Source organism: Pongo pygmaeus, chromosome 10, assembly GCF_028885625.2.
Source record: "Pongo pygmaeus isolate AG05252 chromosome 10, NHGRI_mPonPyg2-v2.0_pri, whole genome shotgun sequence".
Taxonomy (NCBI): Eukaryota; Metazoa; Chordata; class Mammalia; order Primates; family Hominidae; genus Pongo; species Pongo pygmaeus.
Window position 1 is genome coordinate 109,628,777 of NC_072383.2, and position 575,561 is coordinate 110,204,337.

Below are 575,561 nucleotides of genomic sequence, written 5' to 3' on the forward strand. Positions count from 1 at the left end.
GACAAGGACAGTTTAGAGGTTAGAAGCAAGATGGAGTTGATTAGGTTTGATAGCATTCACTGTCATAATTTCCTTAGTTATAATTTTGCAAAGGCAGTTTCAGTAGTCAAGGCCTGCAGTGGGTGCCATGATGAAGACGCCATTTTCCTAGTCTAGGGGTGTCTCCAATCAGTCCTCAGGGGGGCAGGGGATATTTCTTCTGGGCCCTCAGCCTGGATCTTCTGCTCATATCCCATAGCCAGCCTGGGTAGGGAAGCTGGATGCCCCTTCACTGCCACCCTTAACTGCCGCTGAAGTCAGTGCCACTCAGAAACCCATAGGTTACCAGAATGTTCCCCTGGCTTACTCACTACCTTCCTTCAAGTGAACTGGGCCACACTAAAGCCATCGTGTGAGATATTTATTTATTCAGCAAAAGAGAATAAAACAACAACAACAATGAGAGCAACAGGGTTTGAATCCATTTCAGCCTAACTGATATTTTACACAATTGGATACGTTTGACTAAACTAATACATATGTATGGGTACTGGTGCATTTCCATTCAAACCAATGTAAATTACCTTTGACCAATATATTTTTCTGAAAATCAATGCATTTTAACAGGAGATAATATTTATGAAATTGAATTTTTTATTGAAGCTAATGCAATTCTATTCTATTTTATGCATTTTTATTAAACTAATGCATTTTAAATTAATCCATTGTATATTAAGTATAACAGACATTGGTACTTACAGTAAAATAATATATGCCCACTGAAATCAATACAGTGTCAAAACCCAGTGTTTTCCATTTAACTGAAGGGCGTCGAGAATACACAGCCATGAGTTCAGGCCATGTAAATGTAAAATCCTATCTTTCCTTTTTCTATTTTTCAAAATCATTCTCACATAAAAGATATTGTGCCTCAATGTATTGAGGATTTAGAATTTAGAATGTATTGCGGCCCAAGGATTTAGAATTAATTCATGGTTGTAACAGCCAACCCAATCACATCCGAGCTTACCGACTTTTTGACCAAGCGGACAGGTGATTCTTAATCACCAGGTGTGACACAAGTCACTTGTAGCTACTAATGAAATACCGAAGTTTGCAAATAACTTTGGGGAAACAAATAAACAAACAAAAAAAAAGCTAATGTCTTGAATCAGTCAGTGTCTTGGTAGGAAAAGGCAAAACCCTCCAACCGGTATTTACAGAGGAGTTTAATAAAAAGACATTTATGCATTTACTTTTAGAGACAGTGTCTCTCTGTGCTGCCTAGGCTAGAGTGTGGTGGCGGGATGATAGCTCACTGCAGCCTCGAAATCCTGGGCTCAAGTGATCCCCCCACCTCAGCCTCCTGAGTACCTGGGAACTACAGATGCATGCCACCAAGCCCAGCTAATTTTTAAAAAAAAAGTTTGTAGAGACAGGGTCTTGCTTTGTTGCTCAGGCTGGAAGACTGTTTATGAAGGTGAAGGCAGATTTGGAAACAGCAATTGTGCTAGGAGCCACAGGGAGCTGTTCCCATGTGGGCATCACTGAGATACAGAGCAAGCAGCTGGCAGAGAAAGAGAAGCCGTGGCCATCGGTAGAGAAGCTCAGCCTCCCTTGGCAGTCCCCCAGGGAGGGAGCCAGAAGAATCCATACCTGACCTCCCTCTCCTTCCTGCATCTGATCTCCTGTCAATATCTTCCATTGGCCGAATCCAGCAGAAGCCAGAGCCGAGGGAGGCCGTTGCAGTCCTGGGGCAGCACAGAGCAAGCTGGAGAGAGGTGGAGAAGAGTGGATCTGGACAGGCAAAGTAAAGATATCAGTGCACTTACTTATTATAGCAAGTGCTTATTACAGGCTGATAAGCTTTCTCAATTAATTCTCACAACACCTTATCAGGAAGGTGCTATGATTACTCCCATTTTCAGGATGGGGAAATTGAGGCTCAGAGAGATTAAATGGACAGAGATCCAACTTTGTGAAGGAAGGGGACAGTCTCTGAGGAAGATCATCCTTTTAAATAAAAGAAGACAATGGCCAGGCGCGGTAGCTCACGCCTGTAATCCCAGCATTTTGGGAGGCTGAGGTGGGCAGACTGCTTGAGTCCAAGAGTTCGAGACCAGTCTGGGCAAAATGGCGAAACCGTATCTATACTAAGAGTACAAAAAATTAGCGGGGCGTGGTGGTGCGCACCTGTAGCCCCAACTACTTGAGAAGCTGAGGTGGGAGAATCACCTGAGCCCAGGAAGTTGAGGCTACAGTGAGCCGTGATGGCACCATTGCACCCCAGCTTAGGCAACAAAAGTGAGACCCTGTCTCGTAAAAATAAAGTAAAAAATAAAAGAAGACAAGATTCTCTTTAGCCCCATCATACATCTTCCCTGCTGCATGGGACTCAGATGTGAGGACCTGATGTCTGGGTCTGTGGCAGCCACCTTGTGACCATGAGGGGAGACATCACCAGCACACCGAGTCTAGCAGAACAGAAAGAGCAGAGGAGTCTGGGTCCTTGTTGCCTTGGTTGAGTCCCTAAACCAAGCCCAGAACTCCCTACCTTCAGGCTTCCTGCTAATTAACAATAAATGCCCTTTTAACTCTTTTAAGGAGGCATTAGTTGAGTTTACTGTTACTTGTAGCTAGAAGTGTTCCTAACTGAAACACCATCACCTATACATTGCTTGCATTTTTAATAATGCATATGTATTACCTTTGCAAAAGACACAAAAGCAAATAAGAAATAGCTGTTAACCACATCCCTCATCCAACTTCACCAAACTGGTGGTAGGATTTTTCTCCTTCAGGATAATACCCAGGTGCACATGATGTTTTAAAGTTGAATTCACAGACCTATTTTATTACATTTTTATACAAGTTTTTTCACTATGCACATTCAGGCAGCAGAACCATTGAAGCATATGCATCTCAGCTCCCCTTTCACTGAGGACCCCATCCACAGCTCTCCCAGGGCACAACACTGCTATCATTGCATTTCTCGTGGGGTTCCCTTAAAAGCCTTCTCTCTCCCACATCCACCAGCTCCGAGTCAGTTCAGGGAAACTGCCAGGGTTTCCAGGGGCCCGTGGGGAGCTCGTGGCATTTTCCCAGAATGCTCCATGGATTTTAGCATCTTTCCTCTATGAGAGGAAAATTTTGCTCTAAATCTCCATCTTGCTCCTGTCTCTGAATATGGACTTGTAAAATTCTATACCTCAAGGGGTTTGGGAAATTTACTCCTCCCTCAGTGGTTTTCAATGGTGAGATTTCTGTGGAGCTTCAGTTTTGTCATCTGGAAAATGGGGGTGTCACTATGATCTACCTCATAGGATTGATGCGAGAGGGAAAGAGTGAAAACATGTGGAGTGGCCGGCACAGGGAACAGGCTCAGTGACTTCGGGCTCTTGTGAATAGCAAAAGTAATACCATTATTAGCACTTGGAGAGTCAATAACAGTTTGTAACGTGCCCATCCACATCACGACCAGCTTCCTCAGTGGTGTCTGCTCTTATGAAAAAATTTAGGTCATGACAATGTCTCAACTTGGGATGAGTATCTGTTTTATGAGCTTATCCATGGAACTGGTTAGCCAGTAGGAGTCAGTGGGGAGCTAAGAGCTTGGACCTTAAATCCAGAGAAACCTTGGGCTGGGCGCAGTGGCTCATGCCTATAATCCCAGCACTTTGGGAGGTTGAAGTGGGCGGATCTCTTGAGGTCAGGAGTTAGAGACCAGCCTGGCCAACATGGTGAAACCCCGTCTCTACTAAAAATACAAAAATTAGTTGGGCATGGTGGCAGCCACCTGTAATCCCAGCTACTCACTCGAGAGGCTGAGGCAGGAGAATTACTTGAACCTGGGAAGAGGAGGTTGCAGTGAGCTGCGATCATGCCACTGTACTGCAGCCTGGGCAAGAGAGTAAGACTCTGTGTCCAAAAAAAAAAAAAAAAGAAAGAAAAAAGAAAAGAAAAGAAAAAGTCCAGAGAGATCTGAGCTCAAATCTCAGCTTCACCCAGCCATGTGATCTTGGGCAAATCATTTTGACTCTCTGAGCCTCAGGTTCCTCATTTGGGAAACGGGACTAGTCATGGATGCCTCATGGGCTGGCTTGGGGATTAAATGAGGTTTGACACAGAAAGCCCTGAACACAGGGCACTTAAGAGCATCTGCCATCTCTCTTTATAGCTGCCATTTTTTTTTTCTCTTGCCATGGAGGGAAATAAGTAGGAAAAAAATGAACACAGAGTCCTGTAGTCTACGTGCTGTTCTGTCTCCAGAGACAGATGGAGAGAGGAAGAAAGTGCAGGGAGGTTATTGGTTGAGTTAGAAATTTCTTTTCTTGAATAAAAGTGATTGGAAAGTTACAGAAAAGATAAAAGAGATCCATTACTTTTTTTTTTTTTTTTTTTTTTTGAGACAGAGTCTCACTCTGTCACTCAGGCTGGAGTGCAGTGGCGTGATCTCAGCTCTCGCTGCAACCTCCACCTCCAGGGTTCAAGCGATTCTCCTGCCTCAGCCTCCTAAGTAGCTGGGATCACAGGTACACGCCACTACACCTGGCTAATTTTTGTATTTTTAGTAGAGACGGGGTGTCACCATGTTGTCCAGGCTGGTCTCGAGCTCCTGACCTCAAGTGATCTGCCCACCTCGGCCTTCCAAAGTGCTGGGATTACAGGCGTGAGCCACCGCGCCTGGCCCCATCATTGATATTTTGATACTACCTCTAGATTCCAAGCTGTTTGTGCACTGAGACCCAGCGAATGAACCTTGGCATCCTGCATGTGTCTAGCACTTAGCAGGTGTACAATAAATGCCTGTTGCTCTAAATGGAACCCTACATTCATCAGCTGGGGCTGCCATAACAAAATACCATAGACAGGGGGCTTAAACCACAGACATTTATTTCCTCGTAGTTCTAGAAGCTGGAAATCCAAAATCATGGTCAGGTTCTGGGGAGGGCTTTCTTTCTGGCTTGCAGGTGGCTTCCTTCTTGCTATGTCCTCACATGGCAGAGCGAGGGGGAGAGAGAGAGAGAGAGAGAGAATGCACACAGGCTCTCTGGTGTCTCTTCTTATAAAAGCCCTAATCCCATCATTAGAGCCCTGCTTTCTTGACCTCATCTAAATCTAATTATCTTCCAAAGGCCCCATCTCTAAATACTATCACCTCAAGGTTAGGGCTTCAACATGTGGATTTCAGAAGGATACACTTCAGTCTGTAGCAAGCCCCTAAAATGTCATGCTTCAGCTGCAAAGTAGACACAATCTCTACTTTGTGTGACAATCCTTGGATTTTCACATGACAAACATGTGTGACAATCCTTGGATAAGGAGGATGGCGGGTGAAAGGGAGTCTAGAGTGGGTGTCATAGGGAATCACAGACTCACCTGCCCTCTTCACCCTTGCTGGCGGCAGTGGAGTGGTTAAGAGTTCAGGAGCTGGAGTTCATTGCATTGATCCACTGCTGTGAGACCTTGGGCATGTGTCTTACCCTCTCTGGGCCTAAGTTCCTCTATCAGTAAAATTAAAGCCAGAGGAGACAAGCACTTCTTTTGCCTGCATACCATTTTTCTTTCTTGTAAATGTAGCTTCTTCATTTCTCTTTGGCCGGCATACTCTCGTTACTCATTAGCACCCTGCCACAGCTATAGAATTGGGCATGTGATCTGGGCCCCATCTTGCAGAGTCCTGGTGATGGGTTCAGGCATAGGCATATAATCCACTCTGGACTAGTGAAAACCTTCCTCAGGATTTCTGAGGGAACTTTTGGGAAGGGACACTCTCCTTTCCTTAGGGATGTTAGGCTGGGAGGATGGAAGTCTGGGCTCTGGTAGCCAACTTTGCCCCTCTAAGAGGAGACACCTGTCTAGATTGAAGACAACACAGAAGAAATTGGAGCCCAGAGAAGGAGAATATTGAAGTCAAAAATTCAACTGCAGAGGCTCTTGATCCAGCTATGCCTGAAGCCCATCCATACCATTCAACTTTCCAGGTAAAGCCAATACATTATTTTATGCCTAAGCCAATTTGAGTTGTATTTCTGTCACAGAAGGCTGTGACTTACACACATGCATTGGGTGGAGCTAGCTCAGGGTTTTGCATCTGTGCCTGTGGTATGTGATTTTCTCAGGTTTGGGATGGTCTCCGTCCCATATTTTCTCACAATGTTGAAGAGAATTACAACTTTTCTGAATCTTACTTCCCCCCTGAGAGGTAGCTGAGCAGCTAGTGTCATCTTGTATAGTTCACACTGTTGGTTGCCTTTCCAGCATTCTTGCCACTCTTCCACCCCCCATTTTGTTCAAGTTCCCAGCCCCTTCCCCACCACGTCACTTGCCTTAGGGGAAGGCGAGCCCACTGCGGTTGCAGAGGAATCCCATTCCTCCTCTCAGGCACTGATTCAGGAATGGGTGTGTGACCCAGCTCTGGCTGTGTTATTCTGTTCTCACGCTTATAATGAAGACATACCTGAGACTGGGTAATTATAAAGGAAAGAGGTTTAATTGACTCACACTTCCACATAGCTGAGGAGGCCTCACAATCATGGCAGAAGGCAAGGAGGAGCAAGTCACATCTTACATGGTGGCAGATAGGAGAAGAATGAGAGCCAAGTGAAAGGGGGGACCCCTCATAAAACCATCAGATCTTGTGAAACTTAATCACTACCTGGAGAACAGTATGGGGGAAACCACCCCCACGATTCAATTAGCTCCCACTGGGTCCCTCCCACAACATGTGGGAATTATGGGAGCTGCAATTCAAGATGAGATTTGGGTGAGGACCCAGCCAAACCATATCACTGGCCAAAGAGATATGAGGAAAAATTTGCTGGGTGTGGTTTCTAGAAGTCTCCCAAGATCTATGAGAAAACTTCTGTGAACTTTGTCCCAGTGGAACCATTGCCACCATCTTGCTTTGTCCTGAGGAAGAAACCCTGAAGATGGCAAAACAAAGAGATGGAACGTGCCTGCAACTGGGGTGACATGGTTGAACCACAGTCACCCACCTTGAGATCTGCTCCACTTGCAGTATCCCTGTTATGGGAGATCATAGTTGTCCCTCTCACTTAAACCAATTTTGAGTCTAGATTTCTGTTACTTACAATCAAAACTGTCTTGAGCAATACATTCTCATTTTATAGATGAAATAAATAATTTCAGAGAAGGAAAGTAGCTTTCTCCAATATCTTGTCAAGATTATTTGGTTGCAAGTAACGGAAACCTGACTCAAACAGCTTGAGAAATAAAAAAGGAATTTAGGGCAGAAGTAAATTCAGAGTACAGAAGTAGACAAATGGCCCTCCACTGGTACGTGGTGAATATACTGTGTAGCATATTCATACAGTGGGCTATTATTATCCAGTAATGAAAAAGAATAAACTACCGAATGTCAACAACATGAACCTCAAATGCATTTTGCTAAGAGGAAGAAGCCAAACTCAAAAGGCTGCATAGCGCATGATTTCATTTATACGACAATCCGGAAAAGACAGAACTTTACAAACAGGAAACAGATCGGTGGTTGCCAGGGCCTGCAGGGTGGTGGGGAGTAGGAGAGCAGATTACAAAGAACCAAGGAATGTGAGGTCAGGGGATAGAACTGTTCTGTATCTGGATTGTGGTGCTGGTTACACAACTGTATGTGTTTGTCCAAATGCACAGTAAAAAGGGAGAATTTTACTGTATGTATATGTTATACTTTAAAAAATAAAAATAGGCCAGGTGTGGTGGCTCATGCCTGTAATCCCAGCACTTTGGGAGGCAGAGGCAGGTGAATCACTTGAGGTCAGGAGTTCGAGATCAGCCTGGCCAACATGGTAAAATGCCATCTCTACTGAAAATACAAAAATTTAGCTGGGCATGGTGGTGCACGCCTGTAGTCCCAGCTACTCAGGAGACTGAGGCAGGAGAATCACTTGAACCCGGGAGGTGGAGGTTGCAGTGAGCTGAGATTGAGCCACTGCATTCTGGCCTGGGCAACAGAGCAAGACTTGTCTCAAAAAAATAAAAATAAAATTAATTAATTAATTAATTAAATTAAAAATAAAAAAAGAGTCCTGGGGTAGAAGGGGAGGTATTGCTTAATGAGTACAGAGTTTCTGTTTGGGGTGATAAAAAATTTTAGAAATAGTGATTTTTGTTGCACAACCTTGTGAATGCCATTAATGCGTTGAACATTTAAATGTATTATACAACTCTCTCTTATGTAGAAGGGTCTTATTCTGGATATTAAAAGAAATTATAAATCTGGAAAGTGAGAAAATGGAGGAAGTCTCAAGTTATAAGCTCACTTCTAAGCAAAGTTGGATTTTTTTTTACAAGACCCTAAGATTTAATGGAATAACCAAGAACAACACAGCCAACATCACCTCATGAGAAGCTGAGGATGATGCAACACGAGACTCTTCTTGAAGATGTGTCCTCATCACAGTAGACCCAGTCTAACTTTTCCCTTTCTGAATATTATGACATTTCAAAACAGTGATTGATTCCCTAAAGGCTAAGAGAATTTCTGAGTAGCATAGTAGCCACACTCCCAATCTCCTTCACACTCACATTTTAGAATCAAATGCCCACATGACATCAGATATTTGCATCAAAGGAATCAGAGTGGGATGTGGGAAGGTGGGCAGGGACCAGATCAAAGGAGACAGCCAGGAGATGACAGCATTGGGGTTTGTTCTGTTAGTTCCACGTGGCTGGGGAAGCCTCACAATCATGGTGGAAGGCAAGGAAGAGCAAGTCACATCTTACACAGATGGCAGCAGGCAAAGAGACAGCAATTTTAAAGACTTTAATACAAGGGAGAGGACACTATGGGCAAGCAGTGAGAGGGCTGGTTGGGCAAGATGGTAAGGATTCACAAAGGAGGTAGAGTTGTACATTTAAAAATGGTCGAAATGCGAATTTTATGTTATAGATACTTTACCATGATTTTAAAAGGAAAGGACGAGGAAGGAAAAGAAAAGAGAGAGGAAGGAAGGAAGGAGATTTTTGGATTTCAGGCATGGCTGGATCCAGGATTCTCTCCATCTCTCAGGCTTCCTATTCCCCCATCTTGGCTTTATTCCCAGCAGGCTCTCTCCAAATGGGGACAAAGTTGGTATTTGGCAGTTTCAGGTACCGTTTTAGGTATCAACCAGCCACTTTACAAGAGGAAAGTGCCTCCATGCCAGTAGCTCCTGAAAGTCCAGGGTTGTGTCTCATAGGCTTGCCTTGGGGCATGAGCTCCCCCCAACAACCAATTGCTGGGGCAAATGGGTTTGAATGACCTGATTGGCCAAACCTGGGTCACATGCCCACTCCTAGGGACATTGGAGGAGCCCCATTCAAACCCCAGGAACAGAGAGCAGGGAGAGACAGACCTCAGAGAAAACCGAAGCACTTGTGCCAGCCGCCCCTATATCCAAGTTACATGTTGAATGGCCAAGCCCCAATTCTCTGCCCGACATTTCTGCAGGCTGTGCATTCTGTCCTTGCATTCTCTCCAGCAAAGCCCACGTAGGTACAACATACACTCATCATTCCGTCCCTGGGTTTGCATAAAAACCCACGTCCACGAAGTAGCAACTGCAATGTTTTTCAATCACACAGCAAAGATATTTAAAAATATCACCCATATGTGTTTTAAATACAGGCAAATAGCTGGCAAGGCAGCCGGCTTCACACCCGCGTGCCATTCTGAGTTATAATCTTCTCGCTTCCAACTCTCAAAATCACACGTTGAAGGCCAGATGAGCCCAGAACGCGAAGGCTGTGCATCTCCCCGGAATCTTCCCGACCTGCGCAGTCCAGCTTTCTTTCCTGGTGGAGGAGATGTCAAGGATCCTGTGAAGAAATTGAAGGGCCCTGGGCTTGAGCTGAAATCATTTGCTTTCCACTGAGAATACAGAAATGGAACCAGGAATTTGTTAATGACTTCCAATCCAACCTCCTTCCTGAAACCCTCCTTTTCATCCAGCCCAGCCAGCTCTCTCACTGTCCCCTTCCTGCCTGCCTCTAGTGTCCCCTCTCTCATGTTAAAGTCTTTAAGATCCAACATCTCAACTAGGTTGCTAGCTGATTTATAGTTTCCTTTAATATCCAAAATAATGTCCTTTTACTATAAGAGATAATTCCAACTCAAACAGGCTAAAAACTAGAATAGATTATCTTAATCTTACACAAGAAGTGCAGAGGTAGGCGAACCCAGGTTTGGGTGATCAGTGGCTATGTGATGTCAACTCTCTCTGTGTGGCCTTTAACGTTGGCCTGCTTCCCCTCATGGCCCCAAAGTGGTTGCCCCAGCACCAGGTATCACACCTGGACACAGAAGCATCTACAGTAAACCTTCGCTAGAAGCACCTCTGCAGACCTTCCCTCACATCTCACTGGCTAAAACAGTCACATGCCCAGTCCTAGACCAATCACCAACAAGGGTAATGGAGGCATCGTAATTGGTTTAGACTTTAGATTAATCAAGATTTAGCTCTGAAATTGGGGAGAGTCATTCTCAGCTTCTTTTGAGTCAGGATTTTGGGCAGATGGACATGCCCACAAAATTGAGAATATGCCAGCAAGGAATATGGGGAGCATGGTTGTGAGGTTAATGTAACAGGCCCCATCAGTACTCTGCCCCTGTTTGCTTATCCTCTCATTTCAGGACAAGCCTTCTGACTGCCAACTGCTAGCACCTGCATATCCCTGGCAGAAGGCTTTCCCTGGCTGCGGTAGCCCACCTTGCCCACCCACACAGGAATCTGGAAGAGCCAGGGAAGGTATGCCCCTTGGTGGTACCCCTTGGCAATGACTGATGGCTCTTGGTGTGTAAATACCCCAGCTCCCTCGTTCCTCAGACAGGATAAGGCTGAGGGCATGTGTTACATTGTCTACAGCATTTCCTGGTGGATTAAACCATAGGCAACCAAGTTGATAAGTCATTTTTTAATGGGCTTCCTTCCCTTCCCTGTCTCACTTCCCCATTGCTCTGTGCCTCTGCCCTATAGTCATGCACCACATAACAACATTTCAGTCAATGTTGTACCACATATACCACAGTCGTCCCATAACATTATAATGGAAATGAAAAATTCCTATCACTCAGTGACATGGTAGCCATCATCACATTGTAGCCCAATGCATTATCTTTTCTATGTGTAGATATATTTCGATGCACAGATTCTTACTACTGTATTGCAGTTGGCTACAGTATTCCATACAGCACTATTCTGTGTAGGTTTGTAGCCTAGGAGCAATAGGCTAAACCATACAGCCTAGATGTGTATAGGCTAGACCATCTGGGTTTGTGTAAGGACACTCCCCGCGCTATGTCATTACCTAACCAGGCATTTCTCAGAATGTATCCCCATTGTTCAGTGACACATGACTGTACTTGCATTTGAGTGCTAATCTTGGGGTCTACTACTGGGGGTACTCAAAATCAAGCAGTTGGATAGGACTGCCTGCTGCAGAATGAAGATGGAAGAAGAAGAGGGGGAATAAGAGGAAAGAGGGATCTGGGCATGGTGGCTTATGCCTGTAATCCCAGCACTTTGGGAGGCCAAGGGGAGCAGATCATGAGGGGTCACGAGCTCGACCCTGGCCAACATGGTGAAACCCCATCTCTACTAAAAATACAAAAATTAGCCAGGTGTGGTGGCACCCACCAATAATCCCAGCTACTTGGGAGGCTGAGGCAGGAGAATCACTTGAGCCAGGTAGGCAGAGGTTTCAGTGAGCAGAGATTGCACCACTGCACTCCAGCCTGGGTGACAGAGTGAGACTCCATCTGAAAAAACAAAACAAAACAAAAAAAAAACAGAAGAAGAAGAAAGAGGGAAGAAGGAAGAGGAGGAGGAAGAAGAAGAAAGAGGAAGAAAGAAGAAGATGAGAGGCAGGGTCAGCTCAGAGGAGGCGCTATCTCAGAAATTTGGGAAGCTCTTATAATCCGCAATCCATGGATGGCACCCCTTGCTTTCTCTAATCTTTTCCTCTGGGCTCTGGCCTCTCCCTGCTCCCTCTGCCTTGGTGCTGCATGAGCTTGATGGAATGCATATCCTGTGCTGGGTATGCTGGATGTTTCTAGCTCATTTAGTCTTGTGCACCCCCGACCCAACCTCCTGTGAAGCTGGTCTAGGTCCATAGTCCATTGTCTGCAATTTCAAAATCCCCAAAGCTTTGGAATTCGAAAGGTTTTATTTTCAAGTTTACATGGCAAATTCGTTTGACTGAAAAGTCTGACCAGGACTTGTAGGATGTATGGACTTAAAAACAAATCAAAACAAAACAAAAAACACTTAATATGAACAGCCATCCATTTGCTGCAGAAATATCAATGTGCTTGGTCACAGGGTGCTGCCCAGACTCTGCGTGTAACTAATATTCAGTATATAGTATTCTAAAACTCTGAAGAATTCTGAACTCCAAAATACATCTGGTCCCAAAGGGTTTAGATGAAGTGAGTTATGGAAGTTTGATTAGTTTTATTATCATCTCCATTTCACAGATGAGGAGACTGAGACTCAGATAAAGTCAGTAGCTTGCCCAAGTTTATATAGTGAGTGTGGCCTGGATTTAAATTTGGCACATCTAATGTCAAAGCCAAGGTCAGTACCCAATAGAATCCTTCAATCCTTGCCATCCACATTCTCAAATTTTGCCATATCCGTGTATCATCTATGCTATTATTTTTTAAATATTTTTTCTCTAACTTGGCTCACTTTTTACTTAAATAAGTGTATTTGTAAAAGGAAACTTCCTACCACCACTCTAAGTAGAAAACTGGCATCTCTTGCCCTAAATAGAAAGGAGATACTTATAAATAAATATGTTGAGAGTAATGAATACATTTTTGCATGCCAGAGGGACCGAGCCTGTAACCTGCTCTCTCTCTATTTAAAAGAGAGATTTTTTTTTTCAAGTTACAGACGCACTAGCATCTAACTGAAGCTTGCACTTTGGGAATAATCAGAAAGATTGAGAGACATTTGAAATAGGGCCAGAGGAGGAATGTAAGAACAGCTGCTGTCAAATTGCCCATCTTCCATTTGAGGTGTGGATGGGGTTTCAAGTGGAAATTAAATTGGCTTAAAGAACATAAGGAGGTCGGGCATGGTGGCTCATGCCTGTAATCCCAGTACTCTGGGAGGCCAAGGAGGGCGGATCACTTGAGGTCAAGAGTTTGAGACCAGTCTGGTCAACATGGTGAAACCCCGTCTCTGCTAAAAATACAAAAATTAGCTGGGCATGGTGGCACACGCTAGTATCCCCAGCTACCTGGGAGGCTGAGGTGAGAGGATCGTTTGAACCCAGGAGATGGAGGTTGCAGTGAGTTGAGATCGCACCATTGCACTCCAGCCTGGGCAACAGAGCAAGACCCTGTCTCAAAAAACAAAAAACAAAAAAGAATATAAAGAGACCCACTGTTTCTTGTACACCTTGTCTGTGAACTGAGATGTGTTCCTAATACCCATGGAGCCGGAAACCAGGTGTCCCCATACATGCAAAGTCTGTCTGGCACATCTTGCCCCAAGGAGAGTCTTGGTAGCCCTGTCTTTCAGACCTGGACAGCCCCCAAGATGCTGCAACCTGCTCCTTCCCCCAGATTGTCCCTTCTCTCAGCACTCTCTTCTTCGAGGACAAGGACTTTCTCACCAATATCTGTGGGACTCCAGGATGAGTCTACAGATTTGTTGGCATCCTAACAATTTTTCTACCTAAGGCTGTCTATGCATTTTTCCTTGATTAAGAAGAGCAGAGCTTCCAGCATAGACAGAAGAGGATCTGAGAGATGCCAAGCCTGGCATCCCCTGCTTAGACCAATGGGATGTTAACCATGGAAGGCTGTACCAGACAATGCTTTACGAGGTGCTGTGTTTCCATTTGTCCCGCCATGACCCCCAGAGATAGAGGCTCCATTGTCCTGGGTGCCTGAGTGAGGGTGCTCGGGCAGAGCCCTGAGCCAACCCACAGTGGACACATAACAGGAACAAGAAACATACATTTGTTGTCTTAAGCCTCTGTGGTTTGGGGATTGTTACTGAGGAGGCCAGGAAAAGTCTGATGCACACAAATCCTACTTTCTCCAAGGAACCTTCCCTGTAACTCCAACCAGAGCTCTCCTTTTTCCTACCTTGACTGTCTACAAATACCATCTTTTCCCTCCTTCCCTCCCTCCCTCCCTCCCTCTCTCTTTTACCTCTGTCTTTCCTCCCTCCCTTCTCTTCTTCTCTCTCTCATCCTTCCTTCTTTCCTTTTTTTTTTAAACAATTTTTTTTTTCCTTTTTTTTTTTGAGACAGAGTCTCACTCTGTCACCAAGGCTGGAGTGCAGTGGCGCGATCTCGGCTCATTGCAACCTCCTACTCCCTGATTCAAGTGATTCTCCTACCTCAGGCTCCCAAGTAGCTGGGATTACAGGCATGTGCGACCATGCCCAGCTAATTTTTGTATTTTTAGTAGAGACGGGGTTTTGCCATGTTGGACAGGCTGGTCTTGAACTCCTGACCTCAGGTGATCCACCTGCCTCAGCCTCCTGAAGTGCTGGGATTACAGGTGTGAGTCACCGCATCCGGACTTAAGAGGTATTTTCTGAGTGCCTACTATATGCTGGTCATGCAGAATTCTGTGACATCAGTGCTCCATTCCAGGCTATATTGTGCCGTGTTATCCTCGAACTGTCTCTCACCTGAGGCAGTTTCATGTCTTTCGGACTGTGATAGCCAAAAGGATAGTAACTCTCGGGACGTCGTCATTGTTGTGTCTCCAACACCAAGCACAAAGTGGGTTTGATGAATTACCTGTTGGCTGATGGGGGGAACAAATCGTAAGCTCCTCTGGACCTTGCACCATGAACATATTTTTGCAGACCCACTGGCCTCTTGCAATGGGCTCATAGAAATATGTTCTAGTTGGATTGGATGTATCTGAAATTGTCTGGGAATCCACGTCTGGAGCCCACTCATTGTGTCCACTGGGTCTTCTTCTAGGAGATGCTGATGGGCAAGACCTCATCTCTTTTCAGCCCAGGCATCACCATAGAAGCAGACGCCAAGAGGATAGCTGCCTCTCCCTCACCCTCCACAATACTCATTTTCTTGGGTACCCCTAGACACCTTGCTTTAAGAAAACTGACATGAGGCTGGGCATGGTGCTCATGCCTGAAATCCCAGCGTTTTGGGAGGCTGAGGCAGGAGGAATGCTTGAGGCCAGGAGTTAGAGACCAGCCTGGGGAGGATAGCAAGACCCCACCTCTACAAAAAATATTAGCTTGGTGTGGAGACATTCACCTGTAGTCTCAGGTACTTGGGAGCCTGAGGCGGGAGGATTGATTTAGCTAAGGAGTTCAAGGTTGCAATGAGTTATGATCACACTGCTGTTCTCCAGCCTGGGTAACACAGCAAGACCCTGTCAAGAGTAGGAAGGAAGGGAGGGAGGGAGAGAGAAATAGAGGAAGGAAGGAAGGAAGGAAGGAAGGAAGGGAGGGAGGGAGGGAGGGAGGGAGGGAGGAAGGGAGGATTTGCACCAAATCCATTCACTAGATGATTTCAGACCTTCACAGTTGCCCAGCAAGGAAACTGAAGTCCAGAAAAACAAAGAGCCCCCAGGGTCACACACTAAGTGGCAGAGAGGATGTTTAGTCCTTACATGTGCCTCAAACCAAACAATACTCCACTTCCCTGTTGCAAAATTTATTTTGATCTATTACAGATATGAGAAGATGTGAAGAACAACATTACAGCATCTCTACACCTGCAACCCAGCTTAAAAAAAATACAAGATGACCAGCTAACACCCCTCTACCTATCACTCCCCAAGTTCAGTCCTTCCTCCCCTGACCAGATTATCTCTATCTTGAATTTGGGGCTTATCATCCCTATGAATTAATGTTGTTGTTGGTAGTGGTGGTGGTGGTTTTTTTTTTTTTTTTTTTTTTTTTTGAGACAGAGTCTCGCTCTGTCACCAGGCTGGAGTGCAGTGGCAAGATCTCAGCTCACTGCAACCTCCGCCCCCCAGATTCAAGCAATTCTCCTGCCTCAGCCTCCCGAGTAGCTGGGACTACAGGCGCCCACCACCATGCCCGGCTAATTTTTTTTTTTTTTTTTTAAGTAGAGACAGGTTTTCACCACGTTAGACAGGATGATCTCCATCTCCTGACCTCGTGATCTGCCTGCCTCAGCCTCTCAAAGTGCTGGGATTACAGGCGTGAGCCACCTCGCCCGGCCGGTTTTTTGTTGTTGTTGTTGGGTTTTTTGTTTGTTTGTTTGTTTTTGAGATGGAGTTTTGCTTTTTTTTGCCCAGGCTGGAGTGCAATGGCATGATCTCAGCTCACTGCAACCTCCCCCTCCCGGGTTCAAGTGATTCTCCTGCCTCAGCCTCCCAAGTAGCTGGGATTACAGGCATGCGCCACCACACCTGGCTAATTTTGTATTTTTAGTAGAGTCAGGGTTTCACCATGTTGGCCAGGCTGTTCTCAAACTCCTGACCTCAGGTGATCCGCCCATCTCAGCCTCCTAAAGTGCCAGGATTACAGACGTGAGCCACTGCGCCCAGCCTGAATTAATGTTTTATCAAGACATGCGAATGTGTCCTGAAACAATATGTAGCAGAGTGTTGCCTGTTTTAAAAGTTCATATACATAATATTCTGTGTGTTTTTCAGTCCCTCGATTTTTCACTCAGCATAACTGTGTGAGAAGTGTCCATGTTGACTTATGTAGCTCTGATTCATTTATTTTCCCCACTTATAGAATTCTATTGTGTAAATACTGTACAATTTATCCAGTCTACTGCTGATGGGCATTTGGTGACTACCTTTTTCCTTTTTTTTTAGTGACAGGATCTTGCCTTTTTCCTTTTTTTTTTTTAGTGACAGGATCTTGCCCTGTCATCCAGGCACAACTGCAGTGGCATGATCATGGCTCAAGGCAGCCTCAACCTTCCAGGCTCAAGTGACCCTCCCTCCTCAGCCTCCCAAGTAGCTGGGACTAGAGATGCACACTACCATGCCTGGCTCATTTTTGTGTATATATATTTGTTAGAGATGGGGTTTTGCCATGTTGCCAGGCTGGTCTTGAACTCCTGGGTTCATGTGATCTACCTGCCTCAACCTCCCAGAGTGCTGGGATCACAGGCATGAGCCACCATATCTAGCCCCTCTTTTTAATAACTGTTGTGAACAATCTTTTATAAACAATCTTATATAAAGATACAAATCATTTGCGTCCTATCCTGGGACAAGAGTCCCTGCTGGGAATATTCCTAGGAGTAGATTGCTGGAACATACAGCATGCATGTTATCTGCTTCACTGGATGTTGCTGGATTGTGTTCTAAGGTGGTTGTACTAGTTACACCCACCTCCTGCCCTTAGAGTGTATGAGGGCTCCAGTTGCTCCACATCCTTGCCAACACTTGTTCTTATCAGGCATTAACATTTTGGCCAATCTGGTGAGTGGGATACCTCATTTTGGTTTTATTTTGAAGCTTTCCTAATTACCAGAGAGGCTGAGCAGCTTTTCCTGTATTTATTGGCCATCTGAGTTTCCTCCTCTGTGAAATGCCCATTCATGGCTGTCACATGCAGTTCTAGTAAGGGATGTTTTGGCTGAGCATGATGGGTCATGCCTGTAATCTCAGCACTTTGGGAGACCGAGGCGGGAAGATCACCAGAGCCCAGGAGTTGGAGGCCAGCCTGGGCAACATAGTGAGACTCTATCTCTACCAAAAAAAAAAAAAAAAAAAATTAGCTGGGTGTGGTGGCAAGCTGGAACTTGTAGTTCCAGCTGCTTGAGAGGCTGAGGTGGGAGGATGGCTTGAGTCTTGGAGGTTGAGGTTGCAGTGACCTATGATTGTGCCACTGCATTCCAGCTTGGGTGACAGAGGGAGACCCTGTCTCAAAAAAAAAAAAAAAAAAAAAAAGGAATCTTTTTCCAGGGCCAGTGGGGCTATGTACGTCTTTATTTCTTTGTCATCATGAGCTTGGCAAAGAAGCTGATATTCAAGACCTTCACACAAAGGAGGAAGCAGGGAGAGGGTTAAGGAGAAGCTGGGCAAAGAGCTGGGATTCTCCTCTACTTATCTCAGTGATGCCCCTTGAAGTAAGATCGGACGGCGGCTCTCATGACCCCTTAGCATTCTGGAGGACCCATCTTTCCAAAGTGATGAGTCTTCATGCCGACAAACTTGAGTCATGCAGAGAGCAGCACTCCCCTTTTACAGATGTAAAATAAGAAAAACGAGGCCTGGGAGGTGCTAGATGGCAGTGGCTTGCCCGAGGACACATGGTATCATGACTCTGGCTAGCTGCACACAAGACCTGCTGGGACTGCAGAACACAAAGTGGTGCAGGCCACCAAGAAGACTGGCAGGAGCATCAGGGAACCTCATTCCTGGGCCAGAGTGGGTCCCCTCAAGGCAGTTGGATGGCCTAAGGGTGGACTCAATGGGAACCCACAGCTAATTGCAAGGAGCCCATAGTCTTAGGTCAGGGGGCTACAGCGGCTGAAAGCACAAAGTCCCATGGTGCCCAGGCTGTGTGACCTCGGGGGTTCATCCAGGTTGGCAAAGCCACAGGATTGGCTCAGGAAGGGGTGCTAGGTCCAGCTCCCAGGGGGATGGCAATAGATCCATCTGCTGCAGTTACAAGTAGGACCCACAGCATAGAGACTCAGTGTGTGAGATGTAGGTTTCTTAGCCACGGACCAGTCCTCAGCAGGTGTTTCTGGGTGCCAGAGGCTTCCCCCAACCTGCCATTCAGAAACCCTGCCTCCTCCCTACCCTTAGGGCTTGCAGCCTTCTCCTGGGACCACTGGGCTAGCCCAGAAATGTTCTTTCCACGGCAAAGGCAATGGCCCAACAAAACCAGTGAAGCACACAATGTTTCTTGAGACGTGGGCTCAGAACCAGCAGACCAACACTTCCACCTCGTTCTGTGTGCCAAAGCAGGTCACATGGCCAAGCTCAAGATCAAGCGGCAGGAAAATCACCCCCACCCACAGTGGGAAGATCATTCGAAGTCACCTGGCATTGGGCACACAGAGAGGGAAGGGGAAGAACTGGTGCCAGTGACACCATCTACCACATGCCGGTATTATTATTCTCATTTTCTTTCTTTTTTTTTCTTGAAGAAGGTCTCACTCTGTCACCCAGGCTGGAGTGCAGTAGCACAATCTCAGCTCACTGCAACCTCCATCTCCCAAGTTCAAGCGATTCTCCTGCTTCAGCCTCCTGAGTAGCTAGGATTATAAGCACCCACCATCACGCCTGGCTAATTTTTTATGTTTTTGGTAGAGACAGGGTTTCGCCATGTTGGTCAGGCTGGTCTCCAACTCCTGACCTCAGGTGATCCACCCGCCTTGGCCTCCCAAAATGCTGGGATTACAGACATGAGCCACTGCATCCAAATTAAGCTGATGTCCAGAGAGGTTAAGCAACCAGACTTAGATGCAGCCAGGTAGGCGCAGAATCAGGATTCAAACCCAGTAGCTCCTGCACCACCCCCTGCCACATTGAAAGTTGACCCCTCTATTGCTGGCATCATCAGGCAGTCATTTTCCATTGACTGACTTTTAACTAAAGTGTGGGGTGCACACTTTCCCTTGCAGAATCTCTCTTTTCTAATCGCTTCTTGTCTGGGCTGCCATCTGTCCCTCTGCCCCATGGCGTTGCTTCAGCAGTGGGGCGAGGCCCCACCAGCCAGGTTTCCCCCCACCTTCACGCCACTTAGCAACATCTAGCAGATGCAAGTTTTCTGACGCGGGCTCCCAGGATTAGCAGATGCTCTTTCATGAGCGTCATTTCCATCATGTTTATTACTTCCCTGAGATTATCTTAATTCCATAGTCCCCGGGAGACACATGATGCTTATGTGGCCATGTGGTCCCCTGGAGATTGGAAGGAAGTGTAGGCCTGCTGGGGCTTCTTGTGGTGGAGGACTTGCCCTCTAAAACAGACTTCAGCTCCTAGGGAAGCTTCTAGACCTGGGGGAGGCTGGGAGGTTCAAGCTGTTATGGTAGCTTGGTAGGAGTAGGAAAAGGGAGAAATCCAGAGGGCTCTGGACTTAGCCTGTCTGGATTTTAGTTCACTAGCTCCATGACCCTGGACAAGTGACTTCCTCTCTGTGCCTTCAGTGTCCTCATCTGTAAAATGGGGATAATAATAAAAGTGCTGGCTGGGTGTGGTAGCTCCTATCTGTAATCCTAGCACTTTGAGAGGCCAAGGTGGGAGGATCACTTGAGCCAGGGAGTTTGAGATCAGCCTAGGCAACATAGTAAGACTCCATCTCTAAAAAAAAAAAAAAAAAAAAACAACATTAGCTGGACATGGTGACACACACCTATAGTCTTGGCTGCTCAGGAGGCTGTGATGGGAGGATCGCTTGAGCCCAGGAGTTCGAGGCTGCAGTGAGGTATGATTGCACCAGTGCACTCTAGCCTGGGCAACAGAGTGAGACCTGTCTCAAAAATAATAATAAAAGTGCCTACCTGTGGGGTCGTTATGAAGTTATATGAATTAATTCTTAGCGCTTAGATCAGTGCCTAGCACACAGTGATTCAATTATAATTGATTTGAATGATGTAAGTATTATATTGGGCTCCTAAGGGTCAGCTCCACCCAGGCCTCCAAGTATCACTCATTTCCCCCAAACATCGATGCTGATCATGCAGCCTGCATTCAGGGGGCACCTGTGGTTGCCAGGCTCTTCGCATGCATTGTCTTATTGTCACAACACTAGGAGGTCCCCATTAACCAGACCGGGAAACTGAGGTTCATAAAGGTGGAGTGATGGCCAGGTGGAGTGGCTCATGCCTGAATCCAGCACTTTGAAAGGCTCAGCGGGGAGGATCGCTTGAGGCCAGGAGTTCGAGAAAGGTAGAGCAACTTGCCCAAGGTCACAACTACAAAGTGGCAGAGGTAGGATTCAAATCAGAGTTCAAACCTGGTTGCTGTGATTCCAGACCTGCTTCTTGCAATCCCCAAGCATTCTTGTGTTTGGTTTGGGAGGAATGAGGAGGGAGAGTAACAGACTTCGCTTCCATGATGTTGATGGTTTCTTCCAACCACCCTTTTGGGGGTTTTAACCCACTTTACAGCTGAAGAAACAGGTTCAGGCAGGTGGAGTGACTCGCCCAGGGTCACACACCAAGGAAGAGGCACAGCTGGGGTTTGCATCCTCATTTGGGCTTGGGTCTGACTTCAGACTCGTCCTAGGCTCTGTCCTGAGATACATAGCAATTGCTTTGCGTTCTGGTGTTATCTGCTTCCTCTGAATATTTGAGAACTTTACACCCATTTTACAGCTGGGTGGATGAGGCCAGGGAGAAGCCAGCGAGTGACAGAGCAGTGACTCAAACCCCTGCCTCTGGATCTGATCCTGTTTTTTCTGTCTTGGGCAAGGAAATTGCTACTTGGGGAAAGGAAAGGATAGGAGGAGAGAAGGAAGCTTTAAGTGGGTAGGGGTGCCCCCAATTCTAGCTTTGGGCTCCCTCAGGTATCACCAGCCAGGCTGGGGGCTGCCCAGAGCCCTCATTCAGGTCCCAAGGGCGCCCAGGCTTGGCGTATACACCGAGTGTCCACCAGGTGGGGCTTTTGCCAAAGGCCAGGCTCTGGGAAGCCCCAGGAGAGGCCAGGCTGCCTCTCCCAGGGAAGGGAAGGTACAACTGGACATATCCTCCTGCCTGTATCTTGGCAGGATACTCACTCGTGTGCACACTCAAGCTGTGCAAACGTGTGTGTGAGCACACAGGCATGTCTCAGAAAACCTGTTTCTGGCTTGTGTGCAAATGTGCATGAAAAGATTTGCATGGGGCATGCAGGCGTGTGTGCATGTGTGTGTTCATTTATGTGCAAACATGAATACATGTGAGCAGTGCAGAATGGGTGTGAGTGCAGGTGTGAGCAAGTGTAGACAGGAGCATGTGCAGATGTCTATCTGTGCATCTGTGTGTGCACATATGTGCAAATATGTACATGGCGAGTGTGTGCAGAAAACGGGTGGGCACATGGGTGGCAGATTAGACCCTGACACTGGGTGCTGAGGTTCATTTTAGAGTCTCTTTCTTAGGCTCCAAAAATGGAGGCAGGGGGATGGAACCGATGACCTCTTGAGTTCCCCAATGCCTGGTACATTTGCCAGAGACCCTGATGGATGCCAAGGACTTGGAGCAATAAGTCATGGCACAAGGGGCTGGATGTGCTTCCCGGGTCAGAGAGCGTGGCAGCGGGGCTGGTTGTGCTTCCTGGGTCAAGGAGTGTGGCAAGAGGGGCTGGATGTGTTTCCTAGGTCAGGCAGCGTGGCAAGAGGGGTTGGATGTGCTTCCTGGGTTAAGGAGTGACTGAATGGGGGGATTTTGCTCTCCCAGATGCTGAATTCTTTAGTCCTCAGAGGTTTCTGCAGTGTGAGGGATGGAGACTCACCCTTCAGAGAAGAGCTTTGAACCTTCCTCCTGGACGCTCAGAGCTCTGGGGAATGTGGCCCGAATCTGTGGCCGCAAGAGGGGGTTGGCTCTGACTTCCAGGCCTGACTCAGCCCCTCACCAGCTGTGTAGTAAATGTAAGTCCCCACAAAGGAGTTAGAGGTAGTCGAGAAAGGGAAGGGGTGGCATTAAAAGTCAAGAACTGGAGCCTTGGCATCAAAGAGAACAGGCTTTGACCCCTGCCTTTGTTGCTCACAGGCTGGGTGACCTCGGACAAGTCACTCACCCTCTCTGATCCCCCATTTCCTCAGCTATTAAAGGGAGGAAACAGCCACGCTTACCTCCAAGTACTGTCGGGGAAGGAAATTAGATGACGGGGAGAGCGAGCCCAGCCCCATGAGGCCAAGTGGATCAGTTTTTGGTTTGTGGAAACCAAGAGCTGAGAATCCAGAAGTTCCAAGGGGATTGAGGGAGTGGAAAGGCAGAGACTGGCTGCCAGGGCAGCAGACACATTCCTTCTCCCCTCCCACTTGTGCCCCCCCAACACCTGCCCCCGTTGGCTCCAATTTGTCTGAATGGCATCTTTATCCCTGCTTCTCTCCTGCCTTGAGCACTGGCAGCAGAAGCTTAAACAGGGCAGGAAGGGAGAGTGGGAGGAGGGAGAAGAGCAGGCTTTTGTAGCAGGGCTGCCAAAGGGTGCACCTTTTCCCGACCAGCTTCCAAATTGTGCTCAGCCATCGTCCTGCTAACTGAACTCAGGTGGGCTATTCCACCTCTCTGAGCCTCAGTTTACTTATCTGTAAAATGGACACAGGCATGCTCAATGTGAGATTTGGGGAGAATGCTGGGGATGGCCTCAGTGCATAGTAGGCACCATTATGACAACAACGATGACGATGACAATGATGATGATCGTGGAGAGGGACAGAGAAAATGTAAGCATCCACATATCCCTGGCTTACCAAAGGAATAGAAGAATTCTTTCTTTCTTTTTTTGCTTGGCTCCAGGCCCATGTTTTGCTGATGAGATTAAATGTGAGAACCTCTGATTTGAAGAAGAGGGAAGAGAAATGTGAGCCCAAGGAGGAAGAAGAACAAAGGAAGAGGGAGAAGAGGAGAAGGAGCTGGAGAATCGGAGAGTGAGTGATGAGAGAGAGAAGACGAATGAGCCGTTTGTAGGGAGAGAAATTAAAAATAGAGCCTGGAAAGGCTGCTTTAATGAAGGGGACTTAGGGGAGAGAAAGAAGCAAAAAGGATCTGAAGGCGGTAAGCCCTCCATGCCTTGCCCTTAAGAAAACCTGTAGCAATAGTCTGCACTCTTCATTGAGGCTTTGGGGGCCCCGTTTGTGGAGTTTTGTTTGGGTGGGTGAAGGGGTGTGCTGGAGGGCTCAGTTCTTCGCAGAGCACAGACAAGGCTGATGTTGCCTTTGCGAGCCCACAGTTCTGGATGCTGATGGAGGAATGGGCCACTGCCCAAGCCAGATGAATGGGATCTGGATGAGATGGAGGGTCAAATGGGTGCCCAGAATTCCACAGTGATTGTTTCTGAGGACTTCAGTCACTGTCTCATTTACACACTGGGCTGCTAAAATAGGAAGGCAGACCTGGAAGGCAGGTGCTTGCCCTGGGGCCAGCTTCTCAGAGGCTCACATGTTGTGTGCCCCAGGAAGAGCTGTACAGAGCAGGGGCCTCTAGAACCTTTGACCTTTGGCGAGCGAGTGTCTCTAAACCTCCTGGAAGCTGCCAGCTGTCAAGTGGCGTTTCATTCCGGGGATGCTCAAAGAAAATTCAGTCCTGGTTCTGGCCACAATCCAGTTTGGGAAGGAATCCTGGGCTATTACACGACCAGAGCTATTAGGATGCTTTAAAACAGACAGACGGACAGACAAACATAGTATAGTGAAGTCAGATTAATCGCAATATGATTCTTCCATTCCAATGTTCTGTGCTGTTGGAAAAAAGGAACAAGTTGAATTTCTTTCTTTAAATTCATGGTGTGCCGACATTTCCACCTGGGGTTGATCTTGGTGTATGGTGTGAGGTAGAGATCTAATTGTATTTTTCCCATATGGGTAGCCAGCTGGTCCAGCATCATATTGAAAATGAAATCTATCCTTTCCCCACTAGTTTATTATGCCAGCTCTGCCATCTACTCATGTGTTGGTTCTAAATTTGTATGAGTCTGTTTCTGGGCTTTTGATTTTGTCCCTTGGGTCAATGTGTCTTACTTGCTCTCTGTTATTACAGCTTTATAAGAAGTCTTCATCTCTTACAGGAATGATTCTCCTATCTTGTTACTCCTCAAACTTGCCTCGGCTGTTCTTGACCCTTGCATCTGTGTAAGAATTTTTGAGATGGGCTTGTCACGTTTCATGAAAACTCTTATAGAGGTTTTCATTGGAATGGCCTTAAATGTATGAATTAATTTGAGGAGAAATGACATCATCCTGTTAATTCTTCCAGCCCATGAACATGGAATCTCGCTTTTCAGTCAGCTCTTCTTTTATAGACATCTCAGGTGGATGTGCTATGTGTATGAGTCCGGGTCCCAGGAAGAAACAGACCCCCACTCCTCCCACGACCAAATGAAGATTCCTGATGAAAAAATAAATTTGTGCTCATAAAAAAGCTTAAAATGATGATGTAGAAATTATCCGGGCACGGTGGCTCATGGCTGTAATCCCAGCACTTTGGGAGGCTGAGATGGGAGGGTCATTTGAGTCCAGGAGTTTGAGACCTGCCTGGGCAACATGGCTGGGGTCACAGAGAGACCCCATCTCTACATAAAGTAAAAAATTAGCTGGACATGGTGGTGTGCACCTATAGTCCCAGCTACTTGGGGAGCTGAAGTGGGAGGATCTCTTGAGCCCAAGAGGTTGAGGCTGCAATGAACTATGTTTGCACCACTGCACTCCAGGCTGGGCAACAGAGCAAGACTCTGCCTCAAAACAAACAAACAAACAAACAAAAGCAACAATGACAAAAAAGAAATGATAAGGGCCTGTAAGCCCATTTTCCAGAACTAATATCTGTTAACCATTTGATATCTAGTTTTGTTGACTTTTCCCAAAGCACCACATTTTAAGGAAAGAGATTATTCCATAATGCTGTTCTATAATCTGCTTATGTTTACTTTACCATATATCATAGACACATATAAATATATGCCTCAACATATATAAATAGCCCTCACTTTCTTAACAATTGAATTGCATTCCGTGGTAGGGGTCAGTCAGGGCCCCAGCAGGGACACTTAGCTGGGATTTTTTTGTTTTTTGTTTTTTTTGAGATGGAGTCTTGCTCTGTCACCCAGGTTGGAGTGCAGTGGTGAGATCTCGGCTCACTGCAACCTCTACTTCCCAGGTTCAAGTGATTCTCCTGTCTTAGACTCCCAAGTAGCTGGGCTTACAGGTACCTGCCACCACGTCCAGCTAATTTTTGTATCTTTAGTAGAGACAGGATTTCACCATGTTGGCCAGGCTGGTCTTGAACTCCTGACTTCCAGTGATTCATCCCCCTTGGCCTTCCAAAGTGCTGGGATTACAGGTGTGAGCCACCGTGTCCAGCCTTGGCTGGGATTTTTAAATGAGGAGACCATCTGCAGAGGTGTGGGCAGAGGAATGTTGAGGCCACCAGGTGCCAGCAACAGGGGAAAGCCATTTCCATCCCAGACCTGAAGCAGGAGGAAGAGGGAGCAGTTGCTGGGACCCAGTGAGAGCAGGAGAGGGACAGCTTGACAAGGGCTGCTTCTGTAGAAGGACCCAGTCACAGCCAAAATGGCAGCAAAGTAGGGAGGGAGCTGGGGAATGAGCACCCCAAACTTCTCTCCTCCTGCCTTCTTATTTTCCTACCAGGGCCTCCCACTAGCCAAACCCAAGTGAAAGCCAGAGAGCAAGGAAGCCTGGGAGATGTGGTCCACAGAGGTCAGCTTCCTGGGCACTGAGCAGGTGGAGAATGGTGCAGGAGAAGAGAAAAAGGAGAATGACCAACACAGCTTGAATACAAGATTGCTTATTTAACTAGTCCCTGGCATTGGAGGGGAATCAGGTCAAGGGAGCCTGTCCTTCTTGTGTTATTTCTCTCCACGGAGCATTGGCCACCGGGCATCGGCACGTGGCTCAGGCTGCAGCCCTTGCTTTCTGGGAGTCTCCTTTTGCACCCATTCTCCCCCTCCATGAAAGGCAGAACAGCCTCAAGTGCAAAGAGCTCTGACTTGCTGTGAGTGAACCCAGGTATTATTCCTGGTTTTGCCCCTTTACAACCATGTGACCATGAGGCAACCACTTCTCTCCGGGCCTCAGTCTTTGCATCTGCAATATGGGAATACCAATCCCTGCCCAGTCCATTGTGAGGCCAATAATAATGAGATCTAGTAGATGCTGCACATTTACACAGTGCTTTACATGGATTAACAAATTTAATCCTCATCACATGTATGCAATGGCGCAATTATTAGTACCATTGCATACATGATGAAAATGAGGCACAGCGAGGTAAAATAACTTGCTCAAGGTCACAGAGCTTGTAAGTGGCAGAGTTGAAATTCACACCCAGACAATCTGGCTCCAGATGGCTGTTAACCACTATGTTCTATGCTCCTAACCACTATGCGCCTAGCCACTGTGTTATGCTAGTGGTTTATTTATAAAGCATCCAACAACCAGTAGGTGTTTACTAATGGCAGTTGTTGACAGCATCGTGCCAGGATTGGACCTTGTAGCAGGTCACTCTAGCCACAGAATCCTGGACCTAACCACGGGCCAGCCTCCAGGAACACACCCTGCAGGTGTTCACCAGACAGTCCCATATCCCTTACTCCTAGTGCTGTTTAATACTTCCAGATGAATTTGGATTCTGTAGTTGTTTTTCTCCCTGCCTGGCAGCTGCAGTGGGCAACGTGGAGCTACCGAAGGACATTTTCTTTTGTTTCAGCTTTGATCCTGGGGATTTCGCATATCATTATGTATGTGGCTAAGGACCTGCCATTATCTTCCCCGGGATTCTTGCACAGTTAGTGAATTTCCTAAAGGATCCCAGCTCTCTGCCTGCTTCTGCTGTTAGGATAGGCTGCCCCAAGCTGCCCTCTGATTCCTCTGGGGGAGGGGAGGTACTTTCTTTTCTACAGTAATTTTTTAATACTCATCTTGATGTGTGAGTCTTTGGGAATCAGGAATTAATCTGGAACCTGTTTAAGTTTTTGCCTATCTATGTAAGTGTGTGTGTGTGTTTGTGGCAGAGGGTGTGCTAAGAACATGAAAAACAGCTTTTCACAAAAATATTTAAAACGTTAGTGCTTTAGTTCTTAAATCTAAGGCCATTGTCTGCTGACAAAGTCTGAATTTCCTGGCTTATTATCCTTCATTAAGGACCACCCATAATATTTCCCCAGCTAACTCTGTTTGGGGGTAAACACTTATCTGCTTAATTCATTATTGCTAAGTCTGAAATGGTTACAGATGCCTTTGGAGTAGAAGCCCCCACATCTAATAAGCACAGGCACACGATGCACTTGGAATATGGTGGGGAGAGACGGCTGAAATTTATTTTGTGAATAAAGCAATAAGCCACTAGGCAAAGCTAATATGTTTCAGCCCAGACAGAAAGACACGATCATTCAGTATTTATGTAGCAACCCATTCCTCTGTGGGACTGCAAGTTTCTACCATTAAAATTGTTGGAATTCTTCAGAGACCCACTGCATTAAGTCATTTAAAAATATCACAGACTTAAAACAATCTGAATTATTGGATTTTCTCGCTGCTCGTCGGTAAGCATGTTTGCTGTGGCAATTTCCTACTGGGTCAAAGGTGCAGCCTACTTCAGTCAGGAAGGTAGAAAGTCCTGTGCCGAATTTTTATTTGGAAGCCAGTAGTCCCTAACAGGTGAAACGAAGTCAGACCTAGATTTATCCATCTTTTCTTTTAACATACTTTCAGATTCCTAGAAATCTTGCCAAGAAAGTAGAAGGAATTTCTGTGTACTAGTCACCTAGAATCTTCAAATGTTAACATTTTGCAACATTGCTTTATCACTGTCTCTAGGTAGACATATATAGATAAATAGATACATATTATTTTCATTTGCATTGCTTGAGAGTAGGAGACATGATGTCTGTCCCTTTATCCCTAAATATTTCAGTGTGTTCTCTAAAAACAAGGATATTTTGTTACATAGCCACAGTATAATAGTCAAAATCAGGAAATTAACATCGATACAACACTATTATCTGATCTACTGACTTTATTTTAAATTTGTCATTGGTTCTAATTCATCCACTTTATAGTAAAAGAAAATCCAGGATTGTACGTTATAATCACTTGTCAAGTCTCTTTAGTTTCCTTTAATTGGAAATAGTTCCTCCATTATTCTGTGTGTTTCATGTGCCACTGATGTTTTTGAAGCGAACAGGCTATTTATTTTGTAGAATTTTCCCCTCCATTTGGGGTTGTCTGATATTTCTTCACAATTAGATTTAGATTATACCCTTTTGGCAGGAATACCACAGAAGTGATGTGTCCTTCAAGCACAACATATCAGGAGGTACACGATGTCAATGTGTCCTGTTACTGCAAAATCAGACATAAGTTTAAAATAATTTTTTTCATCAAACCCTTGGCTTGTTAAACATTGCTTGGAAGGGTTTCACACTCACTCTAGATATTTTATCATAGGACTTTAAAAAGCAGACCCAAAGACAAGGAAGCCACAAGCTTTACAGATGCTCAGGAGAAAAATGTAGCCATTTAAAAAATTGTAATGTGATAGTTATGAAATTTCCCTAAATTCATTTTGCAGAATGAGAGCTGTAATTTAAACCTGAAGTTATCGAGAGCTGAGATAAACCACACATCACGTGCAATTTAATCTGGCAGGGAAACAGGCCACTCGGAATTGCTAACTAGGCCTAATTCATTACATCTCGGTGAATGCAGTACTTTTGGTCTTAGGCGTCTTTCAACTCCTGCATTAATATATTTACCCAGACCTCATGGAAAATGTATGGGGATGGAAAAAGAAATACTGTATCCTTGTTTAAATCACATTTCATTTTTTAAACAGCTCAAATGATTGCTCAGAAAGATCACACCTTCTTCCGAAGCATTTATGAAACAATTATTTACATTACATTAAAAATTTTAATTGCCTCAAAGCACGTGCTCTGAGACACGAATATTGGAAAATCATCAAAAATATCCATCATGATTCTCTCTTCTTTATAACTCTTCTAAACTTTATCTTTTTTATAACCCACTGTATTGATCTATTGTCCCAGACCAAGAGTGATGTCAGAAGTCCAAGCTGGGTCATAAAAAGAATATAATTTCCATTTGCTGTCCATAAAAGCAAATCTTTTGATCAGAGAAAAAGGAAAAACATGTCCCCTTTTTTTGAGTGGGGAAGAGGGTGCGGTGCTATGTGTCAGAGGAATAAGCCAGAGAGGAAGGGTGACCTCACCTTTCGGGGTGGTGGCAGGGATAGGCAAGGGGGTTGGTGATGGAGGGGGCTGGGAGTATGAGTTCCCCCGGAGGTGAGATGTCGGGAGGAAACAGATGACCTCGAGCTTGCACAGAGGCAAAAACAAACAAACAAACAAAACAAAACAAAAAAGCAGACAGAAAAATGTAAAACAAGAAACCCAGTCACCCCGGTTTTCAAGAGTCCGAAGAATTGCAAAGGACCGGAACCTCCCTCTAGCCATGCTAAAGACCCTCTCCCCAAAGACAATCACAATAAAGGAATGTCATGTTGCAAAGAACGGAGCCCCGGATAATAATGATGATAACAATAGCAGAAACCTCGGAGGTTGTTAAGGATCCGGAGCCCCCACAGCAGGGGTAGGGCACCCTCAACAGTCATAACAATAAAACAAGCCCACTGGGGGAAAAGGCCCTCCCGAGGTTTGGTTCAGAACCAAATAATAAAACCTCCAATAATAATCACCACAGTAAAAGGGTTTCACCTTGCAAAGTTGTGGGGGAGTCCCTGTAATTGGGTTAAAGACCCCCCAAATAATAACAACAGAAATCCCTATTCCAAAGGACCTGAGGCCCCGCCCTCGGCCCCCGCCCGCAAAGAACCCTGAGCTACTACTCAGACGAAGCCCCCCTCCCCGCCAATAATAATAATATAATAGCGCGGAAACTGTGGGCGGTGGTGGTGACATTTCCCACGACTCAGTGGCGCCCCCGGGCGGCTCCCACCCTCCCTCCGGCCGGCGCGTCTACGCAGCCCCAAGTGCTGGCTGCGACCCTCGGATCCCAAGCATATCTGGCGGAGAAGCGGCGGCAGCCCGAGGCACGTGTTGTGTGTGCTCCGATTGCAAAAGAAAAAAAAATGCATTTCAAACTATTAACTTTTTTTTAAGTGTGCAATGCCGGGAGCGGGGGGTAGACAGGTGCAAGCGGGGGCAGGCGCCCTGCGCGCCCGCCTCCCGCAGCGCCCCCTCCCAAACTTCCCTTTGCATTGATCAGCACGTTACGTCAGTATTGATAAGTTTGCAAAAAGCCAAAGTCAAGTGCAATCGCGCGGCACACCGACCCCGGACTTGGGGGGGAGATGCAGCGAGCGCTCCGCGGGCCCGGGAGCCGGCGGCAGGCAGGGCAGCAGCGGCGCCGGCGCCTCTCGGAGAGGCTGCCTCCCCCCCACCCCTCCCCCCCCACCCCATCCCCGGCTGCCTCCCCCGGGCGGGCGCCGAGCTCCCCGCCCGGCGCACTCCGCCCGCGCCCTCCGGGGGTCGGGGGGGCGCACGGCTCCCGGACCCGTTGGCGGCGGCGGCGGCGGCGGCGCGGCGGCGGCGAGGGGCAGCGGGTGGCAGGAGGCCGGAGGGCGCCCGAGGGGCCCCGGGCCGCGGCGCTCAGGGCCCGGGCGGCCGGCGGCGGCCCCGGGGCTGGGGGGAGTCCAGCCCGGATATTGAGTGCAGCCATTGAGAAAAGCCAAACTCTTGTGTGTGCGCGTCTCGATAGCCCCCAAGATGGCCGCCAATGTGGGATCGATGTTTCAATATTGGAAGCGATTTGATCTACGGCGACTCCAGGTTAGTGCGGGCAGCGCCGGCCGCGCGGCCGTGGGGAGCCCCCGGGCGCGCCCTGGGCGCATTGGGGAGGTCCCCGGGCGGGCAGGCGGACGCCCTGGGGCGGCGGGCGGCGGCTGCCGGGGCTCGCCGGGGCTCGGCCGCCCGCTGCCCATCGATAGGTATTAGGAATTGATCTCGCCGCTGCTCTTTGTTCGGTTCAGTCATCGATTAGCTGCCGCGACCAGGGAGAAGCGCCAGTGAGCCCTCGGTCGGCGGAGCGGCCGAGCGGCCGGGCGGCCGGGCGAGGCGCGGAGAAGGCAGGGGCTGCGGCCTCGGGCAGGGGGCTGCTGGCGGGACCCCCCGGCGGTCCCCCCTGAGCCGCACTTTGCGCGCCTCCCAACTTCGCGGCGCCCGGGGAGGCCGCGGAGCGCGCCGCTTGCCTGTCCGCACCCGGCTGGGGCTCCGGCGAGGGAGGGAGGGAGCTGGCGGGCAGGGAGGAGGAGGAGGAGAGGAGGAGGAGGAGAGAGGAGGAGGGAGCCGGGGTTGACGAGGAGGCGGCTCCGCGCCCCGCCGCCCGCCGGCACCTCAGCCGCCGCCGCCCGCCTGGCTGCGCAGCCCAGACGCGCCGCCACCCGGGGGCCGCCGCCGCCGCCAGAGCCACCGCCGCCGGACTGGCCGCCCGCGCCGGCAGACCTCTTCTCCTCGGGCCGGGGTCTTGGGGTTCGTCTTTGCTTCTTGCCTTTCCCCCCTCCTTCCATCCCCTTCCCAAGTCTAGATGCAGACGGGCGGTGGAGATGGGCCCGGGCGCTCGCAAGTTTGCGCTCCTGCCTCCAGGGCGGTGGAGAGCCGGGAGCGGCGCAGAGCAGGTGACTCCCAGCCCTCCGGCCCAAGGGAACTTTTAAATGAGAGATTTCGTCGCTTGTTCTGCCTCCTGCGTTTCTCCCCACCGCTCCCCTCCTCTCCTCTCTCCCGTCTCTGCTTTTCTTCTGTTTCTCTCCTCTCTTCCCTGCTCTTTCTCTCTGCTTCCCTAGGGCGACTCTTCCAAACCCCATCACTTTCTCCCCATCCTCCCTTTGTGGGAGTCTGTGTGCCTCCCCCAGATTTGGAGGTGTTCTCTGCGGACCCCCTAGGAGCCAGGGCTGGGAGGTGGAATCTCAGAGAACGCACCGTGGAGGCGCAGCTCCGGCCTCTGTTCTTTCCCGGGGTGCCCCGGACGCGCCTGGCAAGGCCCCCCCAGCCTTGGAGTCTCGCAAAGTCTTGGCTGGTGCGGCGGGGATCAGGGGCGGGAAAATGGTGCGGATAACGGGGCGGTTAGAGCATCCTGCCTTGACCGTGACATTCGCGGAAGACGCGAGATCATCAGTCTGGAGATAAAAAGGGATCCACTTTTTTTTTTTTTTTTTTTTTAATCCGCCGGCAAATCTCGTTAAGTTTCTTCTGATAAGTGGTTCCAGCACCCGCCCCTTCTCCCCGTCCTGGCCGCTTCCCAGTCCCCGTCCTTCCAAACGCCCCACTCCTCGCTCTCCCCCTCCCCCAAAGCCATTGAGCTGGGGAGAAAATCGGGGCACTGAGGCATGCAGTTAATAACTGCCGAGTGCCTTGCAATTCCGGGTCCGCACTCGAGTTGGGGCTACAGTTTGGTGGCCAACTGAGACGAGCAGGGCTGCGAGCTGTGCCTACCGGCTTAAATGATGCCAAAGTGGCCTTTCTGGAAGAGTGGGGGTTGTGGAGGCAGAGAGAGAGAGAGAGAATTGGGCAGCCACATTGGGCTTGGCACGAAGGCCAATGGTAATCGTATTCCCTGCTAATGTTTGTAAATGAGACCCGGGCACGGCTGGGGGACAGCGTCTTTATTTATGATTGATGTTCTGTAACATAAGGAATGACAAGAACGTGGCACACAAGAGGAGAGGAACCAGAAGGGCTGGCGAAAGCCCTTTGCAGGGTCCTATTGTTATTCTGGGTTGGAGAAAATTTCCGCGGCGAGATTTACAGCGCTGGTATTTGCTCCCGGTCGGCCGGAATGTCAGTTAACACAATTTTCATTAGATAACTCGTTTTCAATCCGGGCAGCTCGGGCTGCAGCCCGGGGAGAGGCAGGGGCTGGGTGCTGAGGGGTGGGTGCGGCTCCCGGGGGGCTAATGTCTGAGCTAGGGAGGTTGGAACCTCACTCTCTTCAATCTTCTACCCAAGGGGTCTTTTGTGGAACGGTTGAGGTCACCAAAATCTTGATTCCAGCTGGACGCCCATTGATCTGGGAACCCTTTGTTAGGGTTTTAGAAGATGCATAGATGGAAAGCAAATTTGAACTGGAAAGGATGGAGATAGGGGGTGGTGGAGGGGTTTGTTCAGGTGATAGGGAGATAGGACCCAGACCTCCCAGCCTACAGGGTGTATATGTGAAGCGGGGAGGGGGGGGGGTTGTTCGTTAAAACAATGGCTGGTGTGTCTGGCACACAGGAGAAGGCTCTCAGGGAAGGGGGGTAAACTCATTTACATCGATATTAAGTGGAGGGGGTGTCCCTGTGGGAGTTTGCAAGGCAGCACACTTCTAAAGCAGAGAAATAAACGTGGCAGCCGTGGCCGCGTGCAAACATTTTGGCCCTCCATCTGCCGCGTTCCCCACCCCCAGCCTGAAATCTTAAGTTGGTCCCCTGGCCAACAGGCCCGCAGCCCCCCACCCCCACCCCACCCCATATCCTCACTGATGGCATTTTTGTTGGAAGTGGATTAGGAGCCTAAGCACTTTGGCCTGGGATCCTCTCTTGTACATAATGCCAGTGACTCCTACGACACACTTTTATTTTCATTTTTTCCCCCTCCCCTGCTTTCCTCTTATAGGGGAGATAGCCAGAAAGGAGAACTTCTTCCGGCTTGTTCTGAGATCCAGGTAGGAGAGGCAGGTCCCCGTGCCCAGCCCCAGGCAGCCGCAGAGCCGTGGTCCCGCGTCCCGAGGCTGAGCTGCCTGTGATGTGAGGAGGTGCGTGGCTTTCATTCCTGGCTGTTCAGGTTGAATGGTTTCTCGCAGCGTGGTTGCTGAGCATTAAAGTGGCCGAGGCAGCATAGGCGGCCCCGTGTCCCCAGGCCATACCACGTCGCTGACGCCATACCGATCCTGGCAAGAAAGGTGACCTTGTACCAGCCCAGCGTCCAGCCCTCCGGAAACGTATATTTTTCAAAAATGGAAGCGTTCCAGTTATTATTCCTTCCAGCGCCGTCTCTGTACACAGCAGGGCTGTTTTCCTAGGCTGGAAGTCAGTCAACAACCTTAATGACTTTGGGCCGATGGTAAAGGTGATCTGACATGTGCCACCCTACTCCGGCACTCCTGAAACTACCTCCCCCCCGTCTTTGCTTCTTTTTTGCCTTTGCTGCTAGCAGCTCAGGAAACGAGAAGAAATAAAATTCCATCCAAAGATAATGCTAGGCATATTTCATTTGGTTATAAGATTGCTTTATGGTGAACATTACTAATGCAGTATTTTTTTTATGGCTTTTCTGTGTATAATCGTCGTAACCGGATTCATACATTTATGATTTTCTTTTTCTGCTTAACTTTCTACTTTTTTTACGATGCTCTGGGTCCAGTCTCCCATGCTGTCTTCCCCAACTCCAAAGAGGGTTAATTGAGCTAACAATGAGCTGGAGGGCACCCAGTCCAAATGAGGGTCCTCGGTCCAAATGCCCATCTGTGTTTCTGGGGAGAAAGGAGCTTGGCCGGTAGGATTACATAGTACTAATTTGGGAGGAAGGGGCAAATTCTGCTTCGGATGTCAGCAGTTGGGAGGAAGATCAACAGGATAAGCAAAGAGAGGCCGGACTTTTCCAAGGAGTTTGGAGAAACTTCTGGGAACACTCAATCTCCTGGCGCAGGAGAGCAAGATGGTGCTTGATGGAATATTTTCCCCTGCTCAAAGTTTAGAAAAGAGCAGGGATGTGATTAAAATATTATAACCTTATGATATTCTGAAGTGCATAAATTTTACATATCAGCCACAGAGAGTTTAGACATCCATTAGAGCCTCTGACAGCTTGACTTATCTAAATGTGCTATCATTTAACAATGTGTCAAAATTCCTCTTTCTATAGATGACAGCAGTAAATAAGCTATCAGCCCTGTTGGCGGAATCCTAACTTTGGAAACTTCACCATAATAGAATTGCTGCCGAGGTCCAATTGCAGCCGAGGTGGGGAGCGTGAGCCTGCAGAGCTTGGCATGGCTCAGCCCCCTGAGAGGGGTTGGCATTAGGTGAAGACAGCTCTGAGAATAAGACAAACCCTTGGACTCTCTTATAACTCCAGCCAGTGGGTGACCCCATTCCCTCTGCCTCTCCAAGTCCGTAGAACCCACACCCTGTGGCCCTTTTCTGCAGAAAGAGCTAGAACAGGTGTTGAGAATTTATTTAAAGAACCCAGCAGCCTTTTCTGGATATCCCAAAATTGTAGTTTCTCAACTTGACAGAGATTGCTTCTCAAAAACGGGCTCTCTCATTGAATGCTAGAAGAAAAAACAAGCAACATCTCATCCCTCACTGGTTTTGCTGTTGGGGGTCTTGAAATTTCTTTTATTAATACTTGAATTCACTGTAGAAAATGGAGAAACCACGGACCAGCTAAAAGAAGCAAATAAGTGTCTCGGTGGGTTATTTCAGATGAGCACGGTGCTATTTTGACCAGAGGGAACAGCTTTTCTGATGGTGGTGGTGGTTTTTCTTTCTTTTACTTTTTTCCTTATTTTTTTTTTAAACTCTCCTGTTAAAAAGAGGATTCTATCTTCGAACTTGACATTCTGTCGTGGTAACCTTTCTTCCGGCAGATGGGATTTCAAACGTGAGCACCTTGGCTGGTGCTAAATATATGGTCCTGGATGATGGTAGACAAGGCTGCCCAGAAACTGTGGTTTTCTGTGCTGCTTCTGAAAGGGCTGAATTTCCGGTGGCTTCCTGGCTATCTAATTCAAAGGCCGGGCCTGGCAGAGGTGAAGCATTGGAAGGGGACTCAGGTGGTGACCTGCCTTTGTTCCTGGCCTTGGGATTCAGGGTCCCATCTTCTGTTTGATATTTTTCCTCCGGGGGTGCTCGTTATTTATGATGGTGTCATATACTGGAGGGTGTCAGGGATGGTAGAGGTTAGCAGGGGGGAAGGACCCCAAGAACTGTATTCTGTGTGGCCTTTAGTGCTCCTGGGTGAATCATCCCATATCCCAAGTCTCCTGCTTCTTAACCCTTGAAGTCAGCTGGCTGTGCCCAGCTTTGCTGTATGAGTTATTGTAAAGGTGAAGGATGCTGACACCTTTGTGGGTCACTTAAATGCATTGTCTTCTTCTTTTTTGTTTTCTCAAGATGGAGTCTCGCTCTGCCACCCAGGCTGGAATGCAGTGGCACGATCTCGGCTCACTGCAACCTCCGCCTCCTGGGTTCACGTGATTCCCAAGTAGTTGGAACTATAGGCGCATGCCACCACGCCTGGCTAATTTTTGTATTTTTAGTAGAGACGGGGTTTTGCAGTGTTGACCAGGCTGGTCTTGAACTCCTGACCTCAAATGATCCGCCAGCCTCTGCCTCTTAAAGTGCTGGGATTACAAGTGTGATGACCTTGAGCCCCTCCCCTTCTTTCTCCATCGTGGTCATGGTGGTGGGGCTATTGACCTTTTAAGCAACATTTTTGAAACAAAAAATTATGTCTAGGGTGGAGTTACTTGGTTTCTAAGCCTCAATGAGCCCTTCACCAAAATGGCTTGTAGTGTTTTGGAGGATGTGGACATTATATTCCTATCGTGGCCCAGGCGAGGTGGCTCATGCCTATAATCCCAGCACTTTGGCAGGCTGGGGCGGGAGGATTGCTTGAGGCCAGGAGTTTGAGACCAGCCTGGGCAACATAGTGATACCCCTTCTCTACAAAAATAAAACAAATTAGCTTGACATGGTGGCACCTGCCTGCAGTCCCAGATACTCAGGAGGCTGAGGTGGGAGGATTGCTTGAGCCCAGGAGGTGGAGGCTGCACTGAGCTATGATCATACCATTGCACTCCAGCCTGAGCAACTGAGCAAGACCCTGTTTAAAAAAGAAAAGGAAAAGAATGTACTCCTATCATGTTTAGATTAAAATTCAAATTCCTTTCCCCTGACAGATCCCCCAGGATCTGCTCCATTCTCTCGATCTCTCTGGCTCCCTCTCCAACCACTGTCCCGCAGCGGCCTTCTCTTTGTCCCACAAACACATCAAGCACATCCCCACCTCAGGGCCTTTGCATGTATGCTTTCCTCTGCCTGCGACCCTTTTCCTCCCGTCTCCCTGTGGTTGGCTCCTTTATCTCTTTCATTCTGAGCACAAATGTCGTGACCACTCAGCCTAAAGAAAACTAAAGAAGCTTCCACCACTGTTTCCCCACTGTAATATGCAGATGTGCTCCCATATTGCTAAGGACACCCCAGAGGGTTTTGACCATAGAACCCTCTCAGGGTATGGTCTCTGTCTACACATGCTAGGTTTACCATCAGATGGGGCCAACCTTTTTCTGTAGAGTTGGATAATAATACACTGGACTTCGTGGGCCATAAGCCTCCACTCTGCCATTAGCATGAAACAGCCACAGACAATGAGAATGAATGGACATGGCTGTGTTCCAATAAAACTTTATTTATACAAACAGGCAGGGGGCCGGTTTTGGCCTGAGAGCTGTAGTTTGCCTGCCCTGGGTCTACTGGTCTATGTCATGGCTGTCATATATAGGCTGTGGCATGGCTCAAATTTTAACTTTTCAGTTAAGAGTATTAAAGTGGATCAAACTCAGTTCTGAAAACTTGTTCTTGACCCTTTCCCTCCAGAGAGAAGCATGAAGAGTCAGGGCAGTGAGAGGCCCCTGCCTGGCTTCAAATCCTGGCTCCATCACCTACCAGCTGTGTGACCTTGGATGAGTCACTTAACCTCTCCAAGCCTTACTTTCTTTGTCTTTAAATGGGACTAATAATAGTCTCCGCCTTCTAGGTTGTTCAGGAAGATTAAACCACTTTGAACATGAAAGTGTTTAGCACAGTGTGGGGCACACAGTTGCTGCCCTGTGAATCTGAGTGACTTCGTATTGTCATTGGTATTTTTAGAGTATGAGAGGAGAAAAACAAATAAACAGCAGCGGCTGGAACTTGCTGGCCTTGCTGGCTGTTTTAGAGATTTCTGAGCAAGTTTTCTCTTCTCTCTTACGCCATTGGGGGTTTACTATATTAGTATTGTACTAATATGTAGTATCTTATATTTTGGGAGCTCTGACCACAGAAATTGCAGACTGGGAGCTATGTCTGGCCCATGGATGTGTCTGTCTAGATTAGTGCGATATTTAAAAACACTTTTGTGTAAGTTGTCAGCATTTAAAACACAAGAGATTTACCTAAGAAATCTAGGTGACCAGTGTCCCCTGAAAATCAGGAGCTCTGGCCACAGTGGGCAGGTCCAATGGAGAAGGGGAGTGGAGACCTGGGAGGGACATTTCCAGGCAGAGGGAACACCCAGTGCCAGGGCCCTGTGCCAGGGGTCCTCAGTGGGTCAGGCCAGCTGTCGGGGTCCTGAGGAGGGTCTTCTCTGTAGCTCAAGGCCACAGGCCGCACCTTCCCAGTGCCTAGTTCCAGAAGAGGCTACATTTCCAGAACAAATGAAAGGCTCCTGACCAACGCATGAAGATACCTGGTTAGTAGGGTTCAGAGCCTGCTGTCTCTGCTTCTTCCCAGGAGCCCACACCCCCAAAAGTGGGCCTGTGGCTGTCCCCTGAAACCCCTCCCGAGCACACCCCAGCCTCTGCCAGTCTTCAGTTCAGCCCAGTGAAACAGCAGTTCCAGGATATGCATTTGTCATTAAAAAGAAAGAAAGAAAGAAATCAATCCTTCGGCCTCTTTGGCCTGAGCTGGTCGTCTGCCCAGAGACGCCGGGGGACCCAACGGTGCTTAAGACTCTGTGAACCGCCGTGGCTCAAGCTGGACGGGGTAAATGGCTCCCGGGGAACCATTATGGTCGATTGACTTGCCCAGCCGCCGGTGTGGACTGTGGGTGCTGTGGATCCGGAGACCACAGGGGTCACAGGGGCCACCAGTCCAGGGCAGATTTCCCTGAGTGGGGCCACCACTCCTAGGCCTTGCTGCTACAGACGCCTGTGAGTGTCTGTCATCTGCTACGAGTGTCTGTGGGTGCGGGTGTCCCAGGGGATGTGGTGTGAGCTGCAGAATCAAGCCCTACACCCTCCACCCCCAAAGACTACCTGGACTCTGCAGCCAGCAGGCCTGGGTTCAAATCCCAGCTCTGCCACTTACCAGCTGTGTGACCTTGGATGAGTCACTTAACCTTTCTGAGCCTCACTTTTCTCATATATACAATGGGGATAATAGTAGTAGCCACCTCCTTAAGAATTGTTGTGAAGACTTTTATTATTTTTTTTTGAGACAGGGTCTCAGTCTGTCACCCAGGCTGGAATGCAGTGGTGCCATCAGGGCTCACTACAGCCTCAACCTTCTAGGCTCAGATGATCCTCCCATCTCAGCCTCCCAAGTAGCTGGGATTATAGGTGCACCGCCACCAAGCCTGGCTTTTTTTTTTTTTTTTTTAACGTAGAAGTGGAGGTCTCACCATGCTACCCAGGCTAGTCTCGAACTCCTAAGCTCAAGTGATTCTCCCAACTCAACCTCTCAAAGTGCTGGGATTACAGGTGTGAGCCACTGTGCCCAGCCTGTTTTGAGGATTAAGTGAGTTAATGCATACAAACCCCTGAGATCCATGCCCAGCACATTGAAACATGATATAATGTTAAAATGAATAATAATTGCTATTATCTTTCACTCCAGAACTGTACATTCACCACTTATGGTATAATTAATAATTATATATAAAAACCAAATACAATAACTAATAATTACATATTAAAGATGATATAGTAAGCAAGGAAGGCAAGGTGCCAGCTCTCTCAGAGCCCACAGGCCACGGATGAGTGGATGCACATGCCATTTCACAGACAGGCAAGGGGAATAGATTCCGAGACAGCATATGGCAAAGGAATTGCCTGGGTCTGGACCTCAGGGGATGCTTCCTGGAAGAAATGACCCTCCTGCTGAGATCTCAAGGACAAGGTTAGGGAAAAGCATCTCAGAAGAGGGAACAGCATTTGCGGAGACCCCGAGAAGGGTGGAAGAATTGTGCCTCCAAGGAACTGAAGAAAGCAGTATGGCCGGGAGAAGATTCTGAGCAGGCTACTGGGCCCGTCCCATTCTCACTTTTGCCACCTGCCAATGAGGAGTAGGGATGGAGGATATAATATGACACTGCATGGTGGCCGGGTGCAGTGGCTCATGCCTGTAATCCCAGCACTTTGGGAGGATGAGGTGGGCAGATCATTTGAGGTCAGGCATTTGAGACCAGCCTGGCCAACATGGTGAAACCCCGTCCCTACTAAAAATACAAGAATTAGCCAGGCGCGGTGGCTCACGCCTGTAATCCCAGCACTCTGGGAGGTACCATTGCTACACCCATCTTCCAGATGAGAAGACTATGCCTCTGAAAGGGGAAATAACTTGCCCAAGGACACATATCTAGGAATAAAGAAGTAGAGTTGGGATTTGAATCCTAGTTGCCCTGTGCATACTCACGAGATAGAAATGGTAGAGAGAAAGGGCATTCCATGAGAATGCATCTTGCCCATCTTCGACTTCAGGCAGTGTGATAGGCCCCCGTGCTGCGCTGGAAATCCGTCCCATAGCTGGCCCAGCCAGGGGCAGAGTGCAGCAGAAATTCTGGCACAGACTTGTACCTGGGACACACGGGACCCCTCTGCTAACTCCATGGTAGTCCAGGAGCTTCCGTCAACCAAACAACCTTCCTCCTGTCCTTCTGTCCTCTCTCTCCTTCACACTGGCTCCCTCCGGCAGGTGCAGGCGTTGACCCTTACAAATCTGTTTGCCATATAACCCTGCCTTCAGGTCTGTTTCTTGTCCCACAGGAAAGAAGAAATGGGATTGGGACATCTGCATAAGGCTCTCAGGGTGTAGGAGATGCTCCGTTGAGGTCACTGTCATGTCTTGGGGGAGGCCGGGGAGCTGTCACTCCCAACACTGTCTCTTTCGTGGTTGCCTGTCCTTACTTGCCCTCAGGCTTTAGGATCCCCTCATCCTATCCCCCTCCCACCCCCTGTCGTTCTCCCCCTCTTTATTCAAGCCCCTGTGGCCTCCTTGCTGTGCTTCAAACAAGCCAAGCATGTCCCAGCCTCAGGGTTTTGGCACTTACTGTTCCCTCTCTCTGAGACAATTTCCAAACACCTCCCTTCAGTTAGTTCGGTCCTTTGCTTGAATACCACCTCCTCAGAGAAGTCCTCCTTGACTTCTCTTTCCAAATCAGTTCCCCTCTCCTCACTCTGCCTCACCTGATGTGATAATATTTATTTGTGTATTTATTTGTTCGTTTGTTTACTGTCTGCCTCCCTCTCTGGGGAGGGCAGGGACATAGTAAGTGCTCAATAAATATTTTAAGGGGTGGCTGAATCCACAGGAGGGATGACGTAGGGGGCAGTTGCCCCTCGACTTCACCTTGAGGGGCAGTCTTGGGGGACCCTTGGCTGCTTCACCCCTCACTGGCTCTTGAAAGTTGCTGGGAATTGGGCACCGGCCTCAGGTCTGTGGTGAATGAGGGTTTGTTTACCTTTAGCTCCATCAGTCTCGCCTTAGGATGACCTCAATTCCAACCTGGGAGGCAGCTCCCATCTAATTAGTATATCTATTTATTAATTGCTGGAAGGCTGCAGGCCACAAGCGATGATTTGGTGGCCTCAGCCATAGAGAGCTGAAAGCATCCCTACAGCCTGTGAGATGGCTGTCATCCGGGACACAAGACAGCCAGTTAATGTCCTCAGACCCAGATGACATTCTTCTCCTGACACTGATTCCCAGGCCCACTGGACCAGCCCACCAGGCATGAGAAAGTGGACTGCGTCTCTGGACAGTGATCCCAGGGTTGAGGGGCTTGCTTTCCCACCATGCGCAGGGACCCCTCATTTATAATCGGGGGGGAGACCCATCTTTCCTTCTGTGGCTGTGCCCCAGTTTTTCTGTCTAGAATGGAGCATCCCTGGTTTGTTGAGACAGGTCATTTATTCATTTGATGAGCATTATTCAGCCCCGGCTGTGTGTCCCAAGCTGCCTGAGGTGTTGGGAGTTTAGCACAGAACAAAACAGACCAAGCCCTGCCCTCATAAAGCTTCTACTTCATAATCATTTGGAGGTAGAACTACTTTTCTTCAAGGATCGTGAGAAGTAGAAAGTGACAGCTTCATATAGACACTTGGCCTAGGGCTGGGCATGTTGTGAGCCTTTCCTAATGGTGATTATTATTAATTGCTATTATCTTTATTAGCAATTGTTATTATTATCTTTCTTAAAATGGGAGGGCATTTCCTGTTGAATTTCAGTTGCCTTGGGAGCTGTACCTACAATGATGGGAGCTGGGCTCGGAGCAGTCAGATCTTGCTTCAGACCCCGGTCTTGCCACTTCCTCACTGGGAGGCTTTCGGCAACTCCCCAGTTTTGTAAGCCTCAGCTTCCTCATCTGTAAAATGGGACTGAAACACAGCCCCTACCTCATAGGGACATTGAGAAGATTTGATTTGATGGAGAGCCCATAACACACACTTGGGACACCATCATTCCCTAGTAAACAAGAGCGACTAGTATTACCTTTATTATTATTGCCATCATTGTTGTTTGTCATTCACCTCTGGGCCCTCACTGGTCAGCTCAGTGGTGCCCAAATCTGGGTGGAGCCTAGAGATTCGTTTGCAGTATTAGCTGCTCAGGTATCAGATGAGAGAAGCTCACCTGAACTCCAGCCAGGCGCAGGAACCCCCACCGCACCCCGTAAGGACAGGAATCTAACCTGGGTCTTCCTCCCAGCCCGGCCTACCCGGAGCCAGCAGCCAGCAGCCAGGTGCGCTGGCTCTTCGCAGAGAAGCTTGGGACAGGAGGTCAGGCCTCCCTGCATGCCGCTTGGCAGGGCTTAGCAAGGCTGGGCCTGGCTTTGTGGGTCAGAAGACAGCTTGCGGAGAGACCAGTGCAGGCCTGGGATTTCTTTAACAAATGGCGCTTGCACTCTTACTGCAATGCCAGCCAGTGTTCACAGCCCTTTATATTGTCTTATTTTTAATTCCCACAGCAACTTTATGAAGGGAAAACTATGACCGTTCCCATTTTACAGATGAGCAGAGTGAGGCACAGAAGGCTCAGTCCCTGGCTACATTGCCAGGAAGCGGCCCAGCCTGGACTTGAACCCAAGACCCAGGGCTGTTGGCCACCCATGTTCCTGCTCTGGCCTCACTAATGGCCAAAGGTGCCCCTCCCAGGACTGATGGCTGTCTCATGCCACTGCCAAGGTTCCCCCATCTACAATCACTATGTCAGTATTTTTCTCTTTATGCTTTATTTTTATTTATTTATTTATTTTTGAGACAGAGTCTGGCTCTGTCGCCCAGGCTGGAGTGCAGGGGCGCAATCTCGGCTTACTGCAACCTCCACCTCCCAGGTTCAAGCAATTCTCCCGCCTCAGCCTCCCAAGTAGCTGGGATTACAAGCGTGTGCCACCACGCCTGGCTGATTTTTGTATTTTCAATAGAGACGGGGTTTCACCATGTCGGCCAGGCTGGTCTTGAATTCGTGACCTCATGTGATCTGCCTGCCTCGGCCTCCCACAGTGCTGGGATTGCAGGCGTGAGCCACCACGCCCGGCCCCTTTCTGTTCTTTTTAAAAACCTCTGAAGATACCTTGCCACTGTCAACTCGTGGAAATGGATTTGGGCCCCAAAGCCTGAGAAGCATGGGTCGGGGGAAGGTGAGAGAAAGCTCCCCGCTCCCAGCCTGTCTCCCAGCCTGGAGAATGAGCACCACCCTGCCATCCATCCCCGGCCCCCGCTGGGTCCCAGAGCCGCGTGGCGCTCCCTGTCGTCCGGCCTGCGTTCCACAAGATGGAATTCTCGGCCGGGGCTGATAATAAGCAGGTATTGATTGCTGCCGTGGTCATTATCAAGATTTATTTAGTCAATATGGCCTCCCCGGTCAATAAATCGTGTCGTTGATAAAGAAGGAAGGAGATAGACTTGTAGCCTTTATTAAAAAAGTTTTTTAGATTTTTTTTTTTAAAGCCAAGTCCAGCCCTCCTTTCTGCGGCTGTACCAGCCACATTCTACAGTTCACGTTTTTACCTTATAAGCTCTTTCTTTCCATGGCAGACCTTATACTCATTGCTCTGGCTCCAGGAAGCAAGGACTTGGGGCTGGGGCTAGGGCTGGAGAATGGTCCCTGACCTTTGTTCTTTCATTGAATCCTCCCAGCATCCCTTGGGGCAGGCTCTGGTGTCACCCTATTTTGCAGCTGAGGCTACTGAGGCCCAGGGAGGTTCATTTACTAGCCCAAGGTCACACAAGACTCGAACCCAGACAGTCCGGCCAGAGTGTTTGCTCTGAATCTGACATTCATCAATCAAATAGCAGGTATTTCTTGAGCACGCACTATAGGCCCTGCACAATGCCAGGTGCTGGGTGTGGAAGGGCAAGCTAAACAAATAAATGTGTAATGACAGAAATAGAAAGAATGGAGGAAAGAGCGCTGAAATCACATGGAGGGGCTGCCTGTTTATTCAGGGTGATGATGGAGGCCCACACTGGGTAGGTGACAGTTAGGCTGAGACCTGAACCATGAAGAGGAGCTATGCAGGCACAGTTCAGGCAGGGGAGCTCACAGCTCCAGGAGGAGCCTGTGCAAAGGCCCTGAGGTGGGACTCAGCTTGGAAAGTCCTGGAACCAAAGGGAGGCCAGTGAGGCTAGAGAGGGGAGAAGAGGGGAGGGAGAGAAGTCACAGGGGGAGGTGGTTACTGCTCACGCAGGCCCTTTTAGACCACGGTAGTGGCTGGATTCCTTTGGATTCTATTATCATGGAAGTGGGAAGATACTGAGGGTCTAAAACGGGAGAAATGAGATCCAATTTATGTTTGGTTCCCACTGGGTTCAGCCTGATAGGAAACATTGAAGGGAGGGAGGGGACGTTTGGAAAATAGGCAAAGGAGAGCATCTGTGATGAACTGGATGTTGTCATCTCTGCCCAGAGAGGAGTTCTTCGTGGTGGGAAGCCTTTGGGCACACAGACGTTTCGAGGACTAGCACTCCACAGCATTGTGGGGGTAGAGAGATTGCCGTGGGGACATGCCTGGTACCCCCAGCAAGGTGGAAGCTGTGCTTCCTTGGTAAGGGTATGGCTGGTTTTCTGTGTGAGTGGCCAGCTGGTGTGGATTTGTAGGCTTTTAGCGGCAGGCATGCAGTGGGCAAGGGGTGCCTTCTCCTCTCCTGGACATAGAGCTGGTGCAAGGAGGGTCATGGGGGGCTTGGGTTATGTTCTGAGAAGGGCCCTTTGCCCAGTGGTCTCTGTGGGCATTATTACCAGTGTGTTTCCAGGTGCCACTTGCTAGGAAAGGCCATAAAAAGATGAGGTGACTAAGACGGCATGGCTGTAGAGCCCGGGCCACATGCAGGTGTTCTGTCCCAGGGGGTTGTGTGCTGACTGTCATATATGGGGATGCTATTAGGTGTAAGAGAGGTTGAATGTCTACCTGGAGGACTGCAGGGGATGTGGGCTGGAGTATGGAATAAAGAGAACTTTTTTCACCCTTTAGTTTTGTCTAATCTGTGAGCACCTGTGGACTGGAAGTAGCAGGGGTTGGGGGATCACCTCTTTATCATCCATCACCCACTCATCCACCACCCACCCAACATTGTCTTATCTACTCATTCATAAATCTGCTCTCTCATCCACTGTATCCATCCACCTAACACTTTATCCAGCTATACTTCCCCATTTCTTACTGATCTTAACTATCCATCTATCTGTCTACTCATCCATCCATCCATGCATCCATCCATCTATCCATCCATGAATCCTTCCATCCATCCATTCATGAATTCATCCATCCATCCATCCATTAATTCATCCATCCACGAATTCATCCATCCCTCCATCCATCCACGAATTCCTCCACCCATCCACCCACCCATTCATCTAGCCATTCATCCACTTAGCCACCCAGCAACCTTCTCATCCACCCATCCACATATTTGTGCATCCAACAAAAATCCCTTCCTCCATGCATGCATCCATCCAACATCTACTCAGCCAACACTAGGAACGTAAAGATGAAAAGAAAGCAGTCCCTGTTCTTAAGAATGCTTTAGATTGGTGGAGGAGTCAACTGTAGTGAAATAACCCCAAAATGACATAATTAGCACAGTAATCAGAGGCTGTACACAGAGCTGTGGGGACCAAGAGGGGAGACAAACACTGGCCCTGCAGGCCTGTGCGGTTGGTGAGGGCTGCTGGAGAGGGTTCTAGGCTTGGGATGTGTAGTTCTCCCCTCCTTCCCCATCCGGATTCAGTGATGTTCTCTAGCCTAGGTAGAGGGTGGGTGGTCTCAGAGGGCAGCCTGCCTTCAAGGAGACACCACAGGAACCATGGTCACCAAACCCTGGATGGGCCCAGGAAGGACCAAGCTCTGTCCTGTAGCAGATTGGAGCCCAGCAAGGTCTTTGAGAGAAACTTTTTTGGGCAAGGGGGATGGTCTGTAACCAAGGAGGTGGACAAGGCAGATCATCAGGTCTGCCACTAGGACAGGAGCTCCCTAGTTTTACTGTTCAGTGCAGATTAGCAGCCCCTAACCTCTGCATGGTGCTTGGAGCCTGTCAGAAATGGTTCCACCCATCTATGCTGTTGGACCAGCTCCCATTCTGCAGAGGAGGAAACTGAGGCAAAAGGGTATATGAAGGAAGGCAGGGCAGAGAAACCCTTCACCTACATCCTCCTCTCCTGCTCAGCCACATTTATAGAGCATCTGGGTCACACTCTATCTCCATTTCTCTATCTCCCACCCACCCCGCCGCTTCCCCCACAGAGCCCCGTCTTGGCCCTCTTGATACTACATTCTCTTCATTTTCCTCCTACCTCTTGCCGCCACTCCCCTGTTTCTTTTCAGACCCATCCTCCTCTGGCTGGCCTCTAATTATGTTGGTCCTTTCAAGGTCCATCTCTTCTCACTCTGTGCCCTGACCCTGTGTGACCTCATCTGTATCCACAACATCACTGCCTCGCAGCTCTCCAGTCCCTGTCTCTGGATGTCAGACCTCTCTGTACAACAGCCTTCTTGACATTTCTTTCTTTCTTTTTAAGCCACTTTATTCGACTTTTCTTGAATGTCTGTCTCAAAGATGTCTCCAGGTCAGGACGTTCAAAACCTAATTTTCCTCTCCATTGTAGGATCTTCATCTTAGGGATGGTTCCATCCGGGTCTACAGGACAGAAACCTGGGAGCCACCCTGATTACCTCCCTCTCCTGTATGCTCCCCATGTCCAGTTCATCACTAAATCCTGGGGATTTACCTCCTAGATACCTCCTGCATCCCATCTCCTACCTCCATCTCCACCATCGTCACTTGGACCCATGCCCCCATTGCCTCTCCCCCTGGACTTTGGTCTCCTGATTTCTTCCTTTGCTGACTCTGGCTTCTCTACTCTTTTGACCACAGCAGCAAGTGAGGTTATTAAAAACTTGTTAAGAAGTTTTTAATAGAAGTTTAAGAAGAAGAATTTCCAGGGGACGGTGAAGAGAGGTTGGTTAATGGGTACAAACATACAATTAGATAGAAGGAATACATTCTAATGTTTGACAGCAGAGCAGGGTGACTATAGTTAACAGCAGTGTATTGTGTATTTCAAAATAGCTAGAAGAGAGGACTTGGAATGTTTCCAGTACCTGGGTGATGGATATCCTACATACCCTGACTTGATCATTACACATTCTATGCATGTAACAAAATATTACATGTACCTCATAAATATATACAAATATTATGTATCAATTAAAAATGCATTTTGTTTTAAAAAGTACCATTTCCAATGGCCCTCCATTGCCTTTGAGGTGAAAGCCTCAATGTAACTAACCTTCCATGCTCAGCATGGACTGGCCACTGCCCTCCGTTCTTGGTTTATAGTGTCGTTCAAGTCTTCTATTTTCTTGTTGATCTTCTGTCTAGTTGTTCTGTGCACTGTTGAAAGTGGGGTGTTGAAGTCTCCAACTATTGTTAAATTGTCTATTTCTCCATTTCTGTCAATTTTTGCTTCATATATTTTAGTGTTCTGTTATTAGGTGCATATATACATTTATAATTGTTATCTCTTCCTGACAGATTGGCCCTTTTATTTAGCAAATGTCCTTCTTTCCCTAGTAACTTTTTTTTTTTTTTTTGCTTTAGAGTCTATTTTGTCTGATATTGGTATAGTTACTCCCAGTTTCTTATGGTGGCTGTTTGCATTATATATCTTTTTGCATCCTTTAACTTTCCATCTGTTCATGCCTTTGAATCTAAAGCGTGTCTCCTATAGACAATGTATAGTTGGATCATGTTTTTTATTCAGTCTGAAAAACTTCGCTCTTTGATTGGTTTGTTTAATCCATTCATATTTAATGTTATTATTGCTATGGTAGAATTTATGTCTGCTATTTTGCTTTTTGTTTTCTATATCTTTTTGTTCCTCTATTTCTCTTTTACTACTTTCTTTTGCATTGAGTGAATATTCTCTAATGTAGCATTTTAATTAGTGAGTTTTTTTTAACTATATTATTTGAGGATTTTCTTAGTGGTTGCGCTAGGGTTTACCATATATATTGTAACTTGTAGGAATAAAGTTCAGATTTATATTAGTGTAATTTCAGCATGCCCTTCATTCTTTTTTAATCGACACATTATAACCGTACATGCGCCCTCTGTTCTTGATCCTGAGCCACATTCCCTGTGCTCCCCATGTTCCAGTCACACATGTCTTCTTTGTTTCCCCTGCACCATAGCCCCCATGGGTGACCTGCTCTCTCTGCCTGCGACACTCTTCCCATACTTCTTCCCATCAACTCCTCCCTGATCCTTGGAGCTTACTCAATATCACTTCCTTGGGGCAGCTGCCTGCTCCACCTTGTATGGCCCTGTGAGGTCGTGCACCCCATCTTTATAGCCTTACCATAGCAGGCGTCAGACATAGCTCTGTTGGGTTACTGATGAACACCGGCCTCCCTCTGTGGATTGTCATGAGGGTATAGAGCAGCTTGTCCCCAGAACTGAGCAGCAGAGGGCAGAGCACATAGTAGGCCCTCAAAAAAAAAATCAGTCAAACAAACAAACAAACAGGGATGGATGTGAGTGTAACGTGAGTGTATTTGTATACTTACGTGTGTATGTCTGCATCTTTGTGGGTACATATCTTTGAGTGTGTTTGTGGGTCTTTTCATTTTTGTGTCTGTGTCCTTGTGTGTGTATCTTAGTGTGTTTCTGTGTGTGTGTCTTTGTGTCTGTGTTTTTCTGAGTATGTCTCTGAATGTGTGCCTGTGTATCTGCAGCCACATGTGGGGATCTGTGTGTGTGTGTCAGTGTGTATCTTTGTTTATTTGTGCACCTTAGTATGTCTGTGTGTGTGTTTGTGTGCTCATGCTCCCAGGCAGAACTTCTTTCAACATCTCCTTGCCATGAAATCATATTCTGTCTAGTTTGGTGTGGCATTTAATGACTTCCCCAAAGCTAAGCATGGCCACTGCAGAGTTGATCTCACTGTGATGGAGGTGACATGGGCATGTGGGGCCAGTGGCAGGCACTGCCTCCCCAGGATTGCCTGCTGCACGTGCTGAAGCTTCCCCACCCCCACCTTCATCCCTCTGTGGGGAAAACCCCAGATGGGTAGCTAGGTGCAGGGGCAAAGCAGGGTTCTTGCCGAACAGACTGGCTCTGCTCTTGCCAGATACATGAGGCAGCCAGAGGACTGCTCAGTGCCTCCGTTTTCTCATCTGCAAAATGGGGGTAGCAAAAATAATCCCCTCATAGCATCTCCACATGGAGGAAATGAGCGCCTCTACATGCAGGGCCCAGCACGGTGCCTGGCACATACCAGGGGCTCCGGAAATGTGATTTTGTTTCTCGTGCTTGCTCCCCAGTGGCTCTTGCACTCTTAGTGGGAGAGTGATTTCCCACTAAGTCCCACTAATGACAAGAAACGCTCTTCCCAGTGTCATCTCTGGGGCCATCCAAGGGCTCTAGTGAAAGCAGCATCCTAACCCACTAATGCTGAGATGTTCAGAGGCCTCCCATGGACACACAGCATTTCCCCAGCAGAGATGGGATTTAGCCCCCAGAGTATTCTAGGAATCTGACACGTACTTCCATAGTCTCCATCCTTAGCATTCTGTCTCACTATCTCCGCTTCTACATCCTCCATACTCCTCACACTTCCCAGCATTGCATTTTCTGTTTCCTCTGCCTGGAACACCATTCACATTGCTCTTCATGGGGGCCCCGGCCCTCTTTCCCTGACTCTGCACTGGGTTGGATGTCTTCTTTTACATCTCACTTGGATATCCCTGGCCTGGGCTGCTTTCCATGTTTCCAGATGATTCCCCAGTTCCTTGTTGGTCTCCCCTATCAGATGGTGAACTTGTTACCATACATTAAAGCTACAGTACTTGGCATGGTGATTGGTAAACACGGAATACCTGATGGCCTGATCAGAGGTCACCTTTTAAAAACTCAGAGCTGGGCGCAGTGGCTCACGCCTGTAATCCTAACACTTTGGGAGGCGACGGTAGGTGGATCACCTGAGGTCAGGAGTTCGAGACCAGCCTGGCCAACATGGCAAAACCTGTCTCTACTAAAAATACAAAAAAGTAGCCAGGCATGGTGGCACACGCCTGTAATCCCAGCTACTCAGGAGGCTGAGGCAGGAGAATTGCTTGAACCCAGGAGATGGAGGTTGCAATGAGTCGAGATCGCACCACTGCACTCCAGCCTGGGCGACAGAGCAATACTCCATCTCAAAAGAAAAAAAAAAACAAAAACAAAAAACAGATTCCTGGCTTTCTCTTCAGTGCGAGAGCTGGCGTCCCTGGGCCTGCATTTCACATGGGGCTGGGTTCTGGGGGTGTGGGTTTCCCATTTTGCAAAACCTCTGCTGAGCCCAGCCCTCCCTGTGCAGCTTTCAGTGTGGCCCTCATATAAGCATGTGAGTTATAATAGCAACCTCACCCTAGACATTAGCTGTGTCGACTTTGTGACTGGTGTGGAGGTGACTCTGCCTTCTTTGGCCTCAGTATAGCCATTCCAGATAACGGGCAGAATTTACAAGACCTTTCAGGGATGAGAGCAGCTCAGAAGAGCTTTTTAAATTTTTTTTAAATTTTATTTTTATTTATTTCTAGTTTAACAAGCACTTGCCAAGGGTGGCTATGTGACTCTAAGTACTTTCTAAATACCATCATTTAGTGGTTTAATTCCCATAACAATTCTATGGTGTAGACATTCTTTTTTGAGATGGAGTCTCACTCTGTCACCGAGGCTGGAGTGCAGTGGTTTGATCTTGGCTCACTGCAGCCTCTGCCTCCCGGGTTCAAGAGATTCTCTCATATCAGCCTCCCGAGTAGCTAGGACTACAGGTGCGCACCACCACACCCGCCTAATTTTTGTATTTTTAGTAGAGACGAAGTTTCACCATGTTGGCCAGGCTGGTCTTGAACTCCCAACCTCAGGCGATCTGCCTCTCTCAGCCTCCCAAAGTGCTGGGATTACAGGCATGAGCCACCACACCCGGCCCTAGACACTCTTAATATTCCCATTTGGCAGAGGAGGAAGCTGAGGCACAGAAAGATTAAGTGACTTGTGCAAGGCCACACAGCAGAGCCAGGCAGTCTGACTCCGCAGTCCATGTTCGTACGCTCTCCTGTCTCTTGTTATTTCTCTTTACTATGCAAAGCAGAGACTGTGTATCATTGGGACAGGGCTACTACATGTCCAGGTTCCCTCTTTTCTCCCCAGAAGTTGCTGTATGTGCAGACTGGCCTCATAAAGGCCTAATGTGATGGTGGGTGGCTGTTGGTGGACCATGTTGTCTGGCAGGAGTAGGGGCCTGGGCCCGAATTACTGGGACAAGCATCAGGGATGTCAGAGTCCCAGGGGCCACCGTCAGAGCTGGTCACCATAGCAGCAGACACTGGGGGATGAGGCCGATTTCCTGTCCTTCCTATCCTGGGGTAGCTGGACCCTGGGACCCTTGGGGCAGCAGCCTGGAAGTCGCTCTGAGGCGGCCCCGGCCCTCGGAGGACATCCTCTTCAGCCTCCGCGAGCAAGGGGGTTGGTCCCACGGCCCTTGGCCTACTTTGTGAAATTCATCTCTGGAAAAAAATTATTCTCCGAGCAGAGCAGAGCATCTTGGCATATCACAGTGGGTGAGGCCTGCTGAGGCCGTCTGCCTCCCTGGAGGGGGCGAGGAGAGAAACCAAGGCCCAGCTCCTGCCTCCCACCTGGCCCCCAAGGTGGGACACCTGAGGAAGGCGGCCTCCCTTCCCCCAGCCCCCGGAGCTTGCCCGACTGCCCCAGCGGTCCCATCGGCGCACGTTTCCTGTCCCCTGCCCAGGATGGCACCCCTAGAAGGTTAGGGCTGGCCCAGCCACCCTACAGGTAAGTAGGCTTGAGCCAGAGGATAATTTGTTTCTATGGGATGTATTGATGAGCTGCCCTAATTCGGCACCTTGCTAATGAGAATCAAACCACTTCGCTGGGAGTCAGGCTGATCGCAGCCTAGCTCTGCCGTGAAGCAGCCATGGTCCTGAGCAGGCCACTTAGCCGCGTGGCTCTCAGTGTTATCTTCTGTAACACGGGGCTTCCTGCGTTCTTTCCCCTCCACGGCTAGATCGTTTGCTGTGCCCCTGGAGACCTGGGGGGCTGTTGAGATCCGAGGCAAAAGGCGGAGGCCATTTGTGGCTTTCTTTGGGTGTTCTTGTCACTGGTGGACAGATCCATGGATGCATTTCTCATGCCGGCCTCTTGGATGGATCTGTCCGGGAGGGAGGATGCTAGAGATGAGGACTGTTCTTAACATGTGTGACTGCATGTGTCTCTGTAAACGCAGCAGTCATTTGTTGCTGGGTAGCAAGCCACCCCAAACTTAGTGGACAGAAACAACTCTTGTATACCTGATTCTGTGGGCTGGAATTAGGACGGAGCCCAGTTGGATCAGCTTGTCCCCACTCCATGATACCTGGGGCTTCATCTGGGCAGATTCAGCATTTGCGGGTAATTTGACAACTCCCACATCTGGCAATTGATGCTGGCTGTTGGCTGGAACCTCAGCTACCTGTGGGAACCCCAGTTTATGGCCTCTCTGCAGGGTCTCTCTGTGTGGGCTCCTTTGGGCTTCCTCACAGCATGGTGGCTGGGTTCCGAGAGGGAACATCTTGAGAGAGCCCGGTAGAAGTGAAGGTGTTTTCATGCTCTCGCCTTGCAAGTTGCTAGTATCACTTCCATCTACTCTGCTGGTTGGGGCAGTAACAAAGGTGGGCCCAGGTTCAAAGGTTCAAAGGGAGGAGGACGTAGATCCCACCACTGGGTGGAAGGATTGTCAAGGTCACCTTGCAGGAAGCCTGGGTGGCGAGGGATATTATGCCAGCCATCTTTAGAAAAGACAGTTGGCTACAGTGAGGGTGATGGTGGTGATGATTCAGGTGACTCAGGCTGGTTGTGACAGGCTGTAAAGGGAGTCAGTGTGGCAGGAAGTGGCTGAGCAGGAGAGTAGATGTGACAGGAGGTTGTGTGAGGTGAGTGGGTGTGACAGGAAGTAGCCAAGTAGGGAGTGGGTGTGACAGGAGGATGTGTGGGGGAGTGAGTGTAACAAGAAGTGGCCAAGCTGGAATGGTTGTGACAAGAGGTTGTGTGAGGGAATTCAGTGTGACAGGAGATTGTGTGGGGGAGTGAGTGTGACAGGAAGTGGCCAAGTAGGGAGTGAGTGTGACAGGAAGTGGCCAGGCTGGAATGGTTGTGACAGGAGGTTGTGTGAAGAGAGTAAGTATGACAGGAAATGGCCTGAGCTGCAGTAGGTGTGATAGGAAGTGGGCCAGTAGCGAGTAAGTGTGACAAGAAATTGTGTGGGGGAGTATGACAGGAAGTGACCAAGCTGGAGTGGATATTACAGGAGGCTGTGTGAGGGGAATGGGTGTGGCAGGAGATCATGTGAGGGAAGTTAGTGGGACAGAGACGGCTATGTGAGTGGAGTGGAGTGGGTGTGACAGGAAGTGGCCACTGAAGATCTGGCTTTGTCTGCCATGATGGAAGTGGGCCTGCCAGTGACAGGGCCTTAGATGCTGACAGCACCATCTTTCCTTGCTTTCCAAGCTGCCCTCTTGAGGGCCTCAGGGTGACCAGGCCGATTCCAACGTGGGGACCCAGGCCTCCTTACACGGGCCCCATCTTGCTCCCTGCCCCAGCCTCCACCATCTTCCTGTGGGCCCCTCGCTCCCCACTTCTGCCAGCAGCCTCCCCTTCTGCCAGAAAGAGTGACTCCCACCTCAACAGCCTGGAAGCACTCCAACTACCGTACTTTTCTTCAAATAAAAGCAGCTAATTAACATTATTCTTTAATTATTGCCTTTATCAACAAGGGGTCTGATTTCTGCCAGCAGGATAGTTGCTTTCCCTTAAACTACCCAAGTGAATGCTTCAGTTCCTGGTGCTTTTGAAATGAATTTGATGTCATCTGCCCAGAGTCACTTAATGGGGACGCCTGGGTAATGACTGAACGCGCTAACTCCGTTAGCAGCCCTGGAAGCATGTAATTTGGCCCCTCAGGCAACAGCACTTTTGAAATCTCTGGATAGTTTTGAACTCTCTGTTCTTAATTAAATATGCAATTTTTCACGGTAACCAGGTTAATTCTTTTGTGTTGTGTTGTAATACTGTTAGGAATTTTCATAGTTCTTATTAAACATTATTCAGGCATTGTGAATTCCATAATTTAAAAAAATGAAAAGAACAAAGCTTGATTCACTCCTTTCTTTTCCCTGGCTAATTTATCAAATGAATTTTGCAAATTTTTCTTTCTGTCCCCAGACAGTGTGGCAAGTGTTTTAAAGGGGAAGGATTTAATTGCCCTGTAGGGATTGGCTGGTTATGAAGGATTTGGCTGTTTGATTAGTAAACCCAGTTGGGAATGGTCTAATGCTCCATGATCTTAAAAATTGTCTGATTGTACCCTCTCCAAGGAGGCCTCTCTCTTCGTTATGTAGAGCATCAACTTCACACAAGTGTGATTATTAGGTAGTGAGGAAAGGGAAGAGAGAAGGATCTGACTTTACTTTAAATTGGGGATCTTGGGAGATTTTTACCCCCATTTCCCTGGCTGGGGAGGAAGGGAGAACACTGAAGAGACAGAGAGAGAGAGAGAGAGAGAGACAGAGAGGGAACAATTCTCTCATCTCAGGTACAGGAGAAGCTGGAGGGTGGCTGAAAGGGTGGGGCCCAAGGAGACGTTTTAGTGCATCCTTGCAGATAGTGGTGTTACAGGAAAGGGGTCCCGAGCGAGATCCCAAGATCTCATGCAAGAAAGAATTCAGGGAGAGACCGCAGTGCAAAGTGAAAGCAAGTTTATTAAGAAAGTAAAATGGTGAAAGAACAGCTACTCCATAGACAGAGTAGGACGTTCCTGAAAATAAGAGGAGGAACACATCCAACCTAGGTACAATACTCGTATATATGGGGAGATATGCTCTGTGACAAGGGTTTGTGATAAAGGATTAATTTTCTTAATTACTATATTTTGCAATAATCAATATTGTTATCTTTAAAGCAAAATTAGGAATCCCTTTGTTCTCCAAATATTGGGATATCTGGACACTCCCAAGTCTGGGTGTGTTTAGTAAACATTATTAATTTGTTCCCTTAACTGTAAACATGTAGAGGCTCGGAATGCTGAACTTTCTGAGGATGCAGCCCAGCAGGTCCCAGTCTCATTTTCCAGCCCTCGCTCAAAATGGAGTCGCTCTGGTTCAAATGCCTCTGACAGTGGCACCTGCCACACTGGTCAGCTGGAGGGGGCCCCTCTTTGCAGGGCTTCTAGGGGAGGTGGGAAGGGAGGAGGGTTACGTTTCCATTCTGCAATTGGGCCCAGTCTCTGAAAAAATGTGCAGACTCCACACAAAGCAAACTGGGTAGAAATAACCATATCGCCCAAATGTCCTTGATAAGGCTAGGTCCCCCCTGGCCCCAGCGAGGGGCTTCTTGGCAGAGATAGCCAGGCCAACTCCCAGTGAGGGGAGCAGGACTACTGCCTGATTTCTGGACCATTTTGTTTTCTATGAGGGCCCCATTGATGCCTCAGTTTCCCTCACCTTCCAAATGGGGCATGTGACTCTTCTGACTTTCCTGGGTCCCCCCACCCAGGGTCAGCTTTCTGTATCCTAGAGGTGGGGAGGTGGGAGATGAAGTGGGGGCAGGGTGGCAGGAGCCAGATCACCTTGAGGCCATGGTGAGGAGGTGGGATTGTTTTCTAAAGATAGCGCCCCTTAGATATTGGAGGAGGGGAGGGTGATGTAGAAGGGGTGCTACCAAGGAGAAGGTGGTCGTGGGGGGTCCTCAGTCCTGGCTGGGATGCCGAGGGTGGGGGCAGTGAGGGAGGTGTTGGGGAGAGCATGGGCCCCTTTCTCCCCAGCTTACCCCTACCAGACTTAGCCCTGACCTCTGGGGAAGCCCCCTTCCCCGCCCCCCCACCTTGGGATCCCGACTCACATGGTCTTTCCAGCAGGTCCAGGGCTCCATTTAGAAGGCACTCCTGGGAAATAGTGGCAGGGAGGTGGCAGTGACTTCTGTTAGGTCTTGTGGCAATGTCCTTTCTTGATTCTCTTGGTTAAAACCAAGAGTTTTGGACCCTGAACTCTGCTGTGAGAGATCTTTATTGAAACCGAATCATGACCCCACACCCTCTCCCCAACTGAAAAGCTTTCAGTGGCTCTCTATTGTTTATGGGACAGAGTCCAAAGTTGTACCTTATGAGGCTGGTCGTGAGCACCTCCCCTCACCCTCATCCAATCCCACCATGTCATCTCTTATAAACTTCCTCGTCCCCAAATCCCCCAGCCAGGGTTAAATTATTACCCAGCCTTCAAATGCCTTATGCTGTCTTACCTCCAGACTTGGCATATCCTGGTCTCCCTGCCTGGAACTCCCTTTTTAAAATCACTGTACAAACGGACACACGTCTCGTCTTTCATGTCTAATCTGGGAGGCTCTCCTGAACCTCCTGGCTGGATTAGGGGGCTCCCCCATAATAATGCACATCATAGTTGATTGGGGTTCCTTGGCTAGTCTTTTTAAGACCCATGAGGGCAGCATTTGTATCTGTCTTCTTGACTCTTGTCACAAGCACAGAGTTTGGCACATATTAGAGGCTCAATAAATGCCCACAGATGGGCCGGAGTTTTGGGAAGCAGGGATCTCACTCCTTAACTTGCTGGAACCCAGCAGGAAGCAGCGGTCCTATCTGGTTTGCAGATACTGAGACGAGCAAACTCCATTTCCCTCAGGCCCAGCCCGGCCCAGCCTGTAGCTCTGTAAGGTTCTGTTGGAGCTGACAGCCTCTAGGAAGTAAGGACTAAACAAAGTCCCTTCTCTAAGGGCCAAGGGAAAAGTTAGGCCATTGCGGCCACCCTCAGGAAGCAGAAAGGGAAGCCTTAGCCCCCTCTTCCTTCTACTCTGTTGTCAGCTTCATCCTCTGGAAGGCCAAGTGCCAGGGACAAAGATGAAGGGACGTGACACAGTTATCGTCCCTCCAAGAGGGGCGTGAGGCCTTCAGAAAGGAAGCAGTGACACCTGCCACCTCCCAGCCTTGGGATGCCAGGACCTCCAGCTGGCCCTGCTGCCCACCCCCTGCTTCCTTGGAGCTGTTCATGGGAGGCTTCCCCTCATGGCTGTGGGCCTGCAGAGGCCAGCCCCTGATCAGTGAGTCTCTGCAGGCCCAAGCTGTCCCCAGATGTGGGCATGCATGTGCACACGCACACACGCGCGCACACACACACACACAGAGCAAGGTGGATGCCTGGCTTCCTGAGCTACAACCCCGGACCCATGCACACCGCAGTCCGTGGCATCCTTTGCTCTCCTTTCTTCCTATTTTTATTCCTGTTTGAGTCACTATGGGACAACGAGGAGAGCCGCTGAGAAAAGCTTTTCGGGATGGGGGAGGAGGAGGGAAGCATGGGCTGTAGAAGGGTTTTCGGGGAATCCCACGACCGCAAGTGAAAGAAGGGCTTTTTAAAAGTAATTTTGTATTATGGAAGACAAAGTCGCCCCATTATCAGAGGGTTTTACAAATAGAGAAAAGAGGAAGAAGGAGACTGGAAGAACACCCTTTGGCATGGCGTGTGTTTCTGTCTGCACCCTGCTTTGCCTGCCTAAGTACATCCAACTTTACATCACCGTCTTTCCACTTATACCCACATTAGCATTCTCCGCATCATTTTGCTATCTTTCGGACAAGGGTTTTACCTGCCTGATGTTCTGTGAAGTGAGTGGGTCACTCTCCCCTCAGCCTGGCCCTGGCCCTGGGCATCTCTGGGTTTTTTGTCGTTGTTTTCTTTCTTCTGCTGTGTTGGAAACACTGTGCTTCCAGTTTTATGTACTTGGCCTTGTTCTCAGCAGGCAGGGATGTGGGGGGCGCCTCATGGCCAAACACCAGGCTTTAGAGTCAGGCACAGTCAGGTTCAAATTCTGCCCCTGCCAATAAGACTTCAGTGCGTGCACTCCATCTGTGCCTCAGCTTCCTCGCCTGTGAAGTAGGTTGCCTCGCAGCCTCACTCACAGGGAGTGTCGGCAGGGTTAGATGAGTGAATTTGTCTGAAGCATGTAACCCAGGACTGTTCTAGCACGGAGTAAGTGCCCAATCCATGTTAGCGCTTCTGCTATAGCCACCGGCGGGTCTGCCATGCTTAGTGTATACTGGGTGCTCACTTAATCCTTGCGGAATGAATGTGGGTGGCACCTTCCCATGTAGGTACTTTTCTGCCTGTGTGGCATGCACGTTTCTGTTGGGGACACCTTGTGTAGAGATAGATGTGTATGTGTGCACACGAACACACACTCACACACGCTCACTCATCTACACCAAAGGGAGTGCATAGGGCCGTCCTCCTGGTTGAGGGTCCACGAGCATTTTATTTTGATTAAATATTTATCCGGGGCTTGTACTATGAACATTGCACTTTACGGCAGATAAAATGATGTCATGTAAAAAAGGCTTGAAAAGCTGTGTGGCCCCATTCACAGAAAAGGCAGCTGTCACTGGGGAAGCAGAGCTGGGAGACGGCTCGAGCGAGGGGAGTCATCCATTCAACAAGTATTTATCTCAGCACCTACTGTGGGCCTGGGCCCAGGCCACGTGCCGGAGATGCCCTGGTGATGAAAACAGACATGCTCTCTGCTCTCGAGGTGCTGTTGGTCTCTGTGGTGTTTAGAAATCAAATCCCTGAAGAGACTCACATTAATCAAATAATCACACATTTGAAGTTGCAAGCCCAGCTAAGGGCTGCAGAGGAAATGAGCTAGGAATGATGAGACCATATTACAGGGACCAGCTTTATTCTGGAAGTCAGGGAAGGACTCCTGAGTTAGCCCAGTGAGGAAGGCCATGGTAGTCCAGTTAGAGGGTAGGAGCGGGATGTGCGAAGGCCCTGGGGTGGGAGACCGTACCTCTGGCTCCAGCAAGTGAAAGGTGCGCAGTGTGGCTGGAGTGCACGGTGAGGGGCAGATAGGCAGGATGTGGCTGAGAAACAGGGGATAGGGCAGGGTCCCATGAGCCTTGTAGGCCCTGCTGAGGTCGTTATCATGAATGGGAGGGGACGGAAGAGGAGGAGGATTGAAGGGGTTTGAGGAAGAGAAGAGCCTGGGCTGGGAGACCTGGCCAGACAAGGAGGCTTAGCTGTTCCCTCCACCATCCTCTGGCCCAAGTCTGCATGTCTGGCCTCCCTGGGCATCCAGAAAGTTCCCCAGTCTCTGGAATGAGGAGGCCAAGGTTGGCACAAGAATAAAGCAATTTCCCTGGGCAGATGAGGAGGGGGTTGAGAGTGGTCCTCACCACATTCAAATACAGGCTTCTTTTCTGCCATGTATTATTTACCTAGGGGCTTGTGAAAAAGAGAAGGATCCAAAAAAAACAACAAGCAAACACCCCCTCCCCCCCGCCACCCCGCAATCCAACATTGCTTCCAGGCGTGCAGCCTGAGGGAATGAGTATTTTTTTTTTCCTCCAGTATCTGTGTGTGTGTGAGCATGTGAGACGCTGTGCTAGAGCTCCAGGTCCCAACCAGCATAGGTGGCTCTGGGGCCTTTGGGACGTCGCGAGGCGGCACCATCGCCTCCCACAGCCCCGGCAAAGGTTGGCCTCATGGGGCCTGCACTTTGAGATACGGTGGGCTTCCGTTTTAGATCTGTCTGGTGCTCTAGTAACTCCAGCAGGGCGTGCCTTGGGGGCTGGGGGTTCTCAGGCAGGCTGGCTGCTGGAAGGGTAAAATTCCCAGAGGAAGGGAGGCAGCGAGTCCGGGGGATTTGGCGGCCGCCCCTGCATAGCATTATTCTGTGCCTCACACATTCTTATTAGCATCGTAATCGCTCCAAAATACTGATTCATTATTGCACTCCGAGCTGCAGACGGAGGCAATGGGGTTTAATAGTTCCATATGAGCCATTCTGGGCTGTTGAGTAAATATTGCTCATTGTGAAAAATTGGGTAAATGTGTGTTTATGCTGTCGAGGAGCGAGGCACCAGCCAAGTAGGTAGCTGGTGTCTGGACATGCACCCAGCAAGGTGGTGGGGACAGGGGAATGAATGTTCTGTGGGAAATATCTGCCTCCTGTCTGGCTGGCCTTGGAAATGTTCTTTGGACATGGACGTTGGGATCAAGAAAGGGGCTTCACCCCAAAATCAAGGCAGAAGGAGCCTCATGTTTCTTGTGTGTGTGCAAATGGCTTAGGAGTGGGCAGGAAAGACCCTGAGCCTTCCAAGCTTGTAGAGACAAATGATTGGATTCAGAATCAAAGAGCTGGTTACCACCGGCAGCAGGAGGCGATGTGGCAGGTGAGAAGTGTGCAGGTGAGAGGGTTTGACTCTGGGTTCCCTGTTCAACCACCTGCTAATTGTGGGATTTCAGGCAAGTTACCTGAACCCTCTGTGGCCTCAGTTTTCTCATTTGTAAAATGGGGATAAAATAACTTCCTCATAGGGCTGTCACGGGATTTAAACATATGCTTATAACATTCAAGTGGTGTCAGTTGGCATCATGCACAAGAAATGTTCACCATTAATATGATTCTGGTCTAGCATGGAGAGGAGGCCTGGATTTGAGTCTGGCTATCTCAGGGCTTTGATTTTGAGAATCTGATGAAAGCTATGGATCTTCTTTTTAGAAATATGATGGAGACTTAGCATTTTGCATGTAGTTTCAGGGAGTTGCAAGATTCCCCCAAATCTAGCCATTTACCCCAAGTTAAGAGCTCCTACTTTATCATGCACCTTGCTCTGGGGTGGAAGTGAGGCATAGAATTTGGAACTGCCTAGAAGTGGGTTTCAGCCCAAGGCCTGGATTTTATCCTGGCTCTGCCTCATATTTGCTGTGAAACTGGTCAAGTGAATGACCCATCTCTGAGCCTCAGTCTTTTTTACCTAATGTTGAGTGGCTTCATGTGGAAAGGACTTGGAGTATATAAAGCACTGGGCCCAATGCCCGGCATACAGTACTCAGTAAATATCATCCTCATAATTCCTTCTGGTTAAAGACCTAAGAGTTGCTAAATGTAGACTCTGACTCTCTGCTGTTTTTATAGTCTGTGTATAATAATTTCATTATCTGAAGTTCTTGGGTGTGATCCTGCTAATGTTGCCTGTTGATTTATTGTAGACCAGTTCCCCATGTGTTTTGTAATTTTGGATTGAGAGGTCATCTTTGGTAGGCTTGTGTCTCTGTGAATTCTGTGTGACCAGGATTGACCTTAGTGCAGAAGTCATCCAGATAGCAAATATTTTTCACTTTGCAGACTACAGTCTCTAACACAACGACTTAACTCTGCCTTTGTGCAAAAGCAGTGATAATAAATGAACTAATGAGTGTGGCTGGATTTGACCCAGGGCCGATGGGATTTGGCCTGCAGGTCACTGTTTGCTCACCCCTGTTTTTTGTTTGTTTGTTTGTTTGTTTGAGACAGAGTCTTGCTCTGTTGCCCAGGCTGGAGTGCAGTGGCGCGATCTCGGCTCACTGCAAACTCCGCCTCTCCTGAGTTCAAGCAATTCTCCTGTCTCAGCCTCCCGAGTAGCTGGGACTACAGGTGCACATAACCATGGCTGGCTAGTTTTTGTATTTTTAGTAGAGACAGGGTTTGACCACATTGGTCAGGCTGGTCTCGAACTCCTGACCTCAGGTAATCCACCAGCCTTGGCCTCCCAAAGTGCTGGGATTACAGGCATGAGCCACCGCACCCAGCCACCCCTGTGTTATTAATAGAAATATTTTGTATTTGTTTTGGCTTAATGTCCAGCAGTATTACCATGTGAGAATGATTTTTAAGTTAATTTCTTGGCAGAGAACAGTAGTTCTCAAAGTGTAGTCCCTGGACCAGCAGCATCAGCATCCCCAAATTTGTTAGACATGCAAATTCTCGAGCTCCAACCCAGATCTCCTGAGTCAGGAATCCTGGGGGTGGGACCCAGCAGTTTCTGTTTTAACAAATTGCCCAGGTATTCTGATCCATACTCAAGTCTGAGAACTCCAAAGGGACAATCAATTTGAACTCCAAACCCATGCGAGTGCAGGATTATGGTTATACATTCTCAGGGGAAGCTACCTTTTGGTTTTTCAAACTAGAGGCAAGGCAGAGACAGATCAAGGCATGTCTTCTTCCAGTGTTAGTGGACAGAGGTGTTCTGATCCACATGCTCGCTGAGTGTGAAGGCCTCTTCAGTACTAAGATGGGCACCTATCCCATGCCCCATTCCTTTATTGCAGAGGGCACTTAATTATTAGTTCACATACTTAGCAGTCTGAGTGAGTTCCCTCTTCAGTTTTGGCCCTTGGGAATTTCTTACTTTTTCCGGAACTGACCTATATATTTAAAGGGATGCTGTTATAACTTATCCAGTATTTCTGGGCATTTTATAGTGGGAGCATTTCAGGTTATATTGTCTTCCATGTTACTGGACACTGAAGTCTTCTCAATGTAATGAAAATTAGTTTCTCCTTTAGAATTCTATTTTAGAAGGTCTGGTAGCCTCCTGCTTCACTGGTGACCTGACAGTTTTCACTTACCCTAGGGTCTGGGCCCACTTTGTCACTCACAGGGCCCAAAGGCTGAACAAATCCTGGGAGTCTCTCTACCTTACCTCTGCCTGGAGCTGGAGTCCAGTTCAGCCAACGTTTGTTAAGCACCCATTGGGTGAGGGGTGAGGGGAGTTCACTTTATACAAGTGAAAAGTATCTCTGCTAGAGGACACCACCCCATGGTCAGTGTATTCCAGCATGTAAATCCCCTTGCTCTGCTCTAGGGGAACTTGACTACTCTAAGGAGGAGGGTCAGAATGGTGTCAAGGTGAAGAGCTCTGGCTTTGAAATCCATTGGAATCAAGTTCAACTCCCAGCTCTGCCTTTTACAAGCTGTGTGATCTTGAGTGAGCCTCTGCCCCTCTCTGAGCATTAGCTTCTCCAACTGCAAGGTGGGATGACAGAGGGTTGCTGTTAAGGATCCAGTGAGATCATTCATGGAAGGCACTTGGCCAAGCACCTGGTACATGGTGAGTCCTCCAGGGAGCACCTCCAATGGATGTTTGTGACTGGAATGGCCGTTATGAGTCTGCTTCTCATGATAACCAACTTGGAGAAGTCAGGCTGGGGAGGTGGACTGGCCCTTGGGTGCTCCAGAGGCCATCGTGTCACAGATACAACTTGGGGTAGCAGCCCCGCACCCTACCGCTATTCCTGTAGTGACCTTTCTTCATGCTTTCCACCTCTGCTCAGTCACGTGACTCAACCCAGGAAGACAGGGAAGCTGCCAGTCATAGTATGCCATCCCTCTGGCTACAGTGATTGGACCACCAGAGAGTCACATGACTTAAGCTGGGCCAATCAGAATTCTCTGGTACTTTTCAGCTGGAGCAGAAAGTCTGTTTCCTCTATAGCTGAGATGTGGGAAGGAAGAAAGGAAGGAAGCCTGAAGGAAGGAAGTCTAGAGCCGCCTGGAGGCGGGGTTTCAGACAATTTCATGGGGACAGAGTGAAACCAGCCTGCAGGGAGAGGCTAAGAGACAGAGTCCTGATTTGAATCATCCTGAGGGCATTCTCTGTCTTTATCGTTTAATTACAGGAGCCCAACCCGTGTTTTTATTTGTGTATTTGGTTGTTTAAGCTTGTTCAGACCGAGTTTCTGCCACCTACAATCAGAAACACCCCCCAAAACATGTCTGCCCATGGAAGGTTCCAGGAACTCTTGGCCACTCCATTCTGTGTGACCAGAATTCTCCAAAGGTGAATCAGACACAAGTCATGTCTGCCAACCTGGCCTGGTGTTGACAGGCGGGGCTGGTGCAGGATGTGCCCTGTTGTTTGAAGAACATCATGTGGAGAACAAGGGGACAGAGGGAGGCCATAGGGTGTGCCAGGACACAAGCCTGGGCAGAAATCCACCGCCCTTGGGATTTGAGTATCCCAGAAGAAGGAACATTTGGGCAGTGACATGGCCATGTTCGTGTCACTGAACCACCCTGAGAAATAAGGTCCCGCGCAGAGCTTCAGCAGATGTGGAATAGTTCCACCCCCTGCCTCAGATTCTTTTCAGAGCAGCCCATCACGACCCTCTAGCAAGAGTCACCTGCCCTCCCCACCGATCACACCCTAGCCCAGCAGGGAATGGCTTTTGCCCACTTTTAAAAAGTGGCCTGCAGAGCCTGGCGAAGTCCCTCCCGTGTCCCCAAGCCCACCACACCTGCTTCGTTCTGCATAGTTCTCCCCGCTTTATCTTTGATCTCAAAAAAAGATCATCTTGGAAAAGATTGTTTTGTGTGCAGTTTACCCAAATGCCACTTTTTCTAATTTTGCCAGAGTTGCCCTCCCCACTTTCCCTCTTCCTTTTCTTTCTTTCTTGGATTTGCTCTGGGGTTGGCTTCCTCGAACCAAAATAACTCTCACAATGCACAGGGAAAAGTGCTTCCTGAGGATGAATGACATCTGTATGAAAAGCCAGCCAGCCGGCCGATTTCTGTCCTTTGAAGACGCTTGTCAGCGAGTGCTGCGGTGAAGTGTCAGGCGTCACCCGGGGTGACTGTGGAGACGCCTGCAACAGTGAGCTTTTTTATTTTTTTCCAGAAAGCCTTCAGCCCAAACTTTGGGCTCTCCGGGGACCCAGGAGCGCATCCATTTTCTGAGGAGATGAAAAGCGATGCTGGTTTGAGCAGCTGGTGTTTTCTCCTGTGTTCCCGGCAGGGCCCTGCAGCAGTGCCTTTGTAGCTCACCTGCTCTGCCTTGTGTGGTTCAACTCCGCTCCCTTCTTCCCTGATTCGTGTGCCCATGTGAGGGGCTGTTTGCACCCTGAGAAGAGAGGAGATGGGGTGCCGGTAACGCCCCCATGGCTCTCGTGTTGGACGGGAGGGGAAAATCTCATGGTTAAGAATGTGGCCCTGGGCCGGGTTTGGTGGCTCATGCCTGTCATCCCAGCACTTTGGGAGGCCGAGGCGGGTGGATCATTTGAGGTCAGGAGTTCGAGACCAGACTGGCCAACATGGTGAAACCCCGTCTCTACTAATAATACAAATAATAGCCGGGCTTGGTGGCCTGCACCTGTAATCTCAGCTACTCGGGAGGCTGAGGCAGGAGAATTGCTTGAACCCAGGAAGCTAAGGTTGCAGTGTCCATAGATCGTGCCTCTGCATTCCAGCCTGGCGACAGAGCGAGACTCGGTCTAAAAAAAAGAAAAAAAGAATGTGGCCCTGGAGTCAGACTGGGTCTGGGTTCAAATCTCTGAGCCTCAGTTTTCCTATCTGAAGAATGGTGTTGTTAAGTTTAGTGAAGACAGTATGGGAAAATTACTTCCTTAGCACAGAGCCTGATACATAGTAAGTGCTCACCTCTCCAGGTTCACCCTGGCTGACCCTTCCTCTCAGCCCATGTGCTGCCATATTGAAGTTAGCGCAGCTCTGGAGGGCAGTATTGTCTCCCTTTTCCGTGCTCTTCCCCACGCCCACAGTAACTCTCCATACTTAGTCTGTCCAGTGGACTCCTGTTCATCCATCAGGGCCCAGCTTAAAGCATCACCTCTCTGTAAACCTCAGTCAGCAACCCCTCCATCCTAAGTCTGGCCATAAATAAAGCCTTGCTCTGTGTGTATGTGTGTGTGTGTGTGTGTGTGTGTGTGTGTGTGTGTGTGTGTGTGTGTGTTATTTTCTCATAGCTCTGGAGGTTAGAAGTTTGAGATCAAGGTTTCAGCAGGTTCTTTCTGAGGCCTCTCTTATTGGTTTATAGATGCCTGTCTTCTCACTGTGTCTTCATACGGTCATACCCTGGGCATGTCTGTGTCTTAATCTCTTATTAGAAGGACACCCATCAGATTGAATTAGGGCCCACTGTCATGATCTAATTTTTACCTTAAATACATCTTTAAAGGCCCTACTCCAAATACAGTCTCCAAACACACATTCTGAAGTCCTGGGGGTTAGGACTTCAGTTGGGGAGGCGGGAGTTCAGCTCCTAATAAAAAGGTCACCGTGCCTAGGTGTGCTTCTAGATGATACCTGTGTGGGCTTCAGTCCCTACAGGACCCTAGAGCATGGCTTTTGACAGCCCCAGGGCCCAGCTCCTGTGATGAGGATGGGAGGGTCGCTGCATGGGGGATGCCGGCCTGGGAGCTCCTGGCCGTAGAGGTTGGCTGCCTTCCCTGACTTGAGGCCTAGGCACACACCTCCATGCTCTGCCTGGTCTTACAAGGAGTTTGTAAGTCTCTGATCTGCCCACAGCAGCCATGGAGGCATAGGGAGCCAGAATCTGGGATATCCAGGGAGTGGTAGAAGGGAATGGGTGTGCCTGAAGACATCCTGCCCAGCTTCAGCAAGTGGGGGTCTCTGGACAACCTTCTAGGGCCACACAAGAAATAAAACCGTTGTTAACACTATCTATGGGTTTGTCCTCCCTCTCTCCCTTCCTTCCTTCCCTTCCTCCCTTCCCTCTCTCCCTCCCTCCCTCCCTTCTTCCTTCCTTCCTTCCTTCTTTTTCAAGATTTTCTTTACAGCAGTTTTAGGTTCACAACAAAATCAAGAGTTACCGTATCCTCTCTGCCCCAACATGTGCATAGCCTCCCCCATTATCAACATCTCCCACCAGAATCGTACATTTGTTACAAATCAATGTACATTCACACATCATTACCCAGAGTCTATAGTTTACATTAGGATTCATTCTTGGTGTGGTATGTTCTATGGGCTTGGATAAGTGTATAATGACATGTGTCTGCCATCATAGTATCATACATAGGATTTTTGCTGCCCTAAAAATCATCCATGCTCTACTACTTCATCCCTCCCCGCTCCCTCCAACCTCTGGACACCAGTGACCCTCTTACTGTCTCCATAGTTTTGCCTTTTCCAGAATTCCATATAGTTGGAATCATACAGTATGTAGCCTTTTCAGATTGGCTTTTTTCACTCAACAACCTGCATTAAGATTCTTCCATGTGTTTTCCTGGCTTTTTAGCTCATCTTTTTTTTTAGTGCCGAATAATATTCCATTGTCTGCAGGTACCACTGTTTATTTATCCATTCACCCACTGAAGGACATTTTAGTTGGTTCCAAATTTTGGCAGTTATGAGTAAGGCTGCTGTAAACATCTTTCTCTAGGTTTTTTTTTTTTTTTTTTTTTTGTGGACATAAGTTTTCACCTCCTTTGGGTAAATATGAAGGAACAAGATTGCTGGGTCATGTGGTAAGAGTATGCTTAGTTTTTCAAGAAACTGTCAAATTGTCTTTCAAAGTGGCTACACCATTTTGCCTTCCCACCAGCAATGAATGAGTGTTCCTGTTGCTCCACATCCTTGCCAGCATTTAGTGTTATCAATGTTCTGGATTTTGGCCATTCTGATAGGTGTGTAGAGGTATCTCACTATTGTTTTAATTTGCATTTTCCTGATGATATACGACTTGGGGCATCTTTTCATATGCTTATTTGCATATACTGTATATCTTCTTTGGTGAGGGTCTGTTAAGGTCCTTGGTCAATTTTTTAAACAGGCTATTTTCTTATTGTCAAGTTTTAGGAGTTCTTTTTATAAAAGTCCTATATCAGATGTGTCTTTTGCAAATATTTTCTCCCAGTCTGTGGCTTGTTTTCTCATTCTGTTAATACTCCCTTTCCAGGAGCAGAAGTTTTTAATTTTAATGAAGTCTGGCTTATCAAGAATTTATTTGCTTTTTGTGTTGTATCTAAAAAGTCAACACCAAACCCAAGGTCATCTAGATATTTTCCTATGTTATCTTCTGGGAGTTTTATAGTTTTGCATTTTACATTTAGGTCCATGATCCATTTTGAGTTAATTTTTGTGAAGAGAGTAAGGTCTGTGTCTCTATTGATTTTTATTTTTTATTTTTGGCATGTGGCTGTCCAGTTGTTCCAGCACCATTTGTTGAAAAGACAAATATCTCTTCTCCATTTTATTGCCTTTGCTCCCTTGTCAAAGATCAGTTGACTATATTTATGTGGGTCTATTTCTGGGCTCTCTATCCTGTTCTATCGATCTATTTGTCTATTCTTTCTCCAATACCACACTGTCTTCATTACTGTAGCTTTATAGTAAGTCTTGAAGTTCAGTAGTGTCAGTCCTTGACTTTGTCCTTCTCCTTCATATTATGTTGGCTATTCTGGGTCTTTTGCCTTTCCATATAAACTGTAGAATCAGTTTGTCACTACCCACAAAAATAGCTGGCTGGGATTTTAACTGGGATTGCACTGAGTCTATAGATCAAGTTGGGAAGAACTGACAACTTGACAATATTGAGTCTTCCTATCCATGAACATGGACTATCTCCCCATCTATTTAGTTCTTCTGTGATTTTATTCGTCAGAGTTTTGTAGTTTTACTCATATAGATCTTGCACATAGCTTGTTACATTTAGCCTTGCTTTATTTATATATAGTGTTTAGTCTACACGTGTTTGTGTTCCTGTCAAGAGCAGGTTCCCACACCCTGTGGGCCTCCCCGCCCCCATGCAGTTCCCTCTGTGTTTGTAACTCTTTGTCCATCTCTCCATCACAATACAGTGCTGATTGCAATATCTACCTCAAGGAATGGCAAACTCCCATGAACTTAGGGACAGACAAGTAACATGAATGGTGGATCTGGCTCTGAGTAAAGTAGGAGGAAGTTTGTTGGGGGTATGGGGTGCTAGGCAACTGGGGAGACCTGGCCCTGCCCCAGGGAAATAAAATTGATTAAAATACTGGGCTGGACAGATAAAATACCTGATTACTGGCTGACTGTGGCCCTTGGGCCTGCTTGTTTACAGTCCCTGGTTCTATTTATGTCCTCTTCCCAGCCCCATCAAGGCAGGGAGCCCTTTGAGGGCAGGGACCCCTCCCCCGACCCCAACTCCATTGTCCTGTGCTGGGGGGCACACACATTGCAGAAGTGAGCAAATTTTTGATGAATGAAGAAACACATTTGCTGTTATCCTACTCATTCTTTTGAAAAGTAAAATATATTCAATGTGGCCATTATAGAAAGAACAGATAAGCAAAAAGAAGAAAATAAAAATGGTCCACTTAAGAGATAAATTTTTATCACGGTTTCTTTAGATCTTTTGTTGACATGTCACAGACAGAAAAAGGCACAGATCCTATAGGTTCAGCTCAACTGTCACAAACTGAACATACTCATGGAATTTCCACTCAAATTAAGAACTAGAAAATCCCTGGCCCACCTAGAGGCTCCTTCATATCCCTTCCAGTCACTGCCAACCACCCACCCCCCAGGATGACCCCTGCGCCCACTTCTTACAGCACAGATTAGTCTTACTTGTTTGGAATCAACCAACCTGTGCTCTTCTGTGTCTGGTTTCTTTTACCAACATTATGTTCTCAAGATTCACCTGTGTTGTGCGGCATCACAGTTTGTTGTCATTGCTGTGTAGCATTCTATTTTGTGACTACACCACAATTTTTCATCCATTCCCCTATTAAGGTACATTTGAGTGGCTTCAGTTGGGGGCTTCTACAAACAGTGCTGTTAGGAACATTGGTTCATTAGTGTCTTTTAGTGCACAGGGGCACACAGTTTTCTGGGGTATAAATAAGGGTTTCTCGGTCTTGACACCATTGACGTTTGGGGCCAGAGAATTCTTTGTTGTGGGGGCTGCTCTGTGCATTGTAGGATGCTTAGCAGCATCTCTGGCCTCTATCTACTCAGTGCCATAGCATCCCCCAAGTTGTAACAATAAAAAATGTCTCCGGGGGCTGGTCATGGTGGCTTATGCCTATAATCCCAATGCTTTGGGACGCCAAAGCAGGAGGATCACTTGGAGCCAGGAATTTGAAACCAGCCTGGGCAACACAGGGAGACCCTGTCTCTACAAGAAAATTTAAAAATTAGCTGGGTATGGTGGCAAGCGCCTGTAGTTCTAGCTACTCCAGAGGCTGAGGCAGGAGAATATCTTGAGTTCGAGGCTGCAGTGAGTGACGATCACACCACTGCACTCCAGCCTGGGGGACAGAGGGATACCTCATCTCAAAGAAAAACAATTGAATTTTAGATAAACAGTGAATGATTTTCAGTATAAGTATATCCCATGCAATGTTTGGGATATACTTATACTAAAAAAAAAATCATACATTGTTTATCTGAAATGAAATGTGTCTGGGTGTCCTGTATTTTATCCAGCAATCGGCTTAATTCCATTTCTTCTGTCTTCTGAACACTGCAGTGATTAACATCCTGGAAGCTGAATCTTTGCATACAAACCATGTTTCCCAATCGAGGCTTCTCATTTGAATCACTTGGGGGCTTGTTAAAGCCCAGCATCTGGGCCCCACCCCAGGTCTCTCAAAACAGATTGCAGACTGGGTTGAGACTGAATCTGTAACTAAGTCTCCAGGTGATTCAGAGCCAAAGACGTAGGGTAAACACCTGAGTAGAGTAAATGGTGAGGGCCACCTGCCTATTTCGCTAAAGTGAAAGATGGGGCAGGGATACGTTCTAGCTGTTCCCTGCCTGATCAGCTGGGTCAGCTCTCTGCTGTGAATGAAGATAGAGGCTTGTCTTTGCCCAGCCTTGCCTGGGACCCGTCTGCCTGGGACCCGTCGGCCTTTAGCTTGGACAGGGGGCTGAGGGGGTGCCCCTACCTTGAGCTGCCCCTCAGCTCAGCCCAGAGCCTGCCCTGACTTCACAGGAAGCAGCAGCTGAACTTTGGCAGCAGGAGGGAAGTGGGGGGTTGTGGGCACCAGAACCAACTGCATTGATTTCTGGCTGCAGTTCTTGGAAGGCCTGTCATGAGGAAAACAGGCAGCGGGTAAACAGCAGACGGCGGCGGGGCCCAGCAGCTGGGAGGACCTGGCTGGACCTAGGAACCTGTCTTAGCTCGTGGTACCGGCCAGGTCTGGCCACCACTGTTGGGGACACCGTGCCCCTCGGGCCCAGGCCTGAGCCTCTCGAGACCCCACCATCTAGCCAGGTAAGGTTTGCCCAGACCTGGTCCCCCAGAACTGTCTCCCTTGCTCTGCCCCTGCCTGTTCAGAGCGTTAGGGATTCAGGGTTCATTCATCCAGTCCCCCATAGGCCTTCTCTGGACCAGGCCTGGCGGAGTCACACCTGAGGGCTGCAGAGGATGGAGGAGACAGCCACCACCCCCACTCCCCACCACCTAGCCCCACCCTGAGCCCCGCTCACAGGAGCAGCCGCTCTCCCTGGCTCTGGAGGGCAGATCTGATTTCTGTTCCATCCCAGCTGCTGCCGGGCATCCCTGGAGCCGTCAGACCGCAGCCAACTGGGCAGGCCGACCCCGTCTGCGCAGAGCCACCGCAAAATTACAGCTCAGACAGGATCAATAGGATCAGGTCGAGGGGCCTTTGGAGGATGATTTTGCTTTGAGGAGAGGTCAGAGGGGCTTCAGACTTATAAATTTATTATTTAAGGGAGGATTCCTGGTGGTCCATAAGAGTTTGTTGGACAGGGAGTCGGCTTCTCTCTGGTCTCCTGGATGTTCTCTGGGGTGGAGTCAAAGTGTCTAGGCTGTTTGCGATGGGATGAGCTGGGTGCCTTCCCCGGCAATGGGTAGAGGGGATGATCAGGGTTTGGGGGCAGCGTTTGGATGTGGAGAGGGAGCTGCTCACCTTCCATGTCCATTTGCTGCTGATGTTTTCTGGGGAGAGCTCATTTGACAAATATATTTGTGTATCGTGCTGTCTTTTTACTTATTTGGGTGCTTATTGTAGGCCTGGCATTATTCTAGGCTGAGGGAATCAGGTCATGACCAAGCCAGATGGAGCTTGTAAGTCTCATTATTTGTCCTTACTGGGGAGGAATCCAAGGCCCAGAGTGTCCGAGTGATTTGCCCAGAGTCACTCAGCAGGATGCCCCTGCCAGGTTCCACTCTGCCTAGGAAATGAGCAAAATAGTCTCCATCAGACCAAGTGGGAAACTGAGTCTGAATAATAATTATAATGATAATAACCAGCCTTCAGTAAGGGCTTAGCAGGTGGCCGGGAACTGTGCTAGGTGAACCCTATGAGGTTGGTACTATTGTCTTCCCATTATAAAGTTGAGAAAACTAAGGCTCAGAGAGGTGAATTCACATTCTTGAAGTCACACAGCTAGTCAGTGGCAAAGCTAGAATTTGAACCCAGGACTTTGGCTTTCAAGCTTAACCACACATCATGTGGATACTTTCTGAAGTTCCCACTAAAGCCTTGTGCACTGGAGAGGCAAGTCAGCATCATCATTTTTATAAAGATCAGGTCCTCAGGCTGGGATGTGCAGTTGAGGAGGATGCTAATCCGCCACGGACTTTATCCGGAACTGATCTAAGGAGCAAAACAAAACACCTGGCATATAATAGCAATATTAACAATGGAAACAACAGATGCCATTTTTGAGCAGTTGAATAATCCCCATGTGCCTCCTACCATGTAGAGATGACCTAGAGAACTTCAAATCCATAGCTGCATTCTTATTCCCATTTGATGGATGAGGAAACTGAGGCTGGGAGACTCACTTGTCAAAGCTCACACAGCCAGGAAGTGGCAGAGCCGGGATTTGAATTCTGTTGGCTACACAGCTCACAGAGCCTCCTTGCTGGTCCTCCCAGCAGCTGCTCCAAGGAGCCAGTGGGAGCTTCTGTGCTCTTCTGGGGTCTCTCAGTAGCTCAGAGCATAGATACGACTCACCCTTCTCTCCATCACTCAGCAGACAGTCTAGCCTCCTCCCAGGTTCCAGTCTGTTTCCAGCTCTGCTCGAGACTCTTACATTTTCCCCTCCTAAGTCCTCCTTTCTAATCAGGTCAGCTGTTGACTACGGGCCCCAAAATAATGCCAAGTGCAGCCTTTGCTGCATTGGATTTCCTGCTTGCTTAGCAGAATGGAAACTTTGGCATGGGTATATGTGTGTCCTTAAAAAAAACCTCCTTTATTTACTCTGCTCTTGTTTTTATAAGATATGACTCTTAATGAGGCTTTAATTCAAGGTCAAAGAGTCGAGAAGTTGGTGAGAAAACCCGTCGCCCCTCGGGGCCCTGCTGGACACATAAATGGCCAAAGGATGGCTCTTTTTATCTCCTCTTTTAAACAGTCCCGTTGCAACAGAGCTATTCCTTGCACGAGGAGGTAAAATATTTGAACTGATTGTATTGCTTGTTCCTAACTGTTTGCAGAATACATCTCTGCCCCCCTTGACTATTTATTTTTTCCTTTGCTGTAGTTCAAGGGAAATAATTTATTAACTTGGAAATTCCAGATAGTGCTCCCAAACCCCGCAGCCCCCTGAGGCCCGAGCCAGCCTCTGCCTGCCCTGCTTGGGGAGTTGAAAGAGGCCTTTCCTTGAAAGGCGCAGCCGTGTGGCAGGGCCCGGGCAGACGTGGGTAATGTATTCACAGACATGACTCACAGACCCCGAGTGTCTTGAACCCCAGCCTCTGGGGACTGGCGCGGCCATGCCATCGACCTGAACCCCTTGGACTTCTGCCCCCCTGGACTGATGGCCTAAATCCATCAGGCTCACCAGCCGCAGTCTTGGACCTCTGAATAATTTACGGTCCCTCGGAGCGGCGAGGAGCAGGTCACTGGAGTTCATGGGTTAATAACAGGTTTGGTTTTCGATGTCAGCAGCTCTCTTGATAACGTATGAAAAAATCCTATTCTGTTGATTAGATTTTGAAATGGATCAATTTTTAATCAGCCAAACACCTGACTCACTCAATAAGAGTTGCATTGTGGAGACAGGATGGAGGCTGGCTTTATTTACAAGAGTGTTTGTTTTTTGGGGGCCATATGCAAATTCCCACCCAGATCCCTCCTCCTGGAAGAAATTGACCAGATTATCTCCCACCTCAAATGGCAGTGTTTGATTCATCTTCTGATTAGTTGGGAAATCCATGGGTCTGTTTGAGAGATAAGAATGGCAGCTAAAGGTTTGATTTAGTCTTCCGTGGTTGTTGATGGGAAAAGCATTTATTTGCCAATGAAGAAATTTTTGCTTAATATAACAGCAAGAAAGAAGAGAGGAAACAAAGGGAGTCCAGGTGGTACCCAGGGGTGGCAAAGGCATCTCAGCTCTGGGAGTACCTGGGGTTTCTGTCCCTGTCCTTGGAGATTTTCAGAACAATGGTATAGAAATCAGCGAATGAGTACATTGAATTTGTAGGTGGCTAATTGTGGAGCAGTGGGGTGTTGCTTCTGGTCATTGTGTGTATTCATTCAACAACCAGTTGAGATCACACTGTGCCCGGCACCAGACTAGGCATCGGGGATGAGCCAACATTGAGAGAGACAAGGCTTCTGCCCTTGTAGAGCTTCCATTCTGGTGGGAGGAGCCAGGCAGGAAAGAAAGGACAAAGTGTCCAATCACTATGGCATGCTGAGCATTGGGAGGAAGCGGAGGAAGTTACCAGAGAAAGGAACAAGAGCATCTCATTTCAGGTATCGGGGGCCAGGTGCAGCAGCTTATGCCTATAATCCCAGAACTCTGGGAGGCTGAGGCAGGAGGCTCACTTGAAGTCAGGAGTTCAAGACCAGCCTGGCCAACATAGCGAGACCCCCCCCATCTCTACACAAAAATTTAATAAATTAGTTGGATGTGGTGGCATGCACTTGTGGTCCCAGCTACTCAGGAGGCTGAGGCGGCAGGATCACTTGAGCCTGGGAATTTGAGGCTGCAACGAGCTATGATTGCGCCACTGCACTCCAGCCTGAGCGACAAAGATCATGTCTCTAAAAATAAAAAGTCAGGGAAGGAGTTTGGGTTTTCTATACAGTGCGATGGGGACCCACGGACAGGTTTTGAACAGGGGGGTGGCTTGTTTGAGTTTGGTGATGGAAAAGGCCACTCGGAGGAGGGTGGGCTGGGAGACCCCTGAGGGGTCTACTGTAGCCATCTGGTGAGTGATGATGGTGGCTTAACCGGGGGAAGCGCATGGATTCGATCATTCCGGTCAGGGGCCAGGTGGCTGAGGAAAAGGAGTCATGCGTGGGAACACCTGGGGTCCCAGCCTAGCCTAATGAAGCTTATAGCCCCAAGCCTATCCTGGCCTGGTCCCTTGGGGGCTGAGGAACTACTTGCAGCAGAACATTAGCTGTCTATGGACTGGAAGAGCTGGGACCTGGTGGCCCAGAGCTTGCAAACTTGGGCTGTAAGGTCAGATAGGTGTGGGAGCTTCCCATCTCACTGCCTTTTACAAACTGGTGGCCTCAAATTGTCATTCACATGTACAAGCAGGTTAGAATAATTTTTGGTCTAAGACTTTCCAGAAGGACTCCTAAGAAACTACCAACAGTGGTTGCCCCTGGGAAGGGATTCTTGGAGTGGGTGGGGGATTTACTTTCTCCTCTGGTAGCCTCTGAGTTTATGCTACAAGTGAGTATTATCTAGTCAAAATTGTCCACACCATCTGCGACACACAGCAGCATGGACCTGTGGTGGCCTTCTGAACGAGGACTGGTTTTGCTGCCCCATTTTACAGATGAGGCTCAGGCAGGGGCAGTCTCTTGCCTGCAGTCACACAGCCTTACCTGGTTGCTCCAGCCCCTTCCCAGGCCCTGACCCCTCCCTGGCTTCCCTTCCCTGCTGTGTTTTCGGCTTGTCTTCCTCGTTGCTGTTGGTTAAGTTTGTAGACTTAGTGGGATCTAGAAGAGCAGGACTTTCCCTGGCACGAGTAGTGATTTCTCATTCCCCCATGCTGTGCTCTAAGAATCATCCATTGGGCAGCTTTATTTATTAGCTTAATCTTTGCACATCCCTCAGCAGCGCTGTTCTCCCACCTGCTTTGTCCAGGGCAGAACAGCCTGTGCGTACACCTGTGTGCGTGTGTGTCCAGGTCAGTTTGTGTGGGTGTCCACATGGGATGTTCCAAGTGTGGGTTTGGGACTGGGTGGGAGGACGCCTCACTTAACAGCTCTCCCTGGTGACAAGCAGGTGCCCACAATCATCTTAATCCAGGCGCGGCACACAGGAATTGCTCGCTGAGAGATGGCAGTGGAAAAATACCCTCTGGTCTAATGTCAGAAGTCCTGGGTTCTAGTCCTGTCATGCCCACTTGCTTGCTGTGTGACCCTGATCAAGTCACTTCTGTTCTCTGGGCCTCAATTTCTCATCTGTAAAACGGGGATGATGATAATATCTGGCCTTCTTGTTTCTTGAATGGATGAGCACTTTCTCACCTCAGGGCCTTTGCACTGGCTGTTCCCTCTGCCCACGGCAGCCTGCCCTGCTCCTTTGCTCTGTTTGGTGGTCTTTCAGAAGTTACCTTCACAGAGAGCCTTCTCTGGCCACCCTGACTAAAATCCCATAACACACACACACCTACACATGCAGCCCTCACTTCCCTTCCCTGCTGTATTTTCTTTGTTCCTTAGCACTTAACATGATTGAACATTTATATTTCACCCATTTACCTTGTTTGCTGATTTCTGCCATTAAAATGTCAGCTCTAGGGCCAGGAGTGGTGGCTCACGCCTGTAATCTCAGCACTTTGGGAAGCCGAGATGGGAGGATTGCTTGAGGCAAGGAGTTTGAGACCAGCCTGGGCAATGTAGCAAGACCCCATCTCTCTCTCTCTCTCTCTAAAAAACAAAAAAAAACAAAAAAAAGCCAGGCGTGGTGCTATGCACTCATAGTCCTAGCTACTCAAGAGACTGAGGCAGGAGGATCACTTGAGCACAGGAGTCTGGGGCTGCAGTGATTGTACCACTGCACTCCAACCTGGGTGACAGAGTGAGACCCTGGCACTCAAAAAAATAAAATGTCAGCTCTAGAAGGGCAAGGATTTTTGTGTGTTTTGCTTACTACTGTCTTCTAGCACCTAAAATGGCACTTGGCATAGAGTAGGTGCTCAGTGAGTATCTGTTGAAGGAATGAGTGAAATAAGTCAATATAATATAGGCACTTCCTGGTGTATAATAAGCACTCAGCAAATATGAGTTATTGTTATTACTGATATTACTGCTATTAAGCTTTCTTGAGCCTCAGTTTCCTCATCTATAAAGTAGAGATGCTGCTGATAATAGCTATGATAGAGTTATTGTGAAGTCAGTGCTGTAACTGTCGGCTCCTAAAATTATTCAATACATAGGAGCTCTTATAGCTGTTGGTACAATGAATAATAAGGGCCAGTAGTGGGAGTGTTTCTGGAAAGTGGAGTTTGTGTCCAGGACCCAGGCCTCAGCCCTCGCCATGCTGTCACCGTTTCTGATTGACTGCTGCAGCGGTGGGAGGATTGATCTTTTTGTTTGCCCCCTACTGTTGTCCACCCAGAGTGTCCAGCTGAGGTTTACAAACACCCCTCTCAGATTCCAGCTTTCTCAAGCGGTGTCTCAAATTCTTCTAGATAAAGTTCATTTTATTTTGTTTTTATTGTTTTTTTAAGTATGAGAAGTTTCTGTTTGAGAGGGGAAGACCAGTGGATATTTATTGTCCTAGGGAAACATTCCTAGCACATTGCTCTATGGATGAAAGCCGCTGCCAAGCAGCACGTATGGTGTAGTTTCTGTAAATTAAGAAAGCAGAGACTCCTCTGACCAGGGGAGTGAGATCTAATCTCACCCCTAGAGTCAGGGAAGAACCTCACCCAGGACTCTTAATTGCAAACAACAGAAACCGACTCAGCCCCACCAAGACTCATGTAAGGAGGGGCTTCTCCACCTATAGAAAGGAGATTCTGATTCTGACTGGCCATAAAGCATGACAGATGTTGGTGACAATTGGGAGAGGTTAGGATGGGGTGAGGAGGGGACCCCCAAATGAGAATAAGGAGTGATTTCTGGATGCGGTGGGAATTGGTGCTGTGGCAGTGACCAGCCACTGTCCACTGTGTAGCCTGAGATAGGGCAGAAGATAAGCAGGTGCGGTTCTGTTCCCCTTGGACCTTTTAGTGTCTTCCACAAGCTTCCGCCTGCTGGTGACTGCATCCCTGGTTTTATTTTCCAAAACTGTGAGACCACTTTGCCTGAGAAAGGGCAGGCCAGAAGTATTGAGGCCATAACCCCCCGGGTGCAGCCCTCCAGCCTCAGGAGTTGGCGTATAAATGCCCCGGCTCCCTCACCCTGACAGGAATGACACAGATGCCTGTTTTGCTCTTCCTTGGGGTGGTGGAGATTATAGGCAATTTTTGTGTTTGGCTTTCTTAAGGAGGATTTTAGGTTTTCAGCACAGAGAATGTATTATTTTGCCATTTTAAATCAACCTTCTACAAAAGGACAGGAATGTCCCTGGGAAGGTTGGGGATGTCTGTGTGGGGACAGCAGGTGTTTTGAGGCATCTCTGTGTTGTATCTGCTCATGTTGTGGACAGAGCAATTCGGGCTTCTTCATCTAGCAGAGATGAGTGGGAGAGAGAGAGAAGGGAGAAAGTGGAAAATCACAATATATTGGAAAGAATATGATATTTGCAAAGGAATTAGAGTCAGTCCAAATAAAAGGCTGGTGGCCTGAATTGGTTTGATTCCAGGAGTTTTCTGAATTGCAACTTTAGTGGGAAGAGGGATTTGAATTAATTTCACACCTCTTGAATGCCTACTGTGTGCCAAGGACCGTGCTGGGTAAGTGTCCGAAAATGTCTGAGAAAATCAACAAACAGCAGGGACCCGGGTCGGACTGGAGTGGCAGGTCGCCCCTGGGATGTTAAAGCCCAGGGTGTAGGGACAGAGGAAAGAGAGTGATTAGACCAGCCAGGGAGCTGGGAGAGAGGACACAGCTTTGAAACCAGCCCTGAAACCTGGAAGACTCGCCGGGAGGTGGAGGAGGCAGGTGCTCCAGAGCAGAGCATGAGCAAAAGCTCAGAGAGGGGAAGGCATGGCCAAGCCCTGGGGGCCCTGAGAAGGCCGGTTTGGCTTGTCTGGGAAGGGTGGGCAATGTGGAAGTTAGGCTGGGAGATTGCAGGAGCCTGGGTGTCGTGAAGAGGGGTTGCTGGGTAGCTTGGTGGGCCATGGGGAGCCGCGGAGGGCATTTGAGCAGGAGGAGGAGGTGTTCCGAGCTGTGCTGGAAAGAGTCTTCTATCACAAAGTTTCTCGACTCCACACTGTTGACGTTTGTGGCCATTTCGTGGTAGGGGCTGCCCTGTGCCTTGTAGGGTGCTTAGCAGCCTTTCTGGCCGCTCCCTTCTGAGTGGCAGTTGCCTCCCCTGCTAAGTTGTACCCACCAAAAATGTCTCCAGATACTGCTGAATGTCCACTGGGGGTCACGATCGACCTCAGCCAAGAACCACAGTACCACGTTAGGAGAGAGATGAGCAGGGTGACCAGCCAGAGAGCAGCTACCAAGCAGGTGACCATCGAGGTCGCCCAGAACTGGGGCAGGGCAGGGAAAGAGGGCATGGGTGTGAGAGGCCTTCCAGAGAAAGGATTAAAAGGCCTGGGATCTGCAGGCCAAGGAGACCACGAAGGAGACAGATGTTGGAGCCTGGGGCCGGGGTCCAAGGTCTAGGGCCTGATGGGTCTATGGGACCAAGGACAGTTGGGAAGGGAAGAGGAGTCCTTTGGGGTGAGTGGAGCTTGAGGACCCCAGAGTCAATGCATCTTGGGGTGCCATCCAGGGCTTAACATAAAGTGGGTCTGTGGTGATGGGGTGGATGTTGCTGAATGAATCAATGAGCCAGATATAAGTCACTTAGGCAAAAGAGGACTGAGGTTTAGGAGGGAGTTAAGAGGCTGCTTCCTGTGCTGTTTAGTGAGAACCTGCTGTGTCTCGGATTCCATGGAGAATACAGCCCAGTGGAGGGGACGCCCACCAAGCAAACTCACAGGTAATAGAAGATGACAGGTGGTGCTGAGAGCTCCGAGAGGGAAGCATGGGAGTTTGTAGTCGTGAACCTTGGGGCTGGCAGGGAGATTGGGAGAAAAGGCCAGGGAACCAGTCAGGGGCTGCCATCCCAGGGCAGCCCGCTTTTGGCCCAGAGAACGTGCTTGTTCAAGGTTACTTTGATGGGGGAAGAACAACAAGCCAGCCCTTGGCAGAAAGGGCAGTGAGAGTAGACAGCAGGGCCATCTCCTCGAGTACCAGGGTGGGAGAAGTCAGGGAGGGCTTCCCTGAGGAGGTGAATGCTGGTGCTGAGGATGGAAGGATGAGTAGAAGTGTGCATGGGGAAGTGTGAGGGAACAGCATATGCAGAGGCATCACGCTGTGCTTATCAGAGACCAGAGGCAGATAGAGCCCTGACTTGTCTTACACCTTACAAATAAATATGATTTTTCTCCTGGCCTACAGCGGTGAAGACTGAATCAGCAGGAGTGGAGTGGTTAGTGGGCATTCCCTGAGCCCTGAGACATAAAGGATTTCAGCCCCTGCCCTTTCCTCCCATTCCTGCCCAAGTACCATCTGTTTCTAGGGGAGCAGGTGAAGGGACCCCAGATGTCCCCTGTCCCCTGCTTTAGCAGTTGACAACCTGTGAATATTTAGAAAGTGTGATTTTCAGTTCCTCAGTGCACTGCTGGAGAAAGCAAACTTTAACTTTTTCCTCTTTTTTTCTTCTTTGTTTTTTCAAGGCCAATTTAAACAGAATCCTTTTTTTTCCCCCTAGAACAAGCCACCGGCTATTACGGAAATAGTAAACAGGAGTCAGGGCTGGGGCATAAGTGGCCTGTTTTAGTTAGAACATTAAAGTATTTTAACGCTTACACTTTATATTTCTGCGAACTTGATTATATAGCATTGTAAATACCTGTGAACGTTTTAAGGACTCACAGTAATGAATTATTTGCAGGTTCACAGGAAACTTCTATTTTAAAAGCAAAATGGTATGAGAGTGGCTGTGAAAGCTTTGCGGCAGCGACGGCACTGTATAATAAGGGGCCACGTGGCGGGCAGGCTGGCAGACAGCCCGCTGTACCTGCTGTCACTCGGGCTCCAGGGTGCCCACCTTCTGGAGAGGCTGCTGCGGGGTGCAGGGGATTGGAGGGACCTCGCCCCTCTTCTGCCATTCTTCCTCTTCTCACCACAGTGAAGTCACATGGACCTTCTCATCATTCTTTTATTCTCTTGGTATTTATTGAGCATCTACTATGTGCCAGACATTGTTCCATGCACTGTGACAGAGCAGGCAACACTCCCTGCCTCCGTGGAGCTGACCTTCTAGTCTGGGGAGACAGGTGGCAAAGAAAAAAAAAATAAATGAACATCATGATGATAAAAATGGTGAAGGAAAGGAAAGTAGGATAGAGGATGGGGATGGAGGTGCTGTGGTGTGCTGGAGTTGGCTCGTACCAGCTTCTGAGAGCTGACTGTGTGTGTCTCTTCCCAGCCCTTCATTCAGTGACATTCCATGGGCAGCTTAAAATCAGCCAAGGTAGAAGTATTTACCCCATGGAAATTGGCAGATGCCACAAATCAGGGCTTACTCCTCAGAGAGCCCGTTGTTAACCATTTACCAGCATGCATCTGAGCAGGTCATGTGGAGATCTGGGGGAGGGTTGGGAAGGGTGTCCCAGGCATTCCCTGATGTGGGAATGTGTTCAGAAGGGTTGAGGAACATCCTGGAAGCCAGTGGGGATGGGATGAGTGAATGAAGGGGAGAGTGGAAGGAGATAAGGCCAAAGGAATTCTGTAAATACTTTTGGTCTCTGAAATCTTCTAATCGGTTTACTTGTGCCTCCAGAACTTTGTGCATGCTGTACCTCTGCCCAGAATGCTCTTCCCCTGGCTGATTCCTTTGGTGCCTGTCTCCCCTAGAGAAGTGTTTGGGGACCATTTTTGCCACAGCACTATATTTTTATATCAGCACCTTTATTTTTATATCAGCACCTTTATTTTTATATCAGCACTACTTGGTTCTCTTCCCAGCATTTGTTTCCAGTTGTAATTGGGTATTGGGTTGTTTCTTTGAGTTTGGAATCTGTCTCCCTCATTGGACTGTAAGTTCAGAAAGATCTCATCCCCTGCCATCTCCCCACCTTCCAGCAAGGGCTTACACAGGGCAGATGCTTGAAGCATTATTGTCACATCAGTGAATGCTGGTGGAGAGACTTTTCTGCACTTATTCTTGGTTTGGAAAATGCCCTGAATGGTGTGAGATCAGGGATCAGGAGCAGATGTAGCTGATGGAGAAGCTAGAGGCTCCTACCTTGTGCCAGGCCTGATCCAGGAGCATAATTCCTAGGTCCCGTCTAGTTAACTTTGAAGCAACACAGTGGCAGTTGAGGCCTCTCTGATGATGGTCATAGTAATTACCCCCACCAGCTACCAACCTGTCAGCAAGAAAGAGCATGCTCTCTGTTCCTGCTAAAGACGTTGGCTACTTCAATGGTTAAATATTTCTGTTATATCATGGTAGTATCACAGAGCAATGGATGTGAGTTCAGAACTTAAGATGAAGATTGTGTCACTGATGGAGAAAGTACTTAGTTCACAGACAACTGGAACTGTGTAGCCTGGGGTGCATCAAAGAAGGAAACATTTTCATCAAAAGAATCAGGTTTGGCTGACCTGATTATTTCTTTTTCTAATGATGACAGCTTAGAACATATTGATTGAGGTGATCAGCATTTAGGCCTTTCATAGTTAATGAGGAACTGTCCAATTTATCTTAGAAACAATTGCTATCCAGGGCCTTTAGTGAGGTGTGCAGTGCCTGGGAGAGAAAGACACTTAACATCACAGAGCTGGGTGTAGAGCTGGGTGTAAAGCTGGGTGCAGACAGGGAGAGGAAGAAGGCTTCTCTTTTAGGACATCAAATTGACTCTGTCTCCGAGGGTTTAAATCCTGGCTCTGCCCTTCCCAGCCATATACCCTTTGGCCACTTGTTTAGCATCTTGGAACCTCAGTTTCCTCTTCTTTAAAATGAGGCTGATGGAGCAGTTATCTCAGGGAATGGTTTTTGGTTTATGAGGATTAAAAGTGATGAGGCACAGCTGGGTGCAGTGGTGCATTCCTGTAGTCCCAGCTACTTGGGAGGCTGAGGCAAGAGGATCACTTGAGCCTCGGAGTTCGAGGCTACCCTGAGCAACATAGTGAGACCCTATCACTAAAAAAAGTGATGATGTGTATAAAAATCTGAGAATGGTGCCAAACATGGCACTCAAGAAATGTTACCCATTGCTATTCAAGCTGTCCAGTGACATACTTTTTATAGCCTATGAAATGGGAATGGACATCGTAAGTTATTCTACCGTAATAAGGGACTTACTAAAGAAAATGCTGTGGGCGGGGCACAGTGGCTCATACCTGCAAGCCCAGCACTCTGGGAGGCCGAGGCGGGCGGATTGAGGTCAGGAGTTCGTGACCAGCCTGGCCAACATGGTGAAACCCCGTCTCTACCAAAAATACACACGCACACACGCAAAAACTAGCTGGGCCTGGTGGCGGGCACCGGTAATCCCAGCTACTTGGGAGGCTGAGGCAGGAGAATTGCTTGAACCTGGGAGGCAGAGGTTGCTGTGAGCCAAGATCGTGCCACTGCACTCCAGTCTGGGCAAAGAGTGGGGCTCCATCTCAAAAAAGAAAAAAAAAAAAGAAAAGAAAGAAAATGCTATGAAGAAGTCACCAGAGTTTTCTAGCCTGCCAACTGATGGCTTCATCTTGATGCAATGCATGTTTTACTAGCAGGTAATACTGTTCCTTGAGAAAACACACCCAAGTGCTTTGCACTTAACCTGGCTTGCTGGAGCAGCTACTAATTTGATCATTAATCAGAGAATGCTTTTCATTTCTGTGTGTGGCTATGGAGTCGACTTAGCCATAAGTTGTTTGTTCACTCATTTTGTTTTGTATCATCCAAGAGGACAGAGGCTTTGTCTGCCTTTGTGTGCTATCTCCTCAGTGCCTAGAACAGCCCCTGCACATAGTAGGTGTGTGATGGATATCTGTTGAATGAATGAAATTATATGCCCGTATGGGTTTCAAAATGACTATATCCTAGGGAACTGAAAACTGAAGTTTACCCCAAAAGCTGCACACAAATGTTCTCAGCAGCTTTATTCATGAGTAGCCAAAAAGTGGGAACACCCCAGATGTCCTTCACCAGGCCAGTGGTTCAACCGTGGCACCCCCACACCATGGAGCACTACTCAGCAATGAAAAGGAACAAACTATTGATAAGCTAACGATCTGGATGAAGCTTGAAGGAATCGTGCTGAGGGTAAAAAGGCCATTTCAAAAGGGATTACATACTGAAGGATTCCACTTACCTTCCCGTAAGACAAGCATCCCGAAAAGACAAGGTTGGGAACAGGGAATGGAGTGGGAATGGGGTCGGGGAGGAAAATAGGTGTGCTTATCAAAGGGCAGCACGAAGGCCTGGGGGTGATGAAATGCTCTGTAGCTTGACTGTGTCAATGTCAGTATCCTGGTCCTGCTGTCAGTGTTGTAAAATGTGACCCTTGGGGGAAATTGGATGAAGGGGGGCAAGAGATCGCCCTGTATTCTTTTTCAAACTCCTGACCTCAAGCAATCCTCCCTTCTCAGCCTCCCAAAGCACTAGGATTGCAGGCATGGGAGCTACCACGCCCAGCCTCTCTGTATTCTTTCTGCATGTGAATCGGCAATTATCTCAAAATAAAAAGTTCAATTAAAGAAAAAGTAAAGGACTGAAAGCACTTCATTAATTATTCAAAATGCAGCAGGCTGAATCCCTACAATGTGACGCATTAACTCGAGTCTTCACAGCAGCGCACTGTATCCCTACGATGTGACGCTTTAACTCTAGTCTTCATAGGAGCCCTGTGGAGTAGATGGAGATGATGTCACCATTTTTCAGAGAAGGAAAAGGCTCAGAGAGCTTAAGGGACTTGTCTGAAGACAGACAGCTCGCAAGTGGTAGAGACGGGACGCAGACCTGGGAGTGTCAGGCCCTGAGCCCTTAGTTCTTTCCTCTAGACGTGCAACTCTGAGTGCCTGTGGTGGACAGTGAGCTGAGCCATGAAGCTCACCTGCCGTGCATGGACATGAGATGTCCGACTGGGCAGCTGGGTGCCATGGTACCCCCGTCTGACGAGGCTGACAGCTCTGCAGTGGGGAGAGGCGGCAGAGAGTCATCTTGAGTTTCCCACCTGCCTGCTCCTGAGTGAGCTGCTGACCTCTCAGGAGTTATGACCCCCTCACCACTCCACTTCCTTTGCCTTATCCAGGGGCAGTCGTGTGCAGTATTGGGTGGTGTTATGACATTTTACAGGTGGGGAGACTGAGGCACGGGGCGAAGGGACCTGCAGGATATTCCAAGTGGAGATGCAGTCTTCCCTAGCTCCAGCATCCTGTGGTAATGATCACAGTCAGTTTGCTTTGTCCTGTGCAGTTGCTGTTCTCAGAGCATCTTCTGCCCTGTGACAGTGATCAAGGGCACAGGCCCTGGAGGCCAAGTCCAGCAGCGCTGGGATCGAGTCTTGGCTCTGTAGATCACCAAACTGTGGCCTTAAGCAACTCCTTTCTCTTCAAGCCTCAGTTTCCCCACCTGAGAAATGGGGGGAATAATAGGGATTAAATAGAAAACATGTTCGATAACACACTGTAGGGGACAAAAAATGCTGGCAGCATCTGAAGCCTATAATTTGGAACCCTGGTCTGTCTGCTCTGAGGCCCAGGGCTCTGAGCTGAGAGGAGCAAAGCCTCCACCTGAATTATCCTCCCTGATGTTACCCCTCCAGGCCCTGCAGTGCTCTCCTGGACCCAAGTTCTGCTAGGCTGTTGGTTTCCTGAGCAGGGCAGTATGTGTTGCAATAGGGGCCATCCAGAGGGCCTGGAAAGCCCTCTGCAGGAGGCAGCATTGAAGCTGAGAGCTGAAAGATGGCTGGGCATTCCTAGGTTAATGGGAGGAAGTAGAGGGAAAGGCATTCCAGAGAGAGGGAATAGCAGGTACAAAGGCTCAGAGGTCAGAGAGTACAGGTGCTTCTGGGGAACTGTAACCAGAGCATTCATGCTTGAGCATTAAACAGGCAAAAAGCAGAACCTAGTCACTGTGGCCCTGGGTCTCCTCTTCGGTTAAAACAGCACAAAGCAGGCTGGAGGCCTTTCAGGGGGCTCATGGGCAGATAAGGAGTTTGGACTACATTTTGAGGGTGATGGGAGCCATGGAGGGTTTGGGGCCGAGGAGTGATGCAGGTGGGCTTAATGTGAGGAAGGTGCCTCTGGCCATCACGTGGCGTGGAGGGGAGCAGAGGTGAGCTCCAAGTGGAGGCAGGGAGGCCAGGGAGGAGGCAGCTGCAGCATCTTGATGAGCGATCCCCGGTCCTGGAGCAGAGTTGTGGGAATGGGCTTGGATAGGAGTGACCAGCTAGGGACGTTTGTCAGTGCTGAATTGACAGAGCTCTCCGTGGGGCCAGATGAGGGAGCATCTCAGGTGAGCGAGGTTTCTGTCTTGGGTTCTGGGCTGGTCTGAAAGGGGCAATCCGTTTACCTCTTTTTTGTTTTTGAAATGGAGTCTCTCGCTCTGGAGTGCAGTGGCTTGATCTCGGTTCACTGCAACCTCCGCCTCCTGGGTTCAAGCGATTCTCCTGCCTCAGCCTCCTGAGTAGCTGGAATTACAGGTGTGTACCACCACACCTGGCTAATTTTTTGTATTTTTATTAGAGATGGGGTTTTACCATGTTGGACAGGCTGATCTCAACCTCCTGGCCTCAAGTGATCCACCTGTCTCAGCCTCCCAAAGTGTTGAGATTACAGGTGTGAGCCACCGCACCTGGCCTGCGATCCCTTTACTACTCTATTCTTTGGTCTCTGTAAAACAGAGGTGATTTCCACCTCCCCATCTCTTGGCATCCTTTTTCTGGGTGAGGGTCAAATGATATCCTCCCTGAGCCCACACCTTGCAGTGAACCGCAAAAAATGCCAAACCTCACCCAGAGGCCCCTCACGTTAGAGATACAAGCTCCATTATTTTGTCCGGTGGTTTTTCAAATGTGCCACCAACCCATCAGCTGAACAGAGATGCTACTTCTCACTCTCTCTCTCTCTTTTCTTTAATTGTAAAAACCAGTTTGAGGTCTCCTTCTCATCTCAGGAGAGGTGCTGAGAAACAATGCCATCACCAAACAGCAGGTTCTAAGCAAGCACAAGCCAGCATTGATGGAGCACCTACTGTGTGCCGAGGCTCCCTGTGTGTTTCTCCTTGATCTTCTGGGTTAAGGCCACGGGGGAGTGAAATCTGACAGAGTGAGTCTGTGCCCGGCTGTGCCACATCCTCACTACGTGAGACCTTGAGCCAGGAACTTCAGTCACTCTCAGCCTCAGTTTGCACACCCGTGTGCATATCCATGTAAAGGGTCACTCCTTGGACTCACCCAAAAGGTGGCTGAAGGAGTCGGTGTTCCCACTCCAGCCAGGGCCAGGCGAGCGGGTGCCACAGACTAGATAAAAGACAGTCTTGGACTTGGCCCCGGGAGGTTGGCCTCATTGTTCCTGTTTGTGGAGGGAAGTGAGATCCGCAACCCCAAAGCTGCCAGGGTGGATTTCCTGACTCAACTGTGCCCTTTTCACAAAGACCGGGAGGAGACACAGCTGGGGTTGCCGCTGGCTGAGGTCAAGTACAACCGGGCAGCCTTCACTCCTCCCTGTACAGACCCCTAAGAACAGAGATCAGGCCATCGAGGTGTGCAGGATTGGGCCACCTCATTCCAGTTGCCCAACTGATGGGGCCCACTTCAGTTTTTCACCCCACCCAGCCTGGAACCTTCCCAAAGCCCAGATAATTGTCACCTGGGGTTCTATGCACTTTTTATAGAAGAACACTGTATTCCTTTCCGAGGACCCTTGTAACAATTACCACCAACTAAAGGGACTTAAAATAGTAGAAATTTGTCCTCTCGTGGTTCTGGAGGCCAGAAGTCCAAGATCAAGGTGTCTGCAGGGCTGTGCTCCCTCTCCAGACTCCAGGGGAGGGTCCTTCCTCACCTCCCCCAGCTTCTGGTGGCTGCCGGCCCTGCCTGGCATTCCTTGGCTTGTGGCTGCATCACTCGGATCTTGCCTCCATCACCACATGACCGTCTTATCTTTGCGCCTGTCTCTTCTTATAAGGACAAGGGTCGCTAGATTTAGGGCCCACCCTAATCCGATATGCTCTCATCTTAACATAACTGATTAAATCCACCCATCTTGGCCTCCCAAAGTGCTGGGACTGCAGGCATGAGCCACTGCGCCCGGCCAAGCTCTAACAGATTTAAGTTTCTTTCTGACCTTATCTTATTTCCAAATAAGGTCACATTCTGAGGTTCAAGATGATGTGAATTTTAGGGGACCACAATTCAACCCAATACCAGCATCTTTAGAAAATGTTGAGAGCAAGGGTGTCCTTTTCACCCTGACTTTTGTTAGGAGTTTGGTGGGGAAGAAGAGAGAGGGTGTGGGAATGGCTTCCCCATCTGCAGGCGGGAAGAAGAGCTCCAGGTGTTAGTCCCAGATGTGTCTCTGAATGAAACACTGAGACTTGAAGTCTTGGCTGCAAACGGGGCTGTGTGGTCAGGCAGGAGGAGCAGAGGCTTCTGAGTAGGCTGAGCTGAGGTCTAAGCTATTGGCCTTTCCTGACAGCTTGGCTTTCCCATACCCTCAATTTTCATCTCTGTAAATTGGGCATAATAATAGTACCTTCCCCATGCGGCTGTTGGGAAGACATCACTGTGGGTTTTAATGCTAGACACTGACTAGTCCAAGGTCTCATTATTTGGACAAAGAATCTGGGACTGGGAGAGGAGCTGTGAGCAAAAGTGACAGGCCTGGAATCAGAGCTGGATCTGCTGCCTCCAAGAACAGTGTTCCTTTCTCACATCCAGCCCTGGTCCTGCCAGCGATTGGCTAGGAGGGTCTAAGACGTTTAATAATAAAGCTGGCAAATAGGAATGGCAGAGGCTAATCTTTGCAGTGACTCTCTGAGGAAGGGACAGCTGCAATCCATATTTATTTTCCAGATGAGGAAACCAAAGCTCTGGCAGATTCTTTTTTTTTTTTTTTTTTTTTTTGAGAAAGGGTCTTGCTATGTTGCCCAGGCTGGAGTGCAGTGGCCCGATCATGGCTTAATACAGCCTCTGCCTCCCAGGCTCAAATGATCCTCCCCACCTCATCCTCCCGAGTAGCTGGGACCACAGGTACCTGCCAACAAGCTCAGCTAATTTTTGTGTTTTTTGTAGAGACAAGTTTTTGCCATATTGCCCAGGCTGGTCTTGAATTCCTGGGCTCAAGAGATCCACCTGCCTTGGCCTCCCAAAGTGCTGGGACTGCAGGCGTGAGCCACTGTGCCAGGCAAGGCTCCAACAGATTTAAGTTTCCTGCCCAAGGCCACGCAGTTGGAACATAGTGGAGCTGAGATTCAAATGCAGGTACATCCACCTCCATGTCTCCCTTCCTCAGGCTCCCCTGTAGCTCGGTTTCCCCATCTGGAAAATGACACCTGTTTCAGGTTCCCAGCTTAGATGACCCCAACTCCAGCAGAACTGTGCTGTTACATAAACTCTGGCTCACCCAGGAGGGTGTCCTAGCTTTTGCATCTCCTGCCCCTCACATCACGGCGACTTGAGATTTTTACACAGACGAGAACTGTGTGTGGGGTGGTGAGCAAGTGAGTGCGTGTGCTTGCAACAAATATTTTATAATAGACAAGCCTCGTCTGCCACTTCTAAAAGTAGTGGAAAAAAAAACCCGCTTTGAGAAAGTAAAAATAACCCAACGCCTGAGTCACTGAAGTCACTGAACTCAGCCGGAACCGGCAGCTCCAAGCTGAACTGACTGCTTCAGCTCACTGGGGGCAGCAGGGCTGGGGCCAGAAATTTGAGGGGAGGCGATGAACACCTGAGCTTTTAGGGGGAAGTCCCAGTGGTTAGTTTGTGGGTGAAGCGCCTGTCGCTCTTCCTTTTATTTTAAGCTGCAGGACGAAATGGCTCCCTGAAAGCCTGTATCTTCTTTTTCTTTTAAAAGTGACTTGACAATTGATAATTTTGCCCTGGCGACGGACACCTTAGAGCTTTTATTTCTTGGAGGCCAAACATTGATGTTGTGCGAAATGGGAGCTTGGCGGAGCCTTTGTGCGGATCTCAAGCTTCCTGAAAAATTTATTTACTGTGACTGTGATCCGCAGGAGCCAATTGATGTTTATCTATAGTCGTTCGCGCCAGCAAGGAGGGGAAAAATGCATAACTGCACTTTCTTCGGAAGCCTTGCGAGGCTGTTTAAATAAGTATCTAATAGTGAACTTTCAATAGCAGACAGGCAGTTTGACGGACAGGGGACAGTGTATTATTAACCATAAGCAGGCTTAATCTTTCCCCCACGTTTTAGAGGAAGCTTTATAACTTTCTGGCAGAGGAATTCATGAGAACCAGGTATTTGAAGCTAAGCAAAAATTATCCTGGCCGTTCCCGTGGTGGAATCGATCACTCCAAGAGCTGCATGAAGGAGGGGAACAGGCTGCAGCTGGGCCCAGTGTGAGCAGCCCTGGCCACCTCATTGTGGCGGAATGGCCCGAGAAGTGGACGGGGACCGGGAGCGGGCAGAGGGAGGCAAGGGTCATGCTGGAAGCCTGGTTTTCCTGCCAGGTAAGTAACTTCTGCTGTTACCTGAGCTTGGGGACTGGGGTCAGAGACCTGTGTCTTCCCCCTGTGCCCCGGTTGCAACAGCGCCTAGCCTTTGGCAGCATCCACTTTTTTTCTTTGAGACAGGGTCTTGCTCGATTGCCCAGGCTAAGAGCAGTGATGCAGTCCCAGCTCACTGCAGCCTCAACCCCTTAGGCTCAAGGCATTCTCCCACCTCAGCCTCCCCAGCATCTGAGACTACAGGCGTGTGCCACCATGTCTGGCTAATTTTTTTGGGCTGGGGGGAGATGGAGGTCTCACTGTTTGCCCAGGCTGGTCTCCTACTCCTGGGCTCAAGTGATCTTTCCATCTCAGCCTCCCAGAGTGCTGAGATGACAGGCATGAGCCACCGCAGCTGGTGCATCCACCTTTTAAGCAATAGAAGTGATTTATGTGATACTGTTCAATGCATGTCTGTCTTCCTCATTGGGCCGGAAGTTTTGTGCAGCCTAGAGGCTGTCTTATTTAACCAGGGAGGCTCTCTTGATCTCTGGAAGAAGGTAGACTGGCCTGGTTACAGAATTGTCCCCTAGCCCCTACCTGGCTGTCATCACCCTGGGAGTAATGCAGCCTTCAGTGTCTGTCTTCCCCTGTTTAGAGGGTCAGCCGCAAGCACCCAGGGACTTCACCTCAGTCTGCCCAGCACCAGATATCCCATAGCATCTCTTATGCTGTTTATTGAATGACTAGCCATGTGTTTTCCTGGGGTGGGAACAGCTGTAGTTAAGAGCATGAGGGTGGCCAGGCGCAGTGGCTCACGCCTGTAATCCTAGAACTTTGGGAGACAGAGGCAGGTAGATTACTTGAGCTCAGGGGTTCAAGGCCAGCCTGGGCAACATGGTAAAACCCCATCTCTACAAAAAATACATAAATTAGCTAGGTGAGGTGGCGCACGCCTGTAGTCCCAGCTACTCTGGAGGCTGAGGTGGGAGGATCGCCTGAGCCCAGGAGGTTGAGGCTGCAGTGAGCTGTGATTGTACCACTGCACTCCAGCGTGGGCAACAGAGTGAGACCCTACCTCAAAAAAAAAAAAAAGGATGAAGGTTAGATACTCTTGGTATCAGATTCCTGTCTGTTACCCACTGTGTGTTCTTAGGCAAGTGGCCTGCCTTCTCTGAGTCTTTATTTCCTGGTCTAATGAGGTAAGGAGGGAAATGACTTCACCATTTTAAGTCTCAGTTTCCTCATTTGTAAAGTAAGCATAGCAGTGCTCCCCTCCTTGAGGGCTGCAGTGAGAGGTAGATGAGAGGGTGCAGGTGGAGGACTCAGTGTGTGAGTTATAGCTGTTCTTATTAAAATTGTATTGATCAATATTACCGTTACTGCCATCACTACTTTTTCTCTCCACGAAATAAGCGAAACTCACAGCCTCCATTTTGTCTGCTTCGGACATTGTCACCCCTCTCAATGTCTCAAAGCCAGAATGGAGGAACATGCTGGGTGCCATGTAGGGTCAGGAAATGCTGGGCCTGCAGTGAGTCCCTGCACATGGTGGTTGCTCTCATGCATCTGCTCCATGCAGGAGCCGTGAGTTGACCCTGGAGCCGAGGCCCCTTGGGCAAGTCTGAACCTCCTCGAGCAAGGGCTCAGAGGCTGAGAGGGTCAGCAGTGATGCTGGGACAAGAGAGAGTGCCAGGGGCTCAACAAGTGGCTCGTGGATGAGTGATGGTTCCAGGATTAAGTGTGCCACTGAGCCCCCCATCAGCAGGGAGAACCAAGAGCTGCCTGGTGCTCAGAGCAGTTATCATCACCAGAGCCTGGTCCGCATTCTTGCCAACAGCCCAGAGAGTACAAAATGGAGCCCTCTGGTGGGGGTGAGGGGGAATCAGACCTTGGAGGTCTTAAGTTCCCTGCCTGCCTGGGCTGAGGTTCTTTGTCTGCCCTGGGCTGTTCTATCCCCTACCCCTCACGTCCTTTCTTGCTCTCCCAGAAGCCAGTTGGGTTTACCCAAATTATCATCCCCATGGCCACCACGGAGCGGAGTGGGAGGCCGGGCCCTGTGCTGGGTGTTCCCCGTGTGGAATCTCAGGAGCTTTTATCACTTACGCCCATTTTCCAGAAGAGGAAACTGAGGCTCACAGAGGCAAAGTCACTTGCCCCAGGCCCCATAGCCTTCCCGTGGTCCTGTCCCTCTTCTCTGATACTTCACATCCCCGCTTCCCAGCTCAGTGGTGCCTCCAGCCTCCTCTTTCCCTCCAGAAAGCAAGGCCAGCTCAGCCACAGGGTGGGTTTGTGAGTGGAGCTGGAATTGTTCAGGAGATCTGGCTTGAAGATGTTGGTGGGCTGTAATCCCAGCACTTTGGGAGGTCGAGGCAGGTGGATCACTTGAGGTCAGGAGTTAGAGACCAGCCTGGCCAGCATGATGAAACTCCATCTCTACTAAAAATATAAAAATTAGCCAGGCATGGTGGTGGGAACCTGTAATCCCGGCTACTTGGAAGGCTGAGGCAGAGAATTGCTTGAACCCGGGAGGTGGAGGTTGCAGTGAGCCAAGATCACACCACTGCACTCCAGCCTGGGCAACAAAGCAGGGCTCCGTCAAGAAAAAAAAGAAAAAGAAAAAGAAGAAGTTGGGGGGCAGCTAAGATCTTGGCTTCAGAAGGTGAGTCCCTGTTGTCAAGATAAAAAGGATTAAATCCTAAAAGCAGAGCCTTGCCAATGCATCGGACAGAGCCCAGCACCCCCGAAAGTTCTGCACTGGGCATCTTTCCTGTTTCCTTCTCATGCCTCTTATGGGAGCTCTGGTCCAGATACACCCAGGAAGGTGACATAAGACCCTCAAATGTGTGTGTGTCACCTGAGACCGCCAGGTGTGGCCTTGGAGTGAAAACCCATGTTGTTCTGGGCTCAGGTACTCAGATGCCTGTCTTGGGGTGACAAACCCCATCTCCACTGCTTCCTGTTCAATTTTGGGAAGTGTTTTGGGAAATGACACACTGCTCACTTGCTTGTCCCCAAGCCCTCTATCTCCAGAGAGCAGGATGTGGAGTTGGGGAGGAAGCAGAGGAGCCAGGATCTTTCTTTTTGGCTTTATTTATTAGCAACAAACTAATATGAGAGCTTAGAGCAAGGCACCAGCAGCAGAGGGAGCCTAAAATGATACTAATCACAGCAGCAATAACTAATACATATTCATGTGCCTACCCTAGGCCAGATCTGGGGAGCTCCTAGATAACTAAAATGGGCTCCTGCTCTCAGGGGGGTCACCAGGATGAGAAGACCACCCGTGACTGCACAAGACAGCGTTTTCCCACAGCAGCAGGTCCTGCTCGGCAAGCGAGACGCTCAGAGTCAGGAGCCAGGGAGGATCCGCAAAGAGACTGCAGCGAGCAGGCAGGGGAATCGGGGTGGCTGTTTTGTACCTGGGGCACAGCGTTAGGCACCGGGAACAGCGTGGGCATTGGCACAGAGAACCCAGGCTCCGGGGCGTGTGAGTCGTTTTGCTGGGATAGAGGTGAGCTTGGAGTGGTTGGTGGGTGTCAGATCAGACAAGGCCCCAGTTGCCACCACATGGAGTTTGGACTTTTCCCCAAGGCTCAGAGTAAGGATTTGGGGAGTTTAGTTCAAAGAGCTACAGGAAGCCATTGAAGGGCATAAGCGTGGGACAGTAGTGACAAGATCCACTTACCTTTTGCAAAGAAGTCTCAGACCACCATGGAGAGGAGGGTTGTAGGGGTAAGAACAGAGTCGGGGGCTGGACGCAGTGGCTTTACGCCTGTAATACCAGCGCTTGGGAGGCTGAGGCAAGTGGATCACTTGAGGTCAGGAGTTCAAGACCAGGCTGGACAACATGGCAAAACCCCGTCTCTACTAAAACTATAAAAATTAACCAGGTGTGGTGGTGCCTGCCTGTAATCCCAGCTACTTGGGAGGCTGAGGCAGGAGAATCACTTGAACCCGGGAGGTAGAGGTTACAGTGAGCCAAAATCATGCCACTGCACTCCAGCCTGAGCGACAGAGTGAGACTTCGTCTCAAAAAAAAAAATAAAGAGAACTGAGTGGGAGAGACAGGGAGGAGCAGCTGCAGTCATCGGCCTTGGCACTGGGGATTCCCAGGTACAGGCCAACAAGGGACCTTTCAAAGTAGATTCACATCTCTGGAGAGAGGCCACCGAGGCTGCTGTGAGCTGCCTTGCCGGCATTTCTCCTTTCCATCCCACATCTTGACGCTTGGGGACTGCGGAGCCCCAGTTGACAATATGGTGACATGTTAACAGTGGGGAATGGCCGGAGGGGACCTATACCCCTAGCCCCAGAGCAGCTCAGACAGAAGCAGGAAGCCAACATCACCTCCCTCTCTCTAGCAAGGACTCATGTTGGTCTCCTGATTCCCTTTCTCTTCGTGAGTTCAGAGGAGGAAGACAGTGAGCCACGCTGGAGGGACTTGGCCTCGGCTGGCACAAGCTGGGTATTCATTTATTCACGCACTTAGCCGCCTGTGGGGCTCACGCCTGGTGCAGGGGAAAGGGGGAGCACCGCAGACTGCCTCCTCCCCTCAGGGAGTCCCCAGACAGGGACGGCCAGAAGTGCAGCATGTAGAACCAGCCTGAGAAGAGCTGTCCCTGAGTAGGAGCCAGGAGGCCTCTGGAGTGAGGATAGGTGCTCAATATAGCCTGGAAGGCCAAGGAAGTCTCCCGGAGGAGGCCGCCTACATCATATGCTCGGTGAAGGCAGGAACTGGGTTGCCCCATTCAATACAGGATCCCAAATGCTCAGCAGTGTGGAAGGAAGTGACTTGGAAGCTCAGACCTGAAGGGCGACAAGGTCCTGCCCCAGCAGAAGCAGGAACTTGTGTTCAAGGTGGAGGAAATGGCCTGGCCAAAGGCTCGGAGGTGGGCTTTGTGAAAATCACTGTTCAGAGTGCCTGGGACCTCTGGGTGAGCAGGGTGTGGCAAGAGCTGAGGCTGGAGGCCAGAGGCAGTGCTGCATTTTGGGGTCTAGGCCTCTGAGCTCATAAAAATAGCTCGCTGCTTTCTTAAACTGTTACGTGGTTTCTCTTCTTCCTTCATTCCTTGCCGAGCCCGGAAAGCCAGGTTGGGTCACTGCTGGGAGGTATGAGGTGAGACTCGGGTTTGCAGGCAGGGCAAGTTGTGGGGAGGTGGGGGTGGCCCCCTATTTGTTGGGGGCAGACCTGCCATTTGAAAGCCACCATCCTCATGTGTAGCCCTCACATGGGAGAACAGGATTGGACCTGCAGGGATCCTGGCTGGGGTGAGACGGAGTCTCAGGGGAAGGTGGGGGATGTCTCTGCCAGCTTTGGGGCTCCCAGTCTCTCTGATCACCTATTGGGTTTATCGGGCGCCGAAACTGGGGCCCACACGGATGGTGTAAAATCAGACCCAGGCAGCCTGGGTCAGTGCCCATCATGCGGGGTGACCCTCTGTCCCCTCCATGCCCAGCGAGGCCGATGGGCAGCTAGGAGGCGAGGTACCGTCTGGCTCAATCGAGAGCCAAAGAGGTAATGCTAATGTCTTTTAAAATTAGAATGAAAATGTTTATTGCAGAGCAGAACCTGCGTCAGCTCAGAGTCCTGTGGGAAGGGAACGGCTTTATCGCAGCCTTTCGCTTTTATTTTTGCACATTCGCTTTTTATTTGCCGGTGGTGCTGCTGACGGGCCCTCAGAGTGGGGCTGTGTCTGGACACTTCTGGGAGCCTTGGACGGCTCTGGAGAGGAGGCAGGAGCTGCCCAGGGTGAGTGCAAGGACCCGCCAAGGGTTGAGAGGACTTGGGGGATGTGAGAGCAGGAGCCTGTGACTGTGTGTGTGTGTGTGTGTATGTGTGTGTGTGCGCGCTTGTGTCTGTGTGTGTCCTTGTGCCCCTTTGTGTGTCCAGCCCGATGTATGCGTGGCCTGTGTGGCTCTCCGTGTGTCTTTCTCTGTGTGTGTGGTGGCCGTGAGAGCCGTCCATGCGTGAGATTGAGTGTGGATCTCTGCCTATCTCTGTGTGTGCACTCATGAGTTGTGTGTGTATCTGTGTGTCTTTGGAGGTGGCCATGGGTGTGGCTGGGTGTGGGTCTTGGCCCTCTGTGTCTTTCTGTTTGTGTGGATGTGTGTGTGTATCTTAAGCAGACACATGGGTGCGTGACTGGTGGGTCTGTGTGGGTGCAGACACCCATGTGTGCAAGTAAGGGGGTATGCATGTGTGTGTGTAAGCATGAGTGTGCACACACAAGTGTGTGAATTGTATACGTTTGAACATGTGAGCTTGCATGGAGGAGGGTGTCACGTGGCAGAGTGAGTTGTGTGCATGTATTTTGCATGTGTGTGCTACATATGAGAGCGCGTGGACTGAGCACACGTTGCACAGGAGGATGTGAGCAGTGCTCATGTGCTGGAGCACCTGTGTGAGTATGTATGTGAGCACATGTTGCATGTGTTGCATATGAGCACATGTGGGGCACTTCCATCTTGCATGGGGGAGCCCCCAGTAGAGCCCTCCCTGGGCAGCTCAGCTTGCTGCCAAGGAGGTCACTGTAGACTCCCAGCCTCTTGCCTCAGCCCCAGCTCCAGTCAGAGCCTGGAAAACCCTCCCCGGTCCCTCTGAGGGCTGTGGCCATTTTTAACCCACCCTATTCCAACCAAGATGGTTTTGTCAAGATTTGCCTTCTGTAGCTTGGGCTATAAAAACAATGGGTGTTTTGTTTTTGGAAGGGGTGTTGCTTTCTAAATATCAAAGGATTTTGTGACACGAATGCGCTTTTTCAAGGTGCACTCACCCCTTATAATGAGGACCCCTGGGTGACAATGGGTCAGTCCGGCCCGGGGGAGGCTGGTGCCCCAGGATTGGTTCCTGGGATGCACCTTCCAGGAAGGCTGCCCCGAGCTGTGTGGTAAAGGACTCTGGCCACAGCCCTGGAGATTGTCAGGGTCCCCCAGATGGCCACACCACAGCAGCCCTGCATCCTGCCACCTGCAGGGTGCGACCCCCTACAGCCACTTCTCCAGGCTAGAAAATCCATGCCTTGCAGGGAACCTGGTGGCTGCCGGGCTTCTCCACAGAGCCACGGAGCCAGAGGAACCTCCTTTTGATCTCTGTCCCTGTCCGGCTCACTGTCCCTTCACTGGGGTTTGTCATGTTGTGGTATCACCCTCTGCAGATCTGGGTGGGTGAGTGGGTAGGGGGAGTCACATCTTACAAAATAGAAACCAGGTACTCCGCAGAATAGAAGATGGTCGCGCCGATGCCAGATGCGTATCTGGAGTCTGGCTTCGAATGCCGTGTGGCCTTGGGCATGTTGCTGAGCTTCTCTGAGCCTTAGTCTTCCCACCTGTAAAATGAGAGTCATACAGTGCCAGGTTCAGGGCCGTCTCTTACTTGCTACCTTGGGGTCTTTCTGGAACATGGCAGACTTCTGTGGGCCAGATTGGTTCAGTGTGTCCTAGCTATGTGTGATATCAGGCAGGTCACTTTATCTGTGCCTCAGTTTCCTTACCTGCAAAATCGGGCTAAATACAGTACCAACTACATGGGGATGTTGTGAGTTAAATTTCTTACTTTACATAAAAGGTTATAGTAAGTACTATAGAGCAGGAGCTATTATTGTTATTTCTGGAACGCCTGAACTCAGATAAAAACGTCCTGTTGGCACACAATATCCTCTTTTTTTAAAATCACACAATGTGTAACCCACTCTTTCTGAAGCCTTGCCCACTGTGTGCTGCTGTCAGGCAGCTGCTGTGTGCCAGGCATCTGGCTGGGCATGCCCGAGGCATCGTGGTATGGGTTATGGGTTGGGTGTCCTGCGTGGGTGGGCCGCGCCAAATGCTGTGCCTGTCTCTCCTCCAACGCTCTGGTGAGGCGGGCAGGGACTCAGGTTAAATCACCTTGGGCAGCAGCCAGGGGTGGGAGCCAGCCGACAAGGAAGCCACCTGGCAGCTCTCCCTCCGAGGGAGGATCTAGCAAGCTCAGGCTTGTGGTGGTTGTGGGCACCCGAGACTGTTTTGTGCACTTGTCCAAAGCCGACTGACATCTGAGCATTGGTGGCAGACAGCTGAGAGGAGAGTGGCATGAGATTTTCCCTGAGCCTGGCACCACACTGTGCCCTGAGCGCACCCCACCTTAAACCATGTCACGGACATGTTGATGATGAAATACTCAGGCTCATTCAGTGAGGCCCTCTGCCTGGGCCAGGCCGTGTGCTGAAACAGCTTGCATGCATGATCTCATCTAGTCTTTGTAGAAACCCCTCAAAGTAAATCCTTATTCCTATTTTATGGGGAGAAAGCTGAGGCTTGGAGACATTTTGGAGTCTTTCAAATCTGTGTAGAAGTCCTAGTTCTTCCAGTTGCTGAGTGACTTCAGGACAGCTCCTTAACCTCTGAGCCTCTGTTTACCCACTTCGTAGCAGGTAGCAAAAGTTCAATGAGACAGCATAGCTAAAACATTTAGCTGGCAGTTTGCGTAGTAAGTGATCAAAAAACAAAAGCTGTTATTGTTATTACTACTATTGTTACTATTTTATCTTTTTGCAAGGGGATATTCCTTGCCAGTTTAATGGGGATACCAACAAGATTTGAAGTGGATGCCTTGATGTCTACAGAAAGGGGTTATTTTTTAGGAAGAAAACACTTTATTTTTATTATTATTAGCAACAGATAATTTTGTAAGTTTCCTGCCTAGAGGGGACACTCCTCTTACCTTGACGGTCTTATTGGATGGGGGTGAAGCTTCTTCTATTTCATGGATTTTTGCCTCCCTCATTTGGATGCTTTGAGCAAAAGGTCTGGTGTATAGTAGATGCTCAACCAATGCTTGTTTGATGGGTGGACAAGCGGTGCACCATGCTCACTGTGGCTAACGGGTGATTGGGTTCGGGAATGACCTGGCAGTTTCCCATAAACAGGGCGCCTGATGGAAGCATCTTGCCTTTGTACAGTTGTTCCTGGATGCTGGGAACATACCTTGGAGTCAGTCACTTAACCGTGAGTGTGATGGCCAGAGATAAAGGAGCTGGCAGGAAACCGAGTTGCTATCTCTCAACTCGAAGACCAGGGAATGGGTTAGAGGCAGTGAATATGACCTTGACAGACAGGCGTACATCAACTGTGAGGGAAACTTCATTCATTCATTCAATGAACATTTCTGTGCTCAGTGCTGGGATGCAAGAGGATGCCCCGTTGGGGCTAAGTGAAAGAGAACTGGTTGATGCATGAATCTCAAATAGACTTTTCAGGGACTTTGTCACACTTGGGGAGGATCTGGGGCCACTGTCTACTATAACAGGCAGGACTCTTGCGGTTCTATCTGAGGGAAACTTATCTGGAGTCAACTTAAAAGAAGATTTTTATTGGCTCATGTGACCTGAAACGGTCAGGTGTCTCGCTTCAGGCGTGGCTGTATCCAGCTGCTCAAATGATGTTATCTCATCCTACTCAGGTCTTGGCTCAGCTTTTCCCCTGTATGGGTGGGCTTTGTTCTGAGCCAGGATTCTCCCCTGGCAGCTGTTTCACCACCTTGGCAACTCCCAGGGAAAGAAAGCAGCTCTTTCCTAGGCTTTAGCAAATGTCCTGGGATTCCCCCTGATTGGACCAATTTGGATCCATGCATTTGCCCAAGCTGTTCCGACCACCTGGAATGTCTTTCTTTACCTAACCCTAACCTATTTGTGCTCTGAGTCCTGCCTAAGCACCACGGCTACTACTAAGAGCCTCTTCTCTTTCTGTCTTTATTGTTGTCTGCATTTTCTCTCTTGGGGCACAATCATCTTTTTTATGTCTTCTAATTCCAGCACGTCCTGGCTGCACCATGTTCATGTTAGGTAGACTAGGGTCCTTCATAGGCCAAAGCTTCCTTTTTCTGCCTTTCTCTCTTCCCCCCTTACATAGTATAAAAAACAGGATCCGTGTTGAATGCATGCATGGATTTGGGGCGTTAAGAAGGATTTAATCGAGAAGCCAAATCTCAGGATGGCTCATGGGAGGTTTGTGGGCTAACAGAGTCCAAAGAGAAGCCCAGGAATTATCTTCTGAACCCCATCATTTGCAGAGGGTTCCAAAGCCTTGGACAGTCACTGGCCAGGTGGGGAGGTGGGAAAAGGGGAAGAGCCTGATTGAGAAGCCAGGCTTTCCTGGTTCAAATTCCAGCTCTTCACCCTCTGGCTGTGTGATGCAGGGCAAGTTGCTTTACCTCTCTGTGGCCCTGGTTCCTCCTCTATAAAATGAGATAATTCACACAACATATTGAAGGAAAGGACCTGGCACGCAGTGTGGACTGCTGGCCATTATCTTTATTGCTGAGTTGTTTTCAGAGCTGCCAGGCCAGAAGAGGGGTTTTAAAGTCCGTTCCTGGTTACCAGAGGGGGAAACAGCAGCCCGTTGTGCTTCAGAGACACCTGCAAGTTCATGGAATGCCAAGAGTCAGATTGGCCCCACCTGGTGACCTTGATGCCTTTCGGGACCACCTGGGCTCACAGCCAGCTGTGGCCCTCAGAGAATGTGGATGCTTCTTTTGAAGAAAGAACAGGGATAGGGAGGGGACCCTGTGGCTCCCATATTGGATGAATGGGGCGTGAGTCTTGGTGGTTCTACCCGAAACACTCTGTTTCTCCCAGCCCGGTTTTCCCAGCCATGCCTTATAACCTGTTCTCCTCTAAGGAGCCATCCTTGGCTGATCTGTCCAGGGACCCGGGCTCATCACTATCCCCAGAATTGACTCGGGGGCCACACTGAGGGTCAGGACCCTGTGCTGGGGAGGGCCACTGCCCCGTTCCCTGGGCAGTTACCTTCACTGCTTCTGGTGCTAAGATGTATGGCCTGCCTCTCCCCGGGCAGTCTTATTTATTTCTGCCTCTTCAGAAATATATGGGGGTGATTAAAAGGACATATTCAGTTAACTGTAATGAAATGGGGTTTGGGGGTTTTGGAATGATCAGCCATGGCCTCGGGGGCCCGATGCTGGTTGATTTGATCACTGAGTTGATAGGCAATGGCTATTGATTTCTGTCCGCCTCCTCCCAGGAAGGGGCTGACGGAAGAGGTGACTCAGCAAAGGGGAGATGTTTTGAAATTCAGGAGAGGGCTAGTGTGGGAAGCTGGAAAGCTCTGTGTGTGTGTGTGTGTGTGTGTGTGTGCGCGCGCGCGCGCGCGTGTGCATGTGAGCTCTCCCTGCCTCTCCAGAGCCTATACCACACACCCCCCGGGAGGTGGGGACTGTGGATTGCTTCCTCTCCTGCTGCCTTTCCCAGGAGTATCAGGAGAAGAGCTGGGACTTTGGAGCCACACAGACCTGGGTTTGAAGCCTGCATCTGTCATTTCCCAGCTAGGTGGTAACCTTGTGCAAGTGGCTTCACCTCTCTGTGACTCAGTTTCGTCATCTGTAAAGTGGGTGAACAGTAATACCTGCTGCATGGCTGTTCAGAGACTTAATTGAGAATTTCTCTAATGGTAATTCATGGCAGCTCTGATTTCACTGATAATAACTAATAATGAGTCTTTTTTTTTTTTTTTTTGAGACAGAGTCCCTCTCTGTTGCCCAGGTTGGAGTGCAGTGCCATGGTCATAGCTCACTGCAGCCTTGACCTCCTGGGCTCAAGCGCTACTCCCATCTCAGCCTCTTGAGTAGCTGGGACTACAGGCATGTGCCACCACGCCCGGCTAACATTTTTATTTTTAGTAGACATGGGGTCTTGCTGTGTTGCCCAGGCTGGTCTCGAACTCTTGGGCTCAAGGGATCCCCCCACCTCAGCCTCTCAAGTAGCTGGAACTGTAGGCTGGTACCACCATACCTGGCTAATATTTTGTAAGGATAGGGTTTTGCCATGTTGCCCAGGCTGGTCTCAAACTCCTGGACTTAAACAATCCATCCACCTCGCCCTCACAAAGTGCTGGGATTACAGGCATGACTGCAGCTGGAACTACAGGCAGGTGTCACCATGCCCAGCCCCAGCTAATATTTTTATTTTTAGTAGAGATGGGGTCTTACTATGTTGCCCAGGCTGGTCTCAAACCCCTGGACTTAAGCAGTTCACCCACCTTGGCCTCCCAAAGTGCTGGGATTACAGGCATGAGCCACTGCTCCCAGTCCTGCCTAATATTTTTATTTTTAGAGGAGATGGGGTCTTGCTATGTTTCCCAGGCTGGTCTCAAACTCTTGGGCTCAAGTAATCCTCTCACTTCAGCCCCAAAGTGTTGGAATTACAGGTGTGCACCACCATATCTGGCCTAATAATGAGTCTTAATTCCTGATAGAAATAAGAAAAGGTACCAGGTAGGTGCCAAGGAAGGGGTGATAGATTTTGACTGAGGCAATCCTGGAAGACTTCCGAGAGAAGGGCCTTGAATGATGACACTTCCAACAACATGTGACAGAAAGGGGTGGGACAAAAAACACATTTCTGTTTCAGGAATTCATAGGCACAAAGGCAGGGAGGCATAGAATCTCTGGTGAGATGGAAGAACAGATGCTGTCCATTATGGCTGGGAGAGGAAAGAGGGACAGGGGACAACCTGGGGACAGGGAGAGGCAAGGATGTAGTGGAAGAGAAGTGTTGGGCTTTGTGCAGTCAGCAGCTCAGTTGATAGGGTTGCTGGACAGGCTGTGTGCAGGCAAGACCCACGTGGTGGCAAGATTGTTGCATTTGAAATTCAGAAGCAATGATAACACACAATGCCACCTTCCATTGGCTGGACAGTATGTGCCAGGCATTGCGTTAACTTATACCATCTCATTAAATCTGCACCTCTGTCCCCATTTTACAGGTGAGGAAACTGAGGCTCTTTGTAACATCTACAGGTGTACCCAAATATAGTTTTTGGTGACAGTGGGCCATGTCCCTTTGAATGACACCCAAGGTCTGCCAAGACCCCCCAGTGGCCTTCCTGCTCTGTGGCCAAGCCCACAGGCCCCTCACACAACCTGCCCACCTGGTGTGTACCTGGAGTCCTTGAGCCCATGTAAGTTTCTCCTTTGCAGGAACTTTTTTGACATCTGACTGGGGTGCATCCATTCTTCTTTGGGATTTCCTGCCTGATCTAATCAGGCAAAGATGTCATGTACATGTCACTTATAATTCTTTTCTCCGTGTTCCCAGCTAAGTTCTTCTGTTGCCTCAGGGAGTTCCGGGAGCTGCAGGTTTCACCTGGGGAGGACCCAGTGCTGCAGTTCCCACCGTATTTATTGTGTTCTTGCTGGCTCTGGGAAGTTGGGAGTATTGGGACATGTGCCCTGGCAGGCAGAATGCCCGTCCTCTAGGTGAGGGAGCAGAGGGTGCAGGGAATGGAAAGGTCTGGGATGGGGCTTCTAAGTTACAGCGAGAAAACAAATGCCTGAAATTAAAATTCAAGAGGATGAAAAGCAAATAAATGAGATAGGGCAGTTAGGGAAGGCTTTGGGTATAATTTATTTAAACTTTTTTTTTAACTTTTCATTTTGAGATAATTTCAAAAAGATTGACAAAAAGTTACAAAAACAGTACAAAGAATTCCCCAGATTCCCTGAATGCTAACATCCAGCCTAACCACAACACAATTACAAAGTCAGAAAAATTAACATGGCTGAAACACCATTACATAATGGACTGACCTGACTCAAATTTTGCCAAGTGTCCCACTGATGTCATTTTTCTGGTCCAGGGTCCAGTTCTGGATCATGTGACGCATGGAATTGTTATTTCCCCATAGTCTCCCTTAATCTCAAACAGTTCTTCAGTCTTCTTTTGTCTTTAATGACCTTGACACTTTTGATGAAAACTGGCCATTTATCTTGAAGAATATCCCTCCATTTGAGAATGCAGGGTGTTTACTTATGATTCGATTCAGGTTGTGCATTTTGGGCTACAGGAGTGATGTTGTGTCCTTCTCCATGCATTGGATCAGGAGGCACCACTGCTGTTAACTTTGGTCACTTGCTCAAGGTGAGGACTGGCTGGATCCTCTGCTGTAAAATTATTATTTTTCCCTTTGTAACTAATAAGTGCTTGTGTGGAAACATTTTGAGACAATGTAATACTCTCTGTCATCATTCTTTTGCCCAATAATTTTAGCATGCATCGATGCTTCTTACTTGAAACAATTATTGCTATGGTGTTTGCCAAATGGTGATTTTCTGTTTCTGTCATTACTTCTACATGTATTAATTGAAGAGCTTTTTTCCTTCTTCCCCATTTATTTATCTCTTCAGTTTTTTATTTATATCAGTGTGGACTCAGATTCATATTTTAATCTGTTTCCTCTCTCTCTCTGCTGCCTCCATACCCACTGTCTCTACCCACTATCTTTTCTGTCTCTTCCCCCACCCCATCTCCCCTCTCTGTCTCCACCCATTTTCCCTCTTCTCTTTGCCCCACTCTCCTCTCCTTCACTTTCTCTTTCTCTCTCTCTTTTTTTTTTGCAACTTTTTTTCTTGCTGAAGAAATCAGGCTGTCCTGTAGAGTTTCTGTCCATTGGCTTTGGCTGAGTGCATCTTCGTGGTGTCATTTAATGCTCTCCTCCATCCCCTGGGTCTCCTGTGAGCTGGTGGTAACCCCAAAGGCTTGATCAGATGCCAGATTGACATTTTTGCCAAGACCACGTTGCAGGTGGCCACATGCCCTTCTGGTAGAGGCACACGAGGTCTGGCTGTCTCCCTTTCAGGACATGGAGATTGATTGGTGGGTTCAGGAGCTGTCAGCCGGTCCATCCATTGTCAAGTTTCCCATCAGCTTTTCATCTGCTGGGTTTCGTGACCACTGATAATCATTGCCTGGGTCCATGAATTCATTAGGGGTTGCTAAATGTGCTTACGTTCCTTCTGTCCCTCTTTCTCTTTCTTAGCTGGGCAATTTTCTCTACAGAGAAACCGCCCCTCATCAATTATTTGTTTACCCTGAAGGAAAGTATGTTTACAAAAGGGAAGATAGATGCTTAAATGTTTCTCTTTATTTGCTGGTTTTCAAAATAATGAGCTGGTTCCCTAACATCCTCCAAAGGTGGCCTATGAGAGTTTTAAAAAATATCATTGTAAGCCCATAGTTGCAAGTGTAACAGAAGTGTCTTAATCCATTTCAGTTACTGCCCTTATTTATGCTCCGACTGTCCCATCTCTGGCATGTGGGGGCCTCTGACCCCTCTGGACTCCCCCAGCGACCTTGGATGCCCTTCTTGCTTTCTGGGAGGACAAGTTGTTCCAAGCTCATTCCATATGTTTCCCACCTCAGTCTTGGACTCAGGCTTTGTTCCAGGGATCCCTGGACCAATGGTATTTAGAGACCACAGTCTGGGTGCTGAAAGAACAAATGTACAAAACATCTGTTATCACACAGGTTGGGGCATTTTTGGTAGTCCACAGTGGATAGGATGGTGGAGAAGGGGCAAGGCAATGGCTTTGATCTTGGATCTCATCTCTTTCCTAACCCAGTTGCAGGTTAATGAGCCACTGGAAACCATTAAATTACTTCTCCAACTTCTTCATTTAGAAAGCAAGGGTGGATCTCCCCTGATCTCTAACAACTTCTTTTTGTTTGTTGGTTTGAGATAGGATCTCAGTGTGTTGCCCAGGCTGGAGTTCAGTGGCACAATCATAGCTCACTGCATCCTCCAACTCCTAGGCTGAAGCCATCTTCCTGCCTCAGCCTCCAGAGTAGCTGGAACCACAGGTGCCCACCACCACACTCAACTAATTTTTTTTTTTTTTTTTTAAGTAGAGATGAGGTCTTGCTTTGTTGTCCAGGCTGGTCTCAAACTCCTAGGCTCAAGCAGTCCTCCCACGTCGGCCTCCTGAAGTGCTTCATCGCCAGCTTCTTAATTAGTATTGACATTTTATTGGGGAAGGTCTTTGAGGTCAGAGACGCCCATAGACAACCAAGGCCACTTGTGATCCATCCATCCCCAGTTGGATGCTACATGCTTTTGTTTTGCTACTTGACATGATACAATCTAGCACAAGGAGCTTGTCACTGCTGTTTGCCTCTTAGCATCTTGGAGTTGAGGGGTGGCAGACAACAAGAGAGTTCACTGAGGGACCTCTTCTTCCCCCAGCAAATCCAGACCAGACAAATGCCATATAATATCCCATCGCCAGAGTGACTCAAACATTAATACGGGCCTCCAAGTGTTACCTCTGCCTTTATCTGAGCAGGCTGCATTCTACGTTTGAGATTAAAACTCACATTTCATTTTTATATGCTGTGCTTAATCCAATAATGATTTCATGTTACAAACAGCAATAATGTCTTTCAGCATAGTTAATCAGAATAGACTTAATGCTGTCACTATTTATTAACCTTTGTTGAAAAGCAAGAAGTTTCTCTCTAATCTGTGATTGTTGGTCTTGTCAGGCTCTATCAAGTGAAAAAACAATTTTGGCATTCATTAAAACAGTGCGAATCCTGAAATGACAATTGGAGCTGGATGGTATTTGGTGCATGAAATCTTCGTTGTGTTCACCAAGATAACTGAGAAGGCTGGGGAGGCGTGAAGGGGGAACCCACACATTCAAAGGACTGAGTGTTTCATCCCCAAGTCCCTCTTGGATAAAGAAACTGTTCTTATGAATTGGGAAAGTGGGGCAGAGGATGGGGTGCAGGGGAGGGGAAGGGTGAGGCCTACTGGTGCCTTTTGCCAGAGAAACATCATTAGTTCAAGACAATGGCTTTTGGCCAGGCATAGTGGCTGACGCGTGTAATCCCAACACTTTGGGAGGCCGAGGTGGGCGGATCACCTGAGGTCAGGAGTTTGAGACCACCGTGGCCAACATGGTGAAACCCCATCTCTACTAAAAATACAAAAATTATCTGGGCGTGGTGGTGTGCGCCTGTAATCCCAGCTGCTCCGGAGGCTGAGGCAGGAGAATCGCTTGAACCCAGGAGGTGGAGGTTCCAGTGAGCTGAGATTGCGTCACTGCACTCCAGTCTGGGTGACAGAATGAGACTGTGTCTCAAAAAAAAAAAAAAAAAAAAAAAAAAAAGACAATGGCTTTGAACTTGGATCTCAGATGCCTCATCTCTTTCCCAACCCTATCCAACGCTAATGATCTAGTGGGAGTCATTTATTCACTTTTACTCCTCCCCACAACTTCTTTTTCATTTAGTAAACAAGGCTGGGTCTCCCCAATCTCCAAGGCCCACATTCAGTTGGAGTCCAGTTGAAGATGTCCATCAAAGCAAAATGGCAGCCATCAGATGTCAAACTTCTACTTTAATAGAATCCTTTGGCAGTGATCTCAACTGATAGTCCTCAAACTTTAGCATGCATAAGAATCTCCTGGAGAGATTCCCCATTCCCGGGAATTTAATAGGCCCGGGGGGACTTGAACTTCTGCATTCCAGGTTATGCTGACGCTGCCTAAAAGCACACCACACTCTGAGTAGTAAGGCTCTGTCAAATAACAAGAAAACCCAACAGTACAGTTGGCCAATTGCTGGGCCTTTCTGGACTTGAATTACAGAGTTTGAGTCTTGCTAACGGCAGCAAGTCCCCTAAAGGCAAATTTGCCTTTAAAAAAAAAAATGAAAGCTTTCAACTTGCAGAAGCCTCTTGCAAGGGGAAACGGTTCTCCCATGGGGCTTCTCCTTTCTTTTTCCCTCAAAGAACCCACAGACATGTTTCTCAGGAAGTCCCTGTGGGGTCTTTACCTCCCAAAGGTGATTTGGAGAAAAATCTAATCCAGTAAAGAAGTCCTGATTCTGGGCGGGATATTCTGCTAAGCAAAGAAAGTGGTTGCTCAGGACTTGGGTGAGGGATCGAGGTCTGTGGCCAATTGGTCTCTCCTCTCACAAGAAGGGTGGAGTGGCTCAGTGAGTTTTGCCCATGTCAACGGGAAGGTGAGCAGGTGCTGTTAATTATTTAGGAAGAATTAAGCAGTCTGGGTGGGTGGGTTTTATGCTCTGTTTGGTAATAAAGGTTGCTGCAGAAAGGAATTTTAAAATTCAGTATTCTCATTTGCCTCATATTGCAAAGAAGCCGAACCTGGGTTTGACTGGTGGGAGCATCTGGAATTAATGAACCAGCTTCTTACAGTACAGAAATCAATGTTTGCTGCATTAATTGCGCGATGCTGAAACCCCGCTTTTTATTTCTGACTTGCAGAGCTACGGCCTAAGAAATCTCTCTTAAGCGGTGTTCTGGGGCTTTTGCTGTTTCCTTAATCTGTCTGGGCGTGGGGAAGGAATTGCTTCATCATGGAGGTGTGACACAGGGGGACGTGGGGGTAACTTTTGGACAAACCGTGTGCTTTGGGGACCTAACGGGGAGGGCCTGGGAAGCCCACAGCAGGACTTGAGGATCTGGCTTCTCTTAAGTAGCTGTACTCTGTCCTGACTTCCATCTCCTGAGAGTTTCCAGCTCATCGAGTTCTTTTAGGTTAAAATAAGGCTTATTAAGGAAGTTCATGTTTTTCAGCTGGACAAATGTCCCTTGCTTCTCCTGCGTTTTATATTATAACCCTTTTGGAATGTGGACACCTTGATCTGAGGCATAACTTGGCCAGCATTTTCCTAAGTACTGGGTCATTGGACAGCACCACTGTGTTCACCCCGGCTGGGTTCAGCATCTCTGCAGACTGAGCCTCAGTGCTTGGCACTTTGGACAGAAAGTGACGCCTATCTGAGAATAGACATATTTGGAGGATTTGAGCCATATTTGATTTGATTTGAGCCATATTTGGAGGAAAGCATAGGAGCTCGCCAGGGAGGGAGGAAAGTAAGGGCATCCCAGGCAGAGGGAACAGCATGAACAAAGACCCTGAGGCCTGGAGCCCCGAAGTTAATAAAGTAGGAGTGGTGGAGGGGAGCCGGGAGGGGTAGAGAGGACCAGCTGGGGAGGAGCCTAGGAAAGTGCATCAGGCCTTGACCATCTGACTCAGAACTTGTGATTCTCTCCAGTAGATGGTGGCAAGCCTGGCAAAGTGTCTAAGCAGGGATGAGATGACTGGTGGACTTTTAATTTTCATACTGTAATTTTTTTGTTTTTGTGTATATTCCATGAGCTTTGACCACAATCAGAATATGGAACAGTTCCATCACCCCCCGAAATTTCCTTGTTGCTGCTCCTTTACATCCAACCCTTCCCCCACCCCCTACAGAGAACAGACAACTGTTCTCTGACCACATCGCTTTGCCTTTTTCCAAATGTCATGTAAATGGGATGATGCAATATGTGATCTTTTGAATCTAACTTCTTTAATTAATTTATTTTTTATTTTTATTTTTTGAGACAGAGTCTCACTCTGTCGCCCAGGCTGGAGTGCAGTGGCATGATCTCAGCTCACTGCAACCTCCACCTCCCAGGTTTAAGTGATTCTCCTGCCTCAGCCTCCTGAGTAGCTGGGACTATGGGCATGTGCCACCACACCCAGCCAATTTTTGTATTTTTATTAGAGATGGGGTTTCAAACCATGTTGGCCAGACTGGTCTCGAACCCCTGACCTCAAGTGATCCACCTACCTCAGCTTCCCAAAGTGCTGGGATTACAGGCGTGAGCCGCCGTGCCTGGCCTCGCTTCTTTAATTTAGCATAACACATTTGAGATTCATCCACATTGTTGCATGTATCTTTAGTGTGTTCCTTTTTATTACTGAAAAGTGTTCCATTGTGTGGTCATAGCACAGTTTGTTTATTCATTCACCTGGTGAAAGATGTTCAAGTCATTTGCAGTTTCTAGCAGTTTCAAATAAAGCTGCTAAACATTTGCATATAGGTTCTTGTTTGACCATAGCTTTTATCTCTCTAGGATACATACCTAGGAATGGGATTCCTGGGTCATTTGATAAGTGTAGGTTTAACTTTTTAAGAGATTGCCAAATTTTTTCTAAAGTGGCTGTACCATTTTGCATTTCTACCAGTAACATATGAGAGTTTCGGTTGCTCTGCAAGCTCACCACCATTTGATATTATCAATTTTTTTCTTTTTCAGTTTTATACATTCTAATAGGGGCATAGCAGTATCTCATTGTGGTTTTCATTTGCATTTCCCTAATGATTAATGATGTTGAGCATCTTTTCATTGCTTATTTGCTATCCACATGTCTGTTTTAGTGATGCTTCTCTTCATATATTTTGCCCATTGTTTAGTTGGGTTGTTTTCTTCTTGTTGAATTTTGAGGATTCTTTATATTTTCTGGGGATCAGTTCTCTGTTAGATAGGTGATTTGGAAATATTTTCTCCCAATGTGTGGCTTGTGTTTTCATTCTCTGAAAGTGCAGGTAAAGATGCTGCAGCCATGAATGTCTCTAACTCTGCCACACTCCAGCCATACTGGCCTTCTTTCAGTTTCTCAAGAAAATCAACCTCTTTCCTTCTCCAGGGCCTTTTCCTAAGCTGTGCCCTCTGTCTGGAATACACCTTCTCTCATATCTGCTGTAAGAAATCTTTGCTTAGCTCCAAAGATATTCTCCTATGTTTCTTTTAGAAGTGCTGTTGTTTTAGCATTTATGTTTGGGTTTGTGATCTGTCTCAAATTAATGTTTGTGTATGATGTGAGATAAGGGTTTGAGGGTCATTTTCTTTTTTCTTTATGGATATCCATTTGTTCTAGCATCATTTGCTGGAAAAATTTTATTTATCACTTTCCATTGTTTTGATTCCTTTATTCAGAAAGCAAATGAGCATGTACGTGTGGATCTATTTCTGGGCATTTTATTCTTTTTCATTGATCAGTATGTCTATCCTTATAGCATTACCGCACTTTATTGATTACTATATCTTCACAGTAAGTTCTGAAATTGGATAGATTAAGTCTTCCAACTTCATTCTTCTGTTTCAAAGTTTCTTTGGATATTCTGTGTCCTTTTAATTTTATGTAAATTTTAGAATTGGCTTTTCAATTTCTACAAGAAACAAACAAGCAAACCTGCTGGTATTTTGATTGACATTGCATTGAATCTGTAGATCAATTTGGAGATAATAAAATTTCTTTTTTTTTTTTTTTTTTGAGATGGAGTCTCGTTCTGTCGCCCAGGCTAGAGTGCAGTGGTGCGATCTTGGCTCTCTGCAAGCTGCACCTCCCGGGTTCACGCCATTCTCCTTCCTCAGCCCCTGGAGTAGCTGGGACTATAGGTGCCTGCCACCACGCCTGGCTAATTTTTTGTGTTTTTAGTAGAGATGGGGTTTCACCATGTTAGCCAGGATGGTCTCAATCTCCTGACCTCGTCATCTGCCCACCTCAGCCTTCCAAAGTGCTGAATAAAATTTCTTAGTAATATTGAATCTTCCAATCTATGAACATGGTATATCTCCATTTTCTACCCCATGCTCTTCCCCTGCTTACTCTTACTCCTCTATCAGGTGCCAGTTTAAGTGTCATCTTCTCAAGGAGGTCTTTGTTATCTCCTGACTAGATGATCCAGCTCCTGTTATACCCTCTGGTGCCCCCTCTCTTTCTTCTTGGAACTAATCACAGTGGTATTAATAATTATTAGTGTGAGTATCTGTTTTGCGTTTGTCTCCCCCACTAGACCATAAGTTCCATACAGGCAGAGATCAGGTCTGCCTTGTTCACACACTAGCACACAGTAAGTTGTCAATGAAGATTTATAAATGAATGAATGAATCAATGAATCCCCTCCTATTCTTTGACATAGATCTGAGAACACTGGCTGTTGTCATTCACAGTTTGATGAATACCTTGGTCTCTGTTTGCTGATGGAGAACCCAAGCCCTAATCCCTCACCCTTTCTTGGCCTTCTGCCTAAGGCTTAGTTCCTGCTGACATGCATTATATGTTGAGAACTCCTATTCATTTGACAGGTAGGTGTGTGTAATTATGATTTTTAAAAATGAAATTATACATCTACAGAGAATTTTTAGGTAATGATTATAATACAGAGGTTTAATTTATCTGGGGGAAAGAAAGATGTTGCTTTCACAGCTCAGTCAGAGCATTAGAAAAACCAGTGGTGGAATCTTGATTGAATTAGGCTGTGCTTATAATTAGGAAATGCCAAGGCCTGCAGAATATTGAGAAGTGGTGAGGACAAAGTGATGCAATTAAGAGTCTCTTTTTTCCCCCCTTTCGGCAGTTTAGAAGCATTGTGTTGTTAACTAATTGGTTTGTGGATGTTACTTGGACTTATAGATTTCATTCTACATTTTGATCCCAAGTCAATATATAGGCCCCGGCATTAATTAAATCCCCAGGGTGAGCATTTCTATGGAAGACTTTAGGAAGAACTTTCTGAGAAGGAGTGTGATTGTTGGGACAAGTTCCCGAGGCATATTACAGAACGTTGGTGATTCAGAGCAAGTTGAGAGAGAGAAGAAGCCCAAGAATGGAGAGTTCTGTGGAGGACTCGACTCTTGGAAGAGACCAGAGATAGTTTACTCTGAATTGGATCTGGAGCTGGTTAATATAAACAAAACAGAAACTCAATTGGAATTCCTTCAGGGCTTTCCTGAAGAGCAATGGGGAAAAAAATCTAACTTTATCACAACCAGAGATTATAATTTCCTCCAACAATAATAGCTTATGTTTCTATGGTGCACTATCTCGTTTTAGTTGGAGAACATTCTGGTAAAGCAAGGGCACATACGTTCATCCTTATTATTTTCATACCATGGACTGTGACTGGCCTGAGGTTGCAGAGCTGGCAAGTGGGAGATTCAAATATAAATCATTAGACAGCTAATACTGTGCTCCATTCCTTACACCTTGCCAATGAATTCATATTGATGTTTTCCTCTTAGAGGCATATGATCTAGGTTGAAAAGAGGGTAAGAGTTTTTAGATGAATGTTTGTGGTTTTGGAGAATATGGTGATATTGCTAATAGTAGTCATGAATTCCACTCATTGAGCAATGTATCAGTAAGTACAGGCTACATTATGCTGCAGTAACAAAAGACCCCCAAATTTCAGTGGCTAAACTTAACAAAGCAACGTTCACACTCGCATGACCCATTCATTGGCTGCATGTCCATCATATATGGGCAGTGGACTTGGCTCATCAGTGTCTCTTTAGGGACCCAGGCTGATGGTGCAGCCACCAGCTCTGATGTGCCATTCACCATGCTAGAAGTATGGAGACCTCTAAGGGTCTTGTGCCTACGGTAAAATGCTCCACTCTGGAAGTGACACATCACTTACTCATTGGCCAAAACTAGCAACTTCTTGAACCACAAGAAGCCAAGACACACAATCTTACCTTGTGCATGGGAGAGAGAAATCCAGAAATATTTGACAAAACAGCATGAATGATGACCATAAGCACTCAGTAAACAACAAGGAGTTCCTCTGACCCTACAACAGACCTCCAAGATGACACTAAGAGCTAATGGTTATTGACTATTTACCACATGCCATGTACTGTTTACCTACAGAGCACTTTTAACCCCACAACAATCCTATCAGGTAGATACTCTGAGTATTTCCATTTCACAGATGAGAGGACTGAGATTCCAAGAGGTGAAGTTACTTGCCCAAGATCACACAGCTAAGGAAGCAGTAGAGCACTTGGCCCCAGGTATTTGAATGCAGGCCAAGCTTGGCTACAGAACCCATATTATAATAACCCCATTTTCTTGATGAGAAACCTCAGGCTCAGAGAAGCAAACCAACATGCCCAAGGTCACACAGCCAGGAAGCAGCAAGCCCTAGTTCCTTTACCTTATCATATTTCCCAGGTAAAGGCTGGGAAACCTCCCTTTGCAGTTTCTGTTGGTGATGACCAGACATCCTTCCCCAACTCTTTCCTGTGCAGTTGACTCCCAACTCTTGGCCTCTGATATGAATTCTGTGCTAGTGCTAGTTTATACCAGCTCACTAGAGCCAAATGTTTTCAAGACTTTTGCAAACAACTTGCTAAACACAGATATTCAAAAGTAAGTTATGTAAACTTACTAGAGTGTAATTATATTTCAAACCAGATACTCAAAATTCATCACTTCCTAATTATTTTACTGCATTTTACTGTTATATGCTCTTTAAGGTTATTTACATCCACCAAATGTGTATGGTGGAAATACAACATGTTAAAGCATGATAGAGTGCCCCTGTACATCTCTCCCTAGCTGTGTGCTCAGTGATGTCCAGTTGGTAGATTGAAATTGGCCATGATGGGAATATTTATACCCCAGAAATTGGCAAGCATTATCAGTCAGGGCTTTTCTTCCCCTGTAGATCCATTGTTAACCATTTACCAGCATACCACTGCACAAGGCCACCTGCCTCCACCATCAAGCTGTACCATTTGCCTCCACCATCAGCTTCAATCCAGGACCACCTGGCCCTCCCAATGGATCCAACTGGTCCCAGGGCCAGACTAGCTTCCATGAGGCTGCTGCATTGGGACAATAGTCCACATTCATCCTTGCAAACATGCTAGACTGATATTCCTCCCCCTAAGACAGTGGTTAGACCCTTGGCTGCCCATTAAAATCACCTGAGAGAGCTTTAAAAAAATACAGATATACAGATTTTTTTTACGGGACACACCACCAGAGATTCTGATTTAATTGGTCTGGGGTGTGTCTGGCTTTTGGGATTTTTTTTAAGCTTTCCAACCAACGTAGAGAAGTACAACTCCAAGCAAACTCAGTGTGCAAAAAACATGGGTTATTGAAGAAGAAAACATGTTAGGAAAATTGAGAAAGTTTGTCATGAGTTAAATCACCCATCTCCTAATCTGGGCTCCTATCAGATTGCAAGATGGGTGATTTAATTCACGGGAAACTTGCTCAGTTTTCCCAACAATAATCTGGAAGGAACTGCAGCGGAGGGCAAACCTTTTCTCTAGAGGGCCAGATGGTAAATACTTTTTACATTGTGGGCCATAGGGTCTCTGTTGCAGCTACTCAACCTCTGCCATGGCCATGTAAAAGTAGCCGTAGACAATCTGTAAAGGAAGGTGCATGTGCATGTGCAAGGTGCATGCCAGTCCCCATCTATGGTGTCCCTTACAGGGTAGCCTGCCCAGAGATTGTTCTTAAAATCTATGCACATTGGCCAGGCACGGTGGCTCATACCTGTAATCCCAACACTTTGGTAGGCTGAGGTGGGTGGATCGCTTGAGTCCAGGAATTTGAGACCAGCCTGGGCAACATAGACCCCATCTTTACAAAAAAATTTTTTTTTCTTTATTAAAAAAAAATAGAAAAATCTATGTACATAATTACCTTGAATGTTCCCACTGAGCCAACAAATTAGTTGGGTCTGTGGAGTGTCCCTCTAGCCCCCCAGATTCTTGAAGCAGTTTTAACTGTGCTTACTCATCTGATAGGCAAAAACGTTGACTCGAGCGTTGATGGACTGGAAGTTCTTTCAAGGGGAGGATCCCGTGAGTCTTGTTCTCTCGGTCTAGTGCCCGACCTTTGGGTCTCATGTAACTACAAAAAAATGGTGCATGAATACACTGAAAAAATAAATAACGTTTACTATTGTTAAAAAACATTATGGACTGGGCACAGTGGCTCGCGCCTGTAATCCCAACACTTTGGGGGCCAAGGAGTTCAAGACCAGCCTGGCCAACATGGCGAAACCCTGTCTCTATTAAAAATACAAAAATTAGCCAGTCATGGTGGCACGCTCCTGTAATCCCAGCTACTCAGGAGGCTGAGGCAGGAAAATATTTTGCACCTGGGAGGTGGAGTTTGCAGTGAGTCAAGATCGTGGCACTGCACTCCAGCCTGGGCAACAGAGGGAGACTCCATCTCAAAAAAAAAAATTTTTTTTAATATGGAGAATTGCAAAAGGGAATAGCATGGAGAATCCCCACATCCCTATGGCCTCGCTCCATCATGATATTGAAGTCACTCTTTTGGTTGTGTTTCTCTAAATTCTATGAGGACAGCAGCTCTCTTCATTATCCTCTATATCATTGCTATGCCCTGGTGTTGTGCCCAGGGTACAACACATAGTAGGTGTTCGATAAACTTGGGTTGGATAAATGGAAGAATGAATGAATGATGAGCTGGTGCACTTAGATGTGATTTATAAGACTTCTAGGGGGACCACCGGCTATTACTTAGAACTATATTGTGGGTCAAATCACGTCTCCTTCCCCTTAAAACCACAAATAGCCGGGCTTTAGCATCTGCAGTGGACATCAGAATTCCTGAGAACCTTCTGAACCGTGTTGGCTCCCAGGCCCCACTCCTGGGAGTTGTTGGGCTGTTGAGTAGACTGACATATTGGGAAGCCTGGTAGAATCTCACAGGTGTAGGAAAATCTAGCCGCCCAGGGTTATAAAGGATGCCCTTTGTCCTCAACTCCTTTGACACCTTCTCTCTGGAGACCTGCTGAATAAGGAAGGGAGTGACCACAGGAAAAAAAAAAAAAAGGCAACAAAAACCAACTGGTCTAGTTTAAACCCCTTCAAAGTTACCAGGCTGCTGGAGATTAGCTTAGAGAAAATATGTCGGGGTCCACTTTGATTTGCAATTTGAGATAAATGCAGGAAACGTGTTTGTGCTTCCTCAGAGAGGATTATGTTGCCTTGCAAGTTGGGTTGTTGTCACTTTTGATTTTAGAATACTTACTTGTGCCTCCAGTAATGAACAAAAACCAAGCCACACTGAAACCAGCCCGGCAGGGTGGGGGGTCCTGCTGTCTCAGAAGCCCAAGGTATTCCTGTTTCTACTGAATGGCTATTTCCAGATTCCTGCCTGTCGCCCGCCAGACTTCTAAGGGTTCTACGCTTGGGCTGCATCAACGCTGGTAGTTTATTTCAGACATAAGCAAATTGTGTTAAAGTTGTTACCACACAAAAAAAGAAAACAACCCACAACTAACTCGATATCTTATTTTTGAGGGGGTGAATCATTCTTTACCATATTGATTTAATATGCATTAATAATATAGTCCTCGCTCCAATAACCTTTCTATGTCACCCAATTGCCCTCAACCAGAGGAGTGGCGAACTCGGTCAAATTTTAGATGCATTAAACATGAGCATGGAACTTAAACTGGGAGGCAGATTCTGAAATAAATGTATTTTTTCTTTCTTTTTGTTTTCTTTTCTTTCTTTTTTTTTTTTTTTGAGACGGATTCTTGCTCTATCGCCCAAGCTGGAGGGCTATGGCACAATCTTGGCTCACTGCAACCTCCGCCTCATGGGTTCACGTGATTCTCATGCCTCAGCCTCCCGAGTAGCTGGGACTACAGGTGTGTGCCACCACACCCAGCTAGTAGAGGTGGGGTTTCATCATGTTGGCCAGGCTGGTCTCGAACTCCTGGCCTCAAGGGATCCGCCCACCTCTGCCTCCCAAAGTGCTGGGATTACAAGTGTGAGCCACTACGCCCGGCCAATAAACGTATTTTCTATAAATAGTACTTTACCCAGTAATTGAACTTTTAAGAAAAACAGGGTTTTAAGATAATTTTTCCCCCATTGAAAAATGACTGTATAAGTTACAGGCCCCAGATACTTTCATGGGAGGTGTCATTATAGGTATGAATCCGATAGTTCTTGAATGCAGGGGCATTTGGGGTAAGGTCTTGCCTTTCCAAATTCTTAGGTAACTGTTCAAGAGCCCCTTCCACTGAGACCTAAAATACATGTGCTATTTCCAGGTGCTATGAGTTCTCAAAAACAAATCACTTCTAGGAGGTTAAATTCCATTTCCACAGCTCATATCAAAACACCATCCTCCATCCCTCATGCAGTCCTCTGCTGGAAGTTTCTGGTTCGACTGACTGACTGCTCTGTGGTCTAAATATAGCCATTTAAAAAGAAGATTATGGCCCGTCCACCTGGGACTGCCAAAAAGCCTTTCACGAGAACTCTTGAAAGCCTGATGCCTTTAATCCTCAACTTTAATTTAAAGAAATCTTCTCAACTCATATTCCATTTTCTACATTCTCTCCCCCACCCGTCCTCCACGACAGATCTTTTAATTTCCCCCACCCCACCTTTCATTACTGAGGAATAAGACTCTTTACAAGTAGTTTCTAGAGTAAGGATGGGCTAAGCTGTTTTAATTTCTTGCAAGGATGTTTTTATAGAAGAAAATCAAGTCAACACTCAAGAGTATACACAGCCCTTTATGGAGATGGAGGAATTAATCAGGCCAGAAAGTTCGGAATATAAAACGGGACGGGGGAGGGGAAGGATGTTTCATCAAACCAAACTGCTCTGGGAGATGCAAAGATAAAAAGATTTCCCTCTCCGAGTGCCTTAAATATTGGCAGGCAGTAGGGTCAAGATTTTTTCTTTTGTTGTTATGGAAAGCCATACAGATAATTAATGCTGTTGAAAGAAGATTGTTCTGTTGGCGTCTGCGAGGCTGGCCCCCTAGTCTGGGATCTTCTGGAAAGAAACAAGTCAGGGAAAAAAGTTATGCACCAGGGGAGATCCTGCCAATTTGCATGAGCAATAAATAATGTCCAGAGAGCAAACAGCCACTGGCTAGTTCCTCGTGGCTGCAGATATTTGATATGGGGACACAAGTCAGTGCATGCAGTGAACTTCAAATGGGGCAGGGGACTGACCCACCCCGCTCTGTCACAGGCTGCTTCTTTTAAACAATAATTATTAAAGAAAGGAAGTTGCAACAGAAGCCCAGGAAGGTTATGCATCGGCTTTGATATTTACGGTTTTTATTTCTTCCTGGATGGATAACTCCTGCTGTAATTTAATGGGCAGGAAATGTTTGATCGCCTCCTTGGATGTCCGATGCAGCCACAAGGTCTGGGAGTCCTGGCCAGGCCTGCTGGGCCCCAAGAGCCTTCCGTGTCTCTGGCTGACCCAGTCCTGAAGGGACTCAGAAAACTCAATAAACCTCAAAGTGATAACAGAAATAGCTAATATTTACCCAGCATATAGTTTCTTTCTTTATTTTTTTGAGACAGGGTCTCTCTCTGTCACCCAGGCTGAAGTGCAGTGGTGCCATCTTGGCTCACTGCAACCTCCGCCTCCCAGGCTCAAGTGATTTTCTTGCCTCAGCCTCCCAAATAGCTGAGATTACAGATGCGCACCACCACACCCAGCTAATTTTTTATATTTTTAGTAGATACAGGGTTTTGCCATGTTGGCCAGGCTGGTCTCAAACTCCTGGTCTCAAGCAATCCACCAATCTCTGCCTCCCAAAGTGCTGGGATTACAGGCATGAGCCACCACGCCCAGCCATTACCAGGCACTTTGTATGTGTTGGATCACATGCACTTTCTATACATTAGCTCACTTAATATTTTTTTTTGAAACGGGGTCTCACTGTATTGCCCAGGCTGGAGTGTGGTGGCACGATCATGGATCACAGCAACTTCCACCTTTCAGGCTCAAGCGATCCTCCTACCTCCACCTCCTGAGTAACTGAGACTATAGGTACATACCCCTACACCTAGCTTATTTTAGTATTTTTGGTAGAGACGGGGTTTCACTATGTTGCCCAGGCTAATTTCAAACTCCTGAGCTCAAGCAATCCCCCTGCCTCGGCCTCCCAAAGTGCTGGGATTACAGGCGTGAGCCACCACGCCCAGACAAACTTAATCAAACCCACAGAGGGTGATGCTCCTTTTGGTCCCCTTGTATCGATAAGGAAACAGGCTCAGAGGGGTAAAACACAGCTAGCAAAAGTCAGAACTGGGATTTGAACCCGGGTCTTCTGGCTCTAGTCAACATTTTTTCCTAGTTGCAGTGAAAGTCACATAACATAAAATTAACCATTTCAGAGTGAAAAATTCAGTGGATTTAGTACATTCACAGTGTTGTGCCACCATCACCACTATCTAGGTCCCAAACATTTTTATTCCCCCAAAAGGAAACCGCATACCCCTGAGCAGTGTAGGGGGTAAGGGAAACTTCCCCTTCACCCTCTGAAGGTTCCTTGAAAATCGGTGGATGAAAGGCAAATTCATAGGAGAAAAGGCATACAAATTTATTTGATCATAGTTTTACTGACATGGGAGTAAGTCTTCAGAATGAAGACCCAAAGATACAGGGAAAACTATTCATTTTTACGCTTAAGTTCAATCAAGTGTGGACAGCCATGTAGAAATAGGATTGAACAAAAAGATATGATGAAATGCTCAGACACTGAGTTGGGAAGCCCAGTAAGGCCTATCTGTCTGGATTCTTCTTGGCCTCCGTGAGCCTGCCTGCCTTCTCTGTGTGAGGCAGGACCCTTTCTGGATTGGGGCTCTTATGACCTACAATCAAACAAGGCAGGTCAGATCATTTCTTTATGGCCAGTTTTTATATAGAAAGGTAGTGGGAAGTTCAAGTAATATTTTTAGGTTTTATGGCTGGTTTGGGGAAAAAGGAGTTCTGATTTCTTTTTTTCTTTTTCTTTTTCAACTTTTAGATTCAGGGGGTGCATGTGCAGGCTTGTTACTGCTTATCTTGCCTGATGCTGAGGTTTCAGGTACAAATCCCATCACCCAGGTAATGAGTGTAGTACCCAACAGTTGGTTTTTTGACCCTTGCTCCCCTCCTTCCCTTCCCCTTCCAGGGGTCCCCACTGTCTATTGTTGCTATTTTGATGTCCATGAGTACCTGATGTTTAGCTCCCACATACAGGTGAGAACATGCGGTATTTAGTCTTCGGTTCCTATGTTAATTTGCTTAGGAAAGGGTTCTGATTTCTAATAACTCACCTTGGGGAAGAGGATTCTAGTTTCTATGGCCAGTCTGAGAGAATGACGGACCAGAGACAGGAGGGCAGGAGAAGGCCAGAGAAGAGCCTTTGCTTCTGACGCTGCTTTTGAGGCCTTCATTTTGGGGTACCATTTTCTGAGCCCTAACAGCAGCAATTCCCCATTCTCTCAGCCCCTAGGAGCCACCAGTTTACATTCCCTCTCTATGGATTTACCTATTCTGGAAATTTCTTTTTTTTTTTTTTGGAGACAGAGTCTCCCCTCTGTCGCCCAGGCTGGAGTACGGTGGTGTTATCTTGGCTCACTGCAACCTCCGCCGCCCGGGTTCAAGCAATTCTCCTGCCTCAGCCACCTGAGTAGCTGGGACTATGGGCACGTGCCACCATACCAGGCTAATTTTGTATTTTTAGTAGAGACAAGGTTTTGCCATGTTGACCAGGCTGGTCTTGAACTCTTGGGCTCAGGTGATCTGCCCTCCTCGGCCTTCCAAAGTGCCGGGATTGCAGGCATGTGCCACCGCGCCTGGCCTGGGTATTTCATATAAACAAAATCCTCCACCACGTAGCCTTTTATGTCTGGCGTCTTTCACTCAGTATCATGTTTTCAAGGTTCATCCGTGTTGGCACATGGATCAGTACTTATTCCTTTTTATGGCTGCGTAACATTCCATTGCCTATATATATCACATTTTATGTATCCATTCATTTGTTGCTGTGAATGTGGCTTGTTTTTTCTTTTTGGCTGTTGCAAATAGTGCTGCTGCAGATTCCCCATGGATAGGATAATGAGGGAAGCAGAGCAGATGTGAGGCTTTAGGGAGTGGTGGAGACTGAGGCTAATTAGAGAATGGGCACCCAAACAAATGGCTCTGAGGATTTCCAGACAGGAATGCAAGCACAGTGTGGTCAGATCTTCCTATTTTTTTCAGAGAAAATGAAAATTTAGATCTTTATGTTAAATATCTGATATTTAAGAAAAAGCAGAAACGAAACACATCTGCAAAGGCCAAATGGGCCACCGGGTTATGAACTATATTAGGGTTCTCCAGAAAAACAGATTCAACACGATGTATTGTGTTTTTTTGTATGTGGGGTGGTGGCGTGGTGGGGGGGATTTATTATAAGGAATTGGCTCATGTGATCATGGAGGCTGAGAAGTCCCAAGATCTTTTTTTTTTTTTTTTTTTAAGATGGAGTCTCGCTCTGTTGCTCAAGCTGGAGTGCAGGGACATGATCTTGGCTCACTGCAACCTCTGCCTCTCAGGTTCAAGCGATTCTCCTGCCTCAGCCTCCCTAGTAGCTGAGATTACAGGCATGTGCTACCATGCCTGGCTAATTTTTATATTTTCAGTAGAGACAGGGTTTCACCATGTTGGCCAGGCTGGTCTCAAACTCCTGACCTCAAGTAATGATCCACCCACCTTGGCCTCCCAAAGTGCTAGGATTACAGGCAGAAGTCCCAAGATCTGAGTCAGCAAGCTGGAGACCCAGGAGAGCTGATGGCATAATTCCACTCTGAAGGCCAGCAGGCTCAAGAACCAGAAAGAGTCAGTGTTTCAGTTCCAGTCCTAAGGCAGGAAAAGACTGCTGTCCTGGCTCAAGTAGACAGGCAGGAACTTGCTCTTACCCAAGGGAGGGTCAGCTTTTTTGTTCTGTTCAGGCTATCAGCTGATTGGAAGAGGCCCACTCACATTAGGAATGGCTGCCTGCTTTACTCAGTCTTCTGACTCAAATGTTCATCTCATCTGGAGGCCCCCTCACAGACACCCCCAGAATAATGTTTGGCTAAATATCTGGCTACCCCATGACCCAGTCAAGCTGACACATAAAATTAACCGTCACAAGTCCACCCCTTGTCAACTTGGCACCCATATACATCTCCTTAAACCATGTTTAATCTCCAAGTAAAGATAATAACAAGGTCATAATCCCACCTAACGTGATACAACTATCCTGTGTACAACCAAAAATGCACTAACTCCTTCCTTGGAAGAGGAAGTAAAGGTCTTCAGTGATGTTACTCTTTTCCTTGATACCCTATAGCTTAAATACTATGACGTAAAATTAACAATATTCAAGTACCGTAATATAAAGTCAATACATCTTATGTTACCTAATAAGGGAATGAGAAGAAAGAAAACAAAGATAATTGTTTAATATATATCTTTATACACACACAAATAAGGAAGAAATACTCATGAAAATTACAGTCCTCAGTTCTGTAACTGATCATGTGGTCATAGCTGGTATTTATAACTACTTTCTTCCACTTTAGGGTTCCCATTCCATATTCCCTTGGCCTTCGGCAAACAACTCAACTGGTCATGGTTCTTTACCTGGGCAAGTGACCCAACTTTCTTCCTGAAGGGTCTGGGCCATTAGCAGTCCTGCCTGGACTGGGTTGTAGTTTTCCATTGACCTTAGTTAGTCACAGGGCATGGTAAAACTAAGGGATCTCCTATATTCCAGGCATTCTTTCTTACCCCCATTGCGGCCTAGTTGTCCAGTGTCCCTCTGATAGGGTCATCACATCATCCAGCACAGTAACTCCCTTCTTAGCCTGTTGTTCAGAGGCATGAGAATCCCAAAGTGGCCAGCTAACAGTCTTAACTTCCTTTTCAGTGGAATAATTGTATCTCCTAGTAGAAACAGTCTTTTCTCTGGAACTAAGACCTCTAGACCAGCAAAGCATAAGGCCACAGGAACAAGAAGCAAATATTTCACTAGTGGCTCTTTACAGGTGTATTAGTCTGTTCTCACGCTGCTAAGAGACATACCTGAGACTGGGTAATTTATAAAGGAAAGAAGTTTAATGGACTCACAGTTGCACATGGCGGGGGAGGCCTCACAATCATGGCAGAAGGCGAAGGGGGAGCAAATGCATGTCTTACATGGTGGCAGGAAAGAGAGCGTATGCAGGGAAACTCCCATTTATAAAACCATCAGGTCTTGTGAGACTTATTCACTATCACAGTATGGGGGAAACTACCCCCATGATTCAGTTATCTCCACCTGGCCCTGCCGTTGACACATGGGGATTATTACAGTTCAAGGTGAGATTTGGGTGGGGACACAGAGCCAAACCGTATCAGTGGGTAATAGTGAGTGGTACCACTCCCACTTCCACCTCTTGATTCCTGGATCACAGGCCTCTTCCTCAAATTTTCTTGTCACCAATTTTCCAATTATGTTCCTTCCAAGTCCCTGACCATCCAACCAAACCATTAACCCCAGCCCATCAATTGCTATAGAATTGCAGGACTGGCCATTTCTCCTTCTAAGCCAAGTAAACAACTAGGGGCACTGCTTGAGGTTCTGTCCACTGGGAAGGTTTCCCTTCACCGCAGTCCTTCAGGGATGTCCCAGGAAGGAGCTGTCTGCTTGCCAGTGGTGACTACATATCCTGGAGAACCATCTGTAAACCAGGTCCGGGTCAATTCTGTCAGTTTATCATAGGGAATTCCCCATGAGGCCATAGGTGCAGGCTGGGAGAGAGAAGGCAGTGCAGCAGGAATGGGGACCATGGGCATTTGGGCCACTTCTTCATGTAACTTATGGGTGCCTTCAGGGCCTGCTTGGGCCCAATCACATGTATACCACACCATTTGATGATGGAGTGCTGCTGTGCATACCCACCTTTATGGCTTGGAGGGTCAGATAACACCCAGTTAATGACGGGTAGCTCAGAGCACAGGGTCATTTGGGGGCCCATGGTCAAGCATTCAATCTCCACTAAGGCCCAGTAGCAAACCAAGAGCTGTTTCTCAAAAAGAGAGCAGTTATCTACAAATGATATAGGGACTTGCTCTAGAATCCTAAGGGCTTGCACTGTGATTTATCCAGACAGAGGCCTGTCGAAGACTCCAGACAGCATCCTTATCTGCCACTGACACCTCGGGCACCAAGGCATCTGCTGGGTCATATGGCCCAAGCAACAAAGCAGCTTTCACAGCAGCCTAGACCTGTTGCAGAGCCTTCTCCTGTTCTGGGTCCCACTCCAAACTGGCAACTTTTCAGGTCACTCCACACATGGGTGGAATTAACACACGCAAATGAGAAATATGTTGGCTCCCAAATCCAAAGTAGCCCACTAGGCATTTTGTCTCTTTTTTGGTTGCAGGACTAACTAGATGCAACTTCTTCCCTTTAAAGGGCTATCTCCACATGCCTCCACACTGTGGAGCCCTAGATATTTCACTGAAGTGGAAGGCTGCTGAATTTTTGTTAGATTTATTTTCCACCTTCTAGCATGCAAATGTCTTACCAATAAGTCTAGGATCATTGGGACTTCTTGCTCACAAGGTCCAATAAGCATAGTATCATCAGTGTCATGGGCTAGGGTGAAATCTTGTGGAAGGGAAAGGTGATCAAGGTCCTTGCAAACCAGATGATGATGTAGAGCCAGAGAGTTGCTGTACCTGAGCTAGGACAGTGAAGGTGTGTTGCTGGCCTTGCCAGCTGAAAGCACAGTGCTTCCAGTGGGCCTTATGGAAAGGGTTGGAGAACAAGGCCTTTGCCAGATCAATAGCTGCATACCAGGTCCCAGGAGATTCAGGCAATGAAACCACATCTGCAATTGGATGTGGTACAGCAGCTGCAATTGGAGCCACCACCTGGTTAATCTTACAGTGATCCACTGCCATTCTCTGAGGTCCATCTATCTTCTACGTAGGCCAGATCGGCAAGTTGAGTGGGGATGTGGTGGCAGTCATCACCCCTGATCTTTCTAGTCCTTTATAGTGACACTAATCTCTGCCAGCCCTCTAGGAATGCAGGATTACTTTTAGTTTACTAATTTCCTACATAGAGGCAGTTCTTGTGGCCTTCACTTGGCCTTTCCCACCATAATAGCACTCACTCCACAGGTCAGGGATCCAGTGTGGGGACTATGCCGCCTGCTGGGTATGTCTATTTCAATTATGCATTCCGGAACTGGGAAATTACCATAGAATGCATTTGGGACCCCACTCAGCCCCACTGAGATGAACCTGAGCTAAAACTCTATTGATCACCTGACTTCTGTAAGCCCCTACTCTGACTGGAGGGCTACAATGACATTTTGGGTCTCCTGGAATCAATGTCAGTTCTGAGCCACTGTCCAGTAGTGACTGAATGTTCTGATTACTTCCTTTTCCTCAGTGCACAGTCACTCTGGTAAAAGGCTGCAGGTTCCTTTGTGGGAGGCTGGGAGAAAAATTAATAGTATAAACTTTTGGCAGTATACCAAGGTCCTCCCTTAAGGGGACCTGGCCTCCCCTTCATTCAAAGGGTTCTGGGTCTATAAATTGGCTCCAGTCTGTGAATTGATTGAGGGGCTGTGACACTCTGTTTTTATGATTCAGGTTAAACTTTTGATCGCTTGATCTAGAACTTTACTGCTCATACAGATCAAGTAAGAATTTAGTAGGTTTCCCCTCCACTTCTAGGAACACCATTACCAATTAATTAATGTCATAGGTCTGTGTGATTACACTATTCTGACTGCTGCTTTGATGCTGCTGTCTGTTACAGTGAGTGTCCCCACTTGGCCCCTCCCACTCGGATCCAGTTATACCCTTTGTATTTAGGTTTCCAAATTCAGTGACCTCAGTTCACATGGTAAGGATTGGCTTACAGAGAAAAATAGTCTCAGAGCTCTTCAAGGATGATGGGCCTCCCCCAACAAATTTATTTCTCACAGTATTGGTTGATAATCATGTCTTCTGGTCCTTCCCAGTGTGGGTGCATAGGTCTTAAATAACAAATCCACTCTACTGTCCCAGTCTTGAATCTCTTCCTTTTAGGTCCTTGAATCTCTTCCTTTTAGATTAAACCAAGGCAGTTTTGGCATCTCCATCTCCCTCACTGTGAGCCACCTTTTGGTCCATGTTTCAGCCAACCAACCCAACAAATGGTTAGAACCCTTTCTAACTCCCAGGCTGCAACACTAAATGCAGAATCTGCTTAGTGTGCCTATATCCATAAATTTAGCCTGATTCAATTTTATGTTCCTTCCACCATTATCCCACACCCATTGCCGTGCATGTTCCCCAGATTTCTATCTTGTGAATTAGAAAACTCAAGTTGTTCTTTTGGAGTGTAGCACACCTCATGGGTCACTTTTTTTGTGCCTCGTGTATTAGTTCGTTTTCACACTGCTGATAAAGACATATTTGAGACTGGGAAGAAAAAGAAGTTTAATTGGACTTACAGTTCCACATGGCTGGGGTGGCCTCAGAATCATGGCAGGAGGCAAAAGGCACTTCTTACATGGTGGTGGCAGGAGAAAAAAATGAGGAAGAAGCAAAAGTAGAAACCCCTGAGAAACCCATCGGATCTCATGAGACGTATTCACAATCACCAGAATAGCATGGGAAAGACCAGCCCCCGTGATTCAATTATCTCCCCCTGGGTCCCTCCCACAACACTTGGGAATTCTGGGAGATACATTCAAGTTGAGATTTGGGTTGGGGCACAGCCAAACCATATCATTCCACCCCTGGCCCTTCCAAATCTCATGTCCTCTCATTTCAAAACCAATCATGCCTTCCCAACAGTCCCCCAAAGTCTTAACTCTTTGAGAATTAACCCAAAAGTCCACAGTCCAAAGTCTGATCTGAGACAAGGCAAGTCCCTTCCACCTACGAGCCTATAAAATAAAAAGCAAGCTAGTTACTTCCTAGATACAATGGGGGCACAGGTATTAGGTAAATATAGCTGTTCCAAATGAGAGAAATTGGCCAAAACAAAGGGGTTACAGGGCCCATGCAAGTCCGAAATCCAGTGGGGCAGTCAAATTTTAAAGCTCCAGAATGATCTCCTTTGACTCCAGGTCTCATATCCAGGTCATGTTGATGCAAAAGCTGGCTTCCCGTGGTCTTGGGCAGCTCCACCCCTGTGGCTTTGCAGGGTACAGCCTCCCTCTCAGACACTCCCACGGGCTGGCGTTGAGTGTCTGCAGCTTTTCCAGGCTCACAGCGCAAGCTGTCAGTGGATCTACCATTCTAGGGTCTGGAGGACAGTGGCCCTCTTCTCACAGCTCCACTAGGCTGTGCCCCAATAGGGACTCTGTCAGGGGGCTCCCACCCCACATTTCCCTTTTGTGCTGCCCTAGCAGATGTTCTCCATGAGGGCCCCGCCCCTGCAGCAGACTTTCGCCTGGGCATCCAGGCATTTCCATACATCTTCTGAAATCTCGATGGAAGTTCCTAAACCTCAATTCTTGACTTCTGTGTGCCCGCAGGCTCAACACCATGTGGAAGCTGCCAAAGCTTGGGGCTTCTGCCCTCTGAAGCCATGGCCTGAGCTGTACACTGGCCCCTTTCAGCCATGGCTGGAGCAGCTGGGACACAGGGCACCAAGTCCTTAGGCTGCACACAGCATGCGGACCCTGGACTCAGCCCATGAAACCACTTTTTCCTCCTGGACCTCTGGGTCTGTGATGGGAGGGGCTGCTGTGAAGGTCTCTGACATGGCCTGAAGACGTTTTCCCCATGGTCTTGGGGATTAACATTAGGCTCCTTGCTACTTATGCAAATATCTGCAGCTGGCTTGAATTTCTCCCCAGAAAATGGGCTTTTCTTTTCTACTACATCATCAGGCTGCAAATTTTCTGAATTTTTATGCTCTGTTTCCTTATTTTTTTTGAGACAGAGTCTCACTCTGTTGCCCAGGCTGGAGTGCAATGGTGCAATCTCAACTAACCGCAACCTCCACCTCCGAGCTTCAAGCAGTTCTCCTGTCTCAGCCTCCCAAGTAGCTGGGATTACAGGCATCCAACAGCACGCCCAGCTAATTTTTCTATTTTTTTGGTAGAGATGGGGTTTCACCACATTGGCTAGGCTGGTCTCAAACTTCTGACCTCAGGTGATCCACCTGCCTCGGCCTCCCAAAGTGCTGGGATTACAGGCATGAGCCACTATGCCTGGCCTGTTTCCCTTTTAAGATGGAATGATTTTAACAGCACCCAAAGCACGTTTTGAATGCTTTGCTGCTTAGAAATTTCTTCTGCCAGATACCCTAAATCATCTCTCTCAAGTTCAAAGTTCCAAAAATCTCTAGGGCAGGGGCAAAATGCTGCCAGTCTCTTTACTAAAACATAACACGCCTTTGCTTCAGGTCCCCACAGGATCCTCATCTCCATCTGAGACCACCTCAGCCTCGACCTTATTGTTCATATCACTGTCAGCATTTTTGTCAAAGCCATCCAACAAGTCTCTAGGAGGTTCCAAACATTTCCACATTTTCCTGTCTTCTTAGCCCTCTAAACTGTTCCAACCTCTGCCTGTTACCCAGTTCTAAAGTTGCTTCCACATTTTCAGGTGTCTTTTCAGCAACACCCCACTCTACCGGTACCAATTTACTGTATTAGTTCATCTTCACGCTGCTGATAAAGACATACCTAAAACTGGGAACAAAAATAGGTTTTATTGGACTTACAGTTCCACATGGCTGAGGGTGGCCTCAGATTCATGGCAGGAGGCAAAAGGCACTTCTTACATGGCAGTAGCAAGAGAAAAAATGAGGAAGAAGCAAAAACGGAAACCCCTGATAAACCCGTCAGATCTCATGAGACTTACTGACTATCATGAGAATAGCACAGGAAAGACTGGCCCCCATGATTCAGTTACCTCCCTTTGGGTCCCTCCCACAACACGTGGGAATTCTGAGAGATAAAATTCAAGTTGAGATTTGGGTGGGGGCACAGCCAAACCGTATCACCTCCCCTTTAGGGGCCTGCTGGGAATTCAGTCTAGTTACAAGTCTAGAAGCAAAGACATGGTTGGGGGCGGGGGTCTTCAGGAGACTTAGGATTGTCTTGCATGGCAGCTACCTCAGGGGAGGCTGTAACAGTTTCCCCAGGCAATGTGGGGTTAATTCCCTCAGTAGGAGGTGGAGAGGCCACTCCAGCTGGTGGTGGGGAGACTTCTTCCACTGGCAAGGAAGACTCAGAGTTTAGGGGCTCAGTGTGCCCAGCTTCACCAGGGTCTTCCCACCTGTCCCCATCCTAACTTTCAGGGTTCCATTCCATCACAATCAATGCCCTCACTTTAGCAGTAGACACCCTACAAGGCTAGGAGTTCAACTTGCATTGTAATTCAGCCAGTCACAGAAAGAGATTCTGGGCCTGATTTTCAGCAATCTCAGCCCTGCAGCTACAGGAGATTAGAGTCTCCCTCAGGGCATGCATGGAAGCTTTCAGGCCATTTATGTGGCACTTGAGCTGGTAACTTAGATCTCTAAACTCATCCTTTTCTTTCCCCATTGTGTCCAGAGACATTAGGAGCAACCAGCCAATGTCATTGTATTCCTAGTTTGCCAAAAATGTTTCAAAGTATCTGGCATATCAAGTGGACCTTAAAAAAGAAAGTATTATAGACATTGTCACCCATGTGCGTGCTCCTTATCAGTGGTTGATTTGGAATATCTATTGGAGATAGTTTGCATATCTCTATTAGGGAATAAACACCATGGACTATCAGTGTTCTCTTTACTACTGGAAATAGAGTCATTAGCATCTTTATATCTAATTGAATTAGAGAGCCAACCCCAGAAATCCCAAAACCATGTCTGAAAACTCATCCTTAAAATTCTGTTCCTCTCTAACCACTCCTGGTGCCAAAATCTGTATTAGTCAGGGTTTTCCAGAGAAACAGAACCAATAAGATCTCTCTCTCAATATCTCTCTCTCTCTCTCTCTGTGTGTGTGTGTGTGTGTGTGTGTGTGTGTGTGTGTGTGTGTGTTTCTGCTGCTGGTGTAGTCAAACCAAATATGTACCTAGAGCAATGTAAGCTGATATAGGTGGGAAGGAGATGCCCAGGGAGACCAACTGAATTTTGCCTGGAGAGGTCAAGGAAGACTCCCTGGAGGAGGTGACACTTGAGCTGTGTTGTGAAGGATAAAAGAGGGTTTACCAGAAAAACTGGGTGGGAAAGGGAACTCCAGGCAGAAGGACCATGTGTGCTTGGGTTCCTACAGCTAGTTCAGTGTGATCTAAACACACGGTACATGTGGGGACATGACAGGGACATGTCTGGAGAGTAGGGCAAGGGATTTTCCCTTGAGGGCCACAGAAGCCATTCAGGGCTTTGAGCAGAGCAGTGGCTGGGGTTCAATTGTATACTAGAAAGACTGCTCTGGGGACTGTTGATTGAGCACCTGCTGTGTGCCAGGCCCTGGAGTTTCAATGGCGAGACAGAAAAGGTCCATTTGGAGCTCTATTTTAGAGAGAAAGACTGTAAATAGTAGAAAGGTATGTGTGTGGTCCGTCCACAGTGATAAGTGCTATGGAGAAAAAAAAAGAGAAGAAAGAATGAGGTGCAGGGGAGGTGGGGTGTGGGATAGGTAGAGCTCATGCAGTTTTAAATAAGAGTTCCACTGAGACAGTGACATTCGCACCTTTGAGGATTTGAATAAGGCAGCCATGAGGATATCAGGGGAACGGGCATTCCTAGCTGAGTGAACCACCAATGCAAAATGCAAAATGGTGCAGCTGCTGTGGGAAGCAGTTTGATGGTTTCTCAGTAAGTTAAACATAGACTTAACCATGTGACCCAGCAATTCTGCTCCCAGGAATATACCCAAAAAAATTGAAAACAGGTGCTCCAACCAAAACATATACACAGATGTTCACAGCAGCACTATTCACACTAGCCAAAAGGTAGAACCAACACGCATGTCCATCAGCTCATGAATGGATAAACACAATGTGGTCTGTCCATACAATGGAAAATTATTCAGCCATGAAAAAGAATGCATCTCTGACACAGGCTGCAACAAGGATGAGCCCCAAACACAATGCTGATTAAAAGAGGCCAGACACAAAAGACCGTGTAGTGTAGGATTCCATTTATACAAAATGTCCAGAACAGGCAAATCCATAGAGACAGAAAGCAGATTAGTGCTTTCCAGGGGCTGGGGAAAGGGGAATGAGAAACGGATGCTTGCTGGGTCTTGGGGTGATGAAATGTTCTGAAACTAGATAGAGGCAATGGTTGTACAATATTGTGAATGTACTAATAAGTGCCACTGAATTGTGTGCATCCAGATATTAATATGCACTCCTACAATTAGTGTCTGGTTGACTGAAGGAGGAGTGAGGGGGCAGTGGGTGTGGGGCCTGGGTGAGGACTTCAGCCTTTGCTCTGAGTGGGCTGGGAGCCTCGAAGGTTTGGAGTAGAGTGGTGAGGTCATTGACTCCGGCGGCCACGTGGGGAATAGGCCTAAGAGGTGTGGATTGGAGCCGGGACCCCATGAGGAGGCTGCAGGAACATCACGTGTTCCTGCACACGATGAGGATGGAGGGAATGGAGGGGTGAGAAGTGACGCAATTCTCATTAGAACTTAAAGATGGAGCCAACAAGACTTGCATGTGGGAAGTGAGAGAGAGAGCGGAGTCCACAATTTGGCCTGAGCTATGGGAGGATGGAGCTGCCCTTTCCTGAGATGGCGGTGCCTGGGAGAGAAGAGGGAGGATAAAGCCAGGTGGGGGCTCTGCTTTGGGGCCAGAGGGGGCTGCGGCATTGACCTCGCCGGACCCGATAGGGGCAAGGCCTCTTGATAGGGAGACCCCAGCTGCATATGAGCAGCCTCTGGAAAAATTGCAGGTGCAGCAGAGCCAGGAGGTTTTGTGTCAAGAAATAAAATGACAGGCACATCCATGAAGCCCTCAGCTCTTGGTTGGGCACTGTGCTGAGAGCCCTTTGCCCTTCATCTCTTTTAATTGGTATAGCGTCCCCTGGTGGTTGCTACAGTTATTAACCCATTATACAGGTAGATGTGGAAGGCTCAGAGAGATTTGCCCGAGGTCACCCAGCAAGTAAGTGGCCAGCCAAGGTTTTGATCTCTGGGAGCCTGGCTCTAAGACCCAGCCATTTGTTTGTCAGGAGTTCTTGCCTTCCAGGACTGGAAAGGTCAATGCCTTTGAAATCAGTGCAGGAACTTACAGGGTCTCACTAAACAGTCTCAGGTGGCTGAGGCAGGGGAGGGTGTATGTGCCAAGATTTGGTCTAAGAATCCGCTGTTCATATTTTATGGCTTTTTTTTTTTTTTTGAGACAGGGTCTCGCTCTGTTGCCCAGGCTGGAGTGCAGTGGCATGATCTTGGTTCATTGCAACCTCTGCTTCCCAGGCTCAAACAATCCTCCAGCCTCAGCCTCCTGAGTAGGTGGGCCCACAGGCACGAGCCACCACACCTGGCTAATTTTTTTTTTTTTTTTTTTTTGTAGAGATGGCCATCTTGGCTAAGCTGGTCTCAAACTACTGAGCTCAAAGTGATCCCCCTGCCTGGGCCTCCCAAAGTGCTGGGATTACAGGCATGAGCCACCACTCCCATCCAAAATCCACTGTAAAGGGACACTTTAAAGTCCACTGTAAAGGGACAGAGGCCAGAGAAGTATTGACCAAGTTGGTCTTAGTGCTGTCACCTCTCTTCTGCTGATGTTGTTGTTGTTGTTGTTGTTAAATAGAATTGAAATCAGACACTTTGGGGAAAGGTAAATTCTGAAGGGGAAAATGGTAGAGCATTACTAGAGGTTATTTCTGAATGATGGGATTTTTATAAACTTTATTTATTTACTTAATTTGTTTTTGAGACAGGGTCTTGCTCTGTCACCCAGGCACAAGTGCAGTGGCCCAATCACAGTTCACTACAGTCTCGACCTCCCCAGGCTCAGGTGGTTCTCCCACCTCAGCCTCCAGAGTAGTTGCAACTCCAGGTGCATGCCACCATACCCAGCTAATTTTTAAATTTTTTCATAGAGATTGGGTCTCACTATGTTGCCCAAGCTGGCCTCGAACTTCTGGCCCCAAGTGATCCTCTTACCTTGGCCTCCCAAAGCATTGGGATTATAGACGTGAACCAGCCACCATGCACAGCCCACCCAGAATTTGCTTAGGGGTGAGCATGGGGCAGGAATGAAGCACTGGACCACCACTTCCCTGCCCTGACATTGATGGCAGAACAGTGGAACAAGCTCTGGTCATGACAGAATCAGGTCATCTGAGTCCAGCCCTGCTGTCTGGCTTTGGGCAAGTGTCTTAACCTCTCTGGGCATCTGGAAAGAGACCATATGGGTAGGCCATGTGACGGCTCTAGCCTGAACTGCTGAAAAGGTGGGGGCTCCAGCTGTAGGAACCCCTACTGCCATCCCCTTTACCCCTCCCACAGAGGATCCGCCACTGCCAGGCTGGCTGAGGGGAGGGGCTTGGCATGAGGACCAGCAGATGCCAGTCTCGCTCCACGCACAGATGTATCTGCCAGTTTCTGATGGGGAGAAGCGATCTGGGAGTCGCTCACTTCATTGATAATTAAATTCAAATTAAGAGAGATTTGCATTTATCAAAAGCCTGTTTGACAAGGTGTCACTGTTCTCATCCAGCACCCGGGCGCTGGGGAGCCAGCAGGGGGAGGTGCAGCCACGTGGGGGTGGGGAGAGAGGAGAGGGGTAGGGGTGGAGGAGAGGGGAGAACAGCAGAGAGGCTGCCTGTCAGTCCTTCATTATTCCAGAGGGTCGCGGCTCCATGGTAAGTGGCAGGAAATGCTGTGTGGCCTCCATCAGGCTGCTTGACCTTTCTGAGCCTCAGTTTCCTCATGACAGCCCCCAGGGTTCCCTCCTCCATGGACTGCTACCATTTGGCTTCTGCTTAGGCAAGGAATCCCCCATCCCTGCCACCCTTCTTGATTGAATGCTAGGAAGGAGAGCCATAGAATCTCCAGGGGACATTGTTGGTGGCCCACCCAGACGCCTTTGCCAGGCAGCACCCATCCCCACTGTGACTTGACTGTTCTGTTCTCCAGGATATTGCAAGATGTTCCATCCCATCCCACCCTAGGGGCAGCCCACAGCCCCTGAGTGACTTGATTCAGGGGAAGAGTAAAAGCCTGGCCCTCTTCCTTCAAGTTGGGACTGCACTATGGTACCATTCACCCCACACAGCTCCCAGGGGCGACACTGGACTCTCGCTGAGCCCACATTTCCACCCAGCTCCTCTCCTGCCCCCACCTGCTTCCCTTACTCCTGCCAGCTTCCTCTTGAGGGCATATCCCCCTCCCCCAGTAAGTCACTAGCCCCCAGATCCCCATCTCAGCCCCCAGAGAACCCGACCCAAGACAGAATCCCATCTGGACTACAGGCCCGTCTTTGATGGCCACATGACCTCCAGCAGGTTGTTAAACTCCCTGAGCCTCAGGGACTTCGTGGGGGACAGGAGGATAAGATAGCCCTCACTCTTTGGGATGGTCTACGAGGACCAAGGGACATGATGGATTTGACATTCCTTCTTGTAAACCAGAAGATTTCATGTAACTGGAGGCTCTCTTTGGAGATGAGAGAAAGATCCTGCTGGCCCGAGTGGTCCACAGGTGCTCAGTAGGAGGAGAATGGATAGGGTTTGGGAGAGAAAGGAGAGGGGTATGTGATGGGGACATTTTCTGCCTCCCTGGCCTGGGATGAGCTGCAGAGAGTGGACGAACCACAGATGGCATTTGTGGCAAAGGTTTGAGCAACGGGCCTATGTTCAGAAACAATGGTGGTCGACGTTATGGTCACTGAGATCGTTATTTTTCCAGCACTGCGTTGGGACAAATACTTTCCAACCCCTCAGAGGAGGCTCTTCTAAGGCAGCGGGCATTTCTGGCTTTATCTGATCGAGCATCATCTCAGCCACAGCCAGCTGCCGTTCTTCCTTGGAAGGCCTTTGTATCGTGAACACCTGATTGACAAAAATCTGCTATACAAAGTGGATGAACAAAGGAATAGTTGTATGCACTGCATACAGTTCATCCATTCCTTCCATGGGGCTGAGCTTCCCAAGGTCATGATAAATAAGATAAGTGTTCAGAACAATTTTCCCCAAAGAACTGCCTACTGTGTCAAAGGTGGTGGACCCACCTTCACTCTGCCCGAGAGCCACTTGGACTTACAGGTCCAGATGTTAAAATCGGACAAACCCAGGTGCTAATCCAAACTCAGCCCTGAACTAGCCGTGTGACCTTGGGTAAGTCACTTCCCCTCTCTGAGCCCCCATCGCCTGGTCTGTGAAATGGGGATATAAATGGGGGTAGTTAGGAGGAGCAGTGAGGCAGTCGTGGGACCTGCCCTACAGTGTAAATGTCAGTATTTGGCATTTCCAGTAACTTCTCTGTTCTTTTTCTTCCCTCTGCTGGCTCCACTCCCTGTCCCTCACTGTGTTCCTTAAAGACATTTTTTCAGTGTTGAAACCTTCCAGGTCAGTGCTGCTTGCAAAAATAGCAAAAGACTTGGGGTGAGCTGGAAACCCATTTAACAACTTTCTGAGGACCCCTGCAAGGCCATACAGGGACTTAATTTCCCAGGCAGAGGAGCGAGAACAGCAGGTCCTGGGGCCATTGATGGGGGACAATTGACAATTGAAGGCAACTCTCACTTTTTCATCAATATCATAGATTGAGCTAGCAGCGAAGAGATTTTCAGAGTTTTATTCTTTTTGTGAGTCACAGCACCACCTATCAAATTGAGCACCCCCTCTTGATCTAGGAATATTAGTACAGAAGATAATATTATTTTCCCGGCCATGGTGAAGGCAGGTCTTCCAAAGCACTCAGCTTCCAGCTTCGTGGCTGGGTGCGTCCTCCTCTTTTGTATTAATAGGTTTCATCCACTAGATGTTCTCCATTTACACGCGAAACTGGAAAAAAGCAGCAGCTAAATATAGCCCCTGCACAGGCAGGCTGCCGTGGTCCGAAGCTAGGGGAACAGGCAAAATCAGAATGGGGGTGGAGGAATGCACAGCCCTTGTCACACTCCAGTTGTGACTCCAGGGTGGTAGAGGTCCCTAACATGACCTCGAAAGCTGTGTTACCTTTGGCAGGTTACACTACCTCTCTGAGCTTCAGTTTTCCCCTCTCTAAAGTGGCATCATTTCTCTTGATGATATTTCAGTTTTATTTCCTTGGCTCAGTGTTCCCACCTGGGGACGATGCCTGAGAAGTGAGCAGAGAGCCTCAGGTGACGCCTGCAGGATAGGTTTCTCTGGTCTCATTTTTTAGTGTCGCTCTGAAGATTGAGAGGAGATGGGACGTGGAGGGAGATGTTCTATGTGGACCACCAAACTTTGAGATGAAGATGAATCAGATAAAGCCAGAAATGCCCACTGCCTTAGAAGAGCCTCCTCTGAGGGACTGGAAAGCATTTATCTCAATGCAGTGCCGGAAAAATAACAATCTCAGTGATTTCTCAGGCCCTTTGAATTAAGACTGTAGTTTAAATCCTCATCTTAGGTACAAATTAGGGACTCAGGGGCTTAGGTCAACACACACACACACACACACACACACACACACACACACACATTCTTCTTGGTAGAGGTGTTCTTCCTTTTGCTCTTCAAAGGAGACAATCTTTCGTGGCGGTTAAGAGACCTGTGCCTGTACTTGTTTGGTAACCTGGATAAAGTATTTCCTGTCTCCAAACCTCAGTTTCCCCACCTGTAAAATGGGCACAGTGCTAACTCCTCGGACTAAACAAGATGAAAATAAAAATGATTGACATTTATTGAGCACCCACTCTTTATCTGGCCCCATGCTAAGCCTCATCTAAGTATCTAAGCATCTAAGAACAGCCCCATTAGATAAGTACTAATATTATCCCTGTGTTACAGGAGGGGAAAATGGAGACTCAGAGAGGCAGTGACTTTTCCCCCAGGTCACACAGCAAGTAAGTAGAGCCAGGACATAAACCCAACTCTGGGCAGTTTCAAAGCCTAGATGCTCTTGAGCTCCCAAGTCATGTGACCCCCAGTGAATGTCAAGGTCTTCGTTCCATGCATGGTACCTAATAGGCACCCAGTAAATATTTGCTATGGTGACCATGACATTGATGGTGATGTTTGGAAAACTAGGCTGGGCAGTGGCTCACGCCTATAATCCCAGCAATTTGGGAGGCTGAGGCAGGCGGATCACTTGAGGCCAGGAGTTCGAGACCAGCCTGGCCAACATGCGAAACCCTGTCTGTACTAAAAATACAAAAATTAGCAGGGTGTGGTGGTGTGTGCCTGTAACCCCAGCTACTCAGGAGGCTGAGGCAGGAGAATCGCCTGAACCCTGGACGTGGAGGTTGCAGTGAGCCAAGACCACGCCACTGCACTCCAGCCTGGGTGACAGAGTGAGACTCCATCTCAAAAAAAAAGGAAAACTATTGCCTGGGGGCAGGTGAATGGAATATAGGATGCCTTTCCTAGCAAGATTTATCATGGAAATTTGTAAATTTCCATTAGATTTCCAAATGGGAAGGATCATGCTGACATGAGCCACATGCAAAGTATGGCCCCTCCAATTCAAAATAAAAGGGATGTATTTATATATCCACATCCTCACATTTTGGTATCTCAGAAACCAGGCAGAATATTGTGAGGCAACGTACAGTGGCATAAAAGATCGTCCCAATTTAATCCATCTATCTAGTGTTCCATCTAATTACTATATTAGAAAAGTCTTCAGACCATGTATTGAACATTATAAATGGGAATAAAATGATTCTGGTAATGGCTTAATAAAACAGGTGAGGTAGCTCCGTCTGTCTGCCTGTATCCTTGGACCATGGCCAGATTGATTTGTCAGGGAAGGAAAAAAAAAAAACAAAACAGAAATGGGCTTGTGTTGTTGCACTTTGGAGATTGTCTCCATTAGGGGCCTTTGATTTTATTCTTGTTTTTCCTTATGAGAAGTGCTTATCGGTTCCTTTTGTTAACAGCAAAATATGTAGAACTGATGGAAAAACTGACAGCAGCCGTTTCATATTTTATAAAGCCGCTCTCGGCTTGTAATTTGCTGGTTGGGATGAATCGAGGAACCCTGAAACTCCTGGTGAATTTCTAGCCAATGACTGCAGTCTCATTGGAGGGCATGTGTAACCGCTGGGATTTTGCTGCTGTGGGGAGCTGCAGTTGGGGGAGGCAGGGAGACCCCAGGGTCAAGAAATGATGTGCCAGTCACGGGGGGCTGGCATTGCCCAATCAGAAGAGATCTGAGATCCTTGTGTATTAGATCGCCTTTTCTCCGAGTGCCTAGAAGGTGTTCGCTTTTTTTGGAATCTCTGAGGCCTTCTGTATCTATCAAAAAAGGACTTCTCCCTTCTGTCTCTACAAATGCCCACTGTCTTTGCACTTTGTGCCATGAAGTCTCCTGTCCCCTTTCCTCAAGAGCTGCTATTGCTACTGAGACTTGACATATCCTGTCTGAATTTGCTCCTGGCTTCGGGGCTGGTATCCAGCAACCAGCAACAGGAGGGCCACATGACTCCTTGGTGCAAATCCCTTCCAGCTTCCAAGGAGCTGCACTGGATGAAGGAGCAAAAAATGCCCTTCTCCCACAAGTGCCTTGGGTGTTTCCAGCTCCAAACTCTAATTTCTGCCTCCGAGTAGACTAATATGCGGGTGTCGGAGGTTAAATTCCAGCGCATCAAGGAGGTGCCCATTTTTCACAGAGCCCTGGCATTCGCACCAGGCGTCGTCCATGTTGTCATGGCTACACAGGCCCAGGACCCCAGAGACGGGAGTGCAGAATTAATGGCAGTCCCGAGTAAAGGATTCCTGTCTTGGCAAGGTTGATGGATTACATTGATGTACCATTTGTCATACTGTAATTGTTCTGGCAAATGTAATACCCACTAGTATAAACATTGTACTGCTTTGCTAATAAAACCCAAAATAGAGAGAGAAAGGATGATACAGTGCTATGTTCACTTAAAGAGACAATGCCGACTTTCCAAGTTGGAGCTCACTTCTTTTTCTGGAGGCCTCGCCGCCTGATGCCTTCTCCATCAATGTGCATCCTGTGCTAAGCACCTGTCCACCACCCGGCTTCCCTGCATGCCTGGCATGGGCCACCTGGGGTGTGTGTGGGGGTTTTTTCTTGGAAGCTCTGGGGACTCAGTTTCCCTCTCTGTCAGCACCTCCCAGGATTCCTCTTGGGAGTTGTTGCCCAAAACCTCTTTGTGTTTCCTTGGTGCCTGCTTGACATCACTAGCAAAGTCTCTTTATCCAAACTGACTCGGCATTCAAGCCTCTGCTCTGAAGTGGCTGATGCCTCCAAGAAGCCCTCCCTGACCAGCCGGGCCTTCTCCAAATTCTGACATTGCTCAGACCTGCGTGACAGGCAGTGGACCCACCACTGCCTGGTGTCTGTACTGCTGTATGATCCCCCCTATTAGATCATGAGGTCTTTAAAGGCCAGGCCTGGGCCTTTAATATCTCCATCTCCTCCTGTCTCACTAGTGATGCCCAGAACTGTGTTTGGGACACAGAAGGTGCTTAAGTAGTACTCAATTACTGACTCACTGGTTTCCCATTGGGCATGAGAGGCTTAACTGAGCAGCTTCATTGGCCCATCTCAACCTTTCAGGACCCCCAGACACCCACCCTGCCTTTTCCAGAGCCATCAGTAAAACCCTGCTTTTCCTCCTGTTCGGAACGTCTCTTTTGGCCTCTGCCTGGCCTTTATCCATGATCTTCCCTGTCACTAGGCTGCCTTTTCCCAGCTTTTTAGCTGATTAACTCGCAACTCAAATGTCACCTCTTCTGGAGAGCCTCCCCCCCTGACCCCAGATCCCCACACTGGGTTTGTGGGGGGCTTCTCCTTGGGCTCCACTCTGCAGAAGCACATATCACAGGGGGGACATGCATATTTCCTCTCCTGTGCATCACTGAGGGCACCTCTGTGTCACATCTCCCTCGTGCTCAGCTCTGGAGCCCAAGCATCCAGCTTGAAATTCCTGAATGCTTAAAGATGAATGAATGAATGCCTTTAACTTACCACTGCTGTTGGTGGGTTGAGCTATGCTTAAATCCCCTTTGTTGAAGGCAGCAGTTGAGGGTGAAATTGGGGGCCAGGGTGGGGGTGCCTATCCAAGGATCTTTACCCGGAGGCCTGAGGATGGAAGACTGTGGGCCGGGCAATAGCTCTTTCTCTTGTCACTGGGTCAGGCTGTGAGTGAGCTGGGGGTGGGCTCTCTGGTCATACCTTTTTCCTGTCCCACTGTCTTCCACCTGGGATAGGCAGGGCAGAGGCTTCTGCTGGGAACTTGGGGAGCACCCTGGAGGCAGCTTGGCCTCCATCTTCTTTCATCTCACCTCCTAGCCTCCAGGCTGAGTTTCTGCTTTCCCAAGAAGTCTTCTGAGCCATAAGCATTGATCTTTCTGATCCCTGCAACCCTGTTTCCTCGAGCTGTCAGGGCACAAGGACAGAAGGGCCTGCATAGAATCTGTGATCTCATATAATGCTTGTCCAGACATGGCTTGGCTTTCATGTGTTAACATGCAGGATTTCTTTACTCTGTCCAAGCCCCCTCTATCCACGCCGGGTGAACCCATGGCCCCAGCACCTTCTGAGGTTCACTCCTATAAGGAATGTATTCAGCTGCAAGTAACTGGAAACCCAGCTAACCAGTGCCTTAAGCGTCATTCATTCATTCATTGAAACAGGGTCTCACTCTGCCATCCAGGCGAATGACTGGAGTACAGTGGCATGATCATAGCTCACTGTAGCCTCAAACTCATGGGCTCAAGCAATCCTCCCACCTCAGCCTCCCAAGCAGCTGGGAATACAGGTATACGCCACCGTGCCCAGCTAATTTTTTTACTATAGAGATGGGAGTCTCCCTATCTGTTGCCCAGGCTGGTCTTGAATTCCTAGCCTCAAGTCTTCCTCCTGCCTCAGCCTCCCAAAGTGCCAGGATTACAGGCTAGAGCCACCATGCTCGGCTATTTATTTATTTATTTTGAGACTCCATCTCACTCTGTCACCCAGGCTGGAGTGCAGTGGCGTGATCTCGGCTCACTGCAGTCTCTGCCTCCCAGGTTCAAGCAGTTCTCCTGCCTCAGCCTCCTGAGTAGCTGGGATTACAGCCATGCAACACCACACCCAGCTTTTTTTTTTTTTTTTTTTTTTTGTATTTTTAGTAGACACGGAGTTTCACCATATTGGCCAGGCTGGTCTGGAACTCCTGACCTTGTGATCCACCCACCTCGGCCTCCCAAAGTGCTGGGATTACAGGCGTGAGCCACCACGCCCGGCCCCGGCTATTTATTTTTAAACAAACTTTGTATTTAGAGAAGTTTTAAGTTCACAGCAAAATTGAGCAGAGCATATAGAGAATTTCCATATATGCCTCGCCCCTACACAGCACATTCTCTACCACCAGCAACACACCCACCCAAGTGGGACATTTGTTATAACTGATGAACACACACTGACACCTCATTATCACCCAGAGTCCACAGTTGACATTAGGCTTCACTCTTGGTGGTGTACATCCTATGGGTTTGGACAAATGTATGATGATGTGGCTCCACCATTGTAGTATCATGCAGAAGAGTTTTCCTGCCCTAAAAATCCTCTTGTATTCCACCTACTTATCCCTCTTTCCCCCAGTGTTCCTGGTACCCACTGATCATTTTACTGCCTCCATAGTTTTGACTTTTTCAGTATGTTGTATAGTTGGTGTTATACCGTGTGTGATATGGTTTGGCTGTGTCCCCACCCAGTCTGTGATACTTCTGCATGGCAGCCCCAGGAAATGAGAACAGATGACAGTGGGGAAAGGGGTTGGGATAGCTTGTGGGTGGCCAATCTGTAGCGCTTGCCACAGGTAGATTCTGTTATTATCACATTTTACAGAAGAGCAAGCAAAGCGAGAGAGGGTTAGTAACATGTGCATTTGATCCAAGGAGACTAACGTGTGGGTGTCAGAAGTTAAATTCCAGCGTGGTCTAGCATGATCATTAGAGTTTTGGCCCCAGAGTCAGACCCCGTAGGTTTAAATCTCAGCTTCCCCACTAATAATTCTGTGTGACCTTGATAGAGTTGCTTTAGCTCCTGGGGCTCAGTTTCTCCTTCTGTAAAACGGGCATAATAATAGCTCTGGGGCCAGGTGCGGTGGCTGACACCTGTAATCCAAGCACCTTGGGAGGCTAAGGTGGGCAGATCACTTAAGGTCAGGAGTTCGAGACCAACCTGGCCAACATGGTGAAACCCTGTCTCTACTAAAAATACAAAAAATTAGCTGGGCATGGTGTCGTGCGCCTGTAATCCCAGATAATCGGGAGGCTAAGGCAGGAGAATTGCTTGAACCCAGGAGGCGGTGGTTCCAGTGAGCCGAGATCATGCCATTGCACTCCAGCCTGGGTGACAGAGCGAGACTCTGTCTCAAAATAAATAATGAATGAGTGAATGAATGAAAGCATGCATTCTCTAATCTCCAACATGAGATTTAGATGAGATGAACTGTGGAGAATTATTTTCAGAACTATTTTGGTAGATGCTAACAAAGCTGGAATTTGAACCAGTTCTATCTGATTCCTAGTCCTAGCAGTGTTTGGGGAGGGGAGAAGAGGTCCTAGCATTAATCTTGCTCCCCCAGCCAGGTGGCCCACTCAGAGCAATACAAAATAACCTAGGATTTATGTCCCCATGGTCAACTCTCACCACATTTGTCCCCGCTGCCCGCCAGGCTCCCACTGTGCCCCTGTCTTTTCCCTAGTCCCTGCCCAAGGGGCCCCCTTCCCCTGGCACAGTTCCAAGCTGGGATTAAGAGCCTTTTTCAAGTTCATGGTTCCCACCCTCTCGTGCTCTGGGCTCCCAGGATCCAGCTCTCGTAGGTTGGGGGCCCCCAGATTGCTTGATCGCACGGAGCAGAGTGTGATAACAGAGCCTGGCATTGAGAGGAGACAGGATGAAAATGTACGGCAAGCCTGCTCAGAGCTGGGCACCTGCAAGGCTGTCATGAGGTCACCTGGCAGAGGAGGGAGAGGGCGAGGGAGGTGGCCAGGAGCAGATCTCTATGATGCCACAGCAAAGGTAGCAAAAGCCCAGGTAGGCATGCCCAGGAAGGCAATGTGTCCAGCAGGTCTCAGCAAACGAGTCCTCCAGGGTGCCCAGGCTCCCAGACACAGGGGCTGACTTGTCAAGGAGGTTTCCCACCCAGGCACCCAGTCATTGGCCCAGCTCTAGAAATACTGCTTGCAATACAATGCTGCAGCCACTATGGGAGACAGTATGACAATTTCTCAAAAACTTAAAACTAGAATGACCGTTTGATCCAGTGGTTTCGCTTCTTGCTACACACCCTAAAAAGTGGAAAGCAGGGACTCAGCCATGCTCACAGCAGCATTTTTCACAAGAGCCAAAGGGTGTAAGTAACCCAGGTTGCTGTCAGTGGGTAAACAGATAAATAAAATGTGGTCCATCCATACAGTGGAATACTATACAGCCTTAAACAGGAAGGAAATTCTGACCAGGCCACAACATGGATGAACCTTGAAGACATCATACTAAGTGAAGGAAACCAGACCCAAAGGAACAAATACTGTATGATTCCACTTAGAGGAGGTCCCTAGAGTAGTCAAATCCACAGAGACAGAAAGTAGAATGGTGGGTGTCTGGGGCGGGTGGCGGGAAAGAATGGAGAGTTTGTGTTTGATGGGTACAGGATTTCAATTTGGGAAGGTGAAAAAGTTCTGGATAGTGGTGATGTTGCACAATTATGTGAATGTATTTAATGCCACAGAACTGTACATTTAAATATGGTTAAAATTGTAAATTTTATGTTATGTATATTTTACAATAAAAAGTACTGCTTTCATTATTACTACAGCTACTGCTGCTACTACTATTAATACTATGTTACTGCCACCACTAAGTAATGCTGCAGTGCATATGTGCCACAAAGTATCTCCTGTAATCCCTCCGATAATCCTGAAGAAGTAGATACTATTAAGAAGTAGGTAAGGGGCTGGGCCTGGTGGCTCACATCTGTAAATCCCAGCACTCTGGGAGGCTGAGGCCAGATGATTGCTTGAGCCCATGAGTTCGAGACCAGCCTTGGCAATACATTGAGACCCCTTCTCTAAAAAAATTTTAAAAATTAGCCAGGTATGATGGTGCATACCTGTAGTCTCGGCTACTCAGGAGGCTGAGGGAGGAGGATTGCTTGACCCCAGGAGTTTGAGGCTGCAGTGAGCTATGATTGCACCACTGCACTCCAGCCTGGGTGACAGAGCGAGACCCTGCCTCTAAGGGTGGAAAAAAAAGAAGTAGTAGGTAAGGACACTTACCTACACAAACTTAATAGTATTGCGGTTCAGAGAAGCTAAATCATTTCTCCGAAGTCACACAGCCAGCAGCAAGTGGCCAAACTGGGCCTTACCCACAGGGTGTCTGTGTCTAAGACCCAATCTTCAACCATAGCATCCTAGCTAAGCTTGTCCAACCCGTGGCCTAGGACAGCTTTGAATGTGACCCAACACAAACTCGTAAACTTTCTTAAAACACCATGAATTTTGTGGGTTTTTTAAGCTTATCGGCTATTGTTAGTGTATTTTATGTGTGGCCCAAGACAATTCTTCTTCCAATATGGCCCAGGGAAGCCAAAAGATTGGACACCCCTACCCTAGACCATCCTAGAATGACTGAGGCAGGGTTTTCAACTTTGACACTTTTGACATTTGGGCTGGATAGTCTTGTGGGGGGTTGCCTGTATATTGTGGGGTGTTCAGTGGCATCCCTGCCTCTCCCCACTAGATGCCAGTAGCACACCGCCCCCCACAATCCCAAAGTGAAATGACCAAAAATGTCCCCTGGGGGGCAAAATCACCCCTGGTTGAAAACCCCTGCTTTAACGGGGGCTTCCTGGCAGTACAGAGGATATCGGACAGTCACTCGTGTTTTAAAGCCACACCAATCCATAGAAATCAATCAGCTTGTGCAAAAGAGGTCATTTGGGGGCAGGGGTGGAGTACAAATGCTTTCTTTACCTGTTGAAAGTTATTTTTTCACTGGAGTGCACCATCTCTTCACACCCTCTCTCCTTTAAAACGCCAAGACATTTTAAATTTCCATTTTGGCCTAGGCTAGGCACACCCTTACTTGTAGCCTGAACAGTTTTTCATTTGGAAATTGGTTTATTTTGCTACAAAAAGGTCCTGCTCAGGTCTGGGTAAGTGCACAGTCTGCACACACAGTGGAATTGTAGCCTTTTAGTTAAAGATGTCCGGGACATCTGGACAGTGACTTTGTTGGGTGAATAAAGCCAAGAGTAGTACATGATCATTTTGAGAAAATGTACATGTCAGCTGACACATAGAGAAAAACCTGAAAGGATGCAGACCAGAGTGTTCCAAAGGTTTGTCCACTGCTGCATTCCCAGCGCCCTGGCACATAGTAGGTGCTTGCTTCATTACTATTTGTCGACAGCTAAATGCAAAGTGGCAAGACAGGGCTGTCAGCTTTCTCTTTGTGTTTTTCTCCATCATTTGAATGTTTTAGAATGAGCATATATTAACTTGGTGGGTTAAAAAAATTTTTTTAACCTTCCTCCTCCCCCCAAAAAAGGGGCGGGAAAAAGAAAGAATCATGCCTTCAACTTGCCTAGCTTGTCCTTCCACAGAGCTCCAAACACACATGCCCCTCTTGCCAAAGCCACGCAAAGAAACAAGTCTGGTGTTTTACGATCCTTGTTCAGCTGTGCGTGGATAACATGGGGCTCCTGGAGAAAGCTCGTTCTTTATTTCTCTCGCTTTGGTTTTTCCCCCTTGGGCTTTTGGAGTGGGGGAAACACAACAACAGATGAGTGGGTGTGGACAGGAAGGCAGTTAGGGAAGGGAGTAAGGAGCCTGAAAGCTTCATCTTGCTTCTGCCCCGGGGAGGAGGCAGACGGCTGGACCAAATCACCTCTTCATGAGCAACCAGCGCCTATTTCTGTGGCTTCCTCTTTCTGTAGCTTCAGGATCCTTCCAGAGCTGCCCAAGAGCTGGGAAAAGCCTCAGGGGGTGGGAGCGGTGGGGTGTGTGGAGGCCGGGGAGGAAAATTAGAAATTGGCATCTTTCAGGGAGCAAGTTCCTGGACCACAAAGACGAGAGGTCATGTCATGTTTTATTTTGTTATTATTTTGCAGCAATGGTGGGAGGGGGAAGGAAACCGCCCCCAGCCTCCTGATTCCCAACAATTCCAAAGGTCTTTGAGTTTGTACAGTTGCATCTCAAACGTTTTAAAGTTTACAACTGACCTGATTCCTAGAAAAAGATAAACACCCTTCCTATGTTTGGAGTCATATGGAATTTTTATCTCTTGACCTTTAAATGTAAGCAGCAGTAAAATGAAGAACTATAGCAGTCATTTAACACTCCGGCTGTACTAACTGGTTCCTGCCTGAGAACCGTGGTTTTAAATTGGCTAATGCAGAATACTTGCAGAGCTAATAATAATTCAGATTATTCCTGTCAGCTATTCCGGTTTCATGGGTAATTTAGTAGTTGAATAAATTTTTAAAAAAATTCATTCGTTACCATGCGCTGTTATGAATCAGTAGATGGTTTACCATTGGCAGCAGTAACTGTAAGAAGATTTAAATTGCTACTGAAAAGGATTTGAGTGAAGGTAATGTTTTATAATGTTCTAAGCCATATGCACTACTTTCAGGCCTCATCAGTTTTACATTGATTCCTAGTGAAGTGTTTAATTGCATCATGAATGCAATATAATTCAGTTCTTTCTGCTAATATGGTATATATCTCAAAGTGATATACAGCACTGACAGGGAGAATTCGCAGTTTCGTCTGGATTTGGGAGGGCAGCGAGAATTGGGCACCTACTGAATGCGTGGAGGGGCAGACGGCAGAGGAAGACGACTGACGCTTGGCTCCATCTTGCCGAGACTTAGGGGCGGTGGACTGTGTCTGTCACCGGCTCTCAATGCTGAGGGACAGCCAAAGAGGGATCTGGTGTTAATTGGCCTCCCCTAGGAAGGCAGGGAGATCTCTGTGCTGCCTGGGAGGCTCCTGAGGGCTGGCCAGGCTCGCTCCGGCCATCACAGTCTGATGGCTCGGGCATCTCTGTTTCCAAGCGACTACTGATGATTGGGATTCCTGATGCTGTTTGTTTAGTCATTCGAGTATTTACTGAGGACCTACTGTGCACCAAGGCCGTCAGTGACCCAGGAGATTGGCCTGGATCGCATCAGTCATTGATTTTGATAGAAGCCTCACATGCTCTGAAGCAAAGGTTTAAGAAAGGCTCAAGGCCGGTGTGATGGCTCATGCCTGTAACCCCAGCACTTTGGGAGACTGAGGCGGGCAGGTCACCTGAGGTCAGGAGTTCGAGACCAGCCTAGCCAACATGGGGAAACCCCGTCTTTACAAAAATACAAAAATTAGCTAGGCATGGTAGCACACGCCTGTAGTTCCAGCTACCTCAGGAGGCTGAGGCAGAAGAATCACTTGAACCCGAGAGGTGGAGGTTGCAATGAGCCGAGATCATGCTTCTGCACTCCATCCTGGGCGACAGAGCAAGACTCTGTCTCAAAATAAATAAATAAATAAATAAATAAATAAATAAATAAATAAATAGAAAGGCTCAAGACCTCACAGCCCTGGCTGGTGGTGCAGGTAGTAGACCTGGGCGAGGTGACCAGACCCTGGGACCTCAGCTCTCAGGGCAAACTGGAGCGCCTATGGCCCATCTAAAGGGGACAGTAGCCCCACAGCTCCAGCAAGCGCCACCATTGGCCTTGTGTTGGCAGAGTTTTAAATTTCACATGAGAGGCTGGGCCTTGGGGTTTCTATGCAAAATCACCCATTTTTAAAGAAAAATTAAAACATATACACGACGCAGGCCAAACTAAATATGACTGTGTGCATATTCTGCCTGAGGGCCACCTGTTTGCAATGTCTGTTATTGGGCCTGATTCTGCTGTGAAAGCAAAAACCATTTGCTCTCGGGGCCTGAAAAATACACGCATGTTAGAGGCGATAGAACTCGCAATGCCTTGGCAGGCAGGGGTGCGGTGCTGCGGGAGCCTTGGACGTGCGTGGGGGACAGAGGAAGGAGGTGTTAGCTTCCCATCTGGCAGTCAGGGACTGGGGACAAGCCGCTCTAGATGGGGCCTGTGAGGCCACTTGCTGCATCTCCAGAAACATAAAGAAGGCACCTTCTGGGAAACAGAACCAAAGAGAGAAGGGACAGTGTGGCTTTGGGCTTGTAAATGGGAGATGCAGGAAAGGTGAGGTGTGATTTCTGCTGGTCAGGAACCCCGCAAAACGGTGGTGGAGATGGGGTGGTTACAGCTGGAGCAAACCTTTCTTTTTGGCTTTTTCTTCTCTGAATCCCGAAAGCAACCCGAGGTTCAGGGATATTCTCACTGGGGAAGGCCCCTGGATTCTAGTTTTAGAGGCATCTCTGGCTTCCATCCTTCCGAACCGCGATGTATGAAAGCTGTTGGGCGCCTACTGAATGTGTGGCATTCTTCCTGGCATTCATTCATTTATTCACTTAGTTATTCATTCAACAAGCGTATTATGACGAGCCAGGCACTGTTCTAGGTGCTGTGAATATAGTGGCGACCAAGACAGATTTACAGTCATGCATCACTTGACAACCGGGATACATTCTGAGAAATGCGTTGTTAGTCAGTTTCATTGCTGTTGAACATCATGGAGTGTTCTTACACAAACCTAGACAGTAGAGCCTGCTACACACCTGGACTGTTACTCCTAGGCCACAAACCCGAACAGCATGCGACTGCACTGAACACTCTAGGCACTTGTAACTTGTGGTAAGGATTTGAGTATCTAAGCATCCCTAAACATAGAAAAGGTACAATGAAAATATGGTACTAGAGTCTTATACAATGGAACCACCATTGTATATCCATCCATCATTAACCAAAATGTCGTTATGTGGTACATAACTATACCTGCCCTCTTGGAGCCTCTATTCTATTGGAGACAGACCATAAGCAAATATATAGGTAAGAACACAAATTGGCATCACTTAACTACTGATGGCCTCACCCCAGGAATATATCTCAGTGTATTCGTTTGCTAGGTCTGCCATGACCAAGTGCCACACCTGGGTAGCTTACACAACAAGGATTTGTTTTCTCATGATTCTGGAGACCAGCAGTCCAAAATCAAGATGTTGGTCGGCAGCGGCGGTTTCTTCTAAAGCCTCTCTCCTTGGCTTGTAGATGACCATCTTCACGTTCATTTCTTCTGTGTTTCTGGGCCCTAAGTTCCCCCTTTTTACAAAGACACCAATGATATTGGATCGAGGACCACACTAATGATCTCATCTTAGCTTTTTTACCTCGTTAAAAGACCCTGTCACCAAATAAGGTCACATCCTGAGTTCTGGAGGTTAGGACTTCACCCATATGGATTTGTGGCGACACACTTCAGCTCTTAGCACCCCACAGAGAAAGCCAGCCTGTGTGATTGCAGCAGGCTCGCTGGGGCTCTCGGTGAAGGGGACAAGAAAACAGCACCACATGTAGTGTCACTGGAATGTACTTTCTGTTAAGTCCCGTGAATGATGCAAAAGTCAGATGTGCCTGACGTGTGCATCCCTCCTGGAGCGAGACTTCAGATCCAAGTTCACATGTTTGCGGCAATCTGATTGTCCTGCAGTCCACCAGGCAGGAGCCCAGGCCATGGGGTTCCTCCCTCAGCCTGGTGCCACGATGTAATCAGAGCCTTCTTTTCCTCCTCACTCTCGAGGAAGGCCAGCCAGGCCACCTTTTTGATCATCGTAACCTTGACGTGGAAGAATAATTTATCTATGCCACCAGACAAGGAAATTGCAAAATATTATTTATGAAGGCGAGTCGGCACGTCATAATTCTGGCCCTGCATTTCTGGATGTGTCTGGCCAAGACGGGGAGATGCAGTTGATGTTTGATAATAAAATGGGACATCGTGCCTGGGAGATGGAGCTGTGCGGGAATCAGAGAGGCAAGGGTCTTGCAAGAGAGACTCCAGGGAAGGACTGTTCCAGAAACTGACCTGAATTGTTCTTCTGTGGACTTCCAGGTCAGAAGTGGTAGGACAAAAGTCTCCATGAAAAAGCAGGGAAGCCAGAATGGGTGGGGATGTTGGACATCTGTTTAGGGAGGGCAGAGATGCGAGGACCTTCCTTTGGGGATGACAGCCTTGCTTTGGGGCACTTGGGCAGTTGTGTAGCACAGTGGTTGTGAGTCCTGGCTCTGTCACTGCTGCTGTGGTAGGTGCTATAGGGCAAGTCAGGCAATACTTCCAAATCTCAATTTGTTCATCTGTATTATGGGAATAAGAACATATCGGGCATGCCACCCGTGAACTCTGGGAGGGATTAGAAAGAATAATTAACTACTCTTAGAAGCCTCTTCCCTCTCCCTCTCCCTCTCCCTCTCCCTCTCCCTCTCCCTCTCCCTCTCCCTCTCCCTCTCCCTCTCCCTCTCCCTCTCCCTCTCCCTCTCCCTCTCCCTCTCCCTCTCCCTCTCCCTCTCCCTCTCCCTCTCCCTCTCCCTCTCCCTCTCCCTCTCCCTCTCCCTCTCCCTCTCCCTCTCCCTCTCCCTCTCCCTCTCCCTCTCCCTCTCCCTCTCCCTCTCCCTCTCCCTCTCCCTCTCCCTCTCCCTCTCCCTCTCCCTCTCCCTCTCCCTCTCCCTCTCCCTCTCCCTCTCCCTCTCCCTCTCCCTCTCCCTCTCCCTCTCCCTCTCCCTCTCCCTCTCCCTCTCCCTCTCCCTCTCCCTCTCCCTCTCCCTCTCCCTCTCCCTCTCCCTCTCCCTCTCCCTCTCCCTCTCCCTCTCCCTCTCCCTCTCCCTCTCCCTCTCCCTCTCCCTCTCCCCTTTTTTCGGTCTCCCTCTGTTATCGAAGCTGGACTGTACTGCCGTGATCTCGGCTCGCTGCAACCTCCCTGCCTCGGGCTCCTGTGATTCTCCTGCCTCGGCCTGCCGAGTGCCTGGGATTGCAGGCGCGCGCCGCCACGCCTGAATGGTTTTTGTATTTTTGGTGGAGACGGAGTTTCGCCGTGTTGACCGGGCTGGTCTCCAGCTCCTGGCCTCTAGTGATCTGCCCGCCTCAGCCTCCCGAGGTGCTGGGATTGCAGACGGAGTCTCGCTAACTCAACGCTCAATGGTGCTCAGGCTGGAGTGCAGTGGTGTGATCTCGGCTCGCTGCAACCTCCACCTACCAGCCTCCTGCCTTGGCCTCTTAAAGTGCTAAGATTACAGCCTCTGCCCCGCCGCCACCCCGTCTAGGAAGTGAGGAGCGTCTCTGCCTGGCCGCCCATCGTCTGGGATATGAGGAGCCCCTCTGCCCGGCCGCCCTATCTGGGAAGTGAGGAGCGCCTCTGCCCGGCCGCCCATCGTCTGGGAGGTGAGGAGCGCCTCTGCCCGGCTGCCACCCCGTCTGGGAGGAAGTGAGGAGCGCCTCTGCCCGGCTGCCCCGTCTGGGAGATGAGGAGCACCTCTGCCCGGCCGCCCCGTCTGGGAGGTGAGGAGCGCCTCTGCCCGGCCGCCACCCCGTCTGGGAGGAAGTGAGGAGCGCCTCTGCCCGGCCGCCCCGTCTGGGAAGTGAGGAGCGCCTCTGCCTGGCCTCCACCCCGTCTGGGAGGAAGTGAGGAGCGCCTCTGCCCGGTTGCCCCATCTGGGAAGTGAGGAGCGCCTCTGCCTGGCCGCCACCCCGTCTGGGAAGTGAGGAGCGCCTCTGCCCGGCTGCCACCCCATGTGGGAAGTGAGGAGCGCCTCTGCCCAGCCACCCCTTCTGGGAGGTGAGGAGCGCCTCTGCCCGGCCGCCCCGCCTGGGAGGTGAGGAGCGCCTCTGCCCGGCCGCCCCGCCTGGGAGGTGAGGAGCGCCTCTGCCTGGCCACCACCCCGTCTGGGAGGAAGTGAGGAGCACCTCTGCCCAGCTGCCCCATCTGGGAAGTGAGGAGCGCCTCTGCCCGGCTGCCACCCCCTATGGGAAGTGATGAGCGCCTCTGCCCGGCCGCCCACTCTGGGAAGTGAGGAGCGCCTCTGCCCGGCCGCCCACTCTGGGAGGTGAGGAGTGCCTCTGCCCGGCCGCCCCGTCAGGGAGGTGAGGAGCGCCTCTGCCTGGCCGCCACCCCATCTGGGAGGAAGTGAGGAGCATCTCTGCCCAGCTGCCCCATCTGGGAAGTGAGGAGCGCCTCTGCCCGGCTGCCACCCCCTATGGGAAGTGAGGAGCGCCTCTGCCCGGCCGCCCACTCTGGGAGGTGAGGAGTGCCTCTGCCCGGCCGCCCCGTCTGGGAGGTGAGGAGCGCCTCTGCCTGGCCGCCACCCCGTCTGGGAGGAAGTGAGGAGCGCCTCTGCCCGGCCGCCCACTCTGGGAAGTGAGGAGCGCCTCTGCCCGGCCGCCCACTCTGGGAAGTGAGGAGCGCCTCTGCCCGGCCGCCCACTCTGGGAGGTGAGGAGCGCCTCTGCCTGGCCACTCCGTCTGGGAAGGGAGGAGCGCCTCTGCCTGGCCGCCCCGTCTGGGAGGTGAGGAGCACCTCTGCCCGGCCGCCACCCCGTCTGGGAGGAAGTGAGGAGCACCTCTGCCCGGCCGCCCCGTCTGGGAAGTGAGGAGCGCCTCTGCCTGGCCGCCACCCCGTCTGGGAGGAAGTGAGGAGCGCCTCTGCCCGGCTGCCCCATCTGGGAAGTGAGGAGCGCCTCTGCCCGGCCGCCACCCCATATGGGAAGTGAGGAGCGCCTCTGCCTGACCACTCCGTCTGGGAGGTGAGGAGCGCCTCTGCCCGGCCGCCCCGTCTGGGAGGTGAGGAGTGCCTCTGCCCGGCCGTCACCCCGTCTGGGAGGAAGTGTGGAGCACCTCTGCCCGGCTGCCCCGTCTGGGAGATGAGGAGCACCTCTGCCCGGCCGCCCCGTCTGGGAGATGAGGAGTGCCTCTGCCTGGCCGCCCCGTCTGGGAGATGAGGAGCGCCTCTGCCCGGCCGCCCCGTCTGGGAGGTGAGGAGCGCCTCTGCCCGGCTGCCACCCCGTCTGGGAGGAAGTGAGGAGCACCTCTGCCCGGCCGCCCCCTCTGGGAAGTGAGGAGCGCCTCTGCCTGGCCGCCACCCCGTCTGGGAGGAAGTGGGGAGCGCCTCTGCCTGGCTGCCCCATCTGGGAAGTGAGGAGCGCCTCTGCCCAGCCGCCACACCGTCTGGGAAGTGAGGAGCGCCTCTGCCCGGCCGCCCCCTCTGGGAGGTGAGGAGCGCCTCTGCCCGGCCGCCCCGTCTGGGAGGTGAGGAGCACCTCTGCCCGGCTGCCACCCGGTCTGGGAGGAAGTGAGGAGCGCCTCTGCCCGGGCGGCCCCGTCTGGGAAGTGAGGAGCACCTCTGCCCGGGCAGCCCCGTCTGGGAAGCGAGGAGCGCCTCTGCCCGGGCGGCCCCGTCTGGGAAGCGAGGAGCGCCTCTGCCCGGCCGCCCTGTCTGGGACGTGAGGAGCGCCTCTGCCTGGCTGCCCTGTCTGGGAGGTGTACCCAACAGCTCCAAAGAGACAGTGACCATCGGGAGCGGGCCATGAGGACGATGGCGGTTTTGTTGAAGAGAAGGGGAGGAAGTGTGGGGAAAGGAAGGAGAGATCAGATTGTTGCTGTGTCTGTGTAGAATGGGGTGGGCATAGGAGACTCCATTTTGTTCTGACTAGGAGAAATTCTTCTGCCTTGGGGTGCTGTTGATCTATGGCCTTTCCCCCAGCCCCATGCTCTCTGAAACATATGCTGTGTCAACTTAGAGTTAAATGGATTAAGGGCGGTGCAAGATGTGCTTTGTTAAGCAGATGCTTGAAGGCAGCATGCCCTTTAAGAGTCATCACCACTCCCTAATCTCAAGTACCCAGGGGCACAAACACTGCAGAAGGCCGCAGGGACCTCTGCCTAGGAAAACCAGAGACCTTTGTTCATGTGTTTATCTCCTGACCTTCTCTCCACTATTATCCTATGACCCTCCCATATCCCCCTCTCCGAGAAACACCCAAGAACGATCAATAAATACTTCATAAATTAAAAAAAAAAAAAAAAGAAAATAAAAAAAAAAAAAAAAAAAAAAAAAAAAAAAAAAAAGAACATATCTACCTTAAGGATTGCCTCCAGGTTAACACGCAGTAATACAGGTAAGACATAATTGTCAGTGGGCCTGACTTCAATTAAGTTGAGTGATTAAAGATGCAGCTCTGGAGCTGACAATCTGGCCTGGCATCCCAGCTCTGTTCCTTACTGGCTGTGTGACCTTGAGCAAGTCACTTCACCTCTCTGAGCCTCCATTTTCCTCATCTGTCAAATGAGTAAAAAAGGGTCTCTAGTTCATACAGTAGTCTTGAGGGTTGAATGAATGAATGGAAAAAAAAGAGTTTAAAGCAGTGCTTGTCTCATAGTAAATGTTCAGCAAATGTTGGCCATTAATATTACTTCCTGGGCCATGATTCTTAGTGCTCTTTCTTTGAAAAGCTTTACTTGGATTTACAAGCAGCTTGTCCCATTGCTGATGCCATCGAACAACATGCTTAGTTTAAAAATCCAAACAGACTTGCACTCCCAATGAAAATTGCAAAATTTTGCAAAATTTTCATTGGGAAAATTCCTCTGAGCATTGGAAAGCTTCTCCTAGGGTGATAAGGTTTCTCCCATATGTTCCCAGAGAAACTACCCTAGCCTCTGTCCACTGCAGAGGGAATGGCAGACCCCGACAGCTCCGACCGCCCGATTCACTAAACCGCACACACCAACTCCTGAAAACGCCACCACACGCTCTCGGGCACCAGCCGGAAAGTTCAGCCTGGCAAGTGTTTTGCAACCTCTCAGCATTTTGTGGTTCTACCGAATTAGCGTTTGGTATTGAATTAGTATTCATTTTCTCTAATATGATATAAAAGTATAATCACATTAGTGACTTTTATAGCACGTTAGATTGTACATTTGGAACACATCCCTGCCTGAAACAGCTTAAAAATTAAAAAATAAATAAATAAATAAAAACCAGCCAACAATAATAACAAGCAAACCCGCTCACAAGCCCTGGCTTTTCCAGCTGGACTGCAGCAACCTGGTTAGAAAATTCTTGCTTTCTGCCTCCTGGTCCCTGCAGAGAAAGAATTTTCATTCCACCGCCCTGATTTGTGAAGCATTGAGTTTAAGACTTTAATAGTCGTTCCAAATGAATGTTTCTTTAATCCCGGGGCAGAAACGTAGGCTGTGGTTGAGATGTAATTAATAGCACTAATTACTCTTCCCTTGCTCTGTATCCTTTCCCTCCTGCCCTCATCCCTGCTTCCCAAGAAACCTGATGGAAGCACCAGGAATGTTCCCCTTTTGCTCTAAGATGTTCCCGTTTTCTTCCTGCCCTCATCCCTGTTTCCCAAGAAACCAGTTAGCAGGTTCAGAGACTACCCCCATTCTAAACTCCTTATTTCGGAATATTTTCTCTTTCTCCAAGTGGTTCCTCCAGTACTTGGGACTTCTGGGCTTTCCAGAATGTTTGACTTTCTGGAACCTGTTTTTCAGCCATCCTGGTGACTCAGCCAGTCATGAAGGTGATGCTCTAAAGAAGCAGCAGTCCATCACCTGACCCCTAGCGTCTTTCTCTGCAGTGACAGCCTCACTGATGCACTGGTCCAAACATGGGAAAGACTCCTGAAGGTCCCTGCCACCAGATGCCCAAAGCCGAGGAACCCCATTCATCAGCCCTGGCGAGCCCAAAGCACAACCTCAGCAAACCATTTTCCACTACAAAAAGTAAAGGAAGCCGAGTGTGGTGGCTCACGCCTGTAATCCCAGCACTTTGGGAGGCTGAGGCAGGTGGATCACTTGAGATCAGGAGTTCGAGACCAGCCTGACCAACATGGTGAGACCCCATCTCTACTAAAGATACAAAATTAGCTGGGTGTGGTGGTGCATGCCTGTAATCCCAGCTACTTGGGAAGCTGAGGCAGGATAATTGCTTGAATCCAGGAGACGGAGACTGCAGTGAGCTGAGATCGTGCCATTGCACTCCAGCCTGGGCAATAAGAGCAAAACTTCTCTCAAAAAAAAAAAAAAAAAACAGAAACAAAAAACGAGTAAAACACTGTACATATTATGAAAGAAAATAAGCTGATCAAGGAGGCTACACTGATTTTTTTGCACACTGCTTCATTTCCAAATAGTCAGAGATGGGTAGAATCACCCAGTATCAGAACAGACTTTGAGGGAGGCTGCATTTTGTATGCTAACCCTGAGAATTCACTGGCAGCTTCCTGGAGCTCTGCGTTGACAAGGATTCTTAGACTGCATTCTAGATCAGCAAAAGAGAGCCTCATTCAATCTATAAACATTTTAGAGCACTTACTATGTGCCAGGCACTAGTCGGGAGAGGCTGGTAATAGATACTAAAAGACCAGCTCATGCAAAACTCAAGCACAAGATAGAGTTGGCATCTTATTCTGAATGCATTGAGAAGCTATGGGAGGATTTTCTATGGGGAAGTGCTAGGATCTGGTTTATGTTTCAAAGATTATAGCTTTAAAAAAAAAATCACTCTGGGTTGCATATAGAGAATCAATGGAAAGGAGGAAGGAAGAGATGCCAAAAGACCAGGTTCAAGGTTATTGCAGGTGAGGATGGGTGATGGATAAGAATTTATTTGATTTGGGCTTTACTTGAAAAGTCCAGTTGACCAAATTCATCGATGGTTCGGATTGCAGCATAGGAGTTGGTGATCCATTAGTAATGTGTGCCATGGACATGGGAGGTGGCAGTGAGCACGCACATGCTACATATTTGTTATCTCTGCCTCATAAGTCATTCTTAGGTTGATGAGAGGGAGTGGGGAAGATGAAGGATCGCTTAGGGATAGTAGTTTATGGCTTTAGCAACAGCTACAGATATTCCAGGAGATGTATTTGAAGAGGAATGTTCACTGGCCATTCCTGCAGACATTAAGCAAAGACATGGATTAGCACAACATCCGTGAGACCACGTGAATGCCATGTTGTCTCCTGAAATTGTTCAGGAATCAGTAAAGCAACTGGGACCCTCAGAAGATGTAAAAATTAAACCAAATCCCTGGAGAGATGTGCAAAGGACCAATGTGATTCCACAGAGACGCAATCAGGAAGGTTCAAAGAAAAGAGGCAAGGCAGGCAGCCAACGATGGAACAGATAATAGAAAAACAGTTTTCAATTATGTCAGGTGAAAACAGAGGATCAAGGACAGTCTCCTTCCCCCTCTTTTCTTCACCTTACAAACAGGAAGGACCTGGTAAGGATGGGTGGGGGATGGGGAGCAAATAGCAAATGACCTACTGGAAGCACCTTTGATTTTTTGTTGTTGTTTTCTGTCAATCCCCATCTTTAAGAAGAATGAGCTCAAGCGCGGTGGCTCACGCCTATAACCCTAGCACTTTGGGAGGCTGAAGTGGGAGGATCTCTTGAAGCCAGGAGTTCGAGGTCAGCCTGGGCAACAAAGTGAGACCCAGTCTCTACCAAAAAAAAAATATATATTAATTTTTGTAAAAAAAAAAAAAAAAAAAGCTCAGCCACGATCAGACACTTGGAGAAAGTATGCCATTGTGTGAGTGGGCAGTGCAAAGACAGCCTGGGCTGGGGAAGGGAATGGGACTCTGGGGAGGAACAGCTGTTTTGAAAGCCGGGAGCATCTGCATGAAGATGGGTGATGGCAGCCTGGGGACCCTGCATGTTTTACATGTTTTAAAACAAAAAATCCTTTAGAAGAAGGGAAATTTTGTGAGATTATTATATTGAATAGGGCTATAAATGTAATTATAACTTTCTACTTAAAGGAAAAAAAAAGATATGAGGGCAGTCTGTGATTTTTGGCCCAGTCAGTCCAGCTTCCCTTCCTGGGAAGAGTCTAGAAAAAAACTGTCAAATCGTGAGCCAGTCTCTGCCCATGTACTCTTGGATGTAACAGCAGCAGTGTGGCCTTGGGAACAACACTCAGCCACAGAAAAACTTATTTCCTTCATGGACAGACAGGCTGGTCGTGAACACAGAGGCGCACAGGAAATGGGAGCAAGGTGCTGTCCCTCAGGCCTGGGAAGGGGCTGCGTGGACCCCCATTTCTCAAGCCCAGCTGGTGTTCCGATCCCTCATCCCACTCAGACAGGTGTTGATAGTACCCACCTGAGAGCCCAACCCAGCTTCTCCTGCCAGGATTTTGTTGTTGTTGTTGTTGTTGTTGTTGTTGTTGTTGGAGACAGGGTCTTGCTCTGTTACCCAGGCTGGAGTGCGGTGGCGTGATCGTAGCTCACTGCAGCCCCGACCACCTGGGCTTAAGTCATCCCGCCTACCTCAACCTTCAAAGGTAGCTGAGATTACAGGTGTGCACCACCATGCCTAGCTGTTTTTTTTTTTTTTCTAGAGGCGGGGGGTCTCACTATGTTACCCAGACTGGTCTTGACCTCCAGACCCCAAGCAATGCTCCTGCCTTGGCCTCCCAAAGTGCTGGAATTACAGGCATGAGCTACTGAGCCCGGCCACCTGCAAGGATTTTAGAAATACTTCCCAAGGGTTCTGAAGCTGGACCAGTTTGAGAACATTTTGGGTAGCTCGTTTAAAAATATTAATTTTTTAAAGATGCATTATTTCATAAGCAACTGATCTGTAATTTTTAAAAATTAAGACATTAAAAGTGATTTCAGAATAAACAATGAGTCTCCTGAACTTCCAGCCCCCTTCTGGCTATTCACATACTTCTTATTTGTTTTCTCAGGACATTTTGACCATAGGCAAGCATGCAAGTGCAGCCCTGTTTAAAAACAGAAAAGGAGGCCAGGCGCAGTGGGTCACGCCTGTAATCCCAGCACTTTGGGAGGCCGAGGCGGGTGGATCACCTGAGGTCAGGAGTTTGAGACCAGCCTGGCCAACATGGTGAAACCCCATCTCTACTAAAAATACAAAAATTAGCCAGGCAGGATGGTGCGCACCTGTAATCTCAGCTTCTCTGGAGGCTGAGGCAGGAGAATCACTTGAACCCGGGAGGCAGAGGTTTCAGTGAGCCGAGATTGTACCACTGCACTCCAGCCTGGGCGACAAAGTGAGACTCTGTCTTAAAAACAAAACAAAACAAAACAACAACTACAAAAAAAGCAAAAGGAGTTAGGGGATGATTCCTTCTTTCCTTCAATATTCATTGAGCTCCTACTGGGTGCTGGGCGCTGGGAATACAGCAATGAACAAAGAATGTCTCCTGGGACAGGCAGCATAGGACGGGGCTGGGGGGACATTTGCTAAGCATGTCAACAAGTTGTGATAGAAGAATTACAAATTGTGGTTCTGCAAAGAAACAGCATGCCATGGTTTGGAGGGCTATTAAATGGACCCCCCAAGGCTGAGGAATCAGACCAGTCAGAGATAGGTGTGTCTGGCCTGCGTGTGTATGGGCAAGCATGTGTGTGCAGGCATCTGGGCGTATTCGGGACGTGTGTGTAGTGCAGGGTGTGTGTGAGTGTGTCTGAGCCCTCATCTCTGTGCCTGTGTGTCTGCATGTGCACACATGTGGTGTGTCAGGGGAGGGCCCCTCCTGGTCCAAGAACTCGCGTGACCCGGCACGGAGGGGGCGCGAGATGCGAGCAGGGAGCAGGGTGGCACTTGGCTGTGGAGGTCTCCTTGGCCACACGAAGGGGCCTGGGTTTTTGTCTCCATGTCCAGGGAGCCAATGGAGGGCTATGCAGAGGAGAGATGCAGTCCAGTGGCATTTTCAGGGGATTCCTCTGGAACAGCATCGTGGGGGGCAGGCGGGTGGCCTGGAGGAGGAGGCTTGGTGACAGAAGATGGCTTGGACTTGGCCTTAGGAGTGGGGCTGATGGGGCTTGAGGTGATGATGTAATGTGTCGGGATGGAATGAATGAAGATGCCTCCCGGGCTCCTGGCCTGAACAGCTGGGTGGACTCCGTGCCACTTCCTGCCATGGGGAAGATGCTGGGAGGAATAGTGGGAGCAGATGGGACGTGAGAGTGCAGAGTTCCCTTTTGACCACGGGTTTGAACCCTGAGATGCCCATGGTCTCCCAGAGGGGATATCAGGTCTGCAGTGAGTGGGTTGTGGAGCTCAGAGTCCTGGGGGCTGGAGATGAGCCTTGGGCTCGACCACAGATGGGTCAGACGGTGTCTCCTTGGCTCAAAGGGCCAGCCCTTGCCTGGCCGCCCTGGATTCCAAGCCAGAGCCCTGGATCACTGGAAGGGTACTTAAGCGTGGCCACTTTATCCCCATCAGCTGTCTCAGCACAGCCCGTGGGCTCTAATGGGCGACACCCACTAAAGGGATGCACCCTCTGGGGACTCAGCCCAAAATGAACCAGAACCATAGCAGCAGGGCTCCATAGGGCTGGGGGATCGTGAGGTTGGTTCCCCCAGCATTGAGGCCCAAGAACACTGGGTCACTTCCCTGGGGGCTGGGACCAACTTCCCAGAGTCTGGTTCATGTCACGCTTATCTCAGAAAATAAGGACACACTTTGTTACTGAAACACTCTCTTGCGTGCCTTGGTTGATGGTAATTCTAACAGCTAATGTTGAGGATTTTACTGTGTGTCCGCCCTGACTACCTATTGGCTCAGTTAATCCTCACAACAACCCCAAGAAGAAAGCTATTCCCATTTTATCCCCAAGAGGAAATTATTCCCATTGTACAGATGAGGAAACTGAGGTTCAGCAAAATAGTAGTTGCACAGCAGTATAGTGTAGACAGGACTGAAACAGGGCAATGCAACCGCAAAACCCATTCTCAGCTCTCACACTTTATGCTGAGTGTTGCTAGATGCCATTTCTTTTCTTTTTTTGTTTTCTTGAGACAGGGTCTCACTCTGTCACCCAGGCTGGAGTGCAGTGGCACGATCACAGCTCACTGCAGCCTCAACCTTCCAGGCTCGAGCAGTCCTCCCACTTCAGCCTCCCAAGTAGCTGGGACTACAGGCATGCGCCAACGTACCCAGCTGATTTTTGTATTTTTTTGTAGAGACAGGGTATCCCTATGTTGCCCAAGGTGGTCTCGAACTCCTGGGCTCAAGCGATCCTCCTGCCTTGGCCTCCCAAAGTACTGGGATTACAGGCGTGAGCCACCGCACCTGGCCAGGATGTCATTTCTTAAAGTCACATCTACCCTTCAGCAGGGGTGTTACTGTTATGCCCATTTTACAGAGGGGGAAAGCTGAGGCCCAGAGAGAGAAAATGCTTTGCTTAGAGTCACACCGTTAGTAAGCGGCATTACCGGGCCTGGTGTGAAGCCCTGAACTCTCTTTCAGAGGTGAGACCTGCCCCTGGCCACCAGCCCCTGCCTTCCTCCACTGGAAATGAAGGTCTCTGTTCCCTTACCCCAGCCCAAAGTATTCCAGTGACTGCCACAGGTGGGAGGTGGGGCTTCGTCCTTGGAGCTGTGGGCTTCTCAGAGCTCTGGGACCAGAGCTGGTGAGATCCTGTTGCAAGAGAAGCAGGCCTATCACTGGAGCCTGTGCATGGAGCCCTGGTGGGTGGGCTAAAGCCCATGTTGGATTGGAGCTGTACTGAAGCCCCACTGCTGGGATGTGCGGCCTTGGCCCACTTTGGGGGCTTGAGCCACCCTGTCCAGGAAGAACCCAATGGCTCACTGGGACAGCTCTCTCCATCACAGCGATGATGGGACAGTGCTGAACAGCTCACAAGCAGAGGAAGCTCTGTGGGTGATTGACTACTTGTTTTAGCAAGTACATGTATGTTTCTTGAACCCATAATTGGAAACTCACACCCTAATTTAGACACCTACCTACTGAAGCTTCCAGAAGACCCTTGCTTGATTAGCAGAGAGATGAAGAGCATAGAATTTCGGGTAAGGGCCGGGTGTGGTGGCTCACGCCTGTAATCCCAGCACTTTGGGAGGCCAAGGCGGGCAGATCCCCTGAGGTCAGGAGTTTGATACCAGCCTGGCCAACATGGTGAAACCCCATCTCTAATAAAAATACAAAAACTAGCCAGGCATGATGACAGGTGCCTGTAATCCCAGCTGCTCGGGAGGCTGAGGCAGGAGAATCGCTTGAACCTGGGAGGCTGAGCTTGCAGTGAGCCGAGATCCCACCACTGCACTCCAGCCTGGGTGACAGAGCAAGACTCTGTCTCAAAAAAAAAAAGGGTAAAAAAAAAAAGAATTTGAGGTCAGGCTGCTGAATTCGAATCCCAGCTCTGCTGCCAACTGGCTGCCTGACCGTGAGCTTGACCACTCCTAACCTCTTCATGCCTCAGTTTCCCCACCTCACAGAATTGTTGTAAGAGGCAAACAAATACTTAGAACTATATCTGGCATATAGTACTTACTCGGTGGGTGTTAGTTAAGTATTATTGATGGCATTGCTGTCTAAAACAGGTTTTTCTGCAAATATTTTGTGCTTTACAGGCCTCGTGGTCTCTGTTGCAATGACTCAACCCTACCGTTGTAACTGAAGAGCAACGGTGGACAGTACCTCAATGAATAGATGTGGTAGTGCTCCAGTAAAACTTCTCTGTGACTTATATATGAGCCTGGGGGGGAAAAGTGTTTTTACCTGTGGGAGGGTGTAACCCTAGGGCTGTCAGCAGCCATTGTCCCTCCATTCCTGGAGGAAGCCAGCCATGGTAGGAGAGAAAAAGGACAGCTCACAGGGGGTCAGATCCAACAGAAAGAGATCAAACCCTGCCAAGGTTGTTTGAACTGCTGGATCCAGCCATACCTGAAACTACCTCGGCACTGTTTGGATATATAAGCAACAGTTTCCTTTTTATGCTTAAGCCACTTTGCGTTAGGCTGCTGCTGCTTACAACTTGAAGAGTGCCAAATAATACAGGACTCTTCTCCTTCTTCATCCCCCTGAATCCAGCCAGGAGGAGTCACTTGCCCACTTATTTCTGCTGACTCACGCCCACCCATGCCTGCCAGGGGTCAAGTTACCCAGGGGGATTCCTTAGTCCCCAACATAGAACCATGCCCCACACCTACTTTTCCTCTAGGAGTTTTAAATCATTTCTCTTTTCTTTTCAAGGTTGTATAACCTTGAGCAGGTGACTTTGTCTCCATGAACCTTAATCCCTTCATCTGTCAAATGGGGCTAATCATTGGACCTAGGGCATAGGGTGAGTTAAAAAGATTAAATGGATTAATATCTCTATAGCACTTAGAACAGTCCCTGGCATGTAGGAAGTACTGTCTAAGCATATGCTGTTATTATAATACTACCTGGAAACTGAACTCACAGACTCTCTGGGGGTTTTCCTGCAAAATGAAGGGAATTGTCAGCTCCTTGAGGCAGAGATTGGGTCTTCCCATATTCCCAGCACCCTCCCAGGCCTGGTATCGAGTGGACACTTGATGTTTGTTGAGTAGGAGTTAGAACAGGGGCCGGACGTGGTGGCTCATGCCTGTAATCCCAGCACTTTGGGAGGCTGAGGCGGGTGGATTACTTGAGTTCAGGAGTTTGAGACCAGCCTGGCCAACATGGTGAAACCCTGTCTCTACTAAAAATACAAAAATTAGCTGGGCGTCGTGGCACGTGCTTGTAATCCCAGCTACTTGGGAGGCTGAGGCAGGAGAATCACTTGAATCTGGGAGGTGGAGGTTGCAGTGAGCAAAGATTGTGCCATTGCCCTCCAGCCTGGGCAACAGAGTGAGACACCATCTCAAAAAAATGAAAAAAAAGAACAAGCAAAAGACAATAACAGAAAGTGAGCATGAGGAATCCACACAAATTGGATCAGCCCCCCAAGGTGTTCATAGTTAGAAGTCACGCAAGAATTGCTTTGGGAGTTTATGGAAACTTGAGGCACAGAGGAATGTTGGGGTCCCATGAGCAATTTGGGGATGTGAATGTTGGGGATTCACATCCTCACTGCTAACAGTGTGGTCCACAGTAGAACTGAATTGCTTATTAGAAATGCAGAGACTTGTCCCTGCCTGTACCCCCTGTAGCAGAATCTGTACTTTAACAAGATCTCCAGGTGACTCATGTGAAAATTAAAGTTTTAGGGCCAGCCATGGTGGGAGAGGAGGAGGACAGATCAGAAGGAAGCAGAGCCAAGAGACAGAAATCAAACCCTGCGAATAGCATTTGAACTGCTGGATCCAGCCATACCTGAAGCCACCACTCCACTGTTCAGTTATATGAGCAATGGATTCCCTTTTTTTCTTAAGCTACTTTGTAGATGCTGTCAGCAGGGCCTCTGTGTCATAAGGGACTAGGGGCTATTTATGCAGGTAAGGATGGGGTGGAGGCTATGATCCTATGTGCCATTTTATTAGGAAAACATTTGGTGTTTAGCTGTCTGGGTAGGGAAGAGATGCATCTTTCTGCCCCCTGAGAAAAGAGAAGTAGGAAGGTCATGGAGGGCCATGGTGACCCACATGGCAGGACATCTTCAGAGCCAAACCAGAGTGACCTCATTGAGACAGTGGCCTCCAGAAGTTGTCAAACAGAGTTAAGCACAGAAGATTGCAAGGGTTGGGTGGGGGGTGGACACAGACTGTCATCTGTCTCTACCAAGACGGTCAGTGTTATTGTCTAATGGCGGGGAATTTGGGCCATGTGCAGAGAACATGAACTTTAAAATCCACACAGAACTGGACTCAAATTCTGGTGCTGCTGCCACTTGCTCACCGTATGACCCTGGGCGAAGAAATATGTGTATCTGGGCCTCATTGTCCTTGTCTACACAATGGGGGTAAAAATAGCACTGACCTCATTGGGATGTGGAGAGGGTTCGTGCAGCAGTGACCAGAGCTGGTGGGTGAGAACCAGCTATAAGCATCGCCTCCCAGCTCCACGTGGAGTGACATCACAGCAGGGCTTGAAATTGACCATGGTGGGAAAATGTACACCATGGAAATGGTAAATATCAGAATTTGTCCTTTTTCTCCAGAGAGCTGGTTGTTTAACATTTACCAGCATCCTACTGGTGAAATGCCAAGATGTATTTAAATTGCTATCCACAGTGTTTGGTGGTGGTGATTACTAATTACGATTATATTAAGCATGTTACTCTAATATTACTAATATGAAATGGTTTTCATGATTGCACTAGTGTGTCCACTGTCACTCTTTTTTTTTTTTTTTTATAGACGGACTGTCTCTCTTTCACCCAGGCTGGGGTGCAGTGGTGTGATCACGGCTCACTGCAGCCTCAACCTCCTGGGCTCAAGTGATCCTCCTGCTTCAGCCTCCTGAGTAGCTGGGACTATAGGTGTGCACTATCACACCTGACTAACTTTTTTCATTTTTTTGTAAAGATGAAGTCTCACTATTGTTGCCCAGGCTGGTCTTGATCTTCTGGCCTCAAGCAATTCTCCTGTCTTAGCTTCCCAAAGCACTGGGATTACAGGCGTGAGCCACCATGCACAGCCTGCAACATTTATTTTAACTGCTTGGAAGGCTTTTCTTCTAACCCTCTGGCTCCTAGCTCCATTCTGGAAAGCTGACATTATCAGTTAGCTGAGTTCTGAGTAGACAACATACTGTAGATGGTAATACCCAAACTAACATTTATTGAGCATGGACTAAGTGCCAGGCACTGGAAAAGCACTTCCTGCAGATATTCTCATTTAACTCACCCAACAACTCTATGAGGTATGAACCCCATGTTGTGAACACAGCCTAGGGCTCAGAGAAGTTAAGTGACTTGCTCTGGTTTGCACAGCTGCTTGATGGAGGGGCCAGGCTTTGAACCCTCGCATTTTGACTCTAGAGCCTGTGCTTTCATCAGGAGGATCTGCAGAGGCTAAACGTGGAAGGGGCAGGTGTTTGGTCTCCGAGTGTGGACCCTCCTTGCTGGGAGGCTTGGGCGGGGGTAGCAGACACTGCCCAGGACCAAGAAGTCCTGACGGCGTCATCTGCTTGGCGGACAGCAACAGTCCAACTTGCTGGGACGCGTGCCGGCCGCATTCTGATTGGCGAGGGGATGTCTCTGTTGGAAGGGAATCTTGGCCACTTGCCCCTTGGCAGCAGGCTGCTGGCTGCCACGTGGAGTGCCGTTTGGAGGCGGTGGGAATTATTCGGCAACCTTGCCTGGGATAGCTTGGAATGGATTGTGGCAGGGTAGGGCGGGGGCTCTGCCAGTCTCCTAGACAGGCTGGCAGGGAGAGCGAGAGCACCAGCGCTGTCACAAGAAGCTCACAGTCTCAGCTTCTGCACTGTCCTCCCTGCCCCTGTCTGTCTCTGTCCCTTGCTATCCCTTGGCCTTTCTGCCAGGACTTGAGCTGACAGGTGGTTTGGCACCAAGGGAAGCACCGTCCCCTGTCCCCACAGGCCTTCGTTCCTTCACCTGCACTGAAGCTTAGGGGCTTTTGCTTCTTCCACTGTTCCCTATTCCCATCGAGATAAAGTTCACACTCCTTGACTTGGCTCGAAAACCTCTTGTGATATGACCCCTGCCTCTCGGTTCTGTAGCTTGTGCCCCTAAGTAAACCATGGGCTTCTTGATGGGGAGGGCCTGTTTCATTCTCAACTTTTTATTTTTTTGTAATGCCTAGCCCAGAGCTCACTCACAACAAGTGGGTGAACTTGAAAGGCAAGGAGGGGTGACCCCCCGTCCATGGTGGAGGGGACCGAGTCACTTCAGGATTTGCAGTCATCGCCTGTGCTGCATCTTAAGGCAAATTTACCACGTGTCAGATGCCATGCAAGGCTCTAAGTTTTTTCTATTCCTATCTCATTTAAGCCTCCTAACAATCCTATTAGGTTGGCCCTGGGTTTTTTTGTTTGTTTGTTTGTTTTTCTTTTTTGAGATGGAGTCTTGCTCTGATGCCCAGGCTGGAGTGCAGTGGCATAATCTCAGCTCACTGCAACCTCCGCTTCCTGAATTCAAGCGATTCTCATGCCTCAGCCTTCTGAGTAGCTGGAATTACAGGTACACGCCACCATGCCCGGCTAATTTTTGTATTTTTGTAGAGGAGGGGGTGTCACCATGTTGACCAGGCTGGTCTTGAACTCCGGACCTCAAGTTAACCACCCACCTCCGCCTCCCAAAGTGCTGGGATTGCAGTTGTGAGCCACTGTGCCCAGGGTAGGCCCTGTTTTATCCCCCATTTTACAGAGGAGGAAAATGAGGCACAGAGAGATCACCTAGCGAGGGCAATGATAAGATTTTAACTCAAGCCAGTCCAGAGCCCAGCTGGCTGGAGTGAAGTCTTTCTAAACTGCCCTGACAGATGTGCACCGTCTCAGCGCCGTTCCTCCCCAACCCATTTCCTGAGGCCTCATCAGACAGCAACCCAGTTTGCGGCTCCTCACATCACCCCAACTCTGCTGTGTTCACACATCCTTGATGAATTAACCTGGGCAACACCAGCCCTGCCTGTCACACCGATAAAGGTAGAGCTGTGGAGATCTGGGTTGCAGAAGATGTCATGAGCCCTTCTCTCTGCCTGTCACCTGTCCCCTGCAGATTCTAGGGCTGCTCGGATGTTTTGGAGAAGAGCTGGAATGATCCTTATTGGTCTGATGGGTGGGTGTTTGGAAACAAGGAGAGACGCACTAAGTTGGTTCCTTCCAAGCGGGACCTCCCACCACACCAGAAACTCATCCCGTCGGTCGAGGGTGGCCCATGTGGCTCAGCATGCTAGGGACTGATTGTTTCCGCGTTCCCCAGCTCTGCCTGACAACAGAGCAACATTCCTATGCCATCGCAGGGGAGAGTCGCATTGTGTTAGCGACTCCCCATCAAACTGTGTTATATTGGGATTGTATTGTATTCATAGTTGTTTCCACTAATGTGATATGAAAGTTACTAATCGGAGAAGACTCCTGCATTGTATTAGGGAAAACAAAGTAGCTAATAAGAAACGCAAGTTGCTAATAGGACATGATGGATCAGTGGGAGGAATTTGGGTCGGGTGCTTGAACTTTTCTGGAATGCTCAGCCGGGTGGGGGTTGCAAGATGGCAGGAACTCTATGTTATAGTCAGAGTATGAAGGTCCATATCAGAGCCCCCTGCTCCAACCCCACTGTCATCACTACCCCTCCATCTCACCTCCGTCCTGCATTGAATAGCATCCCCCAAAATTCACGTCCACCTAGAACCTCAGGGTATGACCTTATTTAGAAAGAGGGTCTCTGCAGGTGAAATCAGTTAAGATGAGGCCATGCTAGAGTAGGGTGGGCCCTAAATCTAATGACTGATTGTACTTGTCAAAAGGCCACATGAAGACAGGGACACTCAGGGAGAAAGTCATGTGATGACAGAGGCAGGGATGGGAGCGATGCCACAAGCCCAGCAACACCAAGCATGGCCGCGACCATCAGGAGCTGGAGGTGGCGAGGAAGGACCCTCCCCTGGAGCCTGCAGAGTGAGCGCAGCCCTGCCAGCCCACACCTTGATTTCAGACTTCCAGCCTCCAGAAGCGGGAGAGAAGACATTCCTGTTGTTTTAAACTCCCCTAGTTGGTGGTAATTCATCACGGCGTCTGTAGGAACAGAACCCCCTTTCCCCACCATGTCCCAAAAAAGCAGGGATGGCCACAACCATGCTCGTTTTATTCAAAGATAGCCAATCGGATCAGGGACATTCTTCCACCCCCAGCGGGTCGGCCTGGCTGCCTAACCAGCCCTGAGGATGGAGGGCTGGCTCTTTCCCTGACTTTGTTCTTTTAAAGAGGAAAAAGCCTCCTCAGTGGCAGGGCGGTTGGCATATGGGCTCCGCAGCCTGCTTCGCATCACGTTAATATGTGATTAAAGGGGTCTTAAAACGCCCATTAGTCCCCCTCTGGTATCTAATAGCGCTTTTGGATTTAGAACAGAATATTATTTACTCATTAGCTGATAACAGACCCTGAGTACACGCCGTATGTATTGGGACAATTATTAGAGTCGATTACACACAGAGACGTAGTTCTGCTGGGGTGGCTGGTGGCAGGCCAGGGTGGTCCAGAGGGCATGAGGGTGGCAGAGAATGACCTATGGGCCATATGAGGACAGCAGGGAGCCGCTAGAGATTGTGTGTGGCTGCTGTGGATGGAAGCAAATTCCCTGTGCAAATAGGGCCACTGGATGCCCCATGCAAAGTACTAGGGAGAAGAATTTAAGGAAACTTCCTCCAAGAATTGGGGTGCCAACAGTAACAGCCCCCATGCAGCAGTAAGGGATTGCACCTGAGCATTCGTCCTGAGTCTCCCAGGATGAGAGTATTAAGAACAATAACTGGCCAGGCGTGGTGGCTCACGCCTGTAATCCCAGCACTTTGGGAGGCAGATCACCTGAGGTCGGGAGTTCAAGACCAGCCTGACCAATATGGAGAAACCCCTTCTCTACTAAAAATGCAAAATTAGCCGGGAGTGGTGGCACATGCCTGTAATCCCAGCTACTCGGAAAGTTGAGGCAGGAGAATCACTTGAACCTGGGGGGCAGAGGTTATGGTAAGCCAAGGTCATGCCATTGCACTCCAGCCTGGGCAACAAGAGCAAAGCTCCGTCTCAAAAAAAAAAAAAAAAACACACAAAAAAAACTGCCCCCACTGGGGATCACAGGATAGAGTGATGTGCCCAGGATACACAGCTAGGAAGTGACTGAAGCTGGATGCACACCCCCAACTCTTCTTTTTTATTTTTTTATTTTATTTATTTATTTATTTTTTTGAGACAGTGTCTCGCTCTGTCACCCAGGCTGGAGTGCAGTGGCACGATCTCAGCTCACTGCAACCCCTGCCTCCTGAAACCCAGCTCTTCTGATGACAAAGCCTGGGTTCATTTCAACATCCTCTCCGCTCGCTGCAGAAACTTCTCAATGATTCCAATCTTCCCCATTCTCCAACCGAAAGAGGAACTTTGACATCACTTCCTCTTATGTGTGGTGTGTTGGAAAGATGAAAATAGCAGGTTGTTCCTCTCCGTGGCTGGGTCCCTGACCTCAGGCCCAGCGTGGTAGGAAGGCCGAGGTGGAGGGAATAAGCATGTGGAAGCCATGGGAGTGTCTCCTGGGAAGCGGGAGAGATTAAGGAGGGATGGACTGGGCCCATGTCTGGCATCGGCAATTCTGGTCAAGGTTCGTGGGAATGGGAGGGGAGTGGGGAAGCACCAGGCAGGGTCCAGCAAGGTGTCCTGGTTGCCCTGGTGATGCCTCTTGGGCTGTGACCCAGAGTGGCGTTGGCATCCAAGGAGAGAGTAGGTGCTGGTGACACCTGGAGTCATCCCAGCAGGTGTCAGTGGCTGATTCCACTTGGGGGTGATGGAGATGGAGAAGTTGGGCAACCCCCAGTCTGATGGACGGGGTGCAGAGTATGGAAGGAAAGCCTCGAGTTTGACCTTCACACACGTCTTGACCTGGCAAGCCCAATCTGCAGGTCATAAGTTTGCAGTGATTTTGCCAGTGAACGCATGAGCCCCTTAGTGCATTGTGCAGCCTGCTGAGAGCACCAAAAACCTCCCCTTAATACCCAGACTCACTGCGGCTTTTCTGAGACCAGCCAGAAGGACAGACGAGAGGGGTTTCTTATGCACCAGTGGGAGTGGGTCTCTCTCTGACCCAATGCAAGCAGCCCGGAGACATCTTGCTTCCTTGTTTCCATGGCTTGTGGGGAAACCCCGGTCCCATGTCCCTGTGCACACAGATGGCTAGTGGCTCAGTGGGTCTCCGGAGCACAGCCACCTGACACATCTGGGGCTATGGGACGGAAAAGCTCAGAGTGCCCTCTGTGAGGAGTCGTCCCAGCCTGTGGCCACAGTGATGCTGAAGAGGTTTGCAGGCCATAATTAGAGGCTCAGTGTCACCTTTGTCCAGTGCCTGAGCTGAGAACGGGGCTCCCTGGTGAAAGAATGGCAGGGTCCCTTTTCGCCTCCCGGGGAAGGAGCCAGGGAGAAGGCAGAGTTTGGGAAATTGGCCCTTCTGTCTTCTCCCATCCAGATATGTGGGTCCTGGGCCTTACCTGTACCAGATAAATAACCCATTTCCCAATGGGCAGGCAGCATATGCCTGTGTGTGCGTGTCTCTGTGTGTGCTTGTGCCTGTGTACGTGTGTGTGTGCATGCATGTGCCTGCACCTGTGTGTGTGTGTGCATGTGCCTGTGTGTGTGTGCGCATGTGTGTGCATATGCCTGTGTGTACCTGTGCCTGCGTGTACATGTGCGTGTGCACACGTGTGTGCATGCACCTGTGCATGTGTATGCGTGTCTCTGCATGTGCATATGCCTGTGCGTGTGTGGGCATGTGCCTTTGTGTGTGCATGTGCCTCTGTGTGTGTGTTTGTGTGTGTATGTCCATGTGTGTTTGCCTGTTTTTTAATAAAGCTCACCGGGAGCCAGATATCAATTTCTGTCAGAGAGACACAGAGCATCTGAACCAGAACTAAATAAAAATAAACATTAAACAATTATTGGAATTTAGGTTTATTTAAAAAATCAGCAGGGTTGAGGGAACCAGCCACCCATTAGCAAGGCAAAACTATCGGGCCTTTTAACAACCCGCTGGTTCTTGGCTGCCAGAGAGATTTGGGCTGTCCAAGCTGTGGAAACTCCAGATCCTATTGATTAAAGATGATGCAGTAACGAACAAATTATATCGTTGTGGCTGCTTGTGGCGCTGGCCGACACTGGCTACCTGTTTGTCTTGATGGAAATGGCTCTGTTTGGGGGACTCCGGGAGGGTGGTTCAGTGTCCCCATCCCAGCCAGTACTTTCCACTCTGTGCAGTTCCTGCAGCTGGGTGGAGGCTCCGAACCTCGAGCTGTCCGGGGTTCTTGTGTTTTTCTCCTCTCTGTCCCTTCCATGGACATCTGTAGTTTAAAAGGAGTCTGTGTCTTGTCAACCAAATCAATGCAAATAACCGGTGAACGTTTCTCGACTTTTCAGTAATAATTGATCTTCCCAGAACTGATATCATTTGGAAAACGTAAGTAAGGAGATCAGCAGTGAGCCAGATGTCCGCACTAAGAGAATATAATTGCTCTGAGTTATAGGAAAAGAAATGATTTCCCTTCCAACTTTAGCTCCAAGAGCTGAGCAAACTGCCGTTCAGCATCGAGAAGCTTCCAATAAACTTGGGGCTTAGTTCGAGGCAGCCTCAGCCTCTCAGCCAGAAGACTTGGGTGACTGCGGGATTGGAATCTTCCAAGCTGATGGGCAGACTTCTTGCCTGCAAATTTTTGGTCTCCAGGTTTTTATCTGGAAGCTCTCTGCACAGCCAGTTGCTGTCAGGGAGAGAGAGGTTTGTTGTTCTTCTTGAGGGATGTTCAGGCTTAGACCCTGAGCTGGGCATCCACTGTGTGGGAATCTCCTCTTGGCTGGTTCTTTGGTTGATGTTCTTGTTGTTCTAATTTGATGGTCATTCCCATACGTTGCCGTGATTGGCTCCTAACTTGACCGGGGTGATACTCAGAAAGTCAAATGGGGATGGGGACAGGGTTGATCTGTGGGCTGGTGGGTGGAAAATAGGATGCCAGGGGGTACTTTCTTTATGAACACTGTCATGCTTCCAGAACTCATTCATTTGTTCATTTGAGCATTCATTCATGTGCTCATGCAACATATAGTTCCAAGGCATCTACTGTCTTCTAGGCATGATGAGGTGCTGGGCGCACAGGGGTACCTGCCCTCCTGGAGCTTTTAGTCTAGCTATGAAGAGACACAGACTTGAAATAGTTCCTGATGACATCACAGTTGCCACAGTGCTTCATAGAGGTGAGGAGGCAGCAGCAGGGGCTCATGACCGTAGGAACCTGGCCTCATGTTGGGGTGTTGGTCTCCTGGAAGTAATGTTTAAGCTGAAACTTGGCTGAGGGGTAGGGCTGAGTTAGGCCATTGGTTTTCAGACTTGAGCATGCATTTAAATCACCTGAAATTACCTTGAAAAAAATCGCCAGGCTCTACCCTCAGAGTTTCTGATTCAGTAGGTCTGGAGCCAGTCTGAGAATTTGCATTTCTAACAAGATCCCAGGTGACACTGATCCTGCTGGGCCAGAGACTTTGGAAACCACTGAACTGGGCAAAGAATTGGGAGGAGAGGGCATTCAGGTAGCGGAAACTGCATGTACAAAGGTCCTGGGGCTGGTATGGGCTTGGCAGATTCCAGGAACCAAACGAAGGGCCAGAGGGTGGGAGCAAAGCACAAGGACTGTGGGAGGAAATGCTGTAGAGAAGCAGGCAGGGCCCTGACCACACAGGCCTTGCAGACTGGGCTGGAGAGTTCAGATTTGATCTGAAATGGGATGGGGAGTCCAGGGAGGTTTTAAGCAGGGAAGTATCAACATCCAGTTTACATCTTGAAATGCCCTGTCTGGCTGCTGGGGTGGAAGTGAGATGGCAGAGAATTGCATGGAGCCAGGGAGGCCCCTGCAAGCATCCAGGCAGGAATTGGCGGTGACCAGACCAGGCTGATGATAGCAGGCATGGAGAGGCACAGGACGTGTCTGAATGAGTCCACGCTCCTGCTTTCCAGGAAGTTTTCCTGATCAGTTTGGTTCCACCCTTCAATCTGTGAACCCTAATTTCTCACTTGAAGAAGTTGTCCTATGTTGATGTGACGTTAGCAGTTCTTTGAGGGTAGGGCTGTGTGTGTCATATGTGAGTCACACGCAGCCCCTGGTTGGATACACAATACCTTATACTAGCTGGCCGAAAGCACGGGACAGTTTACCTGCAATGGTTACCACATCCAGTTTTCCAAATACCCTGCAGGAAAGGTGGAGTTGTGCCCATTTTGCAGAGGGGGAAAACTGAGGTTCAGAAAGGGCATGGGATACTCCCAAGCTCCCCAAGGTAGGCTGAAGGAAAAGCAAGATTCCCTCTACAGACTGGGGTGCCCTCTGGTGACCAGACAAAGGGAACAGGGACATCGCCACCCGTGAACCCCAATTCTCTTCGGAGGTATCAACAGCATTCCCCAAGATGATGGTCAGGCCACCGGAAATATTAAGCAGATAGAGAAGAAATTGCAGTTTTGAAGAAGTCAAAAATGGCCACATAGCAGCAGTTTCCTGTGGTTCAACTGAAATCAGAATATAAAGGGGAAATCTTACAATTCCAGAAAATTCTGCTACAGCATGAGGAAGAGGAGTCACCATGCAGTCTAAATTGTCTCTGGAAGCAGCTCCCCCCGACACACAGAAAAGGGGGCGTACAGGGATGCAGCATCTTAGAATCAGTCTATAATGCAATCAATTTTGTACATCCCTGGTGAAACAGCAACATTTATTTAACGTCTTTTATAGAGCAGCTGAGTTTTATCACAAATCACATTCCATTTCTATTCATCTGGGACTCCTTGAAGGCTAAAATGCACTTACTTTTCTCCGAGGAAATTTACCAATTCCTCAATAAAGACCCATTTGCCTCTGTATGTAAAATTGACACATTTATTGAATACTAAACATTTAAGGTTTTTTTTTTACCAACCCCCTCCTCACCCACACCTTTTCTTTTTCTTTTTTTTTTTTTTTTTTTAATACTTTTCCACAAAGCTTCATAGTCATTAGGGAATCTTCCTCAAAGTGGTGAGAAACACGTATTTATGGGCAGAAACCAGCCGACATTTAAATTTGGGGCTTTCTGATTACTGGGAAATGGTCAAGTGACATCATAAATTTATAGAGCAGCACCCCATGCCTTTGAGGGGCCTCTCTAAGCTGTGTGCTTTTCCCATCTCTTTGTGGCAGGCTTGGTCACGCGGCAATATCGCGTTGGGTTCTCAACAAAAGTTTTTTTGTCTACACTCATAACATTTGCAGAAGGTAGGGACTGCCTCCCTGGCAATAAATTGTGCTAATTAGCATGAGGGCCTATTAATAAAGCAAGTTTTCTTTTATCTATGTTACTGAATGGTCGGAGACATCAATTAAAGTGTATGTTCAAGACAATGTCTTTTTCACCGCCGGTTGCCGTGTTTTTGTTTAAAAAAAAAAAAAAGTAAGCGGGGATCTGGGCAGCTTATTGAACATGTTTTTGTGTCTTTAACATGAGAGACGGCTGAACTGTTGAACTTAGGTCTTGAATGTTGGGTCCAGATCTCCTACCTCGGTCTCTAAATCAAAGCATTAGGTGGCAGGGGCGGGAAGGCAGTGGGTGCTTTTCCCTAGGTTGGGGGGAGAACTGATGGGGTTTGAGGAGTCTCTTCTTTTTTTTTTTTTTTTTTGAGAGACAGAGTTGTTTCAGTCTGTTGCCCAGGCTGCAATACAGTGATGCCATCATAGCTCACTGCATCCTCGAACTCCTGGGCTTAAATGATCCTCCTGCCTCAGCCTCCTGAGTACCTGGGAACACAGGTGTGCACCACACCTAATTTTTTTTTTAAATTTTGTAGAAACAGGGTCTCACTATATTGCCCAGGCTGGTCTTGAACTCCTGGCCTCGAGCAATCCTCATGCCTTGGCCTCCCAAAAGTGCTGAGATTACAGGTGTGAACCACCATGCCCAATGTGAGGAATATCTTCCTAATGAGCTTTGGGATTGGGGAGACTCAGGCTCCAGTCCTGACTTCCCTACCTGCCATCTTTGTAACCTTAGGCAAGTGACTTTTACCTCTTGAAGCCTCAGTTTCCTCTTCTATTACATAAGGATAACCACAGTGCCCGTGTCATGGAGCTGTGTGCAGGATTAAATGAATTAATCCATGGGAGATTCTGGAAGGAACCCCAAACATCATTGCTCTTGTCCTGGGGACTTTATTCAGTGCCAGGTTTGGATGGGGAAAAAAAAGGTTGTTGTGTCCAACCCCCACTCCAGGCTCAATTTTCCCTCCACAGGATCTATCAGGTCACCAGTATATGCTGGGCCACCTTTGGGGACAGGGCTCCTGACCATCAGGGCTGCTTTCCTTTGTTGGCCTGAAACTTGTTCATATGTGACTTCCTTGGCCCGCACAGATCTGAACTCCTCTCCCATTCATTCCCCAATTCCTCCATTCTGTTCACCGGAGGAAATGCCTGCAGGTCCTTTGAGATCCAGTTTTCTCAACCTCGCACATGAAGGGCATTTTGGACTGGAAAATTTCTCATCACAGGGCCGTCCTGTGCCTTGTAAGATGTTTAGCAACATCTCCAGCCTCCACCCACTAGACGCCAGTAGTACACCCCTAGTTGTGACTACCAAATATATCTTTAGACATAGCCAAATGTCCCCCAGAGGACAAAATCGCCCCTGCTTGAGAACCACTGTTCTAGAGTTTTGGGTCTTCCCTATGCTGGGCTCCTTCAGGATGTCTCATCTCTGTGCCCTCTGGCATGCCAGCACCCCTGTGGCTTATGCATCCAAAATGTTTTCCGTGCCTACTTGGGAGCAGGGCCCACGTTTACTCGGCACAAGCTAAACCTGCTTGAGAGCCTGAGAACCCAAAAGCAAACATCATGTAAAAGCAAATAAAATTGCCCCCACTTTTCCCCCTGCAGCCATCTCTGCAAAAGACAGTTACCACCGGGACCAAGGGGTGGCTGGGGCTTCCTAGTTGCAGTTTTCATTTTGAAGACAAGAATGATTTTTTTTGAGTAGAGTCTCACTCTTTCACCCAGGCTGGAGTACACTGGCATGATCTTGGCTCACTGCAGCCTCTACCTTCCAGGTTCAAGCAATTCTCCTGCCTCAGCCTCCCGAATAGCTGGGACTACAGGTGTGCGCCACCACACCTGGCTAATTTTTGTATTTTTAGTAGAGATGGGATTTCACCGTGTTGGCCAGGCTGGTCTTGAACTCCTGACCAAGCCTCGCCCAAGTGATCCGCCTGCCTCGACTTCCCAAAGTGCTGGGATTACAGGCGTGAGCCACCGCGCCCAGCCAAGGATGATTTTTGTGGTAGCTTTCATCTGAACAGTCAGAGCTAACTTTTCACGGAACAGAAGGTCAGTGGTCATTGAAGGTTTCTGACCAGGGCTGGCCCCAGGCCTGGGTTAGCATTCGGGTTTTGCTGTTGATTGTCCTAGTGACGATACCTCTGTGGACCTCAGTTTCCTCATCTCTATAATGGGAATAAAAATATAACTGTCTGAAAGCATTGTTGCCACCATTCAGAGAATCACCCCATACAAAATGCCCAGTGTGTAGTAAGCAATCAATAAGTTATAGCTGTCATTGTTTGTTCTTATTGCTGTTTGCCAATAAGAAATACACATCCAAAGAATGAGAGTAATTCACCCAAGGTCACCCAGTAGTTCTGTGTAAAAACACTGGGTTGAGCATCTTTTTTCCAGAAACCCTGGGGTTTTCTGCAAAGGTCTGTCTGTGTCTAGAAGAAGAGATTCCAAGATGATCTATTTTATGTGATTCTCACCCCATTAACAGCCCGCAGCTTTGCCAGAATATCCTCTTTTCACTTTCATTTTAAAAACCAGCCAGTGTAATAAATCTTGCCCCGAAATCTCGGCAGCACATTTTGGCTGGAGTGTATGATAAATCTAATATACTGTGGCCTCTCTCTATGAGAGACCCCGGTACATATCTGTATTTTGGGCAGACAGCCCCGTGGTCTGGCAGGAATATAATTTGCTATCAGGTTGATAAGTCCAGCCCTCTGACTGGGTTCATCCTTGTTCCACAACTTCCTTGGCTCAAGGGTGGACTTATGACCTGGTCTAGCCACTCCCCCTCCCCCATTTAAAACACAGAATGTGGCTGAGAACTAGGACTGGATTTGCAAGGGACCAGCTGGGATGGAAAGGGAACGGTCACAGGTGTGACACTGGAAGGGAGGGCAGGGGTCCCCACTTTGATCAGTCAATGAATATTTCTTAAATACCTACTATGTGCCTGGCATCATGCCAGGGGCTGGGTACACAGGTGAACAAGACCGAGTCAGGGTTTAATGAGGGAGATGGACATTTATGGGATGGCCGTTTGGAATGAAGTCCAATGATTTATGCCTGTGATGAGGGCTCAGATGGAAGCACAGGGGCCATGGGGGCTTAGGGATGTCCTGTGGTCATGGTATCCCAGGGCTGAGCTGGAAGACCGTGTGCATGTGCCAGGTCCAGGAGTGTGTCTGGACTCTGCAACGGGGAATGACAGCAAGGGGGTCAGCAGTCGGCGCAGGGGAAAGCAGGGCTGAGAGAGGCCTGGGAGCAGACTGTGCAGGACCACACAGGGCCTTTTGCTCAGAGCCAGCAGCAGCCAAGGGGGGGTTGGAAGGATTAGTTTACCTTTCAGACGTTCCCTGAGCTACTGCACAGAGATCAGACTGGACAGGGCAATAGTGGGAGCCCTAGAGGGGACCGTGGACTCCCCTCCTCATTGAGGAGCCCCTCACAGGTAGCCAAGCAGGACCCTGGAAGGCCAGGAAACAGTGCCCAAAAGGGTCAAGGACTTTGGAATGCATTTCAGCCCCAGCCCTGCCCCTGACTGACCTGCTTAAATCACTTCCCCTCTCTGAGCCTTAGTTTCTTCACCTGTAAGATGGGCATAATACCAACACCCGCCGTGGAGGAGTATTACAAAGATAAATCAGGAGACCACATATAAGGTGCACAGGATGGGGAAGCGCCCAAGAAATGTTCATGATGAATTCTGTTTACTAGCTGTGTGACCTGGGGATGTTTAACTTCACTTCTTTGGGCCTCAGTTTCCAAATCTGCAGAATGGCATTAATAACGATCCTACTTCATGGTGGTGTTGAGAGGACTGAATGGGTTAGAATGGTATGTGGCACAGAGTTCATTCTGGCTGATCTGAGCCATCCCCGTGGTGGTGCTGGTGGTGGTGGTGGTGGTGGTGGTGGTTGTTGTTTTGCCTGCCCTTTCCTTTAGTTTCATGTATGACATGATTGATTGGTCAGCAGGGGCCATGGTTTTGTTTTGTTTTTTTTGTTTTGAGTCTCGCTCTGTACCCCAGGCTGGAGTGCAGTGGTGCGATCTCACCTCACTGCAACCTCTACCTCTCGGGTTCAAGTGGTTCTCCTGCCTCAGCCTCCCGAGTAGCTGGGACTACAGGCACATACCACCATGCCACCATGCCCAGCTCATTTTGTATTTTTAGTAGAGACAGAGTTTCGCCCTGTTGGCCAGGCTGGTCTTGAACTACTGACCTCAGGGGACCTGCCCGCCTGGCTTACCAAAGTGCTGGGATTATAGGCGTGAGCCACCGTGCCCAGCCCCTGGGACTGTGATTTTTACCCTGACCCTGGATCATGCCATGGCACTAGTGCAGATCCTGTTTTGTGCTCCACTGCATCCCTGGCAGAATTCCAGCCCCCATAGGGCCCCCTGACCCCACCCTCCCCTGACTTCACCCTGCTGGGCTTCTGACCCTGTGTCCCTCCTCACCTCGGACAACAAGCTCATCAGAATTAAAGGAGTCTTCGGGAACCCTCCGCACCTCTGACTGGTGCCTGCAGGTGTTCCTCTCTGCAGTCTCATTCATTCCCTCACTACTTCCTCCCTCTCCTGCTTTCCAAGAAGCGGAATCACCTTCCACTTCTCCAGCACAGGACATGAGCAGATCCCTCTACAGGGAGGGAAACCAATTCCACGGACCCTTAAGAATTGCTCCTCTCAGCCTGAGTCTGCAGACCTCCACCGAAGAACCCTTGACATGTGGCATTCAAATCTTGGGCTAAGAAATGATCCTTCACCCGCCAGCTGTCCCTGCAAAGGAGAATTTGGGCCTTTACGACAGGCCGAGAAATAATTTCTTTGGATTCGTGTCAACGTAGAAAAGTAAAAGGAAAGGTTAGGGGACACCCAGTTTGGAAAACGCTGGCTTTGGCTCTCATATTCTGGAATTTTCTTCCTCCCAGTCTGATAGGAACAAAGGGCCTCTGAGGATCTGGTGGGACTGAGGCCTCCAGTCCTCTCTTCTCCTGGACCTCTCAGCTCCTGCAGCTGAGGTGGCACCATGTCTGGGTCCCAGGGAAAACCTAGTCCTCCCCCAGCCTCCCCAGACCCAAGGCTGCCTCCTCTCCTCAAAGTAAGAAGGCCAGTGGGCGAGGCTCCCCTGAGTTATTGAGGGAAGAAATACGGCCAAGAACCCTTTCTGTAAAAATAACCTCCTGGGCTCCTCCTTTATGGGTAAGGGAAAGTGCTTAAAATGCTTAGAGGGAATAAACAGCTTTTAATGAAGTTACGTTGCCACATAATGGGTATCATAAAATTGCCTTCATACTACAGGGTCCCAGGATGGCATTTATTATCGACTGCGCCGGAATAGTCTTTGCAGAGCTCCGGCAGCTGCAGAGAGAAGAATGCAAAAGTCTCCTTAAATTACCTGATTGAAATAACCGGGCGGAATATTCCGTGGGGCCGCCGCGTGCCAGGGAAGCCGCCTTTGGGGTGGTCTGTCAGAGGCGGTTTGTGCATTCTGAAGAACACAGGAGTTTCATTGCAGCAAAACAGATGTTCATCTTGTTTCTCCATCGGCTGTTTGATGAGAAATTTATTGCTCTTCCGCTGGGCAGGAGGCCCCTCTCGGCTGTGGAGTCTATTAGGCAAGCCAGCAGCTGGCGGGAAGCCAAGGTGAGGCTGTTTTGATGAAACCCATGAAAAGCTTTGGCTTGGAGGCGCCGGTAATAATGCACTGGCTAGACTCTCCTGATTGGGCGATTGATTGGCCTGATTTGATTTATTGATCAATACCCTCAAATTTGGCGTCTGAGAAGCTGCACTAATCTTTAACTGTTGTGAACATCTCTACCTGCTGGAGAATTAGACCCTGATAAGGAATGTATGAAAGGAATCGGGGCTTATCTTAATCACACACCAGGCCCCAGCACTGCCCGAGCCGGCGAGGGCCTCTGTGCACCAGCCCCATCGCCAGGCAGGCCTGCGCAGATCTATAAATTGATGGAATTCAAAGCCTCCAGCATCGATTACCGTTATAACAAACAGTGGTGCACAGAATGTCTGATTATTTTTAGACAAAGATTCTGTTCTCTCAGCAGCAATTTTGCTGAGGCTGTCACTGTGTCAGATGTCTACTGTTGATTGCAATTAGATGCAATACAAAAAAAAATTAAACTATCTGCATCCTCACTCTTATTTCCAGTTATTAAATCTCTCTCTTTGTTTGCCGTTTCCTCATGGTATCTACAGCTGGATGAAATATTTGGTTGGCAAGAGAAATCCTTCTAATTCATGGGGGGTGCAAGGACCCACTGACTCATCGGATTATCTCCGATGGGTACACCTAATCTGGGAGGAGGGGAGGTGCACAGGGAGGTGGGGGGACATTTGTTTAAAAATGTGCAAAGGGAAGACTTGATGCAAAGATGTCTCAGGGCAGGGTCAGGGGATAAAAATCAATCTCTGAAGCCCTCCCGAATGCCTGTGATGGGTTTAGTCTGTGTTCCGTTCCCTTCCACATAGGGCAGGACCTAACTAGAGACATGCCCCCATCCTAGGGCCCCGGGGAGGTTATCCATAGTGATCAGAGCTCAAAGGTTGGCACCACTTGAAATAATTAATTCCTCTAAACAGAGGACCCCTTCCATGCTAAATCATACCTGAAGAGTGGGCTCCAGGTAATTGCAGGTATGAACAAATTAGGCATTCTCTTTTACATACAGCCCGGCGGCCAGCATCCTGGCGTTGGGCAAATCCATTCATCATCCTGACGTTCTCCAGTTGATCCGTCTTCTCAGAGCCATTAGCCCCCGCGTCCTTGACGGTGGAACAGCTGTAAACTCGAGACCATCCGTGGGGTGGCTGAGACTGACAATTCATTACGCAGTTGGATGGAGAAGGCGGCTCAGGTGACAATGCCAAGGCCTCCCAGTTCCCAGAAGCTGGCTCCGCTTGGAATTGGCAACTGCCAGCTAATTTTAGAACAGTCATAGTTGGGGATGGAGGAGGAGGAGGAGGCAGCTTTGACTTTGGGGTCAGACAAGCGGGTCCTGCAGAAATTGGCTGAGCTCAGTAACACGTTGATCACCAAGGCAAGTGGTCATCTTCGTTCAGGTGGGCATGGGACAGTGGTCCCTGAGCCAGCCCAGGATATGTTCAAGTGCCCCCAAAAGGACATTCCAGGGGAGCCAATGAAGGGACTCGTAGCTCCCTCGTGACGGGGAAAGGGTCAGTCTCGTTCAGTAATCAGAATAGCACCAGCCATTTATTCGCCACCAACTGCCCCGGATCCTGTACCAAGCATTCAACATGCACCTTCCTCCTTCAATCTGCCCGGGTACCTTGGGAAGAGGTCATAATTCTAACTGTTTGGGAGATGCAGAAACTGAGGCTCAGAGGCCTTGAGCAACTTGTCCAAGGTCACACAGCTAAGAACGGGTGAGGCTGGAAGTCAAATTCAGGTCAGTTTCTGAAGTTTATGTGATTCACCCCAGTTGAGAACTCAATGAATATTTGTTGAACGGCTGGATGAATTAATGAATGAATGAATGATATGTGAACATCCAGTGGGGACTCAGCTGGGCTCTGGGATAGCCAAGAATGACAGGGTCAGGCTGTCCCTCAGGCAGGCCTGGCATTTGGGCCTCCAACGCTGCTGGGGGTGGCTCCTTCTTCATCTTCATGGGCATAGAGCTGTGCCCAGGCTCTAGTCCCCTCAGTTGGAGGAGCCAGTTTAACATCACCAGAGAATTCCGTGCAAGGAAATCTCAGGGTCTGAGGGGTCTGGCAACAGACAGAAGCAACGCCGAGGTCTCAGAGGCAGGGTGAGGTCGTTGGTTACCTGGCTGGGAGCCAGACTGCTTTGGGCCAGGATAGCATGGGGGTTAAACGCTCAAACCCTAAAGTCAACAGACCTTGGTTTGAATCCCAGCCTCATCACATTCTTAGCTCTGTGTGACCTTGGGCAAGTGACTAAACCTCTCTGGGCTGCACTTCTCCATCCTGCAGGTAGGCCTGATGATAGTGCATCCCTGTCCAGGTGACTGTGAGATAGAATGAGGTCATACACATCAGTGTTCACACAGTGCCTGGCGCGTTCTGTTTGGTGACAGTAATTATTGGCCTAGGGCATTTGGGGAGACCCACCACCCCCTGCAGATATTTGTGACTAACAAGCTTATTTAGCTCAAGGAGAATTCCAGGTCAAGGCAAAGAGGTATCAAGTGACCTCCCAGAAGTCACTGTGAGACTTTTTCCTTGGGTGGCTGGCACCCATTGCTACCTATTGCCACCCTCTTCTGGACACACTTCAATTGTCCATATCCTCTGCCTTTTCCCTTTTACATCCCCGACGTCCTGACCCTCATCCTCGGCATGGCTGCAGGAAAGAGGCAGTCCCTTGCGGAGTTGATGGGAGCAGCCATCAATGTGGTCCCTTTGAGGGGCAAGCTGGCAACATCCATGACATTCACATAGGTGCAGCTGTGTGACCCAGTCCTTCTTTGTCTAAGAACTTATTCTTCAGATACACCCATATGTGACTACCAAGATGTACATCTCAGTGTGTTGGTGTGGCATTAATAGTAAGAGCAAAGCCTGGAAAAAACCTAAGTATCCATGAGCTGGGGATTGGAAGTAACCTAAGTTTCCACAGGTGGGGACTGGAAGTAAACTAAGTGTCTATGAGTGGGGAATTGGAAGTAACCTGAATGTCCATGAGTAGGGAATTGGAAGTAACCTAAGTGACTGGATAGATAAGACTCATCCATACAAAATATTCTGCAACCATAAAGAGGCAGAAGGATGCTCTTGATATACTGATAAAAAGGAGCAGACAATAAATTCTATGAAAATGGCACACTGTCAGCCTAGGCAACATGGCAAACCTTCTCTCTACAAAAAAATAGAAAAATTAGCTGGGTAAGGTGGCACGCACCTGTAATCCCAGCTACTTGGGAGGCTGAAGTAGTAGAATCACTGGAGCCCAGGAGTTTGAGACTGCGGTGAGCTATGACCACACCACTGCACTCCAGCCTGGGCAACAGAGTGAGACCCTGTCTCAAAAGAAAAGAAAAGAAAATAGCACATTGCGGCCGGGCGCAGTGGCTCACGCCTGTAATCCCAGCACTTTGGGAGGCCGAGGCGGGCGGATCACGAGGTCAGGAGATCGAGATCATCCTGGCTAACACAGTGAAACCCCGTCTCTGCTAAAAATACAAAAATTAGCCGGGCGTGGTGGCGGGCACCTGTAGTCCCAGCTACTCAGGAGGCTGAGGCAGGAGGAGAATGGGGCGAACCCAGGAGGCGGAGCTTGCAGTGAACCAAGATGGCGCCACTTCACTCCAGCCTGGGCTACAGAGTGAGAGTCCGTCTCAAAAAAAAAAGAAAATGGCACATTGCATAACAAGGTATGGGATATCCTCTGAGTAAAACAAAGGAAAGAAAGATTCGGCTTCTGTATTTGCTTGAATATGAGTGAAGTATCTTTATGAAGGACACAGAATAAAGGTGGGCACCTCTGGAGGAAGAAGACTTTGATGTTGAATTCTTCTGTGCTGTTGCCATTTTTATCCTATGCATATCATACTTTAGCAGTGTCAAAATGGTACTGTTTTTAAAATGAGTATCATGGAAAGAGAACCTGGATTCTTGGAGTCAAATTTGGGAGCAAGTACTGGCTCTGTTATTTACTGGAGGGGTGACCTTCGATAAGCAATGGCAGCTCTCTATGCCTCACTTTTGCCGTCTGTAAAATGGTGGTCACCCAGAGCAGGGACAGGTGTCGGCGTAATCGTGTACTGAAACCGCTAAGCCAGCCTGCGCTTCACCCACAGTTCCTAGCTGTTCTTATCACCAGTTGCAGGCTGGAAGGAGGTGCTGTTTCTGGCTATGCTAGGCCCAGAGCCCTTCGTGGGGGTGTCCAGCTCTGGCTGAGTGGGCTGCTGAGGACAGAGGTCTGGCCCTGAGCCCCGAGGGGACCCCGGCACACACTCAGTGCAGTCCCTGAGCCCATTAGCCTGGGAAGGCTCAGTAATGGAGCCCTCCCAACAGGCCCAGCCCCTACAGTCACAGCTCTTCTAAAGAGGCCCAGTCCCAGCTCAGCCTGGCCGAGGGGGACAAGCCTGGGGCTTGACAGTACCTCCCTGTGTCAGCTCCACGGTCCAAGGGGGCTGCCTGCAATGTAGGAGCTGCTAGGCAGTAGTCAGTCTCTCTCTCTCTCTCTCTCTTTCTCTCACACCTCATCCCTCCCTCCCTGTCTTTCTGTTTGTCTCTGTGCCTGTCTCTCATCCCCCTCTCTTTCTGTATTTCTCTCTTTCACTCTGTCTTCAAACTCTGTTTTCTGGTCCTCTCTCCTTCACTCTCACTCTCTCCCTCCCTCCCTTCCTCCTCCTGCCCTCTGTTCTGCCCTCGCCCCCTTTCTGTCTCCGTCTCACTAGATTTCGCTTTCACGTCCTCTCTCGTCACTCTTGGCATTTCTCCTCTTTCCCACTCTCAGCATCCATCCTGCCTTCGCTTCCCTACATCAGCTATCTAAGGGCTGCCTTAGTTGTCACTGTGGATGCTTAGGTGACACTTATGGGGACCGGCTGTGTACTGAGCCAGGTGCTGGGAATAGGAGGCAGGAATGTGGTCCACCCAGGCCCCTGCCTTCACGGGTGGACACTGTCATGGGGGACGCAGGTGCTGAGAAAGTGGCATGAGGGCCTTGTGGGGAGGCTAAGTTGCTATGACGTTAAGCTGAGACCAGAAGCATAAACTAGGCAGGGAACAGGGGATCGGGAAGAGCACACACGCAGGTCCTGAGGTCGGGTGGGGAAGAGGGAACTGAGCACATTCTGGCCACACCCGGCCACCAGGACCCATGGTTGCTGGGAGAGAGAAGGGCGACTCTGTGGAGTGAGGCTCGCAGCTGCACAGAGGCAGGGTCCCTGGGCTCGCCTTCAGCGCCGCCACCTGCCAGCTGTGTGACCTTGTATGACCTTGCCACTCTGAGCCTCTGTTTCCTTCTCTGCGAAGTGGAGATGGTGATGGTGCATACCTGAGAGGGTCGCTGAGACGTGCGGGTATTAAAATCGATATGATGTATGTATGTATTTTTTTTTTTTTGAAACAGAATTTCACTGCATCACCAGACTGGAGTGCAGTGGTGCAGTCTCAGGTCATTGCAGCCTCCACCTCCTGGGTTCGAGTGATTCTCCCGCCCCAGCCTCCCAAGTAGCTGGGATTACAGGCGCGTGCCACCATCCCCGGCTAATTTTTGTATTTTTGGTAGAGACAGGGTTTTGCCATGTTGGGCAGGCTGGCTTCGAACTCCTGACCTCAAGTGATCCACCCGCCTTGGCCTCCCGAAGTGCTGGGACTACGGGCATGAGCCACTGTGCCTGGCAGCATGATGTATATTTTTATGCTCTAAGTATGAATGTGCTTAGAACTTGCCAGTGCAGAGCTGGGGCTATCCAGGTGTTCACTTGTGCTACCCTTGGTGGTGTTATTCGTGCTCCCTGCTCACAGTGCAGTGCCAGGCCTCCGTATCACCCAGCAGCCTGCAGGTTCAGTGACTCTGGCAGGACCCATCCTTCCCTTGCTCGTGACTCCTGTAGCATCGGGGCCTTTGCACCTGCTGTGCCCCTCATAACGGACTCTTGCTCAGAGAGCCACGTGGCCTGAGTCCCCACTCCTTTAGGTCTTTGCCTAAAAGTCACCTCTTCCATGACCCTCCCCTGGCCCCCCACTGCTCTGTGTGAAATTGCAGCTCTCCACCACCACCTTCCCCCTACTCCTGACCCCTTGCCCTGCTTCAATGTCCCCCCTCCCCATGTCCACACCTAAACGCATTTCAGTGGCTCATGTGGCTCCTAGGTTGGAGACCTGGGTGGGGACTGGGGTACCCTGGCCTTGGGGCCTGCCATCCCTGGGCACCCCTGTGCCACTGGTGCCTGGAGTCGGCCTGTCTGTGCACAACAGGCCGGCTGGGTCTCCTGAGGTGCCACTCAGTCTCCTGAGTGGCATCTGTCCATGCAGAGCTCCAACCTGGGGTTTCTGTGGCCCCCTGTCCAGGTGACCATGGACTGGCCCACTGGTCTGCTTCTTCACTGCTGGCTTCAGCCCACAGATGTGTGTGCTGGGGGCAGGGGTGATGGGGCTGAGAATGGGCCTGGAGTCCTGGCTCAGATCTGTTGAAGAGCCAGGTCTAACAGAGCCCCAGGTGGGCACAGCTGCCAGGCATCCTGCACCCCAGAGCCATCGATCACAGGCTTGCACTGAGTCACTCTGTTTTTAAACTTGGCCTATCTCATTTTCTTACGTCCCTCAAGGACATATTTAGAAAACCTTCAGTGGGCTGGCCAGGCTGTGTGGCATAGCCCTGGAAATCGATGACAGCTGAGCGGCAGCGGGGCTCAGGAACACTCTGCAAATGCATCATTTGGCTCTCCAGGCCACTTCTGGCCTTGTTCCTTCCACAAGCGTTTATTGAGCACCTACTGTGTGTACTTTGTGGAATGGATTTTCTACGTCAATAGACAGGTTACTAACACAAGTGTCTGCAACATCAGAAATCAAGAGCAGGTGAGAAATGGCGGAGGAAGAGGACAATGCAGTGTGGAGGAGGAGCAGGTGCTGTGTGCCAGGTGCTGCCCTGGGCTGGGACATGGCGAGAGAGACACGGACCCTGCCATCAGCGTTGGGCAGGAGAGACTGCTGGACACCAGCAAAGGTGCTATCAAAGCAGCATGCAGAGCTCCGTGAAGGAAGCCACCGGGAGCCAAGGGAGGGGAAGAACAGGGGTCCCATGTAGCAGGATGGCCAGGGAAGGCCAGCAGGAGCCAGTTATAGGAAAAATCTAGGGAGAAAGAGGTCCAGGCACAGGAACCGCAGGTGCAAAGGTCCTGAGGTAGCCAGATGCTTGGCCAAAGAACACCAGAGTGGTTGGAACCCAGAGAGCGGGGAGGGGGGACATGGGGGCAGAGAAGTAGGCAGGGCCAGGTCACACTCAGCTTGCTGGCCCTGGGGAGCATTTGGTGCCCCAGCCTCAAGAGCAATGGGAAGTCACCCCTCTTGTCATGGCAGGTTTTAGGCTGTGGAGTGATAGGATCTGATTGATGTTTGTGAACGCACCCATGGTTGTTGGAAGAGAGGACAGCAGGAAGACCAGCAAGCAGTCTCCTGCCCCAGTCCAGGCGAGACAGGATGGGCTTTGTGCATAGAGACAGCAAGATGTGGGCAGATTCAGGAGTATTTTGGGCAGAAGGAAAAAAGCTGATCCTCCCTCCTTTTACCCCCAGAACATTCACACAGAAAGGTGCACAGACCGGGCACAGTGGCTCACAAAATCCCGATACTTTGGGAGGCTGAGGCGGGTGGATCACTTGAGCCCAGGAGTTTGAGACCAGCCGGGGCAACGTGGGGAAACCCCGACTCTACAAAAAATTAGCCAAGTGTGGTGGTGTGCGCCTGTGGTCCCAGCTACTCAAGAGGCTGAGGTGGGAGGATCTCCTGAGCCTGGGAGGTTGAGGCTGCAGTGAGCCATGATTGCACCTCTATACTCCAGCCTGGGTGACAGAATGAGACCCAGTCTCAAAAAGAAACAGAACATTCCCTGCTACCCAGAAACATCACTTGTACCCATTCTAGTCCATGTCTAATCCACCCTACCCTGCCAGCAACATAACCATTCTCCTGCCTCCTAACTGCACAGGCTTGATTTGCCAGTTTCTGTTTCTTACATAACTGGAATCATACAGTGTGTGTGTGCCCTTGCACTGGGCTGGTTTTGTTCCACATTGCATTTGTAAGATTTATCAATATTGTTTGTTGTGGTAGTTCATTCATGCTCGTGGCCGCACCGTAGTATTCCATTGGGTGAATAGATCACAAATGTATTTATCCATTCTCCTGTTAATGGGCATTTGGGTTGTTTCCAGTCTGGAGCTATTATGAATAGTGCTTCTATGAACATTCCAGACCAGCGCTTCTCAAACATTAATGTACTCATGAATCACCTAGAGAACTTGTTTAAATCAAGATCCCGATTCAGTAGGTCTGAGTGTTTGCATTGCTCTTAAGTTCTTGGGCGATGCTGACGCTGCTGGCCTGTGACCATACTTTGAAGACTGGGGCTGTATTTTGGTGAACATATTTCTCTGGGGTAGGTACCCAGGGGTGGCATTGCTGGAGCATGGGGAGGCATATGTTTAGCTTTAGTAGACGCTGCAAGTAGTTTTCCCAGATACTGATACCTCCTCCAGCCCTGTATGAAGTTCCAGTTGATCCACATCCTTGCCAACACTTGGTATTATCTGTCTTCCCTTGTAGCCATTCTGGTGGGTATGTAGCACTATCTCCTTGTGGCTTAAATTTTCATTTCCTTGGTGACAGATGAGGTTAAGCATCTTTTCATGTGTTCATTGACTGTTGGGATCTCCTCTTACATGAGGCACTGATTTCAGTCTCTGGCCCATTTTTCTATTTGATCATCTCTTCCTTATTGAATTTTTAAGAGTGCTTGATTCTGCACACATCAGATAAACTGTACATTCCTTCTCTCTCTCTGTGGCCTTGCCTTTGCGCTTTTATTGCACTTGTTCTTTTTAATGCAACAATTACTGCTCAGGACTCGGGAGTAGGATGCAGAGGTTCCCATTTTGCCCGTCCTAACCAGATTCAGTACGTTGCTGGTGGGATTATCTTTCAGCTAGTTATTCATGCACACATCCCACACTCTTGTTCCTGACCTTTCTCAGGGGGACATCTCCCCAAATTCATGAACATTCCTCCACCTAGCCTGGCCCCACTATCTAAACTGCCAGGGCGTCCACTTAACCATGGTCTTCCTTTCGCATTTTCCCACCTCTTGATGCTTTTTGACTATGAGATGAGTTCATCTTTCCTGGACAGCCAGAGAGATGCCTGGCATTTTTAGCTGATCAATAGACGCTTTGTGGCTTAACAGAGACACACCTGAAGGTGTTTGGTCCCAGATGCAAGGAGCAAAGGCAAAAGAGAGGCAGGTGGGCATCTGCCTCCATGTGTAGCTTGTGCAAGAGTGATTTCGTTCTTGATCGGTGAAGATCTTTCACTGTTGGGCCTGCTGCTACCCCAAAGCTGAATGCCCCAGCTTTTAATCTGTGTGCGTTGACTCCTGCCATGAAACTGACACCCTCCAAGGATCCTCCTCACACTCACCTCCTGTTTGATGCTGGTCTCCAGCCACCTTCACTCCCGACCCAGCAGCTGAGCACAGCCGACCTGCTCGCAGATCCAGCAAGCCAGGAGGGTCCTGCTGTCTGGCTTCCCGCAGGACCCCACCCCCTGGCATCCCTTAAGGACAAACAGTAGAAGGGCAAAATTTGGAGCCTCCAAAGCCCCTCTGCAGGGGCTGGATCTGCAGCTACGCCATTCACAGATCTTATGTACCAGGCAAGTGCTAACCTGTCTGAGCCTCAGTTTTCCCATGTATAAAATGGAGATAATGGTGGTACTCAACTGGTAGAGCTGCAGAGGGGGTGAAATGAAGTTTCACAGGTAAAGTGCTAAGAACGTGCCTGGCCCACAGGGGTCATTGTGTGGCTGTCTACCACTATTATTGTTCTTATTCTTTTATTATTTATTTATTTATTTTGAGACAGAGTCTTGCTCTGTCACTCAGGCTAGAGTGCAGTAGCATGATCTCACCTCATTGCAACCTCTGCCTCCTGCGTTCAAGTAATTCTCCTGCCTCAGCCTCCGGAGTAGCTGGGATTACAGGCACACGCCACCACGCCAGCTAATTTTTGTATTTTTAGCGGAGACAGGGTTTCACCATGTTGGCCAGGCTGCAGAACCTGACCTCGAGTGATCTGCCTACCTTGGCCTCCCAAAGTGTCGGGATTACAGGCGTGAGCCCCCACACCCAGCCCTGCCACTATTATTCTTATGACTGGTCTGCCCATGCCCAGGCTGTGTCCACCTGCCGTCTCCCATCTCCTACCTGCTGATATCCACTGTGCCTTCTCCCACCTCCAGGCCTTTGGACCTGCTGTTCCTCTTGCCTGGAGTGTGCTTTCCTCTGTTCTCCACCTGGGGACCCCCCACTTTGTTCATGCCCAGAGGCCAGTGTCACCCCACCTCCTTCGGGGCACCTCCCTGACCCCTGGCACTGGTACTGGTGCTCTGAGCTTGCCAGTGGGATGGATGGTTGGTCTTCAGGTTGTAGGGAGCAGGAGTCGGTCTCTCATGATGCTTATAAGGGAGGGTATTTATTGAGCACTTACTGCATACCAGTTTAATTATGGGGGCTTTTTATTGAGCACCTTATCTTGGTCTTAACTAACACCGTGTGACCACCAGCAACAGAGGCCCACGCGTGCGAAGCCCCAGGTTCTGCAGTGAGAAGGTGGCTGAGGGGATTATTTTTATTTATTTATTTATTTATTTAATTTTTGGAGATGGAGTCTTAGTCACCCAGGTTGGAGTGCAGTGGTGTGATCTTGGCTTACTACAACCTCTGCCTTCTGGGTTCAAGTGATTCTTCTGCCTCAGCCTCCTGAGTAGCTAGGACTACAAGCACACACCACCCATGCCCAGCTGATTTTTTTGTATTTTTAATAGAGATGGGGTTTTGCCATGTTGGCCAGGCTGGTCTCGAACTCCTGACCTCAAGTGATCCTCCCTCCTCAGCCTCTCAAAGTGCTGGGATTACAGGCGTGAGCCACTGCACCCTGATGGCTGAGGGGATTTGAACCCAGCCCGGCTCCTCCAGCCCTTTCTTTTCCCCGAGAACTACATAACCCACCTTCCAGCTCACGCCTTTTTCCTGCTGTCACTAGATCTTCATCAGGTGAGGCTGCTAATAACCCCTGCTGGCTGCTCTCTTCCCCCACCAGGAACCCTAGGAAAGGAGAACTTGTCTGTCCAATTCATCATTGCAGCCCACCCGGGGTCTGACACAGAGAAGGACCCAAAAAGTCCTGGTTAAGTCAGCAGCTCTCAGGGTGTGGGTCAGTGACCCCTGGATGTCCGAGACCTTTTCCTTGGGGTTTGCAAGAGCAAATTACTTTCATAACAATACTAAGCTGCTACTTGCCCTTTTTACTCATATTCTTTCACAAACGCATGGTGGAATTTTCCAGAAGCTATCCAAGGTGTGATGACATCATTGTTCCTATGGCTAATAGCATGTGTGTTTGTGTCTCTTTGTGCTTTAAACATGTCTCAGTTTTAATTTTGAATATGATGACTATCGATTGCTGTGACCTACCCAGACGAAGCCCTTTAGGTTCCTCTGTCATTTTTAAGCACCTAAAAGGTTCCCGAGACACAAAAGTTTTGAGAGCCGCTGTGTTCAATGAATAAATGAATGAGTTGGGTGAAGGAACGAGTGGATGGAGCGTGAGCCAAGGCGTTTGGACCCGGCTTGTCTTTAAGGGATGGTGGTCAGGGTGGCGGAAAATGGATTCAAGGGAGGGAAGAGCGACTCAGGAGTCTAGGAGAGAGGCAGACATGGAATTACCCAAATCCCACCTGCCTGACTGCGCCCCATAGCCCTGATCAGTCCCTCCAAATACCCTCTGACCTGGCACAAGCATTCCCGGCACAGCCGGCGGCTGACTGTTCCGAGGTGTTTTCTACAGCAAAACAATTTGAAATAATTAGAACTTTACAAAATGTCTTTAAACACGCTGGTAATGGGCATAAGAAAACACTTGTGAAGTGTAATCAGTTATTAGCAGCTGATCAATTATCCTCATGGATAGCTGTTGGGGGGGAGACAAGAAGCAATAATAAGCCCCTTGATTAACTAATTTGAATATCTTTGGGGAACAAATTCCGAAATTTCTTTCTATTTTCTCCCCCGCTATTGTAATTGTAACGCCGGCCGCACATCTGCTGGATAAAGACGGATGGAAATGGTAATGAGTGTTCTGCTGTGAACAGGCCCCTTGTTTGGGATCCAGGAATGAAGGCGCTGGAGGTGTGGGGGGTGCGGGGCCTGCCGGCTGGGCCTGGGGACCTCTCACTGGCTGGAGTGGGCAGCCCTGCCATGGGCTTGGCCTCTGCCTCCTGATGAGATGTCAAGGTCGGGGGAAGCCGGCTGCAGTGGGCAGAGGGCATGGGCAGACAGGTGCCCCTCTGGGAAACAGTACAGATTCTCCTGAAGACCCTCTAGGGCCAGCTGGGACGGGGACAGTCTGTCCCAGAATGGAGCAGACAGTGAAGGAAACCAACATTCTGGATGCCACTCTCAGCCTTGGGCTCCTCTACAACCTTGCTGGGTGATAGGTTTACAAAAGGCAGGGGTGACTCAGCTGGACAGCATTAAGGACCTCCACATTCCTGCAGGGTGTTGATCTCACAGTACAGCATGAACATATCACACTGGTGGCCACCTGGCTTGCAGTAGCCTTGCAGCTAAAGCGAATCTCCAGATCCAGACTCTTTGGCTTGAATCCAGCTCTGCCCCCTCAGCTGTGTGACCTTAGGCAAGTGACTTAACCTCTCTGTGCCTCAGCAGTGCTCATCAGTGAAACAGGAATAATAACAGCACCCGCCTCCTGGGGTTCTTATAGCACAGGGCCGCGCACGTGATAAGCACAAAATAAATGGAAGCCGTCGTTGTTATTATTCTCTCCATCCTGCGTAATTAACAGGCTAGACCCGAGTTTGCAAACTGGCAGGCCGGGGTCCAACTCCCCAGTAAATCTGTTTTGTTTGGCACAAACTGCATTGTTAAAATTTTTGTCTGAACTTGTTGCCAGTGATTACAGTTCAGGAGATTTTCACATCAAAAATCTGGATTTGGGGCCTTTCTGGAGAACTAGACCCCCGACCCTGCTGGGCACACAGTTCCATGCAGCACCAATCAGCCAGAGCTGAGCATTGCAGCCTCCTGTAGCAGGGACGCTGGTCTTTCCTTTTTCACGTCCCCATCCCACCCAGTCATTCCAGGGCATCACCTCCTGGGCCCCTGCCCTCACCTGTAAGCCCCAGGAGGTCAGCTGGGAACAGGTCACCTCGGTCTCTGATGTATCCAGTGCCCATCACACAGCAGGTGCTTAAAGCATATTTGAATGAGCGTGTCTTCAGATGAGAGGCTGATTAAATGAGCAGATCCAGTTCGTGAGGAGCCCCAGAGCCTGAGTGGTCTTGCCTAAGCGAGGCAGCAAACTCCAGCCTTGGTTGTGTCTATCTGGGGACCCCCAGCCGTCCAGCTCCTGTACCACCCAGAGGCCATCAGAAGAAAGTCCTGCTGTCTGTGAACTCCCATCTCCCTCTCCCGACCCCTACAGGAGATGTTCTGGAGACCCACATGCAGGGGTGTCAAACTCCTATCCCTTAAGCAGTAGATCTGAGGCCCAAAGTGCACCAGAGAAGCCACAAACAGCCCCGCGGCCAGCCAGCACCTGCAGTCACTGGTCCGCGTTCCTCTCATTCAGACAAGGCCTTTTCTGTATTTTGTTTGAAGCCGTTCAAAAAAGAGCATGTGAAACCACTTTTAAAATCCCTCCCTCCCTTTCCTGCCCAACACACCTTTTTTTCCCTCCCCTGACTGTTCGTTCCATCGCTTAAAAATGGCTTAACCAATTTGGGTTATTTTTAGAAAAATGCTGGTATGTTGGCTGACAACCTATATTCTAAGTTTCAACCTGATATGGAAAAGACAGAGTTTATAAACCCCTAGGAGAAAAAAAAAAAAAAAAAAGAAACACAAAACATTGCTTTAGAATAGAAATCATCTGAAACTGACCCCATGGGTCCCAGCCAGCGGGGCATCACTGGGCACCAGCCTCCGGTGTGAGATTTCAAGGGCACAGAATGAAATTGGTTCTTGCAAGCTTCTGCCAACATCGCTGGGAGAACTGGATGGAGCATCTTGTGGACTGACAGACACGAATTGGAACCCTGGTTCTTCCACGCTCTGTCCTTGAGCTGGGGAGGCGCCTTCCCCAAGCCCTTGGGTCTGCCATCTGTGACATGGGGATACTGGTAATCACCATAGCTAGGGACACAGAGCCCAACACTAAGGACTGGTCTATAATGTTTGTTATAATCTTGATGGACCAATGCAAAGACAAGGCTCTCAAAGCCAGCACGAGCCTTATGAATATGAGGAGTGGCTGCTAAGCCTAGCTTCCCCTACCTCCTCATTTCTTTGTTTTGAGTTTTTTCCAGAAGCTTTATTGAGATATAATTGACATGCCATGAAACTCACCTATTATACATGTACAACACAATCGATTTAGTATATTTATGGAGTTGTACAACCATCACCACATCCAGTTTTAAAACATTTCCGTCACCCCAAAAAAGATCTTTTGGGTCCTTTTCCAGTCACTGTCTGATCCCACTCCCAGCCCCAGGAAACCACGAATCTATTTGCTGTGTCCATAGATTTGCCTTTTCTGGTCATTTCATATAAATGGGATTATACAATCTGTGGTCTTTGTATCAGCTTCTTACATTAGGTATAACGTTTCCGAGGTTTGCCCATGTTGTAACGTGTATGAGTATTTTGTTCTCTTGATTGCTAAGTAATATTCCATTGTATGGATAGACCACGTTTTATCCATTCATTGGTTGATGGGCATGTGGGTTGTTTGTACTTTTTGGCTGTTGTGAATAGTGCTGCTGTGAAAGTTTGCATGCAGATCTTTGAACACATGTTTTCGATTCTCTTGGGTAGAGGAGTGGAATTGCTGGGTCATAAGACAAATTTATGTCTAACTTATTAAGAAACTGCAAAACTGTTTTTCTGAAGTGGCTGTACCATGTTGCATTCCCACCAGCAGTATCTGGGCTTAGTATTGTCTTTGTTCATATTTGAGGGTGCATTTTTGGTCCCTGGTTTCAATGAGAATTTGGGCTGGGAATTCTGGGAGCCACTGGAACTTGAAGAAATGAATGGCAGGTGGGGGGCATACAACAAAATCGCACATCCTTAGGTGTTCTAAAACAGCACTGTCCCATAGAACATGTAGATGATATATATCTGAACCATCCTGTATGGTAGCCACTACCCCTTGTGGTTACTGAGCACATGACTATGGCTTGTGCAACTGAAGAACTGAATTTGTGATTGCATTTCATTTAAATTAACGTAGAGGTACTAAATTTAAATAACTACAGGAGGCTAGTGGCTACTGTATTGGACAATGCAGTTCTAGAAGTTCAGGATCACCGTTCAGTATGTTCTGGGTCCTTGAATCTTTCAGAGGATCGAGCAGAGTTCAAACCTTTTAATCATAGATAGCTGGAATAGGCGTGGGGCTCAGGGGCTAGAGGCTGCATGTACAGGAATATTGTGTCTAGATGGTGCTCAGTGACTCAGAGAAGAGGGGATTTAAATTGGGGCATCTTGTAGAGTCACTAAAAGAGAGTGGACGGGCTCTGGAGCTAGGAGGACCCAGGTTCAAATCCTAGCCCTGTTGCTTCCCAAGCCTGAGACCTGGGGCAACTGACCTATTCCCTCCTAGCCTCAGTTTTCTCATCTGCAAAATGGAAGTACTAATATCTCTCTTGAAGGACTGCTGTGAGGCTCAGAGAATAATTCCTCTAAATCCCCTAGCTCAGTGCCTACCACTTAGTCAGTGTGGGAAAGGATCAGCTTCTGTTATTGTTATCTTTATTGTTGGTACTGTTCTGCCTGGCCCCCAGGACTGGATCAATGCCATGTCAGCCCAGAATCCCACATCCTCATCCGTGAAAGCTGAGATGTTAGACTGTCAGCATCACACAGGCAGGGACTTTGTGGTGGCCACTGTTGGATCCCCAGTGCCTGGAACAGTGCCTGGCACAGAGGGGATGCTCCTTACATGTTTGTTGAATGAATAAATGCGCACATGCTACTGGCTTGTTGGCAAGCAGCGTGTAGGCATCTTGAGGGTTCCTGGAGAAAACAACACCCTCCTTCAGAAATGTGACTTAAAAAATAGCACTGGGTTCAATGCCAGCGGTGGCCTGTCTTGAGTGAAAGCAGAGACAGCTTCCCTGTCCTTAAATGGCTTCATCCAGCTGGAGCGTGGCTGTGGCTCAGGCCAGTCTAAGGTCATCCAAGGCGGGTGTAGAATGGGTGAGGCTTGGCCAGGTCAGATCCACCTGCCACCACCAGGGAGCCACAGGAGAGGTTCACACAGTGAAATAATACAGCCCCAAAATGTGCATGGGTTTACATTCAGGTCATTCTCCCAGGCCCTAAAACGTCAGGATGTGCTAACTTTTCCCACAGCAGCGCCCCCGCTCAAGCCTGTTTGGGGGAACCCAGTGGTTTCATCCCATTCATCCATAATTTCCTGCTACCCTCACTTCTTTCTCCCCTTTCCTGCTGCTGTTCTTGATCTCTCCTTCCCCATCCTGGACCCTAAAGTGAGATATTTCCATTCTTCCAGAATTGTAATTTTTTATTTACGTGAAACATTCTTTAGTTATCAAAATCTTTTCATACTCATTATTGTCATTCAGTGGGCAGAGAAACTTGGTGAGGTGAATATTCATTTAAAAATTTTCTATTAAGGCCGGGTGCAGTGGCTCATGCCTGTAAGCCCAGCACTTTGGGAGGCCGAGGTGGATAGATCACTTGAGTTCAGGAGTTTGAGACCAGCCTGGCTAACATGGCAAAACCCCATCTCTACTGTAATACAAAAATTAGCTGGGTGTGGTGGTGAGCACCTGTAATCCTAGCTACTCGGGAGGCTGAGGTGGGAGGATTGCTTGAACCTGGGAAGCGGAGGTTGCACTGGGCCGAGATTGTGCCACTGCACTCCAGCCTGGGGGACAGAGTGAGACCCTGTCTCAAAAAAAGTGTCTATTGGGCTTAGACCAGGCACTGGCCTAGATGCTGGAGCTATGGAGGTGAACAAAACAGACAAGAGTCCCTGCCCTCCCAGAGCTTTAGTCCTAGGAAGGAGGCTGATATTAAATATGCAGGTAACTATCTTTGCAAATGATATTGAATGCCCTGTGGAAAAGGAGGAAGGAGAAAGTGGATCTGCTTTAGAGGCGGGGGTGCCAGTGGGGCCAGCGAGGGCCCTGCTGAGAAGGTGGCAGCACTGGGGGGATGGGGAGGGATTGCAGGCGGCAGGTACCGCACATGCAAATGCCCCGAGGTGGGAAAGAGGCTGGCTCATTGGAGGCCCAGGAGCAGCAGGTGTAGCTGGAGTGCATAGAGTTGGGCAGAGAGGGGCTCCCTTAAGGTATAGGAACCTGTGAGCCTGGCCCTCTAGGCCCAGCGAGAAGTCTGATTTCAATCTAAGACTGTGGCAAAAATCATGGACAAGTTTCAAGCCAAGGAAAGAGAAGAGATGATTCACGTTTTGAGCGACTCACTCCATCCGCCATGTGGAAAATGCAGGCAAGGGTGGGTGCGGAGAGAGAAGGGAGGAGGCCTCGGAAATAATCCAGGCAGGGGAGGGTAGCAGCTTGGACAAAGGCGGCAGTGGGAGTGGGTATTATTTCTGGACGTTGGCGGGATTGAAGAGACGTGGCTGGGATTCGTTCAACATCACTATTATTCTAGTGGTACAAGTGAGGACACTGAAGCTGGGAGAGGCACGCTGACTTGCCCTGGGGTTAGAGCTAGCAAGAGCAGCAAGCAGGATTCGAACTCGGGCCTTCCTGGTGCTGGACTGTGCATTCTGCACTTCAGTACTACTCTGGGCAGCTCAGTGTGGTATCCAGCCCCATCTCTCTAGCCGAAATGATGCCCACAAACATTATCCCCATTGCGCAGATTAGGAAACAGACTCAGGCATTAGGATTTCCTGGCTGGAGAGCACCAAAGACCTGGATTTGAACCCAGCCCACACACCTAAGCTGGGAATGTGCGTGCCCAGTATCCTGGGCCTCTTTAGGCTCTGCAGAAAGAAAGGGAAGGAGATAGGCGGAGAGAAGGTCAAGGATCCACAGGCCCTGATCTAGGGCAGGCCGGTCTGTCATGCTCAGGTTTTCTCTTAGTCAATAGAGTAAGAACTCAATTCTGCACAGACGTCTGGGTGCATCTGTGTATGTGTGTGTCTCCATGTGAACGTGTCTGTCTGTGGTATGTGTCTCTGTGTCCCGGTGTCCCTGTATCTATGTTTGTACGTGTGTTTCTGTGTATTTGTGTGTTATATGTATGGATCTCTGCGTGTCTGTGTGTATGTATGTGTCTGTGTGTGCATTTATGTGTCCGTGTGTATTTATGTCTCGTGTGTCTGTGTGTCCGTCTACAGTCACAGAGAAAAAAGCCCGCAGGAAGGCTCTTTTCTACGGCACTCTGTTTGCATGCTGCGTGGTACCCTGCTCTTCGGTTTTTCACAGACGAACATGCATTACTGTACTGTTAGAATCAGGAGGGGAGGTGAACAGAGATAAAAGTCTTCTCAGGTTGCGAGGGAGAGAGCATTTGGAGAGAAAGGTTTTGCCTGTGTTGTTTTGGGAAATGGCTTTTTATGGTTTAGGGAGAGGAGAGGACACCCCCTCTCGCAGCAAGGATCCGAGCCCTGTCTTTGAACTCTCCCACAGCTGGATCTGCACCTGCCCTGTGTAGCTGTCCCTGGCCATACCTTTATTTACAGGGGAGGCAGTTGGGGGTCTTGGGTGCAGCTTCAGGTAATTAAAATCAGCTGGATAGGCATTTCACATTCATGTTGATAATAAACACTTTAATAAAATGTAGAAAGATAAAAAGGGATTTTTTTTTTAGGTTGTGTTTTTCTTTCCCTCCCTCCCCCATTCTTTCCTTTCTGGAAGTGTCAAGAACTGTATCTCAGGACCCCATACAGCTTGATGTGATATACACCCGGGACAGGGAACGGCTACTTGGACACTGTGTATGGAGTGCTGGGGGGAGGCTAGGATGGGGGCTTCTGTCGTGGGGTCATCTGGGAAGCAGCAGCCTCATGGCAGACTCTCGGGTAACCCTACCTGGCCAGCCCCCATTCAATCCAGGCCTCCCTCCCGGAGGTGTCATCACTTGGCTCAGTGTCTTCTGACCCCACAAGAATAGCCATGATGTACGTATAGGATGCAGCCAAATTTGGGGTGTCCCCAGGAGTCAGGAACTCCAGCAGAATTGGTGTGGGGGGCAGGAACATTTAGTTCGACCTCTGATTCTCTCTTCCTCCTTATCAGCCGTACAAAAATTTTCTCTTTATAAATGCTTCCATCGTCATGCTTACAAACTAGACTCCGCGGGGGCATTTATATTAGCAGTGATGCTTCCCATTTGTTTAGGAAGAAATTGCATCTACTGGTTTCTGCTGGGCCTCTCCGTAAACCCTCAAGGCATCCTTGCTCTCATTTAAACAATGGTGGGGCAGGGGGAGGTCAGGCACTCGGCAAAGTCAACAGCAGGCAGGGGACAAGCCCGTGTAGCCCCTGGGCTAAAATGGCTTGTGACCACCCTGGCTGCCCCTTGTTTGAGGGCCTCCCCTCTCAGTCTCACCTTCAGCCTCCCTGGCTGGGGCTTCCAGTTGCCGGGAGGCATTGGCTCCTTGCCAGTCCCTGAAATCCATCACCGCCCTCTCCTGCCTGATGCCTCCACCCACCTTCCCCTCTGCTGGTAGCAGGGGATGGTGTGTCTGCTCTGCCAGCCTCTAGGCTCAGTCTCCTGCCCGCAAGGTTCCCTGCAGCTGCCTGGAGGTGGGGGTGGCACCTCTGCTCAGCCAACCCCTCTGGCTCCCAATTGCTTCTTGCCTTGGTCCCACAACTTTCCAACCTAATCCCCACGAGGCTGTAAGATACATCCAGATGGTCACCCATTCCCCAACAGCCTGAGGGTTCCAGCCCCATGCATGCCCAAGGCTCCCTCCTCCTCTAGTGCCTTCCCCCAGGCCCCACGTGCCCTTAGGCGCAGCGCTCTCCAGGTGTGCTTTTCTTGGGACTATGCCTGCACATTTGTATGGCAGTCCTCCCCAGTCTTCCCCAGAGCACAAGGCTCTCGGAACCCTACCCAACATATAGTGGGTGCTTAATAAATGCTTCCCTACCTGGCACCTTCTCAGCCCTGCATGCCAGAGAATTTTTCCAGAGCTTCCTGAGGTTCCCACAGACTTTCTTCCCACCCCCAGATGCTCCCAACCTTGAAAAAGAGGCTGCTGCAAGAAATGAGTTAGAGAAAAGATGTTGAAAGTGGCAGACTTCAGAGAGGATGCAGTGGTTTGGAAAAGAGTGGACCAGAGTTCAAAGCCCAGCTCTGCTTTTGCCTGATTGTGACCTTGAGGCAGTGACATGGTCTGTCAGGGACTCGTTTTCCCAGCTGCAAAAGGAGTTATTAGGAACACAGACCTCCCAGAAGATGCAGTGGGCCAAGGCGTTAAAAGTGCCCTCATGCTGTAGGCGCTCGGCTTCTGTGATGTGAGTCATCGCCACTGTGGCCCCTAGCAACAGCCTGGCATGTAGTAGCTGCTCAGTAAACATTCATTGACGAATGAATGAGTGAATGATCATTTCATGGGATCCCTTTCCCCCACCCCCATTTTGCCGGGGGAAGCACTCTGGCCTCTCACGCAGTTGGACCAGACGTGTCAGCCCTAAGAGGGGCACAAGGGGTCCCCAGCCCCTCACCTGACACCTGTCAGAGTGGGGGCTATTTTGTTTTCCTGGTGCCCGTGAGGTTTTAAATTCCGAGAACTCTGGAATATAAATCAGCAATCAAGGGCAGGAGGAAGTGATCGGATGTGGCTCTAGTTTTCGGGGCTTGCCGATGAGATAATTAGGCATTTGATTGGCATCCTCTCTCAAGGACAGCCACCTCCAGGTCCCGCCTGCGCAGGAGCAGGCTTGTTTTCCTGCCTGATGCTTGTGGTGGGGGACTGATGGGGGTGACGGGTGGGGTTGGGGACCCAGAGTTAGCCAGTCTTTCACCTGTTCATTTGTTCATTAATTAATTCAAAGTATTGAGCACCTAGTGTGTGCCAAGCATCGGGACACAGCAGTGACCCAAACGGACAAAGTCCTTGTGCTTGTGGAGCTGACATTGGAGGGGGCGGGAGGCGGGCAGGGGAAACAGGCAATAAACAAGTGGAGAAGTGACTACATAAATGTGTCAACGGCAAGGGCTTGGGAGAAAAATAAGCAGAGGGCGGCTGAGGTAGAGAGGAGGTGCTTACTGTTTTAAATAGGACGGCAGGACAGGCTTCTGGGAGAAGGTGGTGTAACAGCTCAGCCTCTGAGCAGGTGAGGAAAGAGGGAGCAGCCAGTGCAAAGGCTCCGAGACAGAAACGTGCTTGTTGTGTTCAAGAATCAATAAGGGCTGGGCGCCATGGTTCACGACTATAATCCCAGCACTTTGGGATGCCAAGGTGAGCGGATCACTTGGGATCAGAAGTTAGAGACCAGCCTGACCAATGTGGTGAAACCCCATCTCTACTAAAAATATAAAAATTAGCGGGGCATGGTGGCACACGCCTGTAATCGTAGCTACTCAGGAGGCTGAGGCAGGAGAATCACTTGAACCCAGGAGGCGCAGGTTGAAGTGAGCCAAGATCATGCCACTGCACTCCAGCCTGGGCGACCGAATGAGACTCTGTCTCAAAAAAAAAAAAAAAAAAAAAAAATCAGTAAGGGCCAGGTGCAGTAGTGCACTCCTGTAATCCCAGCACTTCAGGAGGCTGAGCCAGGAAAATCACTTGAGCCCAGGAGTTCAAGACCAGCCTGGGCAACTTAGTGAGACCTTATCCCTACAAAAAAATAAAAAGTTAATTGCACGTGGTGGTGCACGCCAATAGTCCTAGCTACTCAGAAGGCTGAGGTGGGAGGATGGCTTGAGCCCAGAAGGTTGAGGCTGCAGTGAGCTGTGATTGTGCCACTGTACTGCAGCCTGGGTGACAGAGCAAGACTGTCTCTCAGAACAAGAAAAAATCAAGAAGGACCCCATGTGGACCCCATGTGCCTGGAGCAGAGTGGGCCAGAGGGTGTAGAAGGAAGTGAAGCCCAACACGAATCATATGGGACCTTGACTCAGACTCACATGGGAGCCATGGAAGGGCTTTGAGCAGAGGAGGAACAGGATATGAGTCAGGTTTAACAGGATCCTTGTGGCCGCCAAGTGGGGAAGGGGCTGTAGGAGGGTGAAAGTGGCAGTAGAGAGCCCAGTGAGGAGGCTCCTGTGGTCACCCAGGCAGGCAATGACAGTGGCCTGGCCCAGGGTGGCAACAGTAGAGAGGAGGAGAAATTGTTAGATCAGGCTGACAAGATTTGCCAATTCACATCAGCCTGATACCTAGGGCGGGCAGAGCAGCTGCTGCCTCCCAACTCCCAGGGCCTCAGGGCTGGTGGCAGCCCCAGCCCAAGTGCCAGCCTTGGCCCAAAGCATCCAGCCCTTCCCAGGCACCTCCCATAGCCTGGAACCCCTGCAGTCCACCAGCCTGTCATCCTGCCAGTCCCCAGAGAGAGGTGATGCCCTGACTGCATTTTGCAGCAGTGAGAGTCCTAGATGCAGAGAGGCCACAGGTCTGCCCAAGCTCACAGAGCTGGCAAGCAAGAAGGTCGGGACCTGAACCTAGTCTGCCTGCAAAATGCTGGCTCTTGGCTTGCCTCAAACTAAAAAACCAACCACTGCCTGGGCTTTCTGGAAGCCTGAGCTACGGAGTTGCCAGGTGGGCCTGACGTCCCACAGTTGTAATTGCCTGTTGTGCTTCCCATGTAACCACATGCTCCATGTATGCAGGACCTGGGTCTGTCTTGTCCCTGGTAACACTGTAGGCTCATAAAAAGTAGTTATTGAGTGGATAGATGGACGGGTAGATGGACAGACAGATGGACCAGGCCTGGTCCTGCTCCTGGTCTTCAGGCCATGGCAGACCTTGTAGAGACAGTTTAGGGAAAGATTGTCCTCCAGGGAAACAACTCAGAGGAAAATCAGAAAGTTATAGGTTCGGGTCCCCATGATGACACTTCCTCACCATGTGATGTGGGACAAGTGGCTTTGTCTCTCTGCAGGTATCGTGCATCAGATGACACCTGCATCCTAAGACCCTTCATTGGCTCCCTCAACAGATGTTTCTAGAGAATCCACTGCACTCCAAATGCCACTGGGAGAGGGAAATGAACTTTTGTAGTGCTGGTCATTGTGGACCTAGTCGATAGCCAGCCCTCTATGGGGCAGTTGTTATCCTGCTGTTCTCACAGCACTGGGAGTTTGCTAAGAAGTTGTTGGCAGTCTCTTGGCTCACACACAGGCCTGAGGCTTGGCTCTTTGATCTGAATGTGAACTGTCCATCACCCTGGCCCAGCTGATAGAACACGGGGAAGCCAGCTTGGCTGGGAACTGTTTCTTGTAGGCACCACCCCTTGCCTTGGCCTCGGATAATTGGCCCAATACATCTTGGCATCTGAAATTTACATACGGCGCAGGGAGTGATGGATGGCTCTGGTAACCCGGGCTGTCTCCCAGCCGCGGCTCAGTTATCCATCTCGGCGGGCTGCGGAGCCATCCGTCTTGTCTTGTCTCCTCACTCATGGCAGGCCGGCGGGTGCCCTCCGTCCCGGGTCATCCCCCAACCCCCTCCCAGAGCTGGCCCTATGAGGCCCCTCTGAAGGCGACACTCCCAACCTGCCCGGCAGCAGATAGAACAAGTCCCTTTGCTCTGAACGTCCCCTGAAGCCCTCCTCAGTGTTTGCCAGCAACTCTGATAGCAAAATCCTGAAGGACCTCCATGGGCCCAAGATGCAGAATGGAACATTTGCTCCCACAAAGTTGTCCCTCCATCCCCCTGCCACAAGGGGCTTCTCATACTTATTCCACTAATAGTCATTCCACAAATATTTATTGAATGCCCACTGTGCACCAGGCGTTGAACTAGAACCCCTGGATAGCTGTGAACAAGAGCTGTATCACCCAGTCATGCACACAGCCCCCACCCTTGAGGGACTGCATGCCATTGGTGGTTGTCAACACTCTGAAGACCCTAGACACCAAGCCAAGCACTTGACCTGCTTACAATCTGGTTCTCAAGGGGTCCTGACAACCCTATGGGCACGAATTCTTAGCCCCATTTTATAGACACAGAAACGGAGGCTGAGTCACCTATCCAAGTACACAATGCCAGTGAGGCATCAAAGCCAGCGTTTGAACCCAGGTCAGTGGTCTGTGAACCGTGTCACTGTTTCCCAGACAGACCGGGCTCTTTAGGGGTCTCTGGCCTTGACACATAGCATTCACTCATTCATTCGACAAACATTTCTAGAATGCCTACTGTGTATCAGGAACTGTTCTAGGCACTGAGGATATCTTGTTCTCATGGAGCTTTCATTTTAGTAAAGAAGTAAAATACACAGTGTATTTGGTAGTGATACGTGTTAAGGAGAAGAAAACTCAAGACAAGAACCGGAAGACCAGGCCAAGTGTAGTTGGTGCACGCCTGTAATCCAAGCAGTTTGGGAGGACGAGGCAGAAGGATTGCTTGAGCCCAGGAGTTTGAGGCCAGCCTGAGCAACATAGCAAGGCCCTGTCTTTACAAAAAATAAATTAGCTGGGTGTGGTGGTTTGCACCCATGGTCCCAGCTACTTGGGAGGCTGAGAAGGGAGCATTGCTTGGGCATGGGAGGTTGAAGTTGCAGTGAGCCAGGATTGTGCCACTGCACGCCAGGCTGGACTACAAAGCAAAACCCTGTCTTAAAAAAAAAAAAAAAAAAAAGTTAAGGGCTTTTGCAACATTTCCATTTCCTCTGCCTGGATTGCTTGGCTTCTTCATCTGACAAATTCTTCATCCTTCCAGACACAGGTGAGATGTTCCTATCTTGGCAACTCTTTTTCCCAATCACAGTAAGTCACCTTGCTCTCTGTGTTCTTGTCTTACTGTTTTTATACTTCTTATGGTGTATGTCGGCACACAGTGTTAGAATGGCTCTCTCTGTCCACCACACTGTACTGTGAACTCCTCAAGGACAGGGACTGTGTTGGTTGGTTTCTGTACACTAGTACCTAGCACTGTGCCTGACACAGAATTGGGCCAGTGATTAGTTGGATGGTTGATTGGATGGGGTTAGGTAACTAACCCACCTATCCACCCAAGGATGGATGGCTGCTTGAGTGATTGGGTACCTGGATGCTGGACAAGATCAGTTGGATGAATAGATGAATGGATGATCCTTTTCTAGATGATGAACTGTTGGATAAATGGATGGTTGGTTAGGTGGGTAGATGTATAATTGGATGAATGGATAAAGGGATGGTTGGTTGGATGGGTAGATGTATTACTGGATGAAAATGGATGTTTGCGTAGACAGATGTATGATTGGATGAATGCATAAATGGATGGTGGTTGGATGGGTAGATGTATGTCTGGATGAATGGATAAATGGATGATTAGTTGGGTAGATAGATGTATGATTAGATGAATGGATAAATGGATGGTGGTTGGGTAGTTGGACGGATGTTAGATAAAGGGCTTCCAGCCTGGTTAGCACTTCAGTGGTTACTGGCAGCCCCTGCCCAAGTTGGGACCACACTATGATTTAATTAGAAGAGGTAGATTAAAGCTCGACCTCTCCTTTGCCTGATCAGTTTCCATGCCCACCCAAAGGCAATACAAAAGACATGTTAGGGTTTCACTCTTCTCCAAGCCTGCACTAAAGATAATGTCTCTGCATGATGGCCTTTGTCACCTTTCACTAAAATTACTTATACCCAAGCTTGTCTGGTTTCTGAGCTCTCGGAGGATCCAGGCTATATCTGGCTTATCATTTCCATCCTCCTTATGAAATGCCTAGCACATCAGAGACCATGAATGCATTGATGGATGAGTGGATGGGTAGATGAGTGGGTGGTTAGATGAGGTCCAACATCTTCGGTTGCATCCCCCTGTAGTAAGGTGAAAGCAGAGCCCCTGTTTGGATTTGGGGGGTTGGTGACTATACTGGAAGTCATAATCACCGCTCATCTTTGTTTCTGAAACCTGGCCTGGAATCTCGACCATCACTTCACATACATATCCTTACAAGAGATAAGGTACATAAAGTGCTTAGTGCACTCAATAAATATTAGTATATATGTTGTAATAGACACTCAATAAATGTTAACTATGAGCTATTGTTTCCTATAAGGAACTTCTGTGTGAAGTTTCATTTAAAGAAGAAGTTCTAGGGCTTAAAAAAAATCTGGTAGCAAATATCAGAAAGAGTTAACAGGGGCTCAAAGCAGACACCTAACTTGAGGGGTGTCTGGGAAGCCTTTCTGGAAGAGGAGACATTCAAGCTGACACACAAAGAGATGAGTAAGATCAACCACAAAGACAGAATGAGATCATCCGAGCTGAGGGAAAGGAGACTGTGGAACCATGGAGTCAGAAGGTTCTAGTGCATTTGGGTTTCTGCGTGGAATTTGGTCCAGCTGGGAAGGAAACAAGGAGAAGGGGAAGTGGGAGGGACCCAGGGACACCCAGGAGTGAGGAGATTATCCTAAGCCAGGTTTTAAACCAGGAAGGACATACTGAGAAAGAGATTGTTTATCTTCATGGAATGTCTTTAAAGCCTAGCAACAGCTGAGGTCCTCAATTCCTTAAACCCAGCTCCCAACAATCACTTTTTAGGAGGTTTCTTCTCAGAGGTGGCCCTAGGGGGATATGTCCGAGTGTGAGGTGTCCTTGGAGCTGAGAAAAATGTAGGCACAGGTAGGCAGGATCTCAGGTTGTGTCTTAACATGTGTTCCCCTCATAAGAATGCAGATTCTAGCCCAAGGCTCTTCATATAGCTGACACTTTGGGATCAGGTGTGAAATTTCTTTAAAAACTAAGTGTTCTTGTAAGATTCCCAATCCTTCCTGGTTGGGGAAACCCGGACATGAGAATGCTAGACTTGCTTCCCCATAGATAACCAACCATAGGATCCTTCCCTAGCCAAGACCCACCCTCCCCTCTGAGAAAATCCAACCTCTTAACTATGTGTGATGTGGGTGGGTGACCAAAACTATCTGTGCCTCCGTCTTCTCATCTTTAAATGGGAGACTCAGATATGATTCGTATTTACTGAAGTGTGGGACACATACCCACTGACGGGACATGAAATTGTAAGCATTCAGTAGAGCCTGTGTTAGAAGGGATTGACTTGGGTTCTGAGGAACAGTTCTGCCTTATCTCTTCCACCCTTCTTCATTCCAACGAGCAGAAAGTTTCTGTAGGGGAATTAACTTTAACACCCCTCCAGCACTTGCTAACCTTTTATAACAAACACAGGCAGCAATGATTTGTTTTTGGTTATACTTTTATTTTAGTGGCTACCATCTGTTTATGGTACATGATTCTCTAGTGACAAGAAAGTGTCCTTTTTAAATACACTTATTTAGATTTTAAAAAAGGGAAGGAGTCATTAGGTAAAAGTCAGGAATAGGAAAAATGCGTCTGTGATGCCAGGGTCCAAATCATGGTTACTTTTAGGGGGTACTGACAAGGAGAGAGTACTAGGGAGTTTTCACAGGCATTAGGAATGTGAACGTTCTACATCTTGAACTGGGTAGTGCTTACTCAGGTGTAAACCATTCACTAAGCTTTCACTTGAGCCTAGGAGTTCAAGACCAACCTGGGCAACATGGCGAGACCCCTGTCTCTACAAAAAATAAAAACTAGCCAGGCATGGTAGCACATGCCTGTAGTCCCAGCTACCCAGGAGGCTGTGGGAGGGTCACCTGAGCCTGGGAAGTCAAGGCTGCAGTGAGCTGTGATCATGCCATTGCAGTCCAGCCTGGGTGACAGAGCAAGACCCTATCTTAAAAAAAATTTTGTAATTCACTAAGCTTAACATTGAACTATGGAACTTAAAGTGATCCATATCTCAAAAAGAGAACCATAGGAGTCCCTTTGAAGAGAAATATTAAGTAATCATATTTTAGATGCTATATCAATATGACAAAATTCACACAGAGGGACATGAGTGGTCAAAGTTTGGACAGCGGTGACCTGAGCGACCTTGAGGATTCCTTCTAGCTCATATGTTCTGAGTGCCTTGGAGGACTAAGTCCCAAGACTGTTCAGCACACCAGTGGCAAACCCTCTCAGAGACAGGGACTCTCACTGGGCAGTGGGCACTTCCAGGGGGTGCTGCAGATCCCATCAGAAAAGCCCCTTCCTCCAAGCCCCCGGCTTCTCCTGCAGCACCCAGTCCCGGGTGCAGCTCAGCCCCAGCCTCCTTTCTCTCTGCACATTGGCCCGAGCCTCAGCTGCATCTATCATCTGCTTCAGGCTCATTAAAATTATTTCTTTTTAGTTGCAAATGGGCTGTTTATGATGATCATTATTTGAATGGTCTGCGCCGGGCTCCGGGCTGTCTGTCTGCTGCTGATGGCCGGTTAATCAGATGAGTCTCCTCCCTGCCTGGGCCTGGCCCAAAGTCTGGGGCTGTGTTAATCATGGCTCCCCCAGGGCTGGGGGGCTGGTGGGGCCAGCAGGGGCTGGGTAGGAGAAGATCCTGATTTCTGTTTGATTACCAAAGCTGTGTGTGTGGTGGTTCGGACATGCTTTCTAAAACTCAGCTTTAGACCAGTGCTGGTTTATGTTTGTGATAGAATTTTTTTCCATTCCTTCAAAATAGATGTAGTGCCATGAGCTTTTTAATTTTAGCTGTGTGTATTATGAAAGACCCGTGCCAATGCTGTCATTGGCCCTCTTGCTTTGCTGATATTCAAATATCCTTTCTTTTAGGGTGTGAGGGAGTGGTTTTTAATGTCTTTACTTGATACAGTAACATTTGGCAATACTCTACCAGTCTTCCTTTCTTTTTAAAACAGAATTTTTACTGAGCTGTGAAATCCAAAATTCTTGGAATCATTGATCTGGTGGGGTGTTTTCTTAGCTGTCAGTTTATCTAAACATAAGATTAATATCAGCCAAGGTCAGGCACAGTGGCTCACACCTGTAATCCCAACACTTTGGGAGGCCACAGCAGGTGGATTGCTTGAGTCCAGGAGTTCGATACCAGTCTGGCAACATGGTGAAACCCTGTCTCTACCCCCAAAAAATGCGAAAATTAGCTGGGCATGATGGCACATGCCTATAGTCACAGCTACTAGGGAGGCTGAGGTGGGAGGATAGCTTGAGCCTGGGAGGTCAAGGCTGCAGTGAGCTATGACTGCACTACTGCACTCCAGCCTAGGTGACGAGAGTGAGACCCTGTCTCAAAAAAAAAAAAGAGACAACATTTATTGAACACTTGAAGCTTTACACATCCATATCATTTAAAACAAATGCCCTGAACACCCCCCAGCTGATGGAGAAGCAGAGCAGAAGCCCGCTGAAGAGAAGGGCATTAAAAATGTGCCTTTATAATCCACCAAGGAGATAATCCGCACCTCGGTTATTAGAATTGACTGTAGTATATTTCCAAGCCCCTGTTTGAATCACCATACAGACAAGACACATTAATGTGTTTGTTCCATGAGATGATGTATGTTAGGAGCTTAGCGTAGTGCCTGGTACATGTAAGCTTTCCATAAATGGTAGTTATGAGTATTTACTATTATTATTATTGGTGTTAGTGTGTTTACCAGTGAACTGTAGCAAGAATTCAGGGTTGAAGGACAAGCATAGATTCAGGCAAAATTGAGAAGAACGTGGATGTCAGTGACTTCGTCTGCTCGAGGAAAGACACCAAAGGCTGGGCTTGCAGTGGGGTCAGGGTGAGGGGACTGGTGATGTCCCCCTGCCTTCCCTTGCTCTGTTCTCTCTGCAGTGTGGACACAGCAGACATCCTGCCTGTCAGATTTGCACCCACCAGCAGCCTGGGAGGTGCAGGTGGAGGGAGTCAGGCATAAATGTCTGTGAGGACACATCAGGTGGTTGGACTTATCCTGCTCTGCAATTTCCTTTCAGAACCTGGGCTGGATGTTTTTAATGAGGAGTCAAAGTTCACCCCCACCAGGTATATTGGTTGCTGCACTGTGGGAAGGCACCAGTGTCCCTGCAATAAGAACATAGTGTCAGACACGGCCGGGTGCAGTGGCTCACACCTGTAATCCCAGCATTTTGGGAGACCGAGGTGGGTGGATCATGAAGTCAGGAGACAAGACCATCCTGGCTAACACGGTGAAACCCCGTCTCTACTAAAAATACAAAAAATTAGCCGGGCTTGGTGGCGGGTGCCTGTAGTCCCAGCTACTCGGGAGGCTGGGAGGCAGGAGAATGGCGTGAACCTGGGAGGCGGAGCTTGCAGTGAGCTGAGATCACGCCACTGCACCCCAGCCTGGGCGACAGAGTGAGACTCCGTCTCAAAAAAAAAAAAAAAAAAAAAAACAGTGTCAGACACACAATAATCCAAGATGGAGAGCTGTAAACCCATGTCCCAGTTCTGTTTGTCCTGCAGCAATGTGAAAATCACATCTTTGTCTTCAAGAGAGATGAGAAAAACTAAGAAGAGCTGGGAGTACGCTGCTGCAACTCAAATTGACCCTGGCACTCCAGTTTTTTTCTCTCCTGCCAAGTGAGATTCTGTCCACCTGGCTGCGCCAACCAGTTGGGTTTTGTCTACCTTTGTCTATTGCTGCAAACACTGATCTCTCCTGTCACTGGATATTTCAGTTGTGGTCAGTTGTAGTTTCTTTATTAGAAACTGTGATTAGTTGTAAGTGATGATGAACCAGAATTCCCCCCTTTTTGCTCATAACACCTTGTTCCACACCTGGCTTAATCCTGATAAAAACCGGGCTTTTAAACTGGAAGCCCCCATGTACCTTCAAGTGGGAGTACCCTGTGCTTCGGCAAGAATTGATTTCAGCACCTTGGAGAGCACCTGTTTCCTCTCCTCCCCACCAAAATAAAGACAAGGTCTCTGTCACCCAGGCTGGAATGCAGTGGCACCATCACAGCTCACTGCAGCCTTGACCTCCTGAGCTCAAGCAGTCCTCCCACGTCAGCCTCCCAAGTAGCTGGGACTATAAGTGCAATGCCACCACGACCAGCTAATTGTTCTATTTTTTGTAGAGAGGAGGCCTCACTATATTGCCCAGGCTGGTCTCAAACCCTTGGCCTCCCAAAGTGCTGAGATTACAGGCATGAGCCACTGCACCTGGCCCTCGCCTCTATTTCAAAGCTACTTTGGTGCCTCTACCTTCTCCCTTCTAGTCTCATAATTTTCTAAAGAAGTTAGACATTTCTCCAGAAATAGAAGTTCCTTCCTGGATTTCTACAAAGAAATCCATAGGTCAGGGACACTCATCCCAGCTTGGGGTGCCAGGTTTATGGTGCTCTGGTGAGCTGCTATTGAGCAAATTTACTGACTCTCAGACATGATATAAGACAATTACCATGCATTTCGTCTCTTAGAGGGAAAAGGATTTGCAGTGGGTTAATAGTACTTTTATTTCATTATCTAATGGCAAAAGTGTTTCATTGTGTGTGCAAGATGAATGTGTATTAGTGATGACAAATGGGGTCTTTCAACACGGTGCTGGGCCTCATCATACATATGTTAGATTAAAGAGTTCACCCTAGAAATACACTCCCGCATCTGCGTGTGTGTTTTTAATAAATCTGATTGCAGAAATTTATTGCATCACCGGATTTAGGAAATTATGGGGCTTGATTGCTGCAAATATAATCGGATGATATATACAGAAATGCTCCTCGAGTTATGGTCCAGAAAAAAAGCCCATCTCGGGATGGTGCAAGGAAGCAGCCGACCACATAAACAGAGCATTTCTTGAATTATGCAAATGAAATCCATGACAACTCATGGTGAATTGTACTCCCCTTGTGAAACTGCCACCATTAAAGTGAAGAAAGCTTCGAGAGGGGTGATCAAATATACATGCATGACCAGCAGACATTGTCTGTGATGTGTGTGAGCCGGAGCATCCCCCCTTCCAACTCTCTCTCTTTTTCCCTCGCTGGTACATCCTATAAAAACCTGGTCTGATACCTTCCTTGCGTATAAGCCAGCAAAGCACCTTCCAATCCATTTCTTCTGAATCCAGGAGTCTTCAATGAAATATTTCTTAGACTTGAAGTGAACCTTAAATGATTTACTGCGAGATACACAAAAGGTCAGCTTACTTCTTATTGGCACCTTCATTTTTCCAAAATCTACTGAAATTAAAAAGCCATCTATATCTTAAAAGGCGTATTTATGAACCTTTAAGTGTAAGTAAGTCATAGTTGGAGCCGTTCCCACCTCTGATATATGAAAGCTGTCGACAGCACTTTCTTCCACTATAATATGCCCATACAATATGCCGCACTTTACTATTTTGACATGGTTTGGAGATGTTTTCTACAGTTACTGACAAGCTTATGCCATCACTCCTTTGGAAATTTAAGAGGTGGGGCATGGGGTGGGGGGAAGAGATGGAAAAAAAAAAACCAACTCCACCCAACTTTATAGAAGATTATTGATCTGGCCTGACTTCCGACAAGCAAAAAAAGCTGTCCTGGATTTTTTTTCAGTTGCATCCCAGTTTTGTAAATTATTTATTTGTGCCAGGAGTCAATATCCTGTCTTTTCTTAGCTTTGTAAGTTAAGAAAACTTGTTCAGAATGCTGTTTTGTACAGTGGTTAAAAAGGAAAAAAAGAAAAAAAAATCTTTTTCTTTTCTCTCTCTCTCTTTTTTTTTTTTATTGTTCCAGAAGGAGCTTAATTCCGTCGCTTCTGAGCTGTCTGCACGGCAGGAGGAGAGTGAACATTCTCATAAACATTTAATTGAACTCCGCCGGGAATTTAAGAAAAATGTACCTGAGGTATGGTATATTTGCTGTTATAGAATTAACTCAGTAGGAATGCAGATTTCTCTCCGTTCAAACTATATTTTGAAAACTGTAGATATAAGTGACTAACAAGAAAAGAAGCTAATTAGCCACAAAGAAAAATGACAACCCCTAACCTTTCGGGGTTTCTTGGCCTAGTGGTGCTCAGCGGTGCCAACTGAAGGGGGGGGGGGCGTTTCTCCATCAACGTCATTGTTTTTCGAGGGTGCTGTGAAACGTCCATTTTCCCCCCCACATTCATATCCAAGTCAAATGCCTGGCTTTGCTGGCAAAGACAATGTGCCTTAGAGTTCTTGATTTTATTTTGCTTTCCCGTTGGCGTCTGGAAGAAGACAGCCGTCGACTCTCTAACACCCTCTCGGGGCCTGCCGGCACTCATCATCTCTGAAACTCAGCCTCTCACCCCCTGTACGTGCACCTCATTCTTCCCCTTCACCGCCTCCCTTGCAATCCCAGCAACCAGCTATGCCTTGCCATTGCAGGGAGCTTGGTGGAGGACAGAGAATGACCAGCCCCCAGCAATGTAAGGGCCCCCCAAGGAACAGACTAGAACAGACAAGTTTCTGTTCTTTACCGGCCCGGATGTGTGAATTCTTTTCCCTCCTCTCGCAGGCCCCCCTATTGCTTCTCAAATTACAAAACAAATGATGAGAATAAACACAAATAGGGAAAATAAAGCCCTCTGACTCTATATAAAAAGGATGTGGCACATCAGGGCTGTGACAGGGGACAAACATCAGAGATCTCTGCGGCCAGATCTCCCCAAAGCCAACTGTGTTTCATTCTGGTCGGCAGAAGGTTAACATCTGTCCTTACCTGCTCAGGTGTGCTGGAGGAAGGTGGGGCAGAGTTTGGCATTCAGATGGGAGACCTTGATTCCACCAGTTACACTCTGCCAGTCTGATACTGAGATTGGTGGGGGGTCCTGTTGCCATCTCGCTGGTCAGGGAGGGGAACATGGGAAGACAGGGAAGAGGCAGACTCAGCCAGGGATCAGGTCACATGAGCACACTGGGAAGAAGCCTCAGGTCCACCTCAGCCTCTTAGCTGCAAAATCCATCTCACACAAGTCATAAATGTCTTTGGTTCTTCAAGGCAAGAGAAGGGACTAGGATCTAGCTAGAATTTGTCCATGGAGCAAGTGTGGAAGGAAGAGAGTGTCTACATGGAGAAGGGGCATGAATCTCAGGTCTAAAAGCCTCTCCCATGTTGTGGCTTCAGAAAAGCCAAGCCAGGCCTTTGGTTTGACTCCAAGAGCCAAGAAGGTGTCAGTGATGCTGAGAACCCTTCCTTTGCCTTTTAGAACAGAGCTCAGCTTGGTCTGGAAACTCCCCAGAATGAGGTTACCTTTGACTCTCCTTTGACTCCAGGAATCAGAGCTGAATCGGCCCCACATCTTCACAGCTGCACATGCCCTCTCCCTCGTCAGCTTAGACCCTCTATCTCATCTTCCTTCTCCTGGCCCAACTGACTTTCTTCTGAGGCCATGTGGGAGCCCCCAGGTGATGAGGGAAATCCAGGCCATGTTTTAAGCCTCTGAGTTCAGCTTACATAATTTTAATACTGCATAATTATGCAATTATGTAATTAAGAGGAATAAGTTTCCATTCCTATTATAGTCGTGCCTCTGAAAATTCTCCTTTTTGGAGCCAGTCTCTCCTGATGGAGAAAGTCACGCCGAGGCTTTATTTAAGAGCTCCTCTGGCTGGTGCCCAGCTCACCTCCTGCTCGCGCCTGTGCTCGGCGTCCCCCAGCCGTGAAGCAGATGAGGCGGGTGCTTCTAGAAATGGGCAGCATTAGCACGAAGTCCCGCCAAACCCATCCCTCCCAGAATGCTCAGATACTTGAGTGTGGGGTTGTGAAAAGGGCCTGTTTGGGGGAGTCCAGTGACCTGGGTTCAAATTCTAGCTGCGCCATTCACTTGCTGTGTGACCTTGAGGAGGCTAGCCCCTCTTGGGACCTCAGTTTCCCCTTCCATAAATGCAAGGAACTGGAGAGATGGTTTCTGAGAGGTCCCATCCAGAACTAATGTTTCCTGAACATGGACCAGAGGTCTCCCGCCATCACATTTTTATTTAGTCTGTAAAGTCTTTCGAACTTTATGGTGAGTTGCCAATATTTAGTATCTCAGATGATTTCACCTAAAAACTGGATTTCCAGTGTCTTTTGAGAATATTTGGTAGATTGTGCAACCCAGAGGTTCCGTGCTCATGCTGCCGTCATCAGCTAGAGCAGAGCACGTCACCCCATTGGTGGGGCTTGCATTGTCCCAGCCTCCCTCGTAGCTGCTTCCTGCCTGGCCTGGTAGGCATTTGAGTTCACCACCTGTGACCCAGATTCTCAGAAGTTTCCTTCTCCGTGGCTCAGCCTCGCACCCATGGCCCCTTATGGTCAAGTCTGCTAGGCCTGTGTCTCCCCTGAAGGTCCCCGACATACATCAGTCTATCACTCAGTGGCTCAGGAAAGCCCCAGGGATCTAGAATCAGGGGCAGAAGCAACACAGCGTTATTTGCATAATGAAGGGGTTTATTCTTTACCTGCCCATAAGTCTTCAACGCATCTCTTCCTTTCCTGCTCTGTCTGGGGCAACCCCTCCCCACCCTGTCCAGTCCCTCAGTGCCTCCCAAGGGGATTACTGGTAGCTGTGGCTGATTGTGATGGGGGAGTCACACCAGCAGATCTCACAGGAAACTGAAGGATTAGGGTTGGATTCTCGGGACACATGGTTCTTAAGGTTTCCCTCTTACGTGCTGGGGAGAAGAATACGTAGGAGTTTGCCAGGCTAGCCCAAGTTGCTGGGAACCTCAGGTCACTTATGAAAGTCAGGAAATTAGAGTCTGGAAATAGGAGGCTCAGGGTGGCTGGGACAAACCTCCTCTGAAGACAGCCCACGTCCATAGAGTTCCTCAAACATTTGCAGAGCTCAAATGGGGTATAGACCAAGCCTAAACTGCAGAAACTGCACGTTCTGGTGAGGAGGGAGAGTCAGTTACACAAGTGGCATTGCTAAAATGCAAAAGGCAGTCTTTGCTGGAGAGGTGGCTACAGGGTTGTAGGGTCACGGAGACCTTGCAACCTGAAAGAGGCAGCCCCGGGCGACACCTTGAAGGGCAGAAGGTTTTTAAGGAAGGACTTTCATGTAGTGCTGAGCATGGAGAATTGGGGTTACCTCTCCAGCCCCCACCCCACTCCAAAGTGTGACCTGGGATGGACCACCTGTCTCACAAGATATTTTGCATAAAAGACCATTCTATGAGCAAATCCATTTGAGAAACACCACTTCCTTTGTCTTCTGGAAATTCCCAACATGCATTATATGAAAGACTCCAGAAAGTCCTGCAGGAAGGAAACCCCTTGGACTTGACGTTTCCCAGTCTGGTGTGGCTTGGTACCCCTGTTTGTGTGTGTCCCTTGTGAAATCCAATGGAATTCAGGCCCCACGGGACATGCTTGGGAAATGCTGAGCCAGGGACAGCAGCGAGCTACAAGCAGGGGCCACGGGGGCGTCCCACCTGGCACTGTAGTGAACTCTTTGCTGATCTCTTTTTCAGGAAATCAGAGAGATGGTGGCTCCTGTATTAAAAAGCTTCCAAGCCGAGGTAAGACCCAGGGCCCACAGCATGTCAGAAAAGTGCCCCCAATGGCTCCCCGTCCTATCCCACCTAGAGTTGCCCAGGGGGGCCAGCAGCCTCCAGAAGCTTTGGAGAAGCTTCCCTGTCCCCACTGCAAACTCTGTGCCCTTCCCTCTGGTCTCCCATCCCAATGGTATAGTAATGAGAATTGGTTCTCGGTTCATTTTGACAGAATTCAAGTCTGATCCCAAGATATCTCCCTCTCCCTCGACTTTGCCCAACCTTACACTGGCTCTGCTACATGTAAGATCTGTGACCTTGGGGCATACACAGTGGCTCACCCCTGTAATCCCAGTGCTTTGGGAGGCTGAAGTGGGAGGATCACTTGAGGCCAGAAGTTCAAGACCAGCCTAGGTAGCATAGCAAGACCCCCATCTCTACAAAAAAAATTAAAAATTAGCTAGTCACGGTGGCACGTGCCTGTGGTCCCAGCTACTCCGGAGGCTAAGGCGGGAGGACTGCTTAAACCCGGCAAGTTGAGGCTGCAGTGATTCATGATCGCATCACTGCACACCAACCTGGGTGACAGAGTGAGACCCTGTCTCTAAAACAATAAAAAATAAAATTTAAGAAAGATCTATGACCTTGAACAAACCTACCTCACCTTCCAGGCTTGGTTTCCTATTTTTAAAATCAGAGGTTGGTACTAGATGACCTTTGCCCTCTCTTGGCATTCTGCTGTCCTTTGATTCTCTGAGGCAGCCTTGCAGATAAGTCCACACAGTTACCAGCCCAACCAGAAATTCTTTGCACCAGCCCACTCTTTGAGTATAAAAGTAACATTGTCCGCATTCTTTCCTGCCGACCCGCTGAGCCCTAGTTCCTTTGCTGTCCTCAGTAAATAATTTCTCTTGCTTTTTGGAAGCCCTGTGATCAGGGTGAACCTCCCCCATTTCTCCTCTTTGCTTGACTTTGTAACCAAGAGTCTGATAATGTCCACTTGTCTGGCTGGCACAGGAGGCAGGCCAAGAAAAGACTGGAATCATGTGGGTCCAGGGATTTCTAAAGCGTTCCATCTTGAGGGGGCTCTTCTCAGGCTTCCCTGGGCTCAGGCAGGACCCCAGAAGGATTGGCCACACTCGGATCTCACCAGAGGGGATGCATTTTAAGTCTGTCATCCACCAAGTGCCACATTACTTTAAATCTGTCTCTTTGGAACCACATAAGCACATAAGGCAATATTAAAGTAAACAATAACTGGATTTACACAAATGTCGCTGATTTCCATATTTTTCATCGTTTCCTTTTATTACCGAGTTGACTGATGTGCTTATTTATTTATAGGGCCATCCAGTATTGATTCATTTGGTTGCAAGGTGCCTGGGCTGGGAAGAAAAAAACCAGACAGACCAATAATGTTAGGAATGGGGGTTTTCATGACTTTGTGTTACAAAAAAAAAAAATAGAGGTTCCCATCTACCAACTCCTAGTCCCAGGAGAGCTGTTCAGCACACAAGCTCCCTATAGCAACTGATCCCTCTGCCTAATCCAAAGACAGGCATTCAGCTGTTTGTAGAGAACATCACTTTCTCAGCTGTTTCCTTGCTTGTGTTGGTGTGAACACAGCGTCCCTTGGCCTCTTAGAGCCTCAGTTTTCCCTATCTGTTAAATGGGAGTATAAAGACACTGACAAGTCTTTTCATGTTGTTTTGAGGATTAACTGAGATCTAATGCAGGGAAAGGGTTTAATGTAATGTCTGACACACGAAGAGCTGTTAGTGGGTGAAGAGTACAGATGCTGGAGCCAGCCTGGGTTGGAATCCCACCTCTCCCACTTCTAGCTGTGTGATCTGAGGTGAGCTACTTAACCTCTCTGTGCCTCCATTTCCTCATCTGTAAAATGGGGTAATAATTATACATATTTCAGGCCAGGCAGTGGCTCACCCCTGTAATCCCAGCACTTTGGGAGGCCGAGGAGGGTGGATCACTTCAGGTCAGGAGTTCAAGACCAGCCTGGCCAACATAGTGAAACCCCAACTCTATTAAAAATACAAAAATTAGCTAGGTGTGGTGGCGGGCATCTGTAATTCCAATTACTCAGGAGTCTGAGGCAGGAGAATCACTTGAACCCAGGAGACGGAGGTTGCAGTGAGCCAAGATCATGCCACTGCGTTCCAGCCTAGGCGACAGAGCAAGACTCTGTCTCAAAAAAAAAAATTATACATATTTCACAGGGTGAAATTGAGGAAGAACAAAGCTAACACTGATGAAGTGCTTAAAATACTGCCTTGCATATGAGAAGTCTTGGATATTTTATTCCTATGAGCAGTGACCTCCAGTACAGGTTTACTGGATCTCTAGTATGGCTGAGCTGCCATCTGCCACTTTCCTAACTAGGTGTTGAAGGCTTTTTATCTCAAAGAAGGGTTCGAGGGGTTTTTTTCCTGTAGGAAGTGGGTATGACTTTTGTTATCTTTTCAATAGGAGAAATGTTAGGTTTGGGTGATGTTCGGGAGAAGACCTGACTGAAGCATGGTAGAAAATACATGCAAATCTGACTCAGGCCTGGTCAAAGCCTCAACTCTGCTCCTAAACCAGCTGTGTGGCCTTAGGGAAGTTCCTTAACCTCTCTGAACTTCCGCTTTCCTCCTCTGGCAAATGAGGCTAACAATAAGGATTCAGAAGCCAGGTGCGGTCACTCATGCCTGTAATCCCAGCACTTTGGGAGGCTAAGGTAGGAGGATCACTTGGGGCCAGGAGTTTGAGACCAGCCTGGGCAACATAATGAGACCTCATCTCTAGAAAAAAAAAAAAAAAAAAAATTTAAATGAGCTGGGCATGGTGGCTCATTCCTGTAGTCCCAGCTACTCAGGAGGCTGAGGTGGGAGGATCACTTGAGCCCAGGAGTTCAAGGCTGCAGTGAGCCATGATTATACCATTTCTTTCTAGTATGGGCAACAGAGCGAGACCTGGTCTCTTAAAAAAAAAAAAAAAAAAAAAAAGGAAAAAGGATTCAAAAACTTCAGCAGCATGGAGGCAGTCCCAGGGTCAGGCACACAGTTGGTGCTCAGTAAATACTAGGACAGAGAAAGTCTTAAGCCAAAAGGAAAGACAAAGCAGAATTCTCATTTTCAAAACCCATGTGGCACATTAAATAGATGCTGCTTTAATAGCTGAAGACCTTAAAGAACTTTGTTAATTTTCTTAAGAGGGCTTTCCATCGTCCCTTTAATGTACCAAGAAGACTACATTTGTCTGGAATTTTATTCCCGAAACCCCTGCTTTTCTCGTGATCTATTGACTAAGCCATCGTGGCCTCTGTGTCCTCCTTGCGCCTCAGGGGAGAGACGCTGCCAAAGGAAGGTGTTAATAAAAAGCATCTTCTTCGTCCAGAAAAAGCTGCACATGCACAGGCCGTTTATAATCCAGATTTGATTTTCATTTTAATTTTTTTAATGAGGCCTCATCCTTTATGCCGCTCTCCTCTTGCAATCCACCAGGCTGTGAGCTGGCGCTGCGATTCCCAAGTGGGTATTAATCACCTCCTGGAAATATTCCCTGGGGCAAACACTATCCCAAGTCACATAAACTAGCCCATAAAACGCCAGGGCTGAATATCATGCCCGTCATTCCTTCTTCCCAGTGCAGGCCTTTCCTTGAAATATACCATGTTCAGTTTCATGGTATGTACCATGAAATATACCATGTTCAATAAAATATACCATGTTATTCCTGAATTTTGCTTCACCAGCCCTGGTGTGTTCAGAATCTGGGCATACTTCTTATCTTTTTATATTATATATGTGCGGGTCTCTTTTCTTTCTTTCTGTGTGTGTGTGTTTGTGTGTGTGTGTGCCGGTGGGAGGGGGTGGAGAGGAAGTGAATTTGCCCTGCTGTGAATCAAGGAAGTTTCTCTGTCTGCCTTGATTGCTTAAAGGACAGTTTTGATTTCTCCTGTTCAGGGAAACAAAGACAGCCGGAGAAGGTGGCTTAATGCAGACAGCTTGAAATGGCCAAAGTTTGAATATCCTTGCGTACAGAGAAAAGAGCAAGACGAAAGCCTCGCTAATTATAAAAGTTGCTTTATGAAAGATAATTCAAAGCAATAATTTAGCAAACATAATCAAGTCGCACAGATGGGGTTGTTGATGGATGGATTGCAACATGCAATTAGCAGTTCTCGCAGTTACATATCATTAACCCTCCGAGCACAAAAATTATTTTCTCATTATTAGTTGAAAAGGTAAAATTAAGCTGACTAGACAGTAAAGGAACAAACTACAATTAATTACCTTCATTTATTACAGTCATTATTTTAAACTTATTTTTACTTGGAGGGAGACATGAAAACATCTAAATTAAAAGTTTTGTCATGCTAACTCAGAGGTGAAACTTTTCTGAAGCGCGTGTGCACTGTCCCAGCTTGAAAGACCACAGGGCCACTGTCGGGAGATTTTCTTTTTCTCTGCCGCCTTTTTCTTCCACCATAAAGGGGATGTGGCCTGTATGGTGGAAAACCTTTTGGGTTGGATTGGAACAGAGACATTCACCTGGGCCTGATTGAAACACAGTAGTTTGGAGACCAAGTGGGCTGACCTGGCCTCTGACGCCCAGGGGAGGTTAGACACCCATGGCCTGAGCCCCACCCTAACACTGACAAGCTTATGTGACCTTGGCGAGTGACTTTATGTCTCTCAGCCACTGTTTCCTCATCTGTAAATAGGGTCAGCTCATAGGATTGCATGAGATTCAGTGACATTCTGTGTGTCGAGTGGCCAGTGAGTCACTTGTTGTCAACATGGTGGGCGTGCATGGTTTTGTGGGACCGAGAATGTTCTCCCTCTAACCACTCAGGGTCTGGGGGAATTTGTGTGGCATGATCATCTTCTAGGAGCTTAGAGACGGGGGTAAAGATGCATTAGATCATCAGTTGAGCGCATGTAATCATTTAATCACCTCAACATGCATTTATTGAGTAGCTGCCGCATACTAGGCAGGGTTCTAGATGCTAGCTCAGTGATGGTAACAACCCAGTGATCACCTCGCCCCCTTTTGGTATGAGGGAGAGCAAGCATTTTTGCAGTACCCAGAAGAAGGGCTTCCCAAAGGAGACAAGGCCACCCTTCTATTGGCAGCATGCAGGTCCGCTCAACAGATCCTTGTGGAGAACCTTCTGTGTCCCAGGCTCTGTGCGAGGACTGTTGCAGATCCAAAGATGGTGAGACACCATCCCTGCCCTCAAGGATGTCCCTAGGATTCCTCATGGAATCCTTTAAAGAAAGAAAAAGAAAAAATGTCCATAGGGGCCAAGTCCCTGTGATTCTGAAATAATGTCCAGGAGCCCAAGGGAGGCCGTCGGTTCTATCCCAGAGGTTCTACTTGTTTGCTGCACTTCACATTGACACCCTGCCCCGATGACAGCCACAGCAGTGTCTCCGTCCCATGCACATCTGCCGTGTGTCCCTGCATTCCCCCGCCAAGAGATGGAGTCTGTGTCTCCTTCCTTTGAATCTGGGCCTGTGCCTACTTTGACCAGTAGAACATGGTGGAGGTGACACTGTGCCATGATCCAGTGTAGCCTTTAGCCTACCTGCTGGCTTTCCCCACCACACCTCTCCAAACCCATCCTTTATGTGAGAAGTGTGACTACCTGGAGACCACCCTGCTGTGAGAAGCCCAGCCTGCATGGAGAGGTTTTGGGGGATAAGACAGCACATGGAGGAGAGGCCAGGAGTGCTGAGATACCAGACTGGAGTCAGGGGCCATGGTGGACATCCGAACCAGTCGAGCCGTCGGATGACTGCAGCCCCAACTGCCATCTGACTGTGAACACCTGGTTCATGTGCACCTCAGGGTGTCAGTGCTTGCCATGTCCTCTGCCTGAAATGCTCTTCCCTGCACCATCTCTTTGCTGGATGAACTCCTTTCAAATGTCAGGTCCTGGGGGAGCAGGGAACCCTCCCTGACCACCCTGACCCTCCATCAACCCTGGAGCCCCTGGCATTCACTGGTGCTTAGCATCATCTGGTCTTTATGCATCTGCCTAAAGCTGAAGGCTTGAGACTACTGTAAGGACTTTGACTGCAACTCTGAATAAGGTCATGGGAGGCTTTAGAGCAGAGGAGGGACCAGCTCTGACTCAGATTTTAACAGGATCCCTCTGGCTGCTAATCTGATAACATGAGGGCCCTGGTCTCTCAGAGATGACCGAGAGGAGAGACCATTCCCCCATCCTCCCTGCCCCAGGCCCAGATGCTTTCTGAGACACTGAGGTTTTTCTGCTTTTCCCACCAAGACAATCATGGGTGGGGAAGGGTAGTCCTAACCTTGGAGAAGACCTTTCTAGTGGGTCAGTTCCTGTGCTTGCAGCCAGGCTTCCTGAGAGGGGAATGGAGGGTTTCCTCACAGCTGAGATCACCCAAGATGTGCACATCCCTCCCTGCTCTGGCCCCGAGTCCCCACCCAGCCCCATGTGCTGCGTCCTTCTTTGGTTCCTGTGCCTCTCTTCTGTTCCGCGTCTGCCTGCAAACTCTTGCTCTTCCGTTTGAGCTGAAATTTAATTACAGGGCTTTTTTTTTTTTTTTCTTTTAACATTATTTGCTCTTCCAGCTGTCTTTGATGGCATAATTCTCTCACTCCCTAAACTACCCTTTTCCCTGGCTCTCCTGGCACTGGTATGACTATCTCTTTGTAAACAGGGCCCCCTTAGAACCACAACAGATGTTAGATGCATGCAGTTCTGACAGCAGGGGAGGGCAGGGAGCAGGGGAGGCCAGGGAGCAGTGGCCTTGCTGGCTGGTGAGGCCACCCTGGGGGATAAGTAGTAGGAGCAACTGTGGGTTTTGGGGCCAAATTGGCTCAGGCTCACATTTTAGATCGTCTACTTCCTGGCTGTGTGACCTTGGGCAAGGCACATAACCTCTCTGGGTTTCACTTTCCTCTGCTTTTACTTTTCTTTTTCTTTTTTTAATATTTGAGACAGAGTTGCTCTGTCTCCCAGGCTGGAGTGCATTGGTGCAATCACAGCTCACTGCAACCTCCGCCTCCCAGGCTCAATCGATCCTCCCACCTCAGCCTCCCGAGTAGCTGGGACTATAGGTGCACAACACCACGCCCAGCTAATTTTTGTATTTTTTGTAGAGATGGGGTTTCACCATGTGGCCTGGGCTGGTCCTCTGTTTTTAAATGGTGGTAATAGTACCCACTTCATAGGAGTGTTGGGAGTCCTCGATGAGTTGATACTTGAAAAGCCCCAAGAACAAAGCCCACCACATGGTGAGTGCTTCGTGAGCATGAGCTGGCATTCCCAGCAGGTGAGCTGAAACTGAGCACATCACGTTTATCCCTCCCATGAGCCCCATGATGAAGTTTCTGCTCCTACCCATTGCTCAGGGGAGGTGACAGGCCCAGCCCGCAGCCCGTGGTGGTGAGTGGGAACTCGGGCAGGGACATCAGCTGGCAAGGTTTATCCATCACTTAGCGGGATGCCTCTTGTGTCACCTCCTCTCAGCAACGCAGTCAGGGAGGCACAGCTGGTATTGTCCCCTTTTATAGGTGTAAAACCGGGGCTCAGAGAGGTAAAGTGACTTGCCTGAGCTCACACAGTGATTCATCAGCTGAACAGAGAGCAGAAGATGCAAACCTCAGCTTGGAGGGCCAAATGGGCCCCTTGAGGGGTCTGGGGGTGCAGAAGGAGCTGAGGATGGTGATTCTAGATTTAGGGACCCAGCTGGAGATCTGCAGGTGGTTAGGGCCGGAAAGGAGCTCATCACTCAGCCAGGCCCATGCCTTTTAGATGTTTCTTTGCTGAACTGTTGTTTCAGGCAGAATCTGCCAGGAAAGCCCGCCGCATACAAAGAGCTGTGATTTGAGCCCAAGTCTGCATATCCAGCCCAGAACCTGGTACATAATAAGTGCTCAATAAACAGGAGTGTTGCTTGCAGCTCACGTCAGATATAATGAGGAGAAGCCTTCCCATCCTCTCTACTGCCACCGACACGCACATGTGCACACGCATGACCCGCCCTTTTTCCGCTGCCAGAGCGCAGTGGCGCAATCTTGGCTCACTGCAACCTCCGCCCCCCCGAGTTCAAGCAATTCTCGTGCCTCAGTCTCCCAAGCAGCTGGGACTACAGTCATGCGCCACCACACCCAGCTAATTTTTGTATTTTTTGTAGAGACTTGGTTTCACCATGTTGGCCAGGCTGGTCTCAAGCTCCTAGCCTCAAGTGATCCTCCAGCCTCGGCCTCCCAAAGTGCTGGGATTACAGGCATGAGCCATCATGCCTGGCCTTCCCATTCTCCCTCCTCTTTGATAACATAATTCCTTTGATGGTGCTTGCTCCTTGGCTGCCCATAACCAAGTCTTGCCCCTCTGGAAGTCTGCCCTGCCCGGCTTGGGGTAAAACTTAACGATGAACTGAATGAACATCCTTCCAAATTTAATATTAAGAACCCACCAAAGCATTATTGAACCTGTCACGCCATATTACAACCAAATTAAGAACCAGCAGCAATCCTCTTTCATTCAGTATTATATGCCTTATAAAGTAAATTATTAATGCTTTTTTCCCCCCAGTTAAGCAGTTATTTGCAGTTGTTCCGGGTATTTCTCATTAGAAATAACATCATCTAAAGAACGATATTGATTGATTTTTTTAATCTTGGAGTCACGGACGTGAACCACATATTTATATGACATTCCCTTTAACTAGAATTCTCGCGCTTTATTTTTATATTATTGATCTTTTTGACACGAATTGCTTTTTGGCCTTGTGCGAATGTTGTAAGCTTTCTGCCTGCAGAGGAATGGGCTGGTGTCTGGGCCAGGCTGGGAAGAGTGATCACTCCAGCCGCGTGGCAGTAACATTCCCGCACATTTAACAACAATTAGTCTGTGCCGACGCCATGGTAGGCTTTCATGTATGAAAATTTACAAGGCTTTTAATGGACTGCATTATGGAAGGCCGTGCGGGGCCAGTCGGTGGGGAGATAAGGCCACTGGGCGTGCATCCATCTCATGGCTCAGTCGGCCCAGTGTCTCTCAGTGCTCACGTCTGCCTCCTGGGAGGTGGGAGACGCAAGATGGAAGCTACTGCGACAGCCCCACCGACACCAGCATCGGTCATGTAGCCACTCGTGCAGTCCTGCATTTATCCGGTCAGTAGATGTTTGTTGAGCACCTACTAGGTGCCAGGTGTGGCGCTAGATGCAGGGGCTAAGGTGGTGAACATTACTATTTACTCATGCGTTCAGGAAGGATTTGAGTACCAACTGGGTGTCAGGAGCGGCACTGAATTCCAGGGTGAAAGGGTGAGTGCAAATTCCTCATTCATCTGGAGACTGTGGCAGTGGAGAAGTGACTTAAGCCTAGAGTCGCCTGGAGCTGGGTTCAAATCGCAGCTCGTTGCCCATTGCCAGGTTCTTCAGTGAACTTCAGTTTCCTTGTCTGTAAAATGGGGACCTACTTCCTAGGGAGGCTGGCAGGATTCGGTGTAGATCAAGAGCTTGATGCAGAGTAAAGAGGATCATGGTGATTCAGTGTTGCTACCAGCTGAGCTCTGGACACTCTCTCTGTTCTCTCCAAAACCTAAGGTTCCAGGCGTACATCCCGCCTTCCCATTGGGCTGCAATCCTCATAGCTCCTGGGGTTGGGGCAGCCTGGTGTCCCCCTCCTGTGCACTCTGGCTTTCTCCTGTATTTTCTTGTTGGAAAACCAGCCAGAGCAGCCAGCTGGGGGCAGGCAGTGATGGAGGCTCCCCTAGAGGGCACACCCCCACCCCAGGGGCCAGCCCTCTTCTCTCCAAGTGCCCTCACCCCTCCAACCAGCTCCCCCAGAGCACACCCGTGCCTCCCTCCTGAGACCTTTATTTCGCAGCATGTATTTGGCACCTGTTGTATACAAGGGTGAGTGCCAGCCTTCAGGGACATGGCAACGGGTGGCCCCAGATACCTTTCCTGTCCTCACAGCACACACGGCCTCATGGGAGAGACAGATGGACCCACACACCCCTACAGAGCGCCAGCGGCAATCACTTTACAGTTGAGTTTCACAAGGTCAGGATATGGGGATGGGAGAGAGTCACCAGCCCACCCATTCTTTCATTGAGAAATGCTTTCTGGAGTCCCACTATATGCAGACCCTGTGCAGTCCCCTGGGGATAGGCAGGGAACAAGACACATGCCCCTGTCTCTAAGCTAAAAGTACAGTGAGGGACATGCATACTTACATCATGCACATGACTTACCTGAAAGATAGTATAGCACAGTGGTTAGGAGTGTGGCTCTGGAACCAGACTGCCTGGGTTCAAATCCCCATTTTGCTACTTATTACAGTCATCTCAGTATATGTAGGGGATTGGTTCCAGGACCTGCCCCATACCCAAAACCATGCAAGTCCCCCTGCATATAGGAAAAGCCGGCTCTGCATATATGCAGGTTTCACATCCAGTGAAAACTATGGTATGTGTGTGTGTATAATTTTTTGAGACAGAGTCCAGCTCTGTCTCCCAGGTTGGAGTGCATTATTGCAATCTCGGCTCACTGCAACCTCCACCTCCCAGTTTCAAGCGATTCTCCTGCCTCAGCCTCCTGAGTAGCTGGGATTACAGGCCCATGCCACCATGCCCGGTTAATTTTTGTATTTTTAGTAGAGACGGAGCTTCAATATGTTGACCAGGCTGGTCTCGAACTCCTGACCTCAGGTGATCCACTTGCCTCGGCCTCCCAAAGTGCTAGGATTACAGGCACGAGCCACTGTGCCAGGCCTTAAAAACTATGTTTTTTATTGCATTTGGTTGGGAAAAAAAAATCTGTGTGTCAGCGGACCCGCACAGTTCAAACTTACGCTGTTCAAGGGTCAACTGTAATCTGTGACTGGGGCACTTTTATTTTTCTCTGTGCCTTGATGTCTTCATCTGTAAAATGGGACTCATCGTCATCTGTAAAATGGTCCTTGCAAGCCACTGCAGGCTGACCCCAGTAAACCACCATAGACAATCTTTGTACCAAGTGAGAACAGAGGTACAAATGGCACTTCATCTTATAGGTGAAGGTGAAGATCAGATCAGGTAATAGATGTAAAGGCGTAGAACAGTGCCTGATGCAGAGAAAGCTTAGATCAGTGTCAGAGGCTGTGATTACCATGATTATTACAATTAAGATGATTATGACTCTAAAATAATCCCCCGGTGTATTAACTAATTGTGGAGGTGCCAAATGCTGCCTCCACAAAGGCAAAGTGCAGTTGCACCCAGAAAGGCCCCCACTCTTGGTCTAGCTCAGAGGCAGAGGGCTGGACTGTGTGACCCCCTAGGGTCATTGCCAGAATGGGGCCCCTGAAGCAACGCTCCCAAATTTAGATACAGGAGAAGGAACCTTTCTAGATGTGGGTGTCCTCTCTGAGGTGGGCCCTGCGAGAGGCCTTCAGACATCCAATATCAGTCAAACCTCCCAGATGCCCTGAGCAGCAGGAATCAGGCCCAGAGAGGGTGAGAAACCCATCTTAGGTCACACAGCCAGGAGAAAGATGGGCCCAAGTCAGATCACTTTCCCTCTAGCCTGTCTCCTGTTCCATAAAATGGGTTCTTGTAACATCCACCTTGTTTATCCTGGGGGTATGGGTGAAGAACCAATGTGATCACCCAGTTGAAAGAAATTTGCCTCACACCTGTAAGCCCAGCACTTTGGGAGGCCGAGGTAGCAGGATTGTTTGAGCTCAGGAGGTCAAGCTCTACAAAAAAAAAATTTTTGGCCAAGCACAGTGGCTCACACTTACAATCCTAACACTTTGGGAGGCCAAGGCAGGCCGATTGCTTGGGCTTAGGAGTTCGAGACCAGCCTGGGTAACATAGTGAAACCCCATCTCTACAAAAAAAATTAGCCAAGCATGGTGGTGCACGCCTGTAGTCCCAGATACTAGGGGGCCTGAAGTGGGAGGACTGCATGAGCCCAGGAGGTCAAGGCTGCAGTGAACTGAGATCGTGCCACTGCATTCCAGCCTGGATGACAAAGTGAGACCCTGTCTCAAAAAAAAAAAAAAAAAAAATTCCAGCTACTCCAAAGGCTGAGATGGGAGGATTGCTTGAGCCCAGCAAGTCAAGGCTGCAACAGTGAGCCATTGTCATGCCACTGTACTTCAGCGTGGGTGTCAGAGCAAGACCCTATCTCAAAAAGAGAGACAGAGAGGGAAGGAGGGAAGGAAGCAGGAGAGGAGGGGAGAGGAGGAACAGGGAGGGGAGGAATAGGGAGAGGGAAGAGGGGAAAGGAAAAAGAGATTTGCCAACCAAAGTAGGACTCACAGGTGAGTTCCAGAGCTGAGTGTGAGGCTGCCTGTGTGCTTCCTACAGCAGTGTCTTTCTCTAGAGTCTTTCACTACTCAATGTGGTCACCAGGCCAGCAGCATCCACATTGCCTGGAAGCACCTTAGAAGTGTAGTCTCCATCCCCCACCTCCATGTCCCAGACCTCTAAAACCAAGATCTGCAGTTTAACAAGGTCCCCTGGTGATTATGGGCACATGAAAACTTGAGACACTCTACCTCAGAGCCCACTGGCTTCCAACCCTGGCTGCCCAGTGGAATGCCCTGCAAGCTTTAAAAAATACTAAGACCTGGGTCCCAGCTCACAGTGGCTGGTGTTCTTGGTCTGGCATGAGGCTTCAGCGTCAGGATTATAAAAGATTCTGGTGATTCACATGTTTGAGAGCCCCTGCCCTGAAACTCACCATCTAGCGGAAGAGACAGACCCGTGGAAATAACCAGGGGAGTGCTGGGAAATGCTGAACAACTGGCTGGCTGGGAGGAGCCCTGATCTGTGGCATCTGCTCATTTCTGTGGTGTAAATATTCCCACCGTGGCCAATTTCAAGCTGCAAACATGATGTCGTTGACAGGGGGCTGGGAAGAGATGTGCAGAACATTATAGAGTGTTTCCAGCACACACACAATAGATGCAAAAAACCTCAGAGCACAGACAGCAGTGGAATGTAGTCAAATAATTAGGAAGTCATGAGCATTGAGTATGTATTGCCTTTTTTTCAAATTTTGTATTGTGGTAAAATACATGTAACATAAAATTTACCGTCTTAACCATTTTTAAGTGTACAGTTCAATGAGTTAAGTACACTCACGCTGTTGTACAACCACGACCACCATCCATCTCCAGAACTCTTTCTATCTTGCAAAACTGAAACTTCCACCCGTTGAATACTAATTCCCCCCATTCCTCTCCCCCAGCCCCTGGCACCCGCCATTCTACCTTCTGTCCCTGTGCATCTGACTACTCCAGGGACCTCCTATAGGTGGCACCATATAGTATTTGTCCTTTCATGACTGGCTTATTTGGCTAAGCTTAATGTCCTCAAGGTTCACACATATGGTATTACATTTATGTTTAACAAAATTTGTTTAGTTGTAGGTTTATATGATTTAATTTTATGTCTGTGTTTAACAACCAGATTGCAAAATTTCTGAAAACGTAAAATTGCTTTGTAAGCCACTGCAGGCTGACCCCAGTAAACTACCACAGACAATCCTTGTAACAAGTGAGAACAGAGGTGCAATTGGCATGCTTTAGGTCAGAAGTCAGCAGACTGTGGCCCTTGGGCTAAAGCCTATCTTTGTAAATAAAGTTTTATTAGAACACAGTCCATTTGTATCCATGGGTTCCATGAACTCAACCAGCCTCAGATCAACAATATTTTTTAAACCACTAAAAAATAATAGTACAACAATTAAAAATAATATAAATTTTAAAAATACAATTTAACAGCTATTTATGTAACATTTACATTTTATTAGGAATCATAAGTCATCTAGAGATGATTTAAAGTATACAGGAGAGGCCAGGTGCAGTGGCTCATGCCTGTAATCCCAGCACTTTGGGAGGCCAGGGCAGGTAGATCATGAGGTCAAGAGATCAAAACCATCCTGGCCAACATGGTGAAACCCTGTCTCTACTAAAAATACAGAAATTAGCTGGGCATGGTGGTGTGCCCCTGTAGTCCCAGCTACTCAAGAGGCTGAGGCAGGAGAATTGCTTGAACCTTTATAAAAGAATACAATGTTCTCAGGATTCTCCAGAATATTCTGCAACAGCCCATATGTCAGATAACCAGCACTGAGTGTGACACTCAGTGAGTGTCATACAGAGGCAGAGGTTGCAGTGAGCCGAGATCGTGCCACTGCACTCCAGCCTGGTGACAGAGTGAGACTCCATCTGGAAAAAAAAAAAAAAAAAAAAAAAGTATACAGGAGGGTTGGGCACAATGGTTCACACCTGTAATCCCAGCAGTTTGGGAGGCTGAGGCAGGAGGGTCGCTTGAGACCAGCATGGGCAACATAGTGATACACCTTCTCTACAAAAATTTTTTAAAAATTAGCTGGGTGTGATGGTGCATACCTGTAGTCCCAGCAACTCAGGAGGCTAAGGCGGGAAGATTGTGTGAGCTCAGGAGTTTGAAGCTACAGTGAGCTGTGACTACCACTGTACTCCAGTCTGGGCAACAGAACAAAACCTTGTCTGAAAAAATAAAATATAAATAATATAAATAAAAGTATACAGGAGGATGTGCATAGATTATATGCAAACAATACACCATTTTGTATAAAGGATTTGAGCATCAGAGGATTTTGGTATCCTCAGGGTGTCCTGAAACCAATTCCCCATGGATACTGAGGTATGGCTGTTAGATCAGAACCTATCTAGCCCACAAAGATGAATATATCTGACCCCTTACAGGGAAAGTTTGCCAGCCCCTGCTTTTAGGTGTAGAGGGAATGGTAGAAATTTAATCACCTTATTCATTCACATATTCATTCATTCATTTCCTTAGCAAATATTTACAGAGCACCTACTGCACCTATAGCACTGCTATAGACACAGAAGGGAATAAGACAAAGACGATTCCCTCTCAGAGCTGACCTTTTCACGGGAAGACATTTAATTCAGACACTCGCACATCAAGTAAATATATAATTCCAACTGTACCAGGGAGCTTCCTGGGGCTATGAGAGCATCCTGGGATGTCAGGGAAGGCTTCCAGGAGGAAGTGACCTGTGTATGAATTGAAGCAAGAATAGGGACATTCTAGCCACAGGAAGAGCGGAACGGCATGCCAGGTAAAAGGAATAGCAGGTACAAATGCCCCAAGGCAGGAGGCAAGTAGGAATTGCAGGGCCTGAAAGCCAGTGAGAGGTGGTCTGAGCCCCCAGGTCTGCTCCTATGCCCTGGCCCCCAGTCTCTCCAGATCTGCTCTGCCAAGCACAGCATCATCTTGAGCCAGGTATCCCTGGCTCGCTGGCCACCATAGCCTCCCCACCCTTGAAGACCGCCTCTTAAATTCTGTTTATTCGCCTTCCTGGCGCTGGAGTCCACACTGCAATAGACAAAGGTTCTTATTTATTTCCTCCCTGAGGTTTATAAACTCCTGCCCTATAATAAAATCACTCTCACCACAAGCACAAAATAATAACACTTAATTAAAATACATAAAACCAAAGACTGGCAGAATCCAGTGAAGATTAAAATCAACTGAATCCTACAGCCCAGAACTGAGCAGAGGTCCTTCCCTGAGACCCAGGGACTGAGACAGAGAGATGGGGTGAGGGAGATGGGAGGGGGCGGGGGAGCAAGGGGAGTTCATATTTCTTGAGCACTGATTGAGTGTCATACTCAGGGCTTGTTATCCGACATCTGGGCTGTTGTGGAATATTCTGGAGAATCCTGAGAACATTGTGTTTCTTTTACAAAGGGGAAACTGATACTCCGATTGAGACACCAGGATCACATACTGAGAAGTTGAAGAGCTAGAATTTGAACCCAGTCTGTCTGCATTAGTCAAAATGGGCTCATTTCCGTTGTAACAACTTCAAACACAGATGAGGTTGCATCACAGTCTAGCGCTGGTTGATGGAAGTTGTGGTGGGGGAGGCTCTGATCCATGCAGTCATTCAGGGATCCAGGCATCTCCCATCATCTGGTACGTGGGAAAAGAGGAAAACATGCTGGCCCTCCTAGGAGGTTCTCAGGGGCCAAAACTGGAAGTAGTCACATCATTTCTGCCCACATTCATTTGTCCAGAACTCTGTTACAAAACCATACCCAATTTCAAGGCTATAGTCTAACATTATATGCCCAAGAGTGGGTAAAAAAAACAGAATTAGGTGAGCACATAACCCTGTCTGCTGCCCTGTGGACTCCCTCACAGATAGAGCACCTCACTCATTGTCAGGGAACAGGACAGAGCCCTGAATACACAGCCTTGCACACAGTGGTACATTTTGGACACATGAATGGGAATGAAACCCAAGAGGCCTGCCAAATTCAGGGAGCAGCAAAGCAGGAGCAAGGAGGGACTGTTAACAATTTGGCAGATGTTATAAAGCTCCTACTATGCATTCTTCCCTGTGCTGAGCTGGCTAGAGAAAGAGATGAACTCTGTTCAGCAAGGAGGCTGAGCCACCATTGGGATCCCATGCCCAAGGCCCACTTAAAAAAAAGTCAATGTGCAGTAGGAACAAATGTCCCAGGTGTACCAATGAGAGTGATTATTTTTTAGGCAGGCAATCAGAGAAGACTTCCTGGAGGAAATGAAGTCCCAGCTGAGATTAGGAAGATTGGGCAGGATGGAACATGGGGAAAGAAGAGTGGTGGTGAGCACAGGCCTTGGCATCAGGCAGACCTGGGTTCAAGACCAGTTTGAACACCGGTGAGGTGATCTGAGGCAAGCCACTTCCCCTTTCTTTTTTTTTTTCTGAGACAGAGTCTCCCTCTGTCGCCCAGGCTAGAGTGCAGTGGCGCGATCTCAGCTCACTGCAACCTCTGCCTCCCAGGCTCAAGCAGTCCTCCCACCTTAGCCTCCCGAGTAGCTGGGACTACAGGCACACACCACCACGCCCAGCTGATTTTTGTATTTTTAGTAGAGACGGGGTTTGGCCATTTTGGCCAGACTGGTCTGGAACTCCTGACCTCAAGTGATGCCCCCACCTCAGCCTTCCAAAGCGCTGGAATTACAGGCATGAGCCACTGTGCCCGGCCCACTTCCTCTCTTTCTGACCCTCGGTTTTCTCATCAATAAAATGGTACCTAGTACATAGGTTTGTCAAGAGGTTGAGTGAGCTGGTAATGCATATCAAGTGTTCAGCATGATACGTAGCACAAAGAAAGCTTAAAATGAGTAATTATTCCCGGATGGCTATTTAGTGAGCAGTGCTGGGAGGCGGGGCTGGGGGAGAGGACAAGGCCAGGAAACACACATGGGCAGGACACCAGGGTCCTGAATGACAAGTTAAGTCTGCAGTTTGTCTGTGGGCAGAGGGAGGTACCACAGAAGCTTTTTGGATATATAAGGAAGGATGACCAGAAACCAAGTTCCAGAAAGATCTCTCTGGAGGTGTACGGGCAGGAGGGGGCTGACTCAGAGTTGGGTCGTGCTTTGGAGCACTTAAGAATGAGATGAGCGGCCAGGTGCAGTGGCTCACGCCTGTAATCCCAGCACTTTGGGAGGCTGAGGCTGGTGGATCACGAGGTCGGGAGTTCGAGACCAGCCTGATCAACATGGTAAAACCCCCATCTGTACTAAAAATACAAAAATTAGCCGGGCATAGTGGTATGTGCCTGTAATCCCAGCTACTCAGGAGGCTGAGGCAGGAGAATTGCTTGAACTCTGGAGGCAGAGATTGCAGTGAGCTGAGATCACGCCACTGCACTCTAGCCCAGGCAACAGAGTAAGACTCCATCTCAAAAAAAAAAAAGAATGAGATGAGCACTAACGGTAGCCTGGCCTGGGACAGCGACAGAGGAGCACCAAAGTGGAGACAGGTTTGAAAGAGTTGGGAAGTGGGGATCCAGGTTGATGTGGCAGGTGGAGCAGAGGGTCTGGGGCTCAGGCTCTGGGGGCCAGTGGGACATGACACCATTAGCAGAAGAGGATCTGGCTTCAGGGAGACAAGCCCCTTTGTTGGATACCCAACCTGTGAGATTCAGTCTGGGAATCCTCCAGGAGCCGGTGGGACCTGGCACGGCCCTAGGTCTGCCTCTCGTTAGCCATATGACCTTAGGCAAGTCATCTCCCCTCCTTGAGCCTCATCTTTCCTATCTGGAAAAGGGGGGATTGTATTTGTCCCTCCATGATAGGGTTGTTGTTGGAGGATTCCATGAAACTATGCCTAGCACATAGTAGATGCTCAAGAAATGATCCTTGTTATCACCATCATTTTTCCCATTGAGTGAGACCAAACACTGGACTAAGAAAGGGCTCGCGCTGAACCAACAGATTCCTCAAACACGCTGCAGAACAAGAATACTGTTCCTAGGAACATCAGTAGCCACAGCAGCCAGATCTCCTGGGTCTCGGTACATATTAGGCTCTCTGCTAAGCTTGCTACACGTATTGACTTTGGAAATCATTGTCACAAGCCCCTGGGATAGGGGTTATTATTATGCCTGTTGTAGAGATGAGTGACTGAGGCGTAAAGACCAGGCAGATAGGAGGTGGGACAATCAGCGCAGGGGCCTCAGTTACACAGAGCAGATCTGCTTGCAGGGTGGATAATCATGCTCAGGTCACATGGAGTCTCAGGTCACATGGAGTGTCAGGTCCAGCTCTGAACCCCATGTCCTGGGGTAAGACAGGGAGAGAGAGAGTCTACAAGAGGCTTCAGGACCACAGGCTGAGGCCTGATTGGCACTGGTTCAAGAGAAATGTCCAGAAGACAAGAAAAAGAAATAAATAATACATCGATAGGCAATAGGAATTTTATGTTCAATATAATAGGGGGAGACCTGGGTTCAAACTCTGCCACTGCACTAGCAGCTTTGAGTTATCAGTCTGTGTTTTAGTATTCTTTTCCATGGGGATTTCAAAAATAATTGTCTGAGAAATATTGCCTCCTAAAAGCGGCAAAAGCAGCTGGGTGCAGTGGCTCACGCCTGTAATCCAGCACTTTGGGAGGCCAAGGCAGGCAGATCACTTGAGTCCAAGAGTTTGAGACCAGCCTTGGCAACATGATGAGACCTCATCTCTACAAAAAATACACAAATTAGTTGGGTGTGGTGACATGTGCCTGTAGTCCCAGCTACTTGGGAGGATGAGGTAGGAGGATCGCTTGAGCCTGGGAGGCCGGGTTTGCAGTGAGCCAAAATTACACCATTGCACTCCAGCCTGGGTGACAGAGCAAAACCCTGTCTCTGTAAACAATAATAAAATAAAAATAAAACAGGCAAAAGTTTTCCAGCATCCAACACAAGGAAGGGTTATTATATCCATCCCCCATCACCTGACAGCTTGACCCCGATTTATCCCAGGTAGCGAGCTGCTGTGCCAGGCTTCTGAGCCTTTGTACATTCTGTTCCCTTCTCCCAGGATGCTTTTCCTCCTCTAAGCCCCCTGGCAAATCCTCACTTGTCCTTCAAGGCTCCACTCAGATGTGGCCTTGGCTGTGAGACTTCATGATCCCCTAGGTCCCTGTCCTCACCTGGGCCTCCTGAGTGATGGGCGTCCCCACCTTGCCTTCACAACCATGCCCCCTCGAAGGGCAACAGTGGGCTGTCCACATCCCTGTCTCTCCTGAAAATAACTCGGGCATCACAGAATCCAGCCCCTTGCTTCCCAGATGAATTTACCCAGCAGCCCAAGTGAGCTGTTTAGAAACAGATATCACACGGCATGCCTCCCTGTTTAAAACCTCTGGGAACTTCCAGTGGTACCCAGAATGAAACCCAGGCCTCCGGCCACCACCTCCAAGACCATCTGCTCTCCAGCCCCTGCCTTGCTGCCCACTTGCGCCCCTTCCCTCTTCTTACCCGTCATTACACTTCTTTGAAAATGCTCTCCTCACCTCCGTGCCTTTGCACCTGTTCTTCCCTCTGCTCTTCCCCTGCCCCCGTTTCTCCCCCTGAATGCAGGGGTTCTGAGCGCTGGCACTATTGACACTTTGGACTGGATGATTCCTTGTGGTGGGGGTGCCCTGTACATTGTAGGATGTTAGCAGCATCCCCGGCCACTCCCCACTAGATGCCAGGAGCACCTTCCTCAGCTGTGACAACCGAAAATGTCTCCAGACGTTGCCAGATGTCCCCTCGGGGACCAAATCACCAAGAACCACTGACCTAACACCTACGTGTCTTTCAGATCTTTGTTCAAGTGTCACTGCCTTGGGAAGGCCTTCATGACTTACCCAAATTCAAGCAGACCTCCCCAGTACATGCCTTCCCAGGACCTTTTACAATGCTTAGCGCAGTCTGTAATTATATGTTTGTTTGCCTAATTACTCACATAGTACTTGTCCCTCCCATTTAACCAAAGGAAGGAGGCAGCATTTTGTAGACTATGATGTTCCTGGGTCCCTCACGGTGCCTGACACACAATAGCTGCTGAGTAAATGGTTATTAAGTGAATGTTGACACATAATAATGTTGGCAGACATTGCTGTAGCCATTTGTATGTTCCAGACAACACTCTAGGTCTTTTGCAGATACCACTTCCTTATCCTCCATGACTCCCCTTTAAGGGAGATGTTGTTATGCTCAGTATTTTACAGATGAGAAGAATGAGGCACAGAGAGGTTAGGTAACTTACCCAAGGTCACACAGCTGGTGGCATGTGGCAGAGACAAGATTTGAACCCAGGCAGTCTGGCTCAAGAGTCCTTGCCCTTAACTATTATTTATTAAGTGCCTACTATGTGCCGAGCTCTGGGGATACAGCAGTGAACAAGAACTACACAACCCTGGTTTTTGTGTATATATGAATACATCCACACACACACACACACACACACACATGAATTCCACTCAGGTCTCAAAAGGTGGCTCTGGCCAGGCATGGTGGCTCACACCTCTAATTCCAGCACTTTGGGAGACCGAGGCGGGTGGGTCACTTGAGGTCAGGCGTTTGCGACCAGCCTGGCCAATATGGCAAAACTCCGTCTCTACTAAAAATACAAAAATGAGTTGGGCATGGTGGTGCATGCCTGTAGTCTCAGCTACTCGGGAGGCTGAGGCTTGAGAATCCCTTGAACCTGGGAGGCAGAGATTGCAGTAAGCCAAGATCACACCACTGCACTCCAGTGTGAGTGACAGAGCAAGACTCCATCTCTAAATAAATAAATAAATAAATAAATAAATAAATAAATAAATGGCTCAATTTACAGGTGCAGACACTCAGGCACAGAGACACTCAGACGTTGGCCAAGGTCACACAGCCAGTTGGCAGCAGAATGCCTCTCCTTATTCTAGTCTCTGTGTGTATCTCCTACTATACCATGTGTCCACAGGCTAGGGACACTTTGACAGTTTAACCAGTCAATTACAATAATATTTTTCTCTCAGAATGTTTAAAAGAAAAAAAAAAAGTTGGTTTGCGGAAGTATAATCATGGCTCAGAGGCCAAGCTGACATTAGTTATTAATTAGGCCATTATGCATTCCACAGTGATAATTGCTTTGCTGCAGAGTCACCAAGCATGAAACGGACCCAGCACAGAAACACAATCTATCAATCTGAGAAGTCGCAGCCCAGTTGTGTTCTCTCACCTTGAGTCGGGTGTACGCCTTAGCAGGAAACAAAAGGAAATTAATGATACATGGACAGGCAATAGCAAGCCGGATCCCTCACCAGTCCTGGCCCCAGGGTGGTTTTGTGCCTGGCTGTAGGGATGGCATTTAAGCAAAGTTTATCATCGAAAATGGCCATTTCTCTTTGATTTAGCTGCTGGCAATCTTTTCATCTCCTTCCCTTTTTTTCCCATCTTGTTATTTAGGGAGAGAGGGAAAAGCCATTTCTCTTCCATCTGTTTGTCTCGCCTGTTGCTTTCTACAATGAGTGGGGTGGGGGAATGGCACCTGCCAGGGTTACCTGGGCCATCAGGAGTAAGTGCAGCATCTCTGTCTGTGTTCTCTGTCTGTCTGGATTCTATCCCTGGTGTTGGTCGGGGAGGGAAGGAGACCCCCCTGCACCTCGAACATTATGCTGGGGTCCTCCACAAAGACAGGGTCATTGTCAAGGGCAGCTGGAGGACAGTTTTAAGTGAAAACCTTGGGGTGCAAGAAACAAAAATGCGCCCAAGTGAGCTTCACAGCAGAATTGGTTATAATATTAGCTGTGCGCCAGGTGTGCAGACCGTATCCTTCATTCAGTCCTCAGCAGTCCTGTGAGGGAAGTATTGCTATTCTTGCCACTTTACAGATGAAGAAACTGAGGCTCATCAAGGTGAGAGGATTTGCTTAAGTTCTCACAGCCAATGGTGGAGCGGGGATTTGAGCCCAGGCTCACTAGTACAGTGCTGTCCTGTGGCTCTCTGGCATGACAGGCCAGACAAAGCAAAACTGGGCCTCCCAGAGGGTGGGACAAGCACCCAGGTGAACAGCCCAGAACCAAGGCGGGTGCTTCCCCCACAAGGGCTAGGGTCCCCCCTCCAGCCCTCTCTCTAGTCTGGCTTTCTCAGCTGCCCCATAGACTTTGGTGGAAGGTACCCCCTGACAGCAGCTGCTTACCTTCTGGGTTCCCCCACAGCACTCAAGCTAACAACCCAGACCAGTCAAAATCAACCAGTTCTAAATACAAACTCCCGAGTTAATAAGTATCACTGGTCTAGCCTGAGATCAGTGTCAGCCCCTGGTCCAGTCGGCTGAGGTCAGGACAATGCCTCGGTGCAAAAATGGCCACCACAGCCAATCTTAGGAGAGGAAGGAAGACCACAAACGAGCAGCCTGGCCATCTACCTCATCCACCCTCATGTCACTTAGCACAGAGTTGTCCTAAAATTGAGTATGAATGCCTTGGATGGAGTCCAGTCTCCCCTCAGCCTCTCCTCATCTCCTCTGGGCTACTGCACCTCCTGGACTTAGCTACCTGTGAGGTTCCTGAAGACATTTGGTTTTTTGCTCTCTGGAGGAATGGTGGAGTGATTCTCAGCAAACAGAAATGTTAGGTATTTATTAATACCTCAGGGTCTAGAAAGCTCTGCAGGTGTACCGATGCCAACCAGCCCCATGTCAGCAGTTGGGCAGAGATGCCAGCAGGTAGAGCCACCCAGGAGGCTAGTGGAGAGGGGCCCGTCTTAGTCTGTTTTGTGTTGCTATCATAAAATACCTGAGGCTGGGTAATGTATAAAGAAAAGAGGTTTACTTGGCTGACCGTTCGGATGGCTGCAAAGTTCAAGATTGGGAAGCTGCATCTGGTGAGGGCCACCTTCCTCTTGGGGTGGTAGGTGGAAGGGGAGAGGGCGTGTGCAGAGATCACATGGTGAGAGAGGAAACGAGAGAGAAACGAAGGAAGCAAGACTCTTTCACAACCTGCTCTCAGGAAATAATCCATTCCCAAGAGAGGACATTAATCTATTCATGAGAGATCCACCCCCACGGTCCAAATACTTCTCACTAGGCCCCAACTCCCAATACTGCTGCATTGGGGATCAAACTTCAACATGAGTTTTGATGGGGACAAGCCATGTCCAAACCATAGCAGAGCCCAATAGTCTGTAGTTTGTCCAGAAGTCAAGATAAAGAAATACGTGTTGCTGAGAATGGGTTGCTTCCAGTTCTGGCCCATTGGAGCCAAGCCCTGATGTCATCTTGTTTCATTCTTCCACATGCTTTTCCTAGAATCAAGACTTAACACCCCCACCCCACCCCCAGGTTCTCTGTGAAAGGGGAGCACCAGCTCGAATGGTTGAGAGTTAATTTTCATTTCAAACAACATGGCAGCCAAGACTGGATGTAGACATCCCACGTTGGCCCGACCCCATGGCTCATTCAACCCATGTTCCTGTCTCTGGCCAGGCCCTTGAGGGGCAGTTGGAGCAATCTGCTTCTTCCATGATACTGATCATCAGAACTTGGGCTGGCCAGCTTCCTGGGACCACCCCTGACAGTGTGACACTTTACAAAACTCAGCCTTCAGCTATGCAGTCTTAGGAAGCAGATCTCATGAGCTGACTCCTTATTGTGTGAAATAGGACTCATATGTCTCTGTTCTAAATTTTCCTTTTTCAATGTACAAGATGGGCTGATAGTTTGAAAAGTCATGAAAAGACCATGTTTTCTCATCCTTGCTTTCTTTGCTTGACAGGGGCAGACATAATTGTTCATCATTTCAACAAATATTTATTGGGCTTCTATTATGTGCCAGATGCTGTTCTAAGCAGTGAACAAAATGTTCTAGCAGAGTATGACAGATCAATAACAGTATCACCTGCTATTTGTTGAGGACCTACTACTCACTTTGACACTGGGCCAAGCTCAATTCATTATCGCATTGAATCCTGGCCTGATACAGAACTGTTATTATCCCCATCTTACAGGGGAGGAAATCTTAAAGGTTGAGTGACTTTCCTAAGTTGCAACAGCAAATAAGTGATGAAACTGAATCCTTCAAGACCAGAGGTTGGCAAATTATAGCCCATGGGCCAAATAAAGTTTTATTGGAACACAGCCGTGCACATTCATTCACATATTTTCTGCGGCTGCTTTCCCATGACAAGCGCAGAGTTGAGGAGTTGCAACAGAGATCAGGTGGCCTGAAAAGCTGAAAATACTTGCTCCGTGGCTCTTGATGAAAAAGGTTTGCTGATTTGTGTTCCTAGATTAGATTTGTAGGCCAGACATGGTGGCTCATGCCTGTAATCCCAGCAGTTTGGGAGACCGAGGTGGGCAGATCACCTGAGGTCAGGAATTCAAGACCAGCCTGGCCAACATGGTGAAACCCCATCTCTACTAAAAATACAAAAATTAGCCAGGCATGGTGGTGCATGCTTGTAATCCCAGGTACTCCAGAGGCTGAGGCAGGAGAATCGCTTGAACCTGGGAGGCAGAGGTTGCAGTGAGTCGAGATTCCGCCACTGCATTCCAGCCGGGGCAGCTGCATCCATCAACCCATCATCTATATTAGGTTTTTCTCCTAATGCTATCCTTCCTTCCCCTAATCCCCCACCCCACGACAGGCCCTGGTGTGTGATGTTCCCTTCCCTGTGTCCATGTGTTCTCATTGTTCAACTCCCACTTACGAGTGTGAACATGAGGTGTTTGGTTTTCTCTTCCTGTGTTAGTTTGCTGAATATGGTGGTTTCCAGTTTCGTCCATGTCCCTGCAAAGGACATGAACTCATCTTTTTTTATGGCTGCATAGTATTCCATGGTGTATATGTGCCACATTTTCTTTATCCAGTCTATCATTGATGGGCATTTTGGTTGGTTTTCTTTTACTCTTTATTATGGAAAAAATCCAGCATACAAAAGTAAACAGAATAAAATAATTGGTCAGTCCCATGGACCCAGTTTCAACAACTGTTCCTGCATGGCCACTTTCCTGTCACACCTCTAGATTATTTTGAAGAAAACTCAAGTCATTGTATCATTTCACCTGTAAATAGTATATATTTCTGGAAAAAGGAATCTCTTTTTAAATGTAACCACAATATTATCTTACCCTCAAAATTTTAATAGTATTTTCTTAATGTCATCAAATACCCAGTGTCCCTGGTTAGCCCTCCCATTTTTTAAAACAGATTTTTTTTTTTTTTTTTTGGAGACAGGGTCTTGCTCTGTTGCCCAGGCTGGAGTGCAGTGGTGCAGTCATAGCTCACTGCAGCCTCAAATTCCTGGGCTCAAGTGATCCTCCTGCCTCAGCCTCCCAAGTAGCTGGGACTACAGGCATGCACCACCATGTCTGGCTAAAATGTACCTCTTAAGTAGAATGATCAACTATCACAGCTTGGCCCTGGACTAGGTTCTGGGATGCAGAACTTTCAGTTTTAAAACTGAGAAGGTCTTGAGGTGCACAAATTTCCATGCTAAAACCAAGAAAGTCCCAGGCAAACTGAGACAAGTTGTCCCAGGCAAACTGAGACAAGTTGGTCAAGCCATGTCTTCTCATCTGTAAGCTCCCTATCCATCCCTTCCTGTATGTGTGTGTGCATATGTGTTCGTGAGCACATATGCCTGCTTTTTGTGTGTGGAAGTGACTGGAACAGTTTTTCCTGAAAACTTTCCTCTGACTGCAGCTGATTGGACCAGGGGCTGATGCTGGTCTCAAGCTAAGCCAATGATATTCATTATCCCAGGAGTCTGAATTCAGAACTGGTTGATTTTGACTGGTCTGGATTATTAGCTTTTTGCTTTTTTTTTTTAAGAGGCAGACCCCAGGCTGGTCTCAAACTCCTGGGCTCAAGCAATCCTCCTACCTTGGCCTCCCAAACTGGGTTATTAGCATGGGTGCTGTAGGGTGAACCCAGGAGCTGAGGCAGCCATTGTGAGGGGCACTTTCCACCCAGGAAGTGTTTGGGGCAGCTGAGAAAGTCGGCCTAGAGAGAGGGCTGGAGGAGGGACCTCACCCCTAGTAGGGAAGTGCCCACCTTGGTTCTGGGCTGTTCTTCTGGGTGCTCATCCTGTCCTCTGGGAAGCCCAGCTGTGCTTTCTCCAGCTCCCCATGTTGTCACTAGATAGCACTGTGCTCATGAGCTTGGGTTCAATCCCAGCTCTGTCCGGAGCTGCAAGACATTGAGCAAGTCCCCTCACCTCTAGCTGAGATTTTGCTGATCACAACCCCATGGTGTCATTTAACTTGTTCTTCCATCCTTGTATTTGCTATGCATGAGCAGTTGGATCTAGAGGCATGATCAGGTTCAGGTTCAATGTTTTTAGCAAATCTACTTACAGGTAATGCTGGGCACTTCCATCAGGAGTTTCCCAGTGTACAGCCTAGTCAATCCCAAGGCAGGGGCAGGGGGCAATTGGTAGCAAGGTCTGGACTGATCAGAACAGAACAGTTGAGGCTGCCTGGGGTTACATAAACTCCTCTCCCCCAGCATGTCAGGAAACCTCAGTCATTGGTCATTAATGAAAGCAGAAACCAGATTTCATTGCTTTGTAAGGTAATTAAATTACATTAAAAATCTACTCACACATGATTATTTGCATGCTTCCCACCAAATACATGCCTCTCCCTCATTTGCTGCCATCCTGGGCTCTTAGTTGGGAGCAATGAAGGCTGTTGTGGTGGCTTCTCAAGGCTGCTTGTCTTTGAGAAACAGCATGAAAAATGGGGTCCCCATCCAAGCCCCCCTACTCTGAGAAATGGAAGCACCCTCTCCCCACAGAGCATAGGGGATACAGCACCATTTGTATTTCCAACCCAAGGTGAACAGTTTTTGGTATTTTTTTCCCTTATAAATCATGTTGTTTCAAAGTTTTGTTGTATGGCAGGAGGTGAGAAGGAGAGCAGAAAAAATGCTTATATTAAATTGGTGGTGCAGCCAGGCACAGTGACTCACACCCATAATCCCAGCACTTTAGGAGGCCAAGGCAGGAGGATCACTTGGGCCCAGGAGTTTGAGACCACCCTGGGCAACATAGTGAGACCCCCATCTCTACCCAAAAAAAAACAATTTTTTTTTTTACTTTTTTAATTTTTTTCCATTGTTTTGATGCTATCTATCTAGTCATCCAGAAGCACGATTTTTCTTTTTTTAATGAACCAGGCATGGTGGCACACCCCTGTGTTCCCACCTACTCCAGAGGCTGAGGTGGGAGGATCACTTGAGCCCAGGAGGTCGAGGCTGCCATGAGCCATGATTACGCCACTGCACCAGTCTGGGCAACAGAGCGAGACCCTGTCTCAAAGAAAAATGATGCTGCTGGTATTCCTGGGAAAAAGAGAATGAGAAAACAATGAGGAGCATTCGAGCTAAGAGGTTTTCTCTGCATTTTGTGTCAGGTGCAAGGGGACAGGGTAGGGACGGAGGAAAAGGAGCTGGGTCTGCCCCACCCAAGTGCCTCCTGTTTGTGTCCAGGTCCACAACCTGGACACAAACAGAAAAGTAGGACCAGGGCGGCGTTTCATCCCCAAAGCGGAGTTGCAACCTCAGTTACCCACGGGGACCTGGCAGGTGCACGAAATGGACAACGCAGGCACAGACGAGACAACAGGGAGGAGTGGGGACTGGGGCAGGTGGGGACTCTGTAAGCCATCTGAAGGACTAGCCTGTACCCAGCTCAGGCAGATTACAGCAATCTGGTCTTGCAGCTCATTTTCGGAGCTGTGAGCACAAACTTCAGGGCCAAGCTGCCCTGTCTCACGATCCCTACTCTGCCAGCTTTCCTAGCTGCATGACCTGGGGCAAGTCTCTTGACCTCTCTGCGCCTCAGTTTCCTCATCTGGAAAGTAGAAATGATAACAGCACCTGCCACTGGTGTGACACAGAGATTCATCCAGTGAACGCCACCATCAGTGACACTGATTGCATGAAATCTGCTATGGTGGGAGTATTTACACCACAGCCATTGGCAGACACTACAAATTAGACCTTTTTTATTTTTTCTCACCAGACAGCCACTTGTTAAACCTTTACCAGCGCAGGCACCTTCCTCACAGGGCTTTTAGGATGATTTCTAGACTTAATATATATAAAGCACTTAAAACGGTGCCCAGCACACTGGCCACCCTCCAGTTCACTGTTATTCCTCTTTGTGTGATCAATGTGATTATAATGGGGGAACATGACACTACTGTGGCCACATCTTCCAAAGCTGGAAATCTTGATTTTTATGCAAAAAAACAAAAATCTCCGGATTCTTAAAGATTGGCTAACATCAATCAATTTTAAAACCTGAGTAAAACAAAGTGCATGTGAAATTCGGACCACAGGCTCCACGTTTGCAACCTTGTACTTAGAGGAATGGACTGTGGGTGTTGTCTGGCAAGGCGAGGTCCTTTCTCACCGAGTCTCACCTTTGTATGCAACTGCTCTCCCTCCTCGTTGAATCAACGGCCTGCCTCTCTTGTGTGAGCCTGTGCCTCTTCCTCCTTGAAGCCCTCCTAGCTGTGCCCTGCAGGGTACATGGCTCCGTCCTGGACTGTCCCTCCTCAAAGTGCTGCTTCCCTGCCACCCTCTGCTGTGGTCTGTCTTTCTGACTCTAGGACTGAGGGGCTGGGGCTGTGTTTTGTTCATCTTGGCATAGGGCTGTGTACATCAAGGATCATAATAATTAATAATAATAAAATCAACATCCATTGAGTATCTTCTGTTTGCTAGGCTATGTGCTAAGCACCTTTTATGTATCATCACCTTAATCCTGATGATAATCCTCAGATGTGGATATTTGTGCCCAAAGCCACAAAGAGGGAGGCATTTACTGGGAATCAAACCCAGGCTCCTCACCTCTGGAGCCCACTGCAGAGGGCTGAGTCCACAGCGAGCACCGCACGTGGAAAGTTAGGCAGCAAGGGCCCCGGCCAGACTGGGCTGGGATCAGACAGAGGAGGGCATGCATGCCCGGCTGAGGCTCTCCCGGGGCTGTCTCCAGCCACGCTCCACAGATACGTCCAGAAAGGACGCTGCTATATTTAAAAGCCTGGGCAGGGTGGCACTTCAGTGACATTTGGGCAGCCGCCTTTCCAGAAAGGGCAGACGTGTTCTTTTAGCTCCGCTCTTCTGAGCTGGTATTTCGGAGAACTTGTCAGGATCACTGCAAGGGGGAGGCCGCTGCCACTTGGGATCCCTGCAGCCTTCCCAGAGACATGGCTACTGCAGCACAGGGCTGAGAGAGCACAGGGTGGCGAGAGCTCATGGGCCAGGTCAGGGGGCAGCAGGTGTCCCTGGGGCCTGGCTTGTAGATCCTGGACAGCCCCGAGTCTCAAGAGGGCGCCTGTTGCTGGGGGCAGGATGGGGAGAGGGGTTCTTGGCATTGCTGACTCTCCGCCCATGCTCTGGTTTTTTGGCTTCAGCCCTCATGTTCCAGTGGCTTCCACCTCTCATGTTCCCCCTGGACGATGTCGTCATCTCACACACCCTCACAACCCTTTGGCCAGAAATTCCAAGAACCGTCTGTGGCCTGGCCAACCTCACCCTGTGTTTAACAGTGAACAAAGCATATCTTTTGTTTGTTTATTTGTTTGTTTGTTTTTGAGACAGAGTCTCTTGCTCTGTCACCCAGGCTAGAGTGCAGTGGTGCGATCTTGGCTCACTGCAGCCTCTGACTCTGGGTTCAAGTGATTCTCCTGCCTCAGCAACCAAAGTACAGGTGCCCGCCACCACGCCCGGCTAATTTTTTTTTTTCATATTTTTAGTAGAGATAGGGTTTCACCATGTTCGCCAGGCTGGTCTTGAACTCCTGACCTCAGGTGATCCACCCGCCTTGGCCTCCCAGAGTGCCGGGATTATAGGCGTGAGCCACTGCATCTGGCCCAAAGCCTATCTTTTAACTGCTGGTGTCTTCACACCCCAGCTGGGTCCCAATGTCCCTGCTCTCTAGGTGGGGACACTGAGGCACAGAGTGTTCCAGGAAAGCTGCTAGTTCTTTCTCCACCTAGGCATGCCTCGCCACCCAGGAAGGCTCACGTTCCTGCAGGCACCGCAAATGGCCTTTTTCTCCAAGCCCAGGTTGGAACTGAGTCAGAAGGGCCTCTTCTTCTGTGCGCAGGACTCACATGGAGGTTCGGCTGGCACTTTGCCAGCCACAGGGTGGGGAGGGGGATGCTGCCTGGAAGCAGAAGTAGGACAAGGACCAGCCCTCCTGTTGCAGCATTGTCTGTCTGTCACCCGGCTATGCAATCACTCCTTCGGGGCAGGGGAGGGGCTGGTGGGCTTTGAGAAATTTCAAGGAGGGGGGCGAAGCCAGGATAAAGTGGGTATCGGTCTAGGCCACAGAGAAACGCTAATGCTTATGGGGCCTGGACGGGCTCACACCCATACGGGGAGCCAAATGCAGACCCTCAGCCTGTCCCAACAGACGGCTGACACCGAGCTCCAGGTGGCCGCTGTCGATGGAAACATGGGCCCAGGGTGGCCAGATCCTCTAATTTCCCAAGAGAAGCCAGCAATTTGGAACTCTTCTGGTTTTTAAATACTGGCTCAATATATATGCACATATTTTCATGCTCACAGGACTTTATGGAGGTATAATTTACATACAGTAAAATGCGCAAATCTTAAGTGTATAACTTGATGAATTTTGACAGCTCAAATATTTTTAAAACACTGGAGGGTCCAAGAAAATATGTTGTCCATGGGGTGCATCTGGACCCACCATCCATGGCCCCCAGTCTCGTGTGTCGTGTGACCCCCGTGAACGAGGTGGGACACACACGTGCAGGGAGCACACACGACAGTATCCCATGGGGAGGGGCAGGCTTTGGCAAGAGCCCAGTGATCATGCATCATCCCTTTACTCACACAGCGCAGCGAACAGGCTCCGGAGCCCGGGCTGGGAATCCGAGCTCTGCCACTTGCCGTGTGACTTTGCGCACGTTTCCCCGCCTCTCTAAAGGCTCATTTTCCCCATCTGTGAAATGAGGAAGAGAAGGATACAGACCCCAGGGCTGTTGCACAGATTCACTGAACTCACATGATAAGCACTGAGGAAAAAGTCCCGGGTGCTATTGTCTTTTTTTTTTTTTTTTAATTAATAGACCCTTTTTTTTTTTTTTTTTTTTTGGTGGGGTTGGAGACAGAGTCTCACTCTATGCCCAGGCAGGAGTGCAGTGGCATAATCTCAGCTCACTGCAACCTCCGCCTCCCAGGTTCAGGTGATTCTCCTGCCTCAGCCTCCCGAGTAGCTGGGATCACAGGCACGCAACACCATGCCCAGCTAATTTTTGTATTTTTAGTAGAGACAGGGTTTCACCATGTTGGCCAGGCTGGTCTCAAACTCCTGACCTCAGGTGATCAGCCTGCCTTGAGCCTTCCAAAGTGCTGGGATTACTGGCATGAGTCACTATGCCCAGCCTAGACCCTATTTTTTAGAGCAGTTTTATTTGGATTTAGAGAGAATTTGAGCAGAAAGTATAGGGAGTTACCGTAGACTCCCTCTTCCCCCACCCCAATTCCCCAATGACTAACATCTCACGTTAGTGTCCGGTGCATTTGTTACCGTGATGAACCAGTGTCGCGACACGATTATTCACTACAGTCCATACTTTATGTGAGAGACCACTCTTTGTGTTGCAAAGTTCTAGGGGCTTTGACAAATGCATGATGTCATGTACCTACCGTCACAGTGTCATATAGGACGGTGTCACTGCCATCGGGAATATTTCTTAGTTCTCATGGCTGCTACAAAAAAAAAAGGCCAAAGTGGCTTACAAAGAGCTCCTGGTGAGCTGATGGGATCCCACCCCCTTTCCCTTCCACTCAGGGAATCACAGCACATTCAGGTGACAGAAGGGACATTTTAGGGGTGAACCTGAGTTCTGAATTACCCAAAATGGAAGCCACTTGCCCACTTCAGGTGGGGGGGTGGGGGCATCACACAAATTCCTTACCACACAACTGGTTCTGAGTCCAAAGACAGTCCCCCGCCCCCCAATTCACACCCTGCCTTGGCCCCTCGTGTGTGTATATTGGAGCCGCCTTCTCAGCCTCTCTGGGCCTCTAAAACAAGAGGACCCAGGGCCGCCCTGGGAGCGTTTGGAGGCTCAGATGTGCTAATTCCCATGAAAGGTCTTTGTAAGCTATAAAAAGCTCTAGATTAAAATTGGAAGGTATTATGATTATAATCAGTTAGGCAGAAAAACTGAACTGTTGGCAAAGCGAGCCTGGCCTTCAGAGGCTGAACCTTGGGAAGACATCCTCGTCGGTTGCACACAGGGGGCTGGTGGCAATTGTCTGTGGTTTGTTCCTCTGGGAGGAGGTGGCCTGAAAGACACACAGCTGGAAACTGCTTCTGGCTGAAATGGCAAAGTCAGAGCCGGAGCACCCACTCTAGGTTGTTCCTGCATGCATGACCTGCCAGCCACATGCCAAGCAGCATGGGGCCATGCTTGTGGCATCAGCAGCTCCCAAAAAGAGAAAACTGGACACAGATGCTTCCCAGAGCCCGTGAAAGTGGATCTGGATTCCCAGCTTCATGTACTGGCCACACCCCAGGCAGGGCAGGAAACATAACTTCTGCCCTGGTCTCATCTCCATATATGACCATATCAAAGAATTGATACTGCAGCTTTCAGCTCATTGGGTATTTTTTTTAATACCCAAAAGCGAAATTTATTTGCAAGGTGCTAAAGAAAGCCTCCTGTCCCTTTTATGCCAGGAGCCCTCGGAAGAGAAGTGAAATTGTGTATTCACTGCTAAAAAAAAGCCCTGGCTTATACAATTTTAACAATAGAAAAATGATCTTTGTGCTTCGGTGCATGGATGCTTAGAGGAAAACAGGCAGTCTGTTCAGGTAGCTGGTGAATTACAAATGAGTGGTTCCCCTTTGTTTTGAGTGACAAGCAATTTAAATGCAGTCTTACGTGGAGGCCTGGAAATTGTTTTTCCCCCAGAAGAGAGAGAACGAGAGGAAAAGGAAAAGAGAAAAAAGCTTCCTTTTGGAACTGAGAGATTATATTAGTTGCCACCGAGCGGAGGTGAGCAGTTAGAACTTCATTTGATAATTATAAAATCAGTAGTTTGTGATTGGACATAATTGATGATTACACTGTTGCTAATAGCAGGCCTGCCAGCCGTTGCTTATGGGACATTTCATTTTTGCACTGCTTCCAAGCCGTGAAAGCCAGCCTGGCACGGAACACCACTCGCGGTATCTCCGGGAGCCTGATGTAAATGCATTTGGGGGATTGTATTATGTTGGATCAAAAGTGTTCTTAATGCCGACATTTGAAAACACTTTGCTCTGTGCCTTATTTTTACCCTGGGAATAATTACAAATATTAGAATAAAATTGCATGGTGTTCCTCTTCCTGCAGACCCTCCCCTCAGTCAGAGCCTGGGTGGGTAGGTGGGCTTCCTAGGTCTTGCACTGGCCTCATTTGGTCCAGAGGGGTGCAGGGGATGTTCATGTGAGGGCAAGACAATATCTGTCTGTCTGTCTCTCTCTCTATCTGTCTGTGTGGGCCAGGATTACAAGGCTCACATGTGTAATCCCAGCGCTTCAGGAGGTCAAGGCAGGAGGATCACTTGAGGCTAAGAGTTCAAGACCAGCCTGGGCAACATAGCAAGACCCTACCTCTACAAAAAAAGAAAAAAAAAAAGAAAATATTAGCCAGGCATGGTAGCGTGTGCCTGTAGTCCCAACTACTTGTGAGGCTGAGGCAGGAAAATCGCTTGAGCCCAGGAGTTTGAGGCCACAGTGAGCTATGATGGTACCACACCACTGCACTCCAGCCTGGGTGACAGAGTGAGACCCCATCTCTAAAAGATATATATATTATATCTGCCTTGGGGAATTAGAATCTAGAATCAATGCACAACTGAGTTTGAAGGAGCCTTCAGCCCATAGCCCGGCACCTTCACTTTACAGATGGGGAAACTGAGGCTCTGAAAGGGAAAATGACTGCCCAAGGTGAATGGGGATGCAGGCCCCAGTTAAAACCAGAACCCAGGTCTCCTCACCCCCCAGGCTAGTTTCTCCTCTTTCCTACCCTGCTATTTGCTTCCTCAAGACAAGCGCTGGGATTTCTGGGGCAGATCCTGGGCCTCTGTCCCCTCCCTACCGGGAGCTTGCAAGAGGCCTCCACAGAGCAGTCAGGACCTCAGCTGAGTTTGAGCTGCTAGGAGGGCATCATTCTCCACTGTTCTCTGGGAAGCCTCAGGGTTTTATGTAAGTTTGGCAGTTTGGCAGGATTAGCTCAGGGAGGCTCTTAATTTCCTTCCTTATATTATTTATGGTTTGTTCATTCAGTCAGTTTTGGTTTATTGCCCGCTCTGTGCCCAGCCCCGCCTGGGCTCTGAGGGAGAAAAATGTTCATATCATAGCAGGAGCCATTGAAGATCATCCAGTAGGCCAGGCATAGTGGCTCACGCCTGTAATCCCCGCACTTTGGGAGACTGAGGCAGGAGGATCATATGAGCCCAGGAGTTCGAGACCAGTGTGGGCAACATAGTGAGACCCCCACCTCTAAATGAATGAATGAATGATTATCCAGTTGTTAAAGCCCCAAGCTGTGGAGTCATCGTGGCCCCTCTTTTGCTCTTATGCCTCCAACGTCCACTCTGTGTTCCCAAGGAGCAAATCCTGTGGCTTGACCTTCAGAATCCCAGAATCCTAGCACCACTGCCACCATCCTGCTCTGAGCTGCCTGGGTTGTTCTCCTGGAACTCGGCAGGAGCCACTTCCCTGGTCTCCCTGTTTCCACCCCAGACCCTCAGTCCCTTCTCCACACAACAGCCAGATGGGTCCTGTTAAAACGCGTGTCAGATCCCTCAAATCTGCTCTCCTCTGTGCAAAACCCTCCCGTGGCTCCTCAGACCCCTCGGAGAGAAAGTCTGCGTCCCCACAGTGACCCCCAGGGCTCTTCCCCCCCCTCACCTCCTGACCCCCCTTTCTTCTTCCACTTCGTCTACCACCTCCCGCCACACCAGCCTCTCTGCTGGCCTTCAAACAAGCCAGACAGCCCCTGCCCCAGGGCCTTTGCACCTGCCGTTCTCGCTGTCTGCAATACTCTTTCCCAAAGCTCCCCACGATGCCGTCCCCTCCTGTGGCCCCACATGCCCTGCCCAGGACTCCTGTCACCTCCCTACTCCATTCTCCTCCCCTGCACTTGACGACTGTCCCACAGTCTCTTTCACGATTTATTTCATTGCCCGCCTCTGCCTCTAAACGTGTCAGCTCCACAGAGGTAGGCGTTTGGGCCACTCTTGCTTGGTGCTGAATGCCCGGTACCTAGAACAGCCCTGTCCCTAGGAGATGCCTGATTAATATCTGTTAAGCAAATAAATGTATTAGGCATCTGTGATGGGTCAAGCCCTGTCTTAATGCTTTGCATGTATGGTTTTATTTTTATTTCATTTATAAAATATTGTTTTTTTAGAAACGGCCTTTTTTTTTGAGATGGAGTCTAGCTCTGTTGCTCAAAAGTAGTTGTGGGTTTTGCCATTTTTGTTTTGTTTTGTTTTTGTTTAGTAGAGACAGAGTTTCACTATGTTGGCCAGGCTGGTCTTGAACTCCTGACCTCAGGCGATCCACCAGCCTCAGCCTCCCAAGGTACTGGGATTCCAGGTGTAAGCCACCATGCCCAGCCATATTCAATCTTTTTAAATGCTAGTCTCTACCCTTGGGATGCCCACTGGCTAGTTGAGGAAATGGAGCAATGTCTGGATAGAAGCTAGCATTCCTGCAGCCCTGATGTCAGCAGATGCTGACAGATGCGTGAGTGCCCTGTGTTCAGAGGTAGGGATGCTCAGAATCCAGACCATAGGATCACTATGTATTTAGCACTGGGGGAGGGCTGGCTTGATTCCCTGGGCATGCACATAGTAGCTGCTCAGTGTGCACCATCTGCTGCTGTTGCAGAGTTACTGTGCACCCCGTGCCCATCATCATTGCAGGTTGAGGCATTGAGGGCAGAATCTGGAAGCCAGACCTGCACATCTGAGGAGTGGGGGCCTCAGAGCTCAAGCTCTGAATCACTGACTTACACATGAGGGTTCAAAATGAATTAATGACTTACACCTGTGAGTTCAAAATGAATTAGTGACTTACACCTGTGAATTCAAACTGAGTGACTTACACCTGAGGGCTCAAAACAAATTAATGACTGACACCTGAGGGTCCAAAAATGAATTCGTGACTTATACCTGAAAGTTCAAAATGAATTAATGACTTACACCTGAGGGTTCAAAATGAATCAGTGACTTACCCCTAAGGGTTCAAAATGAATTAGTGACTTACACTTGGAATTCAAAATGAATTAGTGATCTACATCTGAGAAGGCAAAACAATGACAATGACAGGTGGCCAAATGCATTAATTCTGTTCCAACCAATCAGTCTTTTTTTTTTCTTTTTGAGACAGAGTCTTGTGCTGTCACCCAGGCTGGAGTGCAGTGGCACGATCTCGGCTCACTGCAACCTCTGCCTCCCAGGTTCAAGAGATTCTACTGCCTTAGCCTCCTGAGTAGCTGAGATTACAGGTACTCTCCTAATATTTGTATTTTTAGTAGAGACAGGGTTTCACATGTTGGCCAGGCTGGTCTCGAACTCCTGACCACAGATGATTCCTCCGCCTCGGCCTCCGAAAGGGCTGGGATTACAGGCATGAGCCACCACACCCAACCTTAATCAGTCTTTAGAACCAGCTGGTGCTGGCTCCTGAAACAGGCTAGGATGGGGCCTCTCTGGGACCCCTGGGTGACCCTCCAGAGGGCCAGAGAGAGTCTCCAATTTCTGCCCCATTTTGGCAGGAGCCTGAGAACCCAGTTTGACAACAGTAGCTATCAAAAACAAAAGTCAAACTTATTTCTTATTTAATCCCTGACTTTAAAATGTAATTTTCATTTGCTCAGCAGCATCACTGATGGATGGCAGAGAGCACATTAGCACTCGCCCGGGAACGGGGCCCCCGGCAGACACACCTGGAGGCAGGCAGGGTCGAGTCCTGCAGCTCCTCCTGGCCTCCCGTCCCCCACCTACCTGCCTGCCTGGCTCCTCCAGCTCTTTTGGTTATTCCAGCTGCTTCCACCAGCCCCCAACCAAAGAATCGATTCTGAGTGGAGGCTGAGAAGCATGGGCTTTGCTGTCAGACTAAGCTGGGTCTGGGTCTCAGCTCCCAGCACCATGTGGCCATCACCCTGTGTGCCTCGACATCTTCATCTGTTAAATGGGATAGTCACACCCCCAGAGTGATGAGGGTTAAGCTAATGTGCATCCAGTATATAGCACAGTGCCTGGCACAGAGTCAGTGCTCAGTAGTCACTGTTATCATCAATAATAATGCACAAATCAGCCAATCGAAGTAGCTGTTACCCCCATTTTCCAGGTGGTAGGAAATCAGAAGGGTGCTGTAAAGAAAAGGAATCTTTCACAGAGACTGTCAGAGTGAGTGGGAACCCTCAGGATAGTCTAGCCAGACCTCCCCCACGTGTGGGTCTCCCTGAGTACCTTTACAGCCTCACAGATACAGGGGCATGTACATTGATGCCTCCCCTGGTGGGGAGCTCAGTACCTCCCACCCAGACCCCACAGCAGCCCTGAGTGATCAACAGGAGCCCCTCCCACTCTGGTACAGCGGAGCAAGTCTCGGCCCTGCTTCATGGCTTCCAGGGGTTCTCATCGCTCCTCTCCATGGCCCATCAGCTCCTACCCACCGACCAAACCCATCTCCCACCACAGCCGCCCTCGCTCTCTGTGGCCCTCCTTTCTTCTCTGTGTCTCCCCCCACTCTTGCCCCTCTTTGCCTTCTGTGTGGCCCCCTGATCTGCATGCCCTAGAGGGACAACCAGCCTTCAGAGGCCATCAAGGGACACCCCTTCCCCTCTGAACCCAGCTCATTCCTTCACTCCCCGATCTCTGGGTTGCCTCTCCATTGCCCGAGCTCATTCTGAGACCCTCCAGGCACCTGCCTCCTCTCGCTTGCCCACCAGTCTTCAGCTTCTTCTGGAATTCCTGCCACATCAGACATCCACCCCCCATCATCTCTCAGAATCACGCTACCCTCTCCAGAGCCCAGGACCCAGTGGTAGAGGGAGGCTGTTCTCAAAGTATGTTCCACGGAACCCAGGGAAGGCGTTGTGCAGTCTCGATGGCAGGTCCCCCTTTTCATGCCCACAGCACTTGGAGAAGCACAGTTTACAGCTGCAAGTCTGGGCCCTGGAGTGAGAGGCACCTGGGCACCGATACCACCTCTGCCACTAACTAGTTCTCTCATCTTAGCCAAGTGACTTAATATCCCTGCCCCTTAGTTTCTTTCTTCGTCTGTAGAACAGGGCTGATCACAATGCTCACATCCTAAAGGTGTGCTTGGGGGAAGGCAGGGATTTCAAAGAAGATGCCTGGAGCACATAGTAAGGCTTAGAACTTGGCACAGAGCGGTTCTCCGTGGCTCCCAGATGTCCCTGCGACCTCAGACAGCTTGGCGGAGCTCAGCCTGGGGGAGGGGGCCCAAATTTTCTGTTTTTAACCACCTGGCTGAAAAGAGCTATGTGGCTAGAGCAGGCTTGACTTGCCCCTGGCAGAAGCAGTTCTACACCTGCTGTGTTCATCCTCGGGGGACTAAACACATTGTCACCCCTCGTATCACAGTGGGCTGTGTAAATGCCATGTGCTTCCACAGATGCTGAGCTATTCCTGACGGTGACCTTCTTGAGGGTGTCTGTGGATGGTCTCCACCTCCTCCCTCTTCCCTCCTCCTCCCTCTCCTTCCTCCCCCTCCCACTTCTTCCTCCCCTTCCCTTTTCCCCGTCTTCCTCCCTTTTCCTCTTCCTCCTCCTTCTTCCTCTTCCTCCTCCCTCCTCCTCCCTCCTCCTCCCCCCACTTCTTCCTCCTCCCTCTTCCTCCTCCCTCTTCTTCCTACTCCCTCTTCCTCCCCTTCTTCCTCCACTTATTCCTCCCCCTCCCACTTCTTCCTCCCCCTCCCTCTTCTTCCTCCTCCCTCTTTCTCCTCCTCTTTCCTCTTCCTCCTCCTCTTTCCTCTTCCTCCTCCCCCCTTCCCTCTTCCTCCTCCTCCTCTTTCCTCTCCCTCCTCGTTCTCCTCCCTGCTCTTCCTCCTCCCTGCTCTTCCTCCTCCTTCCTCTTCCTCCTCCTCCCTCCTCCTCCTTCCTCCTCCTCCCTCACCCCCCCTCTTCCTCCTTCCTCCTTCCTCTTCCTCCTCATTCTCCATCTTCCTCCTCTTCCTCCTCTTTCTTCTCATCTTCCTCCCTCTTTCTCCTCCTCTTCCTCCCTCTTTCTCCCTCTTTCTCCTCCTCCTCCATCCTCCTCCTCCTCTTCCTGTCTTTTTCTCCTCCTTTCCACATGGCCTTCAAGGGTGTTCCTGTCATAGGGCAAATCTGTCATTCTGGGCACTTTGCTGCTGCCCTTCTGTGTGGTTGGGCAGAGCCATGAGACAGAAACACACAGCCTTTTATTGAACATGGCCTTTTATGCCAAGCTCACTTGTTCCCAGCACGTGGGTGAATTGCATTGAGTTTCAGCCCTTAGAAAAGATATCCTATGTGATGAGAAGAAGAATTTTCTGATTTATTTGAAAACTTTCATCAGCTTCCATGGGACTCTTTGCTGCATGTTAGCTCATCCTGCCCCAACAGCTTTGTAGGCAGGTAGAGGTTATTCTTCCCACTTGATGCACGAACAAACTGGGGCCAAGAGATGCTCATAGTGACATTGGGCCCAGTACCGGGTCAGGCTCTGATGCCGTCAGGAATTTAAGGACTTCGGTGGCTCACGCCTGTAATCCCAGTACCTTGGGAGGCCAAGGCGGGCGGATCACCTGACGTCAGAAGTTTGAGACCAGCCTGGCCAACATGGTGAAACCCCATCTCTACTAAAAGTATAAAAATTAGCCAGGTGTGGTAGTGCATGCCTGTAATTCTAGCTACTCAAGAGGCTGAGGCAGGAGGATCACTTGAACCTGGGGGGTGGAGGTTGAAGTGAGCTGAGATTGCGCCACTGCACTCCAACCTGGGCGACAGAGCAAGACTCCATCTCAAAAAAAAAAAAAAAAGCGGAATTTAGGGACCTGGCCTTCCACAGACAGCCAGTCATTGCCTTGGAACGAGACTGAATGAGGCAGGAAATCTACACGGCTCCTGTCTTTGAAAGTCACATTGACTTTGGGAAGCCCTAAACATGAACTGATTCACACTGAGTGCCAGTCCAGGATTTCTTTTGTTTGTAAAGATAGGGTCTCATTCTATTGCCCAGGCTGATGTGCAGTGGTATGACCACAGCTCACTGCAGCCTCAAACTCCTGGGCTTAAACGATCCTCCTACTTCAGCCTCGTGAGTAACTAGGACTACAAGGGTGTGCCACCACACCTGACTAATTTTTTCAGGGTTCTTTTTCTTTTTTTGAAACAGGGTCTTTCTCTGTTGCCCAGGCTAGAGTGCAGTGGCACGATCATGGCTCATTGCAGCCTCAACCTCCCACACTCAAGTGATCCCCCCTCCTCAGCCTCCCAAGTAGCTGAGACCACAGGCATACACCACCACACCCAGCTCTGTGTGTGTGTGTGTGTGTGTGTGTGTGTGTGTGTGTGTAGATAGGATCTTGCTATGTTGCCAGGCTGGTCTCAAACTCCTGGACTCAAGCAATCCTCCCACCTTGGCCTCCCAAGGACTGAGATTATAGGTGTGAGCCACTGTACCTGGCCTCAGTATAATTTTTTATCTCTGCTTTTAAAAATATTGTCCAGCTGTTAGATGAACCCCTAAAGCAAGGATCAGCTAACTTTTTTCTGTAAGGGGCCAGATAGAAAATATTTTTAGCCTCGCAGGCCACAAAGTCTCTTTCACAACTACACAACTCTGCCCTTGTAGCATAAAAGCAGCCATAGACACGTAAAACAGTGACCATGCCTTTGTTCCAATAAAACTTTATTTACACAAACAGATGAAGGGCCAGATTCACACCAAGAACCAAAGATTGCCAACCATTGATCCGTGAGATCAACAGTGTCCAGCAGGAAAAGAACACAAGCCACATTTGTAATTTAAAATTTTCTAGTAGTTACAATTTAAAAAGTAAGAAGTGTAGCTGGACGCAGTGGCTCATGCCTGTATTCCCATCACTTTGGGAGGCTGAGGCGGGCAAATCACTTGAGATCAGGAGTTCAAGACCAGCCTGAGCAATATGTTGAAACCCCGTCTCTACTAAAAATACAAAGATTAGCCAGGCGTGTGGTGCACATCTGTAATTGCAGCTACTCTGCACTCCAGCCTGGGTGACAAAGTGAGACTCTGTCTCAAAAAAAATAAAAAGAAATAAGAAGTGGGTGAATTTAATTTTAATAATATATTTTATTTAGCCTGACATGTTCATAACACTAGCATTTCAAAATGTAATCCATATAAAAATTATTGACTTTGGGAGGCCAAGGCGGGTGGATTGCCTGAGCTCAGGAGTTCAAGACTGGCCTGGGCAACATGGTAAAACCCCATCTCTACTAAAATACAAAAAAATTAGCCAGGCATGGTGGTGGGCACCTGTAATCCCAGCTACTCAGAAGGCTGAGGCAGGAGAATTGCTTGAACCTGGGAGGCAGAGGTTGCAGTGAACCGAGATCACACCACTGCACTCCAGCCTAGGCAACACAGCGAGACTGTCCAAAAAAAATTAAAAAAAAAAAATTATTGCTGGGTGCGGTGGCTCACGCCTGTAATCCCAGCACTTTGGGAGGCTGAGGCAGGCAGATCACGAGGTCAGGAGCTCAAGACCATCCTGGCTAACACGGTGAAACCCCGTCTCTACTAAAAATACAAAAAATCAGCTGGGCATGGTGGCAGGCGCCTGTAGTCCCAGCTACTCAGGAGGCTGAGGCAGGAGAATGGCGTGAACCCAGAAGGTGGAGCTTGCAGTGAGCTGAGATCGTGCCACTGCACTCCAGTCTGGGCTACAGAGCAAGACTCTGTCTCAGAAAAAAAAGTACTAGGGTATTTTACATTCCTTTTTCTTTCTAAGACTTAGAAATGCTATATTTTACACTTACAACCCATCTCAGTTTGGAATCGTTGCATTTCAAGTGCTCAGTAGCACATGGACCGGTGGCTGCCTTATTGAACAGCTCCGCTCCAGTGGGGAAAACTTAAGACCAAAACTATTATCCTCCTTATAATGTTAGATTTAGTCTTCCCCACTGGAAGAGATAAATCATGCACCATTATAAACTGATAAGTGCCATGAAGGGAAAGTAGGGTGTGCTCTAGGCAGGGACAGGGAAACATTAAAGGAATCTTCCAGCATTTGTCCCCACCCTTGCTCAGTCTCTCGTTGGAGGCCAGTGCCTTTCCTCAGACCCCACCCACCACATGCACTCAGCTCAGGCAACCGTAAAATGGAACACTGAGTCATTCTTCTGGCTGGTCTTTGATAATTCTCCTTCTAAGACCCACGAGATGAATTGCTTTTGTTTCTCATTGTTTTCTTGGATGCCAAGTCACCAGCACCGCAGCCTCTTGCCCAGGGCAGCTGTAGTTGGCTTGTAAGGCAGCGGCATCCTCATGGGCTCTGAACGCCCAGCCCCACTGGCTGGGGTAATTTTTCTATCCAGGACAAAAGGAAGGCAGCATTTGAATTCAGAATGGCAATTTGAATCCCCAGACCTGGTATGAATCTTGGCCCTGCCATTTGCTAACCGGGTGACCTTGGGCAAGTGGCTTGACGTCCTTGAGCCTCTGTTTTCTAATCTGTATGATGGGGCAGGTGGCAGCAGCCATTCGGTGATTGATGTGTCTGTGGAGACAGACTATCATGAATAGTAAAAGCTTCTGGCACACAGTAAACATTCGGTGCCATTTTTTTTTTATTAGCCCATCAGGGATGCCCCTCCCCAAGATTCTGAATGAATTGCCCCCTCCTCAGGGCTCACAGGAGCTGCCAGTGTTTGCACCCCCTCCTGTGCATTTCTTTTGTTTGTAAAGATAGGGTCTCATTCTGTTGCCCAGGCTGATGTGCAGTGGTTATTCTTCCTACTGGCCGTAGCTGTGTCTCCCACTCAACTGCATGCCCCCAGAAACTGACTCTTGTCCATCTAAGCAAAGATAAAAATCTACCCACAGGGCTGGGCGCAGTGGCTCAGGCCTGTAATCCCAGCACTGTGGGAGGCCGAGATGGGCAGATCACTTGAGGTGAGGAGTTCAAGACCAGCCTGGCCAACATGGTGAAACCCCATGTCTACTAAAAATATAAAAAATTAGCCAGGTATGGTGGCGGGTGCCTGTAATCTCAGCTACTTGGGAGGCTGAGGCTGAGGAGAATTGCTTGAACCCAGAAGGCAGAGGTTACAGTGAGCCGAGATCGTGCCACTGCACTCCAGCCTGGGCGACAGAGCAAGACTCCATCTCTAAATAAATAAATAAATAAAATTTAAATTTAAAAAAGATCTACCTACAGCTTGGTGATTTTCCCTTTGTCTAGCTTCTAGAACTTTTTTTCTGCCCTCCCCCAAGTGACTTCCCCTTCTCGGGGAGATAATTCCTGATGTTCTGTTACCAAACTGGGTTAGCCTCCCCCCAACTTACATACTCCCAAAGCCACCCTGTGCTTTTCTGCCAAGCGTTTAGCACTTGTAATTAATGAGTCATCTGGGGAAGCTGCCTTAATGCCAGTGTCCCCACCGGACTGTAAGTCCCATAAGGGTGGGGCACAAGTCTGCCTTATTCATGGCTGGGTTCTCAGCCCACAGTGCTTGGCGCATAGCTGGTGCTCAGGAAACATTTGTTGAGGGAATGAGAGACTGTCATCCATGCTGGAAGGTGAGAGACCAGGGACTTTCTCAGACTAACAGTGAGAGAAATTACAGAGATTTTGTAATGGACCTTTTTTTTTTTTTAAAGATAGGGTCTCACTCTATTGCCCAGGCTGAAGTGCAGTGGTGCAATCATAGCTCATGGCAGCCTCGAAATCCTGGCCTCAATCCTCTTACCTCAGGCTCCTGAGTAGCTAGGACAACAGGCACGAGCCACTCTGCCTGGCTAATTTTTTTATCTTTTGTAGAAACAGGCTCTCACTATGTTGCTCAGGCTGGTTTCGAACTCCTGAGCTCAAACAGTCCTCCCACCTCAGCCTTCCAAAGCGCTGGGATTAAAGGCGTGAGTCACCACTCCCACCCTGAAACTAACCTTTTTTAATCACTTTAATCACCCATACATTTCCATCTCTTTTAAAGAGGGTAATTCTGTTACCCTCCAATATTTGTTGAAGTTGTTTGATATCTTATGAGAGCTTTAACAATTTGTCTTTAATTTTCAGTGGCAAGAAATATTCTCTAGACGTGTCCCACTTTCCTCCTAAAACATGTATCATATTTGAACTTCCAGTCTACCCTTTACTAATAAGAAGAATAAGAGGGACCGTGTGCCGGGCCCTGTGCTTAGCACTTAGGTGCGGCTCCATTTAATCCCAACAGGCCTAGGAGGTAGGTCCTGTTATTTACCCGCATTTTATAGACGAAGAAACTGAGAATCGGAGAGGGGCAGTGCAAGGTCACACAGCCTGCACACAGTGGAGCTGGGCTTTCAACCCAGATTTTCTAACTCCAGAGCCCACACTTTTAACCTTCGTTTCTCCTTCTTGCCCCTCCCCGATCCCATGTTTGCACAGGTAGAAAATGACTAAGGCCAGGTGCGGTGGTAGCCTGTAATCCCGGCACTTTGAGAGGCAGAGGCAGGGGGATCGCAGAAGGTCGAGATGAGCCTGGGCAACGTAGCAAGACCCCATCTCTTAAACAAGAAAAAAATACGTGGCCAGCCATGGTGGCTCATGCCTGTAATCCCAGAACTGTGGGAGGCCAAGGTGGGCAGATAACCTGAGGTCAGGAGTTTGAGACCACCCTGGCCAACGTGGTCAAGCCGTCTCTACCAAAAGTACAAAAAAATTAGCTGGGCATGGTGGCAGGCACCTGTAGTGGTAGCAGGCACCTGTAATCCCAGCTACTCAGGAGGATGAGGCAGGAGAATTACTTGAACCCAGGAGGCGGAGGTTACAGTGAGCTGAGATCACTCTATGGCACTCCAGCCTGGGCGACAGAGCAAGACACTGTCTCAAAAAAAAAAAACAAACAAACAAAAAAAAAACCTGCCAGTGTTTTCTTGTGGAAAAAAAAATGATGGCATTTGCTTGCAGACACAGATACCATGGTTACACATGACTCTTTCTCTTGTTGTCTCCAAAGGTGGTGGCCCTTAGTAAGAGAAGTCAGGAGGCGGAGGCTGCTTTTCTGAGTGTTTACAAGCAATTAATTGAAGCACCAGGTAAGAAATGCTTGGGCTCCGTAATTGAATTGTTAACGACAATAAGTAGCCATTAGGACTGTGACACAGGGATTTTGAGATGGGATGTGGGGACATGCCTGGGCTCCTGGGTGAGGCCAGGCACTCTGTATAGGGCAGGGGGAGCTGTGGCCAGTCTGGTGTGACATGTCCCCACAGGGCTCCCCCGATCTTCCTTCATCATGTTGTCACATCAGCCAGGAGCCTGCTTTAGGGGAACTCCTGATGAGATATCCCACCTGGACCTACTTGGGGAGCTGAAATCTTACCCACTAGAGCCCCCATCCCATTAGCACAGAAGACTGAGGGCACCCAGTGCTCTCTGCCTGCAGGGGGCAATAGAGGCAAGACCTCCAGTGCCTCCCCCAGAATGGCACAGCCAACCCCAAAAATCTGCTGTTGAGTAAAAGCCAGCCCCAGAAGAGCACATCCTGTAGGATTCCACCTACAGAAAATCTAAAAACAGACAATTAATGTTACTCAGTGGTCAAAAGGGGGAAGCAATCCATATGGCCATCAACGGATGGATGCATAAACAAAATGTGGCCTAGACTTAACAAGGGAGTATTACTCCCTTTCCATGAAAAGGCATGGAGGGCCGGGTACAGGGGATCACGCCTATAATCTCAGCACTTTAGGAGGCCGAGGTGGGCTGATCACCTGAGGTGAGGAGTTCGAGACCAGCCTGGCCAACCCAGAGGTTTTAGTAGAAATCCCATCTCTACTAAAAATACAAAAATTAGCCAGGTGTGGTGGTGGGCACTTGTAATCGCAGCTACTCGGGAGGCTGACACAGGAGAATCGCTTGAACCCAGAAGGTGGAGGTTGCAGTGAGCTGAGATCATGCCTGCACTCCAGCCTGGATGACAGAGCAAGACTCTGTCCTCTGTCTCAAATAAAAAAGGAATGGAGCTGTGATATGTGCTTTAATGAAGATGAACCTCAAAAACACAGTGCTGAGTGAAGGAAGCCAGAAACCAAGGCCACGTAGTGTAGGATTCCATTTACGTGAAATATCCAGAACAGGCAAGCCGTAGATAGAGTCGATTAGTGGTTGCCCGGGGCTGGGGAGGGAGATTGGAGAGTGACTGCTTAATCAGTATGAGTTTCTTTTTGGGGGATAAAAATATTCTGGAACTAAGTGAACAAGTGGTTGTAGAACATTAAGAATGTACTAAATGCCATTGAATTGTTCACATTAAAATGATAAATTTTCTGTTGTATGAATTTCACCTTAATTGAAAAAAAAAAGTCAACCTGTACTGTTGGAAATCAAGATCGTGGTTTCAAACACTTGAAGGGGGGCAAGAGTTCCTGGGAGGGGCCTCTGGGTGCTGGGACTGTGGTTTCTCGATCCTGGTTTGGGTAACAGTTTGAGAACATTTGGTTGTACACAAAGGATCTATACATATGCCAGACATCCATAAAAGCTTCCCCTATTTTATTTTATTTTATTTTATTTTTGAGACAGGGTCTTGCTCTGTTGCCCAGGCTGGAGCGCAATGGCGCGATCTCAGCTCACTGCAACCTCCACCTCCCAGGTTCAAGCAATTCTCCTGCCTCAGCCTCCCGAGTAGCTGGGATTACAGGCACGCACCACCATTCCCGGCTAACTTTTTGTATTTTTAGTAGAGACAGGGTTGCCCTATGTTGGCCAGCCTGGTCTCAAACTCCTGGCCTCAAGTGATCCGCCCACCTCAGCCTCCCGAAGTGCTGGGATTACAGGTGTGAGCCACCGCACCCAGCCAAAACTTTCGATTATTTTAAATGGCCCATCCCCTGCTACCTTCTCATTTACTGACCCAGAAACAGGAGCCCAAAGAGTTGAAACGATCTGCTTACCAATGGCAGAGCCCAGAGGAGGCCTTGCTGTGCTAACTCTCCCCACCCAGACCTCTCCCGGTCCTTTCCCCATCCTTCCACACAGTGGCAGGAATCAGCACTATGGGAGGTGTTTGAGGCTGGGGGCCTGTGAAGAGGAAAATGACATCCCACCCTCAGCTGTCCAACTGCAAAACCCAAGCCACAGAGAACACAGAGTCATTTAGATTAGATGTCAAGGTCATTTCTGGGATCTTTGTATTTGGGGTGGGGAAGTTCACTGTTCCTCTGTCTGGGGCAACTGTAGTGGGTTGGATAGTGTGGCCTCCAAAATTTATGTCTATGTGGAACTTCAAAATATGACCTTATTTGAAAATAAGTCTTTGCAGATGTAATTAGCTAAGGATCTCAAGATGAGATCATCCTGGCTTTAGAGTGAGCCCTAAATCCAATGAGTGGTGTTGTAAGAAGTATGGGGCCAGGCACAGTGGCTCAAAGCCTGTAATCCCAGCACTTTGGGAGACAGAGGCAGGAGGATCACTTGAGGTCAGAAGTTCAAGACAAGCCTGGCCAACATGGGGAAACCCCATCTCTACTAAAAATACAAAAATTAGCCAGGCGTGGTAGCGTGCAAGCCTGTATTCCCAGCTACTCGAGAGGCTGAGGCAGGAGAATCACTTGAACCCAGGAGGCGGAGGTTGCAATGAGCCGAGATCACACCACTGCACTCCAGACTAGGTGACAGAGCAAGACCCTGTCTCAGAAAAAAAAAAAAAAGGTAGAGGCGAGGGTACAGAGATAGCCACTGAGGAAAGCTGTGTGAAAACAGAGGCAGGGGTGGGAGTGATGTAGCTACAAGGCAAGGAGCACCAAAGATTGCCAGCAACCACGAGAAACTGGGAGAGACAAGAAGGATCCTCCCCTAGAGCCTTGAGAAGGAGTACACCCCTGCCAGTGTCTTGATTTTGGACTTACGGTCCCCAGAACTACAAGACAATAAGTGTCTGTTGTTTTCAGCCCCCAGTTGGTGGTGCTTTTCTACTGCAGCCCTGGGACACTAATCCAGCAATGCTGATGAAGCTTGCCCTCCGACAGCGTGTGGGCTGGACGAAGAGGGAGGTCTTCTGGCCTGTTGCTACTCAAAGTGTGGTCTGTGGACCAGAAACATCGGCCTCACCTGCAAGCTGGTTAGAAATGCAGGGTCTCAGCCGGGGGCGGTGGCTCATGCCTGTAATGCCAGCAGTTTGGGAGGCCAAGGTGGGAGGATCACTTGAAGCCAGGAGTTTGAGATCAGCCTAGGCAACATGGAGAAACCTTGTATCTACAAAAAATACAAAAATTATCTGGGCACGGTGGTGGGCGCCTGTGGTTCCAGCTACTTGGGAAGCTGTCGTGGGAGGATTGCTTGAACCCAGGAGGTGGAGGTTGCAGTGAGCTAATTGTGCCACTGCACTCCAGCCTGGGTGACAGAGCAAGACCCTGTCAAAAAAAAAAAAAAAAGAAAGGAAGGGAGGGAGGGAGGAAGGAAGGAATACAGAGTCTCAGGCCCCATCCCCGGCCCACAGAATCAGCTCCTGCAGTTTATCAAGCTCCCCTGTGATCTTGGAGCATGGGAAAGTTTGAGCACACAGGCCTGATGTAGAAGTTGCCTTTGTTCTGTGCTCTGCATTTCACACGCCCCATGGGAGCAAGTCCAAGCAGCTCACTTCTCTGTGGCACAGAGAGGTTGAGCCCGATGCCCAAGGTCTCACAGGCAGAGAGAGACGTGACTCGGGTCTCATCATGTATAACAAATATTTCCAGACTCTGCTCCGTGTGACAAGCTGGCTGCACGTGGAAGGCTGAGTTAGTTTCCTACGGCTGTTGTAATAAATTACCATGGATGCCTTAAAACAACAGAGATTCATTCCATCCCTGTTCTGAAGGCCACAGGCCCAAGATCAAGGTGTCAACAGGGCTGTACTTTCTCTGAAGGCTCAGGGGAGGATCCTTCCTGGCTTCTTCCAGCTTCTGGTGGCTCCAGGTGTCCCTTGGCTTCTGGCCATATCACTCCAATCTCTCCTCTGTATCTTTGTCTCAATCTCCCTCTCCTTTCTCTCTCTCTCTCTCCTTTTTAAAAAATATATATGAGGTCTTGCTTTGTTGCCTAGGCTGGAGTGCAGTGGTGTGATCATAGCTCACAGCAACCTCGGACTTCTGGGCTCAAACAATCTTCCTGCCACAGCCTCCCAAGCCCAGCTAATTTTTTAAATTTATTTTTTGTAGTGCCAAAGTCTCACTATGTTACCCAGACTGGTCTCAAACTTCTGGCCTCAAGTGATCCTCCCGCCTCTGCCTCCTGAATAGCTAGGATTACAGGTGTGAGCCACTGTGCCCAACCTCCTTTCTCTTATAATGACACTTGTCATTAGATTTAGGGGCCACCTGGATAATCCAGGTTGATTTCATCTCAAGATCCTTAATTATATCTGCAAAGACACTTTGATTTTTTTTTTAAGAGACAGGGTCTTGCTCTGTTTCCCAGGTTGGAGTACAGTGGTGCAGTCTTGGCTCACTGCAGCCTCGACCTCCTGAGCTCAAGTGATCCTCCCACCTCAGCCTCCCAAATGGCTGGGTCTGCAGGTGCAGCCGCCATGCCCAGCTCAAAGACACTTTGAATAAAGTCACATTCACAGGTTCCAGACGTTAGGACACAGAGGTATCCTTTTGGGGTGGACGTTCAGCCAGTACACATGCGCCTGCTGCCTGGTCCCATGCTCCACCCCATCCCGCGCTCACAGGAACAGTCCAGCCACGTGGGTTTTCCCAGTGATGAGAGTGGAAGGAATGGCAAGAGCTGACAGCACAGCTGCAGGCTGTGGTCCCTGCGAGGACATGGCGCTATGGCACGAGGCCGAGACAGCCCATGTGTCTGCAGCTGGGGTCATTATCACCCTCACTGCCGGCCATAACATAGTCATGGCCAAGAGGCCCAGTGGCACCATTCCTTGCCGCCTTTTTGTTGATAATGTCTCCACTCTCATCAGTGATATATGGAAAAAGACACCCTCTTATTTCCCACCCTTTTCGATCCTTTGGGTCCCACCGTGTTGGCGACAAATGGCATTGGAGTCTGACCCTGTACAGACTCCGGAGATGCCTCCCAGGTGTCCCCAGGCAGCGCTCTCCCATGGGACCCCGTAGTACCTCAGTTGTAACACGAGGGGGCAGCACTGAGATATGCGTGTGCTTTCAGGCTCAAAGACCCAGATTCAAATCCTGTTTGTGTCACTTACTGCGTGACTGTAGAGGAATTAATTCACCTTCCTGAGCTGCAGTCTCCTCTTCTATAAATTGAGAATAATATTAGAACCTGCCTCATGCTGTTATTCGGAGGCATCAAGGTTCACAGTACATAGCAGGTGCTTACTAAGTGTTAACTATTCTCCTTATCATATATGTGTCCAGCTTTCCTAGGAGTTGTGAAATGCACCAGGCCTCGGACTGAATCATACTAAATTCGTATACTCAGAACCTGGTACACAGTAGGCACTTAATAATTGTTGAATATTAGAAATAAGACTCAGCAGCAAAAACGGGAGGAAATGTTATTGGAGCAAAGAGATACTTCATCAGTGAGACCCCCCCTTTCCATGCACATCTTGTGTTGTTTACTCAGATAGCATTTATTGAGTGCCTACTGTGTGCCTGGCACTTGCTGGACACTGGGAACACAGCTGTGACCCTACAAACACAGACATGGGCCCAGCCCTCAGAAGCTTACCTTTGAGTGGCAGAAGTGACCAGATCATCGGTCACATAGCCTGTCATCACAATCACAGGGGGACACCAGCATGTCTAGTGCTTGGGGGTACAGACAGGCAGGAAGACAAAGGGAAACAGAAGTGTCTTACAGCCCCCCACTTGGAAACGAGCCCTCATTTTGGGGGGTGTTCTTATGGGACCCTCATCTTTCTGGAGAGAAGACTGTTAAAACAGTCACAGGCCAGGGGCCACTTGAGGTCCCAAGATTGCTATGGAACCTTCTGGAAGGTCCATGTACCCTCTCTCCTCTTTCCCCAAAGCCCAGGAGCAGGAAGGTCATTCCAAGCCCGGTGCTGACTCCACGAGTCTGATTTCCCAACTCTCCTCCCCAGAAATGCAGGGGCGGGAGAGCTGTCCCCAGCTGTCACCGAGTTAGAGAACGAGGAGCCTTAACTGATGGAGACGTACCATACGAACAGCCCCTTTAGGGCCTCTAATTCATTTTCGAGACATTTAAGAATAACAAAATGTTTTAATGATTTCTTAGGGGAATTAGGAAGACATATTTTTGTTCTCATTAAATTTTATCCTCAGACACAAGAACCAAATGTCAAATGTGTGTTGGGCGCTTCCAGCTTCCCCGCTCACTGCCAGCCCCCCAGCTCCAACCCCCTCCATAAAAATAGCACTCCTGGAAAATTCGCTGGGATGCGCACACTCCTGTTTGTATATTTCTTGACAGGCAAATTATTTGTCGAAATACTCCTCCCCACCACCCGAAGCCACACAAGTCCTGATTCAACATTTTTGTTTTGAGTGACTGCTGCCAACACAGATCTTTGGCAGAGAATACGACAGAGCCTGATGGCTCAGCAAGTATTTTGATAAGTGTGCAGCCTGGATGTCTGTAATTACGAAAGAAAACCGTAAATCTTTTGGATATTGTTCACACAGATGTGGCGTGAAGTGAGAAAAAAAAAGCAGTAAAACGTGTTAAAAGCATAATTAATGTCATTGTTGTGGGTGATGATGTGATTTAAACCTCTCTGACTTCTGTATTGGTGATGGCTGATTCCTTTATCGCACTCATAGAGTCACTAGGTACGGACCCAAGCTTCAGAAGGCTAACTTGTTAACTGAGTGATTAGTTAAAAGGAAAAAAAAAAAAAAAAGGAACGAGGAAATGAGAGGGCAGGCAGATGAACATTGCTGAGGAGATAAGAGACAGGTGAGTGCCCCAAAATGTTGTTTTCTACTGTGCTTTGGTTTTTACAAATCTGATGCAGATTTGCAATTCCTGGCAGACATTTCTCACCCTGCTCCTTCTCTGGGGGGGCAAGGCTGGTCAGGAAGGTGCTCAGTGCCCGGGCTATAGAGGCTGACACACCTGGGTGGAACTCTCAGTTTGGTGTTTTGTGCTGTGTGACCTTGGCCAGGAGCTTTAACCTCTCTGACCTCTGGTTTCTGTGTCTTTAGAAGAGGGATAGTAATAGAACCTACTCAGGGGTGGACGTGAGGATTCGCTACACTGTACATGAAAGCGTTCCGCAGGATTGAGTAAGCAGCAGCCCATTGACATCAGGGTATAAGAGTTACAGGAGTGACAAGCGTCTGCTATTGATTCTACGAGGTTCAGTCTGTTGTCAGGGACATTGGATAAGCAGTGGTGCAGGCAACAGGGTTCCTGAGCCTATAGAATAGGAAAATGCTCTACAACGTATAAAATTTTTAAATTTGTCTCCTCGATTATAAAAGTAGCATATGCATGCTGTCGACTTCAGAAAATAGAGAGAAACAGAAAGAGGGAAAACGAGCAGCTAGAAAAGAATTTTGTTGTTTTTCTTTTCCGTGATTTTTCCGTTTACTTTTTCAAAACAGTTGCTGATTCTACATGTACCATTTTGAATTGTTTCCTTTATCTGACATGAAGCACTCATATTTCCCTGTGTGATTACAGATCCCAAGTAACTTTGATTCATTGTACAAGCCTAACAATCTCTTGTATAGCTGTATTGTAATTTACCTAACCCCTCTCCAACTCTGGACAGTTAGGGTGCTTGGGAACGCATCCCCTATTGGTACTGTGCTGTACCAAGAAGAAAATTTGGGAAGGAAAAAATACATTGTAGCCTTGTATTGACCACAAACCCCAGGATCAGTGACCAGAATAAGAATGTTTTTCTCCTTGCTGATTTTATATTGCAGTCCTTTATTTACTAGTTCACTAAATATCTTTTCATATGTTATAAAGCATTCATATTTATACTTTTAGAAATCTCCAGTTTATGTCTCCTTAGCCCAGAGAGTGGATTTTTTCTGCCAGAGAGTGGATTATTTTCTTATTGATTTGTAGACACTCTTTGTATATGAGGGATATTAACCTTTGTCCAGGTATACATGTTTCATAACTTCTCCCGTGGTTTGCCTTTTGTTTCTCAACTTAGTGTGTAATGTCTCTTGTCCATTGTATGTAGCAGGCATTCAAAAAAATATTTGCAGAAAGCAAGAAATCTGAGCAAACCTTTGCTTTGTAGCTTCTGAATATCAGGTCCTGTTTTTAAAAATCTTTCTCGCCTCAAGGGTATGAGGAGTTTTTTTAGTACTTTTGTGATCTTAATTTTTAAACATTTACATTTGAACCAGCTGAAATATAATAGATATTGATAGAAGTAGCAGGGGAGGTGAAGCATTTAGCTTTGTTTTTGTCCCAAATAACTCGTTTCAGTGCCATCTAGTGGATAAGCCACCTGCACAGCTACAGGAAATAGAGATTTTCTACGATTAGAAAGTGTTGTCTGTGCTAACCTTCCCTCCTTCCCTCCTCCTCTCCCTCCTCCATGCCCGCGTTTCTGCTCAGTTAGTCCCATAATGGTCAGTGGAACACTGAAGGTTAACATAAAACAGTATTTCACCCGTTAAAAAAGGAAAACCTTAACAATGTCAATTTTCCTGAAGATGACAGTTAACTTTATTATTATTATTATTATTATTTTCTGAGATGTGGTCTCACTCTGTCACCCAGGCTGGAGTGCAGTGGCGCAATCTCAGCTCACTGCAACCTCCGCCTCTAGGGTTCAAGCAATTCTCGTGCCTCAGCCTCCCAAGTAGCTGGGATTACAGGCACATGCCACTACACCCAGCTAATTTTGTATTTTTAGTAGAGACAAGGTTTCACCATGTTGGTCAGGCTGGTCTTGAACTCCCGACTTCGGGTGATCCACCTGCCTCGGCCTCCCAAAGTGTTGGGATTACAGACGTGAGCCACCACACTCAGGTGACAGTTAACTTTAGAAGGCAGTGTCCCACCATTTCCTGCCACACCTCTGCCCACGCCGTTTCCTCTGCCAGGAGCACCCTTTCCCCATGACCCCCTGGCTAAACTTTGCTCCTCCGAGCAGCTCAGGGTTGGAGAGTGGACTAAATGAAAGCATCCAGCCGGGTGCTGCTGCCTGGGAGGTGTTTAGTAAAGGCCAGTCCCTTTCAGAAGGGAGGAAAGGCATTCGAGCCGTGGCGTTTCATTAGCTTATGCTCTGAGTGCTTGCTATGTGCCTAGCCCTGTGGGAACTCAAGCTCAAGTCCAGGTCTGCCCTTGGAGACTCTCGGGTTCAGCAAGGACAACATGACCCAAAGACAGACGACTGGAATACACAACAGAAAGCAGGCTTCAAGGAAGGATGGCTGGCAGAGGCCTCAGAGAGGGAGGCCTTTGGACCTGGTTTTAAAGGTTGAAGTGCCACCACGTGGAGGTCATTTCTGGGGTACTATCTGTGTGTCAGCCAGTGTGTTCAGCCCTTACAGATACCAATTCACTGATTCCACACACACCCATACCCTGGGAGGTAGGTTCCATCATCCTTCCTCACTGGGAAGCTGAAGAAGTACAGGCTCAGAGAATTCAAGCCACTTGCCCAAGGTCACACAGCAGAGAAGTGATGGAGCCTGAATCTAGACCCGCCCCAACCCAGCTCCTACCCACAAAAACCATTGGAGATTTGAGCTCTAAAAAGAGTGAAAAACAGTTAAATGGTCTTTGCTGCCAGTAGATTGAAAAGTTCCAGGCTGGAAGGATGAAGCCTTTGCTGAAATGCAGATGTGTTGCTCGAGGAAGAACAAGTGGAACTTTCATTCAGGGGAGACAGTCACACAGCTCCCAGCCTGGCAGGTGGAGGAAGAAGAAGCAAGACTCCAGGTTGAAGAACCTCCCTGCAGAGCCAGGCCAATCCTGTGCTGCCATTTGGCTTCCCACAACACACTTGACTTCTCCGAGCCTCAGTTTCCCCAATGTAAAATGTGGATAATGACCTCCCCTCATTATAGGGGCCATTGGATGGGTTCAGTGAGCAACAGAGAACACTAAACATGGTGCCCAGCAGTCATTGCCCCATGCAATTAATTCAGTAAATATTGAGTGCCTACTGTTTGCCAGGCACTCTGTCAGCAACAGGGGCACAATGTTGAGCAAAACAGACACCACCCCTGCCCTCCTGGAACTTTCTGTACAGCTCAGTGTATAAGAACTTGATTTTTTGTTGTTGTTTTTGGGGTTTTTTTTTTTGTTGGGTGTTTTTTGTTTTTTGTATTTTTAGTAGAGACGGGATTTCACCATAGGCCAGGCTGGCCTTGAACTGCTGACCTCAGATGATCTACCCGCCTCGGCCTCCCAAAGTGCTGAGATTACTGGCATGAGCTACCACGCCTGGCCAAGAACTTTATTTTTATTGTAAGACATGTGGGTTTGAGTCCTGGCTGTGTTATTCCCTGGCTGGGTGGCCTTGAGTAACTGGCTCAACCAACCTCACTGAGCAGCTGTTTCCTCCTTTGGAAAGCAGACTTACCTCCCAGTGCCACTGGGAGGGCTGAGTAAGGTGAGGAGTGTAAAGTCCTTAGCTGGGTGTCTGGCACATAGTAAATGCTCAGTAAACAGTGGCTGCTGCTATTGGTGCTGGTGGTGGTGGTATTATTATTACCATCAGCACCCAGTGCCAAGAAAGAAGACCCTCATTCCCAGCCCTCTGTCCCTGTCCAAGCCAGGAGGAACCCCCGCCGGCCCCACTGCCAACTGCCCCAAGAAAGGAGTGGGTAGACACATGGCTCACAGCTGCATATAAAGGCTTGGCACCCCATCTGCTATTGAAAAGTTTAGATTAAAGGATCAAAGTTAGTCTCGCTGCCACCATCAATAGCCTGAGCCTCCCACCCCCGCAGGCGCCCGGAGCCCAGGCCCAGATGGGAGAAGGCTTCTGTCTCGAAGATATTTTGGAGGGGTGCACGCATACTTCTGCATAAATGTGTTTCTAAACAGCCTCTCGGACAGCCTTTCCGGCTCCGTGTTTCCTAAAAAAGCTCCAAATGCCACTTTCCTTCAGATGGACATAGTGGGAGGATAGAGACAGCTTTTCCTAGATTCCCCAACCCCCTCCATGATTTAAAAAAAAAAAAAAAAAAAACCACCAGCAGCATCAGCTAGTGGTGAAAGATGGAATAGGCGATGTTGTACCCACCTCCCTGACAGTGCCTTTAGAAAGCCTGGTGTGGTCTTCAGATATTATCAGTCCTTTGACTGTGTTCTCTATGGGTTTGGATCCCATGTAACCAAATGAATTAGTCACTTTACTAAGCAGTTTGTGCCCCAGAGCAGATTGATGTGTGTCGGACAAAGGCGGGTACACTTCCCCACGGTGTCCCCCATCCCTGCATGCCCATCAGGACCTGCCATCTCTGATGGCTCATAGTGGATCCAAGTCTGCCACTCATCAGCTCATCAGAAGGGTCTGTTGTATTTAAACACTTTAGATTTGAGGTCTGCACATCCAGGTTGGATCTGAGGCTGTTTGATCATCGTGGCCACCGCCCTGGTCTGTCTATTGACTGTCTGTGTATCGTAGGAGTGAGTAGGGAAATGAAGTCCCGCTCACACCCCTGCGTGGTGCTGGCAGCTCTGGGCAGCCACATGTGTCAGCTGGAAGGCTTCCGGGAGAAATGCTGAGCCCAACAGAAACCTGCATTGCTGGCTCCAGGCAAGGAGTTGCACGGATGCCCTGTCACTTCTCCTGACACTAGGATACCAGGCTTGCCAGATGCTGGAGTGGGGGCATGATTTTAGAGGTCGGGGGCTTGGCAGCACCTAGTATTTCCCCAAGTGCGGAGTCCACATGATATTGGAGACAGCCTGGGTGTACCCGAACCCAAGACTGAAACTTTGAACACATTGCAGGATGTGCGGGTGCCACCTTTCTGCTCCCTTCTGAGTAAAGTCTCAGCCAGGCACTGGAACATCTTCAACACCTCCACGGCACCTGCAGTTCTCCCCTTTGAACCTCAGGAGAGGCGGCCCAGGCTCAAGGTGTTGGGCAGGCCACAGGGTCTAATGAAAATTCAGATTCAGTAACATCCATTTTCTGTTTTGTTTGTTTTTTTCCTTGCCTTTATTTTTATGGTTGAAGCACTTTCTACTTATAATACAAGATCCCGATTTTCTATTTATGAAAGTGAGATAAAACATTACTTTAAAATATATATTTTTTTAAAAAGTGAGTCAGCCTGGGCACAGTAGCTCATGCCTGTAATCAAAGCACTTTGGGAGGCTGAGGCGGGAGGATTGCTTGAGTCCAGGAGTTCAAGACCAGCCTGGGCAACATAGCAAGACTCTGTCTCTACAAAAAATTTTAAAAATTGCTGGGCATGGTGACATGTGCCTGTAGTCCTAGCTACTGGGGAGGCTGAGGTGGGAGGATCACATGAGCCCAAGGGGTCGAGGCTGCAGTGAGCTGCCAGGATCGCACCACTGTACTCCAGCCTGGATGACAGGGTGAAAATGCTGTCTCAAAATAAAAATAAATAAAAAGTGAGTCACATAGGGCAGATGTCAAGTTAATCATCTTTCGGGGGCATATAGACACGGCAGAAGTTATAAAGGGAATACACCAGAGTCTGGCATTTGGGTCGCATTGGCTTGGTGGAAAGGCCTGGGTTCAAATCCACCTCTGACTTTTTCTTGCCTGGTGACCTTTAGCAAGTGGGTTCCCTCAGCTGGGCCTCAGTGTTCTCATCTGGAAAAGGGGGGTGATAGTGATAGCTCATGTAGTTGTTTCCTTTTTTTGGTTTTTGTGGGGTTTTTTTTGTTTTTTTTTTTTGAGACGGAGTCTCACTTTGTTGCCCAGGCTGGAGTGCAGTGGCACCATCTCGGCTCACTGCAACCTCCACCTTCTGGGTTCAGGCGATTCTTCTGCCTCAGCCTCCCGAGTACCTGGGACTACAGGCGTGAGCCACCATGCCCGGCTAATTCTTGTATTTTTGGTAGAGACAGGGTATCACCATATTGGCTAGGCTAGTCTCGAACTCCTAGACCTCATGATCCGCCCGCCTCGGCCTCCCAAAGTGCTGGGATTACAGGCGTGAGCCACTGCACCCGGCCAGTTGTTTCCATAATTTAAGTGAGATATAGAGATATGAAAAGTGCCAGCACTTGTTGGAGGTGGGGTCAAGAAATTCCAGTACCTCTGAGCTCTTGGCTCAGGATATCGGGTGGGGGTCTCATCTGCCCCTTGCCCTACCCAACCTTGTGGATGTGGGGGCCCCATCTGCCCCAGGATGAATGGTTGCTGGAGTTTGAGGGATGAAGCCCAGAAACTCACATTTGGAGGGCCACAGCCCACTCTGAACCCAGCTGCCACCCTCGGCCACAGCACCCCGCCCTCCCAGCCTGCGCAGGGAGGGGAAAGGAGATTGGCACTGGGCGTCCCCTGGGCCAGCCCCACATCCCCATCTGTGAAATGGGTTGGTCGTTATGAAGATGAAGCAAAGTTGTATTTCTGGGATGGTAACCCCAGGGGAGGTTAGTAGGACGGTCAGCTGCCGTTTCCTTATCTGATGCAAGCCATTTCTCCTGATATTTCCTGTGTCTAGAATACTCCCCCGCGACCCCCCTGCTAGCTGCCTCATTAGGGCTCCACGGAGCCACCACTCCCCTTACCAGGCTGCCCAGTTAGCGCCACCCAGCCCACCCTCTCCCTCAGCCCTGCTTCATTTTGCTTCTGAGCCCATCTCACTCCAGTTGCCTCACCCATCCTTTGTCCATCATTCCCTCTAGAGTGTCAGCCCCAGGTGGGCAGGAATTTTCTATCATTTCCTGCTGGACCTCCACAGCCCAGAGCTTTCCCTGACACACAGCAGGCACTCGGGAAATATTTGGCAACTGAAGAAATGCTGTCAACACGTAGTGGACTGGTGGATAAATGACAACTGCATTAGGGACTCTTAGTCACCTGTCACGGCTGTAACAAATACCATGAGCTTAGAGGCTTAAAACAACACACATTTATGATCTCACCGTTCTGCAGAACAGAAGTCCAAGATGGGTCTCACTGGGCAAAAATCAAAGCATTGGCGGGGCCGTGTTGTTTCTGGAGGCAGGAGGCTACAGGGGAGAAATCGTTTCCTTGTCTTTTCCACCTTCTGGGGCTGGGGCTGCCTATGTTCCTTGGCTCGTGGACTCTTCTTCCATCTTCAAAGCCAGCCGGGCAGCCTCTTCAGTCAACCTCTGACTGTGGTCCCCTTCCATCTGCAACCTTCAGTCCCTGTTCCATGTAACATAACACTCACAGGCAGGGCGTGGTGGCTCACACCTGTAATCCCAGCATTTTGGGAGGCTGAGGCAGGAGGATCACCTGAGCCCAGGAGTTTGAGACCAGCCTGGGAAACACAGTAAGACCCCATCTCTACAAAAATTTAAAAATTATCTGGACGTGGTGGCACGTGCCTGTGGCCCCAGCTACTCCAGAGGCTGAGACAGGAGGATTGATCGCTTGAGCCCAGGAGGTCGAGGCTGCAGTGAGCCGTGATTGTGCCACTGCACTCTGGCCTGGGCGACACAGCAAGACCCTGTCTCTAAAAAGAACAACAAAAAACACTCACAGGTTCTGAGGGTCAAGATGTCTTTGAGGAGCCATTATTCTGCCTGCCACAGAGATGCCCCCATGGAAAACTCTCAAACTCTGTGGCACCCTACCCTCTCACCCAGAGATCTAATAATTTCATCATTTATCACACTTTTCAAACAACCCACATTAATTGAGCACCTACTACGTGAAGAGCCAGAGCAGGACCCAGGGAAGGAAGGGAAGACTAGGGAATGAAAAACAAGATTCCCTTGGTGTTCCATGGCTGTCAGGTTCTCTGAGAAACGTTTTCCAAACATTTTAAAGATTTTTTGTCATTTCTCTCTCTTTCAATTTGTGTTTGTAAGAGCAGCCAGTGACATTTAGCTGATGCATCGAATAATACCATTGGACAAAGTAAACGGGAGGCCCTCGGGTTTGCCAAGCCGCCCGGCAGAGCATTCTACTCCATAGAAGTTGGCAGAATCCTGCAATTGTCTGGATATTAGTAATTTTTTCCTCCCTACCCCAACTCCCAGCAAGGTAACTCAGGGCTCCATGAATTCCTGCCAGATAGGGAAGGTGGGAAGAAATGAGTTCCCTGTACAATGTAAAATCTGGGAACACAGCACTGTGCGTTGGGGGAAGAAACAAGGAGTGGAAAATACCCAGGGAAGTAAATGATCATCGTAGCTGTGTACTTTCTAGAGCAGCCAACTGAACCCACAGCCCAGTTCCTCAGGAGTCGGTGAGAATGAGGAGGCAGGAGGACCAGTGCCCAGGACCTGCCAGGTCCCCTTATGGCATGGGCTTGTCTCCCTGAACGGCACATGAAATGGGTATAGCAGGAGAGAAGTAGGTTAGACTTGAGTGAGGACTTCCTTCCTATGAGACTTGGAGCCTTGGCAGTTCCTCAGTCCTGCCTGTATCACAGTTTGTATTGAGTCCATTGCCACATGTTATGGTTTGAATTGTGTCCTCCAGAAAGATATGTTGAAGTCCTAACCACCACTACCTCTAAATGTGACCTCATTTGGAAAAAGCATCTTTGCAGGATATAATCAAGGTAAGATTAGGTCATTAGAGTGGCCTCTAATCCAGTATGATTGATGTCCTCAGAAGAGGAGAGGCCAGGTGTGGTGGCTCACGCCTAAAATCCCAGCACTTTGGGAGGCCAAGATGGAAGGATTGCTGGAACCCAGGAGTTTGGCACCACAGTGAGCTGTGATCGTGTCACTGCCCTCCAGTCTGGGCAACAGAGCAAGACCCCATCTCAAAAATAAACAAGGAGCTGGGCTCGGTGGCTCATGCCTGTAATCCCAGCACTTTGGAAGGCCGAGGCCAGCAGATTGCAAGGTCAAGAGATCAAGACCATCCTGGCTAACATGGTGAAACCCTTTCTCTACTAAAGATACAAAAATTAGCTGGGTGTGGTGGCACGTGCCTTTAGTCCCAGCTACTTGGGAGGCTGAGGCAGGAGAATCACTTGAACCCAGGAAGTGGAGGTTGCAGTGAGCCGAGATTGCGCCACTGCACTCTAGCCTGGCGAAAGAGCGAGACTCCGCCTCAAAAATAAATAAATAAACAAGGACCAGGTGCAGTGGCTCATGCCTATAATCCCAGCACTTTGGGAGGCTGAGGTGGATGGATCACTTGAAGTCAGGAGTTCAAGACCAGCCTGACCAACATGGTGAAACCCCATCTCTACTAAAAATAAAATATAAAAACTAGCTGGGCATTGTGGCTTACGCCTGTAATCTCAGCTACTTGGGAGCCTGAGGCAGGAGAATCGCTTGAAGCCGGGAGACAGAGGTTGCAGTGAGCCAAGATCGCACTACCCTACTCCAGCCTGGGTGACAGAGCGAGACTCTGTCTCAAATAAATAAATGAATAAGAATCGAGGAGAGAGAGACAGAAGGTCATGTGACAACGAAGGCCGAGATCGAAGTCATGCAGCTGCAAGCCAAGGAAAGCCAGATTGCCAGTGACACCAGAAGCCGGGGGAAAGGCCTGGGTCTCCCCTAGAGCCTTGGAGAGAGCATGGCCCTACTGACACCTGGATTTTGGACCTCCAGCCTCCAAAACACAGCAGAGCAGATTCCTCCAGCTGCTGTGCCCCATTACCACAAACTGGGTGGTTTAAAGCAACAAATGTTTTCTTTCAGCTGCGGAATCCAGAAGCCCCACATCAAGATGTCGGCAGAGTTAGTTCCTTCTGGAGACTCTGCAGGGGTGTCACACGCCTCTCTCCCAGCTTCTGGGGCTGCCAGCAATCCTTGGCACTCCTCGGCTTCTAGATGTGTCATTTCCATCTCAGCGTCCATCTTCACGTGGGCTCCTTCCCTGTGTGGCTCTGTGCATCATCTCTTCTTCTCCTAAGGACTCCAATCATTGCATTAGGACCCAGCCTACTCCAATATGATCTCATCTTGACTTGATGACATCTGCAAAGACCCTATTTCCAAATAGGGTCACATTCTGATGTTCCAAATTCACATGAACTTGGGGAAACACTGTTCAGCTCAGTGCACCAGGTCCCACCAACGTTTCCTGTGTAACTCTTGGATCTGAGTGCTGCTCCCACTTCTGCCACCACTGTGACCAGAGCCATCATCATGGCTGCCAGGACTATTGCAGTAGCCACCTGCCTGGCGCCCTCTACACCCCACTTTTCACAGAGCAGCCAGATGAGCCTTTGAAAAAGGCAAATTAGAATGTGTCCTCCCACTGCCCTTAGGATAAATCCCACCCTCATCTATATTATCAACAGAGGGGCTTTGGGATCTACCTGCCCAGCTGTCCCCCCCATCTCCACCAACTCCACTCCAGCCACTGGGACCTGATGTCATGTCCTCAGGTGCCACTGAGCTTTGCACAGATTCCTTCCAGCCACCAGCCTTTTGCACAAGTGGTGCCTCCCACCTAGACCTCTCTCCCACGGATCTTCCCTGCTTCTCAGCAGCACCCCTAGTTCCATGTCACTGAGGTCTTTCCCAATCTCCTCCCTAAGGTGAGTCAAGATCCCCCCAGGGTCGGTGTTGATGGAAACATTCTCTATGGTCCCACTGAGCACCTTTGCAAAGGAGCAGCATCTGCCTTCCCCACTGGGATGTCGGCTGCACAAAGACAAGGGACTCATTTGTCTCACCATCATGCCTCCCACAGACGCTCAATAAACTTGGGCTGAGTGAAGCAGGCGCAAGGACTCAGGTGCCCTGAGGAGCTCTACCAGCTTCAGACTCATCACTGCAGAATGCACCAGCACCAGTCACAGATTTCATATCCACAGACTCCTAGGGGGAGGGTCTGTGTTTGTCCTTGTTTTACAGATGGGGAAACTGAGTCTCTGAGAAGCAAGTGATTTGGGTCCTCTGGGAGGCAGATGCCAAGACAGCTTTAGATATGCAAGGGATTTATTAGGGGAAGGCCCGTGAAGGAAAGAGAGGAGGGAGAAGGAGGAGGAGGGATGCTGGTCTGATGCCTGAGAAAGAAGGGAAGGAGGAGGGAAGATTAGACAGGGTGAGCCTCGGACTGCAGCACGGCTCTGAGAAAATCTTGGCCAGGGTGGTGGGGAGTTTCAGAGCAAGGTGTATTGGTCAGCTCCAGCTACCATTAAAAACATACCACAGGCCGGGTGCGATGGCTCACACCTGTAATCCCAGCACTTTGGGAGGCCGAGGCGGGCGGATCACGAGGTCAGGAGATGGAGACCATCCTGGCTAACATGGTGAAACCCCGTCTCTACTAAAAATACAAAAAATTAGCTGGGCGAGGTGGCAGGCGCCTGTAGTTCCAGCTACTCGGGAGGCTGAGGCAGGAGAATAGTGTGAATCTGGGAGGCGGGGCTTGCAGTGAGCCAAGATTGTGCCACTGCACTCCAGCCTGGGCGACAGAGTGAAACCCCGTCTCAAAAAAAAAAAAAAAAGCCACAGGCCGTGCGCCTTGGCTCATGCCTGTAATCCCAGCACTTTGGGAAGCCAAGGCAGGCAGATTGCCTGAGGTCAGGAGTTTGAGACCAGCCTGACCAACATGGTGAAACCCCATCTCTCCTAAAAATACAAAATTAGTCAGGTGTGGTGGCCTGTGCCTGTAGTCCCAGCTACTCAGGAGGCTAGGACAGGAGAATCACTTGAACCCAAGAGGCGTAGGTTGCAGTGAGCTGAGATCACACCATTACACTCCAGCCTGGGCAACAAGCGCAAAACTCCATCTAAAAAAAAAAAAAACACAGAACAGGAGGCTTAAACGCAAGAAATTTACTTTCCCACGGTGCGGAAGGCTGGAAGTCCAAGATCAAGGTGCCTTCAGGGTTGGTTTCCAGCAGAACCTACCTTCTGGGCTTGCAGACAGCTGCCTTCTTACTGTGTCCTCACACAGCCTTCTCTCTATTGGTGCACAGAAAAAGGGATGGTCAATGGGTCATTTAAATTAGTGTCCACACCTCCCCCCACCAAAGGCTGTTCAGAAAGTCAGGGATGCTTCTGACAATCTAGAGGATACCATAGGTCGGGTGTGGTGGCTCACGTCTGTAATCCCAGCACTTTGGAAGGCCAAGGCGGGCGGATCACTTGAGGTCAGGAGTTAGACACCAGCCTGGCCAACATGGTGAAACCCTGTCTCTACTAAAAATACAAAAAAAAATAGCCAGGTGTGGTGGCACATGCCTGTAATCTCAGCTACTCTGGAGGCTTAGGTGGGAGAATCACTTGAACCCAGGAGGCGGAGGTTGCGGTGAGCCAAGATCATGCCACTGCACTTCAGCCTGGGTGATGGAGTGAGACTCTGTCTTAAAAAAAAAAAAAAAACGTATCTCCAAATGTAGTCACATGGGAGGCAGGTTAGGCCTTCAGGATGCGGGTCTGCAGCACACAGGGTCACAGTTCAGTCCATGGTACAACTGCCTGTTCCAGCATCGGGCAGGACTACCCCCGCCGTGCTCAGCCATTGGAAGATGCCACACCTGCAAGGTGTCACCAACGCCTCGAGGGAGGTTTTCTCTTGAAGGGAGCATTGAGTGGCACCTTCCACAGCTGCCACGAGTCATAATAATAAGAGCAGCACTCATTTGGAGTTTGCAGATGACGGGCACTGAAGCGGGAGCTCAGCATGCTCAGATAACCTCAGCATAACCCCATGCCATAGGTCCTTTTGTTATCTCCCTTTTACTAATGGGGAAACTGAGGCTTGGGGACCCTAAGTGACTTTCCCTGGTGGTGTTACAGCCAGAGTTTGACCTCCAGCCTCCCAGCCTGGCTTCATTTCCCTTTCTGTAAGCATGTCTTTGGGGATTTGGGGAAGTCACAGTGTTCCCCAATTTCTGTATTTTTAATAGACAGGGGTTTCACCATGTTGGTCAGGCTGGTCTCAAACTCCTGACTTCAGGCAGCCTGCCCACCTCGGCCTCCTAAAGTGCTGGGATTACAGGTGTGAGCCATGGTGCCCAGCCTGTGGTATGTTTTTAATGGCAGCTGGAACTGACCAATACACCTTGCTCTAAAACTCCCCACCAGCCTGGCCGAGACTTTCTCAGAGTTGTGCTGCAGTCCGAGGCTCATCCTGTCCAATCCTCCCTCCTCCTTCCCTCCTTTCTCAGGCATCAGACCAGCACCCTGCCTCCTCTCTCTCCTTCCCCTGTTTCTTTTGTGGGCCTTCCCCTACTAAATCCCTTGCATGTCTCTTGCATCAAGTTCAACCATGAGGGTGTCTCATAATCACCCTCCTTGAGCATCCCAGCTGTAAGGGATAGACCCAGGGCCAAAGCACTCGCCTCCATGGGATCCTGCCTCTATCTGATGACACCTAATGTTGAGTGCATGCCTGGGATATATTGTAATGGGCATTTGGACAGGGGAACCAGAGAATTCAGTGCATTGTCCAGGGTCACACAGCAGGCCAGTAGCAGGACCGAGGGCAGCCATCTGACTTGTGCTCCTGGTCTAATAGTAAGAAGCCAGGGCCCTCATGCCCCATCTCAAAGCAGCCTGGCCCAGGAGACAAGGCCGGGCAGGAGCACAGCAAAGCTTGGACACGAGCATTGGTCCCCCCTGGCCTCCCTGGGAATCAGCCCATTGTTCCTTACTGAGCACTTAGGTGTACCAGGCACTGTTAACTGCTTTACAAAGCTTAGGTTTCACATCTTCATAGTAACCTTGGTAGATGCGGTTAGTGTCACCATTTTACAGAAGGGAAAACTGAAGCTTAAAGGGCTGAAATGCTTACTTAAGACCGCACAATGAGTAAGTGGCAGAGATGGGATTCTAACCCAGATGGCTCTGCCTGCAGAGCCGCGCTTTGAACTCACCTCCCACTTCTTGCTCTCGCTCTAATCAAACCTCCACTCAAGTGACGCTTTCGCCTCGTGCAGCTCGGAACGGCCTCTGGTTTCTTCGCCAGCCTCTCATTGTCTCAGTTAGTGAGCAGATGTTTATGAGGCACCTACTGTGTGTCAGCAAACAAGACAGACCCTTAGAGCCTGTTTCCTCCTCTTTCCTTCCTGGAGGCGCACTGCAGGAGTCCACCCCTCCTGGTTGCTTCCTGGCCAGGCTGCCCTGCACCAGCCCTGTCTAAGCCACAGGGTTTCCTTTCTCCCCCAAACCTGTGACGACGTCCGGGAAAGCCCAGGGTACACCTGGCCCTGCACCCTCCTGAGCATTCAGTCCTCAGTCTCTTTACTATTAGGCCCAATTTTTACCCAGTCTTGAAATGAACCTATTTCTTAGGTCTCCTTTGGCCCAAAATCATTCATCACATGTATCCATCAGGGTTCTTTAGTGTCATGCAGCAGAAGCCAGCTCTGCAAAACTATTAGGCACGAAAGGAATTTATTAGAAGGCAGAAGGTGGGGGAGAATGGTGAGACCACCTGGGTCAGATGGGACCAGAGCAGTGGGTAGCTGGGCCGGCTGAGGGATTCATTCAAATTCCCAGGGCAGAGCATCTGACCCTCCGCCAGGGGAAGGCGGGGCATCTTAACTGACAGCTCCATTGTATCTAAGAGAGAATGGAAATCACCCATTAGTTAGAAGGTCTAACAGCCGAGCCAGAACGACCCCACCTGCTCCCTGAAAAGACTAAAATTGACACACGTGAGAATCTTTAGGACTGAGTCCCTGAGATGTTTGACAGATTCCCCAGGGGACTCTGATGTGCCCCTGCTTAGAGCCAGCAAGGTCTCTCGAGCACCCTGTTCTGCCAAGCGGGGCCAGTGTCCCTGGACGGCAGCCCAGCCCTCCCTGCCTCACCCTGGGGAAATGACTTCACCCCGGTGCCTCCGTTTTTCCGTGTGGGAAATCGGGATCCAGCAGTGCCTGCCTCCGTGTTGTGGTGAAGAGTGAATGAATTGTAATCCGTGGAAAGGGCTTTGGCCATTAGGACTCTGTTGCAGCCCGACTTTGGCCAAGGCATCTGGATGTCACCGCCACCTTCTCCCTCAAGTTGGGGAATCCGGGGCAGCACAGTGTGAGAGGAAGAGGTCTAAGGGCCCATCTCAGCCTGCCACCAACTCTCCAGCAGATTTCAGGGATAACATCAGACCCCACTGTGTCCTGGGGTGGAAGGGATGTTGGCCAGATTGATCCGATAGATCCCTCCCCAGTGTGACTTTCTAAGCTTGAATCTTTGGGTCTCAGAGTAGAGTTAGCTCAAAGCAGGATTATTAGATTCTGGGTCTCTGGGGGACTGATGCAAACAGGTGAAGCCATACCCTGTCCCGAGTTCCACAGAGCATATCTGCCCAGACAGCCAGCGCCCAGAATGCCAGCACCTGGTGTGCTGCCTTGTCTAGGGGTGATGAAAGCAGACAACACCTAGCAAGCCCCACCCTGTGCCTGGCACTATGCAATTCTCTGCACACCGTCTCTCCCCGAGTCCTTAACTACCCTACACGTGCACCCCCATTTTACAGATGAGGAAGTTGCAGTAGGAGCTGACACCCGATCCCTAAATCACTACTGCCTCTCTCAATATCTTTTTAAAATCTTCCCAATAAGAATTCCTGGGAAGGCCAGGTGTGGTGGCTCACACCTGTAATCCTAGCAAGCCTAGGAAGCCAAGGCAGGAGGATCACTTTAGGCAGGGGTTTGAGACCAGTCTGGGCAACATAGCAAGACCCCATCTCTACAAAAATTAAAAAATTAGTGGCCAGGCGCAGTGGCTCATGCCTGTAATTCTAGCACGTTGGGAGGCCAAGGCAGGCGGATCACCTGAGATTGGGAGTTTGAGACCAGCCTGGCCAACATGATGAAACCCCATCTCTACTGAAGATACAAAAATTAGCCTGGCATTGTGGTAGCTGTAGTCCCAGCTACTCGGGAGGCTAAGGCAGGAGAATCGCTTGAACCCAGGAGGCAGAGTTGCAGTGAGCCAAGATCGAGCCATGGCACTCCAGCCTGGGCAACAGAGCAAGACCTTGTCTCTAAATAATAATAATAATTCCTGGGAATTAGGAAGTTTCCAGTTTATAAGTGGAGAAACTGAGGCTCCAGGCCCCATGGGATCTGGACCCTGAGCTGGACTTTGGATTTTGTGAGCTTAATGACTGTTTTACACTGTACCTGCAAAGGAAGGCAAAAAGACAGCTTTGAGATCTATGGACCTGAATCAAAGGTCCAACCAGCCCCTGTTCCCACCAACCTCTCTGAGGAGCCACCTGAGGCCAGCCTCCCCCAGACAGAGCACACAGCCAGCAAGGAATGACCCAGAGGGCCTCAGCGTAGAACGAAACGTCAATACCTAATCCCTGCGGACAGGGTGAGTGACAGACATCCTTTATCACCAAGTATAGTCGTTCGGCTCAGTGGGCTTATGGCCAGCAGGGCCCCTGGGCCACGAGCCGGATCCTCCCCCTCCTTGGAACCTGAGCAAGCCCTCCATGGCCCCGCACAGTCCGCTTGGCACCGCACCGTCTTGTGTTTGTCTAACTTCCCTGACCCTGGCAAGTGCTCGTCGCCTTTTTTCCTCCTGTCTCAAAAACCAGGACACAATAGGAAGCGTTTCCTTGAACTTATTAAAAAATCCAGACTTGTAAATTAATTTGTTCGTGTTGTACAAAGGCAGTGCAGATGGACTCATTAGCATGCACACAACAAATAATTATAGATGAATTTTTAGCTGGCCTGCCTAATGCGCTTGCTGGGTTAATTATGTCAATGTATAATTACATCAGCCCGGGGAGACATAATGGCATACCCTGCTGCGCAGGCCCTGCCTAATGACGGGGCGTGGGGGCTGCCGGCAGACGAAAGCCACCACCGCCTTCCCGCGCACCTGCTTACCTCGGCATGGACGCCCATTGTCCAAGCCCCTGCCACCTAAACAAACAGGCCACAGCAGAGTAAAACAGGGAAGCCGCCTTGTTCCAGCCAGACCTGAAGGCCCCGTGTACAGGCACTGCTCCGTTTCTTCCATCAGCAGATCTTTATTGGGTTGGACTGTGGGTCATACTTCATGGTAGGTAGAAGAATTCCAGCAGCGTGGGGGTGGAAAGGGGTGCAAAAACAGATGCAGTCTGGCCTTCCCTTGTCGAGTTTGCAGTCCAGTGGGTGTTAATTAGGTGAACCTGCAAATAAACATGCATTAGAACTGCAGTGGGTGCCATGAAGAAAGGGTGCAGGCAGTTCATATCAGAGGACAGGTTAGTTGAGGAGGGCTTCCTGGAAGAAGTGACATTTGAGTTGTACTATGGAAGGCAAGCAAGTGTTTACTAGCTGAAAGGGGTAGGTCAGGGGAGGGTGTTCCTGGCAAAGGTTCTCGTGCAAAGGGTCTGAGGTGGAAAGGGAAGAAGAAGCCAATGTGACTGGAGCTCAGAAAGAAGTGAGGGCTTCTGCTTACTCTGAGCTGACCAAGTATCTGGTGCCATGTGGAGCATTTTACATGCATCCTTACCACAGCCCCATGAGGTTGCTACATTTATGGTGAGGTACAGAGAGGTAGAGTCATTTGCTAAAGTCACACAGCAATCCCAAGAAGCAAGTATAGATTAGCAGACTCCAGGGATACCTCACCTTGAAGTCCATGCTCTTGATCCCTCTGTTTCCCAGCAGAGAGCAAGGGCCAAGCAGATGCTGGCAGAAAAATCTGGGGGAGTGGCCAGGCACGATAACTCACGCCTATAATCCCAGCACTTTGGGAGGCCAAGGCAGGAGTTCGAGACCAGCCTGACCAACATGGTGAAACCCCAACTCTATTAAAAATACAAAAATTTGGCCGGGCGCAGTAGCTCGTGCCTGTAATCCCAGCACTTTCAGAGGCCAAGGTGGGTGGATCACCTGAGGTCAGGAGTTCAAGACCAGTTTGGCCAACATGGTGAAACCCCATCTCTACCAAAAATATAAAAATTAGCTGGGTGTGATGACATGCATCTGTAATCTCAGCTACTCAGGAGGCTGAGGCAGGAATGTTGCTTGAACCCAGGAGGCGGAGGTTACAGTGAGCCAAGATAGTGCCACTGCACTCCAGCCTGGGCAACAGCACAAGACTCCATCTCAAAAAAAAAAAAAAAAAAAAAAAAAATTACCCAGGCGTGGTCGCACAAACCTGGAATCCCAGCTACTCGGGAGGCTGAGTCAGGAGCATAGCTTGAACACAGGAGGCAGAGACTGCAGTGAGCTGAGATCACGCCACTGCACTCCAGCCTGGGCAACAGAGCCATACTCTGTCTCAAAAAAAGAAAAAAGGAAAAAAGAAAATTCTGGGGGAGGGACCAGGAAGAGAAAGGGCTTCCATGCATTAGAAAGAACTGAACCAGACTAGGCCCCTTGGTCTATATCCAGGACCCTGGCTTTCCTGGGTGCCATGGACACCATCTGCACCTGCTGGGGCTGTCAAGAGCAGGCACTAGGACAGGAGGCCTTTGTGATATCAAGGCAAGAGACCCCAGATTCGAGTCTCACATCTACCTTTCAGCAAGTCACCTGGTTTCTCTGAGCCTCAGTTTCCTCATCTGTGAAAATGCCTTGGATCCAAGCCAGCCTCCAGGGGATGTCGTGAGGATGCTGGCAAGCCAGTCCTGTGCATGGGTTTTGTAGCCTGGAAGGTGCCAACACACCTCTGAGATGATCCACGTTTCTTAGTCCCTGCCCTAGATGGGGACTTGGGGAAAGCGTCCTGGAAGAAGTGAGGCAGGACTCCAGAGTGTAAGGAAGCGGATGTGCTTACGGTGTGAAGGGCTGGGAGAGGGAACCGAATTCCAGGCAGAAGGACCTGCACGTTCCTCACCTTTGAGTGATTGGGAAATTGGTGGACATCTTACATCTAGATGTGTGTTTTGCCCCCGAAAAAGCCATTAACCAACAACGTGTGTCACAAATGATGGTGTCACCAGGTCCACCGAGAAGCACACCAAGGATTACATGGGAGAGGATGTTGGTGCAAAATAGGAATGCAGGGAGCGGGAAGGCTGCGAGAGCTCGCAGAGAGGTGGGGCAGCTGCCTGGGAGCATCTAGACCCCCACACAGCTACAGAAGTGCTGGGCGAGGCCATGGGGGCGTCATCACTCCAAAGTCAACCCTCAGAGCAGTCCCACCTCGGTATCCCCGCTGCACACAGGCATGGTCAGCGGAGGCCATGGGAAGGTTGGCCTCAGAGTGATGGATCTCAGAGCAGCAGCCAGATCCTTGCTCAGTGCCCCTCACTGTAGTTGGAGGTCTGCAAGGCACAGTCTCAAAGTGCCACAGATGGTGTCATAAAATCAAGAAAATGCAATGAAGCCAGGGCAACATGGTGAGACTTGTCTCTACAAGAAAATACAAAAATTAGCTGGGCATCGCGGTGCACACCCTTGATCCCAGCCACTCGGGAGGCTGAGGCAGGATCACTTGAACAGAATCTCACTCTGTTGCTGAGGCTGGGGTACAGTGATGCAGTCTCCACTCTCTGCAGCCTCGACCTCCCAGGCTCAAGTGATCCTCCCACCTCAGCCTTCTGAGTAACTGGGACTACAGGCATGTGCCACCATGCCCAGCTAATTATATTTTATTTTATTTTATTTTATTTTATTTTATTTTATTTTGAGACAGAGCCTTACTCTGTCCCCCAGGCTAGAGTGCAGTGGTGCCATCTCAGCTCACTGCAACCTCTGTTTCCCGGGTTCCAGTGATTCCTCTGCCTCAGCCTCCCAAGTAGCTGGGATTACAGGTGCCCACCACCACACCTAGCTAATTTTTGTATTTTTACCAGCAACGGGGTTTCACCATATTGGTCAGGTTGGTCTCGAACTCCTGACCTCAGGTGATCCACCCGCCACGGCCTCCCAAAGTACTGGGATTACAGGCATGAGCCACTGCGCCCAGACTATTTTTTAAATCTTTTTGCAGAGATGAGATCTTGCCATGCTGCCCAGGCTGGTGTTGAACTCCTGGGCCCAAGTGATCCTCCCACCTCGGCCTCCCAAATTGCTGGGATTACAGGCGTTAGCCACTGCACTCAGCCAACCTTTTTTTTTTTTTTTTTTTTTTTTTTTGAGACGGAGTCTTGCTCTATCGCCCAGGCTGGAGTGCAGTGGCATGATCTCAGCTCACTGTAATCTCCACCTCCTGGGTTCAAGCGATTCTCCTGCTTCAGCCTCCCGAATAGCTGGGACTACAAGCATGCGCCACCATGCCCGGCTAATTTTTTTGTATTTTTAGCAGAGACGGGGTTTCACCGTGTTGGTCAGGCTGGTCTTGAACTCCTGACCTCAAATGATCCGCCTACCTTAGCCTCCCAAAGTGCTGGGGTTACAGGCATGAGCCACTGCACCCGGCCTGGCCGACTATTATTATCGTTAGTATTATTCCCAGCTGGGCAGGAATACCCACACCCTGGAGATAGCAGGTGCTCCCCTGAACAAGTACCTGGACAAGCCTGCTCCCTTGTAGAGCAGAAAGTCCATGCTACTTCCTGTAAGCCAGCGGGGTGACTCCAGTGGCTCCTGTGGGACCTGCCAGGCCCTGCACCCACAGCCCGGGTGTCCCTATCCATCAGGCCCTCACCATCCCTGTCTTTCTCTCCCTGCACAGACCCCGTGCCTGTGTTTGAGGCGGCGCGCAGCCTAGACGACAGACTGCAGCCCCCCAGCTTTGACCCCAGTGGGCAGCCCCGGCGAGACCTCCACACTTCGTGGAAGAGGAACCCCGAGCTCCTCAGCCCCAAAGGTACTGATAAGGCCTTCTCGGAGCGTCTACAATAAACAACCAGGCTGCAGATCTTCAGAGCCAAACTCAGCCAGCCTTGTTGCGGGGTGGCTGGGGCAGGGAACTGGGCAGGTGAAGGCCTTTGGTAACCATCTAGTTCCTGGGTGTATATTGATCCTGGCACTGGAAATGCAGTTGGGAGTAAAAGAGAAAAATCCTGCCTGTGTGGTGATGATCTTCTAGAAAGTGAGACTGTCAGTGAACAAATTAGTAAGACTCATAGTGTGGCAGGTGGAGAGAAAAGTCAAGAGACCCGTTCAGGTTCCCACCCTCCATGGCCAGCCCCAAAGCACCCTCTGCCCCAGTGATGAATTCAGCACCAAAAGCACCCACCAAGCCCTGGGATGAGGGCTTGCCGAGGTGGACATGATGCAGGTGAGGCCAGTGATGGCTGAGTGTCCACATGTGCGCCCTCCACAGTAGGGAGGGGAAAATGGTCTGGCTATCCATCAGTAAGTAAAACATAGGCTCACCACATGACCTGGCAGCGCCATGGCTAGGTGTGGACCCCAGAGAATTGAAAACATGGGCTCAAAACAGTGTACACAAACGTACATGGCAGCGTTACTCGTAACAGCAAAAGCAGAAACAACTCAAGTGGCTTTCAACAGCTGAATGAACAAACAAAATATCCATAGAATGGAATATTACTCGCCCATGAAAAGGAAGGAAGCACTGATCCATGCTACAACATGGATGAATTTTGAAAACATGGTGCTGGCCGAGCGCAGTGGCCCACGCCTGTAATCCCAGCACTTTGGGAAGCCAAGGTGGGTGGATCACAAGGTCGGGAGTTCCAGACCAGCCTGACCAACATGGTGAAACCCTGTCTCTACTAAAAATACAAAAATTCACTGGGTGTGGTGGCTCACACCTGTAATCCCAGCTACTTGGGAGGCTTAGGCAGGAGAATTGCCTGAACCTGGGAGGCAGAGGTTGCAGTGAGCCAAGATCATGCCACTGCACTCCAGTCTGGGTGACAGAGCAAGACTCCGTCTCAAAAAATAAATAAAAAGAAAACATGGTGCTGAGTGGAAGATGCCAGACAGGAAAGGCCACATAATGTACCATTCTGTTGGTGTGAAATGTCAAAACAGGCAAATCCGTAGAGACAGAAAGGAGATTGGTCGTTGCCTAGGGCTGGAGGAAGGGGAATGGGGAGTTGTTTAATGGGTATGAGGGGTTTCCTTTTGGGGCAGTGACAGTGTTCTGGAATTAGTGGTGATGGCTTCACAAAATTGTGAATATACTAAATGTCACTGCAAAATGGTGGTTAAAATAGTGAATTTTGGCCATGTGCATTGGCTCACGCCTCTAATCCCAGCACTTTGGGAGGCCAAGACGGGCAGATCACTTGAGGTCAGGAGTTCAAGACCAGCCTGGACAACATGGTAAAACCCCATCTCTACTAAACATACAAAAATTAGCCGAGCGTGGTGGCAGGCACCTATAATTCCAGGTACTCGGGAGGCTGAGGCAGAAGAATCGCTTGAACCCAGGAGGCAGAGGCTGCAGTGAGCTGAGATTGTGCCACTGCACTCGCAGTCCAGCCTGGGCAACAGAGCAAGACCCCGTCTCAAAAAAAAAAAAAAAGTGAATTTTATGTGATGTATATTTTACTACAATTTTAAAAGTATAATAAAGCAGGCCGCGGAGGCATGAGCAGGCAAAAGAAGGTCTGCGTGTGCTGACACTGGTGCCACAGTGGAAATGACCTGTGTGCTGAGGACATGCGGCCCGCAGGGCCCCACAGCTGCGCTCTCTCCAAGGCCCAAGTTTGGGAAATTGATCGCAATCGATGATCGATCCGGTTTACAGAAAGCGGCTCTGGCTGTCACGTTGCTCTCTTGGCAATGGGGGTTTTCCCTCTTTTTCTCCCTGCAGAGCAGAGAGAGGGGACGTCGCCTGCCGGGCCCACGCTGACCGAGGGAAGCCGCCTCCCAGGCATTCCCGGGAAAGCCCTCCTGACAGAAACCTTGCTGCAGAGAAATGAGGCGGAAAAACAAAAGTGAGGAAGAGAGGGTGGGTGGGAGGGAGGAAGGAATGGGCAGGGCTCCTGCTGCCCCACCTGGCTGGGTTGTGGACAGGGAAAGTCTCCTACCAGAATCCAGATGCAGGCTGGAGACCGAGATGAGAAAGGGCCGAGGGCTTTGGACTCCAGCTGGATCTGGGTTCAAGTTCCACCGCAGGAACTCAGTGGCCAGCCCTGGGCAAGTCACATCATCCTCTGAGCCTCAATTTCCCTACCTCACAAATGGGGCTAAGGGTGATCCATTCCTCAGCATTCTCTAGAGAAACTGAACTGGTAGGATTTTTTAAATGATTAAGACATGTATTCCTAGGACTTAGCTTATGCAGTTGTGGGAGCTGCCAGGTACAAAATTGGTAGAGCAGGAGTTGGTGCTGCAATCTTTTTAAATTTTATTTTACAATAATTATAATGTTTTAGAGATGGGATCTTGCTCTGTCACTCAGGCTGGAGTGCAAAGGCACAATTATAGCCCACTGCAGCCTGTAATCCTGACACTTTGGGAAGCCGAGGCAGGAGGATTGCTTGAGGCCAAGAGTTCAAGACCAGCCTGGGCTACAGAGCTGGAGTGCAGTGGTGCAATCTTGGCTCACTGCAAACTCCACCTTCCGGGTTTAAGCAATTCTCCTGCCTCAGCCTCCCGAATAGCTGGGATTACAGGTGTGCACTACCACACCTGGCTAATTTTTTTATTTTTAGCAAAGACAGGATTTCACCAAGTTGGCCAGGATAGTATCAAAATCCTGACCTCAAGTGATCCTCCTGCCTTGGCCTCCCAAAGTGCTGGGATTACAGGTGTGAGTCCATGTGCCCATATATATATGCACATTTTTTTTTTTAATTAGCCAAGCATGGTGGCGTGCACCTGTGGTCCCAGCTACATGTGAGGCTGAGGCAGAGCAGAGGATCACTTGAGCCCAGGTGGTCGAGGCGTAGTGAGCCATGATTGCACCACTGCACTCCAGCCTGGGCAACAGAGCAAGACCCTATCTTTAAAAAAAAAAAAAAAAAAAAACAAAGGCAAACGGGCCGGGCATGGTGGCTCATGCCTGTAATCCCAGCACTTTGAGAGACTGAGGCAGGTGGATCACTTGAGGTCGGCAGTTTGAGACCAGCCTGACCAACATGGTGAAACCCTGTCTCTACTAAAATTACAAAAATTAAGCTGTGTGTGGTGGCGGGCGCCTGCAATCCCAGGTCCTCAGGAGGCTTAGGCGGGAGAATTGCTTGAACCCGGGAGGCGGAGGTTGCAGTGAGCCGAGATTGGGTCACTGCACTCCAGCCTGGGCGACAGAGCGAGACTCCATCTCAAAAAAAAGAAAAGAAAACAGAGGAATTGTTCCTCCCCCAGGACAATATAAGTAACTCACAATATTGCGGAACTATTAGGGGCTGAGCACACCACTGAGCATGCTTCACAGCACCCCCTGAGGCAGACGCTATCAGAAACCCCATTTTAAAAATAAGGAAACTGAGGACTGGAAAGGTTGCTTGCTACTGTAAATTTTTGCCGCTAAAAATCCTGGCAGAAGCTAACAGGGGAAGCCATGACAGGTCCACATAGGCAGTGGAGCAGCAGGACAGACAGGTGCCTGAACGTCGTGTCTAAGGACTTGCAGAAAGACAGAGCTGCGGGTTACAGGGAGTGGGCAAGGGTTAGGAAGCAAGATGGGGCTTGACTCGGGGGCCCCAGGCAAGGCCTGTCCCTGCAGCCAGCACAAGCAGGCCTCGTCTCTCCGCAGGGGCCTTCAAGAAGTACAGATCACTTTGGCGGCCAGACTGGGGGAGGCAGAGGAGAAAATCAAAGTCCTACATTCAGGTATGTGTCGGCACCATGTGGCCCAGAGGGAGGACTGGGAGGGGACAGTAATGCTGTCAACGAGGGGTCATGGCTTGGGGTCTGCCACATCCAGGTGTTTTAGAATCAAGAATATCTTACCCAGTGGGGGAAGAAGAATCTTACCCAGTGGGGGGCCGAGCCTCTATGCCCCAGAAGCCACATTGCTGTGGAAAGAGGATTTGAGACAGAATTAATTCAGGTGATGGCCAGGCGTGGTGGCTCACACTTGTAATCCTGGCACTTTGGGAGGCTGAAGTGGGAGGGTCGCTTGAACCCCAAAGTTCGAGACCAGCCTGGGCAACATGGCAAGACCCTGTCTCTAATTAATTAATTAATTTAATACAACCCCTGCAGGGGCCAAAACGCTACAAAGCCGCCGACTTAGGGGAGGCATTGGGGAGGGGTGAGGTCTGGGGCAAACTGGAGAAATGAGGCCTCATCTAAAGAGACAGCCACTGCTTAGTACCAGCCAGGCGCTACCATATGGTCCCCTGTGGCCAGGCCCTTCCATTTTCCCAGAGAAATTAGAAATTTGGAGTTGTATCAAAAACGCCCATTCGTTGTAACACATGAATCTGTTCATTGTGTGGATCTTCCCTGTCTTCCGGCCTGCCAGCTTGGAACCTCGGGGTGGTTGAGCCCATGGATGGATGGTCCTGCCCAGGTCCTGAAATGACTTAAGGGTGTTGGGGGGCTTATACCCCAGGTCATGGGGCAGACAGCACAACGCCTCCACCCCCCAACCCCAGCCTGGGTCCCCTGAGCTACCTAGGCACATGGAGAGCACTTCATCCACCCTGCACTGCCCACCCCAGCCACTGCACGTCCCTCTTACCAGCCTGAGCCCCTCTAGGAGCAGGCAATTCATTCCCTGTCACCAGTTCTGACTGAGAGAAAGATCTCCCTCACGACCGGAGCTCTCATTCTGCCTGCTGGGCTTCGCAGAAGGAGTGGGCTCCACCTCCCTGGGAGGCCCAGCCCCTTCCCATTCGGAGGTGGGGCCTCACCCTGCCTCTGCTTTCTCCCAGCGCTAAAGGCTACGCAGGCAGAGCTGCTAGAGCTGCGGCGGAAATACGACGAGGAGGCAGCATCCAAGTAAGTGAGCCCTGCTGAGGTGTACCTCCTCCTTTGGACCCTCCCAGACAGGCCTCCTCCTTCTGACCCTCCAGTACTTGCCTCCTCTCTCTGACCCTCCCAGATACACCTCCTCCCTCTGACCCTCCAGTACTTGCCTCCTCCCTCTGACCCTCCAGTACTTGCCTCCTCCCTCTGACCCTCCCAGACATGCCTCCTCCCTCTGACCCTCCAGTGCTTGCCTCCTCCCTCTGACCCTCCCAGACACGCCTCCTCCCTCTGACCCTCCAGTGCTTGCCTCCTCCCTCTGACCCTCCCAGACACGCCTCCACCCTCTGGCCCTCCCAGAGAGGCCTCCTCCCTCTGACCTTCCAGTACTTGCCTCCATCCTCTGGCCCTCTCAGGCCTTCTCCCTCTGACCCTCCCAGACAGGCCTCCTCCCTCTGACCCTCCAGTACTTGCCTCCTCCCTCTGACCCTCTCAGATATGCCTCCACCCTCTGGCCCTCCCAGACAGGCCTTCTCCCTCTGACCCTCCCAGACACGCCTCCTCCCTCTGACCCTCCCAAACACGCCTCCTCCTTCTGATCATCCCAGACACGCCTCCACCCTCTGGCCCTCCAGTACTTGCCTCCTCCTTCTGATCTCCAGGACTTACATCCTCCCTCTGTCTCTCCAGACATGCCTCTTCCCTCTGACCTCTCAGACATGCCTCCTCTTTCTGACTCTTCTCCTTCCTCTGACTCTCAGCTGGAGGCCCCCATTTCATTAAGCACCTCTGCTCCTCACCCCCAAAGGCACACAGCTGTCATTTGCTGTGCCACTCACACACCACAGCCATAAATAATGTCCTGGGACCTGGGCTGAGCGAGGGGCTGCGTGGTGGGGGCCTCCCCCTTTGCTGTGGCCCCCTGGGACTGTCCCCGCTCCCCAGCTCCACACTCCAATCCTCAGGGGCTGAGAGGCATTCACCTAAATTACTCTGGACTCAAGCGTTTCTTTAGGCTTTAAGAAATCATTCATTCTGCAAACACTTATTGAGCACCTACTGTTTATCCAGTGCTGTTCTGGGTCCTTGGAGGAAACGTGAGAACATGACCCTGTCCTCAGTCAAGGAGAGGAGACAAAAACTGATGTGCAGTGATACATTTGTTCATTCACACATATTGAGCACTCACTGTATGTCCAGCACTGTTCTTGGCACATGGCAAATGCTACAAAGAGAAGAACTGGGGATGGGAAAAGAGAATGACAAGCAGGGGTGGGTCCTTTATCCAGGGTAGTCAGGGAGAACTCCTTGGAGGTGGCTTTCAGAATGAGGAGGCCATGTGAAGAAAGCAGGGAAGGGTGCTCCAGGCAGCAGGAACAGCCTGAGCCAAGGAAGGCCCTAAGCATGCATGAAGCATGTGTGTGGCCTTGAGTCACCAAATGCTCCCCATGTGCCCCCTGCATCTCCCACCCCCTGCTAACAGAGGGGATGCCTCTCCCAACTCCCTCCATGCTGGCAGTCTGGAGGGGGCTGGGCAGCGCAGTAAACAAGTGACCACTGGGGACGGTGCAGGGCGGCCTCCCAGGAGAGCACTGTGATCAGGGTTTTAAAGCCGGGGGCCGTTCTCTCGAGGACGGGCATTCCAGGCACCACCAGGACACAGGCTTGGAGGTGGAGTTCAGAGAGTGGCCCCTGAGGGAGAGGGGAGGCCAGGCTGCCCTGAAGAGGTGCAGTGCTGACACCCTACTCCCTTTTCCTCAAAGTCTAGGCTCTTTTCTCCCCAGCCCGATTTCTCTCCTGTAGCAAGGCTGGAAGGGAGCGCCTTCAGCCCTCCCCTGGGCTCAGGCAGGGGCTGGGGGTGTTAGGAGGGGCGGGGGCCTGGAGCTCGCCGGAAGCCCTTCCTCAGGGCCTCATCTTTGTGTCTCAGGGCAGATGAAGTCGGCCTGATCATGACCAACCTGGAGAAAGCTAATCAGGTGAGGAGGCACAGTTCCCGCCCATGGGTGCCAGAGGCTCCCTCTGTCTGGGGTGGGGGTCTCGGGCCAGATGAGGAGGAAGGGACTGAGCTTCATCAATATTTATTCAACTGTGGGTCCCGTGCATGCCAAGTGAGGGAGGCAGGAGGAGTCTGGGCCCCAAGCCCTGCCCTCTCCAAGCTCCCAGGGTGGGCCCGGGGTGGGGGTTGGGGTAGGGAATGCAGACAGACACACTTGGAAATAGAGTGCTCCAAGCAGCAACAGGTAGGAAGGGGCCACTGACCCAGACTGCGGGAGTCCAGGAGGATGTCCTAGAGGAAGGGGTGTGGAGCTAAGACCCAAAGAATAAATGACAGCGTATCTAAGCATGGATTGTAAGTGGGGCTCCTGCATCCTGCCTTCCTCCGGCTCAGACGTGCTGCCATCTGGTGGGCAGAGTCAGGCAGGACTTTAAAAGAAGAGCAGCCACAGCCAGGGGGCTCCAGCCCGGAGTCTTGCGTGCCCACCATGTTTGTCCCCCAGCTCCCTGCAGTGCCACCAGCCAGAGACATGGCCAGGAGAGGCCAGCAGGGCCTCGAGCCCTCTGTCCTTGGGCTCATCTTCCTGCCTGTGGGGTGGGAGAAGATGCCCACCCACCCTGAGGTCTGCGGGCCCGCACTGTGGCAGGGAGAGAGGTCATTTTCCCCAGGGGCAGTTAAGAGGGGCCTCTTGGAAGACACTTTGAAGCTGGGTTTCAGAGTCCTGATGCTGTCCCCTGAGGGAGGTCAGCCAGGTAGAAGGCTCAGCAGGGGCAGAGGCCCAAGGTGTGGCTCTATGGGCACAGGGTGGGGGCACTCCCTTCTACAGAGGAGACTTGGATAAAAGGGCTGATTCTATGTCCCTGGGAAGCCACCAGAAGGTGCAGGCCTGGGCTGGAAGTGCTGAGACTCTATGAGCCCCTACCCCTATAGAAGCAGTGTCCCCTAGGAGGGTCAGGAACGCCAAAGACAGGGCCGGGTTACAGTGGTGGTGGTGACCGCAGTGGCTTCCCTGAGCTTAGGTCCAGCATATTTTTCTGAAATGATCATTAAGTAAGCCCCATTTTGTATAGGCTACATAGCCTTTTTAGAATGATTTTTTGAATAGGTAATGCATTCATGTAGTTCAGAACTCAAGAAGCTACACAAGGGCCTGTCTAGGAAAGTCCAGCTCTCCTCCCAGTTCTCCTCCCCCTGCAGCAGCCTCTCTTACCAGCCCCTGGGTTCTCCTTCCAGAGATGGTCAATCCATTCACAAGCCCACGAATATATCTTTTTGTGGGGGGCAAGGGGGACAGGGTCATACTCTGTCACCCAGGCTGGAGTGCAGTGGCACAATCATGGCTCACTGTAGCCTTGACTTCCCCGGCTCAGGTGATCCTCCCACCTCAGCCTCCCAGGTAGCCAGTTAGCTGGGAACAGAGAGGCGTGTGCCACCACACCGTGCTAATTTTTTGTATTTTTTTGTAGAGATGAGGTTTCGCCATGTTGCCCAGAATATATCTATTTTAACCAACGGCCTCTTTTTGTTGAGACAGGCAGGGTTTCACCTTGTCATCCTGTCTGGAGTGCATTGCTGCGATCACAGCTCACTGCAGCCTCAACCTCTGGGGCTCAAGCAATCCTCCTGCCTCAGCCCCTCAAGTAGCTGGGACTAAGGCACATACCACCACATCCGGCTAATTTTTATATGTTTCGTAGAGATTTTTTTGCCATGTTGTCCAGGCTGATCTCAAACTCTTGAGCTCAAGCAGTCCACCCTTCTGGGCCTCCCAAAGCACTGGGATTAGAGGTGTGAGCCGCTGTGCCCAGCCACCCCTTTTAAAAACAAAATGATAATATACTATGCATACCATTGTGAACCTTACTTTTTCCCTGTCTGTATCTTTGAGCTCCTTCCGTATCAGTATAGAAAGCAGTTCCTCCTCTGTTTTACGGCTGTGTGGTGTTCCTCGGCAGGGTGCACCATCGTCTAACCCAGAGGAGGGCAAACTTTCTGTAAAGAGTCAGAGAGTAAATATTTTCAGCTGTGCAACCCATACAGTCTCTGACACAGATTTTCAACTTTGCCATTATAGCATGAAAGCATAGACAATATGTAAGTTAATGAGCATGGCTGTATTCCAATAAAACTTTATAAGAACGGGCAAGACTGCACACAATGGCTCATGCCTCTAATCCCAACACTCTGGGAGGCCGAGGTGGGATGATCACTTGAGCCCAGGAGTTTAAGACCAGCCTGGGAAACATAGGGAGACCCCATCTCTACAAAAAATTTAAAAACTATCCAGGCATGGTGGTGTACGCCTGTAGTCCCAGCTACTCAGGAGTCTGAGGTGGGAGGATCACCTGAGCCCAGGGAGATGGAGGCTGCAGTGAGCTATGATCACACTACTGCACTCTAGCCTGGACAACAGTGAGACCCTATCTCAAAAAAAAAAAAAAAAAAAAAAGCCATCTTATAGTACTTGGAATAGGAAGCACTTCTAATAATGTTTCTCCTGAGTCCAGAACTAAAACCCACATATTATAGAGATGTATAGAGAAGAAAATAAATGTCACTGTATTAGGTTTTTAATCTCTGTGTTTATTAATACTATTTTAATGAGGATGCTGGGGTACAGCAGATCCATATTATTACTTACAGGATAATAACCACACCAGTTTGCCCTGATTCTTACTCCTGGGGTGAGAAAATGAGAACCAGCTGTCATCCCACATGTACTTAAGTTTGTACTCTAGGCGAGGACCGCCCCAATTCTGAATCTAGGTGGTTACGTAGGAGAGGGAACTTCTGAGAGAGGAAGGGAAAGAATCCACCTCCCAAGTGTCATGTGGACAGAAACAAGGATGCTGGCTATTAGCCTTTGGAATGTAAACACATCTCTGGAGGGGGAGGTAAGACTAGTACCTTTTTTTTTTTTTCTTTTCCAAGAGACAGGGTCCAGCTCTATCACCCAGACTAGAGTGCTGTGGCAAGATCCTAGCTTACTGCAGCCTCAAACTGCTGGGCTCAAGGGATCCTCCCAAGTAGCAAGGACTACAGGCTCACACCACCACACCTGTAATTTTTTCTTGTTGTTGTCAAGATGGTGCCTTGCTATGTTGCCCAAGCTGGTCTCAAACTCATGGTCTCAAGCAATCCTCTCACAGTCCTGGAATTACAGGCATGAGCCACCATGCCTAGCCCCAGCTAATTGCTTTAAAACCCAGCTTTACTGTTCAGGGGCTGTCTCCATGATGTGGGTCTCACCTACCCTTGATGTCTAAACACATAAACCTCCAGGGAAGGAAACCTCTGGGGTTCTCAGTAGCTAATCAGCCATGAGTTGAATTTTCAAGGCTTGTCCTTTAGTCCAGATCTCAACTTTCAATCAGATATGCTCAGAGTGCCCTAACTGTACAGAAACATAAAAATATTTCCTTTACAGTCCCACACACCAGGAAACTCTTCCTAAAACAAAATTGACTTGAACTATGTCTGGAACAAGGCAAGATACGTATAAATAAATAACAAATTCAAATGTGAACATGAATGTGTGTGGGTCTCAATATGCATACATTGGGCATAGCATCCTGATTGTCAAGGTCATTATGTAGTTAAACATAATCACTATGACCTGCATTACCAGCCAAAGGCAAAAATATAGCCACAGCTCTTTTAATTCTCTAAGTAATGGCTCAAGTAATACACCCTCATGATGTTAACAAAGTTAACCAATTATTGATGCATTTATATGTGCCAGGCACCAAGCAAAGATATCTACCAAATTGTATTTGGCCAAACCACTTCATTTGCAGAACAACCCTATGAGATAGTTGCCTTTATAATCCCCATTTTATTAATAGGGAAACCGAGGCTGGGAAGATGAAGCCTCTTGCCTAAGATCGCATAACCGGAAAGTTGCAAAGTCAGAATGTGAGCCCAGATTTCTCTCCAAAGCCACAAGATTAAATGTATTAACATTTGAGTGCTTCCTTCAAGGTAGAAATTTTTGAAGAGTTAAGATCTACCAGCTGGGTGTGGTGGCTCATGCCTGTAATCCCAGCACTTTTGGGAGGCCGAGGTGGGTGGATTGCTTGAGCCCAGGAGTTAGAGACCAGCCTGGCCAACATGGAAAAACCCCGTCTCTACTAAAAATACAAAAAGTAGACAGACCTGGTGGCACACACCTGTAATCCCAGCTACTCAGGAGGCTGAGGCAGGAGAATTGCTTGAACCCAGGAGGTGGAGGTTGCAGTGAGCCAAGATCGCGCCACTGCACTCCAGCCTGGGCAACAAAGCAAGACTGTCTTAAAAAAGAAAAAGAAAAAGAAATCTACCAACTGGGCACAATAGCTCATGCCTGTAATCCCAGCACTTTGGGAAGCCAAGGCAAGTGGGTTGCTTGAACCCAGGAGTTCAAGACCAGCCTAGCCAACATGGCAAAACCCGTCTCTACTAAAACTACAAAAATTAACCAGTCATGGTGGTGCACACCTGTAATCCCAGTTACTCAGGAGGCTGAGATGGGAGGATCAATTGAGCCCGGGAGTTGGAGGTTGCTGTGAGCCCTGATTGCACCACTGCACTCCAGCCTGGGTGACAGATTGAGGCCCTGTCTCAAAAAAATATATATAATATATATATACACCATAGACCCAGTTGAGTGAACTGCTGCATTCTGATTTTAACCACTCAAAACCTCTTTGTGTTAGATGTTTTCATTGCCCCCCATTTCAAAAAGAGAAACTGAGCTGGGCACGATGGCTCACTCCTGTAATCCCAGCACTTTGGGAGGCTGAAGTGGGCAGATCACCTGAGGTCAGGAGTTCAAGACCAGCCTGGCCAACATGGTGAAACCCCATCTCTACTAAAAATACAAAAAATAGCTGGGTGTGGTGGTGTGCACCTGTAATCCCAGCTACTTGGGAGGCTGAGGCAGGAAAATCTCGTGAACCCAGGAGGGGGAGCTTGCAGTGAGCCAAGGTTGTGCCACTGCACTCCAGCCTGGGTGACAGAGTGAGACTCCATCCCAAAAAAAAAAAAAAAAGAAAAGAAACTGAGACCCAGGGAGAGGAAGTGACTTGCCCAGGGGCTGCAATAGCCTGTGGCCTGGAAAAGCACCTTTGCAGATGCTGTGTCTGGGACTCATTCCGTACCAGGTGGCAGAAGTGTTGGAACAGCTCTTGCCTTCAGACTAGCCAGGCCTGAAGTTAACGTGGCAGACAGAAGTATCTAGAAATGTGTGAAAACCTGCTAGTCCCACCCAGACAGCCTCTCTCATCCTGCCTTCATAGAGCAGGAATGTTCTGACTCCTCTGGGGGTCCCGGGCACCCCACGAGAACCCAGAACCTCCTCAGAGGGGCATTTCTTCCTGTCCCCTCAGCTCAGGAGTAACCCCAGAGGCTGCTATTTCTTGTCCCCAGCCCAGACAGGGCTCTGTGACTGGTCTTCATAGCTCCAGGACAGGGTCCAGAACTAGGAAGGCAGGACCTGAGGCCCTTGGAGGTCTGCCTCCCCAACCCCTGCCTGAAACAGTGCAGGTAGAAGGCAGAAGTGCAGAGTGGGCTCACCTCTTGCCCACACTGTCCCCTTCTCCCCAGCGAGCTGAGGCTGCCCAGCGGGAGGTGGAAAGTCTCCGGGAACAGCTGGCCTCTGTCAACAGCTCCATCCGCCTGGCTTGCTGCTCTCCCCAGGGGCCCAGTGGGGTAAGGATGGGGTTGGGGAAGTGAGCAGGGAGGGCAGAGGGAAAGATCGGGAATGGCTGAGTTTGCAGGTTTCAGCATGTGGGTGACACTTTGTGGTTGATTGCGTGCATCCATTTGAAACTGGGAGTGTGAATGTGTGTGGGTCTCTGTGCATACAGTGAGCGTAATCACTATGACCTGCTACACCAGCTGAGGATAAAAATACAGCTACAGTTCTTTACTTTTCAAGCCCACGTTTCCATATACCCTTTATTACCAGGAGTTCCGGTATCTTCCTTTGGAGGCCTCCCTTACCCGCCAGTTGTCCAAGAATGCCAGGAACTTCCTCAGACCAAAGATGGTTCTGATTTCCAGATGCACCAGCAAAGACATGGGGGAGAGGGAGTTTGAGGCAATACAACAGTGTGCACTTTTGGTGGAGGCCACCAGGTGTCGCTGTTGAACACTGGTCATAGCAGCTTGGTGGATGCCTGGGATGGTGATGCCCTTGCTGGTTTTCAGTCCCAAAACTGGGTACTTTTAGGAGTGTGAGCCAGCCAACATATCAATAGGCAGTCATCACCAGGACTGCAGTGGGGCCACATACCAAGATAAAATTTAACATTTATACTCAGCCATTGGTTTCCAAAGCATGCCAGGTGATTCTAGGGGGATTTCCCACCCTAGCTGCATGCTGTGAAGAGCCAGTCTTCGGTGATCAACCCTGAGGTTCTTGTGTTAGGCCTGATTAATCAATTCATCTTTCTCTTTCCTCCTGGTTGGTGCCTCTTTGGGGTCCTAGTGTCATTTCTTGACAAGAGACTTTCATCAAGGCCACCCCAACCTACCCTTCTGTCCTATATTAGCAGTCTCCATCCTGGCTCTCCCAGAGAGCCTTGGGTTTATTATGTGAATTGGTCTGCCTTATTTCCAGATCTCTACGTACCGAGGGGTGAGATTCATGATTCCTTACATAATAACAGGTCTGCTCCAGGGTGACTTCCCTCTCCATCCATGAACCTGAACTTGCGAGCATAATTTTCACTTCACCTGACACCCACATATACAGGCCCAGGTGTCTATGTCTCTCTTTCTGTTTGAATATTGGAATGAGTCTCTATGAATGTGTTACTGTGTATGTGTGTCTCTACTTGTGACCTTTGGGCAACTGACTGCATTCTTAATCTGACTGTGCCTGTTTCCTCATCTGTACAAGTAACATCTACTTTATAGGGTTATTAAAAGGATTACATGAGTCAGGCTTGGTGGCACATGCCTGTAGTCCCAGCCACTTAGGAGGCTGAGGCAGGAGGATCACTTGAGCCCAGGAGTTTGAGTCCAGCCTGGGCAACACAGCAAGAACCTGTTTCTGGAAAAAAAAAGGATTATGTGTAAAGTGCCTAAAATGGAGCTTGGGTCATTGTATACGCTCACTAAGTACTTGATGCTACTGTTATAATTATTAATGTGTCTTTGGTGTGTCTGGGGTGTTTTTGCTCATGAGAGCATGTGGCTTCTTTGAGCACGTGCGTGTCTGTTGTGTGTGATGATGTGTCCTTGTGAGTGTCTCTCTTTGATGCGTGTGTATTTGTGTGTGTGTGTCAGCATATTTGGGAAAGTGCATGTGTTAGTGTGTGCTATGGCTATAGGTGTGTCCCTGTGTGTCAGCCTGTGTCTGTTTCCCAGGAGATTCTGTGTGTGTCCATGTGCCTGGGTGACGGCATAACACAGAGAGAGTGAACACAGGAGAGAGAGGCTGTGTGGAGAGAGATGGAGAGTGAGAGCCCATGAGGATGCCTCAGAGGAATTTGCCAATGGTTCTTAATTAACCCCCATGGAACCCGGCAAATGCCTGTGCTAATCAGCCCCAGGGAACTTTGCTGGTTTGGGGAGTGTGCTTTTCTGAGCACAACAGTGGCACTCGATGCTAATTAATTTAATGTATTAATGGCATCCGCTTCCTGTTTTAATTGGCATTTATCTCCATGGAAGAAAGCTGGGGTTGGGTTGGGGCTTTTTGTTTGTTTGTCTTTTTTTTTTAATGTTTCTTAGATTTATTTGTAACTAAGCCTGACTTCAGGTTCCTCAAACAGCAACCTCTCCATCTTCATCCAGGACAGAGGGGCCATTTCCTAAAATGTGGAGAAGCCATGGGTCTTGAGGCTATCAGCAAATTAGGTGGAGGAAGGAGCCGCCCATAACGTGGTCTGTGGCACCAAGGTGTCAAGTCTAATCCTGAGGGTCCCTTATTGCCTAGAATGGGGACATCCCCCTGGAGTAGGAGCCAGACCTGAGAAAGAAACTCAAACTTTTACCTATGCTGTTTCCTCTGGTGCGAGCGCCCAATCCCCAACCCCAGCTGACTACTTCCTTTTGTCATGGCTATTCTTTTTTAATAAATCTTTTAATCAAAGTGTAACTTAATACATAAGGAAAAGTGTACAAGTCATAATTATACAGCAGTTTGAATTTTTCAACACAAGCACACCCCATACCATCATCCAGATCAACAAATTTGCATTCTGCTTGGGATTCAGGGGTGGGGAGGCCAGACCTGTGGACCCCCGTCCCTCACCTCTCAGCCCCTCAAAGACCCCTTTGCCTGCAGGATAAGGTGAACTTCGCTCTGTGCTCGGGCCCTCGGCTGGAGGCTGCGCTGGCCTCCAAGGACAGGGAGATCCTGCGGCTGCTGAAGGACGTGCAGCACCTCCAGAGCTCGCTGCAGGAGCTGGAGGAGGCATCTGCCAACCAGATCGCCGACCTGGAGCGGCAGCTCACGGCCAAGTCCGAGGCCATAGAAGTGGGTCCTGGGGAGGAGGCAGGCGGGCAGGCAGCCCCATGCAGAAGCACACAGACCAGCCTCACCGTCTTTCTTTGCTCTTCTAGAAGCTGGAAGAGAAGCTCCAGGCCCAGTCTGACTATGAGGAAATTAAAACGGAGCTGAGGTACCATGTGGGGTAGGGCTCCACAGACCCCCAGCGCTCTTCCCTGGCCAGGAGCTCTTGGCAAAGTTCATCATCTTCCTCCCTCCTACTAAACCCCATTTGTTCTTCTCTCCACTAACACTGTGGATATCAAACCTTAACCATCCTCAGGCCGGGTGCAGTGGCTCATCCCTGTAATCCCAACACTTTGGGAGGCCCAGGCAGGAGGATCGCTTGAGGTCAGGAGTTTGAGACCAGCCTAGGCAACAATGGGGAGACCCCATCTCTGTGAGAAAAAAACAATTTTAATTAGCAAGGAGTGGTGGTGGTGCGTGCTGTAGTCCCAGCCACTCAGGAGGCTGATCTGGCCACTCAGGAGGCTGATGTGGGAGGATTGTTTGAGCCTGAGAGGTCAAGGCTGCAGTGAGCTGTGGTGGCACCACTGCACTCCAGGCTGGACAACACAGTGAGACCCTGTCTCAAAAACAAAATGGAATTCAACCATCTTCAGTCCTTTTCCATCAAGAGCTGCCTGTACGGGCAGATCACCTGAGGTCAGGAGTTCAAAACCAGCCTGGCCAACATGGCAAAACCCCGTCTCTACTAAAAATACAAAAATTAGCCAGGTGTGGTGGTGCTCACCTGTAGTCCCAGCTACTCGGGAGGCTGAGGCAGGAGAATCGCTTGAATCCGGGAGGCAGAGATCGTACCACTGCACTCCAGGCTGGGTGACAGAGTGAGACTCTGTCTCAAAGGAAAAAAAAAGCTGCCTGTAGACCATACAAGGGAACTTATTATGGGCATGGTAACTGGGAGGTGATTCATTAACCAGCTAAACTCAAGCTGGCCAGAATGGGGTCAGTTCAGGCAGCACCCCTCCAGGTAACATCGCCACCTGTTAATGAGCCTGCTACTTCAGGCTGGGGTTGCAATGACTCTGGAATTAATGGGGTTCTGGGGAATGGAGCAGTCATTGTCAGGGAGGTAAGCCAGGTCAGTGCCTCTTGAAAGACCTCTCCTCCAGCCCGGGGGCTGGCTGACCTCAGACCCTCTCCACTTGCTCTGGCAGCATCCTGAAAGCCATGAAGCTGGCCTCCAGCACCTGCAGCCTCCCCCAGGTAAGTGTCCCTGCCACCATCCCTGCAGGGCAGGCGCCCCAGTGAGCCTTCCGCCCACCAGGTGCCCTCTCAACCTGCCTCTTGTCTCCTAGGGCATGGCCAAGCCTGAAGACTCACTGCTTATTGCAAAGGAGGCCTTCTTCCCCACGCAGAAATTCCTTCTGGAGAAGCCCAGCCTCCTGGCCAGCCCTGGTAGGGGAGGAGGGTACTCTGGGACTGAGGGCTGGGGCGGGGGCTGCCTGTGGGTCTCTGGCCTTCTCATGCCCAAGGACCACTGCCTTCCATGCAGGCAGGAGAGTGACAGAACAACAGGTGTGCATTGATTTGGCACCTGCTGTATGCCTGTCCTGCAGGGCGTCCGCAAACACCCACGTCACCGTTGGGGTCACACAGCTGGCTTGGGCCCTTCCAAGGCCCCCTAAAAAGTTCCACTGCCCACTGAGCCTTCTTGAGCTGCAGCGGCTTTCATGAAGAGGTCACAGGGGAACAAGCATTGTCATTACACCCTCCACAGCCAACCACCATGGGGAGCAGGAGGCTGCAGACATGATCACCCTGTCAGCCACCCACTGACTTTTTTTTTTGAGACTGAGTCTCTCTCTGTCGCCCAGGCTGGAGTGCAGTGGTGTGATCTCAGCTCACTGCAGCCTCCGCCTCCTGGGTTCAAGCAATTCTCCTGCCTCGGCCTCCTGAGTAGCTGGGATTACAGGCATGCACCACCACACCCGGCTAATTTTTATATTTTTAGCAGAGATGGGGTTTCATCACATTGGCCAGGCTGGTCTCAAATTCCTGACCTCAGGTGATCCGCCTGCCTCAGCCTCCCAAAGTGCTGGGATTACAGGCATGAGCCACCACACCCGGCCACCCGCTGACCTTTTAGCCTTGTGACCCCAGGCAGGACTCTGTGCTGCCTCTGTTTCCTCATCCGTAAAATGGGTGTGACCTTGGGGTCCACTTCATGGGTGCCATGTAGGTCTAGTGAGTCAGCTCCAGGGTGGGTGCCCAGCAAGGGCCCATCTGCAGGTGGTGGCAAGTTCGACTTCCCGCCCCAGGCCAAGGTGCTGGGCCCGTAGCAAGTTCTCAGCTGATGCTCTTGGTGATGGGGGTGGGGCGTTCCCCAGAACTGGCATTTGGATGGGGCCTGGAAGAGTGGGAGTTGGAGAATGGAGGGGGTAGGGCAGAAACAGCCAAGGTCGGCGCTTCCAGCTGCTGGACGCCTATAGCACTGCTCCCCACCCCCGCCTCCCCACCAACCCCTTCCCTCCTCCTCCTCCTTCCTTCCTCTATTTCTGACTTTCTGTCTCTATATATGTCTCTGTCTCTCTCTCTTTCTTCCCACCCAACCCTCTCCCCGCCCCTCTCTGTCATGTGGTTTTTCACTCTGTCTCTTTGTCTCTTTATCTCTCTCTCTCACACATGTGTCTCTCTGTCTTGCTCTCCCTCTCTCTCTCTCTGTCTCTCTCATGTGGTTTCTCTCCCTGTCTGTCTCTCCCGTTGTCTCTCTCTGTCTCTCTCCCCCTCTGGTTCTTTTTCTCCCTGTCTCTCTCTCCCCTCATCATCGTCTTCCCCATCTGTCCGTCTGTCTGTCTGTCTGGGTGTTCTAGAGGAAGACCCATCAGAGGACGATTCCATCAAGGATTCACTGGGCACGGAGCAGTCCTACCCCTCCCCTCAGCAGCTCCCACCTCCGCCGGGGCCTGAAGACCCCCTGTCTCCCAGCCCCGGGCAGCCCCTGCTGGGCCCCAGCTTGGGGCCTGACGGCCCTCGGACTTTCTCGCTGTCCCCCTTCCCCAGCCTGGCTTCAGGGGAGAGACTGATGATGCCCCCGGCCGCCTTCAAGGGAGAGGCAGGTGGCCTGCTAGTGTTCCCCCCAGCCTTCTATGGCGCCAAGCCCCCCACAGCCCCTGCCACCCCAGCCCCTGGCCCTGAGCCACCGGTCGGTCCTGAGCCTGCGGATGGTGGTGGGGGTGGAGCGGCAGGGCCCGGGGCAGAGGAGGAGCAGCTGGACACGGCAGAGATCGCCTTCCAGGTGAAGGAGCAGCTGCTGAAACACAACATCGGGCAGCGGGTGTTTGGGCACTATGTGCTGGGGCTGTCGCAGGGCTCGGTCAGCGAGATCCTAGCCCGGCCCAAGCCCTGGCGCAAGCTCACGGTGAAGGGCAAGGAGCCCTTCATCAAGATGAAGCAGTTCCTGTCGGATGAGCAGAATGTGCTGGCGCTCAGGACCATCCAAGTGCGGCAGCGAGGTGAGTGCCCAAGAGGGCCCGTCCCTGCTGGCCACCACGCCAGGTCCAGGGCATCAGGGCTGGGGGCTGAGGACACACGCTCTGGGTTCAAAGCCCAGCTCTACCACCACCTGGCTGTGTGACCCAGGGCGAGTGACTTTGCCTGTCTGTGCCTCAGTTTCCCCTCTGTAAAAGCAGGAAATACATCCTCGCTGTCTCCTTCCTGGCCCTGGCCAGAAACAGGCTGCCCTTCCTGGGGCACTCAGGATACGGGTGATGGGAAAGGGCTCCAGGCGCTGCCCTGGCAGGTACTCACCAAGCACTTCCAAGCCTCAGTTTATACATTTGTAAGACCACCAACCTTACCAGACTTGATTTTTCAGGTAATCAGCATGAAGGGTCCCAGCTGTGGCCTCACAAATGCCTGAGTTTGAGTCCCAGCTCTTCTGTTCACCCACTGGGTGACCTCAGACAACTCCTTTCATCTGTGCCCCGGTTTCTGCATCTGTCAGCCTCCAGGAGGCACCATGAGGATTAAACGGGCATCAAGCACTGACCACAGCACCTGGCACGCAGTGCTGCTTGAGAACCGTTAGGGGCGGCGGTTGCCATAGTCATTGTCGTCGTCATTTCTTTCTTTTTTTTTTTTTTTTTTTGAGATGGAATCTCACTCTGTCACCCAGGCTGGAGTGTAGTGGCACAATCTCGGCTCACTGCAACCTCTGCCTCCTGGGTTCAAGCAATTCTGCTGTCTCAGCCTCCCTAGTAGCTGGGACTACAGTCATAACGCCACCATGCCTGGCTAATTTTTACATTTTTAGTAGAGACAGGGTTTCACCATATTGATCAGGCTGGTCTCAAACTCCTGATCTCAGGTAATCCACCCGCCTTGGCCTCCCAAAGTGCTGGGATTACAGACATAAGCCACCGCACCCTATTTCTTTATTTTATTTTATTTTATTTTATTTTATTTTATTTTATTTTATTTTATTTTATTTTATTTTGAGACGGAGTCTTGTTCTGTTACTCAGGCTGGAGTGCAGTGGCACAATCTTGGCTCACTGCAACCACCACCTCCTGGGTTCAAGCGATTCTCCTGCCTCAGCCTCCTGAGTAGCTGGATTACAGATGCATGCCACCATGCTTGGCTAATTTTATATTTTTAGTAGAGACAGGATTTCACCATGTTGGCCAGGATAGCCTCAAACTCCTGACCTAAAGTGATCCTCCCACCTCGGCCTCCCAAAGTGCTGGGATTACAGACATGAGCCACCGTGCCTGGCCTCATTATTATGATTCTTATTTCACGTCAGAATCACTCATAGGCCCACAGTTTGTTACATAGAGTAAGCAGTGGCCCTGCCATCTCACTGATGGTCTGACCCTCACTCTTCTGGGAGGAGGAAACAGCCCCCCACCCCACCAGGCTCCAGAGACTGAGCCCAACATGCAGATCCTGCCACAGATGCCTTCTTGCCTCCCCAGGCAGCATCACCCCAAGAATCCGCACGCCCGAGACGGGCTCAGACGACGCCATCAAGAGCATTCTAGAGCAGGCCAAGAAGGAGATCGAGTCGCAGAAGGGTGGTGAGTGTGACCCCTGCAGGCAAAGCCTGAGGCCCCCAGGGCCAGCTGTGAACAGGAGATGAGGCTTCGTCTACCTTTGTCCACCCCAGAGGGAATCCCAGGTGGATCAGAACCGCCAGAGGCCAGAGGGACCTGTCTAGAGCGCATGGGTAGTTGTGGCACTGCTCAGAACCCTGCCATGGTTCCATACAGCTCTCAACATAAAATCTCAACCCTTGTCCAGGCTCAGTGGCTCATGCCTGTAATCCCAGCACTTTGGGAAGCCGAGGTGGGCTGATCACCTGAGGTCAGGAGTTCAAGACCAGCCTGGCCAACATGGTAAAACCCCATCTCTACTAAAAATACAAAATTACCTGGGCATGGTGATACGTGCCTATAATCCCAGCTACTCAGGAGGCTGAGGCAGGAGAATTGCTTGAACCCGGGAGGCAGAGGTTGCAGTGAGCCAAGATCACACCACTGCACTCCAGCCTAGGTGACAAAGCAAGACTCTGTCAAAAAAAAAAAAGAAAAAGAAAAATATCCCAAGACTTGACAAGGCCTACAGGCCCTATAGTCTTCAGGCCCCCCATGCCTATCACATGAACTGTTCATAGTCATGCCCAGCTGCCGTGTACCCCACCCTGCGCCTCTGATGCTGTCCTTACCCCAGACACCTTTCACCTGGCCAACTCCTGCTCATACCTATGACTCAACTCAGAAGTCACCTCCTGCAAGAAGATGGATTGGACACTGCACCCGCCTCCCTCCACCCCCACCACAGTGACCTGTTTGCTTGGTGTAGTGGAGCTGGACTGGCCACAAATTCTGGCTCTGCTGTTGATTGGCTATGTGACCTTGGGCAAGTTACTTAGCCTCTTTGTGCCTTCATCGTCTTCTTTTTTTTTGAGACGGATTCTCACTCTGTCACCCAGGCTGGAGTGCAGTGGCGCAGTCTCAGCTCACTGCAACCTCCACCTCCTGGGTTCAAGCAATTCTCCTGCCTCAGCCTCCTGAGTAGCTGGGATTACACGCACGCGCCACCACACCTGGCTAATTGTGTGTGTGTGTGTGTGTGTGTGTGTATTTTTAGTAGAGACGGGGTTTCACCATGTTGGTCAGGCTGCTCTTGAACTCCTGACCTCATGATCCACCTGCCTCGGACTCCCAAAGTGCTGGGATTACAGGCGTGAGCCACCGTGCCCGGCCCATCTTCTCATCTTTAAAATGGGGACTGTGGGAGGCCGAGGCGGGCGGATCACCTGAGGTCAGGAGTTAGAGACAAGCCTGCCCAACATGGCGAAACCCTGTCTCTACTAAACGTACAAAAAAATTAGCTGGGCGTGGTGGCACATGCCTGTAATCCCAGCTACCCGGGAGGCTAAGGCAGGAGAATCTCTTGAACACAGGAGGCAGAGCTTACAGTGAGCCGAGATCACGCCACTGCACTTCAGCCTGGGTGACAAAAGCGAAACTCCATCTCAAAAAGAAAAAAAAAATGGGGACTGTATTAGTTTTCCTTTCTTAGGGTTGTGTGAGGATCAAATGAGGTCAGCGTAATCCTGAAAGATCAGCCATCATTACAGCAAATATAATCATTATTACCTCCCTGTTGAAGTTCTGCGCTGTCACAAACAACTCTGCTGGTGTGGCTGTCCCTCCGTCTGCTGTGGGGGCTTCTTGCAGCCAGGGACCGAGTTCCATCCTCACACCCAGCACAGCGTAGACTGTGGCTGACTGAGACCCTGGACTCCGGTTTCAAAGCCCTCCTCCATTTTTGCAGTGTCTGCTGCCCCCTGGTGGCTGCTCTGAGCAGGTGTCCTGAATCCCTCCGGTTGCCGCCAGGAGCCGAGATGTTTCCCATTGAATGGCCCTCCCTCCTGCCTGGTCCCCGGGAGGGGTGAGGGGATAAGGGATTTACCCGGCTACCCTGCCCCACCTGTAAAATCCCCTGAGCCTAATTTCCTTCTTGGTCAGTTCCAGTAACAAGAGAGATACAAGACAGAGAAGGATGTAATCGTGCAGTAAACATTTATTAAGCACCTAGTGTGGGCTAGACACAGATTTCAGATATGGGTGAGACATGATATGGAGATGAAAAGAACCATGAGAAATAACTAGCCAGGGCCGGGCGTGGCGGCTAACTCCTGACCTCGTGATCCACCTGCCTCGGCCTCCCAAAGTGTTGGGATTACAGGCGTGAGCCACCGTGCCCAGACCATCTTCTCATCTGGGCCTCTGGGAGGCTGAGGCAGGCGGATCACCTCAGGTCAGGAGTTTGAGACCAGCCTGGACAACATGGTGAAACCCCGTCTCTGCTAAAAATACAAAAATTGGCTGGGCATGGTGGTAGGTGCCTGTAATCCCAGCTATTTGGAGGCTGAGGCAGGAGAATTGCTTGAACCTGGGAGGCAAAGGTTGCAGTAAGTGGAAATCACGCCACTACACTCCAGCCTGCGCAACAAGAGCAAAACTCCGTCTAGAAAAAAGAAAAAAAAGAAACCCCATCTCTTCTAAAAATACAAAAATTAGCTAGGTGTGGTGGCACACACCTGCGGTCCCAGCTACTCAAGAGGCTGAGGCAGGAGGATCACCTGAGCCCAGGAGGCAGAGGTTGTGGCGAGCCGAGATCTCATCACTACACTCCAGCCTGGGTGAGAGTAAGATTCTGTCTCAAAAAAAAAGAATAGAAAAATAACTAGCCAAAGTCTCCCACTAAACCAACAGGACAACTGAGGCCAGGGAGGGAAGACATGAGTTCAGTTACACAGAGACAGAGGGAAACCCCAGGTCTCTCACCTCTTTATACAGCACTTTCTCCTGGGGGTCAGAAGCAGGCTCCAGGGCAATGTCAAAGACAACATCGCAGCAGAGGAAAACGTTTGCTCTCCATGGGCCAGCCAGTAGCCTTATATTCAGGGTCTAGGAGGAGTTCAGCAAGAGGAAAAATACAAAGGTTATTGCCCCATACCCCTGGCAAAAAAAATGAATGCTAAGCAGTGGGCACACGAGCTGCTGCCAGGGAGGAAATGAATGTGACTAACTGCTCAATCACGAGTTCTACTTCTGGGATTCAAAGGAAATGTCCAGAATGGGGACAGGGGTTTATATATAAGCTGTTCCGTCATTGTTCATAAGAGTGACAAACTGGAAACAAAACAACCTAAGTGTCCAGCAGTGGGGGATCTGGTAAGTAAAGCAGATAATATCCCTTTAGCAGCATGCGCAGCCCTTAAAGGTAGAACTTTTAATGATAAGAAAAAATGTGGCCGGGCACAGTGGCTCACGCCTGTAATCCCAACACTTTGGAAGGCCAAGACAGATGGATCACTTGAGGTCAGGAGTTGGAGACCAGCCTGGCCCACATGGCAAAACCCTGTCTCTACTAAAAATACAAAAATTAGCCAGGCGTGGTGGTAGGAACCTGTAATCCCAGCTACTCAGGAGGCTGAGGCAGGAGAACCACTTGAACCTGGGAAGCAGAGGTTGCAGTGAGCCGAGATTGCGCCATTGCACTCCAGCCTGAGCAACAGAGCAAGACTCGGTCTCAAAAAAAAAGAAAAAGGTTTAGCCGGGCATAGTGGCACACGCATGTAGTCCCAACCACTTGAGAGGCTGAGGCGGGAAGATCGCTTGAGCCCAGGAGTTTGAGACCAGCCTGGGAAACATACCAAGACCCTGTCTCCAAAAAAGAAAAAAAGAAAGAAAAAAAACACTCATGTTGATACTAAATGGGGACAAACCAGACTACACTTCCACATATTGAGTATGATCATGCAATTCATGTAGTTTAGAAAACAGACTGGAAGGGAATACATGAGAATATTTCATGTGGTTTCCCCTAAGAGACAGTAAGGGGGACTTTCATTTTCATCTTGACTTTTTGTGCTTTTTTTTTGCATGCTCCTCTGTGCTCCCATAGTAGGCAAGTATGAGTTTTTTTTTAATCGAGGTAAAATTCTCATAACATAAAATTAAGCTTTTTTTTTTTTTTTGAGACAGAGTTTTGCTCTTGTTGCCCAGACTGGAGTGCATTGGCGCAATCTCGGCTCACCACAACCTCCGCCTCCCGGGTTCAAGCGATTCTCCTGCCTCAGCCTCCCTCAACTGGGATTACAGGCATGTGCCACCATGCCTGGCTAATTTTTTTTTTTTTTAATTTTTAGTAGAGATGGGGTTTCTCCGTGTTGGTCAGGCTGGTCTCAATCTCCTGACCTCAGATGATCTGCCTGCCTCAACCTCCCAAAGTGCTGGGATTACAGGCGTGAGCCACCGCACCCGGCACTTTTTTTTTTTGGACAGACAATTTTGCTCTGTCGCCCAGGCTGGAGTGCAGTGGTGTGATCTCGGCTCACTGCAACCTCCACCTCCCAGGTTCAAGCAATTCTCCTGCCTCAGCCTCCCGAGTAGCTGGGATTACAGGTGTGTTCCACAACGCCCAGCTAATTTTTGTATTTTTAGTAGAGACGGGGTTTCACCACTTTGGCCAGACTGGTCTCAAATTCCTGACGTCAAGTGATCTGCCTGCCTCAGTCTCCCAAAGTGCTGGGATTACAGACATGATCCACCGCGCCCGGCCAAAATTAACCGTTTTAAAGTACGGTTACAATTCAGTAGTAGTTAGTACAGTCAGTGTTATGCAACCATCATCTCTCTCCAGTTCACACATGTTCATCACCCCAGAAGGAAACCCTATACCCATTAAGCAGCGCTTCTCCATTCCACTCTCTCCCCAGCCCCTGGCAGCCACTGGTCTGCATCCTGTTTCTGTGGATTGACCTGTTCTGCACATTTTGTGTAAATGGAATCATATCATATGTGCTACCTTGCGTCTGGCCTCTTTCACTCAGCCCCATGTTTGTAAGGCTCATTCCTGTTGTAGCCCCCGTCAGTGCTTCATTCCTTTTTATGACAAAATAATGTTCCATTGCTATATTACTTTTTAATTGGAAAAGCAATGAAAATTATTTTTAATGGGTCTAAGAGGACCCACTAGGATGAAAACTACACAGAGATAATGAAGAAGGGGTTACATTGATCTGGCTTTCTGCAGAGCTGGAGAGACTCCAGTGTCGGGAACGCTACTCCGAGGGCAGAGGGAAGCACCTTTTCATTTACTGGTTAATTGTCATTCCTCAGGGCACAGATCCATCTATTATCCTTGGTTCATTACACACTCTCAGGGCTGCCGCCTGCACGGCCTTCTCCCGGGTGTGCGTGTGTATGTGTGTACACACGTGCATATATATGTGTATATATATGTGTGTGTATATTCATGCATTCATTCATTCGTTCATTCATGTAAATGACAGAATGAACCTCTGGGAACATATTGCCCAACCCAATATTTAGAAAATTCCCAATAACAGATCTGGCATTTTCCTCCCCATCCCACCCCTGCCTTCCTCTCCTAGAGATGTCTTTCATCCTAAAATTTTGTCCTGTTGTTCCTTTGTGTTTGCCATTTGTAGAAAAGATTTTTCACTAAATCATATATTGTTTATGTTGTTTGTTATGGAACTTGATAGAAAACATGTGATACCGACCGGGCGCGGTGGCTTACACCTGTAATCCTAGCACTTTAGGAGGCCAAGGCAGGCAGATCATTTGAGCTCAGGAGTTTGAGACCAGCCTGGCTAACATGGTGAAACCCCATCTCTACTAAAAATACAAAAAAAAATTAGCCAGGCCTGGTGGTGAGTGCCTGTAATCACAGCTACTCGGGAGGCTGAGGCAAGAGAATTGCTTGAACCCGGGAGGCAGAAGTTGAGGTGAGCCGAGGTTGCGCCACTGCACTCCAGCCTGGGCAACAGAGCAAGTCTTAGTCAAAGAAAAAAAAAAAGAAAACGTGATACTGAGAGCCATCTTATTGGACTTGTTTTTGTTGTTGTTATTGTTGTTGTTTTTTGAGACAGGCTCTCACTCTGTTGCCCAGGCTGGAGTGCAGTGGTGCAAACATGGCTCACTGCCGCCTCGACCTCCCAGGATCAAGTGATCCTCCTGCCTCAGCTGGGACCATAGGCATACAACACCATGCCTGGCTAATTTTTTTCTTTTTAACTTTTCTGTAGAGTCAGGGTCTCATTTTGTTGCATAGGCTGGTCTTGAGCTCTTGGGCTCCAATAATCCTCCTGCCTCAGCCTCCCAAAGTGCTGGGATTACAAGCATAAGCCACTGCTCCCAGCCTGGACCTGCTTTTTTCACTCAATATTATGTTACCAGGATTCACACAAAGGGCACAGTAGCTCATACCTGTAGTCCTAGCTACTCGGGAGGCTGAGGCAGGAGAAACACTTGAGCCCAGGAGTTTGAGACCACAGAGAGCTCTGATCGCACCTGAGATCAAGCCACTGCACTCCAGCCTGGGCAGCATAGCAAGACCGCATCTCTTTAAAAAAAAAAAAAAGGTTTCATATGTGATTTTCCATGAGGACTTCCTTTTTCACTGCTGTATAGTGTTCCATTGTGTGATCATCCCACTATTTTTTTTTTTCTAGAGATGGATGTCTCATTTTGTCACCCAGGTCAGAGTGCAGTAGTGGAATCTTGGTTCACTGCAGCCTCAACCTACCAGGCTCAAGCAATCCTCCCAACTCAGACCCTGAGGTACAGGTGGGAGCCACCACGCCTGGCTAATTTTTGTATTTTTTGCAGAGAATGAGTTTTGCCATCTTGCCCAGGGTGGTCTCGAACTCCTAAACTCAGACAGTTTGACAGCCTCAGCCTCCCAAAGTGCTGGGATTACAGGTGTGAGTCACTGTGCCTGGCCCATCCCACTGTTTTTGATCCATTCTCTGTGTGGGCATTTGAATCCGTTGCTATTAGAACAAGTGAAGGGCTGGGCACAGTGGCTCACGCCTGTAATCCCTACACTTTGGGAGGCTGAGGAGGGCAGATCGCTTGAGCCCAGGAGTTTGAGACCAGCCTGGGCAATATGGCAAAACCCCGTCTCTACAAAAAATACAAAAATTAGCTGAGCATGGTGGCACATGCCTGTAGTCCCAGCACTTTGGGAGGCCCAGGAGGAGAATCACTTGAAGCCAGGAGTTTGAAACCAGCCTGGGCAATATGGCAAGACCCCATCTCTATGAAAGAAAGGAAGGAAGAAAGGGAAGGGAAATGGGGAAGGAAGGAAATATTTTTAAATGATTTTTTTTAAAAACAGAACAAGTGAACAAGCCACTTTTCTGTGCCTTCGTGTTTTCTTTGTCTTTGAACATTTGCATGGTTGGATCATGGCCTATGTCAGGTCAGGTCAGGTCAGGTCAGGCCGGGTGCGGTGGCTCATGCCTGTAATCTCAGCACTTTGGGAGGCTGAGGGGTAGATCACTTGAGCTCAGGAGTTCGAGACCAGCCTGGCCAACATGGAAAAACCCTGTCTCTACTAAAGCTAAATAGCTGGGCATGGTGGTGCGCACCTGTAATCCCAGCTGCTCGGGAGGCTGAGGTAGAATTGCTGGAACTGGGGAGGCAGAGGTTGCAGTGAGCTGAGATCGTGCCATTGCACTCCATCCTGGGTGACAGAGTGAGACTCCACCTCAAAACAAAACAAAACAAAACAAGTCAGGTCTGTTTTTACACTGCATTATCCCCATGAGCATGTTCTCTGCATATGCCAAAACCTCACTGTCAACTGAAGTTTTGGTGGCTGCCTAATATTCTGCCACAGGGAGGGATCATAATTTACTTAGCCAATCCCCCGCTGCTGGACACAGAGGTTGCCTGGACACCGTGCTGGCATCAACGGGGATGCTGTGAACATCGTCCCCTGCATGCCAAGCCCTGACCCTGGGCCTCGGGCCGCCCTGTCCCCCCTCCCCGCAGGCGAGCCCAAGACCTCGGCGGCCCCGCTGAGCATCGCCAACGGCGCGGCCCCCGCCAGCACCTCGGAGGACGCCATCAAGAGCATCCTGGAGCAGGCACGCCGTGAGATGCAGGCGCAACAGCAGGCGTTGCTGGAGATGGAGATGGCGCCCAGGGGCCGCTCGGTGCCCCCCTCGCCCCCGGAGCGGCCGTCGCTGGCCACCGCGAGCCAGAACGGGGCCCCGGCCTTGGTGAAGCAGGAGGAGGGCGGCGGGGGCCCCGCGCAGGCGCCGCTCCCGGTCCTGTCCCCCGCCGCCTTCGTGCAGAGCATCATCCGCAAGGTCAAGTCCGAGATCGGTGACGCCGGCTACTTCGACCACCACTGGGCCTCCGACCGCGGCCTGCTCAGCCGCCCCTACGCCTCCGTGTCGCCCTCGCTGTCCTCCTCCTCCTCCTCTGGCTACTCTGGCCAGCCCAACGGCCGCGCCTGGCCCCGCGCGGACGAGGCCCCTGTGCCCCCCGAGGACGAGGCGGCGGCAGGGGCGGAGGACGAACCTCCCAGGGCGGGCGAGCTCAAGGCTGAGGGCGCGACGGCCGAGGCGGGCGCGCGGCTGCCCTACTACCCGGCCTACGTGCCGCGCACCCTGAAGCCCACCGTGCCGCCGCTGACCCCCGAGCAGTACGAGCTGTACATGTACCGTGAGGTGGACACGCTGGAGCTCACCCGCCAGGTCAAGGAGAAGCTGGCCAAGAACGGCATCTGCCAGAGGATCTTCGGGGAGAAGGTGAGTGCAGGGCGGGCCCCCGGTGTCTGGGCTCTGGGAGGAGATGTCTGAGAAGCAGGATGCCCACCCAAGCAGGCTGGCGGGACCCCAGGGGCCCAGGCCCTCCATTCCTGAGTCCTGCTGTCCCTGGGCCCCACAGGAAGGAGAGCCACTGTTCTGCTCCGTGGTTGTTAAAACCGGGAAATGCTTCCATCCTGGCCAGTAAACAGCCACTTAACTCCCCTCCTCCAGGCCCCTCCAGATCGCCTGAGTTCCAGCCACTAAAGGGTTAAGTGGCAGGACTTGGTGGCTCACGCCTGTAATCCCAGCACTTTGGGAGACGGAGGTGGGAAGATCTCTTGAGCCCAGAAGTTTGAGACCAGCCTGGCCAACGTGGCGAAACCCCGTCTCTACAAAAAAATACAAAAATTAAGCTGGGCACGGTGGCTCACACCTGTAATCCCAGCACTTTGGGAGGCTGAGGCGGGCAGATCACGAGATCAAGAGATCAAGACCATCCTGGCCAACATGGTGAAACCCCGTCTCTACTAAAAATACAAAAATTAGCTGGACTTGGTGTCCTGTGCCTGTATAGTCGTGGCTACTTAGGAGGCTGAGGCAGAAGCATCACTTGAACCTGGGGGGCAGGGGTTGCAGCAAGCCAAGATCTCGCTACTGTACTCCAGCCTGGGTGACAGAATGATACTCCATCTCAAAAAAAAAAAAAAAAAAAGCATTCGGGACCAGCCTGGGCAATGTAGCAAGACCCCCATCTCTACAAAATAAAAAACATTAGCCGAGTGTGGTGGTGCACAGCTACTCAGGAGGCTGATGTGGGAGAATTGTTTAAACCCAGGTGGTCGAGGCTACAGTGAGCCATGATCACACCAATGCACTCCAGCCTGGGCAACAGAGCAAGACCTCATCCCCCCAAAAATAAATAAAATTTTAAAAAGAAAGGGTTAAATAAAGCTCACCCCAGCCAGGGGACCTCGGTGTTTCCTGATTGGTTGGTGCCCCTGCAATGCCAGTTTTAAGTGTCACCTCTACCTTTAGCAAGGGAATAGGCAAAGGGCCAAGCGAGCTCGGAGGAGGGAGAAACTACTTAAGTGGGAGGTCAGGGAAGGCTTCCTGGAGGAGGGGGGCACTGAAGGATTTTTACATGTAGGGACATTAGGGAGGGTACTGGAGGGGAAGGGCACAGCAACAGCACATGGCAGGCACCTATGAGGAACAAATGAAGGCCGCCTGGATTCCAACAGAGGGGAGGGGAGGGGATGGGGGGCTGGGCGTGGTGGCTCACGCCTATAATCCCAACACTGTGGGAGGCCGAGTTGGGTGGATCACTTGAGGTCAGGAGTTTGAAACCAGCCTGGCCAATGTGGCAAAACCCCATCTCTACTAAAAATATAAAAATTAGCCAGACGTGCACCAGCCTGGTACAAGTCCCAACTACTAAGGAGGCTGAGGCAGGAGAATCATTTGAACCTGGGAGGCGGAGTTTGCAGTGAGCTGAGATCATGCCACTGCACTCCATCCTGGGCAACAGACAAAGTGAGACTCTGCCTCAAAAAAAAAGGTTGGGGAGGAGAGGGAGGGCCAGGTCTATGTCCCGGGGGCCTGCTGACCTACCCCCCTGGCCCACCCCTCGCAGGTGCTGGGCCTGTCACAGGGCAGTGTGAGCGACATGCTGTCCCGGCCGAAGCCATGGAGCAAGCTGACGCAGAAGGGGCGGGAGCCCTTCATCCGCATGCAGCTGTGGCTCTCCGACCAGCTCGGCCAGGCGGTGGGCCAGCAGCCTGGTGCCTCCCAGGGTGAGTGCGGGCAGGAGCATCTCAGGGGGTGCTGGCAGACTTCCCACCTGCGCAGTGGCGCGTCCGCCTGGCTTTACTGCCCGAGTCTACCTATCTCTCCCTCCCCACTGCCCTGGCTCTCATCCCAGCCACTGTCATGGCTGCCCTGGAACATGGTGGGGGGCTCCTGGGGTTTCTCTGCTCCCCTTTCTTCCTTCCTCCAACCAGAGGGATGCTTCTAGAAGCCACACACCTGATGCACTGGGTCCTGGCTTTAAGCCTCCAAGTGGCTCCATGGTGCTCAGAGCAGGTGGAGAATGTGTTTTGCATGTGGAGTCCCACATCTGGAATTGCTCATCGATCGCAGCTCTGTTTCCTGAAGACCCAGCATGCAGCCTCAGACTCCTTCTTAGCACAGGGCCTTGGGCAGTGCCACCCAGCCGCCTATGATGGCACGAGCAGGCTAGAGTGCCAGCTTTGCCCGGGTGAGGAAACGGAGGCTCAGAGGGATGCCCAAAGTCCCAGAGTCCGGAAGTGCTAGGGGGAGCCCCAGCTCCCTGCCACGGTGGGGACCAGCGGATAAGTCTGCCGGGGCCCTGGTGAGGCACCCACCCGGGCCCTGCACTGGAATGAGGGCACGTGACTGCAAGGACAGGACATCAGACCTGCCCACTGAGAAGGGCAGAGACCAGGGGAGGCCAGACCCTGAGTCCAAGGATCTGAGCTCAGTCTTGTCAATAGGACAAAACCATATCTCAGGTTCACAGAAATGAGCCAGGTCAGCAGGCCCATATCAACAGGAATATGGACTGGAAACATAATGTCAAGTGACAAAAGCCTCCATCCCAGTGACAGTGCTTACTATAGAAGCTAACACCTACAGGATGAGACTGCACGCTGGTGTGGCTGTATGGCTGCAGACTTATGCACTAAAATTTAAAAAGAGGCTGAGGCCAGGCATGGGGGCTCACGCCTGTAATCCCAGCACTTTGGGAGGCTGAGGCTGGAGGATCTCTTGAAGCCAGGAGTTCAAGATCAGCCTGGGCAATAGAGGGAGACTGTGTCTCTACAAAATATAAAAATAATCATTCGGAATGGTACGTGCCTGTGGTCCCAGCTACTCGGGAGGCTGAGGCAGGAAGATCACTTGAGCTGTGATCACCCCACTGCACTCCAGCTTGGGCGACAGAGTGAGACCTTGTCTCAGAAAAAAGGAGGCCGAGCACAGTGGCTCATGCCTGTAATCCCAATACTTTGGGAGGTGAAGGCGGGAGGATCTCTTGAAGCCTGGAGTTTGAAATCAGCCTTGGCAACATGGCGAAACCTCATCTCTACAAATAAAAAATAAAAAATTAGCCAGGTATGGTAGCATGTGCCTGTAAGGGTGAGGCAGGAGGATCACTTAAGCCCAGGAGTTCGAGGCTGCAGTGAGCTATGATCATGCCACTGCACTCCAGCCTGGGCAAGTGAGACCATCTCTAAAAGAATTAATAAAATGAAATGTATAGGCTGGGTGTGGTGGCTCACACCTGTAATCCCAGCACTTTGGGAGGCCAAGGCGGGCGGATCACAAAGTCAGGAGTTTGAGACCAGTCTGGCCAACATGGTGAAACCCCGTCTCTACTAAAAATACAAAAAATTAGCTGGGCATGGTGGCGCGCGCATGTAATCTTAGCTGCTTAGGAGACTGAAGCAGGAGAATCGAGTGACCTGGGAGGCAGAGGTTGCAGTGAGCTGAGATCCTCGCCATTGCACTCTAGCCTGGGCAACAGTGTGAGACTCTGTCTCAAAAAAAAAAAAAAAAAAAGAAAAGAAAGAAATGCATAAGGAGGCAGCCCCCCAGCTGGGGAGGGAGGTTGCCCTGGGCAGGGAGAGGGCCAGGAAGAGTCAGGGAGTGGTGACTTTGTCTGCTCTGCTCCTTTCCTATTCTTTTTTTTTGTTTTCTTTTGTTTTTGTTTTGAGACAGAGTCTTGCTCTGTTGCCTAGGCTGGAGTGCAATGGCACAATCTCGGCTCACTGCAACTTCTGCCTCCCGGGTTCAAGTGATTCTCCTGCCTCAGCCGCCTTAGTAGCTGGGATTACAGGCGTGGGCCACCATGCCCGGCTAATTTTATATTGTTAGTAGAGACAGGGTTTCTCCATGTTGGTCAGGCTGGTCTTGAACTCCTGACCTCAGGGGATCCACCCACCTTGGCTTTCCAAAGTGCTGGGATTACAGGCGTGAGCCACAGCACCCAGCCCTTTCCTGTTTCTTTAAAACAAGAAGGGAGATTGGAAGTGATGGGGGTGAAGTGTCAGCATCGATTACAGTGATGGGTGGAAGGGAGGGGAGGATTTATGTATTGTTTTCTGTATATTTCTGTATGTTTTTAATAGTTTATAAATACAATGTTTGATTTAAACATTCCTCTCCATAAGGCTGTAACGAGGATTAAAAGCAGCCATGCTGGCCGGGTAGGGTGCCTCATGCCTGTAATCCCAGCACTTTGGGAGGCTGAGGCAGGCGGATCACGAGGTCAGGAGATTGAGACCATCCTGGCTAACTCAGTGAAACCCGTCTCTACTAAAAATACAAAAAAAAAAAAAAAAATTATCCGGGTGTGGTGGCAGGCGCCTGTAGTCCCAGCTACTCAGGAGGCTGAGGCAGGAGAATGGCGTGAATCTGGGAGGCAGAGCTTGCAATGAGCCAAGATCGTGTCACTGCACTCCAGCCTGGGTGACAGTGAGACTCCGTCTCAAAAGAAAGAAAAAAAAAAAAAGCAGCCATGCTAATGCTAATGACCACTGCCACTTAATCACACGTAGCACCAAGTGGTCAAAGTGCTTTGTCCTATAATCTTCATGTCAGTCTCCACTAAAGGGACTGTTTATCATTACCATTTCACAGATGAAGAAATCCAGGGGCACGGTAGCGCAGTGACTTGCCCAAGGCCACCATCCAGTGAGTGGCAGAGCTAGGATGAGCACTCTAGGCTGTGGGCCATCAGGCTTCCTGCCCGCTAGGATCCCCAAATGTGCCTACCCAAGAGCCTACCTGGGAAAAGACTTCCATCCTTTTTTGTTTTATACTGTTGTGGTGGGGGAGGGTTGGTTTTGTTTTATAGTGTTGTGGTGGGGGAGGGTTGGTTTTGTTTTATAGTGTTGTGGTGGGGGAGGGGTGGGTTTTGTTTTATAGTGTTGTGTTGGGGGTGGGTTTTGTTTTATAGTGTTGTGGTGGGGGAGGGGTTGGTTTTGTTTTATAGTGTTGTGGTGGGGGAGGGTTGGTTTTGTTTTATAGTGTTGTGGTGGGGGAGGGGTGGGTTTTGTTTATAGTGTGTTGGGGGTGGGTTTTGTTTTATAGTGTTGTGGTGGGGGAGGGTTGGTTTTGTTTTATAGTGTTGTGGTGGGGGAGGGGTGGGTCTTGTTTTATAGTGTTGTGGTGGGGGAGGAGTGGGTTTTGTTTTATAATGTTGTGGTGGGGGAGGGGTTGGTTTTGTTTTATAGTGTTGTGGTGGGGGAGGGGTGGGTTTTGTTTATAGTGTGTTGGGGGTTGGTTTTGTTTTATAGTGTTGTGGTGGGGGAGGGGTTGGTTTTGTTTATAGTGTGTTGGGGGTTGGTTTTGTTTTATAGTGTTGTGGTGGGGGAGGGGTGGGTTTTGTTTATAGTGTGTTGGGGGTTGGTTTTGTTTTATAGTGTTGTGGTGGGGGAGGGGTGGGTTTTGTTTATAGTGTGTTGGGGGTTGGTTTTGTTTTATAGTGTGGTGGTGGGGGAGGGGTGGGTTTTGTTTTATAGTGTTGTGGTGGGGGAGGGTTGGTTTTGTTTTATAGTGTTGTGGTGGGGGAGGGGTTGGTTTTGTTTTATAGTGTTGTGGTGGGGGAGGGGTTGGTTTTGTTTTATAGTGTGGTGGTGGGGGAGGGGTGGGTTTTGTTTTATAGTGTGGTGGTGGGGGAGGAGTGGGTTTTGTTTTATAGTGTTGTGGTGGGGGAGGGTTGGTTTTGTTTTATAGTGTGGTGGTGGGGGAGGGGTTGGTTTTGTTTTATAGTGTTGTGGTGGAGGAGGGGTTGGTTTTGTTTTATAGTGTTGTGGTGGGGGAGGGGTGGGTCTTGTTTTATAGTGTTGTGTTGGGGAGGGGTTTTGTTTTATAGTGTGGTGGTGGGGGAGGGGTGGGTTTTGTTTATAGTGTGGTGGTGGGGGAGGGGTGGGTTTTGTTTTATAGTGTTGTGGAGGAGGGGTGGGTTTTGTTTATAGTGTTGTGGGGGAGGGGTGGGTTTTGTTTTATAGTGTTGTGGGGGAGGGGTGGGTTTTGTTTATAGTGTTGTGTTGGGGGGTGGGTTTTGTTTTATAGTGTTGTGGTGGGGGAGGGGTGGGTCTTGTTTTATAGTGTTGTGTTGGGGAGGGGTTTTGTTTTATAGTGTGGTGGTGGGGGAGGGGTTGGTTTTGTTTTATAGTGTTGTGGTGGAGGAGGGTTGGTTTTGTTTTATAATGTTGTGGTGGGGGAGGGGTGGGTTTTGTTTTATAGTGTTGTGTTGGGGGTGGGTTTTGTTTTATACTGTTGTGGTGGGGGAGGGTTGGTTTTGTTTTATAGTGTTGTGGTGGGGGAGGGGTGGGTTTTGTTTATAGTGTTGTGTTGGGGGGTGGGTTTTGTTTATAGTGTGTTGGGGGGTGGGTTTTGTTTTATAGTGTTGTGTTGGGGAGGGGTTGGTTTTGTTTTATAGTGTTGTGGTGGGGGAGGGGTTGGTTTTGTTTTATAGTGTTGTGGTGGGGGAGGGGTGGGTTTTGTTTATAGTGTTGTGTTGGGGGGTGGGTTTTGTTTTATAGTGTTGTGGTGGGGGAGGGTTGGTTTTGTTTTACAGTGTTGTGGTGGGGGAGGGTTGGTTTTGTTTTATAGTGTTGTGTTGGGGGTGGGTTTTGTTTTATAGTGTTGCGGTGGGGGAGGGGTGGTTTTGTTTTATAGTGTTGTGGGGGAGGGGTGGGTTTTGTTTATAGTGTTGTGTTGGGGGGGTGGGTTTTGTTTCTAGTGTTGTGTTGGGGGGTGGGTTTTGTTTTATAGTGTTGTGGGGGGGGTGGGTTTTGTTTTATAGTGTTGTGGTGGGGGAGGGGTTGGTTTTGTTTTATAGTGTTGTGGTGGGGGAGGGGTGGGTCTTGTTTTATAGTGTGTTGGGGGTGGGTTTTGTTTTATAGTGTTGTGGTGGGGGAGGGGTGGGTCTTGTTTTATAGTGTTGTGGTGGGGGAGGAGTGGGTTTTGTTTTATAGTGTTGTGGTGGGGGAGGGTTGGTTTTGTTTTATAGTGTTGTGGTGGGGGAGGGGTGGGTTTTGTTTATAGTGTGTTGGGGGTGGGTTTTGTTTTATAGTGTTGTGGTGGGGGAGGGGTTGGTTTTGTTTTATAGTGTTGTGGTGGGGGAGGGGTGGGTCTTGTTTTATAGTGTTGTGTTGGGGAGGGGTTTTGTTTTATAGTGTGGTGGTGGGGGAGGGGTGGGTTTTGTTTATAGTGTTGTGTTGGGGGGTGGGTTTTGTTTTATAGTGTTGTGGTGGGGGATGGTTGGTTTTGTTTTACAGTGTTGTGGTGGGGGAGGGTTGGTTTTCTTTTATAGTGTTGTGTTGGGGGTGGGTTTTGTTTTATAGTGTTGCGGTGGGGGAGGGGTGGTTTTGTTTTATAGTGTTGTGGTGGGGGAGGGGTGGGTTTTGTTTATAGTGTTGTGTTGGGGGGTGGGTTTTGTTTATAGTGTTGTGGTGGGGGGTGGGTTTTGTTTTATAGTGTTGTGGTGGGGGAGGGTTGGTTTTGTTTTATAGTGTTGTGGTGGGGGAGGGGTTGGTTTTGTTTTATAGTGTGGTGGTGGGGGAGGAGTGGGTTTTGTTTTATAATGTTGTGGTGGGGGAGGGTTGGTTTTGTTTTATAGTGTTGTGGTGGGGGAGGGGTGGGTTTTGTTTTATAGTGTTGTGGTGGAGGAGGGGTTGGTTTTGTTTTATAGTGTTGTGGTGGGGGAGGGGTGGGTCTTGTTTTATAGTGTTGTGTTGGGGAGGGGTTTTGTTTTATAGTGTGGTGGTGGGGGAGGGGTGGGTTTTGTTTATAGTGTGGTGGTGGGGGAGGGGTGGGTTTTGTTTTATAGTGTTGTGGAGGAGGGGTGGGTTTTGTTTATAGTGTTGTGGGGGAGGGGTGGGTTTTGTTTTATAGTGTTGTGGGGGAGGGGTGGGTTTTGTTTATAGTGTTGTGTTGGGGGGTGGGTTTTGTTTTATAGTGTTGTGGTGGGGGAGGGGTGGGTCTTGTTTTATAGTGTTGTGTTGGGGAGGGGTTTTGTTTTATAGTGTGGTGGTGGGGGAGGGGTTGGTTTTGTTTTATAGTGTTGTGGTGGAGGAGGGTTGGTTTTGTTTTATAGTGTTGTGGTGGGGGAGGGGTGGGTCTTGTTTTATAGTGTTGTGTTGGGGAGGGGTTTTGTTTTATAGTGTGGTGGTGGGGGAGGGGTTGGTTTTGTTTTATAGTGTTGTGGTGGAGGAGGGTTGGTTTTGTTTTATAGTGTTGTGGTGGGGGAGGGGTGGGTTTTGTTTATAGTGTTGTGTTGGGGGTGGGTTTTGTTTTATACTGTTGTGGTGGGGGAGGGTTGGTTTTGTTTTATAGTGTTGTGGTGGGGGAGGGGTGGGTTTTGTTTATAGTGTTGTGTTGGGGGGTGGGTTTTGTTTATAGTGTGTTGGGGGGTGGGTTTTGTTTTATAGTGTTGTGTTGGGGAGGGGTTGGTTTTGTTTTATAGTGTTGTGGTTGGGGGTTGTGGGTGGGTTTTGTTTATAGTGTTGTGTTGGGGGGTGGGTTTTGTTTTATAGTGTTGTGGTGGGGGAGGGTTGGTTTTGTTTTACAGTGTTGTGGTGGGGGAGGGTTGGTTTTGTTTTATAGTGTTGTGTTGGGGGTGGGTTTTGTTTTATAGTGTTGTGGTGGGGGAGGGGTGGTTTTGTTTTATAGTGTTGTGGGGGAGGGGTGGGTTTTGTTTATAGTGTTGTGTTGGGGGGGTGGGTTTTGTTTCTAGTGTTGTGTTGGGGGGTGGGTTTTGTTTTATAGTGTTGTGGGGGGGGTGGGTTTTGTTTTATAGTGTTGTGGTGGGGGAGGGGTTGGTTTTGTTTTATAATGTCGTGGTGGGGGAGGGGTGGGTCTTGTTTTATAGTGTGTTGGGGGTGGGTTTTGTTTTATAGTGTTGTGGTGGGGGAGGGGTGGGTTTTGTTTATAGTGTGTTGGGGGTGGGTTTTGTTTTATAGTGTTGTGGTGGGGGAGGGGTTGGTTTTGTTTTATAGTGTTGTGGTGGAGGAGGGGTTGGTTTTGTTTTATAGTGTTGTGTTGGGGAGGGGTTTTGTTTTATAGTGTGGTGGTGGGGGAGGGGTGGGTTTTGTTTATAGTGTGTTGGGGGTGGGTTTTGTTTTATAGTGTTGTGGTGGGGGAGGGGTTGGTTTTGTTTTATAGTGTTGTGGTGGGGGAGGGGTTGGTCTTGTTTTATAGTGTTGTGGTGGGGGAGGGGTGGGTCTTGTTTTATAGTGTTGTGTTGGGGAGGGGTTTTGTTTTATAGTGTGGTGGTGGGGGAGGGGTGGGTTTTGTTTATAGTGTTGTGTTGGGGGGTGGGTTTTGTTTTATAGTGTTGTGGTGGGGGATGGTTGGTTTTGTTTTACAGTGTTGTGGTGGGGGAGGGTTGGTTTTCTTTTATAGTGTTGTGTTGGGGGTGGGTTTTGTTTTATAGTGTTGCGGTGGGGGAGGGGTGGTTTTGTTTTATAGTGTTGTGGTGGGGGAGGGGTGGGTTTTGTTTATAGTGTTGTGTTGGGGGGTGGGTTTTGTTTATAGTGTTGTGGTGGGGGGTGGGTTTTGTTTTATAGTGTTGTGGTGGGGGAGGGTTGGTTTTGTTTTATAGTGTTGTGGTGGGGGAGGGGTGGGTCTTGTTTTATAGTGTTGTGGTGGGGGAGGAGTGGGTTTTGTTTTATAGTGTTGTGGTGGGGGAGGGTTGGTTTTGTTTTATAGTGTTGTGGTGGGGGAGGGGTGGGTTTTGTTTATAGTGTGTTGGGGGTGGGTTTTGTTTTATAGTGTTGTGGTGGGGGAGGGGTGGGTCTTGTTTTATAGTGTTGTGGTGGGGGAGGAGTGGGTTTTGTTTTATAGTGTTGTGGTGGGGGAGGGTTGGTTTTGTTTTATAGTGTTGTGGTGGGGGAGGGGTGGGTTTTGTTTATAGTGTGTTGGGGGTGGGTTTTGTTTTATAGTGTTGTGGTGGGGGAGGGGTTGGTTTTGTTTTATAGTGTTGTGGTGGGGGAGGGGTGGGTCTTGTTTTATAGTGTTGTGTTGGGGAGGGGTTTTGTTTTATAGTGTTGTGGTGGGGGAGGGGTTGGTTTTGTTTTATAGTGTTGTGGTGGAGGAGGGTTGGTTTTGTTTTATAGTGTTGTGGTGGGGGAGGGGTGGGTCTTGTTTTATAGTGTTGTGTTGGGGAGGGGTTTTGTTTTATAGTGTGGTGGTGGGGGAGGGGTGGGTTTTGTTTATAGTGTGGTGGTGGGGGAGGGGTGGGTTTTGTTTTATAGTGTTGTGGAGGAGGGGTGGGTTTTGTTTATAGTGTTGTGGGGGAGGGGTGGGTTTTGTTTTATAGTGTTGTGGGGGAGGGGTGGGTTTTGTTTATAGTGTTGTGTTGGGGGTTGGTTTTGTTTTATAGTGTTGTGGTGGAGGAGGGGTGGGTTTTGTTTATAGTGTTGTGGGGGAGGGGTGGGTTTTGTTTTATAGTGTTGTGGGGGAGGGGCGGGTTTTGTTTATAGTGTTGTGGTGGGGGAGGGGTGGGTTTTGGTTTTTTTGAGGCATAGTCTCACTCTGTCGCCCAGGCTGGAGTGGTGAGCCACTGCGCCTGGTCTGTGGTGTTATGTTTTAACTAACTTTTTTACTGTAGTAAAATTCACATAACAGCTGGGCACGGTGGCTCACACCTGTAATCCCAGCACTTTGGGAGGCCGAGGCGGGCGGATCACTTGAGCCCAGGAATTTGAGACCAGCCTGGCCAACATGGAGAAACTCCGTCTCTCCTAAAAGTACAAAAATTAGCCGGGTGTGGCAGCACGCATCTGTAATCCCAGCTACTCGGGAGGCTAAGGCGAGAGGATCGCTTGAACCCAGGAAGCGGAGGTTGCAGTGAGCCAGGATGGCACCACTGCACTGCAGCCTGGGTGACAGAGTGAGACTGTCTCAAACAAACAAAAATCACATAACGTAAAATGTACCTTTTAAACCATTTTTTAACTGTACAATTCAGTGGATCTAATACATGCACAGTGTGTGTGACCATCACCTCTATCTAATTCCAGAATATTCCCACCACCCCAAAAAGGAACCCCATACCCGTCCAGCAGTCATTGCCCATCCTCCTTCCCCCCAGCTCCTGGAACTCCGCTTTCTTTCTGTCTGGATTTGCCTCGTCTGAATGTTTCATGTAGATGGAATCCTGTACTAGTTGGCCTTCTATGGCTGGCTTCTTTCAGTTAACGTGCTTTCAAGGCTCATACAGGCTGTAGCATGCATCAGAATTTCCTTCCTTTTTTATGGCTAAATGATATTCCATTGTATGAATAGACCCCATTTTGGCTATTTTGAATAATGCTCCTATGAAAATTTGTGTACATATTTGTGTTTGAACCCCCATTTTCTGTTCTTTGAACATATATCTAGGAGTACAGCTGGCTAGATCATATGGTAACTCTGTGTTTAAGTTACTGAGGAAGTTCAAAGGGTTTCTATTTCTCCAGGTCCTTACCAACATGGGTTATCTCCCATTTGTTGAAGCTAGCCATCCTGGTGGGTGTGTAAGTGGTATCTCACTATAGTTTTTATTTGCATTTCCCCAGTGTCTGATTGTTTTGGTTTTAGATTTTATTGTTATGGAAGGATTTGACCACAGGTAGGATAGAGGTAAGCAGAGAAGATGGAGAATGGTGTTCCTTGTGGAAGGAATGGCACAGGCAGCGGCTAGGAGGTGGGACTATGCACGGCCTGGGAAGAGATGTGAGTAGAGGTGGCGGGGTCCCCTGCTCTCCCAGAATAGGAAGCCAAGGCTAGGCACAGTGCCTCACGCCTGTAATCCCAGGACTTTGAGAGGCTAAGGCAGGCGGATCACTTGAGGTCAGGAGTTCGAGACCAGCCTGACCAACATGGCAAAACCCCTCCTCTACAAAATTACAAAAATTAGCTGGGCATGGTGGCGGGTGCCTGTAGTCCCAGCTACTCAGGAGGCTGAGGTGTGAGGTTGCTTGAGCCTAGGAGGTCAAGGCTGCAGTGAACTGGAGTGAGTGCATTCCAGTCTGGACAACAGAGCGAGACCCTGTCTCAAAAACAACAATAATAATAATAATCAGGGAATCAGACCTGAAGGTGGCTACTGTAGCTGCTGGCCCTAGGGAAAGAGTGGTGATGGCAGATCCACCCTCACAGCCTCTGCTTGTTCATAACCCACTGGGTCTGGAAGCAAAAGGGTGTATCCATTGCCCACAAAGTCCCAGAGTCTGGCTGTGGGGCTGGGTGTCAGGACCTGTCCAAGCCCCCCGTGTGTATTCCCTGGCCACTGGGGCGGGCAGGGACTGGAACTGGAACCCTGACCATACCCATTACTGAAGTTGAGCCAGATGCCATGGGAGGGTTATAAAGCAAGCCCTTATCCCCACGCCCACTGCCAGGCGCAGCCCCGGGTGTAATCAGCGCTACCTACTGTGGCAGCATCAGTATTCCAGACCCTTCCATCCGAGGTTTCTCAGAATTCCCAAGCAGTCAAGGAAGCCCTGTCCTGTCCCCATACACAGTCCCTCTCTTCCCTCTGTCTCTCTCCTCCAATTTCTTTTGTGTGTGTGTGTGTGACAGAGTCTCCCTCTGTCGCCCAGGCTGGAGTGCAATGGTGTGATCTCGGCTCACTGTAACCTCCGGCTCCTGGGTTCAAGCAATTCTCCTGCCTCAGCCTCCCAAGTAGCTGGGATTACAGGCACCCAACTAATTTTTTGTATTTTTAGAAGAGACAGGTTTTGCCATGTTGGCCAGGCTGGTATTGAACTCCTGACCTCAGGTGATCCACCCACCTTGGCCTCCCAAAGTGCTGGGATTACAGGCATGAGCTACTGCACCCAGTCACCTCCAGTGTCTTATTTCTGTTTTTCTCACTCTGCATTTTTTTGATTCACCTATCTCTCTCTCTCTCTTTCTCTCTCTCTCTCTTTCTCTCTCTCTCTCTCTCTCTCTCTCTCCCTCTCCCCCTCTCCCCCTCTCCCCATCTCCCTCTCTTCCCCCCACCCCATTCTCTCTCTCCCCCTGCCTCTCTCACCATCTCTCTCCCGCTCTGTTTGCTCTGTCTCTTCCTCCCTGGCCCTCCCTGGCCCTCCAGTGCTCTCTTTTCATCTCTCTTGCACCGTCCCTATCTCTCCAGGAGAGAGAGATTTCCCAGGATCTGGAACTTTCTGTAGTAAAATAAGGAAAGTTGTGGGCAGACTGGGATGGGTTGGTCACTCTGCTCTCTCCTGTCCCCAGCTGCCCACAGCCCTGTCTGGCGCCCCACCCACAAGCCCACCAAGGCAAGAAGACCCCGCCTCTCCCTGTCATCACCTCCCTCTCCAGATAACCCAGTTGTTCACATGTGACCCCCCCAGCCCTGTAATTAGCACAGTCTTCCTGATAGAGATAATTTCTGAATCTTTCCATCACTTTGTCAGAAGCGATTCTCAGTCAGAGGAGTCAGAAAGGCGGGATTCTCCCTGGGGGAGTGGGATTGGGGGTGGTTGAGTTCTTTCCTGCCAATCATCTCCTTGTTATCCTGTTCGCTTTGCTTCTTGGCCTTCTAGGTTGGGACATGGGTGCAGACAGTTTTCCAAGAGGGAGATGCCTTCAAAGACCCTCAGTTTTTTGTGTTTTTTGTTTGTTTTTGAGGTGGAGTCTTGCTCTTTCACCTAGGCTGGAGTGCAGTGGCGCAATCCCGGCTCACTGCAGCCTCTGCCTCCCAGGTTCAACCAATTCTCCTGCCTCAGCCTCCAGAGTAGCTGGGGCTACAGGTGTGTGCAAACACACCCGGCTAATTTTTTTGTATTTTTAGTAGAGATGGGGTTTCACCATGTTGGCCAGGCTGGTCTTGAACCCCTGACCTCAGGTGATCCACCCACGTTGGCCTTCCAAAATGCAGGGATTACAGGCATGAGCCACCATGCCCGGCCCAAAGACCGTCAGTTTTCCAGCTGGCCGCAGCCCCTCTCCTGCTGCCAACAGTGGGCAGACACCTAGGACAGACTCTCACTTTCCCAGACAGGCCCTCCCACACCAACATGGCATCAGTGTTGGTAACAGTGAGCCTGGAACATGCCCACATAAGCCTCAGCATCACACGGATGCTACCTGAATGGCCAGGATCAGCTCACTTGAGGCTGGAGGCACAGTAGACTTCTTGAGATCCCAAGGTCACAAAGCGCCGTGATGCTATACTTGGAACTCGGGGGCTTCACCTTGCCCTCTTCAGGAGTACTCAGGGATCCTGGCCAAAATTACTCCATAGGCATCTGCCCAGAGCCCCTGCCCCACCCCCAGGCTCTGGGGACTCACCTGTGACTAACTTGTAGTCCTTGCCTTCAAGGGGCTCACAGTTGGTAGATGAGAGGACAGTGTTGGGCATAACCCAACCCCAGCTCAAGTCCTGACTTTGCCATTTATTGCTGTCTGATCTTGGACAAGTTGCCTAACCTCTCTGAACCTCGGTTTCCTCACCCATAAAATGGGATGACATAGTACTTACCTCTTAGAGGTGTCATGAGGGTCACTTGAGATCATGAGCATTGGCCAGCCACAGTGACCCACGCCTGTAATCCCAACACTTTGGGAGGCCAAGGCAGGAGGATCACTTGAGCCCAGGAGTTTGATACCAGCCTGGGCCACATAGTGAAACCCTATCTCTATTTAAAAATACATATATATATATAAAGAGAGGGATCATAGGCATAAAGCACATAATACTACACTGGGCATGTAGTAAGTACTCAATAAAGGGAGTTTATTAGCGTCATCATCATTGTCATCAGTAAGGAAGAGATCTGGCCCAAGCAAGAAATTATAGCAAACTGTGACGATATATATTCAAGGTGCTATTGGACCCCAAAAGTCTAATAGACCTCAGGGAAGGGACATTTAGGCCTGGGTCTTGAGGAATGCATAGAAGTTCAAGATTAGAAGGAAAGTCCTCAGGATGGCAAGACCAGCCTGAGCAAAGACATAGGGGCTTAGAGAGGAGCCTAGATGTTTGTGAAGGGGAGTGAGGGAGATGCTGTAGCTCCAGTTGGCAGGGTAGGCAGGGCCAAGGGAGTTCAGAGCCTTAATCACCAAGACAAGGTGATAGACATTTCTTGCGCAAGGGGCAATGGGGAGCCATTGATGATTCTGGAGCATGGGAGTGGTCTGATCCGAGTGACCAACTCACCCACGACAGAGAAGGAAAGAACCCATCCTGGGCTCAGGATGTCTCTTCTGAAAGTAAAGCCGTTGCTCCCTTTTCTTCTAGCTGTCATACATTTTAATGGTTATTTTAACAAATTTCCAGCAGGTGGCAGTCGAATGCCTCAAGGAAGAGGCATCTTTTTCTGATTTGCTGGGATTAGGTGTGGCCAGTGCTGGGATTCCCAGACCGCACACCATGCTTGCCAACCCATTAGGGGTGCCTCCCTGGGGATGCCTCCACCATTCCTGGTTTCTCAGGAGGCTCAGCTCACACTGGGACTCCCATGGGTGCCTCTAATGCTCCAGGAGGTAGAGGTGATGGAGGAGGTGGAGGTGGGCCCTTGCCCCATGTTATCTCATGGAGGTCTCTCGATGGCCCCAAGTAGTATGTGTAATGCTATGTGTCTTACGGACCCATTTAACAGATGCAAGGACGGAGGCTTGGCAAAGTCATCCACCCGAGATACAAGCCCCAGATATCTTTCAAATCGTTTTTCCAATGTATATTCACACAAAATGTCTTTTGAAAAATGAAAAATGGGCCCGGCATGGTAGTTCAAGCCTATAATCCCAGTACTCTGGAGGGCCGAGGAGGGTGGATCACTTGAGCTCAGGAATTCAAGACCAGCCTGGCCAATATGGCAAAACCCCATCTTTATAAAAATACAAAAGTTAGCCGGGCATGGTGGCACACGCTTATAATCCCAGCTATGGGGGAGGCTGAGGCAGGAGAATCACTTGAAGCCGGGAGGCTAGGTTGCAGTGAGCCAAGATCATGCCACTGCACTCCAGCCTGGGTGACAGAGTGAGTGAGACTCCATCTCCAAAAAAAAGAAAAATGAAAAATGTAGTTTCAAAATCTGTCTACTTTTTTTTTTTTTTTTTTTTTTTTTTGAAACAGAGTCTTGCTCTGTTGCCCAGGCTGGAGTGCAGTGGTGTGATCTCGGCTCACTGCAAGCTCCGCCTCCCAGGTTCAAGCAATTCTGCTGCTGCCTCAGCCTCCCAAGTAGCTGGGATTACAGGCATGTGCCACCATGCCCAGCTAATTTTGTATTTTTTCGTAGAGATGGGGTTTCACCATTTGGCCAGGCTGGTCTCGAACTCCTGACCTTAGGTGATCTGCCCACTTTGGCCTCCCAAAGTGCTGGGATTACGGGCATGAGCCACTGCACCCAGCCCCAATCTAGCTTTTTAAATGTGGCATTGCACTATGGACATCTTTTCATTACATTTTCTTTAATTGCCTTGGAAGAGCCCACTTCAGGGATCCCCCATATTTTATTCAGCCAGTCTCCTGTGGTTGAACTTGTAGATCATTGCTGACTTCTTTAGTTGTTGCCGTTTACTTAACTTTTCATTTTGAGGTAACTTCTAATTTACAGAAGAATTGAAACAGTAGAACAGCAAACTCCCTGCCCTGTACCCAGTTTGAACAGTTATTAATTTTGCCACAATCGTGCTCTTTCTCTGCCATTTGAGGAATTCATTGACATCTTGTCCCTTTAACCCTAAATACTTCAACAAGTGCTTTCCAAAAACAAGAAATTTTACAGTAGTAAAATACTGGCATGTATCCCACCATCTATATTCAGGTTTCTTCAGTTGCCCCAATAATATCCTTTATGTGCTATATAAATTTTTAGATACAATATATAAATCTTGGCCAGGCACTGTGGCTCACGCCTGCAATCCCAGCACTTTGGGAGGCCAAGGCAGGTAGATCACTTGAGGCCAGGAGTTTGAGACCAGCCTGGCCAACATGGTGGAACCCCGTCTCTACTAAGAATACAAAAAACTAGCCAGGTGTGGTGGCATGCGCCTATAATCCCAGTGATTTAGGAGGCTGAGGCACAAGAATCTCTTGAACCCGGGAGGTGGAAGTTGCAGTGAGCCAAGATCATGCCACTGCACTTCAGCCTGGGTGAAATTTTTTGAGACAGAGTGAAACACTCTGTCTCAAAAAAAGAAAAATGAGCTGGGCATGGTGATGCACACCTGTGGTCCCAGCTACTTGGGAGGCTAAGGTGGAAGGATCACTTGCGCCCAGGAGGTCGAGGTTGCAGTGAGTTATCATCAAGCCACTGCACTCCATCCTGGGCAACACAGCAAGACGCTGTCTCAAAATGAATTAATTAAATAAAATACATAAATTTCTTTTCCCCATGCAGGATGAGATTCAAGATCACTTGTGTTTAGTTTTTGTTTTGATTTGGACAGTTCTGCCTTTCTTTGTTTTCCAGTGTTGCCCTTTCTGAAGAGTAGAGGCTGTTATTTCCTGGACAGTCTGAGTTTGGTTGCCTGATGTGCCCTTGAAATCAGATTTGGGCTGTGTACTTGGGGCTGGGGATATCGCAGAAGTGATGCCATGTCCTTCTCAGGCCATCCTCTCAGGAGGCCCACGTTGCTGACTTGTCCTGTGATTGGTGATAGTAACTTGGATCATTGGTTAAGATGGTGTCCACCAGTGCCTGTAATCCCAGCGAGTCAGGAGGCTGACGCAGAATTGCTTGAACCTGGGAAAGAGGTTGCAGTGAGCCGAGATCGCACCACTGCACTCCAGCCTGGGTGACAGAGAGAGAGTCCAACCAGGTCTCTGTACTGTAAAGTGGCTAGTTTTCCCTTTGTAATTACTAAGCATCGGCCAGGTGTGGTGGCTCATGTCTGTAATCCCAGCATTTTGGGAGGCCGAGGCGGGCGGATCATGAGATCAGGAGATCAAGACCATCCTGGCTAACATGGTGAAACCCCGTCTCTACTAAAAATATAAAAAATTAGCGGGGCGTAGTGGCACATGCCTGTAGTCCCAGCTACTTGGGAGGCCGAGGCAAGAGAATCGCTTGAACCCGGGAGGCAGAGGTTGCAGTGAGCCGAGATCACACCACTGCACTCCAGCCTAGGTGACAGAGCGAGACTCTGTCTTAAAAAAAAAAAAAAAAATTGCTAAGCATCATGTGGGGAGATACTTGGAGACTTTGTAAAAATCCCAGTCCAGTCCTCATCAAACTTTCATCCACTAGTTTTAGCATCCAGGGTGGTCCCTACCTGAGCGATTATTACTACAGTGGTTGCAAAATGGGTGTTTGGCAACTCTTGGCTGTAAGAAGCAAGCCTCCCGAAACTGGATGTGTCTGTGCCAGATTATAGTAACCGCCTTCTCTTTCTCTGTGGCCCACAGCCAGTCCCACAGAACCAAGGTCCTCACCATCCCCACCCCCCAGCCCCACAGAGCCTGAGAAGAGCTCCCAGGAGCCGTTGAGCCTGTCCCTGGAGAGCAGCAAGGAGAACCAGCAGCCAGAGGGCCGCTCCAGCTCCTCGTTGAGCGGGAAGATGTACTCAGGCAGCCAGGCCCCAGGGGGCATCCAGGAGATCGTGGCCATGTCCCCCGAGCTGGACACGTACTCCATCACCAAGAGGGTGAAGGAGGTCCTCACAGACAACAATCTAGGTACGGAGCGGGTGGGAATCGGACAGGCTGCCTCCCACCTGGGTTGGCTCCTACTTGCCTTGCAAAGGTGTCTGGAGCTGGGACCCAGTGGCTCATACCTGTAATTCCAGTGCTTTGGGAGGCCAGGGAGGGAGGATCGCTTGAGGCCAGGAGTTTGAGGCCAACCTGGGCAGCATAGCAAGATCTCATATCTTAAAAAAGCTTTTAAAAATTAGCTGAAAACTCCATGCATACAAACTTCACACGTGTTGGTGCATGCCTGTAGTCCTAGCAACTCAGGAGCCCGAGGCAGGAGAATCGTGTGAGCCCAGGAGTTCAAGGCTGCAGTGAGCTATGATCATGCCACTGCATGCCAGCCTGGGCAACAGAGCAAGACTTTGTCTCTAAAATAAATTAATGGCTGGGCATGGTGGCTCACACCTTGTAATCCCAGCATTTTGGGAGGCCCAGGCAGGTGGATCATCTGAGGTCAGCAGTTCGAGACCAGCCTGGCCAGCATGGTGAAACCTCGTCTCTACTGAAAATACAAAAAAATTAACCAGTCGTGGTGGCACATGCCTGTAGTGCCAGCTACTTGGGAGGCTGAGGCAGGAGAGTCGCTTGAATCTGGGAGGCAGAGGTTGCAGTGAGCTGAGATCACACCACTGCACTCCAGCCAGGGTGACAGAGTGAGACCTCGTCTCAAAAAAAAAAAAATCAGTCAATCAGTAAAATAAAAAATAGGCCGGGCACGGTGCCTCACGCCTGTAATCCCAGCACTTTGGGAGGCCGAGGCGGGCGGATCATCTCAGGTCAGGAGTTCCCGATCAGCCTGGCCAACGTGGTGAAAGCCCATCTCTACTAAAAATACAAAAAGTAGCCAGGTGTGGTGGCATGCACTTGGAATCCCAGCAACTCAGGAGGCTAAGGAGAATCATTTGAATCCAGGAAATGGAGGTTGCAGTGAGCCGAGATCGCACCACTGCACTCCAGCCTGGGCAACAGAGTGAGACTTCATCTCCAAAAAAATTTTTTTAAAAAGCTTCCTAAAATTAGCTGCAAACTTCTGCATACAAACTTCACACATTGTGGTGAATGCCTGTAGTCCTCAGGAAGCTGAGGCAGGAGGACCCCACGAGCCCAGGAATTCAAGGCTGCAGTGAGCTGTGATCATGCCATTGCACTCCAGCCTGGGTGACACAGGAAGACCTTGTCTCTAAAAAAGTTAAATTAAAAAAAAAAAAAAAGACAACAGTGTCCACGGTGAGATCCCAGGGCACTGGAGTCAGCCCCAGGGCATCCAGGACCCTGTGTGAGGCATCTATCTGGCTCTGACCTGGGTCTGGGATGGGACAAAGTGAATGCAGGTCTGAGAGGACCTGGAATTCTCAGCCCACGGCTTTAAAAACTTCTTTCCAGGAAGACGTGGAGAACCCCAGTCACTGCGGAACTCCCGCTCAGTCCTCACCCAGTGCTGAAGTCTTTGCCCTCTTGGGCCACAGTGGAAAAATCTCTTCTAGGGCTCTTTCCCTTTTTGGGACACAAATTCCTCTGAGTCTTAAAAGCAGGTGATGCCCCCCTCCCAGAGGGATGTACGCAAACCCCAACATTTTCACTACAATTTCTATTATAAAAATAGGACATTCATTGTTTTAAAATATACCAAACAATACGGGAAAAAAAAGTTACTAAAAAAGTAAATAAATCCCTCCCCATTGGCCTCTCAGTCACACTCCAGTGTTGTGTGTGTGTGTGTGTGTGTGTGTGTGTGTGTGTATTTTTTTAAGATGGCGTCGTCCTGTCACCCAGGCCCCAGGCTGGAGTGCAGTGGTGCGATCTCAGCTCACTGCAACTTCCGCCTCCCAGGTTCAAGCGATTCTCCTGCCTCAGCCACCCTAGTAGCTGGGATTACAGGCGTGAGCCACCACTCCTGGCTAATTTTTGTGTTTTTAGTAGAGACGGGGTTTCACCATGCTGGCCAGACTTGTCATGAACTCTTGACCTCAAGTGATCCTCTCGTCTCATCCTCCCAAAGTGCAGGGGTTACAGGTGTGAGCCACCATGCCCAGCCCACACTTCAGTTTTTTAATGTCTCTTTGACACTTTCTGAACACATGTAAGAACATATATATATACACTTAATTTCCTTTCCTTTTTTTCTGTATAGACGAAATGATACAAATATTGCGTTGCAACTTGCTTTTGAAAAATGAACACTAGGCTGGGTGTGGTGGCTCACACCTGTAATCCCAGCACTTTGGGAGGCCGAGGCGGGAGGACTGTTGGAGGTCATGAGTTCCAGACCAGCCTGGGCAACATGGCGAAACCCCATCTCTACAAAAAATAGAAAAATTAGCTGGGTGTGGTGGTGTGTGCCTATAGTACCAGCCGCTTGGGAGGATAAGGCAGGAGGATGGCTTGAGCCCAGGAGACAGAGGTTGCAAGGAGCCAAGATCATACCACTGCAGTCCAGCCTGGGTGATAGAGCGAAACTTTGTCCCCAAAAAAATGAAAAATAAAAATACAAAAATTAGCCAGGTGTGGTGGCTTAAGCCTGTGCTCTCAGCTACTTGGGAGGCTGAGGTGGGAGGATCACTTGAACCTGGGAGGCAGAGGTTATAGTGAGCTAAGATCACACCACTGCACTCCAGCCTGGGTGATAGAGTGAGACCCTGTCTCAAGAAAAAAAAAAAAAAAAGAAAAATGAACACTATTTTGTGGACACCCTTCCACGTTAGAATAATTCTATTACCTGCATTCTTTTTCACTATTGGAAAGTGTTTCAGGCCATGGATGCGCCACAGTTTTTTACCCAACTGATGGGCATTTTGGCTTTTTTCACTTTCCTGCTACCTCTAAAAATAAGTCTGTGTGCATCTGTGTGACCTTGGGCAAGTGCAGCTATCCCAGGCAGTGGAACTGCTTGCTCTGAAGCTGTGCACATTTAAAACTGGGATGGAATCTGTCAAATTGTCCTCCAACATGGTGATACAAATTTGTGTGTATGATGTTGGCAGACAATTTCATGGATCTCCTAGGAGTGAAGAACCTCTTAAGTTAAAAAAGCACTTTTGGGCCAGGCCCAGTGGCTCACACCTGTAATTGCAGCACTTTGGGAGGCCAAGGCAGATGGATCACCTGAGGTCAGGAGTTTGAAACCAGCCTGGCCAACATGGGAAACCCCATCTCTACTAAAAATACAAAAATTAGCTGGGTGTGGTAGTACATGCCAGTAATCCCAGCTACTCGGGAGACTGAGACAGGAGAATTGCTTGAACCTGGGAGGCGGAGGCTGCAGTGAGCCAAGATCATGCCACTACACTCCAGCCTGGGTGATAGAGTGAAACTCTGTCTCAAAAAAAGAAAAAAAAAAAAGCTCTTTTGTTGGTTGCTGCCTCGTCCTGCCCCCAAATCTCTTTTACAGACAGACCCCCCTCGGCTTCACATCAGGTGTGGGTCCTCCGCCGTCTCTGGCCCTCCCTTTGGAGTCAGTGGAGATAGCCTCAAGGCTCTCCCCTGTGTCTCTGGCCTGTTCCATGTCTCTCCTGGGAGTAGGCTTCTCTGCCCAGCCTGGGGTAACAGATTACTCCCCTTCCCTATCCCCAGGGCAGCGGCTGTTTGGGGAAAGCATCCTGGGTCTGACACAGGGCTCCGTGTCTGACCTGCTGTCCCGGCCCAAACCCTGGCACAAGCTGAGCCTGAAGGGGCGGGAGCCTTTTGTCCGCATGCAGCTGTGGCTCAATGACCCACATAACGTGGAGAAGCTGAGGGATATGAAGAAGCTGGAGAAGAAAGGTAAGACTTGGGCAGGGGATGGGCCCCAGCACTGGGTCTCAGATTTTCCCCAGAACCATATCTAGCTGTAACCCACATAAACCCAGGGCCCCCATGGTCAAGTCTCAGCCTGGTATGGGACTGCATGAAATAGCAACCTTGAAAAACAATGTAACAATGTAATTGAAAGCAGTGAAGATATTTACAGCCTGTCGCAGTGGCAGGGCATGGGTAGTCCTGGCTGCTTGGGAGGCTAAGGCAGGAGGATCGCTTGAGGATCACTTGGGAGGCTAAGGCTTGAGGATCACTTGGGAGGCTAAGGCAGGAGGATCACTTGAGGATCACTTGGGAGGCTAAGGCAGGGGGATCGCTTGAGGATCACTTGGGAGGCTAAGGCTTGAGGATCACTTGGGAGGCTAAGGCAGGAGGATTGCTTGAGGATCACTTGGGAGGCTAAGGCAGGAGGATCGTTCAAGGCTGCAATGTGCTATGATCAAAGCTGTGAATAGCCACTGCGCTCCAGCCTGCGCAGTGCAGTAAGACCCCATCTCCAATTTTTAAAAAAATTTGTAAATATTTACTACCTCTCCCATGAAAAGCCAATACTCTGCCAGGTGCGGTGGCTCACGCCTGTAATCTCAGCACTTTGGGAGGCCGAGGCGGGCAGATCACCTGAGGTCAGGAGTTCAAGACCAATTTGGCCAATATGGCAAAACCCTGTCTCTACTAAAAATACAAAAATTAGCTGGGCATGGTGGTGCACACCTGTAATCACAGCTACTTGGGAGGCTGAGGCAGGAGAATCACTTGAACCTAGGAGGTGGAGGTTGCGGTGAGCTGAGATCGCACCACTGCACTCCACCCTGGGCAACAGAGCAACTCTGTCTCAAAAAAAAAGAAACAAAAGGAAACCCCATCTCTTGGTGTCCTTTCACACCTCTGAAGCTACACCAAAGTCTGTTGCCAGCCCCAGCTGTCTATTTCCCACAACTCTGTGTACCTCCCTCCCTCCTCTGCCTCAACCCCCTGTTTTGTAGATCAGCCCTTGGACCATTACCCAGATTCTACATAACAAAGGACAGGACCAGGAACCGTCTCTTGTAGGGCTGGGCAAGGAGAGTGCAAGTTCTCACATTGTCAGACATTATATCCTGATAAGATAAGCTGGCATTGTCTGCAGCCATACCACCCTGAACACTGATCTCAGAAGCTAAACTGGGTCAGGCCTGGTTAGTATTTGGATGGAAGATAAGCTGGCATTGAGCTGGGCACCCAGTCTCATGCTATGCATCAAGGATTCCTCTATATTTCCAAAGATTCAAAGTCCATTGGAAGATAAGATAGGAGCAGTTGAAGTTGCCATCCAGGGCGTGAGGGCAGGTCGTGTGATGACCCAGGGACACGCCAGACTGTGGAGAGCACCTAGGGCTGGGCCATCGTCATCAGACAATGCTGTGGTTGAGAACTTGACCTTCTACCTCCTTGCTGTGTGACAACCTCAAGCTAGTTACCGAAAATAAGAGAGCTGGCTACTCTCTATTTCTGAAAATAAGAGAGCTGGCTCAGTGTGGTGGTTCACACCTGTAATCCCAGCACTTTGGGAGGCCAAGGTGGATGGATCACTTGAGGCCAGAAGTTCGAGAGCAGCCCGGCCAACATGGTGAAACCCCATCTGTATTAAAAATACAAAAATTAGCTGGGCATGGTGATGCATGCCTGTAATCCTAGCTACCTGGGAGGCTGAGGCAGGAGAATCGCTTGAACCTGGGAGGTGGAGGTTGCAGTGAGCCAAGAGGATGGTGCCACTGCACTCCAACCTGGGCGACAGAGCGAGACTCCATCTAAAAAAAAATGCATTTTCAGAGCCACAAAGCATTGCTGTGAGGATTAAGTAAGACCCTCATACCTTACTTCTTTCATTCTAAAGTGGGCTTTTTTCTCCCCAACATCTTCATGATCTGGGGTCAAGATGCGCCATGCAGTCAGTAAGTCATTTAAATTACTGTCCCTACCCATTGCCCACCGAAGGCTGTTCAGAAATGCAGGGATGCGTCTGACAATCTAGAGGATATCGTAGGCTAGGTGTGGCGGCTCGTGCCTGTAATCTCAGCACTTTGGGAGGCCAAGGTGGGAGGACTGCTTCAGGCCAAGAGTTTGAGACCAGCCTGGGCAACAGAGTGAGATTCTAACTCTGTAAAAAATAAAGTTTCCTCTTCAAAGACTTTCCTCCCCATTTAATTAGGAATAAATGGTAACTTCTCTTAGAAGCAACATTTATTCAAAGACCTGTGCTAACATTCTTAAATATCTGCTAGCCGTGATAAAGACATCAATGTACTTTACGTTCTTAGCTCCCACGGTTTAGCCTAAATATTTGCCCTGGCATGCTTATAGTGGTCCAAGCAAGCATTAGGTCATAGCCTGTTCCTCTTCTTTATTTAAAGGTGTTTTTACCTTTCTCAACTTTTTCCACAAGTTACTTCCTCCTTCCTTTGTTCTCCTCTACCTTTGCCTCTTTTAAAAAGTTCTAAGTTGCTAGCCAATCAGGACAAATACAGCATGCGAAGTCCTGTTCCAGCCAGTGGAAACCGGACACAGCAGTAGGGTGGATGCATCAGGTTATAAATGACCCTGTCTCCTTTGTTCAGTGTACTCTCGTGGCAAAACTGCTGGCGAGTGTACCCTTTCTGCAGAAAGTATAAAAATGGCCTCACTGAGTAAATTAAATTTATGTTCAAGTGCTATTTCTTTACGGCACCAGGAAACAAGCATTTCAAACACTCTACAAAACGATGAGCCAGGCATGGTGGCGTGCACCTGTAGTCCCACCTAGTCAGGAGGCTGAGGCAGGAGGATCGCTTGAGCCCAGGAGTTCAAGGTTGCAATGACTTGTGATTGTGCCACTGCATTCCAGCCTGGGTGACAGAGAGAGACCCCATCTCTATAAAAAAAATTAAAAATTAGCCAGGGGTGGTGGTTCACACCTGTAATCCCAACTACTTGGGAGGCTGAGGCAGGAGGATTGTCTGAGCTTAGTTGGTTGAAGCTACAGTGAGCCATGACTGCACCCCTATACTCCAGCCTGGGTGACAGAGTGAGACCCTGTCTCTACAAAAACAGAGAGAATACTGTAGAGCACCCTGTTTCAAGTGCTTCCTATGCATGAGGAATGCTTCTGAGTCTTCGCTCATGCCAGGGCTCCCGGGCTGGCGAGGTCAGGCTAGCATCTTGTGGCGTGGGATTGGGGGTTGGGAGATGCAGAAGGAGAGTGAGGAGGGAGAAAGGCTGGGGGCGGGCCTCTAAGCTTAGGGCATGATGGCCTCTGAGTGGGCCTGACAGATGCACTCCCACCGTGGAACTCCTGCTGGCCAGGAACTGATGGGGTGGGGACACCATCTCTCAGCCCTCCCTCTCTTCCTGGCCCCAGCCTACCTGAAACGTCGCTATGGCCTCATCAGCACCGGCTCAGACAGTGAGTCCCCGGCCACCCGCTCAGAGTGCCCCAGTCCCTGCCTGCAGCCTCAGGACCTGAGCCTCCTGCAGATCAAGAAGCCCCGGGTGGTGCTGGCACCCGAGGAGAAGGAGGCGCTGCGGAAGGCCTATCAGCTGGAACCCTACCCCTCTCAGCAGACCATCGAGCTCCTCTCCTTCCAGCTCAACCTCAAGACCAACACCGTCATCAACTGGTTCCACAACTACAGGTGGGACTATGGGGGCGTATCCACAGGCAGGTGGCAGAACCCAGGTGGGACCCCTTCCCCATCCCAGGGCCTGGAGGGAGCCCCACATGGCCTCTGGGAGATGGGAGACCCCATCACATAGGCACTTAGATATAGAACACGGGGCCAGGTGCAGTGGTTCATGCCTGTAATCCCAGCACTTTGGGAGGCCAAGGTGGGAGGATCACTTGAGCCCAGGAGTTTGAGACCAGCCCTGGCAACATAGGGAGACCTCGTCTCTACAAAAAAAACTACAAAAATTAGTTGTGTGTGGTGGCATACACCTGTAGTCCCAGCTACTTGGGAGGCCGAAGTGAGAGCATCACTTAAGCCCAGGAGGCGGAGGCTGTAGTGAGCCAAGATCATACCACTGCACTCCAGCCTGGGCGACAGAGCGAGACTCTATCTCAAAAAAAAAAAAAAAAAAAAAAGATTTAAAACACAGGCAAACGTGGAAGAAATCCCAGCTCCATCACTTTCAGCTGTGGAGCCTTCTTCACTTCCCTGAGCCTCAGTCTTCTAACCTGTAAAATGGGGTGGACAGTAGCAGGATCTACTTCATAGAGTTGCACAGAGGATTTGATAGACTAACATAGTTACATAAAATACCTAGCGTGTAGGCCAGGCGCGGTGGCTCACACCTGTAATCCCAACACTTTGGGAGGCCGAAGTGGGCAGATCACTTGAGGTCAGGAGTTCGAGATCAGCCTGGGAAACATGATGAAACCCCATCTCTTTGAAACATACAAAAATTAGCCGGACGTGGTGGCGCATGCCTATAGTGTCAACTACTTGGGAGGCTGAGGCGGGAGAATCATTTGAACCCAGAAGGCAGAGGTTGCAGTGAGCCAAGATTGTGCCACTGTACTCCAGCCTGGGCAACAGAGTGGGACTATCTCAAAAAAAAAAAAAAAAAAAAAAAAAAAAATACCCAGCACATAGTATGTGGCAGGTATTGATATGATTATTGTCATTATTTTTATTATTATTTCACCCTGTTTGCCCTGCGTCTGCCTCAAAGAAGGGACAGGGAAGGGTATTTGGGGGTACAGGCCTGAGGAACCCTGACTATTCATTGAGCCTCAGGTTGGATCCCTGATTTGGGGCTCCTGGCCCCTCCTACCCCTGAAACCAAAAGAAACCTCCCTGGTATCCTCTTCAGGCTCCACCACCTCGGAGAGTGGGTGATTCCTACTTCAATGGCTGCTGCTTTCCGTCACTCTTCCCACTCTTGACTCCCTGGTCTCACAAGTCACTGGCCTGAAGTAGGTTGAGCTTCCTAGGAGTTTAGTCCCAGGAGACCCCTGTAAAGGAGGAGACCCCTGTAAAGAACACTTGAGGGGATTTCAGGGACCATCTTTGAGGAACAACCCCCGCCCCACCCCTGCCAAGCTTCCTGAGCAGGAAAAGTCTCTGGTGCCCACATGGTGCCAGAGAAGAAAATCCACTCATCCATTCCAGGGGGAGAGAATGTCTCTTGATCCCCAAGGAATCAAGGAAAGGAGATTGGTGGGAGGAGCAACTCAGCATCTCCTCTCTCCTGGGCACCAGGGTCCCATAGACTTGAGTCCATACCCTCTCTCAGTCCCCAATCCCCCAACAAGTCATTTTACTTCTCCACGTCTCACCCTTATTTTACAGATGAGGAACCTAATACCTATCCCACAATGCTTGATTGTAGATCAAATGAAATAACCCTGGGTATAAATGCAGTATAAAATATGGTTTTGGCTGGGCGCAGTGGCTCGCACCTGTAATCGCAGCACTTTGGGAGGCCGAGGCAGGCGGATCACCTGAGGTCAGGAGCTCAAGACCAGCCTGGCCAAAATGATGAAACCCCATCTCTATTAAAAATACGAAAGTTAGCCAGGCAGGGGCTTGTAATTCCACCTACTCAGGAGGCTGAGGCACGAGAATCACTTGAACCCAGGAGGTGGAGGTTGCTTTGAGCCGAGATCACACCACTGCACTCCAGCCTGGGTGACAGGGCAAGACTCTGTCTCAAACAGATAAATAAATAAAATAAAATATGGTTTATCATCTGGCTCAGAGCAGAGACTGCCAAATAACAAATGACATAGGTCCTTAAAGACTGCTCATTTCCTTCCCTCCCTGGGGGATATGGGGACATCTTCTCCTCTCTGATTCCCTACAGGAACTGAGCACTCCATTATTATCCAACATATTCATTCAACAAACATTTCTAATGTATGCATAATGAACCAATCCCTGCCCTTAAGGATCTTACAGTCATAAAACAGAACATTTCACTATAATCTAATAAATGCTGTGAAACAGGAAGGAACAAGGGGCCAAGGGAAAAAGGGAATTCTGCCTGGGGAGAACTTTACAGAAGTGGTATTTGAGATGGGTTTTGAGGGATGAATAGGAGTTTGCACAAAGGAGAAGAGAGAATTCCACTCTCAAAGGGTTATAATTACAGAAGAACACATTATTTCCTTTGGTAAATGTTTACTGAGCACCTACTCTGTACCAGACACCACAGAAAAGAAGACAAAGTCCCTCCCCATCAAAGCTCTTCCCATTGGAGGGAACTGAGGGAGATGGGGGAGAGCTCTGGAAGGTGGGCAAGGTCACCTTTGTGGAGGGATTGGGGAGTGAGAGACGGTATGGACTAGGTGACCCCTCACAGTTCCTCCAGGCCCAGGATCCTGGGATGGGGCCCCGCAGGACCTGAGCAGGGAGGCAGGGGCAAGAAAGTATAAGCCAGACTGCTGGGTTCAGAGCCTTGCGACCATGCCAGTTCCTGTGCCCTCTCAGCCTGGTCTCCTTTATCAGTGCAAATCAGACTAGTGTATCATTATGAGATTATTATATTAGGTTGGTGCAAAAGTAATTGCAGGTTTTGCCACTTTTGTTTCTGTTTTTGTTTAGTAGAGACGGGGTTTTGCCATGTTGGCCAGGGTGGTCTAGAACTCCTGACCTCAAGTGATTCACCTGCCTTGGCCTCCCAAAGTGCTGGTATTACAGGCGTGAGCCACCATACCCAGCTAGTTTTTGCCATTTTTAAAAAAATGTTTCTTGATCCATTTTAAAGGATTTGCCATTTTTTAAAAAAAAATGGTTTTGCCGTTTAAAAAAAAAGTCACAAAAGGCCGGGCGCAGTAACTCACACCTGTAATCTCAGCACTTTGGGAGGCTGAGGCAGGCAGATCACGAAGTCAAGAGATCAAGACCATCCTGGCCAACATGGTGAAACCCCGTCTCTACTAGAAATACAAAAATTACCGTGGTGACGTGCGCCTGTAGTCCCAGCAACTCAGGAGGCTGAGTCAGGAGAATTGCTTGAACCCGGGAGGCAGAGGTTGCAGTGAGCCGAGATCGTGCCCCCACTGCACTCCAGCCTGGCGACAAAGTGAGACTCCATCTCAAAAAAAAAAAAAAAAAAAAAAAAAGTTACACGAAAAAGAAAAAAAAGGCAGAAAATGCAATTACTTTTGCACCAACCTAACAGAAAATGAAATAAACAGGCTGGGTGCGGAGGCTCACACCTGTAATCCCAACGCTTTGGGAGGCCGAGGCTGGTGGATTGCTTGAGGTCAGGAGCTCAAAACCAGCCTGACCAACATGGTGAAACCCTGTCTCTACTAAAAATACAAAAATTAGCCTGGCATGGTGGCGCCCACCAGTAATCCCAGTTGCTCGGGAAGCTGAGGCAGTGGAATAGGTTGAACCTGGGAGGCAGAGGTTGCAGTGAGCCGTGATTGCGCCACTGCACTCCAGCCTGGGCAACAGAGCGAGACTCCATCTCAAAAAAAAAAAAAAAAAAAAGAAAACCACAAAAAGTGCTTAGCCTAGTACCCAACACATGATAAGCGCCCATTATTATTATGTTCGTAACTGTATAGTTGCTAATAGTCTATATTAGTGTACTTTATTGTTAACATAAATGGCCAGGGAGCCACAGCATTGAAGGTGCTCAGGAAACAGAAACCCCTGTTGCTCTATGACCTTGGACAAGTTATTTAAAATTTCTTGACTTCATTTGCTGTAAGAAAATAATTGGGTCCAGGCCCAGTGGCTCAAGCCTGTGATCCCAGCACTTGGGGAGGCCAAGGTGGGTGGATCACCTGAGGTCATGAGTTCAAGCCAGCCTGGCCAACATAGCAAAACACTGTCTCTACTAAAAATACAAAAATTAGCCAGGCATTGTGGCACATGCCTATAATCCTAGCTACTCAGGAGGCTGAGGCAGGAGAATTGCTTGAACCCGGGAGGCAGAGGTTGCATTGAGCTGAGATCGCACCACTGCACTCCAGCCTGGGTGACAGAGTGAGACTCTGTCTCAAAAAAAAAGAGATAAAATTAATCATAATCATTTATTTGATTTAGCCCAATATAAACATTATTAATGAGATCTTTCACTTTGTTTTGTATTAAGCCTAAGAACCGGTGTGTATTGTACCCTTACAGCACATGTCAATGTGGAGTAGCCTCATGTCAAGCACTCAAGAGCCATGTATGGCCAGTAACTGCTGTGTTGGCCAGCACAGGTCTAGATCATGAGCTTTGGGATTCAGTAGTCGTGTGTTCAAGTCTCGGTTCTGCTACTTACTAGCTGTGTGACCTGGGACAAGTCACTTAACATCTCTGAGCCTTGTTTCCTGTGAAGTGGAGATAATAGTAGCGCCCACCTTGTGGTGTTGTTGAGAAGACTTAATAAGATGGTGCAAGTATGGAGGCTTAGTGCCTAGAGAGCCCCAGGGCAGTGGGTGGGATCAAAATGCCATGTATGCAGATGGAGTCCAGGGTTTGGGGGTCCCCTGTCCAGCCCCAGGCTCACCGCCATCTCTGCCCCAGGTCCCGGATGCGCCGGGAGATGTTGGTGGAGGGGACCCAGGATGAGCCAGACCTTGATCCAAGTGGGGGTCCTGGAATCCTACCGCCAGGCCACTCCCACCCAGACCCCACTCCGCAGAGCCCTGACTCTGAGACTGAGGACCAGAAGCCAACCGTGAAGGAACTGGAGCTTCAGGAGGGCCCTGAGGAGAACAGCACACCCCTGACCACCCAGGACAAGGCCCAAGTGAGGATCAAGCAGGAACAGATGGAGGAGGACGCCGAGGAAGAGGCAGGCAGCCAGCCCCAGGACTTAGGGGAGCCGGACAAAGGCCAAGGTCCCCCCAAAGAGGAGCATCCCGACCCTCTGGGTAATGACGGACTCCCAAAAGTGGCTCCCGGGCCCCTCCTTCCAGGTGGATCCACCCCAGACTGTCCCTCACTTCATCTCCACCAGGAGAGTGAGGCCGGGGAGCGGCTTCACCCGGACCCTTTAAGTTTTAAGTCAGCCTCAGAGTCCTCACGCTGCAGCCTGGAGGTGTCACTGAACTCGCCCTCGGCCGCCTCCTCACCAGGCCTCATGATGTCTGTGTCACCTGTCCCCTCCTCCTCAGCTCCCATCTCCCCATCCCCACCTGGCGCCCCCCCTGCCAAAGTGCCGAGTGCCAGCCCCACTGCTGACATGGCTGGAGCCTTGCACCCCAGTGCCAAGGTGAACCCCAACTTGCAGCGGCGGCACGAGAAGATGGCCAATCTGAACAGCATCATTTACCGACTAGAGCGGGCTGCCAATCGGGAGGAGGCCCTGGAGTGGGAGTTCTGAAGGCAGGGTGAGGGGGCAAGGGAGATACCCTGGTAACTACCTTCCTTCTCGCACTCACTCTCCTCGACAGGGTGGGGTAAGGGAGGGAGGAACTCAACCATCAAAATGTGGACAGCAATGTTATGCCGTTTACGTTTTTTGTTGTAATCCTAGTTCTATGAAGTTGTGTGAGCAGGTGGGTCAAATGCCATTGCCTCCACTTTTCTGCACCCCCTGCCCCTCTTCACCCTGACCCCTCTGCAGGAGGCAGAAGCAAAATGGCACCACATATTCACCTGAAAACTCCAAAACTCTTTTAGAAAAATAAATAAATATTTATAGACCTCTTTTAGATATTTTAATAAAGGATCCTTTGGAATTTATCCCAGCTGATGCTGTTTTGATATTACAGAGAGTTATAAAATCAGGATGCTGTCACAACTGTTGCGAAGTATACACTGAAGTTGTGTCATTTTTGCCACTAGATGAGATTAAAAGAAGACAATTATTCAAAGCCATCACAAAACACTATAAGACTGACCAAAATTTAGATAACCTTTGAACCACGATTTTTTTCCACATCTGTCTGTGAGACACAGCGCATTGCTACTGCCCTTCCAGAAACTGTGCTAAAAAGAGAAAGTCCAAAAGACTCTAAACGAAAACCTCGATGCCGTTGAGGATGTGTTTCATTCTGGTGGTCTGTTTTGCAAGCTTGATAACAGAATGTCCGTGCCATTGTAAATGTTGTAGAGATGTGGGCTGTGGCCCAACCGTCCTATACGAGATGTAGCATGGTACAGAACAAACTGCTTACACAGGTCTCACTAGTTAGAAACCTGTGGGCCGTGGAGGTCAGACATCCATCCTGTCCATCTATAGACAAGAAGTGTTTCCAGATCCTTTGGAAAGGTGGGCATGGGGCAGGTGCTTGGAGAGTGGCGTTTGAGCCAGAGCGACCCCATTTCCCATGTGAACCATAGGCACAACCCAGGAAATTTCCCCACTTGTAGGAGTGTGGGTATTCCAGAGCAAGACTGTGGCCGCCATCTTCCCCTCTTGGTGTATTCCAAAAGTGACAGTGTTGCTCATCCCATGACCACTGAAGCTTAGTAACCAGCGCCAAAAAGTAGATTCATCAAACTAGAGACCCCAGCTCCCCTTCTCGCCATCTTCTTTCTCAAGTTGACCGTGGTGCTGTTTCTGGAAGGCATCTGCAACTCCAAGTCCATGCAGAACTCTGGAAGGCCAAGTTCATCGCAGCATGTTCACCATATCCCAGCCTCCAAATCTACCCTCCTACCTTCCAACGCATGACCTGTTGGGGAGCAGAGACTTAACCCCCAACTCAGAGGAGCCCTTACTCCAGCATCTTTGGCATGGTTTCTAGGGTGAGAGTTCCCAATTTGGATGGAACGGCCACCATATTGGTTACTGAATCTCTCTCCCTTGTTTTTATTACGTTTCCTTTTTCAAACTGTCCATGGGAAGGCTGAACTGGGTGACTCCCCAGAATGAAGATGAGAAGGTGAATATAATCAGTGCCGATGTAATGCCAGCGGGTGAGATGGCCGATGGAGGTTTCAAAGATGTAGCTAGCATTTTGAAACCATATGGGCAAAACCCGGCAACCAGAAGGGGACAGATAAGGACCATTCCAGAAATCCCAACTCTCACACCCAGCCCAGGCTGCAGTCTCCACATCAAACAGTCAACAAAACACAAACCCTGAAGGAAAACCTTTTCCATACACCCAGGCTATGCATTGAAGAGTTTTCCACTGTATACATTTTTATCCAGATGAAGGTATTTTTATATTTTGACAATAGGAAACAGTGACCAATTTTCAGAGTCATCAAATCTGGAACAAATGAAACATCTTTTAGCCAACACCACCCTGTTGCAATTAGACAACCATGGGGGAACACATCACTTTTTACTGTTGAAACCAACACAACGTTGAAATCCAGGCTTATACGCAGACTCCGATTCCAAGAGAACTAAATTTGGCTTTAGTGTGACGGGATTTGATTAAGCACTTAGTATAGTCTTTTGAACACGGAAATCCTGTTGTACTTAAAGCTAGTGGACCCGTGAACAACTTTGTCAGGTTCACGTCCTATAACGGTTAAAAAACACACACACACATACACAAACCATTTCTATGAGAGATTGATGAACTTTGTTTAAAATTTTAAAAAAAGGAACACGTTCTGTAAACGAGTCGCTAAATACAGAATTGTATAATAATTCTGGGTGTCTTGCTTCTTTGTTCTGGGGCTAGGAGTACAAACTGGAGGTCAGATCTGGCCCTCAGAGATGTTTTACAAAATGGTATTTTTTAAAACTAGTTTTTAAGGCACAATGGCTCACACCTGTAATCCCAGTGCTTTGGGTGGCCAAGGTGGGAGGATTGCCTGAGCCCAGGAATTTGAGGCTGCAGTGAGCTATGATTGCCACTGCACTCCAGCATAGACAACAGAGAGAGACCCTGTCTCTAAAAAAAAAAAAAAAAAAAATTTAAGCCTGGTTTCTAAATTGCCAACATTGGCTGGGCATGGTGGCTCAGGCCTGTAATCCCAGCACTTTAGGAGGCCAAGGTGGGAGGATCACTTGAAGCCAGGAGTTTGAGACCATCCTGAGCAACACGGTGAGACCCTCCTCTCTAAAAAAAAAAAAATGGCCAACATTTAATGGGCATGTCCCATTAAAAAGCATGATTATGAGCTTCTCTAGGAAATAGTCAAGATCTTGGCCACACTGGGCCCACGTTCCAATGTGACAATAGCCAGATGAGGGTTGGCTGCCTTTAGATGGGGCACATGCCCATGATTTGCTTCAGCCCTCAACTGTGTAAGCTGCCTGGGCCTTGTGGGCATCTGGGTTGGCAAGTGTGCCTTATGGACCAGCCTGCAGCAGGGTGGAAGCTGCTCAGACTCCAGGGCCTGGTATGAGGAGTCAAAACTGCACTCTACCCCTAAATCAGCAAGTGAACCAGCTTGCAAGCTGTGCCCACCTCTGTACAGTGTGTGAGTGGTTAGTGCCCCCAGCCCCGATGGGAAAATGCCAAGAGGGGCTTCCTGTTGACCAACATAGCATCACACCTTTCCTACTTGTATAACTGGAGCCTCAGTTTCCTCATCTGCAAAATGGGGGTATCACAGCAGCCAACTCAGGTCATTGTGAAGAATATACATGCATATGCATATGCATAAAACTGTACGGCAGTAAGAACTCGATAACTAAATACAAAAATTCGCCAAGCGTGGTGGTGGGCACCTGTAGTCCCAGCTACTCGGGAGGCTGAGGCACAAGAATTGCTTAAACCCATGAGGCAGAGGCTGTAGTGAGCCATTGTGCCACTGCATTCCAGCCTGGGTGGGCAGAGTGCGACCTTTTTTTTTTTTTTTTTGAGACGGAGTCTCGCTTTGTTGCCCAGGCTGGAGTGCAGTGGCGAGATCTCGGCTCACTGCAAGCTCCGCCTACCGGGTTCACGCCATTCTCCTGCCTCAGCCTCCCAAGTAGCTGGGACTACAGGCGCCCGCCACCACAGCTGGCTAATTTTTTGTATTTTGTTTAGTAGAGATGGGGTTTCACCATGTTAGCCAGGATGGTCTCGATCTCCTGACCTCGTGATCCGCCCGCCTCGGCCTCCCAAAGTGCTGGGATTACAGGTGTGAGCCACCACGCCCGGCCAAGTGAGACTATTAAAAAAAAAAGTGCCAGGCGCAGTGGCTCACATCTGTAATCCCAGCACTTTGGGAGGCCGAGGCAGGTGGATCATGAGGTCAGGAGTTCGAGACCAGCCTGACCAACATGGTGAAACCCCATCTCTACTAAAAATACAAAAATTAGCTGGGTGTGGTGGTGTGCACCTATAATCCCAGCTACTCAGGAGGCTGAGACAGGAGAATCGCTTGAACCTAGGAAGTGGAGGTTGCAGTGAGCCAAGATCGTGCCACTGCACTCTAGCCTGGGCGACAGAGCAAGACTCCATCTCAAAGGAAAAAAAGAAAAAACTCAATAACTATTAGTTATTGTTATTGTAAGTAGGGGGTAGGTTCTTCCAGCCTATGATAGTGTGCATCAGGCTGCAGGAGGGGTTTTTTGTGACCTATAATGTCAGGAGAGTCCCTGAAGTGGCACTAAACATTACTCACCCATGAGCCCAGCCATGTGGCTGTCCCAAGACAGCCCTTTTCCCTTTGTCTGGAAATCTTCCAATTGCCCCAGTTTTTCCGTATATCCTTGCAGGGAGAGTTAAACAATTACCCCCGTCTCGGTTAGGGTAACTAATTGCTCCAAGCCCAGCAGGACAGCCCACTGGGACGCCTGGGCACCCCATCATGGAGTGGTGGGGGTGGGAGGTGGCAGGTCAGGGCCTAGGCCCCCATCAGCCCTGGAGCTCCTGAGTCAGCCCATTGCATGTGACATTTCAGGCAGACGGATGGCCTATCCTCAGAGCTGGGGAGGAAGATGGGAGTCAAGAGCCAGATGGCCTGGTTTCAACTCTGGCTCCACCTCTTAGAGCTGTGTGACCTTGGGCAAATGCCTAAACTACACAGTGCCTCAGTTTCCCAGCCATAAAGTGGAGATGGTGGTAATGGCATCTTGCTCACAAGGTGGTTGTAAAGATTCAAATTAAACAAAACCAAAGAATACCCTTTCGGACCCTCAGTTCATTCACAGCTCTTGAGAAGGTTGGAGGTCAGAAACCCCCAGGGTGTGGCCCCCTGTGGGACCAGGCTGGCAGGAGTGGAGTCTGGCACCACGCAAGCCACCTGAGAACCCAAGGGAGCGGGTGCCTGTGGGCTTCAGGGACTGAAGCATGTTCTGGGTCATCAGCTTTGGTGTTGACAGGGTGTCTGCCACCACTGCCCTGGGGTGAAACAGGCAGCAACAGCGCAGCAAAATGTGGAATTCTGCACTGGGGGCTGCGGGAAAGTGGAGGGGCTGGAGAGCAATGAGAAGGCCAGGATAGCCCCCAGGAAGAGGCAGGTTTGGATTGGGGCACAGAGGAGAGTGGAGAGCCCAGCTGGGGGCCATTGGGCAACTGTTCATCAGCTGCTAAGTATTTATTGAGTACCTGCTGTCTGCTCAGTGCTATAAGCATTTATTGAGTACCTATTGTGTGCTCAGAGCTTGGATGGAGGAAACACAGGAGGCCATGAAGGTATAAGTAGTGGGGTCCAGGAAGGCTTCCTGGAGGACGGGGCATCCCAACTGATGCCTGAAAGATGACGAGAGTTAGAAAGGAGAAGTAGAGGAGGAGTGCAGAAGGAACCATAGGCAGGAGGTGGAACTGGGATAAGAACCTGGGAGGAAGAAGCCCAAAGGAGACTGGAAGTTGAGGTAGGGCAGTGGGGAGGAAGAGGGATGGGGCCAAATTGTGAAGCACCTTGGGGCATGGCAGGAAATATGCCTTTCTCCTGAGGGCACTGGGGAGCCATGGAAGGTGTGAGGCAGGGGGTTGCTGTGGTCAGTCTAGCACTTTGAGGAGGTTAGGAGGTCCCATCTGCCTGGGTAGAAGGCACACCAGAGCACTGAGGGCAGGCCCTGAGCCTCAGGCCTCCGTGCCTTCCTCCCTCCTAGTTTAGCTCCTCCCACTGAGTAGGCAGCCCTACATCGCATCACCTCCTAGAAAATGCACAAAACCAAGCCCTCCCTAGCTGACTGGCCCTTGATGTGGTCATTCTGAAGCCCTACCTGCCCACAGCCAAGGCTCCAAGTTGTGCCGCTATGGAAACCAGGCTGCCTTTGCAGGTACCTGGGACGCTGAATGCACTCCCAATCCCAAGAGCAGGGGGCCTGGGGCAGGGAACGTCACCCAGATAGGCCAGCCAGGTGACCTTAACAATGGTGACTCCTCACTCCAGGTCTGTTTCCCTACGTGCACACAATGAGAGGGAGAAACAGTTAAGCTCTTTGCTGATCTGTGACCTTCTCCAGCCCCCTAGGGTATAGCTGTGAAAGTACAGGCTTTGAACTTAGACTGGCCTGGGTTTGAATCTCCACTATCAGGTGATTCTAGAGCCCTTCCATGAAACTTAGTTTCCTTAACTGGAAAATGGATTCGATCATCATAGCATCACTTTTACTAGTTGTCTATTACGGCATAAAAAACTATGCCAAGATTGAGTGGCTTAAAACAATAAGCATTTACCTGTCATAATCTCCATGAGTTGGGAATTTGGGGATTGTATAACTGGATAATTCTGGCTGGTAGGTCTTTCAGGAGGTTACAGTTAAGCCATCAGCCAGGGCTGCAGTCATCTGAAGGCTGTTCTGAGACTAAAGGATCTGCTTCCAAGATGGCACACTTCTATGGCCCACAAGTTGGTGCTGGCTATGGGCTTCAGTTCTCCAGGTAGGCCTCTCCACAGGGCTGCTTGAACCTCACAACGTGGTGGCTGACTTTCCCCGGAGTAGTCACAGCAGAGGATATAGTGTCTTCTGTGACCTCGATTTGGAAGCCCCATTGTTGCATCCAGTGCAATCTGTTTGCCACATGGGCCCACCATAACTCAGTGTGGGAAAGAACCATACCGGGATGTGAATACCAGGAAACCGGGTCACCTGGGGCCCATCTTAGAGGCTGCCACCACACTAACTTATCATTTCTTCAGCTGTGGCCCTAGAATCCCTTGCATCCTACTCAAAATGCAGTTTCCTGGGCCCTGCCCAAACCTACGGAGCCAGGGCCCAGGAATCTGCATTTTTAAGAAGCACTCCTGGTGATTTGGACACAAACTAAAGGTTAAGCCCCACTGACTGTCATAGGTCTCAGAGGGACTTGTCATCCAATTGGTTTTCTTTGGCCCCCTGGGTGTGCCAGCCCCTAGGACGGACACTGGCAAACAAGAGAATGACAGAATAGGAGCACAGAACGGATACTCACTGGGTGTCTTACAGTCTAGAACTGTTGGGTTGAAAGAAATTATAACCCACTTAACTATGCAAATATTTATTGGGAGGATCCAGGGGAGATCTTCGAAAACCCAAAAACAGGAAGTTCAGCCAGGCTTCAGTAGGTGTCGCACAGGCTATTTTGATCTTAGTTCTCTCTAAGGCCTGGCTGTTTCTCTCCCTGCCATCATGTCCCAGAAGGGTAGCTCAGCCATCAACGCTTAAGTTTAGCACTTACGGATACCGAACTTAGTTCCCAGGACCCTGATTGGCTCAGCTTGTGTCTGACCAACTCTCATCTGATCAGCTGTAGTCAAGGAGGGAAAAATCAGGGGAGCTGAGAGAGGGATGGAGGCAAAGATTGGCTTCTCTGTGCCAGGCCCCAGGGAGGGAGAGAGGGGAGGACCCTTTCTCAAGGAGTTGCAGTCTAGAGGGCCTGGGTGCCCTGCCCTGGGATTTCTCAGCATCACAACTAGAGAAGCAATGACAGCTGTGCCCCTGGACTATGAAAACAGGGTAGCAACCATGGCCCCGGCCCTCAGCTGCTCTCAGCCCCAGGCACAGGGGAACCGCAAAGGCAGCTGGCCCCTGTGTCAGGAGCAGGAAATCCTCTTGGAAAAAACAATCTATGGGCCCGCCTTTATTTTTATTATTATTATTGTGGTAAAATATACATAATACACATAAAGTTTGTTGTTGTTGTTGTTGTTTTTTGAGACGGGGTCATTCTGTCACCCAGGCTGGGATGCAGTGTTGTGATCTCGGCTCACTGCAACCTCCACCTCCCAGGCTCAAGCAATCCTCCCACCTCAGCCTCCTGAGTAGCTGGGACTACAAGCGCCCACCACTATGCCTGGCTAATTTTTGTGTTTTTTGTAGAGACAGGGTTTTGCCATGTTGCCCAGGCTGGTCTCAAGCTCCTGGGCTCAAGCAGTCTGCCCACCTCGGCCTCCCAAAGTGCTGGGATTACAGGCATGAGCCACCACGCCCGGCCATAACTTTGCCATCTTAACCATTTTGGAGTGTACAGTTCTGTGGTGTCAAGAACGTTTATAACAATGAAACCATCATCACCCTCCATCTCCAGAACTCTTTTCATCTTGCAAAACTAAACTCTGTCCTCATTAATCACTAACTCCCCATTTTGCCTCCCCTGAGCCCCTGCCACCCACTTTTCTACTTTTTGTCTCTGAATTTGGCTACTTTTAGTATTAGATTGGTGCAAAATCAATTGTGGCTTTTGTCATTAATAGCAAAACTGCAATTACTTTTGCATCAAAGTAATACCTCCTACAAGTGGAATTATATAGTATTTGTTGTTTGGTGACTGGCTTATTTCATTTAGCCTAATATCTTCAGGGTTCATCCATGTTGTAGCATGTGTCAGAATTTCCTTCCCTTAAGGCTGAAAAATATTCCATTGCCTGGATAGATCACAGTTTCTTTATCCACTTATCTACTGATGGACACTTGGGATGGACACATGAGTAATGCTGCTATGAACTTGTGTATGCAAATGTCTCTTCAAGACCCTGCTTTTGCCGGGTATGGTGGCTCACGCCTGTAATCCCAGCACTTTGGGAGGCCGAGGCAGGTGGACCACCTGAGGTCAGGAGTTCGAGACCAGCCTGGCCAACATGGTGAAACGCCATCTCTACTAAAAATACAAAAATTAGCCGGGCATGGTGACGGGCGCCTGTAATCCCAGCTACTCGGAAGGCTGAGACAGCAGAATTGCTTGAACCCGGGAGGCAGAGGTTGCAGTGAGCTGAGATCGTGCCACTGCACTCCAGCCCAGGTGACAGAGAGAAACTCCATCTCAAAAAAACAAAAAACAAAAAACTCTGCTTTCAGTTCTTTCGGATATATACCAAGCAGTGAATTGCTGCATCATATGGTAATTCTATTTGTAACTATTTGAGGAACCACCACACTTTTTTCCACAGTGGCTGCATCATTTTACATTTCCACCAACAGTGCACAAGAGTTGTGCAATTTCTCCACATTCTGGCCAACACTTGTTATTTTCTGTGTTGACTGTAGCCATCCTAATTTGACTTGTATTTTGCTACTGATTACTGATGGTGAGCATCTTTTCATGTACTTATTGCTTATTGGCCATTTATATATTTTCTTTGGAGAAATATCTACTCAAGTCTTTTGTGGGTTTTTTTTTGTTTTTTGTTTTTTGTTTTTGGAGACAGAGTCTCGCTCTACCCCCAGGCTGGAGTGCAGTGGCACCATCTCGGCTCACTGCAACCTCCCCATCCTGGGTTCAAGCAATTCTCATGCCTCAGTCTTCTGAGTAGCTGAGATTACAGCTGCCTGCCACCACGCCCAGCTAATTTTGTATTTTTAGTAGAGACAGGGTTTCATCATGCTGGCCAGGCTGGTCTCAAACTCCTGACCTCAGGTGATCCTCCCATCTTGGCCTCCCAGAGCGCTGGGATTACAGGCGTGAGCCACCGCACCCGGACTATTTGTTTTGTTTTGTTTTTTGAGACGGAATCTTGCTCTGTCACCCAGGCTGGAGTGCAGTGGTGCCATCTTGGCTCACTGCAACCTCCACCTCCTGGGTTCCAGCAATTCTTCTGCCTCAGCCTCCCGAGTAGCTGGGACTACAGGGACCCGCCACCACGCCTAGCTAATTTTTGTATTTTTAGTGGAGACAGGATTTTACCATGTTGGCCTGGCTGGTCTCAAACCCCTGGCCTCAGGTGATCTGCCCGCCTCAGCCTCCCAAAGTGCTGGGGTTACAGGCATGAACAACCTCGCCTGGCCTTTTGCTCAATTTTAAATCACGTTGTTTTTTGTTGTTGTTGAGTTTTAGGAGTTCTCTCTATAGTCTGCCTATCAGATTGCAAATGACTTGTAAATATTTTGCTCACCTTTTAAAAAAGTCTTCATCAGAAAAGTGCAAAACCTACAGCTAGGCTTAGACAACTTATTATTTTACCATCTTGGAAGAGTTTCATGTCAAATGCTGAGATTTTAGAAGTTGGGACAGGTAGCAGGAACTTTTTCTTTTTTTTTTTTTTTTTGAGACAGAGTTTTGCTCTTGTTGCCCAGGCTGGATAACCTCCACCTCCGAGGTTCAAGCAATTCTCCTGCCTCAGCCTCCTGAGTAGCTGGGACTACAGGCATGCGCCACCACACCTGGCTAATTTTGTATTTTTAGTAGAGACGGGGTTTCTCCATGTTGGTCAGGCTGGTCTCAAACTCCCTACCTCAGATGATCTGCCACCTCAGCCTCCCAAAGTGCTGAAATTACAGGCATGAGCCACTGCGCCTGGCCGCAGGAACTTTTTCATAACAAAGTTTGTGCAAAGTGAGTGAGGTGAGGTTATCTGTGGAGGGGTTAGGGGGAGCGGACAGTTGGCACCAGATCTAGCCACACAGCACATAGTAGGGACAAAGCAGCCTCACTTAGCAACATTCAAGATGCAGGGCCATAGGGGCACATGATCTTCCTTCAATATTTGTTTACTCTTTAGGAAGGGATAAGAAGCAGTGGCCCCTTTACTGTAACAGAGAATCCCATTCTAGCCCCAACCTGCACCCCACTGAGCCAACAACAGCCCTGCAGTTGGTTACCCAGAACCACCCTGAAGTGTGTGCCAAACTCAGTATGGGGCACTTTCTTTAGAGTGGTCAACTTCATAATTGCAAGATGGCTGCCACAGTTCCAGGCATCACAGACCTTACTCCCCTTCTCCCTCCCCACAGAGAACAATGAACAGCTCTTTTTTTTTTTTTTTTTTTTTTTTTTTTGAGACGGAGTCTCGCTCTGTTGCCCAGGCAGCTGGAGTGCAGTGGCACAATCTCAGCTCACTGCAACCTCCACCTCCCAGGTTCAAGCGATTCTCCTCCCTCAGCCTCCAGAGTAGCTGGGACTACAGATGCACACCACCATGCCTGGGTAATTTTTGTATTTTTTAGTAGAAACAGTGTTTCACTATGTTGGCTAGGCTGGTCTCGAACTCCTGACCTCGTGATCCGCCTGCCTTGGCCTCCCAAAGTGCTGGAACTACAGGCGTGAGCCACTGCACCTGGCCAGTGAAGAGCTCTTTATTGTGTGTGTGTTTTGGAAGGAAGAAGACTCTTCCAACTCACATCTTATTGGCCAAAATCAGGCCACACAGCCACTCTCTGGCAGTAAAGTTTAGCTATTCCCTGAGAGCCTATGGCAGTGTAACTGATTGAATTTGACCAAGTATTTAGGGTGGATGGATGTTTGGCAATCAGCCTAACCTCTCACTGCAGTGTCCTGCTTGAGGGCCTCACCCTCTACCCCAAGTGGCTTCTCAGAATATTCCTTCTGACCACATACAGTGCCCTCTTAGACTTGTGCCCTGAATACCTCCCCTGGGTCCAGAGGAATCACTGACATATCAGCAGTTGGATGTCCAGCATTTTGCTGTTGACCCTCCCTCTTGGAGCTGTTTTTCTCTCCCGCTATTTCCCCCACTCTTTGCCCCATGCTGTACGGTGGCTGCGGTCACAAATGCCACAGGCAGTGCCCTGACTCAGCTTGTGTGGGGAGCCACTTCCCCAGCCTCCATCTGTCAGCTGCGGTCCCACAAGAGATGGAAAAAATTATTCAGCATGCACTAGATGCTCACAAGGGCCATGATTCCGATCTTCATACTTTTCATTTCTTGAACTTGAATGTGAGGACTGTAGGTTGCTCACCCTAAGCCACATGTTCCTAAATGTACAGGATTTTTGCAGGCTGGCAAGGGAGACCTGTGACCCAAGCTGAGTCCACGTGAAGAGGACCTAGGGCTTAAGTCCATCATGCTAGGCCACCTTGAGCCAGCCCTTTCTGTGAACCCCTCATTAACCCAGTAGACAGACTCAATCAGTCAGAGAGCGGATACATGGCATGAGCGCCACTACCAGCCACGTGGTGCTCACAGCAGATTTTACTGATCAGTCACAGACTCTTTCCCTCTGAACTTGCATTGGTGCCAGAATCCTCTTCACTCCAGCTCCCTGCACAGCCTCCATGAACTTACCAGTGAGAAGCACAGTTTCGACTCTTCCATCTGCCATCCTGATCAGGATTATTGTTAATGTCCCTCCCAACTCTCAGGTCTTCAGCCCAGTTAGCTTTCAAATCCTTGGCTTTTCCCTGCCTTCTCTCCCTTCTGAAAAGGAACCTTGGGTTCCATTTTCCCTCATATTCCTCCTGAAGACTCTGTCCTGTCACGGGATTTCAGAGATTTACATCCCTGCTCTTATACTCTCCAGCTATGTGGCTCAGGCAAGTTTCATAACCTCAGTGAGCCTGTTTCCACATCTGTAAAACGGGACCAGCATCTGCCTTGAAAAGTGAGAACGTGCCTGGCAGGGCACCAGCCATGTGGGACCACACACTAGTCCCTGCCCTTGCACAGCCTGCTCTGGGCTCTGCCAGGGAAATCAATCAAGGATTTTGATGGGGAAAAAAAAAATGACACAATCAGCCATTACTTGACAAAATTTTATTTTAGCCCTTGCATCTCCCTGCCAGGTTGCCAGACATCTCCCCCCACACCCAACTCAGGAGGCAGCCTGATCCCACCTTGTGCTTTGGTAGGGGACATCCCTCACCCCTCTCTCCCAGGAGACCAGGGCCAACGTACCTTGAGAGTCTGTAAACCTACACCAGGACTGGGGTTAACACCCCAGCCCACCAGCTGAGTCTGCCAGGACACGGGGCTCTGGGCAGCTCCGAAGCCCTCCCAAGCCCCAGATCCTGTGTCACCCACACCCACACCACTCAGGACTCTGGAAGGAGGTGAGCGGGGACCGTACCAAGACCCCAGAGGTGCCTGTGGAGGAGAGCAGGGCTTGCTGGGGGGAAGACAATGAAGCAGCCAAGGATCCCTCTCGAGGGGCTCCATCTCTGGCTGTGCTTCTCCAGCCCAGGCTGCCCCTCTCCCCGGGGGCAGTGACAACTGTTCCCCCAGGCCAAGCCCAGAGTCACAGACCATATCCCCTTCCACCAGCAAACAGGAAACTAAAGCAGTGAAAACATCAAGCTTTGTTGCCAGAAAAAAAAAAATGAACCCTAAGTATTTAAAATTCAGACGGAAGTCCCAGCCCACCGGACCAGCCGTGAGCTGCAGAGGCCTTGATTGCAGACACACCCCCCTCCTAATTTCCCCAAGCCCGAGGGTCTCCAGAGACAGAAGGAAGGGGTTTCGGGCTGAGTCTGTCAGTCACCAAGAGGCAGCGTTTGGGAAAATCAAGGTCAGGGTGGAGGTGTCCTCAGGGGGCCCCCGGTGTGGGGCACTGAGGACTGTAAACATGACCCAGGGTGAGGGCCAGGAGGTGTCCCAGCCCCGAGGTTCTCCCTGGATGAAAAATGGGCACTGTGGTGAGAAGAAAGGGGACCGGCGGTCAGCCCCGAAACCAAGCAAGACCTGGTCCCCACCGGGAGTGTGGGGGTGGGGGCTGAGCTAAGGAGGAGACATGTTAGATGGGGCTGCCTGGAGCTGAAGAGAGGCTCTGGAAGCCGCACTCGGTGTGTGGCTGTTTTTTCTCTGCCACTAGGTCAGCACCTGGGCCTTCCTAGGCGGTGAGTCAGCTGGTGGCCTCCCCTCCCCGGGGGAACCTGCTAGAAGGTCACCTCGGGCCATGGCTACCCAGCCCAGGAAGGGAGGTCAGGCAAGCTCCCAAGGGGCCCCAGGCCCAGGGGCCAAGACTGAAGGATGCAATCAAGGAGTGTCCGGAGAGCCCTGTGACAGCCACCACAGAGACACAGGGCCCACTGCCACCAGGAGCACCACCATGAGGCCTGGCAGGGGACCTGGCAGAGTCCTGCCTCAGCTGGCCCAGGCCAGGAGCCCCGGGGACCAGGCCACCTCACCCTTCCGGTCCTGCACTAACACCTGCACCTGTGTCCCCAAGCTACCCTCCAAGCTACCGTCCTGCTCCTGGAGGCAGGCAGGCACGGAGCCAGGCCAGCTCCTCTGGCAGGTCCTGGAGCAAGGCCAGGCACAGGTGTGGCTGCCATGACCGATCCTCCCTCTGTCCACCCTGAAGGCCCGGTCAGGAGCCGCACTAACTGTGCATTTGTTTTTCAGGCCACGGATTGTCCTCAGTCCCAGTGACCCTCTGAGCTGCAGGCCCGGCAATGCCTGTTGCCAGCACAGGCCTCTGCCGGGCAGCTCAGGCCAGCCTGGGCCCGGAGTTCTCAGGAAACCTCCCCCTCAGGCCCTGGATTCTCCTTAGTGTTGCGTGTGACGTTCCCCTCAAGGGTAGGCCTTCTGAGTCACATGGTCCTAAAGGCCCACTCAGAATCCAGCACCTTCTCAGAGCCTGCATCCCCCAAAACCAGGCCACTCAGGGCCTGGGGGCCAGCCTTGCCAATGATTTCCCTCAGGACCTGCTCCCCCAGTCTCTCCAGGACCCGGCCTGTCCCAGAGGGCGTGGAGCTTGTGTCCCCCTAAAACAGGCGCCCTGGTGGCCTCAGGGCTGGACCCGGCTGCTGAGCCACTGGCTGCGCAGGGCCCGGATCTCCTGGCCATAGCACTCGTGCAGCCGGGCGAAGGGGGCCATATCCAGGGGCCCGTGGGGTGCCGAGGTCCGGCGGCGAGGAGGTGGTGGAGGGGGCTCGGGTCCAGGCTTTAAGGTGGCCTCAGTGCTCCAGACAGCGCAGCCATTCTCCTTGGGCGGGAGGGCACTGGGCCGGCGGGGCAGAGGCAGGGCTGGGACCGGGACCGGGGCCGGGGCAGAGGGCAGGGACGGGACTGGGGCCGGGGCAGAGAGCAGGGACGGGGGCAAGGGCAGGGACTGGGCCTGGGGCAGGGTCGTGCCACTCCCGCTGCGTACAGCCGCCAGCTGCTGCTCCAGCTCGCGCACCACCAGCCGCAGGTAGTCAAAGCTGGCACGCGACAGGGCCTTGACCCAGCCCTCCATGGCATCCTGACTCTCAGCGGCCAGCACATAGGTGCGTGCCCGGGTCCCCGCGAAGCGCACAGCGAAGGCGAACTCCTCGGCGGCCTCCACCAGCTCCACGGTGCAGCCCTCCAGGATGATGACGCCCACGGGCTCGCGGCTGGCCGCGTCCTCGAAGTAGAAGAGCATGTTCCCGCGCAGCACGAACCAGCGCCGGTGGTAGGCCGCGTGCCGCCCGCCCTTCTTGTACAGGAAGCCTGCGTTGTCCACCGGGGCGTCGCAGGTGGCGTAGAAGGCCAGGCTGCGCTCGTTCAGCTTCATGGTGGCAATCGCGGGGCCTGGAGGGGAGCCTGGGGCCTGGACCCCACAGAAGGGCTGTTATGCACAAGGCCACTGACGCTAGGTCACCCAGTGCCCCAAGGGGACCTTGCAGCCACTCTACATCCCCGTTTCACACATGAGGAAACTGACGCTCTTGGGTGGAAGCAGCGGGCCCATGCGCCCACAACTCCTAAGAAGCAGAGATAGGACTGGAACCTGGGTCTCACAGTCCTCCCCAGACAGCCTCATAACCTCCTACCCTCCTGTATCCCTGAAATAATGTTGTGAGTTCCTGCTGCATGCCAGACATTTCAGAGGAATGAACTCACTTTATCTCACAATAGACCTTAGGTCACAGGGACTGGCCTGGCTCCAGTTCAACAGATGAGGAAACAGAGGCACAGAGAGGTTAACTACTTCCCTGGTGTCACAAAGCAGGTTGGGCAGGGCTGAAATCCAAACCCAGGCCTCATTTCAGGCGCTGCTGTTTCCATCATCCCAAGAACAAGACCAGCTGGCCTTCTGCAGTCCCTGCCAGGTCCCAGCCCTGACTTTGTGGTTCGACGTTGGTTTGTTCATCTATGAAATGGATGAGCAGAACCAGCTTCAGAGAGTTGTAGAGATTGACTTCATTCATAAAATGTTTATTAAGCATCTATTGTGTGCCAGGCATTGTTCCAGGCCTAGGGATATAGCAATAACAAGATGGACAGGGTTGACCAGCCTGGCCAACATAGTGAAATCCCTTCTCTACTAGAAAATACAAAAAATAAGCCAGGCGTGGTGGCAGGCGCCTGTAATCCCAGCTACTCGGGAGGCTGAGGCAGGAGAATCACCTGAACCCAGGAGGCGGAGGTTGCAGTGAGCTGAGATTATGCCATTGCACTCCAGCCCAGGCAATAATGTGACAGTCTGTCTCCAAAAAAAAAAAAAAAGATGGACAGGGTACCTGCCCTCGTGGTGTTGAAATGCCACTGGCAAGTGAAAGGGAGCAGACAGTTAACAAACAGATAAGACGTCTGCCAGGTAGTCTCATGTTCTATGGAAAATAGTAAGACAGGGACTGGGCACAGTGGTTCACGCCTGTAATCCCAGCACTTTGGGAGGCCAAGGCCAATCCTTCTCACCTGAGGTCAGGAGTTCGAGACCAGCCTGGCCAACATGGCAAAACCCCATCTCTACTAAAAAACAGCCAGGTGAGATGGTGCACGCCCATAATCCCAGCTACTTGGGAGACTGAGGCAGAAGAATCGCTTGAACCCAAGAGGCGGAGGTTGCAGTGAGCTGAGACTGTGCCATTGCACTCCAGCCTGGGCGACAGAGCAAGACTCCATCTCAAAAAAAAAAACAATAGCCAGGCATGGTGGGGGGTGCCTATAATCCCAGGTACTTGGGAGGCTGAGGCAGGAGAACTGCTTGAACCCAGGAGACAGAAGTTGCAGTCAGCCGAGATCGCACTACTACACTCCAGCCTGGGGACAGAGCCAGACTCCGTCTCAAAAAAAAGAAGCAATCTGGGGAAAGATGCAAGCCCAGGGCTAGGCTTACAGGAAGGAGGGGCAGGGGGGCGTCCCATGCCATGTAGCATAGAGGACTCTAACTCCATGCCGTCGGCCACAGTGACCCCATCCACCTTCCCCCAAGGAGTATACGATGGGGCAACGCTGGCCAGGAAGGACTTGTCGGGAGGTGGCATCTGCGTCCCCGGCCTGGCCACCTTCCCTTGGGGTTTTCCATGGCCATTTTGAGAGCCCACCTTATCTCCCACTGCAGAGCCTCAGCCTGCATAGGATGGTAGCTACATTTTTCAAGAAGCAAAGCATATAAAGTCCTGGTACGCAGTAGGCACTCAGTGTTCATTCCCCTGCCTGGGTGGCGTCTTTCTCAGAGCCTGGTGGAATGAGGTCAGGGTGGTGCCCCTCCTGGGAGCAGGTGACCGCAGTGAGGCCCTGTCGGACTACCTATCCTAGGGTGGAGGGGGTTGTCCTTGCCACCTCCTGTCACCCACATAGGCAGTCAGGGAAGCCTTCCTAGAAGAGGGAACATGAGTTGTGACTTAGAAACTGAGATCAACCAACCCAAATGCCCAAATCAATGATAGACTGAATAAAGGAAATGTGGTACATACACACCATGGAAAACCATCCAGCCATAAAAAGGAATGAGATCATGTCCTTTGCGGGGAAATAGATGAAGCTGGAAGCCACCATCCTTAGCAAATTAACACAGGAAAAGAAAACCAAATACCGCATGTTCTTACTCATAAGTGGGAGTTGAACAATGAGAACACATGGACACAGGGAGGGGCAGAACACACACCGGGGCCTGTTGGGGGATGGGGGGTGAGGGGAGGGAACTTAGAGAACGGGGCAATAGGTGTAGCAAGCCACCATGGCACACGTATATCTATGTGACAAGCCTGCATGTTCTGCACATGTATCATGGAACTTAAAATAAAAAAAGAAACTGAGGTCAGTTTGTCCTGACCTAGTGGGAGGCCAAGGCCAGAGCCCCCAAAGTCTCCAGGTGTTGAATCCCCACCCTGCCTCTCAGATACAGCTGTCCCTCTCTAAGCCGCAGGGATTCACGCATTCCCCACACCACCATCCATCAACTCCCATGTGGATGCTGGTCCCAGTTCTCATAGGACCCTCCCGCCCTGCTCGCCCAGTTCGGCTCCTACCTCTCAGGCCACGACTTGCCTCCCTGCCCTCTGCTCAGCTCCAGCCTCAGCTCGCTTTTCTCTGGACTCAAATGTCAGCTCTGCAGCATCCGGGATGGGGGACCCCAGACAGGCTATTCACCTCTCTGGGCCTCTGTTTCTGCATCTGTAAAATGGGATCATAACAGTGCCTAAGTCAGGGCTGTTGTGACAATGATACAGTGACTAAATGGACTTTGTGGAGCATGGGGCCAGGCACACAGTGCCTGCTGAGCGTAGTTGCAGTTCACATTTTTCTTGGCTTTTCCCCAAACATCCCCATGTTGTGCTTCTGATCTCAGCAAATGGCCCTTGGTTTCCCTCTCACCCCCACATCTGATTGCACATCAAGTCCAGTTGATCCCCCTCTCCAGCGTCTTCCAAATCAGTTGCCTAATCTGTCCACTCCACCTCCCCATTCTAGGCCCCATCACCATTCACTGGGATGGCTGCTGTAGCCTCCTCACAAGTCTCCTTGCCCCTCCCTGTCCATGTTCCTCAAGGTAAGATCCAAGCCTCCTTCCTAGGCTCTTCTCCAAGCCACACTGAAATCCACTCCCCACAGAGGGATCCCGTGAAAATTAAGTCCAATCACACTCCTCCTCTGCTCTAAACCCTCCCATGGCTCCCTACTTCTCTCAGCATAAAATTAAATCCTTAGGCAGGGTGAGGTGGCTCACACCTGTAATGCTGGCACTTTGGGAGGCTGAGGGGGGAGGATCGCTTGAGTTAGAGACCAGCCTGGACAACATAGCAAGACCCTATCTCTATAAAAAATAGAAAAAAAAATAGCTGGGCATGGTGACACAAGCCTCTAGTCCTAGCTTTCTGGGAGGCTAACATGGAAGGACCCCTTGAACTTGGGAGTGATCAAGCCACTGCACTCCAGCCTGGGTGACATAGTGAGATTCTGTCTCAAAAAAAAAAAAAAAAAAAAAAATCCAAGCCTCCCATGGCTTCCAAGTTCCCTTTCCCTACCTCTTTCCCCCTTGTTCACTCAGTTCCAGCCATCCTAGCCTCCTTTCTGTTCCTCAAATACACCAGACATATCCCCACCTCCAAGACTTGGTCCCAGCTGTCTGCCTGCAGGTCTTCACAAGGCCAGCTCCCCATCCTTTGGTCTCAGCCTAGCTGTCACCTCCTCAGAGAGGCGGTCCCTGGCCACCCTATGCACAAGAAGCCCCCCAGTCCCTCTCCTGTGCCTCCACGTGAAATTAACACCTGGGTCATTTTTGCCTGCAGGGTTGTTTGTGGTCTGAATTCCAGTGCCTGGCATGCAGTAGGTACTCACACAGCTGTTTGATTCATTCTGCAGGTATCTTCTGAAACCTCTCAACAGCCCCAAGACAAGGGGTCTCACCCCACATTCACAGATGTGGAAATGGACACAGGGAGGTTCAATAAGTTGGCCAGAGGCATACAACTGTGCCCAGAATCACATGCTCCAGGCAAGCCACCCAAATAAAGGAGCTGATCTTGGGGTCTCTCCACCCCATCAAGGCCAAAGGAATAGCAACTTCTCTCCTGCTCAGCAACCCTCCTCCCCCGACTGCCTAGATGGAGGCCAAACTGGTTCAAGGTCACCAGCAGGCACAGGACCCAGCTCTGCCCGTGACCCCTGCCTCCACCAGAACGGGGAAGACAGGAAGCTGCAGGGGCACAGGCGCCAGCCTTGCCTGGAGCGAAGGCCTGGCCCCTGCCTTATCTCCCCACACTGTTTTCCAAGAAGTTCAGAGTCCACTGTAGGCACTGCTGCTGATTCAACAGCCCATGGCCAGACAGGAAGCTGGAGGGAGCCTGGCCCGGCTCTACTCCCAAGGCAAAGTTCCTGCCTCCACAGGTCCAGGCTGGAGGACCTTGGACAAGTCGTTTCACCTTTCCAAGCCTCAGTTTCCTCATCTGTTAAATTGAGCTGTGTGGCGAGGGTTCATGAGCTAAAAGAAGGAAAACCCACTGGCAAACTATGGGAAATGGATTGCAAATATTAGCTGATGTGAGTCGGGATCTTCTCAGCCTCATCTGCAAAATGGGGACTTTAACTTCCATCCCTCTAAGGGCTGAGTGAATTTACTCCTGAAGAGTCATTTTGCAAAATACTTGGTGGGTAGTGAGCTTTCAGGGAAAGAGCTGTCAAAAAGGCAAATAATTCATCCAAGATCTCCAGGGGCACAGCTGGCCCCGGAACCCTGGTCTCCTGGGAGACTGAAGCATGGCATTTTGGCACTCACTTCAAGGAAAGAAACCAGAACCGCAGGTCCTGGGGTTGAATCCAGCTGCCCTCAGTGTCCCCCAGCAGCGGGCGTGGGGAAGAGGGTGTGGCAGGCACAGGCTGAAAAACATGTGTGCCAAGAACACTAAAGAGCAGCCTGGCCGTCACCGCCCCAGCAGGGACCCCAGGGACACGCCAGCACCGCCGTCCAGACACAGGCAGCCCCCTCGCCCACGGCCGGGGCTGCTTCTCCAGGTGTGGCCCTGCTCCCGGCTGCCCTCTGTCCCTTTGTGTGTTGTGCGTGGGAGCTCTCTTAAGTTGCTTAAAGGACAGCCAGAGCCCCAGATGGGTGATCAGCGGCAGAATGGGGGGCTTGTCCGCAGTCCCCACCAGCGGCAGACGTCCCTATGGGCTGAGGGAGGGGAGGGTGGTCATCGGCCAAGTTCGCCTCGGCAGCTGGAGAAGTCACCACTGGTGCGGAGTCCCAGCGGGGAAGATCCCCACAACGCGCTCTCCAGGTGGCCGGGGGACCCCGAGGCCCAGGGCGGCCCGACCCGGGTCCCGTGTCCCCGTGCAGGTCCCCCCGCCAGGCCCGCCTTACCTCGCAGCGCAGGCCTAGGGCGGCGACGGGACCGGAGGCGCGAGGTTGCGAGGTGGCCCGGCCATGGTTCGGGACTGGCCCGGTTGAGGCGGCGGCGACGGCGGCGGCGGCGGCAGCGCTTTGTCTCCTGGGCGGCCGGGCCGGCGCAGCCGCGGGAGAGCGCGGATCCGACAGAAGGAGGCGGGCGCAACCGGACAGTCCGCGACCCACGGGCGCGCCCCTTTAACCCTTCCCAGCCTGCTCGCGCCGGGCCCGCCCCCGCCTTCTTCCCGCCTCCCGATTGGCAGGCCCCGAACCGGCTCGCCCCCGTGAGCCCGCCCTCGAAATCACTCTTAAAGGGTACGCTCCTGGCTCGCGACTCCCCAGTGCCCTAGCCCAGAAAAGAGGATTGGAGCCCGGGAATCTCATTGCGATTCCAAAGGTAAGGACTGGCCCAGGTCGTGGATTAGCCTGCAAAAGCATTTGGGGGTCCTGGGCGGGCCATTCGCTGAAGTCCTAGGCTTAAGTCCGAACTCCCCCCGAGGACAAGGCAGGAGGATTGCTTAAGCCTAGTAGTTCAAGACCAGCCTGGGCAGCATAGGGAGACCACCATCTCTACAAATAATAAAAATATTTGCTAAACCTGGGTTGCCAGGTTTAGCAAATTTAATGCCTAGTTAAATTAGAAAAATAGCTCTAATTCCTGAAAAATGTGTGATTGGCAGAAAAGGCAGCTGAATCCAGGACATTTGCATACAGCACTGTTCCATACAGACAGGGCGTCTCACAAGCTTCCCCTGGCTCCAGGTGAAGAGAGAAAGTTCTGGAATTAGGCAGACGTGAGTTCGAGTCGCACTAGGCCACTGAACACTGTGGGAGCTTGGAGAAATCATTTCGCTTCTCTAAGCCTCCGTTTCCTCATCCGGAAAATAAAGACGATCATGATATGTAAAGTGCACGGCACAACAGAGAGCTCTCAAGAAATAGGAATTACTGTTGTTTTTGCCCTGCCCAAAATAACACAGTTCCACCTCCTTGAACCCTTCCTTCCTGTTCCTGCCGCCTCTTCTCCACCACCCGCCACCTCCCAATCACTATTCAGTCCTGGCCTGAAAGCAGGAAGAACAGGACAGACCAGGGTCAGCTCTCCATTGTACAGCCTCTCACTAAGCGCCTACTGTGTGCCAGGCACTGTTCCTGAACCAGGTAAGTAGGTGCAGCCAGGAATCAAGACAACACAAATGAGTTCTGGAAGTGATTCATGCTAGGACTGTACGCTAAGGCAATGGGGCAGAAAGCCTGGGAGTGCAGGGTTTTTGCTTTTTGTTTTTTGTTTTTTGTTTTTTTTGTCACCCAGGTTGGAGTGCAGTGACACAATCACAGCTCATTGTAACCTGAACTCCTGGGTTTAACCGATCCTCCCACCTCAGCCTCCCAAGTAGCTGGGACTTGTGTACCACCACACCTGGCTAATTTTTTTTAATTTTTTGTAGAGATGGGGGGTCTTGCTATCTTGCCCAGGCTGGACATGCAGCTTTTAGACAAGGTGGTCAGGGAAGGCCTCTCTGAGGACAGACCTGGAGGAATGAGGGAGGGAGCCATGTGGCTATCTGGGAGAAGGATGTCCTAGGCAGAGAGAACAGCAAGTGCAAAAGCCCTGAAATGGGGCCATCCTGGGCATGTTTGAAGAACAACGAGACCAGTGGAGGCAAGTGAGCAAAGGGAAGAATAGTAGGAAAATAGGTCAGCTGGCCGGGCGCAGTGGCTCACGCCTGTAATCCCAGCACTTCTGGAGGCCGAGGCAGGTGGATCACTTGAGGTCAGGAGTTCAAGACCAGCCTCGCCAACATGGTGAAACCCTGTCTCTACTAAAAATACAAAAAAAAAAAAAAAAAAAAAATTAGCCAGGCATGGTGGTGTACACCTATAATCCCAGTTACTTGGGAGGCTGAGACAGGAGAATCACTTGAACCCAGGAGGCAGAGGTTGCAGTGAGCTGAGATTGCACCACTGCACTCCAGCCTGGGTGACAGAGCAAGACTCTGTCAAGAAAAAAAAAAAGAAAAAAAAAACACAATAGATCAGAGATTATTGGCAAAGCCAGAAAGCCAGGTGACCTAGGGGCTTAGGGGCCAGAGGAAAGATTTTGCTTTTACTCTAAGAAGAATGAGGAGCCATGGGAGGGTTTTGAGCAGAGGAGGGACATGGTCTGTGTTAGATTTAACATGGTCCCTGACTGCTATGGGAGGAGGGACTGCAGGGAATGAAAGTAGAAGCCAGGAGATCAGGGAGGACGCTACTGCAGTAGTCCAAGCAAGTGATGGTGGTGGCTTAGAGTGGAGCAGTGGAGGTGGAGAGAAGTGGTTAAGTATAGATATATATTTAATGGATATATGTATTAGTCCGTTTTCACACTGCTGATAAAGACATACCCGAAACTGAGAACAAAAAGAGGTTTAATTGGACTTACAGTTCCACATGGTTGAGGAGGCCTTGGAATCATGGCGGGAGGTGAAAGACACTTCTTACATGGCAGTGGCAAGAGAAAGTGAGGAAGAAACAAAAGCGGAAACCCCTGATAAACCCTTCAGATCTCGTGAGACTTATTCACTATTACAAGAATAGCGTAGGAAAGACTGGCCCCCATGATTCAATGACCTCCCCCTGGGTCCCACCCACAACACGTGGGAATTCTGAGAGATACAATTCAAGTTCAGATTTTGGTGGGGACACAGCCAAACCATATCATTTCGCCCCGGCCCCTCCAAATCTCATCTCCTCACATTTCAAAACCAATCATGCCTTCCCAACAGTCCCCCAAAGTCTTAACTAATTTCAGAATTAACCCAAAATTCCACAGTCCAAAGTCTCGTCTGAGACAAGGCAAGTCTCTTCTGCCTATGAGCCTGTAAAATCAAAAGCAAGCTAGTTACTTCCTAGATACAGTGGGGATGCAGGTATTGGGTAAATACAGCTGTTCCAAATGGGGGAAATTGGCCAAAACAAAGGGGTTACAGGGCCCATGCAAGTCTGAAATCCAGTGAGGCAGTCAAATTTTAAAGCTCCAAAATGATCTCCTTTGACTCCAGGTCTCACATCCAGGTCACGCTGATGCAAGAGATGGGTTCCCATGGTCTTGGGCAGCTCCACTCCTGTGGCTTTGCAGGGTACAGGCTTCCTCCTGGCTGCTTTCACGGGCTGGTGGTGAGTATCTGTGGCTTTTCCAGGCGCACAGTGCAAGCTGTCAGTGGACCTACCATTCCGGAGTCTGGAGGATGGTGGCCCTCTTCTCACAGCTCCACTAGGCAGTACCCCAGTAGGGACTCTGTGTGGGGGCTCTGAACCCCACATTTCCCTTCTGCACCACCCTAGCAGAGGTTCTCTATGAGGGCCCCGCCCCTGCAGCAAACTTTTGCCTGGACATCCAGGCATTTCCAAACATCTTCTGAAATCTAGGCAGAGGTTCCCAAACCTGAATTCTTGACTTCTGTGCACCCACAGGCTCAACACCACGTGGAAGCTGCCAAGGCTTGGGGCTTCCACCCTCTGAAACCACAGCCCAAGCTCTTTGTTGGTGCCTTTCAGCCATGGCTGGAGCAGCTGGGACACAGGACACCAAGTCCCTAGGATGCACACAGCACAGGAACCCAGGGCCTGGCCCACAAAACCACTTTTTCCTCCTGGGCCTCTGGACCTGTGATGGAAGGGGCTGCCGGGAAGTTCTCTGACATGGCCTGGAGACATTTTCTCCATGGTCTTGGGGATTAACATTAGGCTCCTTGCTACGTAATGCAAATTTCTGCAGCCGGCTTGAATTTCTCCCCAGAAAATGGGCTTTTCTTTCTATTACAAGTTACTTCTTATTTTTTTCTTTTCTTTTTTTTTTTTTTTTTTTTTTTTTGAGACAGAGTCTTGCTCTGTTGCCCAGGCTGGAGTGCAGTGGTGTGATCTCAGCTCACTGCAACCTCTGCCTCCTGAGTTCAAGCAGTTCTTCTGTCTCAGCCTCCTAAGTAGCTGGCACCAGGCGCAGGCCATTGCACATGGCTAATTTTTTGTATTTTTATTACAGATAGGGTTTCACCATGTTGGCCAGACTGGTCTTGAACTCCTGACCTCAGGTAATCTGCCCACCTTGGCCTCCCAAAGTGCTGGGATTACAGGCTTGAGCTACCGCTCCCAGCCTGCAAGTTACCTCTTGAATGCTTTGCTGCTTAGAAATTTCTTCTACCAGATACCCTAAATCACCTCTCTCAAGTTCAAAGTTCCACAGATCTCTAGGGCAGGGGCAAAATGCTGCCAGTCTCTTTGCTAAAACATAACAAGAGTCACCTGTGCTCCAGTTCCCAACAAGTTCCACATCTCCATCTGAGACCACCTCAGCCTGAATTTTATTGTCCATATCACTATCAGCATTTTGGCAAAGCCATTCAACAAATCTCTAGGAAGTTTGAAACATTCCCACGTTTTCCTGTCTTCTTCTGAGCCTTCCAAACTGTTCCAATCTCTGCCTGTTACAGTTTCAAAGTCATTTCCACATTTTTGCCTATCTTTTCAGCAACACTCCACTCCTGGTACCAATTTACTGTATTCATCCATTTTTGCACTGCTGACAATGACATACCCACAACTGGGAACAAAAAGAGATTTTTGGGATTTTTTTGTTTTTGTTTGAGATGGAGTCTTACTCTGTCACCCAGGCTGGAGTGCAGTGACGCAGTCTCAGCTCACTGCAACATCTGCCTCCCGGGTTCAAGTGATTCTCCTGCCTCAGCCTCCTGAGTAGTTGGGATTACAGCTGCCACCAAGCCTGGCTAATTTTTTGTATTTTTAGTAGAGATGGAGTTTCACCATGTTGGCCAGGCTGGTCTTGAACTCCTGACCTCTTTTTTTTTTTTAATACTTTAAGTTATACGGTACATGTGCACAACGTGCAGGTATGTTACATATGTATACATGTGCCATGTTGGTGTGCTGTACCCATTAACTTGTCATTTACATTAGGTATATCTCCTAATGCTATCCCTCCCCACTCCCCCCACCCCACGACAGGCCCCAGTGTGTGATGTTCCCCATCCTGTGTCCAAGTGTCGAACTCCTGACCTCTTGATCCGCCCTCCTCAGCCTCCCAAAGTGCTGGGATTACAGGCATGAGCCACTGCACCCAGCCAAAAAGAGGTTTAATTGGACTTACAGTTCCATGTGGCTATGGAGGCCTCAGAGTCATGGCGGGAGGCAAAAGGCACTTCCTACATGGTGGCGGCAGGAGAAAATGAGGAAGGAGCAAAAGCAGAAACCCCTGATAAACCCATCAGATCTCATGAAACTTATTCACTCTCATGAGAATAACACGGGAAAGACCGGCCCCCATGATTTGATGACCTCTCCTAGGTCCCTCCCACAACACATGGGAATTCTGGGAGATACAATTCAAGTTGAGATTTCAGTGGGGACACAGCCAAACCACATTAATATATATTTAAGATATATGTAAAATTTGATGATAGGTTGCATGTGGGGAATGAGAGAGAGACAGAGAGAGAGAGAGGAAGGAAGAAAAGGAGTTAAGAATAACTCCAGGGGCCGGGCACAGTGGTTCATGCCTGTAATCCCAGTACTTTGGGAAGCCAAGGTGGGTGGATCACGAGGTCAGGAGTTCAAGATCAGCCGGGCCAAGATGGTGAAACCCCGTCTCTACTAAAAATACAAAAAAAATTAGCCAGGTGTGGTGGTGGGCGCCTGTAATCCCAGCTACTCGGGAGGCTGAGGCAGAGAATTGCTTAAACCCAGGAGGCAGAGGATGCAGTGAGCTGAGATCGCCCCACTGCACTCCAGCCCGGGCGACAGAGCAAAACTCTGTCTCAAAAAAAAAAAAAAAAGAAAAGAAAAAAAATAACTCCAGGGCCAGATATGCTGGCTTACACCTGTAATCCCAGCACTTTGGGAAGCCGAGGCAGGAGGATCACTTGAGCCTGGGAGTTTGAGACCAGCTTGGGCAACACAGGGAGACCCCATCTCTACAAATAATAAAAATATTACCCAGGGCTGGACACAGTGGCTCACACCAGCAATCCCAGAACTTTGGGAGGCCGAGGTGGGTGGAGACCTCGTCTCTACAAAAAATAAAAAATAAAAATAAAAAGGACTCTGAACTTTTGGACCTAAGTAATGGGAAAAATGGAGATTCGAAGGGAAAAATCCAGATTAGTCTTTTCATCAAATTGAGCTGGAATAACTGGATATTCATATAGAAAAAAACAGCCTTCATACTTACCTCATGCCATACATAAAAATTAACTCAAAATAAATCAAACTCTTACACATAAAAGCTAAACTCTAAAATCTCTAGAAGAAAATAGGGGTGGCCGGGCACAATGGCTCACGCCTGTAATCCCAGCACTTTGGGAGGCCAAACAAGGTGGGAGGATCGCCTGAGTTAGTGACCAGCCTGGGCCAAATAGTAAGAACCCATCTCTTAAAATTTTTTTTTTTAATTAGCTGGGTGTGGTGGCGCATGCCTGTAGTCCCAGCTACTCAGGAACCTGAGGTAGGAGGATCGCTTGAGCCCAGGAGGTCAAGGCTGCAGTGAACTAGGATCACGCCACTGCACCCCAGCCTGAACGACAGAGTGAGACCCTGTCTCTAAAAAATAAGTAAATAAGGTCGGGCACGATGGCTCATGCCTGTAATCCCAGCACTCTGGGAGGCTGAGGCGGGCAGATCACAAGGTCAGGATTTTGAGACCAGCCTGGCCAACATGGTGAAACCTCATCTCTACTAAAGATACAAAAAATTGGGCCGGGCATGGTGGCTTATGCCTGTAATCCCAGCACTTTGGGAGGCCGAGGCAGGTGGATCGCCTGAGGTCAGGAGTTCGAGACCAGCCTTACCAATATGGTGAACCCCTGGCTCTATTAAAAATACAAATAATTAGCCGGGCGTGGTGGTGTGCGCCTGTAGTCCCAGCTACTTGGGAGGCTGAGGCAGGAGAATTGCTTGAAGCCTGGAGGTGGAGGTTGCAGTAGCTGAGATTGCGCCACTGCACTCCAGCCTGGACAACAGAGCGAGACTCCGTCTCAAAAAAAAAAAAAAAATACACAAAATTAGCCAGGCATGGTGGCACATGCCTGTAATCCCAGCTACTCGGGAGGCTGAGGCAGGAGAATCACTTGTACCCGGGAGGTGGAGGTTGCAGTGAGCCAAGATTGTGCCATTGCACTCCAGCCTGGGCCACAGGGCAAGACTCTATCTCAAAAAAAAAAAAAAAAGGAACTAAAAATAATAAAATAGAAAATCTTTACAACTTTAGGATGGAGAAAGATTTCTTAAGACTCAAAGAGCATAAACTAGAAAAAATTAAAAATTGGACTTCAGTAGGTTTGGGGTTTTTTTTTGTTTTGTTTTTTTGAGACAGGATTTTGTCCTGTTGCCCAGGCCAGAGTGCAATCTCGGCTCACTGCAACCTCCACCTCCCGAGTTCAAGCATTTCTCCTGCCTCAGCCTCCCAAGTAGCTGGGACTACAGGTGTGTGCCACCATGCCTGGCTAATTTTTGTATTTTTAGTAGAGACAGAGTTTTGCCATGTTGGCCATGCTGTTCTCGAACTCCTGACCTCAGGTGATCTGCCGGCCTCACCCTCCCAAAGTGCTGGGGTTACAGGTGTGAGCCACTGCACCCGGCCCATATTGACTTTAAAAAAGATAAAGGTTGTTTTTAAAACCTGTTAAAAAAGAGAGAGAGAGGGAGGGAGGGAGGGAGGGATGGAGGGAGGAAGGAAAAGGGAAAGGAAAAGGAAAGGAAAGATACCATCAGAGAAACAAAAAGATAAGATACCAACTGACTGAGAAAAAAAATTTTCTTGATATATATATCTGACAGAATCTGAAGGCCAGATCTATATAATGAAGTCTTACAACCCAATAATAAGATAAGCAACCCAATCTAAAGACAGGCAAAAGATGTGTGTGTGTGTGTGTGTGTGTGTGTGTGTGTGTGTGTTTGAGACAGGGTTTGGTCCTGTTGCCCAGGCTAGAGTGCAGTGGCACGATCTCCGCTCACTACAACCTCTGCCTCCCAGGCTCAAACCATCCTCCCATCTCAGCCTCCCAAGTAGCTGGGACTACAGGCATGTGCCACCACGCCTGGCTAATTTTTTTTTTTTTTTTTTTTTTGTATTTTTGGTAGAGACGGAGTTTCACCATGTTGCCCAGGCTGCTCTCGAACTCCTGCACTCAAGCAGTCCTCCCACGTCGGCCTCCTGAAGTGCTGGGATTACAGGCATGAGCCACCATGCCTGGCCCAGGCAAAAGATTTTAACAGATATTTTATAAAAAGCTGTAACCTGGGCCGGGCGTGGTGGCTCACGCCTGTAATCCCAGCACTTTGGGAGGCCGAGGTGGGTGGGTCACAAGGTCAGGAGATCGAGAACATCCTGGCTAACCTGGTGAAAACCCGTCTCTACTAAAAATACAAAAAATTAGCTGGGCATGGTGGCGTGCGCCTGTAGTCCCAGCTACTTGGGAGGCTGAGGCAGGAGAATGGCGTGAACCCAGGAGGCAGAGCTTGCAGTGAGCCAAGATTGCAGCACTGCACTCCAGCCTGGGTGACAGAGTGAGACGGTCTCAAAAAAAAAAAGCTATAATATGATATACTGGCTAATAAGCAATGAAAAGATGCCCAGTGTCATTACACGTCAGAGAAATGCAAATTGAAACCAAATGAGCTAATACCATGTTCCAATTAGAAAGGCCAAAATTAAAAAGACTGACAACACCAAGTGCTGGTGAGGATGTGGAATAACTGAACGTCCATACTGCTGATGGGAAGGTAGAATGGTATAGCCACTCTGGAAAACAAATTGGCAATTTCTTGTAAAAATGAACAGAAACTCTGCCAGACAAGGTGGCTCATGCCTGTCATCCCAGCACTGTGGGAGGCTGAGGTGGGCGGATTCACCTGAGGTCAGGAGTTTGAAACCAGCCTGGTCAACATGGTGAAACCCCGTCTCTACTAAAAATACAAAAGTTTGCTGGGCATGGTGGTGGGCGCCTGTAATCCCAGCTACTTGGGAGGCTGAGGCAGGAGAATCGCTTGAACCTGGGAGGTGGAGTTTGCAGTGAGCCGAGATCGCACCACTGCACTCCAGCCTGGGTGACAGAGCAAGACGCCGTCTCAAAAAAAAAAATAAAAAGGCCAGGTGCAGTAGCTCACACCTGTAATCCCAGCAGTTTGGGAGGCCAAGATGAGTGGATCGCCTGAGGTCAGGATCGAGACCAGCCTGACCAATATGACGAAACCCCGTCTCTACTAAAAATACAAAAATTAGCCAGGCGTGGTGGCGTGTGCCTGTCGTCCCAGCTACTCGGGAGGCTGAGGCAGAAGAATCGTTTAAACCTGGGAGGCGGAGGTTGCAGTGAGCCCAGATTGCACCACTGCACTCCAGCCTGGGTGACAGAGCAAGACTCTGTCTCAAAAAAAAAAAAAAAAAAGAACAGAAACTCACCATGTACAACCCAGTAATCCCACTCCAAAGTATTTACCAAAGGAAAATGAAAACATGACCACACAAAGACCTGTATGCGACTATTCATAGCAGCTTTATTCAGAAACACCAGAAACTAGCAACAACTCAAATATTCATCCACAGATATATGGAGAAACAAATTGTGGTACATCCATTTGATGGAATAGTGCTTAGCCATGAAAAGAAATACAGTTCCCATTGACATTAAATAACCAGGAGAGCCAGCCACGATGGCTCATGCCTATAATCCCAGCACTTTGGGAGGCCGAGGCGGGCGGATCACCTGAGGTCAGGAGATCAAGACCAGCCTGGCCAACATGGTGAAACCTCGCCTCTACTAAAAATACAAAAATTAGCTGGGCGTGGTGGCATGTGCCTGTAGTCCCAGCTACTCGGGAGGCTGAGGCAGGAGAATCGCTTGAACCCAGGAGGTGGAGGTTGCAGTGAGCCAAGATTGCGCCATCGCACTCCAGCCTGGGCAACAAGAGAGAAACTCCATCTCAAAAAAAAAAAAAAGAAGAAGAAATACATGCGACAACCTGGATGCCTCTCAAACATTGAGATTCTGAGCAAAAGATGCTGGCTGGGTCCAAGTGAAAGATGATGGTGGCTTGGAAAAGGGAACAGCTTTGAAAAACTGTACAAGATGGTCACAGGTTAGAAGTGGGAGGTGAAGGGATGGGAGGAATCGATGCGGTGGCCAGGTTCCTGGTCTGGACATCTCAGCAACTTGAGCAGGGGGACAGGACCAAGACTCAGAGAAAAGAGTATAAGTTTGGTTTTAAACATGCGGAGAGACTCATTACATGTGAAACAGCCAACATCACCTCTTCTAGGAAGGCCTCCTTGACTACCTGCTCTATGGCCACCCCCATCATTGCCAACCCTTGCTGATTTCATTTTCTCCACAGCTCTCATCACCGCCTGAGAAGTTTCTTGTCTATTTATCTGTTCGGTGTCCATGAACACAGGAATCTTTATCTTCTTGCCCACCACCAGATCTCCAACACCTGTCTCTATACCTAGCACACAGTAGGTGCTCAGTAAATGCTTGTGGGATGAATGGAGCACCACCTCTGGGATGTAATCTCCGTGAAAGCTGAGGCTTTTGTTTTAGCACTGCCATGTTCCCAGCACGTGGCACACAGCAGGTCTTCGCTAAGTGCTTGTTAGACGAAGAGAGTACCCACAAAAAGACAGTCCCGCCTTCTCATGAGAAGGCAGGCTCCCAGCCCAGCCCTGGCTATGGATGTTTTAGCAGGGTAGGGTTTCCCGCTGAGCTTCCCACACCCTGTCCCCTTCCCCAAGGCCTCTTATCCACTTCCACCATGCTGTCAGCAAACTCAGATCCCATACTTTGTGTGTGCCTCACATTTCACAGATCTGCCCTGGCTCAATGCGTTGTTGGTCACAGTCAGAAGCAGGTCCCTGAGCCTTTGACCCACGGCATGGGGAAATGAATGCCTGGTCAGGTCAGGGACTCTTGGTTGTGTGATCCTGGGGAAGCCCCTCCCTGCTCTGGGCTTCACTCTTCAGGGGAGACAGGGCTTATGGACCTTGGAGAATAGATGTGTGGTGCCCCCAGAAAGACACACACACACACACACATACACATACACACACACACACACACAGTTCCATGGAAGGCATTTTGCCCATTCCCTCTGCCTGGGCAATCAGAGCGGTCTGTGCCCCTGGCTATGATGAGGGGTTCAAGGATAGACATGTGACCCATGCCTGGCCAGCCAGGCTCAGACCTGAGACCCTGTTAAGTGGGAGGAGCAACACCTGCCCCGATGGGACAGAGCCTGCCTGATAGTGAAGCCAGTGCAGAGGGAAGATGTGGAGGGAGAAGGCTACCTAGGCAGCATCAGTGGAGCCCCTGGATTCTGGGCCAACACTAACGCTGGCATCATTCCCAGGGCAGAAGGGCAAGGTGGAGTATCCCCAAGTCTAGATGTTCACCAGGAAAGGAAAATGCCAGGCATATGGACATATGGGCCTTGATATGGGGGAAATTCCAGGGGGCCTGCGAATCTTGGTTCTCAGAGCCCCTCATGCTGGAGTCAAAGGTTGTCCTGGGTGAAGGAGGCAGACATCAGAGAGCATGAACCTGGCTTTTTTTTTTTTTGGTGGGGGGGAGGTGCGGGGGGTTCCTTTTATTCATTTTTTTTAATTGAGGTAAAATTCACAAAACAAAAAGTTAACCATTTTAAACTGAATAATTTAGGGCCGGGCATGGTGGCTCATGCCTGTAATTCTAACACTTTGGGAGGCCAAGGCGGGAGGATCACTTTGAGCCCAGGAGCTAGAGACCAGCCTGGGCAATACAATGAGATCCCATCTCTCCAAAATTTTTTTTTAATTAGGGTCTCATTGAATATGGCCACTGCTTTTAGGGTTCCTATGTCTCTCTTCACAATCCGAGCCAGGCCTGCATGCCAGCAACCGTTTTCTAAGGGACCTGCATTTAGTGTTGATCTTGGTTCCACCAACTCTTGTGTGGGTATTGTCCAGCACAAAAAGGTAAAGTTAATGTCAATGATTGGGGAAACTGAACCACTCCAAGCTATGTCACCTTTACGGCTACTGAACGATTGATTGGTGCTGCCACAAAGAATCAAGTTGCAATGAACCCCAACAACACAGTTTTTGATGGCCAACGTCTTATTGGATGCGGATTTGATCATACTGTTGTCTGGTCTGATAAGAAGTACTGGCCCTTCATGGTGGTGAGTGATGCTGGCAGGCCCAAGGTCCAAGGAGAGAACAAGGGAAAAACAAAAAGCTTCAGGTCAGGTGTGGTGGCTCACACCTGTAATCCCAGCACTTTGAGAGACTGAGGTGGGTGGATTGCTTGAGCCCAGGAGTTCGAAACCAGCCTGGGCAACATGGTGAAACCCTGTCTGTACTAAAAATACAAAAATTAGCCAGGTGTGGTGGCATGTGCCTCTAGTCCCAGCTACTCAGGAGGCTGAGGCAGGAGGATCGCTTGAACCCGGGAAGTCAAGGCTGCAGTGAGCACTCCAACCTGGGCACTCCAACTACTGGGCAACTACTGCACTCCAACCTGGGCAACAGAATGAGACCCTGCCTCAAAACAAAAAACTTCTATCCAGAGATGTTCCCTGTGGTTGTGACAAAGATGAAGGAAATTGCAGAAGCCTACCTTGGGAAGACTGTTACCAATGCTGTGCTCACAGTGCCAGCCTACTTTAATGACTCAGCATCAGGCTACCAAAAAGATGCTAGAACTATTGCTGGTCTCAGTGGACTTAGAATTATCAATGAGCCAACTGCTGCTGCTATTGCTTATGCCTTAAACCAAAAGGTTGGAGCTGAAAGAAATGTGCTGATCTTTGACCTGGGAGGTAGCACTTTTTAAAATTTTATTTATTTATTTTATTTTATTTTATTTTATTTTATTTTATTTTATTTTTTGAGACAAGGTCTCATTCTGTCACACAGGCTGGAGTGCAGTGGCACGATCTTGGCCTACTACAACATTGCTCTCCTGAGCTCAAGCGATCCTCCCACCTCAGCCTCCCAAATAGCTGGGACTACAGGTGTTTGCCACCATGCCCAACTAATTTTTGTTTATTTTTCGTAAAGATGAGGTCTCACTATGTTGCCCAGGCTGGTCTCAACCTCCTGGGATCAAGAGAGCCTCCCACCTTGGCCTCCTAAGTAGCAGGACTATAGGCGTGCGGGAGGTGGCACTTTTGATGTGTCAGTCCTCACTATTGAGGATGAAATTTTTGAAGTCAAATCTACTGCTGGAGAAGGTGGAGAAGACTTTGCAACCAAATGGACAGCCGTTGCATTGCTGAACTCAAGTGCAAGCATAAGAAGGACCTCAGTGAGAACAGGAGAGCTGGCCGGGCATGGTGGCTCATGCCTATAATCCCAGTACTTTGGGACGCCAAGGTGGATGGATCATTGAGATCAGGAATTCAAGACCAGCCTGGCCAACATGGGGAAACCCCATCTCTACTAAAAATACAAAAGTTAGCTGGGTGTGGCTGGGCACGGTGGCTTATGCCTGTAATCCCAGCACGTTGGGAGGCTGAGACAGGCAGATCACAAAGTCAGGAGATTGAGACCATCCTGGCTAACACAGTGAAACCCCGACTCTACTAAAAATACAAAAAATTAGCCGGGCGTGGTGGCACGTTCCTGTAGTCCCAGCTAGTCGGGAAGCTGAGGCAGAAGAATCGCTTGAACCCGGGAAGAGGAGGTGGCAGTGAGCCGAGATCACACCACTGCACTGCAACCTGGATGATAGAGCGAGACTCCATCTCAAAAAAAAAAAAAAAATTAGCTGGGTGTGGTGGCAGGCACCTGAAATCCCAGCTACTTGGGAGGCTGAGGTAAGAGAATCACTTGAACCCAGGAGGCAGAGGTTGCAGTGAGCCAAGATCGCATCATTGCACTCCAGCATGGGTGACAGGAGCAAGACTCTGTCTCAAAAAATAATTTTTTTTCCAAAAATTAGCCAGGCATAGTGGTGGGCGCCTGTGATCCCAGCTATTCAGGAGGCTGAGGCATGAAAATTGCTTGAACCCAGGGGGCAGAGATTGCATTGAGCAGAGATCAGGCCACTGCACTCCAGCCTGGGTGACAGAGGGAGACTCCGTCTCAAAAAAAAAAAAAAGAAAAAGAAAGAGCTGCCCCCACACCTTCATGCGGCTTGTGAACATGCAAAGTGTACTCTCTCTTCCAGCACCCAGGCCAGTATTGAGATTGATTCTCTCTAGGCAGGAATTGACATCTATACCTCCATTACCATGCCCGATTTGAAGAATCGAATGCTGAAATGTTCCATAGCATCCTGGACCCCGTAGAAGAAGCCCTTTGAGATGCCAAACTAGACAAGTCACAGATTCATGACATCACCCTGGTTGCTGGTTCGGCTTCTAACTGCAAGATTCAGAGCTTGCCCAAGACTTCTTCAATAGAAAAGAACTGAAGGCTGGGCATGGTGGCTCATGCCTGTAATCCCAACAGTTTGGGAGGCTGAGGCAGGAGGATCACTTGAGCCCAGGAGGCTGACACTGCAGTGGGCCATGACTGTGCCACTGCACTCCAGCGTGGGCAACAGTACGAGACCCTGTCTCAAAAAAACAAACAAAACTGCATAGGAGCGTTGACACTGATGAAGCTGTTGCTTACGATCCAGCTACCCAGGTAGCCATCTGATCTGGAGACAAACCAGAAAATGTTCAAGACTCATTGCTCCTGGATGTCCCTCCTCTTTCCCTTCCATTGAAACTGCTGGCGGAGTCACGACAGTCCTTGTTAAGCGTAATAGTACCATTCCTACCAAGCAGACACAGACCTTCACTACCTGCTCTGGCAACCGGCCTGCTGTGCTTACTCAGGTTTATGAAGGCGAGCATGCCGTGAGCAAGGATAACGGCCTGCTTGGCAAGTTTGAACTCACGGGCATACTTCCTGTGACAGTGTTCCTCACACTGAAGTCACTTGACACTGATGCTAGTGACATCCTCAGTGTCTCTGCTGTGGACAAAAGTACAGGAAGCTGGGTGTGGTGGCTCACGCCTGTAATCCTAGCATGTTGGGAGGCCAAGGCAAGTGGATTGCTTGAGCCCAGGAGTTTGAGACCATCCTGAGCAACAATAGTGAAACCCCATTTCTACAAAAAAATACAAAAAAATTAGCCGGGTGTGATAGGGTGCACCTGTAGTCTCAGCTACTTGGGGGTGCTGAGGCAGAAGGATCACTTGAGCCCAGGAAGTCGAAGCTGCAATGAGCCGAGTTTGCACCACTACACTCTAGTCTGGGCAACAGAGCAATGTCTCAAAAAAATAAAAAATAGAACAGGAAAAAAGAACAAGATTACTATCACTAATGAATGACAAGGGGCGTTTGAGCAAGGAGGACATTGAGCATATGGTCCAGGAAGATGAGCAGTACAAAGCTGAAGATGAGAAGCAGTGGGTCAAGAATTCATTTGAATCCAATGCATTCAACAGGAAAGCCACTGCTGAAGATGAGAAAAGTCAAGGCAAGATTAATGGTGAGGACAAACAGAAGATTCTTGACAAGTGTAATGAAATTATCAACTGGCTCCATAAGAATCAGATGACAGAGAAGGAAGAAATTGATCGTCAGCAGAAAGAGCTGGAGAAAGGCTGTAACCCCATCATTACCAAGCTGGACCCAAGTGCAGGAGGACCGCCAGGAGGCTCACCTGGGGGAGTCCCTGGTAATGGAGCTCCTCCTTCTACTTCCCTACTTCCTCAGGGATTCAGCCATAGAAAAGAATGAAGGACTGATACACACCACAATGGGATGAGCCTCAAAACCATGATGCTAAGAGACAAAGCCAGTCACAAAGAAACACGTAGTGTCCCTACTTCCTCAGGGACAACCATTTAAGAGGTTGATTAGGTCGGGCGCGGTGGCTCACCCCTGTAATCCCAGCACTTTGGGAGGCCAAGGTGAGCAGATCACGAGGTCAGGAGATCGAGAACATCCTGGCTAACACAGTGAAACCCTGTCTCTACTAAAAATACAAAAAATTAACCGGGCGTGCTGGCGGGCACCTGTAATCCCAGCTACTCGGGAGGCTGAGGCAGGAGAACGGCATGAACCCAGGAGGTGGAGCTTGCAGTGAGCCGAGATGGCGCCAATGCACTCCAGCCTGGGTGACAGAGCGAGACTCCATCTCAAAAAAAAAAAAAAAAAGAGGTTGATTAAGCCAACCCCAATATAAAGATCACATGATTCCACATAGCCAAAACACTGAAGAACCCAAATTTGTAACAAATTCTGTGGCAGTTTTAATGCTGAGCTGCTAGGGGCCAGGTGTAGTGGCTCACAGCTGTAATCCCAGCACTTTGGGAGGTTGAGGCAGGTGAATCACTTGAGGTCAGGAGTTCGAGATGAGCCTGGCCAACATGGTGAAACCTGTCTCTACTAAAAATACAAAAATTAGCTGGGCATGGTGGTGCACACCTGTAATCCTGGCTACTCAGGAGGCTGAGGCAGGAGAATCGCTTGAACCTGGGAGGTGGAGGTTGCAGTGAGCAGAGATTGCGCCACTGCACTCCAGCCTGGGTGACAGAGTGAGACTCTATCTCAGTAAATAAATAAATAAATAAATGAAGTCGAGCTGCTAGAGTAAATTACTGGACATTCTCAATGCTTATATGGAACATGTGGAAGTAACATTGTAGTGTATAAGCACGGTATTGTAAGTGGAAAATGCAATGTCTTAAATAAAACTATTTAAAATTGGCACCTCCCAAAAAAATAGCCAATCTGGGTGGCAGGCACCTGTATTCCAAGCGACTCAGGAGGCTGTGGTGGGAGGATTGCTTGAGCCCAGGAGGTGGAGGCTACAGTGAGCCATGATTGCTCCACCGCACTCCAGCCTGGGTGATGGAGCGAGACCCCATCTTGAAATAAATACATAAATAAATAAAGTGAACAATTCAGCAGCATTTAGTACATTCACAACATTATGAAGCTACCACCTCTATCAAGTTCCAAAACTTTTATTTTTCCTTTTTACTTTGATAATTGAAAGCATTGATCGTTCTAAAACATTTTTATCACCCCAAAAGGAAAAACCGTGTATCCATTAAGCAGTCACTCCCCATTGCCCCTCCCCCCAGCCCCTGGCAACCAGCCATCTGCTCTCCGTCTCTATGGGTTTCCCTATTCCGGACATTTCATATGAATGGAATCAACACTACATGTTTCTTTGTGACTGGCTTCGTCTCTTAGCACAGTGGTTTTGAGGCTCATCGCATTGTGGCGTGTATCAGTCCTTCATTCTTTTCTATGGCTGAATCATGTTCCCTTGTATGGATACCCTGTATTTTTTTTTGAGACAAGATCTCATTTTTTTCCCCAGGTTGGAGTGCAGTGGCACAATCATGGCACACTGCAGCCTCAGCCTCCTGGACTCAAGCAGTCCTCCCACCTCTGCTTCCTGAGTAGCTGGGACTACAGGTGCATGCCACCACTCCAGGCAATTTTTTGTTTGTATTTTTTGTAAAGACAGGGTCTCACTATGTTGCCCAGGCTGGTCTCGAACTGAACTACTGACCTCAAGTGATCCACCCACCTTGGCCTCTCAAAGTGCTGGAATTACAGGTGTGAGCCACTGCAACTGGCCAGATATGCCACCTTTGGTTTATCCATCCATCCATCCACTGAGGACCGCAGGGTGTCTCCGTTTGGGCTACTGTGAACACCCAGGCATCTTTGTGGCTGGGAACAGGAGAGGTGTGGAGAGCAGAGAGTGAGTCAGAAGAACTAGAAAGGGGAATTTGGGAACTAGAACTGGGCTGTGGCCACCGAGATCAAGTCCTGATTTTACCTCCAAACCATGTCTTGAATCCATCACTTCTCCATCTCTGCCACCACTTCCCCAACCCAGGCCACCACTATCTCTCCCCAGGTTGGTTACTGCAGCCTCCCTTCTGGCCTCCTTTCTGCCACTCCCAACTCCCTCATCCCCGGGGTTCATTCTCCACTGAGCAGCCGAGGGATCCTCTTAGAACTTTCATAAAATCAAGTCATGGCACCCTCTTGCTCAAAGCCTTTCCATGGCTCCCCATGGCCTTGGGAGCAAGTCCAGACTCCACCCTGTGGGTGACAAGGCCCTCCTTATCTTGGCTGCTGGCTACCCCTCCAGCCTCTTCACACATGGTTTACTCTCCTTACGCTTCGCTGCAGCCGCCTGGCCTCCCTCTCTTCCCAGAGTGCACCAGGCTCCAGGCCCTTGCACGTGCTGGTCCCCTTCCCAGGAGGCTTCCTCCTTCGCCCAGCCACCCCTCATCCTTTAAGTGTTCACTCAGCCATTGCCTCTTCCAGGAAGGTCTGTGACCCCAACCCTTCCCCTCCCGCTAAGTCAGAGGCCTTCGCTTCTTCCCATTAGCCATTCTTTCAACCAGTATTTACTGGGCACTGCTTTGTCCCAGGCACCAGGGATAGAAGTTAAAAAGACAGGCAATGGCCAGGCACCGTGGCTCACACCTATAATCCCAGCACTTTGGGAGGCCAAGGCAGGCGGATCGTTTGAGGTCAGAAGTTTGAGACCAGCCTGGCCAACGTGGTGAAACCCCATCTCTACTAAAAATATAAAGTTAGCTGGGCATGGTGGTGCTTGCCTGTAATTCCAGGGTTCTCAGGAGGCTGAGGTGGAAGAATCACTTAAACCTGGGAGGCAGAGGTTGCAGTGAGCTGAGATCACGACACTCCACACCAGCCTGGGTGACAGAACAAGACTCTATCAAAAAAATTAATTAAACAATTAATTAAATGGTTAGTTTTAGTTTTGCAGGGCATGGTGGCTCACACCTGTAGACTTGGCTTTTTTTTTTTTTTTTTTTTTTTGGAGTCCCGCTATTCAGAGGCTGAGGCAGGAGGATCACTTGAGCCTGGGAGGCCAAGGCTACAATAAGCCATGATCCTGCCACCACCACACTCCAGCCTAGGTGACAGAGCAAGACTCTGTCTCTAAATAAATAAATAAATAAATAAATAAATAAATAAATAAATAAATAAAATGGTTAGTTTTGCTGGGCGCAGTGGCTCACACCTGTAGTCCCAGCCTCTTGGGAGGCTAAGGCAGAAGAATCACTTGAGCCCAGGAGTTCAAGACAATCCTGGGCAACATAGCAAGATTCCATCTCTATGTAAAAAAAAAAAAAAAAAAAAAAAAATAGTTTTATGTTATAGGAACTTCACCTCATTTAACTTATATTTTTTTAAAGACAGACAAGTGCCCCTGCCCTTCCTGACCAGAGGGGAAAATAAGTAAATAACATTCATACAGTCCATGAATTGAAGTTAAGAGCCCAGGAGAAAAATAAGCAGGGCAAGAGGATATGAATTCTTCATGAGGATGGGTTGTGGGGGTTGTCATTTTACTAGGAGGGGACTGAGGAAGGCCTCCTTGAGAAGGCAGCCTTTGAGAAAAGACCTGAAGGAAATAAGGGCACAAACCATGCAGATGGCCAGGGAACAGCATTGTTGGCAAAGGGAACAGCACATGCAGAGCCTTGCAGGCAGGAGGCCATGTGGCTGCAGCAGAGAGGAGGGGAGAGGAGAGATGACATCGTGGAGGCCTGTGGGCTTTTCTCAGGAGGTTGGGAAGATGAGGCAGAACCCACAAAGGAAATGAGAAGACACAGCCAGTGATATAGGAGAAAAACCAGGAGAAGCCAATTGCAGGTCACGTATCCGGGCTTGATAACTATGGATGTACCCTTGGCGGACCTCTCCCCACATTGGAAGGCAGGTCCAGGAGGGCAGGGGGTTTGGTCTGCCTTGTTCACCGCACAAGTGCCCAGGACATAGCAGGTGCTTGGTGACCACGACATGAGTCAGTGGCTGAGCTGGCGTCCCCTGGCCCCGCTGTTTGGCATCCAGATCTCAGTCTCCGGACCCTTTCCGGTGATGCCCCTCTTCACCTAGCCACCAACAGAGGCGGATGGTGGTCCAGGTGGGATCCGAGGCAGAGCTTCCTTCCACCGTGGCCACCCCACCCAAGAAGTGGGCTGAGCCAGCCACCTGCAAGAGGGAACTGAAACCATCCTCAACCACAAACACGCTGGCCTGGCCCCACGCTGGGCAGGACATGGAGGAAGGGGGAGCGATAGCGAGGGCCAGAGTCCCTCCACTTCAAGGGTCCCCTTCCCCTGGTATATACATGGGGAAAAGGAGGCACCAGCCAAGGGCTGAGTTGCTGTGTGTGAGTGAATTTTGCTGAAGTCCCAAAGACGTGGAAGGTCCTGCCAGTTCATCCTCTGCCTCAAGTGCAGGGGTTTTTGTTGTTGTAGTTGTTGTTGTTTTAATTTTTTTTTTGGTTTTTTTTGTTTGTTTGTTTTTTGAGACAGAGTCTCACTCTGTCACCAAGCTGAAGTGCCATGGCACGATCTCAGCTCACTGCAACCTCTTCCTCCCAGGTTCAAGTGATTCGCATGCCTCAGCCTCCCGAGTAGCTGGGATTACGGGTGTGCACCACATTGCCCGCCTAATTTTTTTTTGTATTTTTAGTAGAGACAAGGTTTCGCCATATTGCCCAGGTTGGTCTCAAACTCCTGAGCTCAGGCAATCTGCCCACCTCGGCCTCCCAAAATGCTGGGATTACAGGCGTGAGCCACCACACCTGGCAAGTGCAGGATTTATGAGTCCTGCTTTAAAAGGTGGCACATGGGACATGGTGGCTCACACCTGTAATCCCAGCAGTTTGGGAGGCTGAGGCGGGAGGAATGCTTCAGGCCAGGAATTCAAGACTAGCCAGGGCAATATAGCAAGACTCTCTCTCTATAAAAAATAAAAATAAAAATTAGCTGGCCGTGGTGGCATTCACCTGTACTCCCAGCTACTTGGGGGACTGAGGCAGGAGGATCACTCAAGCCTGGAAGGTCGAGGCTGCAGTGAGTGATCACGCCACTGCATTCCAGTCTGGGCGACAGAGCAAGACCCTGCCTCAAACAAACAAACAAACAAAGCTAGCATTGCCAACTTCTCCCTTTATCCTTTCGTCCCTCCTTTATCCTTTCGTGGGGGGCCTGTCATTTCCCCCCAGACCCCTGCCACAGACGCCCAAATTCCTGGACATTTTCTCCCAAGGGGCAATTTCAATTTCTAAATTTCGCCTGCTCAAAGAAACGAAGAGGTATTGCCTGGGGCCGGGGCTGTGTTCATTTGACATGGTGCCTCACTGTGAATCCTCAACCCAAAGCTCTGAGATGGTGAGTGAGGCACCAGTGCGAGGAAGAGGCAGAGCGGGTGCTAGCCTACTGGTCACCAAAGCCGGTGTTCCTTTTTTTTTGAGAACAGAATTTTGCTCTTGTTGCCTCGGCTGGAGTGCAATGGCACGATCTTGGCTCACTGCAACCTCTGCCTCCCGGGTTCAAGCAATTCTCCTGCCTCAGCCTCCCGAGTAGCTGGGTCTACAGGCATGCGCCACTATGCCCACAAAGCCAGTATTCCTAACCACCTAGCACCCTCCACTTCAAATCCAAAGAATCCTATCCAAGTACTGCTTTAGCAAAACCCACAACCAACCAACCCCCGCCCAGAAACCCAGAATGGCTGCCTTCTGTAGATAGATTCCGTGGGATTTATTTTCCTTCTGGCTCTTCAGGGTCAGGAGCTGAAGGGAGGTGGGGCTGGCAGGCATGGTTCCTGAGTCGCATCCAGGATTGCAGAAGAGCAGAGGAGGTCTTTCATTTGCTGGTGAAGCCCCAGACTCATAAAGCAACTTGTGCTGGGCGTGGTGGTGCACACCTGCAGTCCCATCTACTCGGGAGGCTGAGGCGGGAGGATCGCTTGAGGCCAGGAGTTCAAGGCTGTAGTGCGCTATGATCGTGCCTGTGAATAGCCACTGCACTGCAGCCTGGGCAACACAGCGAGACTGTCTCTTAAAATTTTTTTTTTTTTTTTGAGGCGGAGTCTCACTCTTTCGCCCAGGCTGGAGTGCAGTGGCGCAATCTCGGCTCACTGCAAGCTCCGCCTCCCTGGTTCACGCCATTCTCCTGCCTCAGCCTCCTGAGTAGTCGGGACTACAGGCGCCTGCCACCATGCTCGGCTAATTTTTTGTATTTTTAGTAGAGACAGGGTTTCACCATGTTAGCCAGGATGGTCTCGATCTCCTGACCTCGTGATCCACCCACCTCGGCCCCCCAAAGTGCTGGGATTACAGGCGTGAGCCACCGTGCCAGCCAAAATTTTTAAAAATAGTAAAAAGCAACTTGTAACCATGCATTAGGCTGGAAATTAATGGGTTTAATATGCATTAGTGGGTTCTAATCCCCACTCTGCTATTTGCAAACTGTGTGTCCTTCAGCAAGTCACTTTACCTCTCTGTGCCTTGGCCTCCTCATCTGTAAAACAGGGGAAACAGTCTGGGCACGGTGACTCACGCCTGTAATCCCAGCACTTTGGGAGGCTGAAGCGGGTGGATCACCTGAGGTCAGGAGTTCAAGACCAGCCTGGCCAACATGGTGAAATCCTGTCTCTACTAAAAATACAAAAAATAGCTGGTGTGGTGATGCACCTGTAATCCCAGCTACTCGGGAGGCTGAGGCAGGAGAATGGCTTGAACCCAGGAGGCAGAGTTTGCAGCAAGCTGAGATTGTGCCACTGCACTCCAGCCTGGGCGACAGAACGAGACTCCAGCTCAGAAACATAAAATAAAATAAAAATAATAGCTAATGTTTACTGAGCACTTGTGGGTTTTGCTTCTTACCATGATGTTGATAATTAGGAAAGACTTTACTACCTCTATTTTAAACATAAAGAAACCAGAGAGGTGACGCGGCTTGCCTGAAGTCACACAGCAAGCAGGTAAACCCCAGCTTAGAATCTGAGTAGCTGTGCGACCTTGGGCAAGTCACTTCACCTCTGTGAGCCTCAGTTTCCTCATCTGGAAAATGGAGATGATAAGGGTTGTTAGAAGAATTCAGTGAGCCTCATGGCCCATGAACTTGTCACTCTGTATTTAAGGGTATTTGACTTGTCACTTTGTATTTAAGGATTCACTTTCCAACTGCCTGTCTACCATGAGAACAAACACCATGTCTGCTGTGTTCACCACTGTATCCCCAGTGCCTGGAGAAGTCCTAGCACATAGTAGGGGCTCAACAAATCTCAAGTTGAGGGGCAGTGTATTCTCTTGACTTTATGGGGCTCTAACTCCTCTCAGCCTTCCTCTGCCACCTGGTGCTGCAAACTTCCAACCCCAGGGCCATTCCAGTCAACCCAATAGATGCAAACAAGACCATCCCAGTCTCCTGTTTCAGGTATGAGGAGCCCACAAAGGACCTTTGTGTGTTATGATTGCTAGGAGGACCCAATGTTGTTCTCTCGCCATTGCCAAGTGGCTAAAAGCTGCACACAGGCTTCAGCCAAAAAGAAATGACTGACTTACAGAGCTGAGAAGTCCCAGAGTGACTGCTTTCAGGTATGGCTGGATCTAGGTGTACAGACATTGTCATCAAGATGGTTTTTCTCTGTCTCTGGGCTTTGCTCTACTATGAGTGTGTTCACTCCCAGGCAAGACAGCCTTCAGAAATTCCAAGCTCATGTCTTCTGGAGTGCAGTGACACGATCTTGGCTCACTGCAACCTCTATCTCCCAGATTCAAGCGATTCTCCTGACTCAGCCTCCCGAGTAGCTGGGATTACAGGTGTGCCACCACGCCCAGCGAATTTTTGTACTTTTTAGTAGAAATGGGGTTTCACCATGTTGGCCAGGCTGGTCTCGAACTCCTGACCTCAAGTGATCCGCCTGCCTTGACCTCCCAAAGTGCTAAGATTACAGGCATTGAGCCACCGTGCCCAGCCCAAATGAGGTATTTTCTTATCCGACTGTGCTGTTAAAGCCTGGAATTGAGGCTCATTGGCCCTGCCCACCCTTGACCAGTCACTGGGGCATGGGAGGGAGGGTTAGCCCCAGAGAACATCTTGAACTTCGACTGGATGGAAAATCAGGTGCTTCTACCAGCACAAGGGGAAGTCAGGCAGCCACAGCCCATGTCCACTTCGACTTCGGCCTCGCGGTGAGTGGCTTCCAGCAGGGAAACACGGGTCAGCTGCACTCCCCACCCTCCAGCCCCACCCTCCGCTTTCTACTTCTGCTTCTAACAGTGTTGCCAAATACTCCCCTCTCTCCTCTCCTCCTCTCAATGGCCCTGTGGCCCCAGTTGCCTCAGAGACATGAAGTGACTTCCCCCAAGGTCACACAGCAGGTCTATGTGGCAGAGCCCTGAGGCACACCCAGGCAGCTGGCCCCAGTGTCCTGCTCTTGACCCAAGAATAAGCTCAAGCCCACCCCCAGCGCAGCCCAGGGTAGCTGGCGTCTGAGTTCTGAAAGGAAGTGACTCAGGTGCCTGAGGCTCTGAAAATAATCCCTTTCCATCTGGGTGACTGATGGTCTGGTCTGATAGGCCTGAGAACCCCACAGAGGGCAGAGGAAAGTGCATCTCCTTGCACCTTGCACCCCGCTCGCTGGCTCAGGGTACCCTCCTGGCTCGGGGCCCTTCCGGCCATGACCTCAACTCCTGGCTCCCCCTCTGGCACCCTCTTTTCATACGTGTGTATATATATATATATATGGAGAGAGAGAGAGAGATGGGGGTTTCATCATGTCGCCCAGGCTAGTCTCAAACTCGTGAGTTCAAGCGATCTGCCCGCCTTGGCCTCCCAAAGTGCTGGGACTACAGACGTGAGCCACCACACCCGGTGCCCTCTGACACCTTCTGCCCCTCTCTGAGCATCTTGACATCTTACTCCCCAGAGAGGCCCTGCTTGCTGCCTCCTCCAGTGCAGAGGGCACAGGTGGACAAGCTCCAGGGGGCGGGCACCCCCATGCCTTTCTGCAGCCTCAGGCCCTGCCCAAGTCCCCTTGGGCTGGCAAGGGGCTCAGGAGGCCTCAAGTTGGTGATCTAGAACCAGGAAGCCACCCTGGCTGATTTGCAGGCGAGAAGTGGCCTGTACATATGTCACCTCCTCTGTGGGAGCAGCCCCAGCCTCTGCCAGGTTCTGGGGGTGTGGTGGGAGAAGAATTTCCCAGCCTCCGCCACACATCTGCATCTTGGGGTCAAGATCACCTGGGCAACAGGATGGGAGATGGAGGATGGGGTGGGGTGGGGGGGATAGGGCTGAAGGAATATACAGGGCAGGGTGCATCCTAACACCTTTTTCCACATTAAAAAATTTAAGGTGAAAGTCACATAACAAAATGAATTAATTAATTTTAGTTAATGAATTAACTAAATTTATTCATTTACTTAGAGACAGAATCTTGCTGTGTCACCCAGGCTGGAGTGCAGGGGCAGGATCACTGCTCACTGTAGCCTCAAACTCCTGGACTCAAGTGATCCTCCCACCACAGCGCCTCCTGAGTAGCTGAGACTACAGGCGCATTCTACCTTGCCCGAATATTATTATTATTATTATTATTATTATTTTGTAGAGATATGAGTCTCACTATATTGCTTAGGCTGGTCTCTTAATTCCAGGGCTCAAGCAATCCTCCCACCTTGGGCTCCCCAAATGCTGGAATTACAGGTTTGAGCTACCACACCTGGCCTCATGAAGTAACTAAATTTAGTACATTCACAGTGTTGTGCAACCATCACTTATCTCAGTCTAGATCCAGAACATTTCATCACCCCTAAAGGAAACCCCATACTCATTAGAAGTTATTTCCTATTCCCGCTGCCCATAGCCCGTGGCAACCACTGGTCTACTTTCTGTTTCTAGGGGTTTACCTATTCTATATGCTTTACATAAGCAGAATCATACAATATTTGTCCTTTTATGACTGGCTTATTTCACTTAGCATGATGCTTCCAAGGTTCATCCACATTGTAGCATATATCAATGCTTCGGTCCTTTTTATGGCTGTGTAATATTCCATTGTATAGATAGACAGCATTGTCTTGATTCATTCATCCCCTGGTGGGCACATAAGTTGTTTCCATATTTTGCCTATTGTGAATGGCACTGCTATGAACATTCATGTACAAGTATCTGTTTGAGTGCCTGTTTTCAATTCTTTTGCCTCTGTACTTTAGCTAACATTTTTGTTTGTTTAGAGATGGGGGTCTCACTATGTTGCCCAGCTTGGCCTCCAACTTCTGAGCTCAAGTGATCCTCCCACTTCAGCCTCCCAAAGTGCAGGGATTACAGGTATGAGCCACCTCACCTGGCTTTAGCTAACATTTTGATGCTTTTTTTTTTTTTTTTGAGATGGAGTCTCGCTGTGCTGCCCAAGCTGGAGTGCAATGGCATGATCTCAGCTCACTGCAACTTCCACCTCCCAGGTTTAAGCGATTCTCCTGCCTCAGCCTCCCGAGTAGCTGGGATTACAGGCATGCACCACTACGCCTGGTTAATTTTTGTATTTTTAGTAGAGACAGAGTTTTGCCATGTTGCCCAGGCTGGTCTTGAACTCCTGACCTCAGGTGATCCACCCACCTTGGCCTCCCAAAGTGCTGGGATTACAGGCGTAAGCCACCGCGCCTGGCCTTGATGCTTCTTTTAATGTAGATTAAATGAGGCGGGAAGGGTTAAGCTGTTCTTAGTAATCCACTCCTCATTGTAAAAGAAAGACCTGAGAACAGGTTTAGCTAGTAATAGTCAGCATTATTTGTTTATTTATTTATATATTTTGAGACAGTCTCACGCTATCACCCAGGCTGGAGTACAGTGGCACTATCTCGGCTCACTACAACCTGTCCCTCCCAGGTTCAAGCAATTCTTCTGTCTCATCCTTCTAAGTAGCTGGGATTACAGGCATGCACCACCGCGCCAGGCTAATTTTTGTATTTTTAGTAGAGACAGGGTTTCACCATGTTGGCCAGGCTGGTCTCGAACTCCTGGCCTCAAGCAGTCCTCCCACCTCGGCCTCCCAAAGTGGTGGGATTACAGGCGTGAGCCACCACACCCCACTGGTGTCCTCATTCTTTGTTCCCATTTTACAGATGCGGAAACTGAGGCTCACAGAGCCCAAGTCATTTGCCCAAGGTGACCCAGCACTGAAGGGAGAAGCTAGCCATTAAGCCGTCCCCAAACCCGTGTCCTCAACGTTGATGGCTACTCGATGGTGGCTGAGAGGCATCCAACCTGGAGCCTGGGAAGCTTCCAGGAAGGCTTGGGGGAAATCCAAGAGGAGGGTTCTTTGCAGGAGAAAGAGTCAGGCTGGGAAGTTTAGGAGGCCGCTTCCCAGCCCTCGATCGCCCCGTAGCCACCAGGGGGCGCCAGAGCCCCGCGCAAAGCGGCTGCCACCAAGTGGCTGCCACCGCACGTTACCACCCTCAGGGCCTGACGCCTGGGACTGCGGCCAAGTCCCGGCCCCAGGGAGCTCGCGTGCCCCACGTTGATCCCGGGTCAGGGGTGGGGACGGCTGGGGTAACTGGGTTGTAAGTCCTCTGCGGAGCTATTAGGGCCTCTAATTACCGGGATTGGAAGTGAATAATTATCTACTGGGCCTCAGGCCACTGAGTCACTTCCCCCAGAAACCAGATTCCCCAGGCTAGCGGAAGAGGGGGTGGCTCGCAGGCTGAGGTTGGGGCGGGGGGAAGGTGGAAGCGGGGGCCTGGGGTTGGGGTGCGTGGCCGCCGCTGTCAAGATCAGAACTGGGGAGCCTGGGTGTAAATCGCTGCTGGGCCACTTACCAGCCATGTGAGTTGGGGAAGTCACTTCACCTTTCGTGCCTCAGTTTCCTTTCTGTCAAATGGGGGAAAACAACATTCTCTCCTTACAGTTGTTGGGCAAAGTAAATTGTAATCTACCTAAACTAAGCCCTCAGAGTAGTGCCTGGCACATAATCCTCTAATAATTCATTAATCACTCAGAATTATTCATTAGGCCGGGCAAGGTGCCCCACGTTTATAATCCCAGCACTTTGGGATGCCGAGGCGGGCGGATCACTTGAGGTCAGGAGTTTGAGACCAGCCTGGGCAACATGGGGAAACCCCATCTCTACTAAAAATACAAACAATTAGCCAGCCGTGGTGGCTCATGCCTGTAATCCCAGCTACTTGGGAGGCTGAGGCACGAGAATCGTTTGAACCCGGGAGGCAGAGGTTGCAGTGAGCCAAGATCGAGTCATTGCACTCCAGCCTTGGTGACAGAGCAAGACTCCCTCTCCAAAAAAAAAAAAAAAAAAAAAAGACAAAAAAGAACATTAATTAATCATTAATCATTGGGCCAGGCGTGGTGGCTCATGCCTATAATCCCAGCACTTTGGGAGGCCGAGGCAGGCAGATCATGAGGTCAGGAGTTCCAGACCAGACTGACCAACATAGAGAAACCCCATCTCTACTAAAAATACAAAAACTAGCTGGGCGTAGTGGTGCACGCCTGTAATCCCAGCTACTCAGGAGGCTGAGGCAGGAGAATCGCTTGAACCCAGGAGGTGGAGGTTGCAGTGAGCCGAGATCGAGACATTGCACTCCAGCCTGGGCGACAGAGTGAGACTCCATCTAAAAAAAAAAAAAAATCATTAATCATTAATTCAGAATCATTAATTCTGTTATTATTACCATTTTTTATCACTTGGGCTCAGTAAGTGATTAAGAGGTAGGGCACTACAGTGAGGCCAGTCTTTAGTCCACACCAGCTGCTCCATCACCAGTCGTGTGACATGGACATGTCACTTCACTGCCCTGTGCCTCAGTTCCCTCATCTGACAAATGGGAAAATGAATAGCAAACCCTTCATTTGGGGTGGAAGAGATAAGGCCTGTGATGTTCTCAGTGTGGCGCACACTTCCATAAATGGAGTCCAGATTGTAAATACTGTTCATGCTTTTCTTAGGGAAGGACTTGTGGCAATTTTAGCTTCCAAGGCACTGGGAGGACAGAAAACAGAACTGAATCCAAGGGAAGGAAGCACAGGGAGAGATGACATCAGGCACCTGAGCTCAGCAGATCAGACCCTAAGCCCAGGAATCTGCAGTGGGAGTTCTGCCCACCCAGGTAAAAAGGGAAGAACCCAGTAATGTAATTATTTTCTGGCCTGGGGCAGATGTGTGTTGACCAAGGGGGACCATTTCCTGAGCCCTCTTGGTCTCTGTTGGACCCTAATGGGCGGGAAAAGGGTTGGTTGGCCCTCACCCCCCAAGGTTTCTTGAGCTCTGTGTTAATTATTGATTGCTGGGTAACAAATTACTCCCGTGTTTACTGGCTTAAAACAGCAAACCTTTATTATCTCATATGGTTTTAGGAATTCACATGCAATCTGACTTAGCATGTAGTTCTCACTCATGAGATTGTAGTCCAAAACATGGGCTGGTGGCACGCACATGCAGTCGCAGCTATTTGAGAGGCTGAGACAGGAGGATTGTTTGTGCCTAGGAGTTCAAGGCTATAAATCGTGCTATATGATCGTGCCCGTGAATAGCCATTGCACTCCAGTCTGGGCAATGTAACAAGACCAGGTCTTTTAAACAAACAAACAAACAAACAAACAAAAATGGGTTAGGACTGTTCTCATCTGGGGCCCAACTGGGGCTGGATGATTCACTTCCAGGATGGTTGGAAGTGATGGTTTCAGTCCTGGCTGTTGCCAGGAGGTCTCTGTTCCTAGCTGGCTGGTGGCAGGAAGCCTCAGTTCCTCTTCACACGGGCCTCCATAAAGCTACTTGTGTGTCCTTAAGACACGGTGGCTGGCTTCTCCCAGAGTGGACGACTCAAGGGAGTACAAGGAGAAGCCTAAATGCTTCTTATGACTCAGTCTCAGAAGTCACACAGCGTCACTTCCACGTTAGTCTCTGTTAGAAATGACTCATTAAGGCCAGGTGCGGGGGCTCACGCCTGTAATCCCAGCACTTTGGGAGGCTGAGGTGGGCAGATCACGAGGTCAGGAGATCAAGACCATCCTGGCTAACACGGTGAAACCCCGTTTCTACTAAAAATACAAAAAATTAGCTGGGCGTGGTGGCTCGTGCCTATAGTCCCAGCTACTCAGGAGGCGGAGGTTGCAGTGAGCCAAGATCACACCACTGCAGTCCAGCCTGGGTGACAGAGCAAGACAGAAAGAAGGGAAGGGAAGGGAGGGGAGGGGAGGGGAGGGGAGAAGGAAGGGAAAGAGAGGAAGGAAGGAAGGAAGAAAGAAAGGCAGAAAGGAAGAAAGAAAGGAAGGAAGGAAGGAGTCATTAAGTCCAGCCCACACTCAGGGCAGGGGGATCAGGTTCCACCTTTTCAAGGGAGGTGTGTCAAAGAAGCGTGGACTGTTTTTAAGCCATGAGGAGCACCTGTTATGTGCCAAGAACTGTGCTCACAAGAGTGAGCAAGACACACAAATGCCTGGCCGAGTGGAGCTGACCTGCTCCTGGGGGTGGGGGAAAGAGACTGCCAATGAACAGATGAATGAATGATTCTGGTATCAGTCAGGGGGCCACAAGGGTGAGGAAGAAAAAACACGCAGAGCCAAGTCAGGCACGGTGGCTCCTGTAATCCTAGCACTTCGGGAGGCCGAAGTGGGAGGATTGCTTGAGCCCAGGAGTTTGAGACCAGCCTGGACAACATAGAGAGACCCTGTTTCTACAAAAAATAGAAACAATTAGCCAGGCGTGGTGGGGTGTACCTGTAGTCCCAGCTCCTTAAGAGGCTGAGGCAGCAGGATCGCTTGAGCCCAGGAGTTCAAGGTTGCAGTGAGCCATGATTGTACCACTGCACTCCAGCCTGGGTGATGGAGTGAGACCCTGCCTCTAAGAAAAAGAAAGAAAAAAAGCAGGAGCAGAAGAGAGATGGAGATGGTCAGCAATGGGGGCAGGGCTGGTTTAGGTTTGGTGGGCAGTCAGACATCTCCTGGGAGTGAAGAAAGCAAGGGTAGACAGCTGGGCGCGGTGGCTCACGACTATAATTCCAGCACTTTGAGAAGCCAAGGCGGGAAGATTGCCTGAGGTCAGCTATTCGAGGCCAGCCTGGCCAACGTGGTGAAACCCCATCTCTACTAAAACTACAAAAAATTAGCTGGGCATGGTGGCTTTCACTTGTAATTCCAGCTTCTCAGGAGGCTGAGGCAGAAGAATCACTTGAACCCAGGAGGTGGCAGAGGCTGCAGTGAGCCAAGATTGAGCCACTGCACTCCAGCCTGGGCAACAGAGTGAGACTCCGTCTCAAACAAAACAAAACAAAACAAAAAACATGTGATGGAAGAGCATTCTGGGCACAGGGAACAGCCAGTGCTAAGGCCTTCAAGTGGGAGCATGAAGGTGAGTTTGAGGAACAGCCAGGAGGAGCCCAGTGTGCTGCAGTGTCCTTTGATAACGCTCAGCACTCTGCGCATTCACTGAAGGCCACTAGGGACAAAGTGTCCTACACAATGTCATTTCCCTTCACCCAACTACTATCACGCCCATTTGACAAGCCAGAGATACTGAGGCTCAGAAAGTGGGAGCCTCTTGCTGGTGGCAAGAGGGGACCTTTGGAGGTTGCACAGCAGTGCCGTGATGGAAACTCGGGCATGGGAAACACCAGCAGTAGCCATTGCCCAGCTGGGGGCCAGGCCAGGTCCCCGGGCCTCCTCCTCGCCTGTGACCCAGGCCTGCAGAAGCACATTTTACAGATGCAGACACCAAAGCCTCCATTCTGGCTGGGTGACCCTGGGCAAGATCTTTGCTCTCAAACCTCAGTGTCTGCATCTGTAAAAGGGGTGTGAAGCTCTGTTGTTTACAGGACTGGTCTTTGTGGCCACTCCTCTTCACAACCCTCGAGGGATATGGGACTGTCACACCCAATCGTAGATTATAATCACATTCTTTTTTTTTTTTTTTTGAGACGAAGTCTCACTCTTGTCACCAGGCTGGAGTGCAATGGTGCAATCTCGGCTCACTGCAACCTCTGCCTCCCAGGTTCAAGCAATTATCCCTGCCTCAGCCTCCCTAGTAGCTGGGATTACAGGCACCCACCACCACGCCCAGTTAATTTTTGTATTTTTAGTAGAGACAGGGTTTCACCATGTTGACAAGGCTGGTCTCGAACTCCCGACCTCAGGTGATCCACCTGCCGCGGCCTCCCAAAGTGCTGGGATTACCCGCATGAGCCACTGAGCCCGCACTATATTCAACATTCTTTATAAGTCGTTGCTATGTGGAAGTACCTCCTCCACTCCTAAGCCCTTAATGTGAGTTTTCTCATCAAATTCCCTCCCTCAACCCAATGGGGTTAGTCCTGTCACTGTCCCCATTTTCCAGATGAGGAAACTGAGGCCCAGAGAATCAATGTGACTACACAGCTAGGAGATACAGAACATAGAACTCTTTTTTTTTTTGGAGACGGAGTCTCACTCTGTCGCCAGGCTGGAGCACAGTCACGTGATCTCAGCTCACTGCAACCTCCCCTTCCCGGGTTTAAGCGATTCTCATGCCTCAGCCTCCCGAGTAGCTGGGACTACAGGCACCCGCCACCACACCCGGCTAATTTTTGTATTTTTAGTATAGATGGGGTTTCACCATATTGGCCTGGCTAGTCTTGAACTCCTGACTTTGTGATCCACCCTCCTCAGCCTCCCAAAGTGCTGGGATTACAGGCATGAGCCACCATGCCTGGCCCACTTTTTGAATTTTTATGAGTACATAGTAGGTGTATATATTTATGGAGTATGTGAGGTATTTTGATACAGGCATGCAATGTGTAATTATCACATCAGGGTAAATGAGGTATCTATCACCTCAAGCACTTATCATGTATTTGTGTTTGTACTAGTTAACTTTTGTTGTTATTAAAATTATTATTAATACAAATTGCTAATATGAATATTAATAGCATTGATCATTGTTAATTTATTGCTATTGACTCTTGTGTTGTAATCTTTATCTTTTTAATTTTTTTTTTTTTTTTGAGACGGATTTTCACTCTTGTTGCCCAGGCTGGAGTGCAATGGTACGATCTCAGCTCACTGCAACCTCCACCTCCCGGGTTCAAACAATTCTCCTGCCTCAGCCTCCTGAGTAGCTGGGATTACAGGCATGCGGCACCACACCTGGCTAATTTTGTATTTTTAGTAGAGACGGGGTTTCTCCGTCTTGGTCAGGCTGGTCTCAAACTCCCGACCTCGGGTGATCCGCCTGCCTCGGCCTCCCAAAGTGCTGGGATTACAGGCATGAGCCACCGCGGGTGGCCTGTAATTGTTATTAATCCTGTGAGTCTCCGGCTTTCTGGAATTTGGCCAGCAGGAGGTGCTGGTGTTTTTCACAGCAAGAAGGAAGGGCGGTTGGACCTGCTCCCCTAAGACGGCCTGGCTCGTTTCCGGGAGCTACAGATCAGTCGTGGGAATTTGAATAACCCTTTCTCTCCTTAGGTCCCAGTGACCTGCCGAGTGGGAAGAGCCGTGGCTGGCCGGCCTCCCAGTGGCGACGACGACCTCGCTGTGCTTGTGGCAGCGGCACTCTCAAATCTGGGCACGGTGATGGGAAGGTTATTTGTTGGAATCCCTTTGCCTTTCCAAGGGAAAATAAACACAAAAAGTGAGAAGTCTTGGGGTCTCAGCGAGCGCCAAAACAAAAAACGGGACTCCGGCGGGGACATGGGCAAGAAGCGACTAAGCGAGGAAGGAAACCAGTTTGGGCCTCCGAGAAATCTGGCAGGCGAGAAGGTTTGAACCGTGATTAAAAAGGGGAAGAACCACAAGTCCCAATTTAAGTCAGCAGAGCTGCTGTCTGGGCAGTGAGAGGGAAAGTGCTTGTGGCTGGCAGATTTCAGCAGCCATTTGGCATTGGCTGGGTACCGGGCTGCTCTGTGGGTGCTGCCTGGCAGCTGCATGGCTACAGACAAGTAACTGTTCTCTCTTGGCCTCAGTGTCCCCAGGTATAAGAAAGTGATCAAATAATATGGGATGATCCATTCAGACTTTTTTTTTTTTTGGAGACAGAGCCTACCTCTGTCTCCCAGGCTTGAGTGCAGTGATGCATTCTTGGCTCACTGCAGCCTTCACCTCCGGGGTTCAAGCAATTCTCCTGCCTCTGCCTCCCCAGTAGCTGGGACTACAGGTGCGTGCAACCATGCCTGGCTAATTTTTGTATTTTTAGTAGAGACAGGGTTTCACCCTGTTGACCAGGCTGGTCTCAAACTCCTGACCTCAGGTGATCCGCTGGCCTCAGCCTCCCAAAGTGCTGAGATTGCAGGTGTGAGCCACTGCATCCGGCCTCATTTAGACTTCATTGACATTCCCCCACCCCACCCCTCTTCCCACATCCTCAGATGCTGTGTGAACAGCTTGAATCCCACGCTCCACAGGTCCTTCTCCTCACAACCCTCCATGGCACCCTACTGCCCTCAAAATAATTCCCAAAGTCCCCACCAAGCCCTTCAAGACACCATGTGATGGGCCCACCTTTGAAACATCATGTCTTACCAGTATAGGTGTCACCACTGCATTTATGACTTTCTTCCAATGCACCACATGTATTCCCACCTCAGCACCTTTGCACATGCTGTTCCTTTGGCCTGGAATGCTCTTCCCTCAGACGTTATAGCACCCGGATCCTTCTTGTCATGGAGGGTTCTAAGCTCACATGTTAGTTCCTCAGAGGTGTCCTTCCTGAGCCCTGGATCTAAGACATCCCCTTCCGGCTCTCCATCCCGTAACTGTTTTGTCATTGTCATAACTGATTCCACTTACTTATTCGTGCCTTATGTCCCCCCACTAGAATATCAGCTCCACGCAGGCAGGGATATCTGTATTGTTCACTGCTGTGTTCCCAGAGCCTAGAACAGTGCTTGGAAATGTGCGGAAAGCAGATTTTTGTGGCCTTTTTCTTCAAGGTCATTGGACACCAGGAATCCTGTAGCAGACCGCTCCCTTCCCCCATCTACTCGGAGTCTGGAAATCCCCACCTTCTGGGGAACCCCTTCCTGTAGCTCTAAGGTCAGGACTGGGGCCGGTTTGTTTAACACAGAGAGCTTCCTGGAGCCAAGTGCCTCGAGCTAACTGCTTTAATGCATTAACTCACTTAATTCTCACTGCCAGGAGAGTGGGTACACATTATTTCCATTTCATAGGCAAGGAAGTGGAGAGGTACGGAGAAGTCAAGTCATTTGCCCGGGTAGGAAGAGGGGGAGGCAGTGGAATGGAGACACTTGCTGCCTGGGAAGGCTCGAGGTGGCCCCTCCAAGCTGGGGGCGTGGGCGACTTGTTTCCTGTTGGGGGAGGGGGAGAAGAGTACATTCCTCCTTCCCCGCCTTCCCACATGTTGGGGGAGAGGCTGGCTGAGAGCATGCCCCACTCTGGACTAGGGGGAACCCCACTGTCCGTCTCAGCTCCCCATGAGGCCGTGGAGAAAATGTAAGTAGCCCGGGGGCGGGCAGGGGGTGGGCGCAGAGGCCACGGGAGCCAGCGGTCGGAGAGGGCTTCCTGGAGAAAGATGCACCCCTCCTAGAATTGGGGGACAGGACGGGCGGCCGGAGCGAGGCTGGGCTATACGGGCACCGGCTGTAGCAAAGGCAAAGCTGAGGGCTGGGGCCAGAACCCAAATCGGGGGCCTGGAGCCGTGGCGGGTCGGGTCAGCATGATCGCAGATAGTCAGGGCCGGGCAGGGCTGGGCTCCCTCCCTGGGGCGATGATGAAAGCCGTGGTCGCTATTGCACGGCCCAGCCCTGCGGGCACTGATAAGGCCCTGCAGGAGGGAGTCAGCAGGGGCGCGCCCCCTGGAGGCCAGGCCCCTCGACCCGGCCCGCCCTAGGCCCCGCCCCTTCATCTGGCCCCGCCTCCAGGCGCTGAGGCACCTGGTGACCTGCCGGCGTTGAGTGGGTGGAGCTAAGGTCGCCCCGCCCCTCCGATCCTCACTTCCATCTTCAGGCTGTGGGACGCGAAATCGGGTGGGCACGTGGTGGGCGTGGCTTCGCAAGGCCTCGCCTTTTTCCGAACCCGCGCCAGGAGAGCCCTCGGACCCGGGCAGCCGGGGACTAGCGGGATTGGTAGGCGGGGCCAGTCCGGGCTCCGCCCTCATGTCCGGCCCCTCCAGCCGAATCTCCGACTCGCGCGCGGCCTGGGGCGTGGCTCCTGGTGGCCCCGCCCCTGCCCCGCCCCTGTCGCGGCCGCCCTCCCCCGCCCGGCTCCGCTCGCCCGGCCGGTTCCTCTTTACATAACGGCGCGGTGCGGCATGGGCCCGGGCCACCGCCTCCGCTCGGCTGCCCGCCCGGACTGTCGCGGCCCGCGGTGGCGACGGCGGCCGCCGCAAAGATTCCCCGGCGGCGGCGGCCCGGGGGCGCATCCTCCCGCAACTGTCAAGCGCTGGCGGCGGAAATGATGAGGCGCTGGCCATTTTCCGAGCCCGGGTTTCCTGCCTGAGCCCCGCTCGAGCGAGCCGCGAGCGAGGAGCCGGCGGGCGGGAGAGGACGCGCCCAGGGCGGGGGCCCGCCCGCCCCCTCGGGATTTCGGGGGCCCGGGGGCGCGCGACGCCATGGGCCGGCCGGGCCCAGAGCTCCTGTCTCTCAGGTGAGCCCGCGTTTGCCCGCGCTGCCCTCCTCCGGGGCCGGGAGGGCTTTCGTGGGGAAAGGGGAGGCCCCGTGTCCAGTTCTGCCCGGGTTCTGCGCGTCACCCCCAGCCCAAAATACTGCCCTGTAGCTAACTCAGATGGAGGCGTTCCGGGGTGACGGCTCCCGGCGCCTACGACCCCCCACTCAGCCACTACCCCCACCCACACACGTGTTAGGGAGAGCGTTGGGGTAACTGAGGCTATGGGATGGGGGAGAGGGCATTGCTGACGCCCCCAGCCCACCCTACAGCAGCCTCGCCGGTTGGGGGCGGCCCTCCCCTCAACTTGTGCCTGGGGACGAGCGGTCAGGGGTCACCCATTGCTACCCTGAAAGTGAAAGTAGTCAAACTGAGGCTGTGAGCACAGATGAGCCCTTGGGTGTGGGGGCAGCGGGGGAGGATGCGCCGGCCCCTCCTCACTCCCCATTCCGGGCCATGTGGCTAAGAGGGTAGCGCCCTGATTCAGGAAGCCCCTCTCCCCAGTTCCTGCACTGCCTAGGTGGACCGGGCCAGGCCCCCGCATGCTGCTGAATTGGGCGGTTCACCGGGGCTAGGCGTCCCAGAGACAGGTTTCTGGTATTAATCCTCTCACACCTCTGGCCTGGGGTTCCCTGGGAATCCCCTGACCAAAAAACGTCTGGAGTGGGTGTTGGTCTTCTAGATCCGCACGGTAGGGAGGGTATTTCAGAGGTCTCTGATGCCTGGTGCAGAAATCCCCTCCCCTCCCTTCCCTCCCTCCGGCCAGGGGAGCTTTGTTTTGAGGGAGGGGGACTGCATTTGAGGAACTGGAGAGGAGGGTCTGCCTGCCTGTCCCGCTTCTTTTTTTCTTTAGTTTCCTCATTCTCCTGTTTCTCTTCCCCATTCCCAGCCACAATGATGTAGGTGAGGAGGTCACTGCCTGCAGCTGGGGGCCTCCAGGGAGGGGCACGGCCAGGCTGGGCTGAGTGGGAGGAAGTGAAATCTGGTGGGGGGTTCAGAGCAGAGGCCCCGGCAAGGCAATGTCGGCAGGGCCAACTTTGGTGGCAGGAGGGACCGAGATCTGACCCGCAGCCCCTCGCCAGGGAGATGACAGTTCCCTAACACCGGCCAGCAGCCAGGCCTCAGGGCCCCTGCCAGGGCAGTGGGCCTGTGGGTCTCCAGGGAGGCAGGCGCAGGTTGTGTCTGGGTTTCCCATCACTGACCTGGCTGCCTGAGTGGAAACAGCTCTGGAGGCTCCTCCGGACCTGCCCTCGTGGAGGGAGAGCCGTCAGAGGCCACCTGGGCAGGCTGGGCTCGGAGGATGAGAGCCAGGGCCTACTGGGGGAAGTTGGAAGGGTTTTTAGTGCACTTTTCCTGAGCCTTTTCCCATTACCCCCCTCTGGGAGAGAAAATCCTTCTGAGCCAAAGGGTGAGCATTCTTAGAACTTCTGTGAGTGCCTGTGGGCCACAGAGCGGCCAGCTGGGAAGGGGCTGGCTCGGAGCATCAGCAGCTGGGGGCTCAGGGTCTGCAGGGGCTTAGCAGGAAGTGGAGGAGGATAGTGAGGAGGGTCCTGGAAACTGTGCTTTGCTGCTCCTACTGCCTTCGTTCAGCTGAAGGCGTGGGCAAGTGACTCTGCCCTCAGTTTCCCTCTGTGTAAAATGGGGGAATAACAGGTTTGCAGTGGAGATTTAATGAGCCAGTGTGTAATGAGCACCTGCTGCCTGGCAAAGAGAGGTTCAGTTGCAGGTGGTGGTGGTGGTAGTGGTGATTTTATCATTGCCTTCATTAGTGTTACTGTTATTGGCTATGAGGTGTTCCTTCAGTAGTCTCCCTTGAGCATCTCTTGCATACATAGCACTGGAATCTGCTGGGTCTTTGGGAGCAGAATTTTGACGGTCTGGGCACTTCCTTAGCTATGAGGCCTTGCTTAACTGCCCCACCTCAGTTTCCTCATCTGTGAAATGGGTGTGCTAATAGTACCTACTTCTTAGAGTCATGGGAACCATGAATGAGTGAATTCACAGTGTCCAGAGTGGCTTGGTCAGGAGGAAGAGAAGAAGTAGCCTTGGGGCTGGAATGATCTTTTTTGTTGTGGGTGTTAGCTCTGCTGGCTTTCTTTCCTCATCTCCCCCCCCCAACCCCCATGCCTCTCAAACCTGGGCCTGATCCTCCTCCGATAAATAGAACTTTTGAGTACAAATCAGATCCCACAGGACTGCTGGGCCCTTGGATTTCTGGGTCCTGCTGTGCCACCCCCAGACATTCTCCATATCCCAGGTGGAGCAGAGCCGGAGGCACTTGGAGGGACCTCCTCGCTGCCAGTCTCAGTGCCACCTGTCTCTGGTGAGGGGAAACTAGGTGCCCTCCCCAGCCAAGGTGGGGAGGGTCAATGAAGGGGGTCTCAGGGACATAGTAGGGAGCTGTCCCACAGTCTGGGCCAATACAGCTCCTTTTGCTGAAAACACCTTTGGGACCCAGTTTACATGACGCCACACCCTTCTGAGGGCTGGTGTTCATTGCTGGGAATCCTTGGGTTGGTCACTTAACCTCTCTGAGGCAATTGAGACAACATCTGTGAAAGGCTTTAACAGCTGTGCACTTGCTGTGACATGGCACATAAAGCACTGAGCGCTGAGCCTGGTACTCAATTAACAATAGTAGATATTATTGCTATTAATAAAACGAGAGGCTTTTCCTGCTAAATTCCCACTTCTCCCTGGTAGCAGTATGGACTTTGGAGCCGAATCTGGGCTCCGCCAGCTTCCAGGTGTGAGGTCCTAGGCAGGTTACCTGGCTTCTCTGATCTGGACCTCGCCTGCCCGATGGAAGCCAAGAGTTCCAGCCTCCCCAGGGTGGGTGTGTGAAGTACAGTGTCAAGACTGGAACTGTGTTGGCTGTACTTGCTCTGGCTGTGTGATCTTGGGCTGGTCCCTTAGCCTCTCTGAGCCACAGGTCTTTTTGTCTATGAAATAGGGGGGTTGCCAACTCCCTGTTAGGGTGGTTTTGAGAAGAGGAGGCATGCACAGTGCCTGGCATGCAATTGGCACTCAATAAGTGCAAGCCATTGCTGTTCATGCCCAATAGGGGCTGGCACTTAATTGCCAGGTTTCCTGGGAAAACAGTCCCCAAGGGCCCGCGGGCGTTCAGCATCTTTGACGAGGCGGGGCAGGAAGCTGCTGCCGTCTGGCAGACCGGAGACACCTGCCTCCGCGAGTCCAGAGGTGCGGTGCTAGCCGCTCCTTCCCTGCAAGGCCCCATTCCTCACTACCCACCCTTCCCGAGGAAACTGAGGCAGGCAGGCTGCCCAGGGGAAGTGACTCAGCTGGGGTCACTTGCTGAGTCAGGCCTTATTGGACCCAGGAGTCCTGCACCCCAGCTCCCCAGCTTCCCGGGGCTTGAGATCCCTTGGAGACTGAGCAGGTCCTGAGGCCTGGCAGCAGGACCAGGCCACCACTGGACATCTGCTCAATGGGGCCCTGCCGCCGGGGTGACAAGCGTCCCTCTACCAGGGCTCCAGGGTTCTGCTGGCCACCTCTAGCCATCCTTCCTCCCAGCAGGGGCAGAGGACACTTCCCCAGGGGAACAGGTCCTCCTGGTTCCCCCCCACTCCCCGCCCCAGCCGGAAACCCGGCAGCTGAGCAGTTGGATAGAAGATTTTTCCTCCCACGCCACCCCGTCAGGGGTCGGCCAGCAGGGCCGGGCCACAGGCTTCCTTGTGAGCCAGGCCTGGAGCCCCTGGGGGCCCACCCGGATGTGGCCACCCCCCGGCTGGCCAGTGGGGAGCCAGCTGCTGCCCAGGACATGTGTCCCCAGGGAGGCCTGGGAGGGAGGAAGTCTATGCCCTCCTCACAGGGGCTGACTCACAGGCGCCCAATGGGGGGCCCCAGCTGGGAGACTGGGAATGTGATCAATCAGGGAGGTGGACACACAAGGGGACCTCTGACATGGGATCTGCCCTTTCAGAGCTCACACACTGGTGTCATCTCAAGGAGAAGAGACCCAGAGAGGGCAGTGTATGCTGCGAGAGGCGAGGTAATTGAGGGCTTACGCATGTCCCTCCTGATGTCCCCAAGTAGCACGTGGGGAGGAGGTTCACCCAGAGGCTGCCCTCCTAGGGTCTCCCCTGTCTGCCCTCAACCCAGAGGCAGTGAAAGGAAGAAGCCATGGCCTTGGGATGGGGGGCGTGCAGGATTCTGACGGTGCTGCCTCTCCGCAGGGAGATGGTTCTTGGCTTTCCCTACCTCCTGAAACCTAGCTGGGGTGGTGGCTGGGATGTCAGGCTGGCGGTGTGGGCAGAGGAAGCCAGAGGACATTTCCTGTTCTGGCAGACTGTGCTGGCCTGATAAATGTCCCCAGGGCACAAGGTGACCCCAGCAAGGATGCATCAGTGCCCCGCCGGCCGCCCCGTGGCCTGGGGTAGAACCCACCTCTCTGTCTCCCCAGGGACCCTGCCTTCGCCCCCTGCTTCCCATGGGAATCTCTGTGTCTGGCAACTTGAATGCTGTGAAAGGACAGCAGGCCGCCTGCCAGGCAGTGTATGTCAGAATTCCACAACTCTCTGGGCCTCCTTAGGCCACAGGATCTGGACTCTATGAGCAGTTGGTGCTAGGCATGGGGAAGATAGAAATGTTCCTTGTGGCCTAGATTCAACCGGGAGGCCTCCCTGGAGGAAGTGTCCCCTCTGAAGGTGTGAGACTTCCTGCCTATGTCTGTGAGCTGGGGCAGGGGAGAGTGGAGGCTCTGGACTGGCCCAATTTAACTTCATTTACCACACTTTAAGAAATCTTCCCCAGGCTGGGAGCAGTGGTTCACACTTGTAATCCCAGCACTTTGGAAGGTCAAGCTGGGAGGATCACTTGAGCCCAGGATTTTGAAACCAGCCTGGGCAACATAATGAGACCCTGTCTCTCCAAAAAAAAAAAAAAAAAAAAGCTGGGTATGGTGGCACATGGCTGTGGTCCCAGATACTTGGAAGGATTGCTTAAACCCACAAGGTCGTGGTTGCAGTGAGCTGTGATCAGGCCACTACACTCCAGCCTGAGTGACAGTCAGACCTGTCTCAAAGAAAGGAAAAAAAAAAATCTTCCCCAAGCCTCGGCAGGGGAATTCCTACCATGGATAAAGGCTTTCTCTGCATGTGGGCTTGATTATTAAAAGGAAAATTTCAGCCTCCCGAATTATACTATTATCCAGGGTGATTAGATAGAGGAGAGGCTGAGAAGCCCTGATCTCGGGGGGGCATGGATTAAGGGGACCCCACAGCTCAGCTAGGTTCCCAGCAATTCAAGGTCCTGTGATTTCTCACGGACTTGGTGGCTCCAGGGTGCCTGGGGCTGGCTGTGCTTCTTGGGGAGCACCAGGCACCGCTGCTGCTTCGAGGCCCTCAATAGTCCTCTGGTGGACCCGGTTGTGTTCTGATCTTGGGGTCCTGAGATGCAGACACCCCCAGCCCCAGCTGGTGGGCGTGCAGCTAGTTGCCTCCACGTATTTGCTGCAGGGAGGGACTTGGGGGTGGGGGCCCAGGATGCACCAGGCTGAGATATTCCTTCTGCACATCATCCTGCCCCTCACCTGGCTGCAGGATTTGGGGAAACCCTGGAGACCCCCATGGCTGGGAGCTTCCTGCCCCAGAAGGAAGGCTGAGTAGGTGAGGGGGGTCTCCTGGGTGCTAGGGCCCCTCTGTGGGGAAGGTGGTTTATTTCTCTGGCTGACCAGGCTCCCCTGAAGCTCTGCGCTGGGATAGAAGTGTCCCAAAGACACCCTGCCCCCAACTCATACCCTACAATCGAAGCCTGAGGGCCCCAGGTCCCCCTGGCGTGATCATCATTGCTTCCTGTCCACAGCTTGTCAGCCCCTGATCCCAGGGTTGTCACCATCTGATCAATTGCTTTTTCTCTGCGCCTGGCACATAGTAAGCACTCAATAAACGCCACTGCCTGGGCCAGGGCCAGGGAGGGGTCCACCTTCCTGTGGCCTGGCTGCCCTCCGGGCCAAAAACCCTCCCTGGCACAGTCCCGTCCATAGCTTGGACTACAGCTGACTGCTCTGGGCTGGCAACTTCCTGCCCGGAGCAGCCTGAACAGCCCCCTCTCCCCTGAGAAGGTCTTTTGTTCCAGCTCCCCGTGACGCCCCGAGCCCAGCCCATGAGGCAGGCCCCCCTGTGGCTTCCCATGGCAGGCGAGCCTGACTCCGAGGCTGGAGCTCTTTTCTAACAGTGATAGTAAGAAAATAGCAGCAGCCACTTATGAGCCCCGTGCCAAGCACACTGCAGACATCAGTTCTTTCTTTCTTATAGAGATATGGTCTGCTTCTGTCACTCAGGCTGGAGTGCAGTGGTGTGATCACAGCTCACTGCAGCCTCGACCTCCTGGGCTCAAGCAGTCTTCCCGCCTCAGCCTCCTGAGTAGCTGGGACTACAGGCCCAGCCACCATGCCAGGCTAATTTTTTTGTATTTATAGTAGACATAGGGTTTCATCATGTTGCCCAGCTTGGTCTCGAACTCTGGGGCTCAAGCAATCCTCCCACCTTGGACTCCCAAGGTATTGAGATGATAGGTGTGAGCCACTGAGCCCAGCCTCTCATTTTTGTTTTCTTCCTTTTGCCCTGTGACTGTTTTCCTGATCATTGGTGGGTTTGGGACCTGGACAGAGCTACTGCCGACTCCTGACTCCAGCTGGAGCTGAATGAGACCTTTATATTCTCTCCTCTGGGACTCACTCATTCATCCAATAAGCATTCATTGGGAAGTGAGCCCTTCTTGTGTGCATTTAGGCACCGATCAGACATTTTGGGGGTCCCTTCTGTGTGGGGGTCTCTATAATCACTAGCTATGGGGCCACTCTGTTTCAGTTTCCCCATCTGTATAATGGAAGTAATCGTTGGACCTACCTCCTAGGGCTGTTAGGAACCTTGGGAGAGGCAATATTTTGTAAAAGTAGTTAGAAAAATGCCTGATATGATCTTGGCATGGTGCCATGAGCCTGTAGTTGCAGCTACTCTGGAGGCTGAGGCAGGAGGATCTCTTGAGCCCAGGAGTTCGAGGCAGCAGTGAGCTATGATTGTGCCACTGCACTCCAGCCTGGAAGACAGAGTGAGACCCTGTCTCTAAAAAGAGAAAGAAAAATGTCTGATGTGTAGCAGAGGCTCAGTAAATGCGATTGTTCTTATGGGAGGACTGTGGAAGGGGCCCAATGAGGGGGGTTCCCAGCCGTTGCCTGGGCAGTGAGGGACCTGGAGTGGGTGCAGCTGTTCTGAGGAAGGTTCCTGCCAGGGTTTGGCCCTGCAGTTGGGCTTCAAGACTCTGACATACAGGACTGTGTGTCATCCTACCTACTGTGTGTGCGGTAGGATGGCCCAGGGGGCGGGGGAGGTTGGTTCATGCTGGTTGCCATGCATCTGCTGAGAGAGCAAGAGTTTGCAAATCCAACTGATCTCTTGCATTCATACGTTCATTCATTCAAGAGGCATTCATTGAGCTCCTGCTGTATGCTAGGAGCTGGAGATGAAGCAGGGAATGACTCATGGAACTCAGTCTGGTGGAGAGATAGTCACTAATAAAAGCATCCTGTCAAGTGATAATGTGTGACCAGTGTGCTGAAGGTCAAGTTCAGTTGGGAGCTTAGAAGAGGCTTCTCTTATGTGCAATTGGAAGCAGACAGGGCAGAGGGAATGGCTCATGCCAACACCCACAGGCAGCCGGCGTGACTAGAGGCAGATCGTGTAGGTGGGGCAGGAGCCTGGGTCTGGAATCACAGCTCTCTGGGCATCCTCCAAGCCATGAGAGCAGTGCCTGTCTCACCTGTGTCAAGGCTGGGTGTGGGGAACAGTAGGACTGACCAAGAACAGGTGCCCTCATGCAGGGGTAAGACCCTCCCCCTTCAGGGACAGGAAGAACATGGTGGCCAAGGGCAGATGTGGCCCCTCCCTCTCCCTTCCCATCTGCCTGACAGCTTTTACTGACTACTTACTGTGTGCAAAGTACCTACTGTGTGCGGGTCCCAAGGACCCTGTGATGTACAAAACTGTCGACTATAGCAGGGCACGGTGGCTCATGCCTGTAATCCCAGCACTTTGGGAGGCCAAAGCGGGAGGGCTGCTTGAGCCCAGGAGTTTGAGACCAGCCTAGGCAACATAGTGAGACCCCATCTCTACAAAAAATACAAAAATTAACCAGGTGTCATGGTGTGTGCCTGTAGTCTTAGCACTTTGGGAGGCCAAGATGAGGATAGCTTGAGCCTGGGAGGTCTAGGCTGCAGTGAGCCATGATTATGCCACTGCACTCCAGCCTGGGTGACAGAACAAGACCCTGTCTCAAAAAAAAAAAACATTGTCGACTCTGCATGGCCCCCTTCCAGCGAGGGCAGAGGCACCTACTTGTGCTTTTTGGGGTCTCTTGTGGAGATCGGCCATGGGGGTTCCACCATGGCCTCATGTGGCAGGGGCACCCTTTGTTGCCACTGCCCTGCAGACATGCCCAGCGGGACATGGCCACATGCAGAGACGGTGCCTGTGGAGGGGTGTGTGGCAGAGAGAACCCCATTTGCAGGTTCACATCTCCACCTTGCGTTCCCTTTCACGGGTTCCCTACAGACACCTTGCAAGGTGGATGCCATGCTGCCACCTGATTGGCAGATGAGGAAATCCAAGTTCAGAGAGGTTGAGTCAGGCATCAGGAGCCACACAGCCAATACGTGGCCCCCTTTGTAATGTGAGCCCTGGGAGAGCAGTGTTCGTCTGTGCTGTTCACCGTGGTATCTCGGGGCCTAGCCTGGTGTCTGGCACACAGTAGGCCCTCAGTAACACCTGAAGAGAGGATGAAGGAGGGCGTGATTGGAGGCAGCAATTGTACCCAGGCCCCTGTGGCTCTGTAGCTTGTGCTGTGCAGCCACTACCCCTGCCCAGGGAGGGAGTCACTGGAGTGGCACTGCTGTTCATTCAGGGTATGCTGATATCAGGGATCTGGGGCCCAGTTTTGTGCCCGAGTAGGGAGAGCATTTCTTCTCCATCTTGAAGAGCGACACGGATATGTGGTCCCCAGCAGGGGCCCAGGCCCAGCCAGGGTCAGGAGGAAGGAAGGATGGTGCCCACAGAGGTCCCAACTGTTCTGCACTGTGGACAGCAGAGGGGTGGGGGGTCTCAGTGCCATTCTGGTGATGTTGTGCCTAAGGAAAGGCCCTCTGGCCATGGGAGGAGAAGAGTGCCCCAGTTGAGATGGGCAGGCAAAGGTCTGCCAGTCCTGAGGGTCCCCTGCCAGTGCAGGAAATCCCTCTGGACCCCCTGTGACTTTTGTTAATTTATTCCTTTTTATTTTTTGTTTTATATTTATTTTTGTTTTTGTTTTTGTGTGTGTGATTTTTTTTTTTTTTTTTTTTTGAGACGGGGTCTTGCTCTGTCACCCAGGCTGGAGTGCAGTGGCACCATCTCAGCTCACTGCAACCTCCACCTCCTGGATTCAAGCATTTCTCCTGCCCCAGACTCCCGAGTAGCTGGGACTACAGGCGCCCACCACCACAACCGGCTAATTTTTGTATTTTTAGTAAAGACGGGGTTTCACCACGTTGGCCAGGCTGGTCTCTAACTCCTGACCTCAAGTAATCCACCCGCCTCGGCCTCCCAAAGTGCTGGGATTACAGGCATGAGCCACCGCGCGTGGCTGGTGCTGCGATTTGAACCCACATTCCAGAATGTGTGTTCATAGCCATCCTTGCTGGAGATAAGCAGTAACAGGCTTCTTGGTTACTTCCCCGCCATCCCCACACCCCAATTCTGATTCCTCCCCAGAGGTACTCACTGTTTCAGGATGAGTTTGCTTTTGCCAGACCTTTTTTGCCCACCATTTACAAAATGTTTGTGTACACATAAACATTAGTAGTTTGGTTTTATGTATGTTCATGTAAATGGGATTGTCTAGGGTGTCTTGTTCTGCCATTTGCTTTTTCGAGTAGTGAATAGCCCTGGGGCTCTCCCAGAGGTGGTGGGGTGGGTCTTCCTCACCCTTTCCCCATGATGCAGAGTCTTCCAGCCTATAGATGGGCCAGATTCTTTCACCAGTCTCCAGCTGGTGGGCATTTAGGTTGTTTCTAGTTTTTCCCCATTATAAACGTTGCAGCAGGAAATATGTAGCAGGGAGCAAGTATTTCTCTTGAATACTTAAAAGTGGGATTCCTAGAGCCTAATTGCTCTGGCTAGGACTGTCAGGACTGTGTTAAATAGAAGTGACCAGAGTGGGCACCCTTTTCTCATCCCTGGCCTTAAAGGAAAAGTTGTAACTTTTCACCATTAAGTACAATGTTAGCTGTGTGCTTGTCATATAGGGCCTTTATTTTTTTTATTTATTTATTTATTTTTTGAGACAGGGTCACTCTGTTGCCTGGGCTGGCGTTCAATGGCTGATCATGGCTTACTGCAGCCTTGACTTCCTCAGGCTCCCAAGTAGTTAGGACTACAGGTGCGCGTGCTGCAACGCCAACTCATTTTTGTGTTTGTTTTTTTTGGAGAGATGGGCTTTCACCATGTTGCCCAGGCTGGTCTCAAACTCCTGGGCTCAAGTGATCCTCCTGCCTCAGCCTCCCAAAGTGCTGGGATTACAGGCCTGAGCCTCCGAGCTCAGCCTTTATATAGGGCCTTCAGTGTGTTGAGGTACAACATACCATCTATGCTTAATTTGTTGAAAGTTTTTATCATAAAGATATGTTGAATTTTGTCAAATACTCTCTCTGCATCTATCGAGATGATCATACGGTTTTTGTACTTCAAAAGCAGGATTCCAGAGTCTAGAATCAATTCTGCCAAACTGGCCATGCCCCTTACAGACTGCCACTTGGTAGGGGAGTGCGTGTTTCCCTGCATCTTCACCAGCACTGGGTGTTATGGTGGCGTTGGATTTTTGCTGTGGTGTGCGGTGTGTAACGGGGCCTATACCTGCTTGCCCACCTGCTTACTCCTTGTCCCCCCGCCTCCACCCACGTGTCTTTCAGCCCGGCCGCACCACCTGGGTCTCCGCCATGAACGGGCCTGCCCTGCAGCCCTCCTCGGCCTCCTCCGCGCCCTCGGCCTCCCCGGCGGCGGCCCCGCGGGGCTGGAGCGAGTTCTGTGAGTTGCACGCGGTGGCGGCTGCCCGGGAGCTGGCCCGCCAGTACTGGCTGTTCGCCCGAGAGCATCCGCAGCACGCGCCGCTGCGTGCCGAGCTGGTGTCGCTGCAGTTCACCGACCTGTTCCAGCGCTACTTCTGCCGCGAGGTGCGCGACGGCCGCGCGCCGGGCCGCGACTACCGGGACACAGGCCGTGGGCCCCCCGCCAAGGCCGAGGCGTCCCCGGAGCCAGGCCCGGGCCCCGCCGCCCCTGGCCTGCCCAAGGCCCGCAGCTCTGAGGAGCTGGCCCCGCCGCGGCCGCCCGGGCCCTGCTCCTTCCAGCACTTTCGCCGCAGCCTCCGCCACATCTTCCGCCGCCGCTCGGCCGGGGAGCTGCCAGCGGCCCACACCGCTGCTGCCCCCGGGACCCCCGGAGAGGCTGCTGAGACCCCCGCCCGGCCTGGCCTGGCCAAGAAGCTCCTGCCCTGGAGCCTGGCCCGGGAGCCGCCACCCGAGGCCCTGAAGGAGGCGGTGCTGCGCTACAGCCTGGCCGACGAGGCCTCCATGGACAGCGGGGCGCGCTGGCAGCGCGGGAGGCTGGCGCTGTGCCGGGCCCCGGGCCCCCATGGCCCCGACCGCGTGCTGGAGCTCTTCGACCCACCCAAGGTAAGTAAGCCCTGCCCGCGGGGTTGCGCACTGCGCTGCGCCCTTCGCCTTCACCCTGGGGAGAGCGCGGGCTGGGGAGGTGCGATGGCTTTCCAGCTGGAGGCCACAGAGTGCCCAGAGGGAACTAGGCCCTCTTAAAAAAGAACTTTTAGGCCGAGTGCAATGGCTCATGCCTGTAATCCCAGCACTTTTGGGAAGCCGCGGCAGGAGGATCGCTTGAGCCCAGGACTTCGAGACCAGCTTGGGCAACTTAGTGAGACCCTACCTCTATAAAAAATTAGCCAGGTGTGGTGGCGCGTGCCTGTGGTCCCAGCTGCTCGGGAGACTGAGAAGGGAGGATGACTTGAGCCCAGGAGGTGGAGGCTGCAGTGAGCCGTGATCATGCCAACACACTCCAAGCCTGGGTGATGGAGTAAGACCCTGTCTCTAAATAAATACAATAAAAAATAACTTTTTATTTTAGAATTTTAGATTTACAGGCCAGGTGCAGTGGGTCACGCCTGTAACCCCAGCACTTTGGGAGGCCAAGGTGGGCAGATCATTTGAGGCCAGGGGTTCAAGACCAGTCTGGCCAACATAGTGAAACCCTGTCTCTACTAATAAAAAATTAGCTGGGCACAGTGGCGCACGCCTGTAATCCCGGCTACTTGGGAGGCTGAGGCAGGAGAATCACTTGAACCTGGGAGGGAAGGTTACAGTGAACCAAGATTGCACCACTGTATTCCAGCCTTGTTGACAGAGTGAGACTCTGTCTCAAAAAAAAAAAAGAATTTTAGACTTACAGGAAAGTTGCAAAGATAGTAGTGTTCCTTTACACATGGTACCCAGCTTCACCGAAGGTTCACATCTTATGCTGCTGTGTACATTGGTTGTAGCTAAGGAACCAGCACGGGTACATCACTATTAGCTAAACGCCACTGTTCCTTTGGCTTTGCCAGTTTTCCTCTAATGTCCCTTTTCTGTTCCAGCTTGCCCCCCAGGATACCACATGAGGTTTAGTCATTACGTCTCCTTAGGCGCCTCTTGGCTGTAACAGTTTCCAACCCTCTATTGCTGATAGCCTTCGCAGTTTTGAGGAGTACCAGTCAAGGATTTTGTACAATGTCCAGGGACACCTTTTTGGTTTCACATTTGGGTGTCATGTGGGCTGGTAGCAGGTCACTCTGAGATCCGTGAAAACTGTGACTCAGACTGGCATTGACAGATTGGTGTTTTATTTCCAGAGGGCTCAAAACCATCAGAGAATTTCTCTGCACCTCCTGTGGCTTGGTGATGTTTTGCAAGTTAAAAAGAATTTGTCCTTTGGCGAAACCCCATTGCTACAAAAAATACCAAAATTAGCTGGGCGTGGTGGTGTACGCCTGTGGTCCCAGCTACTCTGGAGGCTATGGTGGGAAGATGGCTTGAGCCCAGAAGACCAAGGCTGCAGTGAGCCAAGATTGCGCCACAGCACTACAGCCTAGGCGACAGAGCGAGACCCTGTCTCAAAAAAAAAAAAAAAAAAAAAAAAGTTCTTTTCCTTCACAGCTGGCTTAATTCCTACTGTGCTGTTGAGGCTGAAAGGTCACTGTGTTCTACTCACCTGACAGGCTCCATCTTTGACTCAGGTATGCATGACAGGACCATATGGCTTTCATCTAATTGCTCTCTCTTTGGGATCCTGTTACGTGGTAGGGCCTTACTCTAGAGCATGAGCAAAACCGATGTGATACTGGCCCTGAGGGGCTCACGATGGGGGTGGAGGAAACCTATGGTTACTCTTTCATTCATTCGACAGATGTTTATGGAGCACCTGCTATGTGTTAGGCACATGCTAGGTTCTAGGGGACTAGGTGGTCTAGTGGAGGCTGTTGAGGAAATAAACCCACAAATGAGCATGGAATTAAAAATGGTAAATTGTGTTCTAAAACTGGTAAATTGTGTTCTAAAGGAAAAGCAATGGGGTCTCTGGGAGGATAACTGAGGGGTCCCGGTTTGGTGGTTTGGGAGAGTCATCCAAGAATCCTTTGAAGTAACCTTTTCAAACTTGACTGTGGCATAACATGCAGACCTGGAAGTGTGTGAAGTGTGAGACACATCTGAAGCTCTGTGTTTCTGTGTGTGCAACGCCAGTGACCAGCACCCCAGAGGGCTCCTTCATGCCTCCCCCAGGCCAGTGCCCTGTACCCCCATACATACCACCTCTTGTCACCACAGGTTCGATTCTTCTGTTCTTGAATGTCATGTGAATGGAATCACACAGTAGGTTGCCTTTGTTTTATTTTATTATTTATTTTGAGAGAGGATCTCACTGTGTCGCCTAGGCTGGAGTGCAGTGGTGTGATCATGGCTCATTGTAGCCTCAACCTCCCAGCCTCAGGTTATCTTCGTGCCTCAGCCTCCCCAGTAGCTGGGATCACCGTCACGTGCCACCACTCCCAGCTAATAAATAGGTTGCCTTTTATTTCTAGCTCCTTTTGCCCAGCATAATGTTTTAGAGATTGATCACATTGATCATACATGTCAATAGTGTCTTCCTTTTTTTTTTTTTGAGACAAGGTCTCGCTCTGTCACCCAGCTGGAGTGCAGTGGCTCGATCTCAGCTTACTGCATCCTCTGCCTCCTGTCCTCCTGGGCTCAAGCAGTCCTCCCACCTCAGCCTCCCGAGTAACTGGGACCACAGGCACGTGCCACCACACCTGGCTAATTTTTGTATTTTTTGTGAAGATGGGATTTCACCATGTTGTCAAGGCTGGTATTGAACTCCTGGGCTCAAATGATCCCCCCACTTCGGCCTCCCAAAGTGCTGGGATTACTGGCATGAGCCACCGCGCCCAGCCGGGTTTGTTTCTTTTGAGTACTGAATAGATTCCATTGCACAGATGTCTCCATGTCCCACAACTGGTTTATCCCATCCTCTGTTGATGAATATTTGGGTTGTTTCTATTTTGATTTATGAATAAGGCTGTTATGAAGTTTGCATCTAGGTCTAAATATAGACACACATCCTTTCATTTCTCTCAGGTGGATTCCTAGAAGTGGCATTGCTCAGTCATAGAGTAGGTACATGTTTACTTTAGAGAAATTGCCAGACTTTTCCCAAAGCAGCTGCACCATTTTGTGTCCCACCGGCAGTGGGTGAGAGTTCCGGGTGGTTCCGCTTCCCCACCAACACTTGAGCACTTGGTGGGTTTTTTTGTGTTTTGTTTTGTTTTGTTTTGTTTTTGTTTTGAGACGGAGTCTTGCTCTGTTGCCCAGGCTGGAGTGCAGTGGCGCCATCTCGGCTCGCTGCAACCTCCATCTCCTGGGTTCAAGCTGATTCTCCTGCCTTAGCTTCCCAAATAGCTGGGATTACAGGCGCGTGCCACCACACCCAGCTGATTTTTGTATTTTTAGTAGAAATGGGGTTTCACCACGTTAGCCAGGCACTTGGTGTTGAGAGTCACCGCCAGTGGCTGCATTCCCGGATCTCAAGGTGGCTTTACTTTGCATTTCCCTGATGACTCACAGAGTTAGTTAAGCACCTTTTCATATGTTGATTGGCCATCGGAATTTGGTCGTTTGTGAAGTGCATGTTTTTATTGTCTGTCTAGCCTTTTTTTTAATTGATTTGTAAAAGTCGTTATATATTTTGGACAATTTCTTTGCGTTTTAAACGTCATTTCCTACCTTTATGGGCTGGCTTTTCATGAAAAACAGTTTTTTTTTGTTTTTTCTTGAGACGGAGTCTCACTCTGTTGCCCAGGCTGGAGTGCGGTGGCGCAATCTCGGCTCACTGCAACCTCTGCCTCCTGGGTTCAAGTGATTCTCCTGCCTCAGCCTCCCGAGTAGCTGGGATTACAGGCGCATGCTACCACGCCTGGCTAATTTTTTGTATTTTTAGTAGAGATGGGTTTTCGCCACGTTGGCCAGGCTGGTCTTGAACTCCTGACCTCGTGATCCACCTGCCTCAGCCTCCCAAAGTACTGGGATTACAGGCGTGAGCTACCACGCCCAGCCTCAGTTTTTGTATTTTTAGTAGAGATGGGGTTTCACCACGTTGGCCAGGCTGCTCTTGAACTCCTGACCTCAGGTGATCTGTCCACCTCGGCCTCCCAAAGTGCTGGGATTACAGGTGCGAGCCACCACGCCTGGCCAGGAGGTCACTTACTTTCATTCTAAGTAAATCACTGGGCCTTCCAGGCAGAGGGAACAGCATGGGCAGAGACCCTGAGTGGGGAATGTGTTTAGCATGTTTTGAAGAAAGGACAACATGAAGAGGCCAGTATGGTGGGAGCAGAGAGAGGGAGATAGGGAGCGGGGAAGTACATGTGGGTGGAGGACACTGGGAACGGGAGGACTTAGTGTTTTATTCCAAGCACAATCAGAAGCTGTTGGGAAAACGCAAGCACAGATAAAAAACGGTTTTCTCATCATTTGTTAAAAATCTTGAGGCTGTGTCACCATGAAAGACAAATAACGGCCCCAATACATGATCTTATCTGTGCGACACTGTGGGGGTTTTTTTTTTTTTTTTTTTTTTTTTTTGAGACAGAGTCTTGCTCTGTCGCCCAGGCTGGAGTGCAGTGCACGGTGTCAGCTCACTGCCAGCTCCGCCTCCCGAGTTCACGCCATTCTCCTGCCTCAGCCTCCCAGGTAGCTGGGACTACAGATGCCCGCCACCACACCTGGCTAATTTTTTGTATTTTTAGTAGAGACGGGGTTTCACTGTGTTAGCCAGGATGGTTTCGATCTCCTGACCTCGTTATCTGCCCGCCTCGGCCTCCCAAAGTGCTGGGATTACAGGCGTGAGCCACTGCGCCCGGCCGGGGTTCTTAACTTTGAAAAACAACCTCTGTGGCTGGGCGCAGTGGCTCATGCCAGTAATCCCAGCACTTAGGGAGACCGAGGCAGATTACCTGAGATCGGGAGTTCGAGACCAGCCTGGCCAACATGGTGAAACCCCATCTCTACTAAAAAATATCTTGGTGGCCAAGCGTGTGGCTCATGCCTATAATCCCAGCACTTTGGGAGGCTGAGGCAGGTGGATCATCTGAGGTCAGGAGCTCGAGACCAGCCTGACCAACATGGTTAAACCCCGTCTCTACTGAAAATACAAAATTAGCCTGGTGTGGTGGCACATGCCTATAATCCCAGCTACTAGGGAGGCTGAGGCAGGAGAATCACTTGAACCCAGGAGGCGGAGGTTGCAGTGAGCTGAGATCATGCTACTGCACTCTAGCCTGGGTGACAAGAGCGAAACTCCGTCTCAAAAAAATAAGTAAATATATAAAAAATAAAAATAATCTTGGAAGACCAGGTATTGGGAGCCAGCTGGCCCTGGGTTTGAATAATGAATAAGCTGCTTTCTCAGCTCTGGGGCAAGTGGCATCACCTTTCTGAGACTCAGTTTCCCTCTCTGTACATTGGGGGGTACTCATAGTTCCTACCCCATAGGGCTGTGTGTCTTGGTGGGGAGAGCGCATGTGCCACATTCCTGGCGCTGGGAGCACTCCATGAGTGCTGTGTTGCTGTTGCCACGGTTGTTGTGACTTTAGGCGGTTATGGTTTTGACTTTAGGCGGAGAGCCCAGGTTTATTTCCAATGCTTGCTGGGCCCTCAGGGGAAGGCATCCCCAAGACTCCTGTTCTCTGGGAGCCCTGATGGTAGGGCCCCATCAGATTCCTTAGGGCTTTTCCCAATCTAGGGAACCAGGGAGGTCCCAGAGGGCTTTGCCGTAGCCCTGGCTGACAGGCTCTGTCACAGGCTTGGTGGTTGCTGCGGGGCCTGGGGTGTTGCCTGCAAAGCAAGCAGCCCTAGAGAGGCTTCTCCTAGCCCCTCGGAGCATCGGGTGGAACAGTCCGGGCGGCTCAGGAGCATCCCCTCAGTGACTCTGTGTCCAGGTGATGGGCCAAGGGTGCTCAGACCACAAGTCTTGCATGTGCCTGCCAGGTAGTCAACTGTGACCCCTGACCTCTAACCCAGGGGTTGGCTCTGGGAACAGTTTTAAACAAAAGGAAAAGAAAGTTCTGACAACCAGTGGGTGGTGGCGAAGGGCTTAAGCTTTGGATCTGCACTTGTGGTCTGTCACTTAAAGGGTGCCCCACAGGAGAGGGAGCAGATGTAATCCCAGTGCCAGCCTGGTGGAGGCCCTGCTGCCCAGAGCTGGAAGAGGCTTTGGAAGGAGAGAGCCAAGAGAAGGCAGCTGCCCAGAAGTCTGAGGCCAGGTGGGCCCAGCCCACAGGTGAGCCTCACCTGCAGTTGGGCCCCAGCTCTGCCCCCGACCTGCTGTGCGACGCCAGGCCTGTGGAGCAGAGTGACGGTGCAGCACCTCCAGGGGCACTGTGAGGGCTGCACTGGGATAGAGCGCTCTGTGACCGGGGGTGTGCAAGGGGAGGCCACAGCCTGCTGGGGGTGGGGGTGCGGGTGGAGGAGATGTCTGTGTTTTCCAAGGTCAGGAGAAGGGGAGAAAAGTCCCAGCTTTCTCTGGTCTCAGTGGCCACTGCAGGTGGGCAGCGTGGGCCCTTGGGAGGTGGGAGGGGGCTGCCTTCCCTGGGGTCGGTCAGCAAAGGCCCCTTGGCAGGAGGTGCCGGTCCTGATAGATCTGGGTGAAGGAGTCCCAGGCTGAGGAATGGCAGGTTCACAAGCCCTGCAGTGAGCGTGAACCAGGCAAGTTTGTGGAATAGCCAGGCAGCCTGGGGTTCGAGGGAGCAGGGAGGGGTAGTGGAGCTGGATTGCAGAGGCCCTTGTGGGCCACAGTGGGGACTTTAGGTTTTACATTAAGAGCAGTGGGAACAATTGGAGGATTTAGGCCTAGAGGGCCTGAGACACTTGCTGGGGCTGCCTGGGGGTGGGAGTGGGTGCAAGGGACCCTCCAGGCCACCTGTGGTCTCCCAGCTCAGGCCCGCGATGGGAGAGTATGGCATGATTTCTTCTAGAGACCTCCTTCCCCTGGGCACCGCTGAGCCCCAGGCAGGGCAAGGACGGGAGCAGTGTGTTTATGTGGGAGAAAGGTGACATGCCTTTCATCACCCATCATCGGGGTCACGACCGACACTCTTGCAACAAGACAGGTCAGCAAGACAAAAGCATCACAAAGTTATTGAATCAAAGTTTCATATGACATGTAGCCTTCAGGAATGAAGACCGAAAGACCCCAGGAAATGGTCGGTCTGGTGTTTAGGTTTGATGGAGCAGGGATAGCTGTGTAAAAATGGGATTGGGACGAAAGGGTGTGATCTACTGAGCTAGATGGAGGCGGGGTCCCAGCAAGGCCTGCTTGCTCCCATTTCTCTTGGCCTCTGCATGGTGTTCCTTCCTCCCGGTATAGGGCAGGACCTTTCTGGAACTTACAACCTGCCTCCCTCAGACAAGGTAGGTTGGAGAATTTCTCTGTGGATGGCTCCTACCCAGGAAGGTAGGGGAAGGTTAGAGTTGTATTTCTAGGTTTTATGGCTGGCTTTCAGGGAGAGGGGTTCTAGATTCTATGACCCACCTTGAGGAAGAATTCTGGTTCCGTTTTTCTTTTTTCTGTCTTTTTTTGTTGTTGTTGTTAAGAGAGATGGGGATTTGCTATGTTGCCCAGGCTGGCCTCGAACTCCTGGCCTCAAGTGATCCTGCTGCCTCAGCCTCCCAGTGTTGGGATTACAGGCGTGAGCCACTGTGCCCAGCCGCCTAGTTTCTATGACTCGCTTCAGGGGAGAAGGAGGGTGAGAGAGACAGGAGGGCAGAAGGAGGTGAGAGAGACTTTGCTTCTGAGGGCCCCTTCTGAGCCCTTCTAGTCTTCTTTAGTTCAAGTACTTAGCATGCCACAGCACCTTTCTTTGGGGTGTCGTTTTCTGAGCCCCAACATTCATAGCCCTGAATGTGTGCCTCTGTGTGCCATGCGTTGCCCTAAATTCTTGGACCTTCCCGTGAGCTGGAGTTCACTGACCCATTTGACCGATGAGGAAACTGAGGCACTGGGAGACGCAAAGAGACTTGCTTAGGGTCATGAGGTGAAGGGGATCTGAACCCTGAGATGGGAATCCCTGATCCCGAGGGGCCCCTAACCCCAAGCCCCTGGCCACCTGCTGAACTGGTTCAAACCAGAGAGTGTATAACCCAGCTCCAGGCTGGGCTGGGCCTGAGGTGTGCGTCTCACCTGGCAGTTAAAAGAAAAGGAAATTGCACTGGTTGCCACATTTACAACCTAAAGCAGAGAGATTTCACAGAATCCAGACTTCTGGTTTCTCTTATGGAATCCGGGGATCGGCCGGGCACGGTGGCTCATACTTGTAATCCCAGGACTTTGGGAGGCCAAGGTGGATGGATCACTTGAGGTCAGGAGTTCAAGACCAGCCTGGCCAACATAGTGAAACCCAGTCTCTACTAAAAATACAAAAATTAGCTGGGCACGGTGACGTGTGCCTGTAATCCCAGCTACTTGGGAGGCTGAGGCAGGAGAATCGCTTGAGCCCAGGAGGCGGAGGTTGCAGTGAGCTGAGATTGCACCGTTGCACTCCAGCCTGGTCGACAGAGCAAGACTCCGTCTCAGGGAAAAAAAAAAAAAAAAAATCAGAGGATCTGGCGGTGCCAGGCCGGCATTGGAGGGGGTCCCAGCCTGGCCTGTGCTGCCGCTGGTTCAGCGGGAGAGCCTGACGGGGAGGCGAGAGCAGTGGGGGCCCTGGGGAAGGAGAAAGATTCCAGAAGCAGCTGCTAGGCTGGAGTAGCTGGCCTTGGGCCCCAGACCTTCCCGGGGAGATGGGGCTCCCATTTCAAATGGAGCATGCCCAGCCTGCCAGGCCTCAGTTTCCACATATGCCCAGGCATGGATTGGCTGAGATGGTCTTGAAGTCCTGCCGGCCCTGGTGGTTCTGGAGGTTGAGCCTCAGTTTCCCTCATCTGTACAGTGGAGGACATGATGGAGTTCTAGCTGTTGATAAATGCCCTTTAAACCACCATTTATTGGGCTTTCCTTATACAACAGGCAGTTTACTGACCTGGCTTCATTTTATCTTCACAGCGCCCTGTGAGGGTAGCTGCGCCATTAGGCGCATTTCACAGATGGGGAGACTAGGTCTGAGAGAGCTTAGGTGGCTTTCCCAAGGTCTCACAGCCCCTGTGGCTGTGAGGGGCTTGGAACCTGGGCAGTTGGCTGCCCCTGTGAGCAGTGAGTCCTTAGAAGGACTTACTGTCAGTATTACTGATGGCGCTGTTAACTAGGGCCCTGCGTGGGTGGGGGCACCTGTTTTGGGCTCTCGGACTAGGAAAAGCTCCTGTGGCCATTTTATCCAATGCCACCATTTTATAGATGCAGACACCGAGGCCTGGAGGGGGCTGGCCAGCGCCCCTCACCCGGCACGGAGGACTCTGCCTGGCACATCCCACCCATGGCCTCTGATGCCCAGCTTGGAGAAGTAGTAGAAGAGGGGCTGGGGGATGCCTCAGGGGGACTTAGCCCTCAGCCCTGAGCCCCCCGCTGCACCACAGGCCTGAGTGCCCAGGAGGCAGTGGTCTGGGTAGGAGTGGCTGCGACTCAGGGGCAAATGTGCTTCAGAGCCATCCCCACTCATCCCCTTTCGAGCCAGGTGTCCCTGGTGAGTGACTTGGCCTTGCTGGGCCTCGGTTTTCTCTTCTGTAAAATGGGAAGTGTCATGGGGGGGCAGGCTACGGTAAGCGCTGATTGGGCAGATGAGGGGCAGCCTCGGGCCCACCCTTCTGACAGGAGACATTTGGGGCACCCAGAAGCCCTGGAACAAGGCCACTCTGACCTTGATTTTGGGAGCACAAAGTCCCCCCAAGAGATAGCACAGGAGCCCAGGTGTCTGATGAGTGACCCATCCACTGGGGGCCTGAGTTCCCGGGTGTGCCTGGGTCTACAGGGGAGGCAGAGGCGCAGGTGGGCAGCTCCCTCTGGGTGGGCTGTGACCCCGCCTGGGCACAGGAGGGCCGTGCCCGTCCGTCCTTGCCGTGATTCTTCCAGGCAGCACCACCCTCACACCTCCTTTACAGAGGAGGAAACTGAGACCCGGGGAGGCCACAAGAGTCGGGCTCTGGGCCCAGAGCTTGGGCGGGGATGCAGGAGCCACCCCCATGCCTCCGGGTGTGGGAAAGAGGAAGCAGAAAGAAAGGGACGTCCGCCGGAGGCCTGGCGGTTTCCTCTCAGGGCAGGAGTGCGAGGAGGAGGAAGAGGAGGAGGAGGAGGGCCGGCAGGAAGCCGCCTCGGGCTCTGACAGGCGCAGGCCTGGCCTGCCACTGCCCTTCTGAGCCTGTGACCCGGGGGAAGGCACTTTGCCCCCCCGTGCCTCAGTTTACTCAAGTAAAAATAGCTGGATGATGGCTCCGGCCCCAGGATCAACTGAGTGCTGTCTGGGAAGCACCTAGAGCTGTGCCCAACACAGCCAGTGTTCGCTGGGGCCTGCAAGGCTCTGCTGCTGCAGGCATCACTGGCGTTGTCATTTTTATTTATTACTTATTTATTTATTTAGAGACAGAGTCTCACTCTGTCGCCCAGGTTAGAGCAGAGTGGTGTGATTTCAGCTCGCTGCAACCGCCGCCTCCAGGGTTCAAGCAATTCTCCTGCCTCAGCCTCCCGAGTAGCTGGGATTACAGGCACCCACCACCACACTCCGCTAATTTTTTTGTATTACTAGTAGAGATGCGGTTTCACCATGTTGGCCAGGCTGGTCTCGAACTCCTGGCCTCAGGCTGTCCATCTGCCTCGGCCTCCCAAAGTGCTAGGATTACAGGTGTGAGCTACTGCGCCCGGCCCATTTTTATTAATTGGTTTTCATGTGACAGGCACTGTATCCGCCACATCCCATGGAATCCTTATCACAAACCCCGGAGGTGGGGACAGTGATGAAGCCATCTCACAGCCAAGAAAACTAGGCACAGAGAGGTCCAGAAACTTGCCCGAGGCCCCAGATCTGGGAGGTGGCCAAGGCAGGAAATGAGAGTCCCTGGTGGGTCTGCCAAGGCCAGGGGGGCACCAGGGACATGGGGTTTGTGTTTAGGCCCCAGAACAGGCAGAGAGAAAGCACCCACCCTCCACTGTCAGAACGAGCCCATATCCCGGCAAGCAGGGCAGACTGAGCCCTGGTCTTGGCAGGCAGGCAGAGCTCAGGTCCTGGCAGGCACACAGGCTTAAGAAGCCGGTTTTTTCCTGGGCCCATGTCTCCTGGGGGACCAGGGGCAGAGGCTCCTGGGGAGGAATGGAGGTCCCATCCTCACTCTGTCCTGGGCTGCCATGTGACCTGGGTAGGTCCCAGTCCTCTCTGAGCTATGAAGTGGGTGCCTGCAGTGGCCTTCTGGGAGTGATGGGGAAGGCGGAGGGGGTTGGGTAGGGCTCCTGCGGCCCCAGCCACACACACTGCCGCCCCATCTGTCCCCTTATTGGGGTTCCATGCAAAATCGTTTTTGAAAAAGTGCTTTGCCGCTTAGAAGAAACCCCCGACCGCGCTGAAACCACGGGGGCAGATGGTATCAGGGCTCTTCCTTTCAGCTCAAATTCTGCGAATCCACAGCCTAGAAAGTGCCCTGAATCCAACAAGGCGGGAGTAATTAAGTTATTATGGTCCATCCCCACCCCGTCCTGCTCACCAGGCCTGGCTGCTCTTACTGGCTTCTTGGAAGTTGGTGTGGTATTTTTTTGTTTTGTTTGTTTGCGGGGCTGGTGTTGAGATGAGACCATTGTGGGGTCAGGGCTGTGGGCTTGGGGGTTCAGGGTCAGGGTCCGGGGCGAAGGGTGGACGCTGGAGAAGGGCAGATGGACAGGGTCAGGTTCAGATCTTGGCTCTTGTACCCTTGCTGTGTGGCTCTGGGCCAAGAACTTGGCCTCTCTGAGCCTCAGTGGCTCATTACGGAAAATGGGATGCCAGCACTTGCCTTAGTGGGTTGTTTTGAGCCAATTGCAGGCTCAGGGAGGAGCTGGGCATGATGTGTTCCTACCCTGAAGGGCGGAAAAAGGGGAAGGAGGCCACCAGATCCCACAGGTGGGTCCCCAGGGTCCCTCCCCAGGATGGGCAGCAGCCTGGCTGCTCCCCACAGCAACCCCTGGCTGGCCCCACTGGCGCTGCTGGAAATCCCCCACCCAGTTCTTTGTGAATGGAAAAGGAAACTGAATGCGCTAGAAGAGGTCTCCGAGTGCTGGCCTGGGGGGGCGGGGGGGCTTCCTCTCCCAGTGCAGGAGGGGCCCCCTCAGCTTCCTTTCTGGGGCCCCATACCCCCTTTTTCCTATCTCCCCTCTGAGTTGACGAGGAGGCTGTGGCCCCCGCCCACTGTTTGGCCTCTGGAACTACTGGGTGACAGCATACATCGGGGCGATTAAGGGCCACCTGGCCTCTGGACCTCCCTCACTGTGGCTGCTGCCTGGGACCCCCCGCCCCATGCCTGACTCGAACCCCAACCTCAGCTCTACACACAGGGGCACCACTGTAGGAGGAGAGAGAAACCTCTCTCTAGGGAACCACCTGGAAGGGGGCCCTGCCCTGTCTTCATCTGGGTACCCGATGTAATCTAGGAAACTGTCTCTAACTTGCCGAGGGCCTCCATGTCTGAATTCCTAATGTTTTTTATTTTGCTTTTTCAATTAATAAAGCTCATGGCAGAAACTATTTAAAGAAAAAAAAAAAACAGTACCAGAAAAACTTCCCACAATCTCACTACCCAGAGAGAACCAGCATTTCCATTTTGGTAGATGTCATTATTGTCATTTTTGTTCTGTTTTTGAGACTGGGGGACACTGCTCTGTCCCCCAGACTGGAGGACACTGCTCTGTCCCCCAGACTGGAGAGCAGTGGCGCCATCTCGGCTCATTGCATCCTCAACCTCCTGAGCTCAAGGTGATCTTCCCACCTTAGCCTCCCAAGTAGCTGGGACTATTTAATGCTGCTATTAGCATAGACATTAGCAGGACACCATGCCCTGCTAATTTTTAAGTTTTTTTGTAGAGACAAAGTCTCACTATGTTGCCTAGGCTGGTCTTAAACTCCTAGGCTCAAGCAATCCTCCCGCCTATGTCTCCCAAAATTCTGGGATTACAGGCGTGAGCCACCACCGCACCCAGCCTCTTCTCTGTCTTTAACTTTGCCTCCACCTCCAAATTCCAATTCCTTCAGCAATTGCTGGGAAGGGATTTTTTGCACAATTCTGTCTGGAGCCCCTTGTAGGCAGGAGCTTGTGGACAAAAACTTCAGCCTTTGCAGGCCTGGCATTCTTCATACTATTTGGTCACCTGCTGTTTTCACTTTGTGTCCTGAACATTTTTCTGTATTCTTTTTTTTTTTTTTCCACCTCCTAGGTTCAAGCGATTCTTGTGCCTCAGCCTCCCGAGTAGCCAGGATTACAGGCATGTGCCACCACGCCTGGCTAATTTTTGTATTTTTAGTAGAGACGGGGTTTCACCATGTTGGCCAGGCTGGTCTCAAACTCCTGACCTCAGGTGAGCTGCCTGCCTTAGCCTCCCAAAGTGCTGGGATTACAGCCACCGCGCCCAACCCATTTCTAACTTTTTTGCTGGTATAGATGACCCTGGGATGAACACCTTATGTCAGTCTTGGTGCCCACTTCCGATGATTTTCTTCTGCTCAGTTCCTAGAAGGGGAGTGCTGGGTCAAGGCTTTTATGAGCACTTCTGATCCGTTCTTGCTCTCAAAGCTTTATTGAGATATAATTTACAAACCATACAATTCGCTTGTGTAAAGCGTATAATTCATTGGTTTTTAGTATATTTACAGAGTTGTGCAACCCTCACCATAATCTAATTTTAGAACATTTTCGTCATCAAAAAAGGAAACCTTGTACCCATGAACAGTCACTCCCCGTACTTCCCTCCCCAGCCCCTGGCAACCACTCATCTCCTTTCTGTCTCCAGGGATTTGTCTATTCTGGACATTTCACATATGTGGAATCAGACTATGCAGCCTTTTGTGTCTGGCTTCCTTCACTTAGCATCATGTTTTCGAGGTTCACCGAAGTTATAGCATGTATTTTGTTCCTTTTTATGACTGAAAAATACTCCATTGTGTGGACTTGCCACATTTTGCTTATTTGTTTATCACTTAATAGACATCAGGTTATCTCCACTTTCTGGCTGTTATGAATAATGCTGCTATGAACATTTGTGGACAAGTTTTTGTATGGATCTGTGTTTTCATTTCTCTTGGGATACATCTAGGAGTGGAATTGCTGGGGCATATAGTAATTCTATGTTTAATTACATTGTGCTGGGCACGGTGGCTAACGCCGGTAATCCTAGCACTTTGGGGGGCTAAGGCAGGTGGATCACTTGATGTCAGGAGTTTGAGACCAGCCTGGCCAACATGGTGAAACCCTGTCTCTACTAAAAATACAAAAATTAGCTGGGCGTGGTGGTGGATGCCTTTAATCCCAGTTACTCAGGAGGCTGAGGCAGAAGAATCACTTGAACCCAGGAGGTGGAGGCTGCAGCGAGCCAAGATCGTGCCATTGCACTCCAGCCTGTGAAACAGAGTGAGACTCTGACTCAGAAAAAAAAAATGACTATATATAAAATAAATATGACTGCCAACCTGTTTTCTGAAGCAACTGTACCATTTTATATTCCCATCATCATTGCGTGAGAGGACTCCAGTTTCTCCACGTCCTTGCCAATATTTGTTATTGTCTGTCTTCTTGATTGTAGCCATCCCAGCCATCTTAAAGGGTGTGAAGTAGTTTCTCAGTATGGTGTTTTTTTTGTTTGTTTTTTTAAATGGGGTCTTGTTCTGTCACCCAGGCTGGAGTGCAGTGGCAGTATCTCAGCTCACTGCAGGCTCAAACTCCTGGGCTCAAGTGATCCTCCCACCTCAGCCTCTTGAGTAGCTAGGATTACAGGCACACATCACCACACTCAGCTAATTTTTGTTTTTCACTCCACTACGTGATGTGGTTTTTTGTTTTGTTTTGTTTTGTTTTTGTTTTTTGAAGAGCTGGGGTTTCACCATATTTCCCAGGCTGGTCTCGAACACCTGGATTCAAGCAGTCCTCCCACCTCAGCCTCCCAAAATGCTGGGATTACAGGTGTGAGCTACCGGGTTTAGCCTCAGTGTGGTTTTCATTTGCATTTCCCTAGTGGAAAATGGTGTTGAGCATCTTTTCATCTGCCTAATAGCCATTTCTTATTCTTTTGATACATTATTTTTGAGTAGCCTTCCAGAAAGGTCACACCCATATATCTTCTTGTCGCCAGTGGTGCCAGCACTGGGTATTATTTTAAAAACCTTTGCCACCTTCTGTATGAAAAGTGGTTATCTTATCCTAAGTGTGACCATTTCTCTTTGTTAAAAGTTGAGATATGATTCATATACCGTAAAATTCACTTGTTTAAATTGTACAATGCATTGGCTTTTAGTATATTTAAACAATTGTGCAATGATCACCACTGTCTAATCCAGAACATTTCTATCACCCTAGAAAAAAACCTTGGAGCAGTCAGTCCCAAAACTCCCTGCCTCCAGCCCCTGGCAACCACTGATCTTTCTGTCCCCGTGGAGTTCGACTGTTTCTCTTCTGTTCCTTGGTCATACACATTTCTTGTGATTTATCAGGCTATTTACTCAGCATGTTTGTCTCCTGCACTGCTTGCCTTTTTCTTGATTTGTGAACACTACACGGCACGGATATTAGCTCTGTCCCATGTTGCAAATATTTCCCTGGTTTCCGATTTGACTTTTCAATTTTGTTCATGCATTTCTTGGCCTATGGGGGTTTGCAAGTTCCAGGCAGTAAAATCCAGTGATCTTCTCCTTTATGGTTTTATTCTTTGCTTTTTTACCTTAGAAAGGCCTTTCCCCACCCAGGATCAGATAAATAATTATTTAGGTTTTATTCTAGTTCTGTCTTGGTTTCCTTTTTCACTTTTAATTATTTAATCCAGCTGGCTTTTGTTATATGTGGCTGGTGTGATTTCCTGTTGTTTTGTGATGTCAGTGAGAGGCTGTGTGTCAAGGCCTGTGACATGGTAAACGTTCAGTAAACAGGAGCTAAAATGATAGTAATGAGAGTCCGTGCCGGGTGGAGCTCAGAAGGACATGGGATTCCCGGTGCTGTGCCGTGGCTGGAGGAGGACCTGGCCTGGCTGTGCCAGTTGGTTGGGAGCCCCACCGCCCCAGAAGCCCTTGCTCTCACCTCTTCTTCTGAATCATCGTTCTTCGAAGGCAGGCAGTAGCTACCGTTGTCTGGGGCTTTGGGGATCTTGGTGGTGACAAGTCCCCTCTCCTCTGGTGCACTCCCCCCACCCGAGATGGGCGACAGAGGTTTTTTGTTGTTTCTTAACCACATCTTTTTCCACCCACACCCGGTGCAGAGCAGATGCTTGGCCGGGGCTTCCCCGAGCTGGTCCTGGCTTTGTGGCAGGGGGTTGGGCCGTCGGTGCCCCATTCAAGCCTGGGGACCTGGCCCCACTGGTGTGTGCTACAGTAGACCCAGCCCTGGGGCCCCATGGTACCCTCTGTGATCGTCACAGATGCGGGGCCTGGCTACAGTCCTCACTGGTGTTTTTTTGTTTTTGTTTTTGAGAGGGCGTCTTGAAGTAGCCCAGGCTGGAGTGGAGTAGCACAATCTCGGCTCACTGCAACCTCCGCCTCCCAGGTTCAGGTGGTTCTCGTGCCTCAGCCTCCTGAGTAGCTGGGACTACACATGCACCACCACGCCTGGCTAATTTTTGAATTTTTAGTAGAGGCAGGGTTTCACCATGTTGGCCAGGCTGGTCTCGAACTCCTGACCTCAAGCGATCCGCCCATCTTGACCTCCCAAAGCGCTCATTACAGGTGTGAACAACCCCTACCCACTGCAGGGAGCCGGGCTTGCCCCCTCCCTGCCAAGGGAGCTGCTTGCTCTCCCTTCTGTCTGGAGGCCAGCACAGCCTGGCACTCCTGGTTTGGGGCGTCCATGGCCTTGTGGTGGTGAGGAGCAGAAGGCGTCACCTGAAAAAGGTGTGGCCAAGGGCAGGGGTGCTGGGCTTAGCCAGACTGGCCACAATGGGGGCAGGAAGGATTCCTATGGGGACAGCTGGGAGCAGGATGTGGTCGTGTGAGGCGTGGACTGACGGCAGCTGGCATGCAGCAGGGGAGGTGTGCTGGGACCAGGCCTGGAGTGGGGTCTGGTGGCCCTGCCGTGTATGGAGCTGAGCGCTGCCCAGAGATGCCATCTTGTCCTCAGAAGTGGCTCAGGCCTGCTGGGGACAGGGCGGGTGGATGGAAGCTGCTGCATGCCCTGTGCCGTGTGCTGGTCCGCTGGCTGTCACTGCAGCGCAGCTCCTGGTGCCTGACAGTTGTTTGTCCTTATTTGGCACTTGAGAGCCCAGTGGTTTGGCCAGAATGGTCCCCTGTGCGGAGGGCATGGCTTGAGTGAAGGTGTGGAGGGAAAAGGCCCTGGGGGTGTGGCTCCCCTCCTTCCATCCTGTTCCTTGCAAGGCCCATCCCAGGACATTCCTCCCAGCCAGGTGGGCTGGATGGGGCCTGGACTTCCTGTCCATGTACTGGGATGAGAGTGCTGGGGAAGGTGCCCACTGCGGGGTAGGGAGTGTAGGGCTTTCCAGGCATCATCCCTCATAAGCCACTGTCCCCAGGCCTTACGCATAGCCCCACTGTGGCCGACCCGAGAGTAGAAGTGTCCCATCATCCTCACAGCAGGCTGCAGGGGCCATGTGTAACTGGCCCCTCCACCCTTGGCCACCTGGTGGAGTCGGCATCCATATCTGAGGAGGGGACCATGTTGCTGCTGGGGACTCTGGGCTGGTCTGGAAGCAGGTGTGGTGGGGGCTGTCTTTCCCTGCGTGAAGGTCCTCCTCTGGGTGTCTGTTGCTGTAGGGAGGCCACTCTAGCATCTGAAAGGGGCTCTGTGTCCTTGCCATCATGATTCTGTGTTGGGGGTGGTCGCTGTCTCTCTGAGAGGGGTCTTTGTGTCTGTGTCCCTGTGATTCTCTGACATGCAGGAGGACCATGATGGGAACTGAGGGGAATTCACTCCGGGTGCGGTTTTAGACAGGTCCCCAAGTCCTGTCTGTCCCAGCATGTCTGGCTAATCACTTCCCTGCCCCCTCCCACCACACACATAACACGGGAAAAGCAGGCTAGTGTGTGTCCTGTTGCCCATACCACACTCACTCGGTGTGAGCTAGGGTGCCACCTACCTGGAGGGGGGATCTGACTCTGAACAGGGATTCTGTATTTGGGGGTGTCACACTCACCATGTCTGTCTCTGCCTCCACCATCTGACTGGGAGAATTCCTCTCAGGGTTGGGGTCGGCACCAAGCCTTGCTCCCAGTGGGGGCCCAGCCCTGGGTTGGGCCCAGAGGAGGTGCTTGGAGGGTTTGCTGGGTGACGGATGGATGAGCACTTGGGTAGGGGCCTGGGACCCCCAAAGCCCTCAGATGTCTGGGAAGCAGGGGGATGTTTCTGGCTGGGGAGGTTTCTGTTTCTGGCACTGGGGTGCTCTTGCCAGGAAAGGGCTTTTCTGGAAGCCATGTGGCTTTTCTGCAAGCTTCTCCTTTCTCTTTTCTCCTCCCCTGTGGGGAAAGGGCACCTGAGGCAGCAGGGTGCAGACCAAGGGGGGATCTGGCCCATAATGAACAGGGTGGTGGGGGTCTAGGAGCCGCTGCCCTGTGGACTGGGCCCACTGGGCGTTCAGGGCAGCAGGCAGGCTCACTCGCACAAGTCCAAGGAGTGGGTTCCATTATCATCCCCATTTTACAGGTGAGGAAACTGAAGCACAACGGGCCAAAGTGATTTGCTCGGGGCCCGGCATTTGAAGGGTCTGTGAAGGAGGGGCCGGGCTTGGGGTCCTGGTGGGGGGCATAGCAGAGAAGTGCCCTGTGGCCTGTAGTTCCCACTCTGATTCAGTCACTGGAACTGGCACATTGCCTTCAGTTTGCCCCCCAAGGAGCTGGGGAAAAGGGGGCTGAGATCACCCATCACACCCCATACCTCCCTCTGCTTCCCAGGCACTTGAGAGCTCGGGGGTCCCAGGTACCTACCCAGGTGCTCATCCATCTATCCACCCGGCAAACCCTCCAAGTACCTCCTCTGGGCCTGCCCCAGGGCTGGGCCTCAGCTGGCAGCAAGGTTTGGTGCCCACCCCAACCCCAAGAGGAACTCTCCCAGTCAGACGGTGGAGGCAGCTGCGTCATCAGGAAACCATGGCCGGTCCGATAAGCTCAATGCTGAGGGAGAGGCACAGGAATTGCACTAATCATGACTTAGTGGTCAGGGAAGGCTCCCTGGAGGAGAGGAGGTTTTCTCTGCTGGGACATGCAGTTTGGGTCAGGCAGGGCATCACAAATGCAGGGGCTGGGTGGCAGGAGAAGGTGTGGGCGGGAAGGCGGCTGGAGGGAGACCAGGTGTTGGGGGTGCTGGGGCTGGGGGTGGGCAGATGAGGATTGGAGCCCTGGCTCCACTTGGCTCTTCCCCATGGCTGGGGCACCACGTGATTTTGCCTCCTAGAGTCTGTAGCATGGGGGCTCCTGATGGTGCCCTTGCGGGGAGGTCGGGGGCTGACACACCTGCGCCTGCCTTTCAGCCTGCCTTCTTCCCTGGCCAGCTGGAGGGGCCCTGGGAGGCCCACCCCAGCCCTGAGAGCACTGGCTTGTAGCATCCCTATCACTCATGGTCGTCACTGGGGTGGGGGATGGCAGTAGGGGCCATCATCCCCTGTGCCTCCCGTTACCCAGCACAAAGGATGCTTGGCCAGCAAAAGGCTTGCTTATGATGAATGTTGAGCACCCACCACCTAGCAGGCACTGGCTCACGGCCAAGGACACCACGTGAGCAAAGCCAAGTCACGGCAGAGACCTGCATCAAGGAATGCGCAAGACCAGCTCATAGGACAAGAGGCAGGGAAGGAAGTGAAGGGGCTTCTGCGACTCGGGATTTAGATACTGTGGTCAGGGAGGGCCTCCCTGAGGAGATGACACTTTGAGAAGCAGTTGTATTTGTGAAGCTGTGGGGTGAGCTGCCTCTCTGAGGGCACAGGCCCCGAGTGCACCTGGCACACTGAAGAAGAGTGGAGGCCAGTGTGGCTGGATCAGAGCCAGGGAGGGAGGCCCAAGAGGCTGAGGAGGTAACAGGGGTCTCTCAGATGGGGACCACAGGGGAGTTTTTTTTTGTTTGTTTGTTTGTTTGAGACAGTCTTGCTCTGTCGCCCAGGCTGCAGTGCAGTGCAGTGGCGCAATCTTGGCTCACTGCAACCTCTGCCTCCCGGGTTCAAGTGATTCTCCTGCGTCAGCCTCCCAAGTAGCTGGGACTACAGGTACCTGCCACCATGCCCGACTAATTTTTGTATTTTTGCACTTTTTGTGTGTGTGTGTGTGATGGAGTTTTGCTTTTGTTGCCCAGGCTGGAGTGCAATGGCACAATCTTGGCTCACCACAACCTCTGCCTCCTGGGTTCAAGCGATTCTCCTGCCTCAGCCTCCCGAGCAGCTGGGATTATAGGCATGTGTCACCACACCTGGCTAATTTTGTATTTTTAGTAGAGACAGAGTTTCTCCATGTTGGTCGGGCTGGTCTCTAACTCCTGACCTCAGGTGATCTGCCTGCCTCGGCCTCCCAACGTGCTGGGATTACAGGTGTGAGCCACCGCGCCTGGCCTAATTTTTGTATTTTTAATAGAGACAGGGTTTCACCATATTGGCCAGGCTGGTCTTGAACTCCTGAACCCCTGACCTTGTGATCTGCCCGCCTCGGCCTCCCAAAGTGCTGGGATTACAGGCGTGAGCCACTGCGCCCAGCCGGGAGTTTCTTTTGAGATGGGATTTTGCTCTGTTGTCGAGGCTGGAGTGCAGTGGCACCATCATAGTTCACGGCAGCCTTGACCTCCCTGCTTCAGCCTCCTGTAGCTGCAGGGGAATTTTGAGCAGAGGAGGGTAGGCTGGAGCAGCGTGGTGGGGGTGGAAATAGCTAATTCTGGACAGACTTGGGCATAGTCTGATGGGACAGATGGCAGTTTTTGATGCTGCCCAACTCCCAGAGGGCCCAGGTGTCACACTGTTTTCTAGCCTGGCTCCTCTCTCCTCACTGGGGGCTCCTTGTGAATACCCTCTTTTCCCCTAACAGTTGTCTGGGACTGGAATCCTGGCTGCTCGGCTCCCAGCATCCACCACTTTCTGCCTTTGAGGGATGGGCCCTGCCTCCCCTCCTGCACATCTTCTGTGGCTCCCTGGCATCTGGGGGAAGATGGGGGACAGAGGCCTCCCTGCCCAGCTCTCTTGACCTCCCTCAGACCCCAGCCAGCTCAGACGCCGGTGGGTTTCAGATCCACCCAGGGCCCATGTTAAAATGCAGATTCCCAACTCCCTTCCAGAGGTCCTGTGCCAGCAGGTCATAGAAGCACCCTGTGCTGTGTTCACTCCCCCTTGGAGGTCTCTTGAGCCTTCTCATCTGTGAAGTGGGTGAAGGCACACGAGGGCCACGTGAGGCTCACACACACTGCTCCTTGCACGGAGATGGCCCGGGGCAGGGTGGTGAGGCTTCTCCTTCATAAATCTCACTGTCCATGTTGCCCAGGATTGTCCTTTGCTCTGGAACCATGACGTCCTACTTGGTTTCGTCGTGTCCTTGACGGTGTGATGCTCATTTCTGTGACTTCCTCTTGGAAAACTTTTTGAAAAATGTTGCCGGCCTGTGAATTCCACAATCTGGAAACCGCTGGTGGGCCACCCAGGTTCCAATGCCTGGCACACAGCAGATGCTCACTAAAGGGTGGTGTGGGGTCTGTGAGCGTCATTTCCAGCCACAGTCAAGTCCCTGTTGTCTTCTAGCCTGGGGCTGTGCCTTCTGCCCTCTGGGTGTTGGCTCTTGCTATTCCCTTAACTTCCAGTGCCTTTTTCTCCACCATCTCCACTTCGGAGAATATTCAGCAAACACTACTGCCCCTTTCTCTGTGCCGGGCCAAGACCCAAAGATGGAAAAGGAAGAGGGAGGCCTTCTTGAGCCTCTGGTGCATGGGAGCAGGGGAGTGACAACTCAGGAGGGCTGCCCAGAGAAGGGCCTTCTTGCTCCCAAGTCTCTCTTTAAGGCTGAGCTCCTAAGGCCCTGTGCTCCTCCCTGCCTTACCATTCCCCTGACATCCTTCCATACCCCCGGGAGCTCTTTTGCACACACTATGCTCATATTCTCAGGGGAGGGTAGTGGCATTATTATCCCATCTTAGAAAATGCAGACTCTTGCTTGAGCCCAGGAGGTCAAGGCTGCAGTGAGCTAGTATGTGCCACTATACTCTAGCCTGGGCAAGCGAGAGGGACCCTGTCTCAAAAACAAAACACACATATACACACACACCCCCCCAGACACACACCCCAGAGAGGGACTCTGCCTCAAAAACAAAACACACACACACACACACACCAGAGAGGGACCCTGCCTCAAAAACAAAATACACACACACACACACACACACATGCGTGGAGACTTATTTTGGGAGGCCGAGGCAGAAGGATCACTTGAGTCAGGAGTTTGAGACCAGCCTGGACAACATAGCGAGATCCTATCTCTATCTCTACAAAAAAAATAATCAGCCACATGTGGTGGCATGTATCTGTAATCCCAGCTACCTGAGAGGCCAAGGCAGGAGGCTCACTTGAGCCCCCAGGAGTTTGAGGCTGCAGTGAGCCAGCCTGGGCCACAGAGCAAGACCCTATCTATCTCTTTAAAAAAACAAAAAAATTGGAAACTGAGGCTAGGAGAGGTGAGTCACTTATCTATGGAAGAGAAGGCAGAGTTGGGACTCAAGCGCAGGACTAAGTGTCCCAAACCTCAGGGTGGTGGAGTTGCTGCATGGTTCTGTAGCCCTGAGGGATTTCTGGGCAGGATACTGGGTGGCTTTTAGCAACTAGGCTCAGTCTTGATGCTGCCCACCCCAGAGAATGGCTGAGAGGCACCATGTTTAAGGAGAGTTTGCAAGGTGAGGACCCTTTCTCACCTCAATCCCATATTACCTTGGGATGGTAATAACGTCTATGAAAGAGGTCAGTCTGGGTAATGCATGGGTTCAATAGGTTTCTCTAATGCAGGACTTCTCAGAGTCTTTAATGGAGCTAAGCAGCAGCATTCTCTGTCCACAAATGACTGTCCTCTTTTGGAGAATCCTTTGCATTGGCTGCCAGGAAGCTCAGAGACAAATCTGTGGCAAGAGGGACTCTTGTCTGTGTTGTAGCAGCTGTCTCCCTCCCAGCTCTTTCTGGGTGTCTCTAACCTGACTAAAATCATTTGTGGAAGGAGGCAAGGAATTTTTTTTTTTTTAAGACAGGGTCTCACTCTGTCGCCCAGTCTAGAGTACAGTGGTGTGATCTCGGCTCACTGCAACCTCTGCCTCCCAGGTTCAAGTGATTTTCCTGCCTCAGCTTCCCAAGTAGGTTAACTTTTTGATACCAGACAGTAAGCTTGGATTAAGTATTTTCCATAATAATGCTCATTCATCCATTCATCCATCCTGGCAGCATCCACTTCAGGTTCTGGGCTGGGGTGAGGGATTCAGCCATCCAGGACAGGATCTGGAATTTGCTCTGCGCCTTTTCAGACCCCCTCCCTCTCCTCCTCCAGTAAGAAGGTCAACAGGACCTGCTTACGGGCCCCCTATTACTGAAAGCAAACTGAACCTCCAGTTAGTGTCCTGCCCAAGGTTTCAAAGGTTAAGTAAGTGGTAGAGCTTAGGGCTCTTCTAACCACTTGCAGAGCTAGACCCAGGCCGCCAGATGCCTCCTTGAGGGCATAGATGTGGCAGAGGCGTGGCTGGTGCTGGAGGGTTGACTGAGGCCTGTCCCACTGCTGCTGTACAGATGAATGTGGGCTCAAAGGCTCTGGGGAAGGTAAGACCACCAGGGAGCTAGTGTGGCCTGGGGGTTCCCGGGGGTGGGCGGTCTCTCCCCAAGGCTGGTCTGGGTCAGGCCCTTGCTGCTGGGGTGTGTCAGATGCTGCCCTGTGTCCTGCCCTCTAGCGTCCCAGGAGGAGGGGGACAGCCAGCAGGCCTGCTCCTGTTATGAGCTTCCCCACCTTAGAAAAAGCTCAAGCTGATTCCCACAGCCTTGAAGCCCCATGGTGGCTTCTGGGGGCTGCTGTGGCAGGCTCACCTGTGCCTCTTCCTGCTCTCTCACCAGGGGAGGCCATGCCATCAGTCTTGCTCTCCACATAGGTGTGGTCATGCCACCAGGGCTCTGGCCTTTGACTGGTGTGTCCAGCCCTGCCCTGCCCCCACTTGCCTGTCTCAGCCCTTGCTAACGTGGAAGCTCCATGAGGGCCTGGCCAGTCACTCTGCTGGATGCCTGAGGGCAAAGCCAGTAACAGACCCCACTCAAGGTGGTTGTGAGGACCTGGCAGGGTGGGGTGTGGCCCAGTACCTCGGAAGACTCTAGAAGGACCATCCTGGCCCTATAAACATTTGTGCCAAGACAGGTCCCCTGTCCCTCAGCACACAGAAGGGGCGGTAGATAGCAAGACAGTTTCCAGGTGATAGCATGAGGGCAAGTGAGGCCTAGAGAGGAAGGGCCTGTTGCCTCCAGCCCATCACATTCCCTCCAGGTGGGCTGAACAGCCAGGTGGGAGAAAGAAGGATGCTCAGGTAGGCGGGAGTCAGGGAGAGCTGCGTGCCCCCCCGAGGCTGCTGTTTCATCTCCACTTCTCAGATGACGGGACTGTGGCTCAGAGACCTTTGCAGGGGGACTGATCACAGCACAGGGCCATTTGAAGGGAGCCTGGAACTGCATTTCCATGTGGGCCCTGGGTGGATCTGGAACCAGGCTGGCTTTCCTGGCTCCCCCGCCCTTTGGCTCCCTTATGTTCTTGGCCTTCTTTTCACAACAAACTCAGAAGCAGCCAAGTAGTTGTTTGTGTTGTCTGCAGTTGCACTGAAGCACGTTTTATTTTGGCTAAGTGATGTTCCTTTGTTGTCCCTGTCTTGTAATTAGTTAGGGTGGTATTAGTTAGGGTGGTATTAGTTAGGGTAGTATTAGTTAGGGTGGTATGTTGGTTATATTACGTGGAATTTATTGCAGGATGGTAAGGGAGCATGTGACAAAATGGGGCAATAGTTCTGTAAGGCTGAGAGAAGCTGGGGGTGTACCCAGTGGCTGGGCCACTCAGAGGGGACTGTCATGCTATCAGTAGTGTAGTGGGACCCAAGCAGGCTTTACTCACTGGCCTGTTAACAACAGCTGTGCAAGTCACGCCTTTCGCTTGTGTTAGCTCACCTTGTGAAAAAATGAGCTGACTTACAGATGACAACTAAGGCATGGAGAGCTGAACCCCTTGTCCAGGGTTGTATAGGAAGTGGCAGGGTCAGGGCTGAATCTTAAAACCTAGAGGGTAGGGCCCGGCGTGGTGGCTCATGCCTGAAATCCCAGCACTTTGGGAGGCCAAGGCAGGCGGATCACCTGATGTCAGGTGTGCGAGACCAACCTGGCCAACCAACACGGTGAAACCCCATCTCTACTAAAAATACAAAAATTAGCTGGGTGTGGTGGCAGGCGCCTGTAATCCCAGCTACTGCGGAGGCTGAGGCAGGAGAATCGCTTGAACTCAGGAGGTGGAGGTTGCAGTGAGCCCAGATCGCACCACTGCACTCCAGCATGGGCAACAGAGTGAGACTCTGTCTCAAAAAAACAAAAACAAAAAACCCTAGAGGGTAAAAGAACGATAACATCTGGGATAAAGTTAGCTGTTGAAATAAATACAAGTCCTACTGTTGGCGTAGTGTCAGAGCTGGCCTGCATCTTTGACTTTGAGATTCCTAGCAGCCAGAGCAAAGAAAGAAATAGATTGTTCCCACTGAAGCCAGTGGCCATAACAAACCAGAAGCCATCTGTTTAGATGCTGGGAATGGAGAAGATTGCTCCCCAGAAATAGACGCTGCAGGATGTGGTAGGTGACATTCTACTGTTCAAACCACAAATACCTGAAATGATTTGGCCACTTTGATCACCCAACCACAGCGTAGCCTAAGCTGGGTCCAGGGAGCAGCTGTTGCTGGCCTGGCTTGACTTTTGAGGGAGGTGGAGTAGCGGGCACGTGAGAGGAGAGAACCTAAAGCCCCCACAGCTGCTGACACAGCCCCCAGGTTTGAGCTTGTCTCCCCCATCACCCATCCCCCCATATAGCTTAATCAGATGGGCATCTGGTGGTGCTTCCCTGCAGTGGCCAGAGCCTGAGCTGTCTAGGCTAAGGTTTCGACTGCAGCAGGGGTTGTCCTGCCCCCATGTCCCACACGCTGCAACCTGGCTGGAGCCTCTGGCATAGGACACCCACACCACTGGGTAGCTCAGTGGTGGACCCTGGCTCTGATACTTGGCAGGCTTGGGTTGAGATTGTGGCTCTAGGCCTGGGCGGCTCTCACGGGTTGCTGTGGGGAGTCGGAGTTGTGCTCAGCCAGCAGGCAGGTGGCAGCCAGGCTGGCTGTGGGTGAGGAGGGGAATCCTCTTTTTCACCACTGCCTGCATGCTCAGCAGTTCCTCAGCTGCTGGGGGTGGAGCTGGCTTGCAGGGGCCAGAGTCAGAGTGAAACCGGCAGCTCTGCTGGTTAATCTCAGCACTGACACTGGGGACTAGGCCTGGAGCGGAACTGAAAGGGAGACCAGGCCCGTTCTCCTCCAGGCCTGGCCTACATCCTCCCAGTGATCCTTAAGGCCTGCAGCCAGGGGGAAGGGTGGGGGCCAGGCAGGGCCAACTGGAAAAGTAGCAGAAGGAAGTGGCCACTCGCACCTTACCCATCTTGCAGACAGGAAATGAAGGCTCTGCAGGGCTGGCTGGCTGTGAAAATGGGCAAGAGCGCAGAGGCCCCACTCCCTACACACTGCGCTGTGTCCAGTGCCCGTGTGGATGCCATGCGAGGCCTCACTCTGCCTGCCCCGTCCTGGCTGCTGGACCTCTGGGAGTAGGAGATGAAAATGCCCTGGCTGGTGCTGGTCACTTCAGGCTGGAATTTTCTAGTCATGCAGCTTTCTAGTGAGAGGCCGCAGTAAGCTGTGGCCAGTGTTGGTCGTTCCTGCGGTCATTACTCTCCCCCAGCCTGTTGTGTCCGCCAACCAGAGCAGGCCCGGGAGCTCCCAGGAGACCTGCTGGAAGGGCCCAGGTGGCCATCCTGCTCCTGCCAGGCTGCCCTCTTACCTCACTGTTCATTGACTCTCCTGCAGGTGGGGAAGGGGGATAAAGGTGGTGGCCAGGCCACTGGGTCATGATCCTTCCAACAGAGGTACCTGGTACCTCTGTGTCTAAAGCAAGGTTAAGCATCTGGTTTTGGGGGTCAGTTCAACAGCACTAGCAGCTCTAGTCCAAGCTATGCCCTTTTGGGCTGAGGTGGAGGTCAGATCATCTGAAGCCACAGTTGCTGGAACATCCTTTGGGCCTGCCTCTGCTTTCCATCCCCCTGCTCCCAGTTTGTTAGGGGTTGTAGTATTTTCCAGGAACACCTGAATGGAGGGGGCCCAGTGGGGCCACTTCTGTCCATTCCTTATCTTACCTCTTTCTCCCCTTTTCTTCTTTCGGCCATCTTTTCAGTCTCATCACAAGAGGAAGGGGAGGGGCAAACCCCCTCCTGAGCAAATTCCCAATCGGAAGCAGCTGGCTCCTTGGCTGCAGAGTGCCCCAGCACAGGAAGCATCTGCAGGGTCAGTTGAGACCTGGGAGCAGAGTTCCTGCCGGCAAAGGAACAGTGGCTAACTCCTATCCACCCTGCAGCCCTATCTGCCGGGTGTCCTAGGAAGGTCCAGGGCCAGGATTTTGTGGTTTTACAGTGGCTGTAACTTGGGCTAGCCATGCTAGGCTCTGCCCCTTTGGGCTTGGTGTGATGAGACGGTCAGCAGCTGCTATCACCTGGCTGGGCAGGGAGCTCTTTGCTCACCAGTGGGAAGAGAAACGGATGTCAGACACATGGCAGAGTGGGAATGTCCCCAGGTCCAGGTCCAATGGGCTGGGAGGGCTGGCCTTCTGCCAGCACACGCTTCTTGGGATCTCAGTGTGAATGGTGTTCAGGAGGCTAGGGGAAGGCACCCTGGACCTCACTACAGGTTCAGAGCCTGCCCAGCAACACCATGGATACTCTAAAAGGGGGACTCCTGGGGAGACTATAGACAAACTCAGGCCTGGCTGGAAGAAAGAGCATCAGGAACAAGCCTTGAGTACCCCATCTTGGTCTCGTAGAGTTCAAGGCCCAAGCTACAAGCAGCTTGCTCCAGCATCCAGGAGGTCCGGCGGTGCACACGCCTTGAGATGCCTGACAACCTTTACACCTTTGTGCTGAAGGTGAGTGACAAGGCTTTTCACACCCTGGGGCAATACAAATACATATACACATACATCAGACCCAACCCTGTTCCCTTCTTCCCTGCCAGGTGAAGGACCGGACAGACATCATCTTTGAGGTGGGAGACGAGCAGCAGCTGAAATCATGGATGGCTGAGCTCTCGGAGTGCACAGGCCGAGGGTGAGGTCCTGGGCCCTTGTCCCTGGCATGACCTTTCCTGCTACCACCCCTGACCTGCCCAGATCCTTAACCTCAGCCTCTTTTCCAGCAGGCTGGAGAGCACAGAAGCGGAGATGCATATTCCCTCAGCCCTAGAGCCTAGCACATCCAGCTCCCCAAGGGGCAGCACAGATTCCCTTAACCAAGGTGAGTAAACCAATGGCTAGGCCATTGTCTCCTGGGTACGCTGGAACCCAGACTCAGCCCAGGACATAAGGTAGCCCCCTGCGACCACCATCAACCATCTTATCTAACAGGTGCTTCTCCTGGGGGGCTGCTGGACCCGGCCTGCCAGAAGACAGACCATTTCCTGTCCTGCTACCCCTGGTTCCACGGCCCCATCTCCAGAGTGAAAGCAGCTCAGCTGGTTCAGCTGCAGGGCCCTGATGCTCATGGAGTGTTCCTGGTGCGGCAGAGCGAGACGCGGCGTGGGGAATATGTGCTCACTTTCAACTTTCAGGGGATAGCCAAGGTATGGAGTGGGGCGGGGCAGGCAGGACCGTGTCACCCCTCTCCACTGGAGTTCAGGGTCCTAGAGGGACAGCCCGAGCCCACCATCCTCTCCTCCCACAGCACCTGCGCCTGTCGCTGACAGAGCGGGGCCAGTGCCGTGTGCAGCACCTCCACTTTCCCTCGGTCGTGGACATGCTCCATCACTTCCAGCGCTCGCCCATCCCACTCGAGTGCGGCGCCGCCTGTGACGTCCGGCTCTCCAGCTACGTGGTAGTCGTCTCTCAACCACCAGGTCTGACCCTACTGCCCTTTGCTGAAGGGGGTGGCTGACACTGGGTAGAGGGTAGGGGCTTGCTGCAGACCCAGGGGTACAGGTATCTTATTCTGTGTCTTGTCAGCACTTGTCTCAAGACTGATGGTGTGGTCTCTCTTGGTCACTTGTCCTACCTAGGTTCCTGCAACACGGTCCTGTTCCCTTTCTCCCTTCCTCACTGGGATTCAGAATTGGGCCTTCCCCACCTTAGCTCTTCTGGCTGTCCCCGGGGGCTCAGCCCAGAGGGTCTCCCAGGGCGATCCTCACCCCCCGAGCAGATCTTCCACCTGGTGCCTTCGCCCGAAGAACTGGCCAACAGCCTGCGGCACCTGGAGCATGAGCCTGTGAATCGAGCCCGGGACTCGGACTACGAAATGGACTCATCCTCCCGGAGCCACCTGCGGGCCATAGACAATCAGTACACACCTCTCTGACCAGTGAGGAATTCCAGGCCTCAACAGCTGCCCTTGAGGAGCACAGGCAGAAGTGTGAACTTGTGAATGTAATTGATCTTTCCTTCCTTCCAGAGAGAGATTTAAGGGACACTGTTAACTGCTTGTGCCAGTTTGGACGTGACCCTTCTATTAGGCCTGTTGAAGGGCCCTCCTGTAAGTTTCATCCGTCACCTGGCTTTCTCCTTATTGTTTACAGATGTAGTTCTTGTCAGAGGATGCCGCTAGCTCCTGCCCGGGGTCCCTATGCCCAGTCCCCGTTACTCTTAGAGAAAGGAGTTGGGGTGAGGGCCAGAGCTGGCAGTGGAAACTTGTTCTCTTTTTCACTGACACTGTCACAGCGGATGACAGACTTTCTACGGGGTGGGGGGGAGGGGGTATCATCAGGAAGCCCAGAACACTAACAAGCGGTTCTCCCATCTACCGTCAGTCCACGTGGCAGGTCTGCTGTGTCCACACCACAGATGACCACATCTAATCCTGCTTCTACTCTCAGCTTTAGGACAAAAGCTCTGTCAGAGGCACAAGCTGAAGGTCAAAAATGATTTAAAACATTTTACCTCAGACTAATTTCTTTAAAGGATTCAGGTTCAAAACTAAACCATTGCTTATTTCAGTGCACTCTTTCAACTAACACCCATGCTATTTTTGTAGTCAGAAACAGCTATGCAAACCCTACCTAATTCACAGTCTGAGCCAGCACGCTGGCTTGTCTACTGCATCCTCGGGACGGTCACCTGCCACTGAGTGGCCACTGTCCTTCCTAAATGTCAAGAAGCGAAGTATGTCACCCTTTCAGGGAAATTCAGGCAATTACTGAAATAGGAGGGTGGCAAGGAACAGTTCTATCCTGGTGCCTTACGAATAAACTGGATTCTGGTTTACAGCAGCTTTACAGCGATAGTTAAATTAACTGGGGCTGGGGGAAGAACAAGCAAAAAGGGAAGAAGGACTCCTAGGCCCTTTCTAGTAAATCCTTCAGCAACAAGGCCGGCTCAGTGCCCTCCAAGCATCTAATGGCTTATTAAATTATCCCACAAGTGGGTTTTAGGCTCCTTTTTTGAGCCAAAATGGAAGCTGGGAATCTGGTGCCATAACTAATGAGAAACTCCTTTAATAGCCCACAATCAGTGTTCTGTTCTAGCTGGCTACTGCTTCATTGGATTGAGAATATATCTCCATGCACACATGGGCACACACAATCTCCACCACCCAGGGAGGTCCTCAAGTCAAATCTCTATCTATACAAGTGATACAATTCATAAGGGGCTGGCTCCTCCCAGAACCTGTCTGGAGGCTCAGAAACAAGGGGGCAGTGCCAGTGGAGTCAGCTGCTCTTGGGTGCCAGCAGAGCCATTCAGTACAACCCCCAGGCTCACAGCAGTGGCTTCTAGGAAACTGGGAGTTTAGATCAGCTTTACAGATACATCGATCAGAGGCTAAAATGAAACCTTGGCCTAAAACTCATAGGACTGACTGCCTGGGAGGAGGGTTAGGTCTGCTCCTTCCACTTATGCTTAGTCTCTGTACTCCAAGAAGTCAAATTTTTGCTTCTAGAATTTTCTTGGGGTCTTTCAGAGGGTGGGGGAACAAACCCCTCTGCACCTCTTTTTTTGAGATGGAGTTTCTCTTGTCAACTGGGCTGGAGTGCAGTGGTGCGATCTTGGCTCACTGCAACCTCCACCTTCCTGGTTCAAGTGATTCTGCTTCGACCTCTCAAGTAGCTGGGATTACAAGCACCAGCCACCATGCCTGGCTAATTTTGTATTTTTAGTAGAGAACAGGGTTTCAACATGTTGGCCAGGCTGGTATTGAATGTCTGACCTCAGGTGATCCACCCGCCTTGGCCTCCCAAAGTGCTGGGATTACAGGCCATGAGCCATCGCGCCCAGCCTACACCACTCTTAGTACCAACACTCTTGGGTGATTTCATGGACCCTAAAGCAGACCTGACACTGATCCAGATTTGCAGTCCATTTTTAAGGACACCTGTCTTTGTTTCCTCAAAGTCAAGCAGCTTTCTCTGGAAAATGAATGCTAATTAGTGTGAACCAAAAGAGTAAGTAGGAGTCTGAAGTTTTTTAAAGGAGAAAGCCTATTACGGAAAGTCATTGGTCCTCCCCTCCGCACAGGAAAGATACCCAGTAGATAATGAACCAAATTAAGTTCCCTCCCTCCAGCCAGAAGTTAAACATCTGGGATATGATGTCTTCACGCCAGGGGCACTCATTTCTTAGCAGCCTCTCTACATACATCTCTCAGGTGGTGCCAAGAGGCACACCAGGTAGAGCAAACTTAGCAGCTCTGACTAACAGGCTGCAAAGTGCAAGTTCAGATTCTGTGGCAGAGATTTGGAAGGCACCCACCTCCTGACTGCTTCCCGTCCAAGTTACCAGGACAGCTCAAATACATGCTGACAGAAAACTCTTATGGCTCTAGGAAGAAGTGACACTAAGCCAACGCCTTTCTTTATGTGGGAGCAGCCTCAGCTGATGAAGGGGTGGGCAGCAGTGTGGGGCAGGCACCCCACTGGCTGCAGCTAGCCCACCATAGGCACAGCACATCCCACCACTCTCCTTCCAGTCCCGACCAGGCCCCAGCTGGCAACTTCTACCGAGAGCCATGGCTCAGCACCAAACTGGACAGTAGACTTCATGATCCCTCCAGTTAGCTCTAATTACAGACCCCAACAGTACAGCTTGACAGCTCCCGGCACCATCACTTCCTTCATCTGACTTTATTGAACTTTTACAAACTAACAGTCACCAGCACCAAAGAATTAAGTCAACTAACCTGCCTTGAATTTTAGACCAGCAATCCATATGGCTTTATCTGGTATAAATCTTCTGCCTTTGATCATTTCTGGACCGTAGGAAAAAGGAATAGCAATCATTAAAATCTTGGGCCAGAGAACACTATTTTTACATAACAGTTTCTTAAACCTAAAGTCAAGGCCTTGGACTCTTCCCTGAGGGTTGCCTGAGATTCCTTCATGCTTTCTATTCAGGACTAAGTCCCTTATTGCAAATGTGTTAGCTCTAACATCTCCCACAAGCTAGAGGAACTTGCGAGTATATTAACAAGGACGCATCTACATCCTATGTTTGGTTAGAATATACAGCACATTGTGATAACATAAAGTGGATTCATCTTGTATCATTACAGGCAGAAGGTATTTGGCAATTTTTTATGTATTGTTTTATGTACTGTACAAGTAACTTATTCTTGAATAATGCAAATTTTGCTATAATGTACAAATTGCTATATGTGAATTAAAATTTTCAGAATCTTGATTTGCTGTCACAATATTTAAAGGCTCTATTAAGACCATGGTCTCTCTACAAAATCCTTGCCCTGCCCAAATACTTGCTCTTCCCTTTGTCCTCCCCATTGCAATCTGGGAATATTAACAAATGCTTATGAGTCCATCCATGTCAATAAGCAGCTTTGTACATCTTTGTATCTTTTCAGCTTTCATGCCCTCTGGATTTCTTTATTGCAATTTTTTTCTGAGTGTCTCCTGCCCCCTACTGGTAAAATAGAAAAATGCCCGAATTGGGAAGTTCCAGCTAATGACACTCATTTTGGTTCAGGAGATATTAAAAAAGGAAGCTTACAGAATCGGTGTCAGCCCGAGGATGTGGAATTTCAGTGCTGCCCAACTCTGGCCAACCTTCCTCCTCCTGAAGCAGATCTCTAATCCACCAAACAGAATAGCTCAGTCTTGTCTTTTTCTAGAGATACTTTGAACCAGAACTAAGGGTGAAGAAGAAAAATCATTTGACAGCTATCTTCCAGGATATTCAAAACACACCCTTAGCACACCTGCTTTGATATTAAGTATCCTACAAAGAAGTAGCTTATACAGACACACACTAACTTGATCAGTTTTTAAAACTTTTTTTATTTTTTAAATTTTTTTAAAGTTTTTATTTTATATTATCTACAAAGTAAAAGTTTTTCCCTTAACTTAAAAGCTGAACCACTGTAGACAGTGATCACCTCATCAAACTTGATTTATAAATAATAATCCGTCAGTTTGACGGTAAGAATTTACTGAACCTTTGTCAAGTTTAGTAAAAGGGCGTTCCAAGTCTTGATTTTTTTTTTTTTTTTTTTTTTTTAGCAGTAATAGCAGCAAGAATCACTCTTGTTACTTCTTTTGCTAGCTGATGTGTTCATGACTTTCAAGGGTTATTAAAAAATAAATAACTTCCAGTTTCGGCAAGCAGAGCTGGGGTACCTGTGGGACTCTTAAACAGCGTATGGAATTATGGAATAGCCCCCAAGTTCCTAAATGCCTCTACTCGGTCCAAGTATCTTCCACTGCAAGTAAACTGTTAGCATTCCTATTGGATGTTACAAGAAATCAACATATATATTTTAAAAACAAAATAAATGAAATTCTAGTTTTCTGTGCTTCCAGTTGGTAGAAGCAGTAGAAGGGAGGAGGGAATTTGGCCTTTCGGTTCCTCCAGGGCAGCCTTACAACTGCTGTTGGTGGTGGGCTTGTACTGTAAAAAGAAAAGCGAACATTGAAACAGAAAACTGGCAACACCACACATCAGCCTAGTGTCTCTGCAGCACATGATTGTAAACTATCCTCGTGCTAGCTGAACAAAACTCAAAATTGAATTCACTTTTCCCCCTCCCATCTGCACCAAAGTGGGGAGGGTTGGGTGGGTGGGTAGAAACAAACCAGTCAGACGTAAAACCACTTCAGATAAAACTCCCAGAAGACTTGTTCATGGGGTAGAAAAAAAGGCCTTAACAAACCCCCTCCCCAAATATTAGCCAAGCACCAGTATTGCTTTCAGAATAACAGGTCAGACTGTGAAGTATCGCCATGGCAGCCATCAAGTAGTAGAGCACAATCACAGGGCGCTCTCCCCTGGTCAGGGGCTGGGGCTAACGCTACACTCAAAGCCAGTCCATCCACAGCACTTTCTCAGCAGTATCTTCTCCAGAGCTACAATCAAACTCTGCCATGGTAATAACCCCCCACATGTCAGACTTTTGGGACTCAGGAAGGAAAACACTGCCCTGTCCAGCCTATCATAACAAGGAAGGCCAACTGAGTCCTAGGTATGCATCAGCTACACAGAATGCTGCTGCTGCTTCTCATCAAGCCAAATCCTGTATACCATCAGAACACACACAGACTCGGCTCCCGGAAGCCTCAGGCCCTGATGCTGAACTGATTGTCACAGTCCCTCCTGTGCACACTCCTGGACGGGTCTTGCTAGTTCTCAAATGCGGGGCTTGAAGCACTGGCCCTGCCTGCCATTCCACCTGTGCGAGCAGAATGCTTTGGGGTGCCCCGGCGGCCCCTGCACACACACGCCTCACCTGAAGGGTGCGTCATATAGGGGAAATGCGCTGTTGTCGAGACTGGAATGGGCTGTAGTGCACTTTGAGCGAGGGCGGCCTGGGGACCGCCGGGTGGCTGTGTCGTCATTAGCATCATTGGCGCATGGGCAGTTGGATGAGAAGGAACCATTCCTGACTGTACATGAGCCTGAAACAGAGAGCTCTTTTACGCATACAGGCAACATCTCCGGCTTCAACAACATGTCAACTGTGTTCCTTTCACTGGGCTGGGACTCTCAGGAAAGGGCAACGGTGAGCCTCAGGGCCCAGTTCTGTTCTCTGGGGACAATCTCTAGTAGATTATCTATTGACCTGAAGACGCGCTTCACCTTTGGGCAGATCCTGCAAGGGTCAGGGAGCAGGCACCAACTGAGCCTGGATAGAAGTCAGGGCTGTGCTGTCCTAACCCTTGACATTTCTGATCATTGTATTCTACGTATGGGGTAAGATCTTCACAAAGATTAGACACTGGATCCAAGGGCAGCTTTCTCAACTTAATATCATACAAGATTCAATGATGCTTCAGAATCAGGCTGCCATGTGGGGCCTGAGGTAGTTTTGCAGATAACATCCCTTTCAAATAGGAAAGCAGATTACTACATTAATAAGCAGAGACTGTCACAGTCCAGTATGTGAATTACGTGGACCTCTGTTAATTTACCTCTCTCCCTCTGCTTCTGGTCTGCTCACCAGGCAGTGAAAAGAGATTCTTAGGCCCCTGTGACTCTCTCAGAGATACGCTGATGGAGCAGGAGGAGGAGGACGAGTTGGAGTTCTTAATGGCTCCAGTGAGATGGAAAGGAATAACCTGAAGTCATCTGGGCCAGCCCAGTGTCTCTGTACCAAGTTCAACCTGGTCTCACTCACTGTCAAGTTGGAAAGGTGATTTTGGTCAGCCCAAACAGCCAGATTCCAGTGCTGCAGGGGGTTGGCAGGGCCAGGAAGAGCCCTTGTTTCCTTTTTCCCACACTGTGCACTGTTCTAGACTATGATAAGTCTTGGAAGAAATGCCGTTTTTACTCTCACATATTCAAATGGGCACATGACATATTTGAGCTTCCCTGTGTTAACCTTTTTGCCCTTTCAGCACAAAAACTGAGTGAGGTTTTAGGGATCCCTGACTTACATGTAAGTTCACATGCCTACTTAGCCACCAGCCTCTGCTAGACACCTACAGGACCCCAGCTCTTACGAAGCTGACTCCACCAAACCACGCTGGCCCACATGGACCAAACCGGCTTCCCTCCCCACTATCAAAAAGCAAATCAACTGCAGTGCGCTACACCACAGAACCTAAACTTTGCAGGGTGAGGACGCCCAAACTTCCCAGAGCTGTGGAACTCTACTTACAAGGTAGCCTTCTGAGAGATAGATCCAACTGAGTCGCATCTCTAGCCCACACCTTGCCAGAGCCTCACTGGCGCACTATTTAACAGGAAATGGAATTCATTGTGGCAGGTCTCACTTAGACCCGCCTCAGAGAGTTCTGTTATGAAAGTAGCAGAGACATCTAATACAGCCAGTTCACCCGTAACAGCCCCAGGGAGGGCCTCAAGGCCAGCGTTAGAGCCCAACTTCAGTGCAGCTCCTTCTCCTCATTAAGACAATCCCCTGGGCCCTGGAGTGCAGGGACCTTTGTCAGCAGCTGATGCAGACAGCAACCACTGAGATGGCAAGCACACCTTTCACCTGTAGCAGCTTACACTGGAGGTGAGCTCCAAAGTGCTTCCAGGGCTGCTCTTAAAGAAAAATGGGACCACCTGGGTGCTTCCAGCTTCTAGTTACACTGCACCAATGTCCAAGGCCAAGCCCTCTCAAGAGTACAACTTATGGTCAAAGCAGATATATGGATAACCAGGGAAAACAATTGGAAAGATGTGTCTGGAACTCATGTGAGTAACAATCAAGTTGACAGGCCCCGGTAGTCACCTCAGAGAGCTGAAACTCTGTGAAGGCCATCATCCCTGCCTGGCTTCCAAGGTAAGTGTGTAGGGGGATATATATGTACACATATATATAGTAGTGAGGCTATATAGACGTAGCAAAGCAGACACAGAAAGGAAAGAAGGACTGAGTTGCATTCCAGAGTCAAAGATATTTTTAAGGTCTCAGTTGGAAAACTAAAGGCCTGACCAATCAGCACCTTCACTGATCCCATGACAAAACCACACAAACATTCCCTTAGGGCCAGATCACGTGTATTTGAGAGGGAAAGGGAGACAGGCAAATGGCATGACACACAGGGTTTCCTAGCTGGGAGAGCCTCTAGCTGCTTACTGATAACATTCACATTCTACTTGGCCTTCACAGAAAGTTGGCTAAAGCTGGTTTACCTGAGGTACGTGGGCCATGTGGGGTGGGTTGGTATACGCCGGCTGAACATGAGAAGGATGGATCGTAAAGACGGTCTGTTGTGCTGCTGGGAAACTATTCTGTGGCGACTGCGTGTTGGAGGCAGGTGTCATGGAGGGTGGAGTTGGCGCAAGCCCCGCGTGGTAAATGGCTGACTGCTGCTGTGGACTGGCCAGATGGAGAGCCTGGGCAGCCTGGTGCTGATGGTGCTGCAAAGCGACAGGAAAGAATTGAGAGGAAAACTTCTTTAATGAAAAGCAGCCAAGGGATACTCACAAAGCTAAGCTTTGTACACGTGGGCCTATGATGAGGGGCACTGGAAAGTACAGGGGAAGGTACAGGGTGGTAAAAGCGAGGCTGGAGGTGCCTCCCATCTGGACACTCCTTTCTGGGGCACAGAAGCCTGATTCTCAGCCTGGCAGTTAGAAACTTCTGAGCATATTAAAGTCAAACAAGACTACTGCCCCAGGGAACTGATAGATAATCAAAGACATCTTTAACTGCCTCCATTAGCAAACATAATTCAAGAAGCTCATAGGAAAATAACCTCATCACATAAACCTTAAAAATTAAAATTTAAAAGTCCCAAGCAAATAGGAATTTGCCTTATGAACTTTATGTTAAATTTGATTTTTCATTACTGCAAGTTTCCAGAGCTTATCCAATCACCTTATTATCAACATGTATCTTAAATGTGATTCTTTTTTTTTTAATTTTTTATTTTTTTGAGAGAGTCTCGCTCTGTTGTCCAAGCTGGAGTGCAGTGGCGCGATCTCTGCTCACTGCAAGCTCTGCCTCCCGGGTTCATGCCATTCTCCTTCCTCAGCCTCCCGAGTAGCTGGGACTACAGGCGCCCGCCACCACGCCCAGCTAATTTTTTTGTATTTTCATTAGAGACGGAGTTTCATAGTGTTCGCCAGGATGGTCTCAATCTCCTGACCTCATGATCCACCCGCCTCGGCCTCCCAAAGTGCTGGGATTACAGGCGTGAGCCACTGCGCCCAGCCTTTAAATTTGATTCTTAAAACCACCACCCCAGGGGCACAGCTGTATCCATCTTCACGAGGGTGGACATGCCATGTGTTCTGACGACACGGTACCTGGCACCTGAAGAAAGCACTCAGATACTAGGATGAGGAAGCCACTCCATGCAGACCTCTGAGTTGCCCTTACCTGAACAGGACTGGGTGCAGGATGACTTCCACCATGTTGGCTTTGCTGCTGTCCAGTGGGGGTAGCTGAAGGCTGAGGGTGTGGAGTATGTGGGTGCAGGGTAGCATTAGGGTGCGCATACTGCTGAGCAAGGGAGCCCGTGGAAACTAAAGTGAAAGAAAAAGGAGCATGTACACAACCGATGTGTGACAACTTCCATCGCTCCTCTACACTTCATCAACTGAACTTCCTTGATGGTTACAATGCATAACTCACGCCACTACCAATTTCTATAGATGACTCCATTTAAACCATCCATTGTCTTGAAAAAATAAGTGTAGCTATTGCTTAACAGACTAGCATTTGGTTCATATAATACAGCTCTACATATGATATTAAAATCAAATTAGTTTGCATTTACTCTTAACGATCACTAGGTTTTCCCAAAAAGGCGACTTGAAGGCATAGGCAGAAACTACTCAAACAAGTGCATTTTAGGTGCACACTCTTTAGCTCAAGGCCATCATCTGGCTAACCTCACCATGCTACTGCCCTGGAGCAATGTCCTGAGGGCACAGACTATATTGGGTGTGGCGGGGGGTGGGGGTGCGGGCACTGTGTATGGTATGTGGCAAGGCCAGGGATCTATCATCAGGGCCGAAGGACCACAATCTCTCTCAGCTAATCACAGGAGCCCCTCTGCCACTCAGTTTACTTCCCAGGCCCTAATGGAGGATCTCCCATCTTTGCTTTATGAAATAAATATAGAAAAGTAAACTCCCTTCTGAGTGCCCCAGCCCTTTAGAAAGAAATTTACTGGACTAACTTCAAAGGACAACATGATGGGCCAGTTTAAATCAAAATAAAGATAAGAACTGAAAGCCAGTTCTTTGTGAATCTCAGCGTGGGCCAAACCTTGGTACAAAAACCATTTCTTCATGTCTTTCAGTTTTGTTTTGTTTTTTTTTTTTGAGATATAAGTCTCACTCACTCTGTTGCCCAGGCTCACTGCAACCTCTGCCTTCCAGGTTCAAGCAATTCTCCTGCCTCAGCCTCCTGAGTAGCTGAGATTACAGGCATGTGCCAGCACGCCCAGCTAATTTTTGTATTTTTAGTAGAGATGGGGTTTTGCCATGCTGGCCAGGCTGATCTCAAACTCCTGACCTCAAATGATCCGCCCACTTCAGCCTCCCAAAGTGCTGGGATTACAGACGTGAGCCACCGTGCCCAGCCTGTTCATGTGTTTCAAAAACAGTAAGTTGAGAATCAGAAGCAGAGTAGGATGTGTTCACTGCTTCCAGTGACTACGGACAGCACACTGATGGTACAAAACTAACCTCCACGTGGCAATGAGCTGAGAACAGAGCGTTCTCAAGATAACTCTAGCAAGGTGTAGTTCCCAGCCCTCTCTTGAGAAACGAATCCTAAAATCCCTCAAGATAATAAGCCCATACACAGAAATGATTCCAAAATAGTTCCCCACATTCTTCATATAACGTGTTAGCAAACACAGACATATGCAGGACTGATTGGGGAGAGAAGCAAGCACAGCTTTGGGAACAGGCACCCTAGTTCCAGCAGTCTGGTAGGCAAGGCTGCCGAGTCACCAGCATAGACAACTCTGGGTATATTCCACGTAAATGGTGTGCAGAGGGTTAGGCTAGGCACATGGCGCAGTTCTATAATCCTAGGTGTTGTAGGGCTAAGGGCCACCAACTCTCCAGCCCAAACAGTTACGTCTCCAGCTGCAAAGCTATCTCTTAGCAGAGGAAAGGGCAAGGCAAAGAGCCAGTTCTAGGATCACCTGTGCATCCACTGCCAATGCCACAGCTGGCATTAATATTCCTTCATATCCAGTTTAGACTGGATACAGCAGCTTTGTTTATACACAGGGAAAATTTTCCAGACTGTAGGAATTAACATATGCCAGAACATTTTAACAAGAAAACTGTGGCAACATATTCTCTGAATGTTTTTAAGAGTAGTGAATGTCTTCTGGGAGCTAGAACAAATGATGTACGAACGATGAAGCCTTCCTGAGCTTCACAGTCCCATGAGTCTATGAAGACAGTCCTTTTTTTCTAACTTGGTGGCTTATTAACAGGCCCTCCATCATCATCATACTCATTAAGTTTACTTCCAGCTCCCCCAAGTTGTACAGGCACTGACTTGGTCTAAAAGATTTGATGTAAATTTCGAACCTGAGTTTGTTGTTCTTGTAAAAATCTTACGTTCATTTTTAAAATGTATTTATTTGTTTAATTTTTGACAGAGTCTCGCTCTGTTGCCCAGGCTGGAGTGCAGGGGCACCATCTTGGCTCACTGCAACCTCCACCTCCCGGGTTCGAGTGATTCTCCTGCCTCAGCCTCCCAAGTAGCTGGAACTATAGGCAAGCATCACCATGCCTGGCTGATTTTTGTATTTTTAGTAGAGACGGGTTTCACCATGTTGGCCAGGCTGGTCTCGAACTACTGGCCTCAAGTGATCCATCCGCCTTGTCCTCCCAAAGTGCTGGGATTACGGGCATGAGCCACTGCGCCAGGCCATGTTTGTTTATTTTTGAGACCCAGTCTTGCTGTCACCCAGGCTGGAGTGCAGTGGCGTGATCTCGGCTCACTGCAGCCTCCGCCTCCTGGGTTAAAGTGATTCTCCTGCCTCAGCCTCCGAGTAGCTGGGATTACCTGGCTAATTTTTGTATTTTTAGTAGAGACGGGGTTTCACCATGTTGGCCAGGCTGGTCTCAAACTCCTGGCCTCAAGTGATCCGTCCACCTCGGCCTCCCAAAGTGTTGGGATTACAGGTGTGAGCAACTGCATCCGGCCTAAAAATTTATTTTTGAATAATAAAAAAGCCACATACAGCTAAGTAGCTACTACGGTGGACAGTGCAGTTTTGTTGTTCTTTTGAGACGGCGTCTCGCTCTGTTGCCCAGGGTGGAGTGCAGTGGTGTGATATCGGCTCACCGCAACCTCTGCCTCCCGGGTTCAAGCGATTCTCCCGTGTCAGCCTCCTGAGTAGCTGGGACTACAGGCGCGCCTGGCAACTTTTTTGTATTTTTAGTAGAGACAGGGTTTCACCATGTTGGTCTGGCTGGTCTTGAACTCCTGACCTCAGGTGATCCACTCGTCTTGGCCTCCCAAAGTGCTGGGATTACAGGCGTGAGCCACCGCGCCCAGCCACAAAACGTTCTACTGGATAGTGATGTCTATAGTTGTCCATGCCCTACTGTTAAACCATTAGCACTAACCCCCTACCACCACCCCAGCCTCTTAAAAATGTCATTTGTAACAATCTAAATCTGTCTAAGGAAAAGCAATTCCCAAATCCCAAATTCTGTTCACAGAGGTTCATAAAGATACAGTACGGAATCTCAGAGGTTTGTTGTTTTTTTTTGTAATTTTATTTATTCAAGAAATTTTGTACTAAAAAGTTTGAAATTTCACTTTTAAATACCTTCTAAGCAAAGTATTAAGAATATTAAAAAGTAACAATAAATATAGAAAATAATTATGCCCATGAAATCTCATAATTAAGTTATTCATCAACTGGAAAAATGTAAAAATCTTGAAATCATTTGAAGAGAAAAGTAAAGATGAAATATTTTTACTATGCATTTTTAAAAGGCATCTCTGCAATTTAAATTTACCAGTATTTAAAGACTATAATACAGTGTTCTAATCTATAGCTAATTTGCATGCATAGCACAAATACCCAGGCTGAGTGAATGTACATAGGCTTTGTTTAAAAAAAACAAAACCAAAATCCTTTCCCTACCTAAATACCAGTGAACTGCAAGGCATTGATTAAAAACAAGACGAACAAAAACCACAAAGGATGTGTAAAATATGTATCATACGTTGCAAGCAAGATTTAAAAAGAGTTAATTAGAAATATTTCCCTTTGTTTTTTTTTGTTCTAGCTCAAAAGATCTGAAAGGAAGTACCTTAATCAGGAATTTTTCTCCTCCTTGAATTTGAAATTGGGAGAAATGGAGCCAGGCATGGTGGCTCACGCTTGTAATCCCAGCATTTTGGGAGGCCGAGGCGGGCGGATCAACTGAGGTTAGGAGTTCGAGACCAGCTTGGCCAACACAGCGAAACTCTGTCTCTACTAAAAATACAAAAATTAGCTGGGCGTGGTGGCGGGCGCCTGTAATCACAGCTACTCGGGAGAGTGGGGAAGGAGAATAGCTTGAACCCGGGAAGTGGAGGTTGCAGTGATCCAGTATCACACCATTGCACTCCAGCTTGGGCAACAAGAGCGAAACTCCGTCTCAAAAAATAAAATAAAATAAAATAAATAAATAAATAAATAATAATAATAAATTGGGAGAAATGTGAAACTTATACTTTAAATCAATACTAATAAAAATACAGTTCGGTTCTTTGATAGGCCAGTTAAGTAAGAGTGATACCAAGTGGGGTAGGAAGAAAATTTAAAAGCCAAGGAAAAAAATAGCTTGGAAGACAAGAGAGACAAAAAAGGAACCAGAGGCCGAGGCGGGTGATCACGAGGTCAGGAGTTCAAGACTAGCCTGGCCAAGATGGTGAAACCCTGTCTCTACTAAAATACAAAAAAAAATTAGCTGGGCGTGGCAGCAGGCGCCTGTAATCCCAGCTACTCTGGAAGCTGAGGCAGAGAATTGCTTGAACCTAGGAGGCGGAGGTTGCAGTGAGCCGAGATCGCGCCACTGCACTCCAGCCTGGACGACAGAGTGAGACTCCATCTCAAAAGAAAAATAATAATAAAAAAAAAAGGAACCAAGATAAGGTAAACAAGGAAAAAACACAGGAGAATCAGGGAAAAGGAGAGTGGAGTGGGAAGGGCAGTGGGTTCTGACCCACGCATATTATTTCACTGCTTTTGTTATATATGCTCATTCTGGCTAAAGATCCCAGAAAGGTTAAAAATAAAGTTAATTTTATTTGTAATTCTGATTTATTCATCAGTTAAACTTCTATTTATAAAACTTAAGTAGCCTTCATAAAATCTTTTAGATTAAAGATAATCAAAGACATATGCTGCTTTGGTCCAGACCTAGTCCAGAAGTTTCCCACTCAGTGTTCCTTGACATAAATATTTAAGATTCTAAACATATGATCAGTCAAAAATCCTTAATAACACTAACCACATTCCAGAACTAGTTTCCTCAGCTGTGATCTCACTGAAGCAAATTAAGTACAGAAAGCTGTGTGTTTAATTTGTAACTAGGTTTTGTCATTTTGACTTTGGATGCACAAGTCATAAGAGATCACCAGCATTGCAAAACTTATAAAACAAAACAAAATCTTCCAACTTGTAAATCTGATGTTAAATTCAGAAAAAGGGAAGTGAAGGAAAGTTGAAAACTCTAAAAGGGGAATAAAAGGCAACTTGATCAAACCATCATAAAATGGCTTAGAACAGGGGAAAATGAAGCAGCAGATTAAATTAGCAGCCCAACTGTTAGTTTCTTTTAAAAGTACAGATACTCCCTTTTAGGGGAAGTTGTGCTAAGGCAATTAAGGCTTAGGTGTAATGATTAAGGACCTTTTAGCTACTTACCAGGAAAACGACACCAAACTACTAACAGAGACAGTAAGATGGTGAGGATAACTACATTTGAGACCTCAAATTGAGTACATAATAAAATCACCTACTGACTATCTTTTACACACTACAATCACAGACATAGTTTCCCCTTTAATAGTATATACATACAGCAAGACTCCTTTTTAAAGAGCATCTATTAAAGGATTAAATTTAACATTTCCTAGCACCAAATAAATAATATATATATACACATATACATACATATATATACACACACACATATATATGTATGTATGTATCAGCTTATTTTTGGATACCAAGTCATGGCATAATTAACAAAGATTTAAGGTCAAATGCATTTTAAATGCTAATATGGCATTTAGTAGAGTCAGACATTGAGTCACCCCAAAATAACTCAAAATGTTGTGCCTAACATAAAATTTGAATCCTTAATATCCTCTAGAACACAACATTTCATACAAGGTGACAATATTAATGGCACAAATTTCTAAAGGATTTCTACAAATATTAGTACTCCTTCCTATTTAAATACCAAAGTCCAAGACTAGCCTTATTTTTATTTTTTATTTTGAGACAGAGTCTCTCTCTGTTGCCCAGGCCTGAGTGCAGTGGTGCAATCTCGGCTCACTGCAACCTCCGCCTCCAGGGTTCATGGAAATCTTGTGCCTCAGCCTCCCAAGTACCTGGGACTACAGGTGCGTGCCACCATGCTTTTGATAGAGACAGGGTTTCACCATGTTGGCCAGGCTGTTATCAAACTCCTGGCCTCAAGCGATCCACCCACCTCGGCCTCCCAAAGTGCTGGGATTACAGGCGTGAGCCACCGCGTCCGGCCCTTATTTTTACAAATTGCCCTACAAATAGGAAAAATGTACCTTACAAGTTCATTTCCCAAAGAAAGCTCCGCCCAGACTTTCTCCATGAAGGAGCAACCATTTCTGTACTTTTTGCCAGGTGGGGAAAGGGGACCTGTGCTGTCCAAGATAATGACCTGAGAGGTCATGATCTCTTGCTTAAGCTCAAGATATCCTGAGGGGTCTGCTTCCTGAATATTTTATTTTTTGAGACAGAGTCTCGCTCTGCCACCCACACTGGAGTGGAGTGGCATGACCTCGGCTCACTGCAACCTCTGCCTCCCAAGTTCAAGCAATTCTCCTGCCTCAGCCTCCCTAGTAGCTGAGATTACAGGCGCATGCCACCATGCATGGCTGATTTTGTATTTTTTAGTAGAGATGGAGTTTTACCATGTTGGCTAGGCTGGTCTTGAACTGCTGACCTCAGATGATCCACCCGCCTCATCCTCCCAAAGCGCTGGGATTACAGGTGTGAGCCACTGTGCCCGGCCCTTCCTGAATATTTTAAACCTTTAGCCATGCACAGGACTGAAAAGTTCTTCCCTTAGTATTTCATCATTCCTATTCGATTAAAATTCCTGGTAGGCATAAATTTCTTCTTATCAGAATATAAATAAACATTTTAAGTTTATACCAAGCTTGTGGCTTGGTACGTGTGTGCGTGTGCGTGCGTGTGTGTGTGTGTGTGTGTGTGTGTGTATAAAGCTGTTTAGGAAAAGTTTCTCTGAACAAGGAAAATATTAGGCATTTCCCAGTCACATTTGCTTGGTATGCAAAAATTGATTTCTGAAACAACTCCATTTTTCATTAACTCCAGCCTTCTTAAACTGGGTATTTCCATTTTAAAAACTGAATTATTTATGTATATAAATACTTTCAATAATTTGACTGGCACAAGGAAAATATTGTTCAACAAGTCTACTCCCTTAACATGTATTCTTTAAAAAGTGTTTTACTGTACAATTAAAAATTAGTATAAAAAACCCAACTCACTGGCAAAGTAGAAAGAAGGGCTTGTCTCCTTGTTGTATGGTAATTTGGGACATGCTGAATTTGGGAAATAGAAAGGTAAATTAGCCTTTTGAGGTGTGCATTTTCCGAATTTTCTGGAAAGGTTGACATATTAGTAATTTCTTTTTGTATTCATGCATATTCATTTTTATAAGAGATGACAAGCACTTTAAACACTGCTACAGAATTTTCAAAGAAAGGACTAAACCGGAAGACACTGTTCTTCTGTACTTAGGTGTCAAGTTGTCATGCTGACTTGCTTAAAAGTGAAAGGAATAAAATCATTATCTAATAAAAAGACCAACATGGCATTCTACTGAACAACCTTGATATAAATCATGTACCAAAATAAAACAATATTTTACAAGTTTAATTCAATAGACACACAATTTTGCAAAACATTACTAATGGAAATATCATTATCCTGAAAGATTATCTAGTAATGGATCCAAAAATTTAGGATCATAGCAAGAATATAAACATGAATATTATTTATTAAAACATGTCTATATAAAGACGTAGGGTATTTCAGTGTATTTAAATACACCTGGAAGGATACACATCAAAATGTTAAAAGGCAGTTGTCAGGTGGAGGGATTATGGATGCTTTTCTTTTTTTTTTTTTTACTTACTGTATTTTCTTACTTATCTGCATTAAACTACCAAAAACAAACCAAAAAAGGATTCTGGATCTAATTCTTCCTAATGGCTCTAGTTAGTCGGAAAAGTTGTATTATTACTGTTTCTGAAAGGTAAAAGCATCGCCATAAAACAAAATTAGATGGATTAGAAGAGTAGATGTGAGGCTGGGTGCAGTGGCTCACATCTGTAATCCCAGCACTTTGGGAGGCCTAGGCAGACAAATCACAAGGTCAGAAGTTCGAGACCAGCCTGGCCAAGACGGTGAAACCCTGTCTCTACTAAAAATACAAAAATTGGCCGGTCGTGGTGGCGCACACCTGTAGTCCCACCTACTCGGGAGGCTGAGGCAGAAAAATCACTTGAACCTGGGAGGCAGATGTTGCAGTGAGCTGAGATCGCACCGCTGCACTTCAGAATGGGTGACAGAGTGAGACTACCTCAAAAAAAAAAAAAAAAAAAAAAAAGAAGAGTAGATGTGAGAGGAAAAAAAATTAAAGTAACTTCTTAGAAGGGATGGGGTAGAGGCAATGATGGAAGTTACATTAAGAGATATCAAAGAGGCCGGGGGCAGTGGCTCACGCCTGTAATCCCAGCACTTTGGGAGGCTGAGGCAGGTGGATCACCTGAGGTCGGGAGTTCAAGACCAGCCTGACCAACATGGTGAAACCCTGTCTCTACTAAAAATACAAAAATTAGCCAGGTGTGGTGGCGGGCACCTGTAGTCCCAGCTACTCAGGAGGCTGAGGCAGGAGAACTGCTTGAACCCAGGAGGCGGAGTTTGCAGGGAGCTGAGATCATGCCACTGCACTCCAGCCTGGGCGGCAGAGGGAGACTCCGTCTCAAAAAAAAAAAAAAAAAAAAAAGAGGCTGGGCACAGTGGCTCATGCCTGTAATCCCAGCACTTTGGGAGGCCGAGGCGGGTGGATCACGAGGTCAGGAGATCGAGACCATCCTGACTAACACAGTGAACCCCCATCTCTACTAAACAAAATACAAAAAATTAGCCGGGCGTGGTGGCGGGCACCTGTAGTCCCAGCTACTCAGGAGGCTGAGGCAGGAGAATGGCGTGAACCCAGGAGGCAGAGCGTGCAGTAAGCCGAGATCACGCCACTGCACTCCAGCCTGGGCGACAGGGAGAGACTCCATCTCAAAAAAAGAGACATCAAAGAGATAAGGTTTTTGACAAAAGCCCTTTCTAAGATAGCTAGAAAGAGGACAAGGTCAATACTTTTTTAGAATGTAATAAAATAATTCCCCTATTTTATCAATTTAACTGTTCAGTAATGTTAGCATATTTGTATTAAACATACTAAAAATTTAAAAACAATAATCAGGATTTCATTTTGCAGTCATTAGTGGTCCTATGTTTTCAATGCCTTTGGCTATGGCCATTAACAATTAATGAATGAGAAAAGGTGACATAAAATTGTCACCAACATCTGGGTGCATGTTCTTCTGTTTGCATTAAATGTTTTAAAAACCTAGATAGGATGTAGCTTAAAAAGAAAAGCACAATTCATACTCAAAGTATTTGGTTCCTTTGAGAAAATTTATGACAATATATTTAATATATTTATAAAATATAAATTGTTCAGGGAAGATGAGTATAAAATTAACACTTCTATGTAAGTTTGTTGTAGTTTATAAGAATGTACCTTCAAATTTTGTTTATATTTGATATAAGGCTTTGAAAGTCTAATAATTGAAATAAATCACTGAAGATTTAATGAAGAACACACTTAAGCAGATTAAATTATGGCTTATGATGGCATAGAACTAAACAATTCTTTCTAATGTTTTCTTTTTTTTAAATAGAGACAGGGTCTTGCTCTGTCACCCAGGCTGGATTACAGTGATGCCATGATAGCTCACTGTAGCCTCAAAGTCCTGGACTCAAGTGATCCTCCCATCTCAGCTTCCTGTGTAGGTGGGACTACAGGCACGTGCCACCATGACTGGGCTTTATTTTATTTTATTTTTTGGTAGAGATGGGATCTCGCCATCTTGCCTAGACTGATCTTGAACACCTGGGCTAAGCGATCCTCCACTTCAGCCTCCCCAAGTTCTTGGATTACAGGTGTGAGCCACCATGCCCAGCTCCTAGTATCCTTTTTAGGGTCTTAAGCACCACAAAGGGAATCTTGATTAACTAGTGACAATCACAACAAGTCCACAGCCTTGCTCCTAGCCCGCCTCCATACAGACAGCAATTAAATACCACCTGTGTAAACTGCAGGAGAGGAGTTCAGATTTGGCTGAGTAACTTTCTCCTGGCATGAAAGAACTGGCTCTAATGACTAGTTCATTCCAGATTTCACTGGACATTAGATCTAGTGCTTTGTTTTGTTTGCAACATTGCCTATTTGCCCATACATAAATGGACTTTGGGGTCTAAGGCCCCACTGCTCTTCAAATGGACATGTTCTAGGAAGTAGTTATGAAAATCATCTGTACCTCAAACACAGTATTTACCCTATAGGCTGTTTCAAAACCAATGAACATTCATCCAAAAGATGAAGCCAGATGTTGGCAGTGAATGAACACAATGAGGAGAAAGATTCTGCTCAACATTACAGTATTATTGCTACAATGTCTCAAAAGCATGGGTACACAAATAACTACTCTCCAAATGCAATGGAAATTTTAGCTTTAAAGTTTCAGATCTGATTCCAAGGGGAGTATGCCAGAAAATGGAAGGAAAGAGATGTTCTTTCCACTTATTAAATCATGATGTATTCACCAGAAATGTATAAACAATCATAATGAACTTTTAACCTAAGCCTTTAGCAAACTGGAAAATTGTTAAAATATATACAAGTTGCATAAAAGCCAGCGTGATAAATCAATCGTGCCTTTGCATGCATATTCAGTCCCCGTTAAGACAACTAAAGACAAGTCAAATGACGGGGTCATAACCAAAATAATAAACCAAGTCAGTTTGTCAGTATCTTTTACAATTAAATTATGGATGGGCCTCTTGAAAAAAATGTTTTCCAAAATGTAGCAATCACACAATTTTTTATTTAAAATGCATAATCCACAATACAAAATTGAAAGTGATAATGTGGAAAATTAAGACTGGACTTAAGTGTTTTATAAAACTAAACACCTTTGATCATATACAAATTCCCATCAGCAGTGAGCCTTTGTGGCAGACAAGAACCTCCAGGAAGAAAGCATAAGCTGTGGGTTACAGGTGACAGGAAGAATGATTGCTGCTGCCCAAGTCCTATTCTCATTAACCTACGGAATGTTAAAACTTTTATTCTTCAAAAAGGATAGAGGTGGGATGAAAAGTAGTAATGTCTCAAGAAGAGGGTTTGTCAGAAATCTGTAAATTCCTTTTTTTTTTTGAGACGGAGTCTCACTCTGTAGCTCAGGCTAGAGTGTAGTGGCGTGATCTCGGCTCACTGCAACCTGTGCCTCCCGAGTTCAAGCAATTCTGCTGCCTCAGCCTCCCAAGTAGCCGGGACTACAGGTGCATGCCACCACACCCAGCCAATTTTTTGGATTTTTAGTAGAGATGGGGTTTCACCATGTTGGCCAGGCTGGTCTCGATCTCCTGACCTCATGATCCGCCAGCCTTGGCCTCCCAAAGTGCGGGGATTACAGGCGTGAGCCACTGCGCCCAGCCTGTAAATTCTTAAATAACTCAATTTTGCCTAAACATACTCGTTTAGGACATCTAAACTTAAAAATTTTGTATTCTTAGTATTTCAAGAAGTTCGAAGAAGTTTTAAAAATGAAATGTCCATGTAGTTACATGTAACCATAATCTCATTCTCATAGCAGTACACTTTTCAACTGTATCAATAAACCAAAATTATCCCCTACTCCAAACAACCAAAAATGCAAATAGGAAAACTAAAAGACACCACAGGAGTTCTCAGAAATATTCAGAACAAAACATCTTAATGAAATCAGTACTATTTAAAAGCATATTCTGAAAAACATTTGAAGCAATCCATAAATTCTGTATCATAAGATATACAAATGGACATTTTATTTTAAATTATCAACAGTGAAAAATCTATTATTTTGGTACTTTAGACAGCTGCTAAGTTGATCTACACAAATTTCTCTGTTTAGTCACAAAACGAAGATGGGTTTTTTGCTTATTATTCTCACATATAAATACTGCTTAGTTTTACATAAAATACTTCTCATTTTCATTTCAGCATTCTGTTCACATTGGTTATATTTAAAGTGTGACTCATGTCTAAAATATATCTAATATTACATAATATTCAACCACTTAAAATACAGCATGATGTAGAAACATAGCATTATCATTATAACAAACAGCAAAAAAAAATATGTAATGCCAGTGACCCTCAGATCAAGTAGTGAAGCAAAATGTTTTCATGCTGGAGAACACCTTTATGCTTTTATTATTATAAAATTCTCTTGCATGTCATAGGCAGGATATACCAAAGTATAATACTGATGAGGAAGAGGAGAAAGGTACCTTTCTCCACAAAGATGCTTTGCCATTATATACATCATTACATTTTAGTTAAAGCAGGAGAGAGATCTGAAGACCAGGTACAGAAGTAGAAACTATTTGCCAAAAGTTATAAAGCAAGTCAGGCAAAGAAATGGGTTCATCTTTTCCTTCAGATTCTTGACTCTCAATGTCATAAAAGGTCAGGTTATTCTTAGATAGAGTATGTTTTCGGAAACTTAAATTAAGAAGAGTCACACACACTGGAAGAGACAAACAAAGTGCTTCCTACCATACATCGCATGCGTCTGCTCATGAGCCCCGTACTGAGTTGCTGAAGAAGATACTAAACCAGGCTGGGCATGTGTTGGTGGTGCCATCATTCTAGCATTACCCTGTATTACAGGACTATAGACATGAGGATGCTGTGTTCAAACAAAAAATAAAGAAATAACATTAACACTGCAAATAGAGCCAAGCAGACTTTAGTTAAGATTTTTAACTCCATGGTTTCCAGATTTCCAGAAACAGCTGTAAACTCTCAAATCTTTCTTGGCTGTTTCCTCTGAACCTCTTACAAAGATCAGTAACCTTCGAATATATATTAAAAAGGGTCCCCAAGTCCTTAGCTATCTACCCTACCATCACACAAAAGCAAAAATTATAAAGGAAAATCCCTTTACCATATTAAAAGTTTTTTTATATGGTACAAAAATTAAGAGTTAGGCCCTACCAGCCTTACCTGAGACTGATAATGTGGCACATGCTGAACAAGGGGCTGATTTGGGAACTGCTGAGGACTGTAGGCAACATATTGCGTGGAGTAAGCTGGTGGGGTGGCTGCAATCGGTGGGCCCGCTGCTGACGCTGGGTGCATCATGGCACTCTGATGATGCTGGTCTTGCCGCTGTTGGGGCATATTTGGTACTGCATAAAAAAAAGCAGACTGCCTATTAAACAGTATCTCCACAGCATAATACATGTGTTCACATGGTCTAGGAGGCTTTGAATGATTTGACCCTGCATCTGCGTCTCTGATGCCATCTCATACCACTCCCATTTCTGTCACTCTGGGTTGTTTTCCTGTCATGCATGCTAGTCCTCAGCCTCAAACACCAGTTCCCAAATCCCAGCTGGGATAATTCTGCCTCATCCTTCAGGTGTCAGCTTGAAAGCAACTTCCTCAGAGGGACTTTCTCTGATGGCCCTCAGACTTGATCAAGTCCCTGTAACAGACTCTCACAGCATTATGAAATCGCTTCTCATATGGTATTTTCTGGGACAGGCACTGCATTCATTTTGAGAAAAACAAAAGCATGACCAAAGAGCCAAAACAGATCCAACACTAACCTTCTATCTTCCTTAATTTCCAACCACTGAATCCTTGTAACACTTCCTATTCTTTCTCAAACCCAGTATAACACAGCACCATATACCAGGTTTCTAAATAATAGTTCTTTTAAAAGATTACTTTATGTCTTATCTTAATCCATACAGGTGGTCTGCATGTAAGGGCCTCTCCCTGTTACAACTCTAGTTAAGAATTCAGCTCAACTGTCATCTCCCATGTGAGGTTTTTTTCCAGTTCCTCCAGCACGAGCTAGCTACTTCCCATGTGCCTCTTTCCTCCCACATTTCTTACAGCACTATTGTCTGTGACCTGTTTCTGGTGTTGCATTAACCAAGCCACTTCAGGAAAATAATTGTGGAATGACTGCTTACAACTAGGTATAAGGCACAAAGAATATAGAACTTGTTCATAAAATCCTAAGAACTGATTATACAATTAACTGCAAATTTGTGGCTAAACATTCACTGACTGTTGCTGAAATCTGGGAGAGCTAGTTACATATTATTTTATCTATGTAGAAAAGCAAACCTGAACATTTTTTTATATTTTATCTTGGATGCACGTATTTAAAAAGCACCTCCTTTTGGTAGACAAAAAAGCCACTGAAAACTAATTATCGCTTTTATCAAATGAAAGTTTGTCCGATTATGCTGAGCTTAAACTATTCACTATTATTACTTTGTTACTTATTACCTTCCTGTATATTTAAAAAATAATTAAAAAGCTAGTGAAGTATACTATGGTGCTATTATTTAGATATCATGTGTTTGTCTCCACCAATTCTCATGTTAAAACATGATCCCCAGGCCAGGCGCAGTGGCTCACGCTTATAATCCCTGCACTTTAGGAGGCCAGGGCGAGCGGACTGCTTGAGCTCATGAATTTGGGACCACCCTGGGCAACATGGGGAGACAGTCTCCACAAAAAATACAAAAAATATTAGCCAGCCGCGGTGCTGTGCATCTATGGTCCCAGCTACTCAGGAGGCTGAGGTGGGAGGAACGTTTTAGCCAGGGAGGTAGATGCCGCAGTAAGCCATAATTGCACCACTGCACTCCAGCCTGGGCGAAGAAGTGAGACTCTGTCTCAAAAAAGGGGAGGGTAGGGGACAGGAGGGGAAGAAAAGAAACCAAGCCCTTGACTCTGCCTGTTATTTGAAAAATGTTAAAAACATTTTTATCCAATACCTCAAAGGATTGGAATTTAGTAAAGGAGCAGGGTAAAAACTAACATATAGACAGCAATAGCCTTCATATATGGTACTTCATAAGTAATTACTTAGAAGATGCAATGGAAGAGAAGTCCCTGGGTTACACTAACATTAAAAAAGAACCTACCTAAGGCATACACTGAAAAAAATGTACAAAACCTTAAAGATAAACTTTATTTTTATTTATTTTCTTTGAGACAGAGTCTCGCTCGGTCGCCCAAGCTGGAGTGCAGTGGTGCAATCTTGACTCACTGCACTCTCTGCCTCCCAGGTTCAAGTGATTCTCCTACCTCAGCCTCCAGAGTAGCTGGGACTACAGGTGCGCACCACACCCAGCTAATACTTTCTTTTTGTATTTTTAGTAGAGATGGGGTTTCACCATGTTGGCCAGGCTGGTCTCGAACTCCTGAACTCAAGTGATCTGCCCACCTCCGCCTCCCAGAGAGTTGGGATTACAGGCATCAGCCACTGCATCCAGCCAAGGATAAACTTTAACATGCTACTGAAGGTATACTTTGTTCTTGAATAGGAAGACTCAACATCATGAAGACATCAATCATTTCTTCTCAAGTTAATTTATAAGTTTATTGTGATTCTGGCCTGCCATGGTGGCTCATGCCTGTAGTCCCACCACTTTCTGAGGCTGACACAGGCAGACTGCTTGAGCTCAGGAGTTCGACACCAGCCTGGGGCAACATGGTGAAACCCTGTCTCTACAAAATATACAAAAATTAAGCCAGGCACGGTGGTGCTTGCCTGTAAGTCCCAGCTACTTGGGAGGCTGAGGTGGGGGGATTGCCTTAGCTCGGGAAGTTGAGGCTGCAGTATGCCCAGATCATCCCACTGCACTCCAGCCTAGGTAATAGAGCCAGACCTTGTCTCCAAAAAATTAAAAAAAAAAAAAAAAAAAAATCCAGAAGTTTATACTGATAATAAGAATCAATAACAAAAAAACCACCTCATTGGTTACCTTTGGAGGATAATAGAAAACCAACTCATCATTTTGAAGACTGCCTTAAAAAGGGAAATGATTAACATTTTAAATTACTTTTCCTAAGAAAGCTATACCTCCGGGTAACCAAACAGCTGGATATGGGAAAGTTTTTCTTTATAAAAATATTCCAGGTAATAATTGAAGAAGGGATGAAAGGAAAAGAATGTCACCATTTTGCAACCCCTAAGGAAATAATTGATCTTGGGCTAGACAATTATCATCAATGGCTGCTAAAAAACACACCAAAAAAATTAAGGCGCTAAAGGGACATATTATCTCCTGGATAGATAAAACATCTAGGAACTCACTGACTACTCCTATCAGGAAAAAAGACTGATTACATTACATGACTCCTCACTGAAAGTACATACATCTGTGAAACACTGGGGAAAAAAAAAAACAAAACCCAATCTTATCAAGCCTTCATTATCTACTATCAGTTTACAAAGATTACAGGGGATAGAAGTCTACTTTAAATATCAACACAGGGATACAGTCAGCAAAATTCAGATCATGGGAAAAAAATACAAGACAAGCTGGATATGAAGAAGACAAAAACTAAGGGAAAAACTCTATTTAAAACTATGAGGGCTGAGTGCAGTGGCTCATGCCTGTAATCCTGGCACCTTGAGAGCCAAGGCGGGCAGACTGCTTGAGCTCAGGAATTCGAAACCCTGTCTCTACAAAAAATACAAAAATTAGCCAGGTATGGTGGCGTGCACCTTTAGTCCCAGCTACTTGGGAGGTTGAGGTGGGAGGATCACCTAAGCCCAATTGGTAGAGACTGCACTGAGCTGAAATCATGCCACTGCACTCCAGCTTGGGTGACAGAGTTAGACTCTATCTCAAAAAACAAACAAACAAAAAAACCTATGACTTGGCTGGGTGTGATGGCTCATCCAGCACCTCCTAAAGTGCTGGCCTGTAATCCCAGCACTTTAGGAGGCTGAGGTAGAAAGATAACTTAAGCCCTGGAGTTTAGGACTAGCCTGGGCAAGATAGCAAGATGGTGAGACTCTGTCTCAAAAAACAAAAAAACAAAGAGGAAGAAAGACAAGACAAGAAAAGCTGGCAAGGTGGCATGTGCCTGTAGTCACAGTTACTTGAGAGGCTGAGGAGGGTGGATCCCTTGAGACCAGGAATTCGAAGCAGCAGTGAGCTATGATTGCACTACTGCACTCCAAGCCTGGGCAACAAAGCGAGACCCCATCTCAAAAACAAAAAACAAAACCAAAACCAACTTAAAGATACACACTAAATTGTTGGTGGATAAACTGATGCAATGTCTACAATTTGCCTCAAAATAATCCAGTGGACTCAAAGCTTTTAAGAGACAATGGGTAGGGATGAAACATGACTGGCCTAGGTTATTAATGTCTCAATACATTCGTAATAAAAAGTTACCACAAGGCTGGGAGCGATGGCTCACACCTGTAATCCCAGCACTTTGGGAGGCCAAGGTGGGTAGATCATTTGAGGTCAGGAGTTCAAGACCAGGTTGGCCAACATGGTGAAACCCCATCTCTATTAAAAATACAAGGCCAGGCGCAGTGGCTCACACCTGTAATCCCAGCACTTTGAGAGGCCGAGGTGGGCGGATCACGAGGTCAGGAGATCGACACCATCCTGGCTAGCACAGTGAAACCCTGTCTCTACTAAAAATACAAAAAAATTAAGTCAGGTATGGTGGCGGGCAAATGTAGTCCCAGCTACTTGGGAGGCTGAGGCAGGAGAATGGCATGAACCCGAGAGGCGGAGCTTGCAGTGAGCCAAGATCGCGTCACTGCACTCCAGCCTGGGCGACAGAGCGAGACTCCGTCTCAAAAAAAAAAAAAAAACAAAAAGGCTAGGCTACTTGGGAGGCTGAGGCAGGAGAATTGCTTGAACCCCAGAGGGGGAGGTTGCAGTGAGTTGAGATTGTGCCACTGTACTCCAGCCTAGGTGACAGAGCCAAGACTCCATCTCAAAAAAAAAAAAAAAAAAGTTACCACAATATGAAACAATTAAAAAAAAATGACTTCAACATATAAACAAATCCAACTTGCAAGCCTGATTTGGACCCTAACTGGAACAAATTATTGTAAAAAGATTTATCTTTTCTGTTTCTTTTTTTTTTTAAAGGGAATCTTGCTCTGTCACCCAGGCTGGAGTACAAGTGCGCAATCTCAACTCAACTACAACTTCTGCCTCCTGGGTTCAAGCAATTCTTCTGCCTCAGTCTCCCAAGTAGCTAGAATTACAGGTGCCTGCCACCGGGCCCAGCCAAGATATATTTTAAAGATCAGTTGGTTTTAAAAAGGCAACTGATTTTTTTTAGTAGTAAGTTAATTATAGAGTTCATATGGAAAAATAAACAGAAAATTCAAGGTAATCTGAAAAGAAAAATCAATGTTGGCAGTGAATGGATGAGAAGGTAGTCCTATTAGATTAGTGAAGCAGAGTGAAAAATCCAGAAACAAATTCAACCACAAATAGACGCTTGTTTTATGATAAAATGGCATTTCATATCAGTTTGTATGACCATAATGGAATTACATTATTATCTATCTATGCGTGTGCACACACACACACTTTAAATACAGGGTCTCCTTCTGTCACCCAGGCTGGAGTACAGTGGTACAATCACAGCTCACTGCAGCTTTAAACTACTGGGCCCAAGCAATCCTCCTTCCTCAGCCTCTCAAGTAGTTAGGACTACAGGTGTGTGCCACCACACCCAGCAAATTTTTAAATTGTTTTGTAGATATGGGGTTTTCCTACATCACCCAGGTTGGTCTTGAACTCCTGGCCTCAAGCAATTCTCCTGCCTTGGCCTCCCAAAGCTCTGAAGTTATAGGTATGAGCCACTGTACCTGGTCAATATGATATACTTAGTAGATGATAAGTATTTGAACATAATCCAATAACCATTCATGATTAAAAAGAAAACAAACCCATCTCTGCAAATTAGGAACTGAAGTAACACCTAACTGTGTGCTTAATAGTGAAAGACAATGTCTCACCCCTAAGAATGGGAGCATGGCAAAATCTCATGCTTTTTTCAGTAATGCACCAGTACAATAAGGAAAAAAAAAACAAAAAAACCAAAAACACCAACATGGTGATTAGATCATGACTGTATGTTTAAGTCTTAAAGGGCTGCCAGAAACAGTGGGTTTACCAACACATCAAGATACAAGGTCAATATTAAAAAATCAAGTGCATCTCTATTTACGAATAAACAAACGTTGAAAGTTTTTAAAACATAACTCACAACAGCACAAAACAGATGAAATATTAAGGGATAAATTTAAGAAAGTAGGCACAAACTGATACAAAGAAAACTAGAAAACACTGGTGAAACTTAAGACTTAAATAAATGGAGCAGTATACGATGACATCAATGAAGATTCCATATTGTTAAGATATTTCTCCCAGAACTGATACAAAGATTCAGTGCACAATCCCAAGCTGGTTCTAAAATTTATTTGGAAATTCAAAGAATGCAGAATAAGAGTAATTTTGACAAGAATAAAACTGGGAGACTCATATAAACTTAAAGGTTGATTACAAAGTAACAGCAATAAAGAGAGAATTGGCCTAAGGATATATACAAAGATCAATACAACAAAACAGTTCACAAATAGACACATATACAATACGGTCAACTGAATTCAATAAAGCTACTATGGCTGGGCGCAGTGGCTCATGCCTGTAATCCCAGAACTTTGGGAGGCTGAGATGAGCAGATCACCTGAGGTCAGGAGTTCGAGACTAGCCTGGCCAACATGGTGAGACCCTGTCTCTACTAAAAAAAAGAAAAAAATACAAATTAGCTGGGTGTAGTGGCGGGCACCTGTAATCCCAGCTACTCAAGAGGCTGAGGCAGAATCGCTTGACCCCAGGAAGTGGAGGTTGCAGTCAGCCAAGGTCACACTACTGCACTCCAGCCTGAGTAACAAGATTGAGACGCTTGTTTCAAAAAGAGAAAAAAAATAAAGCCACCAATGGAAAACAGGGGCTGGTGCCAGAGAAACCGAGTAAATATTTATGGCGGAGAAAATGAAGCTCCACCTTTACATCACACCCTACACAAAACCTAACCTGAAATCAACCATACACCTAACCATAAAAACATTCATAACCTCGGGTACGTAAAAGATTTCTTATTATGATACAAAAATGCATAAACCTTAAGAGAAAAGCTTGATAAATAAGGCTTCATTAAAATTAACAATACTGGCTCTTCAAAAAAACCGCAGACTGGGAGAAAATATTCACAATACCTATATCTGAGAAAGGACTTGTAACCAGAATATATAAATAACTTAAAATAATTTACTAAAAGTAGTAACTTTACTTTTCACAGTAAGAAAAGAAACATGACTTTTTTTTTGTGAGACGGGGTCTGGCTTTATTGCCCAGGCTGGAGTGCAGTGGTGCAATCTCAGCTCACTGCAACCTTGATCACCCCTCCATTGTCCTCCAAACCCCCGCAACCTCGCTCAAGTGACTGTCCCACCTCAGCCCCCCAAGTAGCTGGGACCATAGGAATGCGCTTCCGTGCCTGGCTAATTTTTCTTTTTTTTTTTTGCAAAGACAGGGTTTTGTCATGTTCCTCAGGCTGGTCTTAAACTCTTGGCTCAAATGATCCATCCAGGTTGGCCTCCCAAAGTGCTGGAATTACAGGCGTGAGTCACTGCACCCAGCCAGAAACACTGAGACAAAAAGAAATATTAGGACAGGCACAGTGGCTCACACCTGTAATCTCGGCACTTTGGGAGGCCGAGGCGGGTAGATCACCTGAGGTCAGGAGTTAGAGACCCCCAGCTACTTGGGAGGCTGAGGCAGGAGAATTGCTTGAACCTGGGAGGCAGAGGTTGCAGTGAGCCAAGATGGCACCACTGCACTCCAGCCTGGGCAAAAGAGAGATTCCATCAAATAAATAAATAAATAAATAAATAAATAAATAAATAAAATGAAAAAAATATTTGAACAATTTACTAAAAAAAAGGTTGACAGCTGAAAATAAACATACACATGACGAGGTGCTCCTGGATCAGTCATCATCAGAGAAATGTACATTTAAGATCACAATGAGATACCATAAGACACCCATTAGACCTGTTGAAATTAAAAAGATAACACAATACCAAGTGTTGGCAAGGATGCAGAACACTTGGAACCTGCATATGTACCTGATCAGTTGGAATGTAAAATGATACAATCACTTTGGAAGATTGCTAGTTCCTTATTAATTGAAATATGTATTTACCAGGCAGTGTGTGGTGGCTCACATCTGTAATCCCAACACTTTGGGAGGCTGGGGCAGGTGGATCACTTGTGGTCAGGAGTTCGAGACCAGCCTGGCCAACGTGGTGAAACCCCGTCTCTACTAAAAATACAAAAAAATTAGCCAGGCATGGTGGTGCACGCCTGTAATCCCAGCTACTTGGGAGGCTGAGGTGGGAGAATTGCTTGAACCCAGGACGGGGAGGTTGCCATGAGCTGAAATCACGCCACTGAATTCCAGCCTGGGCAACACAGTGAGACTTCATCTCAAAAAATAAATAAATAAATAAAAAATAAAATAAATTTTTTTAAAAAATGAAATATGCACTTACCATACCTCAGCAATTCCAATTCTAGGTATTTAACTAAAAGAAATAAAAACACAAACACTTGTACACAAATGCTCACAGCAGCTTCATACATAATAGCCAAAAGCTGGCAATAACTCAAATGCCCATCAACTAGTAATGGGTAAATTAACTGTGGTATAATCATAAAATGAAATGCTACCCAGCAATAAGAATAAGCTGGCTGGGCACGGTGACTCACGCCTGTAATCCCAGCACTTTGGGAGGCCAAGGCAGGTGGATCATTTGGGGTCAGGAGTTCGAGACCAGCCTGGCCAACATGGTGAAACCCCGTCTCTGCTTAAAAAAAAAAAAAAGACAAATATTAGCCAGGCGTGGTGGCACATGCCTGTAATCCCAGCTACTTGGGAGGCTGAGGCAGTGGAATTGCAGACCAGTTCTGGGAGACAGAACAAGACTCCATCTCAAAAACAAACAAACAAACAAAAAGGAATAAGCTGATACTAACATGAAACTCAAATTACTACACTGTTTAGGACACACATATGAAATTATATACCAAGCTTGTCCAACTTGCGTCCTGGGCTTTGAATGTGGCCCAACACAAATTCATAAACTTTCTTAAAACATTGTAAATTTTGCTATTTTTTTTTGTTTTGTTCATCAGCTATCATTAGTGTTAGTGTATTTTATGTGTGGCCCAACACAATTCTTCCAATATGACCCAGGGAAGCCAAAAGATTGAACACCTGTTATATGCTGTTTGATTCCATTTATTAAAAAAAAAAAAAAAAAAAAAAATCTAGGAGCCGGCTGAGGTGGCTCACATCTGTAATCCTAGCACTCTGGGAGGCTGAGATGAGCTCAAGAGTTTGAGACCAGCCTGGGCAATATAATGAGATGTCTCCAAAAAAAAAATTTTTTAAGTAAAAAAACAAAAAAACAAAAAAACCTAAATCAAAAAAAAAAAAAAAAGAAAGAAATCTAGAGAGGATAAACCTAATCTATAGTAAAAGAAGGCAGATTACTGGTTAACTGGAGCTACTGGTAATAAAGTACAGTTGGACAGAGAAGAGGAACAGGCACAATGTTTTCCATCTTCACTGATGAAGCAAGTAGTTACATGAGCAAATATATTTGTCAAAACTCATTAAAATGTAAACATAAAAAAGACGAGCATTTTCTTGTATGTAAATTACAGACTAATAAAACTGGTTAAAACATTTTGGATAGTCATTTAGAACAAGATAAATTGGATTCACATTTTATACTTTAAGATAAATTCTAAAATTAGCCAGGCATAATGGTACAGGCTGGTCTCAAACTCCTGAGCTCAAGTGATCCTCCCACCTCAGCCTCTCAGCCTCCCAGGGTGCCAGGAGACAGGCAGATCACGAGGTCAGGAGTTCGAGACCAGCCTGACCAACATGGTAAAACCCCGTCTCTACTAAAAATACAAAAATTAGCCGGGTGTGGTGGCGCACCCCTGTAATTCCAGCTACTCAGGAGGCTGAGGCAGGGGAATCGCTTGAATCTGAGAGGCGGAGGTTGCAGTGAGCTAAGATAGCGCCACTGCACTCCAGCCTGGGCGACAGAGCGACACTCCATCTCAAAAATAAATAAACAAACAATTTAAGAGGAAAGAATAGTCTTTTCAACAAATGAGGTGGGGACAATGGATATCTACAAGCAAAAGGAAAAACCTGGACCACTACTCTCATATCATACACAAAAATTAACTCAAAAGAGATTGTAGACCTAAATGTTAAGAGCTAAACTATAAAAATCATAGGAGTTTTATAGGAGTTTCATAGGAGTAAATCTCTGTGGCCTTGAGTTAGGCAATGCTTTGTTTGATATGACATCAGAAGCACAAGCAACAAAAGAAAAAACAGACATAAATTGAACTTCATCAAAATTAAAAACTGTGTTACAAAGAACACCATCAAGCAAGTGAAAAGATAACCTATAGTCGGGGCACAGTGGCTCGCGTCTAAAATCTCAGCACTTTGGGAAGGTGAGGCAGGCGGATCATTTGAGGTCAGGAGTTCAAGACCAGCCTGGCCAACACGGTTAAATTCCATCTCTACTAAAAATACAAAAATGGGCCGAGCGCGGTGGTGCACGCCTATAACCCAAGCTACTCTGGAGGCTGAGGCAGGGGGATCGCTTGAGCTCAGGAATTTGAGACCAGCCTGGGAAGCACGGAGAAGCTCCATCTCTACAAAAAATACAAAAATTAGCCTGGCGTGGTGGTGTATGCCTGTAGTCCCAGCTACCTGGGAGGGTGAGGCAGGAGAATTGCTTGAACCCAGGAAGCGAAGGCTGCAGTGAGCTGAGATCGTGCCACTGTGCTCCAGCCTGGGCGAGAGTGAGACTCCATCTCAAAACAATACAAAAAAACAAAAAACCACAATGACGCTTCATAACCACTAGAATGGACATAACCCAAACCAAAGACAATATCGGTTATTTATGAGGATGTGGAGAAACTGGAACACTTGTACATTACTGGTAGAAATACAAAATGATGCAGCTGCTTTGGAAAAGTTTGGCAGTTCCATCACAGCAATTCTACTTCAGGAGAAATGAAAATCTAAGGCCACATGAAAAAAATTTTTTTTATTTTTTGAGACAGAGTCTCACTCTTTCACTCAGGCTGGGGTGCAGTGGTGTGATCTCAGCTCACTGCAGCCTCCGCCTCCCAGGTTCAAGCAATTCTGATGCTCCTGCCTCAGCCTCCTGAATCAGCCTCCTGATTATAGGTGCACGCTACCATGCCAGTGTAATTTTTGTATTTTTAGTAGAGATGGGATTTCACCATGTTGGCCAGGCTGGTCTCAAACTCCTGACCTCAAGTCATCTGTCCACCTCAGCCTCCCAGATTGCTGGGATTATAGGCATGAGCCACTGCTCCCAGCCTCATATGAAAATTTGTACATGAAAGTCCACAAAAGCATTACTCATTGCCAGAAAAAGGAAATAATCCAAATGTTCATCAACTGATGATAGGTAAAAGTGGTATATTCAGGCCAGGAGCAGTGGCTCACACCTGTAATCCCAGCACTTTGGGAGGCTGAGGGAGGTGGATCACTTGAGGCCAGGAGTTCAAGACCAGCCCGGCCAACATGGCAAAGCCCTTTCTCTACTTTTTTTTTTTTTTTTTTTTGAGACGGAGTCTTGCTCTGTCACCCAGGCTGGAGTGCAGTGGCGCCATCTCGGCTCACCGCCAGCTCTGCCTCCTGGGTTCATGCCATTCTCCTGCCTCAGCCTCCCGAGTAGTAGGGACTACAGGCACCTGCCACCATGCCCAGCTAATTTTTTGTATTTTTAGTAGAGACAGGGTTTCACTGTATTAGCCAAGATGGTCTTGATCTCCTGACCTCGTGATCTGCCCACCTCAGCCTCCCAAAGTGCTGGGATTATAGGCGTGAGCCACTATGCCCAGCCTCTGGGTATATCATTTCTATTAAAAAGACAGTACCTCCTGAAGTTAGAATGTGACTCTCCCATCAGATAGCCAAACTGTCATGCTTGCTCTTACTATAGTAATCTTTTATATTTTAATGACAACAAAAAGTTCCCATTGCATTGTTTTAAGTAATCATTGAAAACAGCTACACCTGCTGGTGATACATGAACACCTTAACACTACATTAAAATGGCAGTAAAAAGAAAAAAACCCACTTTCTTCTTAGAATTTTTAAAGGCCCTCAAAATAAGATTAAACTCTATAATTTGATTACATTATTTCAGGCAGAGTTCTTTCAACAGGTTCATATGTTCCAAGGCTAAAAAAAAAAACATAGCATACTGAGAAAATGAAAATTAAGAGTTTTAGTTAACATCTATGAAATCACGATTACGTCAAACATTGAGAAAATTGGCTGGGCGCAGGCACTTTGGGAAGCAGAGCCAGGCAGATCGCTTGAGCCCAGCAGTTTGAGACCAGCCTAGGCAACATGGCAAAACCCATCTCTACAAAAAATACAAAAATTAGCTAGGTGTGGCGGTGTGCACCTGTAGTCCCTGCTATCCAGGGGACTGAGAAGGGAGGATCGCTTGAGCCCAGGAAGTCAAGGCTGCATTGAGCCATGATAGCACCACTGCGTTCCAGCCTCAGCAACAAAGCGAGACCCTGTATCAAACACACACACACACACCACCCAAAGTGAGACCCTGTATCAAACACACACACACACACACACACACACACACACACACACCCCACCCAAAAAAACACATTGAGGAATTCAGGAAAAATGAAACCTTTATGTCAGAAAGGCAATTTTTGGGCACTGAAAAATGTCTTTTCCGTATAAATTATTCTACTTTCTACAGTTTCTCAACTGATAGCAGTTAATCACTCTAAATTAACTGGTTGGCAAAAATGAAACCCTTTAGCATTTTCCAACATTAAAAGAACTCTTTTTTTTTTGGACGGAGTCTCACTCTGTCACCCAGGCACGCACCATCACGCCCAGCTGATTTTTGTATTTTTAGTAGAGATGGGTTTTCACCATGTTGGCCAGGATGGTTCGTACTCCTGACCTCAAGTGATCTGCCCACCTCAGCTTCCTAGAGTGTTGGGCTTACAGGTGTGAGCGACCATGCCTGGCAAAAGATTTCCTTTTAAGAAAAATGTGGGATTTTTTTCTACAAAGGCTCTTTAACCACACAAGCACAGAATACTAGTTTATGCAACTATATTATACAACAACTCCCTAATTTTAATGCAGAAACATCCATCTTATTTTTCTTTTTGAGGCAGGGTTTCGCTCTTTCACCCAGGCTGGAGCCCAGTGGTGCAGTCACAGTTCCCTGCAGCCTGGATCTTCTGGGTTCAATTGATCCTCCCACCTCAGTCTCCCAAGTAGCTAGGACTACAGGAGCACACCATGATGGCTGGCTAAGATTTCTTTTTTTTTTTGTAGAGATGGGTTTTTGCCATGTTGCCCAGGCTGGTCTTAAAACTCCCGGTCATGCGATCTGCCCACCTCAGCCTCTCAAAGTGCTGGAATTACACGTGAGCCACCAAGCCTAGCCGAAACATCCTTCTAATAGGATCTTAACATTGGTTGAAGTTAGTTGCCCCTCTGCTTCAAAAGAAATTCTGCCTTTGAGGAAATAACTGTAGGTATATGTAAAGCAAGATTAGCAATCTAGTAAATTAATCTAGCAAACCCTCTTCTTCAAATTTAAGTTCAGATTTAAATGAGATTTCAGATTAAAAAGCTTTGGAATTACTTTTTTTTTTTTTTTTGAGATAGGGTCTCACTATATTGCCCATGCTGCTCTCGAACTCATGGGTTCAAGTCATCCTCCAGCTGGGATATCAGGCATGGAGCCACTGTGTCCAGCCAATTAGTCTGGTTTTGTTTTTGTTTGTTTTTTGTTTGTTTGTTTGTTTTGAGATGGAGTCTCACTCTGTTGCCTAGGCTGAAGTGCAGTGGCATGATCTTGGCTCACCGCAACCCCTGCCTCCCGGGTTCAAGCAATTCTCCTGCCTTGGCCCCACCTAGTAGCTGGGATTACAGGCGGCAGGTGCCACCATGTCTGGCTAATTTTTGTATTTTAGTAGAGATGGGGTTTCGCCATGTTGGCCAGGCTGGTCTCAAACTCCTGACCTCAGGTGATCCACCCACCTCAGCCTCCCAAAGTGCTGGGATTACAGGCATGAGCCACCGCGCCCAGCCAGTATTTATGTTTGAGACGGGGTCTCACTCTGTCGCCCAGGCTGGAGGGCAGTGGCATAATCACAGCTCACTGCAGCCTCTACTTCCTGGGCTCAAGTGATCCTCTCGCCTCAGTCCCCCAAACAGCTAGGGCTACAGGCATATGCCACCATGCCCAGCTAATTTTTTTGAATTTTAGTAGAGACAAAGTCTCTGTTGTCCAGGCTGATCTTGGGCTCCTGAGCTCAAGCAATCCTCCTGCCTTGGCCTCCCAAAGTGCTAAAATTACAGGTGTGAGCCATCACACCCGGACTCCAATTACTCTTTTTGAAGAGGATACTATATAATCACAACTGATGGGCATTTTTCCTCCCCTGTTTTTCTTCATAAAATCCATGTGAATATCTATGTAATGTTGTTCATCAAAAGTCAATGCATAGCCTTATCAAAAAGTCAGAGCTAAACTACAACTATTTATTCATTATAAACTTAGTTACTCAATTCATGCAGCATGCAAACTACAAGCAAACACAGGCAGGATTATTCTCACCTTTACCTGCTCTATATGTCTTGGCTTGATTCACTGGCATGGGCGTCATAGGTATTGGGTATAAAGGCTTGAGAGAATTAAAAAAAAAATTAACATTAGGCACCTATGATAATAACAAGGTATTCTGTCACTCTTAGCTTTATATTGCTAGAGAGCTAGGCATGAGGTTTCCTGATTCTCCATTAGTCATTAAAAAATTAGATCATACCCACAGCTAAAAGGAACCAACCCCAAACTATAGTAAATCTAAACTTTTTTTTTCCACAGAAAACATTCTCAGATTTAGGTCCTTATACTTAAGAACACATTGAATCTCTGCATGCCTGTCTGTTTCAAATGCATATGCATAATCATCACACCCTCAAGTCACTGAAAACCTAAAGAGTGCTTGGTGTCAGATACAAACAACTGGGGAGGCTAAGTGAACAACAAATTCTATGACTCACTTGCACGCCTGGGCTCACTGGGACTGGATACATCATATTTGGTGCAAAACAAACAGGCTGAGTATAAACTGGAGTTGGCTGTTGATGACCCACCATAGATGGGCTAGGTTGTGCTTGAGGCCGAGGTGAAGTTGGGGTAGTAGAAGGCTTTGGCTACAAAAACAACAATAAATTCAATTATTTCAAGGTAACAGATGAACTATTATTGCAATTTAAAGACTGATTTTCACAATATTTCTAATTTTACTTGCTTTAACTATGTCCCTTTTATTGAAAACAAAAACACAGCACAGAAATTCTCACATTTCAATAAAAGAAAAAATGTTTCAGTAGGAACTTAAAACTTTGCCAATTAAAAAATATTAAAAACAGTGGCAGCTATTTTTAAGAAACTGATGGAAGTGTTTTTAAAAATTAAAAATAAATATATCTTCTTATGATCTCAGTAGAATAATAACAATAGTACAGTCATCTCTTGGTATCTGTGGGGGATTGGTTACAATACCCTGTGAAGATATCAAAGTCTTGGAATGCTCAAGTCCCTTACATAAAATCGTGCAGTATTCACATACAACCTATGCATATCCTCCTATATACTTTACATCATCTCTAGATTACTTATAATACCTAAAACAAGGTAAATGCTTTACTGTATTGTTTTGGAATAACGACAAGGAAATGTCTGCATGTGTTCAGTACAGATTATCCTAGCTATATTTTTGATCCGTGGTTGGTTGAATCCAATGATGCAAAACCTTCAGGTGCAGAGGACATATCTATAAACCTGACAGCCTAGCTAGCCAACCATCGTCAAATTCTGGGTCAGAGAAATTCAAAGATTTGCCCAAGATCACATCTAATTGATGACAAAACAAAGACCTTTTTTTTAATGTCTAAAAAGTATTCATTAATGGCCATGTAAAAAAAAGAAAGAAGGTTGTTTTAGCACACTAAAACAAAATTCAGATGGCAGGTATGGAAGAAGAACTATTAATAATAATTTTTCTTTTTTTGGGACTAGATAACCTCGAAGAAAGTAATAAACCTACCTGAGAGAAGGAACGTGGGTTGAACTCCTTTGCATTGGGATTCAATGTTGATTTCCTAACTTGCCTAAAAAAAATATAAAGGCCAGTGAAATCTACGTGGACTTTATGTTGCTCTAAAATCTTCCATACCTGACAATTTAAAAAAAATTGCTAAATATAGATTTAAACTGTTCTCACTAGAAGATCACTAATCGTTTTTATTGAAACATATACACTTATATTGCCCATTCCTTAATCCCTTAAAGAATACAGCCATAAAAGAACAACTTTTTAAAAATCTGAGTAATATACAACCGTTCCTCTCAAAGGCAATAAAAAAATACTTTTTTTTTTTTCCTTCAGAGTCCCACTCTGTTGCTCAGGTTGGAGTGCAGCAGTGCAATCTTGGCTTACTGCAACCTCTGCCTCCCAAGTTTAAGCCATTCTCTTGCCTTAGCCTCCTGATTAGCTGGGATTACAGGAGACTGCCACCATGCCCAGCTAATTTTTTTTAATTTTTATTTTTAGTAAAGATGGGGTTTCACCATTTTGGCCAGGCTGACCTTAAGTGATCTGCCTGACTCAGCCTCCCAAAGTGCTGGGATTACAGGTATGAGCTATCACGCCCGGCAATCAACAAACACTTGAGCTGAAAAGACAGTAGCTACTTATAAAATATCCTTAAAAGCAATTCTTAACATAACCGTATCCTTTTATTTATTTATTTATTTACTTTTGAGACAGAGTCTCGCTCTGTCACCCAGGCTGGAGTGCAGTGGCATGATCTCGGCTCACTGCAGCTTCCACCTCCTGGGTTCAAGCAATTCTCCTGCCTCAGCCTCCCGAGTAGCTGGGATTACAGGCACCTACCACCATGCCTGGCTAATTTTTGTATTTTTAGTACAGACAGGGTTTCACCATGTTGGCCAGGCTGGTCTTCAACTCCTAACCTCAAGTAATCTACCTGCTTGGGCCTCCCAGAGTGCTGGGATTATAGGTATGAGCCACCAGTCAACATACCAATATTCTAGCATGCAGTAATTTTTATGTGAGAACATATTTTACATGACATACCTGGAAACAGTCATGGCTGTAAAAAAAATTGCCTCAAATCAAGAATAAGCAGTCCCCAATTTATCAATAAGCTGCATTCCAAAACTTCAGCTTTAACTGGATTGTTTGGTACCCGAACACCTAAGTCAATGGTAGTTAAATTCTGAGGTTAGCCCCTAAAAGTCCATTTAATTAATATACTGAATGTGCAGAATTAAGTCTATCTTAACAAATCTAAACATTAACTAAAACAGAGTTTCTGATGAAAAATATTTTGAATTCCAAGTAGAAGCACCGCATGCTTCTCTCCTTGACAATGGCAGTTTTTCACCCTAGCAGCACAGTGAGGGTGACTAATGAGTGGAATCCAGTAAAGATAGGTCCCCGGAATTGATAATTTTTCAACTCCTGTTCATTTACAGAAAAACTTTTCTTAATTTATGCCTTGTTTTTCTAGCCCTGGGGTGCAAAAAAGGGGAAGAACAGAAGAGTAGCACAGGGTGCAATAACCTCATTTACTTAAGGTTTGGACTAGCTGTTTGTAAACTAAGGGCAATGTATAAAGTAGTCTAAAAGTCCAGATGGATTTTTCACAGTTGGAAGGACCTAAATGCCTTTAAAAAAAAAAAGTTAATTGAGTAACAGGATGGTCTAAGTTCCAGGTTTACTCACTCAGCTGCGTCTTTCTTCTCTTCCTTATCATCTTTCTCTTGTTTACATGCTGGGCTGGAAGTCTGAACCCCTTGGGAAGTGACCTCAGGTCCCCTCTTGTGCTCCGTGTTACTAAGTATTGAAGGGGAAATGCTGGGGCTATTCGGCTTGCTGCTGCCACTTGTACAGTTGCTGCTGCTATTTTCAATGAAAGAATCCTTAGCACTTGGTTCAATTTTGTCTTTGATCAAATCTCTTGATTTTTCTCCCTCTCTATTTTTGTTTAGTAGTTGATCCATGGATTCAGAAGTAGAACTTGGCTGTAACTAAATAAAGGAAACAATTATACTTAAATATCTTAAATAACTTTAGTAATCCATTTTTGCCATGAGCACAAGCAAAGTAATATTAACTATACGCATGAAATGTTTTGAATAAGGCTTTTTTAATACTTTAAGAGTAATGCTTTTACTATAAACTAACAATAACAGAATACCTATATAGCACAACCACAGTCACCAAAGCACTCAAATGTCCTAGCCTCTGAAGTTCAATATTTACTGAGTGCTTACCACATGTCAGAAATTGTGCCTGCTGGGTGAGAAAAATATGAAATAGTTTCTATCCTCTTATACTTGTCATCTAAGTAAGATCAGACACTTCACAATAAAATGAGTAAATGCTAAGAGATTCTACAGAAAAAGCAACCTATAAAAAAGAAAGGTTTCTCAATGGAAGTGTCAGCTAGTCTAAGGTGTGAAAGAAGTTTAGGAAAGGTGTTGGGATGGAGAATAGTCTAAGTAAAAGGAAAAGTATGTTTAAAAATCCAAAGAAAAGGGAGAAGATGGCTCTATCACATAAAAGAATAGCACCAATGGGGGCTGGGCACGGTGGCTCACGCCTGTAATCCCAGCACTTTGGGAGGCCGAGGCAGGCGGATCACGAGGTCAGGAGATCGAGACCATCTTGGCTCACACGGTGAAACCCCATCTCTACTAAAAATACAAAAATTAGCCAGGCGTGGTGGCAGGCGCCTGTAGTCCCTGCTACTCGGGAGAATGAGGTAGGAGAATGGTGTGAACCCGGGAGGTGGAGCTTGCAGTGAGCCAAGATCGCGCCACTGCACTCCAGCCTGGGCGACAGAGCAAGACTCCGTCTCAAAAAAAAAAAAGATAGCACCAATGAGCTGGGCACAGTGGCTCATCACTGTAATTCCAGCTTCCAGCACTTTGGGAGGCTGAGGCAGACAGACTGCTTAAGCTCAGGAGTTCAAGACCAGCCTGGGCAACATAGTGATACCCTGTCTCATTTAAAAAATAATAATAAAATAACAAAAATAAAGAAGTAAAAAAAAGCACCAATGGCTGGACCAAGGGTGAGACACACATGTACAAGTGAGTCAGAAAATAACAGACTCGTCAAAAGGAATATGACAATAAAGGAACTTAAAAGCTATGTTCAGGGCTGCGTGCAGTGGCTAACACCTATAATCCTAGCACTTTGGGAAGCCAAGGCGGGTGGATCACTTGAGGTCAGGAGTTTAAGACCAGCCTGGCCAACATGGTGAAACTCCGTCTCTACTAAAGATAAAAAAAAAAAAAATTAGTCAGGCGTGATGGCGCACACATGTAAATCCCAGCTACTTGGGAGGCTGACATATGAGAATCACTTGAACCCGGGAGGCGGAGGTTGCGGTGAGCCAAGATCACACCACTGCACTTCAGCCTGGGTGACAGAGCAAGACTCCATCTAAAAATTAAAAAAAAAAAAAAAAAAAAAATTAAAAAGCTACGTTTAGGACTTTGGCTTTTAATTCTCAGGGCAAATGGGAAGTCTATGAGGAATTTTAAGTAGGGTAGAGTACTGGGCAGATTTATAGTTCAAAAAGGTGAACACAGCAGCTTTGTGTGAAATGAACTGGAGGGAGGGTAATTAGGATGTGGAGGGACCATCATGCAGGCTGGACTAAGCGCTGGGCCTAGTCAGCTTGGAAGGTCATAAGTAGATGAATTCAGAATGAGACCGGACTGTACATACTGGTCAGTTAGACATTCTAAACCCCTGAGTAAAAAAAGGAGACAGCAGGGGAGAAGAGACAGAGCATGGTGGCCAAACAGAACCTTCCAGTGATCATCCCCAACAAGCAGCACCAAATTGAACAACTATCCACATACGAAAGCACCTTCATAAGAACCAAAAATTAGGTAAGCGATCACAGTATCTGGTTTTGACACCCTATCAAGGAAAAAGAAACCGAAAAAGATAAGGAAGATAGTCTTGAACTGCCCCCCCAACACCCCTGACATTCCCCCACAATGCAGTGTGGGGTGGAGAAAGAATCTGTGTGCTCGGAGGGGAGAGAGAAATGACTGTGGGATTTTGCATTGAAACTCAGTGCTGCCCTGTCATAATGGAAAGCAGCATAGGACAGAATTCAGCCAGCACCCACAGAGGGAGTATTTAGACCAGCACTAGTCAGAGGGGAATTGTCCATCCCAGTGATTAGAATCTGAATTTCCGGCTGGACGCTATGGTCTGTAATCCCAGCACTTTGGGAGGCCAAGGCGGACGGATCACCTGAGGTCGGGAGTTGGAGACCAGCCTGACCAACATGGAGAAACCTCGTCTCTACTAAAAAACAAAAAAATTAGCTGGAGGTGGTAGCGCATGCCTGTAATCTCAGCTACTCGGGAGGCTGAGGCAGAAGAATTGTTTGAACCCGGGAGGCGGAAGTTGTGGTAAGCTGAGATCGCGTCACTATACTCCAGCCTGGGCAATAAGAGCAAAACTCTGCCAAAAAAAGCAAAGAATCTGAATTTTGGTAAGCCCCACCACCATGGGTAAAGTGCTCTGGGGTCCTAAATAAACTTGAAAGGCAGTCTAGACCAGAAGGACTGCAATTCCTGGACAAGTCATGGTACTGTGCTGGGCTCATAGCCAGTGGACTTGGGGTACACGTGACCCACTGAGACACCAGCTAGGGTGGCCAAGGGAGTGCTTGTGCCAGCCTTCCCCCAACTCCAGGTACCACAGCTCACAGCTCTGGGAGGAGAGGGAAGAGTGGGGAGGACTTTGTCTTGCAATGTGGATACTAGTTCAGCCACAGTAAAATAAAGCACCAAGCATAGTTCTGAAGCCTCGTTTCTAGGTCATAGCTCCCAGATGACATTTCTAGACATATTCTGGACCAGAAGGGAACCCATTGCCTTGAAGGGAAATACCTAGTCCTGGTAGGATTCACCACCAGCTGACTAAAGAGCCCTTGTGCCTTGAATAAAAAACAAGGCGCCATATCGTATTGTGCCAGCTTCAGATATGACCCAGCACATTCCCGGCTGTGGTGTCCATGGGGAGACCCACCTGCTTGAGGTGAGAGAAGAGTAAAAAGGACTTTATCTTGCAAGTGGGTGCCAGCTCAGCCCCAGTACAATAAAGCAGATTCCTAAAGCTCCCGATCCCAGGCCCTGGCTCCTGGGCAGCATTTCTAGATGCACCCTGGGCCAAAAGGGAACCTGTTGCACCGAAAGTAAAGACCCAGTTCTTGCAGGATTCTTCACCTACTGACTAAAGCACCCTTGGGCCTTGAATTAACATCAGTGGTGGCCAGAAAATAGCTGCCACAGGCCTTGGGTTAGACCAAGTACAGTTCCAGTGATGGTGGCCGTGACAGTGCTTGTGTCACCCTTCCCCAAACTCCAGGCAGCTCAGCACAAAGAGAGACTCCATTTGTTTGGAGAAATGTAAGAGGACAAGAGACTGCCTGGTAATACAGGGAATTCTCCCAGATCTTCCCCAAGACTACCAAGGTGATACCTCTACAGAGTCACAGCATTACTAGTCTTGGGGTGCCCTCTAATGCATGTATTGCTGCAGTGAGCGAAGACTTAGATGACAACACTTAATTCCCTTTGAATACTTGAAAAACCTTCTCAAGAAGAATGGGGGCCGGATGCAGTGGCTAACGCCTGTAATCCCAGCACTTTGGGAGGCCGAGGCGGGCAGATCACGAGGTTAGGAGTTCAAGACCAGCCTGACCAACATGGTGAAACCCCATCTCTACTAAAAATACAAAAATTAGCCAGGCGTGGTGGCACGCGCCTGTAATCCCAGCTACTCAGGAGGCTGAGGCAGGAGAATCGCTTGAATCTGGGAGACGGAGGTTGCGGTGAGCAAAGACTATGCCACTGCACTCCAGCCTGGGCGACACAGCGAGACTCTGTCTCAAAAAAATAAAAAAAAAAGGAATGGGTACAAACAAAACCAGACTACAAAGAATAGAATACCCAACTCTTCAATGCCCAGACACTGATGAACATCCACAAGCATCAAGGCCATCCAAGAAAACATGACCTCACCAAATGAACTAAAAATAAAGGACACCAGTGACCAATTCCCAAGTGATAAGAGATATGTGAACTTTCAGACAGAATTCAAACTGAATGCTTTGAGAAAGTTCAATGAAATCCAAGATAATACAGAGAACAAATTCAGAATCCTATAAATTTAAAAAAGAGGCTACAATAATTATTAGTAAAAAGAATCAAGCAGAAATCCCGAAGTGGAAAAATTCAATTGACAAACTGAAAAATGCATCAGAGTCTCTCAATAGCAGAAATGTATCAAGCAGCAGTAAACACTAGTGAGCTTGAATTCAGGCTATTTGAAAATAAACAACCAAGCTGGGCACGATGACTCACGCTTATAATCCTAGCACTTTAGGATGCCAAGGCGGGCGGATCACCCTGAGGTCAGGAGCTCAAGACCAGCCTGGCAAACGTGGCAAAACCCCGTCTTTACTAAAAATACAAAAAGTAGCTGGGCATGGTGGCACATGCCTGTAATCCCAGCTACTTGGGAGGCTGAGGCAGGAGAATCACTTGAACCTGGGAGTTGGAGGTTGCAGTGAGCCAAGATGGCACCACTGCACTCCAGGCTGGTAACAGAGCATGACTCTGTCTCAAAAAAAAAAAAAAAAAAAAAAAAAAAAAGTTCTTCAATCTGCAAGAAAAGGATGTTAACAAACAATAATAAATCACCTGAAGGTGCAAAAACTCACCGGTAACAAGTACACAGAAAAATACAGAATATTGTAACACTGTAATTGTGGTATATAAATTACTACTCATATTTTGAGCAGGAAGAATAAAAGATGAACCTTTCAAAAATAAGAACTACAATTTTTTTTTTTTTTGGGTGAGACGGAGTCTCGCTCTGTTGCCCAGGCTGGACGGCAGCGGCGCGATCTCGGCTAACTGCAACCTCCGCCTCCCTGGTTCAAGCAATTCTCCTGCCTCAGCCTCCTGAGTAGCTAGGATTACAGGTGTGTGCCACCACGCCTGGCTAATTTTTGTATTTTTAGTAGAGACAGGGTTTCACCACATTGGTCAGGCTGGTCTCGAACTCCTAACCTTGTGATTCGCCGCCCCCCGCCTTCCAAAGTGCTGGGATTAGGCGTGAGCCACTAGGCCAGGGTTTTGTTTTGTTTTGTATTGTTTTTTGAGACAGTCTTACTCTGTTGCCCAGACTGGAGTGCAGTGGCGCACTCTCGGCTCACTGCAACGTGGGCCTCCTGGGTTCAAGTGATTCTCCTGCCTCAGCCTCCGAGTAGCCGGGATTACGGGCACCCGCCACCATGTCCGGCTAATTTTTCTATTTTTAGTAGAGAGGGGGTTTTGCCATATTGGCCAGGCTGGTCTCGAACTCCTGACCTTAGGTGATCCGCCCACCTCAGCCTCCCAAAGTGCTGAGATTACACACGTGAACCACTGCGCCTGGCCTACAACTACAGTTTTTAAAGACATAGTATAATAAAGATATAAAGATATAAATAAAAACAACAAAAGTTAAAAAGGGGGCAGATGAAGTTGAAATGTAGAGTTTTTATTAGTTTTCTCTTTGCTTGCTTGTTTTTGCAATCAAAGTTTTAAGTTGTCATTGGTTTAAAATAATGGGTTATAAAATATTATTTGCAACCCTCATGTGTCTCTCTTTTTTTTTTTTTTTGAGACGGAGTCTCGCTCTGTCACCCAGGCTGGGGTGCAGTGGCACAATCTTGACTCACTGCAACCTCTGCCTCCTGGGTTCAAGCAATTCTCCTGCCTCAGCCTTCTGAGTAGCTGGGATTACACGCGCATGCCTCCACGCCTGGCTAATTTTTGTATTTTTAGTAGAGATGGGGTTTCACCATGTTAGCCAGGCTGGTCTCAATCTCCTGACCTCTTGATCCACCCACCTCGGCCTCCCAAAGTGCTGGGATTACAGGTGTGAACCACCGCACCCGGCTGTCATGGTGATCTTAAATCAAAAACACCTACAACAGATACACAAAAAATATAAAGCAGGAAATTAAAACATACCACCAGAGAAAATCACTTTCAAAACAAGGAAGGGAGGGAGGGGAAAAAGGAGCAAAGAGGAAATAAAAAAGAAGGGGGAAGGGAGGGAGTAGGACTACAAACCACCAGACAACAAGTAACAAAATGGTAGTAGTTAAGTCCTCACTAATCAGTAACAACACTGAATGTAAATCGACTAAACTCTCCAATCAAAAGATGTAGAGTGGCTAAATGGATTTTAAAAAAAGGCTGGGTGCGGTGGCTCACGCCTGTAATCGCAGGACGTTGGGAGGCCGAGGCAGGCAGATCACCTGAGGTTAGGAGTTCAAGAACAGCCTGATGAACATAGTGAAACCCCATCTCTACTGAAAATACAAAAAAGTTAGCTGGGCATGGTGGCAGGTGCCTGTAATCCCAGCTACTTGGGAGGCTGAGGCAAGAGAATTGCTTGAACTCAGGAGGTGGAGGTTGCAGTGAGCCGAGATAGCGCCATTGCCCTCCAGCCTGGGCAACAACAGCAAAACTCTGTCTCAAAAAAAAAAAAAAAAAAAAAAAAACCAAAGATCCATTGCCTACAAGAAACACACTTTACCTATAAAATCACACATAGACTAAAATTGAATAGTTGGAAAACGATATTCCATGCAAATGGAAAGCAGAAAAGAACAGGAGTAGCTATGCTTAGATAAAATAGATTTCGAGACAAAGTCTATAAAAAGAGACAAAGAAGATCATTGTATAATGATAAAGGGATCAATTCGGCAAGAGGTTATAACAAGTATAAATATATATGCAACCAATACTGGAGCATCCAGATATATAAAGCAAACATTATTAGAGCAAAAAAGAGAAACAGACCTCAGTAACAGTCAGAAACTTCAACACCCCACTCTCAGCAATGGACAGATCATTCAGACAGAAAATTAACAAAGAAACATTAGACCTAATTTGCTCTATAGACCAAATAGGCCCAATACATATTTACAGAACATTGTGTCCAACAGCTATAGAATATACATTCTTCTCCTCAACATATGGATCATTCTCAAAGACAGACCCTATGTTAAGCCACAAAACAAGTCTAAAGATTTGACCTGGCACAGCGGCTCATGTCTGTAATCCCAGCACCTTGGGAGGCCGAAATAGGTGGATTGCTTGAGATCAGGAGTTCGAAACAACCCTGGGACACATCACAAAACCCCATCTCTACAAAAAAAAAAAAAAAAATCCAAAAATATCAGCCATATATGACGGCATGTGCCTGTAGTCCCAGCTACTTGGAAGGCTAAGGTGGGAGGATTGCTTGAGCCAGGAAGGCGGAGGTTGCAGGTGAGCCAAGATCATGACATGTACTCCAGCATGGGTAACAGAGTGAGACTCTGTTACAAACAAACAAACAAACAAATAAATAAAAATTCAAAAAAGTTGAAATCATATCAACTATCTTCTCTGATCACAAGAAAATAACACTAGAGGCTGGGCACAGTGGCTCATGCCTGTAATTCCAGCACTTTAGGAGGCCAGGGTGGGTGGATCATCTGAGGTCAGGAGTTTGAGATCAGCCTGACCAACATGGTGAAACCCCCTCTCTACTAAAAATAAAAAAAAAATTAGCCAGGAGTGGTGGTACGCGCCTGTAATCCCAGCTACTCAGGAGGCTGTGGCAGGAGAATCACTTGAACTCGGGAGGCAGAGGTTGCAGTAAGCCGAGATCACGCCACTACACTCCAGCATGGGCGACAGAGCGAGACTCCATCTCAAAAAAACAAAAATAAAAATAAAATAAAATAACACTGATAACAAGAGGAACTTTGGAAAGTATACAAATACATGAAAATTAAGCAATATGCTCCTGAATGACCAGTGGGTCCATGAAGAAATTAAGAAAACTGGAAGATTCCTTGAAACAAATGAAAATGGAAACACAGCTTATCAAAACCTATAAGATACAGTAAAAGCAACAATAAGAGGAATGTTTACAGCAGTAAGTGCCTACATCAAAAAAGCAGAAAAACTTCATCTACCACCAATACATCCTAAAGAACTAGAAAAGCAAGGACAAAACCTAAAATCAGTAGAAGAAATAAAAAAAGATCAAAGCAGAAATAAATAAAATTGAAATGAAAATACGAAAGATCAATAAAACAATAAATTGTTTTGAAGAGATAAACAAAACTGACAAACCTTTAGCCAGACTCCGAAAAAAAAGAGAAAACCCAAATAATAAAATGAGAGTGAAAAAGGAGACATTGTAATTGTTACCACCGAAATTCAAAGGATCATTAGAGACTACTATGAGCATCTATAAGCCAATACATTGGAAAACCTTGAAGAAATGGATAAATTCCTAGACACATACAACCTACCAAGATTGAACCACAAAGAAATCCAAAACCCAAATAGACCAATAACAAGTAATGAGATCAAAGCTATAAGAAATAGTCTCTCAGCAAAGAAAAGCCATGGACCTGATGGCTTCACTGCTGAATTCTACTAAACCTTTAAAGAAGAACTAATAATACCAATCCTACTCAAACTATTCCAACACAATACAGGAAGAGGGAATACTTCTAAACTCAGTCTACGAGGCCACTATTACCCTATACAAAACCAAAGGACACATCAAAAAAAGAAAACTAGAAGCCAGTGTCTCTGAAGGACATTATGCAAAAATCCTCAATATAATACTAGCAAACCGAATTCAGCAACACATTAAAAAGATCATTCATCATGACTAAGTGGGATTCATCCCAGGGATGCAAGGATGGTTCAACATATGCAAATCAATAAACTTGGTACATCTTAACAGAATAAAAGACAAAGACCAAAATATATATATATATTATTTATATTATGTATGATATAAATATATATCACGATATAAATATATAATTTATATCACATAAAATACAACATCCCCTTATGATTAAAACCTTGGCCGGGTGTGGTGGCTCACGCCTGTAATCCCAGCACTTTGGGAGGCTGAGATGGGCAGATCACAAGGTCAAGAGTTCAAGACCATCCTGGCTAACACGGTGAAACCCCGTCTCTACTAAAAATACAAAAAATTAGCCGGGCGTGTTGGCGGACACCTGTAGTCCCAGCTACTCAGGAGGCTGAGGCAGGAGAACAGCATGAACCCAGGAGGCGGAGCTTGCAGTGAGCCAACAGTACGCCACTGCACTCCAGCCTGGGTGACAGAGTGAGACTCCATCTCAAAAACAAGCAAACAAACAAAAAAACCCCAAAGAACTGGGTATAGAAGGAATATACCTCAACAAAATAAAAGCCATATATGACAGACCCATAACTAGTACCATACTGAACAGGGAAAAACTGAAAGGCTTTCCTCTAAGATCTGGAACAAGACAAGGATGCCCACTTTCACCATTGTTATTCAACATAATACTGGGAAGTCCTAACTGGAGCAATCAGACAACAGAAAGAAATAAAAAGCATCCACATTGGAATGGAAGAATTATCCTTGTTTGCAGATAATATGATCTTACATTTGGAAAAACCTAGACTCCAAAAGAGAAAAACCTATTAGAACTGACAAACAAATTCAGTAAAATTGCAGGATACAAAAATCAACATACAAAAATCAGGAGCATTTTTATATTTAACAGCAAACAATCTGAAAAATTTTTTAAAAGCAATCCCATTTACAATAGCTACAAACATAATAAAATACTTAGGAATAAACTTAACCAAATGAGTAAAAGATTTCTATAATGACAACTTTAAAACATTGAAATTGATGACACAGAAAAAACATGCAAAGAGATTCCATGTTTATGGATTAGAAGAATTAATATTGCTAAAATGTTGATAATACTCAAAGCAATCTACAGATTCAGTGCAATCCCTATCAAAATACCAATGACATTCCTCACAGAAGTAGACAAAAATAATTCTAAAATTTGTAGGGAACCACAAAAGGCCCAAAAGAGCAAAAGCCATACCTAGCAAAATGAACAAAACGGGAGGAATCATTATCTGACTTCAAATTATTGTAACCAAAACGGCATGGTACTGGCATAAAAAAAGATACACAGATCAATGGAACAGAACAGAGAACTCAGAAATGAATCCATACGTCTAAGTGAACTTGTTTTCCACAAAGAAGCCATGAACATACACTGGGGAAAGGACAGTCTCTTCAATAAATGGTGCTGGGAAAACTGGATATCCACATGCAGAAGAATGAAACCAGACCCCTGTGTCCCACCGTATTAAAAAAAAATCAAATCAAAATGGATTAAAGATTTAAATCTAAGACCTCAAACTATGAAACTACTAAAAGAAAACATTAAACTTCCAGGGACATTACTCTGGGCAAAGATTTGAGTAATACCCCAAAAGTACAGGCAACCAAAGCAAAGATGGACAAATGGGATCACATCAAGTTAAAAAGCTTCTGCACAGCAAAGGAAACCATCAACAAAGTGAAGAGACAGCCCACAGAATGGGAGAAAATATTTGCAAACTACTCATCTGACAAGGGATCAATAACCAGAATATAAAAGGCACTCAAGCAACTCGATAGGGAAAATTTCAATAACAATTAAAAATGGGCAAAAGATCTGAATAGACATTTCTCAAAAGAAGACATACAGGCTGGGCGCAGCAGCTCACGCCTGTAATCCTAGCACTTTGGGAGGCTGAGGCAGGTAAATCACCTGAGGTTAGGAGTTCGAGACCAGCCTGGCCAACAAGGAGAAATCCCGTCTCTACTAAAAATACAAAAATTAGGCAGACATGGTGGCAGGAGGCAGGAGAATTGCTTGAACCCGGGAGGTGGAGGGCACAGTGAGCCAAGATCACACCATTGCGCTCCAGCCTGGGCAACAAAGTGAGACTGTCTCAAAAACAAAACAAAACAAAACAAAAAAAGGAAGACATACAAGGCCAGGTGCAGTGGCTCACACCTATAATTTCAGCATTTTGGGAAGCCAAGGTGGGAGGATTGCTTGAGCCCAGGAGTTCGAGACCAGCCTGGGCCAAATAGCGAGACTTCATCTTTATTTATGAATGGCAAACAGGTATATGAAAGGTATTCAATACTACTCATCACCAGAAAAATGGAAATTAAAACTACAACAAGATATCATCTCACCCCAGTTAAAATGGCTTTTTCCAAAAGACAGGCAATAATAAATGCTGGTGAGGATGTAGATAAAGGGGAACCTTCACACACTGTTGGTGGACATGTAAATTGGTACAACCACTATGGAGAACAGTATGGAAATTCCTCAAAAAACTAAAAATAGAGCTACCATATGATCAGCAATTGTACTGCTAGGTATATACTCAGAAAGGAAATCAGTTTATTAAAGGAATATCAGCACTCCCATGTTTACTACAGCACTATATACACAACAGCCAAGATTTGGAATCAACCTACGTGTCCGCTGACAGACAAATGGAGAAAGAAAATGTGGTATATATACACAATAGATTACCATTCAGCCATACAAAAGAATGAGATCCTGTCATTTGCAACAATGTAGACGGCACTGGAGGACATTATGTTAAGTAAAATAAGCCAGGGACAGAAAGATAAACTTTGCATATTCTTACTCATTTGCAGGCACTAAAAATTAAAACAATTGAACACATGGAGATAGTAGAATGGTTACCAGAAGTTGGGAAGGGTAATGGGGAGAAGGAGGGAAATGAGGTGATTAGTGGCTACAAAGAAAATTTAGAAAGAATGAATAAGAACTCTGCAGGACTGGAAGCAGAAATGAAAAAGATATTAAAATGATTTAAAATAATTTTAAAGGCTGGGTGCGGTGGCTCACACCTGCAACCCCAGCACTTTGGGAGGCTGTGGCAGCCGGATCACAAGGTCAAGAGATCAAGACCATCCCAGCCAACAGAGTGAAACCCCGTCTCTACTAAAAATACAAAAATTAGCTGGGTGTGGTGGCACGTGCCTGTAGTCCCAGCTACTCAGGAGGCTGAGGCAGGAGAATCACTTGAACCCTGGAGGCGGAGCTCGCAGTGAGCCGAGACTGTGCCACTGCACTCCAGCCTGGCGACAGAGTGAGACTCCGTCTAAAAATAAATAAATAAATAGAATAATTTTAAAATTTAAAAAGTTAAATAAAGAATGAATAAGATCTAGTATTCGACAACAAACCAGGGTGACTACAGTCAGCATTAATTTGTTGTACTTTTTAGAATAACTGAGGGAGTACAATTGCAACGTTCATTACACAAAGAAATGATGAATGATGATGGTGATGGATACCCCATTTACCCTGTGATTATTACACATTATATACCTTTATCAAAATATCTCACAGACCCCATGAATAATACGTCTACTATGTACCCATAAAAAAATAAAAACCTTTAAAGTAGACTGCAAAACCAAGGATCATCAAAAAGAACAGAAGACAAAGATATTAGTGAAGTAAGTGATGAGGTTTTTAAGTCTGCAGACCAGAAAAAAATAAATGCTACCACTGGCTGAAGATGATTTAAGATGGCATTCTCTACAAAAGAAAGAAAACAGGAATGGCTGAAGAAAAGGGGGAGCAAGTACAAGCAACAAAAACAGAACCTAAGCCACAGGTTAGGACAACGGACCTAAGCCACAGCCCCAGGTGGTGAGAAACAAGCTAAAGAGAAACTTACACAGCCAAAAAGGTTGCCTTAAAATTAGAGAGCCAAGATACCTCTTCAGCCTCAGTATAGGCAAACCATTTTCAATGGTTTCATTACCAAGGCTCTTGGTGTCATGGCAAACAGCATTATGCAACTCTGGCACATCTCAAGCTTTACTGCATTACCAATATAGCTAAAGAGTCAAGTGGCTAAGGGCAAATGTTGACAGGGTATTTATGTGGGCACACTGGCAATTTAAGTCACAATGCAGGAACTTACTACTTAAACTTTCATTTGTTCACAAAAATCTTTAGTAGAGGCTATCCACATAACCGACCAACTATATATATTGCCAAGGACTTTGGAGTTTAATTATCATAAGGGTCCTTGAGTGAAGGCAAAAATTAGACTTTTGGTGTTGCTTTTTCTTACAATGTCAAACACATCTGCATTTCTTACTATGGGTTGGACACTTTTTTTTTTTCTTTTTCCAGACAGGATCTGACTCCGTTGCCCAGACTGGAGAGCAGTGGTGCAAGCTCACCTCACTGCAACCTCCATCTCCCAGGCTCAAGAGATTCTCCCACCTCAGCCTCCTGAGTAGCTGGTACTATTGGCATGTGCCACCACACCTGGCTAATGTGTGTACTTTTTTGTAGAAACAGGGTTTTACCATGTTACCCAGGTTGGTCTTTAATGCCTGAGCTCAAGCTATCCACCTGTCTCAGCCTCCCAAAGTGCTAAGATTCAGGCATGAGCCATGCACCTATCCAGACGCTGTTCTAAACTATTTATAGGCTTATTCATTTAGTCTTCACAACGGCCCTATTTGATGTAGATACTATTATTGCCATCTTACAAATAGCAAGTCCACTACTTGGTATCTGAATATAGCACTCTGCTATATTGGAATATATTGTTATAATGCTATATTGCTATATATGGAATATAGCACTCTGCTGTATTTCCTCTCTGCGCTATACTAAATCTAATGGAAAACTGAAGTTCTTTTTTTTTTTTTTTTTGGAGACGGATTTTTGCTCTTACTGCCCAGGCTGGAGTGCAGTGGCACGATCTTAACTCATGGCAACCTCCGCCTCCCGGGTTCAAGCATTTCTCCTGCCTCAGCCTTGCGAGTAGCTGGGATTACAGGCGCCTGCCACCACGCCTGGCTAATTTTTTGTATTTTTAGTAGAGATGGGGTTTCATCATGTCAGCCAGGCTGGTCTCGAACTCCTGACCTCAGCTGATCCATCCACCTCAGCCTCCCAAAGTGCTGGGATTACAGGAGTGAGCCATCATGACCAGCAGAAAACTGAAATTCTTATGTGACTTCATATGGAATGGTACAATGACACCATTGTACATTCTCTGTACAATACTGGGTCATCTATATTTTGCTAGTAAGAATGAACATGTATTGAATACATACCATGTGCTAGACACTATGCTAAACACTTTATAGGCAATATCTCACTGAGCTCTCACAGAAACGCTATGAAGCAGGTTCTAAAACTAACCCATTTTGGCTTGGGGGAAGTAGATAGCATGCCACAATGTTACGCACATGATGTACAGAGGCCAACATTCAAACCTAGGTCCATTTACCTCTAAAACCCACACTATTAACCCAAAACAGATCAAATTACTAGCAATTCTTACACAAATAAAGCTATTAGCACTCTGCATATGGCTCAAAAGGGAAGGAACAACACACACACAAGGTATTCCTATTTCTGCCTAAATGAAGGACTACAGATATTTGTGAACAAATGCAGTTTGGGGCTATGAGCATGTCATGAAGTTAGCTCTAATGAATCACTGACTGACAGTGCAGCATGCACTATGCACTATGCATTAGTTACTATTCAAAGCACTGCTAGCTTAAACACCAGATGGCCAGCCCTGTTATTTACTAGCCATGTGAGTTTGGGCAGATTACTTAACTTCTCTTTGCCCAAGCTGCCTAATATACACAGTGCAGATACAAACAGAACTTGCTTGACAGAGATGTTAGACAAGATTTAACATACAAGCATGAAGAACAGCATCTGGTACACAGGAAATACACAATAAAACATAAGAGAATAACTTTATATTATCTGAAGAGAACAATTAGAAAGTTCACTCTTATTTTTTTTTAATTAAAATTTAAGTTCTGGGATACATATTTTTTTTTTCCACTCTCTTTTTTTTTCTTTGAGACAGATTCTCGCTCTGTCGCCCACTGATGCAATCTCGGATCACTGCAACCTCCACCTCCCAGATTCAAGTGATTCTCCTGCCTCAGCCTCCTGAGTAGCTGGGATTACAGGCATGTGCCACCATGCCTGGCTAATTTTTATATTTTTAATAAAGATAGGGTTTCGCCATGTTATCCAGGCTGGTCTCAAACTCCTGACCTCAAGTGATCCACCCGCCTCGGCCTCCCAAAGTGTTGGGATTATAGGTATCAGCCACTGTGCCCGGCCCACTCTCATTTTTTTAAAAACCATTTCTTTTCTTCCTGGTATGCCCCTATGGATCAAGGAGTTATGAGTAAGAGGCTAAATAATACATTTGGTTATTCAGGCACCTAAAAGTAGTAAGACTAAAACTCCTAAAGAGATAGACTTTTTATGTTGCTCCTTCTTGGAATTTAAGTCAAGCATTAATGAAGGTTTACAGAAAGTTGTGCTGATAGCTAAAATGTTTTCTGCTAACTGAAAAAGTATAGCCTTTTAAAATACAGTTAACTCTAATCAAGACAGTACGGTACTGCCATAAGGATAAGACATAGAGATGCAGTGGAGGACAATTCAGAGTCCAGTAATAAACTTTCATATTTGTAGTCAACAGACTTCCAACAAGCATGTGAAGTAATTCAATGGAGTAAAGAATAGTCTTTTTTTTGAGATGGAGTCTCACTCTGTCGCCCAGGCTGAAGTGAATGATCTCAGCTCACTGCAACCTCTACCTCCTGGGTTCAAGCGAATCTCCTGCCTCAGCCACTAGAGTAGTGGGACTACAGGTGTGCGCCACCACACCCAGGTAATTTTTGTATTTTTAGTAGAGATGCAGTTTCACCATTTGGTCAGACTGGTTTCAAACTCCTGACCTCATGTGATCTGCCTGCTTGGGACTCCCAAAGTGCTGGGATTACAGGCGTTGAGAGCCACCGTGCCTGGCCAATAATAGTCTTTTTAACAGATGTTGCTGGGACAACTAATATCTACATACAGAAGAATGAATCTGAACTTACAGAGTAAAAATGGTTATAAGTGTATGGTTATATGTCAATTAGAAATAAAAAATTAATATAAAGAATGAATTTGAACCCCACCTTATACTATATTAAATAACTGCTCAAAATGGGCTGAGCACCAAGTCACTCTCCTATGACCTTTTTTTTTTAAATTTTTAATAACAATTTGTTTCACTTAAAAAAAATCAAATGTTATTCTCATAATATTGTTATAGGAAAGGGGTCCCGATCCAGACCCCAAGAGAGGGCTCTTGGATCTTGCACAAGAAAGAATTCAGGGCGAGTCCGCAGTGCAAAGTGAAAGCAATTTTTCACTTTGGGAGGCTGAGGTGGGCGAGTCACTTGAGTCCAAGTGTTTGAGACCAGCCTGGGCAACATGGCGAAATTCTGTCTCTACAAAAAAATACAAAAGTTATTAATAGCGAGGTGTGGTGGTGCACACCTGTAGTACCAGCTACTCGCTTGCGCCCAGGAGGCTGAGGCTGCTGTGAGCCAAGATTGCACCACTGCCCTCCAGCCTAAGCAAAAGAGCGAGACTCTGTGTCAAAAGAAAAAAAAAGTTGCTCCAAATGGATCACACCTCTAAATGTAATTCTTAAAAAAACCCAGAAGAGTAATAAACCTTAATGATTGACAAAACAGTATTTTCTTAGATATGACACCAAAAGCTTAAGTAACAACAAAATCAGATAAATTGGACTTCATCAAAATTAAAAATTTTTGTGCTTCAAGGAATGAAAAAGTAAAAAGACAACCAACAGAACAGGAGAAAACATTTGCAAACCATGTATCTAACAGGGACTTGTACACACAATATATAAAGAACTCCCACAACCCAATAATAAAAAGACAACTCAATTTTTAAAATGGGTAAAGATTTGAACAGACATCAATCCAAAGAAGATATATAAACGGCCAATAAACACAAAAGATGTTCAACATCATTAGCCATGAAAGAACTGCACATTAAAGCCACAATGAGGTTAACACTTCACACCCACAAGGATGACTATAATCAAAAAAAGACAAGACAATAAGTGTTAGCAAGGATGTGGAGAAACAGAAACCCTCATACCCTGCTGGTGGGAATGTAAAATAGTGCAGATATCTTGGCAAATAGCTTGGTAGTTCCTCAAAAGGTTAAACACAGTTGCCATATGACCCAGCAATTCAACTCCTAGGTAGGTACACAAAAGAAATGAAAACATAGGACGAGAAAAAAACTGCACACTCATGTTTGTGGCAGTGTTATTCAGAATAGTCAAATAGTGAGAACACCACAAATAGCTACAAACTGATTAATGGATAAACAAAACGTGGTATTATCCACATCAAGGAATATTAGTCAGTCACAAAAAGAAATGAAGTACTGAAACATGCTCCAACATGGATGAACCTTTATAACACTACTCTGAAAGAAGCCAGTCATAAAAACCACATATTTTATTATTCCATTTGTATGAAATGGAATTTGCCCCAAATAAGCCCACCCATAGAGACAGAAAGTAGATTAATGGTTGCTTAGGGTTGGGAGTAGGGGAAAGAGAAGGGCTGGAGGCAAATGTGGAACAACTGCTTAACTGGGCACAGGGTTTCTTTTGGGGGTGAAGAGTATGTTTTAAAATCAACTGAGGAGACAGTTGTACAACATTATGAATATTTTAAAAACCACTGATTTATACACTTTAAACAGTTGATTTATATATGTAAATTATATCATTAAAAACCACTGATTTATACACTTTAAACGGTTGATTTATATATGTAAATTATATCTCAATAAAGCTGTTACAAAAACATGCTAATTCACATGCTTCAAAGTAAAAATGTTTTTTCTTCATGAGATATTAAATTCAATCCAAGCGTAGTATAAGAGGAGACTGAATGATGTTAAAAAAAATAATACTGAGGAAAAAATTCAAATGGGGAAGAATACCTACAGCAAGACATCATTTATAGCAAATTTAAAATTATGCAAAATATCATCTATTGCTCACAGATATATTCATATGCAGTATATAAAGAACTGCACAGAAAAGAAACCCTTCCTTTTGGAAGGGAAGAGGGGGAAGCAGCTGAGGAGGGACAAATACATAAGAGGAGTTTAACTGTGTTAGAATGCTTTATTTACTAAGCTGGGTAGTGGGCACATGATCATATTCAATATTCTTTGTATCATTTGTACGTGTTAACTATTGTTTAACAAATTGAAAAACTTTTTTTTTTTTTTTTTGAGACGCAGTCTTGCTCTGTTGCCCAGGATGGAGTGGAGTGGTATGATCTCGGCTCACTGCAACCTCTGTCTCCTGGGTTCAAGCGATTCTCCTGCCTCAGCCTCCCAAGTAGCTGGGATTACAGGTGCATGCCACCATGCCTAGCTAATTTTTCTATTTTTGGTCGAGACAGGGTTTCACCATGTTGACCAGGCTGATCTCGAACTCCTGACCTTAGGTGATCTGCCCACCTCGGCCTCCCAAAGTGCTAGGATTACAGGCGTGAGCCACCATGCCCGCCAACAAATTAAAACTGAAGTTAACAACTGTTAATAGCATTAAAGCTGGTAGATACATGTGCTAAAGTATGAAATAATAAGTAGTATTTTGAATGTTACCAATAAGTCAAGAATGAAGCTATTGTTAACATTTAGAAAGCTAAAACACAGGCTGAGGAAAGGCTACCTTTGCCTTTGATTCACTCATCCTTTAATTCAGCTACTTTTTTTAAAAGGCTGGTATTTAGATTTTCCTTTCTAAGAAGCTAAGTTTCAAGAAGATTTCTTGGTTGGTCTCAAAATCTACCTTGATATCCATAGTAAATAACGTACAAAAGAATGAAATGACAATCAAGGAGAGATGTTAAGCAAAGCCTGTGCTAAGACAGAGAAATAATGTTACAGAAAGATTTTGACCACAATATTTTTGTGTACAAAGTATAAATCTCCAACTACCTCAGAACACCAGAGTCCAGTACATCTTCCATTTGCCACACTAGATTATTAATGACTTGGCCTTGCTCTACTAATATCTAGCTTCATTGAACAAAGCAATCAAATGACCATCAAATAGTAAGCTGTGCTATGGTGGTTTCAAATGTCAGGGCTGTACTCTCATTTGATACCTACATATTGTTGTTACCAAATCTCATGATTTTAGTTATCCCACTTAAAGGACAGGCAAAGACCACTTTAAAAATGTTCTGCTTTCTACATATATGGTTTGATGTTTCTGATTGTATACATAACGCATTTTTATAAATAGATAAATCTTTAGTAATGCTTATTTTTTAAAACTCAAATTCATCAGTTAGTACAATACTTACCCTAAAATCATTCTTAAATTTCTTTAAATCATCAATCTGTTTCCTATGTTCAGAAACAATTGGTGATATACCTGTAAAATTAAGAACTGTTAGACACAAGTTTATTTTTAAACTTTAACATCACATTCTTTTTAGTATGAGATGATAGAAATTAGAATAAGATATAAGATCAGAAAATAATTTCAAATATTAAATTTGGATTTTGGAATTTGTCAAGCAATACATTTATCTATCACAATAGTAAGAAGGAATGTTGAACAAAAATATTCTGTACAGGCATAAAATTAGACATACTTCTTCCTATTTCTACAGTTAAGCCTAATGACTCTTTAAACTCTAACCTTTGTTTTCAGCTTTTGAGAAGCTAGGTGATGTTTCATTGGGCTTAATATTTTCTTTATTCCCTGCAGGAGAGTTCTGCCTCTGATCTTGAAGCCTGGAATCTTTAGCTAGAAAACAATTTAAAAAAAAAAATTCAGAGAAGTTAGAAAAGCAAAACAAGAAAACACTGAACAATAATTCTGATTTCCTATGTTTTTGGAAAATAATGCTTTCATTTAAACAGAGGCTTTTTTCCTTTGCAGATGTCATATGAAACACCAATAATTTTATTTACGTAAGTATTTGACACCCAGGAATGTTAACCTTTGTAACACAGACATTATATTAAATTAGTAGTATTAAACAACATCAAAATTTACATAAACTTTTAAATGTGCACTACAAATACTTGTCTATGAATAAAAATAACCTGGAATTTTTTCATATAATGTTACCCTCTAACATTCAATTTCACAGCTGAGATTATGGATCCAGAAGCCCTTTGTTACATACCCTCACTAGAAGGGGTAACAGCTCTGTTCGATGCAGGACTAGCAGGCGTAGGAGATGCAGCTGGAATAGGCATGGCAACAGCTTCAGATGGAATAATACCAGCTTGGGGAGAAGCAAGAACTGACCCACTGGGGGTATTTCCAATACTGTTCTGTCTGGGAGACCTGGGTCTATGAGTTTTAGGGGATAATCTTGGAACTAGAAGAAAGGGAAAATGTATTTATTACATTCTCAGTTCAAATGTTACTTCCTAAAAGAGGCTTCAGGCTTCTCTGAAGATCTAGGTAAAACAGTCCTCTCTAGCCCTTACCCTTTATCCCATTACTGTTTTCTTTTCCAAAATGTTAGGAGTTTGCTGGCAATCAAAACCACAAGTATATGAAGAACAGCAGCAATTACTAACACATAAGTATGATTTTCTCTCCTAACTAAATGTATCAAGTGATTCTCCTGCCTCAGCCTCTGGAGTAGCTGGGATTAAAGGCACTTGCCACCACAACCAGCTAATTTTTTTGTATTTTTAGTAGTGACGAGGTTTCACCATGCTGGCCAGGCTGGTCTCAAACTCCTGACCTCAGGTGATCTGCCTACCTTGGCCTCCCAAAGTGCTGGGATTACAGGCATGAGCCACCATGCCCAGCCCTACACATTCTTTGTAGCAACATCAAGGTCCACTGTGCAGTAATTAAGGAAACTTGAGACCCAAGTTAGTCAAAAGGGGAAGATAATAAAAGCAGGGTTTGTATCCCATATGACTTTCAAGTATGTATCTAATAGGTTTCATATACCATTATAAACCTATCTGCAGAGCTCAGATTCAAAGGTTTAGAGAAAATGGTTCAATTATTTCATTTCAGTGTTTTGTTTTTTTTTAAGTCACAAGGGTCATGGAAGAAAACTATTTTTCGCCATTTTTCCAATTAGTAAAAAGAGCAAATCTATAATGCTATTCTGAGTGTATCTCCAAAACTATGCTTATACTCTCTCACTTCTAATCATGTTATTCTCAAAATTTATTTCCAGACCATCTAAGTAATGTCAAAAGATTAACAGAATAGCTGAAGCAGATTTTTTTTTTTGAAATGGAGTCTCGCTCTGTAGCCCAGGCTGGAGTGCAGTGGTGTGATCACCGCTCACCGTAACCTACACCTCCCAGGTCCTGGTTCAAGCAATTCTCCTGCCTCAGCCTCCCGAGCAGCTGGGATTACAAGAATGTGCCACAATGCCCAGCTAATTTTTGTATTTTTAGTAGAGACAGCGTTTCACCATGTTGGCCAGGCTGCTGTTGAACTCCTGACCTCGTGATCTGCCCGCCTCAGCCTCCCAAAGTGCTGGGATTACAGGCGTGAGCCACTGCGCCTGACCGGCTGAAGAAGATTTTTAAAATTTTTGTTTTCTTGGTAGTCTTAAGATAATTGAAGACCAAGGAAGAAAATAAAAAGTACAAAGGAATTTGGGGTACAATTACATGAATGTGCATCACATGAAGCTGAGCAGAAATGTATAGCAACTAAAAACAGATTTAACACAGCTGAGTTTTGTTTTTGTTTCCTTAAGCTTGAAGATCTTGTTTCTTTTTTTTGAGACAGAGTTTCGCTCTTGTCACCCAGACTGCAGTGCAATGGTGCGATCTTGGCTCACTGCAATCTTCACCTCCCGGGTTCAAACGATTCTCCTGCCTCAGCCTCTCGAATAGCCACCACACTCGGCTAATTTTGTATTTTTAGTAGAGATGGGGTTTCACCATGTTGGTCAGGCCAGTCTTGAACTCCCAACCTCAAGTGATCCACCCACCTCGGCCTCCCAAAGTGCTGGGATTACAGGCATGAGCCACAGCAACTGGTCGATCTTGTTTCTTTTAAAGGTTCTATGGACTGACTAAAACAGACAAAGTTTTTTTTTTTGTTTTTTTGTTTTTTGTTTTTTTTAAGTATTCTTTGTAAGCTCTTGCTCACCACAGTTATGGGAACAAAGCACTAAGGACTGATTGGCAAAGTAGCAAAAGCAATCAGCCTTATTGTAAAATCGTGTCGTCTAATTTTTAAACTTTTTTTTTTTTTTTTGAGACAGAGTCTTGCTCTGTTGCCCAGGCTGGAGTGCAATGGCGTGATCTCAGCTAACTGCAAGCTCCGCTTCCTGAGTTCACGCCATTCTCCTGCCTCAGCCTCCCAAGTAGCTGGGACTACAGGCACCCACCACCACGCCCGGCTAATTTTTTTTGTACTTTTAGTAGGGACGGGGTTTCACCGTGTTAGCCAGGATGGTCTCGATCTCCTGACCTCGTCATCTGCCCACCTCAGCCTCCCAAAGTGCTGGGATTACAGGCGTGAGCCACCACACCCAGCCTAATTTTTATACTTTTATAGCTGCTGTCAGCATATTCCTTATGCTAATCACAGATAAAACTTGGACCCTTTATTTGTATTTGATATTCCTTATTATGGAAATATAGTTGGGAATTAGTGCCATATACAGATGCTATAGAAACACACCACAATGTAAGCCAAAAATAAATGTTTATAGAATGTACTGATAAACAAAGCTGCTAAAAAGATAAGGAAATACGGTCCCTCCAAATAGTGTTACATACTGTGTTTGCCTCATATTAGAGAGGTACTTTACAAAACTTTATAGTTTTACAATATATCTGTATTTATGAACCTTATAGGAATCTCATCACAATCCCATAATGTAGACTAGGCAAGAATTATTAAGTTGAGAAATCTCAACTTCAGAATGAGTGTCTGACTTGCTTTAACACATGATGAATAAGTGGTAGAGCCCAGAATAAAAATATGGGTTTCCCAATTCCTGGTGATTCTACTATTTTTAACATATACATACTTACACTTCCTCAAACAGAGTTGTAGCTCAGCCCTCTTTACATCTAGTGTAATGACAAAATGAGTACCGTCATTATGCCCAAGTGTTACCTACCCCCACTGACCACTGATGACCACGTTCCCCCCGAGGGACTGGTCCTTGCTACTGGAGGAGTAGCTGCTTCACTGGGTGGGTTGTGGGATACAAATTCTAGGCCACTGGATATGGAACCCCTCCCAGCAGAAACTCTGTGATTTCGAGGATGTCGCTGGGCCTTTGGGGACATCCTTGGAGGCCCTAAGGAAGAAACAGTGAACATCACATAAATGCCATGATGTTCATCAGTACTACTTTTCTGCTAAATACACCCATCCACACATACACGCACACACACTCACTCACTCTACAGTTTTTCCTTGGTTAAAAATAGAAAAAAAAAAACACTATACATATTTTTTTGGCCATACTAATTCTTTCAGAATTATTTCATGGAATGCCACAAAGTTTTATAAATAAATTTTATTATTTCCCTTTATTTTTAAAGAAAGGGAGGGATGAAGTTGGTGGTAAGAAATCAACAGTAAGATGTCAACTCTTAAAAGAACTGTAGCAATCTGTTTCAACTATGTCTTATTTGTAAAGAAATATGTTACTAGAAATTATGACTACATGATAAAATATTTTAAACCTTCCATATATTTTACCTTTCCCTGCCCCGAATTTTCTACATTACTTCTAAAATTAGAAAAAAAAATTTAAACAGAAGACTATTAATCCCTATACACCCCGATACCACTAAAATATATGTACATACCCTTCTTAAATTTCTCTAAAATTTTAGTTTATTTATCTCTTCTATCATGATCATCAATTTTAAAACTCAGCTTAAAACAGTAAGCAGTAACCTGTAAGCAGTTTCTTAGGCTTAGCAGGCTGTGAGCTGAAAATTCTATTAAAGGGATGACTTGTATTAGTCTATTAATAGATGACCAAAATAACTGACATTTGGGGGAGAAATCAGCACTATATGAATTGTCAAAATTCTACATTATTGATTCTGCCATGCCACTAGTGACTACTCTTTCTAAATCAGTCTACTGTGCATTAGACCAATCTATTAGGTAAGAAGAGTGGACAGAATGGCCCTCATCAGAGAAGCCTACTGGTGTTAACACCAAGCGAAAACTTTCCTAATGTCAAAGCCAAATCTCCTCACTCTCTCACCCTGCTGCCAAACTCTTTAGAACTTCAAATTAATGTATGTTGCCAATAGAATTATTATTTTATTTTTATAAGACAGAGTCTGTCTCTGTCGCCCAGGCTGGAGTGCAGTGGTACGATCTCAACTCACTGCAACCTCTGCCTCCCAGGTTCAAGTGATTCTCCTGCCTCAGCCTCCCAAGTAGCTGGGTATTTTTAGTAGAGACGAGATTTCACCATGTTGGCTAGGCTGGTCTCAAACTCCTGACCTCAAGTGATCCGCCTGCCTCAGCCTCCCAAAGTGCTGAGATTACAGGCGTTAGCCACCATGCCTGGCTTCCAACAGGAATTTAAACATGAACATGATCTTTAGAAGAATGCTAATGTTATACACTATAATTTTCAAATGGAAATATTCAACATCTCTGAATGACGCAGAAAGTATATTTCTGTGTGAAGTTAGTCCGTGAGCAGTCCTTAAATCTTAATGTAATAAAGATGTTCACAGTCATTAATGATCGTTTTATTTAATACATTCTCATTAAATAAACATCACTTATTCAAATGATGGACTGCAAGAAAAATATCAACAGATCTTTGCATTTAGTGACCACTATTAAGGCCCTTTTGAGCAAAGAAGTCACCTTGAAAATCAGTGGAATTTGCTCTTCAAGGTTAGATGCTTCAGTCAAAGTCATATGACCTGCCTGCTTAGATGGTAACAATTTATTTAAAAGTAGCCAATATAGTTTTCTCCAGGGAAGCAGGAGAAACACATTTTGTGCAGAAAATTTTATTAGTCCCAACATAAGCAATATTAACTAATTTTAATGAACAAATCAGATTAAAATTTTAACACAAATATTCAGAACTAGTATCAAAAGGACATTATGATTCAGAAAACAGGTTTTGAATATATGGGTGGCATTTAAATTAGAATGTTACCTTTCTACAACATATCCCTGTATTTGATATATGGCAATGACGGATTTAGTGCCAAATACTGAATAAGAATTACAAGATTTTATTCTTATTTTTGATGAGGAAAAAAATAGCTAAATATTCAAATTCATATGTCGTTTTTATCAATAATTTTATCTCAGATCAAGGACTTCTCCCAGATTAAAGCAGCTTTTCACTATGTAAGATTGCAAAGCTAACTTTAAAAAAATTACTGAGTTAAATTTAGAATTCTTCTGGCATTCTAAAAATCAGACTACTTTAATCTAAGGGCAGACACGCAAAGTCAGCTACATGGGCTGTCGCTCTCAAAAAGGACCCGGAAAACACCATCCCTGCGTATGGCCAATAGGAAGGTTCACTAGGACCTTGGCCAAAGAGCTGTAAAATGAACCTAAGTTCAAGACTGGCTGAAGAAAGTTCATTTGTTTAACTACTGTATACAGTGCAAATAAGGAGGGGGAAGGCTGTGGGGCAGACCCTTCTGGGGCTGTAAAGAAGCATAATTATCAGGCAGAGATAAACCCCCTTTTTAACAACAATTCAAGAGAGTTTACAGCTTCACACAACATTTATCAAATTTCTCTCTAATGAACAAAAGGTTAATAGAAATAGTTTTAATAAACTAAAGTTAAAACACAGAAATTATAGGTTATTAAATAATGAAGAGGAAACTATTTTGTAATTATAAACTCACATAGGAGTTAAACAAAGACAAACAAAAACATGAACAAATTGTGGTATTGTACCTTCTGAAGACATGCGTTTAGGCATAGTAGAGACAGGAGCTGGAGAACCATGAGCAGAGGGGTGAGACGGGGGTCTGGATGGCCGCGAGGGGGGCCTGGAGGGCGGCCGTGTAGGGGTGGCTGCCCGAGGTGGAAGAGAGTTGGGACCTGACTGGTAGCGAGAAGGTGGGCGAGAGGAAGGAGATGGGCAAGGCGATGGCCAGGGAACACCTGACAGAACAAATGATATGAAGGAAAGTATAAAAACTAAAGAAAAAAATGAGGGAAAAAAGTAAACAGAAAAAAAGTAAAATGACAAAAATGATTTCTTGTACATTTTAACCCTTTGAGGACAGTCATTTGATTTGTGATAAGTTTTAGCATAACTTAACTGACATAAATTCACATTTTACTTTAACCTCCTTAAGATTAAGTCTGTTTAAATGAATACACGTTCCCAAAGGGTTAATTAGGATCTATACACACTACTGAAGAAGACAGTTAAGACTTTGCCTATTAATCCTGCTTCTATAACTGTTTCTCAGTAACTGGTTGTTTAAAGGAATATAACATACACTAGATAATTTCACATAATAAATCACAATAATTCCTACTCAGGAATAAGATTATTTACTGTATTAGTTTTAACTCTGAGGCATAACGAAAATAAGCAGTAGCTATTACATCCAATTAGAAATGCTGGTTTCTTACAATTATCTATGATTTTCATCAGGCTTACGCTTGAACCTAAAACTCAGTTTGAAATCTTATTAAGCAAGTCCCATTTAAGTAGAAATAAAACATTACTCTTCTAGAGTCACAGGAGTATCAAATGATAATATTCATTGCTCTTTCAAAAAAAAAAAAGTCTTGACCTCATTAAACTAGAAAAAGGGAGACCTTCTAAATAATTTATACAGTTAAACACTTATCTAAGCGACTGCTTAATAAATACTGCAACTACAAAGCAGTCATCACCAAATAAATTTATATTGATGGATATGCCTAGGTAAAGATACAGCTAGTATTTAACATTACATATCACTTACCTTAATCTTATCAAACAGTCCAGGTCTCCTCTCCATAGGGTTCCACACACTTAAGTATCATACATTTCTCAGCCCCCTTCAGGTTTTTTAACTTTAAAATTCTGTTTATAAACAATTAAAATCTTTCCTCAGTGAGCAAAGAAATTTCACCCCCAATATTAAGTTCTGAAAATACTCAAGAGTGTCCATTTGGAGAGGAATTCTGGAGAAAAGACTCAATGAAAACAAATGAAATTGGAAACTTAGTGTTCTCTATTTTCATCTTTCTAACTTTCCAAATTTAAATAGCTAAAATTGAATGTCCACTCTTTTCCCACAAAGTTAGTAACATACTATTGCTATTACTATTTCCATACCATCCATAGAACTGTTGTTCAGTATCCCTGATTTATGGAAAAGATCCACAACCTACAAGATATATTCAACCTAGATTTAGAGGTAGAGTAAAAAATATCTTTCTACTAAAGATTCAAGTTTCTTTTACTTAAGTTGCTAAACTGTAACATCCACCCTTAGACTAAGGGTTGTTTTTGTTGTTTTTTAAGCAAATTTCTCTAGTCACTTTCTTCACATGACTCCTGATCATGTCTTGTATTATAAGTTACCTCAGATCCTTTCTTGAAGTAAGCATAATATAGAAACGAATAATGAAAATTGATCTATATTAACCACAGTGTTGCACACAGGTTAGAATTTTCCATATAAATTATGTCTAAATAATTTTATTATCCAGTGTTTTTAAAATTGAGAACCTACCCAAAGTTTCCAATTTCTTTATATGTGGAGTGTTTTTGGCCAAGTGATTGTCTTGGGTTAAATGTAGCACTTTATCTTAGTACATCATAAATATTTCATCATGCTAAATAATATATATGCCAATGACGTATACAATGTTTTACTAATTTGATATCCACAAAAGTCAATTTTAAGTAATGCTCAAGTGAAAGCTACTCCCCAAATCATTAAAGTGCACATTCATATCAGTTATGTAAACTATTTTAAGTATTTTAAGTATTTAGAAAACTATTTTATCAATGATATTGACAAGTCTGGTCAAAATACTTGCCTCCATTAACTACTCTTTGGTCTGAACCAGAATTCGGGTTGAAATCTGAAGTGTGAGAAGTGGATCTTGATGGCATGGAGCCTGATCCAGGCTGGCCCATACGCGGTGAATTCTGTCTCCCACTTCCCCAGGATATGACTTCTCTATTTCTTTGTCCAGGAGGAATATATTTATTTTCCCTGAAAATGAGAGATCCTCTAAATCATTTTATTCTAAAAGGTACCAAGCCAATGAAACATATCTAAAAGTCATCTAGACAGAAGGGAATGCTTGTTACAAAAAGGTTCTACACTAAACCAAACTGCCTCACTCCCAGATGCCCCTGTTCTTCCATCTTACCCTGAGTTCTAACCTCTGGACTGTCCCTTCCCTTAGATTCTGCTCGTAAGCACAAAGTTTAACAGATGTGTGCTCATTCTCATCTCACTTAACCTCTCTATGACTGATTCTATCAATCTTGGTCTATCTTCACAACATTTTTTGTCCTTCATTTTCTCAATTTTATTTTCTCTGAGATCTCTTCTCTCACTGGCTGTTCTTTGGTTTTTCATGGCTCCAATATTGGCAATGCTGATGAAACCTCAAACTGAACCGCCAGTCTCACAGTGTCAACATCTATCAGTGGACATGTCAATTCAAATCACCAGACTCTAAGCTGACTGCCTTTAAGAGAGGATGCATCTCTTATTTTACTAGATAGGTAGCAGGTATTTCTCAACACGTTTATGAATAAATGAAAGACCCACAAGCCCCACATATGCAATTAGCTGCACAAATGGAGTCACTGTTTTTCCCCTCAGACTTGCTCCATGTTTCCTATCTCTCTTACCAGTACATCCATTAAGTCACTTAGTTATCAAATAAACCTCAGGATCATCCCTGAACTAGGTGGTTACCAAATTCTCACAGTTGAACTATTTCAATGCACTAACTGTTCTCTGTGTCTCAGCCAGTCCTCAATGCCCCAGGGTTTATTCACCCCATCTCCTTCCAACAGGGTGCTCTTTAGCATGACATGCCAAGTCCTTTAATGACCTCAGTTCCTACCATCAACTGCCACTGCTGCACCCGACACAGCTCCTGTGTTCCAGACACATGCAACAACCAGCCCTTTCCTGAGCTGGCCAAATTTTCTCATAGCCATGCTTGTACATGGCTTTTCATCAGGTGATAAACTCTTCTCCCAACTCTTCTCTGAGTGTCAAAAACCCTATTATCTTATCACAAAATGTCACCTCCTCAGTGAGGTTTTCTCTGACTCTACAGGTTATGCTAGCTCCTCCTCATTCTGTATGTTCCTAGTACTCTCAAAATGCCTTTAACCAAGCAAATCATATTATACTGCTGTGATTCTTACACATGTCCCCCACCAGATCACTATTTTAACGAGCTCTTCAAGATCTTGGATTGCTCACCATGATATACCAACACTTGGCTCCACAGAGCTTACTCTCAAAAGCATATTTTCCAAGATCACCATAACCTTTTCTCTAACAGATCTTAAACCAATTCTACTTGCATTCTCTACCTAAGCTATATTAAAGGAAGAGGAAATATAATAACAATACACCGTCTCACACAGACCTTGAGTTGTGTATCCAAAATACTGCATCATGATTTCCTTTAAATACCTAGTGTTTATGCTGTGCCCCTCACGTTCACTGGAATTTCTCTGAACTGCTGTGTATTTTTCTTCCTCACTCCTATCATCATTTTCCAGGGCCACTCGAGCTTTGTACTGGGCACTTGACTCAATTTCTTCTGCTAACTGGTTTGCCCTTGCTTCCCGTTTTAAAAATTCTTCTGAGTTATCTCTTTCTAAGGGCACCCTGAAACATGAGGAAAAGAAAAGCAAAATGAGTCTTTTAAAGCCACAGTTTATATATCTGTCATAATCAACTACTAAGAAAGTTTAGAGTTTAGAATACTGGTAAGAACAAAAACTAAAACTAAAAGTTATAGTGATCTGTGTATTTATAAATCAAAATTCTAACTTTTTTTTCTGTTACCTTTTCTCCAGAGGAACATATTTCAAAAATTGGTTAAACTGTTCACCACAATCTCTGCCCTTGCAAATTTAGATATTTTTTTTAACAACTTAAAAGACAAAACCGGCCAGGCACGGTGGCTCACACCTATAATCCCAGCACTTTGGGAGGCCGAGGCAGGTGGATCACGAGGTCAAGAGATCGAGACCATCCTGGCCAACATGGTGAAACCCCGTCTCTACTAAAAATACAGAAATTAGATGGGCATGGTGGCACACGCCTATAGCCCCAGCTACTTGGGAGGCTGAGGCAGGAGAATCGCTTGAACCCGGGATGCAAAGGTTGCAGTGAGCCGAGATTGCGCCACTGCACTCCAGCCTGGCGACAGAGCGAGATTCCGTCTCAAAAGAAAAAAAGACAAAACCAAAATTTGTTTAGAGCATAAAAATAGGGTATAGGCAAACTACATTTATTCCCTTTTTTAAATGAAAATTTACCACACTTGGTAATAAGAGAAAAATTATTTCACGTAATTGTTTAACTTAACTAACAGAAACATTTATTCATCATAAATTAAGCTGACGAAAATCAAAGACAAATGCACTAAAATAAAAACAAACTTTTCAAACTTACGTATACGAAGATAAACTGCTATCATACGTAGACACTACACCATAATTTTCTTCATTATATCGAAACATATCATTGGGATCCCATCCATTAGACTAGAAGAAAATGAAGCTTGTTTTTCAAAATGTCAAAGTATTTGTTCCCTTTCATTCAGTTATAACCATCATTCAGTTATAACCATCACTCAGTTATAACCAACATCTATATTAACAATATCTAACAAACGATTTGAGCAAAATTAGCGAATTAGAAAATAGGAAAAAATTTCCTTAAAAATGTTTTAGAAAAATACTTATCAGTCCCTCCAGTTGATAAATAACTATACAACACAATTATTGGAGCAGTTATTTTTAAAGTTTAGAACATTTTAATTACTTCATAAAATAGCCTTCAGATCAGGGTTCTCTCTTTTCTCTAACCTATAAAAGCCACCTTTCAGTAGAGACATCTACATTTACCTGTAACCTTCTTGAGATCACACTGGTCCTCAGGTCTGTGGAGGACAGGAGGTACACATTTTACTTCTTTTAAACAAGGGATTCCACATGGAACAAGGGGTGCTTTTCAACAGCCAAAAATATTTCCAATGTTTGGGAGAAAGAAAGGAGAAGCCAACGCTTTCTCTCATATTCAACGATTCCAAGGTGGGACTATGGTACTAGGTCCCTGGCAACCTCCCCTTCCTCCTGGGAATGCTCAAATGGGAAGGCAGCATGAAACGGTGAACAGGCAATCACTGGACAAAGTCACAAGAACTGGGCTTTAGAACTGGTTTTACCATTAGCAGTTGTGACACATCAGAAGTGGCAACTCTGGATCTCAATACCCTAACCTATAACCTCAGCATAGGTAACTCCACAATTCTACAAGGAAACTATAGGAAATTACCATTCGCAAAAGGGAGGCTGCCTTCTTTTTTTGGTGGGGGGGAGCCAGGGGCAAGCAAGTTTATTAAGAAAGTAAATAGAAGAATCCTACTCCACAGGCAGAGTAGCTGAGGCTGCATTCTTTAACGTAAAAGAATCAACCAATTGGGCCACAGGCTGGAAGACTATTTACCAGTGAATATTACTGTCTGGATAATTACTTCTCTAATGTTTCAACTCCTTTTTTAAAGCCTTACTGGTGAAAAGTATAAAGTCCAGTAAAGGTTGTAATCCATCCCAGAAGAACGAACACATCAACCAAGCAATGCTGATGGCAACCTCAATGCTAAGGCTTGCCTCGAAGTTCACCTATTAACCTTGGGTCCTCCTGTGCTACTCCAGGTAAGACTATAATGTAAGTCTACCACCAGTGCAATTCCTTTTGCCAAACACATGGGCAGGAAATCACACTTACTTATGGAGGCTTTAAAATTACTTAAGTAATGTATGCCCTACATAAAAAAAAAAAAGCACACAATACAGAAAGACATCCAGTAAAAAGTAAACGTCTTCCAATCCCAGTGTGCATAAATAACTACTATTAAGAGTTTTGGCCGGGCGCGGTGGCTCATGCCTGGTATCCCAGCACTTTGGGAGGCCGAGGCAGGAGGATCACGAAATCAGGAGATTGAGACCATCCTGGCTAACATGGTGAAACCCTGTCTCTACCAAAAATACAAAAAATTAGCCAGGCATGGTGGTGGGCGCCTGTAGTCCCAGCTACTTGGGAGGCTGAGGCAGGAGAATGGTATGAACCCAGGAGGCGGAGCTTGCAGTGAGCTGAGATTGCACCACTGCACTCAAGTCTGGGCGACAGAGCGAGACTCCATCTCAAAAGAAGAAAAAAAGAGTTTCAGCCAGGCGCAGTGGCTCATGCCTGTAATCCCAGCACTTTGGGAGACCAAGGTGGGCAGATCACCTTCGATTAGGAGTTCGGGACCAGCCTGGCCAACATGTTGAAACCCCGTCTCTACTAAAAATAAAAAAAATTAGCCAGATGTGGTGGCGGGCGCTTGTAGTCCCAGCTACTCAGGAGGCTGAAGCAGGAGAATTGCTTGAACCCGGGAGGCGGAGGTTGCAGTGAGCCGAGATCATGCCATTGCACTCCAGCCTGGGCAACAGAGCAAGACTCCATCTCAAAAAGAGTTTCTTGGGTGTAATTTCAGACATCTTCTAGGCAATAAGAATATGAACAGCTCTTTTTAAAAAAAAATAAAACATTCATGGCCCGGTGCGGTGGCTCACGCCAGTAATCACAGCACTTTGGGAGGCTGAGGCAGGTGGATCACGAGTTCAGGAGTTCAAGACCAGCCTGACAAACATGGTGAAACCCCTTCTCTACTAAAAACACAAAAATTAGCCGGGCATGGTGGCAGCTACTCAGGAGGCTGAGGCAGGAGAATCACTTGAACCCGGGAGGCGGAGGTTGCAGTGTGACAGAGCAAGACTCTGTCTCAAAAAAAAAAAAAAAATCAAATAGGATCCCAGTGTTCTGCAATGTGCTTTTTCTCTTAATAAATCTTAGATATCTTTCCATATTGGAACACCATTCTTTTTGGTAGATATGTAGTATTTCAACTGAATGGTGACATCATAAATCTAACTCATGCTACATTGATAGACACTTAGAATGTTTCCAGTTTTTCACTATTAGAAATAATGCTATGGCCAGGCATCGTGGTTCACGCCTATAATCTCAGCACTTTGGGAGGCCGAGGCGGGCAGATCACCTGAGGTCAGGAGTTCAGGACCAGCCTGGCCAACATATAGTGAAACCCCATCTCTACTAAAAATACAAAAATTAGCTAGGTGTGGTGGTGCACGCCTATAGTCCCAGCTACTTGGAAAGCTGAGGCAGTAGAATCACTTGAACCCAGGAGGTGGAGGTTACAGGGAGCCGAGATCGCACCACTGCACTCCAGTGTGGGTGACAGAGTGTGACTCCATCTCTCAAAACAACAACAACAACAACAGAAATAATGCTGGAAAAAAAAAAATCCTGGTTGGGCATGATGGCTCACACCTGTAATCCCAGCACTTTGGGAGGCTGAGGTGGGTGGATTACCTGAGCTCAGGAGTTCCAGATCACCCTGGGCAACATGGTAAAACCCTGTCTCTGCAGAAAAAGAAAAAAAAAATCTTCACATATAATTATTTGCAAGTCTTATGGATATATGAGGGCAAAAATAAATTACTAGAGGTAGAACTGCTAGAACAAAGTGTATGTGCATTTTAAATTTTGATTAGCATTGCCAGATTCTCTCCAGAAAGCCTCTATCAATTTATCCACCTCACCAATAGTGTAAAAGAAGTCTCTGTTTCCCCATATTTTTCATACAGGTGACGTGATGTACAGACTTGAGAACCATTATATTAGGTTATATATGATTCGTTAAAGTTTGAGAATTAATGACATGTTGCCTGTGTATGTCCAGTTTTATTACTAGACTTGAGGTCAAAGTAGGACATTTCAGGCTTCCTGTCTGAGGAAGAGTGTCATTATTAAGCTGTTATGCCTTAAACATCAAACACATATATGTTACAAATTCTCTTTCTACTCAATGGAAGATTCTTCATTCTACTCAAATATTGGTACCATAACACTCATTTTTGGCAAGAGACTTTTATTTCTTAGAGAAGGGGTACTCCTTATGTCATTCAGGCTGGACTCCAACTCCTGGACTCAAGTGATCCTCCTGCTTCAGCCTCCCAAGTAGCTGGGACTGCAGGCATGTGCCAGCATACCCAGCTAAGCACTTCAAGTACAGATAATGCAATAAAGAGAGAAGCCGAACTAGTATGTGACAAGAGGCATTTTAGAAATAAAAGAATTTTGTGGAGAATAATCCCAATTTAAGACCAAGAAATTTATGTAATGCTTTAATTCCAATGTCATCTAATTATTTATCTTAATGACAACCTTTTCTTCAGACAAGAAGCTTAAAATGTCCTACTTCAACCTCATCTCTAGGTGAAGTCAATAATTAAGACACCACTTTCCTTAGGCTACCTTATTTGGCTGGGTGTTAAAGCAAAACACACCGGCATTTCCCATGGTTTCTAATTTTAATTTAAGCTGCTTCTTATTATTTATTTTAATCACAAAGAAGTAATTCATGAGCATCCACAAGAACAGACAGTACTCCTGCTTAACCCCTACAAGTAAAATAACAAACATTTTTCTTTATATATTGCTTGGGAGAAAGTCTCTAGTTACACAACAAACCTGCTGCTCTAAATACACTCACTACAATAACAACAACAACAAAAACACACTTAAATTACAACCAAGTGACAGGATGTCATATGTATACCACACTGACCACAGAGTCTAGCACTAATTACAAAGATGTTACTTACTACGTCATTTTCCAAAGCCTCAAGTTCCTCATTGGCTGTGAGTTCACCTGCATCCCAGGGCTCCAGGTCCTTCTCTTTGTGTTCGCCATTCACTTTAGCACTGATAGCAGAGTCAGTAAAAGCATCTGCAAAGAATGGTTTTGGTTGAAAGTTTATATAATCTGGCAATCAGCTACACTCACATACGTGAACTACCAACAAAGACATATGTTAAAAAACAATTACGAGAAATGAATTTCACATAACTGTTTAACTTAAAATCTAACAGAAACATTTATTGAACATAATTTAGGTTGATGAAAACAAAAGACAAATGCACTATAATAAAGGTAAACTTAAAACTTATGTATGTGAAGATAAACTGCTATCTAAACTGATATGGAATATATAGTATTCAGTAAAAGTATGCTTTCACGTTTAATTTAGCAAATGGAATCACAGATGACTATCAGTAAAGGTATTTTCTTCTCATATAATTTTAAGCCGCACGAAGCTTTTTTTTTTTTTTTTTTTTTGAGACAGAGTCACGTTCTGTTGCCCAGGCTAGAATGCAATGGCGTGATCTCGGCTCACTGCAACCTCCGTCTCCCGGGTTCAAGCGATTCTCCTGCCTCGGCCTCCTGAGTAGCTGGGACTACAGGTGCGTACCACCACGCCCAGATAATTTTTTGTATTTTTAGTAGACAGGGTTTCACCGTGTTAGCCAGGCTGGTCTTGATCTCCTGACCTAGAGATACCCCCACCTTGGCCTCCCAAAGTGCTGGGATTACAGGCGTGAGCCACCGTGCCCAGCCCACATGAAGCATATTTTAATGTATTGATATAATTCATTAAATTATATTACAGGTAATTACTCTGTGTCTCTCAGAAGTGACCAAGAAAATTTCTGGCCAGATGTGGTGGCTCATGCCTGTAATACCAGCACTTTGGGAGGCCCAGGCAGGCGGATCACGAGGTTAAGAGATCGAGACCACCCTGGCCAACACGGTGAAACCCTGTCTCTACTAAAAATACAAAAATTAGCTGGGCATGGTGGCACATGCCTGTAGTCCCAGCTACTCAGGAGGCTAAGGAAGGAGAATCGTTTGAACCCGGGAGGTGGAGGTTGCAATGAGTGGAGATCACGCCACTGTGCTCCAGCCTGGCGACAGAGTGAGACCCCGCCTCAAAAAAAAAGAAAAGAAAAAGAAAATTTCTATCAATCCATCAAAAATACCTCTTTTTTCTTTTTTGAGATGGAGTCTTGCTCTTTCACCCAGGCCGGAGTGCAGTGGCACCATCTCAGCTCCCTGCAACCTCCACCTTCCAAGTTCAAGGGAATCTCCTGCCTCAGCCTCCCGAGTAGCTAAGATTACAGGCACCCACCAACACGCCCAGCTTATTTTTGTATTTTTAGCAGAGACAGGGTTTCACCATGTTGGCCAGGCTGGTCTCGAACTACTGACCTCAGGTGATCCACCCACCTTGGCCTCCCAAAGTGCTGGGATTACAGGTGTGAGCCACCATGCCCGGCCTAAAATATCTCTTTTGTTTAATGGATGCACTAATTAGATATACCTTCAGAGTACTTGCAGCCAAATATATGTGGATTTTGTTTTTAACTTTCCATATTCATGTCTATGTGCAGTGGTCAATATCCCAGCAAACTCTTGCCATTAGTAAGTGAAGCCATTCTAAGTGGTTTAACCTCTCCCAGAACCCACTTCTTCATATATAACCACTCTGCTACAAAGTTCAGGCCCTACAATATTACCTGTCTCAGAAAGTTCAGGTAGCAGGCATACCTGGACTTCCTATTAACACACTCACTTTGTGTCCTCTTCTCTTCTACTAATGTTATTGAAGAGTACTGACTTATGAAAGCAAATATAGCATCCACATGTTAGTTGACCATACTGCTGTCTGGCACAGGAAATTTTCTCTAATTGGGAGTTAGACTCAGCTAAATAAAGGCCCTCTGGGCAATGATGGCACTAGGTAACGCTCTGTAGATATAGGCTTGCATTTAAATGACTGGACCCATAGGGTACCACCTACTACGAACTAAGGAGTAATACTTCTGCTGATCTGGCTCTGCTGAGGAATATAAGCTCCCAGCCACTGTTCCTTCCCAGTACTGCAAGTTGCCACTAAGAGGAGGAAGGGTTGAATCAACAACTAAACACACAATACTCCTACAAAAGAGGTTATTCCAGATGGATTTTTTATTTGGCAATGCTTCTATAACTGTCATTGTCTCCCTAATGGGCAAAGTGGTGCCAAAATAAGAAATCTGAGCCAGCAAATTTAAGCATGGAACTTCAAGCCTAGCTAATTCTAACCTCTTCTTATCCTAAACTAGGTGTGGGTAGGTATGAGTGTGTGTACCTGTACATCAGGGAATAAAAGCATTAATCCACCTCTGGGCTTAGCTGCCAGCTCCACCAGCAGCACTACTCCCATTGCTAGCAATTCTAAGAGCCAAGAGTGTGCTGAGGGAGTTCCCCAGAGCAGCAGGACTCAGCTGGGGGTGGAATGGAGCATTCACTAGAAATGGCTGAATTTTGGAAAATCTCTCTAAGAGATTCTAAGAGACTAATGCTATCTTACCAACACCTCATCTTTGCTGAAAGCTACTGATGGCACTAGAAATCTGACCTTATTTGATACTAACCTGAATCAAGTCCTTCTCTACATTATCTTAAAGTTATGTGGATTGCTGGCAAAAATTAATTTAGCCATGTGTATTTTCAAGAATGTAAAATGTTCCAAGAAAACATCAAATAATAACCTACCTTAAGATTCTGAAATCCCTTTAATTCTCACAACACTAGACAAAAAACTACACTATAGGAAAATTCCAAACCAGACATATTATCTTCTGGAAGAAGCAACAGGACTGTTCCTTTACGTGTAAGATCCTGTTAATGTCTTAATCATACTAGTTTCTGAAAAGCACACATTTAAGTAAATAAAGCACTTATTTAGATAGAAGCTCAGCATTAAAGACAATACTCTTTTGATTCAAGAAATTAAAGCTCAAAGCAGCTAGAGATTTTTATAGAACCATATAAACGGATTTTTTTTCTCACTACAGGGTATGTGTGTGTGTGAAAATGTTTAGAAAATCTTGAGTCAAGCCGTCTTCAACCAAAAGATCCCAAATGTACACACAAAGTAGCTTAAATATGTTTTTACGCTATTATTCTAAACAAATTTCTAAAGGATCCCCAAGTAAGAGCCAGTGTGGAAAAGCAAGCAAGCGTCTAAAACTTTATCGACCCAGGCTTTATTCCACTGACCAGAATTTAGGTTGTGTTAAGAGGACATTATTAATAAATCTATTTTTCTCAATGCTACATTTTAATCTTAAATCTTCTGTTTACAATACCAAACTTTTTTTTAAAAAAAAGTATTCACAGGTTATGTAGCGTCTGTCTGCTTTCGAGGCAGAAATGGGGAAGGGGAAAACACAGAAGTGTGATTCTATAAAGAATGATATTCCTTGATTTTAAAATTTCACCAAAAGTAGCTCTTTCTAAAGATGAGTAAAGGACTTAGGGGAAGATGTGCAGAAGTGGAGAGTTAGCACAAAATGAGGCTATAGCATCAGGATGCTGAGAAAAACCCTGGCTATAAGTAATGCATTTCAGGCCAACATTGCATCATCAGCAAGAAAGGAAGCAAGATCTGGGTATCCATTCTGCACTATTAACAATATCCACTATCGTAAATTCTGATTTGTTTTACAATGGTTACAAGTTTGGATTTTTGTTTCTATTTCTTTAAAAAAAAGTTGTTTTTTTTTTTTTTTTTTAAGAGATGGGGTCTTGCTCTGTCACTCATGCTGGAGTGCAGTGCCGCAATCACTGCAGCCCTGGGCTCAAGCAATCCTCCCACCTCAGCCTCCCAAGTCGCTGAGATTACAGGCATAAGCCACCATGCCCAGCAAGTCTGGATTTTAAAAAAAAACACCGTTGGTAGTAAATAGTACAATGTTGTAACCACGATTCCTGCAAAGTTGAGAAAAAACAACTGGCTCTAATCTACAGGCAATTGTGGGAATTTGCATGCAGATTTTACCAATGCCATAAGTCAAAGTATATTAATTTTCCGTCATCCCCTATGGTGAGAAACAAAAGCATTGTAAGAACAAGATGCAAGAATACAAAGTGACTATTAGAAAAGTGTTACCTGTTTCTGAAGGAACTACAAGCATAGAGAGAAAAAAGGAAAAACATAAAAACCATCAGATGAGATGATAAAGAATTAGTTTTTCAATTTATAAAAGCCTCTAGACTAGCAGGCGATGTTGGAGGAAGGAACAAAATTGTATCACCTCCAGCCCCTGTATCCCACCTCCATGCTACCCCCCACAGCAGTGGGCTCTCAACACCTTCCCTTCTGATTCTGGGCAGAAACCTAGTCATTTTGGGCCGGTGATGCCACCTGGTGGTGGTCATAAAGAAATGTCTCAACCAACGTGTGAACCTCTTCTGGGTATATCCCCAGCCCAATACCCAGGAAACAGAGTACATATTCAGCTTCTCAATCTTTCCTCTTTTATCTCTGAGCCAATAATGCCTCTGAAAAAATCATTCAAACTTCTCTGAGCATTTTTTAAAGGGCCAGAATAATGGTCAAATAACTAAAATGCTAGTGTTAAACATTAGAAATAAATATACTTAAATGTATAAAAACTATAAAATGACATAAAACTGGATGAAACAATCATTAACATCAGATTTAACATCACAAACCCTCAAATGTGCTTCCAGAGAAGTCATCAAAATCTTCAGCTACCCATTTCTTCTCAACTAAATCAGCCTTTTCTCAAACATCAAAATTCTATATAAACCTAAAAAATCATATTGTTTTGATCAATTCCTATTCCTGCGGCATTTTCAACAACTTTTTAAGACAGTTTCTCATTATGTGTCATCATTATATGTGGACCAATCTATATACTATATAAAGTATCAGTATATAGACTGGTATCAGTGGGACTATTTAGTCATTTTTAGCACTTACTGAGTACCTACAATGCACTGATAAGTCTGGATGAGGCAGGGATTCACATTTGACTGATACAATTCCCAGCATTTCCTGTAGGAGCTAGGAGCTCCTGGGTGTAAGAGACTAGTTACAGAAATGAAGCAAATCTTTTAGAATCTAATACAATGAGTGCTACAATACAATTAAGAACAAAGTTCTAAGGAACAAAAGGCTCTGGCTCTCTAAAGTGACAGTGACAGCCTATCAGCAACAGCTGATCTAGGCCTTCAAGAACACAAGAAGAAAATAAGAAAGGGGAAGTAAAATGGTTCCAACATAGACTGGAGTGGCATTAAAAATACGTGTATAGCTGGGAGCGGTGGCTCACGCCTGTAATCCCAGCACTTTGGGAGGCCAAGTCAGGCGGATCACGAGGTCAAGAGATCAAGATCATCCTGGCTAACACGGTGAAACCCCGTCTCTATTAAAAATACAAAAAATTAGCTGGGCGTAGTGGCTGGCGCCTGTAATCCCAGCTACTTGGGAGGCTGAGGCAGGAGAATGGTGTGAACCAGGGAGGCAGAACTTGCAGTGAGCAGAGATCGCGCCACTGCACTCCAGCCTGGACGACGGAGCGAGACTCCATCTCAAAAAAACAAAAAACAAAGAAGTGTGTATAGGCGGGGCGCAGTGGCTTACGCCTGTAATCCCATCACTCTGGGAGGCCGAGGCGGGCGGATCACTTGAGGTCGGGAGTTCGAGACCAGCCTGACCAACATGGAGAAACCCCCATCTCTACTAAATATAGCCAGGCATGGTGGTGCATGCCTGTAATCCCAGCTGCTCGGGAGACTGAAGCAGGAGAATCACTTGAACCCGGGAGGCAGAGGTTGCGGTGAGCCGAGATCATGCCATTGCACTCCAGCCTGGGTAACAAGAGCGAAACTCCGTTTAAAAATTAAATCAACAGGCCGGGCGCAGTGGCTCACATCTATAATCCCAGCACTTTGGGAGGCTGAGGCGGGTGGATCATGAGGTCAAGAGATCGAGACCATCCTGGCCAACATGGTGAAACCCTGTCTCTACTAAAAATACAAAAATTAGGCAGGTATGGTGGTACACGCCTATAGTCCCAGCTACTCGGGAGGCTTAGGCAGGAGAATTGCTTGAACCTTGAATTGCTTTAACTACTAGGAAGGCGGAGGTTGTAGTGAGCCAAGATTGCGCCACTGCACTCCAACCTGGCGACAGAGCGAGACTCCGTCTCAAAAAATAAATAAATAAATAATATGTGTATAAACATTTTCTGAATTGTACACAAGACCACAGGCTTCCCCAGGGAAGTGGGACTGGGGGTTAGAGGGGAGATTATCTTTTCATTGTATACTCATCTGTTCTAACTGAATTGTATACTACGAGCATATACTACACCATGTATTATACAGATTATATTAAAGACTATAATACTGAAGAATAACATAAAGAAACAAGTTGGGGATAAGAAACACAGTTAAAGGTGCAGGATGTATGGATTGGAACAACAAAACCAAGGGTACAGGTGGAGCCATGCTCCTCAGGCTAGAATGGGGTAGGGGTATGATGACAAAAGAGGACTGTGGGGAGCCTCTAGATTAGGGATTCTTAGCCTTTTTCTTAATCCATGGGCCCCTTCAATATTTTAGGGAAGCCTATGAAACCGTATTCAGAATGTACTTAAATTCATAAAATACACAGGAAATCAAACGAGAACAATTAACAATGAAATGCAGTTATCAAAAACTAAAAAAATCTGTTGGCATAGTAACATACATGCTTCTTAATCAAATCATTAAATATTAAGATCCAGTAACAGGTTTAATAACTATTATAAATTTAAAGAGGTGATGAACATACATAATAATTTGAAGCCTGGTGCAGTGGCACACGCCTATAATCCCAGCTACTCAGGAGGCTGAGATGGGAGGATTGCCTGAGCCCACAAGTTCAAGGCCAGAGTGGATAACACAGCACGATTCTGTTTCTAAAAATAATTTGAGGCTGGGTGCGGTGGCTCATGCCTGTAATCCCAGCACTTTGGAAGCCGAGGCAGGCGGATCATTTGAGGTCAGGAGTTGGTGACCAGCCTGGCCAACATGGTGAAACCCCTTCTCTACTGAAAATACAAACATTAGCTAGGCGTGGTGGTGTGCGCCTGTAATCCCAGCTACTCAGGAGGCTGAGGCAGGAGAATCGTTTGAACCCAGGAGGCAGAGGTTGCAATGGGCTGAGACTGCACCACTGCACTCAGCCTGGGAGACAGAGTGAGACTCCATCTCAAAAAAATATATATATATAAAATAATAATTCGAGATACCCATAACATCAAGCGATATGAAATTAACTGAGTTCTATAGGTGCTTAAGTCATAAATACTGCTAATACTAGTTGTTTGTTGCCTTTATTTTTAAATGGCAAAAAATGCTAAATTTCACTTGAAGGTTAGTGTAAATAAAGATGTAAATTTCTCTTCATCCAAGGTCATCAATGCCCTGAATTCTCTCCACAAATTCTTTGAGAATCCACAGATCCAGGTTAAGAATCCTGCCTCTTTGTACTGACAAGCAGGAAGAAAGAGCCTCTGCCATGAATAAAGCGAATAGGTGAGGGACTGGAAGGAGTGGTCATCAAGGTTGCAGAAATAGATTTAAGGAAAAAAAAAAAAAAAGTCTGCTGAGCTCTTCTGAGGCTCCAGCAAGAGCTGGAAACCCTACATTCCTAACTAATCAGCCCCCCAGTGGGACTTTCTCCAGCCACACCCAACAGGCTGGATTAGGAGTAGACAGAGTTTAAGATCTTAGAGGAACAGAGAACACTGTGAGGGGCAAGAAGAGAACAGAAGTGTAAAGTTTATAGCTGTGGTCAGAGTAGATCTTGAAAAGCATTCTGGAAGAGAAGCAGTTCCTTCCGAGTGATGACACAGTCATGAAAGCATTACAATGCCGTGGAGGTGAAAGGGATGGATGGAACAGAACTTAGGAGGCTATGTTTCCTAAAGAATAGTGTTCTCCAAATGATCCATTTGAAAATAAATTATTCCAACACACACTACAGTTGTCCTTCAGTATCTATGGGGGATTGGTTCTAATACCCCCTAGGGATACCAAAATCCATGGATGCTTAAGTCCCTGATACAAAGTGGTGTAGGTTACATAGGTTACCTATGATACCTAATACAAAGTAAATGCTACGGAAATAGTTGTTGTACTGCTTAAGGAATAATGACAAGAAAAAAAGTCTGTACATGTTCAGTATAGATGCTTTTGATTTCCCATATAATATTTTTTCTTTTTTTTTTTTTCTTTTCAGACAGAGTCTCACACTCTGTTGCCCAGGCTGGAGTGCAGTGGCACAATCTCAGCTCATGGAAACCTCTACTTCTCAGGTTCAAGCAAATTGCTTGTCTCAACCTCTCGAGTAGCTGGGATTACACATGTGCACTACCATGCCCAACTAATTTTTTGTACTTATAGTAGAGCTAGGGTTTTGCCATGTTGGCCAGGCTGGTCTTGAACTCCTGACCTCAGGTGATCCATCTGCCTCAGCCTCCTTAAGTGCTGGAATTACAGGTGTGACCCACAGCCCCAGCGTATTTCCCATATATTTTGGATCCATGGTTGGTTGAATTCACAGTTGTGTAACCCATGGATAGAGAGGGCTGACTGTATTTGCAAACTAACATTTGAAGACATCAGTGTCCCAGCCACAAAACTAAGAAATGAATGGTAATTACAATTTTAATCATTGTCTATGGTATCATGCCTATGTAAGAGGAAAAAAACAGTTATTCCCTGGTTTAGGAGTATAAAATTGGGTCTAGTGAGTATAAAAATATTTTTTAAAATATAAAAACATAAAAATAGAATAAATATAAATAAATTAAGTTTAAAAATATAAGTATTTCAGTGGTGGCTCACACTTGGGAGGCCAAGGCAGGTGGACTGCCTGAGCTCAGGAGTTCGAAACCAACCTGGGCAACACGGCAAAATCCTGTCTCTACCAAAAATATAAAAAATTAGCCAGGCATGGTGATGCGCACCTGTGGTCCCAGGTACTCGGGAGGCTGAGGTGGGAGAATCACTTGAGCCTGGGAGGAGGAGGTTGCGGTGAGCCAAGATCTGCATCACCACACTCCAACCTCAGTGATAGAGTGAGACCCCGTATATAAAAAATATATATATGTAAACTTTTCAAAAATCAATCAAAGGAATATATATATGTTGAACATCTGTTATCTGTAAGTCACTGTATATATACTAGACACCATGGTTGCGGGGGATGCATTTCCTTAATTCTATAAATTTGTATTCTAAACTCCAGAAAAGTTTAATGCATTGGGAGAGAGAAAATATACCGGTAAAAAAGACACTATAGACTGCTTCGTGAAGATTAGTGTTTGGTACATGATGGAGACCACTGGTTCTCCAACTGTATTTCATGACACCCTATGATGTCTTCAGGACACCCCAGGAAGGCAAGGGAAAGCTAAGTAGGTAGGGAGCTAGGACACCACTAGCTCTTCTTCCAGCCAAAGCGTTGTTTTAACTGAGTCAGCATGGGATCTCATCGGAGGGAAAAAAACTGACCTAATCTATACTAAAAAGAAAACGTTAAAGTCTGGGCATGGTGACTCACACCTGTAATCCCAGCACTTGGGGAGGCTGAGATGGGAGGATCACATGAGCCCAGGAGTTCAAGATCAGCCTGTGCAACACATGAGACATCTGTCTCTACAAAAACTAAACTAAAAAAACAAACAAAAAAATTAGCCAGATAGGGTGGTGCATGAGGAGGCTGAAACGGGAGAACAGCTTGAGCCCAGGAAGCAGTAAGCCATGATGGCGCCACTGCATTCTAGTAGGAGTGACAGAGAGAGACCCTTTCTCAACAAATAAATACATACAAACATAAATTAATTTAAAATGTAAAGTTTAACAGCCATTGTTACAGGCAATACAAACAAACCACAATGAGCAGGGAAGGTCAGAGAAGACTCTAAAAAGGACAGATGTGGGCTTGGTTTTGAAAAAGTATCTAAAACTCTAGTTAGTAAGGTAGATTCTTCATGTTGGGATTAAATCCAGGAGTAAAAGAAGAGGGCACAGGGGGCCGTGGTGGCTCACGCCTGTAATCCCAGCAATTTGGGAGCCCAAGGCAGGTGGATCACAAGGTCAGGAGTTCGAGACCAGCCTGGGAAACACAGTGAAACCCGTCTCTACTAAAAATACAAAAGTTAGCAGGGCATGGTGGCACGCGCCTGTCGTCCCAGCTTCTCGGGAGGCTCAGGCAGGAGAATCACTGGAACCCGGGAGGCAGAGGTTGTGGTGAGCCAAGATCGTGCCACTGCACTCCAGACTGGGCAACAGAGCGAGACTCCATCTCAAAAACAAACAAAAAAAGAAGGCACAAAGTTGGTGATGTCTAACACACAGAACATGCCAGCTTGGTAGGTCAATAAGTGGATTAACATTGGGAAATAATGAGAGATTAGGTTGAAAAAGAGAAGTTCCACTAGGAAGGGCCCTGTATAGCATCCCAACTTTATTCTGTAAACAATAGTGGCCACTGAAGATTTCGAGCAAGGGATGAGATGATCTAATAAAAGCAATGTCTAAGAATTTCTTTACATCAATGCCCAAGATTGACTGAAAATGAGAAATCTGGAAGACAAGTTGTTTAGGAGATTATAACAATATTTGCCTTGGTGGAAGAAAACAAGGACCACACTTATTTTCTATTTTCACTGTTAAATCTTTTGGTGCACACTTTTTGAACTTTTTACCATGTGTGCATATATAATTTTTAAAGTAAAGTTGTAAACAGAAAAAAAAATCTACAATGAGATACTACTTCTTACTCTCCCACTAGGATGGCTATAATCAAAGAGACAGACAATAACAAATGCTGGTGAGGATGTGAAAAACATAAGAAACCTCAGACACTGTTAGTAGGATTGTAAAATGATACCACCACTACGCCCAGGAAACCAGCCTGTGCAACAGTGAGACCCCACCTCTATTTTCAAAAAATAATAAAAAGAAAACAAAACAGCCCAACAGTTATGTAAAAGGTTCAACACAGATTTAGCATATGAGCCAGCAATTATCTTGCAGGTGTACGTATGTATGCATGAGTATGCATACGCACACACCCCCATGAGAATTGAAAACCTATGTCCACACACAATTTTTTTTTTTTTTTTTTTGAGATGACGTCTCACTCTGTCACCCAGGCTGGAGTGCGGTGGCGTGATCTCAGCTCACTGTAGCCTCGGCCTCCCAGCTTCAAGTGATTCTCTGCCTCAGCCTCCCTAGTAGCTGAGATTACAGGTGCATGCCACCACACCCAGCTAATTTTTGTATTTTTAGTAGAGACGGGGTTTCGCCATGTTGGGTAGGCTGGTCTCGAACTCCTGGCCTCAAGTGATCTGCCAGCCCCAGCCTCCCAAAGTGCTGGGATTACAGAGGCATGAGCCACCACACCCGGCCCACACAAAAACTTTAAAAGTCAATGTTCATAGCAGGATTATTTGTAAGTCGAAAGGTGGAAACAATGAAAATGTCCACCAACTGATGAATAAACAAAATGTAGTGTACCTGTGTACCTGTATAATGGAATATTTGGCCATGAAAAAGAAAGAAGTACTAATACATGCTACAGCATGGAAGAAACATACTAAGTGAAACAAGCCTATCATAATATATATGGCCAGATGCGGTGGCTCATGGCTGCAATCCCAGCACTTTGGGAGGCCGAGGCGAGCAGATCACTTGAGGTCAGGAATTCGAGACCAGCCTGGCCCACATGGTACAACCCCGTCTTTACTAAAAATACAAAATTAGTAGGTGTGGTGGCAGGCGCCTATAGTCCCAGCTACTCAAGAGGCTGAGGCAGGAGAATCACTTCAACCTGGGAGGCAGAGGATGCAGTGAGCCGCAATCATGCCACTGCGCTCCAGCCTGGGCGACACAGTGAGACTCTGTTTCAAAAAACAAAAAGAAAAAAAAAAGGCTATATATTACATGATTCCATTAATATGCAATGTCCAGAATGGGCAAACCTATGAAGACAATAGATCAATAGTTGCCTGGAGCTGGGGAAAATTGAAACAAACAGAGAGGAACTGCTAAGGGGTTCAGAGTTTATTTTCAGGGTGATGAAAATGTAAATTGATTGTAGTGATGGTTGCACAATGCTGTGAATATATTTAAAAAAATGGGCTGGGAGCAGTGGTTCATGCCTGTAATCCCAGCACTTTGGGAGGCTGGGGCAGGAGGATCATTTGAGGCCCAGAGTTTGAGACCAGCCTGGGCAACATAATGAGACCTCATCAAACAAAAAATAACAACAAAAATTAGCCAGGAGTGGTGATACATGTCTACAGTCCCAGCTTAATCAGGAGGCTAAGGTGAATCACCTGAACCCATGAGGTTGAGGTTATGGTGAGCTATGATGGCGCCAGTGCACTCCAGCCTGGACAACAAAATGAGACCCTGTCTCAAAATAGAAGAAAAAAAAGACACCTAATTTTCTCCCTATCTCAAATGAATGATTAAATTTTCTAGCACTACAATAAAGTGAGATAAAATAGAAAAAAAATCCCTAAGAGAAAAATATATCCTATTTAAGTAATAAAAAGCAGTATTTATTTTCCTTACTAATAAATTCTGTTTGTGAGAGGTACAAATTGGATTCTTCAGTCAAAATTCAAGGGAAAACATTTATAAGATAAAATACATCTTAGTTTGACTAAGCCCACTAAATAAGAAAAGGCACTGCAAATAGCAACTTTTTTTTTTTTTTTGAAACCAGGGTCTCACTTGGCTCACTACAGCCTCAATCTCCTGCGCTCAGGTGATCCTCTCACCTCTGCCACCCGAATAGCTGGGACTACAAGTACACACCACCATATCTGGCTACTTTTTGTATTTTTTGTAGAAACGGGGTTTCACCACATTGCCCAGGCTGGTCTTGAACTACTGGGCTCAAGCAATTCATCTGCCTTGGCCTCCCAAAGTGCTGAGATTACAGGAATGAGCCACTGTACCCAGCCAGTAATTTTATGTTTTTAAAGCAATTTTGTTAAGCTCTAAATTAGCTAACTTAAAATTTGAACTGAAAATTGTTAGAAATGGTATCACTTAAAATGGTGCTGTATTTTACTTCAAAATCAACTAAAAAATAATAAAAAACTCAAACTCACTAATCAGATTCCTCTGAAAGCTGAGTGAAGATAAATAGCCCACGCTCTACAGAATCAAATATACATCAACTTCTACAGCTAAGCCTGAGTGGCGCAAAACTAACAAGAACAAGAAAAAATACGGAAATTCACTTCATGAGGTTTGCTGTATTTAAAAAAACAAGGTGACAGATTCCACGTACGTAATACTAGATTGCTGATTCCCACACTATCTCCTAAAAAGATCAAAAGAAGTTTTAGAAAAGATTCCAATACAAAGATACTGTTTATGGGTGAACATTCTGTTTTCATTTTCTCCATTAGGCTTCTGGATCAGGATCTATTTTAAGTGGGGAGGAGGAGGAAAAGCTAGCTACCTGAAAGAAATTTGTGCCATCTCAAAATATAAAATTAGCCTAGGCCTGGTGTGATAGCTTAAGCCTGTAATCCGAGCACTTTGGGAGGCTGAGGCAAGAGGATTGCTTGGGCTCAGGAGTTCAAGACAGCCTGGGCAACATAGTGGGACCTCGTCTCTACTTAAAAAAGAAAAATTCTAAAAAGAGAGAGAGTGAAAGAGAGAAATAAGGAGAAATCAGTCCAATCATTGTTTGAGCAATTCTTTATAAAAGGTACTATTTTCAGCTCAAAAGTTAAAGAGAAAGAAAAAAAGAAGGCCAGGTGCGGTGGCTCATGCCTGTAATCCCAGCACTTTCAGAGGCCGAGGCGGGTGGACCACGAGGTCAGGAGATTGAGACCATCCTGGCTAACATGGTGAAACCCCATCTCTACTAAAAATACAAAAAATTAGCCGAGCGCAGTGGCAGGCGCCTGTAGTCCCAGCTACTCGGGAGGCTAAGGCAGGAGAAATGGCATGAACCCGGGAGGCGGAGCTTGCAGTAAGCCTAGATCGCGCCCCTGCACTCCAGCCTGGGCAACAGAGCAAGACTCCGTCTCAAAAATAAAAAATAAAAATAAAAAAAGAAAAAAGAAGAAAATGATTCTGTAGAAGAGCTAAGACAAAAAAAGTAAATTCAGAAATGTTCAAGAATCAAAAAACAGAATTTAGGAACTGAAATGCCAATACTATTAGTGAAGAATAGTAGTCTTTTTATAATAACTTATTCTCAAACCTATGGCAAAAGTGTTCAGAATTAGGTTAAAGAAAAGTCAGTAAAATGAAATGAATTCCAATTCTTACAGCTGTCCAAATATCTTTTCTGTTTCCCTGGCAAATATGTAAAACATTTTATAGATTCGGATTCTTTTCTAATAAAAAACAGAACAACTGTTCAAGTACACATGCCCACTTAATATTCTTTCCCAGGAGTATGAAATAGAAATAGAACAAAATAGAAATTAAACTAAGATAATTTATCCACATTCCTTCTCTTGCTTTATTACCAGTTTTAATATATCTGCATGCATAAGACTCCACTGAAACCATCCAAGGCAAGAGAAAAAAATAATACTAAAACCAGATAGTATATTAGCATTACACAACCCTATCAGTAAACAGTCTTACTGAAAATATCCTGGAAACATATGCATTACTTACCTATTCTTTACCTAATAAAGAGTTTAAGAATGCTACTTGTTTTACTTAAACCATCCCACTAGCAGAGTGTTAAGTGTTTTGTAACTCCCTCAGTACCACTAAGTAGTAGTAATCTTTCTCACATTTACCATTCAGCAGAAGCTGACAGACAATCATATTCCACTGCTTTAAAACTGAATTTCTTAAAAAAATAAAATAAAATAAAAATAAACTGCATTTCTTAGATCATTACAAGTGAGGAGGGCCACCTTTTCTTACATTCACTGGTCATTTTTAAAACTATTTTTCTACTTTTCCCAGTTTGTGGCATGTCTTTTTAAATGTATGGTACTTTTGGACACATCTAAGTCTTTTTTTTTTTTTTGAGATGGAGTCGCTCTGTCGCCCAAGCTGGAGTGATGTGGCACAATCTCGGCTCACTGCAACCTCCCCTTCCCAAATTCAAGCACTTCTCCTGCCTTAGCCTCCTGAGTAGCTGGGATTACAGGCATGTGCTACCATGTCTGACTAATTTTTTTGTATTTTTAGTAGAGATGGGGTTTCACCAGGTTGACCAGGTTGGTCAACCCGCCTTGGCCTCCCGAAGTGCTGGGATTACAAGCGTGAGCACCACAGCCGGCCTAAATCTTTAATTTTTTTATAATCAAATATATCGATCTTTTACTTCATGATTTTTTTGCTCTGGTAGTCATGCTTATAAAGTCCTTCTCCACTCAAAATTATACAAATTCACAGATTTGCTCCAGTGTAGTCTGGGTGTTGTTTTGTTTAATCAGTTTTCTCATTAATCTATTTGATTTTATTTATCAGTGTGAAGTAGGAAACTAATTTGTCCCCAATGTCCCAGAATCATTTACTGAATAATCCACCTTTCCTCCAGAATTAAAGTGCTATGTTTATTGTATATTAACAAAATACCCACATAAATTCAGTTTTGGATTCTCCATACGTAGCCACTGTGACAGTTATGTTTTAATTCTTTTTTTTTTTTTTTTTTCTGAAACAGAGTTTCACTCTTGTTGCCCAGGCTGGAGTGCAATGGCGCGATCTCGGCTCACTGCAACCTCCACCTCCCGAGTTCAAGCGATTCTCCTGCCTCAGCCTCCCGAGTAGCTGGGACTACAGGTATGCGCCAACATGACCGGCTAATTTTGTATTTTTAGTAGAGATGGGGTTTCTCCATGTTGGTCAGGCTGGTCGTGATCTGCCTGCCTCGGCCTCCCAAAATGCTGTAATTACAGGCGTGAGCCACCACACCTGGCTGACAAGTTATGTTTTAATTCTGACATATTTTAATATTTTGTAGGGCAAGTCTTCCTTTATGACTCTTGTGGAAAAAAATTTCCAAAGTTCTTCTGTTAATATACATAATCTAATAAGCTTTAGAATCATTTTGTCAATTTCTACAAAAACGGATAGATATATATATATATAGATATAGATATAGATATATATCTATATATAGATATAGATAGATATATATAGATATATATATAGATATATATATAGATATATATATATAGATATATATATATATAGATATATATATAAAATTTTCTTTTTTTCTTTTTTTTTTTTTTGAGATGGAGTCACCCGGCTGGAGTGCAATGGTGCAATCTCAGCTCACTGCAACCTCCACCTACGGGGTTCAAGTAATTTTCCTGCCTCAGCTTCCTAAGCAGCTGGTACCCGCCACCATGTCCAGCTGATTTTTGTACTTTTAGTAGAGACGGGGTTTCACCATGTTGGCCAGGCTGGTCTCAAACTCCTGTCCTCAAGTGATCGGCCCACCTTGGCCTTCCAAAATGCTGGGATTACAGGCGTGAGCCAACATGGCCGGCCAAAACTGAATATATTATCTTTAGAGATTTCTTTGAGGAAAATTGACAACGTTGTAGTATTAAATAATTCCATTCAAAGTATGACATGTTTCTCCATTTAGCCAAATCTACTTTTATGTCTCCTTCAGCAGTGTCTTCATAAATCTTCAATTTATCCCCATGTCCTATGCTTATTTTTGTTTTTGAGACAGAGTCTGGCTCTGTCACCCAGGCTAGAGTGCAGCACCACCATCTCGGCTCATTGCAACCTCCATCTCCTGGATTCAAGCGATTCTCCTGCCTCAGCCTCCCAAGTAGCTGGGATTACAGGTGCCCATCACCCCGCCCAGCTAATTTTTGTATTTTTAGTAGAGCCATGTCGGCCAGGCTGGTCTGCAACTCCTTACCTCAGGTGATCATCCACGCCTGGCTGGTTTGTTTTTGAGACAAGGTCTTGCTTGTCACCCAGCTGGAGTGGCGTGGCACAACCACAGCTCACTGCAGCCTTGACTTACTGGCTGCAAGTGATCCTCTCACCTCAGCCCACCAAGTAGCTAGGTTTACAGGCGTACACCACCACACCCGGCTAATTTTTGTACTTTTTGTAGAGATGGGGTTTTGCCAAGTTGCCAAGGCGGGTCTTGAACTCCTGAACTCATCCTCCCGCCTCAGCCTCCAAAAGTGTTGAAATTACAGGCATGAGCCACTGCACCTGGCCTATTTCTACACTTTGGATTCTGCTCCCATGTATCTTGAATCAACCTTACTCTTACTAGTACCACACAGTATTTTTTTATTGTTTGTCCAAATAAAATTCTATTTTATGCTAGAGGTTTTTATTTTTTTTATATTTAACAAATGAAGTTATTGTTCTGACTCTGGCAAACATGATAGGGCAGAGAATTTCTATATACTCTAAAAATTATAAAACATATAACTTTAATAAATGGAAGATGACCATATCTTAAAAAACATGTAATGCCTTTCTACTGTGTACCACGAACTATTCTGTTTAGCTTTCCATTACATAGATCCGCTCCACCTATTTCTTTCTTTTAATCTCAATAATCTCTGTACTGCCTCCATACTGGCCTCAATAAATGCCACTCTCCATTTACCGCTTGGCCCCAGAATGAACACGTATCTGTGTCTTAAACCGCAGCAAAGTTGAGGCTGTAAACAGCTTTTCTAATGTCACGCCCTTCAGAAGAGATCCCTGTTTGTTACTCATACTCTATTACTGATACACTATCAAGACCAAAAAGACAACCATATTAGAACACAACAGCACAACACCAGAATAAAACAATCTGTAGAATTTTATTTCTCACTGTTCTCTAATTACACATTAACACTCCAACTTCTTCCAACTACTAAAATCTACACAATTATTTTTTATTTTTGAGACAGAGTCTCGCTCTGTCGCTCAGGCTGGAGTGCAGTGGTACGATATCAGCTCATTGCAACCTCCACCTACTGGGTTCAAATGATTCTCCTGTCTCAGCCTCCCGAGTAGCTGGGATTAGAGGCGCATGCCAGCACACCAGGCTAATTTTTTTGGTAAAATCTACACAATTATTTGCATCGCTGACTCCATTTGATATTCAATGTCATGCAGTACAACATTCCATTTTTCTTGAATTTATTCACGTGCTTTGCTATCTCTAACTCTAAAAATGCTTAGAATAGAGTACATGGCATATATGAACTCCCTGAAGAAACTGTGAACACCATGAAATTACAGCAGTGTGGGCACAGTGGCTTGCACCTATAATCCCATCACTTTTGAAGGCCAAGGTAGAGGATTGCTTGAACCCAGGAGGTAAAGGCCAGCCTGGGAAACATAGTGAGAACCAGTGTCTACAAAATATTTTTAAAAATTAGCCGGGCATAGTGGCGCGCACCTGTAGTCCCAGCTACTTGGGAGGCTGAGGTGGGAGAGTTGCTTGAGCCAGGAGGTCGAGGCTACAGTAAGCCATGATCACACCACTGCATTCCAGCCTGAGTGACAGAGCATGACCTTGTTTCTTTAAAAAAAAGAAAAAAAAATTAATTTTTAAAAGAATTACATGTAAAATCTACATGTGTGTAAATTTTTCTAGGGTGAGGGTATACAGTTTCACTAGGTACACAGTTTCACTAGGTTCTCAAAAGGGACCCAAAATAGATTCTTATATTTCTCTGTACTGTCCATAGCAACAAGCACAGCAAGGAACACATCCCAGAGCTCTCTAAGTATCTGCTGGATGACTATATATGTAAGACCACTTACAGCTTTTTCATTCTTTCCATAAAATAATGCTTCTACAAAAGTGTAAAAGTAAGTATCACTGTCTTTACTTTGAGCACAAAGAGCTCAAAGTGTAACAGGGGAGACAAGCATATAATTTTAATACAACATGTTATAATGGCAATGATATACACATGATAGGAGGGAACTTGTGTGTGGTAGCTGGCAGTATGTGAGTGTCATGTGGCAAGAACAGCAGGCAAAGAAACAAACACTGGGGACACACATTTAAGGGGTGTGTGAAGGAAAAGAAGCCCAGGAATGAGGCAGGGAAGGAATGATCAATAAACATAAAAAATACAGAAGAGCAAATTCTGAAGGAGGGTGAAACCAACATTCAAGTGCAGCAATAAAGACAGAAAAAGATTCCAAAGGACCTGGCAGTTAGAGGTTAATCGTAGCCTCAAGCAGGATAATGGCTAGAAGAATTCAGGATTAAAAAGAATCCCTTTGGGCCGGGCGCAGTGGCTCACGCCTGTAATCCCAGCACTTTGAGAAGCCGAGGCAGGCGCATCACAAGGTCAGGAGATCGAGACCATCCTAGCTAACACGGTGAAACCCCGTTTCTACTAAAAATACAAAAAATTAGCTGGGCGTGGTGGCGGGTGCCTGTAGTCCCAGCTACTCGGGAGGCTGAGGCAGGAGAATGGCGTGAACCCAGGAGACAGAGCTTGCAAGTGAGCCAAGATAGTGCCACTGCACTCCAGCCTGGGCAACAGAGCAAGACTCCGTCTCAAAAACAAAAACAAAACAAAAAAAGAATCCTTTTTAGGATGAGCAGGAAGTGAATAGGTTTTCATGCTGAAGAGAAAGATTAACTAGAAAGGCGGATGTTGAAGAGCCCAGAAACAGAGAAGTGGTATAGAAGAGCAAGGAGAAAAAAAAAGATGGCCGGGCGTGGTGGCTCACGCCTGTAATCCCAACAGTTTGGGAGGCCGAGGCAGGTGATCACTTGAGGTCAGGAGTTCGAGACCAGCCTGGCCAACATGGTGAAACCCCGTCTCTACAAAATATACAAAAATTAGCCGGGTGTGGTGGCGGGTGCCTATAGCCCCAGCTACTCAGGAGGCTGAGACTGCAGTGAGCTGAAATCACGCCACTGCACTTCAGCCTGGGTGACAGACCGACACTCCATCTAAAAAAAAGAAAAAGAAAAAGAGAACAAGGAGGTAGGTAGAAGGGAGAGAGTCAAGGGCATGATTGAAGTTGGCTTAAAAATCCTCTCTACTAAAACCAGAGGAAAAATAATAATGAGGCCGGGTGCGGTGACTCATGTAATCCCAGGACTTTGGGAGGCCAAGGTGGGAAGACTCTTAGGCCCAGCAGTTTGAGACCAGCCTGTGCAATATGGGGAAACCCCATCTCTACAAAAAATATAAATATAAAAAATTAGCCAGGCATAGTGATGTGCACATACAGTCCCAGTTATGTAGGAGGTTGAGGTGAGAGGATCACCTGAGCCTGGGAAGTCAGGCTGCAGTGAGCTGTGATTGCATCACTGCACTCCAGCCTGGGCAACAGAGCAAGATCATCTCAAAAAAAAAAAAAAAAAAGATGGCACGGAGGAAGAAGATAAATTTGTAGATAAGGAAGGGCGTGGTTAGTTGATGGAGAATTTTTCCATTAACCAACCTTCCCCTTATGTGATTTTTCACTAAATGTGACAAAGAATCTGTTAAGCAAAAGTAATTCTTCAGACTAAATCCAATTAGAATGGTCATGAATAAGAATTGCAGGATATTATACAGTATTAGAATCAAAGCATGCAATTAGTTGTAAGTTTAAAGGACAGAGCATGTTCTCTGTTACTTCACCAAAGCCAGTATAGCATGTATTTTTGATCAGTCCTAAAAAGCCGTAAATGCAGCGGAAAATATGATTTAGGCCAAGAGCTGGCAAACTTTTCTGTAAAGAGACAGTCAAATTTTCTGGCTTTGCAAGTCCTACAGTCAGCTACAACTACTCAGCTCTATGGCTACAGCCATCAAAACAGCCATAGACAATGCACAAATGTATGGGCATAGCTATGCTACAATAAAATTTATTTACTGATGAGTAGATCTGCTGACCCCTATCATCTAGGCTGAGAATACTACAAAGAAAATGAAGCAGTAGGAAAAAGTATGAGGAACAATGGAATAAGGAAACAGAAGTAAAGCCATAGTTGAGTTGGAGTAAAGAGGAAAACATGAATAATGGCGCAACAGGAAGAGCAGAAAGAAAATGAAGGAAAAAAATAGAGAAGAAAGGAATACTAGAAATGGATGGAAAATCAAGTAAAAAACAAGCAGAGATAACAGGACAATTCCAAAGATACACGAATACAGAGCCAAAAGCAACTGAAGGCCCTAAGAAGTTTTGGCAAAATGAAGAGAATCTCAGATCTGTCTGCACTGGAATTCAAATAAAGGATAAATACAAACTGACTTTCCAATGATAATCTGATGGTCTCTTCTAATTATGAATGTGCCAAGGTGACTCACAGCTCATATGATGTAAAGGTACTTTCAGTTTGTCAGTAAATCAAACTGGAGCATGTATAACATTCAAGAGACCAAAGGAAACTTATTCATTGTACCATAAGAAGTCACTATTTCAAAGCCTTTTATTCATTTGCATATATGCATGAGTATAACTTTTAAACTTTATTGACATCAATGACGTTAGCATCAAGAACTTAAAAGTCACACTGACCTTACTCATGTTAAAAGGTTTCCCCAGCAGCCGAGAGTGGTGGCTCACACCTGTAATCCTAGCACTTTGGGAGGCCAAGCTGGGTGGATTACGAGGTCAGGAATTTGAGACTAGCCTGGCCAATATGGTGAAATCCCGTCTCTACTAAAAACATAAAAATTAGCTGGGCATGGTGGCAGACGCCTATAATCCCAGCTACTCGGGAGGCTTAGGCAGAAGAATCGCTTGAACCTAGGAGGCAGAGGTTGCAGTGAGCTGAGATCACGCCACTGCACTCCAGCCTGGGTGACAGAGCGAGACTCCGCCTCAAAATAAAGGTTTCCCTGGCTGGGCGCGGTGTCTCACGCTTGTGATTCCAGCACTTTGGGAGGCCTAGGCAGGTGGATACCCTGAGGTCAGGAGTTCAAGACCAGCCTGACCAACGTGGAGAAACCCAGTCTTTACTAAAAATACAAAATTAGCTGGGCATGGTGGCACATACCTGTAATCCCAGCTACTCAGAAGGCTGAGATAGAAGAATTGCTTGAACCCAGAAGGTGGAGGTTGCAGTGAGTGAAGACTGCACCATTGCACTCCAGCCTGGGCAACAAGAGCAAAACTCCGTCCCAAGGAAAAGAAAAAAGAAAAAAAAGGTTTCCCCAAAAATAAAGCCAAAGATTAAAAAAAAAAAAAAACTTGAACTACATAATAGTCTGCATCTTATATTGCTTGAGAATTTTTTTTTTTTTTTTACTTTTAGCTTTATTTGTGGAGAAATCCTTTAACAACCATGCAACTTACTGGCCGGGCACAGTGGTTCATGCCTACAATCCCAGCAATTTGGGAGGCCCAGGTGGGCGGATCACCTAAGGTCAGGAGTTTGAAACCAGCCTGGCCAACATGGTAAAACCCCATCTCTACTAAAAATACAAAAATTACCCGGGTGTGGTGGTACGTGCCTGTAATCCCAGCTACTAGGGAGGCTGAAGCAAGATAACTGCTTGAACCCAGGAGGTGGAGGTTGCAGTGTGCCAAGATCACGCCACTGTACCCAGCCTGGGCGACAGAGCAAGACTCCATCTCAAAACAAACGAACAAACATTAACTCGACTTATGAGAACTGAGATAAACAACAAACCAAACCACATAACTTATGTCACTGCAGTATAATGTTAAGAACATGAGTTAGAGTGGAAAAGCTAGATTTGTGTCCTCACTTTAGCAAGTTTCCTAAATATGCCTCTGTTTCCTCATCTATGACATGGATAATAGCTGTATCTACTACAGAAACAACTTGTGATGATTACGTGAACAAATGTAGGTAAATCTGTTAGCACAGAGTCTGGCACACAGAATATGCACTCAAATTTTAGTTAATATTATCAACCTTAATAATTTGACAGCACTATTACAGAAGAGAATTATAAGATAAAAGCTCAGAAATGAAATCAATTCACATCTTTTAGGAAACTACAATGTCATATTAGTATACTCTAATCATTCATCCACTTCTATTATAAAAAACACTCCATCTATCCATTCAAGATGTGGAAAAGTACTATCAAATGATAACAGCAGAGACTATTTCAAGCAGTTGCCAATTCTGAGACAGAAAGGGGACTGTGAGGCAAGAAAATAAAGCACAAATTCTTTTTTTATTCTGTCGCCCAGGCTGGAGTGCAGTGGCATGATCTCACAATCTCTGCCTCCCAGGTTCAAGCGATTCTTCTGCCTCAGCCTCTCCCCAAGTTGCTGGGATTATAGACATGTGCCATCACGTCCCACTAATTTTTTACTTTTTTAGTAAAGACGGGGTTTCAACACATTGGCCAGGCTGGTCTCGAACTCCTGACCTCAAATGATCTGCCCACCTTGGTCTCCCAAAGTAAGATTACAGGCGTGAGCCACCGCACCTGGCCTAGAAAGCACAAATTCTCAAGCCCACAGAACAGAGCCACTCCTGGGATCTTATCACATGAAACCCATAGCTCACACCCCTGGCTGCCCAGAGCCTCACCCAGGCTAATTATAATTAAACCAGGATCCCTAGAAGTGAGAACATTTTTAAAAACTCCCCAGGTGACTAAACGTGAACCCAGCATTAAGAAGCATTGATTAAACCATACCTTCCTTTACTTTGGGAGTAATCTGAGTAAGTCTCTAATAAAAAATAAAAAAATCTATTAAGGAAAACCATGCAGCCTGGCCAACATGGTGAAACCCTGTCTCTACTAAGAATACAAAAAAAAAAACAAACAAACAAATTAGCAGGGCATGGTGGTATGTGCCTATAATCCCAGCTACTCGGGAGGCTGAGACAGGAGAATCGCTTAAACCCAGGAGGCAGAGGTTGCAGTGAGCTGAGATCGTACCACTGCACTCCAGCCTGGGCAATAGAGTGAGACTCCGTCTCGAAATAAAAAAAAAAAAAAAAGGAAACCATGCCAATTAATAATTCTAAAATGGTTTTCTCCATACTGATAGTACTTCCTAATTAATACTTTTCTTCTTTTATAGAAGAGGGCAATTTCTGCCTGGATAGTCTTAGCTTAAGAGACCTGATGTCCTAAACACATGACTTAATACTATTTTCAGGATACTATGCACTGGACGCAATTGTATAATTCACTAAACCACTGTAAGTTTTGAAATAAGATACCTGGCCAGGCGTGGTGGCTCACGCCTGTAATCCCAGCACCCTGGGAGGCCGAGGCAGGAGGATCACAAGGTCAGGAGTTCAAGACCAGCCTGGCCAACATAGTGAAACCCTGTCTCTACTAAAAATAGAAAAATTAGCTGGGCGTGGTGGCACACGCCTCAGTAACCAGCTACTTGGGAGGCTGAGGCAGGAGAATCACTTGAACCCAGGAGGCGGAGGTTGCGGTGAGCCGAGATCAGGCCACTGCACTCCAGCCTGGGCAACAGAGCGAAACTCCGCCTCCAAAAAAAAAAAAAGAGAGAAAAGAAAAATTAAGATACTTGAAATTACTCCAATAGTGGATGTCCTCATCAAGAAAACTAATTTTGTAATATATAGCAAAATACACCCATCCCCTTATGAGTATAGTGAGATTTTCAAAGTTGTCACTCTGATCTATATTTTCTTGCCTTTCTATAATGAACTAATATTATCTGAGAAATGAAGATCTAATAAAGTAATAAAAATGTAATGACATTAATTTTGAAGAGGAGCAAGGAATGGACTATCACAAACATCTCAAAGTAATATTCACTCTTCCACATTTGGGAAATATCAATTCATCATAAAAACAAAAAGACAATGCATACCGTAAATGGCTGTTAAATGACCTGGTACCCAACAGAGTAGGGAATCTTTTTTTTTGTTGTGGCCAATACTCTTTCCAGAGTGCTATGTATTAAATTCAACTAAAATTTTATCTTCCAAAGTCAATTTTTGAATTTATAACAGAGGAATATTTCAATAGTATTAAGTATAAATAATTTAGTGCTCCTAGACATAAACAAAATCAACTCCAAAGGTAGCAGCTAAAAAAAGACTTGTTTCCTTGTATGGGATGCTGGAGGCCTCTTAAGACAAAGAGTTGTGAATCAAAGACAAGGACATTTGAGAAGATTCAAAAACAGAACACTGTGCTTTCATCAGCAAGACAGTTAAAGAATACCCAGTACTGTTAGCCTCTGAAAAAGCAAGCCAAGAGAAAGACTCCTAAGTCTAAGAGAAAGAATCCTGGTATATTATTATTTCCAAGTAACAGTGTAGAAGAATCAGCCCAACAATAAAAACAGCTTTTGGTATAGATTTGAATAGTGAAAATCAAATTGCACTGAATTACAATTTACAACAGAATTACATATTTCACTACAGAATTTGGCATATACAAATAAATAAAAGAATTTTAGAACCGGCTGGGTGCAGTGGCTCATGCCTGTAATTCCAGCACTTTGGGAGGCCGAGGCGGGCGGATCACGAGGTCAAGCAATCGAGACCATCCTGGCCAACATGGTGAAACCCTGTCTCTACAAAAAATACAAAAATTAGCTTGGTGTGGTGGCACACGCCTGTAATTCCCAGCTACTCAGGAGGCTGAGGCAGGAGAATTGCTTGAACCTGGGAGGCAGAGGCTACAGTGAGCCGAGATCGTGCCACTGCACTCCACCCTGGGGACAGAGCAAGACTCCGTCTCAAAAAAAAAAAAAAAAAAGAATTTGAGAACCAAGTTCACGATTGCCCCAGAAGTGCCTTGCAACTTGTTACTGAACACTCAATAATGCCTTGCAAATGAGTAACAGGAATTCCCACTTTGTTCATCAATGGACACTTAAAAAGAGACTAAATTTTTAATATAACTACACAATCGCTTTTAAATTCTCAAAACCTTGTCTCATACTCTGAATATTTTTAAAATACATATGTTGTACTTCTTCACCTTTTTTCATTTTCATTAGACAACTGTTTTCTACCATCCGTTCTCTACCTTTCTTCCTTAGCCCTATATTTTGATTTCTTTCCAGATTTGCCACATGCCCACTTATAAACTAAAGCATTGTAGGCCAAAATGGGACAAGAAATTTTCAGTTGAATATAATCAGTAGCATTCTTGACCACAAAACTGTAGAAAATGCTTTACAAACTATTTTTTTTAAGAGATCACAAAAACTATTTTTCTCTAAAGTTCTAATTGTTTTCCAACAAAAATGCATTAAAATTCTCATTTTTCTAAAAAATTGCCTTACTTGAGTTATTCTAGAAAGTAGTATTTCTTTTTTCTTTCTTTTTTTTTGAAACGGAGTCTTGCTCTGTCGTCCAGGCTGGAGTGCAGTGGTGCGGTATCAGCTCACTGCAACCTCTGCCTCCTGGGTTCAAGCAATTCTGTCTCAGCCTCCCTAGTAGCTAGGACTATAGGCACACACAACCACACACAAAAATAAATTTTTGTGTTTTTAGTAGAGACGGGGTTTCGCCATGTTGGCCACGCTGGTCTCAAACTCCTGACCTCAGGTGATCCACCCGCCTCAGCCTCCCTAAGTGCTAAGATTACAGGAATGAGCCACCATACCCAGCCCAGATATTTCTTTAAAAAAAGTTTGTAAGATCACTGTGAAAATCTTTGCTTGAATAAATCTAATAAACCACGAGGCATATTTAGGAAATCAAAACCCACCTCTTTTTGCATAACTGGAGTCCATATCTTTAAACTGTACCATAACAAAGTCTGAACATTTGAACAAAATACTCTCCATTATTTCTTCACGTTTCGGCCCCGAACTGGATTCTGTACTTTTCTCATGTGCGGCATCAAGTACCAAATCACACTAAAATGAAAAACACAAGTAAGTATTCCAAACATTTAGAAAATAAAATTTGTTAGGAATTCTTTAGCTCATCAAGGTACCAGTTCTTATATGCCTTTGACAAAAATAATCTCAAGAGAATCATACCTTTTTTCCCAGGCATATGATCTATTATCCATTCCATCATTTAAAAATCCATCATTTAAAAATCCTCACATCTAAATGTTTTTTGTTGCTATGGTTTGTCTTAAGCACATTAATAATAATTTTTAAGAGGAAAAAATAAACCACCACATCCCTCCATTAGTTCACAATGCTTAAAAATGGTTGAAATATTTTAATAAGCACACACATCAAGAAGCCTCTCTGATTACACAAACCAGTCTATAAAATAATCAGTATTTGAAACTGAGAAGTAAAATCATTCAAAGTGGCTTTAAAAACTAGGTAAAACACTGACTATGAAAATGTTCTTTTACTTTGTAAGAAAAAGAAAAAAAGTAAAAATTACCTTCGGACTGTAAGTTTTAAAAACTCCTTCATATATACCTCCATTTTTCACTTGTACTTCACATTTGGAGCCCTAAAAACATATAATTAATTTATCAAAGAAACAGTATACTACCCGGTCATCAGGGATATTTGTTTTCATTTTACTTTTTATACCTCATCAGGCTTCATTCAATATTAGGTATTCACTAACAAAACAATAAAAAAATTTCAAAACATTAACAATACACTTAACTCTCGAAATTCTTCAGGAGGCTCTACTCAGAGTTTGCAGTACGAATTTTAATACTGAAGTCAAACATTTCTGACCCCAGTTATTTTAAGTGACAAAATAATGTACAAAAGACAATCAACTACTAACATTATTTTACACACACAGCAGGGTAAACAAGAATACAGCTATCTGTTGTTATTGGTAGGGGATTGGTTCCAGGACTTCCTTCAGATACCAAATTACATAATACTTAAGTCACTTACATAAAATGTAATAGTATTTGCATATAACTAAGCACATTCTCCCAAATACTTTAAAGTATCCCTAAATTACTTATAATACCTAATATAATGTAAATGCCATGTAAATTGTCACACTGTACTGTTTTAGGAATAATGGCAAGAAAAACGTCCGTACATCTTTGGTTCAGATGCAACCATGCATCTTTTTTCTCAAAAAAAAAAAAAAAAAAAAAAAAAAAAAAATTTTTTTTTGAGAAGGGGTCTGGCACTGTTGACCAGGCTGAGTGTAGGGGCATGATCTCAGCTCAGTGAAACCTCCACCTCCCAGGCTCAAACAATCCTCCCACGTCAGCCTCCCAAGTCGCTGGGACTACAGGCACGTACCACCACGCTCGGCTAGTTTTTTTTACTTTTTGTAGAGACGGAGTTCTGCCATGTTGCCCAGGCTGGTCTTAAACTCGTGAGCTCAAGCCATCTGCCCACCTCGAACTCCCAAAGTGCTGGGATTACAGGCGTGAGTCACTGTGCCTGGCCTTTTTATCAAATATTTTTGATCCAAGGTTGGCTGAATCCATGAATATGGAACCCACAGATGCAGAGGACCAACTGTACTTTTACAATGAATTATATTAGACTGGATAAAGGGAGTTCTAATCTATTTCTCTAAATCATCCTGACTAAACATGATCTAAGCAATGTTACTTTGACAATCATTTATCCACATTTTAACTTCATGGAATTACTTTATTCTACCCCCAAGGCAGTTTATCCCCAATAATCTAATAACTTACAACAACTGATGTAAGTATATGAACCATCCTCATATTTGCATAGATTCCGTCAAAAGAAATCTGGAATATTAAAAAAAAAAAAAAACTATTAGAAATTAGTACAAACTGAATCTCCCTTATCTAAAATGCTTGGGACCAGAAGTATTTTAGACTGCGGATTTTTTAGGATTTGGGGATATTTGCATTATACTTAGTGCTTGAACATCCCTAATTCAAAATATGAAACTTTGGAGCATTTCCGATTAGGGATGCTCAGCCTGTATTTACATTTGCATATAAAGCTAATGTTTATTTTGTTGCAAAATGTTTAGTTAGGTTTATGATCTCTTACACGTATTAGAGGAAGATTTTGTTTATTTAATATTTTGCTTCCGTAGAGAACAGAAGGAACAGAAGTCAGGTTTTCAAGTGTTATCAGTCATACCAACTAACGGTATTTTGACTAAACGTGACATAAAAAAGCAAAAGTAAACTTCCATAGAGGTGGAAGGACACAAACCATAAGGATGGAAGACAAATCAATGGTTGGAGAGAGAGGAGGGTTCACTAAAAAGTGATTTGAGGGATTTTGGTGGGCAATGAAACTGTTCTATTATCTTGATTGTGGTGGTAGTTACACTGATTGTATGCAATTGTTAAAACTCACAGAAATGTACCCTAAGAAGGGTGAAGTATAAATAAATGGGGTAGGAAGCCAGGTCATACCTTCATAGAAGAACCTTGACTAGGTTCTCCCAGCATATCGGCATCAATGACAGTGCTTAAGTCTGATCAACCACACTATTCCATATTACTACTATATACGTATATATCTTCCTGATTCTTGTAAAACAATCTAATAAAGGCAAAGTCTCAAAAATTTGTGATAGCTTCTCATTTATTTCTTCCATCTTGTGGAACTTATAGTTTCTGCCCTTCATGTCTGGTTCAATATCATTGATAACATTCCAAAATTTAAGACCAGAAAGCCAAAGGAGAAAAATGAAAGCAGCAAAAAAAAGCACATTAATTCAAAATAAAAAGCATAAAGAACTCTGCAGACTCCACTGTTGGTGTTCTATGTATCTTTTGGAGGTTTTTCACTTAGATTTGCACTTAGTCATTTAGAAAAGAACAAATGACTTGTTCTTATTATTACACATGACAAAAATACTATTTACAAATGATACGGTTTGGTTCTGTGTCCCCACCCAAATCTTATCTTTAATTATAATAATTCTCGTGTGTCAAGGGCAAGACCAGGTGGAGATAACTGAATCATGGGGGCAGTTTCCCCTACGCTGCTCTCATGATAGTGAGTTCTCAGGAGATCTGATGGTTTTATAAGGAGCTTTCCCTGCTTTGCTCAGCACTTCTCTCTCCTGTCGCTATGTGAAGAAGGATGTGTCTGCTTCCCTTTCCACCATGATTGTAAGTTTCCTGAGGCCTCCCCAGCAATGCAGAGCATGAGTCAATTAAACCTCTTTCCTTTATAAATTACGCAGTCTTAGGTATATCTTTATTAGCAGTGTGAGAATGGACTAATACAACAAGTAATTGTACATTTTATACACAGAGTCATAAAAAAACACATATAGGCTAATAATAATATACTTAAACAGTCAAGTTATCTGTGACAAAATTCAAAAGAAGGGAATTTCTTGCCTTGGCATTTGGTCTGTGGTTAGAGATCATGTTTTAGCTACTAATTTTCCCCAATAAGTAACATTAAAGTTACTCACCGTAGACTGAGGCAGTCCTTTGTTACTGTTTCGACCTCTGAAAAGATTAAATATTATTTTTATTAAATTCAACAGGCTAAACAAGCTGAAAAATATTTCCAAACTTAAAATATAATTCCATTCAAATAAAGGAGAGGCTATCTGTGGGGAGAGCTCACCTAATATTAAGTCTAAAGGCTACCTAAGGATGGCTCTACCTGTGCACTGCTTGCCTGGAGACCCACAACAGGTAGGGGTCATAGAAGGAAGGAAACTAGAAATAATCAAACTTTATCAAAATCAAATAAATAAAGTAAAATAGCCTACTGGAAGAAAAAAACTAATGCTAAACGTAAATTAATAATAATTATAGCCAGGCATGGTGGCATGCACCTCTAGTCCTAGCTACTCAGGAGGCTGAGGCAGGATCACCAGAGTTAGGAGTTTGAGGCTGCAGTGGGCTACCATCATTCCACAGCAGTCTAGCCTGGGCGACAAAGCAAGACTCTGTCTCTAAATAATAATCTTTACTCCCAAAGTAACCAATCACTGTTATAAAGAGCTGGTCAGAAGCAAAACACGGATTATATTCTTGATTTAACCAACACAGATGACTGACACCAAGTCACTTCCCATATTTCTCCCCCATCTATAAAAGAAAAACAGGTCATGTGGGCCGGGCGCAGTGGCTCACGCCTGTAATCCCAGCACTTTGGGAGGCGGAGGTGGGCAGATCACGAGGTCAGGAGTTCGAGACCATCCTGGCTAACACAGTGAAACCCCATCTCTACTAAGAATAAAAAAAATTAGCCAGGTGTGGTGGCATGCGCCTGTAGTCCCAGCTACTAGGGAGGCTGAGGCAGAAGAATCGTTTGAACCTGGGAGGCGGAGGTTGCAGTGAGCTGAGACCGCCCCATTGTACTCCAGCCGGGGTGACAGAGCAAGACTCTGTCTCAAAAAAAAAAAAAAAAAAAAAAAAAAAGAAAGGTCATATGATTACAACTGCAGGAAAAAAAAACTGAAAATAAGCTAAATCATTCAAAGCACTTTCATTTCTAAATAATATGCGTCTATATGTGTGGATCGTTATAACAAGTGCCTTTCCTTGCCAACTCTTTCCCTCAGAAAAGATGCAGTACACAAAATTCGGCTGTCAAGTAAAGATGAATTCTATTTTCAAGTGAATTACAGAATATAATACAACCTAAAGCTTATTCCACTGAAAAAGATTAGGCTCCTTAGAATAATTAAAAAACATCATTAAAGTGAAATGTTATATTTCTCATAAACATTAGTCACGACAATAGGACTGGATCTCATTTTAATAAAATAATTACAATACTCAAGCCAAAATTCAAAACATTCAAGGAAAAGCACAATTCAGGCCCAAAAAGTCTAGTAACATGACTGGTCGATCCCTAGAAGAGTACTCTTAACATTCTGAGGCCAGTCCTAGCTTGGTCTCCAACTCTGTCACTTTCCTTAGTTTCTTCTCTCATCCAGAAAACAATGACGTGAATCAAATGACATCTAGGATTCCCTTCATTTCTAACATTCTAATTCTGTAACTGTTTGCCTCAAACATGGCACAGAGATAAATTCCTGAAGTCTAAGGAATATGACTAATAATTTATATTTTATAGATCTTACTACAAAACCAGACACCATACTAAGTACTTCACATGCAACCTGTCTAATCTATCACCTCTACTTTACAGGTGAGGAAACTGAACCTCAGCAGTCAAGTATCTTGACCAAAATCATCCAGTTCATGAGCAGTAGAGCTGGTATTTAAACCACGTATATCTGATTCCATGTCTAAGTTTTTCATTTCTAGGTTATGCTGCCTCTCTGGAACTGTATCACAAGGAATAAACTACCTCACCTAACAAAAATTCTATACTTTTTCAAACATCATTTGAATTTACGGTTTTGGTAGGGGTGTGTGGGGGGGGTACTTACAGTCTGTACATGAAGGCTAAAATGCCTAAATCTTACTTAGAACAATGATCTGGTATCCTGGTGGTTGCTGAGATGCCAAGTTACAAAACCTTGAACAAATGCCACAAACTGTCCTTAAACTCATATGGCCTCCCTACAAAGCTATATAAAAGACTTAAAAACATAATCCCCTTTAAATAAGTCACACTGTTCTTTTTAGTGATTATGTGGTTACATCTTTGACTAATAAAAAGTTAACTGACCATGGAGTTTACTCAAAAGAACGAATCATTCAACCAGGAAAATGTTATCATATAAAAAACAGTACAGTAGAGTGCAGAAACCACTGATTTATGACACGGTTGGACACCCAAGAGGAATGTTAGCATATTGAAGCAGTATTCTCTGAAATCCATTGAAGTCTAAATTCTTGTTTCTTTTTGTATCCATTCTAATTATGCTTTACTTTTAATCTTTTCATTAGTATCTCAAACCAAATATTCTACTATTTAATATAGTAACAAATACTGAATCACAATAAACAAAGGCCAAGAGCATACTTTAGACCTAAGTATATTTATGATTAGATAGATCAGGTTTAACAAAACACTAATATCCAGGACTCTATGCTTTCAATAGTTGCCAAATATGAAATTCAAGTGTGACTTAAAATGCCAGTCAAATTAATATAAAGAAATTTACATGCTGAATGTGGTAGCTCATGCTTGTAATCCCAGCACTTTAGGAGGCTGAGGCAGGAGGATCACTTGAGTGCAGGAGTTTGAGATCAGTCTGGGCAACAAAGCAAAACCCTGTTTCTACAAAAAAATAAAAAACTAGCCAGGCGTGGTGGCACACGCCTGTGGTCCCCGCTACTTGGTAGTGTGAGGTGGGAGGATCACCTGAGCCCAGGAGGTCAAGACAGCAGTGAGCTGTGATTATGCCACTGCACTCCAGCATTGGTGACAGAGCAAAACCCTGTCTCAAAAAATAATTAATAATAATAATACAGAAGGGAGAAATGAATGGGGTTGTAAATCAAACAAGAATGGTATGAGCTGATAACTATTAAAGCTGGGTGATAGGTGTGCAGGGGTTCACTTTACCATTCTGTCTACTTTCATACAATTTCCCTTAAAAAAAAAAAAAAAAAAAGCACCTTCTGCTTCTGATATGATACAATAGGATAGATCTAATCAAGCTTACAGATCTACCAGTTTACGAGAAACATTAAGATGGAAGAATATATTAACTGATATCATGAGGTTACTCACAGTTTAAATCCAGAATGTAGTAAATGCAACATAAAAAAATGACAGTTTCTTTTTTTTTTTTTTTTTTTTTCTGAGACAGAGTCTCACTCTGTCGCCAGGCTGGAGTGCAGTGGCACGATCTTGGCTCACTGCAACCTCCGCCTCCCGGGTAGCCAGGACTACAGGCACGTGTCACCATGCCCAGATAATTTTTGTATTTTTAGTAGAGACAGGGTTTCACCATGTTGGCCAGGATGGTCTTGATCTCTTAACCTTGTGATCCACCCACCTCAGCCTCCCAAAGTGCTGGGATTACAGGCATGAGCTACCGTGCCCGGCCAAAGATGACGGTTTCTTTAACAAATAAATCACATGGGACAAAAACACCATAGGAGGAGAACGTATAAATTTTAAAATACATATAAAAGCAATGCATAGGCCAGGCATGGTGGCTAAGGCCTGTAATCCCAGCACTTTGGGAGGCCGAGGTGGGTGGATCACAAGCTCAGGAGTTGAAGACCAGCCTGACCAATATGGTGAAACCCCATTTCTACTAAAAATAGAAAAATTAGCCAGGCATGGTGGCGCACGCCTGTAATCCCAGATACTTGGGGAGGCTGAGACCGGAGAATCACTTGAACCCGGTAAGTGGAGGTTCCAGTGAGCCGAGATTGCACCACTGCACTCCAGCCTGGGTGACAGAGCAAGACTATCTCAAAAAAAACAAAACAAAACAAAACAAAACACTTAATACACTTAAAATTGTTAAAATGGTATATTACTTATATTGTACCATAATTTAGGAGAAAAAAACTCACCATCTCTTTCCAAAGAAATTTCATTTGCAACAAGGTATAAAAGAGTTAATGATGCTTTCAAAGGCACTTGGTAGGAGGAGATTGGTAGAATCATTGGAGATAAGTGCTAAATTGTAGTTGTCTAGTTTGGTGGCCAGAACTAGCGAAAGAGAGCTGGGAGGACTCCTCTGTGGATCGAAACAAATTTCAAACACTGATCTCAGAAACTATCCCTTCAAAGAAGCTCAAATTTGATCAGATCAGTCTGTGGAGCAGTTTATGCCCCAAAGCACCACGGAAAACAACGCAGGCCCTCCATATCTGCAGATTTCACATCCTCAGATTCAATCACTCGAGATTAAAAACACTTAGAAATAAATACAACAAAAACAATACAAATAAAAAAAATAACAACTATTTACCTAGTATTTACACCATATTAGGTATTATAAGTAATCTAGAAACGACAAAGTATACAGGAGGATGTGCACAGGTATATGCAAATACTGTGCCATTTTATGAGGGACTAGAGCATCCATAAATTTTTATATCCAACAGGGGGGGTCCTGGGACCAATCCCCCAAGGACACCAAGAAATGACTACATAGCATCACCTAGTAATTAGTGTAGCTTAACAGCTGGGTACAGTCAGGAAGAGAGACAAAGCCATGCCAAAATCACTGTGATTCTAGAGTGATGGTAGGCATACCCAAGGCTGCATCTCAAGAAAACTAGCATCAGACGTGTCACACTGTACAGGGAGGGAAGAAGGATAGAACACTAAAATCATTCAGCCAGTCATTAGACAAATAAGCAAATAGCAGTAACAACCACCACCCCCAACCATAGGCTAATGAGGTATCCAGAGTTACTACATTATTCAAACTGTCCAGTTTTCAACAACAAAAAAAAAAACGACAAGACAAGCTAAGACACAGGAAAGTATAACCCCACCCACCAGAAAAAGAAGTAGGCAATAGAAATTGCTTGTATAACCAGATGTCTGACTTAATAAGAACTTCAAAAGTGGTCACTATAAACAGGTTTTAAGAACGAAAGAAAACCATAATTAATGCAGTAAAAGAAGGTATGGTTGGCCAGGCGCCCTGACTCACGCCTGTAATCCCAGCACTCCGGGAGGCCAAGGCGGGCTGAAACCCCATCTCTACTAAAAATACAAAAACAAAATTAGCCAGGCGTGGTGGCAGGCACCTGTAGTCCCAGCTACTCAAGAGGCTAAGGCAGGACAATGATGTGAACTTTGGAGGTGGAGCTTGCAGTGAGCCGAGATTGTGCCACTGCACTCCAGCCTGGGCAACACAGCGAGACTCCGCCTCAAAAAAAAAAAAAATGAACAGTCTCTGGCCGGGCATGGTGGCTCATGCCTTAATCCCAGCACTTTGGGAAGCCAAGGCAGGTGGATCACCTGAGGTCAGGAGTTCAAGACCAGCCTGGCAACATGCTCAAACTCCATCACTACTAGAAATACAAAAAATTAGCCAGGTGTGGTGGCAGGCGCCTGTAATCCCAACTATTCAGGAGGAGGAGGCTGAGGCAGGAGAACTGGTTGAACCCAGGAGGTGGAGGTTGCAGTGAGCTGAGATGGCACGACTGTACTCCAGCTTGGGCAACAAGAGCAAAACTCCATCTCAAAAAAAAAAAAAATCATAAAATTAAAATACTACATTAGCAAATACTCACTTGGCTGGGCGCAGTGGCTCACACCCATAATCCCACCACTTCAAGAGGCCAAGGCGGGTGGATCACCTGAAGTCAGGAGTTCAAGACCAGCCTAGCCAACATGGTGAAACTCCATCTCTACTAAAACTACAAAAATTAATGTGGTGGCACATGTCTGTAATCCCAGCTACTTGGGAGGCTAAGGCACAAGAATCGCCTGAACTCAGGAGGCGGAGATCGTGCCACTGCAATGCAGCCTGGGTGACAGAGCGAGACTCCGTCTTTTTTTTTTTTTTTGAGATGGACTCTCCCTCTGTCGCTCAGGCTGGAGTGCAGTGGTGTGATCTTGACTCAATGCAACCTCCACCTCCCGGATTCAGGCGATTCTCCTGCCTCAGCCTCCCGAGTAGCTGGGACTACAGGCGTGTGCCACCATGCCCAGTTAATTTTTTGTATTTTTAGTAGAGACAGGGTTTCACCATGTTAGCCAGGATGGTCTCGATCTTCTGACCTCGTGGTGCACTCCAGCCTTGGTGACAAAGCAGGACTCTATCTCTTAAAAGAGAAAAAGGAGGCCTGGTGTGGCAGCTCACGCCTGTAATCCTAGCACTTTGGAAGGCTGAGGTGGGTGGATCACCTGAGGTCGGGAGTTGGAGACCAGCCTGACCAACATGGTGAAATCCTGTCTCTACTAAAAATACAAAATTAGCCGGGAGTGGTGGCGCATGCCTGTAATCCCAGCTACTTGGGAGGCTGATGCAGGAGAATTGCTTGAACGCGGGGGGCAGAGGTTGCAGTGAGCCAAGATCACGCCACTGCACTCCAGCCTGGGCAATAAGAGCGAAACTCCATCTCAAAAAAAAAAAAAAAAAAAAAAATGTAGACAGAATGATGGAAGAAAAGGGCATCACCACTTGGTAACATCATAGTAAATAACTGTTTCAGGCAAAAGTGTCCATAGATGCTAAATATAGTAAGGGAAAGTAGAAACAGAGTATTTATATAACCATAAAGTAACTCCCCACAAGATACTGATGAAATGACCAAGTGAAAAATAACTTTATAGTGAAGAAACTTAGTAGACACAACCCTAACCAAGTGATCAAAGTTAACAACCCCAGTAATGGGACAAATATATACAATGCACTTTCTGATATCATGCAATGAGAAAAACACACAAATCATTTCTGTTGTATTCCTGCCAAAAATAAATATCTGAATCTAATCATAAGGAAACCTCAGATAAACCCTAATTGAGGGACAGTCTACAAAATAACCTGTAATCTTCAAAAGTGTCAAGTCATAAAAGACAAAGAAACTGCTTTGGATTAAAGGAGACCAAAGACACATGATAACTGAAGATAACAATCCTGGATTGGTTCTTGGACAGGGGGAGTAAATACGTATATTCTACATATATATATGTAGAATATATGTGTGTGTGTATATATGTGTGTGTATATATATATGTAGAATATACGTATTTACTGGTTCTTGACCAGAAAAATGTTGATTTGTTGATTGTTTTAAAGGACATTAGAAGAAAACGTCTGTAAACAGAATAACCGTTTGACACAATTAATTTCCTTATTTTGACAACTGTACTGTGGTTTTGAAATAGAATGCCCTTGTTATTAGTAAATACAAGTTGAAGTATTTAGGCCTAAAGAGGCATCATGTCTCTCATATGTTTAATAAGAATTTTTATTTTATATTAAATCTTACATATACAATTACCAATACGAGAAAATGTTAAGGTGAATATGGTAAAATGTTACTTGAAGAATACAGGTGAAATATATAGGAGAATTCTTTGTAATATCTTTGCAATTTTTCTAAAAGTCTAAAATTATGTGTAAGTAAAATGTTTTTAATTGGAGACTATAAGTGATGTGATTTGTTAACTCTATTTAATGCATTGTCCAAGGCATTTTTTAAATAATAATACTTAATCCTACTCAGCCTTGAAACTCAAATGCCATCTTTTCAGGAAGTCTCCTTCTATTATCTCAATCAAATACACGATGCTGTTTTCAACTCTCCAGTTTAGATCTGTATTATAATTACTAGTGTATCTGTCTTATGCCCACTACTCAGGACCATCACCTGACCATATTATGCTTCTGTGAAAATCAGAAAATGATGCCTCTTCCAGGGGTTCATAGCCCCACATTAGAGAAAACAGTGTGGTCGGCAAGCAGTGTCTTTGTGAAAATTAAAAGAAGGTACCAGAAGCACATAGATATAGCCCCCAAAGGCACATTGTGTGGCCAAAGAAACACCTTGATTTCAACATCCATTCACACTTGGTCAGGAACTCTTGGACAAATGAAAACCTAAACAACCAAGCTTGGCAAAAGTATCTTTCTACCACTACCAAAATTAGCAGAGGAATCATGCCTCATATGATACACACTCAGTAAATACCTAATGAATTAACAGCCCAATCAGAACAAGGGAAAGAAAAAAAAAAGAAGAAAGTTAAAAACTTTCTATTTCAAAGCTATCAATCTTTAAATCAGGGGTCAGGAAACTACAGCCCACAACCTGTTTTGGTCTGGCTTCTGGGCTAAGAATGATTTTTATGTGCCTTAAGAGTTGCTTATAGTAAAAGGAATTTGAGGGGAAATGGAAAAAAAAAAATAAGGATTGTTTAAAGAAAAAAGGATATGCAACAGAGAAGTTATATGGCCCTAGAACCTAAAATACTTATTATCTGAGACTTTACATAAAAAGTTTGCCCATCCTCACACTGAAGAAAAAAAAAAAAAAACAGCTGCAACAGCAATACAACAATTAAAAATCAAGCAGAGCCAGGTGCAGAGGTGCAGCCTGTAGTCTCAGCTACTCAAAAGGCTCAGGTGAGAGGATCGCTTGAGCCCAGGAATTAAAGGCCAGTCTGGGTAACATTACAAGACCCTGTCTTTTAAAAACTGAAAGATAAAGCTGTTTATTATTTTACATGAATCAGTATTTACTACTTCTGCATGGGGGCATTTCTGGTAAAGACTGGAAAACCTGCTAGACAAATTCTGTAAGAGCTGTAACACTCCAGTACACTTCTTTTCTCTTTTGTAGAGACGGGGTCGCACTATATTGCCCAAGCTGGTCTCCAGCTCCTGAACTCAAGTGATCCTCCTACCTCAGCCTCCCAAAGTGCTGGGATTACAGGCATGAGACACCATGCCTAGCCTCCAGTACCTCTAAAATAAACTGCTGGATTGCATTAAATTATTTTCATGAAGTTTTATGTACATATAAGAAATGTCATGAAAATCCCCATATTCTCATTTAAGTAATGCTTTATATTAAAATTTGAGGTTGATCCACCTACTGAAAAAAAAACGTATTTTACTAGTGTACATGTGATGGCAATACATGCACACCTCATTTTATTCTGCTTTGCTTTACTGAAATTCACAGATGCTGCATTTCTGACAACCTGACGGTCTGTGGAAACCCCAAGTCAGGCAAGTCCATTAGTGCCGTATTTCCAGTAACATGTGCTCTCTTTGTGCCTGTGTCAGATTCCCATAAATCTCACAATATTTTCAAACTTTTCCACTATTATTGTATATGTTATAGTAATCTGTAATCAGATTGTATTTTACAATAATTGTAAATAATAATTTACAATTATTATTGTATCTGTTAGAAAAGATTATATTTTACAATAATTGTAAATAATAATTTACAATTATTATTTTATCTGTTATAGTAATCTGTAATCTGTAATCAGTAATCGTTGACGTTACCCTGATTTGTTTTAAGGCACCACAAACTGTCCATATAAGACAGCAATCTTAATAAATGTTGTCTGTTATGACTACTCCACGAACCAGCAGTCAGCTTGTCTCTCTTTCTCCTTGTGCCTCTCTATTCCCTGAGATACAACAATATTGAAATTAGGCCAGTTAGGCCAGGCATAGTTGCTCACACCTATAATCCCAGCACTTTGGGAGGCCAAGGCAGGTGGATCACTTGAAGCCAGGAGTTCGAGCCCAGCCTGGCCAACATCGTGAAACCCCATCTCTACTAAAAATACAAAAATTACCCAGACGTGGTGGTGGGCGCCTATAATCCCAGCTACACAATAAGCTGAGGCATGAGAACTGCTTGAACCTCAGAGTTGTAAGATGCACTGAGCTGAGATCATGCCACTGCACTCCAGGCTGGGAAACAGAGCGAGATTCTGTCTCAAAAAAAAAAAAAAAAACAATTACTTCTCATTGACAAAAGCTATGATGGAAATGTACAAGGACATAAATGTTTTCATAACTGCTAACACAAGAATCAGTCCATAGCCCAGGGATCAAGGGACAATTTTGACGTTTAAGCCATATTATTTAAGAAATACGGCCGGGCGCGGTGGCTCCGGCCTGTAATCTCAACACTTCGGGAGGCCGAGGCAGGCAGATCACCTGAGATCGGGAGTTCGAGACCAGCCTGACCAACATGGAGAAACCCCGCCTCTACTAAAAATACAAAATTAGGTGGGCATGGTAGTGCATGCCTGTAATCCCAGCTACTCAGGAGGCTGAGGCAGGAGAATCATTTGAACCCGGAGGTGGAGGTTGCGGTGAGCCGAGATAGCATGCCACTGCACTCCAGCCTGGGCGACAAAAGCAAAAAAACCTCCGTCTCAAAAAAAAAAAAAGAAATACATTCTGTAAGGCTACTACTGCCATTCATAGTCATTCTCTCATTCTCTGATGGATCTGGGCAAAATAAATTGAAAACTTTCTAAAAACTATTCACCATTCTAGATGCCATTGAGAATGCCATCCATGAGCATGGGAGGAGATTAAAACATCAACATTAACAGGAGTTTTAGAGGAAATTGCTTTTTTTTTTTTTTTTTTAACATAGAGTTTCGCTCCTGTTGCCCAGGCTGGAGTGCAATGGCACAATCTCAACTCACTGCAACCTCCGCCTCCCAGGTTCAAGCAATTCTCCTGCCTCAGCCTCCCAAGTAGCTGGGATTATAGGTGCCCGCCACCACGTCCCCGCTAATTTTTGTATTTGGTGTATTTTTGTATTTGTATATGGTGAAACGGGGTTTCACCACGTTTGCCAGACTGGTCTTGAACTCCTGACTTCAGGTGATCCGCCCTCCTTGGCCTCCCAAAGTACTGAGATTACAGGCGTGAGCCACCGTGCCCGGCCTGGAAATTGCTTCTAATACTCATGAATGATTTTGAGGGGTTCAGGACTTCAGTAGAGCAAGTAACTGCAGATGTGGTAAAAAAGCAAGAGAACTAAAATTAGAAGTGGGGTCAGAAGATGTAACTGAATTGCTGCAATCTCATGATAAAACTTGAATAGATGAGGAGTTGCTTCTCATGGATAAGCAAAGAAAGTGGTTTCTTAAGATGGAATCTACACCTGGTGAAGCTGCTGTGAGCACTGTTGAAATGACAACAAAAGATTATGAATATTCCAGAACAGGCTGGGCACAGTGGCTCACACTTGTAATCCCAGCACTTTAAAGCTGAGGCGGGCAGATCACGAAGCCAGGAGTTCAAGACCAGCCTCACCAATATGGTGAAACCCCGTCTCTACTAAAAACACAAAAATTAGCCTGGCTTGGTGGCATGTACCTGTAGTCCCAGATACTCAGGAGGCTGAGGCAGGGGAATCACTTGAACCCGGAAGGCAGAGGTTGCAGTAAGCTGAGATTGCGCCACTGCACTCCAGCCTGGGAGACAGAGCGAGACCCCATCTCAAAAAAAAAGAAAAGAAAAGAAAAGAAAATTCCAAAAATGAAATGTCCTGGCGCAGTGGCTCATGCCTGTAGTCCCAGCACTTTGGGAGACCAAGGCGGGCAGATCACCTGAGGTCAGGAATTCGAGACCAGCCTGGCCAATATGGTGAAACCCCATCTCTACTAAAAATACAAAAATTAGCCGGGTATGGTGGTGTGCACCCATGGCCCCAGCTACTCATGAGGCTGACACAAGAGAATCGCTTGAACTCAGGAGGCAGAGGCTGCAGTAGGCCGAGATTGTGCCACTGCACTCCAGCCTGGGCAACAGACTCTGTCTCAAAAAAATAAAATAAATGTACATTTTCATATGTTTGTCTGTCTTATTCATTGTGTTACTTAATTAACAAGCAAAACAATATACACAAACAATCTAATGCATCCTGATAAGTGAAAAACATTAAATAATCTAAGAATAAAATTACCTTCCATTATCGTTTCAACAACTGGGGGAGGCTGGGTGCAGTGGCTCACACCTGTAATCCCAGCACTTTGGGAGGCTGAGGCAGGTGGATTACCTGAGGTCAGGAACTCAAGACCAGCCTTGCTGACATGGTGAAATCCCCTCTCAAATAAAAATAGAAAAATTAGCCGGGCATGGTAGCACATGCCTGTAATCCTAGCTACTCAGGAGGCTGAGGCAGGAGAATTGCTTGAACCCAGGAGGCAGAGGTTGCAGTAAGCCAATATCACAACAATGCACTCCAGCCTGAGTGACACAGCGAGACTCTGTCTCAAAAAAAAAAACAAAAAAAAATTGGGGGGAAAAACATGCAATTTCTATTGGTACTGTCACCATACAATATAATTATAGAGCTTCATGTCTTTTTATTTTTCACCATTCTGCTCATCCATCACCATTTTTCAACACTACTCCTCTGTATGTCCTTCAGTAGTTTCTAATGCTATTTCAACAAGACCTGGGTAACAGATTTTTTATATAATCAAAATATTTCATTGATCCAGGTTTCTAGAATCAGACTGGTTGTATAGAAGTAACTAATTTTCTTTGGCATAAGGGTACTACATACCTCTAATCCCCTTACAGTAAAACTGTAAGAATGCTCTTCCCTCCAGCTATTCACATGGCTGCCCCTTTCTTGTTAGTTACCAACTTAAATGTCACCTCCTGAGAGAAGCCTTCTCAAACTACCCCCTCTACAGCAGCTCCCCAACTACTATTATGTCTACCCATTTTAATACTTAAGTAACTAATATTTAGTACATCAGTTAGACAATTAACTAAAATCTAGAAATCAAGTTCCACCTCTTAAGGTTAACTCACTTAGGTGAGTCATTTTGTTCTTCCCATTTCAGACTTGTTGTTGTTGCTTAAATTATTATTAGAAAGGGAAATCCTATACCATGTATGGAATATTTTCTCCCTAAAAAGTTGAGTCAAATGAGGTGGCAGGAGGGAGTAGGCCACGACAACCCAAACACAGTAAGCTAGAGTGTTTTTTTTTTTTTTTTTTTTTTTAAGGAAACTGAGGTGGGAAGGCAACTCTAAATTCACACAGAACAACTGCCAGATTAATCCAGTCATATAATCATCTGGGATCATTGTTTCAAAACAATTACCATTCACACAAGAACTAATATCAGCATTAATTGCTCAGGTTCAAATTCCGGCTTCATCACTTCTCAGCTCTATGGCCTTAATCCTGTGACTTCAGCTCTCTGTGTTTCAATTTCAACATCTATGAAATGAAGATGAAAATAGTACCTTCTCAAAAGAAAAAAAAATAGTATCTTCTCATAAGGTTGTGGAAATTAAGTAATATTCCATACAGATCGCATAGCTTAAAACAGTGCCTGGTATGTTATTAAGTGCTTAATAACTGCTAGCTAATATAATTATTTTCTCATATTCCAGCATACACTAGAGTAGCAAAGGAGGAAAAAAAGGCCAGTCGCAGTGGCTCACACCTGCAATCCCAGCACTCTGGGAGGCCAAGGTGAGTCCAGGAATTTGAGACCAGCCTGGACAACGTGGCGAAACCTCGTCTCTACAGAAAATTTTAAAAATTAGGCAGGGGTGGTGGCTCATGCCTACAGTTCCAGTTACTTGGAAGCTGAGGTGGGAGGATCACTTAAGCCCAGAAAGTCGAGGCTGCAGTGAGCCAGGATCATGCCACTGAACTCCAGCCTGAGTGACAGAGTGAGACCCTGTCTTAAAACACCACCACCACTCTCTTCATATGAAGTTTTACCCCTTCAGTGCCTTTACCCCTTGAGTCCCTCTAGAGAAAGGGATAAGAGGCTTGGTCATGAAGCCATGAACAACTGGATCTGACCTAGACATACCAAAAAATCCAAACAACTCAGGTAGAAAAGGATCTTAGGGCTCTAGTCCTATGCTGTCCAAGAGAACTCTGTACAATGATGAAAATGTCCTATGTCACGCTGCCCAATATTGCAGCCATTAGGCACATGTGGCAGCTAAGCACTTGAAATATGGTTAGTATGGCGGAGGAACTGAAATATTTAAATTTTAATCAACATAATTTTAAATTTAAAGAACCATGTGTGGAAGTAGCCACAATACTGGACAGTGCCCATTCCCATCTTCTCGAGTTCTCCAGACAGTAAGCCACCCACCTTCCACGGCATTCATATCACCTCTGACTTACGTACCAAAAATGCTTCCTGACAGGAAACTCAAGTCTCTCTCAATGATCTACCCACTGCTCATAAACTTATCCCTTTCTAGAGGCCACAAAACAATTGTATTCCCCTTCAAAAGACTATCAGTGGAGGAGAGGGGAGTATAGCTGAAACAACTTTGGCCATTTACTGATAATTGCTAAAGCTGAGTGACAGGTACATAAGATTCATCCAGCTGTTCTCTTTTTAAATACGTTGAAATTTTACATTTTAAAAACCTTATTAGTGTTTACTTTAAGCTCATTTCATTTTCTAACTGAAACATATTCTTCCAAATGTGTTTCCTTACTTTCAGTGAGGACCCCCTCCAATTCTTCTATCACACTGTGAACCAAATTTTTTCTACATACACCATGTGTATAGCATCCCTGTACTTTAGCACAAACTCTTCCCGCCTGGAACTTCCTCCTCTCTTCATGGCCTCACTGAAAACTGCTTATCATCCTTGAAGATCCATCTCACTCTCATCATTTTGAAGCCCTTTTTCTTCACTGCCCACCCATGGCAGTCCCCTCCCCCAGTGCTACCAATTTAAACTATCTGCATGCCTGCCTTCTCTACTACACTGGATAACCTGGAAGCAGAGATAATGTTTCATTCACCTTTGTCTCTGCCCTAGTCTGACAGCATCAAATGTGTAATGAACTAATGAATATACAAACTCAATGAAACACTAAACTGTATCCATTCATACTGTACTACCCCAAGCCCATCAATACCACTTTTCAACCTTAACTTGCTGGTGTAGTTTCTACTGGTTTCCAAACATGCTAATAAGAACAGCTAAAAGTTACTGAGCACTTATCACTTGCCAGGCATTGATTTAAGCGTGTTACATGTTTAATTCATTTAATCCTCTTCCATCCCCTTTTTACAGGACCATAAGTGAAAATAACTTGCCTTACATCACAAAGTATGAAGGAGCACGGATGCGAATACTAGTTGTAAAGTCCCTGCTCCTGTGTACAGTAAGTAAGACAAATCATAATCTCAAATGCAAGCTTCCAACCCCAAAATTCAGATTTGGGAAAGGGGATTAGGATGCCAAATAGGAATACTGACCTGTAAAAAGAAAAAGTAACTTTAGGCATTCTCCATAAAACAGTGTGAGGGAAAATGGTAATCTTTTTATTCTTGTAATTTATAGTAAGCTACTACTGAATAAGAAAGCTAACTTGTACTAGACAAGGTTAAGTTCTACAGGAACTTTTTAATTATTAGAATTAGTTTCATGGAAAATTTGGGCTAGATCTTAAAGGGTAAGTATGAGGATCTCGAATGGCAGAACAATGATGGAGGAGCAAGCAAGAGGCAGACACTGGACACTGGACCTCCACAAGCAGTGTGGAAGGAGACCATCTTGATTTAAATGGAGGTCATATTTTTGAAGAGTTAATGGGAAACATGATCAGAAAGGTAAAATGGAGTTCTATTAAGGGGTCAGCAAATGCCCATGGCCTATTTTTACGTGGCTTAAAGTTCAGAACATTTTTTACACTGTAAAGAGCTTTTAGGTCAGGCACGGTGGCTCACGCCTGTAATCCCAGCACTTTGGGAGGCAGAGGTGGGCAGATCACCTGAGATCAGGAGACCAGCCTGGCCAGCGTGGCGAAACCCCATCTTTACTAAAAATACAAAAATTAGCTGGGCGTGGCAGCATGCGCCTGTAATCCCAGTTACTCGGGAAGCTGAGACAGGAGAATCGCCTGAACCCAGGAGGCAGAGGTTGCAGTGAGCCAAGATTGCACCACTGCACTCCAGCCTGGGCAACACAGCAAGACTCTGTCTCAAAAAAAAAAAAAAAAGAAAGAAAGAGCTTTTAAAATATGTAAAGAAAAACGTGCAAACACACACAAAAAAAATGGGACTGTATATGGCCTGCAAAGCCTAAAATATTTACTATCGGGCCGGGCACGGTGGTTCACACCTGTAATCCCAGCACTTTGGGAGGCCACGGCAGATGGATCATCTGAGGTCAGGAGTTCGAGACCAGCCTGACCAAAATGGTGAAACCCCCATCTCTACTAAATACAAAGAAATTAGCCGAGCATGGTGGCACATGCCTATAACCCCAGCTACTTGAGAGGCTGAGGCAGGAGAATCGCTTGAACCCGGGAGGCAGAGGTTGCAGTGAGCCAAGATGGCACCATTGCACTCCAGCCTGGGTGACAAGAGCAAAACTCCATCTCAAAAAACAAACAAACAAACAAACAAACAAAAACAAATTTACTATCTGGCCCTTTATGAAGTTTGACAGGCCTTGGATTAAGTCATAGAAAGCTTTGAAGGCAGACTCCCTCAGGCCTGGGAATAGGGTGATATTTAAGCAGAGGGGTAACCCAACACAAGTAGAGTTGAAGTCTAACAGCAAAAGGTAGGCTAGGTTAAACCCATGGATAAAATTAATGTACCGCAGTAATTAAGAATAAAATGTACAACCTCCTGATATTGTTTGGCCCAAATAAATAACAGCATAGCCAAGAATTTGCCTAAAGCCACAGAGGAAAGGAATTATTTTCTCAACTATTATATTCCTTCCCTCTGGAAAACTAACATGTACTGCTGAAGTCTTGTTCAGTGCCCTTCTAGCCTCAGACTTTGCAGCCTACCAACATGGACTGAGACAGGGAAAGCGTGGACAAGTGAGTTCCATACTCTAATTTTCCTACAGAAGCATTCTAAGTGGTGTGTGGGTTCTTAGATCAAGTCACAAACACATTTACAGCCCATGATATCGTACAACACTACTTTTCAGTTCAAATTAATTATGAGTAACAACAGACTATCCACCAAAATAGGGAGCTGCAGAAAACTAACCATCATTTATGATGTTGTTTCCAAATTTCAAAATTAAAAAAAAAAAAAATTATAAACAAACTTTTTGATTGAAACTCACTGATAGAGAACTGCCAGGACTAAAGCATGGTTGATTGAAGAAATTTTATGGCTGACAATAATGACTGGATTGTTTTCTTCATTATTATTATTTTATTTATTTATTTATTTATTTATTTATTTATTTATTTATTTTTTGAGATGGAGTCTTGCTTTGTTGCCCAGGCTGGAGTGCAATGGAGCGATCTCAGCTCACTGCAACCTCTGCCTCCCAGGTTCAAGTGATTCTCCTTGCCTCAGCCTGCTGAGTAGCTGGGATTACAGGTGCTTGCCACCACGCCTGGCTAACTTTTTTGCATTTTTAGTAGAGACGGAGTTTTGTCATGTTGGCCAGGCTGGTCTCAAATTCCTGACCTCAGGCGATCCACACGCCTCGGCCTCCCAAACTGCTGGGATTACAGGCATAAGCGACTGCTCCCAGCCTTCTTCACTGATTTTTACTTGTTTTTGTCATATCTCTATATTAGAGGCAATGGAACACAGTTATTAAAAAGCAAAGACTTTGAAATCTCACAAGGTTAAAAATCTCAGCTTTGTCACTTCCTATCTCTTTGACCTAAAGGCAATTTCCTTAATTTCTCCAATCCCTCACTTCCTCATCTGTAAAATAGATATGGCACTACCAGCCTGACAGGCCTGGGCTGTTGTCAGGCTTAAAAGATATACAAGTAATGCTCTTGGCACAGCTCTCCTGAAACCTAATAGACACACAATAAATGGTATTTTATGACATAACATTTATTACATAAATAAAATGTTCATCATCTCTTTTCACATTATAGATAGCTAAATGTGTTTTTTCCTTCAGAAAAAATGACCACTACTACCACTTGGCTCAGAAATGCTCGTCTTTATTTTCTGAAATGTTTTATATAGAAAAAAATTTAATAATAAATAGACATTCTTATATATTTCCTTACCCTTTTAGATTGGGTTAAAAAGTATGGAGACTTCCGGCCGGGTACGGTGATTCAAGCCTGTAATCCCAGCACTTTAGGAGGCTGAGGGAGGCAGATCATGAGGTCAGGAGATCGAGACCTTCGTGGCTAACACGGTGAAACCCCGTCTCTACTAAAAATACAAAAAAATTAGCCGGGCGTGGTGGCGGGGCGTCTGTAGTGCCAGCTACTCGGGAGGTGGAGGCAGGAGAATGGCGTGAACCCAAGAGGCGGAGCTTGTAGTGAGCCAAGATCGCACCACTGCACTCTAGCCTGGACGACAGGGCGAGACTCTGTCTCCAAAAAAAAAAAAAAAAAGGTCTGGAGACTTCTTATAGCATTTATAGACTATGAACAACTAAATTCCATATCCGTCACAAATGTAAATTCCTCATTTTCTTTTTTTTTTTTTTTTTTTGGCGGTGGGGGGATAGGGTCTCACTCTGTCGCCTGGGATGGTACACAGTGGCGCAATCATAGCTCACTGCAACCTCCAATTCCTGGGTTCAAGTGACCCTCCTGAGTCAGCCTCCCAAGTAGCTGAGACTATAGGCATGCACCACCATGCCCAGCTAATTTATTTTTGTAGAGATGGGGCCTCACTATGTTGCCTAGGCTGATCTTGAATTCTGAGCTCAAGTGACCCTCCTCCCTTGGCTTCCCAAAGTGCTAGAATTACAGGTGTGAGCCACTGTGCCCAGCCAAAATTCCTCATTTTCTTTTCCATTTTTCATACTGTTGAAGTGTAGTCCTTCACCCAGAGAAGCTAGTGACTCAAGTTCCTGGTTGATTAAAAGAAACTAATAATAACATTTTTTAATACCATCACTAGTTTTCTTTCTTTCCAGAGATCCAAAATACAATGATAGTAACTCATCTCTGCCACCTTCTGAGTGAATTTGAATAGGTCACTTAACCTCTCTGGGCCTTCATTTCCTCATGGGTAAAATGAGGACAGGATAACAGATTATCTAACAGGGCTATGGGGTAATCACATGAGATATGTATGCCCTGGGGGAATAAACTCACAGTAGGGTCCGGTTCACTCAACCCTGTTTCCCTCCTTTTTAATTATGACCCTAATCAATTTTTCAAGCTGAGGTCAGAAAGCTTCTCAAACATACTTATTTCTGTGCATAGCCAGTGGCTGTCCCTGAAGCATTAAAAAGAACAAGACCCTTAGCAACATACTAGACTGCTGATAAGAGGGGCTGGAGCGCAGTGCTGTGATCATAGCTCCTGCAATCTTTAACTCCTGAGCTCAAGCAATCCTCTCGCTTCAGCCTTGTGAGTAGTGCAACTACAGGTGTGTGCTGCCATTCCCCATTAATTAAAAAATATTTTTTGTAGAGATGGAGTGTTGTTATGTTTCTCAGCCTGGTCTTGAACTCCTGGCCCTTCCCATTTCAGCCTCCCCATGACGTGGGGAGGTTTAGAGACATGACCCTTCTGA

The 575,561-nt window shown here is 47.9% G+C and overlaps 4 protein-coding genes, 1 long non-coding RNA gene, 1 other non-coding gene and 1 pseudogene across 59 annotated transcripts in view; 4 read left to right on the forward strand and 3 right to left on the reverse strand.

Moving 5' to 3' along the window:
• Positions 1-31,150: 31,150 nt before the first annotated feature.
• On the forward strand, positions 31,151-354,750 carry CUX2 (cut like homeobox 2). Of its 5 annotated transcripts, none has more exons than XM_063647060.1 (22): positions 31,151-31,393; positions 214,821-214,931; positions 218,510-218,557; positions 264,064-264,142; positions 291,597-291,731; positions 293,655-293,778; positions 295,542-295,618; positions 296,668-296,734; positions 298,629-298,677; positions 304,281-304,385; positions 306,973-307,164; positions 307,251-307,321; positions 308,358-308,406; positions 308,499-308,598; positions 310,014-310,655; positions 312,120-312,221; positions 320,025-320,788; positions 322,422-322,581; positions 339,159-339,428; positions 343,014-343,202; positions 346,609-346,882; positions 351,722-354,750. In XM_063647060.1, exons 1-22 carry the CDS (start codon positions 31,331-31,333, stop codon positions 352,521-352,523), a joined length of 4,473 nt encoding a protein of 1,490 aa, XP_063503130.1. In that variant the 5' UTR covers positions 31,151-31,330; the 3' UTR covers positions 352,524-354,750. The 5 variants fall into 5 exon arrangements, with proteins under 5 accessions (XP_063503130.1, XP_054298094.1, XP_063503132.1 ...); XM_054442119.2 differs by having other exon boundaries at positions 307,251-307,309; XM_063647062.1 differs by lacking the exon at positions 31,151-31,393 and adding an exon at positions 32,035-32,092.
• A 10,129-nt stretch (positions 354,751-364,879) lies between these two features.
• On the reverse strand, positions 364,880-373,361 carry PHETA1 (PH domain containing endocytic trafficking adaptor 1). Its single transcript, XM_054442125.2, has 3 exons — positions 373,128-373,361; positions 370,300-370,444; positions 364,880-367,652 (listed from the first exon to the last, which is right to left on the reverse strand). Exon 3 carries the CDS (start codon positions 367,614-367,616, stop codon positions 366,867-366,869), a length of 750 nt encoding a protein of 249 aa, XP_054298100.1. The 5' UTR covers positions 367,617-367,652; positions 370,300-370,444; positions 373,128-373,361; the 3' UTR covers positions 364,880-366,866.
• Positions 373,362-385,032: 11,671 nt separating this feature from the next.
• Positions 385,033-388,917, forward strand: LOC129010773 (heat shock cognate 71 kDa protein-like; annotated as a pseudogene).
• Positions 388,918-400,743: 11,826 nt separating this feature from the next.
• Positions 400,744-406,600, forward strand: LOC134737660 (uncharacterized). The gene is made up of 3 exons (XR_010122772.1): positions 400,744-400,802; positions 401,940-402,100; positions 406,428-406,600. It is a non-coding gene; the product is annotated as an uncharacterized LOC134737660 (long non-coding RNA).
• A 2,584-nt stretch (positions 406,601-409,184) lies between these two features.
• On the forward strand, positions 409,185-454,210 carry SH2B3 (SH2B adaptor protein 3). Of its 3 annotated transcripts, none has more exons than XM_054442146.1 (8): positions 409,185-409,562; positions 420,538-421,296; positions 449,378-449,479; positions 449,569-449,660; positions 449,749-449,846; positions 449,957-450,171; positions 450,273-450,444; positions 450,604-454,210. In XM_054442146.1, the coding sequence occupies exons 2-8, from the start codon at positions 420,565-420,567 to the stop codon at positions 450,897-450,899; spliced, it is 1,707 nt and encodes a 568-aa protein (XP_054298121.1). In that variant the 5' UTR covers positions 409,185-409,562; positions 420,538-420,564; the 3' UTR covers positions 450,900-454,210. The 3 variants fall into 3 exon arrangements, with proteins under 3 accessions (XP_054298121.1, XP_054298123.1, XP_054298124.1); XM_054442148.1 differs by having other exon boundaries at positions 449,752-449,846; XM_054442149.2 differs by lacking the exons at positions 409,185-409,562; positions 420,538-421,296 and adding an exon at positions 437,225-437,411 and having other exon boundaries at positions 449,752-449,846.
• A 591-nt stretch (positions 454,211-454,801) lies between these two features.
• ATXN2 (ataxin 2) overlaps positions 454,802-575,561 on the reverse strand; it is a 144,078-nt gene continuing 23,318 nt past the window's right edge. Inside the window, exons 2-26 of one of the 48 annotated variants that reach the window (XM_054442145.2) lie at positions 556,195-556,231; positions 554,474-554,533; positions 553,228-553,299; positions 552,587-552,737; positions 525,913-526,037; positions 521,630-521,721; positions 520,640-520,837; positions 519,009-519,187; positions 516,915-517,124; positions 514,120-514,302; positions 511,183-511,380; positions 510,690-510,797; positions 510,349-510,419; positions 490,855-491,159; positions 489,151-489,214; positions 488,102-488,254; positions 487,662-487,722; positions 473,039-473,223; positions 472,589-472,721; positions 467,193-467,246; positions 459,813-459,958; positions 458,621-458,848; positions 457,638-457,712; positions 456,267-456,435; positions 454,802-455,431 (exon numbers count right to left, since the gene is read on the reverse strand). In XM_054442145.2, the coding sequence (XP_054298120.1) occupies positions 455,403-455,431; positions 456,267-456,435; positions 457,638-457,712; positions 458,621-458,848; positions 459,813-459,958; positions 467,193-467,246; positions 472,589-472,721; positions 473,039-473,223; positions 487,662-487,722; positions 488,102-488,254; positions 489,151-489,214; positions 490,855-491,159; positions 510,349-510,419; positions 510,690-510,797; positions 511,183-511,380; positions 514,120-514,302; positions 516,915-517,124; positions 519,009-519,187; positions 520,640-520,837; positions 521,630-521,721; positions 525,913-526,037; positions 552,587-552,737; positions 553,228-553,299; positions 554,474-554,533; positions 556,195-556,231 (3,286 nt within the window). In that variant the 3' untranslated portion in view covers positions 454,802-455,402. Of the gene's footprint in view, positions 455,432-456,266; positions 456,436-457,637; positions 457,713-458,620; positions 458,849-459,812; positions 459,959-467,192; positions 467,247-472,588; positions 472,722-473,038; positions 473,224-481,454; positions 481,488-487,655; positions 487,723-488,101; positions 488,255-489,150; positions 489,215-490,854; positions 491,160-510,348; positions 510,420-510,689; positions 510,798-511,182; positions 511,381-514,119; positions 514,303-516,914; positions 517,125-519,008; positions 519,188-520,639; positions 520,838-521,629; positions 521,722-525,912; positions 526,038-552,586; positions 552,738-553,227; positions 553,300-554,473; positions 554,534-556,194; positions 556,232-575,561 lie in introns of all 48 variants that reach the window. The other 47 variants (XM_063647069.1, XM_063647067.1, XM_054442133.2 and 44 more) reach the window with 47 other exon arrangements.
• LOC129011035 (U7 small nuclear RNA) lies at positions 564,834-564,896 on the reverse strand. Its single transcript, XR_008493170.1, has one exon. It is a non-coding gene; the product is annotated as a U7 small nuclear RNA (small nuclear RNA).

What these genes read in the sequence shown, in the direction of transcription:
- SH2B3 (XM_054442146.1), top strand. Translation starts at nt 420,565, where the DNA reads ATGAACGGGCCTGCCCTGCAGCCCTCCTCGGCCTCCTCCGCGCCCTCG. An exon ending in AGCTCTTCGACCCACCCAAG is followed by an intron (nt 421,297 to 449,377) that starts GTAAGTAAGCCC and finishes TTGGTCTCGTAG; the next exon opens with AGTTCAAGGCCCAAGCTACA. An exon ending in TTTACACCTTTGTGCTGAAG is followed by an intron (nt 449,480 to 449,568) that starts GTGAGTGACAAG and finishes CTTCCCTGCCAG; the next exon opens with GTGAAGGACCGGACAGACAT.
- PHETA1 (XM_054442125.2), bottom strand. Translation starts at nt 367,616, where the DNA reads ATGAAGCTGAACGAGCGCAGCCTGGCCTTCTACGCCACCTGCGACGCC.
- CUX2 (XM_063647060.1), top strand. Translation starts at nt 31,331, where the DNA reads ATGGCCGCCAATGTGGGATCGATGTTTCAATATTGGAAGCGATTTGAT. An exon ending in TAAAAAGCTTCCAAGCCGAG is followed by an intron (nt 218,558 to 264,063) that starts GTAAGACCCAGG and finishes TTGTCTCCAAAG; the next exon opens with GTGGTGGCCCTTAGTAAGAG. An exon ending in GATCGAGTCGCAGAAGGGTG is followed by an intron (nt 312,222 to 320,024) that starts GTGAGTGTGACC and finishes CCCTCCCCGCAG; the next exon opens with GCGAGCCCAAGACCTCGGCG.